Source organism: Notolabrus celidotus, chromosome 16, assembly GCF_009762535.1.
Source record: "Notolabrus celidotus isolate fNotCel1 chromosome 16, fNotCel1.pri, whole genome shotgun sequence".
Classification (NCBI taxonomy): domain Eukaryota; kingdom Metazoa; phylum Chordata; class Actinopteri; order Labriformes; family Labridae; genus Notolabrus; species Notolabrus celidotus.
In genome coordinates this window covers 20,838,941-21,321,818 of record NC_048287.1, presented here as the reverse complement: position 1 = coordinate 21,321,818, position 482,878 = coordinate 20,838,941, and the positions used below count along the sequence as shown (strand labels likewise).

General features: G+C 40.8%; 10 protein-coding genes and 2 long non-coding RNA genes across 17 annotated transcripts in view; 7 read left to right on the top strand and 5 right to left on the bottom strand.

The window, feature by feature from the left end:
* Window positions 1–62,763, top strand: part of rbms3 (RNA binding motif, single stranded interacting protein) — a 361,699-nt gene extending 298,936 nt beyond the window's left edge. For both annotated transcript variants that reach the window (XM_034704063.1, XM_034704064.1), the window contains 8 exons: window positions 9,282–9,388; window positions 18,448–18,491; window positions 21,438–21,534; window positions 26,053–26,103; window positions 44,167–44,277; window positions 57,086–57,175; window positions 60,428–60,552; window positions 61,923–62,763. In XM_034704063.1, coding sequence (XP_034559954.1) covers window positions 9,282–9,388; window positions 18,448–18,491; window positions 21,438–21,534; window positions 26,053–26,103; window positions 44,167–44,277; window positions 57,086–57,175; window positions 60,428–60,552; window positions 61,923–61,926 — 629 coding nt within the window. In that variant the 3' untranslated portion in view covers window positions 61,927–62,763. The remainder of the gene's footprint in view (window positions 1–9,281; window positions 9,389–18,447; window positions 18,492–21,437; window positions 21,535–26,052; window positions 26,104–44,166; window positions 44,278–57,085; window positions 57,176–60,427; window positions 60,553–61,922) is intronic.
* Window positions 62,764–85,258: 22,495 nt separating this feature from the next.
* LOC117828471 (TGF-beta receptor type-2-like) lies at window positions 85,259–129,676 on the top strand. Of its 2 annotated transcripts, none has more exons than XM_034705628.1 (7): window positions 85,259–85,363; window positions 100,786–100,927; window positions 101,708–101,898; window positions 112,597–113,372; window positions 114,214–114,355; window positions 125,789–125,913; window positions 128,377–129,293. In XM_034705628.1, the coding sequence occupies exons 2-7, from the start codon at window positions 100,797–100,799 to the stop codon at window positions 128,557–128,559; spliced, it is 1,548 nt and encodes a 515-aa protein (XP_034561519.1). In that variant the 5' UTR covers window positions 85,259–85,363; window positions 100,786–100,796; the 3' UTR covers window positions 128,560–129,293. The 2 variants fall into 2 exon arrangements, with proteins under 2 accessions (XP_034561519.1, XP_034561518.1); XM_034705627.1 differs by lacking the exon at window positions 85,259–85,363 and adding an exon at window positions 96,634–96,969 and having other exon boundaries at window positions 128,377–129,676.
* Window positions 129,677–131,158: 1,482 nt separating this feature from the next.
* LOC117828160 lies at window positions 131,159–146,236 on the top strand. Of its 2 annotated transcripts, none has more exons than XR_004634343.1 (3): window positions 131,159–131,214; window positions 144,626–144,673; window positions 145,351–146,236. It is a non-coding gene; the product is annotated as an uncharacterized LOC117828160 (long non-coding RNA). The 2 variants fall into 2 exon arrangements; XR_004634342.1 differs by having other exon boundaries at window positions 131,190–131,214; window positions 144,626–145,093.
* A 557-nt stretch (window positions 146,237–146,793) lies between these two features.
* On the top strand, window positions 146,794–276,123 carry LOC117827908 (dolichyl-diphosphooligosaccharide--protein glycosyltransferase subunit STT3B-like). Its single transcript, XM_034704757.1, is given in 21 exon segments — window positions 146,794–147,305; window positions 201,672–201,780; window positions 213,340–213,627; window positions 230,723–230,788; window positions 243,288–243,387; window positions 244,909–245,007; window positions 251,558–251,704; window positions 258,081–258,129; window positions 258,793–258,840; window positions 258,842–258,888; window positions 258,891–258,944; window positions 260,745–260,777; window positions 260,780–260,889; window positions 260,891–260,956; window positions 263,283–263,470; window positions 264,350–264,493; window positions 264,495–264,519; window positions 265,124–265,297; window positions 268,686–268,799; window positions 270,488–270,691; window positions 272,809–276,123. Coding segments are annotated over 21 exon segments (2,463 nt in total). The 5' UTR covers window positions 146,794–147,042; the 3' UTR covers window positions 272,944–276,123.
* A 1,969-nt stretch (window positions 276,124–278,092) lies between these two features.
* Window positions 278,093–375,369, bottom strand: LOC117828500 (oxysterol-binding protein-related protein 10). The gene is made up of 15 exons (XM_034705679.1): window positions 375,352–375,369; window positions 371,003–371,134; window positions 370,586–370,861; window positions 353,051–353,226; window positions 343,368–343,447; window positions 337,393–337,461; window positions 332,307–332,504; window positions 320,634–320,874; window positions 315,278–315,408; window positions 286,823–286,972; window positions 285,919–286,417; window positions 281,331–281,517; window positions 280,901–281,083; window positions 280,658–280,811; window positions 278,093–279,854 (listed from the first exon to the last, which is right to left on the bottom strand). The coding sequence occupies exons 3-15, from the start codon at window positions 370,858–370,860 to the stop codon at window positions 279,810–279,812; spliced, it is 2,388 nt and encodes a 795-aa protein (XP_034561570.1). The 5' UTR covers window position 370,861; window positions 371,003–371,134; window positions 375,352–375,369; the 3' UTR covers window positions 278,093–279,809.
* Window positions 375,370–380,428: 5,059 nt separating this feature from the next.
* Window positions 380,429–386,752, top strand: LOC117827668 (transmembrane protein 42). The gene is made up of 3 exons (XM_034704310.1): window positions 380,429–380,834; window positions 382,544–382,690; window positions 382,997–386,752. The coding sequence occupies exons 1-3, from the start codon at window positions 380,658–380,660 to the stop codon at window positions 383,138–383,140; spliced, it is 468 nt and encodes a 155-aa protein (XP_034560201.1). The 5' UTR covers window positions 380,429–380,657; the 3' UTR covers window positions 383,141–386,752.
* Window positions 386,753–387,485: 733 nt separating this feature from the next.
* On the bottom strand, window positions 387,486–405,646 carry zdhhc3b (zinc finger DHHC-type palmitoyltransferase 3b). The gene is made up of 7 exons (XM_034704306.1): window positions 405,222–405,646; window positions 396,618–396,949; window positions 395,764–395,888; window positions 394,760–394,856; window positions 390,986–391,067; window positions 390,498–390,628; window positions 387,486–389,746 (listed from the first exon to the last, which is right to left on the bottom strand). Exons 2-7 carry the CDS (start codon window positions 396,918–396,920, stop codon window positions 389,588–389,590), a joined length of 897 nt encoding a protein of 298 aa, XP_034560197.1. The 5' UTR covers window positions 396,921–396,949; window positions 405,222–405,646; the 3' UTR covers window positions 387,486–389,587.
* On the top strand, window positions 404,816–416,618 carry LOC117827667 (tetranectin-like). Its single transcript, XM_034704309.1, has 4 exons — window positions 404,816–404,828; window positions 414,261–414,625; window positions 414,725–414,823; window positions 415,672–416,618. Exons 2-4 carry the CDS (start codon window positions 414,394–414,396, stop codon window positions 416,076–416,078), a joined length of 738 nt encoding a protein of 245 aa, XP_034560200.1. The 5' UTR covers window positions 404,816–404,828; window positions 414,261–414,393; the 3' UTR covers window positions 416,079–416,618.
* exosc7 (exosome component 7) lies at window positions 409,800–413,183 on the top strand. Its single transcript, XM_034704308.1, has 8 exons — window positions 409,800–409,935; window positions 410,076–410,177; window positions 411,168–411,262; window positions 411,547–411,712; window positions 411,818–411,888; window positions 411,986–412,109; window positions 412,197–412,352; window positions 412,993–413,183. The coding sequence occupies exons 1-8, from the start codon at window positions 409,879–409,881 to the stop codon at window positions 413,095–413,097; spliced, it is 876 nt and encodes a 291-aa protein (XP_034560199.1). The 5' UTR covers window positions 409,800–409,878; the 3' UTR covers window positions 413,098–413,183.
* Window positions 414,180–414,618, bottom strand: LOC117827669. Its single transcript, XR_004634258.1, has 2 exons — window positions 414,528–414,618; window positions 414,180–414,436 (listed from the first exon to the last, which is right to left on the bottom strand). It is a non-coding gene; the product is annotated as an uncharacterized LOC117827669 (long non-coding RNA).
* Window positions 416,619–427,553: 10,935 nt separating the features above from the next.
* LOC117828413 (CUB domain-containing protein 1-like) lies at window positions 427,554–442,724 on the bottom strand. 3 transcript variants are annotated; one of them, XM_034705547.1, is made up of 14 exons: window positions 442,649–442,724; window positions 442,425–442,495; window positions 438,922–439,146; window positions 437,489–437,833; window positions 436,097–436,312; window positions 435,237–435,581; window positions 434,299–434,514; window positions 433,406–433,762; window positions 432,819–433,178; window positions 432,428–432,625; window positions 430,122–430,478; window positions 429,317–429,676; window positions 429,132–429,213; window positions 427,554–428,925 (listed from the first exon to the last, which is right to left on the bottom strand). In XM_034705547.1, exons 2-14 carry the CDS (start codon window positions 442,489–442,491, stop codon window positions 428,421–428,423), a joined length of 3,633 nt encoding a protein of 1,210 aa, XP_034561438.1. In that variant the 5' UTR covers window positions 442,492–442,495; window positions 442,649–442,724; the 3' UTR covers window positions 427,554–428,420. The 3 variants fall into 3 exon arrangements, with proteins under 3 accessions (XP_034561438.1, XP_034561436.1, XP_034561437.1); XM_034705545.1 differs by having other exon boundaries at window positions 442,585–442,721; XM_034705546.1 differs by lacking the exon at window positions 442,649–442,724 and having other exon boundaries at window positions 442,425–442,573.
* A 2,765-nt stretch (window positions 442,725–445,489) lies between these two features.
* On the bottom strand, window positions 445,490–474,604 carry LOC117827651 (brevican core protein-like). Its single transcript, XM_034704281.1, has 14 exons — window positions 474,411–474,604; window positions 466,566–466,645; window positions 466,042–466,425; window positions 463,875–464,049; window positions 463,552–463,679; window positions 462,987–463,280; window positions 461,933–462,784; window positions 459,579–461,111; window positions 448,687–448,794; window positions 448,424–448,582; window positions 448,246–448,328; window positions 447,026–447,170; window positions 446,762–446,944; window positions 445,490–446,308 (listed from the first exon to the last, which is right to left on the bottom strand). The coding sequence occupies exons 1-14, from the start codon at window positions 474,428–474,430 to the stop codon at window positions 446,187–446,189; spliced, it is 4,266 nt and encodes a 1,421-aa protein (XP_034560172.1). The 5' UTR covers window positions 474,431–474,604; the 3' UTR covers window positions 445,490–446,186.
* Window positions 474,605–482,878: the final 8,274 nt, after the last annotated feature.

The following is a 482,878-nucleotide window of genomic DNA, read 5'->3' as shown; positions in this document are numbered from 1 at the left end:
AGAACAGCAAGCCTGTGATGAATTTGACTCTTGCATCTGCTGCAGATGATTTTGTTTTCTCAGCTGGGATCTTATTTCGAACCCTCTGCAAATACTGTTTTCAATCTTAAACTATACTCTAACAATTTTGTAGCGACCACAATGCGGCCAGGCTGTAATTGCCACCCTGGCCAGCTGTGTAAATCCACCACTGATACTGCAGCAACAAAGATGTTGGCAGAGAGGAGCAGTGTGTGTGGGTTTTGCATTAGAAACATCTGCCACGGTTACTTTAAAACTGCATCTGTATCGAGCAACCAGCGACTCGCAGCTCTGAAATTTGGAATGCATGCAGTGACGACTGTCTGCTCTTATAAATGTTATTCTAATATATGGAAGTTGAATTTTCAGTGGTGCACATACACCAGCTCCTCCTTAAACTCACACACTTCTGTCTTCTGTATTTTCTCATTTGTTTACTCACCATGGCAACCATAGCGTCAGGAATGGCAAGTGGAATTAGCTGATTAAGCTAAAATGAAGTTCTCGTTAACTGCTACCTCTGAGCTCGTCTCGCAGGAGTTGGCTAGCAGCTGGAAACCCACCGCTGGTTTGGCGCTGCTCTAGCTCTCACATTTGCTGTAAGAGAAGATTAACTCAGAGTGAGAACTCAGAGGCACTGACATATTCACCCATATTTTCATCTGCTGGAATAATTACAGCTCTGAATCTTCTTCACCTTTTTCTGTTCTCACATAAATGTTTGCATATTGATCTGGATCTCTTCTAAGACTCAAAAACATGCACTCACACTCACTTTTCTAATCATTCTGATACCCAGAAGATAGTTTGAGAGTTGATTGTTGTTGTCTGCTGTGTTCAGACTGACTGTAAGACACACGCAGGAAAAAAAGATAGAATATCTGCGTACCTTGTCTTAACTGGCTTCAGAACAGTGTGAGCTCAGTGAGGAGTGAAAGCATGAATGGATGGATGATGGATGGATGATGGATGGATGGACGGACGGACAGACGGAGGGATGGATGGATGGATGGACAGACAGACAGACAGATGGATGGATTAATAGATTGATAGGTTGATGGACAAATATCGAGATTAAAGAAACATGCAAAAAGAGAGAATGAGAAAGAGAGAACTAGGGAGGTAAAAACAAGACTGAAATAGTGACAAAGAAAAAATTAAGAGGGATAAAACAAGAGAACAAATGGTAAAAAAAAGAGACAGAGAGAGAGAGACTATAAAAGAGAGGAAACAAAAAGGCAGAATCAGAGAGAAACAGAGATGAGCAAGAGAAATAATTAAAAAATAGAGCAGAAAATGGAAGACAAAGAAAAAAATATAAAGATTATAAAAGAGAGGGGGAAAAACTAGAGAAAGACTGAAAGTGAGAGATAGATGGACAAGTAGCAAAAGAAACAGTGTGACAAAAAGCAAGGAATAGACAAAAATTGAAAGAGAGTGATAGAAAGTCAGAGAAAGAGAAAAAATTGGAGAGAGTGATAGAAAGTCAGAGAAAGAGAAAAAATTGGAGAGAGGGACAGAAATAATAAAAAATATAAAAGTGAAAGACAGAAAAGAGACAGAAAGAGTGAGAAAGACAAAAAGAAAGAGAGAACGATATAGATAGACTGACAAGAAAAGGAGAGAAAAACAGAAAAGATTGAGAGAGAATGAGAGACATAAGGCCTAAGAGAGAAATGGAAATAGAATAGAGAGACAGAGAAAGTGAAAGAAATATAGGAAGTGAGTGAGACACAAAAAATGAAAGTGACTGAAAGCCTGACAGAGAAATGGAAAGTAAAAAGAGAAGACAAAATGATAGATAGATAGATAGATAGATAGATAGATAGATAGATAGATAGATAGATAGATAGATAGATAGATAGATAGATAGATAGATAGATAGATAGATAGATAGATAGATAGATAGATAGATAGATAGATAGATAGATAGATAGATAGATAGATAGATAGAGGCAGACAGCAGATAACCAGGACAGAGAGATGCAGTGGAGTGAGAGATGGATTAGCATGTCACAGACTCCCTACATAACATTACTCTTGTTAAGTGTGCAATAGCTCATCGATCAGAGCTTCTACCACCCGCATCCACAGCTCTTCCCTCCACTTCTCTTCCCGTAATCCATAATATCATCTCAGGCCTGCAGCGGCTGGCGTGCTGCAGGAGCCCTCTATGGGGAAGTGTAAGCAGGGACTGATCAATAGTAATAGAGCAAGTGTAAGCAGATGCAGGGTGAGAAGCAAGGCGTTGTTGCCATCCTTCTTCCCTATGCTAATCTCACTCACTCATCTATAGAGTATGGATCAGAGACAGGGTGGGGAACTGGACTTCTCCTGTCACTCGCTGAACTTCTCTCTCTCTCCTCTCCTTCTCTGTCACTGTCTCCTCATGTCTTTTTGTCCCTCTATGACACCCTATCTGTCTCTCCATCTATCCTTCCACTCCCTTTTCCCCCCTCTTTGTCTCGCTCTCCGCCACGCTCTCCTCTCAACGCCGCACAACCATTTATCAGGGCGGTGTCATTGAGCCATGTGTGCCGTCCCTGTCAGCAAAACGACGGGCAGACTGTCTTCATTTCCACGCTGAAGGATGCGAGGCCGGCGTGGCAGTTGCGAGAGCTATCGACTGGGATCCGTCAAAGCCCTCCCTGTTGGGAAGTCGCTGTCGTCCGCCTTCCCCTGTTGGCATCCATTCTGAGCTCGTCTGAATTACTCTGAAAATGGCGGCATGTATGCTAGCCGGCTGGACTTTTGGTCGTTTTTTTCTGCATCTGTATCCATTTCTTGAACTCTGTCTTATCTTTCAATGTGTCTCCGTCTCTCTCCTTCTCTCTACCTCCCACTCTTTTTCACTGTCTTTCCCATAAGACACTGCCTCCTCAGTCTGGGCAGACAGGTCAAGCCAGCTGATGGGAATCAGACAGTTGTTGATCCAATTAGAGAACCCCTCGAGCAGCGTCAGAGCATAGCAGAATCCCAATAAAATATGTCCTCTTTCTTCTCTTTTCCTTTTTTTCCTCCATGTATGCCCTTGCAGTAAAACAAACTGAGAAAACTAAATGACTTTCTAGAGATAAATATCTCATGGAACTTCAAGCCAACCACCTGTAGAAACCTTCAACCAAAATTCCAAAAGAGAAGTGCAAAGCTTCCTGTGACTGCAGCTTCTCAGTTTGACATATTTTGGTTCAAGTGGCTGAACAGTTCTGTGTGTTCTCCCTTTTTAGGGCTGAGAGCAAAGCGAGTCCAACCCAGTTTGACTCCCCAGCCCTTGTGAGAGGCCTCTTTTGTGACCGTCTTGCTGGAGAAAAGCTGGCTGTTTCCCTGAGCAGAATCTTTCACACGAGCCCTGTGTGGCTCGAGGGGGCATTCCTGCATTGATTTCACCATTCAGGCCAAGCAGATGTACAGCCAGCGTGTGAATGCATGATGTTACTGACATTGATGTATTATAATACATGTGTTGATTTGCATTCATGGATCAGATTTTGTTCAGCTGGCCTTGGGAGACCATCCGGAGCACGCAAGCAAGCGCTCTTTGTCTGCAGATACCAGATAGAAAAAGGAATGGTGTGATGTGGTGTTCTCGCTGTGCTTGCTGTTATTCTGCAGACAAAGGGCTGATTTCCCCCAGATGCCGGCCCACAGGAAGCACAGGCAACAGCAACAATTACTTACACACGCAGTGCTAATAAGTGCAACAAGCCTCAATTTAAATGCCTATTGTAATTCCTCTGTCTCACACAGAAGTACATCTGCACGCACTTGGTACACTTTACTGTGTGGTAATGTGTCTATTGATGAGCAGAAAGCCATGACTATATCTTTAGAGCCACATGCAAAGTGTAGAGTGTGATTGAGCCAAGGCTGTGATCAAATGAGGCTAGCAGCAGACATCTTGCTAAACCGTGTATTTGCTTTTGTATGTATGTATGTAGGTGTATGTTTGTATGTATGTATGTATGTTTGTATGTATGTATGTATGTGTGTGTGTGTATGGATGGATGGATGGATGGATGGATGGATGGATGTATTAGGGGTGCAACGATGCACAAAATCCACGGTTTTGTTTGGTTCGATACGTTTTTGTCACAGTTCGATACCTTTTCGATACAGAAAAAGAGAAATTTCCATGCCTTTTTTTTTATTGTAGTTTATTGAAATTACCAACATTTGTTTCAGCTCAAAAGCACAGTTTTTAAATTAAATGAAATGTATCAGGGGCAGCTATACCTGACACATGTTCTGCTGTGCAGGGGGGGGTTGCGTGTGTGTGAGTGTATGTGTGACTGTCTGCATGCACATCTGCAGTGCGCGATACAGAGAGCAGAGGAGAACTGTGAACAAGCGACCATGTAGAGACAGAAATGACATCCCGTCATGTAAATAAGATAAATAACATGAGGATATTTAGTCTGTTAAATTAAAGAACAAGGTACAGACCTGATCTATGAGAGAGGTAACCTTGACTTACTCCTGCTTTGACTTCCAAGGGGGGGCGGGACCCAGCGGGTGTGCCCTCAATATAACGGCAGGGAAAACACTGTCGCGTATCAGGCTGAAGTCTTACACAGCGTGCAGTATAAGTCACAAGTAATGTATATACGCACTTTAAAACCACATCACCCAGTCTAGCATCACTACAGGAACATGGAACAACTCTGCTCTGCAACCAAAGAGGACACTCGTGCTTCCCTCTCGTGCGGGTGCTCGGTCGCACACATGTATGTATGTGTGTGTGTGTGTGTGTGTGTGTATGTGTGTGTGTGTGTGTGTGTGTGTGTGTGTGTGTGTGTGTGTGTGTGTGTGTGTGTGTGTGTGTGTGTGTGTGTGTGTGTGTGTGTGTGTGTGTGTTGGTTGGCACATGCATGTGCATACAAAACGTCTGCGGTCACTTCTCATTAATGTGTTTACCAGTTCCTACAGCAACCCACATAAAAAGACAATTAGGAGTTCCCATGCAGCACCTTGGTAGCGCCAGCTCTTGACCTCTGACCAACAGCACTTTATGCCTTTTTCCCATGTTTCAGGATCATTAAATGGCAGCAAATTGGTTCATAATTGAGGTTTTTATTTTTCCAAGCGGCCCCCTTCAAGCAGGAGCCAGTTCAAAATGTGTTGCACTTGGAGCCAGTGACCCAAAGACGCAGCATCAGCAAGCTAGCATTGCCTGGTTTGTTCTAGGCTCTGCCAGCGATGACGGTGTGTGTGGCAAGAGGTCTAAGAAAGGTTTTTACTCTGGCAGCAGTCTGAATTGCGTGTGAATGTGTCTGCTGGTATTTTGGTGTGTTTTCAAGGTTTTATAGCAGGGCAGGAGAAGGGTGTGTGTGTGTGTGTGTGTGTGTCAGGGCGAGTGTGATCACAGGCTGGGTGGGGTTGTACGAGGCTGTTGATCTTGGGCAGGAGTCTTAAACAAATTGGCCGCTTCGCTGTGGGAACTGGGGGTTGTAGTCACAGGGGTAACGTCAGTGTGCTCTGTGTCAGATTCTCCAAATCGCTCCTATAGCTAATTATCTCCCCGAGTGCCAGAGGAGAGCTTTGGGAGAGCTTTTGTTTTTCTTTAGCTTCATCTCTTTCTCTTCCTCTCTTTTCGGTAACATTCTCCTGGGCGGACTCAAAAAGTTTGTCCCCTAGTAGACCCTGAAGAAATGTAAGCATACCAACACTTTTTTTGTAGAAGTCTGTTTTAAGGCTGATGGAAATTTTCCTCCAGCCGTTTAATTTGACTGGAAGGCATTCATTTAAATGAACAGTTGATCAGGTGTCCTGTAACAAATTGAATTAAATGATCCAAGTACCAACTTCCAAGTGTATCAAAAATGGTACAAGTTCCAGGAATTGAAGAGAAAAACGTTTATTCTGCCTTTGCTTTTATTTGATTGAACAACAGAAGAGAGACTGCTCAATTGGGGAAGAGAAAGAACACAATGCAACGAATGGGTGCAAGTTACGAGTAGCATGTTGTGGAAGTTTTTCCCGTTACTGGTGAATAATGAAATAGAGACTTCTGCCGGCTGACAAGGTTTTATTTTCTTTGCAAAGAAAAGGTCAGTCAACACCCGAGCGGTTAGAATGAAGAAAGACCCTGAACATGGGGAAAACTTAAACATTTATACCTGAGGAACGCCCCCTAAGGTATGCTTCACACCCTTTGTCTGGCTGCAGGTATCTGCACCAGGGCAGGGTTGTGTATTCAGAAAGGAGGTTTAGGAGTTCTAGACATCACAATTTAAAACACAAAAGGAACCGAAATTGCCATTACAAGCATCAGCAACCAGTCATAGAGTCAATTTCAATGGAAACATACACTTAATTTAACAATCACATTGTTAAATGCTAGTTTAACCAGACACAGCAACACTCAGGGCTACTGACCTTGTTAAAGGTGGTTAAATGTGTTATACCCATAGACTGTAAAAAATATGGACGTAGTATCTGTGACGTCACCCATCTGTTTCTGAAGAGCTGTTTTGAGACCAATCGGCTGCGGCAGCCATATTGCTTCTGTCGAGCCAGTGTGACGTAAAGAGGCGGGCTTTGAGCCTCCTAGCCAACAGCTGCAGTGTTCCCACAGGCAGCTGTGCCTCTCATTGGAAGACTAGTAATCTCAATATCTTCGAAATTGCCGAATTAGAAAAAAATTCACCCCCCTCACAGTGAGAGGACGTCGAGAAATTAGCTATTCAGACTACACTCATCTTTTGTACCAGGCTGTAAACATGTTTATTAATGCTGCAAAGATCGTCTTTTCCCCATTCATGTGTATGTGACTTCCGGTACTTCCGGAGCCAGCCTCAAGCGGATCCTCGATGAACTGCAGCTTTTAACACTTCCGCATTGACTCATATTTTTAGACCGGAAGTTGCCGCTTAGTTATACCTCATACTCAACACATGACCGGCATTTCGGGCCGACAATATTACGATTATTGATAATAAGTTTTAACTAACTGGTGATTAAGGAGCCAGCTAGCATGCACAACAATGTTCTTCTGTTTAGTTGACCAAAAGTGAAGATCCCTTAAGTTATATTCTATATAAACGCTTGAAGCGGAAGTTTTGAAGGACTCAGACATGTGTGTCCAATGTCACAGTTTAAAATACTGTCAAAAGTACTGTGCCACATCAAAATGCAAAGAAAGCTCCTAGTAGCCTGCTGCAGCACAGCCTAAATACTATATTTTAACATTAATCCTGCATCTGACAAGACAAATTGCCAGTAATGGCTCAGGATTTCGGGGTGGTTGCTGGGGTGGCCAGTCAGAAAAGAGGGGCCAGGTCACCCCTGCTTACTCATATTCTCGCCTCTGCTACCAACTGAGCTCTCAGGATAATAAGGTTGAGAGTAACATTGTTAACACTGTGCCCTTGTTGACTGCATTGGTGGAAATGTTTCTGAATGTATTTAACATATTGGCACGTAGTATATCATCATTCCTCCTTGGCCCCACCATTGTATAAAAGAGGTGCATCGTCCATTGAACTTTTCAAGAAATTTATATTGACAACTGCAACATAACCTATGGAGTGCAGGCAAGGATACACTTTGAAGCTTCTTTTCATTGACTAGGGCTTAGTGTACTCCAAGGCCACAGCCCTACTTAAGCTGTTAAGTAACAAACACAGCAATATGTTTAAGTGCGGCAGGTTTTTTCTCATTTAGATCCAACTCAGAAACCTACCAAAAATAATTATCTTAAAGTAAGACTACATTACTTTACTCACATTTCAGAAAACAGAAATTAAAAAACAAACATAATCTTCTGTCGAAGCAAAACTGATGAAAACTTCCCTGAGCTCATCACAGATAGCTTTACTGCCGTCACTGCCGTCTCAACCCTGATAAGATTTCTTCCTCCCCTGTCTTGTGCTTTCGGTCAAGGCCCAAGTGCCTCTAACATCTGGGAGCGCAGATTAAAGCCTCAACAATTCTCTCTGTGGGTGTCATCTCTGGCACAGCATGATGAAAGGTCCCATTGCTCAACCTCCCGCAGACAGCCGTGTGTCGTCACAGAGCGGCCGTGTCACGAGCTGCCAGGCCTGTAATGCGAATGCGATGACAGGCAAGCCATCAGGTCTTTTCTAAGCCACCAGGTGCAGGGAGGCAGCAGTTCAGTGTCTGGACAAGCTTGCTGGCTTAGTGTGTGCTGTACTGTTGCTGAACTGTCCAGCGTTCCCAGGGATTGAGTGTTTGATCCTGGTGGAGATTCTCTCTCTACTTCTTGTTCCCCCCCTTGTCTCCTTCTTTAGTCACCCACCTGTTCCTCTTATCTCTGTCACTCTCCTTCCATTTCTTGTGCTTCCCTTGTTTCTCACTGTCTCCTTCTCCTCTCACATCTCCTCAGTCTGCTTCCAAAAAGATTCCCATCTTGTTGACGCACACTGAAAAGGGGGCCAACACTGTTAAGACCCCTAGATCCCCATCCAAGAGAGGCACTAAATTCTCACGAGGGAATTTTTTTTCTTTCACTGTCATTCTCTCTCTCCTCATCATCTCATCACTTGAATCAATTTGTGTCTTTTTTTTTGCGCACACCTGCAGCCAAAGTGTGGGAAAGTGCTCTTTGAGAAGTTATCTTTGCAGTGACATGTAAACGCAATTCTTTTAGCACCTTTTATTGGCAGCACTGCTCACACTACCAACACAGCAAGAGGGCTTTTACTGCATTTTAATTGGATAACTGACAGCTTATTTATGTCACATTTACCTGCTGATAGAAGTGCTTACAGTGCCCCCGGTGTGCACTCCAAGAACAGCATCACTCATATCCTACAGCCTCTACTCAAACAGCACAGCCTTGTAAGTCACTTGCACCCAGTGAGAGTGGAAAAAGGCATAAAATTTCAAATAAAAGAGAACATGGCTGTAAAAGTACAACACAGAGGGAATACGCGTGAGGAACAGGAACGCCTTCTAGAAATAAGCCTTGGCTGGCAGCGCCAGAGTCCTGCATTACCATCTCAGAGGTATTTACAAGAGCGATTACTGTGATTATTATTTCAACAATACCCAGCAATGCGCTTTCATGGGCTGCCAGCCTGGGCCAGGGTAAGGTGGGCCTGCCAACATTGTCGGTCTGGGAATCTGTCTAGGAGCTCCATAGGAAAGCAGAGAGAAAGGGGAGGGAGGAGGGAGACGCAGAGATACCATGGTAGCAGCAGACTCATGAAACACAAATCAAAAGGGTTCTTCTCCTTCTGAAAGGGGTGACAGAATAAACTCTTTTAATATGATTTTGTCCTCTCTCCTTGTCTCTGCAGCTCCCACGGAGCCTTTGCTGTGCAAATTCGCCGACGGAGGGCAGAAGAAACGCCAGAGCCAGAGCAAGTATCCTCAGAACGGGAGGCCGTGGCACAGAGAAGGCGAGGTAAGAGGTTACATCAAGACAACAGCTGTCATCACACATCATGTCACGGATTCATTAAATGTTTACTTGTACTGTCAGAACAGAAAAAGATCTGTCTAAAGTTGCTCGTAGAGTGCCAAAACAAATCAGTGCAGATCTAACTTTTGTTAATTGACAAATTGGCTTTTGCTCACATTCAACTCTCTGTGGCTTGGGGTAGCCATTAGGGATGGGAATTGATAAGAATTTAGCGATTCCAATTCCATTATCAATGCTGCTTAACGATCAGATTCCTTATTGATTCTCCTATCGATTCTCATTGGATGAGGGAATTAAATAATACAAATGGGTTTGTTTCTATGGGTTTTGTTTGTTTGGGGCATGGTATTTAGAGTTGAGAGTCTTTATCATCTCCCTACAGAAAACATGGGAATAATGATACATAACTACACTGGTTAAAACAACATGCAACTCTGATCATTCTCGATTTCACCTGAGGAGATAACAGAAAATATGCAACAAATTAACCTACCTAAATTCAGAGGCATCTACAATAGCAAAGGGGTGTAAACCCTTAACCACAAATCTGGTCACTGCTCGGTGAAACTCGTTTATCCTCGCCTCTGTCAGTTTAGTCTTCCCTGCCTCTGTGAAAGGGGTTGCTAGAGGTGCGCGAGAGCTACCCGCTGCAGCCTCTGAGCCGGTGTGAGAGCCAGCCTCTGAGCTCGCATGACTCTGGCAATCATCGTCATCTAAAATTTAATTTCAGAAGATGGAGAGAATTCATATGGTGAAAGGAGGTTAACAGGGAGCTAACATAAACACAACAGAGGACCTGGAGGAGTTTATCGTTACCTTCGACATTAAAAGCAGATGACGCCGTGACGTTAGGTCCGCTCCTGCTTTTAGCTGGATGAGACTCACCTTCACTAAGTAGCGTATCAAACACGCTACATTTCCGCAAATGAATTGCATGCTGGGTGGACAAATGTTTCTGCATATTGGAAGTATTCCCCCCCTTTGAAGAAATTAAAGCTTTGCAAGGGTTGCAAGTAGCCCTGGTATTACCTTTTCGCGTGAAATATAGCCAAACTCTGGAGTGCTTCTGCCTCGACGCCATGTTGGAAAAGTTCTAAACCAAAATACACTTCTCGCGGTTAACGTCATCACGCATTTGCGACGTAAGAAGAATCAATAAGCGGAATCGTAAGGCACGCAAACAAACGATTCCCAGAAATCTAATCACTTGGAACCAGTTCTCAAAAATAACCGGTTTTCGGTTGCCATCCCTATTAGCCATACAATGTATTAATACAGTGTATGCCACTGTATTGGAGGAGAAGAAACTGATTTTATTTGCATTTATATATTTTGCAGAGCAAAAAAATACTTGGTGTTATTGCCAATACCCTTCATATTATTGAAGTGCTTATTGGAGGCATTTCAGATACTTGTATTAGTGTCCCGAAAAAAACCCTCATCCATCTAATTAAGGGAATATCACAAGTGACAATAAGTAAACACGTTTGACACAAAGCTAATTGACTTTGTTTATCCTGAGCTTTTAACAGGTTTTAGAATCCAGAATGAGGATCACATGCCTCTTCTTTTAGTGCTATTCGTCTTAATCCCTAAATGCTAACATACACATATTCAGTAAATAACAAGCATACTGTCTTTGACTCAGATCATTATTCTCTAAGATGTGATAATAAGTGAATGCTGTGGTCAACATATTCAAGTTGACCCAGTTAAACTCTGCACAGATCCAACATGATGACGTTACGAGCCAGGCATTCACCTCTGAGGTCATAGTGTTTGTGATAGCAGACCCCCCCTCGCTCATAAGGCCCCTTGAGTCAGCTCCAACATCTGGTTTTACGTACACCATTACTGCCTGCCATTTGTATTTACTCTAAGGTATGAGGCTGTTAAAAAAAGAAAAGAAAAAAAACCCAGATATCGATCAAAATGCCCCCGGATGCATGGGCGCTGTCACGTAAATTGCATCTCAAGCCAAACGCCTCAGTGAACACGTATATTCCCGCCATACATCAGGATGCAGGGAAACCAGAAATTGGATACAGCGCCATGGTAACATATTCATCAGCAACATGTGGAGACAAGGTTAAAGTGTCTTCATAGGATACAGAGCAGCTATACCAGAAAGGACACACAGAGGAGACAGGTAGAGAGACTGGACTATATAGAACAGAGTGAATAAACACACACATACACACACATATTCGGTGAGGCTGACAGTTGTGCTGAAGCGGCAAGGTAAGGGAGATGAAATGTTTGTCCTTCAGCAAACACATGCTCTCTGTGTGTCTGTGTGGGTGGTGGAGGTTCCAGGTGCGTGTGTCTGGAAGGAGTTTGTGTGTGTGTGTTTGTGTCTGTCCATCACATGTTCAGCAGGTGTGAGCCAGTGAGGCGTGTTTAACCTAAATAGCATTTCTACATCACCCTGCACCTCCACACATTGACAGGGTCAGCTCAGTTAACTTGAGGTGAAGTGATAGGATTGTGAATGTATATGTGTGTGTGTGTGTGTGTGTGTGTGTGTGTGTGTGTGTGTGTGTGTGTGTGTGTGTGTGTGTGTGTGTGTGTGTGTGTGTGTGTGTGTACTTCATCTTTAGCATCATTATAAGGATAAAGAAAAAAGCTATCCGCCTAAACAGTGGAAACAGACTTTTCTTCCTTTGCTTAATTCATCCCTTACTACTCACCTGCTTTATGTTACACACACACACTATCTCTGACCTGATCTTAAACCACCACCACCACCTGCTCACCATGTCACACTGATCTTACCTCCTGTAAAATATGTTTATATACTGCTAATTTGCTTTTCTGGAGCACATCCAACAGCAACATTATTCCAAGCCAGGAAGTTTGACTTCTATACAAAGTTTAGAAGCTTTAGGCTGGCTCCGGAAGTACCGGGAGTCACATACACATGAATGGGAAAAAGACGATCTTTACAGCAGAAATAAACATGTTTACAGCCTGGTACAAAAGATGAGTGTTTGGATAGCTCATTTCTCGATGTCCTCTCACTGTGAGGGGGGTGAATTTTTTTCTAACGCGGCAATTTCGAAAATATTGAGATTACTCGTCTTCCAATGAGAGGCCCAGCTGCCTGTGGGAACACTGTAGCTGTTGGCTAGGAGGCTCAAAGTCCGCCTCTTTACGTCACACTGGCTGGACAGAAGCAATATGGCTGCCGCTGCCGATTGGCTTCAAAACAGCTCTTCAGAAACAGATGGGTGACGTCATGGATACTACGTCCATATTTTATACAGTCTGTGGGGTATGGCTGACACTGTAGCTGTTAACGAGGAGGCTAAAGGCCTGCCTCAACTCTACTTTGCCTCCTGCTAGGTCGTCCAACTGGTAGGTTGAGACAGGTTTACGACTGGCTACTGGGATGACCAATCAGATCTCAGGAAGGCCAGGGTCAGCGCCTGGAACCTGGATATAAAATGAAAAAACAACCATCAATATTCAAAACTAGTTTTGGAGGGAAGCTATAACAGGTAGTTCAGCTCGCTATACTTTACAAGTAGTTTCCCTAACCCTGATCAGTCAACCTCCAGATATGGCTTGTTTTATAGCATTTAGGTCGCATTACATTAAGCCTGCATTTACACTTACATTTTAATAGATAGGCCCCTATACACTAAGCATAGTATGCCATGTTGTGTGTATGCTTATGGTCACTGATCAGCTGTACACACAGCAGGAGGAGAGATGGGAGATCTGACCAGAGAGTGAGTTTATCAGAGTGAGGCCATTCTTCAGCTCACACCCTGTGCCAGGCAGGGTGATGGGGAGCAACACCCCATGACATCCATTACTCTCTCTCTCTCTCTTTCTTTTTATCTCTTTGCCTCTCTTCCTTCTCTATCTCTCTCATTCTTCTAATATCTCTCACTCTCCTTTCTCTCTTTTTCCAGCCTTTCACTGCTCTCTACTTCTCACCCTCTCTCACTTTGTCTCTCTGTGTCTTCTTCCCTGTGTTTGAAGTTCTCCCAGATCCCACAGCAACATATGGAGAGAGAGAGAGGGGGGGGGGGGGGATTGCATGATCAGTCAGGAGTTACACAGGGTTGAGTGCTGCAGGGTGGCTGCTGGTGAGGATTGAGAAATATATGACAGATTTTGTTGTAAACTACCCAAAGTGGGAGTCTAGAAAGTGCTGTCTCTCGCTGTCTCATGCTGACAAACATATTAGTCACTGCATCTTTTTCTGCTGCACACACACACACACAAACAGATACAAACGCCATGGGTGCTCATTCTTTTCTCCCCTTTCTCTCTCTCTTTCTCTCCTTTTTCACTTCCTTGCTCACTTTCACCAGCACACACTCCCACACACAAAAACTTTCAAAGTCACACTTCTCAAGCACCTACTCTAGGGGAATGAGTGTGGATGAAAAAATAAAACATCCGGCTTTCCACTCTGTGTGAAAGCCTGACAGATGTCCGAGTGTGTGCGTGCGTGTGTGTGCATGTGTGTGCGTGGCCACGAGGCAGGGAGAAAAAATAGAAAGCGAATGTGTTTAAGGAAGACAAAAATACCAGGAGGGAGTGGGTCAGTGTGTGTGTGTGTATGTGTGTGTGTGCGTGTGCGTGTTCATACGTGTGTGTGTTTAAGTCCACAAGGCACTCCTATGTGAGTCCTATATTAAACAGGTGTCCCTACAGCTGCCTAATGAGAGCAGTCCTCACCCGAACTTTTTTCACAACTTAGCTGCTTGAACATTGACACAAGTTTAAAGCTCCAGTATGTGAGTTTTAAGCTGGTAATAAAGCATCCTGGAATTCATAACAATGCCCCTATTTGACCTTTAAAAGAAATCAAGAACAATAGTCAGATATTATTTTTACAGAGATATTTTGTATGCCTGTCATCCCTGCCACTCGGGGTAGGTGTCAAACAAGGTGATTAACAGCTGACTGCCAAAACAGCCTTTCTTCAAAGTTTACATTCATAGATTCATTGTGAGTTTCATTTGAAATGAATAAAGATAACATTTTTGCCGTCAATCCCAATTTACACATTTAAAGCACAAGATCAGCAAAGAGAGAAATTGCTGGGGTATCAACAGGGGTCTTTAACTCAGATTAACCAACAACTTCATGACATGAGCTTTAGAGCAACTTGTTTATGTGACCAGTGTGTAAAAGTATAAAACGTAGCATTGTCAGTTGTCAGTTGTCTTTTCAATTTGTGTGCCATATTGTCCCTTTTGGCACACCGTAGTTCTGCAGTGTCTTCCTGTTTTCTGCTGCCCCTGCAATGGAGAATAATGAAATAAGATACATCCTGTTTGAATATATTAAGGCTAACAGTAGTGCATACATTTGCATACAGAGGGGTGTGGAGGAGTTGACAGACAGGTGGGCAGGTAGTAGCTGATGACTACGAGGCTTAACGCTTGCCTTAGGTCCATTTCCTTTCCAATGTTTAAGTTGACTGAAAGTGAAGTTTAGCCACTTTTTCCGCAATCATTGGGAATTATAAAGCATCTTCATGAGTGACACCACAGAGACTACAGTAAGCGATGTTCCACAAAGACTATGAGCTTAGTGTAAAAGGTGTGTTAAAGCTGCTGTGAGGAATCTTCTGGCTATAGAATGGAATGAAACGTAACATTTTGCCTTTATATAATAATTTAAAGCAACAGCTCCATCAGCGATAAGATTGAGTATTTTGATATAGTTATAGTTAGATGGTGTGAGACCAAGTGACTCACTGCACAATAGCAAAGATTCACAGTGGGTAAGAAATTTGATTATCAAGGAAGCAGGTTGAGAATTTGGTCAAAGAACACTCCTCAGTCAAGTGCGGGTAAAGATCAGTTAAGTGATGGAACGTACTGTTTTGTCCACGGGGTGCTAAAATCACCCAAAACAGTGGCTTAAAGTATAAAATACTGACATAATATTCACAAACAGTCTCTGGACATTTATTTCTCTTGTTGTGGAACAGCCAAAAGCCGACTGCATCAGTATTCAGTCATCAGCCTTGCAGGTTCTCAGTCCAGAGCATTCTCTGCTGGTAATTTCATCAGCACATGCAACCAAGGGCAGCACTTAGGGGAGTTGTCGGCCTCAGCAGACAGCTGGCCATGTCTGCTATTAATGTGCATGCAAACACGCACAAAGGACTGTCCTGATCTTATTTTAAATGCAAAGAGAGGGTTTCAATACATTCAAAATCACTGCAAAATAAGCAGATTCATAAACACTATAGTTCAAAACACCTTTAAAGATACCTAGATGACAAAAGCGATGTTGCGGGTCCCTTTACCCTTAACTGCCGTGGGTTCAGTCTAGGCTCACTGATCCCCCTGCTCCTCTGAGCCGCTATTCCCTTAACACTACAGCTCAGTGTAGGTAACCCACAGGAGGAACAAGGGCAAAAAGTGGTACAGAAAGACAGGAGAAGGGTAGATTAGGAGATGAGGGGGTGAGGGATGAAGAGACAAAGGTAAGGAAAGAGAGAAGGAGAACACAGTATGATGGAGGAAGAAAGGAGAGGTGAAGAGAGAGAGAGGGGAAGGGCAAGAAAAGAGAGTGTGTGTATGTGTGTGCATGTATGCTGATGAAATCTGCCGTCCTCAGCAGCCTCCCGTTAAAAGAAATCGGATTAGCCCTCCTCTGGGAGAGAACCTTCAGGAATGCAGATGACGGATTGTGCTGCACAGGTTTCTCTCCTGGACTTGGAGGGCCACACACACACTGAGTAAAACACACACACTCACACACACCTTCACCAGACAAAGAACTGAGTTTTTCCACTCACTCCTTTTCTCTCCAAAGGGCACTTCTTCATTTCCTCTTATTCATAAAAACATGATTGTACGTGATTGAAATAGAAAGGGAGGCGTCCTCGATATCAAATTCACCCTGTTCAAGCTTTTTCCTCACACAGGTTCTATCACTTGTCAGATTTTCAGATTTAAAATGATTTTGATTTGATTAATTTATTTGGGAAAACAAGAGGATATGGTTTATATTGTTCTCCTAAGTGCAATAAAGGTACATCTTATTATCTTAGTGATATTGCAAGAGCATATTGACAGGTTACCTGGAGACCAATGGAACACACAAGAACAAAGTGACACAGTAGAAAGCAACAGAATGGTCGCCAGTGTACTATACTAACCATACTATACCACAACATTTATACCAGTGAGGGTCCAGCTCCTGAAATGTGTGATTGAATTAAATAAACAAATAAAAGTTTGCAGGCTTTCCAGATCCTTAATAAGGTGACAATTGGTCCTTCCCACCTGACATTAAAGCTCCTGTGGGGTGTTTTAATCTTGTTGTAAAAAGACTTAAATTGATATTGATGCTTCTTTATGAGCTACAAAAGCAAACAAGACTATCTGCACAAACATTGACTATTTCTCTGCAATTATTTCATAATGCCTGTAACATCTGCCGCAGGAGTGATTAACAGCAAACTGCAGAAACAGTCTCTTTCTAAGGCAAAGATTATCAATGGATGATACATACGACTATTCAGAGAGAAGAGCATGAGATTTGTTGTTAAAAAGCATTAATTACACATGTACAGATTTAAAAAAAAATCAGCTAACAGTCAGATGTAGTGCTCGGGCACCAAAATCAACACAATTTAAAATTTATTACAGGAGCTTAAAGTCGTTAAGAAGTAGTTGAGAACTTTGAGAAATACTTTTTTGTGCTTTACCGCTGACACTTAGATGAGATGATTGATACCTCTCATGTCTATATCATCAGTATGATGCTACGGCTAATTTGCCAAGCTTAGCATTAAGACTGCTAACAAAAGAAACAGCATGTTTTGCACCGTTTAAAGCAGGGGTGTCAAACATACGGCCCGCGGGCCAAAACCGGCCCACCAGAGGTTCCAATCCGGACAGTGGATGACTTCCCAAAATGAAAAAAAAAACAAGACATTAACTGCAATTTTTTCAATAAAAGTAACTGCTATATCAGATTTGTTCTCTGGGGGTTGCATACAATCATTGTGTTGATGGAGCGCACCTGCACCTGTACCTGTTCTTGTACATTTTGTACTAAAACAAAGGGAGAAATTTGTAGTTGTCCTTCTTTATAGGTTCTTATGTTATGATTTTACTGGTCCGGCCCACTTGAGATCAAATTAGACTGTATGTGGCCCCTGAACTGAAATTAGTTTGACACCCCTGGTTTAAAGCCTTCTAGCAGATTCACAGTTCAGTTATTGTGAATTTAAATGTATCTATTTGATGGGATGATGCAATATAATATAGCTCCAATACAAAGCAATTAACTGATGGATTGCACAGAATGTTTATAGCTTTTTGCTAATTGTCCCTAGTTGGGGCGCCCAGTTGACCTAGGTGCAGCCCTTACACAGAGGCTGTAGTCCTCTTCGCAGCAGTCACTGGTTCAACCCACAGCCAAAACCCTTTGCTGCATGCCCCCCCCCCCCTCTCTACTCCCCCCATTTCCTGCCTCTACCATCTGTATTATCAATAAAGGCAAAAATGCTCAAAAAAAATAACATAAAAAGTGCAGCATCCATTATCATAAAAGCAAATATAAGTTCAGATATGAAGACACAATTAAACCGCATATCATATATATAATATACACAAATGCCGTTCAAATTTCCCTAACATTGAGCACAGCTCTGGTTTGCTTTTAGCCAACACTTAACCTCTCTTGTGAAAGATTTTAGATCTGGGATTAATTTTATTTCATTTGGTAAAATAGCGCTTTGTCTTGTTTTTAATCTGTACAAAATGAAATTCAACATTATACAGTCTTTTCCTGTAATCCTCTACCACAAAGGAATTACATGTCCTCACAAGAGAACTGCTGTGAGCTGTCCATTGAATTTGAAGAGACGATAAGGAAAGGGAAAATGATGAAGACAAAAATGATGAAGACAAAAATGTTGTTGCTGTTTTGTAACAAACTTTACCTGTGATGTCTTTTGAACCCTCACATTTTCTCTGGTTGGAGTTCACTGTCTGTTCTTTTTCTCTCAATTTATGATTAATCCTGTATGTATATGTTTTTTTCTCTTGCAGACTGGCATGGCGTTAACATATGATCCAGCTGCAATGCAGAATGGGTAAGAGTTTGACAATCAATCCATCCTTTGGCACCAGCTAATACACTCACCTCTTGGCTCGCAGGACTTCAGTCAATAATACTGTCATACATAAAGATTAATGTAGTGTCTGCACTTTGTTACTGTTTGATTAAGGAAATCTATATGGACTTCAAATATCGGTTTTCATTGGTGGGGTCGAGTGAGAAATTGCAGAGGGCAGCTGAGTTAGCTTGTGTGTGTTTGGGTGTGTTTGGGTCCTCATGTATGTGTGTGTTCCTGCACGTCTTTATGTCATGATTTAATAGTGCTGTAGAAATAAACGACCCGGCGACGTGTTTTATTTGTCCCTGTAGCGCTGGAACAGGAAGGAGAGAGCTGAGGCTGCTCTGTATCTCCCTCTGGCCTCAGTCCTTTACAGGAAGCTTCTCATTCCCCACTTCCTAAACCACTTATCCCCCAGTGACTCTGAGTCAATCCCCACCAAAAAAAAAAAGGCATGAATAGCTTCACTCATTACACACAGCCTGCCATGTAAAAGCCTACTTTGCTGCAAATCCGCTAAATTATAATCCCAAAGATACTTGTGTTAAGCAACAGACCTGCTGGGGAAGGAAAGATTCACTCGTAATACATTCAAGCAGAAGTTTAACTCAATGATTATATTGCAGAAAATAAATGAAATAAGAGGAATTAAGTAGAGAAGAATGTGAAAGTAGTCAACTTTGTTCAAGTTTTACAGAAAAGTAGAAAATATATTACAGAATGAATCAGCTAACAGATATGGTGGAATAATTTAGTCATTTAATTCACCCTGGAAAAGCTTCCATTTGCCAAAAACTGCACTTGCACATTTAATATAGGTTAAAAAAAAGAGAAAGTAAGATTAAGTTATATTATTACTAGAATTAAGGAATTCTTTTATGTTTTATGTGCTATAGAGCCTTTGCATGAAAAATAAAAATTCCTGTTGTAATAAGAAATCATAGTACGTTGTGCCACATGGGCCAGTTTTAAGGTCTTTATCAAGGTGGATAAAAATAATTAGAGTTCGATCTTGAAGGTTCTTATGCTCTTGAGTGCAATCTTTTATCCTCACTGAAGTCTGATCAGTGTTCTCCAGGGAAAAAACTGCAGAGGAAGATGATGGCAGAGGTGAAGGGCCAGCATTTTTCATGAATCCCGTGTGCACAAGATCCAACATGATTTAAACCAGACTACCTTCAGATGAGTTAATGCAGTGTGCTCACAAGGCTTCTACACCTTGTATTAACATGCATCTTTCCATATTGTATGCTTAAATACCATAGACTGTATAAATAATGTAGGTAGTATCCGTGACGTCACCCATCTGTTCCTGAGCGCTCTTTTGAAGCCAATCGACGGCGGCAGCCATATTGGAAACGCAGAACTCAACCAGGCAGTGTGACGTAAAGAGGTGGAGTTTGAGCCTCCTAGCCAACAGCTATGTGTTCCCGTCTGGTAGTCAAGTCAGTCATGTCCTTATTTGGGCAAAAACTCGTAATCTTAATATCTTCTGAACAGTTGCGTTAGAAAAAAATTCACCCCCCGTACAGTGTGTGCCGATAGAGAGATTAGCTATGTAGAGCCAAGCCGTTTTTTGAACCAGGCTGTAAACATGTTTATTAAAGCTGCAAAGATCGTCTTTTTTGAATTGGTGTCTTTGTGGTTTCCGGTGTTTCTGCAGCCAGCCTCAAGCAGATTCTTGATGGATTGTGGTTGATAACACTTCCGCATGGGCTTCATAGTTTGAGACCGGAGGTTGCCGCTTGCTAAATACAGATCTAATTTAATAATAAGTGAGACTTCTGTAAACGTTTAACTTCTTTTTTTAATATAATTTTTCTTCAACTCAATTTAACAGTGGCGGATAAGACTGTTAAAAGACAGACCCCTTGAAACAGAAAATTATCTTAAAAATGTTGGCGCAGGATCCTACCCGATAAATTGCGGCACAGCTAAAGAGTAAGAGGGGTAACGTTTCAATCGCATCAGATTGCATTCAGTGGGATTTGGTGGCAGATAAAGATGGCACCAGTGTGGGATGAAGCTTTTGCCAGGTTAAGATGCCGTCTTCTGGGTTAACACCCCTCTCTGCACTTTGTAGCAGTATGTGGATCACACCAGTTTATAGGACACAGCCACTCAGGTATTAAAAGTGCACCAAATACATCAAATTTTATGGCATTGGTTTGACCTTAATGTTGTCCTTGGTCGTCGAGTCCCCAAACACATCAGGGTTAAAACCAACAAAATAAAAAAACTGATGGTTTACCAGTAAAATCAAATGTGGGGTCTTGGCACCGAGTGCAGAACACATCTAATATCCTCAGCCAGGATTATGATCTTAATTTGACAAAACTATTGGAACTTCTACCTAATTCACTTTAAACCTCCAGCAATGAGATAAAGTAGCTTTCCAGACCATGTCCCGTCTTTGCAGCTCATGTCAAACCTTAATGAAATGCATTGAAACCTTCTCCAAGCTCAATCTACAACCCTGCTGCTAAAGGAAGCCACCCTAGTATAGACTTCTTGATACCCGAATCCACTTTGAAAAGAAAAGCTTCCTATGATGACAAAGCTCAATTTGATGTTATAAAAAACGACTTTTCAATTGAGAACACTATAAGACACTTCATGAAACTTTTATGCAGCGTTCGAAACACAATATACGGTGGAGTGTTTGCTCTGAACAAGCAGCAGGATAAATCTCCAGTGTGTGTTTTTGTGTGAGTGTGTGTGTGTGTGTTCTTCTCTATTACATAGACTACACAACCTGGAAAGACAGAGATGAGTCAGTTAACCTATCATTGTTTGACTAAGGTGACGTAACTTTATATCTATACTGTTTTTTAAAAATCAGACAAACTAATTCTACCATATCTCCTCTTTTTGTCTCTCCACCCTTCTCCTACTTTTCCTCTCTTTCCTGTCCCTCCCCAGGTTCTACTCCTCGCCTTACAGCATTGCCACCAACCGCATGATTGCACAGACCTCCATCACGCCCTTCATCGCTGCTTCCCCCGTCTCCACATATCAGGTGGGCCTTAATGCACTGCATTATGGGTAGATCTCTGTGTGTGTAATAGGAGGGTTTTGTTTTGTGTAAAGAGAGCTGGAAGAGAGGGGGCGGGCTGCAAACACAGTGTGAGGTTCTCCTCTTCTACTTCTTCTCTCATTGTTCCTCTGCCTGCTCCAGCTGTGCTTGATGACATCTGTTTCGTGGGCGGCAAACACAACAGGCATCAGAAAACAAGTAACAGAAAAAAAGGATTAAAATAAGGCTGACAGCGTAGAAAAAAATTAAATCACCCATCAAGAATGAAAGTGTCTAGGAAAAACAAACACTTCTCTCCCTTCCAGTTTGCTGACCTCTTTAGTGCTCCCTCAGCTGCTTACGTGACGAAGGCGTTTCTTTCTCATTTTTATTTTTACTCTCTTGGATACAAGCACTTCCTCTTCCAAACAGTTTTCCCACAATCCACATGGCTGTGATCTTTGTTAGTGATGAAACAGAATAGAACAGTAATGTGAAAATTGGCTGTGTAAGATGTCAAGAGTGTTAACTGTTTTCCGTCGCCGAGGATTTCGCGCGGCACCCTTCGTTGCATCGGAACATCAAGAGGCGGCACCGTCGTGCCCTCGTGCTCAGACGCTATCGTTTAACATCGCCTCTGTTTGGTATGCAGAGAAAGAGACACAAGGAGAGTGAGCAAGAGGAAGGAGATGAAGGATAGATAGAAAAATAGAAGGGACAGATGGAGAGAGAGACAACTAGGGAGAGGAGGAAGGATAGTGCGGGTGGTGGTGATGGTGACAGCTCAGCTGGGGGAGAAAGAGGAGGGGTGTCGCTGAAGGTTGTCGTGCCCGTCTTTGAGGTACGCTTGATTAAAACTCCAGTCCAGTACCTGTGGTGGAGGGATGAGGGGAAAAGAGGAGGAGGAGGAGGTGAAGGAGGAGGGAGAAAAGTGGGCCAGGGCGCGTCTCTAATCCGCTCTCGGAAGGCTTCCCAAATTGATTTATCAAAAACAATGGCCGGGCTTTTGAGGAATATTAATCCTCACAGTTTCAATATCGGGCAGCTCTGCCACCGCTTCCTGTAATATTGCCCTTCAGCCAGTCACGGCGGGAAGGTGAGTCCTTCATCTTCTGTTCAAGTACAAAGAGACAGAGGGAAAGAAAATAGAAGACAAGCAAGGCAGCTACATGTGCCAGACAAAAGAAAATCACTTGCTTTCATGATGGAAACTATTTCCTTTGTAATGAAAATCTCAGAGAGTACAGAAATGACTGTACATGTTATTCATCCCTGCGTGTGGATGTTGTTGGAGTTTGATGGCATTTATTTATCAAATGTGCAAAGACCCGTGCCAGCAGCAGTAATCTGGGGTTCTCTAAAGCCAGGCGATTGGCTTTGTTTCCTGGAAAAAGAGCTTTGATGATGCACATGACAGGAGCCGGTCCAGGCCAGATCAGTACCAAGATCTCAGCTCGAACTGTCAGCCAACCGTGGCCTGGTTTACATCATTGGCTCTGCAGACTGGCTCACTGGCTGACTAAATATGCTGCTGGCTGGCTTACTAACCAGCTAACTGGCTGGATGTTTGGCTTTAAATATGACTGGATGATCGGACAGCCAATTGGCTGACCGTGCTACTGAATGACTGACCAGTCGGCTATTTGGTTTATTGGCTCACAGGCTGTTTTTAAATGGTAACACAGGCTGTGAGGTTAGCCAGCGGTGGGAAGCTTCTTTTAGGTCAGGCACATAATACATTTGGATTTCACTGGACCTAGTGTAAATATGAAGAAAACTGGACTTTGGTAACGGTTTTCAAGTAAAATATCAAAGCCACATTGTTAGAGCTGTCTTTAGATACTCAAGGAAATGTTATTTGGGGTTTCCACATGCAGTGTTGCATTTTACCCTTTTCTGCTGTAACTCTCTGCATAGCACTTTCTAATAATTGATATACCTGTGGTCTTAAGTCACACTTTTTTTCATTTTTCAAGGAATATTAAAAGCTCTTTATGTCACAGCTGAAGGTTTTCGATTTTGTGTCTCACGTTAAACCTCCCTGTTGTAATTTGAAAGTGCTTTCAGACTGTGCAAAAACCTCAATCATACAAGTTCTGTACAAGGCTCACAAGATTTTTACAACAACAGTGCCAGTTTGACATTGTGCAAAGCAAGGCCATCACTTCAAGGCTGTGTGGTAAAAGTTTGGCAGAAGTGAACTTTAAATCCCACTAAGCTGACCTCTACAACACACATCTCATCAGATAGAGGCATTGAAGGCAGCAGAAGTTAAGGTTGCATGAATTTTTAAACAGAGGAGATAGTGGTTGTTTGGGCAGCAGCAGGAGCAGAAGGTTAAAACTCTCTCTCTGGATGCGGCAGGCCAGCTGGATGTCTTTGGGTATGATGGTAGCCCTCTTAGCGTGGATGGCTTACAGACTGGTGTCCTCAAAACAGACCGACCTGCAGAGCCGTAACAGCGAAGCTCTTGAGGTCCCGAGCAATGTCTTGGACCAGGGGCTGTAAGGCAAGCATGCCAAATAGCGATTGAAATGACAAATTGAAGATCATACTTATCATGCGTCACAGCAGCTTCTTGTCCTCGAAGGCCACCGTCGCGTCACCAAGAGGGATTAGCAGGGATGCATTTCAGCCTAGAATCTGACCGCTAGATATCCCTAAATATTCAATTTCTACGCACTGCCCCTTTAGTATTTGTAAAGTTTGTTAAGTTGAAAGAGCTTTCAATGCATCACTGTGACGCAATTTCTTCAAATGTGCCCTTTGATTTAGGACTGTATTTAAAGTAAGTGCACATAGCCACAGTGACATCGCCTGTTGGTTTTTAAACTCAGTATAACATTTTGGCTCGTGTCATCTTGTTTTTTTTGGAACCAGTGGTAACCATATTCGGACAAGAAGTTGGCTACGTCGTTCCAGCTGGCGGTTGGCTGTTGTAGCTGCTTTGTAATTACACATAGCAATGCCTTGTAGCACAGAATACTGAACAGTAATGATACGGCAAATGGGACCATCACTTTCAAAATAACCATCATGGTGCATTGATGAAGACAACTACGAATGGGGACCAAAAAATGAGTAGGAACATTTTAATGGGGTAATAAATTAACATAGAAGTATTGCAATTCTCTCATCTGGTTCTATTGAATTTTACTTTTTTTGTGCAACGAGATGAGTTGCCCCCTGCTGGCCACTTTAGAGACTGCAGGTCTAAGCTGCTTCACTTCCTTTTTAAACAGAGGAGCAATCACTTCCTCTCTACAGTCTATGGTTTATTGTAAAATACCTCTATTTTTTTACACTGGTTTGAAAACATGACTCTTGGTAATATTCTTATTGTGGGATTTTAGTTGAAGATTTTCTCAGCCCAATCAACAAAGCCCTGAATTGGCTGTGAATAAATGTGAGTTAATCCCAACAAAGGGGTTTTGTGTGATGATCAAAAATCTCACCACATTTTTTCTCAAATTGTTCACTTAAAATTGCCATCTCTCCGAAAAGAGTCTGAGACTGAAGACTGCAGCGCTACTCTCCACGAAATAAATCCCATGATGGTCATGCAGTGTCTTTGTCAGAAAACACTGCAGATAAGTGATTAAAGATAAGCTTTCTGTGTGTCTATCTGCTGTCCCGTTCAGCTGGGGAGAACAAATACTGCCGTGTATAAACAAACAGACTTGGCGTCATGTTATGGAATATCAAGCCTGTTTAGGTTTGGATCCAAATCACGCATTTGCGTTGGCTCGGAGGATTGATTGCTCTTATAGCAGATTATTCCGTGTTTGTCTTTGTTTAATCTAATCATTTTAGCAGGATCAGCGGCCAGCCTGTGTGTTTGTCTGCAACAAGCTGTCTAATTCCTCTCTCTCCAGCACATTTAAAGCTCTGTTTGTTTCCTCCATTCCTCCAGTCTCTTGATCATTGTCTCTGTCACTGTCTCACCATCCCTTTAACTTACACATCCACATTTGTAAATATGCATGTCTGTGTATGTTTATCTCTGGTACGAGCTTGGTGTGCCTCTGAATTCTGGCTCACATACGACAAAGCTGCTTTACAATGCTCTCAAATCACTGCTTTTATTCTCTTTTCTTTTTACCTTTGAACAATGAGCAGCCTGTCCCTCAAATTCACACAATGTTTCACCCATCTAGCAACTGCACAGGGCATTAGTCTTATTATTATCACAGAGAAGGAACCTAATATGTGGGCTCTATTCACAAGTCATACTGCTGGCGGTAATGAGGAGGCAGGAGGGAGATTTGCTGCCTCCAGACTTTTAAATTCGTTTCCTATTTCCTTTGCACGACTTAATCTGTGAAGAGTTCAGGCGTTTTTGGTGTATTAAAACCAAAGCAATCATTTGAAAGACCTCCAGAATGGAGAGTATTTGAACATATTGTGAGTATTTGAATAGCATTTCAGGCTGCATATGGGATACTACTTAGATCACTCTAGGAATGAATGACATTTATTAAATCATCACAATCATTTTACATTTTATGTGTTTCTCTTCAGGTCCAGAGTACGTCATGGATGCCTCATCAACAATATGTTATGCAACCTACAGTAAGTACTCTACCATTCAACTGCAGTAGCTGCCCTTGACCTCCCAATGGGGCCCACTTATAGTTAAAAACCTATGACTGGCCTCAAGTTCTCCCTCTCTGCACAGAGTTGTTGAAAGGTTTTAGGGGGAACTCATTAAAGGAGGTTTAATTCATGTTCACGCTGGAAAAAAAGTACAACATGTAAGGTTTTTTTTAGATTTAAAGCAATATGAATGACTGGAACTGTAGTTCTGTCTGGAGAAATGTTTAAGCCACATTTTTCTTCACTTATGGGTTAAATGTTAAACCAACTAAGTGCATCCACGCATATACAGTACCACAAGAAATCTCCAAATAGCTACATGATTGCACCACTTTTGCTTAGCAGTTGCTATTTACAGACTTATAAAAGTGTATTATCTCATTCTGATACCCACATGTTTCCATCTTTCCTAAAAAATACAAAAACATTTAGTTTTATTTTGGGTTTAGAGTTTATAGGTGTCAGATCTGCCAGGAAGCATCATTAACCAGACCACAGCACAGCGCAGACAGAGTGTAGACTGTAACTCAGGGTTACCATCCCAGACAGCAGACAGGAGGGGAAAATATATTAATCAGATTTAGTTCACCAACACAACACAGTCTGCAACAGTCACATTGAATCCAATGGTATCCGGTAATTTCAGTTGAAGAGTGGAGAACTTTTGTTTTCTTAGAGTTCAAGGTTTTGTTTTTTTGGGTCACCAAGTCTGCAAAAAAAATCTACACTAATGAGTTATTTCATTTCCCCCTGTAATATCAAATTGTTCCTCTTTCTTGTGAAATGGTGAACTTTAACAGAAAAAAACAGAAACATGTAGTGTGTTTCATGCATGTTTTTAGAAACCTAATTAGCACAGCGTTTATATACACTTTCTAGATCCATACTCAGTTTTCTTTGGAAATCATCCCAGATTTTCCCTCTTAATGTTTTAGCAACAAAATGCTTCAGTAGTTTAGTAAATTGTTCTAAGGTCTAGCTTTAATTGATCCTCATGCCATCAGTGTTCCCGTTTTGTTGCTCGGGGGATTTAAATCATTCTGCCAGAGGCTTTAGTGTTTGCTGGAGGCTTTACATGGCCCCTGAAGCACATTCAGTGTACACTGCTCTTAATTTGACTGAACCAGAGCACTGAAGTAAATGTATTAGATCATTTACCATGAAGCTCTATTACTGGAATGCATTGGAAAAATTGTAAATAGTTATCTCCGTTTAAGTCTGATGCCACACAGTGGACTACATTTCTAAAAATGCACATCAGTGATTCATAGTTTAAAGAATATTGTTGCTACCATTTTTTGCTGAATTAGTTTCTGTTGAGTTTCACAACCACCTGATTTAAGCTAAGCTGTTATTACAGTGTTAAATCTTCTCTATGAATCAGATACACGTGAATATGAGTTTATGACTCAAGATGTTTGGCAAATACTTGACATAATGTGGTGAAACAAAAAATTATCAAACAACAAAACCAGAAGTTAAACATATTTTCTAAAAAAAAAAAAAAAAAATGTATTAAGATGCATCTATAATCAAAAAAGGAATACTAAATATGTATATTTTTGCATATGTTAGGGATAATGTAAAGTGAGCAGGTGGTCTGGTTAATTAGAATCCTTTCAGGGTGACCTAGACCCTGATGCTCAAAAGCTCAAAATTTTGGTTCAGGCCATTTTGTTTTTTATTGATCTTATTGATTTAAAGTTTAATTATTTGCACTGCTAAAACAAATATTCCCTCAGATTCCATGGTCAGTGATGCTTCAATGACAAGGGATTCTCGTCTGCCTTCTTCAGGGATGACTTAACATTAAACTGAATATTTCATTTCACAATCAAATTAAAACACAATGATGCGTATTTGTTGTAATTCACATTAAACAAAAAAATACATTTATGGTTATGTTTGAAAAGGTGCTACATTAGGCGTCTTTACACCGCAGGAACTTTACCCCAGAACTAGGGTATTTACCCCTGAACTACATGCGTTTCGACCGGAGGAACCGGTGTCTAAATTTGCTTTGGGGGTAGTACTTTTCAAAGGTCCTTGGACTTTCGGTTGAACGGTCGGTGTTTGTGAAGTTTACACAGTTGTTGAAACACAGAGGGAGCTTTTTTATTAAGATTTCAAAATATTATTTAATAAAAAAATGTTCCTCCATACATCACTGACCTGATTTGCACAATCTACCCGGGACTTCAGCCCGCGGTCAAAACGCAGACAACAATGGGGGCACAGGAACCCTTTTGTTCCGGGTAAAGTAGTTGTGGGGGCTAAAAGACCTGGGAACTCTTGGTCGAAATGCACCTATTCATTACTAATTTATGATACTAATGTAAACCTAAGGTATTTTTGCCACAGTATCAACAGGTAGAGGTGCAATGTGTTGGACTCCCTCTTGTGGATTGGTTTGTTGTGACGTGTGTGATCAGGTTGTCCCTTGAGTCATATTTACAGTTGAGAATGAATCACAGCTGTTAAAGTGTTTGGACCACTCAGGATCAATATGATTTCTCTTAGGAAGTATTTTTATGTTGCAGTTGGTTTGAGTTGTTATTTTTTCAAAAGTACTAAGCAAATTGATGAACTGTACAAAAAATCTATTATGTAAAATTGCTCAGAGATACCTAGAAGGCCTCAGAATTCCCCGAAACCCAAAGAATTATCTCGTGATCTACTTTTATTCAAAAGGTTTGCCTTAAGCAACCCTTGAAAGAGCCAATGGCCTTGTGAGCTTTAGTCAGAAGAACAACTGTTGGAGAGTCTCTTAGCTGCACAAATGGGGAAACTCTGGACTCTCTCTAGCTGATAGTGGAGAACTCACTCAGTAGAGAAGTGCTCAACCAGCTGCGTGGCCCCCCACTGTGGCCTTTTACCACTCAGTCCTACCCATCTCACTTCCACTCCTGCTGTGGGACAGTGAACATGTAATCTGGTCGCAGCAGGCCACTAGCCATCAAACACACACACAAACACACACACTCCCACACTCCCAGATTGAACACAACCAGCGGCAGCTGCCCTCCAAGCCAGGCAACCTCCTCCCTTCCCCTTCGAGTATCTCAACTCACCCTGACTTCTCTATCCGGCAGTATCTTCACAGTTGGGTCTGCACATTCCTAATTTCTCTTGCTTCACACAGCAGCACTAACAGGCTAACTACTTTAACTGTTGCTGCTGGGTCTGCCTGTTGTGAGAATGAAGATGGTAGAAAAATTCTGACAAGGTGAATGATTTTAAATGAGGTAACTGCTAAGAGTGTGAAGGGTTTTCTATATAAATGGATGAATGGACAGAGGGATAGATGGATGAATGAATGAACAATGGATGGATGGATGGATGGACGATAAATTGGATGATTGGATGGATAGGTGGATAAGGGTTTGAATGGATAGGTGGATGGATGGATGGATGGAAGGATGGATAGAAGGATGGATGGATGGATGGATGGATGGATGGATGGATGGATGGATGGATGGATGGATGGATGGATGGATGGATGGATGGATGGATGGATGGATGGATGGATGGATGGATGGATGATGAATTGGATGATTAGATGGATAGGTGGATAAGGGGTTGAATAGAGGGTGGAAGGATGGATTGATGGATGGGTGGATGGATGGATGGATGCATGGATGGATGGATGGATGGATGGATGGGTGGATGGGTGGATGGATGGATGGATGGATGGGTGGGTGGATGGATGGATGGGTGAGTGGGTTGGTGGATGGATAGAAGGATGGATAGAAAGATGGATGGGTGGGTGGATGGGTGAATGGGAGGGTGGATTGATAGAAGGATGGATGGATGGATGGATGGATGGATGGATGGACGGACGGACGGACGGATGGATGGATAGAATAATAACAGCCTGTACTTAAAACAGTCATGACCTCCATAGCATGTCTTAATCAGTAACAGCTTTGTAGTGAAGATTCCTTTAAACTTATCTATTTAATTATTTTTAGGATGAGAGTTATGAACACTTAGGCATGATTGAGGGTGAGGCTGATTTGACCGACAGGTGCGACCTCAACTCCAGTACTCTGATTACTGATTCTAGATCAACCCCGGAGTGAGTTGGAGTCAGCATCTCCAATATTAAAACTGCCTCCTTTCACTTTATAATACCTCTTCAGAAACAGAACAACTGTGAGACTATGATAGAGAATACAGCTATCTTTTAAATCATCTATGAGAACAAAGTAATGTAGACAGACATTTGGCTGTGAAAATACACAGTGTGCAGTGTTATAGAATGTTATGTAGTGGTTATGGTTGTGCTTCTACAAGAGTTTATGTGTGTCTGTTTGTGTCTGTCTATTTAGACTACACCAATACATATGTTCGTTTGACTGTGCGCAGTATTTTTTCATCTTCTGGCTCCTTCTCAGACTCAGATGTCTTGTTATGTTTTTTTCCTGTCAGCAAGAATACAGAACATGCCTCATAGTCAGTGTTTGTTTCAGTGCCTGATACATGTTTATATGCACTTTCCATCTTGTGTAGGTCCATATGTGTGGTGCATGCTGGTTCCTTACAACCAGCCAATACAGCAGCTGACAGTCATCCATCTTCCAGCTTTTTGTCATGAGGCCTTTTGGAGCCATTCACATACTGGCCACAAGCTAGTAGCCACATTGCATAATAGTTTACATCTTATCAGGCCTCATGCCAGCAGGAGACATGTGGCCATTTGCGTCCCCATGGCCCCGTCCCCATTGTGCTCCAATGTGTGTCCCCGTCCCCACAACGGCTGCTAGGCGCTAACCCCAGCTGTCACTGCAGTCAGAAGATGACTACCAATCTGTCTCCTTTTATGACCCATGTTCAAACCCACTACCAGTTACATCCACGGCAGACCAACCCTTACACACACACATATGCACAGCCGGCCACCAGCTCAGTGAATTACAGCAAATTAGCCAAGCATGCTAGCTTCAAGAGCTCAGGGGCCTACTCAAAGCATTAAAAACCAATTGATTGTGGCGCAGTTTGGCAGCTCACACCACGTGTTGCGTGTTAAACCAATGGAGCGTTGTGCAATGGGGCTCCTGGTGGCCATGCAATATGGAGGTGGTCAGGCATGCAAGGGGACTGGTTTACAGCTATCAAGCCAGGCGGTGCAAGATGGGACAGAATTGAGAAGAACAGAAGTAACAGGCTGAGTTTATATGAGGAATTAGTAAAGGACCAGCTGACTAGATTGCAAAGCAAAGTGTTTTTAGAGTGAGATAAATATGAAATTAACATGAAAGGTAAACAAAAATAAGTCACATGAAACACGTAGCATTGAGCCTTAGCAAAACAAAAGGTAAAAGTTCTTCACAAGTCAAAAATGAACTAATAGTAAGCAGCTATAAAAAAAAGAAGGCGTCTTTTCACATAATGCTTAAAATTGGAAGAAAATATCAGTAATATCTTATAGCTTGATGTCTTGTGTCTCATTGCAAACCTAGAGAAGCATTCGTTTTCATGGAGATTAAACCAATGTTTTGTATTCCAATGCTGTTTCTTGCTAAAGTTGAACTATTTCGAGGGGGCTGTTGGCATAGCTGTCTAGGCGCACACCCTATTTACAGAGGCTATAGTCCTAGTCACAGCCTCTGCCTTGCTGCGTGTCTTCCCCCACTCTCTGCTCCCTGCATTTCCTGTTTCTCCTTGGCTGACCTATCCATTAAAGGTGAAAATGCCCAAAGAATATAACTTTAAAAAAACAAAACGTTGAACTCTTTCAACTGAGAGCACAACAACGAAAATCAACAGACACTTTTTAGGTGCTTTTTCCACTGAGGATGCTAAGTGCTGAAAACACTATATTGCATTTGCTTTGAATTGAAAACAGACAGTGCCAACGCAAAATAACTGTTAGTGGACACAGCTCCATTAAAGACACTTCTCACAGTCCTGTGCTGGCAGGATGGCGGGACTGGGAATCACTTGCACTCAATGAAAAAAAACATGAAGAACAGCTGTGATGGAGGTAGTTTGTCCTCCTCACTTTGATCTGTCAAATGATTCACCAGCTTCCTCTGCACACCAATTTCAACATAGAAAGATAAACTATGCCTACTTAACATACCGCTGTAAACATTGTGCTTCGTGTAATGTCTTTGTTGTTGTTCTTTTGAGCATGCAGGTCAATTCAGGACCATGGACAGTTCACACGGGAATCTGGTACAGGTCACATTTAAACAATAATGCCAAACAGCCAAAGAAAATCATCAGCTAAACAATAAATCTGAATCGAGTAGTGTGAGCCACAGACTGTATCAAACATGGACGTGGTCTCAATGGCGTCATCCATTGGTGTCGTAAGAGGAGTTTTGAAGACAAAAAATGGTAGCTACCATTTTGGAAATGCAAACTCAATCTGACTTTTGGTCAATGAGTTACAAGAAAAATACACCCCCTGGTACATTGTATACAATGGGGTATTAAATAGGCATAATAACATAGGTGTTCTTTGGAACTAGTTTTCTGCATTGGTTTCATTTTTCAACACCAAAGGTTGCCGCTTGATGTGAACGTAGCCTTAGAGACTCTTGTTGTACATCTATAACAAGCAAGACATATTTAACATCTAAATAAAGTGTTGTAATGCTTTATTTTATATCTTTTTTTGTGCATAAGTTAGATATTACTCATAGGACTAAACCCTTCATAAACATTTGCTGAGACCAGGTTACTCATGGTTTTCATTTTCCAAAGACAGCTACAGTCTGTGCCCTTGTGTTTTTTTATATTACCATAACCTTCTGTGTAAACATGCAAAAGTTACTGATCCACAAAAGTGCTCACGGGGAAACCGATCATGTTGAGCTGTCTGAGTGAGGATCCTTCATACAGATTAAAACCTTTCTAAGAAATGACTGTCTGACCTTGGAGAGGTTTAGTATAGGTCTTACAAAAACAAATTAAGCTAATTTGTAGAGGGATGTAAAAATGTTGTTGGAGCATAAAACATGTTTTTAAGCTACATTGGTTAACTTAATTCCAGTGCATTTGTTAAGCAAATTTCCTTACAAAGGATGCAAGAAAACACTTTGCCTGAATTAATAGATGATGTCTTGATCTATGAAAGATCGAACTCGAGTTGAAGTTGAGAACAAGTCGACCAAAAGTTTTCTTTCTGCTCAGTAAACAGAAAGCAGTGCAGCATGTACCGCCTCAGCAAAGGTGTTTGTTTCCTTCTGACTAGATTAAGTTTGACAAGTCCATCCATACGAAACCAGACTTCATCCCGCAGAGGAGCCGGCACTTTGTTAGCAGCAAGAGAGGGAGAGAAAGTGAAGAGAGAACAGTCTTCAAAATTTGTTTATCCCCAATTAATGGCCCAGATAGGTGGAACTCGATAGAAAGTGACAGTGTTTCGTAACGTGGACAGCTAAATCAGCTCATAGCTTGTTCTGTCAGGCGTTCTTTCTTCTTTCTTTCTCCCCTTGTTTATTATTTGTCCTCCTTTTCTTTTCCTATCCCACACTGTCTCCCAAATCTGCTAATGCTGTTTTCTGTTTGGCAGTTAGGCGTAGGATGTCAGAACTGCGTGACCACTCTGTGCTTCGGCCGGTGCAACGCAAGTCAGCAGACCTTGTAGAGGAAGGGAAGACGAAAGTCCCAAGAGATGAATCCAAACATGCAGCTTCAGATTCACAACTGCAAGAACACACAAATCACTTTGGCACTTTAAAAAGAACACGCACTTTTTATGGTAAATCTCACTTATGTACAGATCATCAATCACCCGCATAAGCTCTCAAATTCATCTCGTATTGCCAAAGAGTGCTGGAGAAGCTGCAGTGCCAACCAAGCGCAGCCTCGCTGTCTTTCCCCATGACTTATCCGTCCTTTTTTTCTCCCTCTCACTGCGAACTCTACGTGCTCCGAGTGTGTGTTTACCGGAGTGAATTGGCCCCTACATTTTAGAGGTGAATTATTGAATTCCTCTCTGTTGCACCCCCGGCTTTGAATAGACGCTCGTCGTGGCTTCTTAGAATTGAACCGTAACTATCTGATGGAGGTGAATCGGTGCACTGTGTGATACCCATCTCCCTCAGCTTGACATGAAAAAAGCACCACGGATTCAGAAGGAGGGGGAACATAATGTTGGTGTCATGGATTTGACTGGCGAGGCAGAATTTGAGACGCGGGTAGAGTCGTCCTTGAGTTGCTCTCACTCTTCCCTCTCTATCTTTTCATCCCTCTCTTCTTCTTTCTATACATTTCCCCCCCTCCTGTTCCCTTCCACACTGCCTCTCTCCTCTGGGTTGCCCTTTCAGAGTACAACTGCAGCTACTGTGTGGGTGCCAGCAAAAATCGTCTGTTCGGGGTTAAAGTTTCCTTCATATAAGAGAGATTTTGTTGCAGTGCCACGGGGTGACTGACAGAGAGATTGAGCTGCAGCGCTTTCACTCTAAGCTTTCGGATATTACCTCCAAAAATGTTCCGATGGTGGCAGAAATACATTTAGCGACAAAAGCTAATATGCTTTGTTGGAGGGGCTTTGTCATCTCGCTGTGTGTTTGTTAATTGGATTTCTAATCTTTTTTTCTATTTGGTAAATAGAGTAAATATTGTGGAGAGATCCTTATGTGTGAAATTATCCATTTGTCTGCTAGAAAAGGCAGTCAGAGGATGGCTGATCCGAGCGCAGAGAGGAATGGACCTCCTGTGGAGACATGACAAATACTGTTACATGCTTCATCTAGCGCTCTTATCCTCTCGCATACACACACACACGCACAAGCTCCAAATCCATCCAAATATCTTGTCCTCTGCAATGAAGACAAGTTAATATTTTCTTTTTGCTCAGACATGATTTTCATGAGCCTTTTATGCGCTAAACAAAGTGGTTTTGACTTCTTTTGTACTCAAAGTCACACACTTATTCACAGACTGCAAAGCATCCGCATCATCATAAAAAATGGTGGCCATGTCGAACTTGTAACATGCATTATGACCCTGTGTTTTGACAGGTCATTAGCTCCTTTCACACATGAACTAAACTCCTAAAAAGAGCCCTGACTTTCTCCATGTGGGGTGCATGTGTCAACAAAGAAGGCTGAGAATTTTCCTTTACTTTATTTGGGCTTTTTCCTGACAGCACCAAACGGACTCAAGAAGTCAGGGTTAGCTGAAGTCAGGAGCAAGTAGCAAGTAGCAAGTCAAGTCAAGTCAAATTTATTTATAAGGAAAGCACAGCATTGGAAATGAGAACCTAATCAGGCCTAGAGGACTCAAATGCTGAAATATAAAAGTGTGTTTTTAGGAGAGTCTTAAAAGAGTCGACAGAGGGGGCGGCCCTGATAGAGGAGGGGAGGCTGTTCCAAAGACACGGGGCCTTTACACTAAAAGCACGGTCGCCCTTCAGCTTATATTTTGACCGGGGAACTGCCAGGAGACCCATGTCAGAAGACCTCAGAGGCCTGGAGGTTTTGTAAGGGCTCAGGAGGTTAGTTATGTAGGGAGGGGCCAGACCATTCAGATCTTTAAAAACAAAAAGCAAAATTTTGAAATCAATTCTGAAGCGAATTGGAAGCCAGTGGAGGGAGGCCAAGATGGGGCTGATTAACTGATTCCATGGATGACTATTTCAAGGTCGATTCGAGAAAGAACTGGTTTTAACTTTGTGATGTTTTGGAGCTGATGGAAACTGTTTTTTACCACTGATTTTCCCTGCGAGTCAAAGGGGAGGGCTCAATCAAAAATAAATCCAAGGTTTTTAACAGATGGTTTGATCAAGTTCGACAGATCGCCTAGGTTATTCCGAAATAGTTTGATGGAATCTTGAGGGCCAAAGAGCACAGCTTCAGTTTTACTGTTGTTAAGTTGTAAGAAGTTTTGAGCCATCCAAGTTTTGATATCCGCAAGACAGTTGGTGAAAGAGGTGAGATCTGACAGATTATTTGGTTTGATGGGGAGATAAAGTTGTGTGTCATCAGCATAACAGTGGTATCGGACATATTACTGATAAGGCAATTTATCGTCATCCTGACGTAACCCTATCTGAAATGTAGCTACTATCTTTGGATTTATTCTTACAACTATGGAAAGAATATGCAATTCAAGATCATTCTAAATTTGTATTGTTTTTTGAAAGACATCTCACAACCCTGCCTGAGTGTCTCGGGACCCCACTTTTGGAACCACTGACTTAGGTGTCACATCATCTCTCACTCTTTTATATTTCATTTTGAAGGACAAATATGTGCACGGTGCATAAAAACCTTTGCCTGTGGGGAAAACGTAACAATCAATCTCTTGCCCAACGTGTTAATCTGATAGCATGATTTGTTTTTTAGCTGCGTCATTGTCTCTGTAACAATCGCAAGATTTCAAATCAAACTTCTTCCTGAAGGCTAAGTTCAGCTATCTCCCTCAATCTGAACTGGAGAGGCTTCATTTATCACCAGTCATCAGTTTGCGCTGCTGTTCCTCTTCAACTCCAGTTGGCTTGGTGAATGAGAGGCTTTTAGACAGAATGTGTTGGTAATAGTTGTGCAGTTCTGGCAGTCTGCTGGCCCAAAAGAGGGATTCATGCTGTGGATTGGTATGAAACAACCCTGCGGCTGCTTTTGAGGGCAGACTACCACGCACACAGAATAACAAGGCGCTGTGGGTGTCTGTAAACTGTGGACAAAGTCGCAAAGGGGAAGATGTGAAGGCAAAGTTATAGGTGGCTATTGTGAACCTAAAGAGAGCAGAATTACAGAAGAAGACATGAGTATGCAACATGCACATGGGCGTATGTTCAAAGAAAGAAAGAAAGATGCATACAGACGTTTCATACAGTCATATTATAGAATTCCACAACCTAACATGTATAATTTTGTGTTTTTTATGACTCCACTTTCATTGCAGACATTAAATACCCTACAGGTAGGCAGGTCTGTAGTATTAGCGGTCTCTGGCATTTCTCTTCTGTATGAAGTTACCGTTCAATCACCAGCAGATGTGTTATAACACCAGGCTTTCCACACCTATAGCGTCTGCGTGAACAGGCCGAGTCTGTATGTAGAGATGGAGAAACGTCTGGATACCTGCAGCGTGCATGTCACGTTAACTCCAACACAAAACACACCAGCATCAGTATCCAAACCACAGAACCTCACATGGAGAAGAAGCAGGCTGGAGGGAGGAATGTGTTGAGTCATGTGGACAACACAAGTGATGCTTTGTTTGAGAGAAAGACGGAGAAGTAAAGCAGCATATGTTATTTCTTTTTTTCTTGACTGTCACGTCTCACCTGTAAGAAACCACATCTTCTTTCCTCACACCCCCGTCCCACTTCTTACCAGGCTTTAAGGGATTCTGTTTACAGTTTCTAAGTGTAGAGTGAGACTGTATCAATAACTAGAAGCCCCCCTTGCTAGAGGTGAGCCATCAGGTCCTACAGGGTGAGGGTTGTCATGTTCTCTTCTCTTTGTGGCCTTGGGCTGCTTCAGTCAGAGAGAGGCATTGCCACGGCCTGAAGGTAGAGATATATCAGCGCTGGTTTGAAGCAGCAGTGCAGATAGGCAATAATGTCGGATATTATAACCTGAGAAACGAGCAAACTGGTTTCCTGCAGGAATGTCCTGACAAGGCTTTGAAGGATTGATTACAGAAAGTGATCAGAATCTGACAATCTGATACCAAGAGGGCCTTTAATGATGGGTCCTGCAGAAGACATCCTGCATCAAACCTACTGCTTCCTCATTTGTACGATTCTGTTATTTATTCTTTCACTCAAATCTCTAATTACTTTATGCATTTTGAGATTATTTCTGTTTACTTTGAGCAGAGCTTCATTACATCTTCTAACACCCCGTTAAACCATCCAAAATGAGCAATTTCCCTCCTTCTTTAGAACTCTCAGCAGCCTGTTTGCCAGTCATACGAGGGCAGCAACTTAATGATGTTTCATCATCGGTTTATTTTACACTTATCAAATATTTCCGGATTTGATATGCAAGTCAATAAGAATTTCAAAAAAGAGGAAAACATCAACAATCTCTCAGAGCTCAAAGTAACATCTAGCTGTTATGTCTATAACTCACAGAGTGTTGGTTATTAAAACAAATGATAAAAAGCAAAGTGAGTTGTTACACAGGAGAAAGTTGAACACTTGAATGTGAGACAATTTGGCTTTAAAAAAATGCAACTAGGGTGACATTTGGTCTATTGGTTTAAGTATCTGCTTATACAGAGGCTGTAGTCCCCATCGCAGAGGTCCCTGCTTTGCCTCTTGGCTACAGCTCATTGCTACATGTCTTCCCCCACTTCTCTCTACTCCTGACATTTTCTGTCACTCTTCAGCTGTCCTGTAATGTAAACAACTGCAACTAGGAGCATCTTACAGGTGAGAAAAGGTAGAACACTCTATGAGCCAGTGACTGACAAGAGCCCAAATAATCCCAGGTGGTTCCCCTGAATGCAATGAATATTGTTTTATAGTTGATTCATGAATGTATTGACCAATCATTGCAGCTATAAGACATACAGGTGAAAAAATGACAGTGTCAATTCATTTGTATTTGTGTAGCATGTTTAAGAGACAATACAACATTTAAGAGATAGCAAACCAACATAAACAAACACACAAACAAGGGATGACTCATGATTTTCAAATATTGGAATAGTTGGTTAGTTTAGAAAAATCTAATAGTTCATGAACTTTTATTTTATCCTCAAAGTCTATATTTTCTCCTTTACTTTTACGAAGACAAGTTGGTTTGATGCACAACAGCCAGGTGGTGGCTGTAGCACATCTGGCAGCTGTTTGCTAACCACTAGTGTTAAATAACAAAAGAAGAAGAAAGCATCAATTCGAAGTACAGTGAAATAGCTGTGAAAGAGTTCTTTGAGGGACTTCTTCAAAAAAAAATTTCAACTGAGGTCGAGTGCACACTGTGCTGGGTAAAAGTAGTATATCAGAAGTCTACAACAACTACGCGAAGAGAGCAAAGGGACCCTTCATCAAACAGTCTCTAGTGGTAATGCAATTGGTTGTTTTTTCTTGAAATGCCCAAAACAAATAAATAAATAAATTCAAAAGCACATGCTTAAAATACAAAATGATAAGTAAAGTTGCATAAAATAACCCTGCACCAAGAAATAAAGCATGCTCACATACTCACAAACACTGTCCCTCTCCTGAACACGCACTGGACTACAGAAATACACAAGTGAACTCACACTGTCCATGCACACACACAAAGACGAGGGTCATCAAGTTGCAGCAGAGAGCTGAGTATGATGCTGTGGTGACTAAATACCCGTTACATCAAGAAGCTCACACCTGAGGGACCTCACGTGGGCTTCACAAAACTGGATAAAATTCTGTGCAGCTAGAAACCCAACACTCAATATTAAATATCGCCCTGACGTACCTGACTGCATATTGAGTCAGCGTGAATCCAGGCAGGAATGTAGAGCACTCAGCTCGTAGAGATTCTTTAGCTGTAATGGATCAGGCAGTAAAAACACCCACTATCCCAGTGACATTTTATGTATTTAACTCTTCCATTTTCCCTTTTCTATTCTTGATCAGCACATCTAAAGCCAGAGCAATGAATATCAGCTGATATGGATCAGCCCTCCTTCAGTCTGAGTGTTTCTATTTACTGGTAATGAGCGGTCATTAAAAAGCACGACTGCTTGTAAGATTTTTTACAAGATTTCTTATTTACTGTACATTGTCTCTACCCGTTGAGCGTATATCAACGTATTTAACAACCACTGGGCTGATTTCATCTGTCTCCTGTCTGGAGCTGGATCAATACCCTCTTAAACAAGACACACACACACACGCAAACACATACACACATGCATTCATATATGTCTGCAGCATCTATTATCTTATTCAGTCTCTGTCTTTCTCTCACAGAGGACGAATCAAAAACATACATTGTCTATTTGTGTCACTCGTGTTCTCATTTTCCGTCCTCCCCCGTCTGCCAGTGGATGGACACACAAAACGACAGGCCCACATTCGCACACGCGCGTGCTAAAACCCCCCTCTCTCACAGACACTCAGTCTCACAAACACAGAAAATCGAAATCACAAATCGGCTTAACTCTCCCTGACACGTCTGTGAATTAAGCCTTTCCGTTGCTCTCCCTTTCCCATTATAAAAGCATTGTCAGAGGCTGAATCAGTAACAGGTAGCCCACAGCTCCTGCTGCTTCCCCCTCGCTCTTTTCCGACTCGTCCTCCCTTCCGTCTCGTCTTCTTTCTCTTTCTTTGTGTTCCTCCGCTTTCTCCCCCGTCAGCCCTTGCTCTTTAATTCTCTCGTCCCCTCTCTCTTTCTCCATCTCTTCCTCGCTCCCGTCCTCCTCATGACCTCCATCAGCTCTCTCCTTAATCATCCCGCTCTCTGTCCTCGCAGTCGTCCTGTCTGTCTCCTCATTTCCCTTTTTTCGTCTGTCACAGCCAGTGGTGGACTCAAACTAAGCACAGGGTATTTTCATTTTTCGCTGGTCTAAGCTTTCAGGGAGAATATCCTGCTTTTTATTCCAACACGTTTCCTTGACGGATAGAAACACAAGGTACTTTGCAGGTTCATATTTTCTGATCAAAATGATTAATGCTTTGATTTCGTAAGCAGTTCAATGCTTGCAACAGTTGCTAACACAGTGGGTTTCTCGTCCTTAACTTTGATTAATCAGTGAAAATTGATGCTTTATGTTTTATAAACTGAATAATATTGATGCCGTTTCGAATTACTGTTAATTTCAGAATATAAGATGCAATTTTAATCACCCACTTTATGGAACTGAAATAATTGAAAATGTTCCCCTATTCATTGTGTTTTGCAAGCAGACACATCACTGTGCAAAGCATACTGGGATACACTGGCATACATAATCATACATTTTAAAAATACGGTGGTATATTTGAAGAAGTCTTGTGGAGTGCTGTTTTGATTGGAAAAAAACCCTCAGCTTAAGTCGAGCGACAAGCAGATATGAGTGCTGTGACCAAAGGAGAGCTGGTCATGGGCAGTGGGTCCATATCTCACAACCATCAATGTTTACATAGGCTGAACTCAACTATAGTACTGGTAGCTAGCAGGATTCGGGCTCCACATGGTGGAAACTGACTATAGGAGGAAACATTAAACATCTGCAGGTTTTGAACTGAGCCAAAGCAATGGAAATTGACATGCAGGAAGACGCTCTGAACCTTAGTCCCTCTGAGAGAATCCCAAAAACAGACTACATCTCATGTACTGGTGTGACTTTTATAAGACATTACAGGGGCTTGTTTATGCAACATGCCAAGATCAAGCAGCAACCTCCGGTCTCAAACTATGAAGCCCATGCAGAAGTGTTATAAACTACAATTCATCGAGAATCCGCTTGAGGCTGGCTGCAGAAACACCGGAAACCACATAGACATGAATGGGAAAAAGACGATCTTTGCAGCATTAATAAACATGTTTACAGCCTGGTTCAAAAAACGGCTTGGCTCTACGAAGCTAATCTCTCTATCGGCACACACTGTACGGGGGGTGATTTTTTTTCTAACGCAACAGTTTAGAAGATATTAAGGGCATGACTGACTTGACTCCCGGTCGGGAACACATAGCTGTTGGCGGCAGTAGCTCAGTCCATAGGGACTTGGCTTGGGAACCGAAGGGTCACCGGTTCGAGTTCCAGTATGGATGAAGTTTGGGAAGTGGACTGGTGGCTGGAGAGGTGCTGGTTCACTTGCCTGGGCACTGCCGAGGTGCCCTTGAGCAAGGCACCGAACCCCCAACTGCTCGGGGTGCGCTGGTTGACGGCAGTATCCTCACTCTGACATCTCTCCCTAAGCATGTTCACTGCATGTGTGTGCATTTGTATGTATATACCAAAAAAGCTATGTGTAGCATGTCCAAATATAGCATGAGTGAAAAAATTGAATTTCCCCCCTGGGGATTAATAAAGTACCTTTCTTCTTCTTAATCCCCGCCCCTTTACGTCACACTCTGCCTGGTTGAGTTCCGCATTTCCAATATGGCTGCTGCCGTCGATTGGCTTTAAAACAGCTCTCGGGAACAGATGGGTGACGTCACGGATACTACGTCCATATTTTATACAGTCTATGGACAAGATACACCAGCAGGTGTTGTGGTCATACATCTCGTAAAGTCAAAACCTGCAAGCACTCAGGCACGAATGTTACTTCGCTTTCCAAGCGTTGCTAGCTTTTCACTATCCAGGTGCTTTTTAACTCCACAGGCTGAAAAATGTGTTTGCTTACTAGTATGGGGAAAGGAGTATATAACTAGCTAACTTTGTTAGCTTTTGTAGTCTCAGGAGAAGACAGGGCTTTCCTTGTCTACAGTCTCATTGGACTTGGTGGTAGCTTGGATAGAGGTTCTTTACGTTTTTCTTGCAATGGCACAATCCAGCAGGTACCATGAATGTTGGATTTATAGTTAAAAGGCAAGTGAGCTAATGTACCATTTTTTGAAAATCGAGAAGCTTTCCTTGCAAAGTTTTTAGAGGCTGCTCTGTGCGAAATCCACCGTGTGAGAGCACATTGTCAGCAATGATAATAATGATTATCAGGTGCACAGAATTCATTAAAACATGCTAGTCTATGTTGCATCAATTAAATTATGTTAAATTGAATTCATTATATCTAAAGCAAATATGATATTGAGGTGATTCAACCAGGTAGCAAAAGTTATGATTGACACTTCAAATCATTGAGCAGGATCATTTGTCCATCTTTTGTAACATGACTCAATGCAGAACATTGTTAGCATTAGCATTGGGCTTTAAAATCCATTCGTTCAGAACATTGTAGGCTATGGGAAAGGATTGCTTTCCTTACTCTTACATTTATTTGTTGCAACTTGTGTTGATCCGTTTATTCTCCCACAAAAAACAAGGAACCAAGTTTGATCTTACAAAGAGTTTGTGCTATTGAAATTCTTCTTCCACCGTTGATCTCAGCATTCCACCCAGTTTCTTTCCCTTTGTGCCGAGGTGAAACTGAGGGAAGGATCACATGGAGCTTTCATTTCTAGCTGGAGAGGGAGGAGAGAGCAGGCAGGCTGACTGTGTTGTGAATGCAGGGAGTAGGCAAGCAGAGCGATTCTGACAGGCTGTGTCTGCACAGTTTGTTCTCCAATAGGCCCACACAGAGTCACCAGTGGGGTGCGCACATGCACACGCACACTCCCTGACTTACTTTATAGGAGATGCACACTCACACGCACACATAGACACCGTCAGTCTCTCTTACTCTTATGCACAAATGCTGCCTCACACAGTGTGTTGCAGGCTTACCCACAAACACACGCAGACACTCTTACAGTGAGACACAAAGTGAGCGTGAGCAAAGGGAAAGGGCTTGGGTTTTTTGAACGCGCTCCTCCCGGGGCTTCACTGCTGGGGAAATGGAGCTATCATGACAAGGGATGAAAGAGCAACAATGGTTTCATCACCTTCCCTCATGTTCCACTGCAGCGTGAAAAAGAAGCTTCTAGCATTCTCATCCGCCCGTTAGGGAAAACATGCCGCACATTATACGGAGAGCGGAGACTCCGAGCTGAGCGAGCAAGAGACGGAGAGGGAGGGACAGAAAGAAAGCATCCTCGCCCAGCAATCAATGAACCGCACAGAGCCATATTGTTGATACATCAGCAGCAGATATTGAACGTTTGATGAGCCAAAGACAATAGAGTGTATTGATCTTGATGAAAATGTCCCTGTGTTCCTTGTACTGTTTATTGACACTGTCCTCCTTTTCTTCTTCTACTCTGGCTGCCATGTCCTCGTTTAACCCCTGCCTGGTCCTCCGCCCATCTCCCCTCCTTTGTTTTCATTGCTTTCATGTTTTTTTGGGAGAATTTTATCTCTCCCCACATTGTTCTCCTTCCTGTCATCTAGCTCACTTTTTCTCCTCTCTCACCCCAACTTCCTGTAATCCTCGCTCACACCTCCCCTTAGTCATACACCCTCAAATTGATCTCCTCTGTGAAGCCAAAGAATGAATAAATGTGCACAGTTTTTATGATTTAATTTCCCTTTCTTCTCATTTTTCTGTGGTTCCTCCAGGGTGCAGTGATCACGCCAGCCATGGACCACACTATGTCCATGCAACCTGCCAGCATGATGGGCCCTATCACCCAGCAGATGAACCATCTGTCCCTGGGCACTACAGGAAGTGTGAGTACTCCTTACTGTGCTCAATGAACCACAAACATTACAAAAATACTCACACACAAGGTGTCTACATGCTGCAATCCAGATGAGAGACAGTCAGGAAAATACTAATACACTTATCCAAATGACGATCTCAGCTGTAAGTTAAAACAGCAAGTTGACCTTTTCTCAAGGGTTAATTCCTTTTTTTTCCAACATAAGCCCATTTCACACATGCACTCAACTCCTGAAAAATTCCAGACATAAGCTGCATGTGTGAACACAAACAGACACAGTTTTCCAGTTGACATTATCCAGACCTTTTCTCCTATTCTAAGTTAAGTCAGCAAGAAGTTTGTCAGCAGAAGAAGCTCTTAAACTGCCCACCTCAGCTGTCTTTATTATGTTTTCAGCTTTAATGTTTGTATCGGAGAAACATTTATACATGTTGTATTGATACAAACATTGAAACAGTCACTATGCATGCCCCACCCATCCCTTAAACTTAACAGAGTATTTTGAGTTGTGGCTCTCCAGATTTTACTCATCTACCTGCTATAGTTTAATAATTAAACTCCCCTCTGGAAGGGTTGTCAGAACAGATACGGCAGACACAACTTGAGTCTCCTTCTTTTTACGTTTATTGCACACATCAAACGCACACTTGCCTACCGACACTCGGTGGTTAGAAGTTATTTGACTCTTAATTAGGTTGTAAACCTGTAATATAAGCACAAAGTACAACTCAAAATTAACCGACATAAGTTTGCATTAATTCTTGTTTGAAACATCAGCACTGACTGTATACAATTACTCACCGACAAGGCGTACCAGTCCTGACGTTTAACTACGTGAAAATGAAACCAAAAGGATTAACTATGCTTTTTGGTAAGCCCTGCCCACACTGCACACACACTTGGGAGACCAGGGGCCTCATGTATAAAGACTTGCATGGATTTCCTGCTGAAACATGGCGTACGCTCAATTCCAGGAAATGTTCTACGCGCAAAAATATCCAGATGTATGAATCTGTGCGCAAGGATCAACAGCTGTAGAAACATGCGTACGCCAGCCATGAAGTTGGCGTGAGGCACTGCACATCTCCATGGTCATTGCACTCTTGATACATCTGAACTTTGCCATGAAAAAGAGCGTACGCCACGTTTTTGTGTGTATGTACCCTTTGCACGAGGCCCCAGGACACTCCAATCCAATAAAGCCATGTTAAACTCTCAAGAAAACATCTATCACTTAAACAGAACAATGGATGCAACTGCTGTAAAGTTTTACAGTGACAATGCGTCCAACAAAGAAAATCTCCCAATGTGAGTTGCACATGTAAAATGCAAGTTCCTGAAGATATCAGAGCCCGAGTATCCTGAAATTATCCCAAAGAAATTGGAGTCAAAACTTGTATTTACTGTAGATGAAATGTGATCATACTTTCCAACAATAGGCTAACTTTTTGAAGAGAGCCAAGCGCAAGAGTCGCACAGGCATATGATGTGATGGTTATATGATCTTGCTGTTCACATTCACTGCTCACAGCAGGCCAAATGGAATCCCAAGCTGAAGCGAATTGTCCCAGTGCTCCCAACGTACCTGGGTGGAGTGGATGTCGTTAGCTTCATATGACAGGGTACTCACCACTATCTTCTTTTCCACTCTTTTGCTGATACTGTGGATATGGTCAGTTTCTCGTAGCATTGCTATAAAGGAAAAAAAAAATCAACAAAGCATATGATGCTGTTGCTTTGTCAGCAAAGTTTTTTTAAATTAACTTTATTGCAATCTCTGACGTGAACACAGCTGTGAATTTACGATCAAACACATGCAAGATGAGTTGAGAGATGCTGCATTATGGCGTCCAATGCTCCTGAAATATTCTAGAAATATTCCGGAGAGCATGTGTGAAAGAGGCTCTAGTGTCCCTTGTGCCTAGTTATATCTTTGAACAACACCAAGTCAATGATACAAAACAGCTTAAAGTCTAAATGTGCTCCAAAGAGTTCAAACAGAGAATTAAACATTGGGAAAGAGGGGGGTCCATTTCACTGTTAGTATTGGTCAGGAGGACCAAGGAGGCCTCTAATCTTTTGGGAACATTGTTCTTTTGGATATACAAACAGAGCGCACATATTGATTAAGAGATGGATTTTAGCTTTTTTCTGACGAAATCTCCACATGTGCTCAGCCATGGAGCTGTCATATCATTTGTCCTACACTGCATGCCTCCACCACCAAATATTGGGGGAACACATTTCCTCACTGATCTTTCACATCAAACAGATTTCCTGTAAGGCTTAACAGTGTGACAGAGCTCTCTGTTCTCCACCTTCCTCACTTTCACCCCCTAATTTCTGTTTCTCTCTCACACTTTGTCGTGCTCACTCTCTAAATCACCTTAAAATATATCACTCCATCTTTTTTCCACACACACAAGCTTACAGTCACCGCCCCCTAAACCAGGAACTCCCCCCCTGTTTCAGGATCAAGTCGACTTAGAGGTGTCACACAGCTCTGAGTCCTGACTTCCTGCCCTAACCCCGCTGCCCGGGGGCAGGCGAGCAGGCAGCAAAGCTCCGGCACTACGTTTGATCTGTTGATCTGTGTGTGTGTGAGTATGATTGAAACAGTGCTGTATTGTACAGTTCCCCATGTGTTTCCAGGTGAGCTGTCAGCGACTGTGACGCCATGTTGGCTCTGTCAGGAATGCCCCCTCCCTAATCTGCCCCAGCTGTGCTAACAGGCAGGATTAGAGGCAGGCTAATCTACGATGATGGCTTCTGATGTTTGATGGCTTGTGTTTGAGTAGAAAGTGGGTTAAGGCGCTCTCTCTCCATCTCACTTTCCTTTTTTCATTTCTGTTCTACACTCTGCCTCTCGTCTTCCTGCCTGCTTAGCTTTCCTGAGGCGATGTGCTGTGTAGCATAACTTCTCTATAGCTGAGCTGCACACACACAGCATGCCACACTTGATCATCTATGGGAATTGAGACGTGTTTCCTGTAAAGCTACCTCTTAAGCCAGATGTGAAGCCCTTTTATGCTGCCTGATTGAGAAAGCCCGTTATAAAGAGGGGGTAGAAACCAGAATCTGCAACTACCCGTGTAGTAAACTGGACCTGACACCACATTCCTCAAGCCTGCACGCATGTGGTGAGCTTGTTTGCATTGCCCCGCTGGTCATGTGACCTAACCTTCGCCACAGAGGAGCACCTGCCACAAGCAGCATCTCCAAAGCCAACAACTTATCACGAGCGTTTCTGTCAGCTGAAGGAGAAGCCACACCTCAGAGCTGTTCCAGGACTCTCTGCGGCTGTTTGTGTGTGGCTGTGGCTTTCTTCCTCTGTCCAAGAAAAGAACCAAATGTTCCTGCTACGCCCAAGCTGTGATACTGGTGTGGTGGCTGTAGCTTTTCCGAGAATGTTGGTGCTGTTTCGCTGAAAGGATAGGCACAGGGAGGCTGGGACTGTTTGAAGCAGCAAGAGCAAAGAAAGTTAACTCTGAGCTGAGTCTGGCTGAAGAGATGGGACGGCATAGGAAGAGCTAGCTGCCAAGGGGTGGAGGGGTTGTTCTGAGCTACTTCCTAAACTCATGCAGTGATCATTTCCCTCCATAGAAACACACCCTTACTTTAATAATCATAAAACACATAAATTGACCAGGGGTGTGTCCAGATTTTTTAACTGGTGTGGGCACTGACTACACTAGGTTGTACACTACACTAGGAAGTATACATATGAACACACACAATTTAGAATGCCATTTATGTACCATTTCTGTCTCCACACATCAGAACTTTCCCCACACATTTACTTTAACAATTCACATTGAGACACAATATATATCTGTTATAGTCCTTTGTACAAGAGTTTAATGAAAAAAAGATGACAAAACTGATTGTATCAGAAAAATCTTCTGTGGTTTTAATAAAGAATCCAATACAATGTCCTTAATTTAAATGTCACAAAGACGTCACTAATAAGCCCAGCTACGACTGAGCAGGTAGCATGTCATAAGTCCCTTTCACACATGCATTGCACTCCTGAAAATTACCTGACATCATTTGGATTGGATGCATGTGTCCACACAATGGCCAATTTTGTTCACCTTCAATTTATTTTGACTCTTTTCTGCCAATCCCTGTAGTAAAGAATCTGCAAGACGTTGGGTTAGTTTAGGTTACGTTACGTCAGGTCAGTCACATTACATAATCTACATTCCTCTACTCTTTGCTGCTTGTCTTAGCTGCCATTATAATATTTCCCTGTGTTGTGTTTATTATGCAAAATGTCCCTATTCATGGTGTTATGATAGTGATCTCCTTCTGTTGAGGTTTTGTTTACTACCTGGCTTCCTTCATTTATGATGTTCAACTTCCGGGTCAAAGCCCAGCGTGCAAATTGTGGAGCATGCGCACAACGCCTAGGCTAATATGGGGCAGGTTGTGGCGCATACATGCAAGAGAAAAATTGATCCCCAGCCACATTATCTAGATTAGTGTGACTTCAGGACATTTGACTTTAAGAGATTCCAGTTGGACTAACATGTTCATATGTATTTCAAAAGTTCAGTTATAGTCAGACTGACGCAATAAATCTATTTTTTATCATCATGAAAATATACTGGCTATTAGTGAAAACTCCATCTTCTCCTACTGCATGCTCTACCAGAGCTACCAACCCCAGATACACCAAATCAAGTCTGACAGAGAAATCTCCAGCTGTTTGATGCACGTGTGAAAGGAAAGCTCTCTGAAAATATCCGTGTCTGAATAATTATGATTTCCAGAAAATGTCAGGAGTTCATGTGTTAAAGGAGCTAAAACTTGTGATTATAGAGTGGCCAATCAGATTTTAGGATGGGAACATGGATACACCCATACACCAGAGGCTTTGGCAACACTGTCCCTTATAAAGTTCTGCCAGAAAAGCATGTTGACTTGAATTAAATTAAAAGCCTTGTGACGAGGAAGAGTGGGTTGGCGCCGTCATGGCCACTGCTTTGGATTTTATTTTTTTCCTCACCAGAAAAGTTGTTTTCAGAGCTTTGTATAGTAATGCAGCTCCGATTTGCAGCTGACTATTTCAAACAACTTGATTACAGAATGCTAAAGAACCTCACACTTGATGTTTATGGATGACACACATAAACATGCCCTCCATGCTCCCTGCTGATTTATTTCACCATCTGAGCAGCACATCGCTCTGTTTCTGATTTATCTACCGTGTTTGAGCTTTCACCACTTAACAGGAGTCCATCTGTCATGGCTGGTAGTCTACTTGTTGCCTGTTAGTTTCCGTGTTGACATGTGAATGTGCACATGCTCTGTCATTTTAGTATTTGTGTGTTCATGTTTATGTGTGAGCGACAGTGTTTGACATGACAAGAGGTGACCTTCCCATCCTATTCCTGTCATGGCATGTAGAACCCAGGTCTCTGTTGTCATGTGACGGCAGTGATTGACAGTTTCTCTGTCCCTGGAAGACAGATTTGTGTGAAGCTCTTTCCTCTATTATCTGTGCTGCTTTCCTTTGGTTTTCTGTGGGGAGGCTTAAGTACAGAATGTTTTCTCCATTTCCATCGCTGTGCATGGCTTTATTTAACCTTTACTTACCCGTGGAGAGCTGTCTGAGGATGCACTCTGCTTTTTATTCAAAGACTAACACATGTTGACACCTCCCCGGTACCACTGAGCAGTTAAGTCCTTGAAAGACCTTGAAGATAGTTGCTAATAGAGGAACAACTTCTTATGGCCTTATTTTTTTAGCTTTTTTAAATGTTGGCTGTGTTAAAGAGAATAAAGTCAATAAATGTTGTGCTAGAGTTGTGCTGCTGTTGAATCCATTTTAAAGCTTTTAATTTAAGATTGTGCTCTAAATACATCATTTTCATGTGACGTTGCAAACTTATGAAATGGCCCCCTGGAGGGCAAAAAAGGCTTCCCACTGCTACACGCTACAGGGAAATGACCGGAGTCTGCTGCCAACTACGTATTTAAAAACCTTTTAAAAATGCCTGACAGTTGGTGTTCAATTATATGCGCTAGCTGACGTGGAGACAAGCTTGTGTTATGCTTCTTAAGAATCCCATCTGAGAAAGAAAATCCTGTGTGGAGGAGATGTGGATTAATTGTATTAGATGCTCTACTGTCACTGGTGAGGGCACAAAAAAACGATCAAAGTCCACACGTCTTTGATCGACATTTCATTAATGGTAAGTTGAAGTAAACACAGTGTATTTTAACAATGCATGTTCAGTGAACGTAGTACTCATTCTGACATGGTCGGTGTGCGTGGACCAATGTAACCAACTCCAGCGGTAACTTGTTGACACCGCTAGCAAACCAGCTAATACAGTTTTCACAAGCGGACACTTTTATCAGACATTCTGGTGATAAAGTGGTCTGAGGTAAGGTGAGGAGATGGTTACTATTTAATGTTGAGGCTTGACAGTGAACTTTTGGGAGGAAGAGTCAGTTCAACACATCTGCATGAATGATATGATGATGAATTTCTCACCCCTCAAACTGCAGCGTTACTGATACAGTCATATTGAAAATATGTTTAGCTGTCTATAATTTTATAGACTTTTAACAACTTATTTATGGGTGTGAATAAATGTTTTGAGCCTTAATTGTTCTTGTTGTGTTACCTTAAATTTAAGTCCTGAATTTTTCATAGTTCTGACTTCCCCCAGTATTAATCTCCATAGGCAGGGTGTCAACAAATCCTGGGGCCCAGATAGGGAGGATTTTTCATAGTGAAGGCGTACAGCTCTGTGATTCACATCTGCTGGTGTGCAGCTCCAATAGTTCCCAGCATGTTGAAGCCCCACAGCTCAGATCAATAGTCATCAGAGCCCATCCAGACACTGCTCTGCCATTAATAACCCACACTGAGTGGCTGGATGCTCTCGCCTTGACCAACTGTTATCCTCCACCTTGCTGGCCATGGGACAGAACAGTATGTCAACACAGACGGGATGGGTGGAAAGATGTGGAGAGTGACAGACGGACATAGAGGTGGATGATTTATATGATGTTTTAAATGCTATTGGCTGTGCTAGATTTGAATTGTCCAGAGCTATGGTTGTATGTCTCCACCTCCACCTGGTTGTAGAAAAGTGAAGCCAGAATATTACTACCCATCTTGCACTAGTTGTATAATTTAGTCCTGCCCCTACCAGTATCCAAAATACACAATTACCTTACTTATAAAGCGACAAAAATCCCAAAGTTAGCACAATCCTCAGAGTAGTAGTTTCTTTTGTTGGTTTGAAGCCGATGTGTTCATCATGACTATCCACTTCTATTCTGCTAATCCGGTACGCAGTCTGCTGCACCTGTGCTGTTTTAAAGGGGACATATCATGCCCTTTTTCAACCATTTAGTACAGTCCCCTGATGTCTAATGGAAACATCCTTACCATGTGTTAGTCTAAATATTATATAAATCAAACTCCAGAGGAGGTTTTGGACCAGCTCTAAACACACTAATTTAAAAACGCTCCGTTTTGGGTGTGTGTCTTTTGAAATCCACATGAGCTCCTTTTCTCTTTCGCAAGGTGTGCCAACTTGAAAAGAGCGTCATGTTACCATAGCCACTCGTGAGCGTGCATCAAAACATGGCTGCAGTAGACAGGACTGTCCAGCCTTATATGTTTGAACCGGAGTCAGATTTAAATTCAGAATTCACGCACAAGTTAGTCCGGCTTATTGAGATATCATTGGCCAAATGTTCAGTGGAAAAAATACCGAATACAGAGAACCATATTGGTTTACAATTTTCCATACCAACATTCGTTCATGACCGAGCAGCGTAGTACAGGATTCTTTTGCTTTCACACAAACACCTCATATCACATTTGATTGACAGCTGCAGAGAGAAACAGTGAGACCTGACTGCTCAACAAAACATCAGGGACACGCTTCTCTACTGATTTATAAAAGAATGAATGGAGACATAGATTAACTTAAACTTATATCTGAGAAAGACGGTAAATAAGGAGACTTCAGTGCAGCCAGGAGGAGGATCAAAGATTAACCGGACTGTTTCCGGTTCATTGAATCCACATCATGCACACAGCATCGATCGGCATAACCAGTCCCTCCAGGAAGTTGCGATTTCGCGATCGCAACTATCAACGTAAATTCAACCAATCAGCGCGATTTTTTCGCGGCCCTGCAATTTTTTACAATCACCGCAACTTTCCCGCAAATTTGACCAATTACCTCAATCTCAGCCCCTGCACGTCATCGGTTTTGTCATCAACTTGACATCCTTGGAACATAAACGTAAGTCCTCACTTGACCGGCACTTTTCAACAACAAAACACGCACAGAGAACGGGTGAAGAGAGAGGACAGCAGGCAGGACAAGTGACCATGACAACGTTGTTATTTATAGATTGAGGGGCTCAGTGTTCGCTTGGTCTCTACCTGCTGCAGGTGTGCTTTATGAACCAGCTCTCCTCACCTACATGCATCTGTCTCATCTTCATTGATGATTTTTACCCCGGGTGTGCGTTAGTGACAAAGACACAACCGGGGGACGTCTGTTTACTATTTGATGTTTGACGTTGTTGCCGTGGTTACCGTAGAAAGCTCGGCATCTACAGCTTGATTTAATCCAGTTTGGTGAAACATCTGACACATTCAGTAAGTTTTGATCAACTCCTTGTCATCAAAGATGTAGATTAATTTCAGAGTGCGTGAACTGACTGTGCATCAGTCGCTGCGAGGTGCATTCAGGGACCGTCGTAAATGTGCAATACAGTCCTTTCATGGCATTTTTCTGTGAATCAAGAGAATCAAAATACAGTCAGTGGCCACATCAAGAATGCTTTCTAAAAACAACTGTAATTTAGCATATTTACTTGCCCCTGAGATGTTATTGGGGGAAAAAAGCAAAAAAAAAAATCCAATTCAGGCTTTTGGGCCGCAACAATCACAAAGAAATCCCGCGAAATCCTGGAGGGACTGCATAACGGTCTCCACAAGTTGATCAGGATTAAATCTGTAGAAATCTACACCACAATGAGGGACAGGAGGGACAGGAGGGACAGGAGGACTGTGCTGCTCGTGCTGATCTTATAGATCAAAATAAACTCAACAATGATAACATCTTTTCTACGGCTCATTCTCCGGGACATTACAGTATGATATGTGTATTTTAACAACAAATTAATCCTGCAGTGTAACTCAGCTCCACAGCCCTACATGTCTGAAAGACTGGTGAACAATTATAGAAGAAGAAGAATGTATCTTTATTGTCATTGTACATTGTACAACAAAATTTATATAATGGTGGAGATGCCAGGTGAGGAGGCAGGAATAATTAGAAAAAGTTTCCGAACAGAGCGTCTGATTGTGTGTGATCAAACTCAAGTGGACCACTAGTTAAGGACTGGGTGGGCTCATTTCAGATTTTGTGAGTGAGTTAATACTCCAGACACCCACATATGTTCAAAATACTGTAGAAGTTGTTTTTCCATGATATGTCCCCTTTAATACCATCAGTTAACTGGTTAGAATGAAGCTGCTTACAAATAAAAATACATTGACATGTATGAGCATGATAAGAACTTACTACAATGACATAACCATGTTTGAGAATAGTTTATTTGGGGAGTAATTTGATTTTTAAAGTTCGATCTATGTCCCATCTGTTCACATGGAGGAGGCAGGTGTTATGTTCCATTCTGTTGCCAGTCTCAGGGGACATTTGAGATGTTTTGACTTCACTTTCCGTAGCTGTCGTGTCATTCATCTTTTTTTAATTGTCTTTTAGTCTTTGGTTCAATACAAATATTCTCTGTGAAATTCATGCCAACATGGGGAAATGAAAGTAGACACTACTCTGCAATATCACCCTGAAATAAAAAAATCCCATTGCCTTTGCATCCCAGAAAACTAAACCGCTGTAGTACAACAGCGGGACCTGTCTATTGCATGGGTTTTTACTCTGTCATTGCTGCATTGCGGTGTGACTTTGTACTGTAGTTATAGCTGCGTGTCATGAGGAGTGATGACAGAGAAGAGACTTAAGGAGTCTGCTCACACCCGCCTCGTTAAGGAACTATTCAGACCTCCCGTTCATCAAACATACGCACATGCCATCTGTTTCAGGCACAGGTGTGTATGTATGCGTGAGTGTGCAGATATGTGTGTCTGCGTCTGTGACTGCGAGAGTGAAACACCATTTATTGCCAATTAGGGATGCTTTATATCGTCCAAAACCTGTCCCCTGACTATGGACGGGGGAAGTATTAAAAGAGTTTAAAATTGTACAAAAATCATCTTTTTCACCATAGCAACCCATTTTCACTGTGGCCAGGCATAACAACCTCTTGACTCGCCACAGAAGCGAGAGTTGAAATATGCCCAGCTCAACCTGCCACATTAAATAGGTTAACTAATGGTTACTGTAGAAGAGAAAATCTTATCTTATTAAATGCTCTTGTTAAATCTAATTTAAATTCCTTTTGCGGTCCTGCAGAGAAATATAACGTTTCAAATAGACGTCCTCCTTTTGACAGGGAGATTTTGATATTGCTAATTATCTCCCGTTTCCCTTCATTTGCTTTCACGCAGCCATCACAGGTGAGTCGGCTGAATACGTTAATAGGAGAAGGAGAGGCGAAGACAAAAAAAAAAGTGCCAGGGATAAATTGGTATGCATGGTTTCAATTCACAAAGGGAGAAGGTCACTTCAACAATCTGATAGGCCCCTTTTTAGACGATAGCAGGTCGAGAGAGGGAGCGGGCGAGTGACAGGAAGGTGAGAGAGGAGAAAGAGGGGGATGACACAGAGAGGTAATGTGGTAATGTGTCAGGAAGTCTGGATACGCCACCTCACCCCGTCCTGAGTGTGACAGCTCCTGAAGGTGTGATAACCTTAAATTCACACGCATATACGTACGAGCACACGCTAACATCCATCCCAGGGCATCCTCCCCGGCCGTGTGTGTAGCGTCGGTGGGGGAGTTAATCACCCGTGTCTATGGCCTTTAGCTGCTCTCATTAGCGGTGAGCGGTGGAGCCGTACCCGATCCATTAGCAACGCTGCCGGTAATGACACTTCACCAGCACCGCCGGGCCCACGGCCAAGAAGAGGCTGCGCAGACCGCCACAGCACCTCCATTACTGCCTCTTGCTGCATACTGCCGCCACGCTTTTTAGCACCAGGACTGAGAAGAAAAGATAGAGGGATGAGGATTCTACTTCCTTTTCCTTTTCTTCGTCCAGGAAAGCAGCAGGAAGAGGAGGAGAGGCAGAGAGGCAGCCTGGTGGCTTTTATCTGGGATCACATCCGTACTGCTGCATTATCATTCCAAGCCTCTTTGTCTTTGTCCATCTCTCGTACACTCACACACACACACACACACACACACACACACACACACACACACACACCACATGCACAGTTGGACAGCAAATGATAAGTCATCTTTTATGCACAGGCATGCACTAATTAAAAAGGAGGAACACACACACACACACACACACACACACACACACACACACACACACACACACACACACACACAGGCAAACCAAGCCTTTACTTTAGGCCTGCATGTTTCCCGAAACACACTCACACATACACAACATGCACACACACACACACACACACACACACACACACACACACACACACACACACACACACACACACACACACAGCACGTCCTGAAGACTGAAGAAAGCCTAACACAAAGTGCCGTGTCCTCATTCATATTGTATGTGAAAGCCCCGTGGCTGTCATGTAACCGAGCTTGTGTCACGCCTGTGAAATGGCCATCATGGAGCGAGCGGCCACCCAGTTAAAAGCCGGGGCCAGGTATGACTAAAGGAATATAGGCCACAGGCAACAGACCTCCTGCTTCCTCCTTCACTCTCCTTTTTTATTCCCTTCAGCTTTCTTTTTCTTTCATTTTTTCATCCTCCCTTCAGCTGTGGTCTGGTGCATTTGCCTGCCTGTGAAGTTTTGGTGTAACAGCAGGACATCTCTTCCTCCTCCTTCTCTTCTGTCTGCCTCAAACACACTGATCTGCTCTGCACAGCACTGTTGAAGAGCACACATATTCTTTTAGCGCCCTCTGAAGGAAGTATAGGACACTGCAACTGTTCTTTCCTAATATTTAGGGATAATTGCAGAGAAACATTTTGAAGTCCCCTCTTCCCCTCACCATACACATCAATACATAAATATGAGTCCTTATACACTAAAGTACACATTTAGACACATCCTTTGTGAACAAATTCCTGTATCTTTAAAGTTATTTGGAAAATTGTCTGCAAAAAGTAAAAAATGACAACTTCACTGTGTGACTGAAATCCAACCAATTAAAAGCATCACTTTTTAACATGTAGACGGCCCAATTTGGTGGAGGTAAAGACACAACTCGTCATAATTTTTTATGTCAGCCTTATTGTCAGCCTTCCATTTGCCTGGCAGTGCTTTTACAAAAATCTGCCTTGCTGTTCTCGGCCAGTTTGTGTGCATTGTTTCTATTAGGCCTTGAATTCTGTCATAGCCTTGCCCCTTCAGTTTGGGAGTCTCTGAGTTAAAGAACCAAGCCTGGTCGACAAAAGTTAGCCATAGAAAGTACAGGTTTTTGTGTTTAAATTGAGAGGGGAAGGTCAAAAGCTTACTGAACTGTCTTCTAATGTTAAGAACAGATACTTGGAAGTCTACTCAGGTACACATAAATTGATTTTGACTTCTAAACTTCCTACATCTGCATTAAAAATGTGTGTATGTGATGCATAAGTCATTTCTATAGGTCTGGATTTTTATGTATTGTGTCTCTGTTTGGCCTTGTTTCAGTACATGACTGCTGCAGCTGCCGCGGCGCCTATGCAAGGGACCTACATTCCCCAGTACACTCCTGTGCCTCCAACAGCCGTCCCTGTCGAAGTAAGACCCGCATTCACACACACGCACACACACCTCTGACGCTTCAAAAAAATCTGTCAATGTTCACCAGAAAGAGGACATCATTACCGCTGACAGCTCACTCTTTTACACCCACACACTGCTCTTTGCCTTTTCTATTCCCTCTCACCTCATCAACCGATCAAAACAGTCATTAAACAGACAGATTACATTCCAAACAGGCTGTAAATTGCTCTTATTCTCTGGGAACAAATGGCCTTGCACCAGCAGCAAATAACAAGGATGGAAAAGTGCAAGCAAAGCAAGATGAGTCAGAAGTTTTATAGTATTTGGGAAAGACATTTGAAGTGCAGCGCAGACTCTGTCACTTGTTCGGTGGCTGTCTGAGCTCCTGGCAGGTTTTGGGCGGTCCGAGCTGAGAGATGATGAACGTGGAAAAGCAGGAAGGGGACGGGCGAGGAGAGCGGGGCCGGCTGTCTGGCGGCTGACAGTGCACTCGTATTCAGATGGACTATCGGTCGTGTATCAGATGACAGGAGCTGAAGTGAGACACAGTGCCGGTGGTGCTCTCTCTTTCTCCCTCTCTCTTTTTGTCTCTGGGCTGGTAGGTAGCTGGAACACACACACATCCGTCAGCCATGCAGCTCTGGTTAGCCCACCAGCCATGGACAGTGACAGTTCCCCCTGACAGACCCATTAGTCGCTCCTCCCCCCTCTCTTGGACCCCCCTCCTCACAAAGTTCCTCATGAAGGAGTGGCACAGAGGAGAGAGATGTAGTTGCAGTGTAGCCCGCGGCGTCTCTTACCTATATCATCCGGGTTGTCGTTCTTTCAGTGCCGGCATCAGCAGCGGGGTGTACATCACTGTTTCAGTGTGTGTCTGCAGGGCTGATGTATGGAGGGGACGCAGTCTCCTTGAGAGCTTGTTAAAGGTGATTGAGAAGACTTGACGATGGGGGACGATCAGTAATGCTGGGCACACAGAGAGGAGAAGAGTTTGTTGTGATGAATTAAGTGCTCAAGTCCAACTTTAGAGATGCTTTTCAGCTTTTAAACTTTGGTGTAAAATGTTTGCAATGTTTGGGGTATTGAGCTTGTACAGCGGTTAAATCATGTGCCCTGTGTATAGAGGCTAAAGTCCTTGAAGCGGGCAGCTGGGATTTGATTCTTACACACAACATTTTTCCACATGTCATTTCCTGTTCTCTCGCTCAAGTTTCTACTCTTTCCACTGTCCTAAATAGAGGCATGAAAGTCCAAACATATAACTTAATGGCACACACAAGATTCGTTCATCTACAATATTTTTAGAAGGACAGAAATCGAGCGAACGTTAGCTCAGGTTTTTAATGTATGCATATGAAAGAGAGGGGAGCTGTGCTCTCGCCACCTCAGGCTTTGGCATTCCACGTAGGCACGGGAAAGGGCAGGGAGCTCCCAGAGCAGAGCCATGCAGCCAGATGTAACTTATTGCATGCAAATGATTAATTCTCTTTAACAAGAGTGGTCCTAACGGAAAAATGTTTATTCCCTTTCTTATAGCATATTCTAATCCACCACTTCAGTGCCCATTCACCTGCTGAAATGACTATTAAGAATCCACTGGGATGTTGAAAGACGTTGAAAACTAATTCAAAAGCAAATGTCTTTCGCTGACTACTCAAAGATGTTGAATGTTTGGACCAGATAACATCAGGAAATCTTCTCACTACAGATGGATCACACATTCACACATGGCATTTTCAAGGCGCATCTCATAGCTGCTAAAATTATTGTATCAGTAAGCACTGCTTCACAGTCATCAATGAAAAAATTTAATGAACAAAAACAAATTGTTTGCAGGCATGAGTGGAGTAGGAGTCAGTCTCACAAGTGGGAAACTAAACTACATCCAGCTCCAGCTCTCAGCTACTGATGTCTCTTCAGACAAGTTTTTTGTTAGATTTTTACAAACTACATCAGTATCCAGGGACTGCATGAGCTAAGTGCAAAGGCAGGCGTGGTTTTCATTTTTCATCTTTTTTGGGTAATTTTCCAAACTGCTCTCTTGATGATGTTCCTCAACTTTCTTTTTAACTTCACACAGCTCGTAGAATGCAGTATTTATCCACGAACACATTCAAATTACATCTTTTCATACACAGGACTTTTCCATCCACTACAAAAAGATTTTTTTTATTTTTTTTTAAGTTATGTTTTTGGGCTTTTTTGCCTTTATGATAGGACAGCTGAAGAGAGACAGAAAATTTGGGGAGTAGAGAGTGGGGGAAGACGTGCAGCAAATGGTCGCGGCTTGGAGTCAAACCAGTGACCTCTGTATGTGGGGCGCTTAGACTGCTAGGCCGACAGAACCCCGACTACAAAATGATTTGCCACAGTTATCATTTTTGTTCTACTTACAGCACTGAATGAACAAATTGTCAAAATCATAACACAAAGTTGTGTTTTATGACACTTTAAGGATGTTAACACATTTTAACTGGTTGAAAAATGGTTGTGAAGTGGTCTTGGACTTTCATACTTAATGTCACCCTTCTCTGGACTAAAATCAGGGTGTTTATTTAGACCAACAGCCTGGTTCACAACTTCTATCTCAATGTTCCCCTTATTTTGTTTGGATTAAACACAAATATAACTTTACCTTTTTAATACATTTTTACTAAAGCTTATTCTCATTGAGGTGACAGTTCAGATCACCAGTTTTTATTCAGCTGCACCTTACCTGTGCAATAACCAACAATTTATCTGTGTCTCCACCACGACTTTATGTGCATCCCTGACATAAAGTATGTTGGTATCTGAGATGTCAAAGTTTTATATTTAAAAGAAGTTCAGTGGATGTTCGGAATGCTTGTTTACACAGTGTTAGTTTGGAGTGATGAACCTGTCAGCCTGAGAAGTTCCCAACATTTGCTTCAGTGTACTTTTACGTTGTGTCAAAACATCTGAGTTTTATTTTATTGTACGTTGATTGAGAGTCGTTGTCTAGCTGTTTTAAAGGCTTTTAGAGTGTGTATCAAGTATGGTGCAGTTGGAAAGTTAGACCTTTGATCCTTGTCAGAAAAAGCTCCAGTGACAAAAGGACAATTTGCTCTTTGAGGACAGGAAGACATGCAATGTAAAGAAGTTTGTGAAGACAGGATGGAAGTGATATTAGCAGAATTTTGCATCGTTATGTCACACACTTGTCTGAAGGAAGTGCCAAGTACTGCAGAGACACACTTGTTTAAGTTGAGAGCTGACATCTTTCCTCCTGTGCGTGTGTGTGTCCAGGGAGTGGTGACGGACGCCTCCCCGCAGAGCGTGGCTCCCTCGTCACAGGAGGTGGCCGGACAACAGCAACAGATCCAGGTGGACAGCGCTGCCGACCACGTTCCTGCTTACTCATACACGTCCAAGTAAGTCAGGCAGGACAGTCACTGTCAAGCATTTAAACTTCTATTCAGCAGTCTTCCCTATACATTTAGTTCTTGGAGTATTTGTATCGCCATCATTTCAAATATTAGAGTTAGGTATGAAGTAAGTAATGTTATATGTTGTGTTTATATAAGTGTATTTACACTGTCATGTCTCTAGGTGTTGAAAAACAGTTAACGCCATGCCCTCTGTCATCTTAGAATTTAAGGCTCTTGTAAGAAACTTTTGGTCTGTGTTGATTACGGTGCCCCCTGTGGACAAAGCTGTGTTTCTTGGTTCTTTTTTTTTCATTTTGACCTGTAAATGTGTAAGTAGTACTTTTTAACAGTCCCACTTTTTACATCGTCAGTTGTGTCACTCAAAGCTCTTCAGGCTGTTGATCACCACATCCAACACCTTCCCCACAGAAGCGGTTGTAGGCACTACAAATAAAATCAAGGGGCAATTACTCTTGTCACCTTTTGTAAGCTAATGGTAATAAATCAGAGTTTATTAAGTTTTGTTGTTGTTACATTAAATTAAAAAAATAGACGTAGCTACAAATCAATACATTACCTCATCACTCTGCATTTATTTGCTTCCACAACAAATGCACGATTGGGCAAGAGCCACATCTATACCACAGTCGGTGATGGTGCTCATGGGAAATGCAGTCTTCATCCTAGAAAAACACTGCCGATTTTATCCATAGGGGTCACCATAATCAACACAACATCAAAGCTCCACACCGTGCCTTTAATATAAATTCTGCATCATTAAGTACTTTGATTTTTATGTCACCCTCCCACATCAAGAACCGTTTACTTACTGTATAGCAGGCCATTTGATGTCTTTTTAATGAAAAAATATTCAGACAAGGTTATCATTGTCTGAATAAATCTGACTTGTCAGAGCAAGCTCTTTCTCAGTGCTTTAACATGCAAAAATAGTACAAACCTTTTGTGTGTTTTGTGCTTTTATAACGAAAGTAGTCGATTTGCAACAATGTTCTCTCTGACAATATTGTAGGTAAGGCTTCACAGTCAAAGAAAAATGACTCCAGGAATGAAACAAAGAGTATTAGGAGACACAGTAGTGCCTTAATTAGATGACTGAAATTAGTCCTGGCTGCTGTTGTCATTTGCTCGTCAAATTGGCAGCACTTTTTGCTTCTCTGACCTGATCAGAACTGCTCAAAGTGCTTCATTTCTGTTTCAAATGTCTGACAGGCCTGTCAGCTGTCAGCTCCACTGCTGTTTCTATGTTTGTAATATTGTGCTTTGATTACAACCGCACCACACCCCCCTCTCTCTCCCTCTCTCTTTCTTTTTCCCTCTCCCTCTCCCCCCTTTGCTTTCTCCCGTTTCATCAGATAGCAACGGCCTGAGCGAATGTTCCTGTGACAGCGTTGCCTTGAGACAGAAGGTGGCTGCACTGTGAATGTGAGGAAACGAGAGAAGAGAGAGATTGCTTCCAGATTGCCCAGGCACCAAAAAAGAGACACTTTTTTCATTTCCTACCTGGCCTACGAGAAAAAAAAAAAAAAAGAAAAACAAACGCAAGAAGGAGGTAAAGAGTGCTGAGGAAGGAGATGGGGAAAATTGCTGGGCACAGTGCAAAGAAGTGAAATTGTTTAGTCTGGGAACCTGCCTGAAGGGCTGGGCTGAAGCTTGAAAAGTTTCTCAAAGAAAAATCTCAACTAATTAAAAAAAAGATGAAAAACGAGTAAAACCGACAAAAAAAAAAAAAGGTTGAATGCGCAGGTAGGCGATGAAGTTTATTTTGTAATTAGAAAAGAGGAGTCAAGTTTGAGATACACACAGAGATTGTCTTCCTCAGATATTAAGCTACAGTTTCTTTTCACTCTTTTTTATGTTCTAGTGTTAAATTTTAGTTTTCTAGATATATTCGAAAACAAAGTGGTTTTTTTTTCTTGAATCTTCATGGCCTTAATTTGAAGGGCGCCAGAAACTTTTTACAGAGTTAAAGTCTGACGTCTGGTTAGGAAAAAAAGCAAACAAAATCAGTCTCTTGGACCCCCTGGAGGGTACAAGACACTGGATGAGTTGTTCTACAGAGGAAAAAAAGAATCTATCACATAAGCTGTACAGATTTAATAGAGAAGAGCTTTTTTTTGTTTCTTCATTAGAAGAAAACTTTGATAATTATTATGTCAGAGGTAACTAAGTGTCAGAAGAAAAACAAAATGTCTGTTTGGGGAAAAAGACTCATGGAGGGGTTCAGGGTGGGGTTGGGGTGGGGGGAGAAAAAGCTTTGAAGAGATTTTTTTCACAGTGAGGAAAAACATGAAAACATAAGAAAACATGCTGCATTGTGGATGCAGTCTGTTGCAAATGCTGAACTTGTTTTTTATTCTCATGATTATGATTTTACATGGCAAAAAAAAAGTTGCTGTCAATGACATTAGTGCTTTTTATCTGCCACATTTTACCTTTTTTATGAGCTTTAAGATGTTTTTAGCCCGCTTTGCTTGTCACACTGCGAAAAAGAAGAAAAAAAAGAAGAAAAAATGAGAAAAACAAACCAAAAAAAAAATCATGGAAAAAAATCTGGCAGTGAAATAAAAACAGTAGATTCAGTAGGAGCTTACGGTTTAAACCAATCAGTGCAAAGCAATAGAAGAAATTGTTGACAATTTCTGTAGTCTTTCCTAGTTGTGGATCAAATGCAGCCCATGGATGGCCATTTTTATACCAAAGATGAAGAGACACTCTGAACCAGAGTTTTTGTTTTTGTTTTCTTTTTGTTTTTCCTTTTCATTTTTCAGTTTGATTTTGTTGTTGTTGATGTTGTTGTTGTTGATGATGTTAATGTTGATATTGTTGTTGTTGATGTTGCTGTTGTCGTTGTTTTTTATTTGACTTTGATGGCCGGACCAGTCCTTACTATCCTTCTTGACATCCTTTTTATTTTTTCACCGGGCTTAAGCTTGTTTTTCCACAGTTGTCCAAGCTGTTACACACAACACGCACACAACACACACACACACACACACACACACACACACACACATACCTCTGTATGCACACACATACTGTACAAGCTCATAAACACACACACAACAAACAGTATTTAAAGTGTGACTCAACCAGTGGCAGTCCTACCGGAAGTCTTTCTTCTTCACCTCCTTTTTGTCGGCTTTGCATTCCTACAATGTCTCATCAATTTTACCAATCTTTCCGAGGGTGCATTCCACCTCTCTCTCAGATGCTGCAGGGAAAACTTTAGGAAACAATTTGGGAATGCTGCTCGCTACGCTCCGTGGTTGTTCACACATAGCTTAGAGCGTTGTTCTCTTTGTTTATCTTATCCTCAATCTTTTTATCTTCTTAATTCAACTATGACTGAAACAGTCATTTCTTAGCTTACTGAGCTTCAGTGTAAAACTGGGAATCTCCCAGCTGCCATTTCACATCATATTCTTAATTTACATGCAAACCAAGGTCCATTCTTCTGGTTTTTACCTTCCAATAATACCAGATGAGTGTTGTTTGCTGCAGGTAAGTGTTTGGTCAGAAAGAAAGAATTCAATGATTGCATAAACTGTATGGCACGTAACAGGACTGATATAAGCTAACCAGCTGGTTGTTAGCTTAACTTAGCTTAGCTTAGCACAAAGACTGGAAACAGAGTGAAACAGCTAGCTTGGCCATGTTGGAGGCAACAAAAGTACCCTACCAGCACAACAAATGCTTTTTGTCCGATGAACATGTCTAGTTCAGACCAGGTCAGGACTGTATTGTAAAATGGGACAAAGCCACTGTGACGTCCATCATTGGTTTGTGTAGCCTCACTTCTGCATTTTAGCCATCGCCATCTTGGTTTTTGAACAAAAAAGACCATATTGGGGCGCTGGTGGCCTAGCAGTCTAAGTGCCCCACGTACAGAGGCTACAGTCCTCGTTGTAGGGGTCGCTGGTTCGATTCCTGGCCGGTCGACCATTTCCTGCATGTCTTCCCACACTCTCTACTCCCCACATATCCTGTCTCTCTTGACCTGTCCTATAAAATAAAGGCAAAAAGCCCCAAAAAATATAACTTAAAAAAAAAAAAAACGACCATATTTGGGTGGTCACACAGTTACATCTCTATCTTGGTAGCAATAATGGCCACTTGTCAATCAAGCGCAGCCAAGCCCTGAGCTAAAACATGCATTGCAAGACTTCACTCAAAAGTGGACAATTATTTACAATATGATCATCATGCTATACTGAGGGAAACTTTAAGAGCAACATTAAGACAACGTACTCATTAAAAAAACATTCACTAAGGTCATGAATCATCTGAGAAAATGCGAAATTTTCCCATCTAGTTCTATGTAATTGGACTTCCTCAACAGCTATTAAATTGAACCCCTTCTGGCCATTAGGAGTGCAGGGTCGAGGTATCCTGCTTTGGCCCAACTTTTAATCTACAGTGTTGAATAAGGAATCACTCAGCTGCTGTTTGACATGATATTCTTAAAACTCATTGAAAAGGCAATAAATCAGTCACACATAATTTCTTGGTCAGGCTACAGACTATAGTGTTGAATTTGACATGACCACCCTGTGACGTTAATTATTGGGGGGTTTTTTGCCTCATTTCTCCATTTTGGCCTCAACCAAAATTGTGTAACCGTATTTGTGTGGATAATTTAAATTGTTGCATCTCTACTCTGATCGACAAGTTGTTATGGTACCTACTTGATAACTCAAAAGACTGGTTATTTTGTCACCTGGTTCGATACAATTAAACAGCTTTTACAATGACTGGATTTGCCCCCTGCTGGCCATTAGAAGGAATGCAGGTTATGTATAGAGGCTATATACATTTATTATATACAAAGTGTTTTTTTTTTGAACAGTACTTGTCCTTGTGTCTTTTTATTGGATTGGCAGGCAACCAGCAGAGAAGCTAGGAAACTTTACTCTTAGAAAAGGCATCTATAAACCAGCAAACTTTGCTTTGTGCGATCTGTTTGCAGTGTAAGACCACCATCACTGTGTGACACAAACAAGAAATGGGAGAAGAGTGTTTAAAGGGTACAAAAAGACTGCCTGTCTTGAACATCCCCCTAATCATTTGGCCATCACAAACAAGGAAGGTCAGCACACCTGTGAGAACTAACCAGACTCCTCGACAGCCATAACAAGACGCTGATGGCAGCTCTTTCTTCCGCCCTGATACTGAGTGTCAGTTACACTCCTGGATGTCCCAATTTGTTGCACAAACAACCCCGTCTCCTCTTATCCCATCTTTCCATCCCAGAGCTGCGGAGGCTTTCAGTGATTTCATCCCTGAGGATTGTCCCAAAAGAAATTGCCTTTGGGACAGCAGCCATCTCTTCCCCCCACTAGGGCAGCCTTTGTGTGTCTGCTCTGCTCGCCCATGTCTGTCCGTGTAGCTCCACTGTGATGCTACAGCGCTAAAAAAGACCTCGTTTTTTCTCCCGCTTCACTGGCACCATTAATGTGCCATGGCCAAGTCTGGCTCCTTTTTGCTCTCATTTTCCCTCATTCTCTCCCTCTTTCTCCCCTCTCTCTCTGAGGTTTCTCCTCTTTATTGGGTGGTGCAGAAGCAGAACCACAAACCAATTTCAGTCACTCTCGCAATGAGGCTTGACGGGCCCAATTTGTCTCCCTCCGGGGCAATAGGATCCACTCCAGTGTCCCTCAAAAGACCCCTTTCTTCCAGACGGAGAGGGAGCTTTTTGTTTGGTGACAATTGCAATTGAGCTCTGGCAGTTCATGTGACTTGTTCAAATCCGAGTCCGGCGCTGCTTTCCGGAGACATGCCGGCGTTTTGTGCACATTACAGGTGAGCTATGTCATCATGCGTGGCGATGTTTGTACCCAATCAAAACGTACATCGAGTGCCTTTAAATGAAGCTTCCAAATGATTCCAAATGATTTGAGTGAGAAATAAGCACACAGGAGAGCTTGTTTGATTGCGTAGTGCTAAAGAAATGCTAACAATATCAAAGCCACTTTATGGTGCTACAGAGGAAGCAGACTCGAGCTTGTCCCTTCATCATGTTTGTTGTCCATTGTTGTCTTTTGAACTTGTATGCACACTTACAGAGAAAAAGAAAGAGCATGCAAGTTCCTGATGTGAACGACAAAGTTCAAGCCACACGTATGTTTCTATTCCCTCAGTCACAATGACAATACCTGCTCCACATTCTTCTCCATAGAGGTCAAAAAGCTAACTGTGTCATTCACACTGTCTCTCATTGACTGTTCAGCTGTTCATCATCCAATCAAATCAACACCTGGCAGTCCCATTTCATCTGCCACTCAGCATCTGCTTTCACTTTCCTCGAGGCTGGGATTCACTCTTATCTCCCAATGAACGAGCCTCTGCTACATTACTGTCTTCAACAACCTGACAAATGTTAAGTCTTAAAGCTCCCTGGTCTTTGCTTGACTGTTTGAACTCACTGTATTCCATCTCTGAATCATTTTAAGTGTCCTAATTAAACAACAGAGCTGCTGAACTTTAACTCTACCAGTTTTAAGCTAGTATGTGTGTGCATGTGTGAGAGAGGAGTTGTTCTTCTCAGAAGTTCAACTTCTTTTTTAAGTTATGACTCAACATTGCTTTTACAGAGTTCTCTAGACTTTTACAGCTGCTGTTTTATAGATTGAAGAAGACATTTTTGAAAGATAATAGGACTCATAATACAGGAGCTGCACATCGGAGAGCAAAGTGGCGTAATAATGGCTTGAGATTCGATTCTAATGGCATCATGAGACATTGGGTTACAAACAGCTGAGAGATTATAGAAGAAAATAACGCACAACAATGAGTATTGGCTCTATTTTGCTGCTGGAGATTACAGAAAGTAAAGGATTTAAAGCAGGTGTTACTTTTGTTAAACCAATAATTCAAAGATCTGTAAAGATTTGCATAGTGAAAAACACAAAATGGCTTCTTTCTAATAGCACAACGGCTTAATGTACCTTTTTCAGAATACCAATACATTTGTGCAAGTGTACAGATGGCATGCCTGCAATTTTAAGGAGGCTGCAGCAGCTTCCAGTCAGCTCATGTGTCAGCACAAAGCAGCTTCACCAAGAGAGGAAGAGTGTGTGTGTGTGAGGAAGAAAGAAAGAGAGGGAGATCATTAGCTCCTGTTGCCGGGCAGATGTGGTTATAGCCTGGAGTTTCCTCTCCGTCCCCTATACAGGAGCAGAGGAGGTGACCCACTTGACCCTTTGCTAATTTGCAACACAGACTCTTTCTTTACTGCGCCATTACACCAGGATGGATTCTTCCCTCTCCTCTGCTACACGGTGTTTTGAGGCCTCAGTTTTGATACCATCATGCCACTTTTCATCCATCCATTTGCACCAGTTGCACTCATATCTTCTTCAAGTCCACATTTGCATTCTAATCAGCTTTGGGAAAAAGTTGAAAGTCAAACTGCTGTCTCATCTCAAGTCTCTTATTTGATGTTTCCTTACCCCTGGTAGATTCAGCTTTGAGCAGCTGCCACCACCTTAAAAAAAATGTTGCTCCCTGCTGCGCTTAAGAAAAAAGAACGTCTCATTCATCTTCTTACATATCTCCTCGTGTTCTCTGTCCTTGCTGGGTTTCTTTGCATCTTACTTCAAATCCAGAGTAGGATGGAATAAGACGCAAGAACAAGACATAAGTGAAGGAAACAAGGATGCAACCGAAGATTCTTTGGATGTATCCGTAGTGTTGATAGTTCATCTGCTCTTAGGGAATCAAGAGGCCCCCTTCCCAAAATGTTGAAGCTGAGATGAACCATATTCCCACAGTGGCTTCCATCTTGTGATGTCCGACTCAGGGTGGGAAGCTCAATTAATAACATGTCTTACTGCTGTGATACAAGTCTGAAGTCAAATAAACGTGGACAGTTTCTCAAGTTGTTGTCCATAACCTATTAGCTAACATTAGCATTCAGCTGCTACCTAGTCAACAATTACATTTAAAGTCACAGACACAATGAGAAAGGTGGAACTACTTTAGTAATGCTGACGTCTATGAAATATGTCTTTATTTTTATTTCTCATTAGCCAACAGACAAAACTATGTTCAAGTAGTTTTACCTTCAACATTGGGTATAAAACCCTCAAGCCAGTTGCTTTTTTTGGATCCTTTTTAACTTTTTTTTATTGTGTAAAATTAAGAAGGAAATTGCTTATACACAAATAAGATCTCTCATCCTGCTAACGGGTTGAGGCTTAAATCCTCGATGACCAAGATAAGACTACTTGTGTTTCAGATTAAAAAGTGACCTTGTAAACTGGCACTTTTGAGTCAAATACTTAAGTGGTCGACATTGTAACAAGCTAAAAGACGCTGGATAACGGGGTCACTTTTTAACCTGTAACACCGACATCTGTCTGTACAGTACTTAGACAGTATATCTTTGGCTAGCTAACGTGAAGTAAAAATAGAAAGTAATATATGCGTTAGCACTTCCAAAGTGATCAGCTTAGTCATTTTGCTTGTGCAAACATCTCATCTTTCCCATTGTATGGGTGATTTTCAAACTTATTTGTTGACTAGGAAGTGGAGGAATGCTAACCTTAGCTGTGTTAGCAGGTTAAGTGTGACACCACATGTCACAATCTCTCCTCTGTGAGTGTTGGATTCTGTTCATTTCATTTAGTTTTATTTCTTATGAGAATATTATGCTTGCTGTGTTTCGGTTTTGCCTTCTCCCCCTTCCCAGTGGCCACAGGAGCAGCACACCTGTGTGCTCCTCATCAGGCTCCTAATAAGTTCACAGCTGAGGTAGATCAGTAATCAGAAGGTTACATAGATTGGGAGCTGGCTGCAGGGTGCAACTAGTCAGCTCTAATTCACTGTGTCTTTGCCTACAATTGTTCAGGTTTAGCTCTCGGTCTTTGAGTTTATACATAGTGAGCTACGAGAGAGGGTTTTTTTGTCCACTTTCTTAAAGTAAACTCCTTGCAAACTTACCAAAAACTTACCTGCTCCTGTGTGCAAGTCTTCTGCTGGGTCCTCCAACCTACCTTGGCCGCCAGGCAAACATAGTCCATTATGTAAAAGGTTGCAGTTAAAGGTGTATGTCTTTGTTGGCATGTCATTCACACTGTTGAGTAAAAATAGAGGACACATTGCTGTTATAGTGCCAAACAAGTTTATGCAATCATGTGAACTGTAATGAGTACATTTTTGTGAGGTTTGCTGTTGAATTTGACAACAAACACACTCATCTATAAAATAATTATCTTTATTTAAACCTGAAAATCATTGAGAGCAAAGCCCTCATTTACAATGACGTCGAGCACATAAAAGAAACATAAAAATGCATGACAAGCAAATAAAAGATAAAACCTTAAAACAATGTTGATTAGTTAAAAACAGAACAATTAAAAAGTAATGTTAAAACCATTGAAAAGTAATTTAACACAAAGTTAGTTGAAACAGGTGCAATCAGAGGTTATCTGGTGCCTGAAGAAAGTGTTTTAGATGCTTTAATTTTCTTCTACTATTCAAAGCAGGATGAGGGAAGATGATTGTACATCTGCAACTCATAGGATAACACACACTTAGGTTTTCTTGAGATTAAAACCTCTGAGGCACCTGGTAAATACTCATCTTTAGATTTGACTTCCTGTTTTTCTCTCGGGTCAGTTTTAAAGGCAAGGTGCTCACTTCACTGCCTTTTTAAAAACTGCTTCCTCACTCCGTCCGACTCACTGTCTCTCACAGCCACTGCCACAATATCCAAATCTGACCTTAACCAGAAGTTGTCTACGTAGTAAAGCTTACCTGCTGTCAGAGGAGCAAACTCATTACTCATAGTTGCATGTCATACCCGGCTGTTGGCTGATTTATCCCGATGAACTAGTCCACATTGATCCTTGTGTGTAAGGGAAACGGTGGTTCAGGGAAACGGTGGTTCAGAGTAACTCTCACAGCCCGTCTCCCACTGAGTGCAGGAGGAGAACTGAGGCTCAATAACTCATCACAGACCAGCACACACACACTCACACCAATACACTCTCCACAGACATAATGCAGTGGGAAAATTGCTCAAGCTACCCCCTACAAGAGCAAGGCCCCCATGCTTTTTAATTGATGCTTCGGTCCACCTTTGATGAGAGCTATCGATTGGCCACACAACCCCAGGAGCGCAGCCAGCCAGCACACCCTGCCAGGAGTTCACACAGCTCCCTGAGAAACACAAAACCCAACAATCACTAGGAAAATGGCTGACCAAATTGTTTAGAGAAGCCGGCACAGAAAGTGTGTTAGGCGTAGGAATCAGTGGAGCTATTTATTCGGACAGCAGAGCGGTTTTTAATTTCTTCTTATTTGAGTTTTCTCTTTCTGTTTGTTATTTTCTTTGTTTCAGCGCCGAGGAGGACATGGTCACGCCTCGCACATGCTGCTCAGTGTGTGTGATCTTTGAGAAACTCTCTGTACATCTGTGGATGTTAGGATTTGACTTGGGTTTTATGAGTTGTTACGTTTTTTTTCTCTCTCTCTGATGAAGCTTTCAATAAAAAAATGTGGAAAAAAAGCAGCAAGGATGCGGTGTCGTGCTTTAATCTGCATCCTGAATGATTGTGTTTCATCACATGGAGCTCTTCCCTGCATGTCCTGGAGCCATTATCATAGAAACATTTATTATGCAGCAAGCATCCTCTGCAGAACACACACACACACACACACACAGAGAGAACACACCGTCTTCCACATAGCCTATTATCTATATGACTAAATTGCAGCGGGAAGCAGGAGGAAGCCCGATTATTATCATCCGGCCTGATGGCACCTGCTGTGCTTGACCTTGCTCCCTCACTTCCTCTCATAATTACAGCCTTCGCAAATGAAGCTAATACCTCTCCGTGGGATTTCCCACCATCCCACCTCACACACACTTGATTGGGCGTAAAGTGGTCATAATCAAAGATGGAGGAGCTTGCCTGAGGAAGGAGTGGATCAATGGCAATCAATCTTCCTCTTCACTCTCATTTAAGCCCAATCAATCGCTGTCCTTGTCACCTCCCGGGGACGCCTGTTCTGTCAATACCAACGGCTGCATGGCCGCCAAGTTTCCAGCAGCTGAAACATCCTTGCAAGATCAAGGCAACAAAGCCAGCACACTGAGACAAAGGACATCTTAATAGAGAACAATGGACTGGTTGGATTAGACAGATATGCACCCAGGTGGTTTCCTTCTTTGCTTCACACAAAAGTACCCCAGTGCTTGCGGATTTATCTGTCAGTGTGCTACATTTACAGCAAATTCATACATTTCCCGCTCTGAGAGACCTCTCTGTGGTGCCGTGGTTTTTCTCTTCCACACTCTCTATGGCTGGTAAATCTGGGAAAATGCAGTAACGATCCTTTATCAAGTGAAATGCCACAGATTCAATCTCACACCCCTCGGAGCCAAGCAGCCTCCTTATCTGGACTTATAGAGATGTAGCAGCCAAGCACCACAAGGGTGCAGCATACCAACACAGATGTTATCTGGTGTGTTTATTTCACAGAGGAGGGAGAACCTCTGCGCACACACACACACTCACACACATGCCACCACCACTGCAGAAAGATCAAGGACATCTCCACCTGAGGAATCTCAATACGACAAAGCAACCATGCTTTCCATCAGGCACAGATTAAGAATTAAGATTAGGAAGGGAAATTCTGATTGAGCATTAGAATACTTCCATCCTTCTCAAGGCACAAATACTCTGACTGATGTGCATTCATGGTGGATAAACGCACACTTTGAGGGTATCCTTTATGCAAGATTTGGTTTTAAAAAAGGGAAGCTGATTGCAAATCTTGGCAGGAGCACCACTGTGACAGCTGTGAATTATAATATATATATAAACCAAGCAGATAAATCCCATGTCAATGTAAAGGTATAATGAGAGTGACTTATACATTCTTAAAGCTGTCTTCACAGGATAGTGAATGCTGCAGGAAACCTCAGCGGGGAAATTGTTGGGATGTAAGGTTTTGTGTTGAAGACACAGCTGAAGAAAATGATGAAATCTGATGCACAATTTGGTTGTAATCTTTTTTTATTCACATTTTCAACATTTGGCTGTCCTCATTGCAACCATCTAAGCCTTTTAAAATGACTCACGCAGTTCTAAACAAGCACCAGTAATTAGTTTTATCCCTTACATGGCCTCTGATGTCCTACAAGAAATTATCTTCACAGACCTCCAGGGGTGACAATGTTTCAGGTTCCAGCTTGTTGAACACAATTGATTTTTTTTTTCTAAAACAATCCAAACATAAGATTTACTAAAATTGGATTTGATTGGTCCTGGGACCTCAAACGACCCAGAGCATCCAGGTGCAGTCCAGGCTGCTTCTGCATCCAATCAAGAATCTGTGAGTGTCAGCATCTTCAAACACACCTGGTGCTCCCTTATTAGCTTACACTTCACTAAGAGAGAGGCGTAATTAACCGAAGGGGGGATCTGCACTGCTGAGCTAAAGCCTAAATAATGCCCATGAGGGGCTTGGCGTGTTTTGAGGGGGAATTTATTATTCGCTGAATCTAGTAAGATGTGAATGCAACATTAGGCGGTTAAACCTCATTACAAGCAGCTAAATGTGGGTATGTCATTAGTGAGGACATGCTCAAGTCATATTTATACATGTAGATCTATTAGATAATCAAATATGCATATGCACCATGTGTGCAGCCTTGACATATTTGACATTGTTAGGGTAAGATTCCAAGATTTCCACTGGGAAATAAAAAGACTGCATTCACCGTTATTATATTGCCATGTTGTGAGACTGCAGTGAGATTATATAAATATAATACACAAATAGGTCTACAACCATCAAGGTATCATTCAATGTTCGATAAACCTTCAGGTTAGCAGGAGGTTAATTTCCGCCTACTGTGTGCCTGTCCTTGATTTGTCCTTGCATTGAGGGATCATAGTAGACATGTCAGGTGCATACACTAGGTATTAACCCTGGTTAAGGACTTTATTCTTATTAAAGTAATGGTTGACCATAATTCTCCATTGCATATTCATTTTTAATAGTATGATACACTTCAGGGATATGTAACAGTGTTAGAATGCATAGGTACCCCAAGAGGACAAGCAAACACCCCAAAACAACATTTTGTTGTTTAAATTGGATGACTTGTTAGTAATGCACAAGTGGTCATTCAAAGTGACCAACCATGGGAAACCAAGAGGAACATGTTGCCTAACTTCCCTTGTCTTTGCTTTGGGAGGCAGTTTTAGCCTATTTGAGCTCATTGTTTTGGTTCAGTGGTCATTACTTGACTGTTTCGGTTCAATTGCATTGCACAGCAGAGTGTGGTTTTTGCAAGGAAGCTAGGACAAACATATTACACAGCAACTGTCTCACTCTAAATAACAGATGGACAGAGTTAGCAACAAAAAATGTTCTAAAAAGAGGAGCACCTAGCCACTAAATAGCGAAATATTTCATTTAGAAGAGTAAATATTGTACTTTTGTTTCTGAAGTCATCAGAAACACAAGCCAGTTAAATCCTAATTTTAACCGCTCTATGTTTACTGGATGTCTAAAAAAGGTAAAAATGTGCTTACTGTAGCAATAAAAGGATACTTATCATGTGATGTTAGGCTGACTGTTGAAGTTCTGCCTCCAAGTGGCCACAAAATTGTAATGCAGCTTTAAATCTATCTGGTCATTAAAAGCCTTTAACTTAGCTTCCCACATGCACCGGTACAAAAGGTGTGAACATCTTCACCAAACGTGCTCTGTAAACCGTCAGGAGAAAAATGAAAAACACAGATGTCTCGCCCTAAATCTACAACAGAACTCCTGTGGCGACACATTTAGTCAGACTGCAGCTCCATTTCAATATTCCCATGATGAATTACTATCATTGTGTCGCAGGAATTGGGAACGCGCCAGAGCCTATTGAAGTTTACAAAGACATTAGTGTAACAATTGTGTCCCTGGAGATCCAGGGGGCTGCTCAGAAGGAATTGTTCCCCAGGTGGCACTGCAGCGGGTGTTTGCCAGAGGCCCAGCTCTGCTCTCAATATGATGGTGACAATAGGTGCTAATAGAGGATGTGAGGAAAGCAGCTCACAGCTTTTATAACAATAAACCATTTCCTGTAATTTTCCCTATCTAACAAAGTGGTTTGACTGAAAACAAGCTGTTTGTTACTCAAGGAGTCTGACTTAATTTTGAATCCAAACTCAATCATTTATGAGTTCTAGTTTCAGGCTTCAGATTATGATACAATGGAAAGCTTGGCATGTTTTTAATCAGTCTGTCTGCCTGCTTTTGTCTATCATTGCTACAAAGATGATTCCAATAATGATTGAAAAATGACCCAACGTGACACTTGAAGGTAAACTGTGGTGAATGATCCCATTTGAGGACAGCAGCTGTTTCCTCAAACGGGCTTTCTGCAGAGGATGGGAATGGAACAAGTTTCACTTCTCATGACCAAATAAGAGATTCAAGTTACAACTTTCTTGAAGTCAAGTTCATTAAAAATGAATTGTTTCATGTATTTAATACATTTTTGTATGTGCTCCTGATTTCAAATATGGAATACAGGTAAGTCATTCCCCAAAAACACTAAGTTTAGCTGTGTGCTGCTGGTCCTGTGTACCTGATCTGGATCTGGTTGTGGCCAACAAGAGGAGTAACACCTTTATCATAGAGCATGGAGACTTTTATCCAAGCTTGGAGAGACCAGAACACTCAGCCAAAAGAGAGATATTACGCCTGATCCTAGATGTGTGTGTCTGTAAGCATGAGTGTGTATGTTTGTGTGAATATGAACATGTTTGGACAGGAGCTTCCTGGGAGGTCGGACACAAGTGCTGACCTTTACTCTCGTTTCCGCTAAAGCTGAGATCAGAAAAGACAATGATAACAATAGTTGTAACTCTTTGTGTGTCAGTGTATGTGTGCACATGAGATACAACTGGAAGTTTGCAGCATTGGTTATTTGCAGCAAACTTACAGTATTGACACCGAATATAAGCTAAAAATACCTCTCCTAGATGTTCCTGTTTATTGGGTCACCACAAAACAGAAACCAACATAGGAAACATGTTCATCAGTAATATAAGTGGCGTCTGGGTGAGTGTATTTTGTAAGTGTATGGAAATTATGTCAAAAGGGGAAAAGAGAGGAGACGTCCTCTCCCGTGCCTTGCAGCCAGAGTAAGAGAGCTACTGAAGGCCTGCAGCACCTTTTGTATCTGCCGATACCAGGGCAGGTGGGCTCAATCAGCCTGATTAGCCAACCTACTACTCAAGGGGGAAAAAAAGAGGGAGACACAAACACAGCAAGACAAACCCCAGGGTTGTCACAGCATCCGAGTGCAAAAACACCCTAAGTGTCAGCTGTTTTTGCTGCTGTCCTCACAGCACTCTCAGTTGAGAATAGCTGAACTTTGCGCTCATCAGTGTCGCTTCTCCATCACCAACCGATCAAAAACAATAAGGGGTGAGACTTCCGATATCAACTTTTTCAACAACAATGGTGGTGGAGAGACTCTGCCTCGCATTTTCTTGAGGGTTAGAGATTCAGATGGTGAGCCGCTGCCTATGCCAGGTGTGACGGCCATAGGCCTGGGTCTGTGTGTTTTCCTGCCTCTGCTTTCCCCGTTCAGGTCCTCCTGGAGTGCCTGCCCCTCCCAGCTCGTTTAGGGATTGGCTACACCTGCTTGGTGCCCTTAAAAGCTGGAGGAATCAAAGATGGCTCCCTCTCTCTCCCTCCTGAAGGCTGGTGCCTGCCAGGCACCCTCTTTTGTTTTCCTTTTGTGATTATGTTGAGTTTAGCTTTGGTTACCTTTCACACATAGCGTTAGTTAGCACACATAGTCTCACAGCACCCAACACCCTCACCACACTACTGATAGCTGACTTCACCATTAGTTTTCCGTTGTTAATTACTATTAATAAAATGATTTACTAATTTAAAAGCTGTCGCTGTGGGGACCTCCCTTCCTTGGTGAGCTCTTAAACGAGCTGGGCGTAACACAGGTAACCATAGACCTTATACCCACTGGATGTCATGTCTTACTAATTCTGTTCCAGGTCATAAATCATAAAAACATGAATAAGTAGCTTGATTAATAAGCAGCCACAAAGACAATAGATTGTTTTAAGTTTAAAAAGTATATTTCACAACCATTAACTAACATCAGAACACCACTAACGTTAGCATTCAGCCACCCTCTAGTTAACAATTACCTTTTAAAAAATCATAGACAAGTTGGTAACACAGAAACATTTTCATTTATATTGTTTATTACCTTTTCTTTGAAATATTCCTTCAACAGAAGCATATATTAACCGTAGAGTATTTTAAAACAAACTTAATGGTCACTACGGAGGGAACTGGAATTGCGTGAGATTATTTTTGTGGTCCCATGTGCTGCCAGAGCAAAAAACATTGTCGGTGGACACAGGCCCTTAATTTCAAGTTCCCTGGCAGAAAAAGGGTTCTTGTGATGGAATTCAGCAAGAAACTGGACACTGGACACAGAAGACTCAGGAGACTCTGACGGCCTACGTTGAAATAGTTTATGTAGAACTCAATCGAGGAGAAATAACATAACAGTACACAGGCATGAGAGTGCAGTGCAATGCCAAGTCAGACAAATTCCCAGGCATGTACCTTTATTCCCCCAAAGACGACACTAAAGTTAGATAACCATATTTGGACAATAGGAACACAACAATTAAGAAGAAGACCTGTGCTCTAGTTCTGGAGACAGTAAGTCGGTCACGACACACAGATAAAGACAGGAACATGGGGAGAGACCTTGATTACAACACTGACCCTGTCACAGCTGACGTGCAAAAGTTATTCTGCCCCTGACACTTAGACCGAAAGAATACAATAGATAAACATTCTTACATACATATATATAAGACTATGAAAATTCCACGACAGTTCTTTCAGATCTTTCAGGGCCAAGAAGATAATCTGTTGGTTGCAACCTCATGGCTAGATGCCCCTAAATGTATCTAGTGCTTGCTTCACATCCCATATTCAAGCTCAAAGACTGAGGCTAATCATAATGAATGTATGTGCAGTTTTTATTGCATCAAAAGTGTGCTATGTGCATTCAATAGGTTCATGTAAGTTAAGACGGAGAGTAAAAACAGGAGGTCAGGGCTGAAAATTTGAGGTGGTAATGAGAAATTCTGTGTAAAGATAGGAGAGGCAGGTATGATTAGTCAATACGAGAATTTAAAGGAGCATGAAAACATGGGTTGCGTTAAAACACCTTTTAGCAGGAAATAAATGAGAACAAAACAAAGCAAAAGGAAGGGTGCATTAAGAAATGGAAAGCCCAGCAAAATAGAGATAGCAGAGAAGGGGAGAATAAGTATTAAAGAGAAAGAAAAACAGAAAGAGAACAAGAGAAGGAAGAAAAATAAACAGAGACAGATTCATCATCTCTCTCTCCCCCTGTGGCCAGTTGGACCTTCGGGCTGTATATGAGATCCTAATAGCGCACTATCAGCTCCAGGCCGAGAGATGTGATCTACAGCAGCAGTGTGCAGGTGGATAAACAGTCGTCACGGTAACAAGAGGAAGACCACACATGCTCCGGGGGCTGACCCTGCGCCCCACGCTGTAGATTTGTGGGACTGTAATGGGAACAAATGTAAGCTACCGACATGTGGGGTCGTAAAACACAGCTCCGACTGCAAAGGTCTCCAAAACACCACAGCCCCTCCAGATGTGACCCAGAGGGAAATATATGATGGAGGGAAAGATGAAGGTTACTTAAGCAGCACATCCCCATTAAATAACAAGCTACACATGGATTAATTCAGTTTAATCTTGACCTTTTAAAAAAACACTTTCATGATTTAAACTTCATGATTTCTTCAAGAGCTTTCAGCCACATCTGATTCATTTGGGCTGGCTGACGTTTCTTAATGAGATAGACTTAATGAGATGCGAGAAATGAAATCTCCAGTAAATGTTGCATAATCCAGAGACATTTGCTGGTGTCAAAATAAAATTACATTTTGATTGCTCCACATTTTGGGAAAATTAGCTGATTTTGTTCCTTGATGAGGGTTAAATGTAGCGATCTACCCCTCTCACACCTGTGTGTTAAATATAACGGAATAATTTAGCGTACTTGTCATGGAAAATACAGACAAAAACACGTGTTTTAAAAGCAATTATAACCTTTCTTACTGATCTGCTGGTTGTGTAAGATGCTTGATTCTGATTGGTCAAAACCCCTGGACAACCCCTTGACAACAGTGATTAACTTTCACTAACATGAGCAACGTTAAAGGCAAAAGGATCAAATGTCATGTCAAATCAATCCGTGGAAAAGAGTTCCAGCATATTTTGCTTCTGCTTGTTGACACCACGGGCCGTAAGGTGAGGTAAAACCATAGTTTACGTTCACATCAGGGTGGTCTGCTTTGCGTCTGGGTCTTGTCTCACCCTGTCAGGATTCTATTTCCCATAACTACCTGCTAACCATACATTATCCCTTACTTAAAAGCATTAAAAGAAAATTAGACTTGCAAAAACATGCCTATGTTTATGCAAACTGATTAGACAACACCATTTTTTAATACAATTGACCATGAAAACTTTAAATGTAGGATGTTTCGTTTTAATCATACCCTACTTTTCATGTTACCTAATACTTCCTACTATAATGTTTTTGATGCCATTGCTGTTTTGCATATCACTGGGTGGTGAGTTTGTCCATCAGCTGGATAACCCTTTGCTCTCACCACGCTGCGTGTTGTGAGAGTGTGGTGAGAGAACCGTGCATATACCACAAATGTCGTGCCCTCTGCATGAGGAGTAACAATGGAAGGTGGTTAAGGGCAACAAGTGAGGGAAATACCAGGCTATAAATATGTTAGAAGTGCTGTGCCTCAGTTTGTGAAAGGTCAATGATGACTGACGCTGAGATGATGCAAAGGGGTGTGGACTCTGAAGAAGAGGAAAGAAACGGGGTGCTGTGGGTCAGTAGTCCAAACCCTCGAAATACACAGAACTACACTTTGCACCAAAATACCCATCTCTGCTTATGCTGCTATTCTGCAAATGCTCTTCCTCTTTCTTTTCACTAATCTCTGCAGTTATGCTACATTACACATGTTATTTCTGCAGCAGGCTAACTGTCTGCTTAACTACAAAGAAACTCGACATACTGTAGTCAGACGGCAGCCCGAGCTCTGCTAAACACTCCCATATGCTCTGTATTTAGCTTTCTGTGTGTATATGAGCCAATGTTTGTTCATGAGTGTGCTGAATTTTACAGTGAAACTCATTTTTGGGAATTAATCCAACCTACATAGACGTATGACTTCATCCGTGCGTTAGTGTTTGTCTGTGCGTGAAGAAGCCATACATCAGGCCTGAGGACAAAACAGAGCAGACCAGGGCCATCAGCAGAGATTAGCTGTCTGAAAATCTTGGCTGCAGAATCGTCTGGTCTGGTTTTCCTTTGATAAATCAAACGAGTCAAACCTTTAAATAATTGCTCCCAACTTGAGAAACTTGGCAGAGTAAATTAGTCCAGTGTCGCAGAACTGGTCCTTTAAAGCATCTGCTGTCGATTTTAGTGGCTGTTATGATCATTTTTATGCTGACAATTTGTGGCAAAGTGTCAATAATTAATCAAGAATTTGTGAGGTAAAGGAGCTAAATCATGATGGGAGCTAAAGGCTAGCCATCACAGCAATCCTAGCCAACTACAACAGATCTACCCAGAAGTCCCTTCCATCTCTTAATATTACACACTCTGCTTTAGGAGCTGCACTGGCATTTTAATACTCACTCTTTATTGCTTTTCCTGCTGTTGGTCTGACTTTCTGCCCAAATGTGTGTGTTTGTGTACGTGTGTGTGTATATGTGTGTGTGTGTCCATTCCAAACTCCAGATATCATAGCAAAGGTCTAGCAGAGCGCAGCCTCATTGCCATGGTACCAGCTGGACAACAAGTGTACACAGTGGTGAAGATTAAGACATGCAGGCAAAGGGCTCTGCTGTGGATAATGATGCTGTATTAGAGTGCCAGCAGGGCATTCCTTACTGCTTTTCCATTACGCTACAGACGGATTTCAAGAGGAATTTAAAGCAATAGATGCAGAAGAGGGATGGGGATGGAAAAAGTAGTGGTAATATACACTACTCCTGATAAATATATATTGCTTTTGCAAGAACATCTGGGGTCAGGGTTCTCGCTGTCTTTAAAAGTTCAAAGAAATTCATTCACTCTCTGGGGGCTTAATGTGTCACCTCTGATGGGAAGACAGGAACATGTGTAATGGAGAGTGGAATGAGCATCTATTACCGAAAACTGAAATGGAAAACATCTTTTCACATTGTACTTAGACAGTTCTTGTAACTACAACCAGTGTTTTTACGCTTTTACCTTGACCTGTCTAACTATAATATACAGTGTCAGACCAAATTAACCTTTTTGGACAATCACATTTTTGACACTTGCTAAAAGCAGAGGCGTGCTCGCATCTGATATTGAGACAGAGATAGTTTTAAGAGTTGTGAAATGTACTTATTGACTTATAAACTGAGAGTTAAACTAGATGATTGCTCCCCCCCTCTTCTATGTTTCTGTTACTTATAAAAGTACAGCAGCCAGAGGCCACTTCCTTCATATGAGTTTAGCTTAGCTTTAAAAAAGCAGGGGAAAGCTGGCCTTGCATTCCCCTTTGAAGCACTTCTGAATCTTTCTCATCAGTACAATGTATGTTCTTTTTATACATCAATATACAGAAACCAAAGTGTGAAAACAACAAAGGCAAGCTTCAAGTGGGTTATTCGGAGTGTCTCTCCTAAAAGGCTAACAAGGTTTAACTCTGAATTTGAAAAATATAATAATAATAATGATATTATAATATAATTTTGCTAACAACAGGTGGGCTTGAATTTCTGACTGTCTAGAGGCCTCTGCTCCAGCTAACTGTTAACGTTAACAACTGATAAGCCCCAAGCAGGTAAGCTATAATTTTTGCTGCCTTTGAGGCCTTTGCCTAAGCTAGCTGTTGATGCTAACAATATGTAGGACCTAAGTGAGTAAGCTTAAATTTTGCAAATGTTTTTCTGCCTCTGCTTAAGCTATTAGGTAAGCCATTCAAGTAGCTGTGGGCCAGCCTTTGTAGACTTTCCTTTAATCATTTTTATGTTCTTGAACCCACACAAACATATGCAAGACAGGCAATGGCCTGCACAAAATATAAAGAGCCTATTTCTATTGTTTATCTTCATTCAAAGTCCTAAAGTCAAACCATACAACCAATGGTATGCGTGGTTGTTCCAGACAATGGTTGACACTCAGTCACACCCTTGTTTTGAAGCACACTGGTGCTCCATTCTTACAGTGCACAGCCTACATACACAATGTATCGCTCCAGATCTTATTTTGAATGTATCCAACAGTTCTAAATGTCATCTGTATTCACCTACAATGACCAAAAGGCTTAATTCAAGTAGTAAGATCCTGGAAGTGGCTTAAAAGGTGAAGTTTTGGCCCAATAAAAGCAGTGCTGAAGTAAGTTTATCATTTGATGATGTTTATCTGTTGGCATTTTGTGTGGTAGTGAGTCCTTACTTTTTGACCTATAAAACTAATAAATGTAGTCTACTCGCTGTGCTGTATATGGCAGTGTTTAGTTCTTAAGCTGGGACCACGTCTAAATGTGTAACTGATTGGCTCCAAATTGGGGGGTTATGATTTGTATTCATGCAAACCATTCTTTCAAAATATTTTGCATAGTTTGACGCTACATTTTCCTTTGCCAGCACGCCGTAAATTGTCTCAGACACAATAGGCCCACTTGAAAAATCCAAGTTTGGAAGGCCAGCTGTAATTTTGTGGCTGATTTCAGGTGACCACACTCTTTCCTCCGGATGGCTATGCCCAAAAGTAGCAGTGATGGTTTTCCTGTGAGTACAATACAACCATCCAGAACCACTACTATCATTGTCAAATCATCTGGCAAGTGGTCAAATGATGCAGACAAGGTTTGGTCAGTTTGAAAATTGACCCACACACATATATACACACACTCTTCTTTTTTTTTTAGTCTTATCAGATTGGAAGTGTTCAACCTTTTCACCTCATGTGCCTCTAACAATGTGCTGAGGTTACAGTCATCCTGTGGTGGAGGAAAAATTCACCTCACCCAGCAGCTGCACTTAAAACAAAGAGCTTAGGCAGCAACTTGAGGTAAAAGTTGAGCCACAACGGCAATGCATTTTAATAAGGTAGTCCTGGAAATAGACGCAGTTTGGTCCATTTTCTCTGCAGAGTTTCAGGACAGGGCCTGGCGTGCATGAAAATGGGCTGCTGTGGAGAAAATGGGCTTTTATGCCCCACACATTATGCCAGAATATATAGTCCTGAATGGAGATCTGTGTGGACTGCTCTGCCTGCTCTCACTCAGAATTTAATCTTAGCACACTGAAAGCACATTTATGGAAACCTTCCTTTCCTAATCTATTATAGCTGAGAGCTGGTCTGCTCTGCCGCCTGAGAGAGACGTATAAATGTTGCAAATTCAACGTAATATATTGAATTCCCTGTATTTCAACCATGGATTTCTTAATCTTGCATTTAAAAAGAACATCATGAATGCTCTTTCCTTCTTGAGAAGTGAATTTCAACACCCTTCTGAAACATTTAAAGTAGTCCAAGTTCTGATCTTTAAAAGTAAGTGCTGGAAAACAGCTTGAGAGAGCAGCTCTTACACAGAAAAGACAAATGCTTTATACCATGTCAACAAAGGCCAACACATCTCTGACAGTGTTGGTATTGTGCATTCAGCAGCTGATTATGTTGTAAGACTCATTTGTTACGTTGTGGTAAATTGTATTTCTCTCTCCCACATTCACTGATGAAACCAGATGCAAAACTGGGAGATGGGAGTTTAAAACTGGACAAAAGACCAGGTAGGTTTTACAAAGATTATTCCTGCTATACTTCATAACTGCTTTGGTTTGAGTTGTTTCTGGCAATTTGTAATCAGTGCAGCAATATAAATACTTGAAGGAACTGTTGCTTAATGTTGCTTTTAGGGAGTAAGGTTTGAGTTGGAACAACTTAATCACTCAAATTAATTTTCAGGGAGAGTCTGAAAAACAGCATATTTCAAATTAGACCTCATGATGAAATCCAGCAAAAATAAATGACAAAGAGGTTAATGAATAAGAACTCAAGTGTTCCAAAATTGCACCCGAGCAGATTTAAGCACTAAAGCCTGTCTTCCTGAAATATCTAAATCATTGCCGGTTTCAGGGGAAGTGGTGGGAGCACTAGGCAAGGATATTCCTCGCAGCAGAGAGAGAGGGAGCTGGCAGTCGCTGTGTTTGGATAAACACAGAATGGAACCTGGCAAAGAAAAATACGTGTTTGGCTCCAACATGAGTAGCGAACTTCATTAGATCTGTTGATAACTATATGTGAAATTGATGCCTCTGTCCAAATGGAGGAATTTTATCTGGAGGCAGCTTATTCAACAGAAACAGACATCAGTATTCAGCTTTGACATGTGTGAATCTCTGCAGCTTGTATTCACTGGAGAATATTTGATAATATTGCATCAGCAGTCTGTTCCAAGCCTCATTAGAGGCTCTATATGCAGCTGAAGTACAGTGATTGTACTGAACAAAGCCCACAATGACTCTATTAAAGGAGCACTGTAATTTTCCTGTCATTTGCATGCTGGGATGATGCACTGGGCTATGAGGGAACATAGTGAGATTCAATCTCACTCTTATGCCATGCGCAGTTTGTTTAAAAGGAAGAAATTGCATGCAGGTTTTCCATGATCAAAGTGCTCCACAAGAGCTTCGCTTCGCCTCAATTTTCCATGGAGTGGCTGAAAATAAATGCATGTTCACAGTCACGGTGAATTTAGATACCAGGGAGGGAGAAGGACTGCTCTGGCTGAGGAAAAGCTCATGGAATGAGGCGTTAAATTGAATCCATTTGGACTATTGACGTCACAGTGATGCATTTCAACTGCATCTCAGAATGTCTGACATATTTCTCACCAGGCCAAAAAACATGTTGGCTGCGTTCTTAGTTGATGTGAGTGATATCAAACACATGTTGTGATTACTAGTGAAATAAATCTTGTTTCAACACTAGAACGTGGGGGTGCATTATTTAACTCCAACTCAAAGTTGTTAGATGTTTCACCAGACTTGTTATATGCAGATAAAAAGTGTGTAGTACTGCTAGTTACTCCTGTTTTAATATTTGTAGGTGAAGCTTTGCCCCAATAGCAAAAATGTAAAGACAAACATTTTATGTCATATGTAAAAAGCTGTAAGAGTGGCTTTTGTTTAGTTTTGTATTACGTCTTCATTTCCTTTTTTATTTTGTAATTCTCCAGTGTTTTTTTTGTTGTCTTATGTTGTTGTCTTTTACCATCATTAGTAGTCCTAGTTTTCCTAGTGCCCTTCAGTTGTGGTTTCTTGTTTAATTCAATAATTATGTCTTATTTTGTGAGCCATCACACTTGTTTCTTTTACTCCTTGTGTGTGTCGTGTTTCCAGTTTTATTTTGTAATATTCTACTAGTCTGTCCAGTCTCATTTAACTTCCTGTGTTTTCTCCTCCACTTTGATTGCTCTTAATTTGATACACCTGTCTTGTTGTCACACCTGTGTTTGACTGCCCTCTGTGTGTAGTTCCCTGTGTTCACCTCTCTTTGGTTCTTTGTGTCATCTGCTGTGTCTTTCCTCATGTCGTTCCTCTTCCTCCTGCCAGTGGTTCTTCTTGTGTTTTTGATCCGCTGTTGGACATTTATTGGATTTATTTCATAGATGTAAGTAAGGCTTCCTGTTTGCTTTGAACTTTTGTTATAAATGTTTCTTTCCACAAGTCATGACAAAAGGAGAGTTCAAAAGCAACACAGTACTAAGAGCAGTGAAATGACAGACTATCTCAAGGCAAGATTCAGTCCTTTTGTATACACTTTTATGCAGAGATTAATTTAAAACAAAATATCATAAAGACATGAACATTTACAGAACAGAATATTGCAACAACAGTGCTGCTGAGGTGGTATACTAACTTTTGATATCGCTGATTTAGGGGGCAGCAGTAGCTCAGTCCCAGTCTGTAATCAGTCAATCAACCATTACTTATATAGAGACAAATCAAAACAAATGTTATCTCCAGATGCTTTTACAAACCTAGCAAGTCTAGCCCATTTGATCTCATCCTAATCCACCATGAGCAGAACACTTTGCTGCATTCAGCAAGTTACAGCGGCAAGGACAAACTTCCTTTTAACAGGCAGAAACCTTGAGCAGAACCAGACTCATGTTAGACAGCCATAAGCCTCTACTGAGTCTGTAAGGCCTTGGCTTGAGAACTGGAGGGTCATCGGTTCAAGTCCTGACATGGACCAAAGTAAATTGGGAGTGGTTGACAGTGAATGGTGAGTTCACTTCCTCGGCAATGCTGAGGTGACCTTAAACAAGTCACCTAGCCCCTCTACTACTTGGGGTGCTCAACCATGCACAGTCCCCTCACTCTGACATCTCTCCTTTAGTGCATGTCCATGTCCTGTTTGTGCATGTATGTATTTCTGGCCTGTGTATGTACAGCATGTTCAATAACAGAGTTAAAAAAAAATTATTTCCCCTTGGGATTAATAGAGTTTGTATTTTCTTTCTTCCCCATATTTCCAATCTTAATGCTAAGCTTTGCTACGTTCCTGCTGTCTGTAGTTTTATAGCTTTGGTGAATGGATGAAGAAAGTTTCACTCTTTTTATCTGACTATTGATTTTGCTAGTACAAAGAAAGTGCCTTTCTCGAAATGCCAAAAAAAAATTACAAACTTAGACCCAACTCAAAAGTATATTTTCAGAACTGGCTTGCAAATGGAGCCTTGGTGGATTCCAGCTGCCCCTGTATATGGTCTGCTTGTTCACATTCACTTATTTGTCCCTGCCATCTCAATGGTGTTGAAAGCACCTAGCTTTTTGGGGGAATTGGAGATGACACTGACTGTTTTTACATCATGTTAGGCCCCAAACACAAGTATTAAGTAACTAAACAACACACTAGCATATTGCACCTTGCTTTGCAGCCAGGTTAAGCATCATTTTGCTACTGACTGCTTCTTACAATACAACTGCACCAATCACTTTTCATTCATTTCATTAGATTGTTCAAAAAGGGCCTTTTATGATTTAACTTTTGTGCTCATTTTTTTTCTTTTTGACTCATAAGTTGAACTCAAGTGATTTCTTTTGACTACTTTTTTTTCTGCATTTCCCCATTTCTATCATCTTTTCTTAACCACACACACACCTAAACACAGAGTACATGGTTCCTCTGTTGTTCAACGTTGTGACCGCATATCCATGGTTCAGCTCATGTCCTTATCAGTGTTGGGTCATGGTGGTATTTCCTGCCTGCAACAAGAGCAGAAGGTGGCACAGGATGAGTGCTGCTTCCTGTGCTGGCACACCCAGCATGCACCCACTGGCCTGGGCTGATCTGCACTGCAGTCACAGGAAGTGTAATCGTTGACCCTAAGATACTGAGCATGAATTCATCTAATATCTCATACATCTGTTTGCCTGAGATCAAAGTAGCAAGAGTGGTTTGCTTCGAGAAGTTGGTTTGCAATTTATTTGATCTTATGAGTTGTTTTAAAGGTGTTTGTGGGGACTGAACAGAGTGAACTAGACTGACACAAGGGGTTAGGGGAGGTTATTTCACAAGCAGGACTCAAAGACATGGCCATGCAACAGCAGTAATTCTTTTGGCAGCTATTTTATTATATATTTTATTATATCTTTTATTATTTTGTATTTCTTACCTTGATTGAGTATTTTAGCCTAGACTCATGTACAAAACGTGAAACTCTTCATAGAAAGACCCTTGCTGGCTTGGGCCTCAAATCAGGAACCATCATGCTGTGAGAGGTGACTGTGCCACTACAACACTGTGCTGCCTAACATCTGAGATGTTAAATCACATGAATAGATTAAAGTGTACTTCAGTCTATGTTGATTCAGACACTTCTGTCATCATATTAAGATCTAGTGAATGATAAAGTTATTAATTAAACAGTGAAATCCATTAAACATCTCAGTGTTATGAGCCTGTAGATAACCAGCAAGTTAATTAGTTGTATGGTAATTAAAATGAATCATGTCCAAGAGGATTAAAATGTCAGCAAACCAATTCATTAGTTCAACTTTGCCCATGAAAACTCTCAACTGTTGTTTCAGTTAAGTGCTTGATCCTTTGTGTACTACCCTCTCATGAGATCCCATGACTCCAGCAGAGTCTCTGTGGGTGGTAACACTCTGCATGTGAGTCTTAGACATTAATATACTGTCATCTAACGTTTCTACTGCGGGGACTGTGTTTGGCTCAAATGTTGTTTCATCTCCATCTCTCTCGTATTTTTCCCATGAGAAGTCCACAGCAGAATCTTTGGTCTCATCAGGGGAATCTACAGATGTTTGTAAATAAGTATGTGGCTGGTGAGACCACAGAGGACCTGCCCTTCAAACAGTTTGATGTAGAAGGTTTAGAAGAAGTGGGTTTCATGGGAAACCATGATCACTGGGCTCGTTCGCTGAACGTATTTGGAGTTTGGCTTGTTGCATGCCATTGGAAATATGGTTTTCTTTGCATACGCCCGTCCCCTAAATCTCCAGGCTGTGTTCCACAATGAGCCAACTGTGAATCAGTGGATGCTGCTTGTATATTACAGATCTAAGTAAACCACTTGAATTGGGCATTTACAAAAGTTAGAAGGTGGTAATAAATATGACCTTATAAGATATTCTTCTGTAATCAAGAGTTTAGGATTTAACATCTCTGTATCCTAACAACATACATTATGTTTAAGTTTGCCCGAAAACTTGCAATAGGTAAAGCTCTATCTTATATCAGAAATTTTGATGAACAGTAATCATAAAAACTCAGGTTTTACATTTGTTCGAGCTACTTCGTATTTCATTTACATTAAAAGTGTAATAGTTAGCAAGCATGCACAATAGCGGGACCTAAACCTGGAGCGGTAACTCATTTCTATGCATTTGTGCAAATTACTTCCCTAAAAACAGCCTGTCAGTCTTGGACGAATGTTGTTATTCCCTTTTGGCTACTAGGGGGCAGCACAACAAGCTGTAGACAAAACACTGAAACATTTTCAACTGAAAACAAGACGTGAACCAGATGAAAGCTGTCCTAGTCCTTTTTTATGCAATGGTATAAAAGCTGTAACCTCCGGTCTTCAGAAATGAAGCTGACGAGGAAGTGCTAAAAAGTGGAGTTTCTCCAATGTCCGCTTGAGGTTGGCTCCAGAAGAACTAGAAACCACATACACACCCATTCAAAAAAGCAGACATTTACAGCAGAAATAAACATGTTTACAGCCTGGTTCAAACACTATTTTTGGTGCACACTGTATGAGGTGAATTTTTTCAGCTGATTTGACTGACAGGCTGTAGCTATTGTCACAACTCCACCTCTTTGCCTCATGTTATGTCGACCGAAAGTTAGATTGAGTCAGCATATCTCATATGGCGTCCATGTTGTATACAATCTGTGAAAGGTATGTGTTTGGTCCTTCTCCCAGCCAGGCAGATCTCCATCAGGTCAGGCCAATCACAATATTTTATTCAATGTGAGGCAGGGTCATGAGGTGACAACTCAGATGGCTACCCTGTTGTAGACAATCTTAATCCAGGATCTCATTAGTATTAAACAACCTGGACTGTAGCATTTCCATAAAGTCATAGTAGGCCACTAATTCATGCTAATAGCTGTGAATCTTATTCAATGTAAATGTTTTATATTTACTGTCTTTACTAGCCACCTAGCCAAGCAGTGTACAGCTAAGCTACACAACAAAATCTTTATTTTGCTGTGATATTTTTTGTTTGTGTGTTCAAAGGTGTCTTGGGTGAGCCTGCTAAAACAAAACTTAAAAGAAAGAGAAGATGCAGTGTGTTTCTATGCTGAGCAGGACTCAAGCAGCATTATAAATCACATCTTTTCATTAATGCACAAAGTACATGCTCAGCATATGTTTCCTTTCAAGTATGCACAAAATTCTTTCTTATGATGTATTTCCTTCCTCCCAATAAGGGACACTTGGCTTGCATTTGTGTGTAACCGTATCCCCGACCACATTAAGGACTCATATTGCAACATTTTATTGGGGGTTAGGGCAATGTAACCATCTCCTTCTCATTGCTTAAAGTCTGTTCTCTTTAATCTTGGTTTGGTGAATCCCATGACCATCGTCTTCAGCATGAACCCCCCACAGAGCAATTAGATACTTGGGATGAATCTGTGGTAAAAGCCACTGAAATGGTTGATGTGTGGCATTACGCTCTAAGGAAGGAGATGGTTTCTTTAAACATTTTCAACAGGGGAAGGAAGACGTGGGTGTTTTTTGTTCTTTTTCAGTTTGCTCCTCTTGTTTTTGTTACGCATCCTGTCCTATTTTTGTAACTTTGTGATCCTTTAATTTTAAAAGATCTCTGTCAGGTACACAACATACTTCGAATAATATTACTGCCTTAGTTGCATGACTGTAGTGTGTAAAAATATCTGCACTTAATCTAATCTTGCAACTGTCATTTCATTATAACATATGAACCATATCAAGAAACAGGATGTCACACAGAGATGGGAGTCACACCAAAGTGTTTTTTCATAAGTTTGTTTCCCTGCCCCGAGTTCTCTTACCTAAACAACCTTTGGCTCTGTTTAGGACACCTATCAATGTTCTGCCAGAAAACAATGGCCCTATCAGTGTCTTGATATCAAATGTGGTAACCTTTGAAGCTGATAAGATAAACCTCCTCTTCCTCTACAGCATCTGACTAAGGCTGTCAAACAAAGCATGATCACATGAAAAGACAGAGGGGGGCTGTTGTTGTCAGAGTGTGCCAATTCAACTTCCTTAGGTTTACCAATGGCACAAAGAAAACTGTTCCAATTCATTGTGTGGGATCGTGGAAGTTATTGTGTATGACTCTGCATGTGTACAGCCATGTGTGTTTTGTATTGGGCACGCAAACAAACCGTGTGGCAAGATGTGTTGAGTCAGATTTCCTCAGAACTTTGAGTGGCATGCAATAAACTTCAAAGCAACAAGTTGTTTTTGCACTAGCCTTCTTTACCGTTTATGAACTGAGTTTCTGCATGTCTGTGGACTCGCAATGATTGCTCTTTTTAATTGATAACTTGGTGCCTATTGGCTAGTAAACCCCCTTGGACCAGCTTAAAACTGTTCAAAAGCCAGCATATTGGCATATATTTTCCAGAGGTTGAATGGCTTTTTGTTCAGTGCTTTGCCTAAGGGTTGAACGGTGCTAATGTAGTTATTGTGAGGGCTAGCAAGCAGCTAGCTTTTGCGCTCAACTAAGACGGTGTGTAATCGAAGACATACTTTACTAGGCCTCACACTGAAGAAAGTCAGAGTCAAAGAAAAAATAAAGTACAATATTAACATTCCAATGTTAGCATTGTCTTCAGGAGCATGTTAGCATACTGACAGCATCTCAACTGCGGCGTTCAGAGCAGCCATCATGACAGATAGATGGATAGATGGATAGATAGATAGATAGATAGATAGATAGATAGATAGATAGATAGATAGATAGATAGACCGACAGATAGATAGATAGATAGATAGATAGATAGATAGATAGATAGATAGATAGATAGATAGATAGATAGACCGACAGATAGATAGATAGACGGACAGAAAGATAGATGGACAGATAGACAGACTTATTATTTTCATTTCACCACTTTACCCTTGACTTTCTGCCCCTTTGACTTTCTGCACTCTGCTTTTTTAAAATTAGTACGCATTCATCTTGGATCCTCAGAATACTTTTTCTTTTCTGAATCCTGTGTAGTGTTACTAAAATAGTTTGAGGGATGACGCGAACTCTCTGGGGTAAAGGAGGTATCTGAAGGATTGACGAGGAAAACCCAGAGGCACATCAGAGGCTCATATTCACCTCACAGGTTGACTACTGCCTAAAAACACACTCAAAGAGGAGACAGAAATCCCTCCAGAACTCCGAACAATTCATATTCGTCTAGCGTGAGCATCTTAATCATGTGCAGTGTTTCTGAAGATGCTTCTGATTCAAAAAAAAAAATCCTGATTGTTTTGTGCCATTATTCTCACAAGTCATTTGCAAGTTGTTTTACATTTGTCTCTGCCGTGTATATGCATGAGCTTGTGGGACTCAGGAGTCTTATTTAAAGAAGTTTTCCCTCTGGCGTGAGCGTAATCTAAATATCCCTTCCTGTGACACAGTCCTGATTGAAGGTGGATTGCAAAGATTACAACGTGGGACGGCCAGTGTGAAGTGATCCAGTAGCTTGTTTCCTTTTATAACAAACGAACTGTCAAAATCATCAGCAATGAAAATCATCAAACTTTCTCATGTGAGCTGAGAGTGGAAATGTTTGGTCGACTGTTGAAAATTCCTAAAAGAGCCCACAGATTATTGTAATTTATCTTCAAGGTGACCAGATTTCTTCTGTTGTTGGCAGCAAGGAAATTCAATGTCACACTTATTACTCTTTATAGAGTAGGGAGGACAATTAAAAGGCATTCAACTATGCCAGATCCAGCCAGTCTTAAAGACAACATAGAAATCAGCCCTGATCTATTAGAATGTTTTAGCCTACAGCTCTTAACCTTGTGCAACTAACAAACTCTGTGCTGCCAAATTGTTATCAACAAACTCTTTAAAATGAAAGCATCAATTGACATTTCTTTGAGATTTCATAAAGCTATCTAAAAATGTACAAAACTACATATGACACACAAACCTGCTGTAAAGAGTGTTTCTTTTTTTCCAAGTGAGGATCTAAAGGTCAGATCCTGAATGCTATAGACACTTGCAGCAAGGGGAGGCCCCCCTTGTGTAATGTGCTACCATATACAATTCTAGGCAGCAAGAGAAGATGTGCATTGCACAAACTGAATGAGTTTTCTCTTTCAGTATAGACTGCAGCACAATGCATAAACTAGAACAATCTGATTATAATTGTCAGGGGCCCATTGCTTGGGTAAATTTCAGATACACTATTTTGATCAAGGTCTATGGCGAAATATGCAATGCCAAATAGAAGTTAAATAAAAGGGTGACATTTCATAAACTTGGGACTTGGATTTTTACAATTTTTTTGACTTGCATCTTCCCAAACGATAAGCTCTATGCAAGATGGAATAAAACAGTAACCTCCAGTGTGGGAAATCTGAGAAACGAAAACACAGTAGTTCCCCAAGCATCCACTTAGGGCAGCCTAGAAATACCCATTGACCAAATGTTTTAAAAAGCATATTTTTACAGCACAATTAAACAACTTGGTTCACAATATTAATGATTTAAAACTTGATCTGACTATTAAATTTCTTGATTTGTACACCCTATATGAATTATTATATACAGTTGTACTCATACGTTTACATACCCTGGCAGAATTTGTGATTTTTTTTTGCCATTTTTCAGAGCATATGAATGATAAGAAAAAAACTTTTTTTCACTCATGGTTAGTGGTTGGGTGAAGCAAAATTGTTATCAAACAACTGTGTTTACTCTTTTTATATCATAAAGACAATAGAAACTACCAAAGAAACCATAAATTCTGCCAGGGTTTGTAAACTTATGAGCACAACTGTAACTCATACTTTTTCAAGATGTTATAACTAAGAGTTATGCATATATTAGCATAATTAAAGGCATTGTCAAGTTACATGCAGGTGCGATGTAACAGTTTTCTAGGAGACTTATGGCTCACCTCAATTTGGCCTCTTAATCTGTTTCTAGGTAGACCAAAGGCTAGCTAAAGTCTGCATTTCAATATGGCAACCACCATCGATTGGCTTCTAAACTCCTCTTCAGAAACTAATTGACGTAACTGAGACTACTTCCATGTGTTATACAGTCTGTGGATGCCACAACTTCAGCACGTGTGAAAGCTACAAAGTTTCTGCTTTGCTTCTGCTTCATTAACTTCATGAAAAAGTCATCTTCCACATAATCAAGAAAAAAAACATAAAAACATAATGTTGGTATCAAACCCGGCCAATTATTGTCCAGAGAAAATAAAAACATAACTTTTCAAAGTTGAACTTCTTTATAATTGTTAGATATTATTCTTAGTTTAGGCAGCAATTCAGCATCTTTGTAACTTTGCAGTACCTGCAGTCCCTTAGCTGTGTACTGACTGATGATTCAGGTTTCCTCCTGTGGCATACCTCCAGTTGGCACACAGTGCGGGGGAGAGATCTTATAAGAAATATGCATACAATATTTGCATATAATCCTGTGTGTGGGAGAGATGCTGTGCTTGTAAAACCACTTTTTTTTAAGTGCAGAGAAGGTGCAAAGAGACTGACACCTCCAAATGCCTTTTGTAATGTTCTACAGCACGTCACTTGTTTGCCATTGGTGTTATCTCAAGGCATGCGTCCAGTGACTTGTCATCGGGTCGCTCTGTTTACCTTTCCACTCGACCAAAGCAGTTTACAGGAACGCCAACCACCTGCTATCGAGCATAATACCACTCAGGATGTTTGCCTGCCGTTTGTTTATCTGTGTTTGTGCAATGAGGTAGGGGAGAGGAGGTTTAAAGGCAGGAGAACACTCAGAAGCTTGTTCAGGGGGGAGAGCTTAAAGTAACAGTGAAACAGGCACATGGAGAAACACTAAAACAGATCATGTTTAAATTAGCTTTTCTGGGTGTTTCCTGCTGAAATGAAGCAGATAAAGTCACAGTTTGTTTGGATGTTGTGGTAAGCGAGCAGGATGTTGTGACCCTCTGGGACGCCACATTTGCTGAGGTCAGTGGGGAAAGGCTGTTTTGGGCTCATAGTGCTGTCGGGTCTCCACCTTGTGGCTTAGGCTCTGTCTTGCAGTGCTGAACAACCGCCTAGTGCATAGGCTTAAATAAACCCACACAAACACACTCAAAACTACACACGCCTATCAGAGCCAAAAGTAAAATAAGCTCAGTGAAAGAGACTGACTAAAAAAAACATGTAGAGCAGAGTGAAGGCTGGCAATGTGCGGTAGCTCGAACAAAATCCCAAATATAGATATTCCATATAAATATGATGAAATAAAAGGCAATTATCGACACTTGATAAGCCGAATTAACATAGCATTTACCATGTAAACCCTTGTTTGTTATTTATTTTAGCTCTTCTGAGAAGTGATTTGAATTGGACATACCCATCTGAATCTATGCTTGGTCTGATTCTGTTGTTTGCAAAAGGAGGCAAGGGGACCAAAATATAACATTAGCATCACTACATACCATAACTATGTCATCTCCTTGAAAACAGCTTCTCCTGCAAAGATCTTCTCTCAAACTACATCATTTTCAAGCAACTTAACCAAATAGTCTTTCTGTCCAAATATGGACCAGGATTTACCATGAGACTGCACGCCTTGCTCTCCGTGTCTCCATTAAGGGACGTAGCCCTTTGGCTGGTAGTATGTAATGAGGTTAGAGTACATTAATTGCGCCCTGAGTAGCTCCTGTCTCTTGTATTGAAGAGGAGCGAATGCACATGTGCAACTTTATAATGATAATCAATAGAGGCCTGAAGGAGCAAATGATTGCGCCCTTGACCAGAAATACATCCCTGATTAGTAACCTAGATACTGTATGTAGAACATCTTTGATCTACTGTATGTTTGTATTGAAGCTTTGTCGTTTTACTCCAAAATATTAATATTATCCTCTCTTTTTCAGTCTTTCTATTAGATTAAATGTTAATCAAAAACACTGACTCTAACCTTGCTACATTTATTTTGGTAGTTGTGTCTTAAGCTTTAAGCCAAAATCATTGCCGCTAAAACAACCTCACACCCTGTTCAAGTGAGCCCTCTTCAAGGAGAAAATTTCACTGGGGATTTACATTTTATCATTATTTCATAACAGTTTACTGAATGTTTAGGAAACACATACTGCTATGTAAACCTGTTCATTTAGATGCCATACAGGTAATTTCCATGTTCTTTTCCTATGAGGTTATCTACTGGAAGAATTGTGATTCATTCATGTCTATAAATCTTTTTACTATGCATTAAAACAGACGTTGGGGTTATTTTTACAAGTTATTATATCACAAGATTATAGGAAGACCTTCATTTTTATTTTAATGGTAATAATAGACACATTCTAATTTGGTAATGGATTTTACTACACTTTATAAGGCTCGTGGATTTCTTTTACTGACATAACAGTTCTATTTCTTCTAAAAATCTGTTTCTAATAATGTGTATATAATGTATGAACAGTTAGAAAGAAACCTAGAGTTGTTGTAGTACTTAAAGGATCGTGTTACTTCAAGTCTACACAATTTCTCTGTTTCAGTTCCTGCTTACAATAAACCCATGAATAAGCACATCAGTTACTGGATTACAGGACAATTTAAAAACGCTATGATATGAAACCAAGTTCAGCAGCTTTAAGCAGCTTCTTTAAACCCCCCCTACACCTCCGCTTTAACAGGCTCACCAGCAGCTACATAAGACCTGATAATAAAGCTAAGTGAGGCAGTGCTGTAAGAGGGAGTAGACGTCCTGTGTGGAGAGTTATAAGCTCCGGGGTCACAGGGTCACGAGTGAAACCTGACATCACGCCTCGAGTATGCAGAGCAAAAACACATGTCTGCAAAGCCCCAGCAATAACGGGTAATTTATTGGTGTTAGAGTGGACTTAACCTCTGTGTGTCTTTGATAAAAACACCAAGAGATATGGAGTGACTCTCAACACTCCTCATGTCATCCTTGATTAACTGAGAGCTTGGCACCTCTCCAGAAAAGGAGAAGAGGAATGTAATTTAATGGATACTTTGATGATTTTACTGCTTTAAAATTATACTTTTGTAATAAAATTAAACACAAGTATTCTCTTTCAAAGGTGCGACTACTTTGAAGTAAATAAGGGTGTTTTCTTTTTACTTGTTGCCTATAGGTGAAGCCTCTGGTTTAGCTATTTTCGAGCATGTCATTTCAAGTCCTGGCTGCTCTGCTAGCCTCTTAATGACATGGTTCAGGACTTTGTGAGCCATATGAGCATGACTGAGAGGCAGAAGAAGAAGAAGAAGAGAAAAAAAAAACTGTCCAACCCCTCAGAAGATTTCCTGTTTCATGAAAAGTGCACACATACTGTGAGTCATATAGGGCAAGCCCTGCCTGGTGTGTTTACTCTGCTCCTTCTGCTCGGAGCTGTGAGGGAGTTCAGGGGAGCAACAGGCGGACTACAGTCTGGATATTAAACTTCTTCGGTTAATGAATGAGAGAAAGGGGAGCGCACATTCCGTTTCAAAATGGAGCTACTTCGGTTTTCCGCTTTTTGGTGTGGAACGATACTCTTTGCTAGCCTTCTGCTGGAGGAAGTGGGTGAGTTGAAGTTGAAGTGAAGTTGCCAAAACTGCACGGCGGCTGCGTCTAATTAAAGTTGCGACGTAACTGTTGCTTTGAGGAGAGCCTGTTAACTGTGAGCGTGCTACTGTAGTGACAATTACTTCCATTAGTTAAATAGCACAGGCTTTGTGTCATTACTTTTGACGACGTATTTCAAAAACGCCTGGATAATGTAGTCTATATGGCAACAGAACACTCTTGATTTCAATAATTAAAACAAGTGCGCAGATTATCAAGTCTTACACTCTCTCAAGTCAAGACCTACTTCCTACTATAGTAATGTGAGTTTACTTTCTGTTTACTGACCTGTTTATTGTGAGTAGTAATGTCAACCTATAGCTGCTAGGCGAACATCACCTGACCTAACCTCCAGCCTTTAAAGCCCTTCTCATATCTCCATCTTTCATGTTAAGTCACATTGCTCACAGGTCCAGAAGCCACCCTATGGAGCACCCTGTTTCTACCTTCATGTGTCCCAGACTCAGTCCCACAGGCACCAAGTGGCTTTGGCTGTTCCTAATCCCCTTTCCCCCCCCTCCTCTGCAATTATATGTAGCCCTGGGTGACAATTACTACCATTCATCCCCTCCATAGCACCGCCTCTTGGGTTTAAATGACATGCTCTTTCAGAGGATTGCTCTAATGATATAATTACTCTGGCTCAACCACCTTCCCACTCAGTTATCTATCTATCCCCCTCAGTGCTGATTTACTGCAATCCCTCACCAACAGCATTAAATCTCTCTGTTGGGTAGGTTGGACTGGAGTTCTGGTATCATGATTTGATATTGTTTGTTAGAGTGCCAGAAAGCAAAACTGGGATATCCTGCTAGATTCTCAACGTTGTGATGAGCATTTCTGCTCTTATTTTGGAGCCAGATCTTTTGACTCCCAAACAGTGCTTCTGTTCATAACACTTAGACCTGTGCACAGTTTTGTGTGCAAATATTGTTAATTGTGAAACCATATTTTTCTAGAAAGAACATATTTTCACATTAAATACGACACATTTTATTACATGATTGTCTCTAGAGTTAAGACAAACAAAAACAAGCTGCTTTTAGATGGTGGAGGGCTCTCATTGTGCACCGAAAGGAGCCAGTTTAAAGAGCTAACATGTTTGCTAACCACCCATCACGCTCTCATTCTTCTATTGAGTACATAGCAGCAGGGACAGGATGCCATCAACACTTGATACGCTACAACTGTAGATTTGATGCTCTTTCATGCTGCAGGTTGTACAGTATTTCCGTTGCTGCAAGCTGCAGAGCTAACCCCATCCGACAGCTTTGGTGGATTGACACAGTAGGCTTTTTGTGCTGTAGTTAAAAGCGCACACACACACACACAGACACACACACACACACACACACACACACACACACACATAAACACACAAACACACATACAGCACCTATTCCTCAAGTTGGTGTGAAGTCAGGGGTGAACACACTTCTTCACTGTCTCTTCACACTCTTAAGAAGTCTGGTTTTACTTGCACTTCCCGCTCTGAAATATCTCACTCTGTGGTCATGTGATCAAAGTCACAACCAGAGACATTTTTAGGGAAGCAGCTACCACATCAGATACATCACACATTTGTTTACAGTGCTTCTCATGTGTGTAATATTCAAACTACAGATTGTAACCCAGTTGTCTCCCAGGTTGGGGATCAGGTTGTGTGTTGTGATGCTAAGCTCAAGTTCCTGTGCACATGGAGTATACACAAGTGTGTTTTTTTGCTGTCACATGTTTTGTCATTTCCTCTTTTTTTTCTTGTGGTTTATTTCTCAACTTTAACTTCAAAGATTTGCAAGAAGTAAGATCTTTAGCATGGAAATGTCTTTCTCACCCTCTCCCTTGCTTGATAAAACCCCAGCAAGGGGCTTGACTGTGTCTTCATTGTGCTTCTTGAGTCTTCTTTGTGTACACTTGAACAAACCCATCAGAGTCACGGGGGATTGTTCGTGAGAGACATTCTTTCCTGATGATGCATCAACCACTTGTGCTAGATTGATCCTGGGAAAATTGGAGTATCCTCTTTTAGGGTCATTTCCAGCTCCTAAAGCCGTGCTTTCATGTAGCAGGGTGGACTCCAATTTCGGAAAAGGAAAGTTTGAGAGGAGATGGCAGATTGTCCAGCTTCCTCTTCAGTATGCCTAACAGAAGCAACATGCCTGGATTATTTTTAGCATTATAAGCTTCTCATTGCAACAACAAACTGCAGTCAAAGAATATGCAATACAAACACTCACCAACATGTAAACACAGGCACTCACATTTTTTTCTCTCAAACATTCATAAACACTGTCTCTTTTTTTGATATTTATGAACCGGGCTGGCACAACACCTTTCGAGACGGGGAGCCGACTCATTGGCGTGACAAATTAGAGACTCCTCAGCGAGGGGATGCATTCGCATCTCCTTTGTTTGTTGTTCTTGCCTGTCTGCCAGTTGTCTCCTTAGATGATTATCAAACCCACAGGCACTCATCACACAATCCTGTCTGTCTCACTGATATGGGTCTGCCTGCCTGCCTGCACGCCTGCCTGCCGGCAAAGTCAAGTCTGAACAAGACCAAAGAAGGTGGATGCCACTGCGCTTTGCTCTTATTGTTCAGACTCACAGGGGAAAAATCTGTCCGGCCCTCTAGGATGAAATAGTTTGGATTTTCTTGTGGTTTTGTTGAAAAAAATAGCTTTTACTTATTGAAAAATTCCAAACTACTCCTACTCTTTAATTAAATGTTGGATTTTTATTGCTTTTCGTGCTAGTATATGGAGATATATTTATCTACAAGGAATTTTGTATTTAAATGATAATTTGTTAAAGCTGGTGAGTCCAACGAATGAAATAAAAGAAAATTGGCTTTAGTCACTATTAGGTTGTTAGCGGGATACTCATGGGCTGTTCATTGGAGGGGATTTCACCTTACCGTTTCAAAGTTGAATCATTCACCTAAACTGACTAACAGGGGGCGACTGATCTGTTTACTCAAAGAAGTCTGATTGTGAGTCAGATGAATAAATGACCTATTTTCCCAGTAGAATGATGAAGTCAGAAAATATTTTTGTGATGAGTTGATGTTTTTGATGGCTGCTCTCAAGTTATCTTAACTACACCATGAAGTTCATTTCATAATTATCATCCCATTTGGAGTAAAATGGACTAGATTGAGATTGAGATGTAAATAAACATTTCTTCATCATAGACTGTATATATAGATGACATGACGGCTCCCACAAAGTGAAGCCAAAAGACTTGAGAGTGCCTCCTACTCACTCACTGGCTGCAGTTTTGAGGTCTGCCTCCTTCATGTTAGCAGATGGGACATGGGCCAAGCTTTAAAACTAATATACAGGTCAGACAACTCTGTTGACTAATAAAACTAAGGCGGTGCTGTGTGCACCAGGTTAGTAGAATAAAGGAGGATTGAGTTGCCACAACAAAAAACATTAGGAGTGTCTGCTTTAAACCGATATTCTACAATTCTACAATTTCATTTAGCAGACACTTTTATCCAAAGCTACGTACAACACAAGCAAGAATATAGACTGGAGGGAAAAACCTCCAGAATAAGTGATCAGAAAAGTGTCATCTTTCTTTTTTGCATTCAATGGTAATCTTCAAATACCATCACCTCTTGCTCCTGAAAAACTAGATGGTGACAAATTAAAAAAACAAATTCAAGATGACAAGACCTTTCTATTTTATACTGCCTGCAGAGGACATCTTGACATTTTTACTCTGTTTCACAGTCTTGTCTTTCTCTCTACACCTCTCTTTTACTAGAGTCCAATATAATGAAAGTAAGAAGACTGTGCAAGTTCTGTGATGTGCGGAAAACCAACTGCACAGGGAAAGGGAGCTGCAAGGTGGAGTGTGACATCACGTCCATCTGCCCAAATGACGATGATGTGTGTGTCAGTATCTGGTGAGTGTCATGATATAAAATGGATCTGGACATTTATAAACAAAGAGGTAATCATATTGTAAAATAAACATGTAAGAAAATGAGCGGCCAACATACTTATTTGTTAATCAGATCAGGTATCTTTTGTCTCTCAGAAAAGGCACTACACTGTCTTCCACGAATTGACCTTTTCCTCTGAACACTCTGTCAGTGAGCTGGATTATGCCAGCATGCCAACACCTTAACCTCCTATCAACATCGAATCTGACTTTCAATGTGAAAAGCAGCAGGAAGCAGATTTGTGTTGGTGTTAAAAGCTTAAGGCCATGCTGCTGTCTCTCATTATAATAGCAGCATTGCGGGCATGTTAGAAGCTGAGGTCAGCAGAAAGCTAATGACATATGGACGGCACTACCTCTTTAAAATGTTTCTCACATAGCTGCTCAGCAGGGAAGCGAAATTTTAATATGTATATTTGTGCAGTTTCAGGGTTTTCCTTGTTTCCTGTTTGTGATGGCGTTTGAAAATGTTGCTCTTTGTAAATGCGACCTCTATGTTCAGTCATTTACATACTGCTGAGACTGTAGACTGCTGAAAGAGACAAATTTGACTTTTACAGTAACCATTTTATCACTGCATGACTGAAAAATTGCTCTATTTGCACAACTGTAGACATGCCAACCTTGCCTTGTTACATTTTAATACAGATCTGTCGAAAGCTGAACTCTCTGCCAAAGAGCACAAATCAAGCTTAATCCAGTAAATAGCAGCATTTTCTATTTGTGTTTTTCTCTTTCCAAGGAGGAACAACGATGACAACATCACCTTTGATACGGTCTGCCACAGCCCGTCTCAGAAGCTGTACGGCTTGGTCCTGGAGGATTACAACAACAGCAAGTGTGAGATGAAAGAGAGGAAGGGCATGGGATCACAGTTCTTTATCTGCTCCTGCTCTCAGGACGAGTGCAATGAACAAATCTTCTTCAACTCAAGTGAGTTAAGACACAATGATTTCACCGTCTTATCCACCCCTTGAACTTTTAAGTTACTTTCTCCTACCTTGGGTTCTTTTGTCGATTTGACCTTTCAAAATCATACAAGTATCTCGTAAGATGCATCTACCCTGCTCAGGATATTTCAAATGTTTCTAACCGCTCAATAACATGCAGTGACAACAAACTCTCGACTGTACAGAAATGTTCATCATATTACAGGAATGTGCTTGTCGCTCACATGACGTGATTAAACTATTGTCATGTTTTTAAGTTAAATAAAGAAAGACAGCTAGTAGTTGGTTTGCTTAGCTTTGCATTAGGACGAGATCATGTGTTTTGCAGCTAGCTTGTGTTATTGAAGGTTATTGTATTGTAACTGTAAGTAGCAAACTAAATAAGTCAATAACAAAACGACTGCTACAAGTCGGGATAGCTGTATCCCCTGTTTTCCAGTCTCCATACTAAGTTGAACTAAGATAAAAGCCCCCATACGATAGGATACAATACTTTGTTTTACAGGTAGATGTTCTTCCTGCATGGCCCTCAGCCTGCCGCACCTCCACCGGTGCCTGTTTAGGTTAGCTGCAGGGTCATCAGCTGGGGACCACCGCTCATAGATGTTTTGCTCCTTAGCCCAGAACATCTCTTGGTGGCGGGGCAGTGAACAGGGACGTCTCCCTGACACTCGCTGCAGCTAACCTTCTTCAGGAGCTGCTTGCCCCCGATATTTTGTTCCTTCTTCTCTGCCATAGCCAGAAGCTTGCCTTTTCGGCCTCCTCTGAGAGCTCCCTGGTTGCCTTGTGCAGCCTAGCTCCCAGACACCTCAAGTCTTTGAGTAGCCGTGTTGTTAAAGCTCCAACAAAGCCTCTAGCCCCCACCTCCACTGGGTAGAGCCTTACGCTCCATCCTCCTTCCCTACACTCTGCCACCAAATCTGCATATTTTGCCCTCTTTCTCTCTTGGGCAGCCTCCAACCCCTCCTCCCATGGCACTGTGAGCTCCACAGGACCATACAATGTGATATGATGCGGTACGATACAGTAGGAATTGATGCGGTGGGAAACAATACGATACAATACAGTAGGATACGATACAATACCAGGGTTCCCACGCGTCCTGGAAAACCTGGAAAACCTGGAAAACAGTTGACCAGTTTTCCAGTACTGGAAAACACCTGGAAAATGGGAGAAAAAGTAAAATGTCCTGGAAAATCACATATAGTCCTGGAAAATTATTCCAACATGGCTGCATGTGACCTGACCCAATTAACAAAACACATCCCCATTCATTGAAGTTGAGTGCACGCTGTGCTGGAAAAGACAGCGACACTGCACAACTTTTTTCACATCTTTTCTCCTTCACTTCATAATCATGCATTCACAGAAAACGGGGGTATATTGTTCATGTTTTATGGTACATTTGGCTCAATTACCTTACTCTAGCTCAGTTGTTCTCAAAGTGGGGTCCTGGGACCCCTGGGGGTCTGCGAACCATAGCGTGGGGGTCTGTGAAATAATTTGAATACATTTCTAATAAATTATAAAATTGTGCTGTGTCATTACAAACAGCATACACCATTGTTCTGATACCATTTGGTGTCTGAAGGGATATGTGAGTCTTGCTCCTGTTAATTTTCTGAAAGCGTTTAAGATCAATTACTTGAAAAGTATAAATGCTGTCATGTTGAGTCCACAAGGAATGAAATGACCCTCTGTTTCAAAGGATACAAGTGGTATTTACATGATTCAAATTGAAGTGTTATCTGTTTATCACTATGGTACAGGTCTGAAGTATTTACATTGATACGTTTTACAATACAAATAGTTCCAAGGGAAACTAAGAGTGCAAATGGTAGTAAGCATGTGCTTTAGTGATGGGAAGTTCAGCTCCTTTCAGAGAGCCGGCTCTTTAAACTCGGCTCCCAAAGAAGAGCCGGCTCTTTCAACTCCCGAACGGCTCTTCATTTAGGATCTCTTGTAGCCGTATGTTTTACCTTAACTTTGCAAAAACTAATGGTTTGTGTTGAAAACCCTTTGACAGTGTTTTTATGAGAAGCCTTATAACTGACCAATTGTGTGCATTTATTCTGTTACAAAATCATTCTCACCCTGATCCTAGGATTAGGATTAGGGTTAGGGTAAGGGTTAGGGTTAGGGTTGTGATTAGGGTTAGGGTTATGATTAGGGTTAGGGTTTTGATTAGGGTTAGGGTTAGGGTTGTGATTAGGGTTAGGGTTAGGGTTGTGATTAGGGTTAGGGTTAGGGTTTTGATAAGGGTTAGGGTTAGGGTTGTGATTAGGGTTAGGGTTGTGATTAGGGTTAGGGTTGTGAGTAGGGTTAGGGTTAGGATTAGGGTTAGGGTTTTGATTAGGGTTAGGGTTAGGGTTGTGATTAGGGTTAGGGTTAGGGTTGTGATTAGGATTAGGGTTAGGGTTAGGGTTTTGGTTAGGGTAAGGGTTGTGATTAGGGTTAGGGTTAGGGTTGTGGTTAGGGTTAGGGTTAGGGTTTTGATAAGGGTTAGGGTTAGGATTAGGGTTGTGATTAGGGTTAGGGTTGTGATTAGGGTTAGGGTTAGGGTTGTGAGTAGGGTTAGGGTTAGGGTTAGGGTTATGATTAGGGTTAGGGTTAGGGTTTTGATTAGGGTTAGGGTTAGGGTTGTGATTAGGGTTAGGGTTAGGGTTTTGATTAGGGTTAGGGTTAGGGTTAGGATTAGGGTTAGGGTTGTGATTAGGGTTAGGGTTAGGGTTGTGATTAGGGTTAGGGTTAGGGTTGTGATTAGGGTTAGGGTTATGATTAGGGTTAGGGTTGTGATTAGGGTTAGGGTTGGGGTTAGGGTTAGGGTTGGGGTTAGGGTTAGGGTTGTGATTAGGGTTAGGGGTTTGATTAGGGTTAGGGTTGTGATTAGGGTTAGGGTTAGGGGTTTGATTAGGGTTAGGGTTGTGATTAGGGTTGGGGTTAGGGTTAGGGTTAGGGTTGGGGTTAGGGTTAGGGTTGTGATTAGGGTTAGGGTTAGGGTTGTGATTAGGGTTGGGGTTAGGGTTAGGGTTGTGATTAGGGATAGGGTTAGGGTTAGGGTTTGATAAGGGTTAGGGTTAGGATTAGGGTTGTGATTAGGGTTAGGGTTGTGATTAGGGATAGGGTTAGGGTTTTGATTAGGGTTAGGGTTAGGGTTTTGATTAGGGTTAGGGTTAGGGTTTTGATTAGGGTTAGGGTTAGGATTAGGGTTGTGATTAGGGTTAGGGTTAGGGTTTTGATTAGGGTTGGGGTTAGGGTTAGGGTTTTGATTAGGGTTGTGATAAGGGTTTGGGTCTTGATTAGGGTTAGGGTTAGGGTTAGGGTTTTGATTAGGGTTAGGGTTAGGGTTGTGATTAGGGTTAGGGTTGGGGTTAGGGTTAGGGTTGTGATTAGGGTTAGGGTTGGGGTTAGGGTTAGGGTTAGGGTTTTTATTAGGGTTAGGGTTATGATTAGGGTTAGAATCAGAACTTAACTTAAGCATACAGAACCAGAACCTCATTCTTGCAAACAGAACCAGAATCAAACTCAACCAGAACCGAACCGGAACCGAACCGGAACCCTACCAGAACCAAACTGAACCCGAACCAGAATCGAACCCGAACCAGAACCGAACCAGACCCGAACCAGAACCGTACCAGAACCGTACCAGAACCGAACTGGAACCGAACCAGAACCGAACCAGAACCGAACCGAATCAGAACCGTACCAGAACGGAACCACAACCGAACCAGACTTGAACCAGAACCAAACCAGAACCAAACCAGAACCAAACCAGAACCGAACCAGACCTGAACCGGAACCGAACCAGAACCATACCAGAACTGAACCAGAACTGAACCAGAACCGAACCGGAACCAGAACCAAACCAGAACCAAACCAGAACCGAACCAGACCCGAACCGGAACCGAACCAGAACTGAACCAGAACCGAACCGGAACCGAACCAGAACCATACCAGAAACGAACAGAACAGAACCAGAACCGAACCAGAACCGAACCAGAACCGAACCAGAACCGAACCAGAACCGAACCAGAACTGAACTCAAGCAAACTGAACCAAAACCAGAACCAAACTCAAGAAAACAGAACCAGAACCAAACTCAAGGAACAGAACCAGAACCAAACATGATCAAACCTTATTAATGTCCTCAGGTTGGCATTGAGAAAAATCCGATCCCTCAGCTTGGATTGGCTGATCCGGTTTCTCCTCTCAATGAGTATTTGCCCGGTCTTTGAGAAGAACCCTAACCCTAACCCTCTCTGAAGGAATAGATGAAGCCACGATACACAGCCTCCCCTCCATCACCTGTATCCTATATCCTCACATGTGATTGGCCGCATGGCCGCCATGCTGACCAATCAAAACAAAGTTCTGCTGTGAGCAGAGCTGGGTCTGAGCACTGAGAGAGCTAAGCAGGGAAAGGAGCAAACTGTGAGCCGGCTCTCTCTGGATGTGAGCCGGCTCTTCTGATTCACTATAAAGCATCGGCTCTCAGAGCCGCAGCTTTTGATCATGACACATCACTAATGTGTTTAATCTGTGTTACAATTATGAGGGGGTCCTTGGACAATCTTCTCACCTGTAAGGGGTCCCTGGCTCCAAACAGTTTGAGAACCCCTGCTCTAGCTTGTAGGAGTGCAAACTCCTGATAGTGAAAACAAACAGAACAAAAAGAGCGACACAGCTGCACAGAAACTCCACGTTGTAGACATCGGTGATCATAATAGACATCGCCATGCAGGAAGACAGTTTACATTTTTTGAAATCTCTGAGAGATCTTCAAATACAGAGAGCGTCTTTACACCGGTGAGATTTTTTCAGTTTACGGTAACTCAAATAAAAAACATGACATTTGCTTTGTTTTATATCGACCACTTAGACTCAAAATATACCTGCTTAATCATGATATTCATCCTGCTGAGTTGAGTTGAGAAACATTTGTGGCCATTTTTGTCATTCAATTCTATTAAGGTCATTATTGCACTGATCCTCTGATCATTATTATTATTTAATTATTTCAGTAAGGCAGCTTCCTGATTCCTTTGCTAGCTCTTTTGTTTTCTTCTTTGCTCAATTTTATATTTTTTTGAGAAAAGAGAAAGCTGAGATGTTGGCCATCATTGTTACTTGGTTGCACTAATAAAGTGAAGTGCTGTACATCTGTGGTTGCATTATTCTGTAATCAATTTGCCATCATTTTTAAGCATGTAAGAGATGATTTCATTGATAGCCATAGACTGCATGTCTTTCAATGTAGACTTCCACTGAGAGGAACATATTAAACTGTTTAGGAACTAAATTGGGGACTAAATTTAGACTGTCATACCAGCTTGATCATCACTGAAAATGTCCTGGAAATGTCCTGGAAAATGATCTCTGGAAAAGAGTGGGAACCATGGATACGATTTAATATGATAGGAAACGATACGGTAGAATACGATACGATAATTGATATGATGAGATATGATACTGTAGGATAGGAATCGATACAAAGTGATATGATACGATCTGGTAGGATAGTATACAATACAATATTACACAGTACTATAGGAAATGATATGATAAGATACAATACAGTAGGAAACAATACGATACAGTAGGATATGAAATGATACCATACTGTAGGATAAGAAATGATACAATATGATATGATAGGAAATGGTAGGATAGGATACAGTACAATATTACATAATGTTTCACAATACAATATGATACGATACGTATATGATACAAAACAGTATGAAACGATACAATGGGAATACGAAATGATACAGTAGGATTTTTTACGATACGTTAAGGTAGGATAGGGAACGATACAATATGATACAATACAATATAATATAATGTGGGACAGCGGAGTTGAGGCAAACTGATACAAGTGCGGCACACATTTACTTCCAGAGAAGCACAGAAGAGTGCTATCAATCTTTTTACTTCACATTTCATTTAAAGGGCAGCAAGGTGTTCATAACCCCAATTTTGCATAACTATACAAAGTTATGTTTGCTCTTTGTATTTATCTATTACTTTGCACAAGTGCTGTAAATTTCTCTCAAAGTTGAGCAATGCAGCAGAAAGGACTTGTTGTTTCACACATCTGTCCTACATAACACGTTAATGTCATAGTCATGGTATACCTAATGCTATTATGCCACTTTCTATCAGCTTGTCGTGTAAGGCGTCATGCATGAATGCTAACATATGTGCACTGTAACGCTCTCCAGATACATGATTATAAACAGGCTCAGGAAACATTGACTTTAGAATCTAGTTACAACATGGCCCTGGAATCAGATGTATTTTGACTACAGCATCCAGGCAATAATAACACTGAGGTACATTTCCGCGACCTGGCTCCGCACCGAGAGCCAAATTGAAAGCATCTGCACAGTGCAAACCACGTAATGGAAATACAGCGGGTTGCTGCTGAGAATGTCTGTGTCTGTTCCCCGTAACTTCTCAGTGACTTACATGAGACAGTGTTGTAATGAAGGAGCTCTGGCAGAAATAACAACTGAGAGGCAACAATACCAGTAAATCTAGATTAATTCCACTAGCATATGAGTTGTGTCTCATTGTAGCTCAATTTGTGGCACTGATTGAACTCTTGCTTACAGGATTATTTTTTCCCATCGCTGGAGGATAAATATGGGACGCTGAAAAAAAAAATAGGACACAAGTTGGAGGAAGTGCTGAGTTGTTTGTCACATGTCAGCTGATTTCAGAACTATTTCACATTAAGGCTAATAGGGCTTTCACATATGTTATCAGGATCACATTTATAGATTGGTGCTTGCAAGAAAGATTCAAGGATCAAACTAGGTAACGAGAAGCTTGACAAGACAGACCTTTAATCAAAAACAGCAACTGTTGTAAATATGTAAGAATCATGAATCTACCAGTAGAGCTTCTAGTTTAAGTTCAATAATCTTTAATCATGCTAATTTTCATTACGTTCTCTGTGTGTACCATACATATGCTGAACTGTTTAATATGGACATGGATCTGGGATTCAGCTGGCTAAGCTTAAACACAGGGAATCGCTTGCCTGTTTGTATGGTTATACAATTATTTCAAACAAAGCTCACACATGACTTCATCACAAATAATTTGATCAGTCTGTTCTTCTTTAGAAAAATCAAATCTGTGTTTCCAGGTGGGTTGAGCAAAGCTACCTCAGCTGAGAGCAGTGATTATCTGGTTTTTTTTTAACCTGATTAAGTTTGAGAAGATACTGAGCTATTTTTTTAGACAGTCAGGCCCTGTTTCCAGTTTTTATGCTAAGCTAACCCTCCATTGTCCCTTACTTCATATCTAAGGCAACATACTGAAACCAATCAAACTTGCTGTGTATTTTCCAAGATATAAAGCATGCTTTCAATTCAGAAAAACAAATTTAGGGCCCCCACATTTTTAGAAAAAATTCTCAAACAATGGGCTTTAACTAGCTGAACCAGTCTCCCCGATTCTCATGACACTATAATTCACAAATTAGCCACACACAGAGCCCTTACCCCTGAACAGTCAATAATTCATACTTTGTGTGAGGGATTTGCCAAAACTGAGTGAGTTTAGGAGGCACAGTGACAGATTTGTTGTGAGAAATGGCTTCTCACTCTGTGAAAATAAAAACAAACTGTCTGGGGCCATGTTGAGGATTTCAGACATGTGGTTTCCTGTTTAGTAAAAAGAAAACAGAGAGAACCAGAGGGCTTGACTGGGCAGTCACCTCCTCCTTTATTTCAACGCTTCTCAACTCCTCTTTCACGTCTACGATTTCCTCATAAATGAGTTTCATATCACTTCTTAAGCAGAATGGTGAGTATCTGAGCACATTTCTGCTTCCAGAAAACAATCTAATATGTTGCAACCCAAGTCCTCAGCTAGATTGAAAGTTATGTGGCACTTATACAAGTAGACACCATATAAAAAGATTAAATTTAGATCTCATCAAACTGTGGACCAATTTAGGTTTTCTGTCTAGTTTTATATGTCTTCTTTTACGACTGCAGCCTCAAAATCTCGTCCATAAACACGGCACAAGCGTAAACTTTCACTGTTTGCCAAAACCGTAGCAGCTCAGACACACCAGGTCTAAAATTATAAGAATCAGACACACTATAAAGAGAAACAATATGCGGTCGACTGGGTCAGGGTTTGGAGCACTTTGCCTTTGTGGCCCAGGCGCTAACTTTAGCTTTCAGATGCTTCCAGACATTCCACAGGGGGGGTCAGGTTGCCCCGCTGTTCTAGGAATATTAATTTACTCCTAACTGGATGCTGCTGATACAATCTGCCGAGACGGAATCCAACTTTCATTTATTTTTATTCCTGAGGACAAATTGTTTTTTTGTATTCATATTCATTCCAGAATGCACAAGTGGAAAATTACAGTGTTTTTAAAGGGCTCACAGAATGTTCACCACAAATCCAAAAAATGTAAAAGTAAGTGGTTAAAAAATTAACTCTAGGTAGCAGCTGTTCCTAGTCTGTGAGTATTTTCTTCAGTAAATGGCAAACTCCATCTGCTTCTAACGTTTAAGTGATTTAATTAGAATATACAGATCAACTACTTAGCACATCTTGAGTTGTAGTATTTTTTAAACTTCTTTTCCTAGGCTGAGAAAGAACTTTCAAACCTGCATTTATTGTGTTTGGTCCCAAGTGTACAGGCAGTTACATTGAAATATACATTTTATACACATTCATTAGAGTCATTTGGAGTAATTTCTATAACCACTTGTTGAATGCAACTATGATTGTGTGTGAAATCCCAAACTCATTCCCTACTCTCTACATAGTGAGTTGAATTCAGTGGACTGTAAAATTAGCTCAATAAAAAACATTATAGACACTATGTGGTGTTTCGCGACTGGTGACATCTTTTCTGTTGCACATTTAAACACCAGCTGGAGATTAAAAATAAGACTCCTTAATCATATTTAACACAATTACTTTATTTGTCTCATACATGCAGACTGTATTCTCCTGACATTGATCACCACGAGGACAATGTAATAGTACTCCATAAAAAATTATTTACTATTTACTCCTGTAAAATGTCAAAACATCCGATTCTACTTACTCTACTTACTTCAAATCAATATGTCCACTTAGAGCACTGAGCAGTTTAGATATTGCATAGATTTCTTGGTTAGTGACCATGGGTTGTAGACTACTTTTCACAATGCATTGTGGGATACAATGAGTCCACTATATAGGGTATAATAATTCTCTCTCCAAAGCCAGACAGCACTACGAAACAGCTTATTCACTACATAGTGCACTGTCTAGTACAGTGGTGTCCAAACTTTTTTCAAAGAGGGCCACATATGATGTTGTCAGAATAACTCAGGGCCAGTGGCTCCTACTGAGACTTTAGAATCCTAAGTTTTCTATCAAATCTCTATTTAATAACAATTATTTTAATTTTTTTCTCAATAAAACAGTAACTAGGAAGTCCTCAGTTCTCCATAAGCCACGTAAACATTAGCAAACATTATCTTCTTCTGGAGGAAAATGGTCGGGCAATGTGGGAAAAATATTGTATCATTATTTTCCTATGGCAGGATCGTGATCTGGATTTCACCACACTTCTTTTTCATGTTGTTTTTAAGACTTTTCTGAGCAGCAGACAACAATTTAAGAACTAAATAATTATTTTCCTGAGTTCTAAACTATTTTTATTCACCAAATTTTGCCTTTTCTGCACAATTTCATAATTTTGATCTTGTCTTGTGTCCTCTTTTGTGTCAAGAACATTTTCACATCATGACAAAAACATTAATTTGAAAACCTGTCAACTTTAAGAGTTCTTGTTTTTCTTCTTTATTGCCGTCTTGCAGAGTTCCAAGTGCTTTGGCTTTATACAAGTAGTCCATATGAAGCTTTTTGAGACGTTTCTGGATTGACTTTGGTTTTGTTTGTGCACTTGAAAGAAACTGCAAATGTACAGATGATTCAGAATGTGATTAATATCTGTGCTATAAATAACACGTTTTAAGATGGAAGCTTGGGGCCATCAATAAATGGACCTTGGGCCGCAATTGGCCCCCGGGCCATACTTTGGACACCCCTGGTCTAGTAGATAACGAATGATTTCGCTCTCTCCTTTTTAGCTCTTATTAGGGGCAACACCACTCCTTATGATAATATCTGCTACTTAAAGCTCCTCTGAGGACTGTTTTTATCCTCTACAAAATGTAGGGAAATTAACGTTAATCCTTCCTTATGACCTTAAAATGCAAATGAGATAAGAGGTACTTTTGTCCACAGTGGGCGTCAGAATCAACACAAACTAAATGTCACTCACAGGCGCTTTAAGCTGCAAAGTGCTCTGCATTGTTTCCTGGAAAATTGCTAAGTTTGTCAGTCTGTGGTTTGGATATGTATATTTATTCTAATGGGATACAGACACTTTGTATTTGCTGACATCAACTGCGTGAATAAACAAGGTTGATGAGAGCTGTGAGAGCTGACCGAACAATAAGCCTGGTGTAAAACCAAAACATAGGGCTGAAAGAGGCTAAAACAGTCAAACAGTTCTTTATGTGTTTCATATCTTTGCATCACGAATTATATAATTTTTTACATTATTTTTATACCTACTTATGTGGACAGCTTTAAACCATCTATCTAAAGTTGGGCATCATCCTCATCCTTTAACTTTTGTCCCCCCCAGACATGGATTCCCAGGTGGTTGCAGTCATCCTGGTGAGCCTAGTGCCTCTGCTGGTCATGGCTGTCTTCGTCATCACTTCCTTCTACGTCTATCGGGTCTACCGCCAGCGTCAAGCCAGCTCCAGACGCAAGAAGGGTGCCCCGATGGATTTCAGCGACGCTCGCGCCATCATGATAGACGACGAAGGCTCAGACAGCAGCTCCACACACGCCAACAACCTCAACCACAACACGGAGCTACTCCCCATTGAGCTGGAGACCCTGGTCGGGAAAGGACGCTTTGCAGAAGTTTACAAAGCCAAACTGAAGCAGGGTTCTTCAGTGAGCGAGGAGCAAGGCTTCGAGACTGTTGCTATTAAGATTTTCTCATATGAGGAGTATGCATCATGGAAGAATGAGAAGGAGATATTCTCAGATGCTGATTTGAGGCATGAAAATGTGCTTCACTTCCTGACAGCAGAGGAGAGGAAGGTGCAGAGACAGTACTGGTTGATAACAGCCTACCACCCAAGAGGGAATCTACAAGAATACTTGATCCACCATATCGTCGACTGGCACGACCTGTGGATGCTGGGGAGCTCGCTAACAGAAGGAGTGGCTCACCTCCACAGTGACCACACCCTCTGCGGACGCTACAAGATTCCTATCGCTCACAGAGACATTAAGAGCTCCAACATACTGGTGAAAAGCGACCTGACGTGTTGCCTGTGTGACTTTGGCCTTGCACTTCGCCTGGACAACACTCTGTCTGTGGATGAGTTAGCCAACAGTGGGCAGGTAAAACCTTTTAATCCCAAATATGTGGGGCTTTATTTAGTTTTTCTTGGCTTTTATCCCCATAGAGATATAAAAAGAAATCTCTTCTGTTATAATATGCACTGGCACCCAGACACAAACTAATCGAACCCTGTGGTTCATATCTCTGAAGTTATCAGACCGTGAAAAGAGCTGCGCTATCAATCAAACCTTCATTCCTGATCTCATCACTCGGGGACACCGTCTCTAAATATTATGCCCTCCCTCTATCTCCCCCTCGATGGATAATTCTGAAAGAAACAGTGTTGTAAATGGTCTTAGGGTTGATGTTATATTATACTCACATAACAAACAGGCCTGATTGATTCTTAATGGACTCATTACCCTGATGTAATAGGCAAGAGTCATATTACACTCTGTTATGAGAATGAGTCATTATGAAAAAGGCTTCACCCTTTGCTGCGCAGCACACCTAATGCATTGTAATTCCTTCAATGCATTTTCAAGAGAGCAGCGGTGAACTCATTTTCCAAGGTAGTTATTTTGTGCAGACAAGCGACATGTTGTTGATCGCAGAGCTACCTTTGTTTTTCCAATTATGTTAAACATCAAACATAGTTTAATTCAAGTAAATATAATATGACACATTACCACAGCAGGTAAATAACACTCACTGTTAGTAAGGACACCCTTTAACAATAATACTTGTGTTTACTCGAATAGATGTAATAATTGGTTAAAAAAAATAGCCTTGTTTTGTGGTTTACCAGCTCCCTTCAACTGTTGCATCCAGCTTAAGACATAAATGATACATTGTGATGTTCTGAAAACACACTCATATTTCCCCTGTGTATCTCCTCAGGTGGGAACAGCCAGGTACATGGCCCCTGAGGTGCTGGAGTCCAGAATCAACCTCGAAAACATAGAGTCTTTCAAACAGGCCGATGTTTACTCCATGGCTCTCGTGCTGTGGGAGATCATCTCCAGGTGTACTGCAATCGGAGGTAAGATGTGATCAAATGCGCATGAATTTAGGATGAAACACTGTTTTTGATGCATCAGACAACTCATGTTGTTTAATCCGGCAGCAGACAGTTGTTTGTATTTGCCGTCTAGGCTCCGACCTCATCACTCCTCGCAGATTTATTTTACATGCAGAAATTGAAGAGAGATGAGACAATATCCTAAACTCTCTGTAGCTGGAGCCTGCAGGTGGATGCTGGGGCTGGAAAGTTTAAGTGCAGCACAGGTGCAGAGCAGCAGTGGCACTGGCAGATCAGAGGGAGGGACCGGAAAATTAGCAGCTCAAATGGACCACCAAATTGGGAGGGTGTGTGTGTGGAGGGGTTTGACTCCATCCCAGGCCACCCTGTCCACATAAACCACTTACTGTGTGGGCTAATTATGTCCCTAGTTCCACAGTTTGTAAACACTTTCTTTAGCTTTTGCTATTTTTGACTGGTTAAAACACTAACATCAATGTTAAATGATCACTCTGTTGCATTCATTATTGCTATGATTCAATTCCTCCACAGGGAGGCTTGTTCGCTGCGTAGCCTTCAGGCTGTTTTTTCATACTGTTATTAGCATGGCTACATAGCTAGTCATGTTGGGCATGTGTAAACTAACCTGTTGCCTTACTGGGACCAGGTTAGGGGACCTTGTCGCTTACTTTGTTGCATTTCACCATGTCTGCAGTAAAGGGCTTTCCTCTGTCTAATTGCGATGCCCAGGACACTACAGCAGCTGGCTGTGTAGAATAAACCTACTATAAGAGTCGCACACGCATAAGATGATGTGTGCATTCAGAGAGCTCTATTCACTCAATCTTGCTGCTCACAGACTGCTCACGGTAGGCTAAATAGCCCCTCTGGCCAAGGGAAATGTCCTGGTGCTCCAGATGTGCAATCTGTGCCTGGTCATAGATATTTGCCTGTATGTAAGGTTTTAAGAATTTAAGAAACATTTAAGAAACTACAACTTTTTGCCAAGAGTTGAAAGAAGAACTAGGAAACTTGAAGGGATTAGAAAGCCAGGATTTCCTCAAAAGTATAGTGACAAAATCTGCATACAAGAACGACTAAGACTGGACTATTGACTGCAAAAAGCTTAGAGAATGAGGAAAGAATAGTAATGAAGCCCGAATTTAGCAGGTGCCATTTTGGAAATCCTGAATTGATCTTCCAACCACAACAGAAACTGGCAAAGAGGAGGAACTTAGGCCGCAGCCTGGTCACCTGAAAAAACAGTTGCAAGTTGCCCACCTGTCAGTCAAACCAGCCACACCCCCTATTATGCCTAGTTATGCATATCTTTTGGCCATTTATCACCATGGCAGGTGAGCTGTCTTGATGAAACAAATTTGAAGCATTAAGGTATCCCAAAGCCATTTTTTGTACCAGGCGATTTCTGCTGTGAGAAATGGGGATTTTACTTTGGACTCTCATGAGGTTTCCTCGGCTTTTGGAGCCTGCTTCAAGTGGATACTTGAGATCTGCAGTTTTTCACACTTACCGATTGGCTTCACTCTGCAGCACAGTCCTTCTTGTGGCAGACACCGTTGTTTCCAAGAGGCCTCCAGCAGAACTAATAGTCCAGTACATTGTCGATTGCATGGAAAGTTCATCATCTTATTTCTTTTAAGTGTGAACAACAAAGGGAGTAAACATACTAACAAAAGAGTCTTCCTTTAATCAGACTTTCACTTTCCCCCTCTGTTTGTTTGTTTGTGACTTTATGAAGACCAATTGTAGCCTGTTTAAACCTGATACTTCTGACTACTGCACTAATAGCATGGTGGCCCTGCTGTGCACATAAACATCACTTGTGACCTTTACTGTAGTTAATAATAGAGATAGCCATGTTTCCCTGCTAAATTAGAGATTAGCCTCGGCCGCTAAGCGCAAAGGAAATCAATAGCAGCACTGATTGATGAAATTCCCCTCGGACTGCGTGTAAATATCCTCAGCAAAACTGTAAAAAGATAAAGCTCGCTTGACCTCGAAGGATACAAGCACACTGAGGATTTACCAATTAGGGGCTCAGGGACAGAGTCCACCTTGGGTTGGCTCACTCAGTGTGTTCCAGGATACGTGTGTGTGTCGTCAATGACCCATCAATCACTGTGGGAACAAAATCAAGCGTTGCCAAACACACGATCCATCTTGCAGAAGTCTCAAGGATCAGCCTTCGCTTTCCTAATGTACCGTTACGTGTGTTTGTCATGCGGTTGCGAAAACAAGGCCAGGAAATGTGCAAATAATAGAAATGGGTGATTATCTGAAGGCACACCACAGAGCAGTATTTCATGTCAGCAGTTGGCCGTTTGTTTTCGCTTCCTTTTGGTGTCTCTGGTGGTCCAGCTTGTTTCTGTGACGGCTCTTGTCTCCATTGTGTCAGAACACTGATTGAAAGCCGGGGTTTGGGCACCAACGTTTCTACTACGGCCTTTTTCCTGTTTTGATCCTCCCAGGAGGCCTCCTCCAAAAGTATCACACAGTTACTCTGCCCCAGAGTCCCCCTTCAGAAACAACATGGCCATTTGACCCACAATCCCCGTTTTGCCTTTCCTTCCAAACAGCTGGAACATGTGTGCCCTGTGGGTACACCTTTGAAAAGAAAATAGACTATTTCCTGTTTTGCAAAGAAGCACAGTCCCCAAGACGTTCTGTTCTTAGACTGGAGTTGTAAGTATGGATGTCGGCTTTGAATGAGGATGTTTTGTGGTGAATGTCTCCTGAGAACACACCAGACAGGATGCATGTTGGCAGAGATGGACTAAATGAATCCAGTCTAACTGGATGAAGAGTTCTGTGGCTTTTCTTGGTTTCCTTTTTGGGGACTTAAGGGACAGCAGCTTCATTCATCCTACTCATCCACCACTGACTGCTCCATTTCTTCCTCTGCTTTACATTTATTCAGATGTTGACGATCAGAAAATATGCATTAGCAACTTTTACTCCAGAACCAGTTTACACACAGTTATCTGTCCTTCCACTCTCTGCTCTGAAACTTTCAACTCACTGTTTGTACATTTCCCTCCCTCCTTCTCCCTGCCTGTCCCTCTCTTCCTTGCCTCAGGCAGGTGAGGCAGCAGTTAATTACTCCCCCACTGCACCGCCACACTGTAGAAAGACATCAAGCTTTACTCATGTCAGCACAGACAGACAGGCAGGTCAGACATGCTTGGATTTACTAGAGTGAGGGGAAACAGACCAGAATAGAGCTTTTTAGATAGACACAGCTGGAATGTATTGTCTGTATTTTCATATAACTCTAGCAGTTTTATCTAGACTTGGCATCTCTTCAAGAGGAGCAGAGGGGTGAAATCTGTAGGTCATCAAGGCCAGAGTCCCAGGAGACATTCTTGTGCGTAAAAGGTAAAAATTTTGCACAAACACAGGCAGCCTCCTACCTCGACAGACCCTGAGGGAAGCCGTGAGAGTAGGGTTTGTAAATGAGATGCAGAAAGTAAAAGAATTACTATCCTGGTAGAAATCTGGTGTTGATTCTGAATCAGGGCCCCCATGAGACTTAAAGTGACATGTTTACAGACTGGACTCAAAAAGTTTCATGCTTTCACGCAACTCGTTTCTCCAGAAGTTGCCAACATGTTCCTGGAAGTCAGTGAGTCACAAAAACACCCCGAAAACTCACCTCACACAAGACAAAACAAGAACACGTGTGCACCCACTGAAATTCAGGGTGACACATCCCAGGGCGTCATTATAATGACTGAGGTGAAGCCCTGGCTTCCTCTTGTCTCAGTTGAAACCTTTCCGTGTGTGTGTCTGCGTGTGTGTGTGTCTGTGTGTGAGAGTGTAGTAGACAGATGTCTGATCAGCTCTCTGTGCCACATAGCTCCCCATCACAGCTCCTGAGGCCGTGGTCTGATCTGAGATCTGCCAGGCGAGGAGAACACAGCCGGCTGTCGTCAGCGCCAGTCAGCCAGCCATGAGCCATCCCTTTTCTGTCTTCATCTTCTTCGTCTATAAAGACAGAGGAAGAGTTGAAAACTGAGAGATCGACACACCTCAGAGGGAAGCAAAAAGCTGGATTCAAAGCCTCAGTACTTTTTTTTTTATCTCTGCCTCTGTTCCCAAAAATGTCTCTCCTGTATAATTTAGCCGTTCCAGATTTAGGGCTTGGAGAGACTATGAGGGCGTTCCTCAGGCGGGTGGGGCTACGTAAAGGGATAATGGTGGAGCGGTGTTGTTGTATGTAGAGCTGCAGACGAAGAAATGCCTTCATTCCCAAGAGGAAGAGGTTGGGCTAGACTGGAGAGGAGGAGAGTTGAGGGCAGCTGCTCTCCAGATGTCAGACTCCTCCAGGGATAAATGTCTGGTGTATGTGAGGTCTGCCATAGTCCACGTCTAGGGATGAATTTTTGGATTTGAGGCTTTTTGATTGTGGAAAAATATGTTTGATTAATTTAGTTTCACTTATTTTGCATCCAGAGTGAGCCAGAGTCAGTGTCTGGTTTTTCTTCTCTGGGGTAAGGTGGAGGTTAGAGTATGTCTTAGCTCTAGTTAATGGCAGGGTAACTCAGCACCACATGTCCACAAGTAAGCCCTGCTAACGTGTAACCTACACGCATACATCTGTACTAAACGACTTTAACAACCTGCGAGGAACACAAACAAGTGTCACAGCCACCGCAGGCTAATGAAATCCAGCAGAGGCGGCTTGGGAGCTGATCAGTCAAAATTTTTGTTCCAGACTTTTCGAATCAGACGATGTTATTGTAATCACGTTACTAATTTATTTCCTAACACATGTCGAAGCTCTGCAAGGAGATGTTATTCTGCATTATTTATGTGTTTAGGTGACAGGGGTTTATGCTCTGTTTTCTGTATTTCAGCTTTGTTGAGCATAATTGGAGAAGAATGTTAGCTTGGAAGGGCAGCAGGACAAGAATATCAAACAATATTTCAAATGCAGGCATTTCTTATTCTAGCTTTTAACTGTGTGGTAAAGATTGAGAGTGGTTTTGTGTTTCTCTTTTCTCTCCGTTTTGCATCTGTTTGGCTGCTTCTGCATTTGGATCATCAATAATTATAGGTATATATTTATTACTGAGCTAAATCTATACATGTGTTCCACATAGATAGACTAAAACTATGGCTAGTAAATAATAAACAGACTTCAGGAAGATGTCAAAATTCTGCTTAACTTTGTTTGCAGCAGGAGGAAGTGCTTTTCTTCTTTCAAAATCAGTACATCCTGCTTTATAAACAGAACACAAACCAGAAAAATATAACCGAAACGAAACCTTAAATCTACACTGATTAACTTTCATATTCTCTTGATTTGGCACCCCCTAATGGACAGAACAGTACCTCTTACCTCTTTGTCTTGTTCATGTATGAGTAAGTATTCTGCCAAATGTCTCATCCCACTGTCTTCAATGTAAATGAATCACTCACTGTGAGTCTTTACTGTTCAAGCAGCATGCTGACACAAGTGGCGTTTTCAGGGAGAGGCCATGAGCTGGCATGGACCCCCTGAAGTCACCTCATAGTTCTAAGCCATCACTGGCTGTTTTTATACTTCATACAGTGACTTGTAGAAATATATTCTCCTTTTGAGTCCTGGAAGAATTAAAGCTCCTTTAAGGAACTTTTGATTTGTTTTGTCAGCCCCTGTGGTTAAAACTGTACCTCTTAAATCTTGGCTGAATTTGTCTGATACTTTTATCAATCAATCAATCAATCTTTATTTTCTATAGCCCCAAATCACAACAAACGTTATCTCAAGACGTTTTTCTAAACATGGCAGGTCTAGACCGTATTCCATGTCAAATAATTAACAAAGGGGGGTGCTGGTGGTCTAAGCGCCCCATGTACAGAGGCTACAGTCCTGGTCGCAGGGGTTGCCGGTTCGATTCCCGGCCAGTCGACCATTCCCTGCATGTCTTCCCCCACTCTCTACTCCCCACATTTCCTGTCTCTCTTCATCTGTCCTATAAAAAAAAGGCCAAAAAATATAACTTTAAAAAAATAATAATAACAAGAGGGCCTTCGTCGTCCTTGTTCGTGCTCGGGCCCTAATAATTAACAAAGACCCAACATCGAGACAGGATAAGATCCAGTCCCCTCTTACTGTCAGGACTCAGACTTACCTCATCCCAGGATCCCAGTGTGTCAGTATACCAGTTCCCCCCGCAATCTAAGCCTATAGCAGCATAACTAAGAGCTCTAACTACAAGCTTTATCAAAAAGGAAAGTGTAAAGAAGTATAGAGGGTGTCTGCCTGCCTGACCCCCACTAGTAGATGATTCCAAAGGAGTTTTCTGACTAAATGTCTCATCCTTCTGTTCAAGCTAAGGTCATTTCCTCTAAGGAGCATTTCCAAGGGGGAAATGTGCATAGTATGACTTGGATCCCCTGGAATCTGATTGTCCACCCTAGGGGTCTTAATCTTAAACTATAGTCTGCTTTTGTTGTACTTTACACAGTGACTATTAGAGATACATTCTAAAAGAATTAAAGCTCCTGTGAGGAAAATTTTAGTTTCAGGTTTGACATTCCCTGTAGAAAGAGAATTTCCTCTTATCTTGTTGCTGAAAAAACATCTAAAAACTCCTCAGAGGAGCTTTAAACAGCTACAGAATGGGTGTGAAGAGTAAAGGGTGCAGTGGGCATGTGCCTCTGTTTGTGGAGACTGTTGACCCCCGTATTGTTGCCTTGGTTAAATGAGTTAAAGCCTGTGGGCCCTTTTCCCTCTTGTAAAGAGAGTCTAACTTGTATCAAACTAACATGAGCAAATTGAAGACTGCCCAAAACCCACACACCAATCTTACATCCCTTTTGTAAAACTGGTCCCTGGTCTCCCATGAACGCTCAGTGGAAACACGACTGCCCTCTAACGTTTGTAGCTCATAAAGCCACTGAAGAGTGACGTTCATGGAGAAGTTTCCATCTTAAGCTAAATTTAACAGAGTTTCTCTTGGCTGCAGACTCTCAGACAGTTTCTGCAGCCATTCCTGACAAGCAGCATGAGAAACAGACATTAAGGATGAAATATGTGCACACTTTGCAGAACTCACATCTCTACCTGTCAGCTGTTGTAGGAGACATAGTGTAAATTCCCCATTGTTACCCTGCTGAACTTGTCATTGCTTTGCAGAAATCTTGTCAATATGCAGTGTGTGACTTCTGCGCACTGCAGCATTCCTCCCTCGTCTTGTGTTGTGTTTGCAAAAAAAAAAAGCTTTTGCTAGTTCAGACTTTAATTTAAGGTTTTGCCTGGAAAACCCATCTTTACTCTTGGAGCAGGATTGAGCAATCTTTCCACCCTGGAATACACACTTTTGTTTGAACTGCAAGTTCTCAGTGATGCATCTTCTTTTTTTTTTTGGGACTCATTGTTTGGAGATGATCACATAAACATGTTTGCCTAACAGTTTACAAAAGTGGATTTCAGTCCAGAGTGCAGTTATACACTTCCTCAGAGCTGTCAAAACAAAAGAGAAACATCTGTCTGCTTCTCTCTTTAATACTGAGTGATGTGTGGCTGAAGCTTTGTTTAAGCTTTAACACCAAACAGGAGGAACTTTGCTTGTAAATGAGAAATGAAAGTTCAGTATCTTAAAAGAGTCATATGTTTCACTCGTCTAGATCCCAGAATCCTCTGATCACTCTCTGTTGGCTTCATTACTTCCTTAAAAGGTTTTCCAGACAATAGAAAAAATGAAACCATCGTCCGGTTCAGTCTACAAACCAAGCAGGGGATGACTTGTGTCAGCAATTCAATGCTTAATACTAGCAAACTGTTGCAGTTTTGTGAAGTATGTTGTTTGATATCCTGTAAAAGTAGCCTACATACGATGTGTGTCAGCTGACTTGCAGAGACAGCATGTTAGCCTCATGGCCGGAAGGGTTACTTCAGAGCTGCTGGCTCCGGCTGGCACTGCTTTGTTCCAGTCATGTAAACTCTGTGGAACAGATTTACACACAGGAAGCAGCGGACACTTTTACACTCTGGTGGATTGTTTACTCTCTCTGTCTATTTAGAAGTGAATACATACTGCAGGATCCACATGCTTCTTTCACACACTCCAGAAATGTTCAGGAGCTCTGCCTCCAAACTTTTCCAAGGTTACTTGTTCAAATGTGTCCCTCACAGCATGATGTCATCTCTATCAGACGAGAGGGGGGGGTTGGAGATGTGTTTTTTGGGAGGCAGGACACAACATCAAAAGCATCCTGTGAAAGACAAAGTGTAATGTTCACATGGCGGCAACAAAGCATCAGAGACCTCTGCTCTGACGTTTGCATTTATATCAATGCAGCGTGTGAACAGATGGATTCAAACTGATTGTTCTTCTTCAACCTTACTTCAATACGGAGAGAGACACAGTTTGAAGATTAAAGGTTATTTATTACAACTTAATGAATAATGAAACTTGACAGAAATCTTTGCCGTAAGGACTCTATGGGGATAATGTTGTGAGCGTAGGATGTGTGAATTTGGCAGCAGAAGAAATCCCCCTAGAGTCCAGACTCTGGTGGTGGTGGTTGACGAATCCTAGGAATTGAAGACTTGCGGAGAGCAGGTGGAGACGGGAAGGTGGAGGGGTGCGCGCCATCAATGCAAGAAAGAACTAGCTGGAGAGAGAGACGCATTTAAAAAGACAGCAGAAAGATGATAGGCTGACAATAAGGGCGTGCCACTGAGCTATTGGATGACAGCCGCCGCTGATTAACCAATGACAGCTCCGGAGCATGCAGCTGGAAGTGGGTGAGCAATTGAACGAGGGAGATGACAGTTAAACAACTGCTGTGATTGCTTTTATAGTCTTCCTGTCTGAATCTTTGCTAGAGCTACAGTTCATGTCACTCCTTCTGGTTTGCACTGGTTGCATGACACAGACTTCATCACCCCCATCTGCGCATTCACTTGTGCTGAGTCGCCCCTGCTGCACTCTCACATCACCTCACCCTGACTTCCTGTGGACATTGTAGTCGTGGCTGGCTGTAAAAAGTGCAGGTTAAGTCAGGGTGAGAATTTTGGGTGTTTGCGTTCACACATGCAGCCCAAACTGAAAATTTGAAGGACTTTTTAGGTGTTTTGTGCAGGTTTGAATACAGCTGGAGAGTGTCATTTACTGTAAGTGTTTTCTTTGAGTATCTGAGAGATCACAAAACACAAGTGGTGCTATACAGCAGAGTTTCAGGAGCAGGACCACACCTCAATCACACTTTTCTGTCTCTTATAAATTCCCCCCCCCCCCTCTATTTGTTCTCTGATTCTCCTCCCTCCCCTTTTCTTCCTATTTTTTTTTCCTTGCCTACTATACATATGGCTCTTAAAGAGGGGTTTCGTTCCCGGGAGCTACGGCGGATCCCCGCAAGCTTCCCCAAACCAGTAACGGCAAGAAGTTCAGAATAACTATTCCAGTTAAATCAAATCATTGTCAGACTACATCCTGTTGGTGGTGTGGTCCTTACTAGTGAAATGGATGGATGGATGCAGAAGGTGACATATAGACATAGCAAATCTGTCATATCTAACAAAAACAGCCCGCCATATATTTATATTAAACCCATAGAAAGAGCTTTATCAAACCCAGAGGGGAATTGAACCCGTACAGAAGAAGGAGAAGCCATACAACCATTTAATATAGACGTATAATATGAAGCTTAACTGCAGCATTGATCTGGTGAAAGTACAGCAATGACTGTATGAAATGAAGGTACTGCCATTTGATGAAGCCTTGCGCTAGCTCATGCAGGACCTGGAAGTCATATGTCTAGCTGTAATCAGCTGACAGTCTGCCAATTGAGTCATTGTTTCTAATCACTCACAAACCAATCGCAGCCAATTCCCACAACAAGGCAGTCCATCTAAACAGGTCTTTCCTCCACACTGTTGCTGCTGCTGGCAAAGCTTTGCCTCCACCACGCCAGCCTCCTCCTCCTTTCTTGTCTAACATCTTTGCTTCTACGCTTGTGGAAGTTTTGCAGCGCGTTCCTTGGAAAGCCAGAGCAAGGCTGCTTGTCTAACCTGGGGAGCATTCTTAGAAAAAAGGCTGAGTCACTAGTGTCAGTAAATAGAAAAGTCTATGACAAGAGAGTTTGTGTCTGGAGCAGAGTTAGTGGAAACCTTAGGCTAAAAATGTGCATATGTAATAACTCAGTCTGGGGACAAAAATAGGATCACTGAAGGAACAGCTGTGAAAGGTAAACAATGATGAAATATAAATGCTTCATTCAGGTAAAGACAAATCAATATGTAGTTTTATAGCTAAACGACGCCTGACAGCAGCTATTGCAACATCAGCATCTATCATTATTATCTCCCATTTTATTTGTTTTTCATGTGCATCATCATCATTACTCATCAGTTACCACTGCAGCTCATACGTCTCTTACCGCGTAAATACTTTCTTCTGTCATGATTGTGTAATAACAGGTTGTTCATGTGCTCATGTTTCAGCTTGCATTCAGAGCTGAGAGCTGCATTAATAATACTCACTGCATGTACTCCAGGAGGATATATTTGACTTAAAAAGGAGAGGAAATTATTAAAGGTCTCCGTTCTCACATAAGAGAGATCCTCGTGTTCAGAAACAGACAAAAGCAAAAGTTGGTTTAAAGTTTGAAGCAGCCAAAAATAAATAAGAAAACTTTATCCGTTGTCTTTTTTAAAGTTGTCTGTCTTTGTCTAGACTCTGTCTCTTGTTTCATCTCCTGGTCATCTTTTAATCATGGGAATTATTTACTTCAACAATCCTCTCTCAGTCATGTGCCTCATCCTATCAGGGTCCGTTCCGATCTCCAGCGAATCTCTCAAACGTGTGTTTTCTTTAATCGAGCCCTTTATGCTTCAAAGCAAATTGGAGTTTGATTTGTTGTCTGACTCCGAGGACGTCTTAAGTCTTGAAAAGAGAGCTTGTGTGTGGAAACTCTTGACCCACAGCTCCTAGACTATAATGTCCACGCCGGTGCTTTGAAATCTCACCCAGAGTAAACTCTACGGCTAAATTGCCCTGACAAGCACTCTGGACGATGTTGTGTAAGAGAGCTGACACAAAGCCAAGACTGCGTTGGTGAGATACTTTAAGCCTCTTGACGCTGAGGGTAAAAGTGTGATAATAATAAGTGTTTCTCTTCAGCAAATCTCCCCCTTGGCCTTTCTTCGGCAGCACAGGATTCTGCGGTTGTTTGTGCTGCGCCGGTGCTATTTAAAGTTTGCAACCTGCAGTTTTAATTTAGAGCGCACAGTGAATCCTTTGAGAGGTGTTGTTGATGTGAGCGCTGTGAGACTCTGCCATCTGATCTAGTTTCTCTCTAGCACGGAGCTGTATCTTTTAGTAGTAAGGAATCCGTCTCAAAGTTCTTCGCTCTCGTAAATACCCAGAGTTCACTGCTTCCAAAAAAGGTCAAAGACTGATTTTTCTGTATGTTTTTCTTTGTGTGTTTGTGTTCATGTAGAGGTGAAAGAGTACGTGCCTCCCTTCGGAAACCTGAGGGAACACCCCTGTGTGGAGAGTATGAAGGACAGCGTTCTCAGAGACCGAGGACGACCTGAGATCCCCAACAGCTGGATCAACCACCCGGTAAGAGGCGTCGAACACACTGTACTTTAATACTGTCCATGAAAACTGCTGCCATGTACATCTCTAGAAACAAATGTTACCTACTACGCCCTTATTTTTTTAATGAAGCCATGCACACGCTGAAGTGAACTCTCCAGTTAAAGAAAGAAATGCCATCGGAACTCTGTGATGGAAAAAAATAAAATCAACAGAGGTGGAATGAAAACATACGTTAGCCTAAATTAGAAGATGGTACACAAACAGAACTCTAATGGTATCTTTCTAGCTCTTCATCCACTTAATACTTTACTACATGTTGGCTTTCAACCTTGACATACACATCCATACAATGATCAAGTGCCATGTAAGGCTAGTAATCTCCTAATTACAGTTAAGGATGTTCTGAAGCACTCATTTCCCCTTTTATTAAACATACATTTTAATTCCAACTAACTGATTGCACTAAAGGGTAGAGAATACTTTTAAATTAAGCACAATGTATTGAACATGTGATCACAGAGTCTGCGGGTAAATAGTGTAAATGTTTCTTAGTGGGGCTAAAGTTAGAAAAGCTAGCACCACCAGCCTTGCCGGTTAACATCCACATGCCTGTGCTGGTTAGATGTTGCTCTGGTTCAGTGTTTATATGCCAGTTTAACCAGACACCCTACATTAGACTTTTTCCCCTTTTTCTTGATCAACATATTGCCGAACCTGCACCAAATTTCATCCGTCAACTGTGCTTGTTTACATCCTAGTAGTAGAGCATTATAGCTTTATGGCAGTAGCCATAACCCAGAGTCAGAGTCCCAGCCAGTGGCAGATGGCTGTGCTACATTTAAGACGTAACAATTAAACTGAATTTTTGGGCCTACAATGATGAAAGTATTTTTTTATATATATATGTATATATTTAATTTTTTTGTAACAGAACAAAAAAAAAAAACAATAAACAGAAATAGGAAAGCAAAGCCCCTCCCACCTCCATCAAACTAGTTCCTGCCCCAATCTCAGTAAATGGAAGACAAAAAAGATATTAAACAGAAGGGAGAGTCAGCCACTCAACATATCATCGAACATTTGTAAACAAACAGATTTCATCGAACCGTAAACCAGGAAGGCAAAACCAGGAGTTGTATTAAAATAAACAGATAAAAGAAAAAGTGACATTTTTCAGACAAAAATCATGACACTTTGAAAACACCTAGAAGGACCTGAGTGATCATGGCATACATACACATGCATATAAACACACACATATATACATACATATATATATACAAACATACCTGCACATATTTCTGCTGTTTTAGTGATATTAAATAATTTTGTTTCTGTGTATTCCTGCTTGTTATTTTGCAGCCTGAAAGCTACCTTTTCTAATCTGGTTAGAAAACCAACCATGATGAAAGTATTAATAGTAACTGATGAGCTAATTTATAATTATTGTGCTTACTAGCGAGGCTGACAATGGTAGACTGGTGCACATCCCTCGTACCAGTAACTCATGTGACAAATAAAGTTTGAAGTAGTGAGATAGAAAATTAATCTCAGCACCTTTTTGGAAAAAATGAATCGCAGCACCTTTTACGGCATGGGGGGCTCAAGCAAAAATCAGTTACTTACATTCTTAAAAGAATCTTTAATAATTGTATACATTGTGGAGAGTGTATGAGTGGATTGATACATCCCAACTGCTGATCATTCAAACACGCATACAGCGGGGGCTAACAGGAGCAATTTGAGGTTCAGTTCCATGCCCAGTGTGTAGACAAGAGAAGCCAGGAATTGAAACAACCAATCTAAGAATACTCAACACTCTAACAAGGCTTCAGTCTACATTTGCTTTGTTAAAAACAGACAGTCCTGAATGGTATCTGTGGTCCACGGGTGAATGGCAGACGTTAATTAAAGGGATCCCCAAAAAACAAAGCAATGCTTATTGTATGTAGTGCATGGAGATGATACTATAGCATGTCTGCCAATAGCTTTACTATTTTCCATTACCCAAACAAGTGGAGTTAATGCACCAAGAAACGCAAGAAGCAAACTGATTAGTCAATCAACTTCAACCTGTACGGAATAGTTTCAACTTAAACTCTATTTCGAGCTTATTTACAACAGTGTAGAGTGAATATAGTGCTGCAGAAACACAAACTACAGCCTCTAAATGATCAACCAGTTGAATCAACACCTCTCATTCAGATTTAATGAAAACTAAAGATTGTAACCTCCATGAAGTTCAGGTTTATATCAGGACTGTTCTATCAGAATGCATCATATTAAATGTATTTTTCTTTCATTATCAAAGACATTTTTTTGTTTTCACCCAAAACAAGAAAAAACCCTGGCACATAAACAAAAAACACGTAAACAAAAGTAAACATTCATAGTAACAGCACAAGGTGATGATACATTGTCTAGGTCAGACCTCCCCAGAGTCTCAGTATTGACAGTCTCTGTGCTCCACTGCTCCCCCTGCAGGGCATCCAGATAGTGTGCGCCTCCATAGATGATTGCTGGGACCACGACCCGGAGGCCCGTCTCACAGCACAGTGTGTCGCCGAGCGCTTCAACGACATGGACTACCTGGACAAGCTGTCAGATCGCTCTGACTCGGAGGAGAAGATCCCTGAAGAAATCTTAGTGGTGGATGATGAGAAGTAGAGCTCAGCAGAAAGCTAGCCCTCCTTAGGGCTGCCAGAGCAATGACTACCAAGCAGCTGGAAGAAGAGGAAGAAACTCCAGCGGGAAGCATTGTTAGCCGTGGAAGCGTCAGAGATGTATGACGGATGTGCAAACTGGAAAATGATCAATATGAAACAAGACGTGGACTTGTGCAGAACATGAATATGAACAACAGTGACGGACTTTCTGTTTTCTTTAATATGCTTCAAAGACTGGACCAGTCCTAAACAAACAGGGAATAACGTTACAAAGCTTTTTATGACCAAATCTCTTTGCACTTTATCAATATCTATGCACAACAACTTATATGTGTATAATCAGTGCCTTTATTATTCTTAAAATACATTTCAGGTAAAGGAAAATAAAGGGAGCGCATGGATTCAGAAAGGTCTGTAAAGGGAGTGGTGCAAAATATAAAGATGCTTAATAACACTAATATCCTCTGCAGATCATATTACTGGATATTTTTATGCTCTATTTGGTGGCCTTGCATTAAATGGATATCAACCAGACCGATTCACACATGATTTCTTAGACTGCAAAGGAATAGAAGAGTGCATCTATGGCAGCAGTCTGCAGGGAAAGGTGATATCGTATCTCAAGAACCACGAAAAACAAAGACAGCAAAACCAGCCTGAAAGGAAAAGGGAACAGCTATGTTACTTTGTGTGTGTGGGTGTGTTTGCGCATATGTGTGTGTTTGTGTGTGTGTGAGTGTGTGTGTGTGTGTGTGTGTGTGTGTGTGTGTTTGAGTGTGTGTGAGTGTTTGTGTGTGTGTGTGTGTGTGTGTGTGTGTGTGTGTGTGTGTGTGTGTGTGTGTGTGTGTGTGTGTGTGTGTGTGTGTGTGTATTTTTTTAGAGGAAGCTGATATACATTTTTTTTGTATTTGATCAGCCAATAATAAGACGAATAAAAATGTGTACATAGGATTTCAAACTGGAAGCTCCAGCTCGTTCCCAAATGTGTTTATGCTTTAAAAGATGAACTTCTTTCTTACATGAGATAAATCCTGATCAGGTGATCAGACAACAATATCCATATCATTTTTGTACAAAATTGTAAAGCCATAATTAAAAGTATTACAGTGATAAGCTAACTGTGTCCCTTTGTGTTTGTGATACTATCATACTGCATCATACTGTAACCCTTTGTGCCTATTATGTCATCCCTGCAGGATGTTTTGTGACATGAATGGTAGTGACTGTTGACTTTACATTGTGACCTACTTTCATATAACATTCTGAACTATTTCACAGCCTCATACAAAATATTTTTAGCACCACTCCACCAGTTACAGCAGGCTTTGCTGCTAAAGAAGCACATTAGTCTCTAGTATCCCAGAAAAACAACACCCCTAAAACTGGATTCATTTTTTACTTTATATAATCCAGCTGAAATCAAAGGTTTGAGGTTTTGGTTATAACAACATGCCCCATGTTCAGAGTCTCCAGTCCTATAGGCCCTAGTTCCTGGTCACCAACTGACCACCAGCCTTGACACCCTTGCTGCATGTACTTCCCAACTCTACTGGCCATCTTTCCTGTCTTTAGCTGTCCTTTCTAATAATTCAACCACCATAGTACACAAACAAAAACACATCACTCCACATCAAAAAAACAACACGCTATAGTACAGTTTTAAGAATTGTATTTAAATAAGTAAAGGGTAGAGGTAGGGAGTTATGAGTAGGGGTCGAAGGAAGGAGGGATGAGTAGGGCTTGAGGAAAGGAGGGATGAGTAGGAGTTGAGGAAAGGAGGGATGAGTAGGGGTCAAGGAAAGGAGGGATGAGTAGGGGTCCAGGGAAGAAGGGATGAGTTGGGGTCGAGGAAAGGAGGGATGAGTAGGGGTTTAGGAAAGGAGGTATGTGAAGGGTTCCAGGGAAGGAGGGATGAGTAGGGGTCGAGGAAATGAGGGATAAGTAGGGGTTTAGGAAAGGTGGGATGAATAGGGGTCAAGGAAAGGAGGGATGAGTAGGAGTTGAGGAAAGAAGGGATGAGTAATGGTCGAGGAAAGGAAGGATGAGTAGGGGTCAAGGAAAAGAGTGATGAGTTTGGTTCGAGGAAAGGAGGGATGAATAGGAGTTGAGGAAAGGAGGGATGAGTAGGGGTCCAGGTAAGGAGGGATAAGTAGGGGTCAAGGAAAGGAGAGATGAGTAGGGGTCCAGGGAAGAAGGGATGAGTTGGGGTCGAGGAAAGGAGGGATGAGTAGGGGTTTAGGAAAGGAGGTATGTGAAGGGTTCCAGGGAAGAAGGGCTGAGTTGGGGTCGAGGGAAGGAGGGATGAGTAGGGCTTGAGGAAAGGAGGGATAAGTAGGGGTCCAGAAAAGGAGGGATGATTAGGGGTGAAGGTATCTGAAACGTCAGGAATAGAGGGGTCAAAACTCAGGGACACGCCTCTTGTTCAGTGACCTCTTGGTTCTTATATTTAGAGGAAAAAGAGAGGAGAGGTGAGGGAGAGTGTGAACTGAGATGAACCAGACAGGTGTGGCTAATTGTACAGGTGAAAGAGATAACGAGCTGCAGGTGATTAGATTGATTTGGAGGTGTGGTCCTGTCCCGAAACAACTTCAAAATCAGCAGTTCACTGCAGCTTTTAGCAGCTTGTATCATGGTTTTCATCCACCAGATTGTAAGGGTAAGTCCCTCCAACTCTCACAGATCATAGAGTCTATACAACTGTGAAATATATGCTTAGTTGAACATGTTAGAAGAGTTATTTATACCCTGCAAACAAGTATAAATACTAATCAAACATTAAACATAGCTAACAGCAGCAACAATCCTACATATTGATTATATTAGAAGAAGTCTTCAGTCTACACTCAGGTATCAAGAATCAAAGCAAATATATTCCTACTATCAGATAATGGCCCCTGTGAGTGTTCTTCTGCACAGTTAAGTTAGTTGTAAGACTATTTACAAATGGACCTCATTAGAAATCAATTTTGGGCAACCATATAATGACAACATGCTTTGATAGATATGAAAAATCCACATTTATTACTGAAAATATGCTACTAGACTGGAAGTAGTGATTTAATTTATTACCGTGGAAGTCCTGCTCCTGCACTATAAGTTACATAGAATTATGTTCAAGGTCGCCCATCACTCGCTCTCAGGACTCGGAGCAATGAATTTATGTTCCACTCCTGGCACACTGTGACCCAAACTTTAAATCATGTCTGCACAAGACATGCATGCATGCCCCTATGTATTATTATGGCATGCAAACCTGCATACTCCATCATGCATACGATATACACGAGGCATTTGCATGCTTCTGTTGGCAGAATCTTTCATACCTGCACTGACAACATGTTTACTCTGAGGACACAAAGATGCTGCAAAAAGGAGGTGCTGTTTAAAGTGTTGTTGATTAAAATGTGAGCAGTTCTCGCTAATGTTTTCACTTTAAGAGTGTGTGTTTGTGTGTGTGTTAGTGCTGCATGAAGCCAAGGGTACTGTAGGTACAGCAGGTGAACACAGTGTTGGCACAGACTGTGTGTGCGCAGAATATGATGCTGGCAGACCTTTCATCTTGAGCCCACAGTTGACTCAGACTGGAAAATGTGTGTATCTGTTTGTGGCTTTCTGCCTGCCTGCTTGCCTGCCTGCCTGCCTGCCTGCCTGCCTGTCTGTCTGTCTGTCTGTCTGTCTGTCTGTCTGTCTGCCTGCCTGCCTGCCTGCCTGCCTGCCTGCCTGCCTGCCTGCCTGCCTGCCTGCCTGCCTGCCTGCCTGTCTGTCTGTCTGTCTATCTGTCTGCAGGTCTATGTGTTTGTATCTTACAGGTAGCTAGGTGAAAACTGGAAACTTAGACTTGACCATAAATCAGTGCTAACAAGGTGAAAATCTGAGATTTCATAATGTATGTCTGTGTGGTCATGCCTATTTTATTGCTGATTCCCTGAACAACTGTGTGCTATTTGAGGATTTCTGCCTTGAAACACTGATTCTGCTAAGTCAAAATTGCCTCTCTTTATTCAGCAAGCATTAACCTAGGCTGCAGTTGTGTAGCATCGCTACTAAAAATGCATGAAGTGTTTTACAAATGCACTTGGGAGCAGTAGAAAAGTGATTTATCAACCACAACAGGCTGTCTGGTTGTCTCATAGGGAGATTTCCATTGCCCTTCCCACATCTTACATTCTCTATTTACATACACTATGCCAAGGGCCTGCTTGGTGTGGGCAGCACAACAAACATCACTGCAGGATATATATGCCGATGATAAATGATTTACAATTCTTGTACTATAAATGGATTAGAACAGGGGTGTCTGAAGTAACAAAAGAAACATTTTTTCTCATTTTCATAATTAAATAATTTGATGCCAACTCCCCTGCGGCACAGAAGTCAACTTCTTCAAAAAGAGATGCATACACAAGGACGTCAGTCAGTCCCTCAGGGAGCACTTGTTTTTTATTATTGACACAACATTTCGTCATGTCCAGAGAGTACAAATGATTTATTATGTAAAACACATACACCTAGAAAAATGTCTACATTTTTAGTTAGTTTGTGTAACAGGGGAGGACAACTGTAGAGTAATTAAACTTGAATCATGTAGGACACAGTCAGTAAACAATAATCCTGTTATGTTAAATCCTGTCATCCCAGTTTACCTCACAAATGGGTTCACTGAGTTTTGAAATAATCAATTGTGGTCACAGTGAAGAAAACAAATAAATCATATTGTGTGTTATTTCTCTCGGGTCTTCCCTTTTTCACAATTGTTTAGCATTAATGTACTAATTTGAGCCAGGTTTAGTGGAAACGTGCAAAAATTAAAGTACTTTGACAGTTTTTAATTACTCTCATTGTACTTGCACAGAAATGGACAATTAAGGAAATAAAAAAGATAAAAATATGTACAAGAGAGGTTAGAGAAGATTCTTGGTACCTCTCTCCCTTACTCTTCCCACCCGTCTCACAGCCTCTTCAGCCTGTTGCCATCAGGAAGGAGACTACGCAGTCTCTGGGCCAGAACCAGCAGACTGAGGGACAGTTTTATCCACCAGACAGTCAGGATGCTGAACTCTCTCCCTGTTTTGCCCCCTCTTCCCATAGTGCCCCCTTCACAGACTTAACCCGGTCACTGACCCCTTTTCTCCTCATTCCCTGCAACACTATAGCTGACCATTTCTCTGAACATCCCAAACACCTGTGTTTTATCTTTACACCAGTAGAGGGCATAGTGGTTCTACTTGAAACAGCACACAAGGCCCTCACTGGTGCCTTCTGGAACCAGCTGGGTTTCAGTGCTAAAGAGCAGCATCCAATGAGCTGCTGTTTGTGCTTTGAGGGTACAAAAAAAAAAATGGAGGCACTGCGCTGTGAAAATGAAGGGTCTGAGTGCTGGATGTGACAGGTCTTTCCATTACTGAGAGTCACACTGAGTCACACTAACCAGTCACCAACACTGGAGTCATTTTGTATCCTGGTGGGACCTAATTGCATTTAAACAGCTGCTGTTGGCAAGCATAACTTAACATTTTTCTCCCTCTGATTCCTTCACTCTGCAGAGTCTCTCTCCCTCATTTAATTTCACACGGCAGCCTCCGTCACTCGCCTGTCACTGTGCATCATAAAGTGTAGGCTCAAGATACAAGTGTGCAGCCTTCTGTGAGCACTGGTTAAACTCCACACCTGCAGGGGGTTGCATGTATTCTCAGTCGGCCACTCAGTCATGATACTCTCTAACCCGATTAACCCTTAGAGTGGGAGGCAGCAGCTTGCACAGCGTCTCGCCAGGAACAGCTCGTCACTGCTCACACATATTTATACCAATACACTCACTCAACCCTGAGGTGGTCTTATTAATCCAGAAGGAGATACACTCCTGCCAAAGTCGCTTATCATTTCTGTATGCTGGTTGCCATGGTGATGTCTCATACATCAATCAAAATGGTTGAGGAGTGGGTTGGTTGGTGTGAGCAGTAAAATATGTCTTAAGCTCCGGCAAGTTTGATCATAAAAAATATTACTGATAATTTCAATTTGACCTCCTCCCCAGGTCAAGTCAATAGTCAGGCCATATCCCCAGGGTTGTATGTCAGGAGTGTCCCCAGGGTGGCAGGGCCCCTGAAATCTGATTGGCCAGCCAACCCATAATCCTAAACTTTGATATAGTTTGTACTTTTGGGAGTTTAAGAGACACACCTTTCTTTGAGTCCCAAATTTAAGCATGGAGGGTTTGTGTGTTGATAGGTTTTCATTCATGCCCCATCAGTGCTAATTATGTTGCTTCCCAGGAGTTTTCAAACTCTCTTATCATTCCTGTTGTAGATCACCTGCTACCATGGACTGCTTAACTCCAACTGCTACAATTATTAATATCAGTCTTTCTCATATTATCATTGTTGTAATTGTAAATGCTAATATTAGACCTGTTTGACTCCAGTGGCTTAATAACTATTATTAGTCCTATTTATCATCATTATCATTATAGTTGCTGTCGCTGTCACACATATCTATACCATAGCTATTGGCATTGTTGCTATGAATTTGATGTCACTTGTTTTTTGGTTTGTCTCTATACATCACTCTCTTTCAGCCCCCCCCCCCCCCCCCCCCCCTATTCTACCCTCTTGACCCATCCAGTCATGGCACATGGCTGATCACCAATGATCCTGATTCTGCTCAAAGTTGCCCGTGGAAAGAAAACATGTCCTTGTCAATGCCGAATGTTGCCAAGAACATGTTGGATGAATGTGTGGTCTCTCTATATCCCTGGTTCTCACCTAGTGCAGCCTCAGGACCCAGGACCACCTCTTTAATGACAGTCATGACCCAAGTTTCTGAAATTTAGTGAAGTAGTGTTACCGCCACCACTGTGTTAATGTGTGATTAATGTATAGACAAAACCTTTGTTATGCTATGGGACTTTAGAAATAAAATTTGGTTGGCTGCTTGGTGGAGTTGAATGGTTGGTTGGTTGGTTGGTTGTTTGTTTGTTAGGCTGGTTGGTTAGTGGGTTAAATGGTTGGCTTAATGGAAGTTAGGTTAAACGGTTGGTTTGTTACATGGCTGTTTGGCTAGTCTGTTGGTTGGCTGTTTGATAGGATGGTTGGCTGGTTATTTGTTTGTAAGGTTGATGGGCAATTGAATGGTTGGTTGGTTGGTTGGTTGGTTGTTTATGTTGGTGGGTTGAATGGTTGGCTAAATTGTAGATTAGTTAAATGGGTGGTTGGTTGGCAGGTTGGTTATTTGATAGGTTGGTTGACTGGTTGGCAGTTTAATGGTTGGTTATTTGGCTGGTTGGTGGTTGCATGGTTGGTTAAACGGCTGGTTGGTTGGTTGTTGAGCTACACGCATGCAAGCTGTACTCTTTACATGCTCGCCCCACACAATTTCCACAACCACCTGACAAACAATTCCCTCTGTTCTCAACTTCCACTCTTTCACTACCACTGCTGCCCTGCACATGTACTGAGTTCATACTTTTAGCTCAAATATTACCCAGCATCCAGGTTTCTAAAGGGGTTCTAGATATGATCTTATCCCTCCTTTATATTTCTCCATGTAAACTGTCTACGGATTACTATCTATGAAATATGATTAGTGAAGACAGAGAGGATAAACAAATGCTATTTGCACACTTAGACTTTTTGCCACACCTGCATTAGTCAGTGCCCCAGTTTTACCACCCCAGTCAAAAAAAATCTTATCACGCCCCTGTTTCCCCCACATGGTGGTTTACACATCTCATTTCTCCTTATTTCAAAGTACCATGTGATTTAGATGTTCACTTCACATATTACAAAGCAGCACTTGAGATGTGTAGCCCAGCTATTGGCAGCAATAGTAACAGCAGTGGGAGCCACATTTTTGAGGAAACTTTAAGGCCCAGAGCCACGATTGGATGCAGCAATTGTCCAGGGGATGATGTGCCTGTTAAGATAAGAGCAGCAGGCAGCCAAGGCCTGGAGACAGAGAGAAGAGTTGGTGCATTAGGAGCCATTACCCCTGCTGTCCCCTTGCACATTTTCGTCTGATGGCTTTGGACTTGATAGTGCAGATATTGCTTTAATTTCCTTATGCCTGAATAGGGTATTGTGTCTCAGCTTGCAGCCTATTCTGTGGTTTAAAAGACAAAATCAGCCGACCAAGGACAAACACAGATTTGTCACCAATCACAGAATGTTCAATCTAAAGGTGTTTTTCAGGAAGAGTGTTTGGTTTACATTTAGCAAGACCAGTGCTTGGCAGTAATATTGCGTTTTCCCGTCCAACAAAAGCAGGAATGATTTGATCATTTCAGCCAACAAGGGCGATGCCATTCTGCTTAATTCCCAGCATCAATCATCCTCTAGTTGTATGTAGGGTTTAATGATGATTCGGGACTAATTTGGCTCTGTATATCCTTTAATCTGTGCTCCAGATTAATTTGTCTATTTAGAAATAATTTACTGATTGCTTCACCATGCCAGTTAATGTTGCATGAGAGACCACAGCAGACGTTAATCTCTGCAGTTAAAAACCTGTTTTGACTTCAGAATGTTTTCCTCAGAGGTCAACCAAAGTCAGCGCAAGACATAAGAGGCAGTCATGATAAGAGCAGAAGGAAACTGAACACCCTTCATTTACTTTTATCAGCAAATGTTGAATGTGGGATGACTAAGAAAGTGAAAATATGACAAAATGGTGGTAATAATAATCCATCATTGTTATTAAAGCTCCACTACGCTGCTGCAAATTGGATTTATTGTAAGAACATTCTTCAAGCACAGCAGACATATTGAATTTCAGAAAATCAGAGGTGTATTCATAACATTATTATTCGCTGCATTCCATTTATATGAGCCAGTTTCAGGGCTGTGGTGTTGTGCATGCTTACTCATTGGGAAGGCTCACTGGCATGCTGGGCAAAATTGAGATTTAGCAAAGGTTATCATCCGTCTTGAAAATCAAAATATGTATTGTGGAAGGGTTTTTTATCAAGAGCATATATATGCTAACCATGAGGCCATATGAGAGTGCAAAAAAAATGCTGTTCCTTTATTGTCCACTTATGTCTGGCTCCAAAAACAAAGGAAACCCTATTAGGACCCTTATTAAAATTCCCATTGTAAGGGCAGTACGTTTGTTCTGTGTGGCCTCACCTCCCCTCTTTTCTGTGTCACCTTTTCTCTTAAAGGTGGTTCTAACTAAGACAACAGGGTTCACCTGGTCTTGGGCCTTCGAACACATACTGCTGCCTCCAGTAGTGGAGACACATTTTGAGTTGGGGGACTGCTGCCCCGCCGCCTCTCCTTTAGGGGATGGATTGTGCTTTTGGTGTGTTTTTTTCATTTAGACTTCAGTTGATCTTTTGTTAAATTATTTAATTATTTGTCTAATTTTTTATGAAATCCTATTTGTTAAGTGTTATAAGGTGTTTTGTGATTTCATATGTGTCTTGGTGTGGATTGTTGTAAGACCCACAGGGCTGTCTCAGGGTGGGGCATGACACCATTGTTACAGCAGAAGTCCAGCACTCAGACTTGAGTCCAACTTGAGTCCTGATTTTCAAGACTCCTGACTCAAGTATTGACTGCATTAGGACTTGTAAGATGAAAGACTCAGATTGTATATTAATCTAGACTGTTTTAATGTTCGTTACATTTTTTTATATGAGGTCCTAATTATTTTACTCAGTTTCAAGCAAAGGCTGTCCTGTGTATTTTGCCTGCATGCACATTCAAGGTCCTGTTAAGTTACAGTTCCTGCCAGGATAAAGCTTCACTTGGAATTGTGTGTTTTGCTTCTAAATATTTTACAGTAATTTCAAGAAAGAGCTGTGCAGCATGTTGGATATGTAAAAGAACCATCAAGGAGAAAAGCAGGTCAAGCTCAAACTTGACATCTGATCAAGGAACCAAGAAAATTAAGTGAGATGCTTATGTTACTTAGACTTTTCCCCCACAGGATTAGAATCAAAGTGTTGATTAAAGAAATGGGTTTTCTACACATGTAAAGGTCCCACATAGTTAGTGCTGGTTCAGACTGTCAATAGTTTGGAGTGAAACAGTGCCAAACTTGAAAAAAATTAATAACATCAGAAATGAGGATTCATCTCAGACCTGGACTCGGGTAATAGGGAGTCAACTCTGACTAAACTTAGATTCTTCTCTGGGGACTTGGACTCACTGAGGAACCGGGACTCGACTGAGACTTAAGATCTAGTAACTCAACTTGAACACTGCAGCCTGGTATGAGAAAACATTTCTGTCTCTATATCTCATTTCTTTATTCACAACAACTGAACATTGTCAATTTTTTCCAGAACTCAGCCATAATTACATTCATATTATTATTATTATAATATTTCATACAATTATTAGGGGAATGGCTGATTTGACTAACAGGTTGGTGCTGCAGCTGTTTGTAAGATGGCTATGCTACAGCCCCCTCGAGGTTCAAGGTTACTGTATTTGTACAAGTAGATTTGGTTTGCAGTGAGTGAGTCAGCAAGCTTTCACACACACGCACACACACACACACACACACACACACACACACACACACACACACACACACACACACACACATACACATACCCAAATAGCACAGGACAAGACATGATAAACAAAGTGACAGTAGTGCCTGGTACTAAAAGGGTAATTCTCAGTCAAAAACCAAATAGATAAAAAATAAGCCATCAGTAAAAACAAGGTAAAATAGAAAAGCACCACTGAGCCACAGTTGTCCCAAATGTGCCATCAGTAAAAACAGATAAAGGCAAACCAGCTAAAAAGATCCATAGTCAATAAATAGTATTACAGCCTTAGTGCTGTATTTATTTGACTTTTTCCTTGCCGGTTTCTAGATTAGCCAGAAGTTAGCTTGAGCATTTGCAATAAGGCGGCCACCAACTTTGGGTTTCATTGCACCTCTTCAGAAACCAATGGGAGACATTACTGACATTATTACTAACATGCTTATTTGATGTATTGCTGAAACATGAATGAGAAATTGATTTCTTAGCTCATGTCTGTTCATCAGTCATTAAGGACAGACGCCTAACTGTTACATGCTGACAGCTTTATTAGCCATAAAGTACACAGCAGAAGGTGGTTAGCTTAGCCAATAGCCTGTATACAACAAGTTAGACAGATTACACATTAGACAGACATTAAATATAATTAATCTTAAATGTCCGACAGTCCACCACAAACATTACAGTCTCGTCTCGTCATGTTAACGAAAACAAAACATGTTTTTCTGTACTTCGATGTATTTTTAGCGTGTCATCATCTTGTCTTCAGCATGAAAAAAAGGTCATTCACTGATGACTTTTTATCAACATGATTTTCATACAGAATTAGGACTAGACTAAGTCACCTTTTGTCATCTGGTGTCATTTTTTTCTGCTTCAAAACGTAGGAAATATAACTCCAGGGGGATTGACTCTCCTTTAGGATCCAGCCTCTCGTGGCCATTGGAGGAATTACAGTTTTTGGCACTTCAAAATTAACTTCATTTATAAGCTGCAGATGTTGCTTTGCATTGCTTTGCACAAAGACTGGGAAGCAGCAGAAAGTGTATAATTATGCTGGCTGTATAAGAAAATGTTTACTTATCTTCCTCATCTCGAAAGATCACAAATCAAGGTGTAACCTATTTGTTTGCATTGAAACATTAATGGTATCATTTTAATCCTTCATGTTTCTGAACTTGCTGTTTCTGCCTGCCTCCAGTTTTAATATCATCTTATCTAACCATCACTTGCCTGTAGCTCATCATTTGATGAACAGATATGAGAATAATGTATCTCGTTTTATGCAACTCTCTTGAGGGAAGATAATAGCCACATTCCCCAAATGTCAAAGCTTCCCTTTTAAATCGCTATATAGAGTTTGGCTTATTTTTGTCTTCTATTCTATCCGGGAGTACGACACCACTCAAATAAGCAGCTTAGCTGTATGTGTTGAATAACCTTTTCATATTGCATCCCCATTATAAGGGGCAAAGATTTGTAGTTTTAAGATTTAAATGTCTTTTGTTTCCTCTAAGTGCACAATACAGACATTGTCTGCAATGACATCACAGGCACTAAACAGCCTGCAGAGGGATGGCGGTCTCTACCCCTCTCTCTTTCCCCTCCACCCTGTCTCCCTTATCATTGCCCTAGCATTGCCTCCTCTCTGCCCCATCCTCATCCCATCCAGCTATGTTTAACTTTATTTTGGAGGCGTGAATTTTGTTCTGTCAGATGACCGATTGAGGGCAACCAGGAGGAGAATCGATTGGACACGGCCTGAGCACAGAGATGCATAGTCCTGAGCGAGGGGCCACTTGGTATTGAACCACTGCTGTTTGGTCAGAGAGAAAGAGAAGAGTGGGCCTTTTTAATTTAATGTATTTTCCCATAAAACAAAAGTCCATTAAAACAAAAGGGAAGAATAAAAGCTGGATTGAAGATAGGGAGGGGTTAGAAACTGTCTTTGAGAAAAGATAAATTATCCTATTTATAAAAAAGACATTTCAGGGTTTTCATTCATGCATGATCTGAGTATGAACTTTCAAAAGAATTAGACGGACATGCTTCCCAACCTCAAAAGTAGAATGCCATTGATTTGTCCTGCTCCTATCTCTTTTGAATGCTGCTGCTGTAATTTTGCCACAGAGGTTTCACTCCTGTCACTGAACCAACATCACATAAATCTGTTGTCTTGTGAAACGAGACGGCAACGTGTCGGCCACTCAGGAGAGTGAAAGAGGGGGGTCATTTGTCAACCCAGGGCTGCTGGGAAATTGGGAGACATACTTCAATTGTCAACACGTGAGTCATATTTTTTCCCTCCTGCAGGGATAATGTCAAACCAAGTTCAACTGTTTACGACGCACGACTACATTTCTCATATCTGAATGGCAGGGCCCCCTCCAAAGACACCACGTAGAGGCTGCTCAAACCGTGCTGGAGCAGTGGAAATGTTGATAAGGCTTGCCGCTATTCTGAGGAGGGAGGAATGCATGCCAACTTTTTTAGAGTCTGACATTCTGCCTGCAGACAGTTGATATCTCTGTTGAGCTCCGGTTTGGTACCTCAATCCTCCTTATTTTCCCCCTCCATCACTCTTTCCTGCTCTTGCTCGATGCATTAAAACTTTTTTTCTAAAACTTTTTTATGCAGCATGCTGATAGAATTTGAAGTATTGCTGCAGGCATCGTCAGCGCTGACAGGTCACAATCAATGTTGATGACTGTGGTGAACTGTGGATGCTGCGTGCAATTTTCTTCAAGTACGGTGGTATATTTTTCAGAGGTGTGCAGAAAATAAGATCAAGTGAAAGTTTAATTTCCTTGTCAGTGTTTAAGGCTGTGCATTCAGACGCTAGAGGATTTACTTCTTCAGCTCTATAATTGCATGATAATGATGTAATTTCATGGGGTAATTAATGTGATTGAATCCTGATTGAAAATTAAAAGGACTGATTCCATGACTGTGTTATTATTTGAAACTATGATTCAGGGAAATGCAAGGAGCTTACTTTATCCAAACACTGATATATTCCCATGTATTTTTTATCGAAGTGTTCAAAAAAGAAGCCTGCATTGACAAGATTATTGCACTGATTGCTTTGTTCCTTCTTCAAGAAAGAAAGAATTACTGTAGTCGGGCAAAAAATGAAACAAAATTTACAATCGAAACTGTCACTGTCTCTGCTGCTCACAGCCTCACAGAGAGACATAACTTTTCATATGCTTTGGAAAATGACAGATGAATGCCATGAATGCAATTGCATCCTGAGGCAGATGCAGCTTTATAAATCGAGCAAAAGCTCTCTGATCTGCGGGATGATAGATCACATTGTATTCTGTAACAAAATATAGGAACTTAGAGCACTGTTTCATTTCTTATCACAACAAGCAAAGGAGTCTGAGCCCGCCAAAGAAGGGTGTATATGAATGGCTAAGTGATGCACTGCTATACATAATCACCCGTGGCATTATCAAGATTAACAGTCCTATCATACAAGGTGAACATGCTGTGACAGCACGCCTTCCATCAAAGTCAAAATGAAGATGTTGTGCAGAGGGTGGAGTATTCTCCCCACCGTGTTGCCTGGTACGGAGTGGGTCATGTTCACATCTAGTAGATTAAACTGCCTCTCTGAGCCCCATTGACTGCTGAAGAAATGAGGCATGCTCAGAGTGAAATGGGGTGTCACTGATGAGGGCACCCAGGTAGCCCTATGCACTCAGTGAAAGGCCCCACATCCTCCAGCAGGAGTTACCTTAGGTCATTACTCATGTTTATTTTTCTCATTGTCTGACTCATCACTTGGACTTGTTGTCATAGAAACTAGTATGAAACCTGAATACATTTCTATATTAAATAAACTCTATATACCACACATGACTGGACATTGAGCTGATAATTATGATGCTCCACAACAGAAACAGACTCATATCTCGCTATTTGCAGGTAAATAAATACTTCCCAACAGCACACCTCAATGGGATGCTAAGTAGTTTTCTTTAAGTGCTCTCATTCCTGTTAATGATTGCGGTGCAGATCGACGTGTGCAGTGGCGATCCCCAGGCACTGGCTAATCATTCCCTTCCGCTGGATCACACAGACAGACTCCATGGAGTCTTTTGTAGCTTCACGATGAGCAAAACATCCTGTTCTGACACACTTTTTCATCAAACACAGAAGAAAACCTCTCTTGTTTGGTTCTAGATTTGGATGATGCAAAATGTATTTCTTTATCAATAACACATGAGAGGGAGGGATGTTATACTGAGTATCAGCAAGGCTGTTTTGCTCACAGACATGAGGCTGCAGGCAGTGCTGAAGATATTCACAGGGTGCTGATATTCAGGACAATAGCACATTTTACAGTTTGATATTGCTTTTAAACAGCAGTTCTACAAATGGTATTGAGTCATAAATATTAATAATAAACAACATTTATTTGCCCCATCAGCATGATTAGTTGCACAACTTGTCTGATATGGAACTGTTGTCAAGCAGCCCAAATATTATTGTGCACACTTGCTGCTTGGTAGACCAATTTCTTCACCAGCATTTCTAGTTCCACAGCTTGACTATCTACATATCGCAAAACACTGGTGACTGTGTAATGTGTGCAGATATATCTGCATGTTTAAATTTATCATGGTAAAAAGGAGTCTATTGACAGTTCCTCAAGTGGCCTGCCAACTCTAAATTTAATCAACGGTACTCGGACCCCATTAGAAGGAGTGATACTTATAGTTAAAAATCCCATTGCTGTTGTATTGTGTAACTGCACTCATGGAATGCTTCTAACCCAATCAGATGTCATGTTTGGAAGTAACTGTTTAATTGAAAATAACCCCAAAACAATCTCAACATAAAATCTTGGTCCTAAATGTCCTTTCTTCCACAGGAAGATGTTGGGTTGAAGACTCAACACAGGTGTGGGAGAGTTTGACTCTGTTTTTTATCTTTGTGATGGATTGGCAATCAATCCACTGTGTTTCTGCCTTCCACCCACTGCATGCTGGGAAAGGCTCCAACCCCTTCTAATGACCCTCAATAGGACAAAGTGGGCATAGATAAAACATGGATCTATAATCCTCATTTGTGATCCCCGCCCCCTGCTGCCATCGCACAAAGCCTCCTCTGAGGTGTGTTGCAAGGATGTCAGAGATCTGGGAACATGATGTGCCCCACTTCTCACACATCCTTCAAACTGCAATCCTTTGCCTTTTAAAGAAATTACAAGATCAGATTCCGATTCTACTGTGCACTTGATGTACCATCTGCTTTATATTGAAGGCCTCCCTATACAAATGCACAGCAACTATGCTTTTATCAGTGGCTGCATATTAACGGAGGATTCTTCGCTTTGTCCCACATGCTTACATAACACCGTGCACAATTGATTGAGAGATCTGAGATTATTATGCATCTGAGACAAATTGCTGAATGCAGTCAATACAAGATAATACTCTACCTGCTTGCAGGATTCCATTGGTGCACCATTTCCAGTGGTGCCAGTAATTTGTCAAAATGAAGTTTGATGATCATAATTGTCTTGACCCGTTGTGACTTTTCTCTCCCTCTCTTGCAGCTTCACACCCTCGCACACTCAAAGCAAAGAGAGATGACACAGAGAAAGGTGCAAAGAGTGTTTCATGGCAGGCATCTTAAGCTTTTTTAGCACGACTGGCCTTTGGCAAAGTAAAGAAGTGAAGACACCTAAGAATGCCAAGCATAAACTCTGCAAAGTTTAAGAAAAAAGAAAAAAAAAAAGAAAAAAAAAAAGACAAAGCAAACACAAAGAGTCGAGCCCGCCTCCTGAGACGGAAAGCAAAGCTGCCCTGCCTGGCAACAGCCCTCATTTTGGCTGCCTCTCATCTGGGCTTGGCCTTTTGACAATAGATGCGATTGAAGCAATCTTCACAGCCTGCATTTCTATTTGTCTGAAAGGTCATCCATTCAAAAGTTGAAGGTAGAGGGGAAAGGGTGAAGGGGTAGGTTGCTCATCTGGGTATAAGCAGGCATTGATGAATGGCCGAGGAGCTGTGTGCATATTCTGGTATATACATTAAGATGCTTTTATCAGCATGCATGTGTGTGGCATCACACGGGTTTGCATAAATATGGGTGTTTGATTTTCTTTTTTTTTTGTAACACCGAGCCTCTGCATGACACCGTCTATAATTTCTTTATGAATCCAAAACTCTTATCCACTTCTGCCACTCCTCACTCCACTCCACAATGACCCCCATCAATTTTCATAATCATCTTTTTTACTCTCCTTTCTTATCGGCCTTTTATCTCTCCTCCTCTCAGATGCCGCAGTCTCATCTCCCTCTTATCTCCTCCTCGTCTCCACAGAAGATAGCCTCGATCCACAGCTGCACTAAGCCGGCTCAAACTTCAGTCCAATTCTTCTACATGAATATTTCATTTACATTTTTTAAACCATCATCATCTTACGGGTGACAGGGTAGCTGTAAACACTGCTGATGGAAAGTAAGGAAAGGAAATTGGGCTGATGTCGGAAGTTTACAAACCATAAAATGAGCAATTCTTGAATCAAAGTTTGTAGCTAAAAGAGGATATAATTAACAACTTGTCTGATTTTGAGAACGCAAAAGCATGCAGCCCTTCTAAATCAGACATCTGATAAGTATTTACTGCCTGAGTGTGCTGCTTATGTTTCAACACCCCCATAAATTACCTCAAGCAATTGGCATTGAAATAAGCTGCAGTACATAAACACTATAAATTCATAATTTTGAATTTATAATCTCATTTTGGATGCCAGTAATTCATTTATGCTGCCACATTATTAGAAAAGGCTCCACTGGTTGTACTGTGACCTGAGAGTAACCTCAGTTCAACATGAACGTGTGCCACTGGCTTTATCAGAATAAGCATCATTATTTGCAAAAATGTCAGAGGAGATGAGGAAACACCTTATTTTACCTACTGACTTCAAAGCAAGTTGTCTCTATCTATTACAATACAAAGAAGAGGACTGTTGCACTCTTGTTTCCCTCCTTCGAGAGTGAATCACATCTCAGATAAATCAATAATGCTTCCTGCCTCTGTCTTGTGGTTATATGAAACAGTACTAGCAAAAAATGAATGTGCACTATCAATCAAAAACCTGAGCATTTATTTGATATGTTTGAAAAAATCATATAAATAAAAGAAAGGTATCTCACTCCTACACAAGCTCTCAAGGCTTCGGGGAGAAAGTTGTGAAAGTACATCCTGAGTTTAAGAGAATGATGAATGCTGTGTTCTTGCTGTTGCTGGGGGACATAATAATGATGAGACACATCAATCTTTATTACCACTCCAGCACCCAGTCCAGAACATCCAAGGGCAACAGAAATATTGCACTCACAGAGAACATTTATCTTCACACACCTGCCTATAGCTTTGAGCTGGAAGGAAGTAGATTTCCTCTGTGTCTGCACTATGTGCACATTATCTTTTTTTGTTATTATAAGAAAAATGACTAATTCCACTCTATAACTCCCAGCCAAGTAATAGGGATTTTATTTATAGTGAGCACGAGAATGACTCAATTTAATATATAACAGGGGATTATCCTTATTTCAATCAGATGCAGCCATAAATTACTGAGTCTCTATTGGTAAGTTCAGCTGACAATCCAGCCAGTGCTGCTTTTTAATTTGCTTAAGGTCATAAATCCCCGCCCCCTCTTACCTGTCGATCTGTGAGAGGCCACCATTGCTTTCCAGCGCCCCGCCTGCCACGCACATCCCGCCCCTTTCCACCGGCGTTCAATCGGCAGGCAATTTGACTGTTGCAGGCTCGGTATGTGGCGCATGAGTGTGCATTTCGGGATGTAACGCCTGTCTTTTGGAGTACCCACACTGAATTTGAACAGAAATACATACCTGGTGGACTCACAAGAGAGAACACATTGACTAAAGGAGTTTACGAGGGTACGGAGAGGAGGGAGACACGGGAGCGTGGCAGGAGGGACCGACACCGCACGCAGAAATGGCGGAGCACCACACAGCCAGCGACGGCAAGCAGCACAAAGCGTCCACCAACGCCGGGGGCTCGGTGCACGGGAACAGCAGACCCGGCGCCGCAAGTGGAGGAGGGGGGAAAGGAGGCCTGTCTGGCGGGCTGACACAGCCAGCAGGGTGGCAGTCTTTACTCTCCTTTAGCATTCTTTTTCTGGCCTGCCTGGCGGGATTCAGCTCCAGACTTTTCGCCGTGATCCGGTTCGAGAGCATCATCCACGAGTTTGATCCATGGTAAGCTAATGTCAGTGCAGACTGAGTGCCCGGGATCAGTTGCTTTTAGTGGGAATGAGAGACAGAAGGATTATTAAAATATAATATGCATGCATTTCCCTTCATTATGTCCCTCCTTTTGAAGTCAGTGATTGTTTTGATTGCAGCTTTTTCCTACTTACTTTACTACTCCACTGTCCAACAGCAGGATCTGTCTCTGATGTTATGGGGGGGACATATGCGCTCAGCTGCGTGATGTATCGTCTCAAAGACCTTGACATTTCAATGAGATGATCTCGAGCGACACGCACTCAGCTTGTCAGGTTTGACCACTGTAACATTATGTACATGTAAGCTTTCTCATAACAATAAATATCAGCCTCAGTGAGCCGCACGGGGACGCTTCAGCTGCAGGTGCAGGTGCAACTTTGTTTGGATTGGAGGAACACGCGAGGGAATCACTTGCAGGGAGACGTGCGAGATTTCCCTGTGCTGTGCGTGCTTTTATTCATTGAAAATGTAATTCAGAATGAGCGGGTGAAGTTAAAGAATGGTAGCTTCTGTGGGAGCGTTGGTCGATATGATTGATCCAGGCTGCTGGAATAGATTCTATGAGACTTTAACATAACTTGCTGTTGATTTCTATAAATTGCGAATTGGAAGAAAGCCTACCAGCTGTTTCCAAGCTCATCACAGCAGCAGCCTGCTTTAACCCGGAAGCCAGCTGATCCGGTCTTGTCTGTCTGCCATCACAATGGAGGATTATTCCGCTTTGTAACAGTGTCACATGGGGCCCCACAAGTGTCCGCCAGCCTCCCTGCCAGCCTGCTTGCGATGCACATGCACAGTCACTCCCTCGGTGCTCTCACGCACTCTCTCTGTGGAGACGGCACGACTGATGCATTCATTTATTAATTTTCAAGGACAGGTGCTCCATCTTGTTCAGGGTGACACTTGCCTCTTCAATTATGTTGATAACTTGATTGCATTTTATAGCCTACAAGGGCCAAGGCTTACGGCTTTCAGGGGTCCCGCATGGTTCACAAGAGCATGATCCTGCTCAGAGAATGGAGTTAACACCAAGGACTGACCTTAGCACCAGTAATGAGCAGCTTCTCTTCCCCTATTCCCACACACTCCATAGACTGTGCATGCTTTTTTTTATTTTTTACTACTTTCTGTTGAAAGCACTCTGGGTGGTGGTACAGTTTGATATCTGGCTGCATTTCGTAGTGAAATTGGGGGCAGTTTTTCTGTCAGTATGAGGCACTAAAGCAGCATCAGTTCTCACAGTCGCTGAGTTCAAACTGCACAGTTCTTCAGCTCCATGTTACAGAGGAGAAAGCTAGGCAACCTTTGATATTCCAAACTTTAAAAGCCCTTGTATCTCTGTGTGTAGTTATCATTTGTTCAGCTCAAAGATATTCTCTTCACCCAGAAAACAAAACAATGCTTTAAGTTAATGCAATAATGCTTCTATTGCAGGCTTATGTGAGCAAAACGGCCTCAAAGTCATGAATTTATTTTGTAAGAAAATGCAAATAATTATACTTTTATGCACTGATTTACATCAGAAAAAGGGGTGCAAAGATATGTTGACGATGTGATGATGATCAATGATGAAAACATGAGTTACCAACGAAGAAAAGTTGATTACGTCATCTTGTGTGTGAAATACTGCCTGTGAGTGGACGTGGTGCTGCAGAAGGGTGAGCTATTTGGCATCCCTACTGCCTCTGCTGAGAGTTGCACATGCAAAACAGCAATCTAGAAGCGACAGGTAAACACGACATAGGAAAACAGGAACCATCTGATGCAGCACCATCCCCTAAAACTTTAATTGCCTGCAAATTCTGCGAAGCGCACCTTGCTTAACATCGGCGCACATCAGTAATGAAGCAAGCATTTTAGAGAGAAGGCACTTTGGACGTCTCATCTGTGACAGTCCACAGTAAGAGCCCCGCTGTGTTAGTTTTCACTCTAAATGTCATTTACATTATCAATCCGTTAACTCAAAACATCTCCTCAAGCACTTTTTCCTCTCCGTCTCATCTCCTTTTCTTCCTCCTTTCCTTCCACTTATCAGTCTCCTTCACATTAAAACAAAACCACCTTCACCTACACAAGTTATGTCAAAGGCTAAGGCTTCAATGAAGACTTTTAATGGCACGTTCTGGGTTTCAGAGAATAATGTGTAATTTGTTATCTGATTGGTTGATTAATCAGTTAACTGTTTCAACTGCTTGTTGCAGCCCTTGTAAGAACTCTATCTTTAAGATCTCTGGACATTTTGTGACCCTTAGTGATGATCTGATCAGCTCGCTAAGAATACTGCCCTACATTTATTCAATCATTAAGGCTCCAGGGAATTCTTCAGGGCGTATAGCTGCCATAACACTATAGAGCTTTTGTATAGATTAACACATAAATGTGACCCCAGTGAGGGCTTTGCCAAGAATACTGAATGGACTATTATTGAAAGATTTATTCTGCTATCCTGTCTTGACTTATACAAAGGAGATCTAGCTGTTTCCCCTCTAAAAGCAGGTTTCTTTTAATCATTATGCTGCATTAGATTGAATAATTTCTCACCTTTTTTGACACTCCGAAGAGAAAGCGTGTATTTCACAACTGCAGGCGCATTGGATGCTGATTGAAAGTGACCGTCCCCCCCAGACACACATGATTAGTGCCATTTTCCTCTGAATGCTTGGATGCTGCTATTGATTTGTTCCTCAGCGTAGAGCTTCGAATTATCTGCAGCTAACCATTACGTTAAACAAGCCGGCAATTTGAAGAATCAAGATTGGATTTACAAGCTCGGAAATGTCAAGCTTATTCTGCAATATGCAAACACCACACGCTGGAAATGACTTTGTAGGCGAGTTCCTGATATTGCTCGCCTGTTATCTATCTGTGCCTGTTTTGCTGTCCTGATATTTGTTGATTATTTCTTGACGGCTTTCAAGGAGGCGTTTTTTTCTTCCATTTTCCCCCCATTCAGGAACATAATTAGTTTCTAGACTCGTGACCTGACTTTAGAATGAATTTCACATCTTTAACTGACTTCAGATTAATGCTCAGTCTTCTTAATTGGCAACGAGTCAGGGAGTGATTTCAGCCTGGGATCTTGTCATGATTGCATCTTGACTTTACCTTTTTAGAGATGAAACTTATCGACCCCAGTGGTTCAATTTTATCCCTTTTTTGGCAAGCAGTATTTATCAAGCTGCTGCTTCTGCTCCTAAGAGCAAAGCTGGGCACACACTGTGTGAATAGAGGCTGATTCTGACCCATTTTTTGAAATCGCCCGACTGATTTTGAAGCTGCGCATCATTTACTGTGTAGTGCACAGGGGTCACAAGAGCCGGTCATGGTCTGATCAGTCAGGCTGACCAGTTGGATGAATTTCGGGCATGTTATAAAAACGATGGTTCGTCGACTGCTCACTCCTGCACAGTGAAAGCATGGCTACAAGCGGATTCCCCAACTTCCTGATTGTGCCTGCAACCACCATGGCAACACAGCCAAACAGCAATAGACGTGGACATAGTTTGCAAAAACAAAAGAGGTGTGATGCATGTAACAGGGGTATGATGATGCAATATTGCAAGAATCACAAGGATGACTACTGTAAAATTCGACAATAAAGCCGATCAGGTCCTTGAATGTTCCTCCAGAGATGAGGCTTGTGGGCTAGTTTATAGACCCACCAGTAGCAGCTATAAACCTTAAGGTGCATTTCGACCAAGAGTTCCAGGGTCTTTTAGCCCCTAGAAACTACTTTCACCGGAACTAAAAGGTTCCTGTGACCCATTGTTGTCTGCGTTTCGACTGCGGGCTGAAGTCCTGGGTAGATTGTGCAAATCAGACCAGTGACATATGGAGAAAAAATTATGTGAAATAGTATTTTGAAATCTTAATAAAAAACTAAACTAGTATGCATTCCCAGGAACTCCCTCTGTGTTTCAACAACTGTGTAAACTCCACAATCACTGTAACGTTCAACTGAAAGTCCCAGGACCTTTGAAAAGTGCTACCCCCCAAGCAGGGGCTTTTCAGGGGGGAGATTATCTACCCCTGAGCTACATTTGACCCTTGTTCCTCCGGTCGAAACGCACGTAGTTCAGGGGTAAAGTCCCTAGTTCTGGGGTAAAGTTCCTGCGGTCGAAAAATGCCTTTAGCTTATTTGTTAAGACACCAATGGCGTATATCTTCGTTAAGTGTAGTACAAAGTGCACGGTAGAACTGCAAGGTGCAAAGAGGTTGTGCCATTGTGCCCTTGTACACACATAACACACACATATCGCTGTATATCAATGGAGTATGTAATAGGGATGGGCATTTGATCTATCTGTCTGTCTTGGTCTTTATATCAGTGTTTCTGTGACCCGGAGTGGCGTGTATGTGTTGAAATCGCAGTGACTGTCGCTATGTTTTCTTCTTCTGCTATTTAATGCAGTTAGCATTCTTCTTCTTCTGTTATTTAATGCGATGAGCAAACAGCTTTAAGACGCTCTATAGCTAGGGATGCACCGATCCTGGTATCGGATATCGGCTAGATCAGACTCAAAAAGCTAGATCGGATATCAGTGACAAGGGGCCGATATAAAGTGCAGATCCATATGGCAGATCTATTCATCTCAGTTCTATGCTTTTCTGTGTTTACAACAGCCATGTACGTCTCCTACGTCATCAGCGACAGCTGGTCTGTGCATTTTTGCCCGGTGGAGCATGATGGAGGATAACTACAGAGGCTGCAGTTTAGTGCATGTCATGCTTCTTTTGCTAACAACTCCGCTGGAAACTTGCAACATGTGCAGTGGTAATGTTTTGATGGATGGCAGTCGCGCTTAAAAATATAATGGGAGCCCAAAGGAAGAAGTTTACTTCAGCTGTAGCCTACTGCAAAGAAGGAAGAAACCTTCTATTAATGGATTCAAAGTGTGAAAAAACGGACAGGCTATTGAATTTGATTGTTCCAGACCCTTGAAATTAAGGGATTCCAGCCTCTGGTTTAGCACTTGGAAACCAGGTATAGTTCACCATCAAGTCAGAAAAGCCTGAAGTTGCCAAAACATGATTCTATCTTCACTTTAAGGAATAGAGATTGTTAAATCAATACCAGGATCGGATCAGCTAGTATCGGTATCGGCAGATACCAAAGCCCAGGTATCGATGCCGGTATCGGAACCAAAAAGTAGGATCGGTGCATCCCTATCTATAGCCTCTGTCTGTCGGGATTACCATGTCACAACCAGGCACCAGTAAAACCGATGAAAATTGTACTTTTAAAATGAGAAAATATTTGCTGTAACTCTTCCATTTTTGAACGATTATTAGAAAATCATTGCTCATCCCTAGTATATAAATACAGGAACAAACAATCTGCGCTAGACTTCATAAACGAGAAGTGACTCTATGTTTATGCATGTGGCACATCAGTATAACTTCATTCATTATGTAAAACTCAGGCCACCAGTATCCAGCATCCAGCAGTATCATCTTACAAAAGTAGGGGTAAAGATTTGTTCACTTTCCCTGCTGCAGTGGTTGAGTTTTAGCCGGTGTGTCCAAGAGTGAATTTGAGTGGAGAACTTTGTGTTAGTCCAAGTGCTGTAACGGGCTGGAGTTTATGGCCCGTGCAGGGATTGGTTAAAGCAGGCGCATGGGGAGACAGGGATGAGGGTGTCTTCGTCTTTTGAGTAACATGATGCAAGGAGACGGGGGAAGCAAAAGCTCACCATCTGTCCCAGCTTCCTCGGCTGACACTGATGACTTACTCGAACAGAGTTCACTTTTCACCACAACATTTCACACCGTACAGTGCATGCCAAGCCCAACACGTGCTCCTGCTCCTTGACTTGACTTTTATACAAATTTTCTGCCCAGTTTATTGAGTCAGTGGTCGGAAAATGTAACTCGACTGAAAGCTGTACGCTGAAGCACATACGTGTGTGTGGAACTTTCCTTGGACGCAGTCGCGTGTTTTTCCACCTTGGTTATGTCAGGTTATGGAGCCTGTTCTGACAGCATTGTGAAGGGAGCAGAGGCATCTCTGTCAGGAAAATAATGAGTGGGATACTCGAGTATGACAGCACTAACTCTCTCTTCCACTGGTTGACACCACAACTGCTGCTGCTTCGCATGACTGCAGCTTTATTCAAGGTCAAGGTGGATACTCATTTTGTGTAACATGAGATGTTCTAGAGATATAGTCCAGAACAGTGGTGTGTTTTCAGCAAAAAAAAATTTCAGCAAATTTCTGTACAACTCTAACCCTTTATATCATCTTAGGAGACGCGTTATAGACCTAGTGTATGAGGCAAAGTCATGTTACTATTAGTCATTCACTGTTATTATTATTAAACGTGAGCGTTTATTAAGAAATGCTTATTGTTGTTGCTTATTGGATTTGGGGCTTTGGGTGTTTTGCAGGCTTTTTCCTTTTTGATGAGGATGTGGTTTTGAGTAGCTGTCACTCTAAGATAGAGGTGTGTGTTGTACACAGACAGTGAGTGGAGTTCTGCAGAGTCATTTCCTTACCCTCTTGTGCCGTATTATTAGTTTGGATTCTGGTATGAAATATTTGGCTTGTGACACATGTTGAATAAAGTTGTTTGTTTTTTACACTTTACAATGGCCTTGGAGTGGATGATTGCTTTGGAGACATCAGGAAGACGTGTAAGCCAGGACTACCAGCTAGCTTGCAGTTTTGTCGGTTACACATAGCGTATAGTGTACAAACCATAGACTGTATAAATAATGGACGTAGTATCCGTGACGTCACCCATTTGCTTCTGAAGCGCAATTTTGAAGCTAATCGACGGCTGAAGCCATATTGGATACTCTAAACTCAACCTAACTTCTGTTGAGCTAGTGTGAGGTAAAGAGGTGGACTTTGAGCCTTCTAGCCAACAGCTTCAGTGTTCGCGCCTGTCAAATCAAGTCAGCTGTGCCTCTAATAATGGAAACCTCATAATCTTAATATCTGCGAAATTGCAGCGTTATGAAAAAATTCACCTCCCGTACAGTGTGTGCTGATCAAGAAAGAATCAATCTATCTCGTCTTTTGTACCAGGCTGTAAACATGTTTATTTCTGCTATAAAGATAGTCTTTTTTTATTGGTGTGTATGTGGTTTCTGGTAATTCTGGGGCAAGCCTCAAGTGGACAATCAAGGAACTGCAGTTTTTAACACTTCCGCATGGGCTTCAATTCTTGTGGCCGGGGGTTGCCGTTGGTACAAACATATAAATGAGGTACATACTCCAAGCAATTTTTTCAACATGGGACCTAATGGGGATTCTTTGGCGTTTGAAGCCAGCCTCAAGTGGACAACAGAGGAACTGCAGTTTTTTGCACTTCCGTATTGGCTTCATTTCTCAACTCCAGTGTTTGCTGCTTGGTTTCAAGAGACATTTTCACTTTTAAGCCTTATTAGTTAACTCGAGGCTTCAGGAGTTCTGTTACCGGACATCTGGTAATGAAAAAGAAAAAACAGACTTTGGCAGAATTCATGTTATTGACGTCTAAAGTGATCGCCCACTGAGTTCTCCCCCCTTCTAGCATCATGTTAACTTCCTCCTTTAGGGTGAGTTTTGTGGTCATTTGGAGTCTTAGTCTGTTAACTTTACAGCCTTCCATGCTGTTGCCTCTGCCTCGCTCTGCAAATGGCCTGTTAATAAAAGTGCATTGCCGCTGCAGCAGTGCTAACCTGAAAAAAGTGTATCACAGTGTTAGCTTCAGATTTTCTCATGTGCCAGATTCGATAGTCCTTGCCCAGTCTTATTTCTGCAAAGACAAACGAACGATTTAAAGTGGATTCGTCATTTTATGGCCAACAATGAGTGAGTCAGCCTTTTTAGGCATTTGAATCCACACAGTAGCTCTTCACAAAAACAATCTTCCTCGTCTGTTTTCTTTCTGCAGAAATGAACAGTGTCTATGCCTGCTAATTCAGGAATCCCAAGTTCTTTTAGGCGAGTTAAAAGGTTGTGTTCAGGTTGAGATAGTATGTAGTATTTTCTGCCATCTGCCGCTGTTGTGTTTGTTTGCCATCTGTGTGCAGACTCAACACTGCAGCGCTGCCAGGTTAAAAGAAGATTTTCAGCCCAAGAGCCATTGGAGAAGTGCCTAACATGCTCTAAAACTATCAGAACACATCAGCTTATTTCGGCTCTCTTTCAGCCAATCCTGCTCGCCTGCACGCTGCTTTTATTTCAACCTGCCTCTCGTCTCTGGCTCTTCAAAAAATCTCCATGCATTTGAAAACACACAAATAAGACCTGCAAAACTGGCTGCTCCAACAACACCAGACCTCTTTTGGAGCTGGTGACATCACTCCATATCAAACACAAAAGAGAACATCCAGTGAAATCCGCCAGCATTACTTATCCCCAAAATAGAGAAGTGTGATTTAACACCTGAAATGTCTGTAGTTTTTGCAGATGCCTCGTACAAACCCTGTGCAATCTCAAACAACGCTTTGATATCAGTTAACACCTCAGAAAGCGTTCCTGACCCTCTTTGATGAAACGCTCTTTGCTGCAGAAAGTGCTGTGAAAAAAAGAGACCTCCCCTCCACCGATGTTACAACATCAGCTTTTTCCAGAAGCCGGCAGAAATTAGTGCAGTTAAAAGCATCTGTATGTGTTCTCTCTCTTCCTTCTCTCTGCTTCTGCCTTTTTCCACACACACACACACACACACGCACACGCACGCAAATACACACAAAAACATGACTCCTGTCTTAAAGTAGATAAGGCCATCCCAGGAGCGCCTGCTGGCATACTATTGTGGGAAAATGGAGAATAATTCATGATTGATCTTCCTACCACACTCTTGGCTGCAGCTGTGATCCCGGCCATAAACCCCGACTGACTGTCCAAATGCTTATGAAATATTCAGCACTGAGACTTTTTCCTGTTACCTGCAGCAAAAAAAACTTTAACTGATTGCCTATCCTTTGTCATAAATGCCAGACTTCCTCGCCTTACATTATTCTTTGGCTAATAGATTAGGAGTTACCACAGCAACATATTAGCTTTTTCCCATCATACCTCAGTGCCGAAGGTAATGGCTATTTTGGCCGCAGCTCTTCCGTCTATGCTCCAGCGTTCTCCTCACACACAGAAGTCCTCCACTAACACTCTCCGTTTTTTTATTCTCGCTTGTAGAACTCTCTTTTTTTAATTTACTGCTCAGTCAGGAGACCTCATGTCAAGCCCCTGATGATTAAGTGCTATTCCCGCAGGCTGGGCCTCCCAGCGGACTAGCGTCTGGCATGGAAGAAGGGTGTGTGACTAGGAGGTGTGCTCCTTGTGTGTGTTTGCGAGATGGAGAGCGACAGATCTGTTTCAGGGCACCAGGGGCATGAGTGGATGAGCTAAGACGGCGGGGAACATCAGGCCGAGGACACGGGCGGCAAGCACAATGAAAGGTTTATATTTAAAGTGGATTCTTTCTTTTTTGGACTAGATGCTTCATATGAGACTTGTATCACACAAGCCTGTGTCACATGAGCACATATTTAAAGCCTCTGGTAACCCAAATCAACAAAAGCGTTCTACCTATGATATTTATAGTCACATGTACATACTATTACATATATTTAAAATATTAGAACTGAACTTTTATCCATTTTTGAAATATTCTCAATTCAGTTTTTGATAATGTTCTAACACTTGGTTAAAGAAGGTGGAGTCAACTTGGATATTTATTACGAAATAAATATCTAACCAATCATAAAAAAACACATCACGTGCACACATGTTCAACAAAACTACTCCGCTCCTCCTCAGACCCTCTATCGTCTCCTGACGTCTAAGGTAGCTCCTCTCTGTGTCTCCTCAGCTGTTAGCTTGTTTGCTAATCACATACTGCCTGTAATCTGTCTAGCTGTCTCCCCGCTCTTTGCACCTCTGTGCTTGTGTGTCATACCTGTCTGCACACCCACCCCCGAAGATAACGGCGAAGACCTTGCTCGGAAAGCACAGCTGAGTGAATCCCACCTCCTCCACAAGGTCGTCATGGAGACACCACAGCGGACACGACTAAAGTCCCGGCGCCCCTTTGCCGCTCAGGCCCAGGAACTGCTCAGCACAACACCAGCCGACACCTCCAGGGCCTCCTGGGTGAAGGCAAGATGGAGGGACCAGTGGAAGGCAGCAGAACCATCCAGGCTCCACCACTACATCCATGACCCCACAGACGTTCCTGGCCAGCACCTCCCCCGTAAGGAGTGGACAACCCTCAACCGCCTGAGGACAGCTGCAACGGAGCTGAAGGTCTAAGGACATACGACAGAAGCCGAAAATGACAGCTTGTTGTCATTCTTCTATTTTCTAACTGCGGTTGATTTAGGGGAACTTTGGGCCGCGGCCGATTGGCTGAAGTAGTCCCTGAGGTGAGCAGCATACGCTCTGCTTAATTCCCAAGGACCCCGAGCTGCTACGAAGTGATAAAAGTAATAAATGATTAGGGATGCACCAAAATGAAAATTCTTGGCCAAAACGGAAAACCGAAAATGAGGAAAAAGGGTGAAAACCGAAAAACAAATGATTATGTAAATTATTAATACCATTGCATTTATGGCTATGACTGTAAACTACACTCACTAAAATCAAGGATCTCATTGAACATATCAGACAACAAGGGTGCATGCCCCTCGCCTTGTTCAGAGAGACAAGTCATTTTTTCTGTGCTCTGTTCTCCTCTCCTGCGCTTTGCGCTTCTCCGCCTCCAAGCGGGCTCTCCACATCCATCGTGGCCTGGATCATTTCTCGTGCGCGCCGCTTTACTTCCACATCCAAGTAATGATCTTTAGAACGCAGATTAAGTACAGTCAGGATGAAGTGCAGAGGATCCGAATAGATCTCAGTGAAACGTGTGCTGACAGAACCTAAGAGTGTACTTCTCATTGATTTCACTCCGTGGTCCGTCTCAACCTCTTTGCTTAGAAGATGCTTTAGTGCTGCAATTAAAGTAAGAACAGATGCAGACATGTTGGTCTTTGCTTGCATTATCATGAAATTATTTTTCGGCCGTGTTGTTTCAGTAACAAAAGTCTTTCGGCCGAAAACCGAAAATGCACTTTTGGACCATTTTCAGCCGAAAATGTTTGGTGGCTGAATTTTTGGTGCATCCCTGTAGATGATATAAGTTCTTATTCTGAAGTGTTTTGTAACAAAGCACTCAGAGACCATCTGAAATGATTAATTTTCAGATTCTGGAGTTTTTTTGTCTTCAGATTCGGAGTAAAACGGCTCAAACATGCAGGCTGTGACCTCTCTTGATGTGTCAATTAAATAGTTAGCGGCCACACCCACACAGTCCTGAGAAATGCTCTGAACTGGAAAAAAAAGCTGGTTTTGAACAGTGTTTTTTCATAGTTATGGATGTTTATTTTCACTCAGATTGTTGTGGATGCTTAGTTACAAATTCAATTTTGATATTATAATTTTAAATATTTCTTTTACGCTTCCAGAGGCTTTAAATCACCTATTTCTGCCTTTACACCCTCTCTTCTGACGTTACCCTCCTGGCTGTAGGTAATAAAAATGTGCATTAAGCTCTTTTTAGGCTGTTACCAAAGGGCAAAACACAGTGCAAGGTAAAAAGCCCTTCTAGATTCATTCACAATCAATAGAGGAAGCTGATGCCCTAGTTTTAAGCCCACAATCTGCCTGTCAGCCAAATTGGTCGGGCATTTCTGACAGTGTTTGCGAGATTGCAACATAACAAGAGGTGCTTGTCAGCAACCCGCAGGCCACACGAGTCACCGATGCCGTGATGGAAGATAATGGCACGGTGAGATAGCCCAATTTGTTAGCATGATGAATTGCCTCTGCTGAGCATTCAGAGCAATATTTATCTTTGTGTGCTCCCTCCATTCACGGCACAGCATGCATAGGGCCACTTTAAGTGTTTGTTTAATTTTACATTTAATTACATGCTGAGGGTAGAGGTCCAGAATAACCTGCTGCTACATCGCAATGCAGCCATGGCTATTGTTCAAAGCAAATTACCTTGAGTCAGTCCTCCGCCCCACCTCTCTGAACCGCAGTCTCCTCGCTCGTTTTGGCAGCCGCTTGCTAATGAGATTTTAAGAGCATTGTCCTCTGACAGATTGAGCACTGTGTGTTACAACTCGGTGCTCTTTATTGAAGGTAAGGACTGTGAACTTGTCCTACTTTAACTTTTAAGACATGACAGCAGTGCAGTGCAGTGCAAGCAATTGTCACCAATCAAGCTTCGTGAGGGCTGTGCAATATTGGAAAACATTTTACAAAATTACAATTCATTAAAACAAAATTGTATTATTTCTGACTTTAAGTATCTTTTTCTGCAAACTTAACAAACCCTGCGCCCCCTTTTATCACACTTGGTTCAGCCCTCTGACAGCAGCTCTGACAGGGCTTAGAAAGCAGAGTGTAAATAAAGGCTTTACACACATTATGCTGCAGGTGTCACACATTTTATCAGCTGCTTCAACAATGATCAAATGTATGTTAATTAGCATGTCCAGCCTGAATAGCAGTAGCTTTTTGGTACTAAATGTCAGTGTCTGTGCTTTCTTGGCTCTGTAAAGCACTTTGAATTCCTCCAGTTTTGAAGGGTACTTTATAAATAAACTTACCTTGCCTTGCCTGTGAGTCACACAGCACTTCCCCGTGCATGTGCAGCAGGTGTAGTCACTTGACATTGCATCTCCTTTGACTTGAACATACTTGGGCTGTCAATTTGGGCTTATTAATCACAGAACAAGTATTGATGTGTCACAAACATTAATGCAGATTAATCCCACTGATTACGCAACCATTCATTACATCAAAACACATAATACAGTCTTCAGTTGGCAAGGCTATTTCTTATTATTCTATCCATGATAGGAGTACTGCAATCATCGTCTTTATATAGAATGGACAGTATCACTTCAATTCCGCCAATTGTGAGTTTTGAAGCCTCCACAGGTGCTGACATCTACGCTGTTGTGGCTGGATGAGTCGCAAGACTAAGATCACACCTGCGATGCTAAGCAAAACATGCATTAAACTTTCTAATGAAACGTTTAGATCCCTTGGGTGGGCACAGTCCACAGCAAGAACAGCTTCATGTGTTGATTTAAAGCAGACACTCATGGCTTTGGAAAGTCGTTCCTCCTCTACTCCGCTGAAGGCCAAATTCTACCCGATTCGTGTCCCGTCTGTCTCCGTATCCGCATCAGATCTGATAGGTTTCTACTGTAGTCAATGTGTTAACTTCCACTGGATCCGCTTGGTTGTGTTCCGGCTGAGTCTCTGATCCGGCAGGTCGGAGCCCTCCGGATCAGATACACAAGACTTCTATTTTTGCCTGATACCGGAGCATCAATCTCAACAGAGCAGATGGAGCGGGTCAGGAAGTCAGGCTCCAAAACAAAATAAAAACATCCGGTTCTTTTTTCAGAATAAAACACTCCGTGTTATCACCAGATCGTATTCCACTTAACTACCACAACAAATATAGTTTTGAGCGGAGCCAGGCCTGGAGTCAACAGGTCAGATGTTTCAGAGGCCAGTAAAGACAATGGGCCTCATTCACTAATAAAAGCGTAGAAATGTTCTTACTCTGCGCATAAAATAAGTGCTTACGCAAAATCACCGTCGGATTCATGACACGTGCGTACCAGCCAATTTTTGTTCTCAACATCATGCGTATATTAGTGAATCAGAATAATTCTAAATTGACAGGGGCGTGCCCGCAACCTGCAATCAGCATACTACCACGCCCCAATTCATCCATATAAGGACATCTGTTCGGTGCATCAAGACGCTGAATCTCACCTCGGCAGAGAGAGAGGTGATTGTTTCGGAGGTTGAGGCAAGAAAACCAACACTTTTCTGAAGCGTATCAGCAGGAGTCACCATGGAAAAAAAAAAATGAAGCCTGGGTTTCTTACTGAGGCTGTTACTGCTGTGTCTGCTGAGGTTCACACCGTGGCTCAGGTTAAGAAAAAAACGTTTGATATTTAAGTGGATGCAAAAAAAAGACTAGCAGAACAGAAACGAAGGAAGGAAACTGGAGGAGGACAAGGACCACCTGATCTGACAGCTCAGGATCAAAGAATGCCTGCAATTATTCGAGACACCTCTATATCAGGAATATGTTCCCAAAACGAGGGATAAAATGATGATATTCAACCGTCGCCGAATGGTAATTTATTTAATTTAATGAACACGGCACGCCAGAATTATCCTGCACACGTTCTCTGGGGCGTAGAGTAACTCGCCACCAGCTGTGTCCAAACACATCCAACAAGCATTCAGCAGCCCAAACGTGCGCTCCACTCCGGCACGCGTGTGGGCATGGACGGTGATACAGTGCACCTCTTGGGGGGGCAGGGGGGTTCGGGACTCGCAAATAGAGTCATAAGCCAGGCCATATCTCATGTATAAACAACAACATTTTAGCATAAACAGGATAGAGACTTAAGCTAAATATAACATAAAATATGCTCACTAACTAGCCATCCGTTTCTTAGGGCAGGGGTTCCCAAAGTGGGGGTCGAGACCCCCTGTGGGGTCACGAGACACAAATGGGGGGTCGTGAGTTGTCTTCCAGAATGTTTATTTTTAAAGTTGTCTAAAATAGTACATTTCACCCATTATAATAAAAAATGTATTTTTCTTTTACTGAAAGTAGTTTAAATATGTCATGCATTTGGTTAAAAGAGTATGTGTTTACAGTTTCTGAGAAAGTTAGTCGTCATCATTTGTGCGTACGCATGGTCTGAGGAAGTTCTAAATTTGTTCACAGTGTAAGAACAAATTCAAGTAAGAATATATTGATGAATCCCAGATTTGTGCTTCAAACGTGCTTACGCACAGTTTAAGCACGTATTCGTGCGTACGCACTGTTAGGGAATGAGGCCCATTATGAATAGAGAGGAGAGGAGTCGGATAATCGTCGATTCAGTGATTACAGCGGGAAAACCTCGGTAACATGACTCCAGCTGTCTGGCGGTCCAGCTCCGTGCCGGTTCCAAAAACGCAACCGGTGGGTGTTGATCGACAAGAGAGCACAGAGCCTGAGACAGACCGGGGACGGATCTGGTGGAAGTCCTGTGTAATCCAGTAAAGTCAAAAATAAAGGAGTATCTTATCTTATCTTATCTTGTCTTATCTTAAAGAGTGCTGCAGGAGGCTGCATTTGTCAACATGGCTGTCAATCATGATGTCACATCCACTAACTACTTAAAACTAAACTTCTATGAAAAATGAGTACTTGGACATAAAACAGCATGATAAGAACAACTATCATGTCATATTTTCGTATTTTAATTTCATAATTTGACTGATGTTCCCTCTTGAATAAAGGCGGCCGCTGGTTTTACGACCTATACTGCAGCCAGCCAGCAGGGGGTGCTGTAAACCTCTTGACACCCTGATCCAAATTGACAACGCTCATTCAATAAACAGCCTATGGTTGCAATCCACATATGATTCCTAAGGGAATAATCACAAGGCGGGAGGGGACTTACGTGATCAGACTGAAATAAGTTGTGATTTGATGCTGACATAAAAGTGTGGTTAATATTGGAGTGCTTTCCGTGCAGGCGGCACATTGCTTGCAGTAATCTGAGCTTCTCTGCCTAGCTGGCTGACCAGACAGGCATCTCTCCCATGCTCATATGCAGTATTGATACAGAGTAGAGGCGAGTGCTTCTAAAATGTGCAGGAAAAGCTGGTTGCAATCTGTCATCTGATATATTTTATTGATGTGAACAATAGAAAAAGTAGCCAACTGTTCTAAAGTGACGAATCAGCTGATGAGCCGACAGCCAGTTCTTGTTGAAAGCTTGATTTTCAACAACACAAATCTGGATGACAAGTCCTCAAACTAAAGAAGTGCTCTGCGTTAACACTCTAGATAAGGGAATATAATGCAGGTTCTGTCAACTTTTTCACATTACATGTTATGACAGCTTCACTGTTAGTTTGAAGGACAGTTTGCAGTAATCACTGAACCACTTGTAGCGTGGGCAGACGCCTCGCAGCTGCTGATAGCTGCAGAGTAACACCGTTATTACTGCTGGCACAGGAATGAGCCGCCGCATTGAAACTGGATTGTTATTCAATACAGCAAGTGTATGTATTAGTGGCTTTGAAAATGTTACCTCAACTGTTGCAATAGCCCTCATGAAAGGTGTTATTGTGGAGACAGATAAGGCTGGCTCTAATCAGGGGATTATGCCACTAAGTTTATGTTGATAAAGTATTTATAAGATAGAATTTCAGAGTGTGTGTTTGCAGGGACATTTTAGAGAGTACATAAAGATAAAGCTGTTTGGAAGATGGTGTTGTTGCACCGTGTTTCTTGTATTTCGCAGGCCCAATAGGCTATGATATAAATGGCAAACTAGCTCTGTGTCTATTACTGTGAGTTTTTTGTGTGTGGAAGGGATCTTGGACTGGGCCCCACAAAGAGACCGGTGTAGCTGAACTCAATTTATCCCCTGTGTCCTCATCTACAGGAAAAAGCTACATAAAGCACTGGACAAACTTCTTGCTCACACACACACGCACACACTCCCCCATCAGTGTATGCACTGAGTTGAGATGCGTGGTCGATGCTGTTTTTGTCAAGCTGTTTGTTCTGTGTTGTCATGTGCGCTTTGACGTGATTGTTGTTGCATTACCAGCCAGCCTGCAAAACTCATCCGTCCGCGGGAAGAACAGAAGGAGAGACGTGTCCGCTTAACAAATGCAAGGCTTTAATTGACGGAGATGCTTCTGGATGCTTGTGCGAGTGAGTGTGCTCTCTTGTGTGTTCCTCTATAGCATTCATTGCATCAGTATTAGAAGCAAGTGTCTGGTCAGCAGTCAGTCTTCATGCCATGAGCTTCAGCGCTAACATCTTTTCACTCTTCCATTTCAGTGCACTGAGACGAGTTGTCCAGAGCACGCGGGGCGCAGTCTTGAGATTTTGGGGTTGCAGGGTCAGACTCGTACGTGTTATTCAAAGATGAAAGCTGCAGTGAAAGACAATAACAGGTGTAGATGATGCATCTGCAGACTCAACCCTAAAGTAGGGCTTATCCTGAGGGGACACACAGGGAGATATACTCGTACAAGAAAACCCAATACCTGCTTTTTTTGTCGGTCTTACTGTGGATCATTTCTAGTCAGACCGTTTCCGAATGTTAGCTCAACCTTGGTGTTTTCCTTTCCTCTTGTTCTCATGTTATGCTTTGAAGAGGTCCTTGATGCCCTCTGGATGGAACAGGGTAAAAAGAAGGACTGAAAGCATGGAGAGGCTCGTGATTATCATACATCCCTGTCCTCTTACTGACAGGAGTCAGCATGCAGCTCTGTGGGCGAGCACACCTGCATACAGAGAAGAGGGAGAGAAGCAGTGGTAAGATGGTAGGAGGCGGAGAGAGAGAGAAGAAATTAATGCCTGCCAGGCATCCAATCTGAGGGTGGTTTTGGTGGAGGAGCCAAAGAGATCTCATTGTTCCAAACATCGCTGCATGCATTTATTTGTGTGTGCGCATGCACTCGTTTAATGTCACTGCTTTGTGTTCTTATGCAAAGAGGATAGGGTTGATTTCTTATTTTGTGGGCCTCAGGTTAAATTGAATGTCTTCTGTAGCTGATAGACTTCTTACAGCAGAGCCTATTTAATAAGATCAGCTGCTTAAAGCATCTCCAAAGCATTACTGAATAGTTAAAATAGCTCACATCAGCTTATTCTTGAGGAGTTTTTCCCTCTCCTTTCAGATTAATCCCTCCAACATTTTGAAAGGAACTCCCCTGGAATTTACTGTTTAGCATCTGCAGCAAATCCAGGTAGATGGCAAAGGGCTGGCTTAATGAAATAAATCCCAGAGTAGATGTTATTAAGAAGGTCAGGCGGCTGAAGGCAAACTGTGGTGGTTCTAAGTCGAACAATTGAGCTGTTTGGGTTCTCCGCTCAGTGAGCTGGTTATCTTTTATTGTAAGCTACGTTACATCAAAATCTGATTGTACTGATTTGCTTGTCTGATCTCTTGTTTAAGTATTGGCTACTGATCATTTTGGCTCTCCCTACAAGCCAATGCTCTGTTATCACTTAGAGTAAGATCTCTCTGCAGACAAAAGTGACCCAAATTAGATTGTTACTGCTCATATGCAACTCAGATCTGCTTTTGAACAACACAAGCCACTTGAAATCCAATCTTTCCAAATCAGATTTATGGTCCTAAACAAGATACAGGTTGGATCTTTTCCAATGTGACCTCCTCAGTTTGATTCGCTGAGTCAGGATGCATGCAACTTTGATGTCACCCCTGATGGACACTTGCCACAGTTGTGCGCAGGCTGGACAGGCGAGAGCGGGAGTCACAAGCGCCCAGTGAAAACAAACATGCAAGACAGCTGTAATGGAGGCACCTCCTCCTCCTCCTCATCACTATCGTCTGCTCATAGATTCTCTAGCTTCCACTGCCTATCAGTTTTACTATGACACCATAAAACACGCTGACTTTCATGATGCCATGTTTACTCCTGTAAACTCAGTGCTGCAGGTGATAACTTTTATTGTTGTTTTTTTTTGTGCTTCCAGGCGGTTCAGGACAGTGTCCAAGTCATATCAGACTCTGACACGGTCCAGATATAGGCTTAGATTCCGTTTAGTCTTCTTTTCTCTTCCTTTTTCTTAGATCAGTATTTAATGTAGTCAGCCTCTTGTAACTTATGTCATGTGCGTTCGTGACGAAAAGAGACTCTCTGGATGATGGACTGTAGCTCTGCCTGTGTTGACGTGTGCACTGGACAGACATTGAGTTCTCTGTGCTCTCAACTGCATCGTCATCTCTGATGATTGAGAGTTGATCAAAACCTGTGAAACATCTCAATAAATCCGCTCTCTAACCTTTCCCAAAGTGAGATAAGTCAAGGCTTTGACAAGGACCTATTACGGGATAGCAGCGGCAGAAAACGGTTAGTCAAATATTCATGTGGCTTCACAGTGGCAGCTGGTTGTTAATTTGTCACTGACATGCATCGAGGAAAAGGAATCATCGATGAAAAGGAAAAAGATGTATGGAGGCAGTGAGAGTTTGTATGGAGGCAGTGAGAGTTTGTATGGAGGCAGTGCGCTTATTGCAGATAAGTGACTAAAAGGTGCACCCCTCAAAGAGTTCACCCTGGTACAGGAATGCAGACAGACAGACCAGGCGCATGGTGGGGAAATTATGACTTTATCATGACTTTGACCATTTCCAGACTCGTCAAGTCTCGTTAACAAGAACAAATCTTCGACACGGCTTTTGTCATCAATAACGTATTATTGTTATTTTTTATTTAATTAATATTTTGGGGCGTTTTGTTGAGACAGGAAATGTGGGAAGTAGAGAGTGGGGGAAGACATGCAGCAAATGGTCGCGGCAGGGAGTTGAACCAGCGACCTCTGCAACAAGGACTAAAGCCCATATATGCGGCGTGTTAAATCCATTACGCCACTTGCGCCCCTTAATAATGTATTTTTAGCTCATCATCGTCTTGTCTGGGTCATAGAAATAAAGGTCGTTATCAACATCATTGATCAACATTATTTTCGTTTGCAATCAATCAAACTTTACTTTTGCATTTTTCACATGACCTGTTCTTCTATCACTCAGTTTTCTTAAAGCTACACTGAATCACTGACATTACCCCAGCTTAATATATCAATATTTTGTGTTGTGACCGTCATTCCTTGACTTTGATGATACCCCCACCCCAAGATTATGGGTGCTAGAGGAATATAAGGAATAAGTACTCCTACTATTGCCCTCTGTCAAGTTACTCTTTGGGGCCAATTTGGTGGCCTTGCATGGATCGAAGTTTCCAAATTGGAATCATGTTACATGGAATCCATTGCTTGTAAGAGGAGTTGATATTTGGGGCTACAAATGAAAATTGTCAAATGATTCATCTGCCGTGAATTAACTCTGTTAATCATTAAATCTATAAGAAATGGTGTTTAATGTCCATCACGGTATCGCATTCACACGTCTGAAGTATCGTCCAAAAGGGTTTGAGATTTAGCTTAAATGGTTACACAGCGTCCTCCAGTAGAAGGCACAGATGTGCTTAAGTTAAAGAAAGTGAAGAGGGAAAATGGAAGGAAGACTGAAAAGAGCTGCTTAATATTCTTCTAGTTGTTTTAAAAATGATTGGGTTTTTTTTATATTCCAATTTTCTGTGTTTTATGTTTTTGTTTTGAGGTAATTATTAGCAAGTATTGAATTACTCGGCCCATTGTATGCCTGCCAACAGACATCTCTGTCTCCATTATGGCAGCACTGTTTCTTTGCTGCAGATGTGTCCATTGTTCAACTGTTGTGTTTTTGTTCATTTTCCTCAGCCCATTGAGAGCGGATGACTTTATTGTCGCAGCACTGCCACTGGCAAGCCCACCTGGTGTGACATTATGCAGCATTATGGTCTGAGGCCATGGCTTTGTTTCAGGCCGCCAGCACAGCTGACTGCCAGGCAAAGGACACAACTGCTCAGGGAGGCTTTTGTTTTGTAGTCAGGCACAGAGGCATGGAGGAGTAGTGGAGGAGGAGGAGGGGGAGGGGGAGCGTGGGTGGAGGAGAGCTCAGGGCAGAGGGTGGGGAGTGACAGATGGACAGATGAAGTGGTGTCAACCGGGACAGAATGGCAGCTGGAATAGGTTGTCAATCTGTGACTGGCTGAGAAAGACGAGCCTGTCAGGCTGCTGTCATATCATCGTGCTTATCAAAAAGGGCATCTGGCAGCAGGTAGTCTGGGCGAGCCACACCAGCTATGAACCAAGGCGGTCCAAAGGGTTTAGGTTGTACTTGCCGTGCAGCCATATGGTGTTAAAATTGATGGTTATCAAACCGTGTATATCTACTTTTTCTGCAGTAGGGATAAAGAGATGAAGAAAATTTCTCCCTTGTTAAAAAAACTTTAAACACAAGCAGTGTTATGGATTACATCGGCAATTTGACAGGATAAGATTTTCATGGATTACAACCAAGATCTGTAGAGCTCTAACTTTGATCTTATCATTAGATTCTCTGCTACCGTCATGGCTGTGGGCTAAAATCTGAAAACTGCACACAGTTTCAGCGCTTAGTGTCTGTTCCTTAACTAATTATTGGTACGTTTTTCAAAGTAACTGCTTAGGACAGTAAGAATAACACAAAGTACCACACAGTTTGATGTATAAGATTCACTTTAACACCTTTTTTCTCTAAAGAGTGGGCTTTGCGCTCTATATGCGCCGTCATAACCACCAGTGCAGCTGCCACAATCGCCCACCGAAAACGACCTGACACAATGAAAAATTCACCCCCAGTGTTTGTGTATTGCAAGTGAACGCTTTACTGTGCAAAGCATGCTGGGATACACAGCATGCTTTGCACAGGACAGGCTGGTGGTGCCAGCTTTGTTTCGCTTATTAGTTTATAATCACACAAAAAAGGAAATAACAACGGTGGTGTATTATAAAATCCAAACACAACTCCACAAACATTTGGATGCTGCGTAAAATGTTTATGAAAACTGTTTTTGATGGTCTGGAATAAATAGCAAAGAGTGCAAAGACCCTTACCCTGAAATTTTTTTATTCTCATTTTAAATTTTACAACATTAACAAAAAAAGAAATGGGAAAGGACAAAGATAAGCAGAAAAAATGTGTTGGCATCATCTCTAAAACTAAGGGAATTTACAGTAGGTGGACAGTAGGTCAGTGCCCCACATCAACCAAAGACACTAATGCTGAGTAAAAAACAATACGTCAGTGCATTGCGATGTATTGTGTCCCAATTCAGTATGGATTCAGACAAACCTGGAACGCATCACTTCCATTATCACTTCCCACTCCTGTAGGGTGCAGCCGTTCTGTGAAAACTGTTTACCAATCACCTTCTGGATTACAGAGTGAACCCCCTTCCAGAAAGTTTGAATGCGGTCACAAGACCAAAATAAGTGGATAAATGTACCTTTATGTATATTACATTTAGAACAAAGATTGGAATTGTCAGGGAACATTCTCTGGAGGCGAACAGGTGTGTAATAGGTTCGGTGAAAAAAATTTAAAGTTCTGTTCATGAATAGAGATTGAGGTACATTTAGGAAAAACCCCGCTACAAATCTTGTCCCAGTCTACAGAATTAAACGTCACCTCCAGATCGCGCTCCCATAACGACTTCAGAGGGTCATAGCCCGAAGAATCAGAATTAAGTAGTGAAGTAAAGATCTTGGAAATCAGTCCAAGAGGAGATTTTGCCAGAACTGTAATGCTTTCCAGCACTGACAGTCTCATGCGGATCTTGCCTGTCCTCAAGAGGGACCCTCCGAAGTGACGAATTTGGAGATACTTATAAAAATCTTTGTGGGGAATATTAAAATGAGCTTTGATTTGCTCAAATGACTTAACAGAGTCAGAGACCAACAGATATGTAAAGTTTGACAGGCCCTTGGAGGTCCACTCCATCAAACCAATACTTCTAATCTGGGAGTCAAGTATTTTGTAAACCATTGCAAATCATTTACAAATTATTATTTAACAACAAATATGACTGTAATGAATGAGCTGGGTATTTCTGTTATATCTGTATATTATTTAATCCATGAAGTAAAATAAGTTAAAACTCACAGAACATAATGCACTGTGAATAAATACAATATAATAATAATAATAAAACATGTTAAATAATAATAATAATAATAATGATAATAATAATAATAATAATAATAATAATAATAATAATAATAAAACATGACACTTAAAAAAATAATTAAAGACGCCTAAAAAAACTGTAAAAAGAATGAAATAAAACAAAATAAAAGAACAGACAGAGACCACACAACTCTCATGCTGGGTTAAAAACCAAGGAGTAACAACAAGTTTTAAGACATGATTTAAAAGTTGGTAACCATACAATACTCAAACACTAAGCCTTATAAGTTACCATAGGCTGAGCTCGACCATTAGACAAGTAGCTAGCAGGATTGCGAACTCCACCTGCTGAAAACAGTCGGGACTTGAAAGAGCTACACAGCTGCACAGAAACTGCAAAACTGTGTTGATTTAGCCAAATGCAATGGAAATCATATGTAAAGTAAGACAGTTTTAACCTTATTCTCTATGAGAGAGCTTCAAAAACAGACTGTCGAATTCACTGTGACCTATACTGTGGGTTTTACGGTATTTGAATGCGTTAACACTGTGCAACAAACCCTGGAGGCCTTTCCTACTTTCATACCTTTTAGTACATTTGTAACCAATGCTAAGCATAACAATAGCCCTTTTATACTGTAAGCACACAGCCAGGGTTACACACACACACACACACACACACACACACACACACACACACACACACACACACACACACACACACACACACACACACACACACACACACACACACACACACACACACTCGCACTGTTCTGCCCTTCCTGGTCCACTTTCTTGAGGAGATCCTGTCTTGCCCCTGTAACGCCCCTCTTACTACCTCTGATGCTCTCACAGCGGTGGGACAACTTGGTCTCACCATTATGCCTCTGTGACATTAAGAAAATGCTCTCAACCTCCCCCTCTGTATTTTACAACACAAGTCATTTGAAGAGCTCAGTGTCTTTAAAGCAGCAACCAAATAAAAGCCATTGTTTATGTGAGTTAATTACAGAATTTGAGCGAGTATTAGGTGCACTGTTTTACTGATGTATTTAATCGGGTAAAGCCTCCCCGTGTTTACTCTCTTCATTGAGAGTTTCTCTCTCCTCTGCTCCCTCTTTCCCACTGATTTGATTTCTAAACCAGATATTAGCTGCTGATCTCTACATAGCAAAGGTGAAGTCTCTGCTTAGCAGCAAAGTGGAGGGAAACCAAGATTGAAATTAATCACCTGCAGCAAATTAATCGATAAGGTTAAAAGCCCCTAAAAGTCCATTATAGAAGTCTAATACTCAAAGTAAGAGGTGTTCACCTCTTCAAGGATTGACGTGTTATCTTAAGATTTTGTAGAGGTTCAGTCAGACCTCGAAGAATAAATATTTTTCGGACATAGCTTGAAGTTGACCACAATGTCAAACATTGTTGTTGTTGTTTTTTAGAGAGAGAATCTGTGGGATACAGAGTTTGCTTTCATTTCAGCTTGAACCTCCAGGTCAGTGTCATTATTTGAACAGCTGCCTCACGCTATCATGTCCATGCAGGCCGGAGTGACAGAAGGCCTGATGTAATGTGAGTGCCCACAGAGAACAGGTTTTCCCTCATGGAAACTGTGGGCATTGTTGGCATGCGGCTAACCTGCTGCTATAAAAAGTCTAAGGAGCTCTTTGACACCAGCATGAGTCACTGTGGCTCCAGGAAACCTGCAGCAGACATCAGCGCACTTTCAAGCCATTAGATGAACAGTTAGTTTCAGCCTCGAGACATCTTTGATTTTGAAAAGGCAGGGCTTTCAAATTCTGGTGACAGATTATAGGCTTATCACAGATTTCTACTGAACCCTATTTGATGGATAAATTTAGAAACAGTGCTCTATAAACGGTGGTAGGAAACAGAAAAGGGAAAAGGGACTAGTACGCCAGAGTCGGGGTATAGTTTACTGAGGCAAAAAAATATGTGCGAGACTCCTTCTCTTTATCTGTGTGCGAGAACTTCACTCTGTTGTATTATTGGCCTGAAAGCTCCGCAGCAGTAGCTTTGTGTTGTCTGACTTCGACCCAAGGTAGCTTTTGCTGTGCCGTGTTTTAAGCCAGCTGTCATAAATACAGCAATCTGTGGATAGATTATCACACTAGCTTCCTCTTTTTCAGTTAAAGTGGATTAATGTCCTAAACTCTGGACTTGGATTCTGTTCACTGGAGCAGTAATCAACCAATCACTTGTTTCTCAATATTTTTGTACCTTGAAACTCTGTACTGCATTTAATGCTTAAGCCAAATTTGAACATTTCAAACCAGATAGGACAAAGTCAGTCTATTTTGTTTTCCCATTCCAGTTGCAGTATCATCTTGCAGCTTTTAAGTCTGCAGAGACGACTCTGCCTACTCACTTTGCCTTTTATGATGCTGCCTCTTGATCTAGACAAGTCTTCAGAACAGATTTTCCCAAATTAATAAATAAAATGATCCCCCCAAGCCAACTCTTCAATTTAGTGTTTCCTGGCAATGTGTAGCACCACAGAAGAAGAGCAGCTTTTCCTTATCATTGTCCCCATTGCTGTATTCCCTCTTGTCTTGCCGTGGTCCTTCAACATTTCCAAACCCTCTGGATTGGCTGACCCACTTGTTTCGGAGGCTCAGTCTTTCCTTTCTGCTGATCTCCTGGAAATTAGGTGTCATCCTTAGAGGCTCTGGGTTTCATTGTTCACTGTCTTTGTGAGGCTGATTTTACTTGGTGTTAGAGATGAAAGCCAACTATTCTTGGAGTCTTGAGTCACAGCAGCAGTTTGGCAGCCTAATTCAATGCTTCACTCTGAGTCAGACTCCATATGGATGCCATGGTGATGCCAACACATCCCTCATATTTCTTGTGTCTTTCACTTGCTTTGTAAGGAGAAACATGGTGGAGTCTTTACAGGTTGCATCTAACCCAAAGCAGATAGGCACATGATTATGTGCCACGGAGGCCCCATGATATAGAGTTGCTTTGATTTTAAACATTTTATGATAGATTTTGAGATACATCGGGATTAATTAACTTAATGGAACTGCACATGGTAAAATTCTCATTCTACTCATCTCAGCTCAGCCGTTTTAGTTTTGTGTAAAGCTCTCATCTGCCACTTATCGGTCTATGAGCAGTTTTAGTGAAACCACTGTCCATGACACCCAAGTGCCACAAATAGAAGCAAACCCTTTCTGTAGTATCCAAACTTTTCTCAACTTTAAGCTTCTCTTCTTTGTTAAGCTTTGGTTGCGGCTGTGTCAGTTAAACCAGGGATTCTTAAACTTATTTGAGCCAGGGAAAATTTTTTCCAAGGACCCCCTCATAATTGTAACATAGATTAAACACATGCTTACTAACATTTACACTCATAGATGCCCTCGGAATGATTTGTATTGTAAAACTTATCAATCTAAATACTTCAGACCTGTACCATAGTGATAAACAGATAACACTTCAATTTGAATCAAGTAAATCCCACTTGTTTACTTTAAAACAGAGGGTCATTTCATTCCTTGTGGACTCAACATGACAGCATTTATACTTTTCAAGTAATTGATCTTAAACGCTTTCAGAAAATTAACAGTAGCAAGACTGGCATAACCCTTCGAGCCACTAAATTGTATCCTAACAATGGTGTATATGCTGTTAATGACACAGTACAATTTTATAATTTATTAAAAATGTATTCAAATTATTTCACGTACCCCCACGCTATGGTACACGGACCCCCAGGGGTACCAGGACCCCACTTTGAGAACCACTGAGTTAAACAACGTAGCTACAGAGTCACATACCCGGGTTCCAGTGTTTTAGCATGCAGCAAATGCCCTCATCCTTCACCATGTTAAATGGCTGCAAATAGGTGATGGGTTGCGTTATTATCTTTGCTCACTCTGAATTGGAGGCAGCTTTGATGAACTCAGGGTGTCCATTGTTAGTCATCTTTTCAGTAGAGCTGATTCAAGTCTTGTTAGAAAAAATCTATAATTTTGTAAAACACTTGATTCAATTGCAGAAGGTGATTTCCGTATTTCTTTATTTGGTGCTAAACCTTCATCTTCTTCCCAGCGTCACTTCCGCTGACCCCAAAAAAGTCCAAAGCACCATCAACTAGTGAGTGAATTTAGCCTAATGGTTTACGCTCCCATTTAGCGAGTGGCTTGGGTTTGACTCCAGCATATGCCCCCTCTCAGCATGTCATTCCCACACTCTCTCTCCTGGTTTCCTGTTCTATCCACTGTCCTCTCCTCACTAAATAAAAGCCCCATAAAGTGGAATGAACAAGCTATTTTAATTTATTTATTCATTATCATTATATTGTATACCATGTTTTCAATGAATATAATTCCCCAAAATCGTTACTTGTCAAAGTCATTGTATAATTTAATGTGTCAATGGTCTTAAGGCTCTGAACCTGAGCTTTTTATCTGCTCTGTCTTGAAACAGCGAGCTTTTGGTCATGTTCAGCTTGGGTTTTAGATATTCAATCTTCATCAGTTTATATTAAATTGGTTGAGCGTTGGTGAAAACCAGGAACAGATATTTCCTTTTGAAGATATCCATCAGACAGCAGATGATGGAAGGTATTTGAGAGTGCTCTTTTAAAGTGCATATTTTACAAAGTAACTTTTGGCTCCTTAAAAAGTCTGCTTTGTATATTAAAAATATAACCGTACATGATTACCTGGATTGGTCGTGACTCTTCACTCCCGCTCCTCTGTCGGAGGAATGCACCGCTCACAGTTAAATGAGTCTTTTAGTTAAAGATCTTCAATAGGTTTCTCACTGATGGCAGTAATTTGAGTTTTATCCTCTTGATGCTGCTCATCAGATGACAAGAGCTACCTTCTTGCTTTGCATGTGACACTAAAATCAAAGAGTGTGAAGTCAATTTAGACCTGTGATGGTTCTCCTCTTCCAGCGCTTTTCATCTCAACCTGTGACCTTCAAAAGCACGTCTCCTTTAAAGCAGGTGCACCCTTGTTAGTGAGATCAAGGAGGATATTTCCGACACTTATGGAGTGAATCAGGCCCTGATGATGGCACCCCTCCATTAAAAATGCCCCCAAAGCTTCATTGGAATATATGGAGGAGATCATTAGGCACTTGATATGATTTCACTCAGGAGAGATAAGTGACCTCGGACGTCCACATCGCCTTTGCGATATAGCTCCTGCAATTTGGCAATTACCACAGTCATTAGAATTTCATTTACCATGACTGCTTATCCTGACCTTGAAAGACACTCTTTTCAATCCAAGCTGCAACCTAACAGGTACTTTTCTCTCCGTCACTTTTCACTATCTTATTTGCTCACTTCTTTCTTTACTTTAATGTCTTTGTTCTCGTCCCATGAGCTTGTCTTTTGTAACTTAGCAAGCAGGTCTTGTTCTCAAACTGTGATCTAACTCCCACCTGGTCCTCCAAGCTACCAGGAATCAAATTTAAAAGCAGGATGAACTAATAGAAGCCTTGAATTGCCCTGTTAACTTTCATGAAAATCGCTTCAAAAGCAGCAGCACGCGCACCTGCGTCAAGAGACAGCGCCTTAAGCTTTTCTGTATGTTAACAAGATGGACCATGTTTAGGTTTTAGAGTAATTCTCTCCGACTTTGGCTGAACACTGCCCTGCAGTCATTAAGTGTGCCAGTTAGGTTGTTATGGAATATTATTATTTGATAATGCTCTTACAGCTGTCATCTGGTACATCATGTGATGGAAATTCCCGTGAGGTTTCGCTGCCAGAATACATCTATTTCCTTCTTTGTTGAGCGGTTTATGCTATTTAGCTTTTAAAACAAGCAAAGCAAATACAACGGCTTCCAAAACCTTTACCAAGAGACACCGAGTTCTGTTTATGTCTACCATATTGGTATAGTGGTGACATCTTGACCTTTATGTCGAGCTGCAATAAATAGTGAACTAGTTGAACTCATTGGTGGAAAATTACCTCACCTATTTTCACTGTTATTTAAGTAAGGGATAACTAAGGTAGGGCTAGTTAGTAGAGCCGTGCACCAGTTTTTCCCCCAACATAAATAACTAAAGTAAACACATTTAAAGATGCCTTAAGCTGGTTCTATTTAACCTGAGTTTTAATACCTGAGTTTAACTTTTAATTTCAGCCACAAAAATGAATCACAAATTCAATGAGTCCTGTATTACAATAAAACAACATTTGAGTTAAACATGAGGGACTTGTGCTGAAAGAACGGATGAGCGCTCAGTGAAGAAACCCACACCGCTATGCCCTCTACTGATACGTTTAGTAGCCTACCACATTGCTCCTCATATCCCCCAAAGCCTGAGATTGAAAGGACAGACGGGCAGCGAGAGCCAGCACATCACTGGGGTTTTCAAGTGGGCTCCTCTCTTCACTTATGTTTTGTTTAGTTAGGCCCACGACGCCTCAGATACCTCTTTTCGACCAACATGAACCGGGTCGTATTTCCGGGCTGGTGCTCGTGCTGGTTCGGAGCTGGTTGAACTTGCGAACCAACACGGCACCCGTTTTTGTTTTTCCATCCGCTCGAGGAAGTGGAAGAGGCACGTCATGACGTCAGATTTATGTGACATCTTTTCCCAGCAGCGCTAGCACAAACTTTCCCTCACCACAACAACAACGATGGCGGATAACGGCGGCTTGTCTCCTCGGCTGGCCACTGCTTTGCCTTGGAATCCATTAGTCTTTTTTATTGTTTCGCTGCAGGACAATGGCGGAAACATGTTTGGTTTGTGTTTTTGATCACGGCAACCCCGCCCCTTGCCCATGACGTAAGCGGTTCGCGGTTCTAGACCAGCAAAGAGTTGGAGCCGCTCTGGAACTGACCGAAAAAACGGTTCTCAATTGAGCGCCGGCTCAGAACCGGCCCTGAGACTGCCTCGTCTGAAGGGGTAAGAGAGGCTAAACAGTTAGCTCTGGCAACCAAGAGCAGCCCCCCACCTCCCTCCGTACCAGCTCCCAGGGTCCATGACATCCACTAACAGAACACTCCAATGTAATAACATAACCCATATAGAATTGCCACTGGACCCAGGCTCCATACACGCAAGCTCCAGGTAGTAACAACACTGATACTTCCTTCTCTACCACCTGGGCACTAGCAGCCCCCACCACTGAAAACACACAGCAAGAAGAGTCTTAAGCTAGATGTTAGAAGACAGGAGAGACAGTCACCATTGTTACATAATTTTAAACCAATCAGAATCAAGTATTTTAACACAGCTGGGTAATTAATACAAAAGCCGGCTCATAGATATGCTTTTTTAAATGGAAAACCTCAAACAGAACTATTTTCTTTCTTCTAGATTAAAAGACTGTCTCCTTTTTTTTTTGTCTTATACGACTTAAACTAAACATTCTTGACACAATTCAGTAAGCTCCAATGTAAGATGTGACTCTGACTGCTTATGGGACGAATGAAGCAGCTGTCACCTTGAGCTCTAGGACGTCATAATGGGCATTTTCACCTTTTCTCTGACATGTCATTGACTGAACGATAAGTGTATTTGCCAAGAAAGAACTTGACAAATTGATTCACATTAAAAAGCCTACCTCTTTTTTTTGCCTTATAGTAAGTCGTGCCATTCCACTTCAGGCCAATTATAGTACAGGCAAACCGACATTCAGAAGAATTTCATCATTTAACCACATCAGAATGTGTGCATATTTTTATTTGAATGGGTGAAGCTGAAGCCCCTCTAGGCAAAGTCCTTAATTTTTAACGATGTTGTACAAAAAGCAGACTGTGGTGCTGCGACGCAAGGCTGCATTATGGTGAGGTTGTAGTTTTGGGCCAGTAGGTGGCCATTAGCCAGATGCTCTTCCATTGAATGAATCCCTCAGAGGGACTGTTTAGGCATGGTTGGTTCAACCCGATTAACATTTTATTCAGCCTGGGACAAGTCTGGCTGCTCTAGTCCAGATGAAGTGTTAATAAGTTCATTTCATCCAAAATAAGAGGAAATGAGCCTTTGCAGAGGAGCTATTGCTGCATGTTGCAGAAGAGTACAGTGTATTACTGTGATCTACAAATACCAGGGATATGGAGAGAAGGTGTGGTACTCTTATCTTCAAATTACAATTTATCTCTCCTTGCTTTGAAAGGGACACTCTGAAACTGGCACAAAGCATGTCTCTTTAAAGGTGCTGCCTGTAACAGCTTGTCACATTAGTCTTGCTGTCTGCATCAGCAGCATTCACTTGCAGAGGGAAATCAGAGAGACGATTCCCTGCTCTGCATTTCTGGGCTGCAGTTCAATCAGGAGTCGGGCTGAGAGAGTCATCTGTTTCTTACCCCTTCTCTGCCACCCATCTCTTCATCCCACATACACACACATCCACACACACACACTGTACCTGCAGGTGCTGCAGCCTGAGCTGGCGTAATGTCGCTATGACACTCCCAGCCAAGGTTGAGCCCTATTTGATGAGGCCCACAAGACAAAAGCCTACGTTTGGCTGCATATGTACCGCAGTGCCATCTCTCAGGCTAGCTGTAAAAGGGTGCTGGATCCGTCTCCCCCTCTGGCTGGGATTTGGAGATTTGCTACCCAGACAAGAGCGCGAGAGGAAGCCCTCGCTCTCGTTCACCACTCCAAAATCTATGAAGTGTGGATTCCTCATCCAGGATGAGCTCATTGTTGCTTTTTATGTATTCTCTCTCTCCCCGCAGCACTGTTTCCTAGCTTAGATGCTATCACCGTGCATTTTGCAGAGATATAATATCTGTGAGTGCTTGTGCTGCTTGATTTTTATCTTTGCTGAAGTTTCAAAGTTGGATTAGGGCAACTGTGTCTTTTCATGGAGGAATGAGCTATTATTTTCCAGTCCCTGTGGAGCTTTCAGACACCATGTTCATATCATAACAGAGCTGACTGCTTGTTTAGCTCAGTTTTTCTGCTTAAATTGCGTCATTGTCTATCATCATGCTCTTTGTTGTTAATTTAAGCGATATTCTGTGGCAATAAGTCAACTTTGGCAGCATGGAATAAACACAAAGTGGACTGTAATGATAAAATAATGTGAACAAGTTTGAAAACTCAGAATTTATCCCTTACTGCAGCCAGTTTCTTTCATGTAGCAGAATGTGGACACGGTTTCCACCAGTTCTCTTCACCAAAATAGGTCACACAGCTGTTTAAGAGAACATCACGTGTTGAGTGGTGTGTATAATTGTGTTAACTCAAGCTAAAGTTTGGAACCTTAAAAGCTCTTTAGACACTGCACAAAACTCATCCCCCCTGCTCAGATGCATTCGGGATGCCTTGACCTGACTGATGCAGCAGGAGCTCTTACAGCCACAGTGTTCTCTTCTTAGCCAAGAGCGATCCTTCATCCTGAGCAGTGGAGCCCTAAAGCGTGGAGGCCTTACTATGTCTGAGGTGGCATTTAATTGGAAGAATAACCAAAGGCTCATTGTCTTTTGTCTGCTCGCAATTACCGCAGCAGTTTTACCCCCAGCAGACAAATCGATGTCCCCTTCCTCCGGTTTAATTATACATGCACAGTCACAGTTATGATGGAGCAGCTTTTTTTTACCATGTTTTACAACGTCAAGAAGGCTCCCATGGTGATATCTGTATTCTGCATGGTTGCTCATTAGGTTGCATGGATCATTAAGGGCTGAGACTTCAAACAAGCCTTCTTTTGGGTTGCATGCACTGAGCTCATGTTGCCCGTGTTGTCTGTGCCTCTCCACTTTCTACAAAGGAGACTTGGATTCATGGAGTCATGGAGTCCATGGATTTCTTCCCCTTTTCTTTTTTTTAACAGATGGAGTTTTTGAGCGCTTCTTCGTATTTCCCCCTGAAAAAAAATTAGATGAGATTTGTTTTTAATGCTGCAAACACATAAAAGCCCCTTCAACGGTTTATCCGTCTGTTTAAGACACTCAGCCAAAAGCTTTTAATTGTTGATAATTATGTTTACTCTGACTTGCTCGCTCTCCCTCTCTGAAGGGGAAAGCATTGTCAGCATGAGCAATGCACTCTGTCACACAAGTTCACTCGGGTTAAATAAAACTTAAATGAACGTTAATGTGGGCTCTGAAATGTGCAGTTGACTCAGTATTCAGAGATCGTTTCTGCAGTCTGTCAACAGAATGCTTTAGCCTTAACACCTCTCCTGTTTTCTCCAAACACAAGTTAACTCTGCATTGTTATGTACAAAGTGTCAGTGTCAGTTAGGAGTGCTGCTATTGAAGAAAATGGAGCACGCAGGCAGAGTCTGACACTTTGTGTGTGCAGGTAAGTTGTGAAGCTACACAAAATGCTACAGATCGCTAAGCTTTGTATCTCACCTAAATCTATTTTTTAAGGCTTTTTGTGTTTTTTCTTCCTTTCTGTTTTGCTAGCTGGTTCATACCAAAAAGTGGCCATGCTTGTAAGAAGGAAAGAAGCAAAAATATTGTGGCAGGAAAAAAAGCTGATTTTTTCTACACTCAGTCTTTAGCTTCTTTTTGTTTGTCAAAGGAGAATGTCTGTTAGTGTCGCTGTCATACTGATAGAGTATCTGCTGTTCATGCCACCTGTAAAGGTGTGTTAAAGATACCATATTGCGATTGATATTATTATTTTATTATTATTTTATTTGCACATAATAAAAACAACAACGACAATATATGTAATGGAATCAAAAAACACTGTGCAAGGGAGGTCAGAAGCCCCTGAGGGGCTTATAAAGATACCTTCCCTCTTGCTAAACAAAAAATTATAAACGGCAGCAATTCAGATAAGTTACCAAAAATAAATAAAAACTGTACACTTAGAAGATAGTAAAACAAGATCAGAAAAGTATATTGAGACCATAGACTGTATAAAATATGGACGTAGTATCCGTGATGTCACCCATCTGTTCCTAAGAGCTGTTTTGAAGCAAATCGACGGCAGCAGCCATATTGGTAATGCGGAACTCAACCAGGCAGAGTGTGACGTAGTGTGAGCCCCTTAGCCAATGGCTGTGTGTTCCCGACCGGGAGTCACGTCAGTCATGTCCTTATTTGGGCAAAACTCGTAATCTTAATATCTTCTGAACTGTCACGTTAGAAAAAAATTCACCCCCCATACAGTGTGTGCCATTAGAGAGATTAGCTTCATAGGGCAAAGCCGTTTTTTGAACCAGGCTGTAAACATGTTTATTAATGCTGCAAAGATCGTCTTTTTCCCATTCATATCTACGTAGTTTCCGTTGTTTCTGCAGCCAGCCTCAAGCGGATTCTCGATGTACTGCAGTTTATAGCACTTCCGCATTGGCTTCATCGTTTGAGACCGGAGTTTGCCGCTTGATTGAGACTTGTTAAATTAGGGACCTTTCCGATGCTTTTTGAAGGATGATAGTGACGATGCTAGGCTTATATCACGATCGATTTTGTAGTAATTGATTAATTGAAAGACAATCATATTATGATATTACTAAATCTGTTAAACCTAAGAACACAAAATGCCCCTATAAGGAAAAAAAATGCATGAATGATGTCATAAGAGCCAACTGTAGGAGTCAGGAAGTAATGACATAAGTTCAGCTTGGCCAGTACACCTGGCTGTCCATCAACCTGATAACATAACTTATCAGCCCCCCTAAAAATGTACTAGTTTCACTGGAAGCCCTGTTATCAGATGATTTTTTTATCCTATAGAAAAGGATGTGTTTCGTCAACTAAACGATTTGTTATCATCACCCGCCATAATGCTCTACTACCCAAAGGTATACAAACACAGATGACAGATGATATCTCATGGCATGGTGTGGTTTGGTTGTATTTAATCAAAAATTGGAGGTTAAGTATGTACGTAGTGGGAAAAAAGGCTGGTGGTGCTAGCTCTACTAATGTTGGAGGGACTCGGCAAACCAATTTAAAATTGTTTACCCTCAGACTCTCACTTGAGTGTTTTCTACCTGCAGACTGATTAGTTTAGAAACTTGATTGTGTGTTCACGAACTGTGAAGGCAAAATATTCAGAGCTCCCCCTGCTGACTGGCTGCAGTATAGGTCATAAACACCACCTCCTCCATTATAACAGAACAATGGTCAAACTATGAAATTCACATCAACGTTCTGTTGTTTCACTTAGCTCTCATCATGCTGATTTATGTGCAAGTACTAATTTTTCGGAGAAGTATAGTTTATTTGATTTAAAAAGAGCAGATGTGTCATCATGATTGACAGCTCTGTTGGCAAATGGGGGCTCTCGTTTCTGCGACCTGGCTTCTTTCTGCCTTGGCTTCATTAGCGCAATACATCAGCACCCAGGGAGGCAGTCTTTTGGCTTTTATCTCACCATGGGTTTAAATGAAGACACTTCTGTTCTATATAAACAGTCAATGGTAAAACACATCTTGACTGAGCATCTTTGGTTCACAAATCTCAGGTATTGGAATACATATCAGGAAGGAAATGCAGTATAGAGACTTCTATACTTGGAACAGTCTGCTGGTTATAACTACAGAAGTCTAGATGGGTGGAGAAACAAAAAGAAAAATACTCATTAGTCTTTCTAGATATAGATGTGAGTCTATGAAGACTTCATTATGCTATTAAGAACTTGCTTGTTGATTCTACGGGGAGAAACTGGCAAGTCCTGCTTATCAGTGAGTTGTGTTCTGGTCTCAGATGGGCTGACATGTTTGATATTCAAAGAGCAGAGGGTCTTTCTCTGGAAAGCTGATTGCAAATTAACCAGCCACTCGCTGCTTTTTTTTTCTCCATGCAAGGAAAATAAACCTCCTCAAAGCTGGAGTTATTCATATAGCTACAGACTTTATGAGTTTGTGCTTTCAGTTTGATGGAGAGTGGATAAGATTTGGGAATTAGTACCTCCTCAAAGACTCCCCTGTGGAAGAATGAAACACTGCTTTGTCGCCACTCTCGGAAAAGCGAGAAAAGGATACGAGAGAGGGGGAAGCACTCCTCTTTTGCCTTCTGTTATCTCGTAGCCAAAGAATATGAAACAGCAGAGGCGGCCATGTGTTGGGAAATAATGATGAAGGGACCGCGGTGGTACAGAAGACAGTGTGTAATTACTCAGCTCTGGCAGTAAATTTTGACCCCTCAGGATTTTTGAACCACAGTGGCAGGCCCATTCAGGCAGATACGGCAGCTTTGGGGCAGCAATAACTTGTGTTATGATGTTGGCGCAGTGTATTTACGATTGTTGAGTTTGCAGAGAGACATTGCGTAAAGTGCTCAGTATCTTCCTCTCAACTGGAGTGTTATTGAACGCCTTGCTCTGATGTTTAAGCCAATGATGCGTGAATGTCTTAACCCACTTTCTCCTCCGTCTCTTAGTGACTCCACAACTCGTAGCAAAGCCATTATGCTCAAAGATAGAGCAGTACGTTTTGACCAAAGGAACCAATAGTATGTCGGCTATGTAATTGTCCACAGCTGTGTTTTTAACATCCAGTTTGATGGTTTCATTTCAGGCCATTGTGGTGTCGTAATAGAGCTCTTTCCCCTGGTTTTCCGCTTTTCTGCAGCAGGTGGATGTTTGAAAGGCAGAGGAGATGATTTTTAGTCTGTGGATGTCTGTGGGCAGCTGCCCTCAGTTAACCCTCACTGCAGGATTTTCAGCCGAAAGCTTCACAGTGGGGGATTCAGTATTGCGAGTGTGTAGCTCCAAAATGCTCTGGTCTGTCTAAGCATTACAGCCTTTGAGTCGAGTTCCTTCACATCCATATCAAGGATACTTTGTGGACTAACAGAAGTACATCATCGGGAGATTCTCACATGTTTTATTGCCTTCCCTCTTCAGAGGAAACTTGGGCTGTTTTTGTCCAAATGAACATGAAGCAGTCAGATGTGAGTTCCTCTGAGAATCCCTTCAATAGAGATCTCAGCCCGTGATGATTAGGCTTGTAATTATTGCTGCTGTTTGTCCTCAGTGTTTGTGTTTGTGATATCCAATTGATTAGCCGCCCGTTATGACAGCAAAGCTCTTTGTGTGCCAGTAATTACTCCCTGTGTCTGGGATCTGCTGCTGCCTGCTGTGTCTGCCTGGCTCTCCCATTGCCTTTCCTATTTTTGGTCCATGGTAACAGTGGGTTTTGATAAAAGAGAAGCCTCTGCCCCAGTGGACTTCTTGGCTAAATGTGGAATTGGCATGCCTTTCATCCGTTTCCTTTGATTCACGCACCGTAGTCTGAAATCTAGTGACTCTGTGCTATAGGGAACGTCACGTTCCCTATCCCGCCTTACCTTCAAATCTGACTCAAAGTAAAAGTCTTAAGTTGCCTTTGCAACACTTTTGTTTCAAGGGCGTTGAACATATTGCTTAATCCAGTGTTGTATAGCTTTGTTTATTGGCCCTGAAGCATTTAACGTCTGAGAGTTAGAGAGAAGTGTTTGTGACCTACAGGACTGACTTGAAAATGTTATTGAAGAAAACTGAAGACAAGTTTAAGTTCCCTTTACACTAATGGTTCACTCACTTGAAATAACAAACAGTATTGGCCTGATTTCCATTTCCTTTCTTTGAAAGAAAAAGAGATGGCCTCATCTGACTGCAGTTATAAGTATCGTCAGAATAATGCATCTCTGTACTTATGTTTATGCTACATGAGCTGTAATAGTATAATTAGCAACAAACTGCACCTGTAAACTCCCTCCACTCGTCCCCCTCCATGCTTCTCATCTCCATCTGTGCAAGCACAACACTCCAGCCCTTTCCATGAAGAGACACCATACTCCATAACTGACAGCAAAACATGTTACATGATTCTTCATAATTACTTCTTTGATGTGAGAGTCTCATGCTGTTTCGCTGTCATATGCTGATCAGCTATAACAATATGACCACAGACAGGTTAGGAGAATAACGTTGATTATCTCTTTATGATAGCAACTGCAAGTGAGTGGGATGTTAGGCAGTATGTGAGCATTTTGTCCTTGAAGTATTGGAACACGGGTTGGAAGGGTTTTAGACAGAGCATCTACAAAGCTGTAGCTCCTGTTGGAGGTCACTGTACCAAAAGTGGTCCAAGGAACTTGACGCAGTGCAACATAACAAGGTAGCCTGGAAGATGTTCAAGGCGTCTTTAAGTCTTTGAATTGGCCTCCAAATCCCTTTAGAACTCTAATCTTGCATCTGTGGTGTGTTTGGGACAACCAAGTCTGATCCATGAATGCCCCACCTCACAACTTTCAGGGCTGCTGTTTACATCTCGTACCATGTACCATGGCACATCTTCAGAGGTCTTGTGGAGTCCATGGAGATTGGGACCTATATTCTGTGAGGCAGGTCATAATGTAACAGCTGATCTTGTATGATGCTTGTTGTTTTTCTTGTAGGTGGCACTGAATAGTGTTTGACATCCATCGCTGCAGGCAAAATGCCAGTAGGAATAACTGACTTAAGTATTAAGTGAAGAAGATGAAAGCAAATACTCAAAAGAATACAGCTCATTCAGGTAACTCAACAAAGGCAGAAGTAGTACTTTTAAAACTAGAGTGAAATTCTTATGAGAATTAAGCAGCTCCAAAAATAGAGCCGAGAGGCTTTTTTATAGTTTTTAGTTAAATAGAAATGGAAAGTCTAAAAAAAATAAAGATGAAAAAAATTCAGAAATATCTTGAAGGAAGATTTTTTCATTGCATTGCTCAGTTCTCAGTACATTGGATCTGTGGAATCTGTTTCAATGCATAAAAATGTGCACTTTCCTAATGATTACAAGAGAAAGAGATTGGATTGGTAAATCAGAAAACTTTATAAAAAGTCGACAAACATTGTGATGTTGGTTCTTACCCTATCAAAATATTTCCCCTTACTTAAACATTGAGCATACCTGAAAAGCTAGTACTTGTGTTGACACTGATATACAGTACATACAACTACAATTAGCTTCATAAATCATACTGTTGCATTGCCCATATCAAAAATTTACATCGCAACATTTGTTAAAAAGACATGTAGGAAAACCCTTTCTTTTTTGTTCTGTTTTTGGTCTTCACCAATCCTGGGAGGATTTAGGGGCATTTTAGCTGATTAATCCCTCAAATATCGCATACTGCAATGCAAGCTCAGTGACAAAATCACAGTTTACTGTATCCCTTGCATTGCCTTTGGGTCATCTATATTTGATTTGTTAAGAAACTGAAGCATGTGGTTCAGCATATTTGATGGTGTTATGTCTGGGCTTACAGTAATTTTCTGAGATTTTTTGCATCCCCATCGCTCCTTACAAGATTTAATCAAATCTATTTTTCATTAGGAGCCCAAGCTATAAATATATTGAAATAAAACACATAGGGTATGTTTATTTTAAAACAGCTCAGACTGCTGTGTGAATTTATAAATGGCAAATTCTAATATTGACATTTTCCCCACTGTATGTTTGCAGCAATATTACATTTTTCACAGTTTGATCTCTGAGCTTATTTTTTATTTCTACCAAATTTGTAGAAACCAGCTGGAAATTTGAGATATACTGTTTGAGCCCTCAGTGCTGTCATAGACAGAAAAATAATTGGTTGGACGGTATCTACCATAAAGTGGTCTTGTTATCTTGTAGGCACTAAGTGTGTCCACATTGCAGTTAGTTACACTCATCTTTTTGCGTGCTCCTAGTCTCCAGTGTGAAGAACCAAGCTTTTAATTTCCCATCTGGTGTCCATGTAGTGCGCTGAGACTGTCACAGAAACATCTGTTACAAATAAAGTCCACTCATCAGCTGTCAGCCCAACATGTTCATCAAGTAGGATCTTTCAGATCAAGAGCTTTCCTTTAGAGGAACCCGATGTGGCTTGAAGGCTTCATGTCTGCAAATTGTTGGATCTTGGCTCAGGCTCCTGGATTTTACCCCAGAAATCAAAGTCCCTGTGAAATATTAAAAGGCTGCAAGTTTATTGCAAAGTGAAACCCAGCAGTTCCCCAGCTCTATCAGTTAGTAAACAGTTGAAATTTAGTTTTTGGGGATTTTGGCAGCAGCACTGTATCATGTGCTCATTTGCATGCTAGAATCATAGCAACTGTGTCTGCATGTAGAAATATATTTGGAAAAATTGGTGGCACTGTCAGTTGTTTTGGAGTGTTTTTTTATCCAGTTGCTTTTCACGAATGGAGTCAACAACACTGTTCTGCTGAATCCTGCCGTTTACTGAGGGGACACAAAGACAACCCAAATAAATTTTAATACATTTATTGCTGTAGGTGAACTCTTGCCCATCCATCTGGAAAATACACCTGTGAATACTTTGCGTATGTACCCTCTCTGAGTCCAATGTTCTCCAAGGCGGAGAGCTAAGCTTTGTGGAGAATTCTTAACATTACAGCCCACACTGAGAGGAGCTTAAATCTTTTAAAAGACGATCAGTTTCTTTTGAACTCAGAGATTTAGCAGCATTTCTGCAATCATACATGGAATATTAAGTCTGATAGGAGCTATACTTGAAGACAGATCAAGGAAATATTTGTAGAACCTCCTTTTAAAGCCGTTTTTTGGTTAATATTTTGCACGCTATCACCTCAAAAGACCACGGTGGAGTATGCGTTGCTGCTTAATCGTGTTGCACTCATCCTCCCAGATTACCTAAGGAGTGGTGAATGTGCCCCTGTTAAGAGTTCCAATTTCTCATCTTTCTTCGGGAACAACTAATCAATATTAACCCAGCTCCAGTTATTTAATTGTATGCCACATGGCCACTTTTGTATTGTGTTATTGAACACAGAGAGCATAGTTCCTTAATGGTTGTCACTGATGGATTCCCTGCACATCAGCCTGCAGTTTTGAAAGTGCTGATTATCTCGACCTTTCCTATTAAGGCTGACCCTCCTCTCTTTCCCTACCTTCTGTTATCCAAGCCTATTTTTGGGATGCTTTTTTACTACATTCTCAACATGCTTGGTGAAGAAATAGACCTTTACATTTTATCTCCATTTTCTAACCCATACATTAAGTAAGGGATAATGTATAGTGAAGGGATGGACATGCAAATTAAAAGACTAAAGGTGCGTAACTGGCAGCTGAGCAGCTCTGCTGTTGCCCTTGCCTGGATGGCAGGAAAGGATCTTACCATTTCAGATATGAATAAAGATAACAGAACGCCAAATAATCTGTACATCAATTTTGTGGGAAAAAATAGTTGCCCCCTAAAAAAAGAGCATCCTTTTGTAACGGATTGTGCTCCATTTACTACCATTTAATACCATTTTAAGTAAGAGAACACGAAAAGCAGAACATGTGGTTCCAGATTTTTCCAGAGTATATTGTTCCCATCATGACCATGTTAATAGATTTTCTTTATGCTCCATAAATACAAGTCTTTACAAAGAGAAAAATCAGGGTTGGTTTTGTTCATTTGGCTCCAAAAATAAAATTGCCATGTTGTATCATGATCCAGCGAGCCCCTTTTGTTTTCATCATCTGTCCATTCTTCTTACTATTACACCACTCAGCAGCAACAAACAGGCTGCCAAAAATTCTTTCTCTTCCATCTTCAAGCATCTATTTTCCTGGTTAACTACGTGACTAGTCCCGCCCCATCTAGTATATGATTGATTGGCTGCAGCAGTAACACCAGCACCTTGCTGAACAGTAAAGGCTGAGATGTTGCAGTGGCAGTGCTATTCTTCGTGCCCTGAAAAAGACACTGGGTTCTCTGTGTTCGCACACGCTACTGGTTAAGCCCTCTCTTCCTTGATAACAGCTTCACAAAAAAACTAAATGGACTTGCATGGTGTGTGAGCTAAGTGCGGCTAAGGCTAGCGGGCCAACGTTCATGTACGATCACCTCACTGTCTCTCTGCTACATGCACATTCACTAACTAAGACAAATGGCTGACAGGGATGACAAGTGAGGGATAATCATAGACTGTATGAAATATGGACGTAGCATCCGTGACGTCACCCATCTGTTCCTGAACGCTGTTTTGAAGCCAATCAACGGCGGCAGCCATATTGGAAATGCGGAACTCAACCAGGCAGAGTGTGACGTAAGGAGGCAGAGTTTGAGCCTCCTAGCCAACAGCTATGTGTTCCCGTTCGGGAGTCAAGTCAGTCATGTCCTTATTTGGGCAAAAACTCGTAATCTTAATATCTTCTGAACCGTCGCGTTAGAAAAAAAAATTCACCCCTCGTACAGTGTGTGCCGATTAGCTACGTAGAGCCAAGCAGTCTTTTGATATTACGTCTGTAAACATGTTTATTGATGCTGCAAATATCGTCTTTTTTGAATTGGTGTCTATGTGGTCTCCTGTGTTTCTGCAGCCAGCCTCAAGCGGATTCTTGATGTATTGCAGTTTATAACACTTCCGCACGCGCTTCATAGTTTGAGACCGAAGGTTGCTGCTTGGGGATAATGTATGGTTAGCAGGTGGTTATGGGAAATAGAATCCCGATAGGGTGAGACAAGAACAGAAACTAACAGTTTTACCTCACCTTACGGTTTGTGGTGTCAACAAGCAGAAGCAAAATATGCCGGAACTCTTTTCCACGGATTGATTTGACATAATGTGTTATCAGTTTGCTTTTGGCATTACTTATGTTAGTGAAAGTTAATAAACATTGTCAAGGCTTTTGAGAGATCAGGGGTTTGAGCCCAGAGACATCACTGTGTGTTGTGATCTGGCAGTCCCTGACTTTTGATGGGGTTTCGACCAGTCAGAATGAAGTATTGAAAAAAGCTGTATAACATCAATAAATAATAGTCACCCATGTGAAACATGTAATATCTAATTTCTGAGAAACAGATAGAATCTGCCTTTCCTCCCGGGGCAACTCCTGAGGCTGTGTGTTACTGTGAGCTTTTGTTGTACTGAATTATTTTTTCCTGTCAGCTTTAATTTATTAATAAGAAAACTACAGACTATGTAGTTGTCACAAAAAGTTATGTTTTATGGAACATCTCAGAAAATGCATACATTAAAGAAGTAGTGTAGGCGTCTCACAGCTGTCGTGCTGTCGTGCATTTCTTTTGTTCTCACTGTGATGATAACCCTAAAGTTGTTGCCTGTCCCCAGTAGTTAAATAAATATAGAGACATCATGGTGTAGTACCTATAGCAGGAGAGCACTATCCATTCTTTGAACACAGTGATTGCTTCGTCTTCTCTCTGCCTCTTTATTTTCAAAAGAGGGCGTCTGCTTGTAGGCTTGTCTCAGGTGATATTGTGGCGAGCAGCTTGATCACACTGAGTAACCTGCATTGTTTAGATCACTACTCTCTTTGTAGCTGCCCAATGCTCAATGCAAAATGCAGAGAGCACTGGAGTGTGAAATGGTTTTGTGTTCCAAGCCTTCCTCTCGAAATCGCTCCAAAACCTCCCCGGCCCTGAGTCCCCCTCCACCTGCAACAGCTACAGCAGCAGGCCCTCCACAGAGTGTCAGGAGGTTAAATGCTCTCCGTTTTCTCTTTTACCCAAGTTTTGTGCAGATCTTTTTTTGATAAAGTTTTCATTTGCAGCTGAACAACCTCTGTGTTTCTGCCAGAAGAGCTTGCCAAGTCGGTATCTAAAGTTTTCTACATCCTCTTTTTTTACACTGCATGCATTGTCAGGGTTCCCACGCGTCCTGGAAAACCTGGAAAACAGTTGACCATTTTTCCAGTACTGGAAAACACCTGGAAAAGGGGAGAAAAAGTAAAAATGTCCTGGAAAATCACAGATTGTCCTGGAAAATTATTCCAACATGACTGCGTGTGACCTGACAAGGTTAAAAAAAAAACATCCCCGTTCAACATTGTGGCCATTTTTGCCATTCAGTTCTATTTAGGTCATTAATGCATTGATCCTCTGATTATTATTATTATCATTATTATTTATTTCAGTAATGCAGCTTCCAGATTCCTTTGCTCTCTCTTTTGTTTTATACTTAGCTAATTATATATTTTTTGAGAAAAGAGAAAGCTGAGATGAGAGTTGGCCATCATTGTTACTTGGTTGCACTAATAAAGTGAAGTGCTATACATCTGTGGTTGCATTGTTCTATCATTAATTTGCCATAATTTTTAAGCATGTAAGAGATGATTTCATGGATAGCCATAGACTACATGTCTTTTGATGTAGACTTCCACTGAGAGGAACTTATTAGACTATTTAGGAACTAAATTAGGAACTCAATTTAGACTGTCACACCAGCTTGATCATCAATGAAAATGTCCTGGAAATGTCCTTGAAAATGATCTCTGGAAAAGAGTGGGAACCCTGATTGTGTGTGCCTGTATTCTTAATACAACCATGGATGTTTTAGAACGAGTATCCATTATTTTTCTGTTCAATAGTATCGAAAAGCACCAAAGTTAATGAAAAAAACACATCTAAATTAGAAAAGACAGAGAGAACAATCTCTGAAGATAGACTAAAGGAAATATTAAGTTCACACATTCACGGGATGTGTATGAAACAGAGAAAACAACCAAACTGGAACTCTTTGAAAGTGCAAATGCTGCTTCATTAATCATTGGACATCTGTGAGTAATCAAAATGTTCTCAGAATAACTGCACACCGCATCCACACTGGACATTTTATTCTCTCAGTATTCTTGCATATTGCTCAATATGAAATAGTTTTATCCTTAGAAAAAAAAACAGTGTTTCTTAGAGTAAGCGCTTTTAAGCTGTCTTTTACCCATACATCATGGTTGCAGAGCACCCTGAGCACCCAGAGTTTATTTGTATAATAAATTGAAAAGTCAAGATCATAAAGTACATTATATTGCATTTATTACATTCAGTGTCTTGATTCCCAAATGAAGACACTTACTGCACATTAAAATTGACTTAAAAACAGTTTTAGAAATGTGATTAATGGCAATTAATTATTGAAAATCTGCAATTAATTAAGGTAAAAAATTATCAGTTCAAAGCCAAAATTACAAACACATTTGTTTTGTTGCACATACCACTCAAATTGTTCCTGAAATAGAATCGAGACAAATATTTGAAGAACATGTAGTATTTTTTGTGTATAAATATAATTTATCATTCAATAAATTAACATTTCTTCTTGCTCTTTGTGGAAGCTTCATGTCAAAAGTATTTTTTTCTGCACCTTAGAACACAGCTCTTAAACTTATTTCTAAGACATACCAACACATATTCAGTATTTTTAGTTATATTTTATGCTAATTTGAAGCCCTCAACATTCTTGTCTCAGGTAAAGTTTTGATCAGACAAAGAGAAAATGTTTTTGTACTTCATATACTGTTGTAAAAACTACTGCATGCACACTCACTGTGCATTCTTTTCCTTGTTTCTGTAATTTATTATTCAGGTGCGCTCCATGTCTGCTTATAGCTTGTGTAAGCATCTTGTCTGGCTTGGCTAAGAAAATAGCCTAATTCAGGATCGATTGTTCTATTAGACCCACAGGGCATTATAGGTCCATGTCACTGATGCTATTGCAAAGCTGTTTTCACACAGGTGTGAATAAGAGCCTGGGAAAAGATAATTAGGATGTCAATAGCAGCGAGTCTGCTCTCCTATAAATCTGTTGTCAGGAAAACGTAGAGCTTGTGGGCTAATTGCCTTCGGATACCTCGGACTTAGTATTTCACACAAAAAGCAGCAAGTTTAAGGACTGAACAAATCTCAGCAAGCCACAAACTTCCTTTGAGATGGTTCGGGAGGCACACACTATTGACACATTCACTGAACAGCACCAAGACACAGGCAAATCTTTATCAGACAGTGCTCCATTTCAGAATTCAATAACCCTGCTCCCAACTGTTTAAAGTGTGAATCTTTATCTTGGTGGAGAAAAACATGGAGCTACCAGAGCAAATAAACAATGCTTGTTCGTTCCCATCCTGTGTCTAATGGGTCGTCCCAGTTAGAGCTGGAGCAGAGTAATGCATTTGGAAGCCATTTCCTCTGGCAAGTCAATATTTATGCCATTATGTCTGTTGACCTCATGAGGCATTTTTATTTTCCAATTTTCGTTCATTAGTTTCAATAGGAAGCGGTTCTGCTGTGGCATATTGACAGGAAGAACTTAGACCCCACCAAGGCACAAAAACGGAGACCATCTGGTTGTGTTGGTTCTGCCTGCTGGCTCATTGAGGAAAGTTTTGAGTAGAGGGGTACGTTTTATCTTGCATCAATCCAATGCTAATCTCTGATCCAAATACATATTTAATCAGCCCAGTTTCAATGTTCATATTTTTTTCCCGCAAGGTTTCACACAATACCTGATTTTTCGCTCCTTTTTTGTCTCATTTGGAATGTTCAGTTCCTGAATGCTCGCTTGTCCATGCCTATTAAAACTGTCTCTATCTCACTTCATTCAGCATGATTTTGCACCATGACCAACTACTGAAACAGGAGCCTCAATAGGCCTATCATTCGCAAGGAGACTATCCTATCTTCTTCTCATAAACGGCGACTGAAAGCTTACTTCAAACAACCACACAAACATCACATCATTTTAATATGCACAAGGCTATATCTAACTTTGCAGGAAATTACAGCTGCTGTAATTTCATTAAAAATGTTTTATGTGGAGTCAAATTTAGCCTAATTTCCAAAAGCACTGCAAAAATGATTAAATAGCTCTTCCTGGACCTCTTTATCTCAAAAGATGAGCTCTGCACTCAAGATTCAATTACAAGAATGCTCACTGCAGCGTCAGCAAGTGTTCACAAACTGAAATTAACATATTTTTTTTTCTTTTCCTTGTTCTGGGTTTTCAGAAATGGTAGACCTGGCAGAATAATCAGCTGCATGTTATTACATTGCCTCCTAATGGTACTCTTCATGTGATATAGATGCTCTGCTTTCTGGAAACAGCCCCTGCATCATCCGAGACAGAGCCTCATTGAACCCTCTGCATGTTCTGACAGGCCAGTAGATATAACAGCCAAGATTTGATTTCATATTCACCAAGTCGTGTCTTGTCGCATGTGAACAATACTGCCATCACACTTTCACCCAATGCAATTATCCTCCTGGGTCACTGAACTGGCTGGGACTAGCAAACACACACACGCACACGCACGCACACACACACACACACACACACACACACACACACACACACACACACACCTTTCAGTGAAGTGATACAGCCGCGAGATGAGATGCCAGGACGCCTCATCTTGTCAGGTGATGGCAGGCCGGCTGGACACTCAGCACTATCAAAGCTCTGGCAGCTCTCCAATGAGACAGTTAGTGTGACCCTTTCTACCGGCATGGATGCGTTGGTTGTTGGGGCAAGATGGGAGAGTCGGCAGTATGACTAAAAATCTAACTTTATACGATTATCACGTACCCAGCCAGCAAATCCTAGAGAGAGAATAAAGGGAAAAATGTCTGCACACATGTTTTTGACTCATGTTTGACATGTTTTGCAGAACGCAATGGAAGTCTTCTTGCAGAAAGGCAGTCACCTCAATCCCTCTGTTACAACCAAGCGGCAACCTCTGGCCGCGAGAATTGAAGCCATTGCGGAAGTGTTAAAAACTGCAGTTTCTCAAGTGTCTGCTTGAGGCTGACTCTGGAAGTACCAGAAACAGCATACACACAAATTCAAAAAAGCCGATTTTTACAGCAGAAATAAACACGTTTACAGCAAGTTGATTCTACAAACCTTATTTACTGAAGGAGCTCATTGTAGAGAATTATTGATGCAGTTAATGTATGTGAATATCCATTAATCACTGAAACTGACCTTGATTAAAATAAATCATGATACCCGCAGGGGGCCCCGGTGACCTAAAGGTGCACAGTATGCCGCTCCTAATGATCTTTATTTGGTTGAGGTATGATAATGAGTTAATGCAAGGGAGATGAATTAAGAAGTGTAGTTGTAGAAGTGCTTTTATGCCTGCTGAAAGATGCTAATGGAAGCATCCATAAGCTAGATCTTTAAACTTTTAGCTCTTAGCCCTATGTACATCTCTGCCTCATTAACACTACATAGGTTGGGGTGCTGATGGCCTAGCTGTCTAGGCGCACGCCACCATATACAGATGCTATAGCCTTTGTCGAAGAGGTCGCAGGTTTGATTCCAGCCTCGACCATTTACTGCATGTCATCCTCCACTCTCTACTTTACACATTTCCTGTCTCTCTTCAGCTGTCCTGTCCATTAAAGGTGAAAATGCCCAAAAATGTAACTTAAAGAAACAATAACAAAAAACAGCACATAGGTTGTTGTGTTGGAAAAAAAAAATCAGCTAACCCTTTGCCTTATTACATTTGAATTAGCTCTAAATCTTAAGATTAAATGTCAACTTTTTCATCCCTCAGAAATTCTGATTTTACATATCTCTTTATAACTTCATCTACATGACTGACACGTATAACAAACTTCACTTTGCATCTGTCTTACCTTGATTGTGTCGTGTGCTTCAGAGACTTTCTAGACGACTGCTTTAGGAACAAAAAACAAAACAAAACAGGAGACCTTGGGGATGCGTAAACCTGTCCGTCTGATTGGTTTCTGGTTATGCAAAGCTTGTATTGAACATGCTCACTTCCCCCATGGGTTCTTTAGCAGATTCCCATTCACAGGTTATTCATTCAGAGTTAGACAGAAGCAGATAATTAGTCAAGGTGGTGATTACACTGCTGGAACCAAAAGCCTATTTTTGCATTCACCATATCAGGAACCAAGGGGGAAAAGGTGTGGAGATGCATCTGATTATGAAGTCAATACTGAATGAGGCATCACTGGTTTGTAAACAGCAATGAAACTCACTTTGTCATGCTGCTGATGATGGCCGTGTCTCTACAGGAAACCGGTAATCAGTGAGACGGACCTTGATTAAAATGAATTATGATGCCTGCAGGGGGCCCCAGTGATCTAAAGTGCATAATATGCCACTCCTAATTGTCTTTATTTCTTTGAGGTATTATCTGAGGAGTTGTAACTAGGGCTCATTTTTCACTTTTGCCCTTTAGAAAGCAATCCAGAAGTGTTTTTGAATAGTTTAGGTGTACGCTGCTCATCCCGAAGCTTGCTTGGTGTCGTTGGGAGGTGCTGCAGTGGAGTCACGAGTCGTCATGTGCTCCCCGGCCTGAGACCATATTGGCAGCTATGCATTAAATTGCTAATGTGCCTGGCAGGGCTACATTATCCGCCCCATCAAAGTGACAAGGGCAGGGATAAAGCACTCCGCTCGTCCGTCCGTGAGATCATTGGAAAATGGGTTTTGTGGATATGGCTTGGCAGCGTGCAAAGTTGTCTTTTTAGAATCCTGCTTTGGATTCGCTTTGTTTCTGCCCCGCTGATTTGACAGCTGCAGAACAATGAGACAAAAGTAGCCGGACAGATCCATCAGCATTCAAGGTTGCTGTGCGGCAAACACTCCCTCACACCTGGCTGCCGTTGTAGCTTCGCACTCAGTTCTTGACATACCTTTGTATGTTAAGAAATAGACCTGCATAATGGGGGAATAAAAGACCACCGCCTGATTTTGAACGAGCAGTTTGGTCAGCTTCTGCAGACTTAGTGCGGTAGAACGGGCCTCAGAGGATAGAAACACTAAGTTTGAATGGACGAGACTAAAATGCTAAAACTTGTGAATTTTTACTCGCCATAAAAACTGAGATCCAAGTGGAATCACTGTACTCTTTTCTGTGTGACTCTGCTGTTCCAGCTGGCTGCTTTGTTTGTCCTAGTTTGTACTCCCCCCCCCCCCAGGCCTTCGGTTGTTGAGTAATATGATATAATTGCCCGAGGGCCACAATAAGAATTCATGTCAGCTCCACGGTAGCTTTTCAAGATCACTCTAAAAAGCCCCATGCCCTGTTGCACTTTTCTATTTTTTTCAACGTTTCCATCCTAAACACAGAGAATACTGCACATCTAATTTTCTTATCACATTGCTACAGTTGCCTCAGAGTAACTACTGTCATGGCGGATTTAAAGTCACTCAAATTGAGGATTAGTTTCCACTCCTTGATTAGACCTCCAAATATCCCTAAAACATCTTCTTATTTTTAGTCCAACTGGTTAGGTGTCAAACTTTGAAACCCTAAATCAGGTCTTTCAATTTTCTGACATTGCGCTATATCGAGAATGAATCTGAAACAGAAAAAAGTATGTCTAAAAAGTATGAGCAGTCTCCTCTGTGTTAGTTACAAAAACATTTGATCTTTTCAAAATGAAACCTTGAGCCTCGAGTTGAACACGAGAGACCAGTTGTCGGCGTTGAAATGACTAATGTCTGGCCACCGTGTGCTCTCCGGAAACGAGAGCCAAAATGGGAGGCCCTGCGCGAGGGAGGAGAGCTGTGACTTCAGGTGCGATGTGTAGGCGGCAGAGAAGCACGAGCCCGGTGATGATTAATGAGCTGCACCTTATGCCAGCAATTTTAAACGCACTGTCCTGATCATGAGCGGAAGTGGCACACACTCCAGCAGCTTTCTGACAACTCTGCTGCTGCCTCGCCCTCTGTTTCACTTGCACTTACTCTTACACACACACACACACACATACACACACACAAACTGAATAAGTGCCTAATAAATCTGAAGCCGTGGACTTGATGTTTAAAAGTGTGGAAATAATGTTGATTTGGTTTGGGCTACTTGACAGACCTGCTTTCCTCAGGCAGTACATCTTCTGCTTGTGTGAGTGTGCTGACATTTTCTCTCAGTCCATAATTAACATAATAAGTCCTTAATTGTCACCAGAATGTATTTGCTCATGATTACCTAAACTAAACTAAACAGGATCCATTGGTATGTTTAAGAACGAGGATTTCATCAACTTGTCAGGATAATTCAGGGATGTTTTTCGATTAAGCAGATAATAATCGGTTTCATTTTTATCCTGATCTGGATTCCTGTACAGATCCAATCATTCATTCCACAGTTCTCAGTTGTTTCTTTTGATTTTAGGTTTGATTGAAAAGACTCCAAAATTCAGCAGCCAAAGTGGGCGTGCTTCACGAGGAGTCTTGGCTGCCTCTGGTGGGTTGGCACTGTAGAATTCAGCCCATTGTTAAATAAAGAACTGCGATTGGTCGAGTGTATCTGAGCTAGGTGGGAAATCTTTTAGAATGACAGTGGTTCCAGACCTGTCTGCCAGCGAACATGAATACGAGCTGGCTGATGAGCCCGGCAACACCAGGCTAGGGTGCTCTGAGGAATTTAGCAAAGCGCCCGGAGATAAAGAAGGAGAGGAAGGAGTGCGGAGGTAGCAGTTAGTGTTTGTCTTTTTAGCATTCATCAATCGATCAATCAAGCTTTATTTAGGTAGCACCTTTCATGCAGATCAAATGTAATTCAAAGTGCTTAACAGTGATTGAAAAGAAGATGAAAGCTGAAATGAAATAATGGTTTAACATACTACATATTAAAGAAACAAGAGATGAATGCACACCAACAATAATGAAATATATTTAAGTTAAAGGGGACATATCACGCTTTTTTCATCAATATATATTGGTCTAAGAGGTCCCCAAAACATGTCTTTAAAGTTTATGCTCAAAAAAACACTTTGAAATCAGATTTTGGCATGCCTGAAAAGTCCTCTTCTTCATTCCTCATCAGAACACTCTGTTTTCCCTCTGACCACGCCCCCTCCGGAAGTGGATGTGCCTCGGCTCTCCAGCACGTTGATCTAATGTTTACATGTTGGCTGAATATACACGGCTGCTCAGAGATCGCGTTACTTCAACCCTCTGAATCTGATCCTGACGGAGAGGCGCCTGTAGCAGGACCTTTCTGAACGATTGGTCATAGATTTAGTGTTTCTTGTTGTTTTATATATCAGTATGTAGACGTGTGTCTTGGTACACAGCTACAAACATGTAGCTATGTGGCTATGCTAACTAGCGCTAGCACTTATCCATGATAAATAAAAATCATCCACTAGATCTTCAAATCTGCAGACGTGGGGAGTAAAACCGACCTCTGCCAGAAAGGCAGCAGGACCTTTTCTGAAGGACTGGTCACAGATTCTGTGTTACTTGTTGTTTTATTTGTCAGTATGTCGATGTGTGTCTTGGTACACAGCTAAAGCTACAGCTACAGCTATGAACATATAGCTATGTGGCTATGCTAATTAGTGCTAGCACTTATCCATGACAAATAAAAATCATCCACTAGATCTTCAAATCTGCTGACGTGGGGAGTAAAACCGACCTTTGTGTTTATTAAGACAGCCTACAACTAGCATGCCTCCCTCCTAAGCTCCTTGTTAGCACACATTTGTGCAGGTAATGAAAAACGGGGGAAGGATTCAGTATTATTTTATACAGTCTATGGGCTGAACAAGCTCCGAGCTCTGACTCCGTGACAGACCGGATATTGTTGTTACGTAACAAAAACACGGAAGTCTGAAACGGCTCGTTTCACACACATTTACAGAAAGGTGGAGAAATCAAAACAGGGGCAGAATGGATTTTTTTCATTCTCGGGGGGTTTGTAGACATGCCAGGGAAACATATTTCAGGTAAAGAACCATTAAAAAGTCAATTTTGCATGATATGTCACCTTTAAAACATCAAAACAACAATAAGAATAAAATAGTTAAAATAAATACATAAAAAAGAGCAAGGCAAGGATAAAAGCTGAAGATAATATAAATGCCCAAAATATCGATAAAACTGAGTGGACAAATAATAAAAAAACAAATAGTTAAAATAACTAAATAATAAAAAAACATTAAAATCAATATAAAACATTAAAGTACTAAAATTATGAAACGCTACATAAAAGCCTGACTGAATAGATACATTTTCTGTTTACGTTACGTTAAAAGTCATGAATGTATTTCTTTACAGAGATAATGTTAATTTACACTAGTTTGCATCCCTGAAAAAAGTGTTTACAAACTAGAGTTTGGCGACACGAATCAGACAACTTAGGTAGAAATAGACGACTAAGATAATTCTGGGATGTATCTTGGATCCAGAAGTTGTTTGGAACCATCTCTCACCGAAAGCTTGAATTGGCACCACATCTTATACAATGTAATTGGTCGTCACTTCTTGCCATCTGTTGCTCATGGCACTCATGAAGAATTTATCTTGTGTGTTTTTGTTTTGCGGGTACCTTAGCTGGTCGACCCCGGTTGATAGCTGACCCCCAAATGTTGTGCAGTGGTTACTTTGTTGATAAGTGATGCACTCAAGGTTGCCATTTCAGACATTTTTAAAACAACAATTAATGTTATCTCAGATTATATATATCTCACACCCCCATAGGTGAGAGATATTAGAGAGAGGACAGGGAAGGCAAGAGATTAGGCATTATCAGAACAGCTGTGGAATGCCTGAAGCTATATGCTGTCAGGTGACATGGATATCAAAAAAATTATCTTTCTCAGTCCTTTGTTCCTTCAACAACTCCTTTTTTTGATGCAGAACTACCTAATGAAGAAATACAAAGCTTCATTTGTTGAATTTTGCGGTCACTTTCTGCCTCTTCAAGGTTTCAAATTGCCAACAATGTACCAAACTACAGTTAATACTACACCAATTCAACAATAGGCACACGAATGGGAGCAAGTGCTGCCACTGAAGAGCTGGCAGTCAGAGCTGCCCTGTGTTGTTTACAGTCTTGCACTTGATAACGGATCAGGTCCTGAAACTGATGATTGCCTTCTAAAATGTGCTGTTTGCATGTAAGAGACAGCTTCAGTCTGTGTACAGTGTTGCTGTTAATAAGGTTGCGCCACTGTAAACCTGGAAAGGCATTGGTATGATTTGAAGATGTGTGTAAATTCACAGCATCAGCATTTTTAAGGCTCCTCCGCCTGCTCTTACTGCAGCAGAGCAGCAACACACGAGGAAAAGCAAATGTACTGAACGTACAAATAAGGTTTTTGAACTAAATAAAAAATGAGCTTGACATTTTTCATCATATCAAAGCATTCTGCTCCTTGTTGTAAGTGTGCTTTGCTTTTTGGCCATCTGTACTGTTATACTTGATGTAGATTAAGTCAAAGTACTTCTCTTCTTTCTGATGAGGTGATTACTTACAGAGATGTCCTGTCCTGTTATTTCTGCTGTACACTGCTAATAGAGAAGGCCAGAGCAGGCAATCTTCCCTCTGCTCTGCTCTGCCTTCTTATAGATTCTCCTCACTTGAAGGGTCTTCCATGAGGTATACGGGCCTCGGATCGTACCATAAAGCAGCCGACTTTAATGAGCCGTGCAGCGTAGAAGGTGAAAAGCCGAAAATGTACTGAACACTTGCTCCTTTCTCTTTGGCAGCAGCCTTCTCCACAGTGTCAGCTCTTTCGTTCTGCTGCTTGACAGTGATCCAACCCCCTCGGCTTACCGCCGCTACAGACTGAATCAAGGCCTGTTTCCACTGATATTCCTTATATTTATTCCCAGGGTATTTTTTGTCTTGTTTGTTTTTTTTTTGGGTTGTTATTTCTCTGTTCCAACACCAGACCTGTTTTATGTCTCTGTCACCTCAGCACATGCCTTTGCTTGCAGTAGGAATTATCTGTACAATAAGCTGGCTTTGTCCTGAAAATGCCACAGTATGTGTGAGAGCCCTTCATCCCTCCGTTTTTTTTTAACCGAGGGCTGACCTGAGAGTTGTTGGCATCAGCACAAAGGCTCACACAGTGAATGGAGGCTTTATCTTCTCTATCCTATCAAGGCAAAGTCTCTGCAGCTCGCCCATTCAGCCCGCCTTCAGAAAATCTGGAAATAAAACAACCCATTCTTTCCTAGAGTCAAGTGTTTATTGGTCTGTCAACACCTTTAACAATTTGGCGGAATATGCTCTAAAAATAAAAATAGATGTTCCTCCTCTGTGCATGGCTCTTACTTCTTCTTTTATTTACTCATCCTTCTTCTCTTCTTCTTCTGTTCCTTCAGGTTCAACTACAGATCAACGCACCATCTCACCACAAATGGCTTCTACGAGTTCCTCAACTGGTTTGATGAGAGAGCATGGTACCCCCTGGGCAGGATCGTAGGTGGAACAGTAAGTTTCTGCTCTAATTGATGCAGTCAGGCTCATGTTTTACATGTCTGCACATTTGTTTAGTTGCTTTTGAATTCTAGGATGCTTTAACAGGAAACACGGATTTACAGTCAGAGAACATTGTTCAGTAAAGGAAAATAAATGATTGAAATAGGATGCCGTGAAAGATTTGTCAAGCTTAAACAGGCTTGCAGGAGCACACATAGAAATGGGAATTTTCGTACTGTAGCCTGCCTTTTTCTCTCAGTGCACTTATGAAGAGGAGGCACCACCGCATGGGGACTGGTGAGCTCTGCTTGTTGACTTGATCACTCACTAGGGGTGATAGTGGTTCTTAATGGATTGGAGGCTGTAAGTAAAGGTTCTATCCCTTTGGGTATCACTGCTAAACCTCTCCAGGCCAAACAGCCCCACAGCCTGCAGGCTTAGGCATGGCTCATAAGCTATGCAAATCAAGAGCCGCACATAGTTATTGTCAAAATTAGACATTGAAAATGACCTGTGGATGGTTTTCATGCCATAATACCAGCAATAATACACATTTCACTACAGTTTAACATGTGTATATATGTAGAATATGTCACCAAAAATTTTCCAAGTAGCTTGTTCAAACATGTTCCTCAAAGCACAAAGTTTCCTCTGTTAGATGAAGGAGTCTCAGGAGGGAGGACATGACTTTCATATCAATGCTACGAGGAAAATGACCATGTGGACGTCTTGCCTGTTCTTGTCCTGACAGTGATTATCTTCCCTTATCCTTGGGTGTCTTCTTTTTCTTGCTGTAAACTTCCAGGTTCACACTGATCACATAACATAAACATCATCTCAAATATTTCCTGCTGCATTTTCACATCACTTCACCCCAATTTCTTGCAGATTTTTTTTTTACCAGGAAGCTGCCAGAAAACAGTCCGGGTAAAATCAGGGTGAAGAAATGCATCTCCCCATGCATTCCCCCTGGAAAATGTCAGGAAGTTTTAAAGTTTTGTGCCTATGTGAAAACAGCTTGAAACTGACATTTTGTGGAGCTGCTGTGACTCAATGGTAGAGTGGGTTGTCTCTCAATTTGAAGGGTAGGGGTTCAGTCCCAGGTCTCACTGTACACATGCCTAAGTGTCCTTGAGCAAGACACTTAACCCCAAACTACCCCCTGGTGGCTGTGCCATCACTGTGTGTGAATTGGATTCTTTAACACTGATGGGCTCTTAAAATAGCAGCCTCTGCCATCAGTGTATGAATGTATGTGAATGGGTGAATGAGACTTGTAAGGTAAAAGCACTTTAAGTGGTCAGAAGGCTAAAGAAAGCGCTGAATAAACAGTCCACTTTCTGAATCAAACCGAGCTCCACCTGCTTTGGTTTCTTCTTAATTAAAAAATGAATGTCTCATTAAAACATCTTTATATGGAAGCAAATTCAGTGCAAAGGGTCAGGGCTAAGAGAAGCAGTTGACATGCATTATGGTGCATTATGCAAAGGCACTAGAAGAAAGATACTTTTAAATCTTTTAGAAATAGTGTGGGGGGGACAGAGATTTGTCCATTGACTTTTTTTGTTGGAAATTGATTTTAAATGGTGTCCAGTGGTTTGTCTGCAGGGCAGTGACTTGGGGATATGAGATGACAAGGGTACTCATAAAGTAAATACAAAAGTTTACAAGAATGACATGGCAAGGGAGATTACCTGATGACATTGGGCTACATCAAGGTTCTTCCCTGATGATTTTAATGGTTGAATCCAAAAGTTCAGCCCAGACGTAGAGTTTCAGTTTGTTTATCTCAAAAATTGCATCTCATACACTTTACTGATGATAATGGTGTTGGCTTGTTCGTGCAGTGACCTCTGATGTGAACTGCCTTGCTTTGTATCGGACTGTAAAGCTGGGGGGAATGAGAGTCAGCAACTCCAAAGTCTGAGACCATGCTACTCTGCTAGATTGCCTCCCTCAGTTTGACCTTAGGTGGGAGAGTACAAGTTAGTTGGGAACTTGTTCAAATTGGTACCGCATTGCCAATCATGTGGGTTTTGTACTTCACTATGGAGGGAGCTAAGCCTGAAGGCAAATCTCTGGATTTAGGAGTTGATCTTTCACCTGTGGTCATGGGCTCCGCGTAGAGGCTGAAAGAATGAGCACACACTCAAGCTGCTTTAATGAGTTTTTCAACATCAAGTTTCTGGACTTCTTCTTTGGGATTGGACGAGGAGCTCAGACGTGTATAAAATAAATCCTGTCGTACAGCTCCTCTGTGTTAATATAAAAGTCAAGACTGTTTGGGAATCTGGTCAGGAAGCCTCCTTTACCCCTGCTTAGTGAATTAGTCTTGGCTTCTCCACTTGGGAAAAGATCCCTGGTGGACTCAGAACATGCTGGAGGGATTTCACATCCATCCTGACCCAGGAATACTTAGGAATCTCGCAGGAGGTGCTTCCAGGGGAAATGGATGCTTCTTTACATGCTTCCACTGTGACCCTGACTTAGTTGAAAGGCAAAAAGGATGAAGAGAATGAGACTTTTTCATCAGCACAGAGCAGGTATTTGTGCAGAATCTGAAATATCTGCAGTCTCAATCCATTTTATTTTAAAGGATATTCTGAGCAACAGTCAAACTGGCTGCAGTCAGCCCATTATTGAGAAAGTCAGGCATCAAATTATACTTTGATTGAATCGTAAGGCAAAAGAGTCAGAAATATCAGCACCTGATGTAAATATTTATGAGCACAAAGATATTTCTCATATACATCCATATGTAGTTTGTATTAATGTCCTCGTCTGGGCAGGGAAAATGTGAGAGAGCTCTTGGGTCTGTTGTCACAGAAATCCTCACTGCTGACTGTGTTTTTTGGGGGGGGATTTAAAGGGTGGTTGCACTGGGTTATCTCGGGTTAGGTGAGCCAGTGTGAGGATACCAAAGAGCTCCATAAGCCTCCATCGGGCAGCTCGGATTTTAGTCACAATCCAGTATCAACAGTGAGCTGTTAACTTGACAGATTCCCCTCTGCACCCCTGGCCTCCCTGCTTACCAGCAGCAACCAGTGTTGTGAAACACTGAACATTAGAACATCAGTAAAAAAATCCAACGTGTTGATTCCACACAATTTACCTCTTACTTCCCCTCCTCTGTGCATAGTTACTCCTGACCTCGTCCTCCCTGCCCTGCATCCTGTATTCTGTGGACATATCCATTCATCCACCTCTCCCGTTAATACTCTCACCTGTTTGTCTTCTCATTTGACTGAGCTTCATGGACTCCCCGGGTTGGCACTGAGCTGTAATTGCATGAACCTAATGATGCATCAGGATTACATACTGAACGTACTCAGCCCCAAGCTAATGAGGAAATGTCCTTCAACATGTTTCCATCATTGGAGTCAGTTTAGGGCCTGGCCTATACTCTGGCTCTTTCTGCCTTCCTGTGCAGCTATGGGTTATTGTCGTATTTGAGTACTCCTAGAGATTATTCCATTGATTGTTTGGGTAATCAAGTAGTTCACATTCGTGTATTATCAAGGAGAGGTATAAAATTATAATGATTAGATGTTGATTGGCCGTTAAGTCACTAATAGCCTTCAACAATGGACAATGGCACCAATTCGCCAAACCCTAATGTGGGTATGTCTGTAATATTGACATAAAAGAAGAACAGGTTTTCATAAACTGAATAGAGCAGTGAATTTTCTGGGGTTGCTTTTCTGAGAAAAACATTGACAATCAGAGCACATCAGGAGTAGAAACTAAATCTAATAAGCCCTGAAGGTCAACGTCTCCAAAAGAGAGGCAGAGGAGGTTTTGCATGGTGTATGTTTAACTTTATCTCAACAAGCAACCATACAAGGACTGTCAAATAATAACCACGGTGTTCACCATAGACTATATAAATGTGGAAAACTTGGCAGCCGCCGAAAGTGACACGAAAGCATCAAGAGCTCCTTTTGGGGTTAGGGTTAGAGCTAGGGTAAGGGTTAGCAATATCATATCATTATCGACTGTCCACCTTTGTCTGGGCACCAGTTTGACCTAGTGGTGAATTTGCACACCCAGTGTCCAGAGGCCATAGTCCAAGAACTGGCTGGCCTGGTTGTCCCTTTGTCGCATATCATTCCCCACTCTTTCTTCCCAGTTACATACTTTATCCACTACATCTCTAAATAGAGCCTCAAAACCCCAAAATGTCAGCCTCATCAATGTAAACAGATGGGACATGAGTCAAACTTGAACACAAAAATTTACAACCAATGTTTTTTCTCTAACATCATTTGTTGTCATTATAATTTTTCTCCTCATGCCAATATATGTTCAGATATTCATTTGTATGCACAGGATTAGCAGAGTAAAGTAGGAGCGGTGGGGAGAAACCATAGACTGTATAATAAATGGACGTAGTATAAGTGACGTCACCCATCTGTTTCTGAAGCGCTGTTTTAAGGCCATTCGTCAGTGGGAGCCATATTGCTGCTGTCGAGCGGTTGTGACGGAAAAAGGCGGGCTTTGAGCCTGACGGAGTCCTGAAGACATGCTACATTCAAATTCATGCTAGTAAACCCTCAAAAAATGTTGTATTCTGTGGCAATGTCACCGCCCATTGCAGAGCTTTTTAATTTAGCTCAATTTTGTAATCACTTTTGTACTTTGGAAGGGGGTTGAGGTGCATTGTCCTTCTTTATATCCAGTCAATGGTTTCAATTTGTGTCTGGTCATCTGCATGAACTGGATGCATTCTGTGCTGAAACTCTGAAGTGTATAGCCTTGTGCTATTTTAGGGCGCTTTCTCAGTTTAACAATAGGCCCGAAAAACAGATTATCAGATCATTACTAATCCAGTTACGGCCCCTTTCTTGACCAGTTGTCTCCGGTGTAGTCTTGTGTAAACGCACAAAAGTTCCTCTGCATAGTTAAGACAGCAAAAGCATGTTTGTTTTATTTCCCATCAGCCACCGTTATCATTACAGCACTGAGCAGATGGTGGAGGGCAGGAGCTGCAGTCATGCCACATGCAGATGTTTGAAAATAGTACTCGCCACTGCACGGGACGCAGGAATTGGAATCAAAATCCCATCCATCAGCAGTCTGCTGTCATATGCAATTACCAATAGCAGATGGTAATTGCATATGACAGGCCTGGCTTGTAATAATGGATGTGCTGGTTATGTTATAGTACATGAATGCTGGGATAAGCCTTGTAGTCAAAGCGAGGAAGCTAAAACTCCTGATTAGACTGGTAATCGGAAATGGAAGGCATGCAATTTAAAGTGAATTTCCATGACATTTACAAGATCCCTTGGCTTCATGATGCATTGTCTTTTGCATACAAATAAGCATACACAGCTCACATATTTCCCCTGTACACTTGTACTGACATTTCATGAATGCATGAGTTATAAAACAACAAATAACCGCAGAGTCATTCACACACACTTTCTTTGAAAAGGATCATAGAGTGTTGAGCTGATCTTTCCTCCCCTCAAATTGAGTTTCACATGAAAGTGATTTCATTTTCAATTACAACATCACTTCAAATATTTTGGTTTGCTCAGCAGACTGTCCTCAAACTCGACCGGTCTGCAACTAGAGGACAAAGGAGAGTGTCTGCTCTAACAGAGCTCAGGTTTTGTTTGAGGTAAGAAGACAATAGGTGCTGTGATGAGCATCAGAGTCATTTATAGCTCCCACTCTCTCTTGGTTGTTTCCTGTATGAATATTAACTCTGTTTCCCTGAACATCAATTTCCTGCCACAATGTCTTTCATTTATTTCACTTTCTGAATTAGCTTTGTGGTCCACTCAGGTGAAACAGAAAATTAGCTTGGGTCTTACATACCTTTATTACACAGGAAATAACTCAGAAATCCAATATCACATCATTAATCGCATACATCAGTTCGTAAATGATCTTCAATCAAATATAAATAGAAAAGTAAAAGTAGCTATGAAGTATGCCCTCTAAGATGTCCTTTTCTTATAAGTTTGAAGCTGTGCTGTAACAAAATGAGTGAGTAGAGGGAGTTCAGTGGGTATAATTTGTGTTTGCCTGGACAGGTTGTGTAGTATTTACCAAGCAATTACACCTGACATGTTGTCCTTGCGACATGTGTAATTTTTATGAGATGTGTTTGCAGATGATTGCCTCTGCACCAGGTACGCAAAGTCAAGTTGCTTTACAAATATTATAAGAAGTGATTTAAAAAAAAAAAGAAGCCAAGGGATGATGATGTGCATGTTGGAAGCAACTTACGAGCAGTTTGCTGCAACCTCCTGAAAAATTAAGCCAGTGAAGAAATACAAAAAAGCTGCAGTGTCCACTTGAGGCAGGCTCCAATAGCTAAGGACACCCCATTAAGAGCCCTGTATTAAAATAGAGAGAATAACCTGTTTACAGTCTGCTTCAAAAGACATTTTGGTCACTGGACCTCATCTATTTAACTTTGGTTTTACTTGTTTGTTTGATTGAAGCTCAGAGTTAATACATACATATACATAATCAGGGGTGTGGCTGATGTGACTGACGGCAGGTGCCTTGTAGCTATATACTAGGCAGCCAGGTTACGGCCTTGAATTGACGTATTCGCTGTTTTCTAGATTTACCAGAAGTTAGTAGGAATCAGCATTTGCATCATGGTGATCCCCATCGTCGGGCGTTATTGCGTCTCTTCAGAAACCAATGGGTGACATCACTGAGATTGCATCCATGTCTAAATAGCCTATGGCTGAAACCAAAGGGCTGCTGTACATGTCACTTTACAAAGGGTGTTCAAGATTGGTTACTGCTTTGCTTTTTGAAATCCCACCCGCCCAAAATAAACAATGACTCCTTGGTAATCCTACGCACTGACTGCCTCTTGCAATGCATCATGTCATTGTTTTGCAAAGCATAGGGAAGTAAGTGGAAGGTATCAATAAGGGAACTGTAAAGCAGAAGGGAAATTATGTCAATGGCTTGAACTGGTTGGAACCAGTCATCATCTGTAACCGGATCTCGATTCCCATCCCTAGTTATGATTTTATCAAAAGCCACTAAGACAATAAGAAATGGGTGGCAAGGGTCACAGCCGATAGGTTGTAAGAAGTGGGTCCCTCGGTACCTCACTACTGTAGTAAGCTAAGCTCAACTACTGTCCAAGTAAGTGGATGGAAAAAACAGATTGTTACGCAGCTGCCCAGAAACTAAACATTGCTGAATGCAAACAGGGAGGCTTCCTCTGGGAGCCTCCCAAAAACAGATTGTCACACACCAGTGGAACCTATATTCTGGATTTTATGGTACCTTTAATACCAAAACAAAGGACAGTTTACTTTGTCTTCAGTTGAAACAGTGTGTAACCTTGCTTTTGTACATCCTCTCTATCTCACCAACTGTTTGGGACTAAAATAGTCCCCAACAAATGCATTGTTTACTCTTGTTTGAGTAACATTTGCTTAAAAACCACAGTTCCCATCTGCTGTGTGTGAGCTGACCGTAGCTAGGTCTCCTAATAACCCATGTTTGACTTGGAAGGAGTTTAGTGACAGATGGTAAGTCACATTCTCCCTTAAAGGGCTCACAGCCATTTCAATAGCAGGTGGGCGGGTCATTCCGTTGGCCGCACTAGATGCAAATGTCTCCCTATAACATGCAAATCTATGCAAAATGCAGCAAGATGTAAGAAGGGGTGAAATGATGAGATCTGACAGGGCTATTGCAGACCCTCAACCAGCCTGCTCACATGTAGACCGTTACCTTCAGTGTTTATACATCAGTGGAGACAATTATCTCTTGCCTTGCCCAAGGGCACTGTGACAGCAGTTGCTGGTGTAACGGAAAGCCTTACTCATTAAATGTGTAGGCTAATTGTCAAAATCCCACACATTTGCATGACTGAGCTGAATGTTTTCTGCACATAGACAGGCTTCAGGGAAGAAGGGCATTTAGTTTCCTCCCACACTGCATTCAAAACCACAAAAACGAGTGTGAGAGAGCTCTTTATTTGCATCCAGCTTATGCTTTTAAAACATGCAGGGGTGTGGACGAGTGCTTGGTTCATCTCCGATTGGCACAGTCTGTTCCGTAGCCCACAATGCATTCGCAGCTTATGGCCCTTGTGTGGAAAAAAAAAAAGTTTATGAATGACAAAGTTGGATTCCATCCTCGTTTCACTGAAAAGCTGTCCTGACATTTGAACAATGTCAAAGTCCTTTCTCATGCTGAGCAGTGGTCCGGGACCCTTCTGGCTCCAGGTGGAATTCATAACGGCACCTTTGCTCCGGCTGACAGCGGTGACCGTGCCTCTTGTCTTTTGTATTCCACCTTTTACCCGCTTGCACACTGTTTAACACACCCCTTCTCTCCTTTCAGCCATTATGTTTCTTGCCCTCTCCTCCATCTCTCCAACCTTTTATCTTTCATCATCTCCTTTACGGCATGCCTCCACATTGAACTAATGTCTCGCTGTCTCCTCTCACCATCACCCCGCCCCCCTTTTTTATTCAAAATCATCATCCAAATGATCCTGACAGTCCTCATTAATTGTGCATGATAGCGTGAAGTCTTTCAGCACTTGAATGGGTCACACCGTTTGGAAGATAGACGAGGCTGTATCAGTATATGTGACACTTTTGTGCTGTTCAGCTTGGACCAGTCCAGCTGCCCTCTGTGTTTTTATATTTCCCTTTTCACTCCTTCCCACCCTTCAGTCCCCTGAGGACAACTGTCTGCTGCTCTTTCTCTCAGCCACAGATAAGGAAGGAAGGCTTCTCTAATGTGACAGTCTCTAACAACAGCAGGCTGCCAAGCCAATCAACCACTCTTTGTTGTCATAAAAACAATGACTCAGGGTCTTTTAGGGTAACAGCTTTTGTCAGCTCAAGATGATATTTCCATAATGAACACGCAACGTGATGCACTCTCGAATGCCAAATTTAAGGACAAGTGTTTATAAATTACACCCCAGGATTCTTATTCATCAAGCTCAAACTCCATGCAAAAAATGTTCTTGGCTGTGATGAACATCATCAATGATCGATGCAATCTTCTGGGGACCTGCTCTCGACTACCACAGAGTTCAAAATGGCTAATAATTACAATAGTAGTTCTGTAAATGGCATTCAACAGATTCCAATCCTCAGAGCAGAGAGGCCAGACACGGTTGATTTTCATATTAGTAGATGAGTTGATAAAGCTCGAGTCTCCTTGGCACTGGCTAATTAGAGTCGTGAAGACCCGAGTTTATTAGCTGCAAGGCAGAGTGCGTGAACCGGGGCTGCAGTGTGCATACATCAGGGACATCACTCACACGTTAAACACAGCCTTGTTCTTTCTCTTTACTGCAGACATCCTGTGTATTGTAGTGTTCTGCACAGGGCCCTAATTGGATCTGCTCCCTTGTACATATGAGACATAGCCATGATGCCTTGCCTGCTCACGCTCTAGCTCCCGTTGAGCAGAGGCTTTAATTCATTTTATTACAAGGCTTTGTTGAACGCTCGATTCCGTTTAGTCAATTATGGCATTCTGAGGCCTGTTATTTCTGTAGAGCAAACTGCTGCCGTGAGTAAAAGACCATTGCCATGGACGCAGTTGAAGAAAAGAACTGAAACAGATCTTTGACAGAGAAATCAACAACATTGAAAAGCACACTTTATGTGAACACTAAGGAGACCACAGTATGGATTGTAGCAGTGTTTAAAGACTGGCTAATGAAAAAAATGTAAGCATACGTTGACAGTTGTTCTTGGCAGAACATCTTAATTAGCCTTATACAACCTCAACAGTGTTTCCAACAGAATGACCGTATACTTGTGGTTGTGGGGCATTGGCTGCCTGTGTGTTTATTTAACATTATTTTCTTAGCAAAAACCTGTTGATTAATTCAATTAGATAGTTCAATAGCTACTATTAAATATTTCTTTTACCAGCAGGAGGGCCTTGGGAATTTTTTTAGCACCAAACATTTATTTTCCTCCATTTTGATATTTTTTTTTATGCACCAGTTTTTGTCTATCAGCATCATTTAAAAAAAAAATCTTTCAGGCTTGTATGCCTTTATTCAGAGGGAATAGAGCAGGAAACAGAGAGGGAGAGCATGGAGTGAGCATAGAATGTGTTATACATGGACATAGTCCCTGCGATTTGTTTCTGTAGCAGAGTTTTGTAGCCTATAATCGATGGACACTAATTAGGAAATGCTGACTCAACCTAACTTTGGTCGACCTAGCAAGAGGCCAAGAGGCAGAGTTGACGCGGGCTTTGAGCCTCCTAGTAACAGCTACAGTGTTCCCGCCTGTCAGTCAAGCTATACTTAATTATGCAAAACTTGTAATCTTAATACCTTCTAAAATACTGAGATTTACAATAAATCACCCCTGTTAGAGAAATGAGCAATTAATACCAACCAAAATCATTGTTTGTACCAGGCTTTAAACATGTTTATTTCTGCTGTAAAGATCAGCTTTTTTGAACAGGTGTGTATGTGGCTTCAGATTCTTCCGATGCCAGCCTCTAGTGGACAATCAAGGAACTGCAGCTTATGAAATCAAACCAAGGTCGCCTGCTTGAGGATGATAGCCTCCGGATGATAACCAGGCCAAACTGGCGCTCAAGTGCCATTTTATTGTTCACTGTTAGAATGGCAGACCAGGAAAATTTCCCTAAGAATGTGATACATGCTTTTGACATATGGTAATGCAGTGAATAAGTGAAGTGTCTTAATTTTTTCGATATACAGGGATCTTGATTTTGGTTAATAGAGGGGCCGGGACAAAGTTTGATGAGAGACACAAGAACCAGTTCTTTGCATCAAGATTATTTAGTTAGCTGCTGAATGTTGGGTGGTATTATGTACAGTTAGAGATTTTGGCGTCACATACTATATCTCTGCAGCTTAATATTTTATAATGCATCAATTATTAGACTTTATGGTTCAAAAGTAAACTAAAAGAATGGATGAAAATTTTGATTCTGTTCTCACATTTTCCCTTTCTGTGAAAATAAAGACTTTTTAATCATTTTTGATAAACTACATGCAACTTAGAGTGTTGTTTACTGTTTGCTTACTTTTCAACAAGCCAAATGATTAAACATTTTAATAATAGTATGAACTGATCAACAGAATTAATTGATGAAGACAATATTGATAAGTTGCAGCTGCACGTGTCCGTGCACAGTGTTAATTACTGCCACTCTAAAGGCAGGCTTAGTTGATTTCAGTTTTAATATGTTTACAAGTTTTTGTTTAAAGTATAATTAATCTCGTTTGTTTAAACCTTATGTGTCTGAAATCAGTCTGTTCTTCTTGGTCTATCTTGTCCTCTCTCATCTTGTTCTCTCTCTTACTCTCAGCTATCAATGCCTACGTGTAGAAAATGCAAACAAGTTTTTTATTCTTATATTCATTTAGTGGTTGTTTGGTTTAAAAACATCAAAAAACACAAAAAAATGTTCCCAGCAATTTCCTTTTGCCCATGTTGATGTCATTAATGTCTCGTTTGACGTCGCTTTGGATAAAAGTGACTGCTAAATGACATTGTAACATTAAACGTCATCCTCCTTGATCTCACATCCTCTCGCTGTCCTCTGTGCTTCTTCACTCAGGTATACCCAGGCTTAATGGTGACAGCCGGTCTCATCCACTATGTGCTCAACTTGCTGCACATCACCGTACACATCCGTGACGTGTGTGTCTTTCTGGCTCCGGTATTCAGTGGGCTGACCGCCATCTCCACCTTCCTGCTGACACGGGAGCTGTGGAACCAGGGTGCAGGGCTGCTGGCGGCCTGCTTCATCGCCATCGTCCCTGGCTACATCTCCCGCTCTGTCGCTGGCTCTTTTGACAATGAAGGCATTGCAATCTTCGCCCTGCAATTCACCTACTACCTCTGGGTATGTATGCTGAAGAAGCTTATTGTATATGAAAAGGAAAAATACAATCTTTGTCAGGTCTGTCAACAATAGAGATCACGATTTATTTTACCTTATTTTTTTCAAGTCTGCATTATGTTGTTCATATATCAGCAAACTTAAGACCTTTTAATTGCAACCAAATCATAAGGAAATTGCTTTCTCTTTTGAGTTCAAACAGATACAAACAAATGGTCCTGTTTATTTTGTAGATATATCTGAACGGCCAAATTTGATCTGAGCACAGTCACTTTTTTGGACTGAAAACAATGCAGTGCATGAAAACAGGAAGTAGTTACTCTATATCTCTGCAGCATCTGGCTTCACCAGAAAAAATTGCCATCCTTCCCAGGGTCATATATTGTTTTCAGATGATTACCTATTAGTTTCAAGAAGGGAAAACATGTGATAATACACCTCTCTATAGTTATACTACATTTGTAACATCTCATTTTTCAGAAGAATCAGAACAAAGCCTGATCATGTGCCCACTCCTGGTCAGCTTTGAAATCTTTTGAGCCCAAAGAAAAATGTCAAAATCCCTCCTCCCTTGTGAGAACTCTGTCCTTTGTTCATTTTTAGGGCATGGGCTTGATGTGGTCTGGAAAGTGGACCTATTTTCAATCTTACCAGGCCTCACATGTTGAATTATTTATCCAGAGCCTTGAAAGGCACATTGGACATCTTTGCAGACCATGTGGAGGCTAGGAAAGCGCATGCCGCACTGTAAAGCTTCACAATAAGCTGACCTTTTAGAGTAGAGTAGAAAAGCTCTCAGGTTAAAGGTTGAATACCCCCCCACCACCCCCATTTTACTTTGAAAAAGAACAAACAAAAAAAAACAACTCAGTTTTTCTTCTAGAGTGAACCTGACCTTGTTAAATTTGCACAAACTCAATTTCAACATGTTCTTGTGTGTGAGAAATAGCATACTCTTCTGAGATTAAAACAAACTTTTCTTACCTATCATTGCCCTGCACGGGTAGACCTTGACACAAGCTAAGGTAGACCCACAAAGAAAAAAGAAAGAGGAGAAAGTGTTATTTTTGAAAACAGCTCGGACATTTTCAGAAGCTGCAGTGGAAAATGTTTTAGAAATGGTCCTCCACAGTTAGGGGAAGGAAGGAGTTTTTCAGGGTGAAAGATGTCCGGGACAGACTGTGTCCACTCTTTTCAGTTTCGTCGACAGCTACCTTACCGCCTGCAGCTATCTTACTTTGAATGCATCTTGTGTGTGTGACTCTATGTATATGTGTGTTTGTGTAAGAAATATAAGAACCTTTTTTCCAGCACCTCTGCTTTGTTTTTGTAGTCGACCTTGACAGATATGAAAGAGCTTGCCATTCCGCACTGAGCTGTATTCATTAAGTGATACATTCTTATCTTTTATTTTCAAAGTCAGAATGAAAAGAAATAAAAAGACCAAAGTAAGAGCCAGATATTTATTTGAAAACATGAGGGACAAAAACGTGAGATAGAAAAGAGCCATGCTAATGAGAAAGTCAGTTTGATGAAGGTGGAAATAATAAACTCCTCTGTTCGACCACTTTTCCACTGACAGAAGGTGGGCAGGAAGAGATTGTAGAGGCAATTTAGATGCAACAAATAATTTTAAAATTGTACTGCAGGGTCAATGTTGTTGAAGATATATCTGAATGTGAAGGCACATATGCAGTAAATTGGTAAAATATTGTAGAAGTACAAAAAACTAGAATCAAAAGTAGGAATAAAATGATATAAATGTGTTACGTGGGTCTGTCTGCTTGCTGCCGAAGCATATATTCAGCTGCCAGACGCCTTTATCAAACTACAAATAGGGTGCAATACAAGCCACAGTAGATAAAAGAAAAACCTTTAAAAAGAAGTGCCTTAGCTCCACTTCAAGCTGATGCAACTGCCACAGTGTTCATTTGTGCATTAAGAAACATATACAGCCAGCTCCTTTAGAATTTCTGCAGTGGCGCCATGTTTGGTAAACGGCTCCCAGCACCATTTAAGTGAATTTAAAGCTAAACTAGAATGTACGTCATTTCATTGAAGCACCCCTCTCCAGCTTTAATGTGAGGGTATTTACATCCAAATGTAATTAAGGACATAAGGGATGCAGACATTTATTTTTGCAGTCCCCCCGAGACCAAAAGTAACAAGACTGAAGGCTGTTCAGCTGTCCAGTACCAGAGGGCTTCTTGTCTTTGTTTTATAGGACAGCTGAAGAGAGATAGAAAATGTGGGGAGAGAGAGTGGTGGATGCCATACGGCAGATAGAAACAGGATTGAAAGTGGAACCAAAGTAGAGAAGTGTGGTAACTATACATGGAGCGCCAGCTTTAAGTGAGCTAAACCAGCCCCTTCTTCCATCTTATGTTCATAAGTGTAATGGCAAATTAATTAATCAATCTTTATTTATACAGTGCCAAATCACAATAAATGTTATCTCAAGACACTTTTACAAACATAACAAGTCTATACCGTACTCTCTGTTATATTATTAACAAAGACCCAACATCAAGACAGGGTAAGACTCAGTCTTATCTCATCTTAATCCACCATGAGCAGAGCCCTAAAGTTAGAGTATTAAGCAAGTTACAGGCAAGGAAAAATGTCCTTTTAAAAGGCAGGAACCTTGAGTCGAACCAGAATCATTTTAGACAGACATTTGCTGACAGAGTTGGGGTTGGAAAGTGGGATAGAAGAGATGAAAAGCGAGAGAGAGATGATTGTGGTGAGACGGATAGTTATAATAGTTGTAGCTATTCGTCCGTAGCAGCTGGAGTCTGGAACATCCACAGCAGCAGGTCACCTACAGGAGTGACTCAGAGGAAACTACGAGACAAGGGAGCTCAGGGACTCCAGAAAATGATATGCTTAGTAACTTTAATGGGGCAGGGGCGGTCGGATCCCAGTGTGTCAGTTCCCCCAGCAGTCCAAGCCTATAGCAGCATAACTAAGAGCTGGTCCAAGGCTGAGCCAGCTCTAGCGATAAGCGTTATCAAAAAGTAAAGTTTGAAGCCTACTCTTAAAAGTAGAGAGGGTGTCTGCCTCCCAGACCCTGACTGGTAAATGATTCCAAAAGAGAGGGACCTGATAGCTGAAGGTTATTCGTTTAATTAAAAGTGTTTTCTGAGTTGCTGGTATCCATCAAGTTGTTGACAGAAAAGGGGATAATGAAAAAGATATGAAGGCTCTTGTGAGGTTTAAAAAAAAGAGGGGAAAAAGATGGCAGAAATATTAGGTTTTTCCAAATCAGCTGTCAGGTAAAGAGAACTACATATGTGCATGATGGAGGAACACTTTTCCCATAAAGAAACACTCTTTACTTGACAGTCACCCACATCAAGAGGGCTCCCCATGAGTAACACGTGTCAGAAACCATAAGGAGAAAACTTTATCAGATAACTTCAGGGGTTTCACCACCATTTGCAAACAGCTTACGATTCTCATAGACCTGCCTGTAAAACTACACAGATGAGTCAGAACCTGAGGACTGATTTATCACACCTTTACTAGAATTTTGAAAGAGCGATGTGGGGAATGCCCATGAGGTCATCAGCCTGTAAAACCAGAACATTGTTGATGTGTTTGATGATGACCTACCTGCTGACAAAAGCAGCAGGCAGATTCGCTAGGAGTTTGAAGCAATCCCATCTGCTCAGGTTGAACCAAGGGCCTCAGATTTAATTGAACGTTGCTTCACACTACAGCGGGACAATAACCTTGCACATCCTGGCAAAGCAACTGAAGACGTTTTCAAGACCCCAAAAGTGCCATGCTCCTGAAAGACTTATTCAATTACCTGACCTGAATCCAATAGAGGAAGCTTTTCGGTTAGTGAAAGCAAGATTGAAGGTTGAGAGCCCCAAACCTAGCAGGAAGTGAGGACAGCTGCAGCAGAAGCCTGGTGGACATCATCAGGGCACCTGGTGCTGAATGTAGAGTTAAAACTTTTGCCTGTCATTGATTGCATTTCAAGAATTCACAACAAATCATAAACAAATAACAAATATACAACTTAATGGATTATTGTTCCATTTAGTTCAATTACTTTTGGTATTCTGGAATGCCAGGTATGTGTCTATGTTTCGAAATCATTCTCATTCAAGCCCAGTTCTTCCTAAATTTGTTGTCAATTCCCTCCAATTGAAGCTGAAAGTCTGCCCAGAAAGCAAATACTTGTTTAAGTCAGTTTTAATGCAGCTCTTTCGTGTGGGTGTACAAATCCAAAATAACAGAAAACGCTCCATTGTCCAAATAATTATGCCGCTCACTGTTAGTGCCAAGCAAATGAGGAGGTGAGCAAGTGTTCTCCAGTGGAAAGATTTTGTAATATTTGCAGGAGTTAAACTATGCATGTTGGCAGCCCCGGACTTAAGAGACGGATTTTTATCACATTCTTTTTCACGTCTGGTTGAAATGTGTTGATAAAGGCAGTGTATTACGTTATAATGGTAAAATGCAGAGATGCACAATGGGGATTTATTTAGGGATAATGGATGATATCCTGCTCATGTTAGCCGATACAGATAAGGATACAGAAAATGTTTTGCCATGGACAGTGTTGTTGATCACACTGTGAATGCAGGGAAACTGATTCCCAGATAGAGCTGGGCGATACTAAATGTCATCACGATAAAATGTTTCATATCAGTCGATATCGATAATTATAAATAAATATCAAATCATTATTTAAAGGGGACATATCACGCTTTTTTCATCAATATATATTGGTCTAAGAGGTCCCCAAAACATGTCTTTAAAGTTTATGCTCAAAAAAACACTTTGAAATCAGATTTTGGCATGCCTGAAAAGTCCTCTTCTTCATTCCTCATCAGAACACTCTGTTTTCCCTCTGACCACGCCCCCTCCGGAAGTGGATGTGCCTCGGCTCTCCAGCACGTTGATCTAATGTTTACATGTTGGCTGAATATACACGGCTACTCAGAGATCGCGTTACTTCAACCCTCTGAATCTGATCCTGACGGAGAGGCGCCTGTAGCAGGACCTTTCTGAAGGATTGGTCACAGATTCTGTGTTTCTTGTTGTTTTATTTATCAGTATGTAGACGTGTGTCTTGGTACACAGCTACGAACATGTAGCTATGTGGCTATGCTAACTAGCGCTAGCACTTATCCATGATAAATAAAAATCATCCACTAGATCTTCAAATCTGCAGACGTGGGGAGTAAAACTGACCTCTGCCAGAAAGGCAGCAGGACCTTTTATGAAGGATTGGTCACAGATTTAGTGCTTCTTGTTATTTTATTTGTCAGTATGTCGACGTGTGTCTTGGTACACAGCTACAGCTACAGCTATGAACATATAGCTATGTGGCTATGCTAATTAGCGCTAGCACTTATCCATGACAAATAAAAATCATCCACTATATCTTCAAATCTGCAGACCTGGGGAGTAAAACCGACCTTTGTGTTTATTAAGACAGCCTACAACTAGCATGCCTCCCTCCTAAGCTCCTTGTTAGCACACATTTGTGCAGGTAATGAAAAACGGGGGAGGGATTCAGTATTATTTTATACAGTCTATGGGCTGAACAAGCTCCGAGCTCTGACTCCGTGACAGACCGGATATTGTTGTTATGTAACAAAAACACGGAAGTCTGAAACGGCTCGTTTCACACACATTTACAGAAAGGTGTAGAAATCAAAACAGGGGCAGAATGGATTTTTTTCATTCTCGGGGGGTTTGTAGACATGCCAGGGACACATAATTCAGGTAAAGAACCATTAAAAAGTCAATTTTGCATGATATGTCACCTTTAATCTAATTTTAAAGGCAGATTTTTTCTCCTGAGTGAAAGTTGAAGAAAACAGATGGTTTGTTAGCTTGTATCTGGGATTTAGTAGTCTAGTCAATAACCCAAATTTCTCAAACAATGAAGTTTAGTGGCCCACTTGTCGAGTACGTTTTCACTCTGCTTTGAGCTGGTGGGTTTTGCAATTTCATCATCGTCACTGTCGCTCATTCCAGCTGTGTTTACACTCTGCTCCAAACATCTTTAAGCCTGCCACCTCTTACCCTGCGATATGATTGGCTGTTCAATGCCGTCTTCTTCCTCTAAGACACATAAGCGCCCTTTCACTTTCCAGTGGTTGGGGGTGTAATTACAAGTCTATAGATATATAGACTTTTTATCAAACATTTGTTATATTTATATTGAGAATTTTTTATCGCAATAATGATCATTATCGTTTTATCGCCCAGCCCTAATCCCAGATACTTTTACCAGCGGGTGAAATCTTTGATCTTCTACCTCAAAAATGTTGGGCATCAAGTGCTATAGATTCAGAGATTTTATCTTTCATTGTTCAACCTTTTGGGTTGTCTCAAAAGCTTAAACAATGCCTGTGGAATCGTCACTAATGTATTTGATTTTTTGGGTTGTTGCTAACACAAGCTGTGGCAGGGTTCCCACGCGTCCTGGAAAAACTGGAAAACCTGGAAAACAGTTGACCAGTTTTCCAGTCCTGGAAAACACCTGGACCTGCCTGAGAAAAAGTAAAATGTCCTGGAAAATCACGGATTGTCCTGGAAAATGATTCCAACATGACTGTGTGCGATCTCACAAGGTTAAAAAAACATATCCCCATTCAACATTTGTGGCCATTTTTGTCATTCAGATCTATTTAGGTCATTAATGCTCTGATCCTCTTATTATTATTATTATTATTATTCCTTTATGTCAGTAAGGCAGCTTCCTGATTCCTTTGCTGGATCTTTTGTTTTTTATTTAGCTAATTTTATATTTTTTGAGAAAAGAGAAAGCTGAGATGAGAGTTGCCCATCATTGTTACTTGGTTGCACTAATAAAGTGAAGTGCTGTACATCTGCGGTTGCATTATTCTATAATCAATTTGCCATCATTTTTAAGCATGTAAGAGATGATTTCATGGATAGCCATAGATTGCATGTCTTCAATGTAGACTTCCACTGAGAGGAACATATTAGACTATTTAGGAACTAAATAAGGAACTCAATTTAGACTGTCATACCAGCTTGATCATCACTGAAAATGTCCTTGAAATGTCCTGGAAAATGATCTCTGGAAAAGAGTGGGAACCCTGTGTGGTTAATGCTGCTTTGTATTTCTTCAGTACATGTTCATTGCTGTGATGACTTTTCAGGAGACTTTTACGTGTTATTTTAAATCTTGTAGACTTTTCCCCCGCTTTCTCTGAAAACTTGGAACACTTGGTTTGAAAATCGCAATCATGTTACACTCTTCTGAAACAGTGAAAAACATACACACTTGTGATGCAATATTAACTCTCTTGTTAGCTAGTTCTGGTTGCGCTTATTTTCTTCCCTGCACGTAACGGCAGATTGTGTACCACCACCTATAAGCAGCTTTTATTGATTGTTTTTGTTGGTTGAAATTGTGTCACTTGAATTAAAGATAAACATTATTGGCAGATAATGTATTGGACTGATATATATTGTGCATCCTTTGTAAAAAAGTAGTCTAATTTCTGCTGCTAATGCCAGCCAGAATCACAGAAAACTGTGAAAAATGTCTGCTATACCTGCATTCATATTTATGCTTAACATTGAAGCACTAATGGCATGTGTCTCATTCATACAATGTCAACATTTCTCCCCTGAACATTTCCCATCAACAGAATGTCCTCATGTTCCTGTAGACTGCAGTGATAAAATATAAATGTAACAGGTTACAGTGAGGCAATAGAAGTCATCACTTTGGAAGAACTCCCCCCCCCTCGCCGCCCTGCTTAGTTAGCCTGTGCAGGAGCAGGTGTCGCAGGAGAGGGGAGGTTAAAATTGATTCTGAAGATGTAGGGGGGGGGGGAAGCTAAATCAATTCCAAATGTAATATTGGAGATTTAGCAGATAACGGAAAAGAAGAAATTGATGGTAAGGAAGTTATTTGCAAGTAGCAGCTTCAGCAAGCTTTATTCATTAAATTTAAACCCTGCAAGATGCCAGCTGCCCCCTCCCACAAGGCCTCCTCCCCGACATGCGAGCAGTGAAACAAAGACTGAACAGATGCATAATTTCTTCTCATTTTTAGATGAAAACAGAATCAGGATTTTGACTGTCCTCCAATGCAGCTATCACCGTTAATACCTGTCTTTCATGTTCTCCAAAAAGAAATTGAAATGCAAATCAAGTATTGTTTTCATTGTTTGCTCCTGACTGAAGCGTGTGTGTGTCTGCTTCATTGCTTTCTTATTGATGCCGAGTTTACTTTGCCAAAGGACATTCTGATTTTTTTTTTTCTTGTAGGTCCTGTATCACTGAAAAGAGTATCACAGCTGACATAAATAAGCCTCATGTGTGTGATGGAGCTCTATTTGTAGAGGCGAATAAATCTAGACTGTCTCCAGCAAATGTATCCAAGTAAAAAAAAAGTTGTATTCAAACTCCTCTGATTATTATTCAACACATACACAATATTCAATAGAAAACCACTGGCATATTAAAAAAATCCCCTCTCTACAAAAACTTTGCAAGTCCAGCATTAATGCGGTTGTGTATTTGAAGGCTGTGCAATGCTGCTCATCTGCATTCAGGATAAACGCTCTGCCTTAGCTGATAGTTTGGTGAGTCAATTACTGCACAGCACTCTGCTACAGATTCAGACAACAGTTAAGCCTCAACCATCCACACAACAAATGCAAGGACATGATTTTCTCAACGCCACGGCTGTTTACTTAGTAAACACAGAAGTCAAGGTTGTTACTTGATGTGTTTCACATGGACTGTTTGTTCTTAGAGACACCTCGAGTCCTCCAGGACTTCAGGTAAAGACGTGTCTATAGTGGCTCCTGCATTGGGTGGTGATTTTAAAAAATTACACATGCAGTTAAAAAACATCAGACGTGAAAGGCAGTATTCACAATTTACGCTCATGTTTTTATCAGTTGTTAACTTTCTATATGCTTCCAGCTTTCCATTGCAAAATTTACATTTTTAAGTTTAGAGTTGATCTCATTCAAGACTCATCATGTTTTTTTTCTCAATATTATTTCATAATTTAAATCTATAATGTAATCCAGACCTCTTCATTTGAAAAAGTCAGAGTGAAATATATTTGCTGAATATTCTCCCTCATAACACTGGCGGCTGATAAGGAGCTGTTACTGGTTCACTAACTGGGTGTTTCAGAAAGTAAATAAAGAGCGTTCATTATGCATGCTACAGGCTCTCAGTGAGCAGTTATCGTATCTTGTAGGCTGTTTGTCCAACTTTTATTTTACCTTCCAGGCATTGATCTCCCTTTATAGAGTGTAAAGACATGCTGCGCGGCGGAGTCTTTTATCCCGGCAGTATAGTGATGCAGGTGTTTCGTCATGCCTCGCTGCTGTCCGTCACAGCGTAACAAGCTTGGCAGTACAGTTGCCTGCCGGGTTGGAAGAGACCTTTTTTTTTTATCTGTCCAAGGATTCAGCCATCCCAGTTTGTGTCACTTTGTCAAATCCTGCACGGACACATCTCTGCATCTGGTTCAAGGTAGTATGAGTCACTCGGCTCCATGGTCTGATTTGAGACTCGTTGACTGTCACTGATCTGGCAGCAACCTGCAGTTTAGTGTCCAGGTGGCTGGCTGAGCTTGCATATTGTGTCTACAGAGTAAGTCCTGATACAACACAACTGGCTGTGAGTGTGTGTTCTGGCTTGGCAGAGAGAAACCAAACACTTGGGTTTGCATCTTCAAACATACATTGCACATTTGGCAACCAAAAAGCAGTGATATGCATACATGTAAACTCACACATAGTTTGAATATATTTCAAGAGATAGGTGAACTGCATGTTACCTTAATTAACTAGATCTTTTTGTAGTGGGGTTATTTGAGGTTCTACCAGTCTCCTATATTGAAAAACCAAGGCTGCCCACTGCAGTTGGGGCAATATTACCCATGCCAATATTAAACTCTGTAATATTGGTGCCATCGGTGTATAAAATGTACTCTGTTTTTGTGCCATCGCACATAAAAATGTCTTCCTCTGTGAAAACTTCCACTGCATTCAGCCAACTCCATGATGTGCAGTTTCTGTGGAGCTCTTTCTGGTGTTATCTTTTTTTTTCTCATCCTGTTGCATACTGATACAGTTGTTGAGCTCAGCCAATTAAAACTCTGTAAGGTAAAGACAGACCCACTGCTCTGGACTAATTGGCAGTCTCGCGCCACCATTCTCTGTTAGTCATTCATTGTCTCAAATTGAGGAGTCTTTTCAATTAAACTAACACAAAAGTTTTATTATCTGAATAAATATACCACAATTTTCTTTCAATTATTGATTATTGACTACATAAGGGAGAAAAGCTGTTAAAAAGTAGCACTCGTTATGTATCCTGCTTGTATCACCAAGCTTGCTTTGGGCTGCAAAGCTTGCTACTTTGCGCATCATCTGGCTGAAATACCGTAACTCCGTAACATCCAACATTTTATGTCTGTACTTTCATCACGCCTGCTGTGGAGGATGAAGCCCTCCTTTTTAGATGACCAAAAAAAAGGGATGAAAATTGTGTCTCAGCCAGATGGCCTCGCGTTTTAAGCATGTGCCCCATATACTTAGGCTTCAGTCCTCATCACAGCAGTCACTGGTTCAACTCCCAGCAATGACGCTTTGCTGAATGTCTTAACCAAGTGTGCCGGATACGGCCCTGGTGGTGAGGCTTTCAGCAGTGTGACTGCCCCCTGGTGGCTGGCTGCAGTATAGGTCAAAAAATCCGTCTCCCCCATTCATTTGAATGGGGCAGCAGTCAAACTTAAAAAGATAAATACACGTGGTACGAATGTTTCTCACATCCGTATGCTGTGGTGATATGTAGTTATTATTTGACTGTTTTGTGTTCAAGGCCTCTTTTTTCTGAAAAGTTTCTTTTTCGTTAGTTATTACAGTTTAAAAAACGGGGTTTAACTTCCGGGTTTCCTTTGATTCACAGCCGCCGTAGAACGAAACTTCAAAGGGCACACAGCGTCTTGTGACGTTACGCTGTAGGGCGGAGCTTATTACAAAGGCTTCACAGGCTCTGGCTGCACAATGGCGGCGCCCAGGAGTGGGATTTTTTGGCTTCAGAACCGTACAACGGGAAGAGGCGGAGCAACGCTGTCCATTTTTATTTACGGTCTATGGTCTTACCCCAGTGTTTTTCAACCTTTTTTGAGCCAAGGCACATTTCTTACATTAAAAAAATCTGGAGTTGCATCACCAAACAAAAGTTTTAAAAAATGACACATTTAGTCTCTCAATTTATTAATCTATTTACCTGAGAGGGTAAATAGAGTGGCTAATTCTTTAACTGTATCAGGGCGAAGCATCTTATTTACAGTAGCTTTTGCAGGTAGTATTAATGTCTCTGCCACAGTGTATGGCGTTTTTGATTTGGCTATGAGTTCAGATACTAAGTAGCTAGCTTTGAGAGTTCTCACAGACCCTGTTGTAGTTTTTCTCATAAAAGTTGCCTTTTCCACCACCCATATTACGCTCTTCATACAGGTTAGAATTTAGTCCAGGGTCCAGTTTGGAGTTTTCATTTTTTAATATTTATCCATCGCTGTTGTGCGCCTACGTCTTGTCACATACACACCTAGTGCGCATCATTAATTCTATTGTCTTAAATTAATAAGGTCATTAGTGCGCTTCATTGCCCCCCAGTGGGCGAGTAGTGCAGGTCAGTATGACAAATATTGAATTACTCCGCCAGTCACTATACACTCCAGGTACAGATGCACTACATGGCAAATTATTTGCAGTATATGAATAATATTTTTGGGGACTAATTAAGTGAAATTGGAAAATGTTTCATGGCACACTAGTGTGCTACGGCACAGTGGTTGAAAATCACTGTCTTACCCCACTCTGTACTTCCTGCATTTCTTGTCTCTCTTTAGCTGTTCTATCAATAAAAGCAAAAAGGCTAAAAAATACATAACTCAACGAAAGAGAAAAACAAAGTGTCTCATACTCCAACATTTATGGTAATTTTAAGAAAGCCAAAGATGGTGGGAAGTGTGTTTATTCTGTCCACAAAACAGTGCCAAACAATGTTTCTTTCTGACGCCAAAGTTAAGCTCTAAGAATTTACACTGACGATGATATCTAGGTTGAATTTTGCTGAAACTCGCAAAATGAAGTGGTAAAAATAGCCCCAGCTTAGCTTCTGTAACGCTTTCTCAATAAAGGGGTTGAACTGACTGGCATCTCCTGAAGGTTCTACCTTCAGCAGAATCCACAAGTACCATATACAACCCCATTAAAAAAGAGAGAAAAAAAACTACCTGTTTAAGATAAGGACAAGCACCCCACATGTAGAGACCCTTTCCAAGTCTGAAAGCAAATATTGAACATTTAGATGAAGACATGATGCAATACATTGAACAAAAGATACATTTGGATTAACACAGACAAGTCAAGTATGGCTGTACTAAACACATAACAGTTTGCCTTGAGTTAGGGTTATTGTGAAACTTAACCTGAAAGAGCAAGAAGCAAAGAAGAGTCAGAAAATGTAGTAGGCAGATGGAACATTGAGAGTTGGGCAACAAGGACTGCAAACTCTGCTCAGAGCTGCAGATAAGTGAACTTCATAAAAGGTGAACTTCAGGTGAACCTTCTCTCTGCACTGAAATCTGTAAGAACTGCTTTATAAAATAATTCTCCCCACTCTCTTAAATAATCTTCCAAAAAAATGTATGGTATATCCAGAATGTGATTCTCTTGCAGTTTTCAGTCTGATTGAAAACGATTGCGTTCCAACTTTTAGATGTTGGAGAGAACAATGAGTGAATTAATGCAGGTCAGGGCCAGTTCAGTTCTGACACCCAAACCAGCAGTTTAAGCCGCCTAACATTTTAATGCTTGTCAGCTTCTTTATGGAGATGAGTTTCTTATTTTCAAAGCATGCGTTACGTAACCATTTACAAAGCTTTTGGCACATTTCAACTTTAGGAGAGCCTTCATCCTTCTCCTCGAACACATTGTTTTCCTAATATCTCTGAGGATGTTCCGAAATTCCCAGGGACTCCATAAAGAGTCTAATGTTCCCTGTGAAACTTTCAAGACTCAAGCTAGAACCATTTTCCCCAGCAGGAAATGTGTTTAAGGGACATCTTTTCCTTGTTGCCTCTTGTCGTCTTGTGTGCATGATCAATACATCTTCAAGGTGGAAGGAAGGTGTTTCTCGCAGCAGTCATCATTGCTTCTTAGGGTGATGTGTCATCATCCCCCCCCCCCCCTTCTCTCATCCACCACCTCTCCCGTCCCCTCGTTCTATTTGGCAAGGGCCCTGAGAAACAATCATCCCGGCCACACACCACTGCTTCCCATTATCAGTCTCATTTACCCACATTTGTCTTTGCGTATTTCCTCTCCTCCTCCCTGTCTTTCTTCCATCTCATCTTCCTTTAATTGTCTTTGTCTTCTTCTGTTCCTGTCATTCGTTTTCTTCCTTTTCATTTTTTTTGATACCTCCTTCCTTTCTTTCTCCTCCTATATCTCGTTATTACTCATTCCTTTTCTTCCTCCCTCTTTTCCCCTCGTCTTCTCCTCCACATGGCAAAAGCGCGCAAAAGCCACTCTCTCTAGTCTCAGCCCAATCTTCATTATCCGACTCCTTCGTTTTATCCGCTAATAACCCATTCAACTGCACTCGCTTAATCTGTGTTTACCCCCCCCACCCCCACCCCTCCAGACACACACACACACACACACACACACACACACACACACACACACACACACACACACACACACACACACACACACACACAAACTCACACACAAACTCACACACAAACTCACACACACACTCCCATAATCTATAATTGAATCCTCTCACACCCAGGAGAGGTGCTCTTCTTAACACCATAGCTCTTGGTAACATGAACACACTTGCACACACTTGCACACACTTGCACACACTTTCACACACACACACACACACACACACACACACACACACACACACACACACACACACACACACACACACACACACACACATATATACACATACACACACATCCATGCATGCACAGTTACACTGCCTCCCCATCATGCTCTAACCCCATGCTTCATGCCTACATTGTTGCTAACAGTAATTCCACTCTTTCTCTCTCCGCTCACATTTAATTAGCTGGACTAGTTTCACACTGTGTGACTTTTGTGTCTTCACAAAGACGCTGGTGGCTGGAATGGCACCAGTGGGTAGAGTGGGTTGAGGCACCAGTTGAACGCAGCTTGAACATCTCTCTGAATAAAAAACACCAGGGCTGCACACGAGCTCTGACCAGCCTGAGTGGAAAATATTGTCTGAGGAGAGCACAGCAGCATGAACAATAGCTGTTTGTGTGTGTATTTTCACTTTCACAACAGAGTAAACAAAGAGAATAAGTGACTCAGGATGATGACATTTATACAAGAAGATAAGATGAGCTGTATTGATCCCGTATAGAGAAATCCACGTGTTATAACAGCTTACATAAAGACATGTTAAATATAGTAAAGAAGTGAAACGAGGATAAATACAGGAAGCAACAAAAGGTTTTAAAAATATCAGTATATAGTCATAAAGAAGATTACACAAACACACAGTGTACTGTAAGAAATGGTTACTAAGTCAGAATACTGCACAGCACGATTACAGGAACATACTGTATATATAACAATAACAATGAAAGGAGTATTAGAATGTATTAAATATACATAATACAAATACTTATTACTAGTGCTGGGGGATATTGAAAATTATGTTATCACAATAAAATATTTCATATCAGTCGATGTCGATAAATATCAAATCATTATTTCATTTAAATTTAAAGGTCACATATTATGCAAAATCAACTTTTTAATGGTTCTCTACCTGAAATATGTTTCCCTGGCATGTCTACAAACCCCCTGAAAATGAAAAAAATCCATTCTGCCCCTGTTCTGATTTCTCCACCTTTCTGTAAATGTGTGCTGAAACGAGCCGCTTCAGTTTGCATGTTTAGAGCTTGGAGCTTGTTCAGCCCATAGACTGTATAAAATACAACTCAACCCCTCCTCGGTTTTTCATTACCTGCACACGTGTGCTAACAAGGAGCTCAGAAGGGAGGCATGCTAGTTGTAGGCTGTCTTAATAAACACAAAGGTCGGTTTTACTCCCCACGTCTGCAGATTTGAAGATCTCGAGGATGATTTTTATTTTTCATGGAAAAGTGCTAGCGCTAGTTAGCATAGCCACATAGCTGCATGTTCGTAGCTATGTACCAAGGCACACGTCGACATACTGACAAGTAAAACAACAAAATCTGTGACCAATCCTTCAGAAAGGTCCTGCTGCAGGCGCCTCTCCGTCAGGATCAGATTCTGGATCAAATTCAGAGGGTTGAAGTAACGCGGGTCTGTGAGTAGCCATTTATATTCAGCCAACATGTAAACATTAGATCAACGTGCTGGAGAGCAGAGGCCACATCCACTTCCTGAGGGGGCGCGGTCAGAGAGCTCATTCTCATTTAAAGGCACAGACACAGAAAACAGCCTGTTCTGAGCATGGCTGAAAAAGAGGGATTTACACGCATACTAAAATCTGATTTCTGAAAATCTGATGTGAGTTTTTTTATCAATTAACTTTAAATACATGTTTTGGGAACCTCTTCATATTTTGATGAAAAAGAGCATAATATGTCCCCTTTAAAGTCAGATTTTTGGTCCTGAGTGAAAGTTGAAGAAACCAGATTCGTCTGAGGTGTACTGTACGTCAGGCTACCTGTGTATGCTTCTGTGTCGGACCAGGGCTACGTGGACCTATGGCGTAGGCTATGGTGTTGATTTGACGCTGGAAGTATAAACCAGGCTTTACAAAGATACTTCATACAAATTGTGTTGCTGAATTTAACTCCATTATTCAGTGATCTCTGTGTTGATACAGCTAACCAGTATGCTGGCTAGCACTGCTGCAACCCTATTTAGAACTCTATACACTTTTAGCAAGGAAACTGTTACCCAATATTGGTCTGTAATTAAGGGAATAGCAAGTTGTAAAACACAGTTTTTGATTGGGGCTTTGGTTGTTTCAGGATGTCAGTTGAACGACATGTAAACATAAGATAGGATCACAGCAGCCACCACGTCCCAGTAGAAACACCTCATAGAAATAAATCTCGTCTGTTATTCTTCCCTCAAATAGAGCGGTAGAAAACTGTCATTTCCTACCTCTAGCTTCATCTTTATAAAAGGAGAGAACGATAATCAGGTCACCCACTTACTGTGGCCCACCTCAACACACAGGAAAAGCTCTGCTCGAGGACTTTCTTTGTGTGCAGGTTTTTCTGCATCTGCGTACAGAATGTACCAACGTTAGTGTTTCTATCTGTGCTGTTGTGCTCATCAGAAAGTCTCAAGCTTTATTGGATGTGATCAAGCTTCCTCTACACCTCCTATCACCGCTACAGTCCCTGAGTGTGATGATTTTAAAGGTCACCATAAAACACATTTCCTATTTTATGCGTGTTTTTTTTCCAAGTTTTATTTTGTGTGTTTTAAAAGTTAATGTACTTGCCTGCTTTATCAGCCCGTGGCGAGGAAGCAGAGGGTGTTTACAAGACGCTTTCATTGGTCTAGTCTGAGCTGCTCTCCTCTCATCCTCTCTCACTACAGCTGGCTCTCGTATCTGCTCTGATCATCAAACTGTGATTATTAAACTACTTTCAAAGACGCACAAAACATGCATCATTGTCTCCTTTTAACCCCGTTCTCCAAAGTGTAAAGTCTCCATTAGTTTCTAAAAACGTGCCTTAACTTGATCTGAAATGGTGAATCTTAATGAAAACAGAGCTTTTAATAGGGCTGTACTTTTTTTATGGCCTTTCACTGCTGAAACACAGAATGAATCTTCGGTAGAGAGGACAGCCTGCTCTAAATCCTGATTTTATTTATTATTTTCCTGAAACCAAAGGGGGACATCGTGTTATTGTGATATGAGATGTGCATCCTGTGGAGCTTTGTTTCCAGTCTCCTTGCAACACAATCTAAGGATCTACATGTCTTACTTGTTGAGGCAAATGCTACTTACACACTGACGTGACCGATTATCTTTTCTCTCTCTCTTGCAGGTGAAATCAGTGAAGACAGGTTCTGTATTCTGGACCATTGGCTGTTGTCTCTCCTATTTCTACATGGTAAGAATGACTAAAAAGAAGCAAATAAACTAAGGCTACAGTTCTCATCATAGCAGTGGGTGCTTGTTTGACTCCTGTTATGAAGAACTAAATACCTGTGAAACATTAAAACACATTACCCCACCGATGTTACATTATGCCATCAATTAGTTTTATTATGAGGCTAGTTTTCATATTAATCATTCTTTGTTCAACAACTTATTTTCGTCATGCTGGCTTCAGACTGGAAGTGTGTTGGTTGTATGACAACTCCAGCTTGTGCTGTCATGGCATTCATATATAGGCTGCCTGTTGGCTGCTGGATTTTTTTCTGCTGTCAGCCTTGTCTCTCCCATAAGTTTAAACCCAAAATAAGACCATAAACAACCTATTATTAAAATGTCAGAAGTCATCAGGATTTATTTGTTCCCAGGGAAGGGCGAAAGGGCATGTGATCTCCTATAGATTTTAAGTCATACACACAAATGAAATATACATACTAATCATTCTTCACATAACATGCTGTTTGCCGTACAAATACAGGGTGGTTTAGGGGTTGAGGTTTAAGAAAACCATCTAATTTACATTTAAAGCAGGTCCTAAGTTTCACTGAAATACTGCTGAGCACAGAAGCACACAAACACACATACAAGAGGGGGGAGATCATACTGGTATAAATCTCCTTTCACCTGTTGTTGTTTGATTGGTGAAATTATGAACTTAATGCCTTCATGAATTATGACCCTATTTGATGTGTTTTTTTCCATATCAGCAGGTGTTTTCTGTGTTACTGCGGTTTTGGGGGGTTTGTCTTTTGTAGAAATAATGGTTTTAAAGAAGGCACCAGCTGAGCAGTGAGAGGGGCAGAGAGATAGATGCACAGGAGAGGGAGATTGTATGAGGGCATATTCCCCCTAACCTGGTGTTATGTAACGGATAATGTATGGTTAGCAGGTAGTTATGGGAAGTAGAATCCCGACAGGGCGAGACAAGACTGTAATGCAGAAATGCTGCTTGTTTTGATGCTAACGGAAACTAACCTCACCTACCTCACCTTACGGTCTATAGCAGGGGTTTCCAAACTTTTCAGCCCATGACCCTCAAAATAAAGGTGCTAAAGACTTTCAACCCCCACTGTCCCTTAAAAGTGATTTAATGTGGCTTCATTTAGCTGGTCTGCAGAAAATTAGCCTTCCTATATGAGCATGTGGATGTGTTTCCTGTGCTGTTATGAATAAACCTACTGCTACTGATGCTTATGATAATTAACTGTTCACTAACCCTAAACTTAGGAGTCATCTGGCAACAAAGAAAGGCAGAAAACTCATAACATTTTCTATTTTCAAGGTTTTATTCCAAGTTTAGACACTGTTTATGTAGTTATTTTTTAATATAATGGGTAAACGTACTATTTTTAGATAACTTAATAGAAAAAAAACATTCTGGAAGTCATCTCTCGACCCCCAATTTGTGTCTTACGACCCCCCAGGGGGTCCCGACCCACACTTTGGGAACCCCTGGTCTATAGTGTCAACAAGCAGAAGCTAAATGTGTCGGATTTTTTCCACAGATTGATTTTACATGATGTGTGATCAGTTTGCCTCTGGTGTTGCTCATGTTAGTGAAAGTTAATAACCGTCGTCACAATCAGAATCAAGCATCTTACACAACCAGAAGATCAGTAAAAAAGCCGGGTAATAATACATAATAAACATAGCTTAACTGTGACCAACGTGATTCATGACAACTTTGTTATACAACATTTAGAAGAGACTCAAATAAGGAGCTTTGAAAGTGACTTTATTTGACTTCAAAATAAAAGCATTATGTATAATCAAGGAGACTCTACATAGGTTAAAAAATAAAGATCAGGCTTTTGTTTTTAAAGGATTCAGGAAGTGCAACCATAGTATATTTTTCGAGCCTGTAACATTATAGCTGTTGCAAAGTCGGTGCAGCACTCAACATAAACAACATAATATTTTCTGTCTGTTTTGGCTGAGATCCCGGACCCTTCTCTTTCCCTCTCCCTGCCTGTCTCTCTCTCTTTCTCTGTTCTCTGTTTACCTGCAGAGCATGTGTCAGGCTCCTCAGGTTATCAGACAAAAGGGGAAGAGAGGGATGAGAGATCTAAATCATTGATCGCGAATGGCAGTCTTATAAAAGAGAAATGTAAAAATGGACTGTGACGATACCTGGGCGGCGCATATATCATCTGTGTGTGGGAAACACTAGAGAGGTAGCCTAGTTCTTTGTCCATTGGGTTCTCCAATATCCACTAAAGAGAAAGTAACTCACTGGAGCTTAAATGTGTAATCTGCTTTTTACACGTTTGTAAACGTGATATATGTAATAATGAGATGTGTTTTTGTAATTTCTTTTTCTTGTGTTACTGTTTCACTGCTTTAAAGAACCATTGATTAAGATCACTTACAAAGGCTCTTTGTTGTATTAGCATATTCTAAATCCTGGGTATTGTCTTCCAGCTCATCCAAAAGCTTTTTCCATATCTTGTTATATGAGTCAGAGATGACACCAAAATATACCCAGCATATTTGTGTTGGCATAAACAATTAGTGAATCATCAGCAACAACAGATTTGGTGACTGCTTTCATTTAAGGAGTTAAATCCAGGAAATATAAATAGTGTCTATTTTGTCATGCTTAAGAAGTATTCACTGTTTTATATTTGTCTCTATGTAAGTGGAACAAGCTAGCAAAAAAACAGATTCGGTGGCAACACAATTACAAGCGCGGACATCAAACATGCTGCAATCGCTGCAGGAAACACTTTGTCATGTCAGCCTCTCAGATTACTTTGAAATTATTGCCATGTATTGCAGCTATCTTTTGTACAAGTTGTAGCTCAAGCCCTTTTAAACATTCCTCATTTAAAAGCTGCTGGAACCACAGGAGGTCCCAACTTTGCCTTTAGCAGTTGATAAGTGGAATTGGATAGCACACTTCTTTATTATAATCCCTGCTACTGGGATGGTGGGTGTTTGGGTGATATTCCACGGTCCAGAATAGACATGGCAGTGCATGGAGAGAGTGGTCGAGCAGTTCAGCCAGTGTTTCCTGCATTATTTATAAATTCAGGCTAGAGCCCATCAGAGGATTGATGAGAGAGAAGAGATAAAAAGACGACTCGGCACACTGCCTCAGCGACAGATTGTTTGCATGTGTGTGTGTGTAAGGGAGCGCAGGCCTCTATGAAAATCTGCGGCTTCTTGCTCATTTCGGGTTTAATCTCTGTGGCCGGCCATGAGATGGATATCAAATGAAACAGATTACCCAAATCCTGCATCGATCACACAGGGCCACGGCTTCAGAGGACTACAGAGACAAAAGAGAGGAGTGATGGAAAGATGAAAAGAAAAGGAGACAGAGAATTGAGACAGACGGAGATGAAGAACTGAGAGCAATGTGGGATAAAAGGGGGCAGACTGGACAGAGACATTAAGAGAAATACTTGATAACAAGACTGGATGGAGAAAAAAATTAAGATAGAACTTCTGCACTGTCCAAGAAGCAGCAAGAGGAACACTCATTCTCTATGCTGTTTTTCCTTACTCCTTCTTTCTCTCCTCCACAACCTCCTCTCCCTGTCTCTGCAATGATGTGATGTCTCTCTGTGCTGTATCTGCAGCCCACCCACTACAGCAGAGGCATATATGTACACCTCAAAACCCTCCTTCCTGTCTGATTTTAGTCCTGCACATCAAGTACGGCATACACTTGCTGACCCATCCTCACTATTTTTTTTACCACTCCATCACCCTATGCTGTCAATTTCATCAGGATATCGCCAAGGCTGGTTTTCCCTGGGGGCTTAATCAAATGTGACGCTTGTAAAGTAGCTATGGGGACAGACGGAGAGATATCTGCAGCCTGCATATTGGCATAATCAGAAGGGAGAGGACAGAGAAGGACAAGATTAAGAGCAGGATCAGAGCAGCAGGACCTGCTGATGGACAGGAGCCACAGGAACCTTCCCTGCTCCAGCAGCAGCAGCTTCCTTTCATCCCTGCAGGGTGGAGGGTGAAAGCAGAGGAGGAAAAGAGAAGGATAAAGCAAAAGTAGATGCATGGATCAATTGCACTGCACTGCTCATTCCCAATGCTTCCCTTACTTTTTCCTTTAACCCTTCACTGTCCCTTCTAAAACTTCTTATTCAGAATAAGTTGGCACGGTGTGTAAGATGTTATTAATACAGAATTTGATAGTTTGCAAATCATGTAAACCCTATATATATATTATAGAATAGTGCAAAGACAACATATCAAAAGTTTAAACTAAAAAATGTTTTGTTTCATGAAAAATAGATACACATTTTAACTTTGATGCCAGCACGTTTCAGAAAAGCTGGGCAAGGGGCATGTTTACCATTGTGTTGTGTCACCTTTTCTTTTAGCAACTCTGTATATGTTTGGGAACCGAGGAGACCACTTTCTGGAGTTTTAAAAGTGAAACCGTGTACCCATTCTTACCTGATATAAGATTTTAGCTGCTTAAAAGTTAGGGGTCTCCTTTGTTGTGTTTTTATTATTTCATTATCCACCAAATATTTTCAACAGATGACAAGTTGGGACTGCAGGCAGGCCAGTTTAACACCTGGACCCTTCTATTACAGAGCCAAGCTGTTGTAATACGTGCTCAATGTGGTTTGGCATTATTTTCCTGAAATATGTACGGTCTTCGCTGAAAAAGGCATTGTCTGGATACTGCATATGTTTCTCCAAAACCTTTATAGTATGTTGATCAGCATTGATGGTGTCTTACCAGATGTTTAAGCTTATACCATAGACACTTATACATCCCTATACCATCACAGATACTGGCTTTCGAATTGAGGACTGATGGTGGTCCTTCCTCTCCTTAGAGCAGAGGACGCTTCTTCCACGATTTCCAAAAAGAATGTCAAATTTGATGCATGAGAAGTTGCTGGCATATCTGGAACATATTTATTGTAGTTTCCTCTCTGTATAGTGATTTTAAGCCCATGCAGTGAATTCCACTACAGAGTCATGTCTGTTTATACTGCAGTGCCACCTGAGGATCCGGAGACCAAGGCCATCCAGTATCGGCTATCAGCTTTCTCCCTTCTGTATAGCGATTTCTCCAGATACTCTGTGCTTACAGTTAAATATAGGGTTTTAATGACTTGTAAAATATCACTCAGCTTTGATAAACATTGCACAATGTGTCCCATCTTCTGGGAACTGGGGTTGCCCCAGAGCATAACTGCAGCATTAGGGCATGCCAGAAGCTCTTTTGCCTAATCATGTCTTTATTAAATGTCCCAACATGAGGCTTCTTGTAGAGTGGGGCTAAAATAATGTAATTGTTTTACTTTTAGCCACACTGTGCAATGTGATCCTGGGATATCACTTATCTAATGAATTGGCACAGTACCTTTTTATTTTCACCTTTAAAGAAGCATTCAAAAGTAATATAATATAAAGTTCCAACTCGAACTAACAACAGATGCTTCAAGAATTTAAACATTGACAGGTTATGAATAAATATGAACCTGTTCAAACAAGATTACATACATGCATGCTTGCACGCATGGGCAAGCATATAGACATTGTACAACATGGCACAGAATAAATGAATAGCAAAATAAGTGAAGACGGATGGTTTACCAGGAGAAAACGTGTCAAAGTTTCTGACGGAAAGAGTTCAGAAGCTTCAGCTGTATCTACAGTTTGTCTGATTTATGATGAAGGTCAGGAGTCAGTTTCTCCAGAGGGAGAAGAGCTGGCGTAAATGTTTTAAACAGACACGAATGTTCCCCAGAAGATGTATCCTTATGACCTTGCCAATCCACTGAATTTTCACCAAGTGGTTAGTTGGTTAATATTTGTGGTCTTGGTTTAAAAGTTTTTGTTAACCTGTTGGAACACATACTATTAAGGTTGAATCTATATCGCAGCAGCCTTGGGCTCAACCCCCCCCCCATATCTCTCTCTCTCTCTCTCTCTCTCTCTCTCTCTCTCTCTCTCTCTCTCTCTCTCTCTCTCTCTCTCTCTCTCTCTCTCTCTCTCTCTCTCTCTCTCTCTCTCTCTCTCTCTCTCTCTCTCTCTCTCATGTTGCCCTTTAGTGAAAAGGTTTGAAAGGTTGTAAAGTCTTTGTGTTGTTTAATTACACAACTATGTAACTTATTTTGATTTAGAGTGAATGGTAAGCCGAAGTCTGGCCTATGGTTAAAGTATGGTCTTTATTTGAGTCCTATGCAAACAAACCATAACTTAAACAACCATAAAGATATGCTACAAAGCAGTATTATCAACTGCAGTCTCTGTGGCAGCTTGAGCCTTTCTGGTGACCCTTAATCGCTTTAAGTGTTGATTTGATGTCATTTAGTAGTCTCTAATTAACCAGAGAAAACACGGTCAGTGAATTTAATCACACACATACAGAATAACGCACAACAAAAGATCAACAACATGATGCAAAGACTTCTGCACACAAATGCACACGCCCACAGTGCAAACCCACTTCTCCCTGTTGCATGATGTGTTCTTTCTATCTTCTCCAGATTGGCCCTGAGGTCATCAGATACTCCTGGTGTGAAATGCAGGGAGTGATAACGGCTAAAAGACTTTGCTCCAGACATTTTCTGATTCCTGCCCTCAGCTGTTAGCCCATGGCTTGGTCACAGGCTGGCTGTTAGAACCGTTATTTCACACAGCTTTTGGTTTTGTCATAAGCATTCGTCTTTGCATGGTTCACTAATATGACCAGATGGCAAGTCTTTCCCATTCTTTGTCCTCCAGTTGATGTACGCACTGCTGGTCTGATCGTTTATATATCACTGACTCAAGAAATTCATTTGAAATCAAATTGCATGTGAGTGTTGAATAACGGATAATACTTTCACATCCTGTGGCATTCACTGTAACACCAGTATCTGACTGGTGAATACCATTCAGGTCACTGAACAGTTATGACTGGGTATCTTACTTCATAATCGTCAACTCTGCTATTTTTCAGCAGCTACTGGTGATCAACCTAGACAGGTAATTATGGTGATGTTATGATAAATGTTGACAATGTTGGTGAACCCCAATCTTTTACTATTGCGTCTCGGGTCAACATTTATTCATTCAATCTAGTGTTTTTAGCTGGTAACAAAACAGACTGGAATTATTGCTGATGGCTCAATATGACCTTCAGTCCAATGGGACAAAACTGAAAAGTTCTATTTAGTTATTTTTGAAGATCGTTGTTGGAGAGGTAGGCATCAGACATATCAATCAATCAATCTTTATTTATATAGCGCCAAATCACATCAAATATTATCCCAAGGCGCTATACAAACAGAGCAGGTCTAGACCGTACCCTATGTATCATTACTAACAAAATCCCAACATCAAGACAGGATAAGATCCAGTCCCATCTTACAAACAGGACTCAGTCTGATCTCATCTTAATCCACCATGAGCAGAGCACTTTGCAGCATTTAGCAAGTTACAGTTGCAAGGAAAAACTTCCTTTAACAGGCAGAAACCTCCAGCAGGACCAGACTCATGTTAGACAGACATCTGCTGAGATCGTTTCTGGGTTGGAAAGAGGGATAGAGGGAGATTAAGTGAGAGAGATGATGAGTGGTGAGATGGATAGTCATAGTTGTTGCAGCTAGAGTCTGGCCCGTCCACAGCAGCAGGCCACCCACAGCAGAGATCCAGAGGAACCTACGGGACAAGGGAGCTCAGGGACTCCAGAATGGGCTATGGTTAGTAACTTTAATGGGGCAGGGAGAGTTAAAGTAAGTGATAGGTAGACAGAGGAGAGAGAGGGAAAGATAGGATCATAGTGTGTCAGTTTCCCCCCTGTAGTCTAAGCCTATAGAAACAACTAAGAGCTGGTTCAAACCTGAGCCAGCCCTAACTTTAATCTTTATCAAACATAGTGAGTCACAGCAGGCTTCAGAAACGGCCTTTGTTATTATTTTCCACTGCAAAGGCTCACAGTGAGTGGTATATTTCACTTTCTAAAGACAGTGGTATATAATAAAATCAAGATACAAGACCAAGAGACCGAAAAGCTCATTTGTCAATGCTGCCATAATTGTGCTAATTGTATCAATTGTTTATTTTTACATATGGCCCATTGGTTGCCTGCCTGTTTTGTGGTTTCTGTTGGTTGTACAACAAATTGCCTTTGAGAGTAATAATGAAGTCCCTGATACTGAATCAAGCAGCACTTGTGTGTAAAAACTAATTTCAAGGAACATTGAATGGGAAATGTATAAAGCACCAATTATAAAAATCCACACATATGTTTGCCAATCATCATTCTAAACTAATATGTTCGCTTATGTTAGTCAATGAGCCAATATTTGGGAATGTAATCATTTTCCCATTAGCCTCAGCTGTACCATGTGCTGCCCACCCCTTGTGAAGTGAGAGGATGAACATGGTCAACATTACACCCTCTATTAATCAATGAGTCTCAATCCATCTCAATTTTTATAGCGCCAAATCACAACAAACGTTATCTCAAGATGCTTTTACAAACATAGCAGGTCTAGACCGTACTCTATGTTTATACTGTTAACAAAGACCCAACATCAAGACTGGGTAAGATCCAGTCTTATCCTAATCCACCATGAGTAGCGCACTGCAGCATTTAGCAAGTTACAGCAGCAAGGAAAAACTTCCTTTTAACGGGCAGAAACCTCGAGCAGAACCAGACTCATGTTAGACAGACATCTGCCTCAACCGAGTTGGGGTTGGAAAGAGGGATAGAGGAGATGAAAAGAGAGAGAGAGATTATAGTGGTGAGATTGATAGCAGTAGTTGTAGCTGCTGGCACGTCAGCAGCAGGCCACCTACAGCAGTGATTCAAAGAAACCTACGAGACAAGGGAGCTCAGGGACTCCAGAAAGGTCTATGATTAGTCACTTTAATGGGACAAGGAGAGTTAAAGTAAGTGACAGGCAGACAGAGGAGAGAGAGGGAAAGACAATATCCCATTGTGTCAGTTCCCCCTGCAGTCTAAGCCTATGGCAGCATAACTAAGAGCTGGTCCAAGTCTGAGCCAGTCTTTACTATAAGCTTTATCAAAAAGGAGAATTTTAAGCCTACTTTTAGACATCAGCACAGTAGTATAGCTTTAATATGAATCTGATAAGTGAAGTCTGTCATTCAACCTCTCACAACCTATTCAAGTTGTACACTCTTACAGCAAAACATATTCTCAAACTTTAAATGATCAGTTATTAATTCAAGGATTTATTAGTATTCACCCTGAATAAGTGCAAACACTCATCATTTTTTTCGCTAATGCCCGACTCAACCCCCTGACCCTCAACATGACTTTGAGCCTCCCACACTGTTGCTTAGTTAAGCGTCCAAGGAGCACAAAGCAAGCCTTTAGAATAATGTTGAGTTTGACTCCCTGAGTCAATAATGCACCACGCAGATACCATGGAGACCAACTCAGTGCGATCAATAATTTAAAAAGGTTTTTCTTTGTTTAAGCCTGAGGGACACAGGTGCAGTCCGCATTGTTCTTGTGAATTAACTCATGACATGGTTTCACTAACATGCCTATCGATTCAGATATGTCTGAGTGACTTGCCCATTTGGCCCTCTATCACTGTTGGAGTTTTCTGTTTCCTGAATAAATCAAATATTCTTGTTAGACAGTCAGAAATGGACATACCAGATGTTTCATGTTTCACACCCACAGAGGAGGTAGCCATGCACACTGTGTTTAGAGTGTTATGTTTTCAATTAGTTCTCCGCCAGTCAGTGTCAGAGACTTGATCCACCTCCCTGTGTGTCAACACTTTAAATGGGTCTCACATTGAAGTCATCTCTGGTATTACCCAGAGTTATGGATCACATCCTACTAATTGGCTGCCACCATCTCATAGAACAGATGCAAGCGTCTGCAAGAAGATAATTGCACCTAAGCAGTTTTTTTCCTCCACTCCCTCCTTTAATGTAGAGTATTAATGTTTTTATCAATTAGACATGATGTGCTCCTTTTTCCTCTGATTGCATAAGTGTAATAAATGCTCTTTTATCCTGCTTAGCAGCTGCAGTGAGGCTCTTTCTGACAAGCTGCCGTGAAAGGGATCAAATGATTTGCTTACATGCTACCTTTTCTCTTTGATTCACTCTCCCCTTCGGCTGTCTCTCACTCTTTTTCTGTTTTACTTTCTAGGACATCTCTCAGTTTTTACTCTTTCTAACATTCCTTTTCTGAACTATTTTTTTTAAATATTCTTTCACTCTTTTGCTGTGCTATCCTCTCATGTCTAGTGCTCTCAGCGTTTACATTTGCCCTTTGCTGTAGTCAAGTACAGGCAATTGAAAACGTGTCAGTAGTGTTTTTGTGGAGTGTCTTTACGGCCCCCTTATCCAACACTGTGATACTTAGTGGACCTCAAAAACGGTTGTGGTATAATTTTAGTGGAGCTTTTAAAATTATTGGTGCATTTCACATTTTACACCCAACATGTAAAGTATGATTGCCTAGCTTTTATAGATTCTATATACCTCCGTTTTATATAGCTGTGTGCTTGTGTCTAATAGAGAGGAGGCAGTAGGATGTTTTTACTGCCGTTTCTGAAGGAGTCTCATCAAAGTGTATGTAATTTTTTCCCCCCAGACTGCATGCATGTCAAAAGAGCTGCTGTTATATGTGAATTGATTTACTCTAGTTCAATTCTTATGTTATGGAAGTTATAGGGTTGTCACATGTTGCACTTTTGTAACTATCATTACATATTTTTTTCTCTTACTTGCATTTTGTGAATTGGAGGTATAACAAGTAGTGTCACTATTATTATGATAAAGCTATAACTGAGTAGTCATACAGACATTGCAGCATTTGAGTGTTTATCTACAATGTGACAACATCATTGTTCTCGCTAGTCGGCACCAAAATTATTTAAAATTAGTTAAACAAATGAATCCATATTTTTATTATTGTAGACCAAAAATGCCTGATAATGCCATGACGCTCTACTACCCAGATGTAAACAAGCACAGATGACAGATGGCTTCTCGTAGCACAGTGTGGTTTGTCAGTATTTTGATCTCAATATGGAGATTAAGTTGTAAGAAAGCTGTGTCTGGTGGAACTGACATATAGATACTCAAACATGCATGTGGACAATAACATGCAAGGAAGACCAAAGGTTGGTGGTCTTAGCTCTGTTAAAGTTAGCCAAACTCTGCAAAATAATGTGATTGATTTCCTGCATATTGTGTGATGCCATGTCTAATTCTTCTTAATATAGACTTTTTTTTCAATGTGTTTTCTTACTTTTTTGACTTGTTGGCAAGTTGGAATTCAAAATTAAAATTCTCTGCTTAAGAACTAGAAAATGTATCGCTTCAGAACCTTCATAGTTGCGAAGAAGCTTATGCTTTCTGGGGTGGTGCTAATACATTGAACACTTTTTACTGTTGGTCGTTTATTTAGCCATTTCATTTACTATCAAAATATTATGATTCATTGGAAGTCACTTTTGAGTCCTTTCAAAATAAAAGCTCTTATGTCACCAAAACAGGAAAAACTGTTTGTTTTCATTTACTCTCAAAACGTAATAATTCAGTGGACGTCTCCTTTGAGTCATTTGAAAATAAAGCATGTCTATCATGTTAACAGGGAATAAAGTACGTTTTCTTTTACTCTCAAAACGTTATTATTTAGTGGAAGTCACTTTTGAGTCCTTTAAAAATAAAAGCACTTCTGTAATCAAAACAGGAACTTTAGTAACCCTGGTGTAAGACAGATTAAAATGCAGAAAGGAAGGCATATATAATGGCTTCATGCAGGAATATCCCCTCTAAAACTTGAGCATAAACTTTGATGCTTACTGAAAAATGTGAGGAAAAATTGGTATCGTAATCCCAGGATCTTGTGTCATATCATACCTGATGTTCTCTTATGTTCTGTTATCAGATTTCTGTCAGACTATTGAAGATACAAAGAAGGAATGACCCCCTATCAGTGAACCTGCTCTGTGCTGTTTGCATCTTTCTCACCATCAGCCCTCATTTTCTTGCTCCATGCTGTTTTTATTGTTGTGTTACAAGTTGGCAGTCTAACTTAACAACCCAACTGTGAAATGATTGGCTGTTTGCTTCTCACTTATTTGTGTCACCCATTGCAGCTCCATTATTAAGTAGCTGTTATAAATGACATTAATCTGAATACAGGCTGCTAATGAGCAAGGGATTATCTGATATGTGTTCTAATGATGGATTGCTTTGAAGGCATTTAAGTGAGACTATCGAACAGTCCTTTTATTGCTATCAATGAGACCTCAGGCCTGTTCTCAACACATAACAAACACGTATCGTTGAAAAAATCCAAACTTCGGAGGTTGGATAAGCTCCTGACACAAATTTAATTTCCATAATTTTAATCCAGAATGTGAAATGTTGAATAATTGATTACATGGCCTAACTGTTTGTAGATAATGTTTCAGTGAAGTGATATTCTAGATGTCTGACTGATGTGTTTTTATATGTATGTGTGTGTGTTCTAGGTGTCAGCATGGGGAGGTTATGTGTTTATTATCAACCTGATTCCTCTGCATGTGTTTGTGCTGCTGCTGATGCAACGCTACAGCAGGAGAGTCTACATAGGTAAGGTGCACACACCCACACTCACAAACCCACACATGCAAACACAAGCAATTAAAGCAGACCCTAGCTTTCAGTGTGTGACTCTGTGTTTAGAACTCCTCCACATGCAGTAGCTTGAATGGAAACTCAGTGTTTTTAGATCCTCTCCCGTTAGAATAGAAATGTATGCAACTTCTCCTTCCTCCCCACATTGGCGCTCAAAAGTTTGACCCCTGAAACGAGCTCAAATACCCCGTCACGCCTGCGCTCATCTCTCAGCAGAGCAGACGTCCACACACCCACACACCACTTAATGCTGTAAACGCAGCCACCTGCTACGTGAGCCTCCTTTATTTCTTTATTTAGTTGTATGTTTTGCAAATGCTAGAAGTAGAGCACTGGGGAAAGGGAGATTGAGGCATTGGATTTCACACAACATCCCAGTTTCACAAAACACGCGGCAGCTCCAGCTCATTATCCTGCAGCTCTGAGAACTCAATCCCTCAGACCCTCCACACCTCCTCCGTCAGCTTAGCAGTGAGCTCATCAGGCACTCCTGTTGTAGTCAAGGAAAATGAAACCATGTCAAGTATCATTTACATGCGATTTTTACATTGTGCTCAATGTATCTGCTGAGCGCAGTCTTTTGATGGCTCTGAAAATGAATGACAGTCTCCTCACGATGAGAACGATTTGACCTACGAGTGCTATATCTCCAAACGCTGCCTCAACAATGAAACTCTACTTGACAATGCAGGGCTGTTAGATGAAGTGTAAAATTTCCCTCCGCCCTCATTGTTCCTCAAGGATGTGTGCAGCCAGAGCAACCTTATGCACCTTTTGGTAGCAAATGAGAGGTGGAGAAATGTATTTGTAGTCGTATTCTTCTGACAGAAACGAAATTAGGTCCTCAAGTGCTTCCTATACTCGTCACACTCCCTCCCCCTTGCATCTCGCTGCTTGTCTCTTCCAGAGCCAGGTGTCTCTCTGTCGCTACAAGGGGGAAAAAAACTAAAAATCCCAGTTTAATAAAATACCTTGTAGTCTATTTTCCCACACAATTCATCTCCCTCTGTCTTGAGTCAATAGCAGACGTGTGAGAAAGAGATTGCTGAGGGCGGTCGCAACTACTTCAAAAATGAGGCACACTCTTCAGGAAGAGTATGAAATCTTAATTAAGCCGGTGCGTCTGTGTTTCACTTCCCTCGAGCTACAAAGGTGGGAGTCGCACTGTTCTCAGCACTGTCGTCTCACTCCAGGCCTCCCCTCCACACCGCGCTGAGCCAGCTCCCCTTTTCTCTCTAAATGACATTAGATTAGGTATTTTGTATTTACTCCCTCTGAGGTGTGACAGTGAAAATCAATAGACTCTAAATACCACCATTGAGGTTGATTTCCCTCAGTGGGTCCCAAGCGAGAATGATGGCACAGAATAATGCAATAGTTTATTTTGATGATCTCATTTCTTCTGTGGTCTACTCCATCTCTCCCTGATTTTCCTTTCTGTTTGTCCTCCCTTTCTCTTTCTCTCTCTTTTCTCAGCCTACAGCACTTTCTACATCGTGGGTCTCGTGCTGTCAATGCAGATCCCGTTTGTTGGCTTCCAGCCAATCAGGACAAGCGAGCACATGGCTGCAGCCGGTAAGTTCCTCTCTCTATCCCCAGGCTGTATGATTCTGATTCCTTTTGAGTGAAACTCATCATAAATTCTATTGAGAGAGCGGTGATGAGTCAGTATTCCTTTTTAAAATTTGCCTACTGATTTTTCAAGATATGACTCAGTTGTGTCTAAGGAATGAAATGACCTCCAGAGAACGTGGTGAATGTGGGATGTGCCAGGTTTAAACAATCAGGTTATCTGCCACCAAGACAGGTCGGTCTCTCTTTTGTTGATAAACACTGCTTTAAGAAAAGACATCCTTATGTTAAAAGTAGGCAGGACCTAAGGTTACGTTGCATATTATGTGTTTTTAAAGTTGGGTGTTCACATTTCTAAAGCGTTCTTTGTAGAAATCAGAAGTAGTGGAAAGGCTGCATGGCTGGTAGAAATAAAAATCGATCAGCTTCACTGGCAATCGAGAAAAAACAAAACAATTTCAGACTCTTGATTTTACCCTTCTCACTGAATGTCAGAGTTTCTCCAAAGAAAGTGCATCTGCCCTTCGACTTGACTGTTTTACATCAACAATAATCTTCACTGCTCACTACCTGCCACTAACAAGGTTAGACACAAGCTATTAAATACAATCCTTGTAAGAATGAAATAAGTGAAAGAAAAGTGCTATATGTGACTCTGCCAAGAACACAGACTTATGCTCAGCTCCAATCTGCAAAGATGAAATGTTCAAACCAAGTGAGAAACCTTGGTGTAGTCATAGACTCAGACCTTAATTTCAGCAGCCACATTAAGACAATTACAAAGTCAGCCTATTATCACCTTAAGAATATATCAAAAATTAAAGGACTTATGTCTCAGCAGGATGCAGAAAAACTCGTCCATGCATTCATCTTTAGCAGACTAGACTACTGTAACGGGGTCTTTACAGGACTCCCTAAAAAGTCCATCAGGCGGCTGCAGCTCATACAGAATGCTGCTGCTCGAGTCCTAACAAGGACCAAAAAAGTAGACCACATCACTCCAGTTCTTAGATCCCTACACTGGCTTCCTGTCTGTCAGAGAATAGACTTTAAAATCCTGCTGATGGTTTATAAAGCACTGAACGGTTTAGGCCCAAAATACATTGCTGATCTGCTGCTACTTTATGAACCACCTCGACCTCTGAGGTCATCAGGTACTGGTCTGCTTTCCGAGAGTCAGAACGAAACATGGTGAAGAAGCGTTTAGTCGTTATGTACCACATATCTGGAACAAACTCCCTGAAAGCTGTAGGTCTGCTCCAACTCTCACCTCTTCTAAATCAAAGATTAAGACTTTTTTATTTGCCACTGCCTTCCTATCTTAGCTTATTTTAACCCACTTTAAATTACAATTTTAATGTAATTCTTAATATATTTCTAATTTTCCTTTTCTTTTCTGTGTTTTATTATATTTGTCATTTTAATTGTGTTCTTTTATGCCTGTCTGAATGTTTCCAATGCTTTTAATGTTTTAATGTAAAGCACATTGAGTTGCCCTCGTGTATGAAATGCGCTATACAAATAAAGCTGCCTTGCCTTGCCTTGCCTTAATGTACACTAATCAACCATCAGGGCATTGATAATCTCTTAAAGACGGCACCAGTCAGTGCTTTTGGAAGCAAGTGCACATTTTGTCCTCAAAGTTAATGTGTTAAAAGCAGGAAAAAAGGGTGAGTGTAAGGATGTGAGCTACTCTCACAAGGGCCAAATTGTGATGACTCTGATGATTGGGTAAGAGCATCTTATTTCCTTTTAATGCCTTTATGTCTTTTATTTATTCAGTTGCTCTTTGCGCTTATATCTCTTTAAAATGCTTTTACTGTAAAACTTCAATTAGTGGCCTATGCCTTTATTTGGGACAGGCATCATTAGGAGGCAGGCTTTTAATAATATTTTAACATAACATCTTCCCAGCAAAGACAGAGTGTTCCTTATTATTTCAGCTTTTATTTCCATCTTTAAAGGAAGAATAGGTAGAGAGATAGTCCCTGTCCCTGCTGTCACTTACTGAAGCCTTCTTCCTGATCAATTTATCGGAGACTGTTATGCCGATCGATAACATTACTCGTGCCTGGATTCACTCATGCATACTCCTTCCACCACTCTACAGTCAGCTTATTTACCATCTTTCTTGGACAGAAGCTGAAGTTGAGCTTTGTTTCTTCTAATTCTCTCAAAAACCAACAGGGAAGCATCTTCCTGCTGCGTTTGTTGGGCAAATTTGACAGCTTGACAGCATTCAGGTTCCGTTTTCTCCATGCCACTATGGTGATCAGTAAATGTGACTTTTGACGTATCAGTGAAAGTGAAAAAAATCAGACATTTCACTGCAGACGACCTGATACACAAGTAATGTATACAGGCTTTTAAGTGAGACCTGCCTTTAGCCTTTAATTGGGATAGACTTTTATTGTTTTACGGTATCTCTCTTTATGGTTTCTTACTATGTCTATTGCTTTTTATCTCTTACCGCTTCTATCCGTCTGTCCCTGGGGGTAGGAGGTTGCCTTTATAAGATATCACAGCTCAAAAGAGACAGAGAAAGAGTGGAAAGTTTGGGGAGAGATGGGGGAAACATGCACCAGATCACATCAGGACACCGAATCGATCCTGCGACCATATAACGAGGACTATAGCCTCTGTACACAGGGTGCCTGCTCTCCTAGCTGACCTAAGCTGGTGCCCCCTCCTGATTCTTGTTGGGTTCTTGTGTTGCTTGGGTTCTGATGCTGTTTGGGTGAATCATGTTGGTTGGATTTTCTTGTGGTTTGAAGGTTTTTCTCATAGACTGTATAAATAATGGATGTAGTTTCTGTGACGTCACCCATCTGTTCCTGAGCACTGTTTAGAAGCCAGTTGTCCGCAGGAGCCATATTGGTAATGCTGAACTCAACCAAACTGAGTGTGAGGTAAAGAGGCGGGCTTTGAGCCTCCTAGCCAAATGTGTTCCCGCCTGTCAGTCATGTCCTTATTTGTGCAAAACTGGTAATCTTAATATCTTTTAAACTGTTGCGTTAGAAAAAAATTCACCCCCCGTACAGTGTGTGCCGATAGAGAGATTAGCTATGTAGACCCAAGCCGTTTTTTGAACCAGGCTGTAAACATGTTTATTAATGCTGCAAAGATCGTCTTTTTTGAATTGGTGTGTATGTGGTTTCCAGTGTTTCTGCAGCCAGCCTCAAATGGATGCTTGATGAATTGCAGTTTATAACACTTCCATATGGGCTTCATATTTTGAGACCGGAGGTTGCCGCTTGGTTTTTCTGCTGTTTGGTTTGTGTGATGTTTGGAAAATGTCACAGGCTTTTTATGTGTTTGGGTTCTCATTTTTTGCTCTCATGACCATCAGAACTGGTCCCCAAGCAATGGAAGAAGGTGGCTTGGAGGAACATGACTACAAGTTCAAGGTGTTGGCTAGGGATGTAAACAATTAGTCGAGTATCGATTAATTGATTGTTACAAAATTACTCACGTGGTCTCATATCACATTCAGCTATAAGGGGGTTGTTTTAAGTTTGAAGCCTGTTTCAATGTGAATCAGCTGTTAAAGGTGTTGTACACAGCGGAGACGCTCAGCTGGGGGCTGCGGCTGAGTGACAGGTTTCCACGAGCGCTTTTTAAAGAGTATCAATAAGCAACTGCTGCCAAAAACAACACGGACGTGGACACGAAGGCACAACTTTAAACAGGACATTTCCCCACCTTTGGATACAAAGTCAACAAACTGGTGGGAATTGCTCGTACACTATGTTTGCAGACCGGCAACATCAGAGCCGTTTAAGCTTTTCTGCAGCTGAACTGATTATAACCCGCTCCCGGCTGACACCTGACCACGTACGCATGCTCATTTTTCTCCATATGAACGAGTAGTCAGAAAAATAGAAACCGTGAGTCTGAAGTACTTTTCTGTTCAGTTGTCTTGTTGCAGCAAAAATAAAATTAGTAGTCTGAGCCTTCACTTTATAAGATATGTCCGCGGTCAGATTGTTTTATGAGCCTGATCGTTGATATTCTGCATTTTAAACATGTAATCATATTCAGCACTGTCAGTTAAATGCCTTTTGTTGCTGTGGAAAATATAATTTAGGGGAAAAACAACATAATTGGCCTTGTTTTTGACATAAGAAAACTCAATATTTTTTTTATTGATTAATTGATAATTGATCGTTAACATTTCCAAAGATCGATCATGGAAAATACTTAAAATTTACATCCCTAGTGTTGACTTGGCCTCCAGATTCCCTTGATCTCAACCAAGTCTGATCACGGCGGCCCCACCTTGTAACTTTCAGGACTTAAAGGGTTTGCTGCTAATGTCTTGGTATCAGATACCACAGCACACCATCAGAAGTCTAGTGTAGTCAATGTCCCATCAGGTCAGGGTGTTTGACCCTGAGCTAAGGAGAGGAGGGCAGGCAGGAGGTCATGTTATGCTGATCAGTGTATACCGTACTGCACTGGGTCCGTTTTACACCCAATTTAAAATAACTTCAGTTAAGTCACATCTGAGCAGCCCAAACTGTTTTAGTTAGAGAAAAAGCTGTTCTAGAAAGATATAGCACAGTGCTTGGCCATCTGTGACCAACAAGAACAAATTAAGTTTGTTTTGGCTTCATCCAATTGTTTGCTTATTCATCCCTTCAACAAAAACAAAAAGCTTTGGGAGGATTTTCATTTAACATTATTACTTTGCAGGGTTAAATACTGGGCTCTGATTTGTTGAAACTCTATAACAACATCATTATTTCTCAACAGTAAAAACGACACTGGGGACTACCTGATCACACAAATCCTATCAAATCAAGTCTGCATGAAGGAGTCTGTTTTAACGATCTATGATAAAAACAAACATAAACATAATTTCATTAGTTGGGACAATTGACACTTGAAATTAGAAATGATAAACATAAGAAGTGGTTTATTGAACTTGTATTAGCATTTTTATTGAACTTTTTAAGTAGAACTGTTTCAGGGATTAAACATGACTCAAATATTTTCAAATTAACATTCAAATTAAGTCTGAAGTACCTCCTGCTGTTCTCCAAAGAACCCCTCAGGATACTGCTACCCACATTCAAGGAACACTGCTTTGAATTACAGTGAAAGTGTTGAACACTCCTGTTTAAAGTCTCATAAAATTTTAGAACACAGTCTGTCAGAGTCTTATTTTTTTACAAGGACACACTTATTGAACACAGATTTTATTTTAAGAGCCCTTATGTCAAGTCCCAACCTGCCCTGAGCCCCTGCCAATAAATTTAAGCCTCAGAACACAGGAGAAAGGTTAGAGCTGACTGTTGTAGTTCATGTATTAAAGGTGTGACTTTACATAAGCTGCTTACTTATAGCGCACACTTGGAGAATGGTCGGCTGCAGCCAGAGCTGAATCCCCTCAGAAGAACACAGGGCCCTCTCAGAATACATTTACAAAATAGAAAATAAGCAAGCAGCCATATGTGTTCAGCACTTTTAAGTACTTTTCATTTTTGGCTTGTGGGTACTTTATTAAAGCTTGTTCAGTTTTGCCTCTTATGACTGGAGAGTGGGCCCATCTGCTGCCCGACAGCACGGATGGGTGCGTATGTATCTGCGTGATGCTTGTATCATTTACATCCAGATTGGGAGAGGACTGTCGCTGGCAGCTTGAGGGAACCAAGAACCACCTTTTCTCTTAACACCGCAGCAGGCGTACGTTGAAGTGTCCCTGTTTTCCTGGGTGTCTCCTAAAACAAGCAGCATTATAAGAGGCTTTGAAGAATGCACCACCAAGAAAATTATCTCTGCCTCTCTCTGTTTTTGGCTCCCTGTGCTCTCCATATCTCAAAGACTGAGTGTGTTTTCATGTTGCCAGGATAGCAGCTGCTCAGAACATCTGGTGGTGGCTTTCAGGGAGCACAGTGGGAGATGGGAAGAGAGTGACAGAGCCGCGGTTGGTACCCTTGAGATGTCGGCCCCTGAGGCAGGCAGGCAGGGTGGCATGGAGTGACAAGCGTGTTAGCACTGTGGCCGCTCTCCAGGAGACAGGCAGGGGCTTAACCTTGGAAATAGTCGAGGCCTGCTGTGGGCGGCGGTGGGTTGCAGGGGAGCAGGGCGGTATCACACAAGGTTTGTCAAAGGATTGGAGGTGAAGAAACGAAGGGTAAACCAGGCATCTTTTCAAATTTTTATATCGATTTCACCATACAAACAAAAAGAAGCTCTGAAAAACGTCAGAGAGACGGGTAAAGAGCAGGGAAGAAAAATGTGAGCAGAGGGGCTGCGTAAGGAAAGACGAGAGGAAGGAGCAGGGCTTATTCACACAAATCTGTCTCATGCATTTGAAATGTGTTGTCCCTCAGTATTTGCCTTTCACATCTGCATGAACAGCCAAAGGGGATATCACGGAACGCTTTGTCAAGAATTCTGCCAAACTGACAACGGCACCTCTTTAACCACGCAGACCCACTTTGTGCCCTGCAGGAGGCAGCATGAATGAGGACTTCTTCAACCGTTCAGTGCCAGTTTCTCTTTTCTGTTTGCTCATTCTTTTGCTTCTGTCTGTGGCTTCTCTCAGGTGTGTTTGCACTCCTCCAAGCTTATGCCTTCCTGCAGTACCTGAAGGACCGGCTGACCAGACAGGAGTTCCAGACACTTTTCTTCCTCGGGGTCTCCCTTGCTGCAGGAGTGGTCTTCCTCACTGTGATCTACCTCACATACACAGGTCTGTTCACCTCATACTTGGTTTAACTGTCATTGAAACAACATCTTACTTACTTGTTATGTCCTAGAGCTTAAAAAAATCCTTAATTAACTTCTCAAATAAGATGGTTAAAAGATTATTTCTGGAAACATAATCGTATTTACTCCATTATGAGACAGAAATCCTCCAAACCTTGTTTTTTTCTTGTCTATCTCTATAAATGATCTTCTGCTTTAAAACTTAAAGTCATACAAAATAAACATATTATATAAATGATCTTAGACTCTGAAAAAATATTACAGTGTTCTGACATTTAGAATCTAATTTAAGTGAAGAAAACAATCAATAGATTTATTTAGCGTAAGCAATTATCATTATTTGCAACTAATATTATTGCCTGGCAGTTAATCAATAAATGTATTACCAAGCATACACAAAGAGATAATCCAACAAAGAGAAGGCAGAAAGCAATTTAAATTGATATGGAATTGCAATCCTCTGTTGGTTAATGGATTTATTATCTTTCAGTGGTAGCCCGTCACAGCTGTTGATGTTATATAAGTTTACCTGGCTATATGCAGTGTTTTTATTAAAACTCATTACAGCCAAAATTTTAAAAAAGCTGATAATTAGTCGATTAGATGAGCTTTTAGTCAAAATATTCTTCTAAATGTCAACACATTTAATGTGAACTTCCTCTCTGCTCTGTAATTGCAAATCCACAATCAATTAAACAAGCAGCTATAATGTAAAATAGTCTGTACATGCTCAAGCCAAGCGCCAAGCCTCTGCAAAATAAGATCTATAGTAACTGTGTCTGTTTTATTTTCATGGTTTAATCTTAACCATCAGTGTCAAAGTAACTCTTCACTCTATAACTGATAGGACTTAATATACTAATAGTAAGGCTTAGTACAATACAAGAAGACTAGAGGGATGTTTTTGACTTTATTTTAAGTGGGGTGGTACAAGATATTTGTCAATGGTGAGTGTATTTCCCGCAAGAGATGGTGGTCAGCTTGGCCCCTACCTTGAGAACCTGTGTGGATGCTAGGCTAAGAATCATCAATCATACCACGTAATTCGGCTCATTTTAAAGCCCCAGTAAAGAATTTTTTTAGATGGTTAAAAAAAAAAACACACTGATATTAATGTCTTTGTATGACCTACAAAAGTAAACAAGATATTGAGCATAAAAACGGATTATTTCGATGTAGTTATTTACTGTATCAAAAATCTCTGACAGGGGGAGGACAAAATGATTTGCTTAACTTGGGAAAAACAGGCTTTTTAAAAGCCTTTTTCATGGCAAATATTCTTTACAAGTGACACATTTAGTTTTTAAAAGACAACAGGACAAGATTTATCGTTAAAAACACATACAGGACAAAATCAGCAAAAATATGAGATATACCACTTTGTCCACAGGGGGCGCCAAAGTTCACATAAACCTCACAGGAGCTTAAGAAGAGTTAGACCCAAACATTGACAGAAGTGTACGCTCTATTTAGAAAAATATCCGTGACTAAAAGATAACCAAACAAAAAAAATGAGATTTGGACAGAAACAATGATGTGCTGTTTACTGAGAGCACTAGAGGACATCTTTATGAACTAAAGTTAAAGGGGCAGAATGAGACCCAACATACCAATGGAGAGAGGGGAGAAACTTCTGCAGTAACTGGAGAGCAGAAGAGATCCCAAGTTACCTGGTGGTGCAGATGTGTAAGCTGTGCCAGAGAGCTCCTGCTGTCATGAGTGGGACATGATAACAACGGTATTTCAGGGCCTTTCTGAGTCAGAGGATACCATTGGCTCACAAACAGTTGCGATCTGCATCACTCACCATCCAAAGTTCCCTGCATCACAAAGTGACACTGTTTTTCCAACTTTCTTCAATTTTTTGAAGTTAAATTCCGAAAACCAAGGAAACCAAATGGAAGTATTGTAAATGTTTGTCCTCACATCGTTTTTGGATTGCATAATGGCACAACCCATAGCCCACAATATATGTTTACCTTATCCAAATACACTGCGTTAGTCCAGCTTCTATGCTGACCCTCACATGATTTCTAATCAAAGGGCCCAAGCTGAGTGGGATCACCTTTGGGTAAATACACCTACTATTGACAAGTACCTCATACAACCCCACCTCAACCGAACTGTCTCTTTAATATTTTCAAACCCATCTGTCTGATTCTTTTTTTAGCACAGTGTTTTGAATTTTTTTCTGAATTTGGCCGAGATTTGCCTGACAACTAGCCGCTTGTGCAAAGATCAGTTGATTTGATTTTGATGTGGATCCAGAGCTGGGATTTGAGCCATGTTACATTTTATTTGTCTTTTAAGCCAAAAGTTAGTGTGTTTGCACACTATCCCTCCATGGTTTGACCTGCAGGCCCTCCCCTGTGAGCTGAAAATCCTGGTTTAGTTTGTCTGAAAACGAAACCTGGAAGGAAAGTGACAAACAAAAATAAAAGATATAGATGTTGGAGCTTTTAAAGTTGGAGAACAGTTGAGCATTGAGGGAGGATTGATGAACCTCTATATGTGCTCTTTTGGACTGCCCTGGTTGAACCCTGGTGCTCACAGCCGGCTGACTGACCTTTGTCCACGTTAATGTTTTCTTTTTCTCAGCCTGGGCTTTTGGCCATAGTGCAGGCCTAAAAGTTTAAGACCTTTCAAATGTTGCCTTCTTCTTATTTATTGATTTTGGCTCTTTCCTGCAGTAGTGTTAAGTTTGTAACCAACATGCTCAGAATCTTGACCTATCCACGAAACAACCATAGCTCACCACCTTGTTTTAAAAGCCCCTACTGTGGGATGATTTTCGCACAAAAACAGAAGCCATTTTAAGACACCTTTTTACAGCATCACTTCGGCTTTGCTCGCCTTATCTAGTGCTGTATTACTTCAGACTGCTCCCGAGAAAGCTATTATATTTTAATGTGTAAGAAGAGAGCTTACCTCCCCCTCAGGCTGTGTATGCACACATTTCTGCTGTGTGTAATGAGCCTTTATAAAGAATGTGACTGTTTTTACCCAACATCACATTTTGGATTCTTAGCTTGAGATAGGAAACAGATTATTTACTTTCCCCTAACCAACAATGTGACACTCTGTCACTCCAGATTATGTTAGAAAAGGCAGCCCAGCCTTTTTTGCCCCGTGTAAAAAGATGATGGCATGTTTCATCCACAGTAATATTGGTGGCCTCAGATTTGTTGCTGGCCTGCTGATTGCCCATTGTGTGGGTGCAAAGTCCAGCCTTGTGAGAGGCCTGACTCCAGATGGATGTAGACTAAATTTTTTGATCTGCCAGACGTTTCAAATGAGCACTGGGGGTGACGTTTGTGTTTTGCCAGTTTTTCTGTGAAAACTGTGCGTGATGTGCTTTGGTCTCTCTGATTTTTTCATCCTCTGAATTCTCTGCACCAGAGTAGCTGGTAGGATTCTTCAGCCTCTTCAACATAAAGCCAAATATTGATCGGTAAAATAAGTGTCAGCCTTAAATTTCGACTCTGAACTATCTCCTTCATCTTACTTTTTCTGCATTTCCACTTTTTTGACGGCTGTGGTTCAGCGCTTTGTGACATCTTTTTTTTAAAATGCTCTATTTTTTATGATGTTGACAGTGATTATGTCATTATTATGACGCCTATTTGGCACAGCCTCTTTAAAAGGAGCATCAAAGGACACGGTGCAGACATATGCTGGTAAAAACACATCACATTATTTCAAATAATACTTCTGTTAGTGCTGTCTGTGCACACGTGTGCGTGAATGGCTGTGAGAGCCTCTAGGCAGCAGTTCAGAGCTGAAATGTATTCCAGATCAAAGCCTCCCCAAAATAAGACGTCTGCTCGCATGCATTTAATGCCCTGTGCAGTCTCATTTGCAGCTTAAATGGTTTCAGTTACATTTGTAAACAAGTCAATTCCAGTAATTAAGTGCCGTCAATAGAGTACATTTCCAGCTTTGACACATACTCTTATGAGGCTTTTTGTTGGGTTTGAACTGAAGATGGCAGAAATCTGTTTGTACTGTTTAATGGCTCTGATTCGTATGAAACTTCTCAGACTTTTAGCTGTAAAGGAAGAGGCTAAGGCCTTCTTCAGAGTATGAACTGCTTGAGTTGCTTCCATCAGCCTTGTCTCTCCTACAAATAAGGCTGTAAACAACCTATTATCAAAATGTCAAAAGTCAGCTTTATTGGAGAGGATGAAGAGGCATATGATCTCATATAGATTATAATTGATACACAAATAAAAAAAACAATCTAATCACTCTTTAGCTAACATACTGTTAGCCATAATCATACAGGAGTGGTTTCTTGGGTTAAGCTTTTAGAAAATGACTGATTTACAATGAAAACTGGTCATGAAGTAACATTGGACCTGCTGGTAGTTGTTTGCACAGACAGACAGACAGACAGACAGACACACACACACACACACACACTCACAAGCAAACACACACACACACACACACACACACTAGGGCTGAACGATTTTGGAAAATAATCAAATTGCGATTATTTTCCTTAATATTGCGATTGCGATTTAGTATACGATTATTTTTTCAAGCTCCTCTTCATGTATTTTTCAACAAACACAAGTAATAAATCAATCTGTATTATAATAAACAATATCAGATTTATTATACACAAACTGTTCTTTCTCATAGGCTAGACTTCTGTTAAGATAAAGGCAAATGAAGCATGAATTAATATGAAAGACGGTTTATTTATCTACTTCAATTACAGTTGGAAACTTACTAAATACTTTGACTTGCAGTCTTGTAAGCGTTCACCACAACTAATTAACAAAATTCTGCCAAACAAGTGTTTTCAGTTTGAAGCATGTTTGGATGTGAACCAGCCGACTGAAGGTGTTGCTCACAGCGGAGACGCTCAGCTGGGGGCTGCGGCTGAGTGACAGGTCTCTTTTTTTTCTTCGCTGCCAGACTGATTCTGACCCGGTTGCGCTCCTGGCTGACACCTGACCACGTAAACATGCTTATTTTTCTCAATAAGAACCAGTAGACAGAAAACTGGACACTGTGAGTCTTAAATATGATTCTGTTCAGTTGTCCTGTTGCAGTAAATCCACATGTTGTCTGGGTCTTCACTGATTCTGCGTCTGCGGAGATTATTTCTAAGCCTGCTCCACATGTTGATATTCAGCGTGTTGATTACTTTGTACGTCCCAATATGATCGGTTCTTCTGCTGAGGCCATTTTTAACAAAACAACAAATCAAAACTTAGCGTGGCTTAAGTTGTTTTCTTCATCCCCCGCTCACGTGTCTCGTTCTTCTGAGTTTTTTCGCCGTCGGCAAATCAGCTGAAAGGCGCATTACGGCCACCTACTGCATGCATGTCACGTAAGGCTGCGTCTGTGTACATGAAACTTTCTTTCTTTTTTTTTTAATCGCAGCCTTTGCAATTTGATAATTGCATTCTATTACATTGCGATGTCGGTTTGAATTCGATTAATCGTTCAGCCCTAACACACACACACACACACACACACACACACACACACACACACACACACACACACACACACACTCACAAGCAAACACACAAAGGAGGGAGAAAATCATACTGGAATATATCACTGCTTACATTCAAAACTGTTGCTTAATTTACATTCAGACACCAGCAGAGCAGAGAGGAGGCAGATGAGCAGAAATAAGAGAGGGAGATGGCACAAGAGGAAATATTTCCTGCCACCTGATGTTATTAGTAATTAACATACCTTATCTGCAGCCAATGTAATTCATGGCAACTTTTTTTCCCAACATGATATCAGCAGAGACTCTAATTAAGAGCTGTGTAGGTGACCTCATTTAACAAATAGCTGTCCCTGACAAAACTTCAGAATAAAAGCATTGTGTGAAAACTGGAGGTGTCTCTAAAAACTCCTAATTGTTTCTTTTTCGTCTCAAGTACTCGTTGTTGTAGAAAAGTTTTCTGGACTAAAACTTTTGTGGGTTCAAGGGTTTAGAAAAAGTAGATGCATGTTCATACATTATGCAACATATTTACATTTTATTCTTACAAGGAATTTAAAAACTGTAGTGTAAACATCTCTAGTATTATCCTCAGGCAGTCTTTCCTACACATCCTTACTGCCCTGTGGGTCAGCAAGTGTTATATATTCAAGCTGCACAGTTGGGTTGAGTTTTCCTGGTAAATTATTACAGTTTGTTGAAACAAAGAATCAGATGATAAAGTTTTAAAGTGAAACTTTCCTGGGATTTACAACCTTATCGTGTTTGTTTGACATCATAATTTTTATACTCCTAGGTCAGGCTGAGTAGTCTAAGGTTTGTATGAAAGCATTAACAGACAGAATTTATACATTTCTCTATTGATTGTTTTCTCTTTCTCCAGGATACATTGCTCCGTGGAGTGGTCGTTTCTACTCCCTCTGGGACACCGGGTAAGCTCTGCTGACCTTCACACTCTCTCTATCGATGAAACACTTGTTCAATCGAGTGCATGTGTGTGTTTTCCAAGACAGCTATAAACCTCCTGCACCATCCCAGTGGGAAAAGGGAGCAGCACAGACTCTATGTTGAGCTATTGTCTTACTTCCAAATTGCAGCAGGCACCCTGTGTTCTCCAAATGCACTGCAACGTGTTTGCTATTTCAGCACAGCCAATCAATTCTCCCCCCGTTTGCTGACTGAAGCAGTATGGGAGGGTTTTCTTTTCTTCCTCTGGAGGCTGAGACTAATTCCTTAATGCACTGTGTGTTTTCTCTTTTCCAGCTGTAATCACAAAACACTTAAGATAGAAATATTTAAAATCTTATAGAAACTGCTGCTGTGTCAAAGCCCAGAGTGAATAGAGGGAGCACACGGCTGAGAAAAAACACTAACAGCAACAAAGAGAATACAACTCATCACTAATGCTAGATTTGTTCATATTGTACCATAAGCATTCTGGGGAGATAAATTATCTTTTGCTACTCATAATTCAGAAGTTAATCAGGAGGATCTATTGTATAATTTGTCTCAACACTCCCAATGCGCTAAACGCAACATTTATCACATCCTGTCTGTCTCCCCCTCCCTTTCTTTTCTCTCCTCTCTGCCTCCAGCTACGCTAAGATCCACATCCCCATCATCGCCTCCGTGTCAGAGCACAGCCGACAACATGGTCTCCTTCTTCTTTGACCTCCACATCCTGGTCTGCACGTCCCAGCAGGCCTCTGGTTCTGCATCAAGAACATCAATGACGAGCGAGTGTTTGGTAGGCGGATTTTAGACCACTGTTTGTCTGTTTAAAAGTCGACTAAAAGTTAGGTAGAGTCAGCGTTTCCATTTGGCGAGCGCCATCATTGGGCTCATAAGGCCTCTTCAGAAACCAGTGGGTGATGTCTCTGAGACTGCATCCATGTTTTAAACAGCCTAACAGCCAAATTCCACCAGATCTGAGTCCAATTTGTCTCTGAACCGTCACGGCGTCAGAGTTGATAGCTTTCTATTCTAGTCAATCTATTTACTTCCACTGGCTCCACTCCATTGCGTATCAGGCTGCGTCTCTGATCCGGCACGCCTGATACACAAGACTTCTATTTTGCTGGATGCTGGAGCACGACATATCAATCTCAATAGAGCAGATCAAGCGGGACAGGAAGTCAGGCACCAAAACAAAATTAAAACATCCGGTAATTTTCAGAATAAAATACTCCATGTTGTCGCTGGATCCTGTTTTACTTAACTATAACAACAACAAACCGTCATGATGAGCAGAGCCAGGCCTTGAGTTAACAGGTCAGAGGTTTTCAGAGGCCAATAAAGACAACATGGATGAGGAGAGGAGTCAGATAATCATTGATTCTGTAATTACCGCTTAAAACCCGGTCTTGTGACTCCAGCTGTCCAGTGGATCGGTGACGGACCGGACGAGCATGCTGTAGTCAAGCACTTACTGGAGCTGAAAGCACCAACATTTGTGAGAAGCTTCATTGAGCTGCAAGCAAGCCTAGAGCCAAATCTGTATTCAGTCAGCTTTGCAACTGGGCTGGCTCTTAACATTTAACACCAATCAGACAAACTCTTTCAATATAGTCACGACAACACTTAACCAAATGAGACCTTTGTTGTGTTCTGAGTGTTCTCCACTGCTTGATTTTTTTTTAGCTCCAGTCCAACTGGTAACCCGTTTTAACCTTTACACTTTCCAACGTAACACTTGTGATTCGTAGTAAATTCCCCACTTCGTCATTTCATGAACTCAGGTTTTTATCTTTTAACTTTCTCATGAAAGAAGCATATATTAAATGACACTGTTGGTGTTTTTTGTGCTGATGCTTCAACCTGAAGAGTTTCATGTCTGTCTCAGCCTTGGCAGTGCTCCAGCCATCAGTCACTGAGCATTGTCTATGGAGGAAACTAATGGGCCTCCCACTTCACAACTCCATTTTTCTAATTCCCCATTTGTTAGCGTAAGTGGATAGTCCTTTAATGGCTAATTGTTCCGTTTTTACTGTCATTTATCTAATTGATTATGATTAACAATCAGAATGTGTTAAGAGTTTATCACAGTCCAGTTAAAACAGTGCTGATATGATGATGCACTTAAAGCTTTCTATTTGAGTGTGAAAAACTGACTTTCTTTAAAAACAGCTCAAACCAAACTTTACTGTAGGAGTCTGACGGCAAGGATCAAGGGCAGAGAACCTTTGAGCGCTGGACTCAGTCCTTCAGCGCTCTCTTTCTTCCTCGGACTTAATCAGCCTATTACAGCTATTGATTAGCCATGCACCTGTTGAGCAGAGTTCGCCCCTTTCCAAGGACGGAGAGCAGCCGTTGCTTCCTCCATTCAGGGTTAGACTTCTGCAGAGCCAACATGGACTGAATACGCTGCTGTAGTCTAACAACTCAATTCCTCTTTTTCATGTCTTATCGCCTTCTCTCACTCTCTGCCCTATTTCCTGCCTCCTTAACATTCACACTGTCTCTCTCCTTGTCTGACCTTTATCTACTATGTGTCTCCTCCCCTCCACCCCTCATCCACCCACCGCTGTCTTTCTCTATTACCTTACAGTGGCCCTGTACGCCATCAGCGCCGTCTATTTTGCCGTGTGATGGTGCGCTTAATGTTGACACTGACTCCAGTGGTGTGCATGCTGTCTGCGGTGGCTTTCTCCAGTGTCTTTGAGCACTACATGGGAGATGACACCAAGAGGGAAAAAACCCCCTGCTGAAGACAGCAGCGACGAGGATGACAAGAGGAATTCTGGGAATCTATATGACAAGGTCAAGACAAGACAGAATATTTGACAAAATCATCACTGACATTTCCAGAACTTTTGTCCTGTAGTATTTTTTTTCCTACTATTACTTCAGAGCTTGATCTTATTTCTGTGACATGCCCACATTTTAACCTTTTCCCTACAGCAAACACGAACAGACGAAAACAGCAGACACTGATAAGTCTAGCTGAGTCTCTCATTGACCTAACACACCTTTTCAGAGGTGTTGCGTGTTCGTCAGCTCCCCTCCCTCAATCCCAGCAGTCTTGTTCACCAGTTTTCATAAGCTGTGATCCAACTGTGATTCAGATGCAACTGTTTTAAGCAGTAACCGTCATTTTAGCTGTCTGGCTTTGTTGAATTTTCATAATCCAAAAAGCCAAACTGTGGCTTTGTCTATTCCAGTCTGCTTCATAATGGCACCAGTACATTAGCAACCCACAAATGTGTATCCTGTTGAGGTGCTGCTGAAATAACATTTTGGCTTGCATCAATTTTATCAAATCCACAAATGCTACTGAAGTGACGTGTTTAAGCCATTATGCAGTTTGACAGTCTGTTACACATGCATTACAAATAATGCAGTTATAGACATTTTGGCTCGACTTGTAGGCTTTGCCTTTAATAGAAGCTGTCGCTTAAGTGCTTTATGGAACAAAAAAATGCATAGAATTGTCAAATCCCATTTCTGTTGTTGATAAGACCTCAGTCTAAAAAATAATGATGGAGCAGTGAGGTGGACAGACATGCCAAAATGGGAAACAAAGGTTCATGAATACATTAATATGCTTCTTAATGTACCTAAAATATGAATTATAGGCATGAATTCATTTATACTCTTTGCAAAATATTAATTAACAAATCAAATACATTTGCATTAATAAGAATTTAAACATAATAAGACAATCAGCTGAGTACCTAAGAGAAATGGAACATTAACGTGAATAAAAATGGAATCCAAATGTTAGTGAAGGTAAATCAAATCCTAACAGAATCATTAATTCGTCATGAATATATTAAATGGACAGTAGAAGTGTTGATGGACTGTGAAGCCAAAATACTTGGTCCCAGCTAAATGGCTTTATAGGTCACAAGCCCCACCTCCCTCATGTTCATAGAAGGAACATGGGTCAAAGTTTAAAATTGAAAACACGTCAATATGTGTTTTTTCAAGCATGGTTTCTGTGATAAGTGTTACTTCTTATCATGCAGACTTTTGTCCAAGTTTTAATTTTTCCAAGAAGTTTAGGATTACTTTCTTTTTAGATTTTAAAAAGATGATTAACTGAAAGCTCTGCCTTCAATGTGAACTCCTGCAGCGTTCTGTACTGGACTAGCAGAGTAGAGGAGGAACGGCATGGGGAGAAAAAAAAAAAATCAAACACTAACACAAGAGTCGTTGAACTTTCCATAGCCATATTTCTTTTTCAACTGACACAAGAATCTGTCCTGCTGTGGACTGTACAGACCTGAGGGATCTTTAACCTTTAATCAGTAAGTGAGACGGTTTCTGTGGGACACCAGCTCTGTTGCTCCGCCAGTCAGATCCATCTACACATGCCTCAGCTTCTCTAGCGCGATATGTCAGCGCCCATCGAGGCTGAATTATGGCTTCACATCCAACAATGACCAAATTAATGTACAGCCAATGTTTTGAGCTCAGACACAAGTGAATATCATATTACAGCAAGACGGCCACTCCTCTTATATATGTAAATATTTTATAATAAAAACAATGCTAACAACAAATCATGTTCATTGAGATGTTTAGTGTTGGAAGCTCTTTTCTATTACTGATTTTGTTCTATTAATTATTTAATAAATTGTTTACCAATATTAACTTATTCAAGAAGCCCACTAACATCAAAGTGTCTGTACAAATTAGTAAAATATTTATGAATAATGAAAATATCAGCAAGTACATTTCAGTCCTTTACTGGGAATGATGTCATCACACCAGTTTATACTGGTAATATTTCTGTTTTTCAGAAGAAGTTTCAGCTCACAGTTAGACATCCTCTTGTCTGTCCATCAGAAGTGTTATATCCTCCTGATCTACATCAATCTTCACTCCCCTCCAGCCAGAGTTATTAATGCTAGAGCAAATAATTGAAGTTACTGGTGATGAAGAATGTTCTCATTGTGCAGATTTCCTCTGCTGAAGTTGTAAAACGAAATTAAACATCACACAGCATGTGAAAAACTCAGGATGCCTTCATACACATTGCTCAATTAGCTCATTCAACAATTTATCCCGCTTAATAATTAATCTCCCTGGAATGCCACAGACTCTTACCACACTTATTAATAGTGTTTGTCTCCCCCTGCAGGCCGGCAAGGTGCGCAAGCATGTGTCAGAGCAGGAGAAAGCAGAGGAGGGTCTTGGTCCCAACATCAAGTCCATCGTCACCATGCTCATGCTGATGCTGCTGATGATGTTTCGCCGCCACTGCACATGGGTCACCAGCAATGCCTACTCCAGCCCCAGTGTGGTCCTCGCCTCGTACAACCACGACGGGTACCATTTATACACACACACACACACACACACCACACACACACACAAACACAACACACCACACACACAACACACCACACACACAACACACACACACACACACCACACACACACTTTAATTGTAATGTGTTAATGGATGTTATATGAGCATAAGGAGCCAGGCAAAGTCTGTAATAATGGTTCAGAAAGCAAGAGGATTGATTGCTCCACCTTGAATGCAAATGAGCACATGTGTGAGCATGCAGGAACACTGTGGACAGCAGGGGAAAATGGAAAATAATATGCATATTCATAAGAGGATTGGGGGAATATTACGTGCACTTTAATATGATTGCTTTAACTCAGCGTTTCTAGGTCACAGAAAACATCTGTGAACCGTCTCCAAATTCACTAAAAGCTGATATATTATTCTCTCTGAGAATCTTTACCGCCATAATTATTCTCTTTATGCATCAGGGGGAAATATTGAAGGCCAGACTAAATGGTAGACTCAACTTCTCATACATTTATTAATGATGGCACGGCAGCTCTCAGACAATACTTTCACCGTGCTACTTGGAGCAGAGAAGCTGTCATTTTGACACACACACACACACACACACACAGACACATAACTGCACACACTTATGTGATTACCATACCTGCAGTAATTGGTTGCCTGGCTTTATGTCTGCTCCCTCTCCTGGAGGTAAATTAAGGACATAATCGTCAGAGTGTGAGGTGTTTTCTAACCCTGGGTTTATTATGCACGGATGCTCTATTTCCAGCTCCTGTTGCCCTCCTGATTCAACGTATGAACTGAAATATTAATATCCTCCGCAGCCTATTGCCTGTCAATGCCTTTACCTGTCAACCTTTTTTTCGTCTTTTCCTTGTTAGGACACGTAACATCCTGGATGACTTCAGGAGGCTTACTACTGGGCTGAGGCAGAATACAGACGAGCATGCACGCGTCATGTCATGGTGGGACTACGGTTACCAAATAGCTGGCATGGCTAACAGGACCACTCTTGTAGATACAACACATGAACAACAGTCATATAGCACTGGTGATTATTATTATTTTGTATTTATTTCTTCTTCTCCTGTTTGATTCTTTGGCTTTGTTGAAGATACAAATGGTGACAGCTAACTGATGCAGATAAATGTCCTTCAAAGGATGATACATATTGTTTTGTGTCGTATCGTGTCATTAATAATTTCCTCTAGCCACCACCGGGAGACCAGCATACTCTTTTGTGAATTTTTTCATGTCTTTGCCACATTGTGTAAAATAATTGCCGACCTGGCCTGATAAACGTTGTTTGCTTTGACTGCTTCCATTGAATGTACCGTGAAGCAGAAATTCAGTAAATTGCTGTTAGGTTCTGTGACTTTGATTTATTTGTCTCTCTTCCTGCTGGCCAGTCGTAGGGTAATGTCATTGCCTCTCAAGTCTATTTGAGCCCACTACTTTTCTTCTCTTTACCTGCTACCCGTCGTCTCTCCATCATTTGTCCACAGGAAATGTAATCCCAGAGGATGAAGATAGCTCTCTGTTAAATGAGACCTGTGGGTTTTTTTTTAACATTCCTGCACTATGCATCTTGTGAAGTAGAGGACACCTAATTGAAGCTCAACGTTCTGTCATCCTTCACTGCTTGTTTTTTTCAGGTAGGGAAAGCGATGTCATCCAATGAGAGCGCAGCTTACACGATCATGAGGTCTCTGGACGTGGACTACGTGCTGATCATCTTCGGGGGAGTTATCGGCTACTCGGGAGACGATATAAACAAGTTCCTGTGGATGGTGAGGATAGCAGAAGGAGAGCACCCTAAGGACATCAGGGTAAGTGTGAGACAGAAGCACCCGCCCCGTCGTGGTGGCTGTTCTCCAGGAACTCATGTAGCTAGCACTCAAACAGCAGTGAAATCAGTGTTTCCTCTTCACTCTTACATGCACTGACACGCTTTAAAATCTAACTCAAGGACACACCATTTTGGGTCCTTTGTGGTTTTCACAGAAATACTCTTCCTCTTGTTATTAAACTTCCTGAAACATCAAACTCTGTTAGAAGAAAATACACATTTTTTAATGTTCATCATGTTGATGTTAATATTTTTTTTTTGCACTACTCCTTCTCAGCACATTAATGCACATCACATTACTACAAAGCAAACCTAGAAAATACATTTTAGGTCAGGTTTTATTCACCCAAAAAATACTTAATATGCATAGTCAATCAATCAATCAATCATTATTTATATAGAGCCGAATCACAACAAATGTTATCTCAAGATGCTTTTACAAATAGAGCAGGTCTAGACCGTACTCAATGTTATATTATTAACAAAGACCCAACATAAAGACAGGATAAGATCCAGTCCCATCTTACAGACAGGACTCAGTCTGATCTCATCTTAATCCACCATGAGCAGAGCACTTTGCAGCATTTAGCAAGTTACAGTGGCAAGGACAAACTTCCTTTAATAGGCAGAAACCTCGAGCAGAACCAGACTTATATTAGACAGCCTTGATCGAGCTGAGGTTAGAGAGAGAGAGAGAGAGAGAGAGAGACAGACAGGCAGACAGACAGACAGACAGACAGACAGAGAGAGAGAGAGAGAGAGAGAGAGACAGACAGACAGACAGACAGACAGACAGACAGACAGAGAGACAGACAGAGACAGACAGACAGAGAGAGACAGAGAGAGAGACAGACAGAGACAGAGAGAGAGACAGAGAGAGGAGTAGTTGTAGCAGCTGGAGTCTAGCACGTCCACTGCAGAAGGCCATCTACATCAGCGACTCACAGGAACCTACGAGACAAGGGAGCTCCAGAAAGATCTATGGTTATTAACTTTAATGGGACAGGGAGAGTTAAAGTAGGTGATAGGCAGACAGAGAAGAGGGATAGGATCCCAGTGTGTCAGTTCCCCCAGCAGTCTAAGCCTACAGAAACATAACTAAGAGCTGGTCCAAGCCTGAGCCAGTCCTAACTTTAAGCCTTATCAAAAAAGAACGTTTTAAACCTACTCTTAAAAGTAGAGAGGGTGTCTGCCTCCTGGACCATGACTGGTAGATGATTGGTAGAAGGAGAGGTGCCTCAGTGCCTGATAACTGAAGGTGCGACCTCCCATACTATTTTTAGAGACTTCAGGTACGACGAGCAGGCCTGCATGCTGGGTGTGAAGTTTGTGCACTATGAGCTCTTTAAGATACAAAGGTGCCTGACCATTAAGAGCGTTGTAGGTCAGGAGAAGGAATTTAAATTCGATTCTAGATTCTATGCTCACGCCACACATTTCTGTGTTATCTTGAGCTTTAGAACAACATGCTTTGTAAATAGTTTTAGTTTTAACTAGTATTGTTGTGTGCTTGAATAACTTATCCACCCACATATCCTCCCATCCAGCTCTGACTTCATTCATTACCTGACTTACATCTGTGTCATACTCATGAGTAGTGAAACCCTGGAGTCATTTTGGGAGATACCTTTTTAAGTTTTTCTCGCCAAGAGTTTGAAAAGAGGATTGTTGCCACAGTCATATCTGCACGGCAAACATATAGCTTCAGTCAGATTGTCTCCTCAGCTTAGAATAAAGACCAGAATCAGGGAATCAGTTCTGCTACAGAGTCAGGCAAGCTGTGCTTCCAAGTCCATCTATTTGCCAGCTTCTTTTTATATCACCTATTACAGGCTTTATCTCTTCATATCGTTGGAAAGATAACTACACATTTGCATAAATACAAAGAGGAACTACCGCCGTCCTACTTTTTCTTTAATATAATTTTTTGGGGCTTTTATTGTGAGGAAAGAGCAGTGGATCGTATCTGGAAATAGGGATGAGAGAGTAGTGGATGACATTATGCAAAAAGTAAAGTATGGGCACACCAAAGTACATGAAAAGAGTTTAACAAAATTCAGCCCGATCCATAATATCTGCATTTTTCATCTTTATGTGGTAGTTAGATGAAACTCGTAGAACACTAGAATAAACATTACCAAGTTATGTAGGCTTTCTGTTAGAAAAATACATATATCCACAGTGCAACAGTTAGAAGTGAATTTTGGTTGACAAGCGAGTGGATGCCGAGCTGTTTGTTGTTCCTTTTAATGTTTCAGTCCTCTTAAAGGTCACAGAAGAACTTTTTTTTTTTTAGACATGTTTTATTGATTTCAAAATTTTTAAGGGTATTTACAGAATGTATCAAAATTTACAGAAAACACATAACAACCCCACCGCTCCATATTGGCAGAATATTACACATATAAAACACATACAGAAAATGTAAAAAATAAATAAATAAATAGGAGTAACACTTAAATTGTAAATTTTTAGAAAGTTCTAGACAAAACCTTAAAATAAATAAAATTAAATTTAAAATAATAATAATAATAATAAATAACAATGATAGTACATAAAAACTCAAATGTAGCAAAAAAATAAATAAATAAATCCTCACATCATAAATATAGAACATGCCATTCTCGTCATCACATCACAGTTCCAGCACTTCCTCAATGTCAACACTTTTATAAATCTAAAAATGTCTCCCAGATATCAATAAACTCAGAAGCCTTCTTCCTTACAACATAAGTAAGTTTTTCAAGAGCTAGACTTGCTGTTAATTCCTTTAACCATCGATCAAGAGAGGGGCAACACACATTCTTCCAATACAATGCAATTAAACGCCTCGCCTGGAACAAACGAAGATCCACCATTATTTTCTCTTTTAGGCAGGGTACAGTTATCAGGAAACAAACCAAACAAACACATTTTAGGATTTAGGGTAATAGGTGTCGAGGTAATCTGAGAAACAAAGCCAACCACTGACCTCCAGAATTTTTGAACCTCTGCACCTCCCCATAGGCAGTGATATAAGGTGCCTGGATACGCCTTGCACTTCAGAAGAACTTTACTTAAAGTGCAACTACATTTGTTCCTCATTTGTTGTATCACAGACTAAAACAAGTCTCTTAAATCTCTAAAGGGTAGATGATATGATACAATGTTACAATGTCATTTAGCAGACGCTTTTATCCAAAGCGACGTACATACGAGAACAACAGACATTTAACATTCATGCGATAATGCTGTTGATAGTTTTTTTATGGAAGTGTAATGATATAATTGATTCATCCACCTCACTCTAACTACAGCCACATTTCTTGGTGTGCCAGAATCAAATCTTGGCTCTCATCTTCACACACTTTCATCCTTGTCTCCTTCAGGAGAGTGACTACTTCACTCCTCAGGGAGAGTTCAGGGTGGACAAAGCCGGTTCGCCAACTCTGCTCAACTGCCTCATGTACAAGATGTCCTATTATCGATTTGGTGAAATGCAGGTAAGGATAGAAGTTCTGATGAAAGAGTCTGTGTTAACTTCTGGCCAAGATACAAATCAAAAAATCTTCAGGTCTGCATGTCTGTGATGATTTTCATCTTTAGGCAAGGCCATGCAGGTCAGGGCCAAAGAGAAACTCTCCTCTGAATTTGCATAGATTTTCTGGAGGGTTTATGATCCGATTTGTAGGTACAAATAATTTCCGTTCCAGCTCTTTGCGGGGATCACAAAGTAACAGGCAGCTGCCATCACCACACAAGAAGTAGTACGGCTACTATATATAATCCAGCATGCAGCTTTACCAAAGAATAACAAGCAGCTGCCACCACTAGAGGTGTAAAACTTCTTGCTACTGTATCCTTAAAGCAGAGCCGGCTGGCAGGCAGGCAGAAGAGGATTTAAGGAGATGCCTTTGGGGAGTCCTAAGGTTCTGAGAGGAGGCTGTTAGGTGGAAAGAAAGGATGGAGGAGGAATATGAAGGATTGGAGGAAGCTTTGAAATGAGCCACGGTTACTTCTGGCAGGTAGCAGAGGAGACATGAGAGGGATCCTTCTTGCCCAGCCAACAGCTCAGCTGAGAGAGGAGAATCAATGCAACCGCCATCCTTAGACAAACAGCCAGAGCTCGGTGTAGCTCACTCTGCTGTTTCAGGGGGAACGAGATAGAGAGACTGCAGAGGGAGGAAAAGAGGGAATGAGCCCAGGGCGGGAAGAAGAGAAGAGTCAGAGGAAGGGGAGTAGATTAGATTTACAGAACAGGATGTGACAAGGAGAAACGGAGGCTTTAGAGGACATCAGGAAAAAGACAATAAGTAGATTGTGGTGGAGTATTCAGGGGGGCTGGGTTTGTAGCTGTGAGTGGAGATTAAAGGATAATACTGACAATGCATAACACAGTGCAGAAAAGTAAGAACAGACTGCACTTCTCCTCAAAACCCACTCATTTACTTCTTTTTTATATTGAATGTTGAGCAATGCTAATCAAAGTAAGTCAGCAGACTAAACTGTAGTGACTAATAATGATTTAATACTTCAGACTGTGTCCGTTGAAGCTGTCTGAAGACATGAATGAGGTGTTGTAGATGTAAACACAATGGAAGAGGGAGAGTCCGAAACAAAGGGATGGTAGGTGGAGACTGTAGATGTGGAAATAGAGGTGACAAGGGTGAAACAAAAGTGAGAAGGACGCTGTAAGAGGAGCAGCGGAGGCTCTCGCAGCACAAAGGTACAAGTAAGAGGCTGCTGGTGGATTATACAGAGGGTAATGTAATATTCACCAAAGGGCAGAGGCTGGGACTGTTATCTAAGAGCTGTCAAACTTTCTTGGTGTCTTTTGTAATTGTGTTTGTTCCTGTTTATCTATTGAGCTCATATGTTCTGTTATTAGAATGGGCTCAGAGGAAAATACAATAAAATCACACTGAATAAAATATGTCTCAAGTTTCAGTTTCTTTAAATGAAAAGCAAGATGAGAGTTACTCCCTTCTATCTGCATTGGTTTTATCCAGACAAAGCCAGTCCTGCTATTTTTCGCCTTCAGTTTTTGATAGAATCGAAGCTAATCACCTCCTTCCTTATGCATTCCCACATTATAAACCCAAGTGATCCAGTAACACTAAGAAGCTTTGTGAATGCAACATTGCAATGCTAGCTGTTAAATAATTTAATACTATCCATTTTCATCTCCAAGCTGGACTTCGGACGCCTCCTGGCTTCGACCGCACACGCAACGCAGAGATCGGCAACAAGGACATCAAGTTTAAACACCTGGAGGAGGCGTTCACCTCAGAGCACTGGCTGGTCAGGATCTATAAGGTCAAGAAGCTGGAACAGAGAGCCACTGGACCACAAGCCCCGCAGTGTAGTGCCCAGGCAGAAGTACACCTCCAAAAAGGTAGAGGGAGACATTCTGTTTGTGATGTCATATTTAATAGCTCTGTACTCTCCACCCTGCATTGACTATTTTATATTTACATGCTGGTGGAAGGAACAGGGATGTCAAACATTCTCTATTTTCCATTTCTCAATTTCTCTCTATGTTCACTTCTATAAGTTACATGAGTGCAGTATAGAAAACAATAACCAACAAAACTCAGTGCAGAAACTGAGCAGTAATTTAGTAATCATCTTAAATCAAATATAGACTCGCTGTGGGCGCTTGTGGCCTAGCAGTCTAGCGGTCTAAGTACCCCACGTATAGAGGCTACAGTCCTCGTCGCAGAGGTCGCCTGTTCGACTCCCATCCGGTCGACCATTTCCTGCATGTCTTCCCCTACTCTCTACTCCCCACGTTTCCTGTCTCTCTTCGGCTGTCCTGTCAATAAGGCAAAAAAGACCCAAAATATACCTAAAAAAATTATATATATATATATATATATATATATACTTGCTGTAATTAAACACACAAGCTTAACAGTCAGTCAGTTAATCAGCAGCCTTTAATAACTGAAGTAGCTTACTAAGCTAATTCAGTTACACAGTTATTTTATTATTATTTTTTTCCTGGGGAAAAGAACAAGTATTTTTCACTTCATGCTTGCCCATGTTTAATATTTTATTTTATTTAGTTTTATTTTACTTTATTTTCATTAAATTTTTTTAAAGTATCTTTTAATTTATTAAACATAGTTATTTACTTGCTGTATTAATTGTTTTTGGGTTACAGGTAGGGCTGAACGATTAATCGAATTCAAACCGACATCGCAATGTATAGAATGCAATTATCAAATTGCAAAGGCTGCGATTAAAAAAAAAGAAAGAATGTTTCATGTACACAGACGCAGCCTTACGTGACATGCATGCAGTAGGTGGCCGTAATGCGCCTTTCAGCTGATTTGCCGAACGGCAAAAAACTCAGAAGAACGAGACACGTGAGCGGGGGATGAAGAAAACAACTTAAGCCCACGCTAAGTTTTGATTTGTTGTTTTGGTTAAAATGACCTCAGCAGAAGAGCCGATCATATTGGGACGTACAAAGTAATCAACACGCTGAATATCAACATGTGGAGCAGGCTTATAAATAATCTCTGCAGACGCAGATCAGTGAAGACCCAGACAACATGTGGATTTACTGCAACAGGACAACTGAACAGAATCATATTTAAGACTCACAGTGTCCAGTTTTCTGTCTACTGGTTCTTATTGAGAAAAATAAGCATGTTTCCGTGGTCAGGTGTCAGTCCGGAGCGCAACCGGGTCATAATCAGTCCGGCAGCGGAGAAAAAAAGAGACCTGTCACTCAGCCGCAGCCCCCAGCTGAGCATCTCCGCTGTGTGCAACACCTTCAGTCGGCTGGTTCACATCCAAACATTCTTCAAACTGAAAACACTTGTTTGGCAGAATTTTGTTAATTAGTTGTGGTGAACGCTTACAAGACTGCAAGTCAAAGTATTTAGTAAGTTTCCAACTGTAATTGAAGTAGATAAATAAACCGTCTTTCATATTAATTCATGCTTCATTTGCCTTTATCTTAACAGAAGTCTAGCCTATGAGAAAGAACAGTTTGTGTATAATAAATCTGATATTGTGTATTATAATACAGATTGATTTATTACTTGTGTTTGTTGAAAAATACATGAAGAGGAGCTTGAAAAAATAGTCGTATACTAAATCGCAATCGCAATATTAAGGAAAATAATCGCAATTGGATTATTTTCCAAAATCGTTCAGCCCTAGTTACAAGGTGGGTACCTGACCCAGTGATGGGCTCTTGTCCCTTAGGGTGATGTTACTCTACATTGAATTCCCTAAACCAAACAGGGAGGTTAACTTTAAATAAACACTTATTCTAATCAACAATCCCATATCACAAATAAAGTATATAGAGTTTATGCTCCACTTTTAGATTTGATGGACTGTATATTAAAGAAGAGTTGGTCTTAAGGTGTGTAATTTATTGATCATTTTGAGCAATCACCTCAGAAATAGATTCTTGCTTTGAATACTTAACAAGTCATTTTAATCCATATGTGTCACAAAGACTCTGTTCTTTTCTTGTGTCCTTTCTTCCAGACTGCCAAGAGGAAGCGAGGACACATTAAGAACAAGTTTTCCCTGAGGAAAGGCAAGAACTGCAAAAAAATAATGATGACCATGAACTCTTCTAGGAAAACAAACAAATGCGAAGAAACCTCGAACAACCAATGAAGAAGAACACAGGGGGGCCATTTATCTGGCACTTGGCACTCAAGCGCTTCCCATAAGAGAGCGCCCCTGTGTGGTGAGGAAGTTGAAGTGTCATATCTGGCTAGCTCCAGACCTGTTGTCTGTTTTATCCTGAGGATCTTTGTCTTGCTCATTTTTTCCCCTGATTTTTCTTTTTCTTTTTACTTGAATGTGTGGCAAGGCATAGGGCTGCTCTACTTGGTTCCACGTCTATTAATTTTGTGGTACGTTAATAAACTGCTTATCAGTGCAAGGATTGTGAGGGGGCGAAACAAGAGAAGACTAGGAACATTTGCACCAAAGACCCATCGACCTTGCTCCATGGCACATGTGAACTCATCACTGAGCGAGAGGAGGCACAGGAGAGGAAACTGAGGACTTGTTCCTGACACGTGTACAGAGGAGAGTATGCGGCATGGAGGAACGTCACTGTTTAGGCACAGCTCATCTGTAATATTAACCTTTTTATTATCATCATCTCCTTTCCGTCTGCCTGGCTCCCCAACCTTCTTTTCCACAAATTCCTCAAAAAATTGGCCTAATGTGTAAATATGTTATGTAAAGAAATGTCTAAGAGGATGATAATATATTGGATTATTGTGGTGATTTTTAATATGCAGTTTTTTGTTTTTCTCTTAATTTCTTTGTGATTTTTTTGTATGACAGCAAATAGAACAGTGAATGCAATAATTCTTGTATCGAGGGGCTTTTGAGATTTTGTTGGAAGAATGAATGTGAATTTTTACAATGTCCCCCTCCACCTTTGGCCCTCTTTTTCATAAATTGCATAGATTGTACATTTCTGCTGCTAGGGTTTTAAGACAGAAGCAGTCAACTGTGTGTACAAAGTAGTGATAATTAATTAGGCCTCCTGTCCTGCAGGGTGAGCTCCCTAGTTCAGTGTGCAAAGCCTAGTGCCTCATCGCTGGTCATCATTGCCTCATTCATTTTGACCGTCTTTTTTTTTTCTTTTTCTTATTTTCTCTGTTTAACTCATGTAAGTGCTTCTGCCAGACTGAGGCTTTGGAAACTGGACTTTTTTAAGATGTCTGAAAATATACTGGTGAACTGTGAAGAAGCTGGCACATAGGCACTGAGACAAGATGACAACTGAGAATAGGAAAGTTAAGAAAACTTGTCAATACAACTTGTCAATATCTGTGAGTTGGTGAACTTTTGATCGTCAAAACAATTCCCTAGAGCTGTGTCCCAACCCCATACTGCATTAATGTCTGACCTCAAGTGAATTACAACAAAATAATTCATTGGGGAATGATATAAAGAAAACAAAAAAAAAGGAACAAATCCTCATCCTGGTAAAATTTGAAGTACTTTTTTTTTTGTCCAGTAAACAGAATAAGAAAAAATTACTAATCCATTTAACCTTCCCAAATTTTAGAATTAAAATGTACTCCAGATATAACTTAAACACCATTCAGGTTGCATTTAAGGGTTATTATCAATTAATGTAATGCTTTTTATCTTTAAAATCTGTTGGACAAATCCCACAAATATAAAATTCATATGAATCAAAAGAGCAGCAAAATTTTCAAACTAGAGAATGTGGACCAAGCAAATTGGTACCATTTCAACCTAGGAGTAACTAGGTTGTGGGCATCTCCCACAATGCACCTCAGTAGATACTTGGGCTACACCTTCAATGTATATTAGATGTGTGTTTTTCACTTTCACACTCTGAAATTGTAGTTTTTTGTTAAAGAGAGAGAAAGGGGAAATGAAATAACTTACCATGTAGGATGATTATGTGACAGTTACTTTATCTATACATATGGGAAAATAGAGTTTTGAATGCACTGTTAGTGAAAACTGATTAATCTGCAAAAAATATTCAAAAATGTTATGGATAGTGCTTTTTCTTTTCTTAAGTTTATAAATTCTCACATATAAAGCAAACTATAATCTTTTTTCGCCAAAGCTGTCACGTTTGCTAGAAATAAGTTTCCTAAAGAAACGTTTCTCAAAAATATTAAAATGCCTTGCTTGAAGGTACAGTATGCAGTTTTAGCAGCATTTAGCAGGACAGACTTGTCAGAAATGTGTTATGATATTCAATAGTATGTTATAAGCGCATAATTACCTGGAAACATTTCTATACATTTTTTGTTAACTAAAAATGGGCCATTTAGATTTGCAAAAGGGTGGCCTCCCTTCCATGGAGGCTACCATCTTGTACTGCCATGTTCCTACAGTAACCCAGAATGGACAAACTAGTATTGGCCAAACACTTTTTTAATTTTCGAAGTTATTTTTGCCTTGATTGTTTGGAAAGCTGAAGACAGGCCTGAAATTATACGGAGTGGAGAGCGGAGAGGGACATTCAGCAAAGGGTTGAGACCAGGAGGAAGCATATGAATCTAGAACCTGACCACTACATGTCACTAAATATTCCCATTTCTGCACACTGTACCTTTAAGAAAATGACTAAATGATTAATACAGCAGAACTATGAGCTCACAGTTAGGACACAGCTCTACTGCACAGTTAATCGTTGACTTATAATTCTTTGGACACAGGAATGTACGTCATGTGTCTGGATTTTCAGACGCCATGTCCAAACACTAAAGAAGTTTCTGAGTGTGCACGCTTCAGCAACTATTTGTATCGAATAAGTGACACATCAAAAGACTAACACATCAAACAGCTGTACATGCTTTGTCACATCTCACAGAAAGTGACTTTTTCTTAATGAGTATCACCTGTTCCTTTGTTTTTCTTTACACTTGTTTTTCTGTCTGAATTGCTTTGTTCTTTTTCCTCTTATCCTCCTTGAAACCATGTGTCATCACTTGTAGGTGTCAGACTTGCAACACAATGCCACATTGTTATTGTATCTCGATCTCGCCTAAGCCGCGTCACGTCCTTTTGATTTCTTATTTGTCAACCGAGGAGAGAGTCAGACTAAGCCTTAATGTGATGTACAGTTTCTTGCCCTCTTTATTTTGTTTGTTTCATTTATGGTTCATTATGAGCAGCAAAACGGTTCCTTTCTCTGCTAAGTTTATCCATGTCTAGTAGCTCAGTTCTGTCTGTCCTGGACACTGTTTTTGTTTGATGAAATCCCTCCTTCCCTCACTTTGGAAAGTTTACATTTTACATTTGTTGCTCTGTTCAGCCATCTTTAAATATACACCTTAATGAAAATCTGTGTACGTTGTTATTGATGTGCTCCTTCCCCCTCCTTCAGCATTACACCTTTCTGAACAGAATGATCCAATAATTGAAACACACAGTACATTAAGTATGTTTATATTTTCAAGCCCAGGTGAACTGGAAGCCCACCACTTGATGGCAGCATTAGCCTTCAGATGAGGACGTTTGCTTCTGGAGCAGTATGTATGAAAAATAACTCTAAATGTGAAGATGGCTGGTGATGGGTTTCACAAGCATGCAAGTGATTCAATGGGTGCTACAGAGTATCCAGTGGTGTGTAGTCCATTTTTTTTCTTCCTCATATAACCATATAATTTCCCTATTAGGGAAATTCACACCAAGTTTCTCCAGAGATGAAGTAGCACAGTGTGTTGAAGCAGTGCAATTTAACAACTATTTCGGGGGGAATACTTCTTTACTTAGTCCTTGATGGGTGGAATAAGAAATCTCTAACTAGATAAGTACCACAAGGGTTGTTAATCATTTAAATTAAAGGTGTTGGAACAGTTGAATATAATTTACAGATTTTTTTTATTGAAAGTCTACACTTGGGTGTGGCTTAACTCAGGTTGTAAGGACAGAATTTGGTCTATTGGCCCAATTCCTGATAATACGTCAGCCTGTCTTAAGGCTCACGTATTTATTATTATTTATAATTTATTTTTAAGTTATATTTTTGGCCCTTTTGCCTTTATTTGATAGGACAGCTGAAGAGAGACAGGAAATGTGGGGAGTAGAGAGCGGGGGAAGACATGCAGGAAACAGTCGACCGGCCGGGAATTGAACCGGCGACCCCTGCGACACGGACTGTAGACCTCTGTATGTGGCGCTTAGACCGCTAGGCCACCAGCGCCCCACACATATTTGTTTTTGACCTAAAGATTGTGTTTGACTCAGTATGTAGACAGTGGCTGTAGTTCCCGTGTCCTTTGCTCTTTACTCATTGGTTTTTCGGATCAACATTTTGAAGCCTAAAGTTCATCTTCGGCGTCCAACATTCTTGGTTCTTCAAGGATGTTGAACAAGAAGTTGAAGTTGGCCAAATTCTGTGGTCCAAATTATCTTGAACAGCAAGCAATTTTAGATTTTAAGACACACTTCCACGAAATTTTGAGTAACAGCGAGATTGAAAAGTGGTCTATGACATACCACTCCGGGGATGGTGGCCTGCCGTGCCATGTCGTTCCTAAAACTGTGTCACAGAGATACCATTCTCTACCAACATGTCAGGGCCCTGGCTGCTTTTCTTGTGATCAGTCTTCAAATAGTCTTACATTATCGTGTATGATGATAATTTTGCTTTGAAAACTGCCAAATTTTGTCCTCTGACTTCACTTCTCAAAAATAATTTGTAAACTGTATGGAAATCCTGTCTATTCAAACACATATTTTATATTTATTTTCATTTGAATAAATCATCAATGCTGCGCTTTATGGGCTGTGTGATGTTAACTAGAAGGATCAGAGTCGTCTCATAGAGTAGTGTTAGTCCATTTGCAGTACAAGGACAAGGAAGACTGCACATGCACCTGGATGCTGACTTAAGTAGCTATTCTATTATCATCTAGTTCTCCCTTCAATGAAATGTGTGGTTGAATGTTAATATATATGAAATAAAAAAACACAAAAGAAAAGATGATCAAACATGATAATGTAAGACTATTAAGAGACGCAGCTGGGGCCCTGACATCTTGGTAGAGAACAACACCTGCTGCTGTTTTAGGAGAGACATGGCGCTGCAGGCCACTAGCTATGTAGTGTCATGGCACAGGCCAGTTTTCGATCTCGCCTTCACTCTAAATTGAAGGCCTAATACACAAATGTCAAAAGTGACATGGGTATCTGAAGTTATCATTTTGATTGGGAGGCATTAATTACAGATATCGTAATGAATTTTTGGTCCAGCTTTTTAAAAATAAAACTAACAGCACCATCTTTAATGTTGTAACAAACCAGGTTGTCATGTCTTCTCTCATTGTGTAATGAAGTGGGAGTGTACAACACACATATGATCAAACACTTGAATACAGGCTATTCATTAAAAGGTTTCATTAAAAAAAAGTAGAAGGTCTTTATTTATGGACAGTCTCTTTTATCACGATCACTATGTACTTCAGTGGATCCTTTCTGCATATAAAAAACAAAACCAGTAAGTTTCATGTAAGGCGAAGTGTCATAAAACAGTAATGAACAGTGGTTTGCTGCAGGTTACAGGTTCTCTTGATGGTTGCAGGTCTGTTCTTTACGCTGTCATGTAAATGCATTCGCTACAAATAGGCATCTGGTAATTTCACCTGGCTTAAATACTGCTTGAATATTGAAGTGAGGAAGTAACTGAAATAAAAGGCAGTCAGGCCACAAAGAAATCAAAAGGCAAAAAGAAGAACAGTATGAGGAAGATAAATGTTAGAACCTGTTATTTATAGCTTTCAGTTTGAAAACTGGCCACAAGGTATGTGAGGTATGGGCCATGAAAATGTGAGTTTCAAAATACATTTCCTCTTCTATCCGACAGGCTGGTTACCCCACTCCCCAGCGACTGTTGTGGTAGATTACTCATCTTCACAGAAGAACCTCGCAGTGATCCCCAGGTTTGAGAGCATGGCTGTGTGTTTCTACAAGCTCTGCTCATCCATATTCATCACCACAGCAACCTGACAACCTAAGTATGAACTCCAGGAGGTACAGGCTGCCTAATTACACAAGTTCCATCTTAGGGGCACGAATACAAAAACAAAGAGAAAAAAAAAAAAAGATTAAAGGACTGGAGGTTTCGCCACAAACAAACTGCTGCTGTCTGTTATGGAATAATAAGTGGCTAATGGCTGGAGTAGCTGAATAAGAGAGGTAGTAATGGAAATGTAAAAGGTCTGCATCTAACTCAGGGGCTGAAATTATGCATTTGGAGAGACCTTCAAAACAAGGGCAAAACACTGTGTAGCAGTAAAGGTAAAAGATGGAAAAATAGCATCCTATTATGTGTAAATGTGCCCAAATACATTCATAGTGCAGACAAAACAATCACTTTCTAGTAGCTCACTGTTATGTACTGTATAATAATACATACTAACACATAATATAATGTTATACCTGTTGATTTATATTAATATTTTTTTGTTTTTATTTTTGGTAAGCTCTGAGAGACCACCCTGATTGATAAAAGCCATAGATATAAAACATTTAATTTATTTCTATGGGAAAAGTGCTTTTATAAACAACTCATATACAGCTACAGTATAATGTGTATCAGGAAACTTCTTTTAGATTCATTCTAACGCTGCATTTATAACTAAAAGCAAGGAACCAAACAAACATTTATAAGAGAAAACAAAAAACAGAACATCTGTGGCAAACGTCATCACTGTGCGTGTGCAAAAAAGGCCTTGGCAAGGTGAAAAATAGAAATACTCTACTTTTAATAGTAATACTATTAACTGTATGTAAAAAACTACATCTGTCCCAAGAGCTCCAACCACTTGGTCCTGGTAAAAACAGTGGAGATCCCTTTGGCACCTTGCAAGTTTCCTGTTTGTTTGTCACTCTAGTAGTCTTTAAAGTTCAGGTTTAATGGCCAACAGAGGACTCTGCTCCTTTTCCTTGACTCCCTGACCCTTGACCTCCACATGGAAATGCAGGAGCTCATTTATTGTCCAAGAGAAGAGGGAGTTGTTCTGCTGTCAGGTCGACTTCCACAGTGGGCTGTTATAAGTCCAACCTTCTCCCTGAGGAAGAAAAAAAGGTACATTACAATCAACTATAACCCTCCTGTTATGTTGCGGGTCAAATTGACCCTATTTAAAAGTCTATTTTAGGCAATATATTCCTTCCAAACCAGCTAAATGAAGCATAAAATCTGGGCAGCATGTAACAGAAGGGGTGTCATGTTAATTTATCAACATCACTTCATTTAAAAAAAAAAAAAAATCAAAATGTAAAATAAAATAAACAAAAATCTGTCATGTAAAACTATTGTATTTATATTTAGGGCTTTCCAGAGTACATTAAAAAAAGTTTTAACATTAATTTTAATGAAAAACGAGTGAGTTATCCTCGCTAAACCATGATCTGTGAGAATCAAAGAACACCAATGGACTAAATCTTGATTTAAATGGTTAGTAATGGAGTTAAAAATTAGATTAAAAAAGTGTGTATTTGGTATTTTTGGGGTTCTGACACTTTTAGATAATTGAATATGCCCTGGGTCAAATTGACCCAGGAACATTATTACTGATCCAGAGAAACGAACATAACTGGAGGGTTAAGGAAAGTAAAATTACAGATATTGTAATGAAGATGAAGATGTATTACTGTGTCAATGTTGTGTCCCACCCATAGTAAATAATGCACAATTTCACTGTGGAGTAAAAAGGAAAATAATTTTTATCATTTGGATTTAGACATGGACATGTAAGAATATCCAACTACATTTTGAACCACATTTTGAGAATCAAGCTCCTAGACCTTCATGGGAGCCTGCTGTCCATCCTTACACTACTGTTTGAGTCTTCACCTCCCTTTACTGTACCTCTTTAGTGAAGTGTTTGGGAGTCCAGGGTTTGTTATCAGCTGCTCTCTGTCTCTCTTCTCCTCTCTGTCGCTCCTCCAGTCTGTGTTTGTGTTCCGTGGCCTCATCCATGTTCCCTTCCTTCAGAGACTTGGTGACATGTTGCCATAACCTCCTACACACACAAGTAAAACAAATGACATTTATGAGCAAGTCTCTCTTACGTGGCACTACCCTACCTTTAATGAAAGTATAGTTTCTCACCTGGATTCTGTCCTGCACTGTTTGTCCACAGGTCGGAGCTTCTTCTTGGTGACCGGGAGTTTGGTTGTGTCGATCACTTTGGTTTCCCCGCTGCTGTAGGTAAACTCCAGCGTGCCGTTCCACTCGCCCTGAGCTTTGCAGACGATGGTGTTTGTCGGGTTGTGTTTGACCTCTGCTGTCACTCTGAGTGAGCCAAACAAATAGATTGTTGTTAGTTATTTGACGGTAGACTGATTTGATGCCTACATTTTGTTCAGTGCTGGGTTCTTTATAAACTGTTGTTTATAAGGCATAATCTTTTTTACATGTGGCTCATTTTTCTCTCTCTTGGTTTCGACAACAATGTATACATAAGAGCTGAAACAAAACCCTAAAACAGCTAAAACAACCCTTACCGTCTACTTTCCACCTGACAGAAATAAACACTCACCTGTGTACCTTCCCTCCATAGAATGGCTTGGTGTGGAAGGTGACTGTGGCAGAGTAGCCGCTCTTGACACAGTTGATGGAGACTTTGCCCCCCAGCTCCACCCAGGGCACAGTGAGGATGGAGCGGGCGTAGGCACAGGGCAATGTGAAGACGTACTCCTCGTCGTGCTCCAGGAGGCAGAGGACGCCTGAGAGAAGGGAGGAAGAGATGGGAGGTGAGGAAAGGTGAGAAAAAAGACGCATTGTTAGAGCAAACAATAAAACTTGATGCTCTAAATTGGTAGAACACAAAGTTTCTAGTCAGGAGAGTGGTAAACATTTTACAGTTGTACAAAAATAATGCTTTAAGTTCAAAGCAGTTCAGACGGGTTGTGCAAGCTGATTTCCCTGCACACTGCCTTCCTTTTCTACATGAATAATTGAATATTTGAGTAACAAACAATAACCTAATCCCTGGGCCTGAAACTCAGGGGCCGGTAGCTGATTTTCATTAGTGAAAATACCCAATAAATACACAGACACTTCATATTCTAACGAAAAAAACACAGGATTAAACTTTTGCCCAGGCTCCATATTTAATAGCACTCCTATTAATATGATTTAGAAATCAAACTGTGAGGATTACAGCACAGGCTTTAAGTCTGGAGTAATGTTGTGATTAAACTACATTCAGTACAGTACAGCGTGTTTGCTGGTGGTTCCTGATCTGTTTGTTTAGGGAATTAAGAATATTACCTTCTTCTCACTACACTTAAAACAGCATTAATTGCTCTCTGTTACACTGAAAGCTGTTCACTACAAGTCCCATAGTGAAGAGCATTATATAAACCAGCTGATATCTCCTTCAGGCAGTTTGTGTGGCGTCTCTTGGGTGCATCGAAGCCCAAATGACAGGCTATCATACTCAAAGCTCCTGATTGACTCTGAGCGCATGTTATTCATCGCCTGAGTCACTCAGTCAGTGCATAAGTGGATTTATGCACCTCACATGTCTCTGAATAGCCCTCTGTTGTTACACCATGAAATCACGTGTTAGCACAGGATCAGGCCAACATCCAGTGAAATAAACATCTACAGTACAGTCAGCTGCTCTGTAGCCATTACTCAATTCTGGTAATGTTCCATTTTGTTCTCATTCTAAGATTTTATGATAAAAGAAAAAATGCTGGATCAGTCCGTGAGCCTCGACACATGGAAAGCCAGGGATTCAGTTCATTTCTTCACAGGAAAAGAGGAAATCCTTAAGTATAAAATACTCCCTGAGTTTTGCATCTATAATTCTACCGGAATAAAGTTCAGAAGTTTTGTAATTAAAATGTACTTAAAGTATCAGAAGTCAAAGTATGAATTATGCAGAAGGGCTCCTCTAAGTTATGAAGCTCCTTAAGTCCTGAAGATACTTTGAAAAAGGAAATTCGTCCTCAGCACTTCGGTTTATATAAGCAGTTTTTCTGCAGCTGATTGAGGAGGAGCTGGTTTAAAATGCTAACTTATGACCCACTGTCACTTAACCTGATTCTACCTTTTACCAGGACAGTGCTGGCCTGCCTCTCTCTTATACTCCCACTGTGGAAAAAACTCAACTTCATAACTTGTTTTAACACCAAATGTTTAAAAATCCCAGCATAAGTTTGCATAACTGAAAATAAAAGTGGGGATATTTGTACTTGCATCAAAAATAGTGTTTTATATTTCATGCCGTAATCATATTTTTGAATGTAAAATCAAAGAAGTAACCAGAGTGCAGGGAGCAATAGTGCTCTAGAGCTTTTCAGGTAACCTCACATTATTGTCAAGAGTTGGCTTAAGATCAGCCATCAGTCAAATCTGTCCTGTAAATAAAGCTTGCTTTTACTAACAGGCTGCTAACTTAATTAATCAAAGAGACAAAAAATTAGGCTACAAGCACATTTAAACTCACTAACCTTGTTCTGTTGTATTTAATCTGAACCTAAGATTAAAATTGACAAATCAGGGTTTCATGAGAATTATGGGACAAACTAGTTGGTTTTTTTCTGCAACCCATTCAAAAAAGTTTAAAACGTGATCATGGGAGCTGGAATTATTTTTTTATTTTTTTTTAAGTTGTGTTTTTGGGCATTTAGGCCTTTATTGGATAGGACAGCTGAAAAAAGACAGGAAATGTGGGGAGTGGGGAAGGACATGCAGTAAATGGTCAAGGCTGGAATCGAGCCTGCGACCTCTGCAACGAGGGCTACAGCCTCTGTACATGGGGCACGTGCTTAGACCACTAGGCCAACGGTGCCCCAGGAGGTGCATTTATTTTGAAAATGAGTGAAATTAGAGGTCAGTGTTTTAAAAAAAAAACACCACCACATCCTCAAATGTGTTGTTTGTCATCATGAGAAGGATAACCAGCAAACTAAAAAAAAAACAGTCTAAACCATAAACCAGCAAACTAAAAAAAACAGACATGAAACTAAAAAAACAGACATGAAACAAGAAAATATTGATATCAAACTAATATGTTATTGATTAAGCTAATTAAGCTAAACCTACTCGATTTGTGGGCGCCTGTATGTCTTAGCGCATTGGTGGCGGGCCTCGTGCACTGAGGCAGTATTGCTTTAAACTATCCACCTGTGGTCCTTCTATGATCCACCACTTTCTCTTCCCAGTTTTGGACTCTATATAATCTCCTATCCCTCAATGTAGGCATAAAATTCTAAAATAAACTCTGAAAAACATAATAAAAACTAAACAAGTTGATTTCTTGTTGCAGCTTCCAGGCGCTGTGTCGCTGACAGTGACTTGAAACAAGTGGTTCATTTAATTGAAGTCGTTCAGGTCAGGTCACAAGAAATGCAAAGTATGTTTCATATTTTTGGATTGTATATTTGAATTTTCTGTACATGCTATTTGATGCATCCACAATCTATGTTTTTATCACAAGGATGATCTATAACGGTCACCAGTGAGCATGTGACATAATCAGATTGACAAATTGTCCCACAAGTCAAATCAAACTCCGTCATGCTGCTGTTCTTCTGTTCTTTTCCTGACTTGCTGACTCACCGTCAATCCATCAAGCCTGAGACATTCATAAAACACTAAATCTACCGCAATCAGGGGGGAAAAAGCACCAATCAATATTTCCTGTTCATGAGGGTCACTGTTTCCTCTGATTGGCAGCACAAGCCTCTGACACAATGATGAAGCGCTGCATCATGACCTGCTGACAGATATTCAGAGGAAAACGGAGCTGCAGTGTCTGAACGAATCAGGTCATGTATCTGTATTCAGTCGATCGGGCTCAAGGACTTCCTGTTTCTCTGCTCAGGGTGACTCATTAAAATCAGTCTGCAATACACAGTGTGATGGTGCTGACAGGGAGGACTGGATTATTGATTGCCATGAGAGAGGGCTCGTGCTCTTTCAAAAAAGGACAGGGTGCTGTGACCAACGGCCAAAAATGACGCTTTTTTTCTGATGACTCTTTGACATTTTGTCTTTTTTTTCTCAACACAAAAAGGTTAGTTAGGAAAAATATGACACGCTTAACTCATCCATCTTAAAAAAAAGGGAGCAACGTTGCAAAGGAAATTTCCTTTTTACCGGTTTGTTAAAGCTCTCGTGAGGATCTTTTAGTTTGTGCTGATTTTTGCGCCCCCTGTTGACAATATGGTACCACTTCTCTTTTGCAAAGTATCTTATTAATATTTTTTTTTCCTTACATGCCAAATAAGTGAGTTCAAAGTATGACTCATCAAGAATCTTTGCTGTGGAAAGGATAAACAGAAGACTATTTCGGCTGTGAGCATTCATCACTTTATCACTTTGACATCTCCCCTGCGCCTGCAGCTTCAGACATAAAAAATAAGGTATAACTATTAATTTCAGACTAAATAAAAACTCCTCACAAGAGCTTTAAGGCAGCGGAGACTCAAAGGTCAGTCTTAGAACCATAGTTTGTAATATTATGAAAATATCACCGTACATTTTTATGTGTCTTTTAGTTCAGCTTTTTTAGGTTTCTTGTAAAATATTTCCCTGTTTGTGGCATATGTCAGTGTTACTTTTATATTTAAAGTATCCTTCATTCATGTGTAAACTGTTTTTACTGTAATCAAAACACACAAGTGACCTGAATCAATCAAAAAAGCCTGTATATATAGCTGCAACCTTCAGAAAGGTGTTGCCAAGAAGCTGATATACCCTGCAGAAATAACAGTTAAATGAATAATTAAGTTCCACTAGTTAATGTATTTATAAGGCAGCATATGGCTGCTATAGAACAACAAACCAGCTCTATAGTCACCTATGTTGCTTGTTATAAGCACTGCAAAATTCATAGACATTAATCATCATGACGACACTGCAGATAAAAGGAGCTGGAGTGTAAGAGCAGTCACCAGTATACCCACAAGTAACAAATATCTTTAATCCCAGCACGACCATTCTCTACTTTATGTTTAATGTTATACTTTTTAAAATGAATTTACTTATACTTCATTTATTTGGATACTTAATATCTATTTATATACTTTATTTGTATGTGCAATGTTATTACAGACAGACGTCAATGTATCAGTTATGTGAACCTTTTTGTGGGTCGCGGTTTAGCTCACCTTCTCCCACCATGGACACTCCTATAGACATCCCCATGAACTTGCTTTTGGTCCACACATGAGCGTTGACGCACATCCTCCTCTCCGGGCACTCGCAGTAAAAACCTGACACTGGTGGATGATGGGAAACCTGCTCAGCCACAAACCGGACTCTGTAGCATCCTCCCTGTGAATCGTCGCCCTGCTGTGCGTTGTTGGGGCCTCTGCTTGGCTCCCACGAGGACCCCTGGTTGGATCTGACGAACGGTTTGACTTTGTCCCGAGGCACCTCCCAGGAACAGTGGAAGCTCTCTCCCAGTATCGGGTTGTACGGCTTCTTGGCCACGGCACCTTTCCGCCCCTCATGGAAAGAGGTCAGGTAGTACTCGACAAAACGGACGATTCTGTCCTCGGCGGTGGCGCCGGCTGTGATTGACAGGAACATGTCAGGGTGGGCCATGAAGTTTGCGTACATCTCTAGAAGTGATCTCTTTTCCAAAATAAAGGTAGGAAGAACCACCTGGAAAAACAGAGAGATAAAAGGATGAGAATTATTTATTTTAATTAAAGCACGACCCCATCCTGTGACCGGAGGTGTCATGAACTGACATCATAGAACTTTTGAGTGTCACCTAAAGCCCTGGAGCTTTGAGGACAAACATAAAGAGCACTCATAAAAAATAATGGGTGTTCATGGCTGTTTGATTTGTTTGCGCAGCTCTTCAACATCCTCTCACGTAAAACTGGCAGGCTTGTGTGTAAATCTCATTCTTATAAGATTTTGCAGGGATATACTGCCGTACAAAAGACTCAGAAAACAAGAGTTATCACAAAAATGTTATCAAGTAGAGCAAATTTTACTTATAAGAGTCTGTAAAGTTTATATTTTGTATTTCTTTGTAAAAGTCTCAGTTTTAGTTTGTACCCGTGTGAGGTCCATGCCCAGCTTGAGCTGGGAGAGCAGGTGGAGGATGATGCTCCGTTGGTCGTCCAGGACACCCAGGTCCTCCTCTTCATTATCCTCCGAATCTGTCACCTCTTCGGTGGGGCTGATGTCTTCAAGCCCTGGGTGGTGCTATGAAAACATATGAAAAAAAAGCATTAAAAATTATATATTTTTTGAACCTTTTCAGTTTGTGAAAGGTGGGCTGTAAATGGTGAATCTGAGTTTGGGACTGAAAAACAGATAAATGTGGGTTTACTGGTAACGACAACAAAGCTAGGATTGGACAAAATGTCAACAGAACCAGTGAGAATACTAAAACCAACAATCTGTTTAAAGTTCACATGAATATGCAACCTCTCTACTCTCATCTCCAACTCGCCAGATTCAACTGACGACAAAAACTTCTAAAAAAAATATTATGGTATAGTTTTTTGTTTTTGTAAAGACTCAGTGTTAATTAGATAGCTGTAGTTTTAAGTCTGCCTCATGAAAACAGGAGCAAATGGTGCATTTGTTGTGCATTTGTTTCTTTTTCAGTATAAAATTCATTTATGCAAAGGCCAAGTGAAGTAAGATGACGCCATTTTCTTTCACCTGTCAATAACAACCATAAGGTCACCCAACTCATTTAGAGGCCGAAGCCAGACCATTGAGGGAGACCACCTATAAACACCAAAGGACACAACCTCATTTACTTTCCACAGCAGCCCACTCATGCTCCATTCAGCCATGTCACCCCACCTTTCAAGCCTCTTTCAGCGTTCTGTATGAAGTAGCACATGTCTTTGAGCAGCCTGAGTGCATCTTAAGAATGGACCTACACAATGCCTTTCTAGGTGAACGACACACAGCATTGGTTATAGCTGTGTCCCTCGTTTGTGTTCCAGCATTCAACTGGAAATGGATCTAGTCGAGGTTAAAGAAGAGCTGATGCCTTTGATATCTCCTACAGTTACTTGGGGCAGGAAGGAAGACGGGAAAAAAAACAAGAAGAAAGAGGCTGATGTATAATGCAGAAAGTGCTTTCAAGCCTGTGGGCAACAGCAACTCTCTGTGCACCCCCTCTGCCACACTGCTCTTTGTCCTACGTTTAAATCTGTGTTTAGTGCACACATTTCCTTTTTTCCAACCTAATTAATCTCATTTTCGAGAAGCTGCTGCTTAAAAAAAAGCAAAATTGGAAGGAATAATGAGGGAATTATACTTGCATGGATTGCTTGTGCAAAAAGGGGGAAGAGCTACAGAAAAAACATTTCCAGTACTGGAGCGCCCGCCTGAATGTTACCTGAATATTTCATTCCATGCATGTATGCAAAAAGCTCCACATATCCACTCTGAGCACACTCTCTCTACCAAAACATTTCACACATAATACAGGGCCACACACTCACAAAAACACACGCGAGGGAGCATGCTTGAACACACAAGCACAGGAGTCCCTGGAGCTGGTTTGTTCTCCGAGCAGAATGATATATATAGATGTGGAGAGGAAAGGAGAGGAGGTACTGTTGGGGGAGGTCTGTTAAGATTCCAGAGGTTCTGACTAATTAAAGAGGCTCTTGACAGAAACAGGAAGTTACTGATGTGGAGGTCAGAGCATTTCTGCAGAAGAACCCTCCAGTGAATCTACTGCTGGACTTAATGGTTGTCATTACGCACACAAAGACAGTTTAATGGAGTTTAACTTGTCCAGAAGTGATTAATAAAGTGTCTCGGATGATAAATGAATGCAGAGGGAGTGCCTGGGACGGTATGAGGAGGTGAAAGTGTCCAAAACAGAAAGGATTTAAATCTGTGCTGCTGACGATCGAGACACAAAACCGCTTATTTTCAAATTAAAGCTCCTATCAGGAATTTCGTGTCACTTTTTGGTGCCCCCTGTGGACGAAGTGATATATCTCATCTCTTTGCTGATCTTATCCTTTACATGTTTAAGATCTGTTTTATAAAGAAAAAATCCATCTTTTTCTGTTTCATTAGATGTTTCTTACGTGCTGTCAATCATCTGATCTGACTCCTACCCTCTCACAGTGGTTACAGGCATTACAGAAATACAATACAGACAATGTTGTGGATGAAAACATTTGAAAACACACCTGAAGACAAAGCACTCTGCGGTGTCCGCCCAGGTAAATAACAATGATGTATGATGATTCAATGATTTGGAGCTGTGCCACCTTACAATAAGCATCTACCCACTCCCTCTAAAGTGTGATTTGTGATTCCTCAGGACTCTTATACAGATCCTTCATCAAATGTTTAACATGTAGCTCCTTGTAGTAAATAAGAAAAAATGTGTTGGTGAAATGTTATTTATTGTACTTTTCACAACATTTTTTAGGCATTCACTTCTTAGAATAACAAGGAGTAAGTGTATGTTAGAAATCTATTTTCAGCCAAGACAACAGTACGGCATTCTTTGTTCCCACTGAAATGTTTCACAACCAGGAGAATATCTTTCTTTCAAAAACTATCAGAGAACTGTTTGAGAAAATCATGACTAAACACTGACTGAAATAAACAATGACTATAATGAGATAAAAAGGATTTCAACTGACTCAATCTTGATTAAAACAACCCAAGACACAAACACTTAAATATGACTAAACTCAACCACAAGACTAAATCGAAATTGAAATGTCTTGCCATAATCAACAGTGATTGTGAAGTGCATTATATTTATAGTGAATTTCAAAACCTACTCATAAACATCAGATTGAAAATAATAAGATATTTACAAATACATATTGTGTAATTTCAATAAGTCTAATGTGTTTGCATCTAGAAATCTTATTGTTTGAGCGACATGAAATCATGGTTACTTAAAGTTCCTGTTCCCATGGGTGTGTGTCCCAAAACTTGCTGCTGTATTTATGCCCTCAGCTGACTTCAAATGGAGTTAACTCTGTGGCAGAGTGGAAGTAGGGTTGTCCGGTTTTAGAAAGGCCTCAGCTGTCTCCTGTTTGGCACTAAACAGGAAGTGTATCGGAAGTGGATTTTTAGAGATTTTTCAATGGAAGATGGTGTCTGCTCCAGCTGGTAAAGTTGTAGCTGAATTAAAAACTCTTCAAAAATTCTTATGAGAATCTATCATAATAACAGCTGATTTATAAGGTATAATCAGTCTGAATATGCAGACCTACAAGTGAACTTAGCTGTTCAATAAAGGAGAAATAGGAACAATACAAGCCTAAACCTTGGAGGGGAAAATAGGAAAAGGTTGCAAATTCATAGTGCATCACAAAACAGGCTAAAGACTGTCAAAGAAACATTCAACAACCTGGCAACCACGCAGACATTTTACAAGCAGCTAATGCAAGATCAATAAAACATTAGTATGTATTGATTCAGCAACCAATAAAGCAATTAGTTACATCTCTTTACAAATAGCGCTACATAACAAAGTTGTACCTGTTAATTCAATAATATGAAGATATACTCCCATGAAAGCAAGGGAGCTTAATTATCTCACATTTTTAAACCAAGTTGGCAACTTTTAAAGATGCTGTCCTTGTAAATGTTTACCAGCAGAGCTAGCCCTGCCGGCTAGTTTGTTCTAAAATTCATGAAGTCAACAAAGACTTTCTGTGTCAGAGGAAAACTGCTTCACATTACAGATAAGTGATGTTTACTGCTAAAATGTATCCGAGTGCATTCTGGGTAACCCCTTAGGCTGCAACTTCCCTTTTCAACCCAAATCCAAAAGCAGATGCAAAGACTAGCTGTACACCATGTGAGGACACAGGCATAGGCACAGGCACAAACATCAGCTTGTAAACACTCACGCTGCATTGCTGTGTGGCTACAGGCTTGACGGGCATAAAGCTGGATCTCATCTCCAAAAAGGGAGAAAGCAAAATGACTGAACTCAAGACACAGTAAATTCCAGCGAAAGGAAGATGTTCTAGCTCCACAAACAAGATAGCCACTCCAAGAGGTTTACACCTGTGTAAATCCAATCAAAGAGGTGTAGTCTCAATCGAAAGTCTCAAAAAATAAATCTTTTGAGCAGTTTCACACTCTGATGTTCGCCAAAGACAGAAAAAAAAAAACCCTCTCTTCTTAAGAACAGAATTTGTTGCCTGAGCGAGCAGCCTTCTTCAGAGGAGTCCTGAGTCTTGTTAGAGAGACATACAGTGTGGCTGAGTGAAGTTGGTGAGCTGCTGTGCGTGACTCGCAGAGTCTCTCTCCCACCACCCACTCTGACAAAACGGGGAGGAGGGGGAGAGAGAAAGGCTCAGGGAAAGTCCCAGTGACGTTTCCCTCTGCATCCTCCCATCATCCCTCTGGCGTGCTTCCTTACATCTCTTTCCATTTTTACCTCTTCCCTGCTGTCCTCATCACTTGTCCCTGTGCTCTCCTCCCTCTTTCATTCCTCTTTGCTGCTTTTATCCTTCTTCCTACACCATCTTTCCCTCCACCTTTTTTCTGTTTGACATGTTTGTCATTAGCTGGCTGTGGCAGTTTGCAAATCTACAGTAGAAACCTCTTTTTGAGGAAAACATGTAACAAATTAAGCTGGTAGCCATTTTACTCTTACATTACATTCTGGGTGAAAAAATGCTGCTCTAGGTTTTCAATCACCTATATCACATTTATGGTAAAAAAAAAATTTGGACAATAAGCTGTGTTTCGAGTAAAAACAATATATTTTATTAAGCCCTTTTCTCATTAGGACCAAAGTTGAGGCTTATGTTAGCATCAAACTACTCTGAGTCAATATCTGACTGTTTTATGTAAAATATAAGTGTTTCATGTTTAATTATTACCTGGTTTTCTTACTGATCTATTGGCTGTGCAAGATGCTTGATTATGATTTGTCAAAACCACTGTCACACCCCCTTGACGATGGTTATTAACTTTGATATCATAGACCATAAGGCAACACAGATATTTACATATTCAATCCTGTCCAGCAATATTGGCAAAGGCAGCTGAGCCGGTAAGTAAAACTTTAGGTTACCAATCCCTAAAAAGAAATTTAAATCATGAGCGGTGGTGATGACAGCAACAGTTTTGTAAAGTTGTGACATTTGCCTCGTCCACTGCAGAGCTCAGAAGAGAAGGAGAGTTGAATGAGGACAGTTTAATGTTAAATTGAACGCAAACAGGCAGATATGACCATCGCGATGGAACGCTACCTGCCAGGGAAACACTGGGATTATTTTTCAAAAACTGCATACATAAATCATTCTAAATCAATAAAATAATCTTTAAATCAATGTTTTTTTACCAAAGTGTCTATATTTAAAGTTAGTAGCCAGGTAATAAGCAGGGTTACCATCAGGGTGGACAAGACCCCTCCACTTTGCTACAGAGTCTTGTCTCACCCTGTCAGGATTCTATTTCCCATAACCACCTGATAACCATACATTATCCGTTATTCAATGTGTCCATGTACATGAATCAAAATCTCTGCACCCTTCTAACTGTAACTCTTTCCACAAATCAAACAATATTGTTAGCTTAGAAATGGTTACATGTTAACATTTGCTGCCTGGTAGCTCATGAGTTACTAATTTGAAAACCTAAAACACAGCAGTAAGACATTTGTAGCAGCACAGTTGTTTCTCATCCCGAGCATGATGTCAGACAAATATAGCCCTCATGTGAATGTAGTGAATCGGTGTCTGTCTGACTCATCAATGCACTTAATCTCCTATTTTTTGTTTGCAATTACTATCTTTCATCCTTCTGGATCTTATTCTCTCTATTCACTTCTTCCTCTATAATTCGTTTCAGCATCACAGTATTTCTTGCAATAGACTCCAATCTCATGTTTGATGCATTTTTCTTTCTCTTCCTCCGCCCTCGCACTATCATCTCTGTCATTGTTTCCTCCATTCACCATCTTCATTCATGGCATTCGCTATTCTGTTTCATCACATCTTTCTCCTTAACTGTCTCAGTATGGTTAATTCCCTGATTCCTGTTCTTTTCCCTTTCTCTCTACCTCTCTCTCTCTCTCTCTCTCTCTCTCTCTCTCTCTCTCTCTCTCTCTCTCTCTCTCAGCAGGCTTGGATAGGGCAAGTCTGCTCAAAGACTCCTTTAACTTCATGGTTCGAACAGGCTAGTTAATTTATTTTTGGTCAAAACATCACCTGAGAAGTTGGGGATAGTGTGCTGTAGCTACCACTCCCTAATAGAACTCTGCCTTTGAAGTTCATATGTTGGAGAAAAGTGGATTTCTCTTTACACTCCTCTGGGGCAGTGAAAAGTTGTTACTTATATAATTAGTCATTACCAGAGGAGGGAGGACATATTTGATTGGCGAATTTAATTTTTACATCTCAACCCATGTGGGACTAGATTTAAATGAGTAGCTGTATTTCTAGCATCGATGCTATATGACCATGAATTTGGAGTCTTAGGAGGACAGTAGGCCTATACACAGTCTGTATGGCTTGTCAGGTGGTCAAATGATTTCAATGAAGAACTTTCCAGTGACAGGAAGTTCAGTACTAGCAGTCAAGATTGTCAAAAACTAATATTTAAAAAACCTCCTGTAGGTTGCAAAGCCAATCCAAAGATATTCTGACTTTTTTTTTATAACTTCACCACTTAACAATTAATCAGCACTTTAAAGGCCAAAAATAGAGGGAACATCAAGCCCTACCTGACTATTTAATATTTCCCTACTATTGATTGACTATTAGCAAACAAGAACAGAAATTTGTAAGAGATAATCTGGAAGGAGATTGGTAATATGTCAAGGTGAAACAACAAGGCTGTTATACAATAGCTAACATAACAGTTTGATAATGTCATACAAGCTTGATTACATCAAGTTTGTATTACGTTTATGCTTTTATAAAATTTACCAAGTGTTAGATTCTAATTTTTCTTTCCTTTACCATTTTACACTATTAGATGGTAATATTAGCTAGCATGTAAATGCTAACATTTGCTGTTGACTGCAGCTAACAGGTTCTCTTAACTGTCTTTTTACCTTGAAATATGGCCCAATATGCCTCTGTTTTTCTCTCATCTTTTTCTTTGTAATTAATAACCCAGAAAAAAGTGAATTAATTAAAAAATATTCAGATATCCTTCTATCAAAGAACTTGTAACTTGGGTCATAGAATTATCCTTTTGATTAGAGCATTCAGCTTCCTACCCTGCCACTGTGATAAGAGAAAAATGGCCGCCATGTAAAAATGGTGAATTGCAAAGTTGGTTTATGTAATTGTAAAAAGTGACAATAAGTAGTAGTTGAAATAACGATAAACTCTCGACACAGCCAACACCCTTTCAAATTGCTGTAGGCATTATGATATTGATACCCCAGAGTGGGAGATATATAATAACATAGAATGAGTAAAAGCCATAAAATGAGACAAAGGCAGATAGTTGTTGTTTTCAGGTATGAAAAAAGGAAACAAGCTAAAAAATGTAACTTGAATGGTAATGAAAAAAGAAGATACTGTGTCAGAATCAGACCTCTCAAATCTCTTCTACCTCTTCAAAACATGAGGCAAGTAGGGCTGAGACGTTGAGTCTCAGCACTTCATATATAAATCATAATGAGCTGTTTCATCAGCACAGCCTCTAATGAGAGGATATGAAACACAGCCGGTACAGACACAGCGGTTATGGTACACACTCACACTAAGACACACATAAACTTACATAATGATGAAAAACAGTTCATCGTTATGTTAAACTTTGTGGTGAGTAATATTCAGGCAAGTGTGGGTGATTAAACACTTGACAAACATTAATACATGGACATGGTTGCATTTCAAGAGACTAAGCACAAAAATACATGATGATCAATAATTAAAATCTTCAAGATTTAGAGATTCTTACTCAAAGGAAAAAGGTAGCTCTTAACCCTCCTGTTATGTTTGTTTCTCTGGAACAGCAATAATGTTCCTGGGTCAATTTGACCCGGGGCATATTCAATTATCCAATAGTGTCAGAACCCCAAAAATTCCCAATACACATTTTTTTAAATCTAATTTTTAACTTCATTACTAACCATTTAAATCAAGATTTAGTCCATTGGTGTTCGTTAATTCTCACAGATCATGGTTATATGTGGATAACTCACTCGTTTTTCATTAAAATTCATGTTAAAACTTTCTTTAAAGCCCTAAACATAAATACAATAGTTTTACATGACAAAGATTTTTGTTTATTTTATTTAAAATTTAGAATTTTCTATTTTTATGAAGTGATGTTGATGAACACAACTCCTCTTCTGTCACATGCTGCCCAGATTTTGATGCTGCATTTGGTCTGGTTGGGAAGGCATATATTGACTAAAATATACTATAAAAAGGGTCAATTAGACCCGTAACATAACAGGAGGGTTAAGAAGTGTTATTTCGCTAACATGAAATCTAAACATTCAAAATATTAAACCTTAAGAGCCAGAGTCAGACAGACAGGACATCTTCAACTACTTTCTTACATTTTTTTTTAATGAGCAACTACTACTACTACTACTACTACTACTACTACTACTACTACTACTACCACTGGGAGGACTTGTAATAAATTGATTCATTACAGCCATATTGATAACAGCTACACAAAAAGTCCTGTTCCCTTTTAATGGAGAAGAGAATGTGTCACTTTTTCTTTTGTACTTTGTGCCTGTGATTCTGAAAAATAGTAAAGGTTTTACTTCAAAACTTTAGGGCTGTGTTGCCTCATATTGTAGTGCAGTAAGAGACACAGGAGAAAGTATTTTCCTACAGCCAGTATTTTCCAGAATCCCTTAAGTAAATCCTGAGTTCAATAAAGAGAGTGGATTAGAGAGCTGAGAGTGAGTCATGGGTTGATATTTTCCACACTGAGCTCAGACCTGAGAACACGCAGCTCTTTATTGATGTTTTTCCCCCTGGGACGGACAGGACCTTTGTGCCAGTTAATAAGACTTAAGTAAAACTGAGGCACCATCACATAAGCACTTTTTTCTGGCTGATTATTGAGGCCTCTTAAACCCTGATTAATTCAGTTCAGATAAAAAGTCAAGTTCATTATTTTGTTGCAGGTTGTGACCAAAATGTTCATTTACAAATACAGACATGAATGTATTTGCCATTGTTCAAGTATTTCAGTTAATGTGTTAATTTGAATCTATACTGAAGAAAAAGCAACATAGTGGAGGACTATGCTGCCCTCTGCTGGCATAAACAAGGAACAACATCTCAAAGAGGGAAAGGTTTTGGCTGAAAACACAGCAGGGCACATAAGAGAAATAAAACTATCTTTTAAAGATAGCTCATAATATTTGCTACAATGTTTTGTCTCTAGCAGCAGCTTATATCCATAGCCAGACCGTTGGTTAGACCAATATGTTGCAAGCCAGTGTGCTGGTGCTGTAAGAAATGCATTTAGCTTACTGATTTCTGCAAGCACTTGCACATTTTCTACCGTTTCCTCACCATCATGCACCAGCCACGTCCTCTCGTGGGCTTCACACTAGAACTGAATATCAAACGCCACCGTGGGCCTAAATAATTCAAAAAGCTAACCTTTATTATTCTAGGGTGAAGTATTCTCTTCCTTTCACTCACAAGATTACAGTGAAAATATTCCCCTGGCATGCGACCAAGATAAGAAACTGAAGAAGAGACCAAGAACTGACCTTGAATAGTACGGGCCGCAAACATTATGTCCATATTTTAAGCTGAGGTGACAAATACTGTAATTGGAGCTGAAGAATACCATTTTATTACATCCATAAATAATTCAATCATGTTCTCTGGTTTCTGTCATTGGCTGCATACTAAGATGAAATGTCAAATACAATTTTTGATGCCGCTTTAGTCCACAGCATTGAGTGACCCAAAGCATCTAGACATTAACTCAATCTGCATGTGTTTTCCTACCACAAGGTGGCACAATATCTGTCTCACAACATCACCTGAAAATAAAACACATCAGACAATTTACCATCTTGATGGCCTGATCAGTGTCCTTCATTGTCTACACATTACCTTGAGTGTGTAGATGTTAAACACAATCAACTCAAGAGAAATCTACTTCACACAATGACAGAAATCCTCATCTCTGATAAGACAGAAAGTAATCAGATGCATGATGAAACTAAAAGATGAAAAAACTTCGCTGTCAAGCTGGACTAATACGATGTGACAATCTACAACACATCTTTTCCGTCTTACTGTTCTTCTTCAAGCATTAGCCAGAGCATCTTTGAAGACTCAAATTAAATCTGGTTCAAGCTGCAGGGCAGAGCTGAGAACCAGACAGGAGGAAAAGTGCCAGATATTACAGAGCAGTGACACAGAGAGGTATGAAACTAAATTTAAAAGCTTCACTATAAAAAATATGATGTCTACGTCACAGTAATAAGAAGCAACACTACCACAGACGACTAAACTTAGCTCTTAGCAGACAGCAGATATATATTTATTTATTTTCGTAGTTGAGTGAATTGACAATCATTATTACTATTTACTGTCAACACTTCAATCTGGGTGCAAAAAAATGTCCCCTTTGGGATGCCACCAAAGCTTAAAAAGATTGTTTCTTGAAACACAATTAAATAAATAAAAATAATTAACATTTCTCAGTTCTATGAAATCTGTTGAGTTTGAACAATTACTCCAAACAGAAACATTTTGATTCTAATCAAGTCTATATATTTTTTTCACTGCTGCAGATTACAGAAAATGTATAAAATGCAAGCACAAATTAGGGACCGTGCAATAATTTGAAGGCTGCGAGTGTGTTTCTGTGTTTAATTTATTAATTATGTTTGTCTACTGTTTTTATGCTTTTACTACTGCTCATTTTAGGCATCTTTTTGCACTGATAACGGGTTGCTTTTAAATTTCGTTGTACAATGTACAGTGAAAATAAAGATATATTCTATTTCTTCTGTTCTAAATGAAATTCAAGTATTAATCAGGAGGAAAATAATTAAATATAATTCTATATAAATAATATGAATTTCAAACAGTTTAAATAGCTTAAATTAATTTTCTTTGCCATCGAAGAGCTGGATACAAAGCCATTGAAATACAGTTTGAAAGCTTGAGGTTACAGTATTCCATCAAGTTTCAACCAACCTAGTGTGGGGCTGAACATTCGGTCCACAGTAAGTCTTTGACTGAGGCCCAATCGCAATGTCCACCATCAAGCACTCACTGACTTAGAGGCGCTTTCCCGCTAAGTCTGTGAGGACTTAGGGCTGAGGGATCTCTCTCTGACTTGTTGAGCCCTTTATGCCCCCTTTCCGTAAGTGAGCATTTCTGCAGACTTAGCCAGACGGAATTACCATGAGTTCAAAGCAATGTGACGTGAAACAGGGGATTCCCAGGGTAACGTCGAAAGGCGAACGAGCACGGTTACATGGAAACAAAGAAAAGTGCAACAGTAAAAAAGACCGTTAAAAGTTGCAATGAAATTTACAGGCAAAAAAGTTTCCCTAACCCTAACCCTAAACCCTAACCCTAATTATAACCCTAAGCCTGACCCTAATCATAACCCTAACCATAACCCTAATCATAACCTTAACCCTGGTAATAACCCTAACACTAACCATACGCCCTAACTCTAAACCCTAATCCTAACCCTAACCCTAACCCTAATCTTAACCCTAACCCTTATTGTAACCCTAATCATAACCCTAACCATAACCCTAATCATAACCTTAACCCTGGTAATAACCCTAACACTAACCATACGCCCTAACTCTAAACCCTAATCCTAACCCTAACCCTAACCCTAACCGTAACCCTGACCCTAACCCTAATCGTAACCCTAACCCTAATTGTAACCCTAACCCTAACCCTAATCGTAACCCTAACCCTAACCCTAATCGTAAGCCTTCCCCTAACCCTAACCCTAAACCTAATCGTAACCCTAACCGTAACCCTAACCCTAATCGTGACCCTAACCCTAACCCTAATCGTAACCCTAACCCTAATTGTAACCCTAACCCTTATCGTAACCCTAACCCTAACCCTAATTGTAAGCCTTCCCCTAACCCTAACCCTAAACCTAATCGTAACCCTAACCGTAACCCTAACTCTAAACCCTAATCCCAACCCTAACCCTAACCCTAATCGTAACCCTAACCCTAACCCTAATCGTAACCCTAACCCTAATCGTAACCATAACCCTAACCCTAATCGTAACCCTAACCCTAACCCTAATCGTAACCCTAACCCTAACCCTAACCCTAATCGTAACCCTAACCCTAACCCTAACCCTAATCGTAACCCTAACCCTAACCCTAACCCTAATCGTAACCCTAACCCTAACCCTAATCGTAACCGTAACCCTAACCCTAATCGTAACCCTAACCCTAACCCTAATCGTAACCGTAACCCTAACCCTAATCGTAACCCTGACCCTAATTGTAACCCTAACCCTAACCCTAATCGTAACCCTAACCCTAACCCTAATCGTAAGCCTTCCCCTAACCCTAACCCTAAACCTAATCGTAACCCTAACCGTAACCCTAACCCTAATCGTGACCCTAACCCTAACCCTAATCGTAACCCTAACCCTAATTGTAACCCTAACCCTTATCGTAACCCTAACCCTAACCCTAATTGTAAGCCTTCCCCTAACCCTAACCCTAAACCTAATCGTAACCCTAACCGTAACCCTAACTCTAAACCCTAATCCTAACCCTAACCCTAACCCTAATCGTAACCCTAACCCTAACCCTAATCGTAACCCTAACCCTAATCGTAACCCTAACCCTAACCCTAATCGTAACCCTAACCCTAACCCTAATCGTAACCCTAACCCTAACCCTAACCCTAATCGTAACCCTAACCCTAACCCTAACCCTAATCGTAACCCTAACCCTAACCCTAACCCTAATCGTAACCCTAACCCTAACCCTAATCGTAACCGTAACCCTAACCCTAATCGTAACCCTAACCCTAACCCTAATCGTAACCGTAACCCTAACCCTAATCGTAACCCTAACCCTAATTGTAACCCTAACCCTAACCCTAATCGTAACCCTAACCCTAACCCTAATCGTAACCCTAACCCTAATCGTAACCCTAACCCTAATCGTAACCCTAACCCTAACCCTAATCGTAACCCTAACCCTAACCCTAACCCTAATCGTAACCCTAACCCTAACCCTAATCCTAAGCCTAACCCTAACCCTAATCGTAACCCTGACCCTAACCCTAATCGTAACCCTAACCCTAACCCTAATTGTAACCCTAACCCTAACCCTAACCCTAATCGTAACCCTAACCCTAATCGTAACCCTAACCCTAATTGTAACCCTAACCCTAATCGTAACCCTAACCCTAACCCTAATAGTAACCCTAACCCTAATCGTAACCCTAACCCTAACCCTAATACTAACCCTAACCCTAACCCTAACCCTAATCGTAACCCTAATCGTAACCCTAATTGTAACCCTAACCCTAATCGTAACCCTAACCCTAACCCTAACCCTAATCCTAACCCTAACCCTAATCGTAACCCTAATTGTAACCCTAACCCTAATCGTAACCCTAACCCTAATCGTAACCCTAACCCTAATCGTAACCCTAACCCTAATCGTAACCCTAACCCTAATCGTAACCCTAACCCTAATCGTAACCCTAACCCTAATCGTAACCCTAACCCTAATTGTAACCCTAACCCTAACCCTAACCCTAATCGTAACCCTAACCCTAATCGTAACCCTAACCCTATCCCTAATCGTAACCCTAACCCTAATAGTAACCCTAACCCTATCCCTAATACTAACCCTAACCCTAACCCTAACCCTAATCGTAACCCTAACCCTATCCCTAATCGTAACCCTAACCCTAATAGTAACCCTAACCCTAACCCTAATACTAACCCTAACCCTAACCCTAACCCTAATCGTAACCCTAATCGTAACCCTAATTGTAACCCTAACCCTAATCGTAACCCTAACCCTAACCCTAACCCTAATCCTAACCCTAACCCTAATCGTAACCCTAATTGTAACCCTAACCCTAATCGTAACCCTAACCCTAATCGTAACCCTAACCCTAATCGTAACCCTAACCCTAATCGTAACCCTAATCGTAACCCTAACCCTAATCGTAACCCTAACCCTAATTGTAACCCTAACCCTAACCCTAACCCTAATCGTAACCCTAACCCTAATCGTAACCCTAACCCTATCCCTAATCGTAACCCTTACCCTAATCGTAACCCTAACCCTAATCGTAACCCTAACCCTAATCGTAACCCTAACCCTAATCGTAACCCTAACCCTAATCATAACCCTAACCCTAATAGTAACCCTAACCCTAATCGTAACCCTAACCCTAACCCTAATCGTAACCCTAACCCTAACCCTAATCGTAACCCTAACCCTAATAGTAACCCTAACCCTAATCGTAACCCTAACCCTAACCCTAATCCTAACCCTAATCCTAACCCTAATCGTAACCCTAACCCTAACCCTAATCGTAACCCTAACCCTAATCGTAACCCTAACCCTAATCGTAACCCTAACCCTAATCGTAACCCTAACCCTAATCGTAACCCTAACCCTAACCCTAATTGTAACCCTAACCCTAATCGTAACCCTAATCGTAACCCTAACCCTAATCGTAACCCTAACCCTAACCCTAATCGTAACCCTAACCCTAACCCTAATCGTAACCCTAACCCTAATAGTAACCCTAACCCTAATCGTAACCCTAACCCTAACCCTAATCCTAACCCTAACCCTAATCGTAACCCTAACCCTAACCCTAATCGTAACCCTAACCCTAATCGTAACCCTAACCCTAATCGTAACCCTAACCCTAATCGTAACCCTAACCCTAATCGTAACCCTAACCCTAACCCTAACCCTAATTGTAACCCTAACCCTAACCCTAATCGTAACCCTAATCGTAACCCTAACCCTAACCCTAATCGTAACCCTAACCCTAATCGTAACCCTAACCCTAATTGTAACCCTAACCCTAACCCTAACCCTAACCCTAATCGTAACCCTAACCCTAACCCTAACCCTAATCGTAACCCTAACCCTAATCGTAACCCTAACCCTAATTGTAACCCTAACCCTAATCCTAACCCTAACCCTAACCCTAATCGTAACCCTAACCCTAACCCTAATCGTAACCGTAACCCTAACCCTAATCCTAACCCTAACCCTAACCCTAATCGTAACCCTAACCCTAACCCTAATCGTAACCGTAACCCTAACCCTAATCGTAACCCTAACCCTAACCCTAATCGTAACCGTAACCCTAACCCTAATCGTAACCCTAACCCTAATTGTAACCCTAACCCTAACCCTAATCGTAACCCTAACCCTAACCCTAATCGTAACCCTAACCCTAATCGTAACCCTAACCCTAATCGTAACCCTAACCCTAACCCTAATCGTAACCCTAACCCTAACCCTAATCGTAACCCTAACCCTAACCCTAACCCTAATCGTAACCCTAACCCTAACCCTAATCCTAAGCCTAACCCTAACCCTAATCGTAACCCTGACCCTAACCCTAATCGTAACCCTAACCCTAACCCTAATTGTAACCCTAACCCTAACCCTAACCCTAATCGTAACCCTAACCCTAATCGTAACCCTAACCCTAATTGTAACCCTAACCCTAACCCTAATCGTAACCCTAACCCTAATAGTAACCCTAACCCTAATCGTAACCCTAACCCTAACCCTAATACTAACCCTAACCCTAACCCTAATCCTAACCCTAACCCTAACCCTAATCCTAACCCTAACCCTAACCCTAATCGTAACCCTAATTGTAACCCTAACCCTAATCGTAACCCTAACCCTAATCGTAACCCTAACCCTAATCGTAACCCTAACCCTAATCGTAACCCTAACCCTAACCCTAACCCTAATCGTAACCCTAACCCTAATTGTAACCCTAATCGTAACCCTAACCCTAACCCTAATCGTAACCCTAACCCTAACCCTAATCGTAACCCTAATCGTAACCCTAACCCTAATCGTAACCCTAACCCTAACCCTAATCGTAACCCTAACCCTAATCGTAACCCTAACCCTAACCCTAATCGTAACCCTAACCCTAATCGTAACCCTAACCCTAACCCTAATCCTAACCCTAACCCTAATCGTAACCCTAACCCTAATCGTAACCCTAACCCTAATCGTAACCCTAACCCTAACCCTAATCGTAACCCTAACCCTAATCGTAACCCTAACCCTAACCCTAATCGTAACCCTAACCCTAATCGTAACCCTAATCGTAACCCTAACCCTAATCGTAACCCTAACCCTAACCCTAATCCTAACCCTAACCCTAATCGTAACCCTAACCCTAATCGTAACCCTAACCCTAATCGTAACCCTAACCCTAATTGTAACCCTAACCCTAACCCTAATCCTAACCCTAACCCTAATCGTAACCCTAACCCTAATCGTAACCCTAACCCTAATCGTAACCCTAACCCTAATCGTAACCCTAATCGTAACCCTAACCCTAATCGTAACCCTAACCCTAACCCTAATCCTAACCCTAACCCTCATCGTAACCCTAACCCTAATCGTAACCCTAACCCTAATCGTAACCCTAACCCTAATCGTAACCCTAACCCTAACCCTAATCGTAACCCTAACCCTAACCCTAACCCTAATCGTAACCCTAACCCTAATTGTAACCCTAATCGTAACCCTAACCCTAACCCTAATCGTAACCCTAACCCTAACCCTAATCGTACCCTAACCCTAACCCTAATCGTAACCCTAACCCTAACCCTAATCGTAACCCTAATCGTAACCCTAACCCTAATCGTAACCCTAACCCTAACCCTAATCGTAACCCTAACCCTAATCGTAACCCTAACCCTAACCCTAATCGTAACCCTAACCCTAATCGTAACCCTAATCGTAACCCTAACCCTATCGTAACCCTAACCCTAACCCTAATCCTAACCCTAACCCTAATCGTAACCCTAACCCTAACCCTATCCCTAATCGTAACCCTAACCCTAATAGTAACCCTAACCCTAATCGTAACCCTTACCCTAATCGTAACCCTAACCCTAATCGTAACCCTAACCCTAATCGTAACCCTAACCCTAATCGTAACCCTAACCCTAATCATAACCCTAACCCTAATAGTAACCCTAACCCTAATCGTAACCCTAACCCTAACCCTAATCGTAACCCTAACCCTAACCCTAATCGTAACCCTAACCCTAATAGTAACCCTAACCCTAATCGTAACCCTAACCCTAACCCTAATCCTAACCCTAATCCTAACCCTAATCGTAACCCTAACCCTAACCCTAATCGTAACCCTAACCCTAATCGTAACCCTAACCCTAATCGTAACCCTAACCCTAATCGTAACCCTAACCCTAACCCTAACCCTAATTGTAACCCTAACCCTAATCGTAACCCTAATCGTAACCCTAACCCTAATCGTAACCCTAACCCTAACCCTAATCGTAACCCTAACCCTAACCCTAATCGTAACCCTAACCCTAATAGTAACCCTAACCCTAATCGTAACCCTAACCCTAACCCTAATCCTAACCCTAACCCTAATCGTAACCCTAACCCTAACCCTAATCGTAACCCTAACCCTAATCGTAACCCTAACCCTAATCGTAACCCTAACCCTAATCGTAACCCTAACCCTAATCGTAACCCTAACCCTAATCGTAACCCTAACCCTAATCGTAACCCTAACCCTAAGCCTAATCGTAACCCTAACCCTAATCGTAACCCTAACCCTAATCGTAACCCTAACCCTAAGCCTAATCGTAACCCTAACCCTAATCGTAACCCTAACCCTAAGCCTAATCGTAACCCTAACCCTAATCGTAACCCTAACCCTAATCGTAACCCTAACTCTAATCGTAACCCTAACTCTAACCCTAATCGTAACCCTAACCCTAATCGTAACCCTAACTCTAATCGTAACCCTAACTCTAACCCTAATCGAAACCCTAACCCTAATCGTAACCCTAACTCTAACCCTAATCGTAACCCTAACCCTAATCGTAACCCTAACCCTAACCCTAATCGTAACCCTAACCCTAATCGTAACCCTAACCCTAATCGTAACCCTAACCCTAATCGTAACCCTAACCCTAATCGTGACCCTAACCCTAACCCTAATCGTAACCCTAACCCTATTAGTAACCCTAACCCTAATCGTAACCCTAACCCTAATCGTAAGCCTAACCCTAATCGTAACCCTAACCCTAATCGTAACCCTAACCCTAACCCTAATAGTAACCCTAACCCTAATCGTAACCCTAACCCTAACCCTAACCCTAATAGTAACCCTAACCCTAATCGTAACGCTAACCCTAATCGTAACCCTAACCCTAATCGTAACCCTAACCCTAATCGTAACCCTAACCCTAATAGTAACCCTAACCCTAATCGTAACCCTAACCCTAATCGTAACCCTAATAGTAACCCTAACCCTAATCGTAACCCTAACCCTAATCGTAACCCTAACCCTAATAGTAACCCTACCCTAATCGTAACCCTAACCCTAACCCTAACCCAAATAGTAACCCTAACCCTAATCGTAACCCTAACCCTAACCCTAATCGTAACCCTCACCCTAATCGTACACCCTAACCCTAACCCCTAATCGTAACCCTACCCTAATCGTAACCCTAACCCTAACCCTAATCGTAACCCTAACCCTAACCCTAATAGTAACCCTAACCCTAATCGTAACCCTAACCCTAACCCTAACCCAAATAGTAACCCTAACCCTAATCGTAACCCTAACCCTAACCCTAATCGTAACCCTAACCCTAATCGTAACCCTAACCCTAACCCTAATCGTAACCCTAACCCTAACCCTAATCGTAACCCTAACCCTAATCGTACCCTAACCCTAACCCTAATCGTAACCCTAACCCTAACCCTAATCGTAACCCTAACCCTAACCCTAATCGTAACCCTAACCCTAATCGTAACCCTAACCCTAACCCTAATCGTAACCCAACCCTAACCCTAATTCTAACCCTAACCCTAATCGTAACCCTAACCCTAATTTTAACCCTAACCCTAACCCTAATCGTAACCATAACCCTAATCGTAACCCTAACCCTAACCCTAATCGTAACCCTAACCCTAATCGTAACCCTAACCCTAACCCTAATCGTAACCCAACCCTAACCCTAATTCTAACCCTAACCCTAATCGTAACCCTAACCCTAATTTTAACCCTAACCCTAACCCTAATCGTAACCCTAACCCTAATCGTAACCCTAACCCTAACCCTAATCGGACCCTCACCCTAATCGTAACCCTAACCCTAACCCTAATCGTAACCCTAACCCTAATCGTAACCCTAACCCTAACCCTAATCGTAACCCTAACCCTAACCCTAATAGTAACCCTAACCCTAATCGTAACCCTAACCCTAACCCTAACCCTAACCCAAATAGTAACCCTAACCCTAATCGTAACCCTAACCCTAACCCTAATCGTAACCCTAACCCTAATCGTAACCCTAACCCTAATCGTAACCCTAACCCTAACCCTAATCGTAACCCTAACCCTAACCCTAATCGTAACCCCAACCCTAATCGTAACCCTAACCCTAACCCTAATCGTAACCCTAACCCTAACCCTAATCGTAACCCCAAACCTAATCGTAACCCTAACCCTAACCCTAATCGTAACCCTAACCCTAACCCTAATCGTAACCCTAACCCTAACCCTAATCGTAACCCTAACCCTAACCCTAGTCGTAACCCTAATTGTAACCCTAACCCTAATCGTAACCCTAACCCTAATCGTAACCCTAACCCTAACCCTAGTCGTAACCCTAATTGTAACCCTAACCCTAATCGTAACCCCAACCCTAATTGTAACCCTAACCCTAATCGTAACCCTAACCCTAATTGTAACCCTAACCCTAACCCTAATCGTAACCCTAACCCTAATCGTAACCCTAACCCTAATTGTAACCCTAACCCTAACCCTAATCGTAACCCTAACCCCTAATCGTAAACCCTAACCCCTAATTGTAACCCTAACCCTAAACCTAATCGTAACCCTAAACCCTAATCCTAATCGTAACCCTAACCCTAATCCTAATCGTAACCCTAACCCTAATCGTAACCCTAACCCTAACCCTAATCGTAACCCTAACCCTAACCCTAACCTTAACCCTAACCCTAATCGTAACCCTAACCCTAATCCGTAAACCCTAATCCTAACCCCTACCCTAACCCTAATCCTAACCCTAAACCCTATCGTAACCCTAACCCTAATCGTAACCCTAACCCTAAACCCTAACCCTAATCCTAACCCTAACCCTAACCCTAATCGTAACCCTAACCCTAATCGTAACCCTAACCCTAACCCTAATAGTAACCCTAACCCTAATCATAACCCTAACCCTAATCGTAACCCTAACCCTAATCGTAACCCTAACCCTAACCCTAATTGTAACCTTAACCCTAACCCTAATCGTAACCCTAACCCTAATCGTAACCCTAACCCTAACCCTAATCGTAACCCTAACCCTAACCCTAATTGTAACCCTAACCCTAACCCTAATCGTAACCCTAACCCTAATCGTAACCCTAACCCTAATCGTAACCCTAACCCTAACCCTAATCGTAACCCTAACCCTAATCGTAACCCTAACCCTAACCCTAACCCTAATCCTAACCCTAACCCTAATCGTAACCCTAACCCTAATCCTAATCGTAACCCTAACCCTCACCCTCACCCTAATCGTAACCCTAACCCTAACCCTAATCGTAACCCTAACCCTAATCCTAATCGTAACCCTAATCGTAACCCTAACCCTAATCGTAACCCTAACCCTAACCCTAAACCTAATCGTAACCCTAACCCTAACCCTAATCGTAACCCTAACCCTAACCCTAATCGTAACCCTAACCCTAACCCTAATCGTAACCCTAATCGTAACCCTAACCCTAATCGTAACCCTAACCCTAATAGTAACCCTAATCGTAACCCTAATCGTAACCCTAACCCTAACCCTAATCGTAACCCTAACCCTAATCGTAACCCTAACCCTAACCCTAATCGTAACCCTAACCCTAACCCTAATCGTAACCCTAACCCTAACCCTAATCGTAACCCTAACCCTAATCGTAACCCTAACCCTAACCCTAATCGTAACCCAACCCTAACCCTAATTCTAACCCTAACCCTAATCGTAACCCTAACCCTAATTTTAACCCTAACCCTAACCCTAATCGTAACCATAACCCTAATCGTAACCCTAACCCTAACCCTAATCGTAACCCTAACCCTAATCGTAACCCTAACCCTAACCCTAATCGTAACCCAACCCTAACCCTAATTCTAACCCTAACCCTAATCGTAACCCTAACCCTAATTTTAACCCTAACCCTAACCCTAATCGTAACCATAACCCTAATCGTAACCCTAACCCTAACCCTAATCGTAACCCTCACCCTAATCGTAACCCTAACCCTAACCCTAATCGTAACCCTAACCCTAATCGTAACCCTAACCCTAACCCTAATCGTAACCCTAACCCTAACCCTAATAGTAACCCTAACCCTAATCGTAACCCTAACCCTAACCCTAACCCTAACCCAAATAGTAACCCTAACCCTAATCGTAACCCTAACCCTAACCCTAATCGTAACCCTAACCCTAATCGTAACCCTAACCCTAATCGTAACCCTAACCCTAACCCTAATCGTAACCCTAACCCTAACCCTAATCGTAACCCCAACCCTAATCGTAACCCTAACCCTAACCCTAATCGTAACCCTAACCCTAACCCTAATCGTAACCCCAAACCTAATCGTAACCCTAACCCTAACCCTAATCGTAACCCTAACCCTAACCCTAATCGTAACCCTAACCCTAACCCTAATCGTAACCCTAACCCTAACCCTAGTCGTAACCCTAATTGTAACCCTAACCCTAATCGTAACCCTAACCCTAACCCTAATCGTAACCCTAACCCTAACCCTAGTCGTAACCCTAATTGTAACCCTAACCCTAATCGTAACCCCAACCCTAATTGTAACCCTAACCCTAATCGTAACCCTAACCCTAATTGTAACCCTAACCCTAACCCTAATCGTAACCCTAACCCTAATCGTAACCCTAACCCTAATTGTAACCCTAACCCTAACCCTAATCGTAACCCTAACCCTAATCGTAACCCTAACCCTAATTGTAACCCTAACCCTAACCCTAATCGTAACCCTAACCCTAATCCTAATCGTAACCCTAACCCTAATCCTAATCGTAACCCTAACCCTAATCGTAACCCTAACCCTAACCCTAATCGTAACCCTAACCCTAACCCTAACCTTAACCCTAACCCTAATCGTAACCCTAACCCTAATCGTAACCCTAATCCTAACCCTAACCCTAACCCTAATCCTAACCCTAACCCTAATCGTAACCCTAACCCTAATCGTAACCCTAACCCTAACCCTAACCCTAATCCTAACCCTAACCCTAACCCTAATCGTAACCCTAACCCTAATCGTAACCCTAACCCTAACCCTAATAGTAACCCTAACCCTAATCATAACCCTAACCCTAATCGTAACCCTAACCCTAATCGTAACCCTAACCCTAACCCTAATTGTAACCTTAACCCTAACCCTAATCGTAACCCTAACCCTAATCGTAACCCTAACCCTAACCCTAATCGTAACCCTAACCCTAACCCTAATTGTAACCCTAACCCTAACCCTAATCGTAACCCTAACCCTAATCGTAACCCTAACCCTAATCGTAACCCTAACCCTAACCCTAATCGTAACCCTAACCCTAATCGTAACCCTAACCCTAACCCTAACCCTAATCCTAACCCTAACCCTAATCGTAACCCTAACCCTAATCCTAATCGTAACCCTAACCCTCACCCTCACCCTAATCGTAACCCTAACCCTAACCCTAATCGTAACCCTAACCCTAATCCTAATCGTAACCCTAATCGTAACCCTAACCCTAATCGTAACCCTAACCCTAACCCTAAACCTAATCGTAACCCTAACCCTAACCCTAATCGTAACCCTAACCCTAACCCTAATCGTAACCCTAACCCTAACCCTAATCGTAACCCTAATCGTAACCCTAACCCTAATCGTAACCCTAACCCTAATAGTAACCCTAATCGTAACCCTAATCGTAACCCTAACCCTAATCGTAACCCTAATCGTAACCCTAACCCTAATCGTAACCCTAACCCTAATAGTAACCCTAATCGTAACCCTAATCGTAACCCTAACCCTAATCGTAACCCTAACCCTAATAGTAACCCTAACCCTAACCCTAACCCTAACCCTAATCGTAACCATAATCATAACCCTAACCCTAATCGTAACCCTAATCGTAACCCTAACCCTAATCGTAACCCTAACCCTAATAGTAACCCTAACCCTAACCCTAACCCTAACCCTAATCGTAACCCTAACCCTAACCCTAATTGTAACCCTAACCCTAACCCTAACCCTAATCCTAACCCTAACCCTAATCGTAACCCTAACCCTAATCGTAACCCTAACCCTAACCCTAATCGTAACCCTAACCCTAACCCTAATCGTAACCCTAACCCTAATCGTAACCCTAATCCTAACCCTAACCCTAATCCTAACCCTAACCCTAATCGTAACCCTAACCCTAACCCTAATCGTAACCCTAACCCTAACCCTAATCGTAACCCTAATCGTAACCCTAACCCTAATCGTAACCCTAACCCTAATCGTAACCCTAACCCTAACCCTAACCCTAATTGTAACCCTAACCCTAACCCTAATCGTAACCCTAACCCTAATCGTAACCCTAACCCTAACCCTAATTGTAACCCTAACCCTAACCCTAATCGTAACCCTAACCCTAACCCTAATCGTAACCCTAACCCTAACCCTAATTGTAACCCTAACCCTAACCCTAATCGTAACCCTAACCCTAATCGTAACCCTAACCCTAATCGTAACCCTAACCCTAACCCTAATCGTAACCCTAACCCTAATCGTAACCCTAACCCTAATCGTAACCCTAACCCTAATCGTAACCCTAACCCTAACCATAATTGTAACCCTAACCCTAATCGTAACCCTAATCGTAACCCTAACCCTAATCGTAACCCTAACCCTAACCCTAATCGTAACCCTAACCCTAACCATAATCGTAACCCTAACCCTAATCGTAACCCTAACCCTAATGGTAACCCTAACCCTAATCGTAACCCTAACCCTAATCGTAACCCTAACCCTAACCATAATCGTAACCCTAACCCTAACCCTAACCCTAATCGTAACCCTAGCCCTAATCGTAACCCTAACCCTAACCCTAATCGTAACCCTAACCATAATCGTAACCCTAACCCTAATCATAACCCTAACCCTAATCGTAACCCTAACCCTAACCATAATCGTAACCCTAACCCTAACCCTAACCCTAATCGTAACCCTAGCCCTAATCGTAACCCTAACCCTAACCCTAATCCTAACCCTATTCACAACCCTAACCCTAACCCTAACCCTAATCCTAACCCTAATCGTAACCCTAACCCTAATCGTAACCCTAACCCTAACCCTAATCGTAACCCTAACCCTAACCCTAACCCTAATCGTAACCCTAACCCTAACCCTAATCGTAACCCTAACCCTAACCCTAATCCTAACCCTAATCCTAACCCTAACCCTAATCGTAACCCTAACCCTAACCCTAACCCCAATCGTAACCCTAACCCTAACCCTAACCCTAATCGTAACCCTAACCCTAATCGTAACCCTAACCCTACCCCTAACCCTAATTGTAACCCTAACCCTAATCGTAACCCTAACCCTAACCCTAATCGTAACCCTAACCCTAATCGTAACACTAACCCTAACCCTAATCGTAACCCTAACCCTAACCCTAATCGTAACCCTAACCCCCTTACCCTAACCCTAAACCCTAACCCCCTAGCCCTACCCCTAACCCCCTAGCCCTATCCCTAACCCCTAATCCTAACCTCCGCAATCAGTTCCATTATGGCCAATGTAAATTGTAGACATGTTTTACTTTGCAGTGAGAATTGCTTTTGGAGCCTGTTTCAAATCGAAACTTAAGTAGCTGCAGTTTTCACTTGCGCGTTACACCCAAAGTTGCTGCTTGGTTTTTCAGAGCTGTGTTTACTTAAAGTATCAGCCTGTTGTTGGTAGAAATTAGGTTGATGAGAAATGTTAAAACAAATAGTGATGTTGAATGTCTTCAAACTAAAGATAAGAACTACCATACCAAAGCTACACAAACATTAGACACCTTTTACAAAACTCAGTTCCATCATGCAGTTTTGAAAACTGCATGATGGAAGGCTGCTCATTATGCATCAAAAACATAATGATCCTTGAGGTCAAGCAAAAGTAGCTTTAACTCCCTATACCCTCATGTACCAAATGTGTTACCACAGTAAAAAGATCAAATAAACTTAAATGTAGTCAAATTTGCTTTAATACATGCACCTTATTTGATGTCAAGCCTGACTGACTCATTAGTGGAGCACAGTATCCTAATAGCACCCTTAACTAGGCTGAAACATGCCGGCAGTGGCAGGAATATTAGATGGTTGGCTCTGGCTCCCTGAATCATAACTGCCATAATACTGTCTAAAATGTCTTAAAAGGTACCAAATCGCCATTATAGGCCGTCCTCCCTTCTCTGGTCCTAATTGCACAGTGAAGTACGCTGAACAGCTTGACAATTAACTGCAAATGGGCTACACTACAACACAGTAATACCCATTTACACTCATATGTCAATAGAAAATTATCATTAACGTGACATATTAGAGCTGTCGGCACAGTGGAGTCTCTCGTGTCCGTTTTGGAGGGTGCTGATTCACTGCTCACATCAAGGGTAAAATGTTCCTCACTGCTCTCTGTACCTTGTATTGTGGTAAGATTTAATGCGACTGTCAGTGCGATATAAAATCTGACACAAGGCAGCTCCCTTAATGTTTAACTAGAGGGAGTCATGACAAGCAATGACCCGGGATTTACATTTGTCAAAAGGTTAATTATGAGAGGGTGTGGCACTAAATGCTGCCCAGATGCACTTGCACCATTAATTTTCATCTTGTTATTCAAAGCTGAAGATTAATTTTCCTGCAGTGGCTGAATAATGGGATGGCAGGACCAGGGATCAATGGGGTGTAACAGAATAATGATCTATGCTCACATGAGGCTGGAACTTTTTTTAGTTTGACTCACGCGACGGCCATTTTTCTTACTAGGTCAGGGTGGGTTGAAATGTTGTAAGAAAGTTTTACAGCTGCTTCAAGTTTTGCAGAGAGTAAACTTGGGGACAAATCTTTAAAGTTACCTGATTATTTATAAACTGAAAATCAGCAGTGAAAATCCTGGAATCTTTTATATAAAAGCTTATGAAGCTTAACATTATAGATAACCTTTAAACTACATCATACAACAGTTAGCTTTAGCATGGAACAGCTTTTTAGCTAACATTACCCCATCATAGTGTTACATATTAAGATAGGAGATGCTTCAGTTCCTAGCATAAAGATAAGTACATTCTAACAAAAGATGTACACAGAGTTATTAGGTTGTTACACCCTGACAAGGTCTGATAACCTTGAGTTGTCCATTTATCAGTTTAACGGATAGCTATGGATAGACAACAGCTAACTATTTGTTAAGCACTCATTTGCAAATGTAAAACCTTGATAGCGTCACAACAGGAAACACCTCAATTTTGAGCTAACGCCGATAGCTAGAGAGGAATTAGTAAGATGCTAACGTTAGCTGTAGCATACTGTTGGCTTTTTGTGCCTAATGTGTTAAATATATTCATATTAGTCTTTTAACAAAAAGTTAAATATTCTTTAAAAAGAGTTGCAGAGTAGAAACTTGCTGTTTAATTCTAAGGCGCTAACACTAAAACTTTCAAGAGTTATGCCAGACTCTGATGTAAGCTAACGTCATCTCTGTTTCAAGGGTTTTCATGTGAACTGAAATAATGCCACAAAAAAATAAAAACAAAAAAGAATACTGTCCTTTGAAATTTGCTCATTTTTATCTTTTGAGAAAAAAAGACTTTTTAATACTTACTTTGTCTCATTTATTGCACCTAAAGGACTCTTAGGAGACATAAACAAGATAAAAAGGAGATAAGACTTTGATGAGACAAATGAGATCAAACCAAAAAATAATTTAAACAATAATTGGGAGATCTCATCTGTCTTGTTTATGTCTCACTTTCAGTCTCTACAGGAGATCTTGTCATTGTGTATCTTGTGTCTCATCTCTGTCTTTGAAGTTTCGTGTCACTGAAGTGCTTGTTGGGAACATCAATATTCAACCAAGATTATTGCGACATCTGCTTTCCACTTGGGACCGAAACCACAGCATCAATGTGTCATCCTCTTAACCTCTCACTTTCACCCGTCCTCCTCCTTCCTTCATCAGACTAACGCACCATTGCATCAGAGTAACCTGGACTCAATTACCACTCTCTGATACGTGGTGGTCCAGACAGTCAGACAGCCGGCCCCTCTCTGGAGTGGACAAGCAGGGCAGGAATTCATGAAGCCCTCTCCTGGGATGGGCTCAGTTCCAGCTCTGTGCTGTGTGACCCACTTATTTGACAGCAGCTCTGTTAAAACTTTCAGAAGCAACGAGTGCTTCCCTCACAAAGCAACAAAGGCTAACATGAGAGGACGAAAAAGAAACTGAGGTAGAAACTGCCTCATCAGAACTAGCACAGATTTATTCCTGGCTTCAGAAGATGTGAAAGAATGAAAAGACGTTTGATTTCATTCATATTTGTCTTAACATTTCTTATCTTTTAAGTAGCTTTTGACTTTTACTTCCCTTCACAAACACAGGAAAATCAACTTGAAGAGCCTTGAAAAGATAAGGTTATCAAAAAAAAACGTTGTCAGCTTATTTTTATGAAATGGCAAAGCGATTCAGAAAATCATATTTGTTGGCGTGTCTTCAAGGGCTTCTGAAAGTCTAACATCAATTACGTGAGACTAAACTGCTGATCAGCAACCTACTTAATGCAAGAAAAAGGCATAAACATCTTTCATGTCTATACTGCTTTTTTTTGTTCTTTATGTAGCATTTCCTACAAAACAAAGCTCCATAATTTGTGGTAGCTATCACCTGGACTTTCAGAGAACAGTTTGTTTGAACTTGCATACAAAGATGTATGCATAGTGTCAAATGTGCTAACATTTTTTCAATGATACCCAAGAAAAAAGGAAGATCTAAAAATGCACTATGAAAGATATCCATGTCCTACACACTTACAACTTGCAATAGCCTGCAATCTTGGCCAAAAGCATCCCACTCCCCATCAATATTTCAGTTGCAACATCTCCTACATTAACTGTGCTGCCTTACAGTGGCCTCAGTTCCACACCTGAGACACTATAAAGTCAGATCTCTAACAGGGTAAGACAGTGTGGGAAGGAAGACGAGTGAGACAGCGGAGAGAGGTGATAATTGACAGCATGACACAATGTTCCTCACCTCAGCACCATGGGACAGACTCCTTTTCCTGAAGGCCGGGGAGGGCTCGGCTGATCGTAGAGGAGTCAGACCTCCGTTCTTCAACAGCTCCCCTGAGGGCGACTTTGGTACAGTCCACACAGGAACACCATCTGAAAAATTAGAAGATTGTGTCAGAGCTGAAAACAGCTTTAAATTAGCAGTGAGGAGGAGGAGATGCTTGGTATTAACTACTATATGATTTTTTAAATTTGTGTGTTATAACGCCTAATTTTGAGTTGGATGAAATGAATGGAAAAAAAGGGACACATTTCATATCACACTATATCCTTGCATTTCTGACATTTATTATTAAAGCTTCTCATAAATGGCATGGCACAGAGGGAGTGTGATTGACATCAGGAAAATGTGTGTGCATGTGTTTATGCTTGTGTGTTCTCTCCTAAGTTCAGGCATGCTGAAGTGATTAAATAGATGACTCATTTTGCCGACAGGTTCACAAACAATAAATATTCTGAAGAAGTTTTATAATTCTACATCCTGTTCAAGGTGTCTCACTCTGTTAACTGAGCCTTGAAATAATTTAATTCTAATACAGCAGCTGTAGGTGTTAAAAAATCCTTACAGAATCTTTTCATCCTCTTCTGTCTTCCCTTAAAGGGATGGACTGTCAGATGATGATTCAACTTGTTGGTCTTATTTTAGGTCATAGCTTGCAGCGGTGTTCAGCCAAACCCCTTTAATGTTATTCAGTTTGTTGTAGCTGAAGATAAAATGTGATAATCATCTCTGGCTTGTATTATATTTTGACCTTGAATGCATTGTCATGATTTCTGAATCCTTCCAGAGATTGGTTGGTAGGACTGCATTACAAAAGCTTTTGATGTAAGAACCAGAGAATAAGAGTCCGGAGCCACACAAGCAGCTCTTAGGGTCGACATATCTTGGCTCTGATATGTATGCTAATAGTAGCATGCTAAAATGCAAGCTAACATGCTCCTGAAGATAACGTTAGCATGCTATCGCAAGCATTTATCATATAAGTTTATCAATTTGGTATGCACAATTTTCTCTGTACATGGGCGCCTGCTATACCAACTGAGCTAAACCCGTGCACTGTGACCAATTTTAAAGGAATTGATTGTATAGTCACTGTAACAGTTCACTGAATCCCAAAAATGCCAACTTGTGGCATCAGAGGAAAATGTCAAAATACTACCAAAGTTATTGGAATTCATCTTCTGGAGACCATGAATGTCTGTGCTAAGTTACGTGTGCAGTCAATGGAATAGAAAGTGAGATATTCTTTAGGAGAGGTAAAAAAGTAGCATGTTTGTGGCACGAGAAGAAGAGTCAAGGGATTAGCAAGGTTCTACTTTTTCCTCCTCCAGGGACCATGAATGCCTTTACAGATTGTATTGCAATTTGCCCAATACGCCCTGCGATGGACTGGCGATCTGTCCAGGGTGTACCCTGCCTTTCGCCCCATGACAGCTGGGATAGGCTCCAGCACCCTTGCGACCAAGAACAAGTAAGTGGTAATGATAATAGATGGATGAATGGAATTATTCCCGCTTGGGAAAATTGTTGTACTTATTTACCAATAAATGGACCCCATTACATGACTCATGTATTGTTCATAAACTATGCTGTCTGAATCCATTTGATATTTCTTGATGTTGCAAACATTTGCCAAATTGTCATGTAGCAGTTATTTGGAGAGATATTTGGAAGACTGGATTACAGACTTAAAGGCTCAGACATCAAGGTCATTAAAAGCTCTCTCACATTGTGATTCACTAAATCAAGATTTAAATGAGGTGTGTTGCACTGATGGTATGTTTGTCTCCTGTGTGTACATCCCCCTCAGGAAACCAAGCTTCTCTCATTCAAAAAGCCTCTAATATTTATCACAGTGGTAGATCTCATTTCAAAGTACTGTTAGTGGTTCATGGACCGCTCTAATCTCCGGCCCAAATACTAAAATTGGGTTAAAAGTCTAATGCACCAAGAGGCTGTTCTTTGATATCCATTAGTGAGAAACAAGCTGTGCTGACACAGGTTGACATGCTGGTGAGCCCTAAGCGAGGCCGTCTCGACAAAATCTGCTGATTTAGCCCTCAGGCCAAGCTTGAGCTCTGGTCAACTGACAGTTTCATTGACAGGAACTTGAATAGTGTAAGTGAACCTCCTCCAACGGTACTGAACTCCCATACAGAAGAGAAATGAGCAGGGGTGGGTCAGCCTGAAGGCGAGTGGATGTGAGTGAATTGTAAATGTGGTGAAAATTAAATTTTTTGAAAAGGTTATTCTTGAGATGTTTTGAGGATAACAGATTCCCAGAAGTTCATTTCAGTACTGAGTTTTAGGGGAAACAATTCTGGAAATAGTTCGTGCATTTAATCCTGTAAAAAGGATTTCTCACAAGTAATTGGTCGTTTTACAGTTACAATAAAGGAGAGGTTAATCTAGTTTCTCTGTGATGTCACACTGAAGCACCAGAAGTAGAAATACTCAGTGAGCAGGGGGGTGTTTGGACCATTGGATAGAGGCATGCAGGGGAATAAAGAGGCTGTCGCAGGTCAAACAGTGAAGGGACAAACATTCATGCAGTAGATGTTTCCAATGGCTTTACCTTCCATTTCTGGGCTGTGACATTGGTTATGTTTTTCAAAGGCATTCACATTCAATTTTTATCCTTTTCTTTCTTGTTCTCCTATTTTTTCAGTAACAAAGGTTCTATTAGTCTTTAAGTTAAGCTGAAAGGAAATGAAAATCCATAAAGGAAAAAGGTTCTACGCTACGATTTAGGATTCAAGCTCTTTATGTGACAGAAGGCAGGGAAAGAGGGATCCGAATCGAGCTAGAGCAAGTGGCAGAGATCTTCCAAGACACAGCTGATAATATGCTATCTGGTTTGTGATTGGCAGGTTTTGGGTAGGCGTAGACAAAGATCCTTCAAATGTTACTCTCTTAGTGATTAAAGCTGGCTACAACAAACTGCTCTGGTTTAACAGGAGCCTGGAGGGACTACCGTGCCAGCCAAACTCAGTCCAACCTCATGCTTGGCTCTTTACCAAAGACTTGTATTATACATGCAGCAACATTTTCCTGTGTTGGTATAAAAACCATTCAACCAATCAATCAACCAGCCAACCACTCCCTTTATCAGCTACATCAAATCTGGATGCTGCCCATGCCAATATGCCATACCACCCATCACCCGGTAAAACCGAGGTTCCTAACTAAAATTCCTCACTGATGTGTGGGGGGTACATGCCGAAAGCGGGGAGCAGATGGACCCCCACAGGGCTTATCAGCCAAGCAGCGGAAGGAAATAGGTTTGTACTTGCGGCCCGGTGGTCCCACTCCACACCACCCCCTGTCTGATGAACAGGTACAGGGCAGGGTGACTGTTGGCGCAAAGAGAAGACCAGCAAACTGTGAGGACCGGTAGAATGGTTGGAACCCAAACGCAGACCCTCAAAGATCTTTCTTAAGTCAGCAATGGGAGCCACTCCACCAAAAACAATAGTGCCCAAGGTTGTATCAAAACCATCTATTTGTCTTTGTTCATCCAGTCTCATGACAGTCTAGCAAGGTAGCCATTTGTTCTGCTCCCTAGCCACGGCTTGAAGCTTTTCTTTGGGGAACCCCAGGTGTTCCCAAGTTAAATGGAACATGTCTTGCCTTCAGCATCTCTGGGGTTTGCCCCAGGTTATGCTTCCAGTTGGATGTGCCTAAAATACCTCCACAAAGAGATGGCTTGGAGGTATTTGAATGCCAAAAACACCTCACATGATTTATTCCAATAAGAAGGGGTAGGGCAGGTACACATAGTTTCTTTGGGGATGTTTGAACTCTTTACACTATCTTTAAAGGGGCGTTAAGCCAGAAAGCAATGGGGAATTTAAAAGCATGGAAAGTCAGGGAACAATAGACATTAGTGGGTGAGAGTACATAAACATTGGGTGGCCCGATTTGAGGCAGAGATGCTACAAAACTTCCTAGGATTTGACACAAAGAACTGCCACACTGACAGCTGTACAGATACCACATTAGTTGCTTGGTGATGAATCAACATGGACTGCAAGAAAGGTACAGCTGTCAAATTCCCTTTGCTTTCTGTTGTAACACAATTTTATCTAAAATTTAAGTTGTTATTCAGCATCAAAAAGCATCCACAGAAACTTCTCAAGCACCTACTACAGAATTATACTCTTCTTCAACATACTTCAAACAATCATTGCAATAATTGCTAAACTCTTCTTTCAAGGGAACTGCACAGAGTGGGAGATTGTCCTACAGGTGTACAACAATGGGCATCTTTCATCACTTCTGGGCTGCCTTTGGAATCCATTATAATTGCTGTAAATCAAAACAGTGTGCATCTGCCATCTACCAAGCCTGTAGACACTGAGTCTTAGGAACTGGCTAACTTTTTTGGTAGAGTACAACCATCAATCTGCTCCAATCTTCCCTTGAGTAACATCAACGGTTCTGAGTTCTATTGAAGACTCACATCTTAGAGACCGTTCATGGATTATAAATATGCCTCTGTACTTTGGCAACTAGGATTAATCCACAGAGTTTGACAGATTCACATCATCTTGTTTGTCCGTCTAATCTTTTCTTGGGCTACCTTCAAACTATAGTACCTGTTCCTGAATTCGTACCCTTGGTGTTATGCCGATAGAACCACCCACAGGCTACACATGGTTGAAATTTAACAGCTTTATTGGAACCATAGAGACCTGGCACAAAGAGTGTTAAACATGGCAGAGGTCTGACATTTTAGGCACCAGTGTGGATTCCTTTGGCAAAGACTTAATCCCTTGAGGAGAATTAGAAGTGCATAGTGTTAGTCATTATATTTAGGTTTACCCATTCTCACATAAACCCTGATTTATTCTGACATGCATGTTGGGTAATAATCTAAGATACTTTCAAGTATTCTGGAAAGAAGACTGACAAATTCACGTTCATACACACTTCACATTCATGCTTGTACTTGGCACTACCATTTTGAGGAACTTGGCATTTCAATGTATCTAAAGACATTGAAGAGACACAACAATGAATGAAAGACAATACAGAACAACACAAACAGCTACAAACTATGACAAAAAGGAATTGAACAAAAATAAAACCAACAGTAAAACACTCAGATGCAACATTCAACAGCATTTACTACAAACATTGAAATCCAAGGTACCAATCAGGCAGGGACAAGAGCCACAGTCAAGCTGCCCCAGCTGAACTTTGCCACTGGTGCCAGGCTCTGGAAGAGGGGACTGGAAAGACAAGAAGGATAAGGGAGATGGAGGGGTCGGGGGCTCCAGTAGCAGCACTGGAACAGGGCCTTGGGCGAACTCACCGGAGGGGGCTCCGTGGGATGTGAGGTTGCAATCCGAGGTCTGAGAGTGATGTGGTGCCTGGTTGTGGCTCTGGGTCTGTTGGAGGATGTTTAGGCACTCTCCCAGGCAGCTGAGTGTGGCGGCTGATGTGGCTTTGAGTAGCAAAAGGTCCTGGTCCAGACAGGAGAGAGGACCTCTGGTAGGTAAAGAGTCAATGGACTGCACCAGGTTCTTCTGTTGGCCCTCTGCCTGGGACATCACCTGGGAGACAAAAGTGATGTACAAATTAAAGACACAGTAAACTGCTGATATATAAATATACACTCACTCTCTTAAATCACCATTTAGATACTGATGTGAAGAGACAACAACTCTTGTAGATATTGAAACGATTGTTTTGACTCGAAGGGTATGAAACCACGATGTGGTGTAAAAAAGTTGAATAATTAAAATGTAATTAAAAGTTCAACTTTAACATTCCAGAAATAACCCTCTAGTAGTAGTTTAAAATGCTTATAACTGCTGCCAGGGGGAAGGTGCCAGACTTCAGGATATTCTGAAATAGTCTTTGCACAGATTTTCCACAACAAATTTTTGCAATGATAGTGAGTGACAGTGATATGTTTGAGTTTTAAAAGAAAGCAGGATGAGATTTTTTATCAGAAAATCCTACCTATGCATGTACAGCCCAGGACCATGGAAGAGATAAGATGTACTGCTTTGTCCACAGGGGGCACCAGAATCAACACAAGCCAAAAGTTCCTTACAGGAGCTTTAAAATTTCAATTCCTTACTTTTTTAAAAACTTTATTTTATAAGAAATTAAGTGAATGAGGACATTTTTCCCTTTGAGGGCTGGTGAAATTGTATCTTTTCTCCATTCCCAATTTCATTTAATATATTAAACAAACTATGATAGAGCTAATTTATCTGTACCATGGATCTTGTCCAAAAAATCACACAAATTGCATAGCTGTATTGTGGTGAACATGGGTACCATAGCTTAATTAAAGTCAAATACATCACAGATACTCTGAAGTGCTACAAAGAGGTATTCATCCACAGAATAAAAAGGTCCCTGCTGCTAGAACACTTATTCATCCTTGAGTACAATCAATCTCTAACCACAATTCACAGCTTCTTTTGGAAATTATTTGGCAAGTTGATAATACTAAAAATCTTTGGCCTTGTTGCCAGAGATGAATTAGAGAATCCAGAAAGCATTGCGGGGTGGACTAAAGCATGGTGAATGTTTACTTAAAGAACTCCTGTGAGAAGTTTGTCGCATGAATCAGACAAAATTGAATGCCTCTCTATGATCTATAAAAGCAAACAAGTCCATCAGTGAGAAGATTAATGGTTGATGTAAAGTTGTTTTTAATGCTTGTAACCCCAGTGGCCAAGTAGGTATCAGAAAAAGTGAGTTAACCTAATATTTGAGTCTGCAAAGAATCACAGGGACGCACAATGTGTTACATTAAAAATAAATCAGGGTGTTTTGTTACAAAAAATACTACTAGCACATCACTAAAAGAGACTTAAATTGATATTTTCTGATCAACAGAGCAAACTACAGTAGAATCAGGAAAACATCATAGATTTAACCATTTATTGCCATATGAAAATACAGTTATGCTTGACCCTATAGACCCTATAAACAGGAGGAGTCAAAGTTTAACTATCAGCAGCAGAGTGTGGGCAGCAAAGGTGTTGCAGGGATTAGCGAGAGGGAAGACGTGTATAAAATGTACTGTTAGAATGACCTGTGAATGGTTGTGTGGATTAGAAACAATGATTCAAACTGCAGCCTGACAGCATCTGAGGCATATGCCTTCCAGTCCTACATGAGCTAACGTAAAGCTTCATTTAAAAGACTGACTTTAAAGGTAAATCTACATCACCTTAAAGCTCCAGTGAGAAGTTTTTAGCTGGTTATAAAACAGAGTGAAATGAATAATGTCACCTCTTTATGACCTACAGAATCATACACAGCCAATAGCATGATGAATGATTAGTTCTACATTGTTGCCTTTTTAAATTCTGTTGGTATGATCATTACATTCGTAAAAACAGCAAAGAATGAGGGAAAAAGTTAAAAGAAAACAAACATGAATGTAACACCTTGTTTCTCAACATCTCATACAACCATGATGTTTTATTCTTGTGTAGGAAGTGATACAACTTAAGAATTATTCTAGTGGTGTCACCTCAGTCAACAACTCACCCAGAACCATCTGCTCCCAGACAGCTGAGCCAAAAACAGAAACTGGTGAAACTCTTCAAACAAAAAAAAGTTCTCCCCTCCGCTCGCACAGACACAGAGAAAATTTCTTTGTGAGAATTATTTCTGTATGACTCACCTCCCAGAGTCAAAATCTATCACAACAGAAAGGAGACAAAGTCAGCTCTCGCTGGCGGGTAATAAACCTCTCCTTAGGCTAATGAATCTGGCTTGTTTATCAGCCTGGAAATGTTGTATTCATTAATATTGTATGGCACACACTCGTCCCTTCGCACACACTTGAGTAGCACATCTGTCTCCCTGCATCACCAACAGATCTATTTTTTAATCACAGTGAGCTGTTGTGGTGCAGTCTAAAGAGGTGAGGACACTCCTGTAAACGAAAGTTTCCTTTTCTTAACACATATCTTGTCCAATCATTCATCCATAAAGTCAGGTGAGATGGTATTTTCCTCTGGAAGAAGGAGGTTAAGTTTTGTCTCGAGTACTTGTTATAAATAGATTCTTGTTGTTCAGCATGCTGATACTGTATCATTTTCACAGCGCCCTTCAAGCAATCAGAACATGCTGATCTATTTTTTTTCACAACATTTTCAATTCTTTTTTTTTTACCCTATCATGGGGATGTAATTTTACTTTAGAAAATAATTGGAGTGGGATGTTTTGTTTCTTTGGCAGATATTTACAGTTCTACATTACATTCTTATTCATTATGTTATGTCTTCTTTATGACATACAAAAGCACAAGAGACCAGCAGCAAGACAATATATACAATATATTGCTTTTTTGAATGTATGTTACTGGTGCCACTAAGTAAGAGCAGGCAGGGTGGAGCAGAACTGTGTCTGTGCATCACTCTGCTCACATCCTGTCTCCTGTCACCTATAGCTCTGATGCCAGCACAGCAGTAGGACTACTGGGTCCCATCATCATAACCCAAAGTGATGGCAAGACACTACAGGGGCGTGCATATCACACCTTTAACTGGCCATATAAAAAGACCTCCTGTTAGAGGTCTCTAATTTGTAGTCCTGACCTCCTGCAGTCTAAAGTGACACCTCTGAGAAGAGTTTATCTAAAGTGCTTTTCACCACAATCTGTTAGGAATACAGCATGAGCTTTTGATACCAAATTAACACGTTCTGGTTAAGGTGTGGCTCTAGATTCAGTTAGTGTGTGCAGTTAAAAGAGTTGAAGAATCGCTTACTTTGAAATAATCCTCATGCAATGTGTAAATATAGGCAGAAAAAGAAAAGATTTGGAGAAAGCATGACCGGATTTGTTGTGCACCAGTAATACCAGACATCAGAACTGCCTCAGGGTCTATATTCACTAAAGGGGCCTTTAGCAGGTGGCTGTGAAATTCTCTGAGCAATTGTGTTGCTATGCAACCTTAAGTAACTCTAAAAAACCCATACCATGCTCAAAAATAACACGGCTCACTAAGTTTTATAGTGCTCACTGAAATGTGTCTGAATTTCTCGATAAAAGCAACACGAGAGATTTCTGTAAATATGGACAAAAGTACCAAATGTAGAGATGACTTTTACTCTTGTGCAAACAGACACAAGCATAGTATACAAATACAGTTGACAGACTATGAATAAAAGTAATTTAGAGATAGAAGGAAAAAGACCAAGAATATGTGAGGCTTAATTAAGAGTGCTGAGTACAAAATGAGGAACATATATCCTTCTTAATTGCGAATTCAAAATCAAGCTCACAATGAATATTTTCACACAGATGCTTTGACATAAGATTTCAAATAATGTTGTTCTCTGCATGTGAATTAGTGTGCAGCTCATATTTCTGTATTTGGCTTACACTGTTAGACATGGACTTAAAATTATAGAAGACCTTTGCAAGAGCCAAGTCAGTGGGCTTAAGGTAATTGCAGCACCCCTCCTCTACACACACACAGAGAGAGAGAGAGAGAGAGAGAGAGAGAGAGAGAGAGAGAGAGAGAGAGAGAGAGAGAGAGAGAGAGAGAGAGAGAGAGAGCTCTCTGGAGCCAACAGGACCAGTGGTGCTTCCAGAAATAGCCTAACCCCAGTGATCCAGCTCTGCAGCAGCAGTGTGAGTGCCCAGTGGTGCTGCTGCTCTCAGATTCAAGGCGTTTGATGAGTCTACATCAGCCGTGACAAGCTGGCTGGGGAGAGACAGTAATGTGGTTTGACTCCCACCGTCACACAGTCAGGGGAGAGACAGATGCATGCATGAATGGACAGACGGATTGGAGATGACAGCAAGACAATGGCTGTAACATTCAAACCAAGACTTCACGAAAACGTGGGGGCATCAGTGTCATCTTTAGAGATATGAGATATATCTTTAAAATATGATCTGAAATTTATGTGGATAATATTTGTTCACCATAGCAGACACCCATTTGAAAAAAAAAACGTTGAGTAATCATGCCTCAAGAACTGTGAGGAAATGTTACATTTTAAGCAACATCACACCCTAGTTGTTGCTGTTGTACTGAATATCAGCACAGCTGTGGTTCTGTCATAGGCACAAGGCCACAGGCTGAGTAGAGATAATAATCACAGCTACGTATGCCAATATCCTGTACAACAGCACAACCTTGAGTGTGACACTGCTTTTAAAACACCATCTCTAGCATATAGTGGTACAAAGATAGTTCAACAACTTATACAACGACTAATACACACAGCCAAAATACCGGTGCCGTTGTACTCTATATTAGCACTGATGGAATGTCTATTGTCCAATCAAAAGACTTCATAGGAACTAAACATTGTTCAAAAGAGCTGTACATGAAAATGGGTTTTATACATTCAATATTTTTGATGAAAAAAAAAAAGATTGCACTGTTCTAACAGAAGTTAGAAACTAGCCTGGATAAGACATTATGACTTCAAAGCACACTTCACAAGTGCCTGTTTAATGCAGAGCTGTTGTTGGTTTGAATGCTCTGATAAAACTCAAGCACACGTCCAGTGTCTCATGAGGAATCAATATGACTCTCTTCAGAAACAAAAGGGGATGATTTGGCTTTTTTAATTAGGTTTAGGAAATAGCTACCAAATGATAGATAACACTAAAGTTATTCCTGTCTAGCTGTATTCAAAACCCCTGAAAGCCATCCAAAAGTACAAGTGTGGATGCAAACAGCCACAATTTTCACTCAGACCATACCCAGAGTTTTTTGTAAACCCAGAAGAGCAACATGCAAAGGGATTAGTAAAAACATCTGAAGTTGAAGATGGAGAATCACTTTGAAGATGAGAATGATGAAGACGCCGGTCCGTTTACATGAAGCATTGACAGTAATGCAAAATCTCTCATTGTAGCCTGTAGCTTCGTCCACCATCATGTTATAAAGATTACACTGTGGCTTCTGCAGAATGCTTTTGATGTCATGTCCTGCTTCCCAAGTCTCATCACCTCCCTCAGTCTGATGGGGAAGACTTAAAGCAGTGAGGGACACATGTGAACAAGTAACTTTGGAAAATTTGAAAAATGAAAAAGAAAAAATAGAAAGCATGTGTAAAATAAGATCTACAGCTGAAAGCTTGTGATTGTGACTTTAAAAGTAATTTCCTGTGCCTTTGAGCCAGGTTAGTGGTAAACACTTTAATCCTTTCAGACAGAAAGTATCCTGGATTGATTGAACCACAACCCTGGGTTCTGCTGCTTCTGTTCTTACACTGTATCTCTGAACCTCCTGCCTGGTGTTAGGACGGTTCAGTGAGTTCAGAGCTGAGGAGGCAGATCATGAGGAAAATCACTGAGGTGCAAACACTGCTTTCCTTTAATGGTATCTTGAAAGGAAAGTTGTAAGCATCTGTTGTTTGGTGGGTGTCTTATGGGAGCATGAAATGACAGTGAGCAGAAATAGGTAGAGTACAACATCCCCGGTGATGCTACTTGACCATAAATCCACTGATAATCTGCACACAGCAGCTTTCAGGTCTCTACTGCATACAGCGGAGAATAAATAACAGTGCAGGCAGACTCCTTTACTGTCAACTCTAGCATCCCTTCGGCCCTGTGCCAAACCAGTCGGGCAAAGTTATGAGCCTGTGATAAATAAAGGGAGAGAGCAAACGATATGAGGAGGGAAAGAGGGTGTGAAGAGACAGAAAACGATGGCAGATACGATTCAGGTCACATGAAGCTGCAATTCTTCAGAACCAATAGAATGTGAAGCTAAAGAGAAAATGAATCACATCACAAAGAGGGCTATTTTTTTCCTCCTGCAGAGGAAACACAAGCACCAAAGGAGTGTTTGTTTTGCTTAATGATCACGCCATCTGCTCTGTATTTACTCAAACTGTCCCGGGTTCACTCGAGGAGACACACTCTGCCCCTGAGAGGTGAGAAATGACTCTTCACTCTCGCTGATCGCTAGCTGTTCTCTTTCTGTCACAGAGTGAGTCACTTAGACAAGATATTCTTAGCGAGACACAGCGTGGTGCAACTGAACAGGGAATTTAATGACTCGAAACCAGCCAGGTCTTCAATGAGCAAAAAGGCATGAAAGAAAGATTTTTTTTTTTTGCATGAAATATTGATGCTCCTCGAACGGCGTCATAAGAATGACAAGCAGATGAACGCCAAGGTTTGAATACACAGTTTAGCTGAGGGGCTCTGCAGTTTATTTCCTACTGCTCCAGTTGTTGGAGAGGAAACACGGCAGTACAAAGGTGCTCCAAACCGGCTGTGAGGGTTCAGTGACATGACAGGTTATTATGTAAGCACTGTTTTTTTTTTTTTTTTTTAGCCCTGTAGTGTATTAGAGCGCTCTATTTGGCAGACACCACAGAAAATGGCTGTGTCCCAGTTTTAGACAGACAGTAAGTAAAGAGCCATCTTTGTCATAATGGGGAAAGGATCAGACAGCTACAGGTGAAAGATTGTGATCTTATCTAAGTTGCCTTGAAAAAGAAAGGATTCCAGTGTGAACATGAACAATAAATAAGAAGGAAAGTAGAAAAAGAAACATATTAGTAGATAGCTCTGAAATAATACACACTTATCTTGATGCAGCTTTCAAACATGATTACTTGCATTTCTTTCTTTTTTACGCATTGACTTCACTGTGTATAAAAATAGATGTCTCCACCTCTTCAAAATGTACAAAAGAGGGGCGCTGGTGGCCTAGCGGTCTAAGTGCCCCACATACAGAGGTTACTATCTTCATTGCAGGGGTCGCCGGTTCGATTCCCGGCCGGTCGACCATCTCCTGCATGTCTTCCCCCACTCTCTCCCTGCATTTCCTGTCTCTCTTCAGCTGTCCTATCAAATAAAGGCAAAAGGGCCAAAAATATAACTTAAAAAAAAAAAAAAATTACAAAAGAGAAGCCAAAATACCCCCTACAATGGGTGCTAACAATTTGTGCATTTTGAGCCAGAGTCTGTTAACAAGAGATCCCCTGATGGAGCTGCAGGGTTGACCTCCCACCCCTTCCACAAACCCTGTAGTTCCCAAACTTTCTCTGCAAGGCCACCTATGGTAGTCAAGAATATTTACAAGTCCTACCTACACACAGTACACAACGACACATCAAGTGAAACATAAAAACTTCTTGATGTGTGGGGGGTGTACTGTTAGTGGAGGTCAAGCAAAGGAAAAGATATGACTTGTCATAATTTCTTCTATTAGCCTTTGCAGTATAGAGTAGAGAGTACATTCATGCTCAGCCTAGCGTTAACCAGTCAAGAAAGTTGGCCATGCTTTGCTGTTAGAGCAGAACTGTGTGCAGTGTTTTCAGTGACTTCACCAATTGGTTTCTGAAACAGCATTCTGACGCTGACTCTGACCAAACTTTCAGTTGACCTCGCAAGAGGTGAAGATAAAATGAGCCTTTAGTCTCCTCGCTAGCAGCTACAGTGCACCGTCTCTCAGTCGAGTCAGCCATGTCCTGAATTAAGCAAAACATACAACATGAATATCTTCATAACTAATGAGTTATATTTAAGAAATACTCACAGTACAGGGTTCAGGGGTAGACAAATCAGCTATTCAGACCAAAATCGTTTCTTAAACCAGACTGTTAACATGTTAACTTTTGCTTCAAAGATGAGCTTTTCAGAATGGGTGTGTATGTGGCTTCCAGGCTTTTTGAACCCAGCCTCTAGTGGACACTCAAGGAACTTCAGTTCTCAGCACTTCTGCAATTTAATTTTCATGTCTGGAGGTTGCTGCTGGACCAAAACAAACATTCTCAGGTTGGTACAGTCATCTATAGTGGAACGGGAACTTGTGTTGGTCTGAACTCAACACTCTTGCTTAAGGAAAGTTCAGTGACCCTTGTTGTTGTGTGTAGTTGGTGTGGTGTTATGGTTTCTCTCACATCTGTCAATCATGGCGTTACACCCCTTTTTATTGCGTTAATTACTAAACTTCTCACAAAAATGAACATTTGGATAAACAGCTGCATGATAAGCACTAATAAAAAAAAAAAACATGTCTAAGAAAAAATGTTCTGACATGTTCTGTGGTTTTAAAATTTGACCCTTGACCTGTCTGTTAGCATGGAGGAGGCAGCTTTGTTACTTATTCTGACCATGACATCTACAAATGTTCAGACTAATTTGGACTCATTTATCAGGTAAAAAAAACATTTATGGCCATTGGTGTCGTTGGACCAATGGGATCTTTCAAAATATGATTTCATCATCTTAGTGGGTGCTCTTCCATGTTGAACACCACGTTTCTTCAGTAGCCAAGAACAGACAAACTTTATCTAGAGACTGACATTTCAGTTTAGTACGAGTGTCACTGCCAATAGTTTCTCCAGCTTGCAGTGCTCAATCTTTGTTGCAAACCACATTGGCTTTATAGCATATAAACATTTATATAATAAAACTTATGTTGAACTTTTATTGTTGCATTTGGGACAAAAACAAATCAGACAGTATGTGGGGATGTAACAATATTTTCCAGAGTAGCAAACATGTCTTCTTCCCTGTCAGCTTCTGTTTCTCTTCTATGTGGCTTCATTGTGTTTGGGCAGAAGTGTTTTATATTTAGAAAGCCCCTTGTCTCTCCTTGTCAATGTTTTATTCTCCCTCCAAACTGTTAAGTCATCTTATCTGCATAATTCAGCGACCAGATGCACAGCTGCTTGGCAACGATCCTAAGAAGCTATTTTCATCTCTTAACAAAAGAGTAACAGCAAATATTGCAGCAGGTAAATTGCTCTGTCGTTTTAGGAGTCAGGCAAACAACCACATCTTCATCATACCTTTATCATTTTCGATTCACATAACCCAACTTCAGGCCTTATCTCTTCCAATTAATCAATGAAAACCAACTGCAGACGGGCTGTTCTCTTAAAGATAAGCAGAGAAGAGGATCATGTGCTGAGAGTATGGAGATGTTGAAGATGAGGACTGAGTAGTAACCAGAAGTGACAGGTCTGGTGAATGAGCCCCAGAGAATTAATGAGGATCGGAGCTTCTGAATAAATCAAAAACTGATGGGAATTTTCAAGTGAGGGGTTTGTAATTAGCAGAGGATATGCTTGCAGGTCTTTGAATTTAAGCTCTTAAGAAAAAAAATGGCAAAAGTATTAAAATATACATTCAAGGATTTACACCAGACCATGCAAGATAGTGTTTCTACATGGATAAACACACCTTTATTATTAACGTCTTTTGCCAGCCAACAACATACACTCCATCAACTCCTCCCTCTGTGAAAGGCCTTGTTAATCAGTGTTGATAGATAGTGTAAAAATGCCAACAAAGCTGAACTAACAGTAAAGACTGTGCAGACCGCAGTCAGTGTCAAGGCTGCCAGGAAACCAGAAATATCTGCTGAACTCACTGCACCAGCATCCCACCTGAGACCAGAGTGCAGACTCTGAAAGCACAAAGGCCATGACAAATACAGAGCAGCTTTTGTCCAGAGTTTGCTTCAAGTGATCAGAACAGACAAAGTTTCTTGATGGACTTTATCCAAGGTTAACAGCTTTGTTTTTTTCTAACAATCAGGGGATTTTTCAGATTAATCACTGATTTTTTTTAAACAAGATTGAGCTGGCAAATGTGTATAAATGCTTTAATCCTAAACCAAGGTCAGCTTAATTTATTCGAAAAAGTCGAACGGTACATTACAAAATGTTGTTGTCTTTGCACACTCTAGCACAGAGGCTACAGTCCTTGTTTGAGAGGTCACTGGTTCAACTCCTAGCCTTGTTAATTGTTCTCTACACATAACATTTCCTGTCTCTCCACAGCTAACCTATCCAATAAAGGTCCAAAATGTACTTTGCACCTTCAAGGGACCAAAACCACCCATTTTTAATCAAATGATGACAAAGAAAGTCAAAGATGTAAGTCAGCTAGATGTGTTAGCCTTGCTACTTTGTCTCCATGTAGACTAACGGAAGAAGTTATGCAGAGGAAAATTGATTTAATTAAAAATGTTGCTGGAAACTAAGTACAGACACAGCATAGTCACCTTTTAAAATACCAATGAACACAATACACTAATTTGACAAAACTGTGCTAAAGGGAGTAAAGGGAAGTCAATTTTGGAATTTTGGAATCGCATATAATTTAAAACCCTTCATCAACAGTGCCTTCAATGTAAACCTCAATTGTATTTTCTTTTAACTTGTCAGTCTGTAAATTGCCTTTGTGTGTTTTCCTACATTTATAATGTATATTTATATTTATTTTAAATGTTTCTGTATATGTTGCCTGCCAGGGACTAAGGCTGTAACAAAAAATCCTATTTAATATCCTATATAATTATTTTGTTAGTGATGTTCACCTGTGTTCTCTGCCCCTCTCACATAAACAAATGAATGACATTTGTAATTTGTTATTGAAAATTCTACCATGTCACAAAAATTGCTCTCTGAATAGAGTTACACAAATATCAAGTAATGAGGACGCAGCTGAGCCTGGTTGTAGTGAGACAAAATATATTGTTTAAATATCTAATTGTAATAAGTTACAAAGAAACAATGACATTTGTACTACATAATACAACCTCAGGCAACAATAGATAAGACAGCACTGTAGCTTACACAGCCAAGGGTAAACATGCTAGCAGATAAGTGCCCTAGCGGTAAGCTAGCTCTAATATCCCAATCAGTCATGTGACCTTAGCTTAAATGTATAAATTGTTCTTGCCTTACTTTTTTTTGCAGTTGTTGTGCTATTTTAGATTTATAGAACACCTTGTCTGATTAATCCAACTTTTTATATGTTTTTCAAATAGACTTGCTGTAGCAGCTTTATGTTGCAGGTTCAAAGCTATGAATTTAATGATTACAATGATATCAAAACTGATAACAATGATGACTAATGCCATGAAAATAAAACTCAAGTTGATTACAAAAATATATAACGATCAATTTGGCTTCTTCTTCTCTACAAAAGGCAGGTACGCAAAAAAAAAGGTGGGAACACAAATCCATTTGCACTCCCAGGGCCTTGAAATGTTGCTACGCTTCAAACACCCACCTCTTTGACCTCCAGCAGCCGTCCTGGGTACTGACACTTGGCCCGCCTGGCGGCAGCCGGAGACTTGTGGTGGGTGATGGTGACGATGTTGCCGGGTGAGGCCGCGTGGCTCAGGTGCCTTTGAGAACCCGGGGATGAAGATGGAGTTAGGTGGGGGAGGAGAGAGAAGCTACGTGTCCGACCAGAGGACGAGGAGCCCTAGAGGAAGAAGGGAGATGACACAGAAAGAAAGAGAGAAGAGTAGTGTGGGGTTTTAAATGTTAAAGGGTCATGATGATGTTAAAAGAGGAGAGCATGTTCTATGAAGTTATCTCATGATAAAGGTTAAAGGGAAAAATGCCAAGGGACTGCTCAATCAAATAAAATATAAAAAGAAACAGAATTAGATTTGTGTGTAAGAAAGAAGCTTTTATGTTTATGGCTTAATGCTACAGCACTTAGCTTATGCAATCTGTAGTAATACAATTTTTACCAACTTAGGTTGATATCCCTCTTTATTCAGTTAGTTGCATCTTGCTCTGAGTTTTTTGTGAACAAATTAATCAAATCTTGCTCTTATATGCCAAATACATTCTCATCACAGCTAACCATTAGCTAGAAATTAGCTCTATAATAAGGAAACGTATTTGAATAATCTGAATGCACTCACAAAGTAACATATCAAATAGTAGTGTAAAAAGGTCCTCTTGAATGCCTTCTCACCATTTTACAAACAATTATTTTCTTTCACAACAGCAGTTCAGCTTTTGTTAATGCTAGCTAACATCAGCCAGAGGTTATTAGTTACTATTAGTCAGAAAGGCTATACGCTGTTTCTGTTTCTTTGTTTGACTACAATAACTAAAAGTATCAATAACTTGGTCAAAATGTTCAGGTAAGGTGTGTATGCTGCTTGAAAGGGTTGAATTAATAGCCTAAAAATGTGTAACGGGGCGCCGTTGGACTAACGGTTTCAGCAACATCCCATACATGAAGGCTATAGTCCCTGTTGCGGCGTTCGTGGGCTCGACTTCGGCCCTCAACCATTGTTGCTGTCTTCTCCCGCTCTCTACTCCTCACATTTCCTGTCTCTCCTCAGCTGTCCTCTCAAATAAAGGCTAAAATATCCCAATAAATTAAAAAGTAAATGAAACAAAATTAAATAAAAACTGTGTAACTATACAAAAGGTTGTTAGCTTTTAGCCAGAGGTTTATATAGATTAGCATTATCATGACAAATGTTTACTTTTCTGACGGACTTCAAATTGATTTACAGCCGAGTTATAGAAACAGAAAGTCATCCCTTGTGTGCTTTTGTCTTTTTAGTTTTCTGGGTCGAAGCTAGAGTCATATCACATTCTTCACTCTGATGCCTCCTTCTCTTCTCCTTTGTGACTCTTGTTTCTTCTGCTCACTGACCTCTATGCTCACACAGGCAGTGATGTCAGAACAGCATCTCTCTTTTCAGTCTTTGCTTTTTATTAGATTCAAGATTACAGCAGAGGGGGAAAAGAAACAGAGATGTATTCTTCAGCGGAGAACAGAGGTCCGGTCAGTGAAAATCAAATGAACTACTTGTACTTCAGAACAATGCTCACCGAGAGGGGGACAACCAGCCTTTGGTTCTCGGAAGTGACCGAGGAAATTAAACCTGCGATTAGCACGTCACTGTTACATCAACATATAGTAACAGAAAATTACCTGGTTACATAACTTGAAACACAACAGAAACGTATTGTATAGTGTATGGCTAAGCCACAAACTGTGAGTAAGCAGAAAGGAAAAGTATTTTCATCAGCAGGGACAGATGGACACGCTGATGTTGCACGCACCAAAACTGGCAACAAGCACTGAACATTTTAGATAGGAGAAAATCACAAAGAACAAAAATTAAGAGAAAAGAGTTGCAGCAAAGTATTGAGCTTATGTGTGAAGGGAATATGCTAAATCATGAAATTTGCAATAATTTCATTGGAGCTTGACAGACTTAAAGTCAAGAATGGAAGCCTCGAGAGGCAAGAAAGAAAAACAAATTGAGTCTGATTTCTTCTCCCTTCTTTGTTTATACCGTGAAAAAATAACATTTTTAGCATAACCTTTTAAGTCCTGATATTTTTCATCAGAAAGAGAGATGGGGTCTTTTTTCTGTTACTTTTTTTAAATGCTGAATGCAATCTTTTGCTTTGGTTACCCTTTTGACCGAAGCAGGAGAGGGCAGAGAACATTTAGATGCCTTATTTATGTATGTGGAGTGTCATTTGTGGATTTTCTTGCAGTTTGTTCTGAAGATTTCAGAGATCTCATCAGCAGGCCGCAGCCTCTGTCTGATGAGGTCTGATCTCTGAGAAGTTTAAATTCCGCCATACACACTAATGTTAAAGTTAGAAAAAGAGCATAAAACTTTATGACGTTTAAACAGTAAAATCTCAAAAACTGTTAAAGATGCAGAAAACAGTTGAATATGACATAAATAGTCAAAAGATTTGTGAACATTTTAAAGCAATAACAAAGTCTGTAAGTTGAAGTATGCTGAAGCTTCAGCATCTTGAAGTTAAACGAGTGAAAACCAGATTTTCAGAATTCTCCCATCTGTTTCCTTTGTAAAAAAATGTTTAAATAAAGTTGAATACTTCAAAAAGTATAAGGGCTAGAAAAGTGAAAAGTTATTGAACCCATGTTCTAAAGGAGATGAATAGTTTAAAAGTTGAACAGTGAAAATCAGACAAATTTGAAGGCTGTGAAAACAGGTTCAATAAAAAAACACACAGAAGTGGAATAATAAACAAATAAAGTTTACAAATATCAACATGTTGAAATGCTAACTCAGCTGACTCACCATTTTAACATAATGGTTGTAAGTGTAAACAAAACAGAATAAAAAATGTGAGCATTTCATTGAAATTGCCAAAAACAAAAAAAAATCATCAACAAAAATCTATGTGAGCACTCTGATTATACCTGCACATTTGTAGCATTTTGTTACAAGAGCATAAGACTTAGGGTACTCAGGTTCTAAAAATATGCTTGATTAAGAGACATTTTGCTGTAATGTTACTTTATCATCAGCCAGCACTCCCACACATGGTGTAGTCAAATTAAAAGGAAATTACCTCATATGCCACTGATTAGGCATAAAACAAAGAAAATATACAAATAATACTGTAAAGTAATCCATAACTGGGACTACATCGGCATAATTTTAGATTATGTAAAAGGAACGTTTGCCTGACAGACCCTGCTCAGGGGTAAAAAATATCCTGTGTCTGGAGCTTCACTTGTGCTCAGCAGTGGGTCGTACGTGGGCGGACTCTGCCCTGTGTGAAGCAGCGTGGGTAGATGGAACAAGGGTCGGCTGCTGACCTGTCATTTTCTACACTACAGGGAGAGAAGCTAATTACACACAATTAGCTATTCACTAACAAGCTTGGTAGTCGGATAAGGAAGTAGTTTTTAGATTCCTGTAAACATACATTTTAACTAAAACAGCTGACAGTGGTAAAGAAAGATTTAAGTTATCAATACAGGGATAAGGCTCTGTCTTAATCAGGATTTTAGGCTTTAATGTATTACATTTTCATGAAGCAAATCATAGCAAACAACTTTTTATGAGAACACACACAGTCTGGCAGACACTGCACTTAAAGTCCAGGACAGACAAAAGCACCAGTCGGCAGGAGCTGGGTTGTACACTTACACACTCTTTAGTCAAGCAGAAAGTAAACAACATCACCAGACCACAGTCCACAGTTTGACTCTCTGTGCCCTTCCTGTCAGGAGTTGTGTGGGCATGTGCTTCCTATCTAAATACTGAGCTCATACAAGGCTGTGGGTTTTGTTTCAACATTTGGGGACAGAAATCAAACAAGGTGTTCTCTGACCAGGAAATATGAGCGTCTAATACTTATTATTTACTTTCTGGTGTGTTTTTCTTTCAGATTTCTTCAGTTTCTGCACATATTTATTGTGTCCCTTCTATTTCTTTGACTTAAGTCTTTGACTTTATTCAAAAGTAGTTTACTAAGCAATATGAGTATGACAGTATGTGATGGTTACCAATGTAGACAGTATCTGCAGAGAAATACACCCCCATGTTTTTCGCATGTGCTGAAAGTAGAATTATTTTACTCAACATCTGGAGAGATTCCTTTTACCCGAATCTCTTCCTTATTACCAGGTGGTGTTCGAGGTACATTTCAACATTTGTTCAAACTTGGGGTTTTGTTCTCCTGTGTTTAGAGATCTCAACCTAACTCTGCTCCTCCAGATAAAAGCACTTTGTATCCATCCTGAGAGAAAAAGTAGAATACCAAATATCCTACCTCATATTTGTTTGTCTACCTCATCTGTTTCCTTAGAAAAGCCCCCTTAAGTCCACTTTGATAAATGTGTTTACTGCACCTGTATCGATCAGCAATATAAAAGGTGTCGGCACTCTTTTTACTCGGTTGCTTATGAAGACCCTCGCTCCTGGCTCCTTTTCTGTTGCAATAAATAAATCTCGCTACACCTTTCCTGTCTAAGAGGTCTGTTATCAGAGATGTAGCCAAGCCTGCACCGCTGGCTGCCTCGTCGCCACAGTGGCTGCGATAATGATCTGAGAGGCAGACAACGTCGCTCGGGGACGGATTAGACCACAGCAGTGGGTACAGTAATAACAGCTGCTGCCTCGGCACAGCCTCGCAGTCAATGAACAGGAACAAAACACCCGTTCAGCTCTGCCTGGCAGAAGGAAAAAAAAGATAGATGCACTGTCCTCCTTCCGCTATTCTTTGCTTATCCAATTTTCTCTCTTCTTTTGATTGCTTTTCTCATCATGGCTGAGTAGAGTAATTGGACTTTCCTCCTGCCCCAGCTGTGCAGCAGTTTGAAGTAGTGAGGACCTACATGTTGAATAAACCTGTCTGATGCATAATCAGGCTGCAGTATTTTATGGTCTAAATGGACACATGAAAGAGTGTGTCTGTGACGATAAGTCAGCGTTGTAAAAAAAAAAAACTAGGTACCCATTGCTCCCTTATGTTTTAGAAGAAACTGTGTTTGTGAAGCTCTAAGTAGACTGCATCTGAAGCCATATGAGGGATCTGTGCTAATGTGTGTTGAGGCTTACCAGCCCCTCCTGGCCTCCTCCAGCTCTTTCCACACTCAGGTGTTCATCTGAGCCCTTCAGTTTCCTCACCTGAAACCAAACAGAGAAAAGAATCAGTTAATTTAACAATTTATAAATAAGAAACAACAAAATTAAAAAACTTGGTCGGATAATAGCACATTTATACTGATAAATACTCACAAGCGTTAATATTTACACATATTTGGGATTAACCGATATTGGATTTCAGGGCCGATACTGATACTGATAATTAATTGTTTGTGAGACTGATAACTGATATTTAGAACAAATATTAAAGTAAATTAAACAGATGAATGTGTATAACAGCAGTGAAGAACGTTTTAACTCTGAAAACTGTCCACCTTTTACAGAGCATGGATGTATTGACCAGCCATACAACCGCTCAGATATTTCACTTAAGTAAAAGTAGCCGCAGTTGTTGGCAGGTCATTAGATGAGACAGGGAGTTAAAGAAAACAAAGGACAAACTGCAGCAGAGCCAATGGGGTACGCTTTTCAAATAGAGAATTTTACCAGTAATCGGTAAAATAAAATGCGGATGCAGGTAATCCGCCAAAAGCCAAAAATTCGCCCCCGATAATCATCCAGGCTGTTAATTGGTCCACCCCTTGTTGGGCGTTCAAACCGAATGTGAATAAAATAATTTGTGTTTGGTGTGAAGAACCCAATTCGAGTGAAATTCATGTGAAGTCAATGTAAAGATGCAAGTAGATGTAAGTTCTTGTCAAGCAAATGACGCAAATTGGGCCGCACGAATGAAGAAAACTTTTTGCATGAATGGCGCACATTCGCTTATTCCCTCCTCCGGTGATGTATGATTTGACAAACAGACCGGCAGAGGTATATTTTTCTGTGCAGCTTCTTTTAATTTTTTGACACTACCTTAATTTCGTGGGAAAAAAATAAGAGAGAGGAAGATAAAGAGGAAGAAAATTGAGTGAGGAGGCCGGATTATCTGGTAAATTGTGAAAACCTTTGTCTGTCACTTCATTCCAGCTATCAGTTGAACTAGCAAGTCATCACTGCCCCCTTTAGCAAAACCAGCTTCACCATTCAATGTAGTCAAGCTCAACTTTTTTTTATTACAATACACTGGAGTAGCGTTTGAAGGGAACCCCTCCCCGATCACGAAAATGTGCATCTTGGGCACTCACGTACACGTAATTTCGACGTGAGTAATTCATGCAAATTAAGCGAGTTATTCATGTAAATTAAGCGGGTAACACAAAACTTTCTGCTGTATGTATTAACACAAATTAAGTAATTGTTTGTGCTTGGTATGATCGTGACATTGCACATATATCAGTGCACCATAGTGAAGGGAAAGACGATTAGGATAATTATAAATAACTCCATCAGATCGTTTTTCCTGCAAAGCAAGCTCCGACTTTACTGTTAAGAATACTGTGACTGTCAAAACACAGTTCATCCCTACATGGTCATTAAATACAGACACATGTGTAGAACCCCATCTTGGTTTGAAATACATGTAAAAATAAAAGTATCAGTTAAGTAAGAACACTTCCTAATGCAATTCAATACAACAAAACCTCAAAGTCTGGCATTAAATTGATCAAATAATGTAATCAATACTTTCTGATAGTCATTAAAAATGTACTTCAAAGAGTTCGGATTCATAGCTGGTTAGTTGTATTGCATCAGATTGCACAGATTCTCTTTATAATCTGGAAACTCATGCATTTTTCATGATGATAAACAGACACATGAATGCAACAGTTCACAACACTGGAAAAGTCCCCAAGCGTTTTTGCGAAATCCACTGACGTCAGTAAGCCTCAGTGTTTGAAATCTAAACTTCACACAGCTTTGATATACAGCAGCCATCAAACTGAGTCCAAACAGCTAAAACCTCAGCCAAAACCCATGAAAGGAACCCCAACATTAGCTCGTTCAGCCTGACCTGCAGCTAAAATACCAGCAGGAAAATATTCCCCCACAGCTTATACACAAAATTTTAATACCATAAGTTTCACAAAGAGATAAAAAAAAGTTTGGGTTATTACTCGCCCTTGTGCACTGTTGGTTTACCTGCAGCGGAGCTCCAGAAGGAACCCTATAACAAGCCTCATTCTCCACTGACTCAGAGGAATACGGATGTACCCCCACTGAGAAACAGACAGCACACAAAAATACACAAACTAATCCCCTGAAGCATATGATTTTAAAAAAGTGCACATGCCTAAATTTTAATCCCTGAAACCCATATTAAAAATGACTGGTCGTGGATAAGGCAGTTACTATTAACATCCAGCATAGTAATCTTTAAGAAATGAGCACACAGAGCTATGATGGTGAAACCAGTGACATTTACTGAGCTACCCTATTTCCCTAAATCAGTTCTATCAGTGGAAGTGCTGAAAATGTTCCTGAGTTAGACAAGCATGAGAAGTTACATGTGACACTTGGAAGCTCAGCTCTGCAAAAAAAAGAAAGAAAGGATGTGTTGGTCCTGGATTTTTAAAAACATTAATTTTGCCCTTTTAATTGGATTTGTCTTGTTTGTTATCTTTGATATCTTTGATAGCTCTGACTCATTGTCTCTTGCTTCAATCACATTTCCTCTTTAACCTCATGCATTTGTTATCTCATGATCTCTTTGTTTGTGTGCACATGGAGAGTGTGACAGGGAGTCAGAAGAAATCTCGCTTGAATAACCCTTGAAAGAAAATGATGCTACACAAGACGGATTAAAATCACCCAACCAAGTCAACTGTTGCTTTCCAGTAAGTCTTTTACACTCTGTTGCTTTTTTAATAAAAGTGTATACATCCCAGCTCTTGTTTTTGGAGAAATTTTGTTTTAAAGGTACGGCACTAGATGTCTGAAAAACGTCAACAGTTAAGCTTTGAAGTTTGTTAGTAATTACAGGAGAACATGGGAGCTGCAGAACTGCATTGAAATAAACATTTAATTTTATTTGGCTGCCCAAAACTCTGAATTACAGAGCACAAGCTATTAAACAATCTTCTATACTACATGAGTGAATAATCCCTCCTTAGGTACGGTGACCACAAGTCACGGTTCGACTGGTACCGTTTTCAAGCTCCCTTTCCCAAGTCCAAACGAATGTCTATCAAACACTTGTATGTGCCAGTTTTGAACAACAAAAACATCTGTAATACCCAACGAAAATGAAATGAAGTCAATGATAAACAGACTAACTGAAGCATTGAAAGCAGAAACCAAATGGGAGAAATTATGGCTTATAAAAACATTGTGGAAGACATCTCGCGACCCCCCATTAGTGTCTCACCCAAGGTCGTGTAGTGTGTATAATGATTTATAAATAAATTAGCATTGTTCAGCTTTATCAAATATAATTTAAAAGAATTATCAATAAACTACACTGTTGACTGCTGCAATGATTTTCTTCCAGGCATGGTATTTCTGGCTCCCTTTGATGACACTTTTCATGCTCGACCTCCGTTGATATTGTGTCGATCTACAGCTCACAAGTCTTTTTTTTTGCCGTAGAGCGTCCCTCCATGTCGAAGGTTCTGTGGGCGAACCCGGCTTAACTGTGAATAATTAGGGGCTTGATATCTAAAAGACGATTGTTTTCAGCCGCCACATATACCAACACTTGATCAGGTGTACACTGTAATTGACCCAGATACAGACATTACCTAAATGACACTTGAACCTTTTCGTACGCCAATTTCTGCACCTAAATCTATGTTGGTTTCTACATCAGATGGATAAATGAGGGCCACAGTGTCCAGTTTTTCTGACTACTCCATCTTATTGAGAAATTAAGCACGTGTACCTGGTCAAGTGCAACCGGCTCTGATGCTGCTGGTCTGCAAACATAGCGTGTCAGTAACATGCCACCTGTCTTGGTTTAGTATCCAAAGATAGGGAAATGTCCTGTTTAAAGTTCTCAACCTTCGTGTCGGTGTCGTTGTTGCTGGCAGTTGCGTATTGCTCTCCTTAAAAAAGCGCATGTGGAGACCCAGCGCACAGCTGAAGCTGCCAGCTAAGCGTCTCCTCTGTGTGCAACACCTTTAGCCAGCTGATTCACATTGAAACATGCTTTAAACTTAAAACAACTCCCTGATAGCTGAGTGTAATGTGTTGTTATGAACCACTTACACTCAGCAGTTAAAATATTTTATTATCAAGAAACATCTGTGTAGCATGAATCACTTGCATTAAAACAAGAACGGGTTGACATTATGAGGAGTTGCAGTTGTTGTGCTTCATTGGCTACGTTTACATGAGACTTTTAATTCCTCTTTAATTCAGAATTAAAATTAAATCCTCTTGAAAAAGATTAAAAATGACAATGTAAACACCTAATTCCGAATGAAAATGACCATCCCGAATTAAACTTAAATCCAAAGTAATTGGTTAGTTTATTCTGATTTTCAATCCGAATTGAATAATTCCTCAATCATGTATACGTTCATTCCGCTTTAAATTAGTTCCGGTCGTTCTGCGCATGCTCGTTCCCTTGTCCTGTCGCGATGACGGACATATTCCGCGCTGGCGGGCACCTATTCCAGGATGGCCGCACAAAGCAAGCGTTGGACTCAAGCCGAGACTATTTATTCAATAGGAGCCCTAGAAGAAATGGATATCATGAAAAGAGTTGATTGACGGAAGCATAAACATGTGGACCTTTTTATTTTTTTTTATTTTTTTTTATTTTTTTTATTTTATTTATTTATTTTTTTCTTTCTTTTTTCTTTTTTCTTTTCTTTCTTCTTTTCTTCCTCTTGTCTGCATATATATTTCTGGTTTGTGTCATGTTTGTCACAAACTGTCAAATATTAATGCAATTTATTCTTGCAGCAAAAGAAAAGAAAGAAAACCTTTTTCTTCTGTGCTTGTGACTGTGTGCATGCAACCATCACCATCCCTCTTAGAACTCTGGCCTATCTTTTATTGGCAGCTAATATCATGTTCTGTAAAAGAGGGCGTGCACACCTAGGTGGGCCAAAAAAAAATAAAAAAAATAAGAGAAAGTGAAAGAAAGATTACATAAGGATATACAAAGGGACAGGGAGAGAGAAGGAGAGAGAGACCTAACACACTTAGATGGAGAGGGACCATCTCACCATGATGCCAAAAAAAAAAAAAATCCGTGGGGTGATACTAATGATTAAGCAACCCTTAGTGTCCACAATCATTACTGAAGCTTGGGTCGCAGACAACATGTGGACCTTTTTAAGGCTGTGGCGTCCAAGTTAATCAAGGGAGGTTTCCCTGAGTTTTTTCTTCCGGTAGACGTAAATACGTCACGCCCGCCCCTGTCCAATCAGAACCCTTCCCAATCCCCAGACCTTAAGCGGAATTGAATTAAGACGATTAAAGGTGTTTTCCATATAAACCTCAATTCGGAATTACTATTTCCATGTAAACGCGAAGGAGAATACTTCTGAATAATTAATTCTGAATTAAAAAACATCATGTAACCGTGGCCATTGAGAAAAAAGTGATTTAAGCAGGCCAAAAAAATGTGAATGAAAGAATGAGAAAGGATGCTGGAGTCATCTAAAACTTGTCACAGCAGCTTTAAAGCTCTACAGGCGGTGTTTAAATGAGAGTCAGGGGAGATGATGCCATTAAGAAGGAAAAGTGACATGGAATAAAAAAAACCCATCTTAGACTCACTTAAAAAAGGCAGTAACTTAAAAACAGGACAGAAAGAGTAATTGGGACAGGAGTTTACTGCACTATTAAGAGGATATTAACATGTAGGATGACGCACAAACTGTTGAACTCCTGAATCTGTTCACAGGTCAGGTAGACTGTCACATTGTGCAAGGAAACACCGGAAAGAGGAATCTCCTGGGAAATGTCAAGGCTTTTCCACCCACTTCTCCTCCTCAGAAAACATATGCCATGAGCTTAGACCAGGATTATGTTTACAACTCTGTTACTCTGCACTTGATAGTTTGAGTGTGTTTATGTGTGTGTATGTCTTTTACCTTGGCACTGCTGTCAGAGTGACGTCTGGCACATGCTTGGAGCTGACTGATCCAAAACTGCTGCTCCTTGGCATCAGATGCTGCAAAGACACAGAGAACAAAGGAGCATTAATGAAATCACACGTTTTTACTTCCTTTACAAACAAGACTTGAAGTATCGCCAAGACACCCTGACATGAGTTCACAGTCAAGATGCACTAAAACTAAATCAATCAATGTTGAATATGCACAAAATGTTAATGTTACAATTGTATACATTTAATCGGAAATGTTAAATTAATCAATTAATGGCCATTTAATGTCAGAATTGTATTGTCAGAAATGTCCCTTTTTCTGGGCCCAGATCTAGCATTAAATACAAACACAATCTAGCTTATTGTTACCTTCCTGTAAATATTTTTTGTTCAAACATAAACACATTAAACCAGTCTGCCAGTGACACAGATGCAGCACTTTGCCCCCAAACCTGATTTATAGAGAGGAAAAGTGGTGTACTGTGAGGCATAGACACAAACCCACACGCACATATAGCATTTAGGGCAGGTGGTGGGTTTTTGAGGTTTCAAGTACAGCTTTGCTTTTATTTTAGGAAGCAGCATCTCTCGCCAACAGCCCTTGTTTGCACTGAAGTTGTTTTCTGTGAAGTTCAAGATTTTCAAGCACTCTTAGAACTTCAACAGTAAAAAAGAACGTATAACAATATATAAATGAATATAAACCTTAAAGGACTATTACAACATCAACGTAAACACAGTCATTTGAAATTTCTCCTGGAGTTGAAAGACTGGAGCTGAATGATACATTATCTACAATAAACGTTGATCTGATATTACTTGAATGCTTCCCTCACTCAGACAGAGAACTGACCGCGGTGTACGCATCCTGCTGCCGTCATAGAGACTCCAGCAAACGCTTAATTAGGGGAGACAGATTTTAAGACTGGGTTTCCCTACTCATCACAGTGCTCATTAATGTTGTGGGCACACACACACGCACCGCTAACATGATCCAGAGTGTTTACTTTCAGTGTCTTCATCTGTGGCATACAGTGTAGAGTTCTAAAAATCCCACGCTGAAGAAAGCAGTGAGTGTTTGTTTAAGTTACTATCTCTGGTCTGGTGATGCAGATTAAAAATAACTTTAAACATAGTCAGAAATTATTAATGACATGGTTTTATTTGTATAGTTTATTGAGAAATGTGTCCCTCCACTTGTACTCCCTCCTCATTCTCTCCCTCCGCCCTGTCAGAGACCAGGTCCAAGTAAGGATAAATTAACTAAAGGTTAATTGTATTATGGATTTTTTAAATGTATATACATACAACAGGTACATACAACTGCATTATGCTCTCCGGCATAAATTCCTGTATTTTTTCATGCCGAAACATATCTCCCAGAAAGGTAAAATATTGCATCATCACTTTTTCCCAATATCATGCAGCATCTGGTCTCCAATATGAAGTAACAGCAAGCAGCTGGTTCACTTAGCATGAACACCAGACATGAACAGCCTGGCTTAAAAAAGGAAATTGCGTCAAGCTAATTGTCTCTGCCTTTTCCAAGTCAAGCTAAGCTAGGCCAACTAGCTTAGGTGTTAAGTCCAACAACTGGAAATTTCAAGTTACACAGGAGGGAAGTTAAGCTGCATGCTAGCTCACAGTACTTCCCCAGCTAATGTTAAAACCTCAACCCCAGCAGGTATCTCAAGTCACTCTAATAAGTGCAGCTGTGGACAAAAGCTATATCTAATTTCACTCCAACAAAAGATTTGTCAACAAAAATCTGGTTTCAGTTTAAAAACAGTGACCTTGTGTGATATCCAAGCGGCAACCTCCAGTCTAAAAATATGAGTCCAATGCGGAAGTCCAAAAGTTGCAGTTCATCAAGGATCCGCTTGAGGCTGGCTCCGGAAGCACCGGAAACCACATACACACCTATTCAAAAAAGACGATATCTGCAGCAGAAATTAACATGTTTACAGCCTGGAACAAAAGATGAGTGTAGTCTGGATAGCTCATTTCTCGATGTGCTCTCACCGTATGGAGGGTGAATTTTTTTCTAATGCTACAACCTCAACTGCTGGGCAAAGCGGATATCGTTAATACTACATTATTGCTTTGTATAGATTTTAAATCAGGGAAATCATGGGAAATACTTCAACGAGACTCTAATTTCAATTTTCAAAAAATACCCACTATTAACCTTGTTTTAAAATCAGAAATGTCTTTAGAAGTGAGAGTGTGTGAAGCCTCAGTCTTTTGATATGGAATAGGCACTAAACCATTCCTAATTATGGAAGAAAACAAGTGCATTAAATGATTCGAGCTACATCAGGGAACCAGCAATCATGTAATGATAACTGCAATTGTGAATCTGCATAACTTTTAACAAAGCGTGACTAAGGCTGCTTATGACATCAGTGAGGGTGACCTGCTGGATGTCAATGATCCCATATACACACACATTATCATTCAACTTGCCAACTGCCTACTCAGCCATTTGATCCTGTTACTCTCAGAGTAACATCTTCAGAGCTGGTTTGACATCTCGCCCTCCTCATTTATTTCCCTCTTACGCTTAATTGAACATTCAGTATTCAAGAAACAGCGGTTTTTCATTTTGCCAATTTTTAAACAGCACAGGAAGGAGAGTGATACTCTCTGCATGCGTGTGGTTTTCTCCTTTGGCAGCAGACACAATACACCCTGTTATCTAAACACAAATAGCCAGTTGAAGCAAAGACTTGCTGACTAACAGAGAGAACGTACAGTTGAAGGAGACGCTGACTGTCTGCTTGTTCTGACCCTCTTTAGGTCATACAGGGAAATAATATCCTTCTGATCCTATTTCAATTACTGATTATCAGAGAATAATGTCTTTGATGGGTCTGAGAAGGTCTAGTTCAGGCTGCAGGTCAATAGAAGCACCAACAGAACAATTATCTTTCTTTTTATGTATTATCTATTATAATCTTTATGAATTGAGTAATTTATTCTTATTTAATGTTTGGTATCTCTATTAATTATTAATTTAGCACACTCCCTGAATTTGTTTTCACTACTTTCTCCCACCCAGTTTATATCAAACTACTGTCCTATTTGCCACACACACACACACACACACACACACACACATACACACACACACACACACACACACACACACACACACACAGCTTTTTAACTCCCTCAATGCTTAATATCATATTACATTGTTTGTTCCTGCTAGCCTCGATTTGTCTCTGAAATGTTCACTTGTTGTTTTGTCTTTCACTTTGTTTTGTATATTGTGTATGGTATTGTCATGTCTCCACCCATCTTGTATCATTATGCAACACTTTAATAAAAAGAAAAAAAGAAGGAGTTGTGATCACAAGCTTGTTAAAAGCTTCTGAGAGTTAATACCCCTTGTGTCCATTAGGTTGTGCTATTTCTTTGACCAACATGTGTTTATAGAAGAGTTCAGACTGGGACAAAGAGGAAACATGTAAAATTCTGAAAAGTCACGTCACGCTATGTTGCGTCTCGCTATGTTGCTTCACGCTATGTTGCTTCACGCTATGTTGCGTCTCGCTATGTTGCGTCACGCTATGTTGCGTCACATTACGTTGCGTCATGTTACGTTGCGTCACGTAAAGTTGCGTCACGTAAAGTAGTTGCGTCACGTCAAGTAGTTGCGTCACGTAAAGTAGTTGCGTCACGCTATGTTGCTTCACGCTATGTTGCTTCACGCTATGTTGCTTCACGCTATGTTGCGTCACGCTATGTTGCGTCACGCTATGTTGCGTCACGCTATGTTGCGTCACGCTATGTTGCGTCACGCTATGTTGCGTCACGCTATGTTGCGTCACGTTACGTTGCGTCATGTTACGTTGCGTCACGTAAAGAATTGCGTTACGAGGAGTTTCGTTACGAGTAGTTGCATTACGAATAGTTGCATTACGAATAGTTGCGTTACGAATAGTTGCGTTACGAATAGTTGCGTTACGAATAGTTGCGTTACGAATAGTTGCGTTACGAATAGTTGCGTTACGAATAGTTGCGTTACAAATAGTTGCGTTACGAATAGTTGCGTTACGAGTAGTTGCATTACAAGGAGTTTCATTACGAATAGTTGCATTACGAGTTGTTGCGTTACAAGTAGTTGCTTCACGAGTAGTTGCTTTACATGTAGTTGCTTTACGAGTAGTTGCGTTATGAGTAGTTGCGTTATGAGTAGTTGCGTTACAAATAGTTGTGTTATGAGTAGTTGCGTTACGAGGAGTTACGTTACGAGTTGCGTTACGAGTAGTTGCTTTACAACTAGTTGCGTTAGGATACATTTTTTCATTAAGTTGCATAACATTAAGGTCCATTGCGCTACAATAAGTGAGTTGTGTTACTATGAGTTGCATTACGTTGTGTTATGATAAGTTCTGTTAAGTTACATTGCATTGTGTCACGTTACGATACATTACAGCAGGATATGATATGATAAGACACGGCAAGATATGGTAGGATACTATACAAAATAATATGATACGATACAACACAACATGAGATAATACTATATGATATACAGTAGTACAATATAGATATAACTGTATTTTTGATTTCACAATTTTTTGAGAGCATAACTGTCTCAATACTGCCATGGACCTATGACAGTATGAAACATGTAGTTTTGTTTAGCTGCAGGAGAGCAGAATGAAGGAATGCGAGAACTCCAGAGACCATCATCCCATGTGGGCCCATCATCCCATGTGTGCCCATCATCCCAGTGTAGCAAAAGTGACAGACACAAACTTTCATGGCGGGGGAAGACAGAGTGACGATTTTGGAATTGTGGATGCTACAGCTGCTTTTAAATCTGATGTGGGAGGGAGCATTTAAGTTCAAGAGATTAAAAAGGAGAAATGGTGACAAACAAACAAAAAAACAATATGCAAACACTGCCAGACTGAGGTGACCTGCACGTCAAGGAATACAAGTAATAGTATTTCAAGTCAGATATTTCAATAGAAGCATTTTCTCCTGATTCTCACCAGAAGAATAAGCTTTAGATGCTTAAATGAACATAGCTCTCTACAGTTAGTGACTGGATAATGAAGATGGATGGCTTCATCAGATTTATCAGCAATTCAATCACCAGCAAATGAAATGTATGAAATGTGACAAGTGCTTTTGGGTGTACTGATGAAAATTATTCTAACGTATGGAACATTCAATTTGCACTTGTCAGTCACTCGCCCTGAAGACATCTGCCACAGTAACAGGAGCTAAAAGACCTCTTTGTGTGAAGAGGCATATCTGAGAAAATGAGACTTCACAGAAACTCAGTGTAGCATTCGAAATGTGATCCATGAGGCTACTTAACTCTCAGGGAGTTCAGAGTATCCATCCAAACACCTGTGAAAGGCGGTCTTTCTGCCAAACACACCAAGGTACAACTTCACTGAAATCAGTCACTCTAACGTCATTCTGACTTCCCCGGGGAGTGAGAGTCTAAATCTGATGTTTTTCCTTTGATGACAGGCACAAGCCTTGCTGTGATTAAGTATAATTAGTTGTCTGTATTGAGTGCAGCACTGTGTGGGTATGCTAATATGCACCTGTTTGCATGGTGACGAAAGAGATATACAACTACTTAACGAGACCAGGACAGGCTGTTCCCATTCAGGGAGAATACTGATGAAAATTTTAAAGCAGGTTTTGTGTCACAAGAGCTGCAGACCTTGAGGGAACATGCTGACAACTCTATTTATTTGATGAATGCACAAGGTGTAAGCTGGAAACCGATGGGACTAACAACAAAATGAGAAGCTGGTCTGACTTCCAATTTAATATGAGTGACAATAGACACTCACACTGGCCTGCATGTCATATTCAAATGCCAATATCCAACCCAGAGAGACACCCGAATGACGGGGACTGAGTCACAGAGACCTTGTTCCCCGTCAATCATAGCCCCACCATCATCTTCCAATTATTAGATCCATTTTAATTACAGCGTAGTAGAAGATGTTATCGGCGAAGATAAAAGTGAATCAGAGGATTAATGCTTGTAATGGAGGATTTCATTAAAGGGATGGGAGATGTTATGAACAAAGAACTTTAAGCATTAATTTGGAGACATGGTTACAGACTGACAGGGACAAGAGCAGATAGAAAAGTGGACCTTGAGTTGCATCAGTCTGTCTTTCCCTCATCTGAGTAACATCCTGTTCCCTGCACCTGTTCAGGTTAAATCAGTGACTCTGCATTATTTTATAGAGAATTTACTGTTTTAGGTTCAACCTTATGTTTAAAGCTGCCTTGGAGGAGTTTTAAACTGTTTATAAAAGAGACTGAAATGAGTTCTGTTAGATCTATGTGATTTAAAAGAGCAAACAAGAGCATCAGCAACAATTTCTATTCTGTGATTTTATAGCACCCAACCATAACAGCCTTCATTTACATTTTCAATGAGTGTTACAGTGCTTAAAAACAGCAGGATCTACATGCCAAAATGCTTAATTTACAGCCACTGTTAAGAACAGAAGTTACCATCTGAGAAACTTCACTCTCTACCAAATTGGTCAGCTTTTCTGCACTCCCTCATTTCTCTGCTGGGACCTGAAGAGCTGCAGCAAAGCTTTTTGGTATGGAGTCACCCAGGCATGGTGTGAAGTTCAAGTCCTCCATAGCGTCTGTAATTTCCTTCTCAGACTGAGCCTGAGATAATTATCTCATGCACACAAGATAAAAAATATTTCTTTTTGGGACTTCAGGGAGCTCTGTAAGATTCGGTTTACAGCCAAACAGATTTTTGTGTTCATTTAATGCAGACACGTCAGGCTTTTAAGAAGTTAATCGACTTTTACAATAATGTTTTTTCGTGCCATTCCTCCTCTTCCCTGATAAACCTGTACTGAACACTGCATGGGCTGGCATTTGTTTGCAGAGCTGTCCATCAATCACCTTTGAAAATCAAATAACTAATGAAATCTAAACTTCTCAGAAAAATGAACACTTGGGCATAACTCATCATAATGTGAACTCACTGTGTTTGAGATAATATGATATGCTGTGTATTTTAATGTTATAGGTTGACCCATGTTCAATCTAAAATAATGTAGGTGGGGTTTATGACCTATACTGCAGCCAGTCAGCAAGGGGAGGTCCTAATCTTTTGGCTTCACAGTCAGTTAACACTTATTGCAATTTAATCTCAGGTCAATTGTGTTAACATTTCACAAAGTCCTCACAAATAAATACCTTGATTTGGATTTTGGACAGCAGGGACAAAATATGATGGACTAACTGCATAAATCAGACAAAAACAAGCAGCTATCCACAGTGGAAGCTTTACCCTTTTACTTTGTGTCCAGTATCTTTTTTCAGCAGGTAGTGAAGGACATTTTGTTCAATGAGGCCTCTTGTGAAAAGGTATCAGCCTAAGAATAAAGGTGGTATTTAAGCTTTAGACTCAAGTGAGACGATACGCAGCTTACAAACACTGCCAAAAACCTGAGGAGGACTCTAGCCCGAACCTTGAATTTACTTTTTCTTTTAAGGCCGAAGGATTGACTTTCAGGAATTCCTAAGGCAGCCAAAGTCAGATCTGAGGCGTAGCAGCTTATCTCAATCACAGGATGTTCTGGACATACATGTGACCACTTTGTCCCCCGCTGTTTGAGCAAATTAAAGTAATTTTTGTACAAATTCTGCTTTTCAACTTGAGTTATTAATGAATTGAACTACTTGATGAGTTTTTGTTTTTACAGGAAGCTTGGGGTCTTGGCACTATAAAGTTTTAAAAAGGGCCATATTTTGGATGGTTGAGCTGTATCAAAAGATTCCCAGGAACTTCTGGTGGCCAACTATACGTGATGCATGCTTAATCTGACCTCCGTCTCAAAGGTCAAAATTTTCATTAAAATATCCTGCAATACAGAGAATTTCCCAGTTTATTTTACATGTAAGCTTACCTTGCGTAAGGTGCCCTGGGAACATTCAAAAAATAAATCATTGTGATAAAAGAAAAAAAAAGATTCCCTTGAACTCTCATTGACTTTCTTCATCACTCCCAAATCTCATAGTAGAGCTGGAAATGGAAATACCACTCTGCCGGTAAGCTACCCGGCACAACTTCTTCTTCTCTGTGGGTTCATTGTTTGCTCTTCACTCAGTACACACGGATGACTGAGTTATTCAGGGAATATAGGCCAAGTTATTCTGATATCCTCCCCCTCGAGAGTTTAAGGGGACATTCCAGCGGCTCAAGTAGAGCAACAGAGAAAAGAAGCCTCTCTTGCATCAGTAGATACAGGTCACAAAAAGCAAAGGTCTTCAGACATAGTGACCAGCTGCAGGCTCTTTGTCTGAGACTGAGTCTTAAAGAGATATTTCACACTGATGTAGATTTTCTTCATTCTTTGATCAGACAACTCGCAAGAGTAACATTTCCTGCTCAGAGATACATATTGGGGTTTTTTCAAAACTGTACATTTACTATAGAAAAGTCAGAAAATCAAGTTATTAAATCCTCCTAACTGACCCTCAAAGGAATATAATGAGGCTTGACTTTAAGGCTGCAATTGTGTTACTGATAGTTTCAAGATTTTGAACAACTGCTTCACATCGTAGCCATAAACTGCTCCCTCCGTAGATTGGTTTTAATGTATAAACTTTGGGGGCAAATTGTCAGGTGGTATGGGTGGGATCCCCCCCTCCCCCCTGCTTTTATGTTATCAGGGGTACTGGTTTGACCAAGTGGTTAAGTTAGGCGCCCCATGCACAGACGCTACAGCCGCAGTTCGATTCCAACCTGCAGCCCTTTTCCTACATGTCACTCCCCGCTCTCTCTCTATGTTTCCTGCTCTATCTACTGTCCAATCCTCTCCGAATAAAAAAACAAAATCTAAACTTAAAAATATGTGTCATCTGATAAATAAATTACAGAAAAGAATGAGTTCAACCTGAGTTTATGCTCCTGTGAGCTTCTTTCAGTTTTTGTCATTTTTGGCGCCCCCTGCAGGACAAAAGGTACCTCTTTCCTTTGCTGATTTTGTCCTGTGCATGTGTTAGTCGTTAATTTTGCTGTCTTTTAACCCAACAAGTGACACCTTTCACATCACAAAGCCATTTGATCCATTATTAATCCAAAAATATTGATGTAAGCTGCTTTACGGTTACAATCTGGAAGATTTCCCACCATATTAATGTTTGGAACATCACTTCTTATTCTGGGTGAGTTTGCACAATGTTGATGAACAACGTTTCTGAATTACTAAGTAGATTTCTAGTAAACATTCTTCAGGAAAAAAGTTGACGTAACTCCAAAATTAAGTGCATAGAATCAAATTTTATGCACATATGGAGATTAACAGTGAAAGCCATCACAATGGAAACTGTTTGGATCTCCCCTCAGCGTGACGTTTCAGCACCATAGCTGCCACCATATAAAGCCAAACTATGATCTTAATGATTGATCTCTTGTACGTTCACAAACACTGGATAGATAAGGTTCATTCATAACACCAGTCTGTGTGTGTGTGTGTGTGTGTGTGTGTGTGTGTGTGTGTGTGTGTGTGTGTGTGTGTGTGTGTGTGTGTGTACACTGCTACAAAGATGCTCCATCATAAAACATACACACACACACACTCCTCTCAATGTTTGTACTTTGCCATATATGGGCATCTTGAGGCCAGGACGAGGGCATACCTCTGAGTTTGTACAGCTCTCCATTGACAGAGTTTACGACGAACATGTGCGGAGCCTCGTCGCTCGGGGTTACGGAGGCACCAATCAGGGGCAAGGACCCACGGGGCTTCTGGCTCCTTCCCTGCTCGTTGACAAAGTACTGCAGCTGTCCTAACTCTGGATCCAACACAAAGTACCTACAACACAGACAGAGAGAGGGGAGTTAGGAAAGTAATGACCCAGAGAGGGAGAGGGAAATAGAAGAAGCACCATAAACATCATCCTTTTGTTTTATGCTCTCATTATCACAGTTTGTTTACCGGTGAAACTTTATTTTATTCCTGTTGCATAAACTTTCCACAATGTGGAGGACAGAAAGAGAACAAGAGAGAGAGGAAAAAAGAGCTGCTGTAAAAAAAAAAGAAAAAAAAAAGCACAGATAACATCCTTAATTTCACACTTCTCATGCAACAATGCCTGCAGGATATTCTTCACCACAGCTTTTTTAATGCAGGATACTTTAAAAACACCCCTCTGTGCACATTTTACAGCCTACTTGCACACAGCATCCAACCGGCAGCTCAATTCAGAATTACTCAAGGTAGCAATTAGTGCGGTCATCTCAGCTCGAGGCGTGGAAATTAAACCCCGCATTTTCCCCCTTTGTGATTAATGAATCACATTCAATCGTCAACTAATTGAATCCTTCTATCCTCGCTCATCGCTGGCTGACAGACACATGAGCGAAGACACAGAGAAGAGGATATGTACAATTTCCTGCTCTGGTTCTGCAGTTCAGACAGACACTCTGTGGTTTTGGTTGACCTTTACCTGTTTGTCTAAAGGGGTCTGAGAGTTCAGGAATTTTCTTTGTCGTGTCTTTTGGCCCAGCACGACCTTGAATGCATTGTTTTTTTTTCTTCCCTGAAATCCACCCATGTTCTCGATCAATGTTCTCCTAACACGCCAGGATTACAGAGGCGGCCATATTGATTAACACTCTCTCACACACAGAGCTGCTTTTTCTTCCTGTTGCCACATCAAAGTTGTGTGGTTGTTGAAGAAGACACAAAGCTTCACCTGTCTACTCCAGTACCTCTCAGGTGAGGATGTTCTGGAGCCATTTATCTCCTATTCTTTTGAACAAAAATTTAGATTCCAATTGATCTACAAATCTAAAGGTGAGATAAAAATCAGACAACAGCCATAATTTAGCATGATTTATCAAACACAGCTGAACACAGGATCCCAGTGTCTGCTGGTAAACAGTGTCAAATTGGTGCTGTTGAGCGATTGTGATGTAAAGAGGCGGGCTTTGAGCCTCCTAGCCAACAGCTACAGTGTTCCCGCCTGTCAATCAAGTCAGCTGTGCCTCTCATTGGAAGACTTGTAATCTCTTTTAAATTACTGTGTAATGAATAAATTCACCCCTGTACAGTGTGTGCCGATCGAGAAATTAGCTATCCAGACTACACTCGTCTTTTGTACCAGGCTGTAAACATGTTTATTTCTGCTGTAAAGATCGCCTTTTTTGAATTGGTGTGTATTTGCTTTACGGTACTTCCGGAGCCAGCCTCAAGCGGATCCTCGATGAACTGCAGTTTTTAGCACTTCCGCATTGGTCTCATATTTTTAGACCGGGGGTTGCCGCTAGGTCGTCGTTACACATTTCAAAACCAAGCCTACACACAACTTCATCTCCTTTTTCTTTATATTAAAATACGACAGCACAGCGCCAACCAGATGTCATCTGGGCTTATTAAAACATATCAAAACATATGAAGGGCATTTCAGGCCTATATTAACATATATATTGAGTTGATTAAATGTGCACATCATTACTCCCCTGTGTTTTTTTTTTTTTTTCATCATTTAAGTAACCATGACCCACATCATTCTGTTATTATGCTGTAGTTTAAAACACATCAATTATCACTGCAATGTATCTCTAATATTAAATGTCACACCAATGAAGTTATAGTAGCATCTGTCTTTGGTAAAATGTTTTTTATGTGGAAACTTATGGCCAGGCATAACCTTGGCCTGCTTAATCAAGCTTGACTTGACTGAATAACATAGATTTAGTCTAAATGGTTGCAGTTAGTGAAACGGTATAGGCAAAAAAAACAATTAGCATGATTGTATTCATTTAATATCCGACAGAATACCTCAATTCATAAAAATAATATTAAATTTTAACTTCAAAACTTGCGATTGAGCAACCGAATACAACCCAAACACACTCTACTTAAAGCTGCTGTGGTGATTGTGGTGCCACCGGTGGGCAAATATATACATCTTGTCTATTTGCTGATCTTGTCTTGTACATGCCAAAGTAGAATTATTTTACAAAATTATCAGGCTCTCTTTGAACAGTGAAATGTGTGTAAGTATTTGCTTTTGATCATTCGAAGAAAGATGGCTTCTTTAGTGTGCTGTCAGTGCTCTGGTCTGACACCTACCCGCTCGCAGTAGTTTCAGACATTGAAACTTTCCCCACACAGAAAATGGGAATCTTGTTACTAGAGATCTTGTTTGCATTTGTGGGTCATAAAGAGGCAAAGATATTCATTTCAACCTTCTTCACAACCAGATGAAAACTCCTCACAGCGCTTTAATTTCCTGTTTAGTCAGAATAATGTTCAAAACCAAAGATCTATTTTGGTGTAGACATTAGACAAACTGAACAATTTTATTACTGGAGGTAGGTAATTTGGTATTTTTTGACAGTTATAAGAAGCTATATCAATTTAACTGATTGGTTAAATATTATGGATAAAAAAAAATTCACAAATAGATTTTATGAACTTTTATGTTTTGATCCATTCACAGGTTTTTGAATAATCTGTTAGTGTTTAAGCATATGACTAAAAAAACCTAAATACCATTCACTTTTTACATTGACTTCTTATCTCTTGTTGTTGTTGTTGTTGTTGTTGTACTGTCTTCTCTCAAGCAAACAGTCAGACACAAAAGCTGAGGAAAACTAGAAAAGCATCATATCTGAGTTGCATGTTTTTGTAAGTGTTCAGGATTTGAACCTTATTAGACAAATCAGGTATCAGCTAAGCATAACCTGTTCCCCAATAAATGGAGCTTCTCATTAAATGTCAGTCAGTCAAGACGGCCCTCAGCTTGGTCTTGTTAAATAAAAATGATGACAAGACTACAAAATTGTCAAGCGTGGAGGAGACTATTAATTTGGTAGAAAAGAGCACAGGGATTGAATCAGCACTAAAAACTGGAGCAGTGCGACTTGAAAGTATCTTTAAGAAAATAAATGGCTTAAGGTATAAAGCATATGTCCATGCTGTCTCAGGGGTAAATTTAAATCATTTAGTTTACTCTCCAGCCTTTACTTTGTGTTCATTTATAAAAGAAAGTGTGGACATGCAAAATCCCAACATAACCTTAATTGGTATACCATTAACCTGAAAAACAGGCTGTTAGCTTTGTTATGGACAGTATGTTAGCATGCATACATAAGCATTTAGCTCAAAGCACTACTGTGCTTTAACGCAGTTCAGAAAGCTAGCTTGGCTGCAGACTCTTAGCCTTGTTTCATAGAATAATTCCTGGATATTGCCATAATGCTAAAATGCTCTACTACCCAGATGTATAGAGGCACAGATGACATCTCATAGCGCAGCGTGGTTTGGCAGCATTGTTAATCAGAAAATGGAGATAAAGTTGTGTGTAGGCTGTGTCTGGTTAAAATGGCATATAAACACTCAACTGTAACAATGCCTGACCATCACTGGCATGTGTGAAAGGAGGACCGAAGACTGGTGGTGCTGGCCCTGCTAATGTTAGCTACACTCAGTAAACTAATTTGACATTGTCAACCCACAGAGTCTGTGATCCGGCTTTACTGTAGATATATTGTGATACATTTTGACTGAGTGTTTTCTTACTTTTAGACTGGGTGATTAGTCTGAGTTAAAATTACCACTTAAATGACCCAGGAATAAAACATTTTGGAACATCCTTGGTGCCCACAGCCTAAGGTAACACATTTTATTTGTTTGTTTTCTCACAATAAAATGTAACACAAATGTAGTCCCTTTACATTTTATGTAAACAGAAAAAACAACAATAAACTCCAAAGTTTAAGAGGCTGCAGCTTGCCAATGGTCAGCATTTTGCAAGAAAAAAGTTCAAATTCTTGATTTACTTAAAACCTGATTGACAAATTGTTTCAAGACAAGAAACATTGTTTGTTATGCTAAGACATTACACAATTAATTGATCTAGTCTTAGAAAATGAAAACGATAAAAGAACAAATAACTCTGTTCCTGTTTCTTTCACATCAGACATTTCCCCATGAACCCTCCACAGAGAGGATGTAAAGGATACAGCTCGCTGAAAGTTGATCCCTGCTCCCGTCTTGCCCCCTTCCACCAGGAGAGCTTGTGATTTATGTCGACTACAGCCAACCAGGGAACAATCTGCCTGCGTCAGTTTCTATCCAGCCCTCTCTTTTTTTCCCTCACACACACACACATACTGTACTGTTTGTGAATCTTATCCTGCGTTCAGTCAGCAGAGTCAAAGCTTTTACAGTTGACCCCTCCAGGCGCTCTTGCCTCTGCAGCTGAACCACAATACAGACCTTTAGCATGATGGATAGTGCCCAATCAAACCCTCAGGCTTTATATTCAACCTCTTGCATGATAGCAGCGCTGATAACGGCTGACCTGAGCGACCGCAGAGTCTGTGCTCACAGTAAACAGCTCACCTTTGTGGGCATGAAAGTAGATAACGACAGGAGAAAGAGCAGCTGATGTACTGTGGGCCGAGCTTGACTTCGTGGCCTGCCTGAACTAACACTATGTTCAATATAATAGCTTTAATACAAAGCCATTTCAAGAAAACCTCCACAAAAATATGACTTGGCTGCAACTGTCACTGATATTAATCCTATGTGGTAAATATTCTCTATTTTATCTTAGCATAATATTATTGCTGGTAACATGAACTGTAATTCAATTCTACAGGTTTTGCTGCACAGACACATGCTTTAACTTTTCAAGGGACCCAAAGCTTTAAACTCAGCTTCTATGACATATCATCCAAAACTCTGAGATGTAATCAGCCCTATGCGTGTGGTTAAAGACACATCTGTCACAACACAGAACATCCTGATGCTCATCCATTTGTTCTTTTTGCTGATATCCTTCTGACAAATCACCAGCAGAAAAATAATTACGCTTAGTCAAGGACATTTATCCACATCAACAGAATCACTATGCCATTTCCTGATGGCATTAACATTGTTGCTGCAGGAAATAGCCTGTCAGCACAGTTTGCATCTCCTCCCCAGTTCTTTTTTTTGTTGCAGTAAATTCTCAAGAATGCAAACAAGAACAAAGGCAGAATACCAGCAAAGGAGGAAGAAGAGTTATTTGTATATGTTTAGTAATAAAATGTGTAGTGTTGTTATGTATGTGAGTTATGTAAGGACAATATCTTATAACTATGAAGCATCAAAAGAAGATATGCAATTATCTTAACCTCCAAGGGAGCTGAAAACATCAAATAAAAAAAGGTGAAACAGCATAAGGTTGAGTTATCAGCTTGTTGAGTTCAATATTGACAATACGTGTAACTCTGTTTTGGTCTCCAACTCCTACTAGGAAGAATACAGGATTCTGGTGTGAGAGATGAGAGTACGTGCTCTGTTTTTTTATTTGTTTGACTCTATAAAAATCCACTGATGTAGGTTTATGTCTCAGTTTTGATCCATGTGCTGCTATGAGTGAATTCATGACCTTGAAAACAGCAGCTAACACAGTGTCTCCTCAAACACCCATTCTTCTGTTGCACGTTTCACATGGTCCTACACTTGCTCGTGAGACTGAAACCTTGTTCTTTAACTTTCCTTCATTCAAATCTGACTTTTAAGTTGAAAGCCTGAGCATCTACAGTTCAACGCCAACTTTGCAAACTTAATCTGATAATAAGGAAAGTGTTACACAATAATCAGCACAGAAAAGAATAAGTGATTAAATTGAGATTTTGAGTTAACTCCTCAGCAAAAGGCAGAATCTATATTAATAATGTAATACCTTAAAAAAAAGAGTATCAAAGGACTAAGCAGGCTTTTTTTAATCAACAAAATCAAACACCATAGGTTTCCTTCCCACCAGAGCTGCACCACTCAGACTCACAGCTTTGATCAAAGCAGCACAGCAGTGATCCTTTCCAGCTAACACATCTGCAAAAAGATGATTCATCCCCCCACCCTGCTGACCATTTAGAGAGACATAAATTTAGAACCTACATATGAAGCACTTCTTGCAGATCCGGCCTCCAATCATGAAATTATGAAATCACGTAGGAATACTTGTATGATGCACAAACGATCATTAGGCCAGTAAGCAAACCCGTGTATTATCTGACAACAGGGGAAATATCTCCCTCCACAGAGGTCTTCTTTTCTTTTTTCGCTTTCTGAAATTAAAGTCCATTTCAAACATCATTACACTGGAATGTAGCCGTACCTCCACATGCAATTTATTCATATCTTTAAGTCTTTGATCTACAACTACAAAAACAACTTTGACTAAAGTATTCTTACTTTTAGCATGATGGTATGGTATGCAGGCATACGCTGCATGAATTTTAATCTTCATTATCGTGAATCACTCAAAAAAAAAACATCAGAAAAAGTCCAACAGCTTTATTTTGTAACACATAACCATCTTAGTAACTCTAGAAAATAAAAATCTCAGCACTCTACATCCAGTTTTACAAGTGTTCAGTGCATGTATATGAATGTGCATGTTTGTGTCAAAAACAGAACAGGAGCCTGGCTGTTTGGATTGTAAGCCTAAAAAGACTTTCCTGACAAAGTCTGCATCATTTTTTGTCAGCTTTTCAGCAACTAACAGAAGTTCCAGCAGAAAGTTTCTTAACTTTTTGAAAAACAGTCACCATTTCAACTTTTGACCTCTCCTTTTTCACATTTTCTCTTCCAGCATAGCCTGGATCTGGAAACCAGCAAAGAGGTGGAGGCTGTAGCTCTAGAAAACAACTACTGTACTTTACTGTACAAAAAATTTACGACACAACTTCATGACCTTATGAGTTTCATTTGAAGTCAGCTTAACTGTGGATAATTAGTAGCCTTAGTATGATCCAAATGGAGGTGTTACAAAACAACAACTCACCCCCATACAGTTGTCAAGGAGAGAAGTCTAAAAAACAAAACCATTTTGGTACCATGCTTTAGAAATGTTTAATTCTGCTGTCAAAAGGGCATTTTAATATGGGCTGTAACAGGTCGTCCTTGGATTTAGGAGCCAGCCTCAGATAGACACTCAGGGAACTGCAGGTTTATGCTATAGACTGTATAAATAATGGACGTAGTATCTGTGACGTCATCCATCTGTTCCTGAGCACTGTTTTGAAGCCAATCTTTGGCAGCAGCCATATTGGTAATGCCAGACTCAACCAGTCATAGTGTGACGTAAATGGGCGGAGTTTGAGCCTCCTAGCCAAAAGCTATGTGTTCCCATCTGGGAGACAAATCAGTCATGTCCTTATTTTGGCAAAAACTTGTAATCTTAATATCTTCTGAACTGTCGCGTTAGAAAAAAATTCACCCCTGCACAGTGTGTGCCGATAGATAAATTAGCTGCATAGAGCCAAGCCATTTTTTGAACCAGGCTGTAATTATTAATTATTAATGATGCAAAGATCGTCTTTTTGAGTTGCTGTCTATGTGGTTTTTGGTGTTTCTGCAGCCAGCCTCAAGCGGTTTCTCAATGTATTGCAGTTTATAACACTTCCGCATGGGCTTCATAGTTAGAGACTGGAGGTTGCCGCTTGGTTTATGCACTTCCTCATTGGCTTCATTTATCAACACCACCACACCACTACTACTTTCATTCCAATTTTATTCCATTGCCCCTTCATTTTACCAATCAACTTGTTGAGCACAAGGTTATCCTTGTTGTTACACAAGACAAAGTTTGAAAACCTGCAAACACAGAATTAGAATTGAAAAAAATAGATTTATTCTTCAACACAATGCCTGGTTTTTATTTCCAAGCTAAGTAGTTTGATGACAGTTTGAAGTATACAGAGATCAAGGTAGTTTATGCAGATGACGATCTTTCATACTATTTTATATGTTTATTATGTTTGGCATAGTTACTTCACAATTATTTATAGTATGTTATTTCGTTTTCATGAATTATCTAAAGGAGAATTTTCACATGTTGGTGTTCACCCTTGTGATCACATGAAATGCATAGTGACCTCAAATAAAACCATTGATTCCCTGGGATTGGATGTTGTTGGAAATGTTTGGGATAGTGTCACTTCACATCACTTCAAAATATGTAGTGTATGAGGCATAAACGATACATAACAGAAGGTAGGTGAAGTTATTCTTGGACACTTTATATGCTAAACTGGTTCATACTACCAGTTCAGCTCTTGATTTAAAGGAATGTTTTATGCCCCACAGGGTCCTCACAAGTATACTATGCATATTTGTGTGTATAGAAATGACTATCAAGCACATTTCCTCCAACATAAAAACACACACACGCGCACGCGCACACACACACACACACACACACACACACAGAGCTCCTACACAACATAACAGCACTTCATGCTAACACATGGCCTCCCACACAGTAGCAGAATTAGCTCCACTCAGTTCTGTTGCCCACCACGACATCGCCTGCCAAACACACACACACACACACTGTTATAGCGTGTGATGAATACTGGAACATGACTGATGACTGTAATTACTCCAACACCGTCTGCCACCACCACTCCTCCTTCCAATCCAACTATATATATCAATACTATAGGCACTTCAAGCAGTAGCTGTCTGTCAGTGCTGGCAAAGATACTTTTCTTCTTATGATGTTGACTTCAGGGGCAACTTTGAACTATAAACATCTGTAACAGCCTTTATTTATTTCAGCTTTTTAAAATTCTAATTAGATGTTTTGGGTTGATTTTATATTTTATATCAACTACATGTAATCTATCTCTACCGGAGTATGATGAGTGTCAGAAGAGCCATTTATCTAACTTGTTTTTGTTTTCTCCACTAATCACATCTACTTTAACTACTCACAAGGCAGTTAAATATACAAATTTAAGTCCTGTGAATAATTGTTTAACTTAAAAAACAACATAACAGGGTCGCAACATTTAATACTGTATCTCTAAACTCAGTTCCTGAAGGATTCATAAGATGTTTGTCCAACATCACAATTTTAAGAACTTAAAAAACTGTCAAAGAAAGCATTTTATGGCAAATTTTCTGTACCAAAACTTCATCAGTAAAATTCTTTTTGATAGTTAGAGATAGTTTTTTGATAAAGCTTATAGTAAGGGCTGGATCAGGTCTGGACCAGCTCTTAGATATGCTGCTATAGGCTTAGACTGCCAGGCGAAGTAACACACTGGGATCCCATCTCACCCCTCTCTCTGCCTATCAATTACTTTAACTCTCCCTGTCCAATAAGTTACTAACCATAGACCTTTCTGGTGTACCTGAGCTCCCTTGTAGGTTCCTCTGAGTCGCTGCCATAGACTGCCTGCTGCTATGGACGTGCCAGACTCCAGCTGCTACAACTACTACTTTCCGTCTCATCACTATCATCCCTCTCTCCCTCTTAATCTCCTTTATCCCTCTTTCCAACCTCAACTCAGTCGAGACAGGAGGCCGTCTAACATGAGTTTGGTTCTGCTCAAGGTTTCTGACTGTTAAAAGGCAGAAACCTTGTCTTGATGTCGGGTCTTTGTTAACTATTTAACATAGAGTATGGTTTAGACCTGTTATGTTTGTAAAAGCGTCCTGAGATAACATTTGTTGTGATTTGGCACTATACAAATAAAGAATTGATTGATTGATTGATTGATTGATTGATTGATTGATTGATTGATTGATTGATTGATTGATTGATTGATTAATTGATTAATTGATTGATTGATTGATTGATTGATTGATTGATTGTGCTAGATTTTGCTTGCAACCCTGGATGGACTATTTTCTCTTTTATGTAACTGACTTTCAAAGTAGATGTGTGAAGCATTTCTCTCATACTGGAAGTACCAACAAAAAAAATATGCTCCAAGTCCAAATTGTTGATTTGATGTTAGTCCTGCAACTGACAAAGAAAATAGCCAGTTAGAGTTTAGGATTTTGGGGTGGCATCATGGGTGGCCAATCAGCTTTCAAGGGGGGCGTGTGCCACCCCTGGCCACCTCTCTGGAGTCTGGACACACCCCTGTTCACAAGGGTTTTACAAAAAAATTCACTATATTTATACTAATTTTGTTATCACTGATTGCATCTTTAATTATCACACTGATTATTCTAAAATAAATTAATAGTAGAATATATAATACTTCAAAAAGCCACTCACATGCACTGCCCTCCTGATACTGTCCTCGTATCACTCAGGTGCACCGCATGTGCTTTTATTTTTTTCCCAATGCCAGCCTCCGGGCACACAGTTTGGATGATTTCTGTGTGAGATGGTGTGCGAACACGGCAGGTTATTTTCTGGTGCATTAGCAGCAAGCAAGCTGTTGATTACATCCCTCCTGTTGCAGACTCTTGCTGCTGTGTGCTCTTTACCTCACCCCCTACTTTGTCACTGTTTGTGTTTGTCAAGTCATGTCATGTCGAACCAAATGTGTTTGTGTAGCACCTCAAAAACAACAAAGGCTGAGCAAAGTGCTTCACAGACAGAGGCAAAATAGGACAGTCTAAAATTAAAAAACTGTGATGATCACAGACAAACATGTTTTATAGTTCCAATATAGGAATAGTTTTACTTCATATTACAGGTAACACATGATCAGTACTCATGATGTTCGCCAGAAATAATCTGGATGACACTGGTTTGAGTCCAGTGGCTTTCTTAACAAATCACCTCAATACATGCTGAGTATATCAAATAGTAGTTACATATTGGGTAGATGTAGTGAATGCGATCAGATCTATGATTGCCTCAAAGCTTGATTTTAACTTCAGTGTCATATACTTAGGAAATATACCAACTGAGCTAAAAAGGCAGGACAGGTATTACAGATACTATTAGCTGGTAGTAAGAAAGCCATAACCAGGAAATGGCTGAATAAAGAATCCCCTACAATCAATGAATGGAAAGAAATTATTCAAGAAATGTATTGTATGGAACAACTGACTTTCTCACTAAGACATGCAACGAAAAATGGGGAAAAATATTGGAAGAACTGGACAACTTATATTAACATGTAATGATTTCTATAATTTATATTATATATTTATATATTTTGCATGTTCTGCTGTGGAAAATGCCTTGTTTGTGCCTGCTGTTGACAACCTTGAACTAACAGGACCTTAAGGATTTTAAAGAAATTCTCAGACTATTAAGAACTGGACATGCATGCTGTTGAATAACACAGCTTGTTTGTTTATTTGTTTTTTTTCTCCTCTCTGTCTCTTATTATGGTATATCATGTCAAGTATTTTACCTCACTCATGATGATGACCCTGTCTGTCTTATGTTCTCAGTATTGTTTGTAAAATATTTGTTACAAAACAAGAAAAATAAAGTCTAAAAAACAAAAACAAGCAATAGTTACATGGGATCATCGATGTATGTCTGTTTCAGTGAGGAGCAGGAGGGACAGAACAAGACTTTAGACAGATGCCCTGTCACAGAGTCCTGACCCCAAAAACCCAGTCTCAGCAAAGTAGCTGATGTCAAATGTGGTAAACAGCAGAGCATGGCATTTCTGTGTGTGCATTCGTGTGCATAAGTTTGTGTCAGCCTGTCCCTGCCAAGCTCCGACATGCAGACAGCAGAGCTCGTGTTGCACACATCATGCCACCAAAATAATGCAGTACACTTCACTTTATTTGAAAAGATCTGTAGAATGGTGTTGTGGAGAATGACGGCTTGCGTAACATAATAACATTGGAGCCCTGATACACCTTACCTTCCAGACAACCCATCACTGACGTGGCTTTGCCCAAGTTGTAAACAGAAGTTAAAACATGGGTGCTGGACTCTCTCAGCTCAGCAGAGCATCACTTTGACATGCAACATGAGCATAGTAGGAAATGGGAAATGTGAATGCAGGTCCAACTGTTCTGAGTGAATTCATAAAAATAAAAAGTATTTATTTATTTATTTATTTATTAGTATTGTATTGTTATTGTTGTATTTATGTATTTGTGCATGTTGTAAGGTGACCTTGAGTGTCCAGAAAGGCGCCAATAAGTAAATCTATTATTATGCATGTAACATTGTGTGGTCTTTGTCCGATGAGAGCTTCTCTAAAAAATAAACTATTTTTGGGGAAAAAAACACAGTCCTACTATTATACACATCACATCCTATAGACTATGTCAAACTATGAACTGTATTAGGAACAGACAGGCCAGCATGAAACAAACTATGATTCGTAAACTCTTTAAATAAATAAAAAAAAGCAAAATGAACCTGATCTATTTGAAGACATATCACATCAGGATTCCACCATGATTACTTAATGCTAATTTGAAACATCACAACAGTTTCCTGATGAGCTAAAACTCATGATTTTAATCACTATCCTTGATAGCAGATGGGGTAATTCAAGTGATAACTAATAGCAGTGGTAATAGTAATAGCTACATGGAATAAAGAAAGAATAAATTAGTTGAAAATAGTCTTTGAATTGTCTGGATACAGTTTTAGGATTTATCTCTGCTCTCTACCTGTGTTTACGTCCTTTGAGCTCAGGGCTGCTGAGTCTGCTCCGGTCAATGAACCAAAGGAATCTCTCCTTGAAAGTTTGACCTTCACCTTGATGCACTTTGTAACTGAAACTGGACAGGTATCATGGCCCCAGGGAAAGAAAGAAAACCCTCCTTAAATACATTCCCTGCTAACAGTTTAGCCTACACACAGAACACTCCTGCTATCTGACATTTGTTTGCACGTCTGATAAGGAGACTGTAAATCCCACCTGAACATGGCACACACTTTCGATTTCCCTTCATCTATAATAGCTTTCTCTTACCGATGTGACATGAGCATGTGTGTCTTCCTACACTCATGTATTCCTGTGGGTGCAAATCAAGATGCAGTTCAGTGCATCACCCGCCTGTCAGTTTAATGGGAGGGAATGAAGAAGCTCTCCACCTCCACACCCCTACCCCACCCCTCTTCTCAGTCACATACACTGGCTTCAATCCCACATAATAACAAACACTGTAGCTTCCTCCTCCTCTGCAGCAGCAACAAGTCGGTTATTTTTGCATGCGTGATGGTTATAAAGGACTAATTTCATTCCCCAGATTACACCACATCTGCAGAATGCACCCTGCATAATTCATGTTAGGTATACAAGAGTTCTGCAGCTTACAGGAAATTCACAATCAAAGATCTTATATTCAGCTTAATTACCCAAAATACAGCTAGATGTTTCATGCAGCGCATAACAACAACAGGTGTAGGCTCGAGTTACGCGATAACATTTAGAAACTCACACAAAGCTTCTCGTAAAAAACTCCTCTCCAGTCTGAGTTGAGTAAATCGGACAGAGCAGAGAGTGAACTCATAAATGCTGCATCGAGCACATAATTAACTGCTGTGTTCTCCACAGTTGTTGCTGCTGAGATGTTGTTCATTATGAGAGCAGCTGCAGTGCTTCACTAGCAGTATTAAACCACCACGAGGTATGAGGACAATGTCTGCTCAAAGGAGGAGAGTAAAGTAACAGTGTGATATCACTAACCACAGTGACCTGGGACGAGTACAGCTACACAGCAAGGCTGGGACTTGTAGACTTAATTCAGGTGATCCTGAGAGTAAAGTTAAGGAGATATTTAATGAAAAAGCAGTCTGACAACATGTATGAAGAACTCAGAGTAACCCTAGCAAAGTGAGGAATCAGAAAAATATGGAAACACTGCAAGAAGCACAGATATTAATGGAAGCTGTTTACAGAGGACACAAAAAACACTGATGGGACTCAACAGAGCTTTGCCTAATCTCATCCTTCCTTTCTATGATTGTCTTGTGCTTTCATAATCTCTAATTAAAAGATTAAAAATCTGTATGTGTGAGACTGCATTCTGGTGTCAGAGGTGTTTCAGTTTCAGTTTGTAGTAAGAATAGTCTTATTTTCATGTTGAGTTCATGCAGCATTGTAAACAGGAAAACAGTCCAAAGAAGGGAATGCATTCTGCCATTGTGCAACATGAAACCTACTGAAAGTTGTCTCAAAATCTAGCTTTAATTATAACTTAGCTGTGTTAAATACTCCATTCTCATTGGTCAAAACCTCATAACAACTATGATAAATTCTCAACAGCAATTTAAGCGACACTAGGGACAGCCTGATCACACGCACGGCATGTCAAAGTAGTTCTGCACTTTTCACCTCTGCCTCATGTGAAAAAAAATGTTTGTTTTTTCGCCTCAGGCTGTTGTAAGAGTCAGGTAATAATGACCGAACAGTACACAGGTGTGAGAGCAGCCTCACTGGCCCACACCATCTCTGATAGAGAAAAGTGAAACAAGAGCTTGTCCTGCAATTCAGGCAACTTCAGCAGAGCTGGTAAGTGCATCTCAAAGTCACTTAGAAACTAAGACCATAAGAGAGAGTGATGATAGCAGTTATGTTAAAAGTTGTGACAATTGCCTCATGATTTTCTTTTAGGTGTATCAACTGCCAGAAACGTCAGCTGATATTCATGCAGAAGTCCTGTTCACCTTATCCAATGTTACCATCAGCAGAAATGTTCAACTGAATGCCAGATACACTGAGAAGGGGGTTATGCGGTTAAGAGTACAAACAGGGTGAGTAACTGTACCCTTAAGGGATTCTAATATGCATAATCACCTGCTCATGATGCATTTACCCTTGCTTAAAGGTGACATATCATGCAAAATCGACTTTTTAATGGTTCTCTACCTGAAATATGTTTCCCTGGCATGTCTACAAACCCCCCGAAAACAAAAAAAATCCATTCTGCCCCTGTTTTGATTTCTCCACCTTTCTGTAAATGTGTGCCGAAACGAGCCGTTTCAGACTTCCGTGTTTTTGTTACGTCTCAACAATATCCGGTCTGTCACGGAGTCAGAGCTCGGAGCTTGTTCAGCACATAGACTGGATAAAATATAACTCAATCCCTCCTCCGATTTTCATTACCTGCACACGTGTGCTAACAAGGAGCTTAGGAGGGAGGCATGCTGGTTGTAGGCTGTCTTAATAAACACAAAGGTCGGTTTTACTCCCCACGTCTGCAGAATTGAAGATCTAGTGGATGATTTCATGGAAAAGTGCTAGCACTAGTTAGCATAGCTACATGTTAGTAGCTGTGTACCAAGATACACGTCGATATACTGACAAATAAAACAACAAGAAACACAAAATCTGTGACCAATGGTTCAGAAAGGTCCTGCTGCCTTTCTGGCAGAGGTCGGTTTTACTCCTCACGTCTGAAGATTTGAAGATCTAGTGGATGATTTTTATTTTTCAAGGAAAAGTGCTAGCGCTAGTTAGCATAGCCACATAGCTACATGTTAGTAGCTGTGTACCAAGACACACGTCGACATACTGACAAATAAAACAACAAGAAACACTAAATCTGTGACCAATCGTTCAGAAAGGTCCTGCTACAGACGCCTCTCCGTCAGGATCAGATTCAAATTCAGAGGGTTGAAGTAGCGCGGTTGCATATTCAGCCAACATGTAAACATTAGATCAACGTGCTGGAGAGCCGAGGCCACATCCACTTCCTGAGGGGGCGTGGTCAGAGGGAAAACAGACCGTTCTGAACAGGGCTGAAGAAGAGGGTTTTTCAGGCTTGCCAAAATCTGATTTCAAAGTGTTTTTTTGAGCATAAACTTTAAAGACATGTTTTGGGGACCTCTTAGACCAATATGTTTTGATGAAAAAAGCGTAATATGTCACCTTTAATGTCTTTGAACAGATATCCTAATCCATGTGTCAACACCAAATCCATTTATATTTCTCAAGTTGCTAATCGTGCTGTAAACAAAGAAAGTCGTCCATTGTTTTGAGAGGCTGAACCATCATTAAATGGCAGTGAACTGGTTCCAAAATCCAAGGTGAACTACTGAACTTGAACCTAAATCTCACAACCAATGTGCTTCACATAAGGAAATGGTTGCAATCTGGTTGAGGCAGTAGTGTATTTGGTTTTGGTTTTGGTTTAGAGGTGGATCATGGTTTGGGGAGAGAAAAGGGAGTCATAAAGGGCATGCACATTTGACAGAAACATAATCTTCTGTTCTTGAAATACAGTTCGCAGCTCTGCTGTGGAGGAGCTTCTTGAAGAAACCCCTGAAGGCAAAAAATAGTTTGTGATGTCGTCAGTTGTTCCCCAGTCAGTTGGGTGTTTGTGTATTTGTTTTGTGTGTTTGTTGTATTTACTGGTCTTTTTCTGTGTTTGGTTTTGTTTTGCATATTTGCAGTAAAAAATGTCTCAGACTTTGTGTCTCTATAAAAATGTTTTCTAGTTGTAGAGCTTTGTGCTCTCACGGCTACACAAATGTATAAATGTTTTATTGTTATCACTACACTTTTACAATCTCATTTAACACCCTATAATGAACCCTATCTTTATGACTCTTAGAACCTCGACTGCAATAATTAGTCAGTTTATCAATAAGGTGACTGACTGCTGTGTTTTTCCTTGTAATAACATAACTCAGGATAATGATTGTTAGACTAATGAAGTTTGCACCTCAAACATTTGTACTGAGCTGACCTGCAATAGGTTCGTATCAGCCAACTGCTAATAAGACAGCCCTTAGGATTTATTAGCCATAACATAAAATAAAGAACATAACACTGAGTTGTACTACTTACAGTTTGCCTACCCCTAGGCTTTGCAGCGGTTTACTGGACAATATACTACAAGAAAAAGGTGATGCCTCACCACTATAGGGCTGAAACTTACAATTACTGTCTTCAATTATTACATAATCATTTCCGGAGACAGTTCAAGACCACTATATCTAGTTTTCTATTAAAGATGACTCAAAAAACATTAAATACTAACACTGAATCGATGGATCACGTTTTTTTTTAGCATCTTGCTCTGAATAAAAATGCTAAAACAGAAAGTTTGTCAGCTGTTAATACAAAAACACTGCTAAACCTAGCTCCATCAACTATTGTAGAGTTGGGTCATCACATTTTTGATACTATGTCAGCCAAAATTGGATAGAATATGAATACATTATTCATCAAAACTTTATTAAAGGAGGATCATTGTGTTGAGTTAATACGTTTTTTTAAGTTTTGTTTTCTGTCTAAGTTCAAAGTGTTTGTTTACCTGTTAGCAGTCAGTGTAATAGTTTATTATAAGGCAGCATATGTGCAGTCCTGGCTCTGAACCCCCGCACCTCCTCACCACCCCCCTTCCTCCCCCCTGACGATGACGTGGTGGCAAAAGTGCAACGTGGACGGGGCAAATAACAACACGATCCATACAGAGCTGACTTCTGATCATTAAAAAGTAAATTTTCTCTGACCACCTCATCCACCTCTGTGTACTCACTCACCTGTTCTGCCAGCCCTGAATCAGGTTAGTGTATTTGCTCAGCACTCCTTCCATCTGCCTCCTCCTCGTCTGCTGCTGCTGCTGCAGATTCATGCTGTTCCCCAGCAGCACAGCTCCCTGTCCGCCCCCTGCTCCGGCCGGGCCGCCGAGGGAGCTGGAGCCTGGGCTGTAAGAGCCAGTCTTCCCAGGCTTCCTTGACGATGAGTTCACGCGGTCCGACGAGGAAGAGTTGGATTTGTTGGACACAGGATGCGGACTGCAGAGCGTCTTGTCCATCCTGGCGACGGGACGGTGAAGAGGAGGAGATGGAGGAGGTGAGAGAGGGGGAAGAGGGGACGGGGATGGGCAAGTAACAGCACCAGGGACAGGGCGATATTTGTATGCCGAACTAAAGCAGAGGCAGTGGATATGCACTGACCGTGCTGCGTCCCTCGGCGCGTGAGAAAGCGGACATATTCCCCTGTGGAGCTCGTGTCCTCCTGCTCTCTCCTCTGCAGTGCGCGTACGGCAGTGTGTGTGTGTAGCTCTGTGAGTCTCCTCCAGCGTTTTCCTGGTTGGAAGGGGCAGTAGAGCTTAGACACGCCCACCCGACTCTGCAACGCCCCCCGGAAATTGCCATGCAAATCTATTATCATCACACTACAGACAAAGATAAAGTCACATAAACACTGAAAACCCTGCAGGAAAAGATTCTGATGACTCATGTGTGACGCTGTTTCTGGTAGAGTACTTCATCATGGGATCTGGTCCGTGATTTCTTTTGTATTATCTCTTCAATCTTCCAGTGACCCAATCAAGGGACTTGACCCTCAGAATCAGGGTGCTCCAAATTCCCAAGGGAATATTAAACAATACTGCCAGGGGTGTATCAGGACTGTTTTAAAGTGATAGCCCAACTTTGGCACAGGGGTAAATTAAGTTTTGCGCACAAACCATAGACGGTATAAACTATGGACTTAGTATCTGTGACGTCCCACAGACGACCCATCTGTTTCTGAAGCGCTGTTTTGAGGTCAATCGTTGGCGGCAGCCATATTGCTGCTGTCGAGCGATTGTGACGTAAAGAGGCGGGCTTTGAGCCTCCTAGCCAACAGCTACAGCGTTCCCGCCTGTCCATCAAGTCAGCTGTGCCTCTCATTGGAAGACTCGTAATCTCAATATCTTCGAAATTGCCGTGTTAGAAAAAAATTCACCCCCCAAACAGTGTGTGTGGATAGAGAATGAGCTATCCAGACTACACTCATCTTTTGTACCGGGCTGTAAACATGTTTATTTTTGCTGTAAAGATCGTCTTTTTAAAATTGGTGTGTATGTGGTTTCCGGGAGCCAGCCTCAAGCGGATCCTCCATGGACTGCAGTTTTTAGCACTTCCGCATTGGACTCATATTTTTGGACCGGAGGTTACCTCTTGGCACAAACACACCAACACTTGCTTTTATGACCCTTTCTGTCTCCAATAGATATGTCTACTCTCTACTAATAAAGTATCATACAGAGGTTACCTTCCCGTGTAGATAAATTGTGTGTATGTATTTTGTTTTAACTTTAAAAAATAACACAACTGATTGGCTTCATTTAAATGTCATACCTTATTCGTCAAGATCTAAAAACGAATATAAAAAAGTCAAAATTCACAATTTAGAGCTCTAACTGTGTGGAAATATAGTAAATTGAAATGCAAAGAAAGCTACAAGCAGCCTGTGACAACCAAAAGACAACCACAGGTCTCTGAATAGCTATTCTCTATTGGCACACATATAAGTCACAACTTCTGAAGATATTAAAATAACGAGTCTTGCATAATTAGATGTATTCCCTGATTTGACTGACAAGCGGGCACATTCTAGCTGTTAGTTAGGAGGCTAAAACCTTTACTCAACCTCTTTGCCTGAAATTAGGTCATCCTGCAAGGTAGCTTGAGTCATCATGTATTATACTATAGTTGCTTTTGGCATGAGTCCTGCCTTTTGGCAGGGCAAATAGCCAATGGGCCACCTAGGCTGGCCCGGCGGATCTCGAGGGGGCCCTGCCCACCCCCTTTGGATACGCCCCTGAATATTGCAATACGAGGGGATTATAGAATACAGTATATGTTTTGAATTTATTTTACAAAGTCTGAAGTGAGTTAGCAATAAATAACACAGCTACTTCGTAACCAAGTTAAGTGCATAAAATCCCTAAAAGGTTACTAACAAGTAGCCAAGTCTTGCATAATGTATTTGAAGTATTATAATAAGGTAAAATATATTTTTTGTTTGTAAGTGACAGCTTCCTAGACTTTTTTCCTTCATGGTTCCACAGACCAACAGTCTTTGTAAAAGTTCTGAATTTAAGACAATTCTTTAGGACCTAAAAAATGTAAAAAATTAACCATTATAGCAAACAATCTAAACATAACAAGAAGGTAACTTTGACACCCAAAACATCACATTACAAAAAAAAGGTTATACAAAGGTCTGCATGAGTGTTATTTTTGTCCATTAAAGTTTTGTATGACATAATCGCACACAAACTCTCATACAAGCCATGATAGCCAGGATGAAAAGGACATGCTAATGAACACCAGACTGAAGAGCACTGCGAGCTATTAGGAAGAGGCTGAGATTGCGCTGAGCAATTGAAGACACGTCTCGATGAATCTCCATAGGACACTTAACAGAGCATGCATAGATTTCTGCTGCTTGTCAGCTGAGGCAGCCACAAAGCAAAGATCAATACAAGAGGGAGAAAAAAAATCTCTGTGCAACAGAGAGTCAATGGTTTGTTAAAAGCTTGTGCTGAGAGTCAAGCTCGGGTCAGCTGCATTTCATTTCAGTGGTCATCAGTTTGACTCGGAGGCCTTTGTTAATAACATTTAATTTAGAATGTATATAAATCAGAGAAAAAACCTTATATTGTACATATTTGCTGCATAAGGGAATTGAATCCCACTAACCCTCCTAATTCTTACCATCCATGTTATTACAACTAACTTTATCATTCACCATAGTCACATGGCTTCCATTTTCCAAATCATGATCAGGGTGGTATAAGCTAAAAAACTAGCTTGTCATACAGCTCCATTACTGGTTGCAAATCCTATAAACAAAAGGAATCTAAGCTGCCGAGTCTGAATGGCTTGTGTTAGCATGAGTAACTTACTAGCAAATATTATTATAAGCCAGTTAACTAGGATGTAGTCAAATGAGGGCAGAGTTATCAGTTATCAGTTTGAACTTGAAATAGGGTCAGATGTAAGTCCAAATTGTAAAAACATGTCAGCCTATTGCCCATGTTTTTATTATTTGTAAGCTGAAATACGATAGAACACCATTATAACTAGAAGTTTTACTTCCTCAGTGTGATGTCAGGGGAAAATGGTTGCTATGTGAATATGTATCGTGCATCGCCTTTGTCCCTCACTCTACTGAAACAGAGCAATCTGCTACCTCTATCATAAGAGAGAAACTAGGTGTTTCTTCACCCCAGCACTGTAAAACATGACAGTACTCATCCCCTAGAGCCACACTTCGATGCGTTTCCTTCCCCCAAGCTACACACTGGCATTGCACCAATCTCCTCCAATACAGGCCTGTGTCAGCCTGGTCAGATTTATGGCAGCTGTGGCAGCTTGAGGCAGACCCTCATCATCCTTCACCAGCAGTCTGCTCACTGCACCTGAGCTATTATGGCCAAGAAGGAGATCCTTGAAACCCCAACAGCTCCATAATGTTACCTTTTTGTTAAGAAACTGAGGGCAGCCACCTTGTTGCAGCATGTTGATTATACATTTCTTGATAATGGAGTGACTTCAGAAAGTTTTCAACTAAAATGTCAATCCAATAATAAGATTCTGAACTCTGTTGAAAACCTTTGTTATCCTTGCCCACACTTTTTGATAATATCGCATATATTTTATTCTGTCGCAGCTTTTCCACTTTTCACTGAAGATGTACTTTGTTTGCTTTAGATAAAAAAAAAAAAACCTTTTTTTTTGTATCTTTGCACCTCAAATCAAAGTTTTTAGGGTAACTTGAAATTATCTTGAGCACGTTTTATTCCTAATTCTCCTGCTGAACTTGGTAGTTTTGGAAACTTTAACCACTTGGCACTGACATCAACTTTGTGGGTATGAAAAATGTTTGGCTGCACAGCACACGTTTGTAAAGTCTAGTCTACTTAAGTAGTTCCTTTCAGATCTCACAGCTGATATTGGTGTATCTTTACAAAGGCCTAGCATGGCCTTGTTTTCCGTTATTGTTCTTGGTTAATTTATTACTTAAAGAAAACAAATGCTTTAAGGTTGAGATAAGTTGATCAACATCAAAATAGATCGTTTGCTCAAGCTAATTACCTATCAGTACTCAGGAGTGCCATAAGTCCAGCGTGAAATGATTGACTGAGTAACTCCTGAACACTTGACATTTAGATGTTTGACATATTTCATAGCTTTTAATTTATTATAGCATCTCTAAAAATAATGGAAACAAGAAGCAGGATTAAATACTTTGCTCACTACAGTACGCCAGAGCAAATGATTAGTGTGTTGTTGGTGCAAGGTTCATTTTAGAGCAGGTTGTTAGCATTTAAATAAGGATGGAAGTATGTCATCAGTGACCTTATCTGTTTTTGGCAGATTGTTTGTCCTTGTCTCTGACTGATATCTGCACACTGCTCCACTGCCCAGCACTTTTTATTCAAACACACTATTGCACATATAATCCACATATCTCTCTTTTTGAGTTTCAACCAAAACACAACAAAAGCGTTAAAAGAGACGAGACTGACCTTGGTTTTGTTTCTATGTTCCCCTGGTGTTTTGTTTTTACAAAGAACGGCTCAGATCAGCATTTCACCTGGTCTAGTTTTTCCTGGCAACTGCAGGAACTGAGATTATCTGGAGTCTGTTTGTTTTGGGAACATTTTATCCGCTCCCTGCAAACTCTGCTTCCATCCTGCCAAAATGGCTCCATATAGAGTCTTTAGTCCCTCTGTTGCCTCTTTCCTTGTTTTAAAACTGTAATGGGAAGTCTTGCTTAAATTCTACTGGAGTTCAGTCTGTTGTGTTAAAAAATGTCACGTGGTGATGCTTGACTTTCCAAAGGCTTGCATGCATTATGCACAAAGACCAGCTCACCAATAACTACTTAATGGACTGGAAGAGGGCTATTGACCCTGTGCACTGACAATGACAGCAGACTGTATGAGTGTGCAAGTGTGTGTGCCTGTATTGGTTTGTAAGTCTGTAAAATGAGGGAAGGAGAAGGAACTGTACAGCTGAAGTGTGTGCGTGTGTGCCTCTGAGTTGCTCTCTGCTTTGCATGCTTGGATGAAATATAAAATCAGATATTTTAATCAAGGCAGCTTAAGAATAAAGCTCTATGATGGCTAGAGGTTAATACAGAGAGCAGGGTAGTTGTCCTTATATTTTTGAATTTTGGGGCATCCTTTTAATCACTAAAAACTACTCCAAAGGTCATAACAGAATATTAGGGCCCCAGTCGAAAAAGTATAAACTCATAATATTATGTTGTACAAGAAAACAGTTCTAATATAGAGGCTGCTTATATTACCAGTGGAAATAACAGTTTGAACACTCAAATAATTTTAAAAGCAAGTACTGCAGTACTTACGTAACAATTTAACTCAGCAAGTTTCACTTGTATTGGAGTAATATTTGAACAGGAATATCTATATGCTTTGACTATAGTAATGACGGAGTCCTGATAATTATAAAAATGTGCTGATGCAAGAAAAGATTCAGTTTTCAGTATTCTGTGCAACCTTATTATGATGCTCTACATTCCTCATATTAATGCCAGCTGCTAGCTACTCTTCTGATATTCCCCTTTAAAATAATAAAGGCTAACCCTATATTTTCTAATGATTTGACTGTATTTTCTTAATATTATAATAATATATTGCTCCGAAAATTCTGACTTTATTCTTATGACATAACAATTGTATTATGTTATTATGACTTTATCCATTACAACTGTCGTACTTACACCTTAAGCTGTCTTCAGATTTAAACTTCATCATGGTCTCATGTTGTACTAAGGAGAAGTGTACAAAAAAGCTAAAAGTATGGAAATACATAAAAATATAAAAGGTAGATGGGTTTGTTGCCCTACATAAAAATAAAAGTGTAGCAAAACTGATCATTCAAAGGTTTAAACAAATTAAATGTTTACACTAGGTTTGAACATAATTCACTGCATTACTAATTAGTATATAAGTACCCAAATATGAATGTAATTTTTTTTTGTTAACTTTGAATTAGCCTTTTACGTCTACACAAGGAGCAGGTCCCCTTCCTCTGAGGCCACCAGCATGCACCGCCATGTTTCTACAATAGCAGAGTAGCAAAACTTGTCAGTGTAATGCATCGGTTGGAGGACAAGAAATAAAATATTTTGCATTGCTAGAAGATTTTGACAGTAAAAACTTGACAAATTGAAGATCACAGTCATGCATCACAGCCAGGGGCGAGTTACTGCTCTTTTGACTGGGGTGGCCTAACAGGGGCACTGACTCATGCAGGAGTGGCATGAAGAATGATGTGTGCCCTCAAATAATATTAATTTACCCACTCTGTCTCCACTAATCAAATCAACTTTGATTACTTGTATTGAAGTATCATACGGATGTTATATCCCTCTGTATTATTTTGATAACTTATACAACAGAGTGGCAACTGTAAAAACCGTAACTGTCATTCTTTAATGACACCAAATAAAGACGTTTGTCCGATGTCTCAAATAAGAGTAGACTACTTAAAAATGTGCAAAGTCCTGCATACTGTCTGTGCCAAAAAAATGCACTGAGAGCTACTTGCAGCTGGTTGCAGCAACGTCCAAATAGTTGTTTTTAACATAAATCCTGCCCCTGACAAGGACAAAAGCCAATCAACACCTGTGTGATGGTTGTAGCGCATTATAGCCAGGCCTGTTGAAAATAATGACAAAATATATTTCTATGACGAGATGATAGTCACATGAACTTTTAAATTTCATCTAATATTTGAATATTAGACAATCATGACTCATCCCTGCAGTGTTAAAACAAAAAAAAAGGTAATGGAAGGGTAATATGCAACAATATGAGAAAAAGATCCGCTCTGCTGTCTTTTTACTGCTTAGTTTTATCTCTTAATTTTGTAAAAATCTATTTCTGTCTGCAAGTAAATGACAGCTGATTTAAAGGTCACAGTCGGAGGTGTTACTCTAATGAACCCCACACTTTCAGGATGATATTTTCTTCCTTATTAAATCCTCTCCAAGGGCTAAAAGCATGAAAGGTGAACAAAGACACAAGAAGGCAGTGACAGTCCTTCAGTGAAAGTGGCACTAAAACTCTCAGTGGGCTCAATTATCGCTTACTTTTACAAAAGCAGAAGGCTCTCCAATTCTTTCTTCAACTTGATACTCGAGTTTGTAAGATGAGCCAGGAGATAACACCTAATGATTCCTCTTGATTTCAGACTTTTGCTGCTTAGAGGACACTCCAGGAAGATACAAGGTGTCAAAGTGTGACACAAAGGAAGGCCATTTTCCCCTGAAGCTTGTTTCAGTGAGATGAGAGCAGAGGACACTGTGACAGAAACAACACCTTATTCTCTTTTTTTTCTCTGCTGCATTATCATCGCTCACAACTTTAATATCCTTTCCACACACACACACAAGCCACACACAATCACATCCACACACAGCTTTGACTGTGCTAGTTTTATTAGTTTCTGTTCTTTTTCTGAGTCTAATTTCCTCTACGGACTGTGTGATTAGAGAAAATCGCCTTATTACTTACCTTGACAGATGCTCATGCAGATGCACTCAAGGCAGCAATAATGCCAAAACGGCTGCTTTACAGGCTAATGAAGATTTTATTGCTCACAAATGTCACGATAGAGAGGTTATGTGGAGTTGTGGTTACAAATGGTAAGAGCATCAACAGGCACACAGATTGTATTTAAGACTAATTTTGCCTCAACCCACATAACTGCAGAAATTAGAGTACAGTAATGCCAGACAGTGATTTACATCCTCAGCAGTGTGGTGAACGTGGACACATTTCTGTGAAGCACATTGGAGACATCTACTGGCAAGAATACCTATGTGGAACAGGATGAAATCACCTTCCATAGATGATGTAACATCTCTGGAGAGTTTAGGAATGCTGCCTTCAAAAGCCAAAACACATTGCATTTATATTTTTCTAAGTGAAGACCAGAATTTGAGATTGGTGTAAGTGAAAGTGCTCAGAAAAATACTTGTACGCTTCTGGTATGAAATGTGATATTCTGGTGTCACCTCTCTGACAGAGGAAATGAGGGCAGAGGAAAGGATCATGTGAAGTTGCCGACACACTCCTGCATCCATTCAAATCATCCAATCAGCTTTGTTTTACAGTAGTGAGCATCATAATGCAGCTCATCAGTATGCTGAGGGGAACAGAGGTCCATGAGCAGCCTGGATCAGCTGGAGTCATACTTTTCTCTGCGCCCAAATTGAAGGACATTGCATTAGCATTGATTGTCCTCTGTTAGCACAAGAGGATAATGGACTTCATTCAGCATCTATAAATGATCTCATTAAATCAAAATATCTGATAAAAGCTCTAAAGCATCATACCTGGTTTTCCAGTGTGTATTCACCATAATTTAACTGCAGCTTTTTATCATCTGACGTGATATTACACAAGGTATGATGCTAAATGGTGTTTTAATGGTGTAGTTCTGGGTTTTTGGGGTTTAAAGCTTAAAAACTTGGGGAATCCAACAGTCAATACTATTTAACCCAATAAGCTACAGAAGGAATTGAAGCTGAATTTTTTTTAAAGTTATTTTTTAGAGGCTTTTTTGGCCAGGACTCAAACTAGTGACCGCTGTGACAAGGACTACAGCCTCTGTGGGGCGCACACTTAAACCATTAGGACAACTGGCGCTCCATAAGTGGATGAATGTTTTCATGGTCTTTTTTTATAGTGGTGCACCAAACAACAGAAAAGAAAGACTAGGTTGAATCCTAACTTTATTTGTCTGATGGTAGCCAATGGGTCAACAATTGTGAAGTTTACCCTTTCCTATTAAAAATGATGATGGAAATCAGCTATCGCCCACTTAAAGAAATAATGATAATAATGATAATGATAATAATGATAATAATGATAATAATAATAATAACTGGTATTTATATAGCGCCCTCAAGAAACCCAAGGTCGCTTCACAGGGTCAGGTAGGGGTTCTGGGGGGGAGGTGGGGATAACACTATCTAACCGGAAAGGCCTTGAGGAAAAGGTGCGTTTTGACTGCCTTCTTAATAGTGTCCAGGGTCGGGGCGCTGCCACACCGAAGGCTCTGTCTCCAAAAGTCCAAAGCTTAATCCGGGGGATGGAGAGGACACCCAGGTCTGAAGACCGTAGGCTTGGAGTGTGTTGGTGGAGGAGGTCAGCCAGGTATTGGGGGGCAAGGGCATGCAGGGATTTGTAGGTGAGGAGGAGGAGTTTATATGTGATGCAGTACTTAACAGGGAGCCAGTGGAGGTGAATGAGAGTGGGGGACATGTTTGGTAGGAAGTGACTAAATACTTACTTCAGTTGTAGACTGATGGTTACTAATAGGTAATTGAAAATTTAGTTGTACTTTTAAAAACTGAAAAATACGCCTTTGGATTTTTTTCCCAACCTTTCTCAGATTTTACAACCTGGAAGACATTAATATAACATTAATACAGCATGATGCATGATGTCAGAGGAAAATGGCTGCTGTTGGCACCTTTTCAATTCAATGAAGTCATCATTCAGTCAGAAGAGGTGATGGAATTGATTAAACTACAATTCCCAAAATGCCACAGGGGCTGTGAAGTCAAGCATTGCATGAATTGCTTCGAGCTGACTACACTATAGTGTTGTGTGACTGCCACCGGCCGGCTGTCTGCAGAAGGTGCAGGAAAACTTGATCTGTGACACACACCTACACACATACACACACAACCATGCAGGCAGCTGAACCCGGACCAGCAGCAACATCAGACAGAGCAGCAGCAGAGATGTAAACATGGATTAGAAAATAATGTGCCTCGGCTGTCATCCTCAACATGTTCCCGGGAGTTTTCTATGCACTGCTGGCGGGTTTCCTCGGGGCTGTGGCGTCGTCGTCGGCCAAGCTGTCCCTTGGAGCCGACTATCTGAAGGGAGTCTGTGAAACCGGACTCCGGACGTGGGGTGAGCAGCGGAAATTTCGACAAGCGGACGAAACTACCGCCTGTGACCGGGTGAGACATGGTTAAAGTAGCGTTAATTATTAACACGGTGAGGAGGGCTGTTGTGAATAATGCAGCGTGCATGCCTTGCCTGCTAGCGGGCTCATCTCTCATAGAGGAAGTTGGGGGGTTATCCCCGCCAGCCTCTCCTCCCTGACTCCATCAGCATCAGCACCATCAGGGGAACCCATGCAGCAGCCGCGTGCTTGAATGACATTGCAGGTCGAACGAGTGTCGTGTCTCTTTGTGTTATCGCGTTATATTCTTACCATGGGACTTGGCTTACAGTCAGGTGTTGGTGTTGGGGGAAAGGGTGGCATCTTAAGGGGATGCCAGGTTTCTGGTGCGTGACCTTCAGTCTCCTCAAACGTCACACGATGATGTCAGAAACATCTGCAGGACGCATGACACAGTGGAGACGTCAGACAGTAACCTTTAAAATGAAGGGTAATTAGAATAGCCAATAGGTAGGTGCAGGTAGATGCAGAACAGACACGTGGGATTTGAATGCGTCATACGATTAGAGAGATAAATTATAGGGAGCTGTGGTTAAACTGTTCTGCTGTATTAGAGGTTAAATCTGCTGTGAGAACTGTAAAGAAGCACATTAACTCACTATGCTTTCTTACTATGCTTTGAGATTTGCATAAGCATTTGAAAATTGTTGCTTTGAATAATGTACAAAATGATCTTTTAACAATAATTGTCCGGTGTCATTATTTTATAAATATGAAGTCACTTTTAGTCATTTTTATTCTATTTTATTTATTTTTTTACTTATTTATTTATTTATTTTTTAAACGTAGCATCATACTGTCTTTTAATGGTTTAATATTTTAGTGTTTTATTATCTTGGAAATATATTTTATTTTGGTGATTTTAATTTCCTGTGTTGATTTTTAACAACTTATTTGACCTCCAGTGTTTCCTCATTAAGATATCATCAGAGCGTTTCCTCAGTTCGTTCAGCAACTTCTTTTTTATTTTTATATATTCATTTTATTTTTATTGTTTTTATTAATATTGTTGCCTGTATCATGTTCTTAACCTTAGGTTTGTGGGGTGGGCTTGGGGTCAGAGCTTAAATTATTCTATTTGAAGTTGTTTTTATGTACAGCACTTTGTGTTACAATGTCATTGTACGAAAAGCACTTTATAAATAGTCTGATTGATTGATTGATTGATTGATTGATTGATTGATTGATTGATTGATTGATTGATTGATTGATTGAAGTGCTAAGTTGATATTAGTGAATCATTAGTTAATATTAAATAATGTTTTATTTTTTAATTACTATTTACAATAGGCCCACAAAACATAAATAATATAGAAATAAAAGGAGGTGGGATAATTAATAGTAAATTAAAGAGTGCATAATAGCTTAAACTCACATTGTCATCAGCTGATTCTCGTTTTATGCAACACCTGTGTTTGCAACATGTCTCTCTTGAATCCAAATTGTTTACATTAAATAGTTTTCTTACTTGTTGAAATAAATTCAGACTTTTTTGGATGTGTTAATTTTGAATGCCCATATAGCCAAAATGATAAAATTGTGATTAATTTGCCCTTACTTAAATACATGAGATTTCAAGGTTTCTTGATTTAACAGACCCTTTATCATCATTTAAGAAATATGTCATAATGTATTAAACATTTGCATTTCAATAGATGCTAAACGTCAAACTTTGGTTACTAATTTTCTGTTTCTGTTTCTCAGCTCCATATCCCTCTGCGGCTACTGTGTGGCGGACTGCTTTTCACCTGCAATGCTGTGATGTGGACCTTTCTTGCCAAGGCACTCAGGTATTCCTCTTCCTCCACCCGAACCACTGTGACCACCACCGCCTCCAACTTTATATCTTCCGTAAGTACCAGCCTTTCTTACAAGACCCCCTGTATGCTTTCTTTGTTATGTCTTATAACCACCAGTAAATCACAAGCGGAATATAGGTTAATGTAGAATAACATTACACCCTGTCCTTCTTATATAAGGTGCTTAATTTTAGAAAATAGGCTGGACCGTATTCAGAAATAACACGTTGGACTGATTTAGGATTCTCGTAGGGTGACAACCTTGTGAATGTATCTTAATTAGCTGCCATTTAAATGAAGCTGTAGAGACTGACTTACTTTGACAAAGCTGACACATTATTTGTCCCCCCCTCTGCAGGCTTTCCTGGGGCAGCTTATCTTTGGTGAAGCCCAGATAACATTGTGGTGGGTTGGGATCTCCTTGACCTTCTCCGGTTTGTTGGTACTGCAGAGAGTTTCACCGCAGGACGGACACCAGAACACAGTCACTAAGGACGAATGATATGGTCCTGCCTCCACTAGCTCAGTACAGCCTGGCTGCTGCCAGCCAGCGAAATGTACTGACTAGCTTATCAGCTGAGAGGTAGATGAAAAGATTGATACCACTGTCTTATATGTATGGTTAATATTAAGCTAAGGTCATTGGCTGGGTAGAGGAAGGAGATATCAAAATGTCTTAATCCAGAGGTGACAAAAACTGTCCCCACTTTTTAATCAAAGATAAAAAACAAGCCAGAGCCAGATTACATTACCGTCAGACCTGGTCCTTGCTAGTTTCCAGCTCTTTGGCTAAGCTAAGCTATCCATCTGTTAGCTAGCTGGTGTCAGTGACAGCTTAGCACAGCCAAAGAGTGGAAGAAGGAAACAGCTACCTTTTCTCCTAAAGAAGACAAAATCTGCCAACACCTCCAGATGAAACAAGCAAAATACCTATTTGTCACCTTTTGATAGAGCCATGACAGGCCTCCTTTCGAGTCCCATTGCTAATCAAGCTAACTATCCGTCTGTTGGCTGTAGCACCGCATTAAGTGACAGATATAAGACAGACTGGTATTAATGGTCCCATTTAACTCTCAGCAAGAGAGGAGATATTTGCATTGCTCAAAATGTTGAACTTCTCCTTTAAAGGGAGAGCCTGATAATATAATCTATATCTAACACGAGGACCTGTTTGCATATTAACGGTTCAATCCCAAGTCAGTCTTTTGGGATTCGTTCATGTGCAATGGACAACACTGGCTCCATGCATGATGTCACCATCAATCAGCTTGTGCATTATGTATTGCAGCCATCAGATCACCAAAGTTTTCTTGATTCTTGCATTTCTTTAAGTCACCATGACACTCACTGTAAAAACCCTTCACTGCAGCTACACTGACTTTGCATTTAATGCATGCTTGAGGTTATGTTACAAATGGAGCACTTAGCTTGATGAGGTGCAGCTGTATTTCACAAGTAATAATAAATATAATGTAACGCTGAAAGGCTCATCCCCGGCAGGAACTTGCTGTCTGCCTGGGTCTTTATTTTCTTTTCTTTTGCCTTTCTTGACAGCTTGAGCCTTAACCTCAGTACCTGAGCATGTCAGATGTTTTCAGAGGCAGCTTGTCTTCCATTTCATCATTGACGTGCACATGATCCCACCAAGGCCTGAACTCAAATATCTCATACCAAAGCTTCCAAAATTCAGTCCACATCCCAGGTGCTTCATATAATTAAACTCAAAATCTCAAAGACTCAAGCGGCCAAACTGTCTCCCCAGTGAAGAAGATATCACATTACCTCATGATCCATTGAGCTTCATGTACCCTGATTTGCAATCTCATTTAAGTATATTGCATGTCATAGATATTAGTCTACCATCAATCATCTTGGGATTCCATTAACGCCTAGCTCCCTTAAAAGCTTCAGTCTTCATCCCTGGAGTTTCAGTGAGAGTGCAATAACATTATTCTTCCTTTAAATTTCACAACACTGTGATGTGTAATAATGAGGGAGCTTTGAGTATGAATAATTGAACATGAGAAATGGCAATACATGCTGCTAGAGGGGTGTTTCTGTTAGCATAGAAAGCTAGGTAGGTAGGTAGTGTACAGGGAATTTCCCAAACATTACATCAAAGGTTTCTTTATTGAATAATATATAAGATCACACTTTGCTGTTTATGGAAACATATCATGATATAAATGCATAATGGTAGCTATATTAACTGTCTGTAATATCCTACAGCAGCAACGCACAAAAATGTTAGATGTCTTTCTAACTGCTGCTGTGCAGGTTTTGTATCATGTGATTTACATGCATCCCTATAAATGTGACCGCAGTGACAATGTGATCATAAACTTTTCATGTGAGACTCTGCCATAGTGATGTTTTATAGCAGGACTGCACTCATGCAGGATTTCTCAGCATTTGAGATCACTCACAGCCTCGCAAAAGCATCAGCATCAGAAGTAAATTTAGTTGTCTGTGCCTCTGTGTTTTCGGATCCTGGGTGTGTTTGCATTTCTCTAAAGAATGGGGAAAAGTTTAAAGATATAATGCGGAAATTGGAATTAGATTAGAAAATTAATCCAACTCTCTTATCAGTCCTTAAACTTAAATTAGCAAGAGACGGGAGCTAGCTTGACCCAATCCAAATTAACACATGTACAAATTATATTTAAAAGCTAAGATTCATTTGTAAGCTAAAAAATATAGTTTGAATAATGTGAGAAAAAAAAATATTGGCTCTTGCCAGAAATAATATAAAAAGATTGAGTTTTTCTTGGTCAGGGAACCTGGAGAGATGTCCAGCGATTTATACTTATGTTGCCAGTTAACCAGCATGATCTGCAGGTTTTCCAACAAGTGAACTTTACTTGTGAAAGTGGGTGAAGTTACCTTGAAACAGAACGGCGTGTGTTCCCCACTTCTGGAGTTTTCATGCTTAGCCACATTAGCAAGCTGCAAGAGAGACATGAAACACAGAGTATTAGCTTTGTGAGGTGTGCCCATATTTCCTGGGGAGCAGTGGCCAGACAACCAGACGAGACTGGTTGAGAAGTTGCCACGTTGTGTGTTTTTATAGGGAATACAACATCAAACAAAACCATCAGTTGCTAATTTCTTAACTAATCTAATTTGCTGCTAGGTTTAGGTTAATTTTGATTATACTGATTTGGGATTACGTTTATGCAGACTGTTTCTCGATTAAGGGCAGTGGCTTTCAGAGACTAGCCTGTAAGTAGTCTAGCTCATAGCAGATTTTCTTTCTGTTGGTTTTGACTGTAGCTGCCTGTGTGCTAGGCTAAGCTAACAGGCTGCTAGTTATAGCCAAATATTTACAGAACAGACAAGAGTAGTCTGAGCCTTCTCATCTTACTCTCAGCGAGAAAATTAATGGGCATAGTTCCCATAAAGCCAAACTGCTCTTCAAATCTACCTGAGATATCTTGAATCCTTGCTGTTGATTCTAAAGATATTTTGATGCCTAGCTTTTCTCCTATTAATGATATGATATGATGATAAACCAGCTACCTGTGAATCCACTTTCACTGTTATATTAGTATAGGTCAGAGCTTTGCAGTCACTTCATACAGCTCTGTAACAGCAGCATGGGCCTGAGCATGATGCATCAGTATGCACATAACCACAAATGTGGCAATGCATCAAAGTTAGAAAACGACTGAAGCACTAACTTGACCCACAAAAGTGTATTGATATGCTGCACTGGAACAAAAAAAAAAGAGATAATTTAGCAGGACTGAATGTGAATCTGACATTTCTGTGCCTGCAAATGGAAAAGAGATGTAGCATCATTTTGCTGGTACTCTGCAGATCAATCCTTACTGTAACCTGAAAGATCCTACACAAATTAACCCAGGATCCCAATTAGTTTAAAATGAGTAATTTACAGAAATTGAAACAGTGCGATTAAATTCATATTGATATTGCTCTGTAACAAACCATTCATCATGTGTCTTATTGATGTGGGAAAAAAAAAACATTTGTAAAAGTGTTAACATACTGTATTCTGTTGATAGGATACACTCAAGTATGTGTAAATTTAATTTTCACAGTGAGAGGAAACACTGTAAAGTTACTGAATAAATATATCATCTGAAAAACGAAATCCTCATCTCTTACTCTGACATTATTGGCAAGTGTGCTGAGTCATGACTCCTCCATTCTTCAGGCCATTCAACATTTATTCTGATCTTTATAGTTTCAAGCTTGTTTGTACGGACGTGTGTTAAGGTAAGGTTTTGGAAAGACTGTAGCAGATGTGTGTTTGCTTTAATTCATGAAAATGTTTAAAGAAATTCAAACCTGGTTTTGGAAAATCCCAGAACAGACTGTATTCATTTAAGGTTTTAAATTACTTCTGTCAGCTGACACAGACCTGATTCAAGCCTGGCCTGATTATTCTCCTTGATGCAAGCAGAACTTCTGATACCACCAAAAAACTAGCCTGAAAGCTTGGTGTGTTGTGAGTGTCTGACATGGTACAGGTCCATCTCAAAGGACAGTTATTTCTGTTCTGTGAGGACATAGAAAATCCTGTCCTTTATATTATAACAAAAGTTCTGTATTCACCCTTTTTTTTGTAAATGTTACAAATTGTATATTGACCGCATCCAAAATATTACAATTCAAAGCTTCAAAACTATATAGGAAATCAAAAGCAACATTTTGTAAACTTGTTAACGTCTTATGTCTATACAAGAATTGAACACTGGTTGTTACAAGACATGTTTGCTGTCAGGGTATGTCCATTACAAGTTGTTGGCTTTTGTTTTGCATATCAATCCTGTCCCAAAATGTTGAAGTTCCAAATAAAACTTAATCAGACAGAATTCAAAGCATAAACACAACAAACTTTACTTCACTTAAATTTGTGTCACATACATACTCTTTTATTTAATTCCCCTTTAAACAAATACCACAGTTAAAAGAATTAAGGACAACATGTGGTCCAGATTTAGTAGTAACAGACCACAAAGAACAAATAATTAATAAGAAAAGAAAGCTTGTGTGCTGTAAGTGTAAACTGGAAAGCAACTGTTGCATCTCTACAAGATGATTACAATTTATTTTAAAAACTACAGTGGTTTTAAAAAGACTGACAAAAAGTCAGTTACATAAATTCCCGCTTTTATTAAGTCTCTAATTTGGCAACATGTAAGTTCATTGTGTCCTCTTATGATTTTAAAAACATGTTTAAGAATCAAAATAAGGCTTTCAAACTACAAAGGCATTTTAGCGCTAAATGCTTTGACGTGATGCATTTCATATCTGCATCAAATTCTCATCAACAAAGGTGAAATACTAACTCTTCTCTTCACATTTGGTGCCACTGTTATTGCCCACAGATGTGACTATTTTTTTACATGCATTGAAAACATGCTCTCAGGTCCTGGGATAATTTTACACTGGTCTACAAGAAATAAGAGTTTCACTCTCTCACCCTTTGCGGCTTTTCCCTCCTCAAGTTCAGGCTCACATCAACAATTTAAGACAAACTGGATTATCTGCAAACAGACTACAAGACTGCAGAGTGAGAGGATAACACTAAGTTTCAGTGCATTCAGAGAGCAACATTTATTGCTTTATTCCCTGACTTCATCTGAGCTGGTGACTGTGATAGAAGAATTAATGTATGGTGTGATGATGCTGGCTTCATTTACAACACACAGATGTCAAATCATCAAAAGGAGGATGCTTGTCAGACTAACTCATGAGTAATTAAACTCAATGATTATTGAAAGACTGAGTTAACTTGCAAAGTGTCAGAATATTGAGTTAAAATCCTTAAGATCTTTTCGACTAGTTTTTAGATTGTACTTATGCTTTAGGTAGTGGTCGTTCATTTTCAGTAGATTTAGCTGTACCTCTCTACATTGTGGCTTATTTTGTTGTTCGCATATAAGCAAGCAATTTTATCATCTTTAAGTAACTGAAGAATTTGTGCCATCAAGTGTTATCAGACCAAGTCACGGTTTAGGTACAGGAAGGAAATGTATAAAAACCTTATGGAAAATCAAATTTTGAGTTTGACTTATTCAAATACCTGATTAAAAAAAAGAATCTCTTTGGTTGTGTTTCTGTGAAAAGAGCTTCTTAATGAGCTTTTGCTGTACTATCATAAACATGTTATCATGGTAACCGTACTTGTCGTATTCACCCTCGCAGAAATCTTAAGGATCATAACTTCTCTGTCCTACAACCCCTGAATGTCTCTCAGTGTTCTGTAATCAAACGACTTCTTTAAAATAGTATTTGACCAAATGTGATACTGTGTCGCCCTGACAGCCACTTTAAGGCATAAATAATAGAATTGTCTTTTAAAACAACAGGTGTCACTGTTCACTAATGCACTGTTCTCTAAGGCAAATCATCTGCAGCACTCAGCACAAGATTATTGCAGCGACAGAAATACAGCAAATGACGGATTAGACAGGTGATCCTGTCGCAATGTTTACAGGAAGACACGACCCGAAGTCCATCTTGGCACCTGCACTGTGCTGCTTTGAGCGGAAACATTCTGGACTTCAGTTTTCAGTTCACATTGTCTAGTTTTGGAAGCAGGAAATGATCAGACAAATATTACTCCAACCAAGGCAGAAAGCAGTCACCGGGTGTTGTTCCTCTGACGTTCATCAAGTGCTTCTTGTCAAGTTGTTGCTGCTTTGTTTGAGAATTTGTCTGCTTGTAGAGTTTTTCTGTTCAGCTACACCTCATCAATCTTAGTCAGCCTCAAGAGGGAAACAATAAATGGAAAGGAGATGAGTTTTTAAAACATATTTCACAATGTGATGGCTTACAGCAGAACACCCTGAAGTATCAATAAATGAAATGTCCATAAAAGAAAGAAGACATAACAGTGGTCTAGAGGAGTTCATGCTCAATGAGGTCCAGGGGACCAGTTTGAGTCCAGAGCAGGAGAGCTCAGATCTGTTTCCAGCATTCACACGATGTACTGATACACGTCTGCCTTGCCGTGTTCGGGCGATGAGAAGGGGTTGAGCCAGGCTATAGAGAATGGATGTCCAAATACCACCTTCAAGTTCATCCATTTGGACTTTTTCGCCCAACGTCTCTCTTCCTTCTTTAGCTGTTCGATACCCTGCAGAGTCAAAGAAACAAGAGAGGATGTAAGTCTGTTGTACTTGCTGACTCAGTGGTTGATGGAGGATTTTTGGATAATTGACAACTAAAAGAAAACATTCAGACATTGTCAAGTAAAGCAAAATTAGAATACTTATTTTCATGTCAGGATTAAAAAAACTATCACCAGGATGTGATTAATTATAGATTCAAAACCTTGGTGAAAACATAGGTCATTATTAAAGCTCTAGCAGCAAAAGTAACCCCAGGGATAGCCAGGGGGACAGTGTTTTTAAGCTGTATAAATAAAGCATTTCTAAATCGATAAAGACATCTTTACATTGATATTTGCATCAACTTACTTAAGTCTTTCGTTGGTAGCTACATGGTGGCAAAACCTGCTCACCCTGTCAGGCTTCTAATATGCATGACCACCTGCTCACTATGTTCCCATACTACACAACTACATGCATTGATGATTTCAGTGCGAAGCATGCATGGCAGCCTTAATGAGTTTGAAGATCACAGCTGTTTCTTCAGGTATTTCCTCCTTTGTAGAGTTTACTGAACATTGCAGCAACAAACACAGGAGGTCAAAGGCAGTGCAGCACATTTCCTACATAGCTGGTGTGATTTAGAGAGTTGCTTAAAAGCACATCAGGATGGTAGGAGGTAGCTGATGCAGCAATATTTGACAACACACAGCTTCCTAAACTCAACGATCAGAACACAGAAACTGGTGAAAACTGTGGCTGTTTTTTTTTACTCACCGTCTCGTCGCTGCAGATTGAGTGGACCTGAGTCCCAAACATGACAGCAGTGAAGATCAGAAAGAGGAGACCCTCAAAGCAGAGGAGGATGAGGAGGATGACAGTTGCTGGTGGGGAGAAGTTGCTGCACTCTGGGGAGGGAGCAAAAGCAGAGAGAGGAATATATTTTTATGTTTAAAAGAATCCGTTTGTTACCTGTGTACAATAATGTAAAACTGAATTAATGCACAATGCACTTAAACAATTCAATCAGCTCTAACAGGATATAGATGATGAATACATTGTGAAAACAAAGCTGCTAAGAAATGTTCATAAAGAAGAGTGTGTGCCAACCTGCTTTTAAAGTTACGATAAAAGCATCAGAGTTTGACAACCCAGCTCATCTCCATAATCAACCATAATTAAATATGAATCATGATGGTGATAATAAAGCACAGTCCTTAGTGGATTTGGAAGTTCACCAGTCACTACAGCGGTTTATGACTTACTTGTCCAGTCTTCTTCAAAGCAGAAAACAAAGTGGAGTGCCACCAGGATGAGTGAATGGAAGGATATTAGTGCAATGTACATCTGGAGGAGGAAGAAGAAGAGCAAAAACAAAGCACAGATATTGTGTTAGCATTATATTTCAAAATATGTTATATATTACAATCACTGTTTTAACATTGATTCATCTTATTTATTTAGTTATATATTTATTTATTGTATCTATCTGATCTTTTTAACTTTAACTGAGTTATAATTTTGCTTTCTACCCTTACTTTTTAAAATTAATTTCACTGTATTGATTTTGTTTTATTTAAAGGTGACATATCATGCAAAATTGACTTTTTAATGGTTCTCTACCTGAAATATGTGTCCCTGGCATGTCTACAAACCCCCCGAGAATGAAAAAAATCCATTCTGCCCCTGTTTTGATTTCTACACCTTTCTGTAAATGTGTGTGAAACGAGCCGTTTCAGACTTCCGTGTTTTTGTTACGTAACAACAATATCCGGTCTGTCACGGAGTCAGAGCTCGGAGCTTGTTCAGCCCATAGACTGTATAAAATAATACTGAATCCCTCCCCCGTTTTTCATTACCTGCACAAATGTGTGCTAACAAGGAGCTTAGGAGGGAGGCATGCTAGTTGTAGGCTGTCTTAATAAACACAAAGGTCGGTTTTACTCCCCATGTCTGCAGATTTGAAGATCTAGTGGATGATTTTTATTTGTCATGGATAAGTGCTAGCGCTAATTAGCATAGCCACATAGCTACATGTTCATAGCTGTAGCTGTAGCTGTGTACCAAGACACACGTCAACATACTGACAAATAAAACAGCAAGAAACACAGAATCTGTGACCAATCCTTCAGAAAAGGTCCCGCTGCCTCTCTGGCAAAGGTCGGTTTTACTCCCCACGTCTGCAGATTTGAAGATCTAGTGGATGATTTTTATTTATCATGGATAAGTGCTAGCGCTAGTTAGCATAGCCACATAGCTACATGTTCGTAGCTGTGTACCAAGACACACGTCGACATACTGATAAATAAAACAACAAGAAACACTAAATCTGTGACCAATCCTTCAGAAAGGTCCTGCTACAGGCACCTCTCCGCCAGGATCAGATTCAGAGGGTTGAAGTAACGTGATCTCTGAGCAGCCGTGTATATTCAGCCAACATGTAAACATTAGATCAACGTGTCGGAGAGCCGAGGCACATCCACTTCCTGAGAGGGCGTGGTCAGAGGGAAAACAGAGTGTTCTGAGGAGGACTGAAGAAGAGGGTTTTTCAGGCATGCCAAAATCTGATTTCAAAGTGTTTTTTTGAGCATAAACTTTAAATACATATTTTGGGGACCTCTTAGACCAATATATATTGATGAAAAAAGCGTGATGTCACCTTTAAAAGGTATTTTTTATGATTATGTCTTTTATTATTTATTTTTTTGAAATTTCCTTTTTATTTGGAATGGCACAGTATACAATACAATTTCTTTGGCATTTAACACCTTGGTATCACAGTCTTTTTTTAGCCCGCTTCAAATATTTTCCATCCTATAATCGCCCCCTTCCCTGGGAATTGGGAAAGGTGATTGTGCATAGTCCGACTGCTTTTTGTCCATGTTGCCTTTCCAGAGTTTTTTGTTCTTAAGTCGTTCTATTGCAACAACATATAAACAAAAGAACAGGGGAGCTTCCTCTTATGATTCTCCAAAATAAAACAAAATTAAGAGTAGCCGAAGAGAGCGGGCTGTCACAAAGTACAGATAGTTTTAAACGAAATCAGATCTTAGCGGTCATACTCAGTCCATTTTGTCCAAATCCAGTAAAACTTTCCGTGTTGCACTCTCAGGGAAAATTACAGTTTTTCCATAATGTAAATCTCTTACACAATATGAATCCATTCCTCAACTGTGGGTGGTTCTATTTTTAACACCAAACACATTCTGTTTATGATTATGGATCTCTTCCCAATAAGTTTTAATAGTCTTTTATTATTTTACCCATTTCTGTTGCTTTCTGTCTCTCCTTTTTTTTGAAGCAGTTTGGGCTGCATGCTTGTTTGTATGAAAGGTGCTATATAAATAAGTTTGAGTTGAGATGTTTTATTGCTTTGTATTTCCAATATGATCAAACTGTATAATAACATAAAGAATGAGACATTTGTTGTCTGTGTCAGATAACCATAACAGCTATAAACTGATTAATGCATCAAGGACTCAAGATAGTTTTGTCAAGACGACGAAAATAATTGCAAACTGTGTGCCATACTGTCTTAAGTCAACAAACGACCAACACCCACCTCTACAAACAGTCCTTCCCAGAGCACACAAAAGATCAGGTAAAGATTTTCTAACCAAACAGGAGTGTGAGGGAGAAAAGCTGGCCAAAACATTGGCATGGAATTTGATTCCTTTTGTTTGCACAGTTTCTAATGCTACTAACGTCCTGCTACCTGGAGTGGCATAATACTCATATTGGATTATATCAGTTTATTCTTCGTACTTTTGGAAATGATGAGATAATCCTGAGTTCTGTAGAAACAAATTCCAGCTCCAGTGAAGTAAGGGTAAGTTACTGCTACATTGCTAATCTTAGCTTGCTTACATTCAAATGCTGTAGCTTGGAAAAATGCTTTTTGAGGGGATGTGTTCGATGTCAAATTTGCCGAATTCCATAATTGGCTACAGGGATTTATGATAGCTCATTATAAGATTATAAGATTATAAAAATGTTAATTGAGATATAGTTTCTGGGGATTTCTTAAATGCCTGATTACTCTCATCAGTGTGAGTGAGAGTAATTGGAGGTTAACTATGGTCCTGGTCTCAGAGAGCACCAAGAACATCGTCATAACGGAGCTGACAGTGCCATGGGAGGACCGCTTGGGGGAAGCCCACGAAAGGAAGAGGTCAAAATACGAACACCTGGCCATCGGCTGTCGGGCGCAGGACTGGAAGGCTAGGTGTATGGCCATCGAGGTTCGCTGCATGGGATTTGTGGGGCGTTCACTCCACAAAGCCCTAAGTGCACTGGGCATTACGGGAGCAGCAAGGAGCAGAGCTATCAAGACCACCACCGAGGCAGCTGAGAAGGCCTCGAGATGGCTCTGGATCCGAAGATCACAGCCATGGGGAGAAGCAAATGCTAGCTGAGCACAAGCTCGGGTCTGATCAACTGCGGCTGGGTCGCCAGGGTGAGAGTGTCTGATGTTGAAAGACACGAAACACTCAAGGACCCCTGGTCACATCATTGAGGATGTGTTCAGGCGCATTGAAAGATGTATTTAAAACCTAGTTAACTTGATGGTCACTGGTATAATTACTAACAATGATTTTCTGAAAAAAACAACTCATAGAATTGACCAACGTCATTCTAAACCCCTCAGTGTGTCCTTCATAAAGTTCTCTGGTCTCTTTTGTTTGTTGCTCTTTTTAAAGTTTTATAAACAATAAAAAAGCATTGACAAGTTTGCAAACTTTGGTGTCACACAAGAGTAGAGTCTGACTTTTCTGACTGGGGTAGCCAAACTGGGGTTCTAAGTTTTTTAGAGGCGACATGCAGTATGTGTACACATGAATGAAAAGCATTTATTTGCCTTTTCAATCCAGACTAAACATACCTACTTCAAATTTTACATTTCTGTTTAAAATGTTTGAAATAACTAGTCATAGTTTTGGATTTTGGGATGGCCAATCAGATTTCAAGGGGGCCATGGCCACCCGCTGGATACGCCCCTGGTGTTACAACATTTCTGCTGATGAGGTTCAAAGACTCACCGTGAACAGCACAAAGTATTTCTGATTGCTCTCCCCGACACAGTTGTTCACCCAGGGACAGTGGTGGTCCATCTTCTTGATGCAGCGTTTACACACACTGTGGACATGAATAGACACAAAACAGAGATTGAAAAAATGATTGTGGGAAAATTCTGACACTTTGGGGCTGCAAAAGAAGATGAATCTGAGTATTTTGAAGTGATACCACAGTGAATCAAAACAGAATCTTTTTTTGCAAGATTATTCACTCATGTTTTGGCGCTTGATTCTACAGACTGGAGCAGGCTGCATTCAATCATAGTGCCAAGACTTCATGTGTCTGTGTGTTAGGGGTTTATCAGTCGAAGAATTGTCTGACAAGAAGAGTCTGACAACTCATGATCAATTATCTGACTGAGCAGAAACACAACCTGTGTGTTTTGTTTGCAGTCTTTCTGAGGGGGATCTATGTTTAAAAAGCTGCTGTGTGTATTGTATGGCTCTTTTTGGATCATCAGAGACAAATGTATCATCTAAACCACCCACGTGGATGACGCATAATATTCATCAGACTTCATTCAAACCAACATCAATATCTGCCCCTGGGACGGAGTGACTCATTGGTTTTACAATTTAATTACTCTGTGCTGTTTTTGTGCTTGTCAAGCCTTGAGATCCCGGGAAACTACCAAGCAGCCACAGAGGGAACTCCTTATTACCAGGCTGCAAAGTCTGCAGGGAAATGCTACACAGCTACTATAAAAAACTGAATATACACACACACACACACACACACACACAGGGGAGGCAGGAGAACCAGTGCAGGGAAAGTAAAACACAGATGAAGAAAGAGAGGGAGAGAGAGAGGGGTCCTCGGCAGCAGAGACACATTTCCTCTGTAAGGTGCACACTTCAGCAAGAACTCCAAACCCGCCCAGACACACATCTTAAAAGTTGCAGAGTTTGCACTGGGAGCTGTAATCTTCCCTACAATCTGCGCATTCACAGGGAGCGCTGTGCTGTACCTGCAGTGGTGAGCTCTGTCGGGCTTGATGCTGCAGCACTTTGGACATTTGTACACCACCTGTCCGGGTTTGAGCTGCAGACTTTCGATGAATTCTTTGGTAGCGTTCCCTTTAGGCACAGCACCCTGAGAAAGAGAGAGGGAGAACGAGAGAGAGAAGGAGGAGATGTTATAATAACTGTTTACTACTGACTGTGATAAAACAATTCTACCCCTAGTACAACATAGAACAAAGAACATGTTTTTCGGTTTTACAAGTCAACTTACAAAGCCACAAACGACAACAAATAGAGATATTAATCCATCAAACTTTTAGAATCAATGCAGGATTAAGCTGTTAGGGAGACCCTGATCATAAACTGTATGTGGGCCTCACAAGATGTTGGAAATGGTAATAATTCCGGGTGCATTTCCCCATGATGTCTCACTCAACTGTGCTGTGATGTTGCTGTGCGCCAGGTTACAAATCATTTATACCTAGAGAATGTGACAAATCATTATAATGTCACTTCGTAACAAGGACATTGGGCATATTTCAAGGTCAACAAAAACTTTGATAGCTCTTTAGCTACTGTTTCATTAAAGTTTGATGTTAGCATCAACAAAATCTGAGCTAACACTACTATGCGTTATTATAAAGAGTAATAACAAAGAGTTATTACTCTCTGTGGTCCCGCTGAAATTTGATTAAACATCAGATCGAAATTAAAACTTATTTTCCTGCTACAGATTGGATACCAAAAAGATCTACAGACATCATAAAGCAAGCCACTTTAAATCTTCTGCACAGGCTTGATATGCATTTTTTTTAATGTTTGTTTGTATTTTATAAAGTACCTAGAGACTCTGACTCACCGGGTCTGTGCACATCGCCTTAGCATGAGAAGCAAGGGCAAGAAAAGCCAGGCCGTTGAAGAGCACCCCATTTAAAAAGCTGTAGACCACGTTCTTGGCGGGCAGCAGCATGACAAACACCACCACGAACTCGGCGTAAAAGACCAGGAGCCAGGTGATGACACCACACACGATGCCGCAGCCGTCACGGATGAACCACATGGTGTCGGAGCCAGTGCGTGGCGGAGGAGGGGCGCAGTGCTCGGGCCTTAGGTAGCCTGCTTGCCGCTCGATGTCCCTGGTGCGGTGCGCCGGGCTCTTCATCCTACAACGCCCGTGATTCTAGCCGCATACTGTGAGGTGAGAGCAGAGACAGATGGAGAGGAAGAGGGGGAGCAGAGAGAAAGCAGTGAGATGGAAAATGAAAGAAGAAAGGAATTAGAGAATTAGATTCAGGGAATGTTAGTGAGTGTGTGTCAACATGGGGATGTATCTATCTAGGGATGCAGCTAACAATTCATTAGCTTTAATTTTTTCAGCTGATTATTTATTTTAGTTCATTAATTTGATGAAAATAAAAACATAAAAATAAGGAAAATGTTCCCCATCATCTAAACTATATGATGAACTATAACTCTGTATTCTCTCTTTTTAGTGTGGCTGTCTGTCCATCTGTTTGGATGTAACTGTTCATCTCTCTTCTTTTGTCTCTCCCTCTTTCCCACTTTCTTGGCTAAGCCGACCAGGGCAGATTACTTTTCACAAATAAGTCAGGTTCTAATCAAGGTCTCTACCTTAAGGACTTATTTCTATAGATCTATGTAACTTTTTGGTGTGTGTATGATTGTTTGTGATTTTTTTGTTAAAAACTGATCTAAAAGTTTTTTTGTTAATTTCTCAGAGCAACATTCCTGATCCCTGCAAATGATCTTTTTACCATTTATCAATAAAGACAATGTCCTGCTCTACTCTGGGAATCTGTGTTCAGCTCTGGAGTGACCCAGCACTTGGTACTTTGGTCATTATTGTGGTGATGACAAGTTTAATGGTTAATGATGATGATAATAGAAGGTCTTAAATTGTTTGGTTGCTTCATTGTAGATGTTCCTTATTTTACTATAAAAAAAAGAAAATCCTTATTTACTTTTGTGCATTGCCTTTACACTGCTTGGCAGTACCTGCATCCAAATTGACTTGAAGCACTTTGTTACTCTTACTGATCTTGTTTCCTCTTGTCTAGATCTTTGCTTGTGTTTTTCTTGTTCTCGTATTTACGTTGCTTTGGATAAAAGCGTCTGCTAAATGACATTGTAAAATTTTTAACATTCTCAACGGCATTCTCAGTTGAAAATAGATCAACTTTCTGACACCATGTGGTCATCAATTTCACTTCTTCCAAATGGACCAGTCAAAATCAAGAAGGGTTTGACTGCTGATTGCAACACTGTCAACAACAGAAGCAGAGGAAAAACTACTCTTTGCATTTTTGGAGGATATTATTTCCAGGTCTAGAGCTGCTTCTAATTCCAGGAAACAATTCCTTTCGTTGTTTTTACACTGTTTTTATAAAATGTCCTAGAAAAAGGGGGAATGTGAAGAATACAGAGCATTTTTTTCATATATCTTTGGGCAGTTTTGCCTTCATTTGATAAGACAGCTGAAGCGAGACAGGAAATGTGGGGAGTAGAGCGCGGGGGAAGACATGCAGCGAATGGTCTGCGACGAGTACGCTGGCCTTTGTATATGGGGTACGCGCTTCAACAGCAAGGCCAATGGCGCCCTGCATACAGAGCAATTTAACCAGACTCAACAAAAACTACCAGGGGAAGTGGAAATGCTGTGAGATGATTATTGTAATCTAGCAACAGTAAGTGCAGATGAGACGTGCTTTGAAATACAGGTCATGGGTGCTGCTGATGCAAAAAAACACTGTTAGTGGACACAGGCCCTTAAAGCTGGGGTTGGTAATCAGATTTAGATACACTTTTTGTTATACTGGTTAAAATGATCTTTATGTCCTGATGGCAATCATTACATGATGTGTTCCTAAAAAAGAGTGAAAAAAAACTGCTATCCACAGCCGGAGTAAACCTGGGAAAACACCAACCAATCACTGTTTTTTGGCTCCCCAAATTTTAAACCAATCAAATCCCGTCCAGCCATTCTGCCCTCCTCCTGCGCGTACATTTCCCCGGCGTGCACTCCTCTGAGTCCCCGTCTCCTGCCTCTACTTCCCCTGACTCTATTTACTGCCCCTCTCGCTCGACCTCGGGCCTGTCCCCTCTGACCTGATGAGGTGCTTTGCTCAGGACTGTAGTCCGGATCAGAGTCTAAAAAGCTCTCACCAACAAGCAGAATAATTAATGACGTTCAGTAAGTCCTACATAAAATATATATTTATTGTAGCGTCCGTCCGGACGCTGTAGGGATGACGAGCCGATTCGTGAACACGTTGAGTTTTAATAACCGGTCACTGTCGGCTGTGATCACGCCAACCAACAAAACAACAATCAATGTTTGAATGAATGAAGAACTTCTCCTCGTCTCTCCTCTCTCCCACTCGCACACTCTACACCTCTCCTGATGCCTTCACTGACCGTCAACACTGTAGGAATTAAGAACATCTACACTGAACAGGTTTAACAAACAGTAGAGCTGTTACAGTTTTATATGTGTTATAACTTTTCTCCTGATATCGTGTCACTGGTACAACTGGATAGTGCTAGCATGATAGTTGTGAGTGCTAACAGCAGCCATGTTTGTTTGTGTTTTTAACTTTCACTATGATAATGTTTTGGTGAGGACCGGTTTTGAATCAGTCACGATCGTATGGTCGAGAATCAGCGGCGCTCGTGCATGTGAGCGGGGGGGGCGTCGTTTTGGAGGAGCTCTGAGGGAGGAGGGGAGGGGTTAGACGGAGTCCTGAGGAAAAGCTACATTCAAATTCATGCTGGTTTACCGAGACTACCAACCCTAGCTTTAATGTCTGAAACCAGTACTGTAGGGTAGGTGTTGGACAAAGTGAGTTACAGTACGGTGCAGAAAAACCCTTTGCTGACATTTTCCACAACTAAGATTCACTTTTAAAAGACACCAGGATGAAATGGTTTGTTTAAACACACCTGCTACATGTATAGGAAATGTCAGCAAAGAGATAAGACTAGACAAAGTTTTGTTGTATGACTTCTTCAATTTCAAAAGGAGCAAAGAGAAAAGACCCACTTTCCATTTGAAGAAAAAACACTGCAACAAAAGTTTCCAGTTCTGTTTAGAGATGAAGAAGGGACTGAGCAGGTGAATCTGTTTGGAGATAAAAACTGTCAGAACTTCACTTTTCCTAGCAGACCACACAGACAGATATTTAACAGCTTATTTCCTGACAGAAAGATGGACTTCTGAGCCCTTATTCTCACTAAAACCTGAGCTTAAAGTGAGGGAAACCAGATTGCTTGGGCATTCCTGAGGATTCAATCCATCCATTAGGCTTAGCTGAGCAATAGCCTAATCCCACTTTTATGTCCATTTTAATTAGGGCTTGGTCAATGACCCCGGCAGTGAAGCATGCTTCCCTCGAGAGCAGGACTTTAATCAGATTGAAAACGATACGGCGGCTTTTCTAGAGGAAATTAATCAAAGTCATCTCTGGATTAAGCAAACACATTTTCACGGCCAATTACAGCTACAGTCTAGACCAATTACCAGACATCTTTTAGCACACAGCAACACACCCACCGACCTCTGACTCACAGCACATTAAAAGGTCCACCTGTTGGAGACCAGAGAGACAAGAGAGTTTCTCAGAATGCACAGATCATTTATCATTAATGGGTCTTTTCTCTGTCCAGCTAGACGGAGCCAGCTTTTAACTGCTTCCCTCCTTCATCATGTCATACAAATATATCTATGCACAACGGTATAACATTGTTAAGTAAGTACATAAACCTTGAAGGGAGTAGGATAAACAGGGAACTCAATTTCAAGCACCTGTGAGGAATTTCTAGCTGGATATGAAACAATCGCCTTGATGCCTCTTATGAGTGATTACATCTCTGATCTGCTTGTAAGATCGTGCATTGATTTGAAATCCTGAATATACAGTATAACATGTTCAATATTTATGACCTGTTGTGTGGGGGGACTCCAGGAACAAAGGTCCAACTTGTTCATTTGGATCAACAACATGCATGTTTACACAGCATGTCCTGTAAAACACACCACAATCGAACTGACAGGGAGAAGAGTTGAACAGAAATTGTGACTGCAATGGATGTACCAGGTAGCGAAGCAACTAGCAGCATTTAGCATGACAATGGCCTCTTATCCGCCATGTTTGTTTACTCTAAAGTCCTGTTTGACAAAGAGAGATTTTAGGAGATTTCCAATATGAGAGTCAGGACTCTGGTTGTTGGTGTGCTGTGTTGGCCACACGCATCAGAAAAAAAAGGTTAAATCTGTCATTATTTGTCATCATGATACTGTATCACAAATCCTAATAGTGAGATGCTCATGCTGAAGTTTTCTGTACGTTATCTGTCACACTTCTAACACGCATCCAGCCAATCCTTTGGGTGAAAGGCGGGGACATAGAAGTAGATGAGTCTGCACACCAGAAGCTGCTCCAGTGGCATCTCAAAAAGGTGCAATCTTCAGGTTCTGGCTGTGCGTGCCACCCCTATCCTTGTTTTATCAATAGGCTAGAACAAACCTAGACAGTTTAGATTAACAGTCAAGGCCCCACCTGAGATCAAACCAGGAACCTTACTTTCTGCTCCTTGCAGTTGCAACCACTGCACCACCGTGCAGTTGTGCCAAAGTGATAAACAGGGTGAAAATTGTACCCAGTGAATATCATCACAGTAATAATACTGCTTTCACTAACAAAAGTCTGACAGTCACAAACGTCATGAGGCATGTTTTGAGTTTCTTCTTGAAAATAATTAATTTGACCTCACAGCAGCAAGACTGGGGTTAACAAGGATGCTATAGCTCATACAAACCCTGCCAAGACTAACATTGTGGGAATAAAAGACGGTAAATCGCTGGGATTATTAATGTTCCAATGGAAACCTAACAAGGAAAATATTCTGTTCACTGATGGTATCTCATGAGTTATTTACTTCTGAATAAACTTGAATCACTGGTTGGAATCACTTTGTTAGAATACAGTTACAGTGAGCCCCAGCCTTGTGCGTCTCCTTCTGCATCTTCGACTAGACATGTCATCACACAGCAGGAGCTGGGAGCAGTGGGAGGTCAGGTTGGAGGTCTGGTAAGTCTGCGGGTATCACTTTCATTACAAGTCTGGGATTACTGGTCCATCTGTCTTGGCTTCAAGTGTTGGTGCTTTACTGTTTCCATGTAAATCTTCTTCATGCTTTTACTCCAGGACAAAAATAAAGTTGCAAGCAATGGAAGATCATTCATAATTCTGCTTAACACATTGCAGCAGATCTCAGGTTTCTGAACTGGTGGCGCAGAAACAACTTTGCATTCGACAACAACCAAATTTAAATCAAGGTTTATATCTTTAATTGACTTATTTGACTTGGTTTTAAGCACCTCTGTGCATTAAATCCACCCTGCCTTAAAAATTCATGAAGCCTCACTATAGTTTGTAGAATCCGTGCAGATTAGGATCTAACATTACAAATAGAGAATGGCATACGTGTCTTGCTTGAAGTATAAAACGAGTGACAGTTCATCAGCTCATTTAGCTGGAGGGAGAGGCCTAGTTCCAGAAAAACAGGTTTGAGTTGGGGGGAAACACGAGGCCTGATACCGACTTGTGATGTTACCTGGTGTTGGGATGACCCCCAAAACCGTGTTTACTACAGATGACAAGAACAAAAAAAAGAAAAAGAAAGTCATGAAATAATGGGATTGAAACTAACTACTAAAAAGAGTTCATAGTGAGGAAGGTGAGTCTTTAGATTCATCTGAGAGAAATGCTGTTTTTACTGACGGATTTCATCAACAGTATCCTCTCGTGTTTTGTCAACCTCACGTAAACTGCCACCACCTGAGACTTCTGCTGTTCTGTTACTTTAGATACATATACTGTAAGTGTTTAAATCACAACTTCCATCACCACGTAATACAATATATTATACACATTTTCTGAACAATATAATATTTGCTGATATTACAAAGTCTACAAACTTATATTAGTTTTCAGGGATTCAGAGAAAAAGACGTACTTAGGTGACAGAGACACAACAGTTATGTTTTGTGAGCAGTGCAGGAGCATATGTACCTTATGATTATTTATTTAACAGACAAACCTGCTTATTAGTTTTTTGGATCATGGATGCATTATGTATAATTTCAACATCGGTATCAGCTGTTGACAGACATCGGTCCATTGGCAAATAATGTGCCGTGACCCGTTATCAGTAGCCGATGTTTACATATCTTATCGCATCTTCCTTAATGTTTGTTGCATCATTTTAATGCTTGTAACTGAACCGGTTAGACCAGCCCGGATTAGGTGTCATGGGTGGGAATGGGAGTATTACAACATCTCTGAGTCTTGTCAGTTTGTGAGACATGTTCCCAGAAACATTTCAGGAGAGACCTAAAAGGTGAGGATACTAGCAACAGTTTAAACAAATCAACTCTCATAGTTCATTTGAATAACAGGCACGAGGAATAACAAAGGAGTCGTGCAAAACAACATTGGATTTAGAACAAGCGGCAAACTCCCGTCTCAAACGATGAAGCCAATGCGGAAGTGCTATAAACTGCAGTACATCGAGAATCCGCTTGAGGCTGGCTGCAGAAACACCGGAAACTACGTAGATATGAATGGGAAAAAGACGATCTTTGCAGCATTAATAAACATGTTTACAGCCTGGTTCAAAAAACGGCTTGGCCCTATGAAGCTAATCTCTCTAATGGCACACACTGTACGGGGGGTGAATTTTTTTCTAACGTGACGGTTCAGAAGATATTAAGATTACGAGTTTTGCCCAAATAAGGACATGACTGACGTGACTCCCGGTCGGGAACACACAGCCATTGGCTAAGGGGCTCACACTACGTCACACTCTGCCTGGTTGAGTTCCGCATTACCAATATGGCTGCTGCCGTCGATTTGCTTCAAAACAGCTCTCAGGAACAGATGGGTGACATCACGGACACTACGTCCATATTTTATGCAGTCTATGATTTAGAATCAGCATGCATCTCTATTTGGATCTGTTATTCAGTCATTGAAAAAAAAAGAAACTTGTAAGAAGATGTCTATCTCTTGTCTCAAAAACAAAATCTGACTTCCTCAAAGTGCAATCTGGGGGGTGTAGAAGAAAATAATTGGGAATAAATGAATGATATGTCTGCACTCTCCACGGTCAAATTAGCAACCTAATTATCAATACATTTCTGGTAAACAAACATACTTTGAGTCCATAATTCTGTCACTTTCATGTTAGAAGTGGCCTCTATGGTGAAGTGTATTTGGGTCTTTACCATCCTACATGCTTAACTGTCCACTAATTACAGCTTCTGAGTGTTACTGCAAACATCAGGGCTTAGAAAAATTGCACATTCAGCATCCATCATCGTCCTGACTCATGCCATACAGTTATAATGTCAATGGGGCTAAATATGGAATGAACCAGCACTCTGAATAGATTTCCTTTCCCATTTGGCTCACCCTGTTATTACTTCATGACTTGTTATAGTGACACTAACATCCTTTTAAAGCGCTTTGTATACTTTATTGTATCAGCTAACAATTGGATGTATCATTATATGTGGTTGTATTGAAATGATCAATTAGCGCCCAGCTATGGCTGACATTGCCTGTGTTTCAAAGGAGAGGGAGAACAGTTACTGATTATTTTAATTAGGACTTTATGATTTATTATTTGGATGTTCATCTTTATAGATCTTGCTAGATGTCTTCTATTAAGGTCAATCTTTATGTGTGCATGTTAAGCCAGGTATATGTATGTCTGTATGTATTATTATGTGTCTTGTGAGTGGTAGGTCTACCTGTGTGTACCTGTGTAGATGAGGATGATTGCGAGTGGCAATGTATGGCTTTTGTGTGCATGTTCCACCCTGTGTGGGACTGCTCAGCTAATATCTTTCTGTGAGTCAGAAGGGGCCCCAATCTCAAGGTGAAACTCTTTTTGTGTATTTGTAAATTGCCTGTTGTTTTGAAACTATGGCAATTCATTTAAAAAAAAAAAGAAATGATCAATTAGCAGAGAATGGCTGTACCTTATGGTGAGTTTTCTTGTGATTCCCACCCCTTGCAAGGGTTGCATTACTGGTATATCATTGAGTTAGAAATGGATAAAGAGCTTTGTGAAGAGACATTCTCTCATCCCTTTCTCTTGTTTTATTATGACATCTGACCTCCCTATTGATGGGCACAAGAAGGTAAGTATCTGACCATTACACACGAGGCCTGCTCAGGTGAATGCTTGTGTGAGGAGATTATAAATGACTTTCCACAAGGAAGTGCTTTAAAAGTAAACCCAACAAGGAACTGTAAGTGCCACCCGAAGCAGGATATTTGGATTTACGTCATTTTAATTCTAATCACAGTGAGCAGGTCATTTACAATAAGTCAAAAAGTAATGCTTTAAAAAAATAAACACATCGGGAAAAACTTACCTCGCACTCTCTGGGCGTCTCAAAAAGTTCCCTGAGGTTATTCTGTAGTTTGGAGGCTCTGTAAGTTAAAAAGACACCAAACTGACAGTGTTTCTTCCTCCGCCGCTCCGTCTGTTAGCTCTGCCCCAGCTAACCTCACTGATCTGCGGGCAGCTGCTCTCCACAGCTGCGCGACTCTGCTCCAGCTTTCACCACCGCCTCAATTCGCGACGACTCTTTCATTCGCCTCTCGACTTCGACGGACAGGGGACCGAGCCCTAAAACAGGCCGTGGCAAAACTATTCTGGTGCTTCCGTCTATGTTAGATCCAGAAAGCTTTGCGGGAAGCAGGACAACACAACGCAGAGCCAACCAGGAAGTCCGATACTCGCTCCTGTCTGAAATCAGCTGATTGTGCCCTGAGTTCAGTCTAGCAGGTATCACTTTCGCCGAGGCTGGATACAATCAAACATCTACAACTCAGTCTGATTTGATTTCAATCCCTCTTCCTTTTTGTGATGTATCACTTACATAGTCTATTTCTCTAATATACTGAAACATGATATTGATTGATCATGTGATTGTAACATTTATGAATATAAAACATAAAAATATATTTAAAAACACTTAAATGCTTGGCAAAAAAATGGGACTAGGTCATAGGACATAAAAAATGTGTTTCCCGTTTCTACTGCTCTTTTTGCATATGAATTGTGGCCTTGGTCTGCAATGGGGAAAGTCAATAAAGATGCTGTTGGTAGGAATGGTGTAAAAAACTTGTATTTTTTCCTGCTGGCTTTGGAGAAAAGATCATAATGCCCATCGGTACTCATCGGTAAGTGGAGTAATTTGAGACTATTGCGAAATCTCTGCGTTTTCCATTTACCTTTGTATCAAGCAATGTTATTATTCCCCTCATTCCCGTTATGACGGACCAATCATAGCTAATCTACAATCCCTTGCCCTGATTGGTTAAGGGGCGGCCCCTACTACATCCTTCGATTGGTTTTGAGTCCGGCACTATCATGACTGCACACGCCAATCTGTGTTTGGGGGCAAAGAGGAAATCTGGTTGGGAGGGAAAGTGTTGACATTCGAAGTCCCTCTCTCTGAACAGATGTTTACTCTGTGACTACCAACAGCAGCTTTAAATGCTTGGCAAAAATGGGACTAGGTCACAGGACATAAGATGTGTGGTTCTTGTTTCTACTGCTCTCTTTGTATTTGAATTGTGGCCTTGATCTGCAATGGGGAAAGTCAATTCAAGTTAGGTGGATGTAGGATAAACTGAAAATTGTCCATCATTTCTTGTCAATGCTTTTCAGTTCAGGAGAAGACCAGAAAACTGTGTCTGTTATTGAGCTTTAGTGGTGCATACACTTTGCTGATTTTCAATAAGTTAGGACACAACAGTTGGAAAAAAACAAACAGATAGCGTTTAAGCTTTGGGGCCCCTGAGGTTCAGGGTCCTAGTACAGTAACGTCATACCCGATAAGAACTGCATGTTCTTCTTTTCAGGAATGGATTTCTAACATGATGTCAGTCATACAAATGGAGAGACTTAGGTTCCTGCAATCTAGCTCTGTGAAGACATTGTCAGCTATCTGGAGCCCGTTCCTTGCCTTCTTGGATGAGAATGACATGTGATGGAAGTGGAGTATTTCTTTATATGTGCAGACTTGACACATAGCACTCCAGAGTACACATTTTAATTGGCAGCTTTGTAGCGTTTCATGTTTTTTATTTTTTTTTCTCTGCTTTCTCTCTACATTATTTATGTGTATGTATGTGTATGCATACGTATGCATGTGTGTGCATATGTGTGTTTGTATGTATAAACATGTATTCCTATTTATTTTATTACTTCTCTTCGTTTATTTTGTCATTTAAAATCATTTCTCAACTAACATTTTCTTCACGTGTTTTCTATTAATTTATTTATCTGTTTATTTTATTTTTCATATTATCAATTTTATTTTACTTCATTTCACATGTCTGAGCCTCTGTTTGCATTTGTTTTGTCTTGTTGTTACATAAAAAAAAGTTACAAAGAAATTTAAAAAAAAAAAAAAAAAAAAAGAACTTCATGTTAAAAAAAAAAAGGTAAAAAAAGTCCAACCACCATATTTTCAGTAGGACTCGGGAGGGAATGGAGGTCCTCGGGGGGAACTGGGGCCTTCTTGGGGCCTCTCACACCACAAATGCTGTTTGGAAGGTATTTTCTGAGTCCTAAACTAACTATCTGTCTTGCCTCTAGAATTAAAAGTGATATACTTGCAACAAAACACTTACACTTACACTTACTTGATACAAAACAAATAGGCCTATATCCAGCAGCTGATTGTCGTGGAAAAACATTTGTTTTATTAATACCAAGATAAACTCGAAAAAGGCCACAACGTCCTGAAAGACTTTACGCAGGGCTAAATAGTTATATCCAAAAATCACAGTTTTTAGCTGCAGTTAAAAATCAGAGAAAGGAAATCTGACTGTAATATTACAAACGTCCTGGTGCATTTCAATCACAAAGAGAAAGACGGAAACTATGAGAGGCACCCTACTGCAGGCAAGATGGCGCCGCCACAACATCCACACCGGAAGTCCATACCGGAAGTCCATACCGGAAGTGATTCTTTAACCCCCTCTCTACCCAATGCCGGATGCTTCGAACTGGAAGTTTCTTCTTCGTGTAGCGTATTGATTGCATTAGTCTGTCGCTGCTAAATCAATTAGCAGAAAGCTAATTGTGATAGAGAATGAGTGAGAGAGATCCCGCTGTGTATGAAGAACAGAATAATGTAGAGTGTTAGTGTGTGTGGGGGGAGGGGATGAGAAGGAAAAGACTGTAAGTAAGAGGGAAAATACACTCAAGCTGTACACAGAGATCTATATTCACCACAAAAACAACAGAGGCTCCCCAGAAATGTGTACTGTACATCTATCATCAGTGGCTGACAGTGGTGCCTCAAGTTGAAATATTTTAGTCCTAATATTTTATGTTGATTTGGAGTTTGTAATAGCAAAAGTGCATTGTTCTTTTTCAAGTACAACATTATCAATACAAAAGGGTTAAGACATCATACATATAACATTAAAAGAACATAAAATAAAGTATAATTCTACATTTCAAGTAGGGGTTGGATGGAAAGAAACAGTAGCTATGTATACATTTGCAGTTTTTCTAGTCATTCTAATTGAAGGTTCCAACTTCAATGTTTTCATGGACGCCAAATAAAGTGATCTTGTTAAGACATTGGTGTACATGCGTCAAGCATTCAATCTGAATAAAACTGTTTGACAAGCTCAGAGTGTTTATGCCCATCTAATGTCTCAAAATAGAAGGAGAAACCATTCCCTCCGTTTGTTCTTGTGGTTAATGAACACCCCTGTCACTGTGTCATTGTAACGTGTTACAAATTATGTTAAAAAAGAAACAGTCACCACACACCTCTACATTTTCCTCCTCCACTCGCCCCTGCACCATAGATAACATTCTGCTCTTCTCTCGTGACTGTGGATCTACTCTGGATCTGTATTTCATTCATTCATTAATCTATACATGTGATCACATAGGCAGACAGCATGCAAGGTAATTTGGAACAAACACTACAGCAAACTTAGATAATGTGACAAGTCCCCATGGAAAGAGACTCCTGCACGCTGCACAGTTATCATAATGAACCTGTGGGGAACAGCTGTGCAGGAAGGAAGAGGGGTCACTGGGAGAATCAGTCAAAGGGAAGCAGGTGTGCAGGGGCAGGACACACACCACAGGGAACTGGTGGGCAGGTGAGGTACAGTCAGGCTAACACAACATAAAATAACATATGACCCAGACAAAACAAGAGAGGCATATGCAGATGTCATCACGGCAGCATCATAATCAGCTTTAAGTATTTCAACACACACTCGGAACAAAAGGCTGTGCATGGCTGAGACGTTAACACTATAACTTAGTGATTCGTGCATGCTTCTAAGTAACTTGAATTCTCAACAGCCTATACACTTTTGGAGTCAATCAACTAGTCAATAAGACTGATACGATTAAAATGTAAGTGCAAAAAAGTTCATAGAATTACGCGTAAACCTACGTGTTTTTGAAGGCTTTTATTTTGCGTTCGCGTTCCTGTTTTTCAAGGCTTTTATTTTTTTTGAAGGCTTTTATTTTTGTAACTTCCGGTATGAACTTCCGGTGTGGGTGTTATTGCAACGTTTCTAGCTTTGTAACTTCCGGTATGGACTTCCGGTATGGACTTCCGGTGTGGATGTTGTGGCGGCGCCATCTTGCCTGCAGTAGGGTACTCTTGGAAACTATAGGAAATGTTAAAATGGTGAATCCCACTTCATAAAAGTGTTTTTATAAACAGAACGGGGAAATAAAAAAAATAAAAATAAAAGAACAGATAAGGTCATTCAAAACAATTCCTCAATTTTTTTTTCTTCTGGAAACCCCCTTTAGAGGTATACGTTGTGAAATTAAATTATAAAGAGAGAGTTTGGGGTTGTTTGTTTGAAAACCGTCTGGCCCGGTTGGGCGGTGTCTTGAATCCCCCTGTGAAGTCATGAACCTCGGGACACGCGGGTGAGCACAGCGGACTTTTTCCCCCCCTTCGTATTCGTCGCTCTTTGATGACGTACAAAGGAAGCGACACACTCACATGCTAGCGATTTTACATTATGGCAACAGTACAAGTTAGCGAGGCGGAGAAAGTGTACATTTTACACGGAATTCGGGTAAGATCTTAGATTTTGTTGTCCAGCTCTCATACATGCCACGCTAGTTATTAAAGCTCCCTAACGAAAGAAAGCTATCTGCCTCAGTGCTTGTTAACTCTGATCCTGTATCGTTGTTTACATGCTGAATTTTTCATCAGGATGACTTACGGGTGGATGGTCGAGGCTGTGAGGACTACAGACATATGGAAATAGAGACTGATGTGGTGTCAAACACGGATGGCTCGGCAAAAGTCACACTGGTAAAGTACTGTGTGTGTAGCAGAAGCCTTGACAAGAACAATCATCTCTTAAACAACACATCTGTGCACACTCATTCACTTGTCCTCTTGTCAGCATTGTATGTATGTCTCCTAATGGTTATCTCTAAGCTTGTTAGATGTCTGTTTTCTTACTGCATTTCATTGTCAAGCAGGATGACTTATCTACGGTGGCCCTGAAGGACAAAACAACTTTTACAAAGTTGGAGACAAATTTACATTTTAGAAAATATTTTTACATTTTAGAAAACAAAATTACATCAGCAAAACACTTCTACAAAAAACAAAACAAATTTACAAAATAAAAAAACACTTTTACAAGCGGTGAGACAATTTTCAAGCGACGGAACACTTTTACCATTTCTGAAACAAATTAACATTTCAATTTTAACGGAAAGGGAATGTACCACACAGTGATCGAGTGAGGGGTCATTTAGTTTGTTTGGATGGTGAGAAACCAAAAGGAGCAACGTGACATGAAGTGTAGGAACCAACTTGAGTGCTTAGCTGGTTGATCCTGCCAGTAGCATATGCTTGTCTCAAAGATTAAGCCATGCAAGTCTAAGTACACACGGGCGGTACAGTGAAACTGCAAACGGCCCATTAAATTAGCCGTTCAGTACTCTGTACTCCGTTTGGTACATTCCTTTTTCTGTTAAAAATTAATGTAAATTTGTTTCAGAAATGGTAAAAGTGCTTTATTGTTTGTAAAATTGTCTCACCGCTTGTAAAAGTGTTTTTTTGATTTTGTAAATTTGTTTTTCTTAAATATAAATTTGTTTTGGTCTTGGTAAAAGTGTTTTGCTAATGTAATAATTTATAAAATGTAAGAATGTTTTCCAAAATGTAAATTTGTCTCCAAATTTGTAAAAGTGTTTCATCTTTTTTAAATTTGTTTTGTCCTTCAGGGCCACCATACTTATCGTTTATTTAAGATCTTCTGGTATGATTTGTTCTCTCTCTCTCACTCAGGGGCACACAGCAGCTCTAGTAGGAATTAAGGCTGAAATTGGAAAACCAAGGCCCATGGTGCCAAATGAAGGCTACTTGGAGTTCTTTGTTGATTGGTAGGTTTGGTGCACATAATGCCTTCCTAAGATAAGATAACAATAATACTTTAAATTATTGTTTGTTGTGCACATTTTTGGGGAAATCCGGTTGTTGCAGCAACACATAGTAGCAAGTAGTAGTGCAAGAATAAGGATAGAAAAATATGGACACCCTGCCACTAGGAGGTGCTGTAGTACCACCGGTTGTGTTATTTCCCACACTGTGCAGTTATCTTTTATGTGACAAACAAATACTATTCTTCTATAAATGAATACAAACAGCTATCTTCTTTTCACTGTAGTTCAGCAAATGCCACCCCTGAGTTTGAGGGCAGAGGAGGTGAAGAGCTGGGGACAGAGCTGAGTAACACTTTGTACAAAGTCTTCAACAATACAAACAGCGTGGACCTGAAGAGTCTCTGCATCAGTGCAGGAGAGCACTGCTGGGTCCTGTATGTGGACGTGCTGGTAAGAAGCAGAAAGATTAAAAAAACTCAACTGTTGATTTGAAATGTTTTTAGTGTTTGGTTGTATTTTCTACACTAAAGTTGAAATGTCAACATGTTTCCACAGCTTCTGCAGTGTGATGGAAACCTGTATGATGCCATTTCAATAGCTATCAAGGCAGCACTTTTCAACACAAAGTAAGTTAAGCGTTTGCCTTCTATTAGTTTGTGTCTATGAATTTATAAAGAAGTAAGTTGACAGTTACAAACATTCTCCTTGTCACCCTTCTGACAGAATTCCCAGAGTGCACATATCATCTGATGATGAAGGAGGGAAAGAAATTGAGCTGTCAGATGATCCATATGACTGCATGAGACTCAATGTAGAAAACGTTCCTTGTATAGTGACATTGTGCAAGGTAAGCTCACTTCCTGCGGACTGTTATGAGTAATAGTAAAACTAACACACTGTTCGACTTCCCTCACATCATCTGTTTCTCTTACAGGTAGGTCACAGGCATGTCGTGGACGCAACACTGCAAGAGAAGGCCTGCTCAGTGGCGAGCCTGATCATCTCTGTCACACACAAAGGCATGGTCACCTGCACGAGGAAGGTGGGCGGAGGCAGCCTGGACCCGGAGAGCATCTATGAAATGGCAGAGGTAAGTCCAGGCTTCCACCTCAGCCATCTGGCCTCCTCTCATCTCAGGCATTAACATGATATGATTTCAATGTATTTTTATTTATAACCTAGCCGTGTTAAAAATAAAGGAGTTTAAAAACTCTCCACTTTCACACAGCTGCTCCTTTGATGGAAGTTACAGATTTCAGCTGGCTAGCTCAGCTTAGCACAGACAAACAGAAAAAAGGCAGCTCACCTGGCTCCATTTAAAGGCAGCAAAATCTGCCTGCCAGCTTCTCTGAAGCTTTATGTTCAGGGCATGGTTCTATTTTTTTAATGTATCATTCTTTCCCATGGATTTATAACAGTATTATTTAAATAAACAACAACATAAACACAATGATGTTAGAATGTAAAGAAGAGGCAACATTTCATACATAGTACCTCCCCGCTAAAAAAGTCTGGAGGATGTACAGAGCCTCTACCGGATGTTTGTTTGAACTTTTTGTTTCCTTAATAAAAAAAATGTGTCAGTCTGGTGATCTTATGGAAGATGTGGGTTTTGTAACTTAAATATCATAGAGTACCTTATTCTGTATGATAGCAAAGGTTGAAAATTAGCATATGTGAACAAGGCTGTATGTAAGTAAAGTAATAATTTGTTGTTTTATCGTCTCCAGGCAGGTAAACGAGTGGGGAAAGCCCTCCATGCCCCTCTCATGAAGCTGCTGCAGCAGGAGGAGAGTTTGGGAACTAAGAGACAGAAAGTTGGCTTTCTTGGTTAAGAACAAAAACAGTTCCTGCAGCATTTTTTTGGATGTACATGTATACAGATTTTTTTTTTAAATAAAACTTTAAATTTGTTAAAATATTTTGTCTTTGAACTTTTCATTGTGAGCTGCAACTGTTTTCTTTCGTTGGCGTAGAAAAGTACCAAAAATGAAAGCTCAATGGACTTTAGTTTTATCTGTGATCAGTTTGGAACCACCTTATTTAAGGTCATGTGAAAAGACCTGAAAACCACTCATGATGTGGATACTTTATGATACAGTCTGCACCCTTAATACTAGTTTAAACACAGGGTGACAAAGTGAAAACAGTTGAAAGATACCATAACAGTACTAATCACAGGTTTAGATACTTGATAGCAGGGCCTGTACTCTTAATTTTACCATATTTTTTCAGGGTATCATGGTGATGTTTATAATATAGTACACACCTCTAATATTGTTGTGGTCTACTGAGTGCCCAGAGGAGAATGGTGCTTACTCTAGAACACAGGTTGCAACCCCTACATTACAATGTAATTATGAGGTGATGGTAAAATAGTGTATAAATTACAATACAGCTCCAAGACTCTAAAATGTCACATGCTTCACACGTGAAATCATTGCTGTGCTGTCAGGACAGAAAGTCCACCCTCTCTGCATCCTTCTGTTTTTGCCACGTGTCAGTTGAGTGTTGTGTAGAATGGAAGTCCTACAGAGAGACCAGATGTGACTCTGGATCCTTTCCACTCTTCCCTCAGACTGGTGGAGGGTGTGTGCGCTGACTGAGAGCAGACAGGTCCAAAAGAAAGTCCAATTTAAAGCTAAAACTCAGAAAATACAAATAAAAAAACTACTCAGAAAATGGTTTATGGTTGCAGAAACTAAGATTAGGTATACTGCTGCATAAAGGTGAACCAAAGCAGCATAAGACACTTTAAGGGATATGATTTATGAGGTTTTCATTTTCAGTGCCTCTCTGCTGCCAAAAACACCTGGAAATATTTGAATTTTTCCAAATGATGCTGTACCTTAAAACTTCCAAAACCCAGTCTTTTTCCACCTTTTTTTTTAAAGATTAAAACATTTTTCAAGCCAACTGAACACAAACCCATTTATTTTGCCATTTAAGCAACAAATGATTCACTGACTTATTTGTTTTTCTTGTACTGATGTCACAGCTGTTCCACACAGTTTCCACCTGTCTCCCAGGTCTGGCTTTGGTCAGTGCTGGCCTTCCATATGAAGTTTCTGAGGCCAGATGACACTCACACAAACACACCAGCCTTTGAAAGCTCCTGAGGTTGGTTTGTTATGCATGCAAAGGGCGGTTTTGGACTTGAGAGTTGGTCCTCGTCTGGAGAGATGAGAGGGAGGGTGTTTGAGAGGGAGATGAATAAATTGCATGCACACACACCGGATCAGCTTCATTCAAAAAAAGGTCTCACCATGGAGTTCAAAGGAGTGTGTGTGCTGATGGGAGTGCTGCTTCTCGTGAACAGCTCTGTTCAGCAGACTTCACTGAGGAAGAAGCCACTGAAAAAAGGTACACAACATATAATGTTAAATGTGCTGTTTTTATTTCTACTCACACTTTCATGCACCTGATTTGAATTTCTTTGTGTCTTTTTGTTGTTGGAATAAGAAATAACAAAGGATCCTGCAGTAGTGGAGCTACAGAAACAGATCGACGACATTGTCCAGGAGCTCAACTTACTGAAAGAACAACAAGCCCTGCAGACAGGTAAAGCTAAACCCCTAAACACAGCATCACAAACTTGATCTTTTTACAGAAGAACATTTGTGCAAATAAATTATCTGAGATATCAATCCATTATTAGTAGTTATGGTCTATTTAATTTTTACTGGAAATGCAGAATAAAATGAGGCAAGACTCCTATCATTGTGTTTTCTAGTGGACACACGAGGGGGGCCCTGTGTCAAAATAAGTAGATTGATAACTATTTGTGAGCAATACCTTTCAAAAACCACATATATTTACATTTACAGTACATAAATAAGGAAAACATAAGAAACAAGGGCACAAGATATATTTGTTACCCCATATTATCCCCTAAAGGGATAATCTGCGTTAGTTGCATAAATGAAGCAAAGATTTACAGATTAATCCAGGTTTAATGAGCTTTGAATAAATAAGCTGCCGTTGGCCTTAAGCAATCTTTACTTGTTCTGTGGTTTAATTTAACAGTTCAGGCTGTAGCTGTGTGAATTTATGATATCAGAAACATTGTTCAGGGCACCAAATATGTGCTCAAGTTGCAGTCAAGAGTCTGAGCATGCTTCTCTTAAAAATACAGACATATGGGATACATGTGTAGTTCTGAAAGTGCCAGTGCTTCGTCTGGAAAGCACATGGCACACCCTTTATGACCTCTTGTTCAGAACACAAAATGATATCCAGTTGTCCCTGCAAACATGTTGTCCATCACAATCGAGTACATGGTGCTTATCTGACTGCTTTCAATCACATTAACAAAAAAGAAGCATTACCTCTGAGTTTAAAAAAGTAAAGATTAAAGTGATAAACAGTTGAAGTCAATTTATTTCATTTCATTTCATTTTTCTCTTCAGTCTGTTTGAAAGGCGTAAAAATCCATGGCAAGTGTTACTTGGCTGACCCTCTGAGAAAACGCTATCACACTGCCAGTGAGGACTGCAACGCCCTGGGTGGAGTCCTTGGCACGCCCACATCTAGCGATGCAAACGACCAGCTCAGAGACTACATCCGCCAGAGCATCGGCCCAGATGAGCAGATCTGGCTTGGCGTCAACGACATGACGACCGAGGGCACCTGGATGGACACGTCTGGTTTCAGTATTTTGTACCAAAACTGGGACACTTCCAACTCCCGGTCCCCTCAGCCGGATGGTGGGACGTCCCACAACTGTGTTTGCATGTCCTTGACCTCTAACGGGAAGTGGTTTGACGAAAACTGTCGTGACGAGAAGCCCTCTGTCTGCCAGTTTAATATTGTTTGATCTCATTTCTCTCATCAGTACTCATGGTTTTAGCTGCTTTCACTGTGTACTCTTTGCTGCAATACCATTTTACCTGCTATTCTCAAGAGAGTTTTAAGTCAGTGGTTCTCAGCTGGTGTTGCATTGAGACTAAAATTTGATGTAAAGGTCACAGTTTTATTTTTGAATGATGTAACCTGGAGATATATCATTTGCAGCATTCTTTGTGGTTGCAATAAAACCAAGAAGAATGCAGTTCAGTCCAAAAAAGAGAGATTGTATTTTCCCAAAGGACACCAAAACTGCTGCCTTCAAAGATTGTCTTTTACTTTTAAGGTTAGAATTTCCCCAATAACCTTAAACATATTTATTTGATCTTAACAATCACAAATACCAGTATTCCTGCAAACAAATATGTGTGGGTGCTGGCACCTTTCACGGATGTATAAAAAAATGGGAGCAACATTGCATTATTTTGAGACCTCTCAGCAGCAGTTTCTTTACTCACTGGCTGAGAATCACTTGTTTATGCCAAAACATTCCTCCACATCTACTGTATTTATCGACCAGTCTCGCATGGAGCCAGAAAGTATATTGTATTATATTGCATTCAAATAAAAAAAAAAATACTTCAACCTCCATGGTTTTTGACAGTTTTTAAAAAAAGTTTGCTTGACTTGTAGCTTCCTATTATGTCTAGCTCTCATCAAACCAGAGAACCAGGTAATGTAAAGTTGCACTCACATGCTCCACTCAATGCTAGGATTGCTGGACAGGATCCAATATGAAAGTATCTGTGTTGTTTAGCCTGCCGAATTAGTATGCTAACCAAAACTAATGTTTTAGCCACATTGTTCACCAATATGATGCAAACGGAAACTAACGATTTACCTCACCTTACGGTCTATGGTATTGTTGGAGGACCTCTCTGAATGCCTGGTCCTCGCGTGTTCGTTTGATGAAGAAAATAGGAGGAGGTATTGAAGTTTCAAAAATCAGCTTTATTCTAAACACCAGTAGAAATTGCAAAGTGTACAGAGCTCTGGGTCTGACTATCGTGTCCCTGATCAACAACAGTGCTGTTCAGTTCGCGAAGTCTGAACTGACTACTTTTTCCCTGACCCAGTATTTATTAACACAGGATGAATTTGAATTGTGCATAATTTGAGGGCGTTGCCTCCCCCTCATTGGCCCGAGGCGCGTCCACGTCCTCCTCGTTCTGACTCCCATCATACTCCTCAAGGCCTGAGAAGTTGTCCTGAAACGTGAAAGTTAGCGCACACACATTCCTGTCTATCCTCAAGGATAACGTTCTCTCATCATTCACCAATGCACATCAGCTACGTGTGGTCTGCCACCTGCCCCCCTTAATTTCTGGGATACTGAACCTATGTCTGCTGATGCATGGAATTCTCCCAAGGCCCTGGTTCCTGTTTTTGGCTACATTACGTCTTACTTTTGATATGTCGTTGTGACTACGACCTTCAGGTCCTTCTTGTTGTTATGGTTTTCCGCTATCAGACATGCAGTCATGGCGTTCTTTGGTTCTCAGTACTTTTCCACTCTCTCAGATGTTCAGGGTGACAGAGGCCTCAATACTGTACAGGTCTCAGTTCTCCGTAGTGCCAAGCTGCATGGTTTCAGTACACGCTATATTTGTATCTAAACACTCGTGATGATTAGTATATTTGGCTATATGAGTAAAATTAATATGATATAATATGATTAAGTAAATGAATGTGATTGAGTAAATAGTGACAATTGTGAGTATGTAAGAGTGAGGTGTGGAGTCCCATATCCACAAGTCCCCCTCTTGGTCTCAGCTCCCTGAGACCAACAAACCAGGACTTCACACGGAATCCCCATGCGGAGCCACTGCCAGGGTGTAGGCACCTCTGCGACAATGCCCAAGTTCTGGTAGCGCAACCATCTGGTAGCGAGCGTGGGGTCCCTGCTTCTCAAATGCGGCCACGATGGCGTGGTTCCAGAGAGACCTAATACAGGGAATACAACAGCAACCAACCAACACCACCACACACAACATAACAGCCAGGGAAACACCCATCGAGACGAGCACACCTTTCCACTTACCCAACCACCAAGCTTCTTGGTGTCCCACCCCTGCAAAGACCTTTTTAAGGTGTCTTTTCTGGAATCTCTCGTGGTCACTTGGTGAGGTTCCACGGACTTGTCGTCACTGCAAGATATTTCAGGGGAGGGAATACAACAACAACAACACGACATAACAATCAATATAGTGAGAATTAATGAATATTAAGCCAAAATAGCGCCATCTAGTGGAGTCCGTTACCTTCCATGTAGCTGAGCAGAACTTCTCTCAACGTAAGTTGTTTTATGCCTTCACACCTAATGACTCTACACTCTTAGTGTTAGCGAAGCTAAATAATAAAATGTCTCCTTTTTCTACCACCCAGGAACAGTTTATGCTTGTTCTTTCAGAACCCTGCGAATGTCTGCTCGGGTTCTCGCAGGAGGGTCTGCTGCAGCACACAATGACCAATGAAACCAGGTGTTTCCTTTCCCCTTAAGTCGAACTGCGTGAGTTGTCCTCTCCGTCACCTGAAAGGGCCCTGTCCATCTAGGTTCCGTCCACTTCCGTTTGATGACCTTCAGGAGCACCCACTCAGCGTCGGTAGGGGGAAGCGGCTTCTCCTCACCCCCTCTGATCTCTGCGATCTGGGCGGAAAATGCTGAAACAAGGGCTGTGAGCTGATCATAATATGGCTTATAGGCCAAGAAAGGAGTTTCCTGTGCTATAACAACACCAGCTCCTGGTCCAGGAAACTGCTGTCCACATATAAGTTCATATGGTGTGAATCCTGTCCGCAAACTAACTGAGCTCCTTACTGACATCAAAGCCAGTGGGAGAGCATCCACCCAGCTAAGTTTGTTTTGTGCACACACTTTGCTGATTTTACCTTTTAGGGTCTGATTCATTCTCTCTACCTTTCCCTGAGACAGTGGGTGATACACAGTTCCAAAGGCATGTTTTAGACCCAGCTGGGCTTCTACTGCTTGTAGATGTTTATTTTTAAAATGTGTGCCATTATCAGATCGAATCTTTTTAGGGAAACCATGTGTGGGAATGTAGTGGTTAATCGAAAACTTCACTACTGTTTGTGCATCCTCTTTTTTAGCTGGTACAGCCTCAGGCCAGCCGGTGTATGCATCCACCGCCACCAGGAGGTATCTGTACCCTTTCACCCGATCAATCATGTCTGTTCTCTGTTGCGTCTAATGTTACACTCACATATGACAACACCTGTCTCTCCCCCCCCTTTTTTTGAAAAAGCACCGCATTGACTGAGTGTGGTTTTTCAGAAACATCCAAAAAGAAGGGTAAGGTGTAATCAGGAACTGCCAAGGTGGCTGTGTGCGAGAGAACCTGCTTTAGTGTGATGAAACTTTGTTCAGCGACCACGTCCCAAATTAATGATGCAGCGAGATTACGCATGCCTTGCTCATTAACCATAGCACGCAAAGGGGCTGTAAGCTCCGCATACTCCGGCACAAAATGACGACTGTAGCCTGTAAGGCCCAGAAATGAAAGCATTTGCTTCACGGTTTGTGGCTTAGGATGATGCAAGATAGCATTCTTGTGGGCAGGAGACACCCCTGTTCCTTTGTGAGAGACTACCCTGCCCAGGAAAGACACACCTTGTCTGCAGCATTGTAGCTTTTTCTGTGAAACTTTGAAACCGACTTCTAGCAATCTGCGCAATACTACATCCGTAGCAGCGAGGCAATCTGGTGCTGTGGGGGACGCAATTAACAAATCATCAACATACTGCACCAACACCGAGCCCAGTGGTAGGGGAAGATCGGTCAGCAAGTTTCTGAGTACATGATTAAAGATGCCGGGTGACAACACAAACCCCTGCGGCATCCTCGTGTATGTCAGCTGACGACCCGCATACGTGAAGGAAAAAATGTCACGCAGCGAGGGATCGAGCGGAAGACAGAAAAATGCATTAGCCAGATCTATACAACTGAACCATTTGTGCTCAGGGGCGACAGCAGACAGTGCTGTATATGGATTGGGTACTGACAGTGTAGGGGTCGCTACAATGCGATTAATTGCCCTCAAATCATGTGCCATGCGATATTTTCCTGAATCTTGTTTTTGGACAGGCAGGATAGGCGTATTCCAATTGCTCTGGTTATCAATCAGGACACCAGCAGCTAATAAGCCATTAATTGTGTCTGCAATGCCTTCCTCTGCCACAGCTTTGTGTGGATACTGCCTCTGCCAGATTGGTCTAGAATCAGGAGTAGAAATTAGATCAAACGTTATGGGAGCGACAGTGGAACAAAAACCTACATCTGTCGGGCCCGAAGACCAGAGAGAGGTAGGAATGGCGTTTAGCATACCGGCAGCATCTGGATAATCAGTTTTTTCTCTGCCATGAAATCTCTCAATTTGTTGGTGTTCCAAAAGGACGGTGTCCTCTGTCGTCTGTGAGATTCTGTATGCTTTTTCTGATGGAGAATAAGACACGTGTGGGAGTTGAGTGGGTTCCCAGTCCGAAGCTTTTAACAGCCTTTTGGTCATGGGACCCAGTTCTTTGGCCTGATGCTCAGTATGTACAGCGAGAGTGATGTGTGGCGAGGAGACTTCAGCCATTTCATAATATTGTGACAATTCAGGACTCAAATTTACTGCTGCAACTATTCCCTCTGCACCTGCATACAAGCACGTTGATTGTACCGGCTCTACCCTGCCCTCCATTACCTCAAAAGCCTCACGATACACCAAGTCCTCATCACGGTCATAAAACAGAGTCACGTGGAGCGGGTCAGGTGGAGGAGCATAGGGATGCAACATGTGGAGCCAGGGCTTAAAGCAACGCATTGGCTGACCCCCAGGTGCACCCCGTCCGCGTCCCCCTTGCCTGTAACCACCCCTCGCGAACCCCATCGGCCGCTGAGGCTGTCTGTACATGGGCTGCATAGGCGGATACGCCGGCGCAGTTGCAGGAGGAGCAACCAGCTGCTGAGGAGCATGTTGACCCTGTGTGGGCACAGGAGCCACTGGTTGCTGCATCATATGAGTGGTTGGTTTATTGGCCTTTTTATCATCCTATAATTTACGCCTCTCGCTGTCCAGTTGCATCTTAAGCAATTGTGCCGTGTTGTTTGACACCTCAGCATCATGGACTTTTTGTTTTTCTTCCACTCGCCGCACATAGTGAGCTAAATGCTTCTCCCACTTGTCTCCATCACATCCTAGTTAATCAGGGTTAGCTTGCATTTGTGCCTGCACTGACCTTGGCATTCCTTCTAAAATAGCTCTCCGGAACATAGCTGTCTGCAGCCTGTCCGAGCTGGGATGAGTTCCAGCTACACTGATCCAAGTGTCTTTACACCGAATGAAAAATTCAGGCATGCTCTCTTTATCTTTTCTTTTTAAGGTTAAAGAGTGTAATGCTCCCTCGGGCACTGGATATATGGTACGCATGGCAGTGCCTATGGCTGTAGCATAGGTCGTGAATAATGCATCATCTGGCACTATTGCTGTTTGAGCTTGAGCTTCAATTTTTTGTTGCTCATGCAGGGGAAGCTGTCGGCCAATTAATGCTCTCCAGTCCCCCATCGCTATTGTCCAGCCGTTTGTCAGCTGACAGAATTTAGTCATCCACCCCTGTCCCCCTTCAGTGGGTGTAGGCATTTTTTCAGAAATGTAATTCATGTCCGTGAAGGAAAAAGGTTTATAGGCGGAGCTGCCATTGTTCGCAGTTAATATGGGGAGAGCGAGACCTGGAGCTAAACAGGGTTTAGATTTCCGAGTGTGACTCGCCACCGGTGACGGTGGGGTCGGGCGTCTCTCTGTTTCATTGTCATGTTGTGCAGGAGCATTGCAAGGTGTGCGTTCACTTAGTCCCCTGTTTGGTCGTCGCGGCGGGTTAGTTGGATTGTACATAACCCATCGGCCCACAAACTCAGCATCGTATGTTTGTTCGTCATCGTCGATGTAGCAACTATCTAACTCGTAGTCCTGATCTTCGCTCTCTGTATTCTGATCTTCCTCCCTGTCACGGGGAAGTGCTCTCAGATTCCTGCATGTACCCGCTTGAACTCCTGTCTCCCTAAAAGCTCTATCTATGAATGGATTGCTAGTGGAGGGCGCGGGGGCAACACCATCCCCTGTGACTTGAGGTAAACCAGGCACGCGTGGCGTGGACTGGTATGCTGGCTTTATGGGAGGAATGTCCTCCCCTTTTGGCTTTTGTGTGGGACCGCTATCCCTCAGCTCATCCTGCACTTGTTCTATCTGCTGTATTTGTTCTGACAGCTCTGCTTGACGCTCCTGTATGGCCAGTGTAGTTTCCCGTATACATTCCTGCTGCAGATTCCATAAAGTCTGCAGTTCTTGGAGGCGCCCCCCTGCCTCTATGTCCTGCTCTAAATCTATGATCCCCCCCTTTATTCTCATCGCAGGAGCCTGCATGATTCTCTGTGTGCTCTCTGTGTAACGCGGGGGAGAGGCAGGAGTCCTCCCATGATCTGGCTCAGTCTGTCGTAACGTTAGGTCGGGGTAGAGCGGTGGGGGCTGTGCTCCTGCAGGGGGAGCACCCCGCACCGCCCCCGCCGAGCGCGGCGCGGGCTGCGGCCCCACGTGAGGAGCACCTCCCACCGCCCCTGTTTTTGTCTCCGTCTGTGTCAGAGTCTGTGTGGGGGTGTGACTGTTTACTACCGCCGCACAAGTCAGTGTCATCATGTGTACTGCTGCTTTTCCCTCCTCTTGGGCCGCTAATTCTGCCTTCCACTTTCTCCTAATCTTCCATCCCCCTTTATCCTCTTCGGCCTGGGTTTTCTGGAGCTGTCCTACCAGTACTCTCTCAGCCTTGGCGAGGTGTGGTAAAAGCTCAACCGGTTCCTCATCATCCGGGACATGACCCTGCTCCTGGAGCCATAGCCATGTGTCATCATAACCCTTCAGCTGCTTCTCTCTGCCTTTTTTGGGAAGCCCATTAGCCAATTGGAGTCTAATTAACTTCCACTGTTCTCCGACTGAGCTTGCTCCACACCCCCCGTATTCTTCACACTCCCTATCAAATTTTCCCTCCATCTCTCTCACACCCTACAAATATATATTCTATTACTTATATAGTTTATAATTAGGGTACGGTTTACACGCAGCAAATGTACTACCGCACTATATATTTTATAATTCAGCTCACGTTTATACACTGTAAATGTACTACAACTATATATATTATATAATTCAACTCACGTTCATACACTGTAAATGTACTACAACACTCTATACTGTTATGGTTACAAACACATACAGGTCTCGTGTGAATAGCTCATTGACCAGCACCTGCGCTTCAGTGAAACAAACTTCTAGGCTGAACTGGTTCAGTCCGGTTTCACTCTGGGGGTCAATTCCCAAGCGACAGATGCCTTTTAGACAACACGGTTCCTGTATCCAAACCACCCTTTCACCCACAGAAACCAGGATCAGCAGTGAAGAGACTCACTTCAAATGTGCTTGATCCTTCGAAGCCTCCCACGTTACAACAACCCCTTAATTAGTACTTTTAGCAGGGTAAGAATATACCAATTCTCAATGCTATTGGCCGGTCACACTTACACAGTAATTAAACTAGCCTCGTACTTGCTGTATCAATCGGCGCTGACTTCTCGCTAATACAGCATGTTTCGTGCAGGAGTGGCACCTGCCCCAGGGATTTCAACCTTTGGGACACCCCGGATACCAATATTTCCCTCTCGGTGGTTCCCACTTCCGGTATCAAGGAACCGGCGGCCTTGGTGCTTCTTTAATCCACACCTTTGTTTTACTCTGCTCTACTTTTTTTATTTTTAACTTTTTCTTTTCAACAGAGTCGGGACGGCTTCTAAACCGTTGGTTTAACGTGCTAGGACTCTCACCTAACCCAGGTTCCCACCTTTCGGGCGTAGCCAGCTGTAGCGCCTTCAACAGCAGGCCCCCCTTTTGCTCTCCTCCTTAAGGGAGTTAGCCTATGTTGCAGCTTATACTGGTTTTCTTTTTCAATTAAACTAGGACGAGTGGGTTTGAGTGACTGCAAAAGTAAATTTAGAGTGGCCAAAATGCAGGACTTTGTTATAACAGGTGTCTGCTTACCTCTTTTTTTGTGGTAGCTACCCTGGTTTTGCCGTCACTCGTCTCACTAGCCCGTTGTGTGGTAAATTTCAGTCTGCACTTCTCACTCCTCCTTCTCCGTCCCTTCGGGGTCACCAATTGTTGGAGGACCTCTCTGAATGCCTGGTCCTCCGCGTGTTCGTTTGATGAAGAAAATAGGAGGAGGTATTGAAGTTTCAAAAATCAGCTTTATTCTAAACACCAGTAGAAATTGCAAAGTGTACAGAGCTCTGGGTCTGACTATCGTGTCCCTGATCAACAACAGTGCTGTTCAGTTCGCGAAGTCTGAACTGACTACTTTTTCCCTGACCCAGTATTTATTAACACAGGATGAATTTGAATTGTGCATAATTTGAGGGCGTTGCCTCCCCCTCATTGGCCCGAGGCGCGTCCACGTCCTCCTCGTTCTGACTCCCATCATACTCCTCAAGGCCTGAGAAGTTGTCCTGAAACGTGAAAGTTAGCGCACACACATTCCTGTCTATCCTCAAGGATAACGTTCTCTCATCATTCACCAATGCACATCAGCTACGTGTGGTCTGCCACCTGCCCCCCTTAATTTCTGGGATACTGAACCTATGTCTGCTGATGCATGGAATTCTCCCAAGGCCCTGGTTCCTGTTTTTGGCTACATTACGTCTTACTTTTGATATGTCGTTGTGACTACGACCTTCAGGTCCTTCTTGTTGTTATGGTTTTCCGCTATCAGACATGCAGTCATGGCGTTCTTTGGTTCTCAGTACTTTTCCACTCTCTCAGATGTTCAGGGTGACAGAGGCCTCAATACTGTACAGGTCTCAGTTCTCCGTAGTGCCAAGCTGCATGGTTTCAGTACACGCTATATTTGTATCTAAACACTCGTGATGATTAGTATATTTGGCTATATGAGTAAAATTAATATGATATAATATGATTAAGTAAATGAATGTGATTGAGTAAATAGTGACAATTGTGAGTATGTAAGAGTGAGGTGTGGAGTCCCATATCCACAGTATCAACAAGCAGGACTCTTTTCTGCGGATTGATTTGACATGACGTGTGATCAGAGTGCCTCTGGTGTTGCTCATGACCCCCCCCCCCCCCCCATGAACAGATCCATAACATCCCTGCTCTGTCTGTCACACTCCATCACTCCATCATCCCATCCTGAACTCTCTCTTGACTGCTGCTGGCATTATAATGTATAATATACTGTATTATATAATTATCTTGCTATATTATATTTTGTTAAATTACATTACTATTCTAAGTACAACCCATGGTCATATTACATACAAATATTCTTCTATTTATTGCTTAATTTGCCATTACCAACCATAATCACACCATGTCAACCTGTCACTACTGAAACATTTATTTATTTTTTAATACTGCCTGTAATTACTGCTATTTTATTTAAATTCCATTTGTAACATTGTATATATCTAAATTGTATTCTAGCTTTATTTATCTATTTTATTTTACTTATTTTTATGTTATTTTGTTTTTATTTTTTTGTTTTATTTTTATTTTTATTTTTTACATATCTTTTTATTTTTATTATCTTATTTTGTACTTATTGTACTTATTTTGTACTTATTGAAACTTCTTTCTTGATTGTACTTATGTCTGGGTTGCTGTAACAACTGAATTTCCCCCCCGGGGGATCAATAAAGTAATATCTTATCTTATCTTATCTTATGTTAGTGAAAGTTAATAACCGCTGACAAGGGGCTTTGACCTATCAGAATCAGAGTAAGAAAGCAGGGAAATAAAGACGAACAACAGGCATAGTTCTGCCCAGCAGTCACAATACTTGCCTGCTTGCAAACTATTTAACAAATTAAAAGACACTTACAAATAAAAATCAGCCATTTTGACGTTGTTGAACTTGTATGACTAATCTTACCCTCACTAGCAGTAACTTACTAGCTTCTCCTCCGGTTGTCTGGCTAAGAATTAGCTCGGTAAAAAAATGCATAAATTGGTCAAATGTATTTTTCAATTTGATTTAATATCCCCACATAAAATATAAGAACTGCTGCTAGGTTTGATATGTATAAAATGTGATAATTTAATATATGTATGTGTGTAGTGTGTAGGAAATAACTGCTAGTAGGAGGATGTAGCTCCTTTTTTTTTTTTTTCACTTTCTTTTTATTGATTTTTTGCATAGATAAGACAACAAAAAAACAAGACAAACATTAAGGACATAATGGAAACAAATAAGCAAATAAGAATAAAAGAAAGATGCTATAATGCTGACAGAAGTTGAGGTGGTGAAATGTACAGCACAAATATAAGAGTCATACATTCATACAATACGAGAAAGAGAAAGAAGAAAAAACAAAGAACAAACAAACAAACAAAACAAAACGCAGGCATCAACATGTTACAGTGTGAGTTGGTGGCAGCTCTAAAAACACAAGTGTCATCTGAGTAGCCATTAGGAGGGTTCAAGCGCAATGCAAGGTGGCTTGAGAGGGAGGTATGTTGGAAGAGGTCATCCATTTGTGCAAAAGAGGCTTCCATATTTTCATGAAAGTGTTTTCTCTGTTAGCCAATTTGTATCGCAGTCTTTCCGTATGCAAAACATTCCCCAAATCTTTGAGCCATTGCTGAAATGAGGGACTTGCTTCTGACTTCGACATTTGTAAAATAAGGCGTTTAGCCAACAATGTACATAAGGAAATAGATTGACCTAAATATTTATCTATGGAAAGGCTCATGTCTACTGATCCAAAGATAGCAAGAAGTGGGTCTGGAGTAATAGTTTTATTAAAAGCTTTTGATATATAATCAAACACAAGGTTCCAGAAGGAGACTAATTTAGGGCAAGACCAAAAATGATGGGCAAGTGTTCCAGTATATTGTTAACATTCATCACAGAGCGGGGAAGTGTCAGGAAGGGGTGTAGCTTTTGACAAATTCAATAAATAAGCTTTTTCTCCCACACTATTTCAACTAACAAATTAGCTCACAGCTGAATAGGCCTTCATAGTCAACACAATATGGTTATAATTCTTTCCGAGCAGAAAAAAAACCTGTTTCTCATTTAGTAAAACAATGTTCTGCTAAGTCAAAATGCTTGAAACTGAAAGACCAAACAGTCTTGAGAGTTGAAACTTGCATCTGCAAGAACTATGGTGCAGCTACATAAACCTGGCTTGTGTATTTGTTGTTTCCAGTAAAACACAGTTCTCCATGGTAAACACTGGCGTCTCTGCTCTGCAGTCTGAGGTCTTCCACACCCTTTTTCACACTGTTTTTCATGGCTAGAGTCCCTGTGGTTGAAAGTGTTTTCATGGTCAAGAATGCAACAGTGACAGTGTCAGTGGTGGGCCTATAGAAAGTGAGACTTCACTGGATTGGACTTGATTTTCCTAGAGTTTATTGCAAATAAAAAACAAAAACTACATGATATTTACAGGAAAAACAAAACAAAAACATGACTAGTAAAAAATATAAAAACACTTAAAATGTGCACTTTTTTCCCTTACTCTTAAATCATACCACATATGTACAACAATTTAATAAAACTAAAGAAGTTCAACTTAAAAGAAATACTTGAACATGTTGTGGCTTTCTTGCTAAGCTGTAGATGAGAATTTTACTCTCATGTGAGTGGGGATGAGCTACAGCAAGATGGTTATCTTAGGTTAGCACACAAGTTAAGCTAAAATACAGAGGAAGGCTAGCCCGGATCTGTAAAAGGGTACAGATCCAGACAAAATCCAAAATATATATGTATTTTGCAAAAGTCAATGCATCATGGGTTGGACAATTTTTTGGGCTGCTAGCAGTGTCAATCAAAGAAGTCAATTTTATTATTATTTTATTAATAACTCACCTACAGAAGCAGCTGTAGATGGATTATTTTAATCTTAAGACAAAACCAGGCTATTTTTTTCCAGTCTATTGGCTGTGCTCAGCTGACTGGCTGTTAGCTCAGGCTGTATATTCACTAGAGACGCAGTAAAATCTTCTTATCTAACCCTTAGCAAGACACATATGTTTCCCAATTCACAAAACCTCCTTAAAAAAGATCACAGCATCTACTCTTGATCCCCCTGAAATGAGTTCTGACAAAAGATTCACATTCAGAGGCTCAATAAACTCTCGTTCCCTGAGTATGATAAAGGCACAGAAGTTCACACCAGAGGAGCTCAGAGATACTGAGTGCTGTAAAGACAATTCAGTAACATGGACCATCGTGCATTTGAAGTCCTAACACACTACAGGTAGTCCTCTGTTACCGGTGGCTGTGGTTCCAAGTCAACACCAGAGAGCCGGATGGTGTTGATACCACCTGTGCTCTTGAACGTGTACAGCTCATTGTCCACCATCCTGCGGTCGTGGAAGTCAAGGCTGTCCTGTCGGTCGATGGGAGTGCGCGGGCGAGACGGGATGAAAGTCTCAGACGGATCAAGGAATGTGTTGAAGTGATCCATCTCAGGCTCATGGTCCGGTTCGTTGATCACAGGCATCCCTCCATCAATGGGACCTGTAAATGTTTGATAAGAGTCCACCTGCTTGCCATTGTATTGATCCTGAAGGCTGCCGGAGTAAGTTGAGTCACCCAGCAGATGGCCGTACACCATCGTCTCATCTATGGAGTCATAGACGTGGGATTCATTGTCAGACCGAGTTTTACTGAAGTGCATGTCACCAGGACGGAACATGTTCCCTTTGCCCATGTAGATGGATGACTCTTTGTTCATCCTGTCTTTCTTCTTCTTCCTGTTAAAAGGGATGAAAGCAGATCAAATGCAATAAGAGCAAGTTGTTGCATGGCATCCACACATTTCCTGTCTTCTGTTTACTTGTGCAAAAAAATGAAGTAGGAATAGAGATGACAGATCAGAAAACTGACATATTATTAATCTAATTTGAATTCAGAATGTCACCCGTAAGAGTTAATTAAGTCTTGCAACAAGTATACTTACTTTGTGATGAAGCATACAACACCCAGTATTATAAGCCCCAGTAGAAGAGCTCCTGCTATCCCGAGGAGGATGGCCAACAGATCTGTGGAGGCAAAGCCCTTTCATTTAGTTGTTTGTTATTTATTTTAGGTTGCTTTTTGTAGCAAGTGACAGATAAAAGCACTCAATTATTCCTGTTTCCTTACTGGATGACTTCTGCAGAACAATTTTGGTCACTGCACCAAAGTGTCCCTCCTCTGGAATGCAGTTGGACATGTTGAGATAGAAACTCTGATCCACAAACAAACTCTGATCCTCCGTCTGCTCGTCCTCCCTGCGGCTGAAGATCTCTTCCTCCTCGGCCAGTTTCTTGACCTTAATGGCTGTATGTCTGTCATTGCATTTAGGTTGGCTGACGTTGACAAACTGCAGGTGTGCTTTGTACCCGCTTGGAACATTGACAATCCAGGATAGAGTGGACATGGGCCTCATGCCCTCAGGCCAGTTGGGGGTGGCCAGCAGGGTTGGAGATGACATCTTTGGACGTATGTTGTATATGATGGTCTCTGAAAAGGGATGAAAATGATGTCGAGTGTCAGTATTGTGTCCATAAACATTTGTGGTACAACAGTGCCCCCCTGTGGAATATAAAAGTACAGTGAATGTGCACTACAGGAGCAGGACAGCAAATCAAGACTATTACTGAAAAAATAAAACCTGAAACCCCAAGGTGATGTCTTGAATGCACTGTGCCTTTAACAAACAGACCCAAACATAAAACTATTGAATTTCTCTGATATAATAAGAAACCAAGCAGCTAATATTTAAATTTTGGCAGCTGAAATAGATACATAACTAGCAATTTTACTTGCAAGTATCATGTTCCTTTCAAGTGGCAGAAGTCAGCCCAGCTATCTGTTAAATGCTTTCACATAAATTCACAACTGATTTAAAGACAATTAGATTGAGAAGTTGGGTCTTACTTGCAGCCTGCAGTATAAACAATCTTACCTGGGATCTCTTCACTGTAGCTGACATTGAGAAAAGGCCCTCTAGCTTTGCTAAAGTCTGGGACTTTGGCCGTGACGGAGACGTTGGCGTGCACCTGAACTTTGGGGATGGCTCCATTAAAGCAGAAATCTCCAACAGGAAACCCGTCGCTCTCTGCCACGTGCAGGGAGACTGACTGATTGCACTCCTGGCCGGGTAGCGACTGTCGGAGGCTCCCTGTGGGTGACGTCAGATCGATGGTGCTGTCCTGAGGGATGTTGATGTGCCAGGTGAAGCTGTGGAGGGGAATCGGTAGACAGGAATCCAGTTTGGGAACGGTGAGGAGAGTCGACGAGCATGAGCCCACAGTTTTGCAACCTGTGATGAAGAGGGCATCGTGTGAGGAGTAGCCGACATTAAAAAAAACATCTATGCAAAAAAGTCTGTTTATATTTTGAGAACTTTTTCGTAACTTTTCTCGTGCTGCACTGCAACTTAGGAAAACACATACAAAAAGACAAAACACAAGCAAATTAAGAAAACATCTTTATCAATTTGGCGACACATGCCCAGCCTTAAGAAAACGCTGCAAAGACCATAGCACAACACATTAGAAAAACGCGCTGCGAAGACCATAGCACAACAGGAGTGTTTCCAGAGGACACTTAAAAGTGATGCACATGTCGTTGGCGGGGATTTTGAGCATAGACTGTATAAAATTGATTTTGAGTCACAGCACTATTAAAGCTGGGGTTGGTAATCAGATTTATATACACTTTTTGTTATACTGGTTAAAATGATCTTTATGTCCTGATGGCAATCAATACATAATGTGTTCTTAAAAAAGAGCGAAGAAAAGCTGCTATCTACAGCCGGAGTAAACCTGGGAAAACAACAACCAATCACCGTTTTTTGGGTGCCAAAATTTTAAACCATTCAAATCCCGTCCAGCAGTTCTGCCCTCCTCCTGCAAAGCGTACATTTCCCCCGCGTGTACTCTGAGTCCCCGTCTCCTGCCGCTGCTTCCCCTGACTCTATTTACTGCCCCTCTCGCTCGACCTCGGGCCTGTCCCCTCTGACCCGATGAAGTGCTTTGCTCAGGACTGTAGTCCAGATCAGAGTCTAAAAAGCTCTAACCACAGGGGCTCTGACAAGCAAAAGAATGAATGACATCTAGTAAGTCCTACAGAAAATGTAGACGTTGTAGCGTCCGTCCGGACGCTGTAGGGATGAAGAACCGATTCGTGAACACGTTGAGTTTTAATAACCGGTCACTGTCGGCTGTGATCACGCCAACCAACAAAGCAACAATCAATGTTTGAATGAATGAAAAACTTCTCCTCTTGTCTCTCCTTTCTCCAGCTCGCACACTCTACACCTCTCCTGATGCCTTCACTAACTGTCAACACTAAGAACATCTACACTGAACACGTTTAACAAACAGTAGAGCTTTTACAGTATTATATGTGTTATAACTTTTCTCCTGATATCGTGTCACTGGTACAACTGGATAATGCTAGAATGACAGTTGTGAGTACTAACAGCAGCCATATTTGTTTGTGTTTTTAACTTTCACTATGATAATGTTTTGGTGAGGACCGGTTTTGAATCAGTCACCATCATATGTTCGCAAGTCAGCGGCGCTCGTGCATGTGAGCAGGGGGGGGCGTCGTTTTGGAGGAGCTCTGAGGGAGGAGGGGAGGGGTTAGATGGAGTCATGAGGAAATGCTACATTCAAATTCATGCTAGTTTTCCGAGACTACCAACCCCAGCTTTAAGGTTCTCTTACCGCCAGTGGTGTTGGAAAATTAGATAAAAAAGTAAGTGTTTTTGATTTATTTTAACAATGTGATCGCATGATTCAGCCTATTGCAGTGATCTGCTGTTAAACTACAAGCATGTCCGTATGTGTGCATCACTTTTAAGTGTCCTCTGGAAACACTTCTGTTGTGTTTTGGTCTTTGCAGTGTGTTTTTCTGAATGCTGCGCATGTGTTGTCAAATTGATGAAGATGTTTTCGTAATTTGCTTGTGTTTTGTCTTTTTGCATGTGTTTTCTTAAGTTGCAGTGCTGTGAGCTCTCAGGGCCACCGTATAAATATTACAAACTCATATCATATTCCCCCTTACTTCCTTACAATTTATAATAAAATTAAGGCAATTTCTGGTAATAATCTAAATAACTTGGCAATAAATCTGACAGATTAACTTCAATATTTTAAGGCACTGAGATAAAATCCACCAAGGTGACCTCTTCCAGTTACAAGACAAGAGAATCGATGCAATTATTTTGGTCATTTATAAATGTGCAAATTAAAAACATCTCACCAATAACTTTACTGGCAGTCAGGCGGATATCTTCATTGGGACAGTCAAGGAAGGAGAGACTGGCTTTGGTGCCTGCAGCCACGTTTATCTTCTTGTTGACCTTTGAGTCAATGCTCATCTCACAATAAGGATCAGAGCCGACTTTCTCAATCTGCAGAGACACTCCTTTGTGTTTGGTTAGATCCACCTTGCATAGAACTAAGAGGGAAACGTGACAGACAAAGACAATCTTCAGTGTTTAAAAAGAAAGCCTCCCCAGCTTTATTCCTTATCGTCAGGATGGTAAATCAAAAATCTGATCTGAGGAAATCTGGATCTATATCGGAATTATTACAAATTTCTTAAAAGAGAGCAGTGTGAATAAAAGTAAAGTTCCATTTAAACTCTGTACCTGGATGTCCACTCCTCATTAAGGAGACTCTGTAATTCAGGGTGAGTCCCTCCAGCGTCCTGTTGGTCTCACAGTTCTTCAGCACCATGTTGAAGTTGCCCTGTTGATGCTTCGGCAGAGCATCCGTCAGAGTCAGTTTGGTCACCTTCTTGTTCTCTTTCTGGTACTCGACGATCACATCATTGCTGAGGCACTCTGGAGAGGTGTGATCACGAAACAGCATAGAGTAGTTGTGCATGCCAGGCACCGTGAAGTCCCATTGCATCTGCTGCTGGTCAGGAAAATCACGGGGATAGTTTGCTGTGATGAAGTCTGTGTCTGAAACACCTCGGGGCAGGTTCACTTTCACAATGGCCACCACTGGAGAGAATTGGGAAGAATATTGTAGTTTGAATACATAGAAAAAAGTCATCCATATGATTTGATCATACAAAAATTCCCGTTTTATATCAGATAATGACTTACTATCAATGTTTTAGCACATAACTTTTTTTAACAAATGAAAAGTTCAAATTTTGGTGTTTAATGTGTTGTAGTGTCTTCTAAGCACATGGGAAATATAACAGAAATGCTATTCACTAACTTACTCGTAGTCTCAGGCCCAACAGTTAGTTTGAAGTTAACAGGATCCAGCTTCGTGTCCCCAGGCACCAGCAGAGTCACACGGCCTTTGTATCGAGCCAGGATGGTGGTCACAGCACCTCCTTTGCAAAAGGTACCAATGGTTGCTGGTCCTGTGCGCAGATAGGTAATGACTGAGTATGTGTGGCCATCTGGACAGGTCTCCTCATTAGGAATCTGTCGCATTCCTGGGTCTGGGAAGTCCAGTTGGAAGGCCCGAGTGGGGACGACTTTGAGATCCCAGGTGAAGGTTCGATTAAAGTCTGGGAAGAGTGAAGACTCGGCCTGAACGATGTCACCTGAACAGGAGGTGTCTGTGCAGTCTGGAATTTAAAAATGTTGATGATTTAGTGTTATGCTGAGAAAGATTCAAACAGTGGCATTGTTAACTCATAAAAAAGAGGAATTAAAGCTCCTGTAAGGAGTTTTAACTGGTTATGAAACAAACTGAAAAATACAACAATGCCTCTTCATGGTATATAAAGGCACATTATTTATTTATTTTTAACCATTTCCTAAGCCTGTCAGGATCAGATCCCCCAATACACTGAATCTGAACATGCAATATTGCACCCTCAAGCTTATCATATATCATTTATCGACCTGTTTGTAAGCAGCCCTTGTAAAAAGAAAGATAAATAAATAAATAAAAATCTCAAGTTTATTATTATTATTTTCTATCTTATAAACCTTAATGATTGATTTTAGCCACTTTGTCAATTTTCTGCTAGAGAGATCTCAGGATCCCTCTCACACCAGACCTTTTTGGTCATCTGCTGACATTTGTGAGACATAAAAACATCAAGAAACTATCTACAACATCACATCAATACTCCTGTTTCTTTTTCAGCCTTCTTACCAATTTCTCTGTTGATCTGCACACTGAAGACCTCCTGAGGTTGTGGACAGGTAAACTCCACGGAGGTGTTGCGAGGATCTCTCAGGACCAGCAGTTTTGGTTTGCATATCGGTGCAGGCTCACTGTTTTCACACACATTGCATTCTGGCTCATCTGCCACCCTGCTGATAGTGATGATGGTGTTCGGATCAGGCATCACGGACATCATTCTGCCACCTGAAGAGAAAAATGGTACAGTAAAAAATAGTTTCCCAGGTTAAATGTACAAAAGAGGGATGACTGGATGTAAATTCATATTATCAGTAAGATAAAATGTTAGACGTCACTTTGAAAGTGTGGTCAGGCCAAAGTGCACAGTTAATGTCCAGATAACTGACCAACAACTTCGCTAATTGTCAGTCATTCTTTAATACTGCAGGCATGGTTGATTATGCCAGTACTTGCTGAAATTAGCATTTATCTCAATGCTGAGAATAACATCCAAAAGAGCTGCTAGCTTGTCTGTAGACTGTTATTTTTCCAGCTTCTTGAGCAATTATTAAAATCCCTATTCCACTGAAAACACCTCTACGCTGATTTGTACATATTTAATATTTGAGTTATTTTAGAGGGTGCTCATTTCACATTTCGCTAGGGACAGTGGATAAAAGTTAGCCTCCAAAGCTAACTCTAGCTTACAGAATTCCTTGTCTGGGGTACAGTTCAGCTCAGTTGGTAGAGTTGGTCCAACATCTACAGAGGCTGTAACCCTCATCAAAAAGGTTGTAGGTTCAGTTCAGGGTACTAACAGGATTTGGTGAATGTTATTCCCCACTCTCTCTCTCCCCACATTTCCTGTGAGATAGTAATGACTAAAAGCCCCAAAAATAATCTTAAATCTTAGATCTTAATAAGTGTGGAACTTCTTTCTCTTGTGAACAATGTGCACAGACACTTGCCTCTTGGTGCTGCTTTGACAGTGAATGCTGGTGAGTCACCATCTTTTGGCACCTCTGCGGTGACAGTTGTTGCTCCGAGCAGTTCCAGATGAGACACTTTCCCACCTTTACAGTACTTTTTGTTTTTGGTCGTTCCATCACTTTTAGTTGTACTGACTGAGTACTGGAATCCATCTTGACAACTTTCTGCTGCAGTCACCTCCTTTAATCCATCACCAGTGAAATCCAAAGATAACACAGTCCTCTGTGGTACACTGATGTCCCATGTAATGGATCTTTTAAAGTCTTTGAGGAGATCAGCTGCAATGTTTCCTTCTGCAGGAGTGCAGGAGCTCTGTGTGCATTCTGGGGAAAAGAAAAATCAGAATATTTAAAAAGCCATAATGGACAACCTTTTAAGAATATCAGGGAAAAGGAAAGGGGAAAATCCTCCAGTATCATGACTATTTTATTTTAATATTTAAGGGAAAATAAATTATAAATAAATCATTTTAAAAGATAATTTAATCAAATAAAAACTATATCTAATTAATAACTAAATTTCAACATTATTCCCACCCTTCACATTTAAATTCTAACACTATTTCCAAATGAAACAAGAAATAAATAAGTTGATATAAGAAAATAACTGGATGTAGATACAGCCCTTTCTTCATAAATCTTATCTTTGCTACATTTATAAGACTACAGGCTTAATACGCTTTATACAATTGTATTACTCAATTGGTTTTCAATTGATTTAAATAGATGAATATGTAATTTTTTTTCCATACATTAGACAAACAATTAGTTTTATTCTTCAACCCATAATCTTGCTGGTTTATAAAGTTAATTTACTATCCAACCTCTACAGCTCTTACCTATTTTCTTTTTCATCTTCACGCTGTAAACATCCTGAGGTTTCAAGCAGCTGAACTCCAGAGAGAGGTTTTCAATATTTGTCAGAGTTTTTTCTGTAGGACTACAGTTTGGAGCGGAGCCGTCAACAGAGCACACTTCACACTCTGGTTCCTTTGGATCCCGGTTCAAGATAACAGTCGTGCTGGGATCGACAGTGATAACCACTGTTCGGCCCTCTGAAAACAAGAAAGTGAGACAGATGTCAGGAAGGGTGTTAGCAGCTGTTCATGAATCCATCTTTGTCTAAGGTCATTGTAGCAAGCAAACACCACTAGAGACGGGCATGAAATCATTAGAACTTCAAGGGAAAAGTCCACCACAAATGGAAAAAAAGTGATCACCTTCTTGTGGATAGTTCAGTAAAATGGACAGATACTACTCTCATATCTTTTTTTTTAAAATATAGGGCTGTTCAGAAGCTTACCAACAGCCCATTAGTTTACATACAGACAACTTGTATCTTGTTTGGGTTCTTAATTGGTACAAGAAACTTCCTGGTTTCTTTGCTGGTAGCATAGCAGCTGTTCCTGAACCAAATAATCATCTGGTGCATAACCTCTGAAAAATAGCACTTCCTAATGTTCGTACATTCCCGTCTTTACAGATTAAACATATAACATATCCTCTGTGGAAATGCATTTTTTCTCAAATTACCCTTCTTGTAAAGCCCATGTGTTTCCACTTTTTATTAGAACCAAGCGAGTTTAGCTACCTGTTAGTGGTAGGTTTGTGCTGAACACAAGTTAACTGTCATTGAAGTGGAATAAATATTATCATCTAACTCTGGGCAAGGAATAAAAATAGCAGGTTTGGCTATTTTTCACCTTTGTGATTAGTTATATGAAGCTACTGCAGCGCGTTAGGGAAACTGCTAACTGTTTTTATTTAGCCATTTATTAGCATAAATGGCCTGGTATTTGTAGATGGAGATTACTTTTTAAAAAGTTTTCAAGAATCTTACAAGTTTACATCCTTATCAAACTGCATTTAGATAAAGTTCTATGCCAGATATATCAGTCATAACCAAGCAACTTTTACTTTGATAAATGGGTAATACATTGGCAAGCTAACTTTAGCTTTGTCAGTCAGCTGGGACAGTGACGCTGCAGGTAATGGGTAATGGAGGTAAATATTTTTTGGTGAGTAACCTCAATGTAAGAACAAATGAGTGTGTTGCAACCTGTTGTATTATTGATAAATATCCACTGGGTTTAAACTTCCACACTAACTAGGCCAAGAAACAGGCTAACTGTCTAACTCATTTTGAACTTAAGATGAGCTGTTTCAACTTAGACTAAAATGTTTTTGAAAGCTGTCTCTAAAAAAATCTGTATAACTTAAGTTTTTCTTACTCTTTGGTCCAACGGTGACCTGAAACAACACTGGTTGGACCGGAGCCTTCGGCTTGACTTGCATAGTAACAATAGCTTGATTGGGTAGCTCCAGCGTGTTGATGCTGTTCTGAGTCACAGAACCATCTTGGCAATAATGATGTTGGCCGTTGGATGTGGCAACAGAATACTTAAATACATTGGGACATGGCTCTGATGTCTCGGTTAGTCCATCTCCAAGGGTTTCCAGACTAATAACTGTCTTCTCAGGTGCCTTCAGCTCCCAGGTAAAGGTCCTGGGGAACTCTGTGAGGATGGAGGGTTGAGTGTCCACTGTTGCAGGGCTGCAGGTGTCCTTTGTGCACTCTAGTTACAATTCATAGACAGACAATATAGGAAGTTAGCTTTCGTGCAAAGTTGATGTAAAAGTCTTAATTGTGCTGATGAAATTATATAGATTTACCAAATAGCCAGTGGGATTCCAATTAACTGTAGCACCTCAATAAAGTGCAGTAAATCTAAGGTATTTTGGACTAACACTGGATTTAATGGTAGTTCCTCAGTTGTTGTTGTTGTATAAAGAAAGCAAGAAAAGTAAAGTGACTACTTTACATCAAATGATCTCATCTACTAAAACAAACGACTATAGTACTACATGTCGAGAGTTACAGCTTATTGTTCCATATATATAACTTACCCCCCCCCCCCCCCCCCCCCCCAAGAAAATATAAAATCATATTCATTGTTTAATCAAGGCTAATTTGAAAATTACACCCTCATTCCTTTTGGTTGTATTTCACAGCCTGATATAATTAAGCCATATAGTCATGTCTTGTGGCTGTGTTTTCTTGTGTATATTTTGGGTCTATAATTGCTTAACTCACCATTTTGTTCACCAGCTAATGGCTAACAGTATTTGGCTGATGCTTGAAGCTGAGCAGATAGTCCACAGAGCATTTTTAAAGTTGTTTACTAAAAACAGTTGCCCACTGTGACCAAAAACAGGCCAGGAGGGCCACAAGTGTTTTCCAAAATAATAAGATGTGGGTATTTGGCTGTTATTCTCTTTATGTTTGTAACTACAAAAGATCCCTTTTCACATTGTTTTATCTTGACATTTAAATTCCCTATTGAGAATGTTGATTTAGGCTTCTCTACCTAAACTCCAAATATTTACCTTTAAAAATAGACCATAGCATGTCGATTATAGCATCAAATTTTAGAATACATTTTTGATAAAACAAAGACATTTTTCAGTTTTATATATAGATATGCTGTCTTTACACTATTTTCAATTAAATAAAGGCTTTAAATGATTTGCGAACCACCATATTCTTCATTTATTGACATTTTACACAGCAACCAAAATTTGTGGCACACTGTTAAGCATTGAAGCTCCAGAGCTCTGAGGCTGCCCTATCCCAGTTTACAGTATGGGTCATCAATGAACTCACCAATGGTCCGTGCTATCGTCACAGAGAAAGCCTCTTCAATGGGCTGTGAACAATTGAACAGCAGTTTGACCTCCACCTCAGGTAGCAGAGACAGGGTGGAATGGCAGGACTTTTCCGTGTCATTCACCCCGAGGAGCGTACACACCACACACTGATCTGCAGGCAGCCCGGTGGACACCGTCACTGCTGAGCCTTTGTCAGGTTGGACCACTGTCTCTAGGCATTCTGAGGGGAAAAAAACAAAGGAGATAGGAGCGTAAAGATGTTGAATGCTGTGATCAGAAATTTAAAGATGTGATGTTGATAAGATTTAGGACAAAATCTAAAGATAAAGAAACAATGCAATGGAGATAAAATAGTAATAGGAGTCTCATCCTGTTACAACTGCACATTTGCTGCTTGTGAACATGTCCTGTTCCTATGTTTGGACTTAGGTTGGCTACAAACACAGACTCTATTTGGAAGAACATTCATCCACATAAAAATATTCTGGTCGTTTTCCAAAGGATGAATCTGCTATGACTATAGTTAACTGTGTTAACGTGGTATACAGTCAGTGAAGTGGTTGTTAACTTTGTTAGAAACAGGGAAAGTGAGATGGCAAAGATGATGGACTGACACCCAGAACTAAAACTTCTGAACAATTATTGGAAGGATTGCCTGGCTAAATCATTCTACAGATATTTTTTTATTTGTATCTGTATTCTAACTTTAATATTTTTATTCTACAAGTTAGGACTACACATTTTAGCATTTTTGCTAACTCTGGCAAATTTACCTCTTGTATTTTTGTCAGAATATTTAGCACTATTTACCCTCCAGTTAAAGCTGCTGTTGGTAGGAATGGTGTAAAAAACATGACTTTCTTTCTTCTGGGTTTGGAGAAAAGGTCATAATGCCCATCGGTGCTCCTCGGTAAGTGAAGTAATTTGAGACTATTGAGAAATCTCTGCGTTTTCCAATGACCTTTGTATTAAGCAATGTTATTATTCCCCTTGTTCCCGTTATGACGGGCCAATCATAGCTAATCTACAATCCTCTGTCCTGATTGGTTAAGGGGCGGCTCCTACTACGTCCTCTGATTGGTTATGAGTCCGGCACTATCATGACTGCACACGCCGATCTGTGTTGGGCTAAGAGGAAATCTGGTTGGGAGGGATAGCGTTGACATTCAAAGTCCCTCTCTCTGATCAGATGTTTACTCTGTGACTACCAACAGCATCTTTAACAAACATTTGAATGATGTAATTAATACATTTAAAAAAATCTGTCAGAACTATGGTATAAACTTACTTTGTTTGCTTTCGCATGTTAGCACAGTCATCAGAAATTTCTAGCATGGTCTTATACTTTAAAGCTTTGTTAGACCAAACACGCTAAACTCTCTCTGTTAAGAGTTATTGAATGTGAGATTTTTTGATGTCTCACATGAACAACACAACAAGACTATTGTTAAGTGAACATATATCAGATGAATCAAAACTTGAGACAACAGTTAGTTACAGCCCTGTTTAAACATTGGAGGCATTGTAGGAATCATATGAGCAGTAATCAGTTTGTTCACGCTGAGCACAACACTGTCCTGCTTGCCTGTAAAACACTCTACAAGGTATCAAACTCATCAAGTCGAAAGGAACAAAACACACCGTAGCAGTCACACAGTTTGCCAGTAAAGCAAATAAAGTGAAGGATTTTAGGCACACCTTTCCTCATGTTCTGTGATGACAGACCAACACAAATTCATTAACTTCTTGTTGTGAGTCATTTGAGTAAAGAGGAACTGAACTCTTATCTGACAAATGCAAACTTCTTCCCAAACTGTACACTTGCGGTATGATACTGTTATTGTGTTAGCTGTAATGTCCTACTGAACATCAGCAGAGGAAAAGCTACATTGTGGCTTTGGTTTCACTTTGTCCCACTGACTGAATATATCAAACAGTGTGTGGTTTCTCTCTGTTTTGGTGATTCCAGTTCAGCTTGATAACCCAGTGTTTCCTTTTCAAATACTTTCAAACTAAAACTTTGCTGGGCTGTAGTGTGGAAGATAACAACACAATCATCAACTGTTTCAGGATGTTTTCATAAAATTGGTTATCATTAATAACATTATCAGGAAGCCTCCAGGCTGTCATTTTCAGAATTAGGGGATACAGAAAGCTTTCCTTTTGTGAATTAAAATAAACAGTATGTATATATTTCAGATTATTTTTTCCTGAAATAAATTTTTTTTGCGATCACAATTTGTATTGAATTATTTCACAGCAGATGACATCGCCGTCAAACAAACTATTTACATATCACCAATGCCGTGTTATAAAGATAATATAAATAAAAAATAATGACAGAGAACAAGTAGGTAAATTAAAGAGAAGTGACACAAGGCCACACCATCATCCATACTTTTCTTGAAATAATTTTGAAAAAATTAAATAATATGTATCGCTTACAACCTATTTTCTAGGGGTAAGATATTAAAATGTTTTCACATACACACATTTATATAAATATGCGTCTTGACTCGGATATGTATAGCTCGGGTAAATGCTGTTTGATATTATATCAAATTTCAAGCAGACCATTTAAACTGAACAGAACATTGTAGGCCTACATTAAGAGGCATATTTTATGTTTTCACTGTCCAAATCCATCCCATCATTTGAACTGTCTGTATCACACCTGAATCTGTACTGTCAGCTTGTATCACTGGATCACTTTGGGACTGGTTTTACTGGGATGTTGGGAAGCTGCACAAGTTCGTGTATACACACCAAAGGTGGAATAACGATCTGAACCTGCGAGGACTTGAAAGCAACACTGTAGAAAACAGCATTCCCACACCATGTTGGCTAAAGGGCTTCTTGTGACTGTAAACAATAGGTGTGTCCAGGATGTCAAAGGGTTCAAAATGTCACAATATGAGGCAAAATAAAATATTGTGGGATTATTTTCTCCTATATCAAATAAGAAGTTAATGTTGCTAATGACTCCCCACAGAGATAGCCTATAAATGAAGTCTAGCAGACAAAGAATTGAAAAAACATGCCAGATTCAAAGTGAAGCAGCAGATTGCTGGTCAATCATTAATACAGATATGATGGATTCATGCCTGCACGAAGCTGCGTAATAGCCTCATAAACATTTTGAAAATGGAGGTCTAGAAATCATAGCTGAACATCAATCCCCCCGACTGTGCTCTAGCCTGTTATCTCCACTGTCAACACAATCAATCACAGTTAACCATGAATTAATGTCTTTTTCACACAGAGCTGATTCTTTGCATTAGGTTTCGCTGCAGCACTTCAGCAAGCACGCACTCTAGTCAGTTAAGTGTAGGCTCTATTTGACCCAATTGGCACAAACTTCAAATTACGACACGGATTAATATCAGGAAGTTTCATGATACTTGTGAATATGTGATTCGAGTGCAGCCACCAAAATAACAAACTTAGAGGGGAAATAATTCACAGAAGTTTAGTATAGGTTTACTGATTTGAACTCACCTGATGAGTTGAAGACCGTCAACAATACAACAAGTCCCAGGAGCGCGCAGAACTCGCGAAGACGCATCTTCCTGTAAAATAATAACGTTGCTGTTTTAAAGAACACGATCTAAAAGTTTGTGAAATTACTTTAAAAATCTGGGTTTTAGCTCAAACACACCACCGCATTTTCATTCACTTTACAGCAGTTTCGGAGTTGACAGCCACTTCCTGCTCTGCGTTACCTGTACGCAGCAGCACGAGGAGGGCGTGGTCCGCAGGTACGTTACAGGATACCTGCCCCAACTTGACGGGTGAGGAGGAGCAGACAGGCTCTGCTGTTTCACCCTTTATCCGGAAAAAACCACAGAGCTGTTACACTCGGTAGCCTAATAGACTTGTGATAAAACATGAGTCCTAGTGTGACTCAGTCCACTGTGCGGCACAATAGCTGCCCTATTTATAATTTGCCAAAGATGCCAGAGATTGTTGGCATCCTACTGGTGTTCCCCCAAATGAGGGGAGACGGGGTGTGGAGACAGAGCTCTAAAGAAGAGAGGTTACATTGAGTTGACATATCCTGCATTGAATGAATTACATGCACAAAACATCTCTGATTGTGAGGCTATCTTACACATGATGATGAAATTTGAATGAGCTGTGGTTGTTGTCTGATAGCTAATAGTGAAGTATATCCTGTGAAGAACACTCCAATGTTGCAAAGGCTCTCTCCTGCCTCCACATGCCTCCATGACGCAGACATTCTTGCACAGAAACTTACCCCAGGGCAGGACTACTTAAACACATACATTTGTGCAACATTTTTTAAAACTGAAGCTTCTCATAACATCACAGATTTTCATTTGTTTTAATGCATAATGTAGTTAAGAAAAATCCAAATCACTTGACCTAGACAAGTGTTAAATCGCTACAGCCCAAATTTAACCTTATTTGGTTTTCTTAATCCAAAATATAAATGACAACACTATATATGAAGTTAATCTGTGAAGTAAAAAGATAGCAGGGCATTTTGATCCACACAGTGTTCACTCCAAGAGCTTTCACTCAAACAGAAACTTTCAATCCGTAACAAGTGACTCTGGGTGCTTTTTGCTGAACCAGTCTGGCAGCATGCAGAGTGGGCGGTGTGGTGGATTGAAACAGCTTCAGTGAGTCTCAACAACAGAGCTCAGTCAAAAACCAGCAGCAGCTGTCGCATTTCACCCCTCCTCCTGCAGAACGGCCAAACATTAGCTGTGCAGGGTTTCTTTTCAGTGAGTCAAGACGGATAAGCAGCTTTAACTCAGAGCTATTTCATTTTTTTATGGTTCAAAATATTAATGGAATACTTTGTGAATGTTTATCATGGAGTCTAATGTATCATCATGTTTGATGTCTTCCTCCTGTTTTTCTCAATACTTAAAGAGAGGATGTAGCGTTAATCAAATCTTGCTTTTATTAAAAAACTGTAAAAAAAAAAAAGTTGGAATAAAACACACTGAATTGTGTGGTTAAGTTCAGTCACTACGGCCACTACTGGCAAAAGCCCCAGCATCTAGAAGCAGATGTTATCTTTGCAGATCTGATCTGAAGTCCTGACAGTCCTTAAAAGTCCACATGAGGGCAGTAATACAAGACAAATGAAAGGCACCATGTCTGTCATCTGGTGGAGGAGGCATGTTATTTCTTGCTGCATCTCAAGTCATGCTTATTTTTACACCCCAAATATTTCAAGCATCAACAGATATGTGCAGGAGGGTGTGGAGAAGTACAACTATTTATTTTAATTTTAAAATAAACAGACTGCTTTACAGTATCTGCTATACTCCCTCACAGAAGTAATATAAGTAGTATTAAGGTAGTATTAAAGGAGGATTAATGGAGGTCTGACATTATAATAACATTTAATGTACTTTTTTAAAAAGTGAGTTATTAGAAGTTTATTCCAAATGAGATTACTTTAAAAAAAAAAGTTCTGATCTTTTGAAGACATATTTGAATAACCATGAAATATCAATGCCTGAATATTGATGTGCAAAAACAAAATTCAAACAATGCAACAAAACTGAAAGCCTTGTGATTTGTTCATTTTACTTTTCATGAACAGTTTTCTTTTACTTCACACAAATCAGTGTATCTGAACTTAACAGAGAAATATGACTAGAAAATGTATCAAATTAGGGCAAAATTATTATTATTATTATTATTTTTTTAACAACACTCTGTTCATTTAGCTCAAAACTTTCAGATGCCAGTCACTTCTGGTGTTCCACTTGGTTCTATCCTGGGGCCCCTCCTGTTTATCATTTATCTGCTTTCTCTTGACCATATCTTCCATAAATGTAACATCCATATCCATTGCTCTGCAGATGACACTCAGCTCTTACTCTCCACCAAACCCCCCCTGTTCCTTCCCACCCACTTCCCTCGCTGATTGCCAACAGGAAATCAAATCCTGGTTCTGAAACTTTCTCAAACTAAACAGAGGTTCTCTGAGGTACTCCTCATTGGCACCACATCCACTGATAACTCCTCAGTTTCTACCTCCCCCAAGGTTAAGACTCTTGGTTTCATCCTCGACAGCACAAGCTCGCATCAGTTACGTCACTTGGTCTGGATATTTCCATCTACAAAGCAGTAATCACCTCCGCCCGTCCCTCACAACCAACAGTATCACCATCCTTGTTAACACCCTGGTTGCTTCCTGCTTTGATTACCATAACTCCCCTGTAAGCAGGCCCCCTCCCTTAGTATCCACATGCTCACACAAATTGTCTTCGTAATGACTTTGTTATTTCTGTTAATTTTATTGATCTGTTATTCAATTGTTTTTTTAATCCTGACTTTGGAAGATGACCTTAGTTGTTTTGGAAGTTGTCTATAAATAAAATGTTTTATGATTATTATTTATTCTTAGATTGGCTAAAAATCTTCTCTTATCTCTCACAGTGTCTCTCGTGTCTTCTGTAATCCACAACAGCCGTATAAGATTATAGGTGATGCTTCTATTAGCACAGAGAGTAGGTTAATTTCCTGTTGATCAAAACAAACAAACTAACATGGAATAATAAGCAGAAACAGTGCTTGGGGTAAGATAAGAGAACAATTTATTCTTTGCTCTGTTCTACAAAACTTTATTACAACATAAAGCTGATGAACAAAACTGTGTCCGTTGGAAATAAAAGGTGTCTCAGTGAAATATGTGGACAGCAATCACAGGTGTAAAATCTAAAATACATGTACAGTAACTATTGTCTTTTTGTTAGATTTGATATTGTGCTTTGGATAGTCCTTAGATTGTTTGAAAAAGCAGGGACTTTACTCCTGTATCACAAAATAGAACACAAAACTGCTGGATAGAAAAGTTATTGAAAACATTAGCACCATTTTGTAAAAGGGCTTTTGACTGAACAAACTTCAGTGTAGATTTGGATCTGACATTATGAAGAGGACTTCACATGTTTCCTGTTTTTCTTTGTATTGATAAGGATTCACTTTAACCTCTTCTGTAAGACTGATAGACACTACATTAAACTATTAAAGTCTCATGACTAAAACACACGGGAAAAATCTAACAGACATCAAAACTTTGGAGCTTTAAACTCCCACAAAAGAAAACAAAACCTTTCATAGCTTGCAGGCTTCTTCAGGTTGTTTGTCTGTGCAACTGTGGTTCATTTAGACCTGTATGAGTGTTCATTGGTAAAGTGTTGCTTCCTGCCACCTTCTCAAGTTACAACAGCAGTATTGAATAAAGGAAGACAAGGAGAACATGGCTAACATTTAGAACCTGATGTCCCAGTACTGGGGTGCCTCTTTAACGGCTTCACGGTGGTCTTCAACTGCAACAAAGTCACTGCTTGGCTGAGATGTTACCTCGGGGTACTCAGTCGGACCTCTGGCCTCTGAAAGGTCAATGAAAAAATGATTCAAGATTGTATTAAAGGATTAAGGTGAATTATGGCTTTATTTTTTTGTTCTTTTGTGTCACCAAACCTGTTAGAAAAAGACAAATCATTGAAATGTTGGTTCGTTAAGATAGTACAGCTTGTTTTCTTATGATCATAATTAAACCCGCTTTATTAAGATTACAGCATTGGAAATAATTGCATGTTAAGCCATGCAGTTTCTCCACAATATGGATGTGCATTTCAGATTTTGTTCCAAAGTGCAGCTCCATGGAACAAAGAAGATACATCAGACATTATTTATATGCACGGACTTGTTCAGAAGATAAACACGTTGTTGATTTCGGACCTCCTGGAGGAATTTTTGACATCTAAAATATCACAGGATTTGGTAAATGCTACTCTATCAGGTCATATTTGACAGATTACTAGCAGAGGACTTTATCTTACCAGGGATGCAGAGTATCTGGGGCCTCTCCCACCTGCCCTCAGACAGACACCTGACCACAGGATTGAATCTCTGCTGGAAGCCCTCAGCGCAGTGATAGCGCACCACTGCATTTGTCTCGTATCTCTGACGGACTTTTCCAAACAGGGAGGCGTTTCTGACCTTTGGTGGTGGACCACATGAGGCTGGTGGAAATAATACATGTGTTATGTAATGAGGAGTTCAATTCATTAACGAGGCCTTAAATGTCTTTTTTTATTACTTACAGGTGCTTTTCTTGCAGGTGTATGCGAGGTGATAGTTGCACGGTACATCACTCCAGCGTCCGTCGTCGTGCCACACCATCACCACACAGTCTTCACCGGACAGAAAGTAACTGTCTGGCTGTCCTCTGTACCAGTTCTCATACAGCTTTACAAAGGAAAAAATATGATACTTTGGTATTTGCATGCGAGGAACTAACAGTCATAATGTAGGAAGATAAACCGTGTTGTCATCATCCTCATTGCAAGATTGTTCTTTTAACTGTTATTCATGGTCACGTTTCTACTGCAAAAAGAGAGATAAAGTTGAGTAAAGTGTGCTAAATTATTCAGATTTGTTTCTATTGTGGCAGCGTGCCTATGTTCCCACAGCCCTATGCTCCCACATTTCGGCATCTATTAGCTGTGCTTCATCCGAAACCCTTTTCGATCAGCTTATTTCATTTTTCTTGTAATGATTGTGATAGTGACGATTTCTGCTGCTGCTGTTCCAAATGAAAATACTCATTCATTCATTTACTATTAAGTGCTTCCAACAAATCTTGTGGGAGAATGGGGCTTAAATTGAAGATAAATGTAGGAACACAAGACTTAATTTTGAAAATGTCCTAGAAATGTGGGAACATAGGGCCCAGGGACCATTGGGCTGTAGGAACATAGGGATGACCCCTCTATGGTGGCCTAGCCGTAGGCTACTATAACCCAACTAGCTAGTTGGCTAAGCATAGCATACAGACTGGAAACAAGAGGAGAGGGCCTGGTCTTGCTTTCACTAATAAGAGGAACTTTGTCTCGTAAAAAACAATTAAGCTTAGTGCCCCAAGTTTTTATTTTACTGTATCCTCAAAATGTATATATAACTATAGAAATAATAATATAATATAATTAATATAGTTTAGCAACGAAACATATCTAGACTTTAGTCTCTAATAGTGGTCAAGCTCAGGGAGATTGCAGCTTTCATATAACTTGATTAGGTCTTAATAAAGCTAAGGATATAAATAATGTATCCCCAGATTTTTTCAGACGTTTGTCAACCACTGTCTTCAAGCGAAGAATATTTTAACTAATCTTGAGGTGTCAAATAAGCTCCCCCTTAGAGTTTTCAGTTTTGTTTTGATAAGAGTGTTTGGACTTTTTTTCAGCAGGGTTCTCTAAAAACTCACAAGCAGCCACGCGGATCTTCTTTGTATTATCTAAGTCATGTTTCAAATCTATCTCACCAGTGGATTCCCATCAGACCAGCGGAAATCATCTTCAATGGTTTTATCATTCAAACCAGTCCACTGGTATTCTTTGTAGTTACCTGATTTAGAGAAATAGGGCAATTTCATTCAGTTGTGAAGAGCCATTAACACATAATTCATTCACAGAGGACAAATCATGGTGGTCTGAACCCACTGTTGATATAACCCTGTTCCTCAGGGGTCATGATTGACACCAGGTGAGCTCCCAGCATGCGACAATGCTGCTCCGCCACCTCCCAGCTCAGACGCTGGCTGAAGTGTCGGTAACAGAAACCATGGAACTTATCCCAGCCAGGTTCACACTGCTCCACATCTGTGAAAAAAATCCCAGGAGAAGGAGACAGACAGGACACAGGTCTTACTTTGTTACTTCACCCAAACACAATCTGCTGTCCAGAAAATAGAAACAGAACTCACCTGTCTGACAGAAGTTTCCTCCGTATGTTGGCAAACAGAGACACTTAATTTGTCCACTTTGCTCAGTGCAGGTTCCTCCATTGAGACAGGGGTCGCCCAGGCAGGCATCTGAAACAAAACAAAGGGCCAGTTCAGATTGTTCTCCTGCTGAAAATAGATAAGAGGGAACAATCATGTGCTCCTGTACATGTAGCACGTGTATGGCCTTTATATTGAAAGTTACTGTGTTGCTCATGTTCTACATAAGCTAAGGAAGACAGCTGCGCTTGTTCACAAATGACTGCAGAAAAGCATGTGAAAATACAATACCAACAGTAACATATTACAGTATACATCCTCAGAAAGTGGACATAATGAAACTGCAGCACGAGTATCAACCAGTAGAGGGCAGCAGAACACCTCTTATCTCTTCTGGTCTGGTTTTTACTACACCTTTATTATTGCCTGCTGTGTGTCTTCTTTTTCTTCTTCTTCATCTTCTTTGATGTCAAATGCAGTTACTCTGGGTGACTAGGTCATACATTTCAAAAATATTTAAATATTCTGCATACTTTCAATTTGATTTACAGAAGTTTCGAGCTACATGTTGATGTTATATTACATTTCAGAAAATACTACTTTGAAAGTTGTGCTCAAAGTACCAAAAGTTAATCTTGAAAACGCTCAAAAATGTTCAATTACAAATGAAATGCAAGTCCAAAAGCAAGAAGTGGATAAAGTGTCTATGACTTTAAGTTATCCCAGAGTTTTCAGCAGAAATGTTTCAATGAAAAGTTAGATTGTTTAAATTCCTGTAAAAGATCAGAGGTTGACATTCCAGCTGAATTTAGACAAAAATAAAGAGACATATGTGTCCAAACTGAAATTAAACATTTACAAGGCGACTTTGTTTATTTGCTCCCTTTGACACCCTATAAACAAGAACCATGTGGCGTCTGTGATTAGACGATATACCAACATACCTCTCCATTTTGGGTCAGAACGTACGTATGAAAGATGAAAAGTGTGTCAAAAATCTGAATGAAAGAACTATATGAAAAAATATGGTTATGATTTGACCCATATCGTAGTCCCAATACAATAATACAGCAATCATACTCGCTTGATTGGAGTTGGCACAGCGACCAAAGCCTTGAATCAGCTCTCAGCTCTCAGAATGTCTATATTTTACTCCTGCATTTGTGTAGCTCTCATCAAACTACACAGAGTTTAACTGAGTTTGAATTACTGGTGGCTTTCCTGATATCTTTCAAATGATACGCTGCCATTCTCCAAACTATTATCACTGTAAGTGCAAGATTTTGGACGCTTAAAAAGGAAGTACTAAGAGGAAATAAGAAGGAAGGCAGGGTTGTTGGTATAGACAAACCCTTTTTTGATGGGATACACTTGAGAGAATCTTCAAAGGTAGACAAGACCGCTCACTGTTTATTTGGCGTTGTTTGTGTTATATAGTTCCTGTTTAGATGCTGTCTGGCTTCAATGTATGGCAGTTCAAGTTTCCCTGTAATCAGATGTGTTTTTGGATTTCCATGCCTGTCAGATAACTGCATACTGGCATATCCCTGTTTTTGATCTGAGTTCACAGTGACAACAGCTTCTTGTCATGATACTCACTTTCAAGTTAAATTCTATGGGAGTCAGTTTCTTCTACTAAACAATCAAAAAAAAAAAGATGGAACTTAATGCACAATAACATTTGGAAAAGTCATCATGAATAGCTTATATTATGGCTAATCATTTGAGTCAACACTTGGAATTAGTAAATCTGAAATATGGCTTGACAATGACTTTTATTTAGTCATGTCTAACATGTTATTTCATTGCTAGCTTTGTGTAAAATCTGCAGCTGCCACTATTTGAGCTAAACTTAAACATTTCAAACTAAGGAAAGAAAAATATCAGAGTAATTAACTTGTGTTGAGACAAGAATCAATGATAGATTCGTTCAGTTTATCCATCTGAAACACAAAACTGTACAAATGTTGCAAGATCATCATTGAAACAACAGAACATGACTTGAGTATGAAACATTTGTGACCCATGAAGGACATTTAAAAAGGTATTTTTAAATGCTTCCACTCGCAAAAAATCAACGCTGAACAACAATTGTGCTTATAAACATAAAAACATTCTGTGCTTCGGTCTACAATAGTAATATAAATCTTCAAATATAAGAATGGTTCCTACACTTGACGATCTGACAGTTATGGATTGATAATGAAACAATTAGTTCTGACCAAGTAATCTGATTGGACAAGAGGCATCCTATGAGTGCTGATACAAAGTACAACAGCACTGAGACTTTAAACTTTGTGTCACTCTGCCTCAAACAGGTGTTCTTAATACTGTTAATTAACATTTCAACATAAGGTCTTTGTCTATATTAATCAATCAGATATGATATGATATACTCCAAAGCAGCTGTCAACAGTCTCTTATTACATTGGTTGGATGACCAAGGGAACTTAAAAGGTTGCTGGTCTATGATAGAATTGGGAAACAGTCCACTGACAGTGTTGATGAGAATCTAGTTGTGTTAGGAGAGGCAGATTGAAATCGAAAACAAAAATGATAATCTGATCTTGCTTATTACTTTTATCTGCTGTAAGGTGATTCTAGAACTGTTGTATAAAGCAATATCACACCAAAGGTTGTGCTGTTGTACTGAATATCAGCACGCTATTATTTTACCTGTGACCAAATAATAAAAATGTTGACACTCAGTACATAAGAACTCTCTCTTGTGTGATAAAGCTTGTTTATGATCCAACATTACAGTTGCACTGGTCAATAAATCACACCAATATCGAGTTATTTTCAATTAGAGAGGGGGTATGATGCCAATATTTTTGGCTTCATTTTGTCCCTCTGAAATCTTTTTAGTAGCTTTACATGATATCCAGTTAAACTTTTTTTATACAGTATCTCAGGCTGGTGTCTTTCAAATCCCTCATTTCTGATTTATAATTTTCTTGGTCTGCTTTTTGCTTGATTGCATGTGTGACGTCCACAAATGTGTGGTCACATGTGGGGTATTATTTATGTAATTCTATTATTGTTTATTTATTTATCTGTGTCAGATTGTTAGTTGAAACAACACAGTTAATAGTCAGTGTATGAATATAAACCCGTAATGTGCCTCCAGAACAGTAGGGGTGGTGTGAGACGGAGCTCACTGCTTCCGCAGTGCGCATGTGTGGTGGAGACGCCATCTTATCCCCATTGTATTCATGGCAATGAAGCAACTAATCACCCAAGCGGCAAACTCCGGTCTCAAACGATGAAGCCAATGCGGAAGTGATATAAACTGCAATACATCGAAAATCCGCTTGAGGCTGGCTGCAGAAACACCGGAAACCACATAGATATGAATGGGAAAAAGACGATCTTTGCAGCATTAATAAACAAGTTTACAGCCTGGTTCAAAAAACGGCTTGGCCCTACAACGCTAATCTCTCTAATGGCACACACTGTACGGGGGGTGAATTTTTTTCTAACGTGACGGTTAAGAAGATATTAAGATTATGAGTTTTGCCCAAATAAGGACATGACTGACGTGACTCCCGGTCGGGAACACACAGCCATTGGCTAAGAGACTCACACTACGTCACACTCTGCCTGGTTGAGTTCCGCATTACCAATATGGCTGCTGCCGTCGATTTGCTTCGAAACAGCTCTTAGGAACAGATGGGTGACGTCACGGATACTACGTCCATATTTTATACAGTCTATGTAATCACCCCATCAAATGCGATCCCAAAGAAGAAAATTCCCAAAAACCAGTAATGGTTCCATGGTGGAATGAAGAATGTAACCTTGCAGTTCGAGCCAGGAATAGAGTCTATAGGAAGCTAGGACAGCACCTGATTGAGAAATATGCTGTTGAGTATAAAAGATTGAGAGCCAAAGCTAGACGGGTAATAAAAGAAGCCAAGAAGGAAAGCTGGAGAAGCTTCTGTGGTACATTAGGACCAGACACACCTGTTAAAAAAATCTGGAACTTAGTCCACAGAATGACAGGAGCTTTCAAACAGGTGACGATTCCTGTTCTTCGGTGTAATGTTAGGGAGGCAGTGAACGGTAAAGATAAAGCGAATATGTTGGCTAAACAACTTCAAAAAGTACACAGTTTAAGTAATGTAAGTGAAGAAAACAGAAGGAGGAGGGCAGAGATAGTAGGAAAGCATCAAGATAAGCTACAGTCTAATAGTGATAACTCAGGTGCTATAAATGTGTTCTTTACGTTGGCTGAGTTGAAGAGAGCCATAAGTCAAGGGAAGGATACCTCTCCAGGTAGAGATGGTTTGGGATACCAATTATTTAGGCAGCTGGGAGACATGATGTTAGAGGAGGTGTTAGCTCTTATTAACCATGTTTGGGAAAGAGGGTGTCTCCCAAAAGAGTGGAAGCATGCGGTAATAATTCCCATTGTAAAACCTGGGAAGGAACCTAGTAATCCTACTTCTTACAGGCCAATTGCTCTGACCTCTGTACTCTGTACTCTGTAAAATAATGGAGTGGATGGTTACAGATAGATTGGTACAGAAACTGGAAAAAATGGGTACTTTGTAGAGTATCAAAGTGGATTTAGGAAGGGTAGATCTACAATGGATGCTGTTTTGAATTTGGACATTGATGTAAAAAAGGCTATTGCAAATAAAGAAGCAGTAGTAGCAGTGTTTCTTGACATTGAAAAAGCATATGATATGCTATGGAGGGAGGGGCTGCTAATTGCATTATATGATGCTGGGGTTAAAGGAAGGATGTATAACTGGATTATGAACTTTTTACGTAATAGGACAATACAGGTGAGGGTCGGAAGCGGATTCTCTGAGAAACTTGAGGTAGAGAATGGAACCCCCAATGAAGTGTTATAAGCCCTGTTTTGTTCAATATCTTAGTAAACGGTATGTTTAGTAGAGTGGGTAGAGAACTTGGAGTTTCCTTGTTTGCTGACGACGGAGCTGTCTGGAAACGAGGGAGGAATCTCCCTTATGTCTTCACTCAGACTCAGAAAGCTTTAGCGAGTGTGACTGAGTGGGCTAATGAAAGGGGCTTCAAAATATAAATTGAAAAGACTAAATACATTGTATCTGGGTATAAAAGGAAAGTGCCAGCCCAGCAGATACAACTACTGTATATGGAAAGGCACTTGAGAGAGTCAAGCACTTTAAATTTCTTGGAATGTGGCTGGTCGAGAGATTGACTTGGAAAGTGCATGTAGAAAAGGTTTGTTTTAAGTGTGAAAAAATAGTGAATGTTCTTAGGTGTGTGGCAGGGTCAGACTGGGGGCTGATAGAGAGTCACTTTTAATGATATATAGAGCTATGGTACGGTCAGCTATTGATTATGGGTGTATGGCATATGGATCAGCTGCGTCGTCAGTGACAAGGAAGCTCGATATAATTCAAGCTTAGGCCCTTAGAGTGCATGGTGGCGCATCTCGCACTACCTCAGTAGCTGCTCTTTTAGTGGAAATGGGGGAAACGCCACTGCACCTTAGAAGGATTAAACTTGGTATGAGGTACTTAATGAAAATAAAGGGGCAGACTAAATCAGGTCCAGCAAATAGACTTTTGAGCCAGCACTGGGCATTCTTGGGATCAGCAACTACTGTTAAAGCTAACTTTGGGGAAAAACTAAAATCTGTAGCAGAGGAAATGGGAGTGCTTAATTTGGATGTGTGTCTTCAAGTCTGTTGGTCTATTGTACCACAATGGTTGATCCCAGGTCTTGAGGTTGACTTAAGTATTCTAAATGTCTGTCAGAGAAAGGAAGTAGGGGGTGTTGTGAGAGTGTTTCAGTTTTATTTGTGCCAGCACTGGAATGGGTATATTCCAGTGTATACAGACGGATCAAAAGAACCGGAGAGTGGGAGAGTCGGGTTTGGAGCATACATACCTGAGCTGGGAGTTAAAAAGGGGGTTCAGATTCCTGACCACATGTCAGTATTTACTGCTGAAATGGTGGCAGTACTATGGGCACTTTGGTGGGCGGAGGACAAGAAATTGAGGCAGGTAGTGATATGCAGTGATTCAGCAGCAGTATTGACAACAATTAAAGAGCAGAAGTCCGAGTCTAGGCCGGACGTGTTAGCAGAGATAAATCAAATGCTGTATAGACTTCACAGAGCAGGGGGAAAAGTGGGATTTGTTTGGGTCCCAGCACACATGGGAATAGAAGGAAATGAGGGAGCAGATACTATGGTAAAGAGAGCTACAAAGATGGAAAGTGTTGGAATGTGTTTGCCTTATGGACTGCCGGAGTATAAAGAAATTATAAATAAGTGGGTTAAAGATGCATGGCAAAATGTATGGGAAAATGAAAGAAAGGGGAGGTCATATTTTGAAATTCAGAGTACAGTGGGAAAGGAAAAATATTATACTTTTCAGTAGTTATAACTAGGCTGAGGCTCGGGCATTGTGGGCTCAAGAGTGGGCTGGCCCTGATAGGGAAGCACCCTGATGGAAAATGTGACTGTGGGGACGTGGAGTCAGTGCGTCATATTGTCTTGCAGTGTGAAAGGTATGCTCGGGAAAGAAGGACGCTGTTCAGAGACCTGCAAACAGCTGGAGAAGCAGTCTTTAGCATGAGCACGTTATTAAACTTGGACAACTGGGCAACAGTTAAGAGACTGTTGGAATTCTTGCACAGAACCGGAGTGTACACACAAATATAAGAATTGATCCAAGGACTTGATTCATCGACCTGAGGAGGGCAGCAATACGCCGTTGTTGCGTCTAGCCTGCCTTACCCAAAGAAGAAGAAGAACTAACCTCCCGCCTCCACCTCTCTTCTTTGTTTTAAACGGTTTTACAGGTTTGTGAAGCACAAAACCAGTCAAACGGACAGAGTTTTATACACTGATAGAATGTGTTAGGTTATAAGCCATTCATTCGGGCTTTAATGTCATCCAAGAGATCATCTTAAGTCAGGGAGATGAAACTGAAGCTCTTCCCGTCATATGCAAACTCCTAAAAGGGGCCATGCAGATTGAGACTGACCAAGTTGAAGTAGTCGTGAACCTCATCCAGACAGAGAAAAAGGTCGACAATTATGAGCAAGTGTCAGCAAAGGTAGGCTATCATGACATTGTTGTTCACCCAGGTCAGACGGCCCACCTAAAGTTCCCAGTACCTACCAGTTTCACCCATTCCCTAGTCCTCTTTGAAATCAGCTCTGATGATCCACAGCTTGAGCAGTTAGATATGGGTGACTGTCTGGTTAAAGTGCATCACACAGAGAGACTGTATGTTGAAATCCCTGTGGCAAACCCCACCAAGCACGATGTAGTTCTAGCTAGCTGCACAGCCCTGGGCAGCATCCAACCGATCGACAGAGTTGTTGAAACAGACCAAGTGAACAATGTTCAAGTAAATGAAGGGGGCACACCCCCCCTCGCCACAGCAGAACTGTGGCACCCACCAGTTGACATTGGTCATCTGCGTGTAGAGGAACAGGCAGTAGCGCTAATGACAATGATGATATTGGCTGTATTCCTAACCATTAAATGACCATAGCCATGAAGGATGACATTCATGTGCAACGTTCGTATGCAGCCATACCTAAGCCACTTTATAAAGAGGTCAAAGAATACATTCAAGACCTGCTGGCTAAAAAGTGGATCATAAAGTCAAAATCCTCTTATGCTGCTCCAGTGGTGTGTGTGCGGAAAAAGGATGGAACGTTAAGGCTTTGTGTGGATTATCGTCTCCTTAACCGCAAAATACTCCCACGAATCCAAGACCTGATGAATACTCTGGGGGGATACAGCTGGTTTTCTATCCTGGACCAGGGTGAAGCGCATCACCAGGGGTACATCGCAGAGGGATCCAGACATCTGACGGCGTTCACCACCCCATGGGGCCTCTATGAGTGGGTCCGCATCCCCTTCGGCCTCTCAAATGCCCCAGCTGCGTTTCAGAGGTGTATGGAGGAGGTGTTGGACTCCCTACGGGACGAATGTTGCATCCCTTACCTGAATGATATACTGTGTTAGGGCCCTCCAACAGCATGGCATCAAACTCCGGCCCACCAAGTGTGAGTTATTCAAGAGAGAGGTGCGGTATGTTGGGAGACTTGTTTCAGCCGAAGGGGTGAGGATCGATCCCAAAGATCTCGCAGCCGTCCAAGCATTGAAAGAGAGAACTCCAAGCAACGCAGGCGATGTTCGTAAGCTGGTGGGATTCTTATCCTATTACAGGACATTTGTGCAGGACTTTTCTAGAATCACAAAGCCGTTATATGACCTTTTGCAAGTGAAGGGAAGCCAGGCCACACAACCACCACTCAAACTTGTGAAGGGGAAGGGAGGTCAGTTGTCCTCCAGAGCTCCCATACGGTGGACATCAGAACATCAAGAGGTCCTAGACCACCTGATAAACATCTTGTCCAGCCCACCTGTGTTAGCTTATCCCAACTTCGACCTGCCGTTTGTGCTACATACCGACGCATCAGCAAAAGGCCTCAGTGCAGTCCTATACCAGCGTCAGGATGGGAAGTTGAGGGTTGTCGCCTATGGGTCAAGAACACTGTCCGCTGCAGAGAAGAACTACTACATGCACTCGAGGAAGCTCGAGTTTCTTGCATTAAAGTGGTCAGTGTGCGAGAAATTTCGGGACTACCTTTTCTATGCTCCCCATTTCACTGTCTACACAGATAACAACCCCCTGACCTACGCGATGAGCACCGCGAAGCTGAACGCTGCAGGCCACAAGTGGGTTGGGGAGTTAGCCGACTTCCGGTTTGAGATTCGGTATAGGCCGGGGAAAGTCAACATTGATTCCGACACTCTCTCTAGACTGCCTTTGGACATGACTGAGTATGTAGCTGCCTGCACAGAAGAGCTGTCAGAGGATACAGTCCAAGCAACGTGGGATGGTAGTCAAGTAGCAAAGGAAAAGGATGTGGCCTATGTTGCGATGTCAAACTTGTCCCAAGGAACAAGGCTGCACACACCTGGCTCCCAGTCAGCCATCAGTCAGGAAGACCTTGTGAAAGCACAGAGAGAGGACACTACCATCAACAAAGTCATCAAACTAAAAAAAAGTACACCAACCTAACAAGTCAAGTCAGAAGGGGCGCCAGTGGTCCAGTAAAGAGACTCCTCCATGAGTGGAAAGGCTTCAGCTGGATAAGGGTTTGCTGTGGAGAAAGACACTACAAAGAAGGCAACTGGTCTTACCTGAAATGTACAGAGCCATCGCCCTGAGACATCTCCATGACGAGATGGGCCATGTGGGAACTGAGAGGGTTGTTAACTTAGCCAGAGACCAATTCTACTGGCCCTACATGAAGAAAGAAATCGAAACATATGTGACCCGGAAATGTCCTTGTATCAAACAAAAGAAGCCTGAGTCGCATGCCAGAGCACCGATGGGGTCCATTACCACCACAGCACCGCTTGAGTTAGTGTCCATCAACTACCTGCACCTGGGGCCGAGCGTTGGTGGGTTTGAGTACATCTTGGTAGTTGTCGACCACTTCACCCAGTTTGCTCAAGCATACGCCACCCGCAATAAGTCAGGGAAGACCGCTGCAGAAAAGATGTACGATGACTTCATTCACACAAACCAGGTGTGTGAGCCAAACCGGAGCTAATGACAATGATGTTGCTAATGACATAGCAACCGCTAGCTAGTTAGCATTCCGGACTTAGCTTAAACACTCACACCACGGCTCTCTTTACCACATTACGACCCGAATGACAGACTTATAACCTAACACATTCTATCAGTGTATAAAACTCTGTCCCTTTGACTGGTTTTGTGCTTCACAAACCAGTAAAACAGTTTAAAACAAAGAAGAGAGGCGGAGGCAGGAGGTTAGTTGCTTCATTGCCATGAATACAATGGGGATAAGATGGCGTCTCCACTGCATATGCACACTGTGGAAGCCGAGCTCCGTCTCACACCACCCCTACTGTTCTGGAGGCACATTACGGGTTTATATTCATACACTGACTATTAACTGTGTTGTTTCAACTAACAATCTGACACAGACAAATAAATAAACAATAATAGAATTAAAAAAATAATACCCCACATGTGACCACACATTTGCTTCGCTCGTCACATACTCCCCAACAAATAAAAGAATGCCTCCTGGCATTGTAAACTAGACTGAGTTACACACCTTTAACTCCTAATATAGATGTTTCTTTCTCACAACAGGGGGTGTGATCGTCCTGCCGCTTTAGGTAGGACAACCAAACCTCTATAATTCAGCTGACAGACAAGTCACAACAACATCACATGACTCTTCTGTAGTTGAAACTTCAAGGTAAAAAGAAAAAAACTCTGGTCTATTGATAAGAACTGTCTTACTATAATATTAGGATTCAGACCTAGTGAACCTTTTTGGACTACTTCCAGAATTCTTGCAAAGACACTGTGAAGGAAATATTTTTCTTGTCAGGTGCAGAAATGCATGATTCACAAAATGAATCCACTTTTGATACTGATAAAAGGTTTACCGAACCATTCTTCGCAAAATAATTGTCAAATACGACTGAGACACTCATTCATAAACATACCAGTATATTACAGTACTTCACAGAAGTCAATCTTTGGATGAGGAAAAATATCATGCACAACTAAAGGGGGCTGTAGACAAATGTCAAATGGGAGCTGTCCCAGTGTGAGTATCTTGAAGGGGAGGTGGAGTCACAAGGAGAGAAGTGAGGAAGGTGAAGCGGGAGGAGTCAGAAGGGTGAGTGGACTTTCTGAGACAACAAACGTGGGAAGTTGTTTGAAAAGGGGGGGAGGTGTTTTGTAGAAAATGGAGCAGAGGCAGGTTGGGGCAGAGGACAGACCAGGGATTTTAGTGAATTGTCGCATCAAGTAGCAGGAGGAGGACGGTTAGGCTGATGAAAGTGGCTTTAACATTACCTGAAACTTTCCCCGTGCCGCCTACAGCTGCCCTCTCATTGGGCAAAATAAGCAGGGTGGGTGGCTGGGTGAGACTAAACTCAACATCCACCAGACCTTGATCCACTGGTGGCATGAAGGCTGTCATCACTGGGGGCTCAGTTGTCTTGTGGGAAACCCTCTGTCTTGCAGTGGTCGGGCTCCAGGAGCGTCTGGACCAGTGTGTGGTGGTCTTGATGGAGGCAGTAGTTGTAGTAGCAGAAGCTTGTTTTGTGCTCGAGGAGGAATCTGGAGTTGTTGTGGAAGTGAAGGAGGAAGTTTTTCCACTGTACTCTAGATCATTCAGAGACTCTTGAGGGCCAGTCGTAGTGGTCAGTAGAGCCCAGTTAGATGTTTGTGAATCAAGAGGAATAACGGTAATGTTCTCCTCAACAGTTGGGACAATGCTATCTTCTTCAAGAGTTGGGGCAATGCTAGCTTCTTCTTCAAGAGTCATGGTAACGTTAGCCTCTTCTTCAAGACTGGGGTTAACATGAGTTTCCTCTTCAAAGTTTTTGACAGAGCTGGCTTCTACGTCAAGAGTTGGGACACCTTTAGCTTCCTCTTCAAAGCTTTTGGAAATACTAGCTTCTTCTTCAATTGTTTCAGCAACGTTAGATTCCTCTTCCTCAATTGCAAGAGTTGGCACAACCCCTGCTTCTTCAACTGTTTTGGCAAAGGTGGCTTTCCCTCCAGGATTTTGGGTAACATTAGCTCCTTCGTCAAAAAGTGGAGTAACATTAGCTTCGTCACCAAAGTTTGTGGCAACAATATCCTCTCCTTCAACTGTCGGGGCAGCGGTAGCTTCTTCTTCTAGAGCAAGGGTTGGGGCAAATTTACCTCCAATAGTTGGGGAAATACTAGCTTCATCTTCATGTGTTGAGGTGACGTTAGCATCTTTATTGGTTAGGGTCATGTTAGCTTCTTTGTCCAGTGGAATGAAGACTTCGGCTTTCTCCTCAACAGTCGGGGAAACTTGAATTCTCTCTCTAAGATTTGGGGTGACTTCAACATCCTCTACGAGAACTGCAGTAATAGTACCAGGTTCATTTCCGCTCGCCTCTTCATACCCAGTAGTTGCAGTGTCCAAATATACTCTGTAACCTGATGTTTGATACCGTGCGACAGTAGGATCTGCTGGCAACTGAGATGTGTTTGAGCTTTCTGGAGTAGCAACAGTAGCAAAACTTACTCCAGAGAAGAGGATGTCTTCTGACTTGGTTGGGTGCAGCAGTTTTTCTTCACTTTCCAAAGTGACTGTGTCTTCAATTTCTAAGCTTGTACTTCCCTCCTGCTTGAAAATGGAGGACTCCCAGAGCTGTGATATTGTGGAAAAGATATCAAAGCTCAGTTTTTCTGAAGGGCGGGACCCAGATGAGACGGTCATATCAGGAAGTATGGTAGTAGGCTCTGAAGGAGTGTCGCTGGCAGAAACAGAACTTGTCAGGTTAAGGTTGAATCTGGATCTGGTCGACTCTGATGTGGAGTTCAGGCTGACTGCTTCAACGTCTCTCTCTAGAAAATAAATTAAATGATCTTTTTACAATCAGAGTATTTTCAGGCTGTAAATGCATCTACAAAAGTGATGGTTAAAAGGTCTGAAAATGGCAAACATGCTGTCGGATCAGTGCCAACCTCATATTCCTTTATGCAAATCTATAGCCAAAGTAGGCAAAGCTTAGTATGTAAAAATGTTAACAGCTAGCCTGCTGATGAGGTCACATCATCTATTTTACAGCAACTCTGCAGCTCTTAAAAGTATTACATCCTGCCTGTCTAAAGCTCCTGTGAGGACCTTCTGTTTGTGTCGGTTATGGCGTCCCCTGTGGACAAAGGGTTACCTTTACTTCCCTTCCCTTGCTTCCCTTTCAAATTTTCCTCATGTGTCTCACACAAAGAGAGAGAGCTTTCTGTTTTTATGCACCCAAACTCTGGAACTCTCTGGACATCAAAATGGAAAGCACTCTGAGTGTTTTTAAAAGTAATTTCAAGACTTATCTTTTTAATCTGGTTTTTAATTTGGAGTAATTTATTTTAGCCCTGGACTGCATTATTATAACTTATCCACTGGCTGCTAGGCAATATCTCAATGAAGAGACTACATAAAGTCACTGCTCCTGGTCTAACTACCGAACCCCCAGAAACACACCTTCACTCTTTGAGCTAAGCTAAACAAATTCAACCATCTGCTGGATGTAGCTTCACAAGAACAGTCTCAAGAGTTACATGGCATTGATATTCCTATCTCAATTTTGGCAAATATATGCATTTAAGAAGTTATTTAACAACTCCTTGAAGATATTGATGTTTGCTCTTTACATTAATGCTTTACATACCTTGAGAAATATCTCCAGATCCATCCAGGTTCGCCCACATGGAGGTCAAGTCTTGGATGGATGATTCTGTAGTTTGTGCTGGTCTTGTAACAACTTCTTCTTCTCCTCTTGAGGCCTGAGTTGAAAAGGATATATGCATGGGATCTTCCACTGCTGCCCCCTCTAACTCCACCTGAACCATGGGGTCAAGGGTCATAAGAGTCACTTGCCAGAGACTCTCCTCTTCTGTATGATTGCTGTCTGAGTCGCTGTAATTGGCTTCCGATCTGTCAAAAGTCAAGTAGCTGTCATGTGTTTCTTGGGAATCAGGTGGCTGTGTGCTCTCTTCTTGATTTGTGACTGATACTGTCTGGTTTTGTGTAAGAGGCCCTGGAAACCCTGTGGTGTTTTCAGGCTCAGACTGGTTGAAGTTCAAGTTGTCCAGAGACTCTGTCTCATTGTAAACATGAAGCAATAATGAAGTGTTTTGTGTGGAATCATAGGTTTCTGTTGTGCTGGTCATACTGCTCATCTGTGCTGTGGGAGGCTGGGAGTCATAGCTCATCTCTGTAGGAGATACAGTTTCATTAAATCCCTGAAGTAGGTCCACTGTAGGTGTGGTGTAAAAGGGAGACTCTGTTGTTTCTGATAGAACCGTTGGGTGTGTGTCGATAAGGTTTTCCTCGGTGGAAAAGCTGGAGGTAAAGGGAGAAGATTCAAGCACACCTTGTGCTTTGAGTTCCACCTGCTCAGCATGTTGGTTCAGTTTGAGCTCATGAGCTGTTTCCATCAGAATAACAACATCTTGTCCAATGTCCTCAGATTCTGTGGCCTCGTAGTCCATGGGAGAGTCTGTGTGAGCATTTTTACTATCTGTAGAGGACAGATGAGTAATTGAAAATGTGACAATGTGCATAAAATTGTTATTAATTTGAATTTACATATCTATCTTTTAACAACTTCTTAAAATGCATGCCAATGAAAGCAAGGATAAATATCTGTTTGTGTATTCATACTAGTTCTCGGTCAACTTTTTCGAGTGCTAACAATTCCCAGTTGGGAGGAGAAAACTCACCTCTGAAACAATAAACGTCATAAAGGCTGGATGGTTCGGGGAAGCCAGTTTGGTTACTGAACTGGTAGACGGTTTTAACGCCTGCCTGAGGCCCTCCACAGCGCTCTCTAGGGGTGAGGATGGGGTAGCGCACACTGCCATCAGAGAGCCATCCTGGGCTGCAGCGGTCCATACCATCGCTCCACGCGGAGTAGAGCTGTGCCGTTGTAGCTAGCTCTGCTCCTGCTGCTCTGCAGTATGACTGAGCTTCATCAAACGACAGCTGTTGTGGGATGGGGTCATGAAACACCTCCCCTATGGACACAAGATGGTTTCAGTTTTAGCTAATAGTCACATTTAGCCTGACAAACACAAGCTTGATTGATATTGACTGACAAAGAGGTGTGTTTAAATATCATGTTTACTTAAAGTTAAACTAATTAATAAACAAATTAAACAAATTCTAACAAAAATGGTAAATGACTAGGTATTGTTCTAAAAGCTCTAACTAGTTGACAGCAGAATTAACATAAAACACCAATAACGTTCAGACTCCAGTGATAGATATAGGTATCATTGTTTGTACCCTCAGTGTCTTCCACGTAGCAGTAAACATCATATAGATCGTCTGGATTCATTGTGCCGTAGTTTCTCACTCCTGGTTGGCCATCCATGTCCCCGTAACAACCCTCACGGGGCACTTGGATCGGGTACCTGCAAAAATGGAATAACAATCCTGTGACGTTAACCTTTCTGTAATCCTTTTAAAAACTTGATGTAGATTATCTATAATGATTTAATCTGACAGATGCAGCTATTCCAACATGAATCTGAGTGCTTTACTCATAGACAACACCATGCAGCTTTAAGTCAGAGTTCAAACAAGCAGATACAGAAATCATCATTCACCTGACGGACTGATCTGCCAGCCAGCCCGCATCACACTGCTCATAGCCGTCGTAATAAGCCGCCAGCAGCTGGTCAGGAGTGGCCACTTGAGCCCCGATGGCCTCACAAGCCCTCTGAGCCTGGGGGAAGGAAAACGCATAGCGGCCCAGAGCGTCTCTGTAGTGGAAAACGACACCTACAAACACAGATATGAATAAAACACCGGTGAGTACATGTTGCAAATTTCTTAAAAAGTCAGACTGTATGGCAAGTCTCTAAAATGATTCCGCTTGTTACAGAGATTGGAAATTATTTGGCACTATATGGAAAGTTGGTTTACAGCAACAACCTGTTTACAGAGTTAATGTTTTTTTTGTTTTTTTGTAATAAGTAATTTTATTGAGTTTTTTGTTTTTCTTAAACATGATAATGAACAACAAAGACATAACAAATAAAATGGACTATGACAACATCAGATAAAATAAGTAAATATGTAAATAAATGCAACAAAACAAAACAAAACAAATAATACTAATACAAAAAATATATATAATAATAAAATAAAATAAAATAGGTTGGCAGGAAACAGTGGGCATTTACATTTACGTTTTCATTTACATTTATGTTTTCATTTACATATTAAGGGCAATTACCACACATTCTTCACAGGGTAACTTGCTGAAGCTGTCCCATTGTTCTTTAATCATATTGTTTCTGGAGTTTAATTTCCCTAACATCTTCTCACATGCAGCAATTCCTGTCATCTGCTCCCTCCTCATTTTCAGTGTAGGAGTTTGAGTCTCCTTCCAGAATCTCAGAATGAGTCTAGTAAATGTTATGAAGCCAGTTGTTAATATTCAAAATGTATATTTACTCAGCTGTGGCATCATACTTCTGTCCCCAAGGAGACACAGCTGGGGTGACCTAAGCGGTTCACACCCTAACCATTCATCCATATATCTCAGAACACTCTTCCATAATGGGGATACCATGGGGCATTGCCATGTATGTGCCACGCTCTGTTTTACATTTCTAATACATGCTGTCTAATTAAACCCATACTATAGAGCCTTGTTGGTGTGTAATAGTACCTATGAAGTATTTTGTATTGGATATATTTGCCTCTAGCTTCTCTGATGTTTTTTCCATTATTGGAAAGAATTCTCTGCCATGTTTCTTCATCAAATGAACAACCAATATCTGTTTCCCATATCTTGCTGAGGCTTTTACATCCACTCTTATTTATCCAAGGACATATCATATACCATTTGGATGCTTTTTGAAACCTTATTGATAGTTTGAAGTAATCTTCTATTGGGTTTTTGTCTTGAGAAGGACTAATTTTCCCTTTTATGCAGTGTCTAATTTGTAAATATTTCCAGAAATTGCTATGTCCCTCCAAATTAAAATTTTCCTTCATTCTGTTATATGTAATAAAATTACCCTCTTCAAATATATCATTTAGTGTTCTGATACCTTGTCTTAGCCACTGACCCCAGTATATTGTCTGTTTACCTATTGTTATTTTGGGGTTGTGCCATATGGATGCATATTTCTGATGATTATAAAAGATCTTAAACTTCTTGTGTACTTCTTGCCAAGTTGTCCTTGAATATGTTAGAATGGGGTTCAGCGTGTTGATTTTCCCTTTTTTGGAAGTTTGTGCTAAGGCCTCAATAGGTTTAAAAGGATAAGTAAGTTCCTGTTCAATTAGGACCAAGTCAAAATCAGAATTGGTTCCATTCCAATGTCAACCAAGCTTGGCCATCTCAAAGGAAATACTGTAATTCTTTATATTTGGTAATGCTAGGCCTCCTTCCTTTTTTGGTTGGCAAAGCTTATCCATATTAATTCTCATTTTTTTCCCATCCCAAAGAAAGTGTTTCATGGCTTTATTATAGCTAAGTAGTAATTGTTCTGGGATATTCATTGGTATCATTCCAGTAATGTAATTAATTTGTGGAGCTATAACCATCTTAATCGTATTTATTTTACCCCATAATGTTAAACGTAACTTACTCCATTTATCAAAATTAGCTTTTATTTTACTTAAGAGTATTTCCATATTAATGTTAATAATTTCCCCTATATCGTGGCTTAGTGTGGGGAGAGACACTGCGGGAAAGGGGACTCAGGTTGGACTTGAACCCAGACCACCAGGTTGAGGGCCAATCTTTCATTTGGTTACCTTTGACCTGGAGTTGTACGAGGTCGCTGGCATCCTCCAGGCCTTGCTGCACCTCGCAGCGATAATGACCCGAATCACTGGAGCGCAAATCTCCCAGCCACAGAGACAGATCATCAGGCGAGGTGGTGTAGTTGAGCCAGGCGGCGCGGTCTCTGTACGCCTCATTCACCTTTATCCTTTGACCCCGTGCCACCAGGATCTGCGTCTCCACCCCGCCAGACACCACCGTCCACTTGACCCGTGGTGCAACAGGGAAGGAAGAGGAGGCGGAGGTGGTTGGTGTGGAGGACAGAGTCACCAGGCAGGGAATGGAGATGGAGCTGCCCAATGGGGCTGAAAATGGACCTGAGTGGGGGATGTTCACCTGGAGCTGCTGAGCATCGCCTGCAGAGAATGAGGGACTCAGAGCGTGAAGAACAAAGTGTAAATTTGCTGACATAAGTGAATCGTGGTTGTACTTAAAACACCTTAGTACTCTTTGCTCTTAATTGAATGTGACTGAAAGTGAGAAAGCATTGACATACCAAATGTAGATGGACCCTGGGTGGGGAAAGCCAGCGTGAGACGACAGACGGCTATAAGAAGTGGAAGTATTTGGACATGCCTGTGGAGAAAAAGAGGAAAACTGTTCAAAGAACTGAGATTGATAAAGCTTCCAAAAGTTTAAAGCGAAAGAAAAGACAGGTTGTTTTTCAAGATTCCTTTTATAGGCAGAGTAATTTCTGTTATTGGAGGTCATGTATTGTGCTGGTTCAGCGTCACGTGACACACTCCACCGATCTCACAAACTGATTTATTATCATATAAAGGTCACGACTCTCACACTTTTGTGTTACCTTCACTAGAAAATCCACCCACTGTGGTTACGGCTCTGCTCATGCATTGCTTTGCAGCTGAGTAAAGAGATGGACAGATTTTAATACTTCATTTCTAGGCATCTAAGCATTCTGTAAGCTCTTCACAAGAGCAGAATTTTAAAAGTAAAAATATTTTTGATACATAGTGAGAATTTTTTTTATCTATGTGGGCTTATGCTCACAATGAAACACAAAACAGGCACAAAAGAAAAGATTTACATCTAAAGGTTATCTAAGGAGAAGAATGACACGCCTTGAAAAAAGAGCAAACAAGTTCACCCAAAAAACGCCTGTGGCAGAAGATATTATTAGAACCAGATAAGAGTCTACACCCATGCTCGCAGATTTGTCACAGCCATGCTCCGAGATGAATGCTAACCATCTTATATTAGTATGCAAACAAATGCTAATTCATTAATTGAGCGTGACATGAGCTTCTGTGCCTACTCTAACATCAGTGCATCTTATAGATTTTGAGACTTTTCAAAGAAAACTTTTGGAAAATAAAGTCAGACATTCAACAAAGTTTTAAGAACTCTTACTCTGGGGACCATGAATGCAAGTAGTGAAAGAGTTATTTAGGTGTTTCCGTCTGAACCAATGGCAATGGAAACATTGCATTAGAATAAGAGGTGATTTATATTTAGAGTTTTGTTGCTTATAAATGGGTCGGAAGAGTCTTATTTATTCTATTAGTACATTTGACAGGAATGATAATCTTTGATCAGCAGAAAAAAAAGACTGTAAATGGGCCAAAATTAGTTTAGAAGTCTAGTTTTCAGATGTCAAAACGGCAGCCTGAAAATAGATCAAACACATTTTGAATCAGTAGCTATCAAAAACATTCTTCAGCATATTTTAATTTAATGCAGCAACACTAAAGACTCAACGCTAGAGAAAGAATGAAAAGAAGTATGTAAAACACTACACACAAGTCCCTTGAGACACTGAAAAACCCATCTCACAGCTCAACAGTGAAGCATAAAAGAGCAGCTTCTCGGGTTTTCAGAGGGAAGCAGGGAGCACAGACTCCTGACCGCAAACCATTCATCACCTCCGGGAGCTAATGACACAGCGTCTCAGCCCCACGGCGTCCTGCCAGCTCTCCGTCACCAGCCTGGCCCTGTCATTAACCCAGCAGGCATGGCAGCGCTCACAGTGACCTCACACAACCTCCTGACAAGGCTGTGATGAAGCTGCAAATGTTCATTCATTATTAAAAAGCAGCGTTTCAGATCCTGATTACTTTTCAGGACTGATGAAGTGCCTTTAGAATTCAGGGAAGTTTTTAAATATGCATTAAGTTCATGCAGCCGTGTTTATGGATTCAAAAACCATGCCATAACTTTTGCATATTCCTGTCTTGTGCATTTACAGTCTTTAGATTTTTACAAAAAAAAGTGTACATTATCAGTGTGTTCAAATGTTTAAAGGTTTTCTTGTGCATTAATTATTGTTAACCGAATTTTTCTGCATATTGTAAATGTGGCTTTGGGAAATAGGAAAGGGAAGTTTTTTATTGTTTTATGACATTTATAATCAATTCCTCCAAAAAGGCGCAGTATCACATGAAAATACAGGATTATAGAGAGCTCACTGAAATTTCTGCTTCAATTAAAGTGCAATTCATATATTTAAAGTGACTTATTCATTTGTATAGTATCATATAACTGGGTCATTATTTTTATTTATGCAATAACATAAAGACAGACTTCATGTATGAATGGATTAAAGTGAAACCACAGTACTTAATATGGGTTATCATAATCATCTCACATGTTTGGTATATATATGATGTTTACATGAATTCCACTTGTAGCTAGAGCTGTAGGTTAAAAATAAAGGACACAGTAGCATAATACAATATTTCCTTCTGAAACGTAATACAAGAAGAACTAAACTTAACCTTAAAGTTACGACATGAGTAACACTTCTTGTAACCACCACACAGCCACAAAGGGATTCTGAAGACCAAGTCTATAGTTAGTTTGTTTGTGTGTTGCTGAGGGCTCCGACACAACAAAGATCCTACAATAAAGCTCCCAGTTTCTGAATAACCCTCTTGATGGACGAGAAACAGAGCTGAAGACAGAGGAGGAACTGTGTGTGACAGCTTCATTTGTTTCTGTCATGATGAAGTTTATCAGAAGACACTGATACATGCTCTCATGCATGGAGTTGGTATACATGTGAACAAGTCTTGTGTATGAAGAGAAAATATGAAATATTAAAGCGGTCAGGACCAGGAGTGAGCCTGGAGTTAACACAGCCGGCTCTGCAGTTTTATGTCAGACCCATCTCTGGTATGAGTCGGCACAAACGCAGCTCACTAACTTGTGTCAAATTAAAAAAGGCCTTCTTTGACAGCAGAATAAAACTGCTGTCTGTTTCCTTGCCAGCTGGGCGAACTCCACATAGGCTGCTATCACTATTAGTATTCTTGACAAGAAAACGCCTCACAGAAAGCGAGCAGTGGGCCAGGAGGACAGCTGCACACTGTGCTTTCACTTCATACCAACTCCCTTCACAAAAGGCCTCCAGGGAAAATTAAAGGACAGGGCACTGGCACACTTGCTCTGCTTTTTCTTTTTCCTTTTCTCTGACTCTTTTCAGGGCTGGAAGGAGGAAGTTTTCAACCACCAAGAATCGTTCTGGAGCAGTTCTTTGTACAGAGAGAGCAGCGTTAAGACACTGAACACTGTTTAAAATTTTGTGGGAGTGATGTGACTTTGTGTATTTAGATTGATGACAAGGGAGAAAATCTTAGTTGCTGCTGATTAGTTGACTTTTTAAGATGTGTTTTTTACGGCTGTATTTGGCTTCAATGTCACCAGGGACTCTGCAGCAGTTCTGTTCTTTTAATAAGTGTAACAAGGAGGACAAGTGCAGATACAAATCAATGCTACCCACTGCATTTACAATTAGACTGCAACCAATGCATTATCCACAAGTAGAACTAATCCAGTCTCTTCCTGCAGGAGTACAGCAAAAGGCTACGGACCAACGTTTTGCTCATTAAGCTTGGAAAATCAGCAGAAAGGAACATTGAGAATTAAAGTTTTAATGCAAGAAGTAAAGTAAACACCGTAATGATGCAGATAATTCTGTCCGTGCTGCTCTGATGACTAAAAAGCTTGCTCACTACGTCGTGTGATCGGCCTCTGCAGTTCTCTGCATCAAGGTCAATTCAGGCCAACCTTGTCTTCCAAAAACTCAGGACAAAACTCCTGATCCTGGTTTGGCCAGGTAGGACATGAAAAGACTCTGGTTAGACTGATGTAAGTTTTATTCACTGCTGGACTTAAACAGGATTTGACAGAAATGAGCCTGGTAATGTACAGGGAGGATTTTCTATAATGTAGTGCTTTTTTTTTCAAGATGGGAATAAACTCTCGTCCAAGTGTAAGTCTACATGAGTGTTGTGGCTTCTTTCCTCTAGGCTCATCGCCAAACATGGACGAACAAATTCTTAATATGGTCATAATCTATGGAGTACAAAAAATATACTTGAAGCATCAGCTACAACAGACAGTAAGAGGGGACGTGTCTATATATAATATTTGACTTTTCAGAACCCTAATAAAAAACTGTTTTAAACTGACAGAAAACACAGAGGACAGTGTGTTTGACCATAGTCCATATACAACGTGGAAATGGTCTCAGTGGCGTCACCCATTGGTCCAACTAACTTTTGACTACTCTAGAAACAAGTGAAGAGGTGAAGCTGTGGCAGGCCTGTAACCTCCCAGCAAACAGCTACCATGTACATGCGTGTCAGTCGAATCAGCTAGGCCCCTAAATATGTCCAATTATGCATAATTATTAGCTGTAATATAATTTAATAAAAAAAGGTAATCCTGTATACTGTGTATGAGTAGTGAAGTAAGATAAAGACACCGAAACTATTCCTTGTACCAGGCTGTAAAGCTGCTGTAATAACGGGCATTTTAACATGGCCTCCAATAGGGTTCCATGGTTTTTAGAGTCTGCCTCAAGTGGACACTCAAGGAACTGCATTTTTTCTGGACTAATGCATTGGTTTCATTTACCAAACTGAATGTTGCTGTACGTGCTTGATGCAAATTTAAAGCTAGCTAAATGAACATGAAGATAACACTCAAATGGCATGTCTGATTGTCTACAAGCATATTGTGTGCATTCAGTCTCAGTCGTGCCGGTTTTAGTTAGACTAGTATTCTAACAAAGTCTAAAATGTGTCTTGCATTGCAACTAAATTTGCAATGTAACAAATAAAGAAAAGATACAAAGATAAGACATTTGAGTTAACATTTCAAACAACAAACACAGGATTGAATGCCCTTTTACCTACTTTTAATCTGGGATTGAGCCTCATATGTAATCCTAAAATAGACTAGTGTACAGAAAAGTGCTTCAGGTTGACCATATAAACCAGAAATCCTGTTTCTGAGGGTTAGTAGTATTAGCTTATATTCATGTTCACATTGAGGAACACAAAGAAGCTTGAAAAAGTGTGGCTTGGAGAAGTTGCCGCTGAGTGAGTGATGCTCAGACAAATTAATTAAGTATAAAGGCCCACATTGGTAGTTTTACAGCATTAGCAGTGCATATACACAGTGCACAAGTATAAATTCAGGCCAAAAAAGATCAGCTTTTTGCTGCTTTCACTACTAACCTCTGTGTAAAAATACACCACAGATCAGATGATGCAAATTCCTTTATGCAGATGACATTCTTCTTGTTTCCTCACACATAATTATGCACCATCAAACGGAACAGTTTCCAACAGCAGACTTCATATTCTGAGAGAAACCTAAATCTGCACAGATTACTCCCATGAACCAAATACCACTAGTCTATCTCCCAACAAAATGACCCATTTGGAAAAGCCACCCACCAAACTAGTTACCAACCAAGACCACCAATGATCCTGGGAATGAGTCAAAGTCTGTTTCAAACAAATACCAGATCTCAGACCTGACTCAGAGAGTCTGTGGTATGACCACAGTCCATGCACACAAGCCTGTTCTAAAGCTGCAGGGACACTTTGTAGTGAATTTTCTCTATGCTGCCACTGAAAAACAAAGAGACTATTTATTCATCTATTCCTGGATTCTGACTGTGTTCAGGTGTGCTCTGCTTACTTTGACTCATCACTTTCACATCCAATGGAAAACAGCTCCCAGCTGTTTTTTTTTTAGTGATGATGAAACCATGACTTTAGAAAGGGGGCTATTTTCATATCAACAACTCTTCATTTTGAGGCTTAAATTGTGTCATTGAAAACCTGCTTCTTAGTCTAAACAGATCCAGAAGCTGTTTCTGTTTTGAGGTCTGCATTGCGCATTTACTTTTTCTAGATACAGTACAGCCTTTGGACCATATACTGTAATTACCCCACACTGTTGATGATAGCTTTTATTCTAGGAGATTAATAAGGGAATAAACATTCAGACTCCAACATATATTAAGCTATTCTAAAATGTTTAACACCATATGCATTACAACTTGTAAATTATGATGTGGGGACTATGGGGACCCGAATGGGAATTGGGTTGGTACCGTACCGTACCGTATGGTATATATTGCGCTGTATTGTATCATACTCTATCATATCATTCTGTATCATATTTATCATACCATTATCGTCATGTAACCCAGCGTCACGTGTTTCATATTGTATTATATTAAAACATATCGTATTGCATTGTATTATATCATATGTAACATAAAGTAGCGTAACGTAAAGTAGCATAACGTAAAGTAGCATAACGTAAAGTAGCGTAACGTAAAGTAGCGTAACGTAAAGTAGCGTAACACAAAGTAGCGTAACACAAAGTAGCGTAACACAAAGTAGCGTAACGTAAAGTAGCGTAACGTAAAGTAGCGTAACGTAAAGTAGCATAACGCAAAGTAGCGTAACGTAAAGTAGCGTAACGTAAAGTAGCGTAACGTAAAGTAGCGTAACGTAAAGTAGCGTAACGCAAGGTAGCATAACAGAAAGTAGCGTAACTTAAAGTAGCGTAATGTAAAGTAGCGTAACGTAAAGTAGCATGACGTAAAGTAGCATGACGTAAAGTAGCATGACGTAAAGTAGCATGACGTAAAGTAGCATAACGTACTGTAGCGTAACGTAAAGTAGCGTAACATAAAGTAGCGCAACAGAAAGTAGAGTAACGTAAAGTAGTGTAACAGAAAGTAGAGTAACTTAAAGTAGCGTAACTTAAAGTAGCGTAACGTGAAGTAGCGTAACAGAAAGTAGTAACGTAAAGTAGTGTAGCAGAAAGTAGCGTACCATAAAGTAGCGTAACTTAAAGTAGTGCAACGTAAAGTAGTGTAACGTAAAGTAGTGTTACGTAAAGTAATGTAACCTAGCCTAACAAAATGTAACATAACGTGTCCCTACCATTTGTATCATATCCTATTGTAATCAATTGTTTCTTATTATATACAATAATATCATATTGTATCTTGTCACTTTTAGCCAATTGTATCATGTTCTTTCATATTGTAGAGTTTTGTGTCCCATTGCATTAAATCACATCTTATTGTTTCATACCAGCTTCCAGAATCAGTTCAAACAGGTTTCTATCCCATCTCACTATGCACCACCAGGCACATAAATCCAGCATATCTATCTATCTAGAAAAAAAACAACAAGAAATCAAGTGCCAACATAAGAGCCAAGGATACGACATTCAATCTGTAGAGATGCAGCAAGTTATCAAGAAGCTTTCTGTCATGATCAAAGAAATACATGTTCTCCCTTGTTTCTAAATGTTTAAATATAAATGAACAGAAAATCATGGCACTGCTTTGAGTTTCACCTGCTCCAGCAGCTAATATCAGAGCCCCTGAAGCATCAAATTAAAGTGTGCCCTCTTTCAGATCATCGCTCTACTTGTCCATTAATATTATCTACCTGAGCCCTGAGGTCAAAAAAAGTAGAAGGGGCATAACGTGCACTTAAGACAAAAGGCATCTCATTGAGTGCCCTGCAAGGCACAGAGTCTTAGAGCTTTACTTCAGCCTCACTTTAATACAAGAAAAAACATTCAATATGAAAAAGGAGTTCAGCAGTTGTATGGAGAATCTAAGGTCAATTGAAGTTGCTGTTCCTTTTTTTGTTTTCACTTTCATGCTCACCTGTATAACAACTCAATATCATACTTTACAATCATTGCACAGTAATAAGCATCTGCGATGACAAAACCACAGCTAACCAGCTACATGTTTTGCTGAAACACCATGGGAGGTCTCTTGTTGCGAAAAATTAAAGGGAAGCTTGAAGCTAATTAGAAAAAGTTATACTTAGCTAAGTGCGTCAGCTGCTAGAAATATCATTTTCTGGGTACAAACTAAACCACCCGCCGCAATTTCAGGACCTCCACTGAGGACAGTAACTTCTGTGATGCAATTAACTGGTAATTACGGTAATTTTCTTAAATTACATGATCACTTAGAATCCAAAATAACTAAAACATAAAAAGACACTAAGGACTGCTTTTCATTAGCACAATACTGAGAACCTACCGGGCTCCTGTGAGCAGCATCTTTAGCTGATGCAGGATGGACTGACTTCTTGGCTCTTCAAAGTATTTTCCGTCAGCTGCTCTCTGCTTGCTGCAGTGCGTCTGTCCTGTCAGGGGGGGAAAGCGGGTCTGGATGCTCTGCGCAGGTATGAGGGAGCTGGTTACTGCTGTCCGACACACTCCCAGGCTCCGAGAGAAAGAAGGGAGTTCAGAGAAAGTGATGCCACATATAAAAAAAAAAAAAAATTCTGAACTGCCCACTTTTTCAGCCAACAATCGGGATGGAGATGGCGCATGCCTGTCAGAGAGGGACTGGGAGGGATGACATCTAAAATAGGCGATGTTATAGGCTTTGAACACTCAGGAGATGACCTATATGTGTTTATCTGCAGGGAAACGACTAATGCACAGAGCGTTATTTGGATGAAGTAGAGTGAGTTGAGTCAGCTGCTGCTGCAGGTAATGTTGCAGCACAGTCACCTATGTTGGTGAAAGAGGAGGGTGAGGGAGCTGACAGTCCTTTAAGTGGACTCTGTGAAGTGGACTTGTGATCTTCTAAAGTCACCTTGTTTGACTCTGTTTGTATCACCAACACAGGGGCAATGAATTGTCTGCAGCATCCTGCAGAAGAGCAGAAACAGCTCAGACTTACACAGCTTTAATGTGCAGGGAGTGTTTGACAAAAGCATTTTATGTGAGAAGAATAAACTTAACAGGATGAAAATGTCCTTCCAAAAAAGATCACTTATTACTTACACAAAAATAGCATACATAAGAGATAGGGCAGGAATATTTTCCTTAAAGTTCCTTTAATAACTAGTTTTGATCATTGATTGATAAGCATTAATAAGCTCAAAGGTTTATATAAACACTACTGATGAGCAAAAAACATGCATGCATTGCTGGTCCTCCTCACAGCCACAACATACACAAAGGTAGCAAAAATTAGCTGTGGGCTCCAAACCAAATCCCTTCCACCACCTTTTTTTGTTGTCTTTGTTGCATTGTGCATCCTTTAGAATTACAGTCATGGATGTTATCAGCACATTAAAGGGTGATTGCAAAGTATGAAGAGTTTCTGCCCTGTATGAGACCAGAAGTCACATGATTTTTAAAACAAGTTATAGCAAAAAGACATTGTCCAATGAATAAAGTCCACGCATCATCCAGTTTCGCCCTTTTGGATGAGGCGTAACTTGTCTGCAGTGATAACTATTTTCGCATTTCACACATTTGAATGTGTACAGGGTGAAAAGGGTACAATGCATGTTCAATCCATTTAAAGTCCCCAATATCATAAAAAAATACTTATAAAAAAAGACTTGAATACTACCTTGTTTTAGTGAATGCTATGAGAAATGACCTGCTCTGTCTACAAATACACCAAACAGATATGACAAAGACTTAGGATTAGGCAGCTGTCAGGGAAAGGGGAGCATACGTAATGTCTATTTTTACTAATGTGGATTTTTGTCTAGGTAACATCCTAAACTGTTCAAGAAACACCAATGTGTGGGAGGGGCTATGATTGAGTCATTTTATGTAACTTTCTTTGTCAAAAGCATGAGTTCTCAACCCTCTTGAATATAATGTTTTTACCAGAACAACAATCTAAACCTTATGAAGTAGTTCTGGTACATGGACGTAACAAGTTGAGGCTGTTTGGTATTCATATCCACTTTTATTATTGTAACTATTAGACAAATATCTGGTAATGTTCAGCGAGTTGCCATGGACTTCTTTGCTGACACATTATTAAAAGATGTTACCGCTCTGTGCAGCCCACAGTCAAATACAATCTGAGGCCTTCTTATAGCAGTGACAACTGATACACAACCCAAATTTGCTGCTTTTGACCACATCTTCAACCCTTTGAGTACCAGTACCTTTCGTCTTGGTCATGTACAGTGTAGCATTAGATTTAAGCAGATGAGAAAATTTGAAATCCAATCTACTGTCTCATTTATGCACATCATGCAATGTGCAGCAGGAGGTAGGCTTTTACTTTGTTCAAAGCATATTGAAACCTCTCCTCGTCTGTTGTAGCTCTGGAGCAGGTGCACACTTTGCACAGTAAATAAATGCCTATGTTGGTAAAGTGTCAAATTTATGGCTGAGCTAAAACTACAGCCATGCGTTACATGCTGTATAGTTTTGGCTGACTCCCTTCTCTTGGCTCCTGTTCATACTGTAACAGAGTTAAATAAGGTCAAGGTAAGTGTGGACGTGTGCCCTCTGAAGACACAGTGAATGGCGCTTTGTAGTAATCATCCCGTGGCTCGACAGAAGCGGTTGATGCTGCACACCTGAGGAATCTCACATCCAGGTACCAGCAGGACTGTCTGGGAAGGAAATGCCAAAGTTTAGAGTCAGAGATCAGAGGTGTGCTTGAGTCTAACTTTATTTTCCAGCTTTGACAGACTGTCAGTGTGACTCAGATTAATTCAGGGCAAGTCGGCAGTACTGCTCACTGTAAGACGTCATGCTCAATCCTAGGGGAGGCTTTTTTCTCTCCAGCTTCAGGCATGATTTTGGACATCTGCCCATATCGTCTGACCTTTGACCTCACCCATCTTTCAGTGGGGTAAACAGGGAAAAGCTGCTGACGAAGATCTTGTGATGGGATGATAATCTCTACAACTGAAACTAAATGACCTTGCATCGACATCGTTTAACAACAAGATTATTTTCATTACCTATCCAGGAAAAACAATCAGAAAGTTATTTTTCACTCTCAGAGGGTCCACACAGGTCGAGTCCTTCTCTAGAGGTTGATTAATTTACCTTCACTTCTGTAGACTATTATTTCTGGGCAAATTATCACCTCTACATTTGTTTGATAGCAGTTTGAACTCTGTTTAAGATTTTAAACTCAAATTATTTGATTACTCTTTAACATAGAATACAGTGAGACAAATTAAACATCCCTACAAAAGGTCAAAATTAGCACCAAGACCTAATGTCTCTAAGCAACGATATAAGCCTATTTATAAATAAATTAAGTAATAGGCTAATATAACAGCGATAGATCTTGTTCCACAAAATAATACTGTATATTTCTCAATCAGACAATATTTTGTGATTTGGGTTAGCCAAAAAGCTTTAACTTACCATGGTTTGACAGCCCTCCCACTTAGGCAGTGCCTGCTCTTCTGTTTTCCTCTGCTGGTCCTGTTTGTCTCCCTGCAGGTCGCTAGTTGGCAGGGTTTCAACGCGTACCTGGCCAGTCTCCCAGGTGTATCACATGTTAGATCGATAGTCTACCCACTATCTCACTCTCCCTCTCCCTCTCTCATAAGGTTCAACAGGACCCTCAACATGATTTTGTTTAGTGAGGTTCGGGTGTCTTTGTGTTTATATTCACACCATACAACATGCTCCACACAACCTCCTCTCACCAAACAACAAGCACACACCTCATCCTCTACCTTTTGTTATGTCTTTTGACTCAGGTCATAACAATGGGTTGCTTTGTGATGTTAGCTTATACAGTAAATTGCAAACATAAGCTTTAAAATTACCAGCAAACAGTTGTGTTGAGAGGCTGAGGTTTGGTTTGTGCAGTACCTCCATCATATTTCAATGGTGTAAAAAAGGTGGATGCCAGTGGAGACATTATATATAACTGAGAATATTATGCTCATGAAAAACAGAATTTCACTAAAAAACACCAAACCCAAGATATTGTACATGTTTGATGATAGGATAATTACAATAGCTTCATTTGAAGAAATACGCTCATAAACTATATTTTTGATATAGCTTATATCATTTCCTATTCTTGGTCTGCGGTTGGTCTGCAAATGCAATATTATTATGAACACAAAAAGTTATAAATCTAGCCTAGATGAGGTCATTTAAGTCCAAAAGGGGAAAGTAAGGGTAGTATTTTAAGTTCACTTTTCAGCTCCTAACAGTAATCCACTAAGGTGGTATACAGGAATTTACTGAGAGGCTTTGTAAGACCAAACATACCGTAAAACATGCATGCAAGCTATGCTTCAGACCTGCATCCAAGCTAACGTTACATTTTCCAGCATCCTTCAAACAACTAGCCTGTAATCAGGCACTATCATTATAATGTAGTGGGGCTTAGATCATCATGCGAGTCAAGAGCAATGGTCAGATTTAGTTTTTAAGTGTCTTCAGATGTTCTTGAAATGTTGAAGCAATCACAAGTTCTACTGTTTCTAAAAGAGAGATAAAGAGACAGTTTAAATCAGGCAAGGTGGATTTCTAAAATTACTGTTTTTATGCATGTAAGACTAGTTATGGAAAATAAATGAAGTTGCAAATTGTGACCACATTTTTTACAATGAAGAAAGATCTTCCGAGTGCAGTTTTTTGGTCAACTCCTCTCCTGACACGTACAACCAACACCACCAGGTGGGATTCATTAGTCTATGTGGCTGAAAAGCAAATATGACTCAGCTAAAATACAGAGCACAGCCTGCAGTTTATTTTTATGTACTCCTAATTCTGCTTGAGTCATGTTCAGTGGTTTCATTTAACTAGGTTACCAGAACTGCTGTCAATTTACCACAGAGATGGTCATTCTGAAAGTTCAGTCTACCCTGCACATGTCCAGACTGACATAAATCTGTGCTTTGTGTGTGTGAATGGAAAAAAATAAAGACAAATGAAGCGACACAAAGGTTCCACTTCACAAATGTTACACATCACCTTGCTGTAATCCCAGACTGAAATCCCCATGCTATGACAGAAAAGACAACCAGCCTTTGAATCATTTTTCCTCCCATAAAAGCAAAACCTCAAAACCCAGTTTCCGCTGACTGGCTGCTTTTATTCCCTCATGGATGCAGAGTGGCAGAGAGGCAAACTGGTTCAGGAGGGGCGAGTCTGGGAAAAGTGCCTCTCTCATCCTATCGGCCAAACCGACCGCTCTCCGTGCTTTCTGCATGATGTTTCAACACTGACCAGAAATTAGGGTATGGAGAGCCGCTGTGAAATTCTGATGCAGTTAAATTATCTGTGACACATCGTTTCTGTGTTACTGCCTGGCAACAAAAGTTAGTTGCTTCTCCAGCTGGAGATCTGGCAACAAGTTAAACTGGTATTACGGTAAATCAATACTGGTGGTTAACCAGTGAGGGGCAGGAAACTTTGATGGCAGCTGGCATGTTACAGATAAATTTATGGGTGGGGATAAACTTTAAGAATACTGGGCCCCCATTTGATAGATACCAACAAAACTGGGTGTTTATAGCTATAATCAGCATTTTCATGCAAAGTTAGTTTTTCTCTAAGGGTTGACAGCTCTGTAAAATGTTGAAAATAAGGTTTGAATCAGAGCCGAAGTCAGAAATGTAGAAATATGGAAGTCCAATAGGGGGATAAATCCTATTTTGTCTCATGTTACCAAAAAGCAAAACGCAACAAAAAATATTTTTATTTCTCTTCATAAAGGACAAAATGTGTTTTACGCTCTACTTTTTTATTTTTTATTTATGTAGGTATGTATATGCATGTGTGTACTTGTCTTTCCCACCTCTGTATTTTTTCTGTAGTTGTGTTACTTGTCTATACACTGAAAATGTATAAATAAAATATTTAATAAATAATAATAATTCTGATTGTGTTATGAAAAATAGTAAAAATTAATTGATGTTTTTTTGTGTTTCTTTCTTTACTTATTTATATATTATTGGGGTTAGCATCTTGAAACAGTTCAATATTCATGTATATATTCTAAGTTTAACTAATACTGCCTTCAAAACAATGATTACAGAATATAACACTGCTTTCAGGCTAAAACCTTGTATCTCCATAACCACAATTTCAGGATATATATATATATATATATATATATATTTTTTTTTTTAAATAAAACACTGAACAAGATTCACTCACAAGTTTTTTTTATGCTTTTCATTGGCTGAAATGTTGTAATGCCCACTGACAAGAACTAAGGGTAACCAAGTATATTGATTTTTTTAATATATAAAGAAGTAATGAAATATGGAGGTATGAGTTTTCTGTCTGACAGCAGCGATAACTCCTTAAGCTGCTTTAAGAAGACATAAATTTGAATGTTGAATAAATAACTCCAAATTAGCAGTCTGCAGATTTAGCTGTATGTCACTGTGAGTTAGCACTTCACTTTACAGCTGACAGATGCTCCAATCATCTCACCCTCCCCTTTAAGTATGTAGGAGAACTTAAGGTAGCCTTTGAACTGGAAAATAATGATCTAGAGCAAGTCTTGGGTTTGAGCTACTGTAGAAACATGGAAACGATTATTGTTAGACTTGATTAATAAAACACTTGTGCATCATTTTCCATTTCTTCCAACAGAGCCCCCTTTAATATAGCATGCCATTCTGTGTCTAATAAAGCCCTATTCTTTGTTAACATCCAGGGGACCCTGTTGGTTTGTGTTGAGGTGTTTTCGATTCATAAACCCTAAATATCTATAATTCAAGATATTGTAGGCCATGCAAGAAAAACTTTAAAAGTTGTGTCACCCAACTGGAGAAAGTAGGTTCAACAGCTTGTCTAAAAATAGCTCTTAACATTTAGCAGAAACTTTCCACAGCAGACTATTTGACCTGTTTTAGCAGAAAAGACTCAGCTGTAACTAATAACATTATAGTGGCTCTGTCAGCCAGCGTGTACGATAGCAGGCCATCGCACATCTAGAGGGGATTTAGGAGTTACTCCTGTTATCATTCAGACTATCTGTGCTTTGTAACCTATAACATGCAAAACTGGTGCTGAGGAGAAGTTGCTCTAGCTTCTCAGTGATATGGATAATAGAAAGGATGAGAGGGTAATAGAAAGATATTTATTTTCTGCCATTTTTTAACCCAGATCTGTAAACCCTTTTTCTTCACAGTAGTACTGTTTTCATTATCAAACACTCACTGCAGATAAACTCAACTTAATTCAAAAAGTATGTTACAAACTTTCAGTTTATGTCACCTTTGGAGCTTCCACTGTTGGCAAAGTGATTCCTCTTATTCATCTCTCTTCTGTTTTGACCTTTACATTTTTGAAGTGAGCAAAACAACTTAATGCTGGAACGTCAATGGTAAGGTTGTTCAAATACTTTGTGTTGGTTACTGCTGTGGTTGACTTGGGGATAATTATCTGGCGTATTATTATAATTAGAACTTAAATTGTAAGGTTGAGATTTTAAATGAGTGAACAAAAAACTGTTAAACTGAAATCTTACAACACATTCAGTGATTCTGACATTGACGTCATATATACTTTTCATAGCCAAGTTATACAATACTGAGGAACTTTTTTGGTCATACATTCAAGGGTGAGGTCATGTTTGAAACCTCATGTAAAAGCCGTCAGACATCACAGTAATAACACGCAGTGCCAGTTTATGAAGAGTCAAATGAGGTGAGTGAGAGCTTGGTTGAAACCATCCAGTCTGTGTAGTCTCCTTCCAGACCATTTCCTTCTCCACTCTGTTTCCCAGACTCTTAGGAAAGACAGGCTCATTTGTCTCAAGGCTTTAAGTTTTGGAGAGCAGCATGTCTGGGCTTCTGTAAAATAATATGACTGTTTCAAGTCTTATAAATAATCCAAACAGGCAGAAATTATTATTACCATTATCAACCCTGCCAATAAACAGAGCAATTTTCCATTCTAGCAAACTTTACAGTGTGTATGAATCAACACATAAAGTCAAATAATTTACTCTCTCCAGGACGAGAGACAGTTTCTTTGAATTGGTAGTGGATGCTGCTCTCTGAATGTTGGCCCACATACAAGCTAACTATATACTGGTATCTTAGCTGAAATGCTGGTTTCAAAAGATATTTTTTCCACTTACTGTTTCCTCCCTGCTGAGTAAATCATAGTATGTGCCTTGTTCAAGAAGAACTGCAAATCTTTCCTTCCCGACAGTGCTGCTATTGCTTGAGATTTCATATCTACACTTTTAGGAAACCTAGAATCTCATTAGTAACCATTTTAAAAAAAACTACAACTTTACTTTACTGAAGTACATAAATGCAAAAATGATACAGATTTGTCTATTCTTAATAAATACACACTACAATACTCTTCCGTTAAAGACAAAAAAACTGAAATAACTTGAAACTGACCAAAGTAATAAAAAATAAAAATGTACTGAAAACTAACTAATGAAAATCAGGCATTGCTTTTGAAAAGGGATGATGTATAGTGAGTAGTTTTCCTCTTCTTCTTGACCGCTTATCCCGTTAGGGGTCACGGGGGGCTGGAGCCTATCCCAGCTGGCTTCGGGCGGAAGGCAGGGTACACCCTGGACAGGTCGCCAACCTATCATAGGGCTAACACAGAGAGACAGACAACCATTCACGCACACACTCACACCTACGTGCAATTTAGAGTGATCAATCAACCTGAGCATGTTTTTGGATTGTGGGAGGAAGCCGGAGAACCCGGAGAGAACCCACGCATGCACGGGGAGAACATGCAAACTCCACACAGAAAGGCACCCGCCCGGCC

Excerpts from the sequence above, each read along its gene's own strand:
- LOC117828471 (XM_034705627.1), top strand. The coding sequence starts at position 96,897 with ATGGAGCTACTTCGGTTTTCCGCTTTTTGGTGTGGAACGATACTCTTT. Across the intron at positions 100,928-101,707 it reads GATGTGTGTGTCAGTATCTG|GAGGAACAACGATGACAACA; the intron begins GTGAGTGTCATG and ends TCTCTTTCCAAG. Across the intron at positions 125,914-128,376 it reads ACAGCTGGATCAACCACCCG|GGCATCCAGATAGTGTGCGC; the intron begins GTAAGAGGCGTC and ends CTCCCCCTGCAG.
- LOC117828500 (XM_034705679.1), bottom strand. The coding sequence starts at position 370,860 with ATGGACAAGACGCTCTGCAGTCCGCATCCTGTGTCCAACAAATCCAAC. Across the intron at positions 320,875-332,306 it reads GGCTGCTGGAGGTCAAAGAG|GTGATGTCCCAGGCAGAGGG; the intron begins GTGGGTGTTTGA and ends TTTGTCTCCCAG. Across the intron at positions 280,812-280,900 it reads CAGTGCAGGACAGAATCCAG|GAGGTTATGGCAACATGTCA; the intron begins GTGAGAAACTAT and ends TTGTGTGTGTAG.
- LOC117827668 (XM_034704310.1), top strand. The coding sequence starts at position 380,658 with ATGTTCCCGGGAGTTTTCTATGCACTGCTGGCGGGTTTCCTCGGGGCT. Across the intron at positions 380,835-382,543 it reads AAACTACCGCCTGTGACCGG|CTCCATATCCCTCTGCGGCT; the intron begins GTGAGACATGGT and ends TCTGTTTCTCAG. Across the intron at positions 382,691-382,996 it reads CCTCCAACTTTATATCTTCC|GCTTTCCTGGGGCAGCTTAT; the intron begins GTAAGTACCAGC and ends CCCCCTCTGCAG.
- zdhhc3b (XM_034704306.1), bottom strand. The coding sequence starts at position 396,920 with ATGAAGAGCCCGGCGCACCGCACCAGGGACATCGAGCGGCAAGCAGGC. Across the intron at positions 390,629-390,985 it reads CTTTGAAGAAGACTGGACAA|AGTGCAGCAACTTCTCCCCA; the intron begins GTAAGTCATAAA and ends CTCCCTCCCCAG. Across the intron at positions 389,747-390,497 it reads CAATCTGCAGCGACGAGACG|GGTATCGAACAGCTAAAGAA; the intron begins GTGAGTAAAAAA and ends TTGACTCTGCAG.
- exosc7 (XM_034704308.1), top strand. The coding sequence starts at position 409,879 with ATGGCAACAGTACAAGTTAGCGAGGCGGAGAAAGTGTACATTTTACAC. Across the intron at positions 411,263-411,546 it reads TTGGAGTTCTTTGTTGATTG|TTCAGCAAATGCCACCCCTG; the intron begins GTAGGTTTGGTG and ends TTTTCACTGTAG. Across the intron at positions 412,110-412,196 it reads GTATAGTGACATTGTGCAAG|GTAGGTCACAGGCATGTCGT; the intron begins GTAAGCTCACTT and ends TTTCTCTTACAG.
- LOC117827667 (XM_034704309.1), top strand. The coding sequence starts at position 414,394 with ATGCATGCAAAGGGCGGTTTTGGACTTGAGAGTTGGTCCTCGTCTGGA. Across the intron at positions 414,626-414,724 it reads GAAGAAGCCACTGAAAAAAG|AAATAACAAAGGATCCTGCA; the intron begins GTACACAACATA and ends TGTTGGAATAAG. Across the intron at positions 414,824-415,671 it reads ACAACAAGCCCTGCAGACAG|TCTGTTTGAAAGGCGTAAAA; the intron begins GTAAAGCTAAAC and ends TTTTCTCTTCAG.
- LOC117828413 (XM_034705545.1), bottom strand. Across the intron at positions 435,582-436,096 it reads GAAGATGAAAAAGAAAATAG|AATGCACACAGAGCTCCTGC; the intron begins GTAAGAGCTGTA and ends TCTTTTCCCCAG. Across the intron at positions 429,677-430,121 it reads CTACAGTGAAGAGATCCCAG|AGACCATCATATACAACATA; the intron begins GTAAGATTGTTT and ends ATCCCTTTTCAG.
- LOC117827651 (XM_034704281.1), bottom strand. The coding sequence starts at position 474,430 with ATGCTGCTCACAGGAGCCCG. Across the intron at positions 466,646-474,410 it reads ATGCTGCTCACAGGAGCCCG|GCATGTCCAAATACTTCCAC; the intron begins GTAGGTTCTCAG and ends TTTTCTCCACAG. Across the intron at positions 463,281-463,551 it reads CTACGTGGAAGACACTGAGG|GGGAGGTGTTTCATGACCCC; the intron begins GTACAAACAATG and ends TTGTGTCCATAG.